Below are 485,890 nucleotides of genomic sequence, written 5' to 3'. Positions count from 1 at the left end.
GGACATTTTAAGTTTCTAATGATATAACAATTGTGTTTTACTACATTTTACTTCATTATCTGTTTACAGCAGCCTCTACTTATGGGTGCCCACAGGAGGAGTTATAGATGTTGACAATTACATTAATAAATACTTATATGTGCTTACAACTACATTATAGTGTGAACCAATGTGTGCACTACTACTAAGTGGACAAACAACAGCATGGCTCAGCTATTTGTAACTATAAAACAGCGATATTCAGTGCTTCTCTGCAGTCCCTGTTGGTTTCCATAGTAGCCATCCTGTCTGATTTACACCTGCGACAACAGGTGAACCCAATGAACAAACAGATGATAAAAACCAGTAGTCCTCTCAGATAAACCCCAGGTGTGAGAAACCTTTCATACTGACCTTTGTGCTGTCTATTTAATTTTTATGGAAATGTTGCCACCAGAAGCATCATTTTAGGACTGCCTTAGTGTGGGCGCTGCAGGGTCCAAAATAATTGAACAGGATTAATGAGCTGGTGGGGAAAATGCTGTCTCTGAAAGGGCCAATTCTACTGCAGGAGTCAAAGGGGAAAAAATCCACATGTCTCAGTATTGCTGCTCCTTTGGGACACCCATTTCAAGAACCTGACTAAGCAATTAATCCATGAAAAACTGACTAACCAGAATCCTCCTGGGTCAACTGCAGGAAGCTTCCCTGTTTTTCTCAGTTTGGTTAAACACTCCAAACTGAAATTAGCTGTTTAACACAGTTCACTGTTTTAATCTGCTAAATATTACCTATTGCCTGAATTTGTAGATATTACAGTGTGTGTATGTATGTATGTGTATATATATATATATATATATATATATATATATATATATATATATATATATATATATATATATTTGAATTGCGTCAGGTCAATAAATAACAGAACAACTAACACAAATAAAGGAGATTATCTTGTTGACAAGTAGAATAATAAAATAATTTGCAGCAAAAGACAGTCATAAACCATCTTTACCTTTCTCTCCTGCATTCAAGATCTTACGGAAAAATACAGAAACATTATCAGCAAAATGTATTTGAAGTATCAAAAGTAAAAGTACTTGTTCTGCAGAAAAATGGCCCTTGAATGATATGTCACTATATGTGATATTAGATTTTTATTACTAATGCAACAATGTGTAAGCAGCATTTTACTATTGTAGCTGGTCGAGGTATTGTTCCCAACTTAGGGGTCGGGCCCCACGTTAGGGTCATGAGATAAATCTGAGGGGTTGTGAGATAATTAATGGGGTGAGAAAGAAGAAAAACAAAGTTCTACCACACATTTATATTGTTTTTTATTTTGGACTACTTTCTAATCCTGGACAATTTGGCAATTTTGTTATTTAAACGAGGTTCATGAAATCTCTCTTTAGTGAAACTTCTAATAACTCACAGACATCTGAAACGTGAGAGGGGCCACAAGCCAAAAAGGTTTAACAATGCATTTTTAAAGGCTTATCATATGTGTTATTATGTAAAATCTTAATAAATCTAGTAACTATATCTGTAAAATAAATGTAGTAAAAAAAAAAAAAGTAGCTTATGTTCCCCTCTGGATTGTAGTGGAGAAGTAGGGCCTATAAAGTAGCAGAAAATGAAATTACTCAAGTAAAGTACCTCAAAATGTTACTTCAGTGTAGTGCTTGAGTAAATGTCCTCATAGTTCCACCACTGGAGTTTGTGCACATTGTTTTGTCCAGCAGATGGAGCTCCAGGTCCTGTTAGTGATGCATGTGGAGGAGCAGAGCCGCGGCCCCTCCCGCGCGCTGCGCCCATGCGTTGTTTTCGTCTCTTGGATGATGAGGCGCGTGTCTCACAAGAGGCGCCAGCGCACCGCACCGGGCTGAGGAGGTAGCTAATGAGCAGACCAGACAAACAGCCCCTCTCTAAAGAAATCCACGCAGCCTCTCAGAGCCGGAGAGACCATGAAGGCAAGCGGCAGATTGAGGAGTAAACGACAATTTCCCTCGGGATAAATAAAGTTCTATCTCATCTTGTCTCATAAAGATTCACCTGCAGACGACTGAGTGAAGAAGCAGGATGGCGGGGGGTCGGAGGGGACTTGTGGCCCCTCAGAATACTTTTTTGGAGAATATTGTCAGACGGTCGAACGGTAAGGATGCGGGTTAATATGGTGCATTGAACTGAAATATTTAAACATTCAAACTAAATCGAGCCTGTCTTTGAAACCAGGCACATGAATTGTCCGAGAGCCTGTCTAATCAAGCCAATCAACTAACTGACTAAAAATGAAGGATGCTAATTAGTGATTAAACCTTCATTCATGTGCGTTGAAAAGTTTTGGTTTCAAAATTTCACGATTCATGTAAATCCCATTAATTCAATTAGATTATTAATTTTCCGAATGACTTGAATGTTCCCAATTGGGAGTCCCTGCAGGAGTGTGTGGAGAGCGAAAAAGGCAGCATGTTAAATTTACGACTGATTACACAAGGCCACTGGAAGTCTTAATTTAATTGAAAAATGATATGGACCAGAAGTGTCGTGTCTGGATAGGCTACTTGGGATTTCTACTTTCTTCTTTATGCGAATGCAAGTCAAGTGTAAATATTCCAGCAAATCACTAAAAACATGTCAAAGTGCAGAATTGTGTCAGATCAGTATGATCTCCGGTGTGAAAACGATACCCCTTTAAGCTACAGATTGGTTTGAAATTAAACTAATAAGCTTTTGTTGCTAATGTCTTATAGCCTTTAAATATTAACCAATAGAGTCTGAATAAGTGTTGATTAGGAGGTCGTATTTGTTTAACCAAACCTCAAGCTGTGCCTAATTAAGACTACTGCATATAGGCATATACGTTTCTTTCTTTTTTTTTTTTTTTTTTTTGCATCTTTAATATTATGGATAATAGCGCCACTGAAACAACATAAGCCCTAAACGACTTTGCACCATCTCATGATTTCCAGCCTGGACATTATAGCACAGGCATTACCAATGAAATCACCATCAACCAGTAGACAGGATTTAGATTTATTGTGGTTAAATTGATTAAAATGGTTGAATAATTTAAACTGTCCTGGCTTTCATCTAAGCTTGTTTAAAAAAAGTTAGAAAACTCTGAGCACACATACCAGACCTATCGGTTTAAACCAGTATTCAAAACATATTCAGTATAACAGTATCACAACAAATATCACGTTTCCTTTGTGTTAATTTGTCAACAAAAGAAAAAGTATATAACTTGTTCTGTTACTGAGACAAATGGGATTCATTTTTGGCCAATTAGTGTACAGTAGGCTGTCCAGATGTGATGACAATTAACCACATTTGAAAGCTGAAACTTACCAAACTCTTTTGGAATCAGTAATTCTTTGGCCTTTCGGGATTATTAGATCCAATAGGAAGTGACAGGACAGACTGGAGAGTTATGACACTGGACAACTAGCTGTGAAACAGAACCAGCAGCTTTGTGTGTGTGTGTTTGTTTGTCACGAGCCACACTTGGGGACAATATTGGATACACACCAACTAATTAGCTTTATCTTTAATGACTTATTTTTTAAATGGGGTTTGGTTAAAGTTAGGTTTGGGGGGGTTTTTCTGAATCATTTATAGTTAGTGCCCCCAGAAGTATGCCAAACCACCATGTGTGTCTTTGTATGCACTCCTTTGGCCTCACTGTCAGTCTGCCCCTGTTGCACATAAAATGTGTTATGACAGAAGGGAACAACTTGTTCAGAAAGGGTGAATGTATCTCTCAAGACCGAGACTTTGTTTAGAAGAACAGTGTGAGAATCTGGATCCCTAAGGTGTATAATATATTTAAATCCACCCTTTAAAAACAAAAGCACATGCACACGTTTTCCTCATGACCTTGGGCGGTCCATGGATTAGCGAGCAGTAAATCTCTCGCAAGCTAGAAACAAAAGAGCCAAGGCTATAATCTGCAGGATGCCACTGAAAAACAGTGGAGAGACACAGTGGTGGGTGGGCGTTCACAAACAATGAGATATAACTTTCAATCATTCATTGTTAAATAACCAACCCTGCGATACATTTTGATGACAATGTTCCAGATCAGAGTGTTAACTTTTTTTGTCTCTATTGTAGATTTTCATGTCCAGTAGTTCACCACGTAAATTTAAGTCAAAATATCAAGAATAACATACAGAAGTCTGTTTTTACATGCAGAGTTTTTCTCAGCAGACATTTTCACTTGTCATAGCAGGAAATGCACAGGTGCAACTAATAACATTAATGATGGCTCTGTTCCATTTGAGTGTCAGTAAAAAATGCCAGTAAGCAAACATGGACAATACCAAGGACCTGGAACTAGACCACTAACATGAAATGTAGCCAATGTGCGAAATAAGGGGGTCTTAATTGACACCTAGGACCCCCTGAAATCCTCAAAATCAAAAATTAAGCTAGTTAGATCCTATGTAGCTATACTGTAAAGTTTGTTTGCATGTATGCTGAAACGTTGATAGGTGAGGAGCAGCAAAGAAAATATAAACAGCTAAGGCACAGTGAAGCAACTTCTAGCATGAACAGCATACTGGCGCTGCTGGTTATAGTTGTGCACTATTAGCCTCCACGGTTCTGCTACACTGCTGCATATTTACATAGGCTCATTGAAAGTCTTTAAACCTGCAATAACTGTTTGGGTTTTTTTTGGCCATTTAGAAACAAGTTGTGAACACAACATTGACGTATCTTCACCTTTTAAGTTAATGTAGGGAATTTGTTAGCAAACAGTAGCTTATTTACACATTTAACAGTTATGGAGAAACTTTATCATTCATTTGGAGCTGTGTGTCTCGCCACCTGGTGAATTAAGTCCAATATTCACTCTTTAGCTCTGTTTTTGCTGTTTTGTTTTTGCTTTAACTGCTAAATGATCCTCTGTGTTCACCAGCTAGTCGCTAACTGCGTCTGTCTGCTGTTTTGTGCTGAGGTAGTGTACAGTGGGTTTTTAGAGGTTTTTCACTGAAAACAGCTGCCTGCTGTGGCCGGAAACGATATATGAGAGCGGGGAGAGTGAACCAAAACAGTAAAGTTGCAGGCTGGACAGTTAAACAAGCTCTGTAAAGCCGAGGGGAGCTTTAATGTCCAGTGGACATAAGACAGTCCATATGCAAACTTAAAGTCCTTATTGTAAGGAAAAAATAGAAAGTCCTTAAAAGATGCAGTCCTTATTTCATTAAACCAATTAAAAAACAAATTAATAAAAGACACAAGTGCACGACTACACTCTCACTTTTAGTAGGGAGATAATTCCAGGAAAAGTCCTCCCATTTTGTTGTGATTGTTTTTATAATGTTTTCAGTAACATTTCTTATGTCATTTAGGATGTTAAATTAAGTGAATGATAGGCCTTCTCTATTTTGGAAGTACATAAATCTATAAAGTGTATATATACAGTGAATCTATAAATCAAGGGCATAGGTTTGGTCTCAACATTGGTGGGGACACGACAGCAGCTGTCCATGGTTCTGAAACAACAGCTAAGCAATAATCAGAATCAGAAATACTTTATTGATCCCTGAGGGGAAACTCGTTTGTTACAGCAGCTCACCTTTACGTCAGTGCAATAGTCACATATATCTCGGGCCAGTAATTTGACGTAGCCTCTGGGAGGGCACATTGAAATTATCTAATATGAATTCACTCCAAAGATCATGTGAACGAGTTCGGTCAAATATTAGGGACAATTCTGTCCTTCCAAAATATTAGTAGGGACATGTCCCTACTGTCCATATGCAAACCTATGCCCTTGCTATATATATATTACATACTATATGTATATGTGTGTGTGTATATATGTATATATATATATATATATATATATATATATATATATATATATACATATATATACATACTGTAATGTATAGTATAATTCCCCAAGTATTTTATGTGCATGGCATGGACCCTGATTGTCACACACTTGTGCTAACTGTTCTTGCTATGAATAGTCTGTCATGAAAAAAGGTTTATAGCCAGTAGTTTAAAAAAAAATTATCTGGTCCTTTAAAGCTGCATTAATCAGTGTTTTACATTTACATCACATTCAATGTATGGTTCAATCTCACTGTTCTCATCAACCCAATTTCCAGCAGCAGTAGGCAGATGTTTTCAGCAGACAAACTGATAAACCTACACTACACTGTCTGCCTGCTTTCCAACACCAAACAGCAGACAGACAAAGTTAGCGACTAATGTTAGCTGCAGAAAGCTGGATATATTAGAAGAGCCATTGGCTGAAGAGCCAAATATTTCTCTCAGAAGTTGGTAGAGACTAAAACAAAGCTAAAAGTAGAGTGAATATTGGACTTCAATTCATCTGATAAATGCTAAGTTGCTCCAAGTCAGCTGGATGTGTAAGTAAGCAACTGTATGCTAACGTGTTAGCTGCAACAAATAAGGCAACGTCTACTGTAGCTGTGTGTCTGTCAGCTTGTTTCTGAGTTTATCTGCCCCTTAGTGGTGAAAAATTGATGAATGCAGCTTTAATTAGCATAAGTCACCTATTTCTGTAATACTTGGCATATGTTTCTTTACAAATTAGCTGCCATACAGATTCCTGTAATCAAACTGTCATGTTTTTAGCCTGTAGCATCCATTCTGGTTAGAGCAACACAGTGAGGCTTGCCAAGCAGTGTTGTAACCACCTTTGTCTCTTTTGCTTGACACGTCCCATCTTTTTTTGTCTGACATTCAACAGATGTTTCTCACTGTAATCTGTTAACCTTCTTTCCTTTTCAAAAATTTCAGTTTGGACACTGTCACATAGACAGACAGGTACTATAAAGTTTAGTTTGGTGTGCTGCTTATGTTTTCCTTACAGTATCTATCTCTTTGTAATGTACCACTAAATGTTCTATACCAATTGCTGTTAATTTACAAAGCACTTAACTAATTAGACATGTTGAGATTTTTTAAATGTTTGTGAGAATATTTCTGCGACACAGCAGTAAATTAATGATCCAGGGCTAATAACAATCTTTGGATTTTATGCTTCTTTACTCACAAGATAAACGTTCGTCTGATCATTGTAAAATAACACGTTGGCATGGAATGTTTCGTGCATGCTTTTAGTTGTCATTTCAATGTGTTTTATTTTGATGTGATCTAAGTGTTTTTGTGTGTGTGTGTTTATATGTGGTATAAAATAGCATTTCTCTATGGTGTTTTGAATTCCCTCTCCTGCTCTTTCACCCCTGTGTCGTCACATTGTTGTAGTCTGTGTGCATAGCAGGGTGGTTTGCATGTTTGCCATACTGATTTTTATTTTTTGAGGTTTTAATCCCAATTATCATCACTTCTCCCGTCCCATTTAAAACCATTACATCTGCGCGTTTTTGCCTTTTGCCAAAATTATGTGGATTTGAGATTGTTTTACTTTTAAGTATTTTTAATATTATGTAAAGAAGAATCTGGAAAACAACTATCCATAGTTTGTAATATGTTGACCCCAGCTATGGAACAAAACCTTGCTTTTGCTTGCTGAACACATTTTATGCACATTGTTTTGCACAGTGATTTTTATTTGATATAAAATGTCAACATGCAGATGCACAAATGAGTAATTGTCTAATTTGTCAAACTCTTGCATAATTGTACAATAAAAGTACAATTATGGTATTTTTAAATATGACACTTATTTTATTTCTTACAAATCAAAGGCAAAAATTGATGGCCTGTTTTCATGTTCAAATCATATTCATAATTGTCTCAATAATTGTAATGTATGTTCTTGCCTTTAAAATGACCTGGTCATTTTAAAACAAATGGCTACATACAGAACATATGCGCCATATGTTTTAAGTTCATGCAAAATTTTACATATTTTTCCATAGCAAATACTACACAGTGCAATCATTTGCATGTTTTATCAATCATTCTTAGTTTAAAAAGCTAGCTGTTAAAACGAAAAACACCAGCGTTTTCTTTTAATTTCATGTATTATGACATGAGGACCATTTCAAGTTTAAGTAATTACACTGAGTAACAGTCTGTGAATGTTGATTATAAAATCGCTGAGGTTTAAAAATAGGATGGAAGCAAAATAGGCCATTAAAAATGTACATGCAACTCAATGATTATTTGGGTTTATTAACATTTTGACCATGAATAAGTTAGGCTTGGAGGCATTTAAATATGCAAAATATGCCATAAGAGAATTAATGCACTCCTGTTTTCCATGACACTTAAAAATTGATGACAGTAGATATTAATATTTATAGACTGTACTTGCCAATAAGGAGTACTTTTTTCATAATAATCACTATATACACAAAGTACTGATAACTAAGCAACTACTAATAAAAAGTGAAGGGTGCAGATATTTGGATGTTTTCTACATAAGTAAAGAACTTGTGTTGGGCTTACATTTGTGTATACTGTATGCACGCCCTGTGTGGAGTGTGTAATAGGCCGTAAAGTATTGTGGACACTAATGAAAATCTTTAAGTGTCTTAGGTCTTAAAAGCAGGGTTACTCAATCTTTTTAATGATAGGGGAAACATTACGAAACAAACACATTTTTAAACAAGACAAAAAGCATTTTTTTAACATATAGGCTACAGCATGAAGGGACGTAAAATCAAATTTCAGGTTTTGTGGCCATGGTGAGGGGAAAACCTCCATCATATCGTCACTCAATAAGTCACTGATTGCTACCTGATATTTAAAATGACCTACCCAATACTGGCCCAGTGTAACTGCTGAAGCACTCTAATCCTAAATATTTGCTTCTCTCAATTTGTGTTGAGAATCTACAAAGTATTAGTTGCGTCCTGTAATTATTTTAATGTAACTTCTTTGCTATTTTTTTCAGTTGCAGTTCCACCAAATCTTTGACTTTGATTTAGAGCAAATGTAATAGGCCTCAACCTTTTCCAAACCCAAACTATAGCTTAAGTATTTGTATATTGTTCTTTTTAGCAAATACTGTAACCCCTCAAGTTATTTGCCCCTTTTCTTTCCCGTTTACTTTCAAACAGATACCAATTTCGTCCTGGGAAACGCTCAGATAGTGGACTGGCCCATCGTCTACAGCAATGATGGGTTCTGCAAGTTGTCAGGGTACCACAGAGCAGAGGTGATGCAGAAAAGCAGCACCTGCAGGTAGGCAAGAGGATCTGTGTGTCTTAGTATACATGTGTTAAGATTACAGTCTTCAAATGCTAAAGAGGTAAGATGTTTGTTTTATAAATATATTCTCATATTTGTTTATAGATTACAGGATCTCCATAAGGCGAGATCACATCAAACATAGCTTTTTTTGTTTACTTCCAAACTAGTTTTGAAGATATCGCAATATATAATTATTATTTTGGCATTGGCATATTTTAAATTCATTTGACTGATATTTTGCTGTATTAGATAAACAAGATTAGCCAGTGACATTGCAAGAACTTGTTACGGCTACAGCTATTTTGTTAATCTGGATGAGCTTCATGTTGCCTGCAAAGCTAAAATAATCATGCTGTTGCTGCAGTTATACTACAGTCAGAGACAGGATGGCTTGCTTTACAAGGCTTGTTTCAATGTCTCACTTAGACCATTGTGTCATATTGTTGCATTGCTTATTAGTAGAAGGTTTGTAGTGGTTTGACATTGTTTTATCTGAAAATACCACTTTTATTTCATAATTGTTTTCAATTTTCAATTCTATGTATCTATTTGTGTTTATTTGTATATACACCTTGAACCACAAGGCAGAGCATCCTTATTTTGACGTAAGTGGTAGAGAAACTTGTTTGAGGAGGATAATGTAATCGGCTGCAGGTGTATACAGTTTTTGATCATGCATCGTGTCGTTCCCCGTGCTGGCGTTTGTGCTCATGTTTGTGGTTTCAGACTTTCTTTGGAACATTTTGGCTTGTTTTAAGTGAAAAGGAAACAACTGACTATACTGCAAGTAGTCACTACATGCCACCATTGCCCATGTGCAGTGTTTTCAAATTTGATTCTTTTGCATAAATCCTTATTAATTGGAAGGTTGAGCGGAGGGGTTAATGGATTAGCAGTACAGCAAAAGCATTAACTATTATTTTTAAATAATCAAATAGTGAGATTTGCTTCTGGTTAGTGGCAACAGCTGCAGACAGTAATGTGGTCATTGAATCAGTCTGTTAAGAAAGGTCTACTGCCATGCTAGCAGCTCTTTGAGGCTGTACTTAGGCACAGCTGTGCTTTGAGCTAAATGCTAACGTCAGCTCACAATGTTACTGCTAACATGCTGATGTTTAGAAGGTATTATGTTAACCACATTCATCATCTTAGTTTAGTGTGTTAGTTTGCTAAAGTTTGTAATTAGCACTAAACAAAAACTACAGCTGAGGCCGATGGGAATGTCAATAGTTTTTGTATTTAGTATGTATTGTTTTTGTATTTAGTCATAAACCAAAGTATTGGACAAACTGACATTTGATGACGCCGCTAGATTCATCCTGAGGGGACATGAATGCGTGTATCAAATTTCATAACAATCCATCCGATAGTCGTCGAGACATTTCACTCAAAAACACAAATGCCAACCTCATTGTGACACTAGAGGAAAAGTCAGGGGATCGCCAAAGTCATCAGGATTCATCCTTTGGGAACCATGAATATCTGAACCAAAGTTATTGGCAATTATTAGTGCTGGGTAGTGACCTTAATGATGAAGGTGAGCTTCCTCCACAGGGTTGCTGGGCTCATGTTCAATAGTGACAGTATGAGGAGCTCAGTTTTGTAGTACTCAAGGGCCTTTCTTTATACTAGACCTGTGAGGAGACCCTGAATCGACTACATCTCCCAATTCCCTTCAGCAGAGCATCTCAGCAGAGTAAGGTAAAATCACAACATATTCTGTTATGTTGAAGCGAATGAGAATGCCACTCACAATTAGAATTAATATGATATACCCATAATTCAACAGTTCAGCAGATTTTATTTTCTCTAAATTTAGAAACCAGATAACTAAGACACAAATCTGTGATGTAATCAGGTTGTAACAACAGAAACTGCTTCCACATCACCGTGCAACAGTGAAACGGTGGACAGTATCCCCGGGGTGCTCTCTCCAAAACTGTTCACAAAAGGAATAAAAGGAACTCTTAAAATGAGTAGTATTCCTATTCGAGCTATTCGAACAATTTCTGGACTTGTGTTTATTGTGCCTGTAATAAGCATGTCAGTAACCACGATATTAATAGGATCACATGGAAACAGTTGGTGCTGCCAGATTTGACAACCGTGGGAGATTTCGTCTGTTGTGGGAGATGGTGTTTGTCACAGCCAGCACTGCAGCTATTACTGATTTAGACCCTTGGGTCCCTAAGCATAAGCTTCAGAACACTTGCCAATACAAATATTGAACAGAGTGTGTGACGATTTGTGTTAGGTTTATTTTTAAGTTGCTAGATGGAGTGGAGGCTTGTGTTTGTAAGGGGAAGGAAAACACACCTAAAATCTTCTGACTGTATTCGAGATCTGGATTTACTGGTTTTGTATAAATACTACTATAAATTCAAGTAAATGACTGAATTGTGGTTGTAGTTTTTACTGGGAGCAATTGGGAAACTGAAAACGGTATTGGACATCAAATTCAAGGACAGTGATTAAAAATCAGAAAACAATATTCCATAAATAAGAGCTAGACCAAAGGTATAGTGAAAATAGTAGAGTATTACCAGTGAAATGGTCAACATAATGTTTTCATATGAACATACACATAAGAGTCCAAAAGAGTAAAACAGATAGGCCTAGCAGTTAGACCGACAGAAAATTAAGATTTCGATAGAATGTTGTATGACACATTAGCCTCATACAGCTACTAAGCTACTGCTAGCTTGGTTAGCAGTAAACGAAATTAACAAATCATAAATAAAAACAATCACAAAACAGCTATAACAAATAGAGTGCCTACAGGTAATGCTCTAACAAGAGCATTTGGGGCACAGATAAGAGATTGTTTGTCAACATTTGCTTGGTAACAGACTTGACAAACTGGTGGATGTAGCAATTTCAGTTAAACTGCTATGGAACTTGGCCAGTAGGGTTGCCATAGTTAATAAATATCTCAACAACTATTGGATGGAACTAATGGTGTCACCCTCGGCTGTAGATACTGACGTTAGCATTTAGCTCAAAGCCTAAGTACAGCCCCACAGAGCCGCTAGCATGGCTGTAGACTCTTTGTCGTGTTTAAACTTACACAGTGCACCAAACTGTCAGTTCCTCCCTACAACTGTTCTGTATCCTTTAAATACAGAATTTCTTTCATATGAGTCTTTGCTTTTCAATCATGCACATTCCTCTCACATCAAATTCTCCTTCTCTGTTTTAAAATAACTTTTGGTTACTTTCAGATAAAGGTAGATTTTAAAACAGTAAAAATCATGTATGTCAAAAATAAACCAAGTCTCTAGTTCTTCAATCCTATAATTTGAACAGTGGGTTAGATGATAAATAGTTTTAATTACTACCACCTTCCATTATTCTTCAAATATTCCTGTATACCTTTGGTATACCTTTCATTTGGTCTTTCACCTTGTTTTATTTTCTGTCAAAAACATCTTCATGAGCCTGGTTATGAGGCCATTAAACCATTCACAGAGTGTGCATGTCTGATGGTTTTGAGGATGGCTCCAACATAAAATGTTTCCCAGAGTGTTGAAGTCTAATATCTGAGCCTCTTTAGCTGAAGATGTGTGTGAATCAAATTTCCATCTCAACTGCTGTGAACTGTGTTCCTTGTCTTTTCAATTATGTATGTGTTTTTTGTTATACTGGATCCTGTAAACATACAGTGACATGGCAAACCTGTGGGAATTTTTCACTCATGACGTGAAAGTCATTTGAGGAATCGTTTTCAATCTTTTTCTTTTGAAGAAAGTCACATTCCTCCCGGCTCCGAAAGAGAGAAGAGAGAGAGAGGACAGTCATCAGTGATATTACATCAAGCACTGGTCTGAAAAGTCTCTGCAGCGTCAGAATGTAGTCTCATTAAATTTAGCCTTCCTTTTGTATTTCATAACAAACTCAGAGTTATATTTGGATCATGCTGGAACAGGCTGCCACTGAGGGATGGCAGTAACAAGCAAAGTGAGATGAATGTCTCTGCAGCATGGTTAAATGTGCTCATATTTGCTTGACCCATCTTCAGGTTTAATTTGTTTTTGGGAAGTAGTTTGCATTTGGCCAATTAGATATCAGATTGCATTTATGTTTTTTATACTTTCAGGATACATTTCATTGAGTTTTAATCTACTTTGACTCTATATTTAATACAGCCTAATTCTGCAGTGTACCTCTCTAGAGACCTGTAAGTAGCAATCAATAACTGGTCTGCACAGTTTAGATGTAACTCTTGATATATTGCATATCATTTTGTTTTGTTTTTTAGAAAATATCATAAATTTAAGAGGAAAACATGGATAAGACAAGATATTGAATACATTGATATAAAAAGGTTAGAACAGAACAAAGAAGAACAAAACAAAATACCACACTGTAACCTGGGAATACTTGGCAACTAACACATTAAGATATTCACACATTCTAGCCTTCCTCAGCACTCTTTAGTGCAAGAATGTGCATGCTTGTCCAATGTACCGCTGTCTATTAAATATTCAAATCGTTTTTTCTCTTTGTGTTTGCCAGCTTCATGTACGGGGAGCTCACGGACAAGGACACGACGGAAAAAGTGCGACTAACATTCGAAAATTATGAGATGAACTCGTTTGAAATACTGATGTACAAGAAGAACAGTAAGTAGCAACGCCATATGTGAGGAAAGTAAAAAATGTGAAGTTCCACTCTCTTGTCATGCAAATGTATTCAGAGCCTGTGTAACATACAGCCGAGTTCAAAGGCAGCCCAGAACATTTCTACCTCTGTAGAAATGTGCTAATTGGTTGAGAGCCAGACCAGAGAAACCTTCCCCAGAAAAATGTGATGCTGTATTTGTTTCCACTTGCAGGTGTAACCTCCCTCTGCTTGCAGGTGTTACAGGAAAACATGGAAAGTTTTGAAAGTCCAGAACATTTCAGTTTACACTATGCAATCAAGCTTTCTGCTATATGTGCACTCTGTCATTTCCTCTAAAAATAAGCAGATGATGCAGCTAAATATGTGTTGTTTTTTTCACTTTCAGGGACGCCTGTTTGGTTTTTTGTGAAGATTGCACCCATTCGAAATGAACAAGAGAAAGTGGTCCTGTTTCTTTGCACGTTCAGTGACATCACAGCCTTTAAACAGCCCATTGAAGACGATTCTTCCAAAGGTTAGAGTCAACTAATTTAATTTGTTCAACTTCATGCCTTCTATCAAAAGGGATACCTTCCCGAAGCTGCCAATGAAAGTTAATTCTGCTAATAAAATCCATCAAAAATGTCTGATGAAATGATTTTTTTTATAAAATGAGAGAGGCAGAGGCAACATTAGTCTGCCAGCGATCACTGTTCGACCCTGTTCATTGTGCATCTGCTCTGGCAAGTACCCACTCAGTCAAATACGCACCCCTTCATGATGGTTATCAGCAAACAACACAAAAAACTATTCAGTGGTCCGTATAACCTTTGAAGACAGCCAAAATAGAACATGTATTAGTGCAAGTGAGCGACTACAAACAAGCAATAGTGACAAAAACAGGGTGTGAAATTGCCATGAAATTGAGATTGTAGTTCAGGCGTCAGCATCAACAGGTAGCAGTCTGCTAAAAAACGTTGCATCAGTAAAGACTTTAGCTTGGGCCCTCTCTCTTACATGGGGTGTGTCCTGCAGGCAGCAATATCAAGCATGGGAGAGTGGGGACTATAGGCAAAGAATCCTATGAAGACAAAAAATGCAGTAGCCCACATAAGCTAAGTTAGGACAGTCCTCACCAGTAACATAACAGTATTAGTCTTTTGTTCATATGACATTTGTACAGTATTTGTACTGCGTTCAGTAGCAAATGAAAAATTAATGTGGCGTTGTTATACTGCAGCAACAAAAGTGTCAGGGAGGAGGTCGGGCTGGTGTCTGACTGGGGTTTGTATGCTATCAACAGTCAGCATTTGTTTCTGTTAACCATGACCGCAATCTCTCTTTAACCTTAACCAAGTAGTTCAAACCTACAATAAAGAATTTTTGGCCACTTGGGGACAGCAGAATCAAGCTGTAAACACAACACAGTTGACTTTTTATGCATCCAGCATAGACAGAGCAACATTAGCAGTCATTTGGAGTCCTACCTGGTAAACGTGAGTGCAATATTCACACTCCTTTCCGCTCTGTGGTTAGTCTCCACCAACTCTTAGGGATTTTTTTTTGCTGAAAACTGCTACCTGCTGCAGGCGAAAACAACGCTAATAAGAGCAGTGAGCTCTTGCGTTGCAGGCCAGAAAACAAAAACGTCAGCTTAAAGAAGCTATAAAGCTCCATATAGCTGAAGAAAAACCTTAACCATAGCAGCAGCAAATCAGAAAGCCCTCATATGAGGTAATTTTGGAACAGCCTGGCTGTTTGGTACCATTTTCTAATAAGGCACACTAAAAGTTCTAACTGATTTGTTTAAAGGGGAACTCCACAGATTTTACACATCAAAGTCTGTTTTCAGGTCTTCAACTGCATTTGTGAAAAAAAAAAAAAATTTATAAAGCCTTTTGTGGCCCCAGGGGGAGCTCTGTGAAATCTGATAATTTGCCTTAAGTGATGTCACTTGAGTCAGCGTCAGTTGGGGCTGAAGACTACAAATTTGGAAGTGGAAAAAAATGTATGTATTAACATGAATAATAATAAAGTCCTTATATCAGATTTAGATATAAGGGCTTGTTGGCCAGGTTGTGTCACAGAACATGTAAATGTGTTTCTTGAATTGGGATGTTTTTCAGCTGTAATATGTTCCAGATAAAGTCAGTCAGATATCATCAAATTTATCCAAACACAACCTGAGGCTTTTTGAAGCCGTTGATGCTCTGCATGCCCAGGCAATAATCTAGGTTATAGGTAGTTATCAAGTTCTTAGCAATTGTTCAATACTGAAAAAAGTATTTTCAGACCCTGATTCTATGAGTCTTTTCACAACTCCACAAGCTCAGAAAACATGCTGTTACCCCAGGAAATATACAGTACCAGAAAACTTGTTAAAGACTGAGCATGCTGTATGTGTTTATAATCCTCAGGCTGGGGAAAGTTTGCCCGATTGACTCGAGCTCTAACAAGCAGTAGAGGAGTCTTACAACAGCTGCAGCCCACAGTTCACAAAGGAGAGAATGTCCACAAGCACTCCCGCCTAGCTGAGGTATGGAGGATACATATGATTTTATTTTTGTACTGTACTAGAGAACAAACTTTGGACAATTGTAAACAGAGGAGTCTTTTAAATCAGGTCAACTTCTAAGACTTACACAGCACTTCTTATGAGCAGGTGAGCTATAGTCACCATCAGGATGACATAATTAAAGCTGTAGTTGCGGTATTTTTGGCCTCCTGTTGTGTATATTTATTTATCTGTCTGTTTGTGTTTGAGTTTTCCTGACTCACTGCTTTTTGGCAGGTACTGCAGCTCGGCTCAGATATCCTACCTCAGTACAAGCAGGAGACCCCCAAAACCCCTCCTCACATCATCCTGCACTACTGCCTCTTCAAGACCACGTGGGACTGGGTCATCCTCATCCTCACCTTCTACACAGCCATCATGGTGCCCTACAACGTTTCCTTCAAGACAAAGCAGAACAACGTGACGTGGCTGGTGGTGGACAGCATCGTGGACGTCATCTTCTTGGTGGACATCGTTTTAAACTTCCACGCCACATTCGTTGGACCCGCTGGCGAGGTCATCTCAGACCCCAAGCTGATTCGAATGAATTACCTGAAGACCTGGTTTGTTATCGACCTGCTGTCCTGCCTGCCGTACGACGTCATCAACGCCTTCGAAAATGTCGATGAGGTGAGTTTGTGCTGGCATTAGTACATAGAGCTGAAACAATTAGTCGATTAATGGATTATCTGATTGAAAGGAATCAGCAACTATTTTGATAATTGATTAATCCTTTTAGTCATTTTCCAAGCCTTCATGCCAAACATCTGCTAATTCCAGCTCCCAGCTTTTCAAATGAGAGGATTTGCTGCTTTTCTTTGTCTTAGGTGATTGTAAACAAAAATATATTTATCTTAATGCTTACAAATTGGAAGGTTTGTACTAGTGCTATGTCTGCTCAGGCTTTTGCCATTAGATTGCGACAGAGTTAAAATCCTGGAGGTGATCATTTCTAAGGTGACTGACAGGTTATTAGGTTTCCACACAGGCGCCACATTTAATAACCACCGTACATAAGGTCCTGTTCAGTGGTTGTTGTTTTGTATAGTGAAAAAACGAGTTGGAATGAGCAGCATAATAATATGCTTGTTTGTGAATTCATAAATGTTCGACCATAATGAAGAGTGTTTGCTGGAGAGCTTTCACAGGATCTTGAGATAATTGGCACATTTTAATTGGGGAACAAGCGTTACATTATTAAACTGAGCCACTTTTCAGTCCTCTGCTGTGTCACTGATGCCCTAAAACCATTAACACCTTATGACAGCTGACAAAAGGACTGACTCATGGCAAAACGTGCTGCGATTAAAACTAAGGCATGTCATGTTACCAAATGAGCATTTGGAGTTGGTCACTTTTAACTGGATAAATTACAGTTTTACTTATATATGTAAATAAAGTCCTCTGTTTTCTTGTATAAACAGGAAGAAAAACAGGTTGTTTATTTGTTGTTAAGTTATGACACAACATTACATACCTGCATTTGTTTCAGTGAGGGTAAAAAATAACTTTACAGAATGCCTACATGTTAAAATATTGTAAATCGCTCAAAAGTCGCCTGCCACAAAAGCTTGATTCAGTACAGTCAGATGGCTGAGAGGAATACTGTATATTTTTGAATGGTCTTTCATGCTTGTAGGTTGTAGAAAGTCCTCTTTACAAATAGATGTTTGTACATGGAGAACAAAACGCTGTACAATGGTTCAACCAGACTGACAACTGAAAGGGCAGAAAGAGACAAAGATACCTCTGAGCAACAGTTAATTACGAATATACGAAATCAGCAGTCACTGGTAAAAGAAATTGGAAGCTTACCATTAAAATCTGTGCAGATTTAAATAGAAACTGGTTCCTGTTTCAGTGTCAAGTGCACAATAATGCCTCTAACAAGCTGGAATTAACAGGTGTGTTGCTTTAGCAAAGCTATTCTTAAAGCTTCAAAATAGAAATAGTAGGTTAGTCTGGGGTTAGCACTGTTGGAATTGGATCAGGAATAGCAGCTGAACATACTATCGACTGAAATCACAGTTTAAACCTATCTAACCACTGAGTAGACTGCAGAGGGCCCAAAGAAAAACAGGTTCCCAAAATTGCATGCCCATTTGCAAGCATAGTTGTGGTTCAGAAATGATCCAGGGTCGCTTACGCTTTCCTGGACTGGAAAACAAATAAAAAGTTGAAGAGTATTTGGGGGAAAAAATGGTTACAACAGTATTTTCCCCTGTCATGCAACACTCTGGGGACATCGACTAAACGGAAGTTTTAATCGTTTAATCATTCTAAAACTCTTTCAAATGTTAATAATACATTTGGTGTATAATTATACTGTTTTTATCCATGTTAAAATAGCCATTATTGAAGGAAAGAAGAAAAACATCAATATAATAGGTGACTCCAAACTTTTACGCCGTAGTGTATCTCTAGCTGTATCTGGTTGAAAATATCTTTACAGCTTCTGAATCAGGTCTAAATGGTTCTGGAGATCCCAGTTTTTTCTTCTAACACACACACACACACACACTGATTAAGTGGAGCCTCAGGGTCCTGCGCTTTCCGGTTTTCATTATAATAATGCATCATTGTGTGTGCTTAAATGTGTCACGTCTCATGATGTGTGTATGTTACTGTGACAACGTGGCTGTGTAAAATGCTGTGATAGCATTTAACGGCACGGTGCATCACACAGCGAGCGGCACAGTGTTTGTTGGCTCTTGGGGGCTGTCGGGCAGCACATACAGTACAAGGTAATATGAAATGCTGTGGTAATGCTTTAAAAAAGAGGCTTGTAGGCCGCGAGCACTGAGTTGTATTTGCAGGTCCAGCATTTTCACCCTTTCTAGTCTTTCAACGCTTCAGCATCCTAAACGCTGACAAGTTCAAGTAGCCGGAGCAGAATCAGTCAGAGGTCAGCAGAAGTGAAAAACAACAACCTTTTGTGATTTTACAGATAAAACTGGTGTTATTTGATCTTTTTAGTATTATCAAGAAAAAAACAAAAGTGAATTATTTTTAATAACAAGTATTGTTTTTATAGCTTGTGTTTGTTGTCGTACAAAAACTACTAACACATGAAAGAACCATGCTTTTTGGAGACAAGTTCATTCATCATTATGATGACATTATGATGGCAGTGTCTGAAATGTGAAATTAGTCCATTAATTGGCAACAATTTAGATAATCGATTCATTGTCAAAGTAATTATTTAAGCAAAAATGAGAGTATGAGAGTCTTGTTTGATAGTAAACTGAATATTTTTGTGTTTTGGACTGTTGGTTGAACAAAACAAACTATTTAAAGATGTCAATTTGAGCTCAAGGAAATCGTGGTGTGCATTTTTGTGCATAATGATTTGTTGATTTTGTTCACATTCACTGTTACACTCACCACAATGCATTTTGTGTATCCTTGAGGTCTAACAAACGTGATAAATGCATTTCCTAAGTTTGAAACCTGTATTGTTTACATCCATGTGTACTTGCTAGCAATCTTCTTCTTTCCTGCCTTTGCTGCATATCTTGGCGTGTTACCGCCACCTATAGCTCAGTGGAATGATGTGAAACCATTGGCAGGAATATGTATTGTCTCCATAGCGCAGCACAGATTACCTTTAACCAGCAAAGTAATGGGAAGATTAATCGATAATTAAATTGTTTGTTGCAGCCCTAGACATATCCCACAATGCAACATAAAATGTTGTGTACAATTTAATATTCACTAACTTGAGAGCTAACTACCATCATGCATTGCGCGGACAGAAAAATTGTTAAATGGAGAGAACTGACATTTGAAAAGAATGGCCTCATAATTTTTGATGAATAGTGTCCAAAATAGTTTTTTAATTTTGCCATCTGGCACACACTACAGTATGTGATCTTCTAGATAGAGTTCCCTATATAGTGAATAAGTAGTAAATGGTGAGTAAGTGAATGATTTGTCACGGCCACAGTGTAGACACAGTGACAGCAAACCAGGCCTTTGTCTGCCTGACAAAGAGCTACCTGCTAAAAACTGAAAACGCAGCCATTGCATTGTTTCAGAATAAAAATGGTGTGGCACAGAATATTAAGCTACATCAGGATTTGGCTACACAAACAATACTTGTTGGCAGGATAGATAACATGTCTTATGTGTTTTTTTATTGTCAACCCTATGAAAAGAGATTATTTAGACATCATGCTGTCAGGCATACTATTATTACCACAAGTCATGACGAGAGTCATTTAGGTGATTAGTTGATTAACAAGTGATTAATCAGTTATCAAAATTGTTGATTTCTCTAGGTTATTTATCAAGCCAAAATACTATACAATGTTTTGGTATTTTAGACTTAGTCAGACAAAACAAGCAATTTGCCGGCGTCACCTTGGACTCTGGGAAATTGTGAAAGACATTTTATAGATTTAATGTAAACAATTAATTGAAGAAGCAACAATAGTGAAAATAATTGTCAGTTGCAGCCCTACACTTTACAGTACAGCTTCATACTTTTGTTCATGTGTACATTTTGCCTATGAAAAGGATATAGACACACTGGCTGTAAACCTGCAACAAAGCTTCGACCATCTACTTCCAGGATAATCTTCCAGTGTGCCTCTGCACTCCAATTCACTCCAAATTGCTTTGAGGCAATCCATGGCAAGGGTAAATGAGAGCGAGTAAACAATTGCAATAACAATGTTATTAAACCGGCACTGAAACATCTTGCTGCTGCCACAGACCTTAACGACTGACATGAATAACTTTGATGGCTGTTTTTCCCAACAGGTTTCCAAATAGGGAAGGGAAGATCATTAACGAGGAGCGGCTGTCAAAGTTATTCTTGGCAATCTTAAAGTGCCGTACGTCACCTCGAGACTGACTGAACCTCATAGTCATTGTGTCATTTCAGTTTCTAATGACTGATAACCCAAAACAACAACAAACAAACCACTTCATGTTGCTGTTGCTGTGTTTCAGCAGTGCATGCTCAGCTTTGGTCATACTACACATGCTTTACAGACACAGATAAGGTTGTTCTCTGTTTCTTTTTATTTTAAAACCTTTATTGAATATCGATTTTCTCATGTGTTTATTCATCGCTTACTACTGATCAAGTGTCTTCTCTCTTACATGTGCTTCGTTTTTGTTTTTCTTCTTTTTCATCCCTCCGTTCTGTTTGCATGGCCCCCCCCTTCCTCTTCTGCCTGTATTCATGCATGGGACGTGATGGGAAGAATTGGAACCACCGAGCTGTCACTCAAGTAGGCTTCAGTTTGATTAGAATATGATAATGAACAGTTTTGTGTTTTATTTCACTTGTAGACACACATGCACACCTGCCAAACACGTTACATAAACTCTCCATCAAGCTTTGACAACAACAGTTGCACACTCTCCACATTTCCTGTGACATTTATTCTCGCATCAACGTTTGAGCTGTAGTGCTCGATGAGAGTATGACAGCAGAAGCATCAATGCATGAAATAAATGTCGCAGAAAGCAAGTTAAAATTTCTGCTGCTTGTTTTGTTTTTTCCTGCTAAAGCTGTTCATTGCCAAGCGATAACAACGAACGGATTGTGTTCTACAATTTGAAAATGAATAACAGCGTCATTAAAGCTGCATGAGAGCTGATTCAGTCTTCACGTTAGCAATAACTTGTAATTTGTGACAAATTGACTGCAGCAACGTGATGCTGTTTAAAATTTTTAAATTAAAGTCATCCTGGCATTGAAAATATGCTTTAATAGAGGGAGTTATGAACATATAGTGTGCTGTGCATTATAAGAACCACCTTTTTCTTTTAGCCACCTTTGACAGCATCATTTCTTGAGTTTCTTATTCAGCTAACTAGGCCAAATTTGGTGTCAGAAGCTGAAATCTATGACTTTTCATTATGATGTTTTTAATAATGGACATTGTGGAACACGTCAGCTTATGAAACCTGAAATTACCACCAAGTTCTTGCTCTTCAGAAAGTCTTATAGACAGGTGCGTCAGATCAAAGATCAAAGAACCAAAAAATCCTGAAAACTGTTGATCACTTACTTATTTTATTGAGCAAAATTCATCATTTATCATGACTAAACTAATTTCACCCGATAAAAGTCTGATGCCCGAAAGTGATTGACAATGAGTGGGATTTTTTGGTTCTTTCATAAACCTAAAATAGTAAAAGGTTGCTAATAATATCTAATAGACTAACTGCTATTCAACCTTTGCTTCTCTGATAAGATAGAATTTATTTTTCAAGAAAGTTTTTAAGATGGTTCAAAGTAATTTTTAACATCGATATCTCCTTTCCAAAATGAAAAGTATTTTATTTTTTTTACCTTAGAAACAGTAGTTGACAAAACAATGCATTTAGTAGCTGGTTGAGCTTCCAATCGGATCACAAGATCTTCCTCAGCAGATGGAGTTTGCTTAGTTGTCATGGCGTTGTAGATATTCAAATTTCCATTTTTCTGAGAACTTTAAGGACTTTTCATCTCTTAAAGCCAACATGCATGTGGTCTGTAAAGTTCTCAGAAAGAATTTAAGTAGTAAAAGGACCTTGTCGAGAGAGCCTTTTGTAACTAAACTAAATATTGTCTAATACACACCTGGTAGATGCATGCGTAGGAGAATAAATTCTTACAAAAGACGGCCTTAAACTAAAAATGAAATATGTTTGTGGGAGTTTACTGCCGGGTTCTGCATAAAAAATTCAATTGTACTAAAAAATTGTTTACTTTTGATATAAAAACTGGTAATTAAATTGCTTTTTTTACACAGTGATGACTCTATTGCTTAAAGAAATACTTTGACATTTTAGGAAATACCTTATTTCCTTTCTTTCCGAGAGTGAGATGAAAAGATCGAAACCACTCTCGTGTCCATGCGAGCCAGGAGTCAATTAGCTTAATTTAGCAGTAAAGACTGTAAGCAGGGTGAAGCTAGCACGTGCTACTCCCTGTAAAACCACAAATTGTTGTTTTTACATTTGTTTAATTTGCAAACAAATAAAATAATGTGTTAATTACTGAGCTTTAGAGGTGTTGGTTGGTGTATTTCTGACCTCTGGTGAGAGCTAGGCTAGCTGTTTCCCCCGCCTCCAGTCTTCATACTAGGCTACGCTAACTCTAGCTCCATACTAGACTCACAGAGATGACATGGTGTTGATCTTACCTACCTTTAAATAAACTCTCTCATATCTCAGTCTCAGCAGAAAGGTGAATAACAACCCCAGTTTGATTCCGGCCCAGTTAGCCTAATTTAACAAAAAGACTGTTAGCAGGGGGAAACAGCTAGCATGCAACTCCCTGTAAAACAACAAATTGAAATTTTAATTTCTGTTTGTGTATGGATTAAATGAACAATAACATTGTTTTAATTTGTGAGCTTTAGAGGTGTTGGTGGGTGTATTTCTGAACTTTGGACAGAGCTAGTCCCCCCACCCCCCCACCCCTAATTCTAGTCCTTATGCTAACCTGAGCTAATCGCCTGCTGGCTCAGGCTCCATACTTAATGCACAGGTATGAGAGTGGTATCAATCTTCTCATCTCACTCTTAGGAAGAAAGCGAATAAGCGCCAGTGTCTGGTGAGGGTCAAGATGCATAACATATACATTGAATGCAGTGTCCCCGGTTCGATTACAGCCCTTTTAGCCTAACTTAGTATAAAGACTTATAGCAGGGGGAAACAGATAGCATGTAATTCCCCGTAAAATCACAAATTGATGTTTTTTTAATTTCTGTTTGTGTCAGAATTAAACAAATGAGATACACTGATGAGCTTTAGAGATGCTGGAAGGTGTATTTTTGAACTTTGGATAGGCTTGTTTCCCCCTGCTTTCAGTCATGCTAAGCTAATCGCCTCCTGGCTCTAGCTTCATTCTGAAAGCACAGATATGAGAATGGCATCAATCTTCTCATCTCACTCTCGACAAGAAAGTGAATAAGCAGGGGCGTTCGGTGGCCTGTAAGACACACACCAATTACATGATTGCAACTCCCCCGATTTTCGATTCATGCCCATTAAGTTTAATTTAGCATAAAGACTGTTAACCGAAGAAACAGCTAGCATGTTAACTCAATAAAATCTTTTGTCTATTCAGTGATTAACTTTTCTCCCAACTTGTATTTGTAGAGTTTGCAGCAGAATTCAAAAGCACAATTGCACTGATAATTTAATTGTGTTGGAGCTCAGGTCTCAGGTCTGTAAAGTGATTTCAGAGAAGCTGAGGTGTCTGGCAGGCAGCTAGATCAGATCAAGTGACAGCGAGCGCTGCAGTTGTACTCAGATTGCAGACCACAGCACATTAGCAAAATCAATACTCCTCCCAGCACACACACAAACACACACACACAGAATACCACCAGCAAACTGATGGGATTGTCTGTTTGAATCACTGAGTGGGTGTTTCAATATACAGTTAAGCTGAGTAGACATTTAGCTGATGCATGTAACAGCTAGAAGTTTCATCATGTTGCACAGGAATGTTTTTAAAATCAACTCAGCATATGTTAACACTCAATCTTGTGTTTTTCCTCATCTTGTTTGTATACTCTGTGTTTGCTGTTATTGTCATATCACATTTACTGTAGCATTTTAACCTCTACAATAGGTTCATACACTTTCATGTTGATTCTTTAAAATGCTTTAAAGTGACTGTTTTTCTTTCACAGCTGTTCTTCATAGCGTTCTGATATAATGTGGCATAGATAAAACAAACAGGAGTACATCACTTCATCATACTTTATGTTCACAGTGGGTTTCATTGCTACTTTTATATGATAAAGAAGATCATTTAGAGTGAAAGTTTTTTGAGGGAGATTATTAACGTTGATTGTAATTGATTTATACTGAGGTTTGCTGAATCTGAAGTTTTAAAGTTCAGATTCATTAAAAATAAGTGAACAGCAAAAAAACACTACATATCAGATTTTGTGTACTGTATATTAGGTCTTGCACAATATTTCTTTACATGAAGAGCCATCAAAGTTAATTTTATCCAGCAAACACTTTTAATCCCAATGGGAAATTGGATCACTCATGAATCATAAAACAAAAACAACATAAGGACACACAAAGAGGTAGATAGGAAAATAGAATAATAAAAACATGAATAACTACATTTTTAACTGAACTAAAACCAAACTCTAAGACCACTCCCTAAACATATGGCAACACTTGCAGTGAATAAACATTTAATAGTTGGTTTATTTCACACTATAAAGTTGTTGTAAGCAGATATAAGTGTTTAGTAATGTATTTGTCAACAACTATAACTCTTCCTGTGGGCACCAATAAGTGGAGTCTGGTGTATAAACAGATAATGAATGACAACATAGTAATACAGCTATAATTATATAAAATATGTCTTCATAAGATAAGTTATAATTGTTGACAAATACTGTACAATAATAAACGCTTAAAATGTCCTTTTAGCTGCGTACAACTACATTATAGTGTGTTACAAACCTTGTATTATATGTTAATATAGTACTTATAAATGCTAAATAGGGGGACTTAAAGTTAAATGTCACTGTGTATTAGAGTATCTTGGTGGTATTAATATACTTTCATTGTGTTGGGTAGCATTCACTTTAACTCACAAACGACAGCAAAGACAGCAAAACTTCAAGCATTTTAACTTTAAAAAAATATATGAATTATTCTTTTTGTCTTCTATAAATATTGTTTCTGATGTCAGCCTCTCTTTCTGTCTCTCTGCTCTTTCTTTCCTGTTTTAGGGGATCAGCGGTCTGTTCAGCTCACTGAAGGTGGTCCGACTTCTTCGTCTGGGTCGGGTTGCCCGTAAACTGGATCACTACATTGAGTATGGGGCTGCTGTACTGGTCCTGCTGGTGTGTGTTTTTGGACTGGCTGCTCACTGGCTGGCCTGCATATGGTACGTTCATGACATTGATTTTGTATTAGTTTGTTATTACTTCTCACTTGGTAGCGTTCATCAAACAGTCTCCGCCTATTCCAACCGCTGTTCTCCTCCCATTACAGTGCAATATATTATATACAGAATATGTATTCGGGATTTCAAATTTTTATTCATACAATTGTCAAAAAGGGAATAGAAACAGACAAACATGACATTTTAGGTTTGAGTTACTGTACTGTACTGATAGAGTGCTACGTTCTGCCAGTACTGTGATACAGTAATAGCAGAGCCAATTAATATAATGAGGCCATTGATTAAGCTAATTAATTAATTAATTAGCAGTTGTTTTTTGTCAACATGCTTGTTTTCACACATTAAAACTGTATGTTTTTCGTACCTTAAAGCCAGAAAGAGTTATAGTGGTTTCAAGAGAATACATTTTTCCTCATAAATCTGCAAGTTTATGGAGCGCAGGCCTCCAAAGTCTCATCAGATCATCTACTCTACAGGGGGCAAGTGTGGTGGAAGCATTAAGTTTCCATCATGTGTTGTGCTTGATTTATTATGTTTATGAGAATGTCTAACACACACACACGCACACAGATTGACGCAGATGCCATCATGACAACTTAATGTCCTGCATACATAAAAGGGGAAATATGTTTTATAGTTGATGAACACCAGTTTGTACTTTGCTGATGTCCTTTTATGTTTATATTATGATGTATTACCTACTATACAAAATAACCACTTACACATTTTCATTTACACACCCAGGTGAGTGTTTTTTTCATGTCATGACAAACACTTGACCCATCCCTCACAGGATTACATGTTCTAGAAATATATTGATAATCAAAAGAAAACATCAACCAGAACATTATGTCCGTGTACTAGATTTCAAACAATGTTAATATGCAACATTTCAAATATGTTCATGGTTCACAAACTGGGAGTCGGGACCCCACAAGAGGCTCTAATTAATATCATAAACATTGTTTATTGGCCCAGACAGTATCATGAAACTTGAATGAATGAAGCTGGTGTTGCTTCAAAACCAGACTCAGATACCATTAAAAATAGCTCCTGTATCGTTTCTCTCAGTGTGGTTTCTGTGGTTGCCATGGTCACACACCGAGCCGCAGCGCTGAGTTGACAAAAGTTAAATCATTATCAACCATGATCACCAGGGTAGTAAATGAGAAAATCTAAATCCTTACACAAAATTCTGTTTATTTTGGGGATTCTCTCAAATTTTTGCTTTTTTCTTGTGAAATACTGTTGAGTTTTACCTCCTCAGGCCTCTAAAAATGATTCAAATGAAACAGCCTGATGAGGGAAAAACTGCTTACAGCTGAGAGACATCCATCCTGTGATGAGGGGTCACAAGCAAAAAAGGTTGGACCGATGCGCCACAACAGATAAGAGTATTTCCTTTTGAATGTTCACCACATTACCATAAAACCAAAAACAGAAAGGAGGAAGGAAAACAAGAAGATCATGTTTGCTGCATCATCAGATTCACCGAATTTATGTTCTGAAGGGGTTTTTTTCATCTCCAAGCTTTTCTCCAAGAAGGTTTCATATGTAAATCGTCAACTCTGTTGGGTGTAGATGAAATTGAAATTTAATTATTTTTTCGGTCTGTAAATAATTACACAAACAATTTAGGATAAAAGAAAAAAACAAACAGACTTATCCAGTGAAATATCTCAACGGTTACTATGGATTGGCACCAGATTTTGTACAGACATTCATGGTTCCCAGAGGATGAATCCTACTGACTTTGGTGGTCCTCTGACTTTTCTTCTAGCGCCATGATGAGGTTGACATTTGTGGTTTTGACTAAAATGTCTCAAAACTATTGGATTCATTCTTATCGCCCTCAAGATGAATTGTAATAACTTTGAATACCCTGACTTTTCATCTAGCGCCATCATCAGGTCAGAATTGAATTTTGTCCAGTACTTTGGTTTATGACTAAATACCTGGAAAACTAATGACGTTCTTATCAGCCTCAGCTGTAGGCTACATTGTGAGCATGTTAGCATGCTGATGTAAACATTTAGCTCTAAGCACCACTGTGCCTGAGTACAGCCTCACAGAGCTGCTAGCATGGCTGTAGACGCTCAGTCTTGATTTAAACTTACAAAGCGTACCACACATTTTCAGCTTCTCACTCCAACTGTTTGATAAATTCACCCTATTGTGAAATGCAATGGCTAATACAGAACTGTTTATTTCCTGACCATTTCTGCCTCTCCACACCGCAGGTACAGCATAGGTGATTACGAGGTTATCGATACAGAAACCAACTTTGTGCGCATGGACAGCTGGCTCTACATCCTGGCTGAGACGGTGGGCACACCGTACCGCTTCAACGCCAGCGGTTCAGGGAAGTGGGAGGGCGGGCCGAACAAGAACTCTGTCTACATCACTTCCTTGTACTTCACCATGACCAGCCTGACGAGCATCGGCTTTGGTAACATCGCCCCGACGACAGACGTAGAGAAAATCTTTGCCGTGGCCATGATGATGATTGGATGTGAGTGGAGGCATTTTATCTTCCATCCAATGTAGCAGATACATGATACATGAGAAGTTTAACTATGCTGTTTAAAGCCACAATCCACTGAGGTAGGTAAATGAATTAATTATGAATAGAGCCATCAAAGTTCAGAAAATAGAACTTTACAGATGATTAGATAAGCAATATTTCTAACTCTCCTGTAACCTAGAATATGCTGCTCAGGTTTAATATAGTTCAGTACCAGAACTACTGACTGCAGTTTTTATTTCTACACTATCACATGCCTGTGTTCTCAACCATCAGAATCAGAATCAGAAATACTTTATTGATGTGTCTGTGCTCTCACTGCCTATTGGACAGTGTATTCCTTTAACAAAAAGTCACAGATGAAAACTCTCCCTATTTAGGCTCAAAGCACATGTACTTTTTGGGCACAGTTTTAGTTTACATGTTTTAGTTATCTTCACTTCAGGTGTGGAAATTTTACTTGACGACTGGAAATTTTGTGGACATTTATTCAGATTTTCATCTGAAATTATATACGGTATGAAAATATCATTTTCACATAGGAGACTGGAAATTTCATATGTTCATATGAAGCTAACATCCAATAATACAGGTGTGACTTTTTACATGTGACTTTTTTGAGTATTTAACGAGGAATGTAAATGTGGCTGCATTTTGATTTGAAAAAAGGTGTTGATAATGCTTGTTGCATAGTAATTGTTGCATAATTTCTTTCAATTTTAAAAACTGGTGACATTCATTTTGTGAACTTGAAAAAGACAAAAAAATGCACTAAAAACAGAATCCCCCTTCAATAACTCTTTATTGAATGAAATGATGTCTAATCCTGAGAATAAAATGCCAGGCGGGAATAAACGGCACAGTACAGAGAAAACAGAAGGAAGCTCGGAGAGGTATTGTGAGTAGTACTAGCATGTTCCAGGCTGGCTAGCATTCTATTGGTTAGCACGGCAGCTACTGTAGTTTACTAACTATTCCTGCAAGTGGTCCGTACATCACCAAGCTTCTAGAACCAGATATTTCGTGAAGATGCATGTGCCACTTCTGGTGTGATTGAGTTGTCCATCCGAGTTGATCTCATCCACGTGTGTCACAGTTTTTGAGGCAATTTTCCTGTTGCTATTTTTCATGGATGCAGGTATTTTTCTGGGTCTGGCAAAGGAGAATGGCATTCCCATTTTCAACATTCCCTATGAAGCTCTGACTTGCTCAGTTGTCAATGAGCACAACACCAGTTATTTGAATCACTGAGAAAATCAGAACTGTGGGCAGGTTTGAAACAGGCTACTGCATCACTGTTGTGACCAATATTACTAAACGGCTTATTGTGGAAATACTGAGTTACTATAGAGTACCATAGTTAGTAAAACTGAAGTGGTATAGAACAAAATACATTGATACACTATATCAATGTATGAGACATTCATACAATGTAAAATTAAGAAAGCTCTGAGTTATTACATATTGTTTTCAAACCTTGTATATAGCTTTCACCTGTTTCTTTTTCAGTCAACACTGCTGTCAACTCCAGTCAGTCCATTTTAATACAGTACAGCCGGAGCTCTGTTATTCTCGCCTACATTAGACTAATTACCTCAGTCTGCTGTGTAATATTGTGCTGAATTATTGAGATTTTCTGGAGTGTGGTGCATCACTCACACAAGTTTCCAGTATTTCTGAAATGCCTCAAACAAATAAAACACAGTTGCAACAGTGAATAAAAAGGCTACTCCTCAGAGGCTGGAGTTTAGTGGAGCATTTTTAATGATAGTTAAATTTTTAAGCCTGTAAATGTGTATGTTTTGGTATACTGAAACATGAGTCATGAATCAAAAACAGCCATCAAATACATTAATATCTGAAAATGATGGGTAAAAAAGACATGCGGTCAAAATCATACGCATAACAGAATGAACAACATCTATTTATGTCACCTATTGTGCAACCCACAGAATTATCCAGTTTTGCTGTAGACATAAATAACAATGAACTGGATTATAATTTATTTAAGAAACCTAACTAACAAAACATCTAATCTGATAAGGAGGAGGCAGATTTTCACAGCATGCCCTTCTCAGTATTAAACATTTATAAGATATCTTCTGCTTGTGTGGCTCATAATACAGTGTACAGCGCGGTGCCATTATGTGTGACTGCACACGGAGAGCAACACCTCGAAGCAATAACGGACACTGCTGGATCAATTTAGCACAGTGCTCCCTCCGATTCCTCTGCCATCACTCCTCACCTCCGTTGTACTTTTTTAAGCCACAATCTCAACCCTGAGGCGAGAGGATGATTGTCCCTCCCTCTCTCTACCTTTTTGGCTGTTCAAGTTTATGAATACACTCTCGGGGGAACTAAAACTCATCTGCAGACTTGTCTAAATTTTTCATTGTGAGATACAAATCATCTTACAGCGTAAATATCTAAAAACCAGACAGCCTCAGGAGGATTGTTGTAGATGCAATCTACTGTAGTCCATGGCTGTTCTCTATTAAATATGGATGCCCTGATACTGTTCTATTTTTACCACCAGTGCTGGATCGGTGCTGGCAGTAGAAGATCACAGTGTGACGAGGGATTTGGGGGGGGGCACTATACATATGTCCTGTTTCTATAGCAACTGTTGGCCTGGGGCTTGAGTTTCTGACAACTGTCTTTTAACTACCTTCAAACAAGCCAGCTGTTGGATGCCGAGCAACGCTGCAACGAAGTTGTGTACGTCAGCAAGTAAAGAGTGATGTTGGGGACTAGATGAAGCTCCATTCCACAGGGACCGATTGAGTTTCCTTTGTTACAGCATTTTTCTGCTTATCAGAGAAGTGAGTGTTGCCATCTGCGTTCAAACTCGAGGTAGCAGTCATCCCAAAACTTTGGCAACTTCAAAAGGAGACGATTGTCAAATCATCTTAGATTTAATAGGCTCAGAACTTTTTAAAACCTTTCTTGATCTGTTAACTTGCAGGTTTTGATGCATGCAAATGTGCAGCACTGAGAATATGTTACAAACAAGAGCATATTCTTTGTGTTTAGGCGATAAAGAATATCATACTGCAAAGCGTGATAACATGGCTGCACAAATGAGCGATGAAAGGATGAAAGTCGTGGTTATCCTTGCCCTTGAGGAGTTTTGAACACTTTTTAATTAGTATTATTCCCTGTGCAGTTTTTCAACACTTTGATTGTGCGCTGTGGAATAAACAAACACACACAAACGCATGCACAGGTTACTGTCATCATCTGAGGATAATTGAAATGTGTGGCTGGCATGTTTCCTCTCTGTCCCTTCTAGCAGGGCTAATTAGGGCTCCATTGCTAAGAGAACACTACACACAGAGCAGACATCTGATGGCTTTGATCCACGCACACACGCCAGCTGTTGCACCAGTTCAACCATCCAACCACCTCAGAGATGCACTGCTATACTCTCTTTTCCTTTTCTTTAATTCTTCTATCACAAGACAAGTGAAGAAAAAATATCCATCCTTATTACTCAATACGAAGCTGTAATTATAGTTTTTGCTTTTTGGCGAGAGTTTTGTTGATTATATTTGGAGGCAATGATGAGTAGTAATTGTTAATTTCTCACATGATTGATTAAAGCACTCAACACATAAAACAATATTATTATACTAATATAAGTCTTAAGGCACATTTGGTTAGATACGTCATGTGATGTAGTATGTATAAAGGCCACCAGTGTCAGATGGGAACTTTCTGTGTCCAGTGTGGGAGATTTTTATGTCCTCGTAATCCCTGATCTCAGAAACAAATACAAAAAGTAAACACAAAGCACCTACCATGGGAGTGGTGTTGAGCCAAACACTGTATCCCTATAATAAATGTCATGAGCAGACCAGGGCCTATCAGATCTCTAAATGGACAATTGTTTGTGTTTTCAAAGATTTATTTTATTGATTTTTTTTTTTAGCACACCATTTACCTTTCCTCATGAAGTCAAGTCCATACAAGCACCTAAAAACTTGGTTGATCTCTATATGTTGTATCGGCTTCAACAGCAAACGGTACAATAAATTCCCCCCATCAGTGTTCGTCTTCAATTCCAACACATGATATTTGATGATGCTTCAGATATTCTGTTAACTTTACCAAAATTAAACTTCTCTCTTTTCATTTTCTCTGTATTTTCCCAGCCCTTCTCTATGCCACCATCTTTGGTAATGTGACAACAATCTTCCAGCAGATGTACGCCAATACGAATCGTTACCATGAGATGATTAACAGTGTCCGGGACTTCCTCAAGCTCTACCAGGTACCCAAGGGCTTGAGTGAAAGAGTTATGGACTACATTGCCTCCACCTGGTCCATGTCACGGGGTATAGACACTGAAAAGGTACGTCACACTGTCATCTTTAATGGCTTTCCTATAGCGTGTGATTACTGGTAGTTTCCTTGTTAATGTGTTTTTTTGTTTTTTCTTAAGCTACCACATTCCAGATGAGAAAAGCTCTGAAATGACAAAAATATGAATACACTCATCTAAGTCGCCTACAAAAACATAACCCCTTTTAAAACCGCAATGTGTCGTTTTAACTCTTTTGTTTTTGTACAGATTAAACAAACCAGATATAATATGTTAATTAGGGAGCTTTAGAGGTGCTGGTGGGTGAATTTTTGTCACCTTTGGACAGAGCCAGGCTAGCTGTATCCCCTTATTTCCAGCCTTTATGCTGAGTTAAGCTAACCGGCTGCTGACTGTAACTTCATGTTTAACAGACAGACATGAGAGTGGTATTAATCTTGTCATCTAACAAGAAATCATAAATGCATATTTCCCAAAATGTCGAACTATTCCTTTTAAAAATCTCACAATTAACAAAGCGTTAAAAATGTATAGTATAATATATAAATAGAATTATATATTGTATATAATAGCACACAGCACATAGTTTTTTTGTTGTTGTTGGTTGAAGAACCAAAAAAACTCTAGATTTCATTGTGTTCCCCTACTTGTGAAACCAAACCTATGCCGTTCATGCTCCCTGAACATCACTACATATAAAAGTCGTTTTTCATTGTTAATTTGTTTTGTAAAAACTATCAGGTTATTCTGTGTCAAAATTTAGCAACCTATCATCAAAAGTAGTGGTATGGCGTTTATGGCATAGTAATCATCAGTTACCACCAGCCATCCTACTGAATTCAGATGATGCTAAAATGATTTGAGTGTGTGGAAATTAAGCATTTAAAGCTGGAAGCAGATAGATTGAACTGGTGCCACTCTGATTAATTTGAAGCCAGAAAGCATTCATATCACTGCATCCCATTTAAATCCACCTGTCCAAAATTCAATTATGGAAAAAGTTTTATTATTTCACCTCAAATTAGAAACAACAAACTTCTAATAAGGCAGGGGTTTTGTCACTAGGAAAACATGTGAGCCCTAATGGTTATCTGTACTTATCTACTTATTGTGTCCTCTTTATATGTTAAGCTTGCACTGCATCTATGTATTATTTATTTGTCTGGCTTCAGGCCACACTAAAGGGTCTAAAAATGGCACATAATCCCTCTCTGCTTGACATTCATCTTCAAAGAGATTTGTTTTAAAGGCAGAGCCCTGTGACGGCCTGGCATCCTGTTGATTAGGTGTACTTGAACAACATGCTGCCACTCAGTGACACTCAGCAGAGAAGCGGCTGGACTCTGAGCTGGTAGCAGCTTCCATGTGACCTCTGTGAAACTCCACCATAAAACACAATTCATACTGGACATATTCACTCCTAGTGAAGTATTTCCCAAAGCTACTGAAAAAGAAAGAAGCTCCAAATCTGTTATCTGTAGTATAAAAACACCAAGGCTTTTTAGTGTCAGTTAATTATATAATATTAACTTCTGAAAAACTTGGAGGCTGATACTGCAGAAATTAATTGGAGACTTTAGAGTACATTTGTTTTATGAGCTTTCAAAATCATACACAATATAACAAGTACCTAGTGAATATTTAGGCTGGATTTCACCTTTAACAGCCATTGATAATATACAATAATAAAAAGCAATAAAAAGTACTCAACTGTTAAAAATCTCAGTTCCTGGTATGTTCTGGAAAAATGTGTCCACAGACAAATATCAGAAAGACCTTAAGCTACAGCTTCTTTTAATTACTTTTCTTCTCTTTATGAAAGTAAAAAGGTTCAGTGAAGATTGTGAAAGAAAAAAAAAATATTTTGTGCCTCCCTCTCACAAACCTGTCCTTACATATGTATGAATATCTATGCTCTCTGTGATAAAGTGAAATCTTTATATATCAGCCAGATAGCAGCCCAACCCGACAAATGCGGGGTGTCAGGAACAAAAATCATTGTCAGGTGCAACACTTCCTGGTTTTATCCAGTGTGCATGCCTCACAACATCGCGCCCAGTCATTTTAATGAAAATTGCCAGCACATAACCCAAAAAAGTAGCTTTTGGGTTGGCTTTCGCGTTGTGCGGCCCACTACACATGCATATTAGTGTCTCTCCTTCTTAACCTGCCTGCTCATTCCCGCTTGGTCCATAGACTTAACATTGGGCTACTGGTACAACTTGGCAGCAAGGCTGAGTGGCAGCACTGGAGAGGTGTAGTGGTGCGTGTATGCAGGTATACAATGTATATCCACCTCTCGGCAGGGAGATTTACCTTATACCTACTAAAATAACCAAGTAGGTCAAGTGGAACAGTGAAGTCACACATTGTGAAAAGACGGCAAGCTATGGTTGTCATCATGCAACGTGTAGTCTGCCATGTCAGTTGGTCAAGTCACGGCAACAATTTATGACTTTATGATAGCCTAATGTGACAGTGAACATCTCAAAACACAAAAAGATTGTGGAGTCTGATCAGCTGAAGACTGTCCACCAGCTCTAAAGTAAAATTCTGTATTATTTGATGAAAAACAAATCATTCAGTCTTCCACTGATTGTATCTTTACAGGTGTTGCAGATTTGTCCAAAGGACATGAGAGCAGATATTTGTGTTCATCTCAACCGGAAGGTTTTTAAAGAGCACCCTGCTTTCCGGCTAGCCAGCGATGGATGTCTCAGAGCGCTGGCCATGGAGTTTCAAACCATCCACTGTGCCCCTGGTGACCTGATCTACCATGCTGGTGAAAGTGTGGACAGCCTCTGTTTTGTAGTGTCAGGATCACTGGAAGTAATTCAGGACGACGAGGTGGTGGCCATTTTAGGTGAGTTGAGAGCTTTTATTTAAAATGTCCCGAAAGGTGGATTCCTAAGCGATATGTGCCTTAATGTGTTACACACTTTGAGAACTTACTGTAATTTCTTTTTTTCAAGTACAGTATGCATGACCCAAAAGAGTTTACTACACTGGTTTGATAAATATTTTAAGATTTGTTATACATAGTTGTGGTCCTTTTGTGCTGAAGTAATTTCATGAAGCCGAGTTTTGGAGATATCGGCCATAGAGATGTCAGCATTTTTTTTTTATATAATGGAACTATATGGCACTCGGCTTGTGGTGCTCAAAGCACCAAAACAATAAATTTGAAAAACTCAACAACAATGTCTCTTTCCAGAAATCATGACCTGGTTACTCAAGAGATCTTGTTGTGACTGGCTAATTCCCAAATACAGAGGATTGCAAAAATCTAGCCGAGAGGAAATTAAGGCTATTGTGACAATCTTCATTAAAAGTGAGGAACTGCTTAAGTTTGGTGATATTTCTTAGCAGGAAAAAGCAACCTTTCACAACAATGTTAATTTGCTTGTCAAATTTTATAGCTGGATCAAAGATGACACCAAGATTTCTGCCGTGGGCATGAAGGTTTGGCGCCAGGGGCCCTAGGTGATAATATATCCCCAATGGATTTGGATGGACCAAATAAGACCACCTCGGTCTTACTATCATTTAACTGAAGATAGTTTTTTGAAGTCAGTTAAGGAGGGATCTAACTGTGTTGTTATTTTCACCAGGTTCTAAAGGAAGGTATAGCTGAGTGTCGTCTGCCTAGCAATGGTAGGAGAGGTACTGTATTAATGGAAGATAGAGCCTAAAGGGAGCATGTATAAAGCGAATAATACGAGCCCTAAAATGGAACCTTGAGGTACTCCACAGGTGATGGGAGCAGACAAGAAGAAGAGAATTGTATGTTTTATAATAATTTTAAAACAATCGTCTGAATGAGCCGCTGCATCTACATGCTCAGACGTCCGTTTTGCTCCGCTGGCTTTGGTTGTTTTTTCCAGTTTCTTTTCGGGATCCTGAAGTATGTCTCAAGCACTCCCCTGTCCATATGTGGCCCAAAGCTTTGGTGTAACGCACAGCGTCTCCACTTCTGTTTCCATTGGTGCACGTTTACCACAGCGGCCCTGGCACGGGGCAGTTCTGCGCTGCTGTCCTCAAAGGCTGGTGATGCTTGAATCTCAGCTGTGGCAGCTTTTTCCTTCTCCATACGCCGTAATTCCTCGACACTGTATTCTGGCTCATAAGTAGCCACGAATATCTGATTCCAGCATTACACTATTAAAATCGTTTTCTTCCATATCTACAGGAATATTGCCTTCTGCCATGGTCTTCCAGTGGTTGTTCTAGCCAGTTGATTTTGGACAGGATGTTTTGATTTTGGAGTGGTGAGGAGCCGTCCCTCTCTTGATCTGACTGTCCGTGGAGGCGGGCATACCTAAAATGTGGAAGTACAATCTGTAGTTCGAACAACAGCCCTAGAGCCGGCAAGCCTGACGCGTTTGAACTTTTGCCGGCAAATGAACGGGGAGCTGTGGGTGCAGGCAACATGGAGGGAAGTTGTTCATTTGCATATACTACCCAGACTGTATCTATTGCATACTGCATCTATTTCTTCTGAATCTGCAGCTCCCCTTAGTTTTACAGCGCTTTATAGCGAGTTTAAGCTCATTGTTTAACTGTCCGGCCCGTAACTTTACTGTTTTGGTTTACTCTCACCACTCTCATAGAGTTGTTTTTGGCCACAACAGTAAACTCAGCACTAAACAGCAGGCAGACACAGTTAGAGACTAGCTGATGAACATAGTAGAACATTTAGCAACTAAAGAGCCAGATATTTCCCTCAGGAGAAAAACAGAGCTAAAAGAGAGAGAATATTCACTTACATTTGTCAGGTTGACAGAAACACGACTCCAAATGAATGATAATGTTTCTCCGTTAACCGCTGGATGTGTAAATAAACTCTTTGCTAACAAGTTCGCCATATCAACTTAATGTCATGATATCTCAATGTTGTGTTGTTTCTGCTGCCCTCAAGTTGCCAAAAAACATACATAAGCTGCTGATTTCCTAAAACATTTTCTCCCACAGTGATTATGTTTTACCACATGATCAGAGCTGTTTCTGAGTACACTCCTAAGTATAATTTGGACCCTCTATGAAGTACTCTAAACTGTAGTAACCCACGCCTAATGCATATTGATAAGGAATGAACCAGATCAACTGCTAACTGCCTCTTCCATTACAACTTGATGTGATCGAAGGAAGGAGGCTACATTTTTATTTACAAAGATACAGAAAAAAATTATATTATTTCTTGCTTACGCTGGCCTGGTTAAATCCCAGCAGAGTATTTTCATTTTAAAACCTTTTCATTTGCCTAATGATTGAGTGAATAATGGATGGCATGCTGAGTGACACATCTTGGCTGTTTTCCATCAATAACCTGCTATCAGTTTCTCTTTGCAACAATCAATATACTGTCAAGCTAATACCATTCACTTGGATAGAGACTGTAACGAAGCCTGTGATAAACAAATTACTACAATGAATCAAATTCTCATTGGCCTAATGGCACTGTAGAACAGAAACAACATGTAAAGTACACCTGCAAACAAGACTGAACATCTTATCTAATCTTCAGACTGGTGCTGTGTGACTTCTCATCCCTCAGACTACTCTACGAACATGTACAGATGCTCTATATGTTATTAATTATTGTAACCCATCTGGATATCCGTGCTAGTTTGATTATTGCTTTTGCAACTGGAATTTTTCAATAGGCTGCATTGTATACAGCATTTCATCCTGTGGTTCAAAGAAGTAATCAGGTGTTTTCAGTCATTTAAAACCAAATTCATGAATATTTTCTGTAGTCACACTCTGTGAGAAGCTGTTGATTTAGATGTTGATTATATTGAGCCATAACACTTCATGGTTCATAGTTGTCACGTTGAGCCTTTCAAACTTAAAAAATAGTGCTCTACGTGACTCACTGGTTTGGTCAGCTCTGACAGTACTGCACAAATGACAAATGCATGTTGAGCACTTATAAATACTTGAGTTTCTTAAATTAGAAAGTTTATAAGCTATAATTAATAGCTTTTATAATGTTAATAAATTGTTTACTAATGCTTTATGAATCTGTTATAAGCCTTTAATAAGGTTGTAAAAAACATTCTCCTCTAGCATGATACTTGCTTTGTCTTTTTAGCTAGCTCTTTAAGTCATCAGAAAGTCCCCTCAGAATAACTTCTTGTTAATAAGTTAATGTTGGTAGTAACAGATTTTGGTCCAGATGTCCCACAAGGTGAGTAGTCAAATAGTCCATTGGAGGGGATTTCCCAATGAATCAAAGAGCTAGCTAAAAAGACAAAGCAAGTGTCATGCCGGAGAAGGATTTTCTACAACCTGGCAACCCTGAAAGTTGTTTTTATTAATGGCTTGCAACTGATCATAGAGCATTAGTGAGAGATGTGTTAACTACCGATAAAGAAATTAGTTACATCTTATATACCCCTTTATAAAGGATGACTTATTAGAAAGCAGTACTTTTTTTTATAACATTAACAAGGAAAAAACATTCTGATTGGTTGGCAGGTGTCCATTAAAACTGTATAATAGGACACCTCAAACAAATCTCCTTGTCAATAGGTGAACTACCATTATAAATCAGTGTGTAACATATTAAACTGCAGGTAACCTTGTGCTATGTAAGTGGTTAACTCTGATAGGTGCAGTGATACATAAAATGTAGGACCTCCACCTAGTCTGTTATTTATAATATAAAAGAGTCCTCACAGTATTGTATTGAGACAATTCTCTTATATAGTAAAACTACAAACATGCAGAGAATGACAGTGTGTGGGGCAAAATCAAGTGTTGACATACAAGATAATTAATTAGTATCACTTTCCAATAAAGCACCCGTTATAAAGGGTTTGTAAGTTGTAACTGCTGGCTTATGTAGTGGTTAATAAATAATTTACTAATTCTTTATAGATCAGTTATAAGCCATTAATAAGAACAACTTTTGGGTGGCCAGGTTGTAAAAAAAACCCTTTGATTGGTTAGACTGTTTGACCACTTATTTCTAGAAAAAGACTACAGATGATCTGGACCAAAATCCATTTATTAACAACTTATTAACATTGATAACTGCAGACATGATATCTTAATAGAAAGTGACAAATCCTGTTGGTATTTATTAATGGATTAGTGACATTTATAACTGCATTATTACCAAATAGAAAGACAAGGTCATGATTGCTTTTAACACTTTACTATAACCTCCCTATTCAGCATTTCTAAACCCTATACAGTATAAACATTTAATAAATGCTTTCTAACATACTATAATGCAGTTGTATGCAGATAAAAGGACATTTTCCATTTTTTTTAATCAATGTACAGTATTTTCAACAATTATAACTTGGAGGGGGTTAAAGGAAAGTGTTACCATTTTATTAAATCCCAAAGGAGAAAAATGTCTTGGATCAAAGAAATTGCTGCATCAAAACAGATGAGTCACAAAAGGCACTTGATAAATAGATTTTAAAAAACACTTGCAAACCCACTATTCACAAAAAACACATAGCAAATTAAGTTAAAAATACAAGAATCCAAAGACATACCCTCTTACCCCTACTCAGAAAAAGAGACTTGCGTTAAGAACTGCAAGTGGGATTTCTCACAACCTGGCAACCCAAATTTTTTTCTCATAAAAGGCGTAAAACTGATCTATAAAGCATTAGTAAATGTTTTATAAACCATTTTTAAAGCCATTTGTTACAACTTATAAATCCCATATAAAAGATGCCATATTAAAGAGTGACTCCTAATTAACAAGTAATTTATTTCTCTCTTTCTTTACCTTGAAGAGCAAACTGTTTAAACAGTGTCCTCTCTCTGCAGGTAAGGGAGATGTATTTGGGGATGTTTTCTGGAAAGAGGTGACTCTCGCTCAAGCCTGTGCCAACGTCCGAGCTCTGACCTACTGTGATCTCCACGTCATCAAACGTGACGCTCTGCAGAAGGTGCTGGAGTTCTACACAGCGTTTTCCAACCACTTCTCAAGAAATCTGCTGCTCACTTACAACCTGCGTAAGAGGGTGAGTGACTCTTCAAATAGCACCAAGAAAGAACAAGTTACAATTCACTCAGTTTAGATTTGGGCTTTACACAGTACTTTTCATGTCAGAGGACTTCAGCTCTCTCATTTCCACAACAGCTGTATACGTAGAGCTTGGAAAAAAATACTTATTAAACTGTGTCAATTCTCTTCTTCAAGTTTACTCTATATATGCTATGAAAGGAAAACAATAAGTATATTATGACAATATCAACATAACTATAATACTCACCCACAAGATTTACTGAGTTGCTAGTTTATTTGTTACACCTATGAGGTATATACAATTTTGTATGTTGGTCCACCCCAATAAACAAAACATTAGAAACACATTTCAGTATAACTCAATGCAGTTCAACAGCATTTTAAACTTGATGAAAGTAGGATTTATTGCAAATCTGTTGTATTAGACTGCATTAGTTTTAGCTAGGTGTACTTAATAAACTGTCAACTGAGTGTAAATGCACCACAGTATCAGCTTCAGTTATTAAAGTAAGTAAAGACAACTACTGTTACTGTCATGATGTTAAACTAGGTAAAGTCGTAATTTCAAGATTTGAGTCCTAGCTGATTTGGCAACACCCATGGTTACCATGGTAACAGCAAGTGCAGTTTAATACTACAGCAAGCACTCGTTAAGCAGCCACTTTGTCATAAGAACAGAAGAGCCAGTGTATCTGTTTACAGATCAGCAAAACAAAACAAGCTCACGTTGTTTTAATAAAGAAGTAGGTCAATAAATGGCCTTTTTCCATCGTGACATGAGCAAATGCGATCTGACTTCATGCTGCATACGGCGCAAGTTGTTTTCCACACAAGAGGGGAGCACAGTAAAGTTGGTTACCTTGCTGAGGAGCTGGAGGTGTGCAGCCTGTCACCTGCAGCTCTTCATCTAACAACTCACTGTGGCTGCTCCTTCTTGCTCTGTTACTCCCTGCAATATTAAAACTGATCTGCTATAAAAAAGAATTTTTAAATGACAGTATTCTTGTTTTATAGGCACATTTGTGATGGACGCTTGCACTCAGTGCTAACCTCAGTGACAAATACTTTGCGTTTCCTGTGGCTTCTTGACAAAAAAAGCCACTCTGTGTTTGGCCAGTTGAATTATTTTAATGTGAAGCAGCAGCAGCAGCAGCAGGAAATGTTAATTTTGCATTAGCAGTAAGTTAATACAGCTCTGAACAATACGGCATTCGGAGAGTGAACAGTAAACAATGAGGCTGATATCAATGAGATAAAAATACCGCTGGATTACATGTAGATTACATTACATGCATCGTTTCCTGTGAAGCCCTCGCACGTGTGAAGGTAATTTGAATTTAGCAGGGGAATGGCAATGAAAACATAAACAAAAACATGTTTGATTTCATAAAAACTTCAAGCACGATTTGGGTTCATTTTACATCAACAAAATCAATTTCTTAGAATAGAATCTACACTATAATAAGAACAAGATTGTAAACTTTTTCTTTTCCACATTGTTTGTCTGCTTCTTCAAATATAGTTAATTGGATTTTCAACTCCTTTTGACCTGTTTCTCTTCCTCTGGTCGGCCTTTATTTTGAATAACAGCTTGAACTTTGAGTGGACATCCTGCATCCTGTTTTTATTTTGGTGATGAGTCATAATTGCTGTGGTGTTTTTGCACTGTGCTTCCCAGAGATCACATAGTAATAAGTGTGGGCGAGTACAGTGACTTTTCTTTTCGACGCTTTTCTTTCTACAGTTTCTACAGGTACAGCTTTTTTTCCTTTCTGTTCAGCCACAGCGGCTGTCGCTGCTCATGTTTAAGGAATACATTTTGGGAAATCCACTTAGTTGTGTTCTTGCTGAGAGTTAGATGAGAAGATTGATAACCACTTCTGTGTCTGTCAGTTAAATACAGCCAGGAGACGAGTAGCTTAGCTTAGCACAAAGACTGAAAGCAGGGGGAAACAGCTAGCCTGGCATAGCTAGCTAGCAATTCTAAAGCTCATACAGGTAAGCTAACTGTCTCCTGGCTGTACTATCATATCTAACAGACAGATATTATCATCTAACTTTCTGCAAGAAAGTGAATAAGTGGATTTCCCAAAATGTGGCTGCTACCAGAAATATTAAACACACAGTTCCTTTAAAAAATGTCAATTTGCTACATTTAATAACACAAAAGTAGAAGTATCTAACTGGGCACAATTTTCCTAAATAACAGATCCCTACAGCCAGAGCTCATACATGTTACACAGCTAAACAACACATACTACACTTCATACAAAAACACATTTCCATTAAACAGCCACCATATATTAAAGCCACTCTTGCATCCTTCATTCAGAAATAAACAGCTGTGATCAACAACTCAAGTGTAGCTAGCAATCATTACCTCATTCATGATAAGTTTAGCCTGCCCAGAAGACTGCAAGTGAGATTGAATTGCCTGCATATTAAGAGGCAATCTCATCTTCCACTTTAAACTATTCACCAGGGTCCCACACTTTCTGAATGTATGCAGTGAAATACAGAGATGGATTGAATAAGGAGCCAAACGCTGCCTTCAAATGGAGCTTGTGAGATCGTGCTTTCAAAATCCAGCACACGATATGTTCAGCATTCGAGTGATTTAAGTTGTGAGAACAGAGTTGCTATGAGACTGAAAAGAAAAATGGATGTTGTCTTACCTTTTCAAAAATGGTGATTTTTTTATTTAATGTGTTTTAGCATTTCGAGAACAGATGAGAACAGAGTAGATGACAAAAAGTGAAAAAAATAAACACAATGCTGAACTTAGAGCTATCAGAAAACTTCCACTTTCTAAGTTTTGAACACCACATCAGTTGATTGTTCAATTACTAGACTCTTCTCATGAACACCATAAGCTTTTTTTCAGCTAGCCTCTGTTCCTCTAGCCAGACAATGTATTTACTCATAGAGGGATTCTTTAATTGGCCTTTCTGAAGAGCTGAAACATAAGAGTTTTTCTGTCCATACTCTTTCAGTTAAAGAAATAGTCTGACATTTTGGGAAATCCACTTATTCGCTTTCTTGCATACAGAGTTTGGTAAGTAGAGCTAAACCAATAAATCGGCCAGGCAGATACATCAGCCAATAGTAGATTATTGCTGATATATTGATATATATATGTCAGCCAATAAGTAACAAGAAATTGCAGTGCAGAAATGCCAAACTAGGTTTGAGGTCATTTAGAAACAGTGTCTCCTTTAAATAGTTTGTCCATGAGAGAGCAATGACTAGTTGATTTTTCAACTGTAAAATGTCTCCCTTAGTGTGTATTTTGGTCACATTTCTTTAAAAAATAAAGAAATTTTAAAAAATCTAAAGGATTCATATTAAGATTATTTATGTTGTGTGATTATGTAAAATGACTATCGGGCGATTTTTTTACTTTCAAATATCAATATCAGTATCTGCCTAAAAAATCCAGCATCAGTCGGGCTATAATGAGAAGATTAATACCACTTTCATGTCCATACACTAAATATGAAGCTACAACCAGCTTAGCATAAAGACTGGAAACACCAGAAAAAGCTATGCAGTGACTTCCTGGAGTCTTGTCGTCACCACGAGGTAACCAATTTGTGGTTGTGGTTCTTTGGTTTTTTGTATGGATTAAATAAACAAGATATACTGTAACATGGTAATTAGTGAGCTTTAGTGGTGCTGGTAGGTGGAAAAAGCCTAACTAGCCTTTTCCCCTCTGTTTCCAGTCCATATGCTAAGCTAAGCTAACCAGCTGCTGGCTCCAGCTACAAGTTTTCTGTACAGACATGAGAGTGGTATCAATCTTCTCATATAACTCTCTTCAAAAAAGCAAATAAAACGTATTTCCCAAAATGTCAAACTATTCCTTTAATAGGGTATCAAAAATTGTGCCAGTGCTCAAACTCTGAGCACTGGCTAAAACATGAAGCAACAATTATTATGACAAAACAATCCCAATTCAGAACTTCCGGAGCTTTTAACCGTATCATTCAGTCTTCATAAGCGGAGAGGGTTTGCTCAGTTGTTATGGAGATGGATCTGTTGACATGCTGTAGTAGTTGTATTGATTTCATCACACAGTCTTGAAGACCATGTGATATTGTGGAAAGCTCCAGAAAAATGTGTGGATTAGTTAGTTGTCCTTGAGTTGGGATTGTTTTGTCAAACTACTACTTCCAAGAGCAAGAATGAACTTTCATGCCATGAGGTTTTTTAATGCATGCCTGTGGCTAAGACTCATGGGAGATGTAGTTTTTGAATGCTAACAAAACAAACAAATATAGAATATTAATTTTGTTTTTTAAATGTATTTAGCCTTTAATTGATGACATAGGCTCATTGGGACACAAACATCAATCCAAAGTACAGAAGAAGAACTGGTAATACAAATGCTTAAAACACAGTTGTCCATTAGCAGCTGTGTGGTAAGCTACAGTAACAGTGTCATCACCCTTCTGAAGCCAGAGGCATGATATGAACTTTCCCTCTGTGTCGTGGGAATAGCCTCTTTAGGGTGACATTTACAAAGCACACACATTTTGAAACATTAACAATCTTCCTCACATAAACTGTACAATCAGTAAGATAGAGACACCTGTACATCTAACTGAAGACGACTTTGATCGGGTTTTATACTATTATTTGCTCACTTCAGGAGAATAAATTGACTTTGAGAAGAGGCATTAAAATATAATTTGATTGTTTGCTGTCAACCACTGATATTTTTGATCATTCAAAACGAACCAATGGTTATTATGATGGTGTTTTAGTCATAAGAACTTTAAATTCTCTTGTAGATCGTCTTCCGAAAGATCAGTGATGTGAAACGAGAGGAAGAGGAGCGACAGAGACGTAAAAATGAAGCCCCTCTGAACTTGCCGCCAGATCACCCAGTACGAAAGCTCTTCCAGCGCTTTCGACAGCAGAAAGAAGCTCGCATGGTGACCGACAAACCAGAACTAGACGAACATGATATTGAGAAGGGCCCCATGTATGTGGACGTCCCGGTAGCTAATACAGCCATTACAACTACCAGCATCGTCACAGTAACAGAAAGCCCAGCAACACCCTCATCTTCAACGCCTTCATCTTCAACACCCACCAACTGTGCTCCCTCAGACAAGGCGAAGCTGCAGGTGCCAACTCCCATGTCTTTGGTCGGAGGCCGGCCTGCTGAACCACTCAAAGTCAAAGGCTGGGGTCGCTTCAAGGAGTCCATGGCCAAAGTCGACAACTGGAACAAAGTTTCTAAAGCCGAATCCATGGAGACTTTACCTGAACGGACCAAGGGGCATGAATCACAGATGTTTCTAAAGAAGACAGACTCATGTGACAGCGGTATCACCAAAAGTGACCTACGGCTGGACAAAGTGGGTGACTTCCGCATGACGCCCCAGGACCGGAGTCCTGTTCAGCCTCCGGAGACCAGGCACTCCTTCTACCCCATCCCAGAGCAAACACTTCAGGCCTCGCTTCAGGAGCTCAAGCTGGAGCTGAAGGACGACCTCAAGAACCTGAATGTTCGAATGTCAGGTCTGGAGGCGCAACTCACAGAAGCAATTACACTCCTAAAAGCGAGGAAATCAAGTGCTGGCTCTCCGCAGCCTCTTTTTGACATTTCTAGACCTGTTTCACCAGAACTGGACAAAGAGGACATCTTCTCTTGAAGGATGGACGAATCATCAGGCAACAGTTAACTGTGAACTCAGCTGGAATCCGGTAATATCCAGATTACTTGGATAGCTGAGGCTGCACTGGGCACACCATTTAGATTAGGCAATAGTGTGGTCTTTAAGACACACCAGCCTTTATCACTGGGGTGTACCTGTTGGTTAACAAAGGAAGGCAAGGTTGTAGCCCATATTTTGGTGTCATAACACTGAACACTCGGAGGTTACATAAAAACTGACAGCTCTATGTTTGTACATAAGTTTATTTTTCCATCACACTACTGTATAATGGAAAAATAGCTTCAATAGCTCCAAAATCTGTTTACCACTTCAGATTTTGAGAGTCTCAACAGAGGAACATAGTTGTATCTCTGTTGGAAGGCTCTAATAGAAACAGCATGTCCCACTGGTTTGTTACTGAATCATTTGTATGAGATTCTTTGCATGTCATAAAACGTGTGCCTCAAATTGCAGATGGTGCGTAGTTGATTAATTGAGGCCACACAGCGAGTCATTTGCATTATTTCACCATGACAGTGAAAAAGGACAGTCTTTGCGTATGTGGAAACAGTCTCAGAGTAATTTCCTTAAGCAATTGATGAAGTCTTTTATTATATCAACTGCCAGGATCATTATGAATTATACAACAGATAACTCCAAGCAGGCAATCAGATTTTCAAAGACATCTTTCAGCAGAGCTTATTATTTCCATAAACCATAGATAGATAACAAATGCAATGCTAACTAGTGTGGCAGCAGTGAGCAAGTTATCCATCTTTACTGATATCTAGTATTTGTTATTCTCATATGTAAACACTACTACAACCACATACTGTACATGATACATACATTGTATGAGCGCCATGCATTTTTAGCTTTGGTGATGCATAATTAGGTAATGTCGATGGTACTGATAATGGCTGTGCTCCTTACCTTATTTTAACAGAACATAGTAAGGAATGCCCTTTTGCAGAATATTTCTAAAATAAAATTTATTTATGTAAAATAAAAATTCAAAGTGCAGGTTTCTTCATGTAAACAAACCTAGATAGTTACTGGAACTTGTTTTAGTGATGATTTTTGCCTTTAAAGGCCTCTGAGGTACATTTTTACATTTGTTACACCAGTTAGCGTGCATGATTTAACATGTCTGTCTGTCTTCACATTCACTTGAGAAAAAAACATCATCCCATGACGACACAAGATACAAGTAAACTATTAATAAGGGGCAAAGATCAAGTTTTTTTGGCACACATGTTGTACACATCTAAGTGTTTGGAATGCAGGCGATCTCTTTCAGGACTCTGATTGCTTTATTTGGCGCCAGTATTTGGAAGCAATGTCAACTTGCTTCTGGCTTCCACAAACTTAAAACGTACGGTCTAAATGCGCCTTCAAACTGGAAGACAACCACCAGGGTGGTACTGCTTACACAGGATAACCAAAATGTTTTAACTTTGTGTCATTTCGTAATAGAAAAAAGGAAAAACAAGCATTCTGAAGAAATAATTTACAAAGCAACCACTTTCCCAAAAAAAAAAAAAAGATTTCATTTCAGGTAATTGTTTAATATTAAATACACAAAATATATTGCACAAAAATTAATTTTAGACTTTGTTGTATTTCTATTAAGATTTTATTTTATTAAGTTTCCAAAATGTTATTATGTAGTCTTTCTTTTTACTTTTAAACAAAAACTGCCTTCTAATTAATTTAAATCCATCGACACAGGCAGAGTAATCCAGTCAAAATAAATAAAATAAAGTTCAGGAACAAGTAGACAAGTAGAATGAAAGTGTGATTGTCATGACTTTGTCTTTAAATTGTAATTTAGTTTTGCATTTTAACACAATTTCAATTTCACCACAAAGGAAAACATCATTTACAGAGCAACAAACTTACACAATAACAATATAGAAGTTTAAAATTCTTTTAGATGAAGACTGTTTCAGATGTTATACCAACAATTAACTCTACTGAAACTACAGTATATATATCCTTTATATATATCCTTTTTGCACCACGGCTAAATTGTTAGACTGATGGAAGGATTCATCATCAATTTTACACTTATACCTTCTAAATTGTGTTGTTAACCAAAATAAAATAATAATGAATGTATCAGTGTGCTGTATTGGAAACAAAACAAAGAATCAGTATGGAGGAACAGAGAGGGGCAGAGTGAGAAAACAGAGGGAGAAAATGTGCTTTAGAGCATTTTTGTGGTAACTGAAATCATGCATTCATTCATTACAGAACCTTAATAAGTCCACAGAAAAAGATGCATCAAACTTCAAGTAAAGCAGAGCCATGAGTTCTGTTATCAAGCAATAATTATACATATTTAGCTGTTACAGTAGAATTTGTGTGCTAAAACTTCATCAGTTGACGTTCTTTAAAAACAATGAATAATGGAAGAAAGTCTAATAATATTCAGTAAATATAACACATTTTTGAAACAATCCAACTGTTTTTGCAGTTTTATAGATTGAGTTTATGCAGATTGCTGATAATGAAGTCCAGTGGCATCGATCTTCTCATCCAACTCTGAAATAAAGTGAATAAATGTCAAAATGTCAATCTATTCCCTCAAAATAATAAGTCATGACTTATGCAAGTTTCTTTTAAATTGTTTTTTTTTTAGAGACAAAAGTGTAGAAAGTGAGTTGATGCTTTTGACTTTTTCTGAACAAACTGGTGAAGAAAGTCTAATAATATTCAGTAAATATGACACATTTTTGAAACAATCAAACTGTTTTATGCAGTTTTATAGATTGAGTTTATGCAGATTGCTTATAATGAAGTCCAGAATACATTCATTGCAATCAGTAGTAATACTGTATTATATCACTGATATTAGCAGTAGTCATACTTTACATACAAAACAAATAATTGATTTTAACTGTTAACCAGAACTCAAAAGTGGTTTAGGGGTTTACCTCTGGTAGAAGCAAGAGCTTTACTGGTCTGCTTGAATCTATCTTTAGTATACAGTAAAAGTATTCTTTTACATGGCAAAAAATAACCATTATTCTATATTATTTATTATTCATATGGATAATTTATGTTCCCTGCATGCCTTCTCTCTTATCAAGACAAGCTGAGATAGACACAGCTGAGAAGAAAAAGATGCTGGGGTTTTTTCTCCAACACATTCTGTAGCTCCATTCGCATCAAAAATTCAGCTTACTAAAAATAAATGGGCATGTCATCACAGAAGTGAGAAACTCATTTGGTTTAGAGTCAGTGTTTGTGGGTCTTTATGGGTCTGCCTTCACAAAGAATTGTGATCTTATAGAGGGAAAAGCACTAAAATCAGCTTGCTATGACTTCTCTATTATAGAGATTCATAAAGCTGCTGCTCACACATTACTAAGAAGTTCAGAAATCAAAAGGAGCAAAAGAGGGCTGACTGTCACTGAGGAATTTAGTCAGCCCAGTAACAGAAAGGATCTAAAACTCTTTAAAATGAGAAACTAATTTGGTAAAAAAAAAAAATATTACATTACTATTACACAATAACTTTTCCAATTATTATGATTAAGACTGTATAAGTACAAGTTAGGGTAGTGCAGTGCATCAATAGCGTGCAAAGTTTTTTAGAACAATTTAAAAGTATAGTTTGACATTTTGGGAAATACGTTTATCAGCTTTCTTGTCGAGAGTGAGTTGAGAAGATCGATTCCACTCTCATTTAAGAGGAGCCCAGGAGCACTACAGGGGAAAGTTGAGAAACTTTATGCAAATGTCCTCTGACACAACGACATCCAGGCGTTCGTTTTAATGCCCGCAGAAACAGAAGCACAGAGTTATTTACTACTACACTCCACTAGTCGAGTGGGGATCAGTTCAAGCACAGATGCAGAACCACAATGTCAATCAGTCTTGCCTGCTCAGGCATCGTCGTATTAAAACAGTTTCAACAATGTGTACGGTGTTTAAAAAAAGACGCAACCAAAGCTTTACTTTTCTTGGGAAACAAATTGTGCTACAGGAAATTAACTTCCTTGTGTGTAATACAGCGGCTACATCAGAAAACAACAAGAGTGGAAGCAGCTAGCTTGGCTCTTTCCAAGTTCAAAAACGCCTATCAGCACATGTAGAGCTCATTAATTAACACAACACATTACATCTCGTTTGTTTCATCTGCACAAAATCCGAAATGTAAAAATGACATGTTGTGGTTTTACGGGGAGTTACTTGCCAGTAGGCCGTTTTGAACGTTGGAACTAAGAGTCAGGCTAGCTGTTTCTCCCTACTTCCAGTCTTTATGCTAAGATAAGCTAAGTGACTTCCAGCTCTAGCTCCTTATAACGCACACGAGTGGCATCGATCTTCTCATCTAACTCTCTGAAATAAATTTAATAAATGTCAAAATGTCAAACTATTCCCTCAAAATAATAAGTCATGACTTTGTAAGTTTCTTGTTTTGTTGTTGTTTTTCTTAGAGAAGAAAGTGTAGTAAGTGAGTTGATGCTTTTGACTTTTTCTGAACAAACTGGTGAGGATTGTGAGCTTTAGTCTGGAATTGTATACACGACAGCTCAAGATTACACTTTAAAATCATGTTATGTGGAGGTCAAAGGTGTAAACCTTTCAATGTTACACAACAGTTTAACTGTTTAAAATGAATTAAAACAAACGAAAAACTGATGAAAAAGCCTACTCTGACTTTAAATAATACTAGCAACAATGCTAAAAACGACTTAATGAGGTGCTGACTGTTTGTCATTTGTCTTATTATTTACTATTTATGTGATTCAACAATACTGAACCCACATGGAAAATAATATTTATTTTCTTTAACAGATTATTGTTACATTGTGAAAAATGTAAATTGTTTTCTTTGAAGTTACTTATGGTGGAATATTTTCATTTTAGCTACAATTAACTGCTGTTTCATTTGACCAATGACACAGATGAATGACCGAATTGGTAATATTTGTAAAGAATTTTTTAAACTTTCATTTTGAATGATACGACCTATGAATCTTGTAAATTTGGCCTTTTTTGTTGGTACTGTATTCTCTCATGTGATTGGTTATATTTACACTGTAAATTTACAACTCTCTTTATTTATTTTACAGTATCTAACAGGAACAGAACTGGATACGACTGAATAAATATAATAAAATCAGTAAAAAGATCAAGCCCTTTCCAGCTAAAAATCTGATTTTGTGTCACTATTTGAACAAAGCCCAACGACAAAGACATGTGGAGGGAACTTTCACTTATGCCTGTTTGAAGAGGCTGAGTTTTTTACCAACACGTTACTAAAATGGGATGTAGGTACACTCTAAAACTCAGAGACAAGAGCTTTGAAAGCGATATGCAGTTCTTTGCTGAATCACTTATAAAAAACGGTCCAAACGGTGACAAAATATGGAAGGCTTTTATAGTACTGAATTACCACTTCATTACATTTCCCTTATAATATTAAGTCATTATCTTTGATTGCTACTAAGAAGCATGCAACACTGTGCCTTCATAATATTGCCCCTTTTCAGACCTGCAGAAAGAAAAGCAGTGTTAAATATCCAAATTACTGTCGCTCCTTTGAAACCATTTGAACACAGAACTATTTTTGTGGTCAGCTCTAGAAAGCTGCCTAGTTCTAAAACTATATATATATATATATATATATATATATATATATATATATATATATATATATATATATATGTATATGTGTGTGTGTGTGTATGCACAAATTATATTGCAATGTTTAGATTCTTAAAGAGAAAAGTTTGACTTTGGTGTGTGGTTTATGTAATATGCACATGCATCTATGTTCACACGTCGTGATGAGAAATGTAACTATTTCAAGCACAATGGGAACTCTTTTTGTTATGAACTGTGACATACTGTACTATTCAAAATAAATATTTTATACATACTGTACCCTGTCTGTTCTCTTTGAGGAATGCACAGCACTGTATAACATCCATTCTGACTTTGTGTTTTAGCTCCTCTGCCAATAATAAGGGCACTTTTCCAAGAAAGTGTACCTCAGCAGGTGTATTCTCCTGCTGATCTTCTTACGTCAGATAAACCTCTCACAGTTTTGTGCTCCTTTAAGAGGATCCCTCGCTGACCCCGCTCACATTGATCCTACTTAGTGCCACAGATGTGATAAACAATGTGAACAGAAATCAACTAATGAAAACACTCGAGGCTCACCAGAACAACAAAATCCAGATTACACAGTACTTTTATTATAGAGATAAAGATTAGACCTGCAGATAAGACAGTTCACCGACTGAGAACATACAAACTTTGGGAACAGTCAACTGTTGTGGCACAACAATAAACAACCAGAGGACCAAAGGCAATGTGAGAGTTTTATGGTGATGATGAATCTCAGCGATGGCACCTTTTGAATTAAAATTCACTAATTCTTCAACTAATCTTCTTGGAAGCCATACCCTGAAGCTGTTTGCTTTCCTTACTGTGCACTGTGAATAGTAAGAGGATCAGATTGTTTTTCTCCACATCACACTTTCTAAGCTCAAAAGACACAAAAAGGCACACACAAGCTTTTTAAAGAATTACTATTACCTCGCAGAACGTTTGTCTTTTAAAAACTGGTGACAAACTAGTCATCCCCTACTGGATTACGAAGTAAATTATTTATTGTGATCTGAGCAGATGCAGGCAGATGCAAACACTTTTAAGATGGGCAACTTATCACCAAGAATTATTTATATTGTACTTTTGGTGTGAAACTAAACTGCGGCTCAGTGGTTAAAAAAACAACCTTTGTTTCCTATTACATCAGGTCATCCAACTCATCATCCATGTCCGCACTTCAATAGACAGCCTCAACGTGATGACCCTCAACAGAGCAGCAAATAACGATTATTTTCATTAGCAATTAATCTGCCAATTATTTTCTCGATTAATCGATTGTTTGGTCTATAAAATGTCACAATACAGTGAAAAAATCCCATTTTTCCAGAGTCATCAGATGTCTTGTTTTGTCCAAATCCTAAAGATACTGAGTTTACAAAGATATAAAGTAGAGAAAAGCAGCAAATCCTCACATTTGCGAAGCTGGAACCAGAAAAGAGAATTTTTGTTTAAAAAATAACGTAAAACAAATAATTGATTATTAAAATGGCTGCTGATTAATTTTCTGCCGATTGACTAATTGGTTAATTGACTTAACATTACAGCTTTAATCCTTCCCACTTCCATGTTTAACTCTTAACGCCATAGTCTGGTGATTTTCATGTTTTTGAATATGTTGAATAATCATGCTTTCAAATAGTTTGACAAATGTCTTCAACCTCTTTTAAAAGGTAACTCTGGTGATATTCTTTATTCATCTTATTGTCAACTAATCCCATGAAAAGACCAAAATGAACTAATTGAAACAACAAAACCAACTGAACTGAATATTACGTTGTCAAAGCCTGATATATCATATTCCTCTGTGCCATAGAGCTCCATTGTTGTCCAAAAACACATCAATGAGCCACTGTTACACTGGCTGGCATGTTCCTTCATTAGTATGAACAGGGGCACTGTAATTTATTTTGAGTTGATCTCACATAACACTGTCCTGGTACTGTAAATACTCACTAGTGCACCAAATATGTATTATTTTGTGGCTGAAAACAGTCCCCAACAAATGCACTATTTCCTCCTGTTTGAGTAACGTTTAAAACTCAGTGTGTCACAGTGAGTGTAGGGAAGTCAGAAAGTATTGAGAAATGGACTAACACATTGTTGGTTTTGGTATTTTCACTGGATTTGTTGGCTATAAGAAAAATATAGAATTACACCAGCCTTATTATTTAAAAATACTCACAGAACTCCTTCAAAACTCTCTGTATGAAGAATCGTCTTCTGTTCTGGAAGAGATTTATGAGTTGATTTTTAGATAGGTTGAAAGAGTTTCTCAATCTATGGGTGAGCAGGTTAATCCCTTCAACAGACCCAAAAACACTCACAGTGCAGTCGAGCGTCCACATGGCCTTGCCTTTATGTATCAGGACATACACACAAATGACGCATTGCATCAGATACAGTATGGTTATCCATTATAACATGGATGGATATTCATTATCATGAAACTTGAAATACAAGGTTTTAATCCAAACGTGGACTGAGGGATTGTTAAGGTGACATTTTGGAGAAACGAGGTGATATATAACAAAACGTACAGCTTGTGGGTTGTTTTTTTTTACATCCCTGCTCAAAAATAGCTTTGCTCTGCATTCCAGAGGATAAATGTCATCTACCATCGTGGCTATGTTGAATTAAAAGCTAGTGTGTAGTTCCTCTAAAGCTTTTTAGCAATACATCTACTAATATTAGTCACATTCTACTTTACCCAAATTACATCTGTAAGGGATATAATGGTTCCTGCTGCTCTATTCAGTCTTCTGTGCCTATTGTCTACCTCTGAATAAACAACTGCTTTCGTGGCGAGCTAAAGGAGGATGGTAAATATGAAATTAGCATTTCTCCAGCTTACCGCACCACCGAGCAATACCTTATCAGAGTCATATAACCAAGACAGATTCTGGGTCCATATTTTATTTTATAGTTTCTTAGAATAACAGTGATTCAGTGAAGCTTATTGGGTAGAAAACCTGACACTGCCAAGCCTGCTACTGGAGACTGCCTTAGACTCTCCTTAGAAAGAATCAACACTGATCCTTTAAGTCTTAGCTTACAGACAGATTGTGCCCAGTCTTGCAGGTTGTGAAAAGTGGCTGCTCAGCTGCACCTCAGCCAGGTTTGGACAGGTTCAGTGGCTACAAGCCAGGTTTACCACAGAGACTGGCTGATGAGGCCAAGGCACTGGACTCAGCAGGTTGTTCTGGTTGTCCGGTAGCAGGGATTCTCACTCCGATACAAAGTCAAGGTGACTCAGGGTGGGTGGGAAGTCCATTCGAGTCCAATCTGAGCAAAGCAGTAGAGGAAAGCCAGCATAGGTGGGCCCATGTTAGACCAGCCTGAAATGAAAAAAACAAAAAACAAAATACTGTACTTATCTGTAAAAGGAACTATTAAGATTTAAAAATCTGGATAATTTAGTGGATTCACTGCAGATTCCGTCCTTAACTCATTTTATCCTGAATCAGGGCAGCTTCCTTTATAAATGCTGAATAATTAAATTTAAAATCAGCTAAAAAGTAACTGCTATGTATTGATGCTTTTCAAGGTAACTACTATAAAAGACTTGCATTCTTTTACAAAAGCTAGAGAGACAGTAGTAGTAGTAGTAGTAGTAGTAGTAGTTTGGTAAATTCTCTCTGCTGTACTGTGTTGTGTTACAGTTATTCTCTTTTTCTATTTATAGCTGCTTCTTAGAGGGTCGAGCAGGCAGGTAAGGACAGCTGTCTGCACCTCCTCCCCAACTGGCTTGCCTCCAGATTATCTCAGTAACCTGCACCTGCACCCACAATGCTTTTCAATGGTCTATTCTTTTCTATTCATGTCAAAATACACACGGGCTGCTTTATGCACAGCTGTACTGTCAGTTTCCTATCTGCGGAAGAGAAAGGTTACATGGGCTAAGGCTAGAAAAGCCATACTGTGATGATGAATATTTTTATGATTAAGTTTGCACAACACAAAACTTTAGTATACAGTAAATTAACATAATTGGTTTGTTTGCACTTGTCTTTGAAAAGAGTCTTGATGATGTTTCCAGCAAATGGCAGCTAATTATTTATGTTAGTTTAATCACATTAGACAAAATTTGAACCATTTTCATGTGAAGTATTATGCATTTCTGACATCTAAATTAACAATTCAAAGCCTTTTAGCCCGGGGCCCTGTGTGCACCATGAGCAAGCCTTGCAGTCGTGCCAAGATGTTCCAGCGTTTTGTCTTTGCAGGTATGTAAATTTCATTAACACCCTTAGTGTGAAATATATTCTCCAACCAGTCATTCAACCTTTGCTGTTACTGACTTCAAACTAACAGAATGAAAGCAGAACTTGAAGGAAGCATACACCACTAGCCAAATGTGAGTAACTTTTGGCTGAGAAGGGAGTCAGATCTACTTGCAATTTTGGACTATAACATAGTTACGTTAGTATCCAGGTTCTGTCATTCTAACTAAAGAAAATACAAATTACTATGCCCTGACAAAGAGATGGAGAGTAGAAAAATGTAAATGAAAAACCACTTTCCTCCAGTTGCAAGTTACTATGGCTCTAATCAACCGGTGCTGTAATTACACCACAGTTTCTTTTGCCACTTGATTAACAGAGTGCTTCGATTTCAGATGAGGTGAAAAGGCCACTTGCAGAGAGGCAACTCAAAACTAAAGCTGATTAGTGATCAGAAGGACTGTGCTTCTCAGTAAAGTAGAAACTGACAACTTATAGGTTTAGCTCTTCTATTTCTATCTCTCTGGATACATTATCATTGTTTCTATCAGTGAGCTTTTTTTTAGCCATGCCAGTGGCATCGCTCTAGGGATGACAATGTCTGTTTCTCAATATTGGATGGATTGCCATGAAATTTGGTGCAGACATTCAATTTTAATTTGTCCAACTTTAGTTTATGAATAAATACCTGCAAAACTAATGACATTCCCATCAGCCTAAGCTGCACTTTGTGTTTAGCAAATGCTACCATGCTAACACGCTAAACATTAGCTAAACCTCCTAAACATCATCATGTTAGTATTGTCATTTTGATGCTGACGCTAGCATTTACCTCAAAACACTGCTGTGTCTAAGTACAGCCTCACAAAGCTGCTAGCATGGCTGTTGACTCTTATTCTTGTTTTCCTAGGAGATGTCATGTCGCTGGCAACCAGAAGTGGAACTAATTCAATGTCCTACTCAAGTAAAAGTACTGTTATTTTACTGATATTATGCTTAAAAGGAAAATTCTGCACATTTTATGTAGCTGTCCAATCAGTGTTGATGGTAAATGCAGTCGATTGAAGCAATAAATTCCTCAATGCGTGCTATATTGAGCCGAGCTTATTAATGCTGAGTTCGCCAAGTAGTTCTTCCTGCATCCAGCGCCGTCATTTGACATGACAGTGACGTAGTTGGAGGCACGGAAGAACTACAGGCTTCTTCAGCTTGGATTTCTAGCTTCCGCCTCTGGGTGGCCAGGGGGCGTGCGCGAGCGACAATGGCATCCCAAAATTTGAGGATATTATGGACGAGGATACATTTTACAATGTTTTGGCTGACTCGGATATTCAATTGTATTTATTCGAGCCAGAGTAACGTTATACGGCCGAAGAAATGCAGCAGAGAGAGGCTGAGGCTGCCGCCACGCAAGAGGATATGGCTGGCGGGAACCTGAGCTGCAGAGAGCAAACAGCGATTGGTGGTGCCTTTGCTCAAATTGCCCTCCGATGACAACAGAAACTGAATCATTCTGCTGCAATGAATTTCAGCGTGGGCAGTTTTTGTTGGATGCTGTCGCCGACGTCAACCCCGAGAGAGCCCGAGTGTGTGTTGCTATGCATGAAAGTTTCACTCCTCACTTGGACAGAGGTGTGTTTTAGACCTTCAGGATCCCAAAGATAAATTGGAAAAGACAACCAAGACCAGCAGGCCCAAAAGAGCAGATGACCATTGAGTGAGTATTTTTGTCACCTAACGCTATGTTTTGACCAACAAAGTAATAGCTAACATTATAGACTAGGGTGGTACTCCCACAGGCTGAGGCGATGGTATAATGTTGTAATATTGAGGGAAGTCAAGAGAAACTGTGTGAACGTTAAGCCTCATTTGAAGCCAAATAAATAACGAGAGTAGTAGGTTCGATGGCAGTAACTGTTTTTTCATGTTGCTTTTTGTGGAACTTTATAATGCAGCGCTAGATCAGCTAGCGTTAGCTTTGTTGTTATACGGAAGCCTGTTCTGCTGGTATATGTGTGTGTGTTGCTGCTGTATGTAAATTTACTTGATAGACATGCTCTGAAGGTAACAATATAGCTACGTGTGAAAAAGAAATAGTCAAATGCATGCAACAAAGATAACGCATTACAGGAAGAAATGGTATACACTTTCTTTCATAAGTGGGGGTGGTCAACTCTCCCCAGTTAAATAATAATAAATATAATAGTATTATTAAGCAAAGAAACACAAATTTTATTTCAGTTTTAACTTTTAATTCATGGTTTCACATATAAATCTGTTTAGATTAGATTTAGATTGTTCATATGTCGGCAGCACTGCAGTGAAACCAGCCCGATGGTTAGAGAACAGATGTTGCCAGATCTCGCAAGAGTGTGTGGTTGAGACAGACAGGTCTCGATCAAAGTTAATGTTCTCCGGATTTGTCTGCCTGAAAAATGACATTTTAGTGTCAGAATGTAATAATTATAATGTAATAATAATTTAAAATATATTCAAAGGGGCTTAAGTAACTGATTTACTTCTTAGGTAGGAAACATTGTTGGACATGATCTTTATAACTTCTAAAAAACTAACAGGACAGAGCTTTAATTAGATTACATGGAAAAAATAGAAATTGGAAATACTGTAATAGTGCACAAAGTAAAGCTGCATTACTTTGCTGTAACTAATCATTCACTATAAGTTCTGTACTGTCCAATTTCCAATGTTGTGGAGAACCAACAATATCTGTCCTCTGAAATGAATGTGATTGCAGTTGCAGTGAAGCACACTTCTTCAGTACATACAATTATAAAAGTAGAAGTATTGACCGATGACAAATAGTCTGGAGTTCTAAGTCTTACAGTCTTAAATTAAACATAGCCAAGATTTCATTCCACCTCTCATAATTGAATGTGATGATTCATAGTTTTAAATTAATACTAAGCACTGTGTCTACTAGTATGTTACAATTTTAACAACTCTATGTCACTCAGCACTATGACTTTAGAGTGATCTTACATGAGGTCTATCAGGTCTTTGTACATCAGTCAACATATATACGACTATAGACACAGTGTGATTAGGAATTTGTTTTTATACCAGAGAGGTCAGAGTGCAGTTACGCCACTGTCTGCACCAGGAAAAATCCCAGACAGGCTGATTTAAAAGCATTGATCTCATGTTAATGAAGCAAACCACAACTCACCTTCAGTGGTTTATTGTGCAGACACATGCAGACACAAGGAATGGCTTTAGGCATTTAATGTGGATGCATTATATTTCAATTTAATGGTTCAAATGAATCATCTTAAAAGCAAACTGAGATTCTCAGTTTAGTTTCTACTTCTTACTCTGAATAATTCACAACAGAAATGGTATTTTCAAACACCCTGTTCTTAGTTTTAGTTTTCTCTTCACTTATTTACACCAAGTCAGTACAGTACTGTGTGTGTGAAAGGGGTCAGGAGTGCTGGAAGAAGCATAATGTTACACACAGTTTGCTGTGAGCCTTCCTGACTTCCAACAATTTTTTAGTGTCACAATAAAGCCTAACTGGTGACTGGAATATGACCTTCATCAGGCTGCTTAGGCTCGACTTTAATAGGCCCAAAGACTGCGTGACATAACTGGAAGTGAATATGTCCTAGTCTAAAGAACCAGTAAAGAAAAGGGTAAAACAAAGATTGTAGAGAACAGAAAGTGTAAGACAAGCAACAAGCTGAAACGTTATTTTCTAATACAGAAGGGACTTAATACAGACCGAATTACTAATTTAATCTTAAACAATTCAAAGAAATTCTCCAAAATGTTCTTATACTGTTGGAACGTTAAGAGTTGGTGCCTTCACACACTGACACATGAACCACAACCTGATTTTGTCAGATCACAACAGATCACTAGGTGGAAATAAAAAAGAGTTGATTTGCAAAATAGGAGAGATGTTGGGTATTGATCCCTGGCAGAATCACTTTTCACCTTCTTGAGCGATGAATCTGAAACTCATGGCAGAGCTAGCTTTGGTGTTGGCACATGGTATGGATTTTACACCTCACCGCTGGACCTACAGTTCATATCGTTTGACCTTTAATCCTGATCACACCAAACTTTTCTAATTGGTAGAAAATCATTTTCAGAGAAAGCATATCTGAAATATAATACTAGTATAATTTAAAGCTGCATACATCAATATGTCTATATTAACAATGGATCAGAAGATGTGTAATGTTGTTCGTAGTGACGAATCCACAGAGAATTTTCACCCAGCTCTGCGGTCTTTCTCAGCTGTACAGAGCGTTTTAGCGTCTTCCAGCTCATTGTTTTGGTTTTACGGCCCGCAACTTAACTGTTTTGTTTCAGTCTCACAGCTCGTCATCATTGTTTCTAGCTGCAGCAGGCAGTTGTTTTCTGTACAGACTGTACACTTTTCCTGCTCAGCACCAAACGGCAGACAGACCACGTTAGCCACTAGCTGGTGAACATAGTGGAGCATTTATCAGCTAAAGAGACAGATATTTCTTTCAGGAGTTGGTGGATTCAAAGAGCTACAAGGAGAGTAAATATTGGATTAACATTCATTGTGTGGCCAGAAATACAACTTAAAATAAAATGAGTCAACTGTGCATTTTATTTTAGCTTTAATTAACAGTTCTTATTACTAAATTATATAAAGTATATGATGACGTATCAGAACTGAGCTCAGCTCACGGCACTGACTCTGCGCCGAACCCAGCGGCGAATGCAGCTCAGACTGCTTATCATGTCGAAAGGCTTCAGAAGAGCTTGCCATCTTGCTTTAGGTACCAAATGAGCCAAATAAAGACACAGGAAGCAAAACAGGGACTGGCACAACCATGAAGCAGAGGTCTCTCTATTTGGGAGAGTTTGCCCATGCAGATGCATAAAATCCCCCAGTATAACCAGAGCCTCAACATCCACTGAAAATACTGCTACATATACAGACTTAGTGAACAGCAGCATTTTTAATCATTTTATTTTATTTATGATTTTATTTTCTGCCTATGCGAGTTGGCCTCTCTGCCTGTTGCTTTAGACATACAATCTTTAGCTGAAGTCACCTCTGGAGGAGAATGTGAAATTAAAAGACCACATGACTCCACATTGGAAACAAATTTATAAATGCGAGCTGAAACAATCCTTCAAAGGCACACACAAATTCTATTTAGTGAGTGTTGTGGAAGGCAATTTACCTTGAATGAAGACACGCTTCCAGAAGATTCGGCCGACATGTATCCCCCCAAGGAACACCAGATTAGAGAGGATGAGCATGGCAGTGGAGAAGGCAGAGAGAAGGGCAATGCAACGCCTTTCCATCGCCGCAGAGAAATTCTGCTCCTGGGAAATCAGTAAATAAATAAGTAAACTGCAGGAGAACCACAAGAGATTTTCATTGTAAATCTGAGAAACAAAGAACAGCAAAGCACCTGGTACTAATGAACTGTGTGACCACAAACTAGAAGGATTGCACAGTATGCCATCAGACTTTATTACTATTTTGAGAACATGAACCTTCTCCCAAGGCTAGAGGCCAAAGAAGCAAGAATAGCCTGAAAGTCTCTATTGTTAATGTATTGGAAACGGACTTTAACTCACATTAATGTTGCCTGGACATGCCAATTAGATGTGAAAGGATCCAACCAGTTTGTCTCCTGTCTGTACTAACTGTAGCAGCAATCTCTTTTAACCTAATACATTTGCACTGTCAGAGGTAAATGCTTGGATTTCAAACTTACAACAATGGAGTGAATAAAGGATGAGGCAAAGAGAGACTTCAGTCCATTTTCCACCAGAACTCCAACCCAATTCATCAGGGCCCAGTACTGTAAGTAGTCATGGCCACCATGCCAGAGGCAAACAAATCCGAACGCAAGGCCAGTGGATAACATTTTGTAAAGATGACCATGCTGTGAACCTCCCAATGGCACATAGATGTATCTGGAACATGAGTACATAACATGAAAAAATAAATCTTTGAACACAGTCAGAATAAATAAACTGTTACAGCTCTATAAAGGAGATGTCCAACACAAAAGAAAACAGTAAATAAATGGTTATAATAACACAAAGACAGATCTTTAGTAAGGACAGGGCACAGATGTAATGCAGCCAGTGAATAGTGTGGATGTAAAACAAAGGGGGGTTGAAAATGGCACCACAATGCACCAATGAATTGGTCTGCCTGTCACATAAATTATCATGTCATGTTCATTGATTTTTAATCAAATAAATGTTGCTCTGACGTCCAGTACAAAAATAGAGGCACTCCAGGGAATATCAATCCTGCCAAGATGTTAATAATGCTGCAACTGGGTTAATGATTCCAAAGTGGCTTCTGTGATTCACACCAAACCCTTGACACACATTTAACCCACTTTCTATGTCAAATTGACTTTTCTTCATCACTTCAGCTGACTCTACCTTCTTGTTTTGGTTGAGTAAGGTCTGATTTCAACATTTTGGTTAATAAATTGAGGATACAAAGTAGGCTATATTTTTCATGAGGTCATTTATCAAACAGCAAATATCTAGCACATAACATAAGCATGCAATTTTACTGTGCTTTAAATGAGATTACACTTCATGTGGTCTCAAAATAGCAGCTGTGATAGCCCACTTGATGTGAATAATATCCCACCAATCAGTAAAGAATGTGGTGCATGTCGTGAAGAAAAATGGTCTCAGATTGTGAGAACCTTGTCTGTCCCAGAGGTACAGGGTCTCAACATGCTACATCACTCCAACACACTTAGAAACAAACATCACATTCTGTCTAGTGTTGCTGAGCTGGAAACTAATTATCTCAGCCACCCTGTGGCTAATCAATGTTCCTGAAAGATGAGCCAGCATTTTCTGAGCCTTAAATAGAGTGGCCGACCAACTTGGCCATATTGGAGGATGAAAGTAGGTGCAAAAACAGATGGAGAGGAAAGAGTCTTAGAGCAAACTGAATACCTAAACATACTAAGCACCTGTCCATCTATTTACTGTAAATTATTTAGATGTAGATGTATTCTAAACAGATGTTAATCAAAATCTGATCATTTTTAGATATACATTAATACGCTGAATAATCAATGTGTTATGTAACACCTGACTGCTGCAAGCAGATGGTGCAAACAACATGCAGGCTTTATAGACTGACAGTAGGAATTAGACTATTATTGTTGGTTTCTGCTCTCTTATAAAGACATACAGTGTACTGGATCTTTGTTGCTTTAAGTGCAATCAGAAGTTAAATGCTGACACCCCCATCCAGCCCAATCCATGCCCCTACTTATTTATTTACAACTAATTTGGGATCAAACGCTCCTTCTCATACATAGCTGTATAGCTCTTTTGTTGGTCAATAACTGTATGTGTGTGAAATAAGAGAACTTGAGACACAGTGGCATACAGACAGGGAAAGCGTAATGCAATGGCGAAGAATGAGCCACTTAGCTGCCCAGGGAGACGAGGTGTCAGTGAGTCATGTAGAGCACACCATTTAACACCTACACACTCATCTAGCGCTCTTCAGACAATTTCAACAGAATTTCAGAACTGCATTAAAACCTCTTTAAAAGCACTTTCACAAGAAAGAACGTTATGTCATGGGTATCATTTGCAACTGCAGTAGGATAATTACAAGTGATGCAATTAAGCAGGAGAAAACAATTTCCAATGGACACAGATTAGAATGGGAATTTGCATTTGCAATTTAAATTGTGGGATCTTTAGCAAATTAATTGGAGCCACTTTAACAGTCTTATATGCCACATTTCATTCTAAACTCATCTTTAACATCTGAAAAGCAGATGTACATATACACCACCACACATGTCAAATAACATGGAAAAAAAACAGTCAACACAAAAACTAATTAGCAAACAATAACAAAGACAAGGGAATCTTTTCACAGAATATCAGTGTGTTTTCTGACAACCGTGCAACTGTAGTGTTGCCTTAACGTAGCAACCCGCTTCTACCAAGCAGACCATAAACCCCCAACAGGCTGCATTCAGCAGAGTGTGCATCATTAAAAGCAGACGAACTAATAATGTGCGTTGTCTAAAGTACAAGTGAGCAAACACATAATGCTCCCATTACATATGCACATATTAAACAAGGAGGCATTTCTCCAGGGTGCGGGAACAGTAACACAACAGAAGAACTATTCACCAACAACATGCAACCTCATAATCATGAGAAAGCCTACATGCAAATGCAGCATCCTTGTCCATTATGATGAAACATGCGGGCAGGCAGCTGGAGAAGCTTTTTTAAGGTTATTCAAGTGACATGTTCAATTCCCTGCAGGAAATGAGCTCTTTACAGTAAGTAAATAACAGATACAGTATGATTAGACAGACAAGACAGATACAGATACATAGACAGCCCGACAGACAGATAGATAAATAGATGAGAGCTATTATTTGATTTAAATGACATTTCACATTTTTAGTAAGCAGTAACATCTGAATTAGTCTGTCCACCGCTCATGAAGTGCCTCTTACCTGATGAGCCATCGATACAGGCCCTTGTCAAAGTGCCTGAGAGTGAACAAAAAAAATTGATATTTGAGTCACACATTTACATAATAATATAGCACTGAGTAAGAAACACCTGAGCACTGGGCTCCATTTAAAATTAGGTATGTGCAGTATGTACTGTATGATGCATGCCTGTTTGTGTGCTTGCTATTCGTCATTGAGAAGATTAGAAAAAGCTTTTTTTCTTCTTCTTTTTTTTGCGTTGCCTATAAACTGAAGCTGTTTTGTCAATGATGTCAGTGGACAGCTTTATGCATCCCATCAATGTTGTCAACATTGGCCAGCTCAGCACACACAGGCTGGATTGGAGTGCATCAGTGTCAGCACATTGGTCGAGCTAGTCTACAGCCAGTGAATCTTTACTGCAAAACCAAACACACAGCCTTACATCTCAACTTTATGTGCTCTAAATTAAGAGAGCATTTTCTCCTTGTTAATTACATTTAAGAACAGAATGATTTCGCAATAAGAAAGTAACGTAAAATGCTGTGATGCTCTACACTCCCTGGTAATTTTACAGAGTAACCATGATAAACCAGATTTTAAACTTTTTTTATTGTATATTATGAGGTTTTGCATTTAATTGCTTGCTTAAACAATAGTTTTTTCTGTCTAAACCTTGTGCATACACTCAATTGCCAGTGTATTAGGTACACCTAGCTAAAACTAAAGCAGTCTAATAAACAGTCCTGCAATAAATTCTACCTTCATGAAGGTTATATGTGATGAAGTCTTTTTTTGTTGTTGTCCAGAAGTGGTGTGCATCCTGGAGGAGCTTAAAACTAAATGGTAAATACAAATGGCACTGTAACACAAAATGCTAACCGTTGCATATACCTGAATGTCCTGAAATATTTTTCCAAGCAGTGGAAACTTTGTTGTCTTAAGCCTTTTTATATATGTAGTCTTGCTGATTAAGGTGCTTTATCCATGTGTACAAGGTACTGCAATGTGTGGTGTTCATTAACTTACGCAATTGTGACCCCTTCAGCATAAACCAGGCATAGTCTTTTTCCTTTGCTTTGTAACAAAAGTGTTAAATGAGCTTAATAAATGTAGCAATCATCATGACATATAATGTCCATTCTTTGTGGAGGTAGGTGTGACAGAAACTCATGCTAAACCATCACTGACTTAGCCTGTCATGCTATACGGTGCTATATAACAAACTGGCATTTGTCAGATTCCTTTCAAAACTGACTCACATTTCTAATTGGCCTTCAGTTTGGTGATTTTAACATGTAGACAGGTTTTGTTTTGTTTCATGATTTACTTTGTCATCTTAGCAATGCTGCTACTAACCAGTTTTTCTTCAAGAAAAAAAGACAAGATGTGGCCTGTAAATTTAAGAATGCTCCCAGTGAACAAACCATTTTAGCTTGAGTCTGAGAGAATGATATAATGTTCCTGGTGCAGAGGTGACCTATTGTTCTGATTGCCAGTAATGACACAACATGAGACAATTCACCGTGCCCAGTCTGAATCTTATTGCCATAGCACAGTGAGCACTTAAGGCACTTGACATTAAATATACCTTTTCCTCAAGGATACCAGGGATGCTAGCTTTTCCAGTCACTGAAGTGTTAAGGAATGCTGCGATCAAACTGTATTTACTGTATGTCAGTGGTGATTATTGGAGTTGGTTGCACTGTATGATCTTACCTCCACATTCCTGTGAAACTGTACATGATGCTGACACAACGAGGAAGCGTTGGGGGATCTAGTTTATCCAAAGTAGCCAGCATGGACGGAAGGCCAAACAGTACCAGGTACTTCACATAGAAGAACTGGACAAGTGCCAGGGCCAGACCGCCTGTAACAAGGGGAAAAAGAGACGTTAAACTAATATTTGTTATTTGAATGATTAAGACAAGTTCTGTACTTCCTAAAGAAATTTCTCTGTCTTATAAGTCAAGTAAATTTTATTTATATAGCCCAACTGTATAAATGTGCTTTAAATGGCTTTCCAGTCTGTACAGCATACAACACCCTCTACCCTTAGACATTAAAGAGATGCTAAGAACTAGTTAAGCAGAATTACAAAAAGGAGGCCAGTAAATGATAATGATTCAGTTTGTCAATATGTATATAGAAGTTTCCATACCGGCTTAGGCAACTATGGGGCAGATAGGACAAAGTAAATTACTGAATGAATGAATTAGTGATATAATCCCAGAGGCGCTTTATGTCAACATGAGGCTGTGCATGCAGAGTATCTATAGACCACAGCAGCCACCTGTGTAAATTACATAAAACTTAGGACTCTAAGTGTCCTGCAAAGACACAAAGGGGCTTTTAGAGATTAAGCTGGCTGATTATGCTTCAATTTGTGAAAGAATGTACAAGCAAATAAGTAAATACTTATAGATACAGTAATACAGACACCAATTCTGTCACTATCAAAATATAAACAAAATCACACCACCGATCATGACGAAAAGGCCAATGAGTGAGTCAGTAATCAGAATCAGAAATACTTTATTGATCCCAGAGGGGAAACTCTTTCATTACAGCTGCTCACTATCACGTTAGTGCACACAGGAATAGAAGTTCTAAGCAAATCAAAATATAATACACCATAATACAGGTAAGATAAATTAAGTACAAAGTGGATATAAGTATAAAATTAAAATAAGTGTAAATTACAAAGTGGATTTACCAGTTGATGATAAGTATGTACGGTATAATAATACAATGTAATAATATAAGGTAATGTAATAATCAACATATCTGATGGAGTTTTAGAACCAACTAAATCCTGTGGGAAAAAACATGTTTTTAAATTCTGCATCACAAAAACATGTTCTGCATTTGTCTGAAGTGGCTGGGAAACATTAAAAATATATACAGTATAAAGACTTACCCAAGGCCCAAGGAGGAAGAATTTCTAAGTAGGTCTCATTAGACTGGATGGAGTGCATGTACATTATGTGGATCATGTATTCTGCAACACACCACCACAATATGATCCGTCCTGATGTCAGCACCAAGTAACTAAAAGCAGATTCATCCCTCTCACCCTCCTCAGTAGGCCTCCGCATCTGGAAGTATAGAAAGTGAGCATGTTGTTAAGGGTTGCAGGTTGAATCTTCACTACCAAAAGAACAAATACCAGGATATATATGTATATACAGTATATATATATATGGGAATGAAAACAAGCAGACATAAAAAGGTGCAGAAGTGACAGTCTGTCAACATCAGACCAAATAAATGGTAGCTATTTGTCTACAAATCTGAACAATTGTTAAAAGTTGAAAAAGTTACTATCCTCTTGTAAATAGCCCACCACTGATTTGTTGTCTATGTTTTTAGAAAGGTGACCTGAGATCACCTGTACTTAGGAGCAGCAATCAGCCTCCTCCAGACAAAAACAAAAGTGGCAATTTTAGACTAAATTGCAGTTTAATTTAAGGGGTAGCGTTTGTTGGCTCTCTTACCTGCTCAATGTAGTCTTTGTACGTGATAATGGGTCCATTGTAGAAAAAAGGATGATAGAAGGTGTATGACAACAACCAACAGAGCTGTACAACTCCACCACGGTCTAGAGGGCACCAGCAATGCTCCAGACTGAAGCTGATGAAGCGTAGACCACAGACAGCAACACTGAAGAGTAGCAGATAGTACTCCTCCTCGGTCTTATACCAACCTCTCTGTGTAATACCGAGGGAAGGCCAATTATTTTTAACACATTCCTGGGGAACCTTTATATTAATAGTGACAGTTTGACACTTAATTTATAAGTGCTTTTTAAAATATGACACCAATCAAAATGAGAACATTACAGCAGATTTAGACAACTGGTCATGGAAATTTGTCAACACATACTAATAAACACATGCTTAAGACAACTTTTAATGAGGTCTGCTTAACAGCATTGGGAATATCATTGTTTGAACACAGGACTCAACTATATGCAATTGAATGTGTGTGTGGGAGGGTGGGGTGTCTAACCATTGTGACTGGAGCATAGTTGCCTGGCTGTAATCATGCTTGATGCGTCAGATTATGCTGTGCAGTTAAAGGATGTTTTTAGATCACAGGTTTATACCCTAAACATAGTGAAATACTAAGAGCCAATGTCCATAATAACCAATCATTGTAGAAATGAATTAATTTAAGTTCCTAGTCATATTAAAACTACATTTTTATATTTTTTGGTCTGTGATTCATTGTGTTCATCACTGTGTTACATTAAAGAAAAGTCAGTTCAGTAAAACCTCACTTTGTTGTGGTTATTCTTTAATTTTCACTGCAATAAATGTTTGTCTGAGGACTGTCTGTTAACGTGTCTCCCACTGCCTCTCACTGGTAGCTATTTTCAAATGCTTGTAGGAAGACACTGAGCTTCTAATTCTCAGGAAATACTGGAAATAACCTGCTTGATATGTATGGTGTCAATAAATTTACTCAACTTTTATCTTGTGGTATGGACATAGAATAATAGAGTTAAGTGGCCAAGTGGCTGTACGTACCATTAGTATCATGCGCCCTCTTGTGTTCTTTGCAAATATGACATTAAGTGATAATCAAATGGTTGGTGAAACAATAAAATCTGATTGAACAGTAATTCTCAAAATTGACTTATAGTACCACAGTGTAAAAGAAATGATAAATTCGTAAAAAGCTAGTATAGACATAGACACACATCAATTGACCCTCGTTCACCGTAAATCTTCATAGAGTTTTGTGATTCTATTTTTACCTAGCAAACATTTAAAATATATTTAAGAGATTCAAATTTACATAAGAAAAAACTTTTTTAAATATATCTTTTACTTTACTTTGAAACATATATTTTACTTGTTTGTTTTATTCTTTTAATGCAAGATAAAGACACCCCTCCAAAATCAGGAACAAGTATAATCCAGGTGATACACACCTGGATCTCTTGAAGTGGTTGGATGTGAAGCGTGGAGAGCAGCATCAGGTTACAGGCCCATGACAGAACGGGCTTTCGCAGTTGGGCCACTGAAAAGGACAGGCCCAGATGTACCACCAGCACACTAACACCTTTAATTCCCAACACACCACTGGCTGCTAAGAGGCCATATATCGTGAGTGCCAGCACCCTAAACTGTTGGAGAAACATCAAAATTGTGTTGGATTAAAACACCTCCCACCTAATAGCAATATATTACTTAAGAGTGGTGTGGCAGCCACTTCTTACCTTGGGGTAAAAGATGCTGGTCAATCTTGATATCACACCATGACCAATAAGAGTCCACAGCAAAGACTTCTTAGCCCATTCAGTCCAGAAACTCCACTCAAAGTCCGATGGGTCCTAACAAAAACAACTAACTTCACCATGAGCCTTTAAAACACACCTGAAGCCTGTAGAAATTGGGTTAGGGTTAGGGTTAGGGTTAGGGTCAAAATGTGTTGAGAGCTCTAATTTGTATGTATCAACCAAATGGATAGTCTTTCAAAAACTTAAAAAACTTGAACTTGGAATAAAATTGAAACAAGCTTTTTAAAGCTTTTTAGTTTCTGTGACACAAAATTAAAAGCTTAAATCAAGACTGTACACTATGGATTACAACAAACTAATGTTTTCAATGAGATGCACCATAATGTTGGTTAGGATCGGGCTTTTAATCAGCAATTTCAGCATTGAACTTACCCTTTTAAAACCCTTGAGAAGGCCTTTTTCCAACTGCAACTCTCTCTGTAATCCTGCTTCATGTTCTGAGGTACAAAACAGGAAATAACAGCTTAATTTTTCTTTATCTTTTCTTCTCAATTCATGGAACAAACGTATTGATATCCGTCTCTACCTTACCTTTGGAGAACCTGTGCAATTGGTAGAAAGAGTACAGATGAGAGCCAAAGGACAGCACCCAGTATGAAAGGATCTCTGCCCGTGGCAGGGGTGCCAACTGGGCCTTTGCTTTAGATGTCATCAGGCAAAATCACTGTGCTATAGTGCATCTAAAACAGAGTGAGTCAATTAATCTGATCTACAAGCAGTAATTGGCACTAACTGAGTTGCTTAAAATTCAATTAAAAACATACAATGTATCACATGGATGTGAAACTGAAATAACTATATCTAACTCTGTCAATCAATCAATAGTCAGAAATTGTCATCATACAGACATCAACACAAGAACACCTGCAGGGATTGGTGCTGTACCGTCATACTGCAGCACCATCATTTACACCAAAACAGTCTGTTAGAGGCTCATGCAAAACGAAATATGATTGTTTTATTGTTAGCACCATCATATTTGGAAACGCTGGGAACAGCCCTGAACATCAAACACCAAATGTTCCGCCCTAGGGTTATATAGTTATTCATGGAATTCTGTAATAATTTGACTCTCTTTTCACAAATATTCTGGGTACAAAACGTACTTTCACACGTTATAAATCGTTTAATGGTGCGTTACTGTTGACAGAAGTAGCGAATGGCAACAGAAACCTGTCAAAATGTAATATGATGTTATTACTTTCATCGCACAGACCGACGTAAGCTTCGAGAGGTTTTGTCAAACCGTTGGCAAATCGGAATCCCTGTCGTTGCTAGGAAACACTGCGTCCAGAGGTTGTTGACTATGACGTAGTTCAAATCGGGCAAAGTAGTTAACTGTTAGCTAAGGCAGTGACCAAACTAGCTACTTAGCATCGTATTGACATTTGAGATTATGAGGAGACCACTAAGACCAAGTCGGCGTGTGTGTACAAGTGTTCGTGCTGATGATGGCCATTTGTTTTATTCCCACATTGTTAGGTTACCTGAAAACTTCCGTAAGCTATCCTATTCGAATGGCAGTTAGCTAACGTTAGCTAAACTACGCTAGCTAATCGTTTGAACAAGTTGCAGTGTTACCTAATAATACTGGGCTGCTGTCCATTGCGTTGCTGTAAATTGTACTGCACTGTCTGAAAGCCCTTGGACCGTAGGGAAATAACGTTAGTACACCCGGGCATCCAACAGTCAAAGGTACTGAATTCTTCCTCTTTTTCCTTGTTTCATTCATGATGACTGGCAAACAACTTTTTAGAGCATGACCGCCCCCAACTGTGCGGGAGTGGCTCGTCAGTTTATGCCAGGAAAACCTACTGCGTTTCCTGTAGGTTTTATTGACAAGACACGTCTATCATTTAAATGTTAAATTATCATGCCCCATCCTGTGTTGTATAGAGCAGGAAATTCAGTAATTGATCGTTGCAATAGTCCCTCCTTTGATTTTAACTTTAAAGCTACTTTGCTCACCACTTTTCAGTCATCAAAAATGTACATTTTCTTTGAGGCAATGTAGAAACAATTTTGCTTATTTATAAGATCTCTTTTCATGTCCTGAAAAGATGAAATTTGCATTTTCACACACACAAAATAATTTCACTTGACAGTTTAATCACTCAGGACAAGAGGATTGTTACAGTTTGAAAAGGTTTATTGTGGAGAAACTGTGTTGGTACAGTATGGATCAGCAACAGACTCTATGCATGCATCCTGAATTAGACAGGTGTGTAGGATTTTCATAGCACAACAAAAGATCAGAGAATCTTAACAACATAAAAGGCACTGGAAAATAACAAATATGGTAACAAGTTGACATCAAGACAGCGTGCACAACAGTAACATAGCATAAATCTGTCCTTCATACATTCTTTCCTCATTGACAAAATCTGCAACTTATCACCAACTTTTCTGACAAATTAAAGGAGTGTTTAGACTCAACGTATGAGCTTAACAAATAAAGGTCTGATGTTTAATCTCCCCATAACATCTATATCTTGTTTATTTGCCTTACAAACAAATACAGAGCAAAATAAGAACATGACCACATTTCATGTACACTTTCAGTTATCCACACTGAGAGATTCAAATTCATCAATATAACAGTTACTTGTAAGCTTGTCTATCGTGTGTGTGTATGCTAACATATATGCATGCATTCGTGCTTGCGTGTGTGTATGTGTCTGTGCACAGTGAGTGTAATCACAGTATGAATATTTTTTCACAGCTCATCGGTCTCTCCATCGAAGGGCACAGCATCCATCTCCATATGAATGCTGCTGGGCTCGCTGCTGCCCACCCAACCAATGGGAGTGCGGTTAAAGGAAGGCCGGCAGCCGATGTCATGTTGGTACACCACTGCAGGTTCAGGCTCCTCTTTGGTTGCCTTACTTTCTGGCAGCTGGAATTTCATGAACTGGTTGGCCTTCTCAAAGCCGCCGTAGGGCATGGCAGACCTAGCAAAGCAAGGTGAGAGGATTATTAAAGCCCCTGTTTGTCACAAAGCACCTACAAAGTCAGTCCTTGAGTAAAGTACCTGTTGAAGCATTTGTACTTGCGCATGTCCCTATGCTCAATGGGACCAGGCATTGCAGTTTTGAGAGTGGCTATCAGACTTTCATCACCCTTCATGGATTTCTCCCATGGTGACACATACGTCTTCACATGAATTAGCTTCTTAGTTGCGTCATCGCTTCCACCTCCTGTGAAGAAAACATCCACAGCTAGAGCATTTGACACACTCAACTGGAGTTTGTACTGTAGCACTCATTTAAAGCTGTAAAATTATATTTAACAGTTTACAGACTGGCTTAAGTAGTATTTGTGATGTTTGTGGATCATTTATGTAAATGAAAATGTTCAACATTTTGGGAAATATTCTTATTGGCTTTGTCGAACTATTCCTTGAAAGAGTAACGTAACACCAGGATGAAAAGCAGCCTTCTTTTGTTGAAAGTTTCAAGCCTATTTCACCTCTGAAATGTGGTCTGTTGGCACCTATAACCACACCCAACAGTGATGTCATTGGGTCCTGGAGTACACCTGTACGTCAGCGAGGCCAGGTGAGTTCCCATGTTCCCATGCAGGCTGCAGACTGGGGAATATGATCAGATGCTATTTTATGATCCTGAGGCCTTCGTTTTTACTGCAGTAGAATAGCACCAGAATTCACTGATCACCTATTTCTGTTTTGTAGAACTGTAGCAAGTGTGACAATAAGAACAAGTGTTGAAGCCAAATACTTATCTAAGCCAAAGTCTAAAGCCATGGAGTAGTTTAGCCAATGTATCGGTTAATAACATGGCAGGGTTATATCTCTGACGTTATTTAGATTTTCTTCTTACTGTGGTGTAATTCCACAGAAGAGCACATAGGCGGAACGAGTAACATAACATAGGCGAAGACTTGTAATTCCAAGGGAAAGAATGTGAGGTCTGCCGTAGCAAGTAAAATATTAAGTTGGCAAGGTAATATCTCTGATGTTATTTATGTTGAATTACTATCACGGTGTAGCTCCATTCCTCGTGGGCGAGGACGTGGAAAGGGAGAGTAGCCAAGCACGAGCACGAACGCCCCACTGTTGCTGATTCGCTGGAATAGTGCTGTGTGCACTTTGTTTGTTTCCCATTTACAGAGCCAGGGCTGTGTACAAACACCAGATTTTTTTTCAGCCCACACACACTGAACGAACAGCTAGCAGACCGTGAATTTGACAAAAAGTGTATTGGATTAGAATTGCTGACTGCACTTTGAAGCGCATAGTCTTGGATTAGAAATGTATTTATTCAGTAATATCTTTATGTGTGTACATTATTATATTTTGTTTGTTTGTTTATTTTATCATCCATCTATTCATTAATTGTGAATGATAAAGTTAAGTCTATTGTTTTGATCAGTCAAGCAAATCAAATCAAATGCATTTCAGGAGAAATGTGCTTTTTTGTGAATGCATATTTAAATCCAGGCACTGGACCATAAAACACAATGCTCCTAAAAATGGCCAAACAAATGATACCAACCTTTTAGTGGAGACCACTCACTAGCTCCTTCTCCACCTTTCCCATGGTCACCCTCGCCCAGTCCTCCTGCACCTCCTGCTCCTCCTGCTCCTCCTGCTCCTCCTGCTCCTGCACTTTTGCTTCCAGGCTTTGGAGGAGGCACAGGGGGCCCTCCTCCGGCATGTATCCCTCCAAAATGCAGTTGTCCAGCCTGTTTGCTAAGAAAATGCCCACCAACACTGATCATCTCACTTCCCATCTGACCTCCCAGAGAGGGAACAAACTTCTGGAGGTTGTCCTGAAAGAAATATGATCAATATAACCAACCACATGCTACACAGTACATTCATTTATATTTACTCATTAACCATGTTTAAACTTCTTGAAGTTACACCTGACAAACATTACTGAGCACACTGAGTCATGATTGTGTATTGGAGGCCTTTATGTTTTTCCAGATAATTAAAAACGTATGTGAAATTTTGCCTTTGAAATGACAAGTGATTGGATTTTGTCTTCTTCATGAACTATGCTCTCACCATCGACTCACTGCTGAAGACGTCAGGGTTGTTCTCGTAGATGAACCTATCCACTCTCTGCTGCCTCATCCTGAACATCTTGGAGCCTCGGTTTTTCTGCAGGGAAAGCTCTTCCAGCATGATGTCTTTGGGAGTCCTGATCTTTGTTCCCAGGTCGAACTCAGATGCCTCTGGCTCCGACTCATACTCTAGGTAAGGGACATTTAAAAATGCTTTAATGATTAATCATAGCTGTCAAAAAGATTCGTCTTCATTAAAAAAGATGCCTGTTTGTCATGGATTGGAATTCACTGTAATGTCATGTCAAAGACAAAAACTAGAGAATCACAAAAAACTTAAATAAATCAGTAATCAATCTTTTCTGATGATGGGTTGTTATACTGACATAATTATAATCACAACCTTTAGGATAACAGATGTTTAAATGTTTGCTTGTTTCATGCTGCCTACAATATTTCTTCATCTTCTCTTTCTGTGCATTTATGTGTATGTGTTTCCCCTGAAATACTGTGACTAAAGTTCGCACTTCATAACACTTACAACTTTATATGTGAAAATGTATTGTATCCTGATTGGGCAAAATGCATTAATTATTTTAATTAAACAAAGTCAACCTAGAGTCATATATAATTAGAGTTATGTTAATGAATTTTGCTTTTGTTTTGTGTAATTTTATATACTCAGTTTTTCAGTATATCCTGTAAGATTAGTACCCCACCTACAGTACCTATCACCTATCATCCATCTATTTATGTAAGAGAAGTTACGAAAGAGCATATTCATGTAATTTCATGCCAGCCTTACCATCCTGAGTGATATTTGACAGGTCAGTTATGATCTTGGTTAGCTTTTTCCGCTTGTTTAGGGGGGCAGGTGTTCCCAGAGGCATGACTGGATGTTCAGGAAAGAACATGGTGTTAGCAGTAACAACATGAGGGTTACAAACATACAGAATAAAAACATCATTTGAAACTGAACATATGCTTTTCGAACATATTCAGCAGTGACAGAAGTAAGTAAGCCGTTTCAGACTATAGTTTGAAATGCACTGAAGGGAGTGTTTTTTCTTAAGTTTTAAGATACATTTCACACAATTGAAAGAAACTTGAACAGACTGTTTTGCGATTATCTCCAACCATTGCACCAACTTCTCAAGATCACTCTTCACTGTCAACACTTATAGCCATCAATAACCCCTGAAAGGTAATTCATAGGACCTGAATGTATCAGACAGGCAGGCAGCATGGACCCTGCTCATTTTTCAAGTTCAAGGGGGATGTCAGTGCCCTCAGATTCCCCACATACCCAGTGAAACAGATGTCTGTGCCAAAGGAAACATATAGCTTCATGTGTGTTTCCGTTTTGTTTGGGGACACAAGATCTGTACACAGACTGAGTGAAGATAAACAGATGCACGCTGTGGTTCAGGCAGAAATAGGTGATCAATGCATTCTGGTGTTATTCTACTGCAGTAAAAACGAAGGCCTCAGAATCATAAAATAGCATATGATCATATTCCCCAATCTGCAGCCTGCATGGGAACATGTAGGCGGGGAAAGTGGGAGTAATACTTTCCTCTGTCTCATCTGTCGTGATATCACTCGCTGTTGAAGTATATTAACATTAACAACCAAATTTCTTACAACCTGTGGTGCCTCCCTGGTCTGGGACATGTATCTTGTTCTTACATTATCTTCTGTGTTTATTTTACACAGTTTTTTGTCCTCCTACATGCATATCAGCACCTTCAACAGCTTCGTTAAGGCCCAGTCAAGTGGCAAAACATCACATCACATCTACTGGCTGTAACTCAACCCACTGCAGCTATTTTTAAAACCCATTTCCAGCCAACACATTTTAGTGACGTGTAATGGCGTCATTCGACTATCAAATGGGCTTAACACAACCCTTAAGGACACAATACACACCTCCAGAAAACAATTCTAGGTGTAACCTCTCTCAAAACACAAGTGAGATCTGGAGTAGTGGTGGATGTTAACAAGGAGGGTTTGGACACTGTTTTAATTCCCTCAAATAACTATAAGCTTAGGGACCCATTGCGCTCAGATTTACCACTCCCCTGTCAGGGTTTGGTAACACCATATAAAATCTCTGCAACGCCCAGTCAGCACATTCACCCATTCCTTTGGTCATTTTAAGATGTACCGAGAAAATCTAAAAGCAGCAAAGTGACTCCCAGAGCCATTTTACTTTAATCGTTGATAGAATGAAAGCATTCTCATCAAAAGTAAGTATGATCTGGTTTACTGAGTTGGTGAGGTCTTATTCTGTTATCTTTTTTCCCGAGATCAGCTGCACAACCCACAGAAATTATGAGTGGAAACATGTTGCACATCTTTAATTCCCTCTCCCTGTTTTTGTAGTAGCCAGAATTTAAATCCAAGCTATTGGTTGATTAGTAGGACATATCACACCGATGGGATGCAGATCCACTCACCGGGTTTTTGTCGTAATCCTGGGAGGAGAGACAGACCTATAAATACCAAACAGAAGAGGAGACCCAAGGCTCAATGCTGGTGATCTCGATCACAAATTTACAAATCCCTCAGTGCCTCTGACCCTACGAATGGCTGGACCGAGGTCCCTGGAAGTGTAAAACCCACCCTACACTCAGATGGCAGATCTTCCAGAGGGTTGGAGTTGTGGGTGGCAGCAGTGTTAGTGTCAAGATGGGAGGAGGAGGAGGTTGAGGTTAGGAGTGTGAATAGGGATGGGGGGGCGTTAAGGGGGGGAAAAGTCTCTGTTGGCCAGCTGAAAGTGCTGATGGGGATATTAAGGGAACAAAATCATTCTCACAGATGGTTCAGAAGCCTATATTTAGTAGCAAAGAACGAGGGGAACAGAACTCAGCTATAAGATAACCTCAAAGGACTCTGGGGTGTGTTTGGGGTACACAGAGCGATCGAGAGAGAGGGAGAGTAGAGTATGTACTAGTGCATAGTGCAAGTTTAAGGTTAAGCATATGTGTGTATATTAAGGCCACGTCAGTTTGTGTTTCAAAGTGAGGGTTAGCTCCTTTACTCCCTACATTACACTAGATGCGTAACCCTGCAGCCCCTCCGTCCCAAATATAAATTACAAATTTTGACTAGTCCCCAAAAACATCAGCATCATTTTTTTTAAACATGATGGTCTAAATGTTGTTTCAAAGCCCTCTCTCCATTACACCACGATATGAAATTCTGGTGGAAAAATACTAAATCCCTTCCTTTTTATTTTATTTATTTAAAAGTGATCATGTGTAATTGTGTAATGTAAACGTCTCCTCCGGTTGTTAAAACCCCCAAATTCCTAGAAACATATGGAGGACATGTCTTCACTGTCCTTAACGGTAGCTATGTTTTCTATCACATTTTAGTTAATACAAAATTCTATTTATTTTTATTAAGGTTAATAAAAATAAATAATAAATAATGATCAGAAAAGTATGCATACCCCGTCTTTCATTAGGGCTTAATAGTGTCATCATCTCTCATCTTACTGTATATTGCTAACATGTCATATTATAGTGTCAGGTTTTATACATTTACTTATAATTCACAATAATAGTAATTCTGCTAACATATTGTAGTGCAGACTGAGTGGATCACAAGATATAGAATGAATTCAGTCTCAGAAAACATATATAATATATAGTATAACAGAGTATACAAGAGTGTAGAATGTTTACCAATCAGTATTTGTTTAATCAAAAAAGTTTAGCGAGTTTCACTACAGTTTTGTAAACTGTATTGTCCGTGGATGATATTGCATTCTCATATTTATGAGAACATGATCGTCAGTCAAACATGCATGCAACATAATCCTGGGGAAGAGCTTTCTCTGAAAGTTGGTCTGGTTTGTGCTGGTCTTGTGCTCTGGAGGAGACAATGAAAATAGAAAATGTGACTGTTCAGATTTTGTTGTTGTTGAGTGTTTTTGTGTGTGTTTTCCTGATTTAGGTGTAGTTCTTCTATTTAAATGCAAAACTGAACTTGCTGATCTACAGTATATATGTGGATCTGTGTAACTCGTTGTTTTGTAAAGAGGACATCTTGTAGCCTGGCAACTGGGAAATTGCCCAACATCAGTGGTTTTGTTTATCATAAATGGTTCACTTTGGCTTAGTTCTGCCTCATTTTAAGCATTCTCTTGTCCAACCTCCTCTTAAAATAACAGGTCATGACCCTTCAGTACTCAGTAATTTTTTTGCTACCTGCTGTATAATCACTTCATACACACAAATCACACAATCAGCTTAAAGCAAGTGAAAGATTTTCAATCTTGCTTCTGACCACATCAGGTCTTATAAAAAGGAAAAAGGCTATCAATCCTTTGTTGTCTTGGTCCCTGTTAACTCTGGAGCAACACGCTTGATATTGCACTTTCTGTGTCCTCCCTCAAATCACTTCTTTGAACTCGATTACAGTACATAGTCCTTCTCAGGCTGATTTTTATTTGTGCATTTATTATGGTTTTATTCTGCGTGTTTTTCGTTTTTGGCTGTTTTTCCTCATATTTATTTATTTTAATGTTATGTTTTTGTGAAGTAGTTTGGAACTACAAATGATTATTATTATTATTATTATTTTTCTGACTTTAAATTTTTTGTAATTTCTTCTTGTTACTGATATTTTTGGCACACCTACCCCGCAAGCTTCAATGCCTCCTTAGAATCCTGGAAATATTCATGTCCCCACTCTAGAAGATCTCTGGGGCAAATAATTTATTGTCTATGGGGTGCAGGCCAAATAAATATTAGGATAAAGATAAAGAGGGCAATATTAAGGGTCGACGTGGAATCAAGAGAAGTGAAGAATTAGATCAGCTGATAAATTATCTGATTATCTTACTGTGGTTCTATTTCTGTTCTATAAATTATAGGACATCATATATAAGTACCATGGAGACTACTGTTCATCTTGAAATAGACACTTTTCAGAAGCTGAGAAGCCAGTTTTATTCTTTTATTTGATCTTTTTTAAGCAGTTAAATTAAGAACAAATTCCTAATTACAGTAGTGTCCTGGCAAAATGTCATTTTCTCTATAAATAGTCTCCTGTTTGGATATTATCAGCCCTATATATAGGCACCCTGGGAGTGTTGAGGTTGGCAACAAAATGCCCTTCTAATTGCACGCTCAGTCAGAGCAGACTCCAACACAGACTATCTAAATTTATCACAATTTACGTATGTGCACACACTTGCTGCTTGATTGGATGATTCTTAAGTGTGGATCTCTGAGAAAGTGTGTATTTGCCAGACATCACATAGGCCTAGTGGTTACATATAGGATGTTCATTTTTTCCTTTTTACGTGCTTTGCTGCTGCTGTTATGTAGATATATTTCTAAAAAGTGAAGTGAAGGTAAACATTTGTTGTTTTGCTTATGGTCACTTAGCCGTTGACAGATACTATGATTTGTCAAATAAGGAGAGTCTCTTTAACTACCATGCCAAATCACTGTGGCTCAGTGGATGACAATCCTAAATTAGGTCCTGAAATTGCATTTTCTCTGTTTTCTCTGCAGCCACCTAACCCAATTTAGAAGACGTGGTAGTGCTGTGAAGTATATCTGATTGAATGAAAGTCTTCTGGGGTTACAATGGCCTGGAGAAGCTGACCTCTGTTACATTCTGCTAAGTGTAGAGTATTGAGGATATTTTTATTTTTTTACAAATTTACAATCCCCCCATAAATACTGTTCAATGATCCTATTGTATTCTGTCTCTGTTTAATTAATTATCTTTTTTTGAATGAATTACTCAAACCAAGCCTGGAAACTAGCCTGACCAGGCTAGTCTAGAAGGATAAGTTTATGTGGTAGGTCAGACACTTTATGGAGCTGGGACAGAATATGCTGAAATAAGCTTGGCTTAACTCGCAATAGCAATCTTGCTTTATTAAACAACCCTCAGAATATATAAATTTAGGATCTGTCTTGGAAGTTATCAGTAACATTGCAATTAATCTTAAGTCAAACATCTATAAGCTAAAAACTGGTAATGTATATTCATTATTGTGCAGGTCTTCCTTGAATGGAGACCATGCTGTGATAAAAATTAATACCAAATAGGCTTCAGATACTTTATGGGAATGTGTGTGTGTTAGTTAAGCATTTTTACCCTTTGAGTGTATAGTTAAACATATATTTTTTATTAAAACCAATATACAGTTACAGTTATTTTACTGCTCAATTATTAATAGTATCATTTAATGCATGCATGTACTTTGCATTAAAAGAAAAGTGTAGTATCACACAATCAGCAACAGGGGGCAGTGTAAAATCAGACATGTCAGACAACTGGAGTGCTTTCAAATTTAATTGTGTTCCTCTAAAAATGTTTTGCTTCATAGTCAATATAAACTTCTACTCAGCATTAATAACAAACATTTTCACACTTATTATTTAATCCAACCACATTCAGAAACATGTATTCATCATATTTTACACCTCAAAGCAACTATATCCACACTCATTTTTTGTAGCCATAATATTATGAAAACAAGAAAAAATCTAAAAGAAATTGTATTTTTAAAATGGTTTAAAAAAATAACAAAAGTATCCCCGCCAAGAATTTCACAACTGAAAACAACATATTCATTTATTTGTTTCTTACTTGTTTCCATTAACATACCCAATCTCTCAAGGTATATAACCATTAAATATGTTTATCCTTACTTTTTAATAATAACCATTTTTAATGGAAAGACACCAGCTAAATGTATGTGCTTCTTTCCATCAGCTTATTTAGCTTTACCAACAAACCAGTCACCAAACTTTCCTGGCCATCCTTCTTTAAGTTCTACAGGCTGTGGGATTTCATAACTATGTACAATTCAACCCTAAGTCCCAATTTTCTGCCATGCAACCACATCTGACCATAACCCTTTATGTAAAATGATGGGCTATGACCCTATTCAGTAAACTGGCCTCCTATATCCCCCTTCCACAGCCACTCTCATTTCTTGAACCTTTTTATAAATGATGGTGCCTCTCAGTCAGTCAACTTCCCCTTGCACTACTTCAGATTAAATCACAATTAAACAAAACAAAATACACATTTCTTCATCTGTGTTATTTGTTTAATAAAAGTTAAGAATTTACATATATCTGCAAAGATCACACTCATACTAAGGAGGCACTGGTGTGTCTAATGGAAGCTGTGATATCCAGTGACAAGTGTACATTCAGTGACAGCCCCGGCACTTGTTGAATGTGACCCATGCTAAAAAGACAGCATTTCTCTCTGGCTATAGTGAGCAGAGGTATTTGGCACAACCTGACTAACACTTGCAAGGGCAAACCTTGTCTTCACATATAGTTTCACGATGAGCTGAGGCGTTTAAAAACATTTTACAATTTTCAACGGGTCATGCATCATTAAAACCCCAGGACAAGAAGACTAGGTCATCATGGGTTCTTGTTACAGACAGAGTGGGTAAATAACATTTTGTGCACATCAGTTAGTGGGACAAGTACTGAATAAAATCATTACATTTTCAAAGATAAAAGCCTGCTATTTTTGCTTTATGATCCTCCACCTGTCAACATACTACAACAAACATCTTCAGTGATTTAATCCTATGGTCAGAACCACAATGATTCATTTTCAACATCTTTCAGACATTTCAAGTTTCAAAGAATATTCAGTACAGGCTCTGTTTAGATGGCGTTTCTGCTAAATTAGTAGAAAGAGATCTCCAGAAGCCTTACACAAACCTCCCCCAGGACAGGCATACGGTGGACTATACAGCATGTGCTTGTATACTCTATTATTATTGTCACTCAGAGTAAATGTGTTGGCAGCAAAATATATGTGATAAGCAGCATTTTGAACAGCAAGTAGATGTTTATGATCAATGACCATTAATCAAGTTGTTTCATATTTCAAAAACTTGACTGGTTTCAACTTTAAACTGAATCACTTCATCACCTTCATGTTTACAACTGAATTTGAGGCTTAAATTAATGGATGTAAGGCTGCTTTTTAAATTATTATTATTATTAATTTGTAACTTTTTTTAATTAATTGATGAATTGATCAGATAATTGCCCAGCAAAAAGCCTAAGGTGATATCTTCAAAATGCTTGTTTTGTTAGACCCATCCCAAACCCAAAGATATTCAATTTACAATGACGTAAGAAGAGAAAACCAGAATATCATCATTTTTGAGAAACTTGTTGTCAGTTAATATTCTGTCAATAATCAACTAATCATTTCAGCACTAAATAAATAGTACATGAGGATGCCCAATTTACTGCTGTTCACATTGCCCCTGGCCTCCAGACACGCGGCTGGACACCTCCCTTGGTGGCAACAAAACGTGGTTTGGGCGCCTGAACTGGGTTGGACTTGAGTGGGGGCAAAGAGGCAAGGATACTGAGCTCAGGAGCGCTCTGGAACTGCTTGGCTGTCTGGAGCCCAGTGGTGTATGATACTGGAGTGTAAGGTGTAGGGACTGCAGGGGGCATAGGGTTTGGAATAGGGACGGCAGAGAATTTTGGGAGGCTGGGCAGTCCAGCTGGTTGGGAGGGAGGTGAAGCTGGGGTTGGGGCACTAACTGGTGCTGATGTCAAGAAAGGGGCTGGGGTTGGAGTGAAAGGAGCAGGAGGTGGGGAGATCATGCCAGAATGAGTCAAACGTTCTCCGAGGGTAGTGGCTGAGCGGGGTGCAATGACTTTGGGAGCCAGCGTGGGAGCTGACATGGGTGTGGGTGTGGAGAATCGCTTGACCTCGAAGACACGGGCTGTTTTGAGGGGGATCTGTTTAGGTGAGGTTAATGAGCTGCCCACCATTCTTGTTGAGTAGTCACCCTGCTGCTGCCTCTGTGCCTGGTAAGAAGGCATGGCTGATAGATTAGTAGCACTGCCCCCATAGTTGAACATGGCAGAGTTGAGCTGGTAGGGCTGCCTTCTCATGAAATCCAGAGCCTTGATGCCCTCTCTTTGGGAGCCTCCTCTACCCCTGCTGTCTGGCTTGCCTGTATCCCTCTGAGGACCTGTAGGGATTGAGGGGGCCAGGAGTGGGTTGTACCCAATTGGTGGAGGGGCACGGACATTCGGGGAGTATTTCCACGGAGAGGGAAAGGAAGGATTGGGGGAGGAGTCATGCAGTTGGGCTGCACTGTGTGAGGCCACTTCCTGCTGGTAAGGGGTCTCAGGTGGGGTGTCCACCACATACATACCCATGCGGCTCTGCCTGCGGGCAAACAGCTGGGCCCCCTTACCACCTGCTTGAAGAAACTGTGGTGCCTCGTGGATGACCCTAGGCTTGGGTGCCACTGGAGGAGGCGCCCTCCCCATGCCGACCTCACCACTCCTCTCCTCCTCTGCACCATCATAGATGGTCTCAGGTGGTGGTTGGCCATATGTGTGTCGTGTGGACCTGTCATCCAGGTTCTGCACCATAGACAATAGATCAGGATTGGGGGATTTCTTTGTGACATCTGGCACATTGAACATAGGTTTGGGTTTGCCACCACGCCGTCGAGCCTCAAGTAAGATTCCTGTGCGACCTGTTGGACCAGGAATAGGGGTTGGAGCTACAGCTTCTGGCTGGGAGACCGCTGACACTGTAGCTACAGGTGCCATAGGAAATTGAGGTGGAGGTGGCTGAGCAACTGCCACTTGAAGTGGAGATACTGCAGCAACTGGGTGAGCTGAACCAGGACTTTGAGATACAAGAGGAACTGGGGCTGAAGCCATTGTTGCTTGTGGAGCCAGGGGCATTGAAGGCATAGACACTGGGGGCACAGTTGTGAATGGAGCCTGATGAACAGTTATTGGTGATGATGAGTGTATTTTCTCTACAGAGGTGGAGCTGGCTGGAGGGTGAAAGGTGACAGGAGCTTCTGGTGTTGGGACAAAGGGACCTTGAGGTACAGAGAATGGTGAGGAGAGCACTGACGGAGGACCAGGAAGTAGCTGTGATGTTACTGATGTAGCATTAATGGCTAGTTCAGAGGCACTGGAGAATGGTGGTGGCACAACAGCTGCTGAGGCAGGACGCTGGGTCGTCTTTGTGACAGGTGGTCGGAACGTTACAGGGGCAGTCGCAGCTCGAATGCTGATAAAGCCAGGAGTGAAAGGACGTGCTGTTCTGTTGAGAACATTACTAGCAGGTAGTTCTGGTAATGGTGTTTCAGCTGGTGGTGCAGGTCTGGTCAGAATAGTCACTGAGGCAGTGGCTGGTCTGGGTGCTACAGGTGGAGGTGACATCACCATGCTAGCTGTACTAATTGCAGAGTAGGATAGGTCCCCGTTAGACTTTACATGGGCTGCAACTGGACCTGGAGCCTGAGAGAGTTCTTGCTGTATGGCTGTAGGGCCAGGTGGTATCATCTGCTGAGGCTGGAGATTTGGTTGCATCTGTGGTTGTATTTCTGAATGCAAGTGATACATCTGAGCCTGTTCCTGGACTTGAGATTGCGCGGGAGCCTGAGGTTGTGCTGCCTCTACCTTCTTGGCATGCTCAGCAGCCCTCTTTCTCTGCTGTTCAAACAACTGGGCGCCCTTGCCTGCAGTGTCACTCAACCCTGGACTCGGGGCATCCTCTGCCCCATCCCCACGACCTTCAATGCCTGCAGTTGCCCTCTTCTCCAGCATATCCAAGTAGTCACTATCCCAAGTTGGGTCAGGAACTGCTGAGAAGCCATCCTCATCAAACTCTGATTCGCTGCCAGGGAATACCCCATCCTCTTCTTGTGAGTCCCGACACCTATCCTCATCCACACTACCAAAGCTTGTGAGGGTGTACTTCTTGGAGCGCTGCCGCCTCTTCTTGAACATCAGCACCCCCTTGGAGTGAGGGTTGGGAGCATCAGTCAATAGGGATGCAATTGTTCGACACTTGGTTTTAGCTTCCTTTACATGCTTGTCTTGCGGTGTATCCCCTCGGTTCAGTTCTGTAGGGTGTGAAAGTCATAGATATTAGGAATAGTTGCACAATAGCATAACATAAGTACTGCAGTAAGGTCAGAGAAGTCTGAATTAACAGATTTAACCTTTAAACCAAGAAGAGACTCTGACATGAACATCTAAACCTGTCTTGACCATGCCTTTAACAGGCATCCATCTCTTAACTTGCCACAGGAGCACTTCCGGGAAAATTCCAGGCATGCCTTCAGCTTCTCACATTAGCTGGGGTAAAGGATACATTTGCACATTATTAGTCTTATGTACTCATCTAACTTAATTAAAAATATTTGCAAGCTAGTGGAAAGTTGCATGTTGTAGGTGACTGGAAGGAGAACTTCAAAGGGTAGCCACAACATATCCTTTACCTTGTTATGGTATTAAGCAGATTATCATAGGCAACCCAATTCTGTTACCCTAATATGCACTGCCACGTGAAGGGAGTTCTTAATTTGTCTAGGACAGGGTTCCTAAGTAGGACATTAGAATGTTAAACCTGCACTCAGTGATGGCAAGGGGGATTTACAAGAGTAAATTTATAGGTTCTTAAAACAGCCCATTGACTTCAAATAGCCCAACTCTGTCCTTTTCCTGAGCTTATTATGGATGATGGACAAGATGACACGTTGTAGGAAAGAATGCTTGGCAAGTGTCAGTGCTCTGTATGTGTTGTTGCGTCACTGTTTTGTCGCAATTTTTTACCTCTCTTAAGAGTTTGTGAATACAAAAAACTGTGAGACGTGATTTTTCTTAAATAACTAGAAATTATACTTTATGATATATGGTAAAATAGCAAGACAAAAGGACAGCAAGAGAAACAGTTAGAGAGAGAAGAGAGGGTGAGAGGGGCAAGGAAAATGAGAGTATCCCTGCTTTGCTACTTGATACCTAAAAGCAGCTGTAGATGCTTTTCAGTGCTCCGAGATTGATCGCTGGGGTTTTTACACACATAACTGGAGGTAAATATAGTAAACTGTACCAGCCATGCTCTGTTTAACAGACTTAGCTTAGGTTGACACCCACTCACACTCGATTACTACTAACCTTAAAGAAAATATATGGATGTTTGATTAGTTATGTTGGTTGAGTGTCACATTAAATGACTGGGACACAGTGGTTTTCTTGATTAAGATTCACATCTAGATCAAGACAAGTATTCAAACACTATTCCTATTGGTACTATAGTAAATGTTGGTATAAACTTATATTTTCAGACATCAATGGGCATGAAAGGGTATTGAACTGCTTTAAAACTTGGCTCTGCCTATCTGTAGGATGAATATTGTAAAAACCTATTTTCAAATAGAAATTAAGTTTACTGTTTGCTGATAAAGTTCTGTTTGAACTGCTTAAAGGGCTGTTTTAAACCAGCAGTTGACTGTTACGGGGGTTTGGTTTATAGATGAAATGTTGTGAACACAGAAGGTAGTGTAGATGGCGGTATTGTCAGTTTGATGTTTAAGGTGTGGCGACTTGAACTTGAACCTTCTGCAAATATCTAGGTTTTTCTCTGTGAGGTTTAGGGGCATATTTGTCTTGCGCTTCAACAAAAGCATGTACTGCATATACAGTCTCCACCTTGAAAATTAAAGCTATATTTTTACAATGAGAACCTTTCTTCCTGTGAATGAGAACGGAGGAGATCAGCTGATCTTCACTTCAGTGATGTATTTCTGTGCTGCAAAGCAGATGGCACATATAATATATAGAAAATAATATGAATAATAACATAATGAAATAAGGAGAATCTGTATCTGCTACGAAACTATGATTTATATTTATCTGTTTGTAGAGTTTGAAAAAGTTTTGTGACTCTTGAACCAACCAGTGACCTTTATCAGAAATGAGTACATAAGTGTGGAGAACCCATGTGAAACACAGGTCCCTGTCATTGTTCTTCCTCAGCTGTACTTACTGGCTTGCTTGGCCTTTTCCATGTAGGTTGTTGTAAGCTCCTCATCAATGGGTTTATTCACAGGACCCACCATGGGCACCAGCTGGCTACGGGAGCCCAGCATCAGGGCCTCCTTTGCCCTCTCAGGGGATACCAGTGGCACGTTGGCTGGTTCTAGAAAGCCACTATCCTCCTCTTGCCCTCCATCCCGTGGCCCCTGGTCATCTGCTGAGGAGATGATGGAGGAGGTCTCAGTGGATGTCTGGGAGGACCACATTCCTGGACCAGGAGGCTGGTAAATCACCTCCCTCCGTGCCACGCCCGGTAGCCCCCCTCCTCCATCCCCATTTCCCCCACATCCATCCAACAAACTGGGGTAAACATGTGCATCTGGAGCGCTGTCATAGCCACTCATCTCTGACGTCTCCCCACCCTCAGGGGAGGTTCGTCCTGTTGGTTTCCCTGGGATCGAGTTGCTGGGGCTGCGGCGTTTCTGCCGGCGCTGCCTCTCGTAGCCTGCCACGTCTGCATCACTGTCAGTCTCACCGTAGTAAGCCTCACTACCAGGTGGAGATGTCAAGCCACTGGTTATGGAGGAGCGGCTACGGTGGACCTCACGGATGGGTGCATGGTGTGGATGGGTGGGTGACATGGCACGCAGTGCAGCGCGGTACTCTTTGTCTATACGGGGAGATGGGGCACGGGTCACAAGCACCACGGACTGAAAACCAGCAGGCACCCTGCAAACAAGTGGAGGGTTTAAAATACTGATGGGGCCAAATGAAGGCCCTTGGATGTGATATTAGAATCAAATTTTCTAAATCTGGATTTCGTCTGTTCTTAGAGTCAGTAGGATCTTAGCACAAGCAGCAGAACCATTTGTGAGTCCTAATGTTGATGTTGTTATTTTGGGACTGTAATATACAGTTGTATGTGTATCAAACACATGCACATTGTTAATAGTGCATGTTTTGTGTAAAACTTGAGCCTGTGACTTGTGCATAATATGATTTTTTCTTGATCTATTACAATGGGTTGATGATGGTTTGTAAGAGTATAATTATTTTGTTCCTCTGACCTTTTGACCCGGATGTTTAATATCCCAGGGGAGCTGTCGATGAGGTCCATGGCCTGGGCATGGGATAGCATACCACATGGCTGTTCGTTGATGGACACCAACTCATCAGCTTCCCGCAGCCCAGCCCTGCATGCCTTGCTGCGTTTACGCACCTGCACAAGCAAAAGAAAGCAAAATTTCAAACACTCATATAGATGACAAAAAGTTACACAAATGTTGAGTTTTGATGGGCTATATCAAAAAATATTTTCGGTATGAAGCCCATCTATTTTGAAGTCTTTTTCAACAAATCCAAGACAGCTCTCAAGTCCTTCAGGGGACATCTAAGTCTCTCATATGTCTCAAGGGCACATCTCAAGTCAAGTCACAAGGCCTTCAGGGTAAGCCCAAGAGATCTAAGTCCAAGTCTTTCACATCTGAATGCTGACAATTAAATGGAAGGGCATATGTACATTTCTCTGTTTTGCGTTAATAGTGTTCTGCCAAGACCAAATCCCTTCAATGCACAAGGTGTGCAGCTATGCAAGGCCTGCTTGATGCTGTCGTATTTATATTCTATTGTTCCAGGATTTTATCATGTCAAATATGACTTGTAACTTAAGGCCAAGTCTCAGGTCTCAGGCCTGTAGCTTTGGTTTGAAGAACTGTGATATATAGTAGATACTTAAAAAAGGATATTAAGACAACTGGTACAAACATCATCACTCTTTTTACATCTTTCTTTCCCAGCTTTTATTTCTCTTAGAATTGTATGTTCAGCTGTGGTAACTGCAGGGACTGAAAAAAAGACCTGACAGAGGTATGCTGCTGTCTTGTCTTGGTTTGTGATAGTGACCGACAGAAAGCAGACTTTGTCCTGACAGCCCGATTTTGCTGTGGACATATGCCACATATTGCAGCTTGAGTGGGGCACTCAAACACACTTTAATAGGAAAATGCCAGCCAGCAGCCATCTTCATTTGGTGCTTTGCTATTTGTGCCCAAGTTCTTTCAGGACCATGGCGTTATGCCCACCCTAAATTGCCTCAGGTCTATGCAAGCCATGTCAACATGTCCCATAATAAATTCAAAGCAGATTTTTCAAAAACAATGACTGCAGTGTTGATTGCACTCTATAAATTCACTGCCATGTATTAAATGAATATTGTATGTTGGATTTCAGAGATAAAGAAGCATTGCTTTGGTTGACCTAATTAGTTTTCTTTCCAGCTATTCTGGTTTGTCTGAAATGAAATCCCACATCCCCATTTAGCTAAGCCTTTCAAAGTGGCCTGTGCCTGCTTGTGGTACAGTCAGCTATTAATTCAGTCAGTCACCTTTTGGTTGCAAGTCATAACAGTTATAATACCTTTACATGCTTGCACACACACACACCACATGGGCAGATACAAAAATACACATAAACTCACAAACACGCACATGCAGGTCCACGGGCACAAACCCAGCACTGACACACCAGCTCTTTCAGTGAGAGCCCCAAACTGCTCCACCTGTTATGGACAGTATAGTATGAGCTCTGACAAGATAACACCTTCCTGCTCTCATGGGTGAAGGAGCATGCTGTTTTGGATGGTCGGACAGAAACAGCTGCCATCCACCACCATAAAGGTGATTTGGTGTCCTTTGACTCTGTGTACACAATGCCACATTTTGCAAGTCAACTACATGTAGGATTAACATTTTAAAGAGCAAACATTCTTGCTAAATACTGTCTATAAGAAGTGGTTGTTGTGATTGTCTCAGAGGTATAATCTTGAGGTGCATCATGCACCTCTAGCATGATCCATAGCACATTTAGTTTCTGATAAACAAACCAAAATTTGCCTCTTAGCAAAAAAGGGGAATCTTTGTAAGACATGTTTCGCAGAATTTATGTGGTCTGTAAGCGGAAACATTTCTTTTACCCAATGAGAATTGTTATACCAATGTAATTACCTTTATTTGAACATAATTTTGTAATGCAAATACATAATGGAAAATACGATGGTTTTCTTAGATGTGTATATATATATGATGAGTTAAAGGTCCAGTATGTAGGATGTATGGTGACCGTGAAAAACGTGAAAGGCCCAATCTAGAGCCAGTGATAGGAAATATATCATAAATTCAAGAGGATGGAATGGAAATTTGCAACACTTGAGAAAGACCGGTACAATGGCTATGTGTGGATGTTTAATGGTCCAGTGTGTAGGATTTAGTGGCATCTAGCGGTGAAATTGCAGTTTGCAACCATTTGAATACTGCTCAGATCGTCCTCCCGTTCCAAGCGTGTAGGAGAAACTATGATGGCCGCGAAACGCTCGAAAAACGCAAAAGGCCCCATCTAGAGCCAGTGATTGGTTTGTCCATTCTGGGCTACAGTAGAAACATGGCGGTGCAACATGGCGACCTCCGTGGAAGGGTACCTATTCCCTATGTAGATAAATGGCTTATTCTAAGGTAACGAAAACACAACTATTCTTATTTTCAGGTGATTATACACTCATAAAAAACATACTTATATTATTTTCCATTTCTGCCAATAGCTCCTTCTAAATGTTACATACTGGACCTTTAAGAGACGTTTAAACTAGAGTATGTACATAAAGGTACATGATCCATTGCATAATTTAATCTTTAAGTTTTCAAAGATACTAAACTTGTCAGGCTGAATTGTGTACAAAATGATGAACAGGACACCATAAAACTTCACTAACTGCTGGAACAAGCAGGTATTGCCATACAGTGTGGAAACAAAGTTAAAAAATGTACTTTTTTAAGGTACTTAAGGGAAGATTTATTTGAAAATTAGGGCAGAAGGGCAAGAAGTTGACCAAAGCAAGTTCTCCTGGTCATTTGTTCACAGCTCATGTGGTGCCTGAACAAGAACAGTATGGAGTACAACAGAGGTTTAGCAATCAGGATTTCCTTTGCACATGATGTTCTTCTCTAAGCAGCAAGATACTGAGTAGTGCATGTACTAAAATAGTGTATGAGGTTAATTTTTGAGTACTGAGCTGAAACACACACCTTGGCTGACCCTGTGACCTGCTGCTTCTCAACCAAAAATAGCCATCAGGAAAAGTAGTTCTGCTCAGTCAACAGTTATTGAAAGTCTGTGTGGATATGTGTGTTTGTATGATGTGTGTACATGTATGCATGCATTATGTGTGTGCAGGTGTACTAAAAGCTGAACTATCATATCCAATAATAAGATCTCTCTATTTAAAGATTTCATAGAAGAAAAAGTCGGCCCAAGTCTCTTTAAACAGGAAGGACGGAAGGAAGTTTAGTAGAGCGAAGAACAACAACTGTGGATCGATGATTTATACAACTCATGTCACAGATGGTGACAACATGGAACTGACTCGATACAAACAGCAAGGGATCAATATGAAGTCATAAAAATGTAACTACAACTTTTCTGTTTTTTAAGTATTTACTTTTTTTCAACTATTTTCAGCTTTATCTCTCAGAGGTACTATTTTTTTCAGCTTGAAAGCCTAATAAATCCTTTTATCCAGTATACATTCCCCTTTGGCTTACATGCCAATCTTTGCCGTCTCAAATGGAGATCAAGATTCAGATCTGGACTGCTTCACTGGTGCCAAATGTGGGCACCAAATTCTTGTGAAGAATTTGCTCTAGGGGAGTAAACTGAGCTGAGAGGCTCCATATGAAAGTTGTAAGGTTAAATATTTTCTTTTACACAATTAATTTTTTCTTTCAGTGAATTATATAAAGAAAGAAACAATGTAATTTTAGTATGTTATATCACAGACACCAATGTGGCTTGAGTCGGGCCTGACCCACAGTGATTTCAAGAACTGAACTAAATCCAGACTTTCATGACATTCATTGCTCACCAATGTGGTTTCTACTGTTACAACAGTGTTTACAATTCAATCTCGGGTTACCTGCCAACTTAAACATGATCAGCATGGCTGAAGTGAGTTTCTTACTGAAACGATGACGTAGTGGAAACATACTAGTTCAATAGTGCAAATCAGATCATGGTCATGGGTGAAGGGTGTAGTATCCATAATACATAAGACAAATTGTCAGTAAAACAATGACCTTAATGTACCAAAAATCTCTGCTACATTTCACTGCTCAAAGCACTGCTGAAGAACAATGTCAGTAAGTAGCACAAAGTCAGTTATTTGTCAAAAACAAACCAAGAAACCAATGACGACATGTTCAGATTTTCTGGTAAGTATCACTCTAAATATGTAATAACTTTGAGCTTCATGCAGTTTAATAAGAGAAGCAACATTCAGTGGAAGATATGTGACAAGGTTGTCCTACATTCCCAGCTGAACTTGACGTTTAAAGTTCACCCAATCAATCACTGGTGCGCATCTGCATGAAGACCATTCTCAAACAAGATGATGACTCATATTCAGGCCCCAAACCAACTTACATGGCAGCCAATATTCCATTTTAACCTAATCTATCTCAGCTGATGTTACACTTCTCTTTCGTGAAGCTGTTGAATCTAATACAGTTTTCTACTTTCCACTCAGCAAACCATGAAATGTCTGCCTTTGTTCAACCTGCTGAGTGACCTGCCTTACCTTAGCCACCTGCAGCGGTTTCTGATGCTCCAAACCTCCCTGGAGACGAAAGCCCCATGGCGCTCCACCGGACAATGTTATTATCACTTCCTCTGCAACCATTGTTCTGCTCTCTCTGTCTTTATTAGCTTTTCTTCTTTTTCTTGGTTATTTTCCGCTCCTCTTTGGTTTTTATATTTCGTCTGGGGGGCCCTCAGTGTGTTGGCCCCATGGTCAGCGATCAGGGCCCCCTCAGAGAGCTCTGACCTGCTCTTTGCCTGCCACACTGTCCGGGCACTGACTTCTCTCTGAGTCCAGCTCCAAGGCCGACGCTCACACCTGAACACACACACATACACACACTTCTGTGTGCCCACCCACATCCAGAGTGGGCCAACCATCATAGCCAAGGGAGCGAGAGAGGGAGAAGGAGAGAGAAATATGATGGAAGGGGGGTCTGTGTCTGCTTACACTGAGGAATGCCTGCCTCAAATGAGCGAGGGGACGGTCCAGCGCAACACTTGTCCTGTCACTCAGAGCTATGTCACTGGGTTGCTGATAGCCCCTCCAAAAATAGGAAAGCACCAACACCTCTGCTGCTTTGCCTGCTCCTCTGCATCGCAAGGGAAAGTTAACATTCAGAACGTCCAAATGGCACTGTTTCATATCTGGCTTTACAGCTTAGAGGTAATTCGTAACCTTTAGTAGGGTCACAGTAAGACTCTCACATCTCAGGCCTGAGACTTGCCATGATAAGACATTCCACTCTTGATTTTTTACATTCAAATATCCTTTGCTGATAAAAATTAATGATGTAGACAATGAGTGGATTGACTTTGGTGCTTGTAAGTCTTTAATTGCTGAGGCCTGCCAGCTCCTCTGGATCTGGAGACATTCTAGGCTGTCATCATAGAGCCTTTAGGATAAATACTTGTGCAAGCTCTGGATGAACAGCCTGCATAGCTACATTGAAATAAGTTAGAATTATGCGGTGTTGATTGAATGACAAATACTTTGAAACAGAAGGGACCCATGCTTTTTTTTATAAAACCAATACAGAATGTAGACACGGAAAGAAGTGGCAAATGAAGACACAAAAAAAGCAAAACGGTTTCTTGTGGTGTAGACTTTGTTGATAAAAAAATCACAGAGACATCATAATATCTCTCTTTGTACGCAGATATAGATTAATCCCACCACTAATTTACCATTATGCCCAGGAATGTGTCACATTCTTACACCCAGCCAAACTCTTAGATGTGGTGGCAGCTGTGGAGAATCTGAACAAAGACATTTGTGCTTATGCACAGAGGTGCTTTGTGCTAAATGCTAACATCAGCATGCTAACATACTCTCAATGACAATACTATCATGCTGATGTTTAGCAGGTATAATGTTTACCATGTACACTGTCTTAGTTTAGCATGTAAGCATGCATTTGCTAATTAGCACTAAACACAAAGTACAGCTGAGGCTGATGAGAATGTCATTAGCTTTGCAGGTATTTGGTCATAAACCAGAATATTGGATACATTGAAATTTTGACCTGATGATGGGGCTAGATGAAAAGTCATTAAAGCAACTACAAGGAGTTTTTAAGTGGTTATGAAACAGTCTCAATTTAATACTGATGCCTCTGTATGACCTACTTAAGCAAGTGAGACCATCAGCGAGAAGATTGGCTATTTCTATATAGGTATTCTAAATCCCTGTCACCGGATCTGATTCCCTGTGACATCAGATGAAACGATTTACGGCACGCACCACACAGACCTGAAAAATGTTTACGATAGCCAGTTAAAAGGGAGCAGGAGGAGATTTTTCTTTAGAGAATTTTATTTTTGACATTATATTTTGTGATTATGGCTGATACTGGGGCAGGATCAGTAAAGAGAAAAAGAAAATTATTTAGAACAAAAAAAAAGCTAAAAAGGACACTGATAGAGCATGGGCAAAAGCACGAGTCAACCTTGGTTGGTCATTTAACAGATTTAACAGGAGAGAATTTGAAAGGATTCAAAACTGATCCTGAATTGGCCCTCTTTCTCCTAGACAGACTAACCCATAGAGGTATAGGTCATGGTGGACATTATTGTAATACAACTGGCTTATAAAGTAACATTTTATGTTGGCCTTGCTACTGAGCAATATCTTACTGTTGGCTAATTATTATGAAGACATAACATTACTAGGGAATGTTAGTAACTTTAGCTTTCTCAACAAAATTACTATTATAGAGAAACCAAATCTGTTAGTTGTAGGCTTACATATATCCTAGGTGTATGAACGATACAAAACAAAGATTACTTTGTTTCACCATTGTCATATTACAGTTATTAATCTTTCATAGCCACAAATAGACACATTACCTATGTGTCTATTTGTCTATTACACTATGCATTCTGCAAACAGCTGTATTAAAAATAAGTTACGTCTTTCCAAAACAAATGCACACAATAGCAGATCAAGATCTTCACGTCATGAGGCGGTGGAAACCGCTTTTGTCCACAGGAGCTGCCAAAATCATCACAAAATGATGTTCCTTGTAGTTGCTTTAAGATTCATCCTCGTGGCACCAAGGATGTCTGTACTAAATTTCATGGAAATCTATCCACTAGATGTTGAGATATTTAAGTCTGGACCAAAGTGGCAGAAAGACCAACGAACCGGCAGACTGACATGGGTGTCCCAAGAGCCACGCTGCTGGCATGGCTAAAAAAACATGCACAGTGGTTGTAGATTTATAGTAATATTAATATAATACAGTAATATTCAGTCAGGTTCAAACTGGTGCAATAAGAGTGCATTACCAGTTTCATGGATTTTGATTTTGAAATAATGTTGAAACCATTTTTATAGGCACATTTAAACCCCATATTTTACTCTCAGATTAGTTGATTTTGGTACTAGTTTATTGTAGTTGCACCAACTTTTTTTCACATACTGCTGAGGTGAAAAAAGTCAAAGTACTACCTGCAGCCTGGCTTGAACTGAAGGATGTTTTCTTGGGGTTTCCACATAAAATTGATTTAAGTAAATCATCAATACTAGAGTGTAACACACTGACTAAGTGTGTATAACCACATTCACTAAGGCAACACATACTAGTGGCTCAGATACATTTATTGGGTGAAGGAAATAAAATCTAAAATTCTAGTCTGGTTAGTTAAAACTAAGTCATTGGGTCCGTGCTCATGAAGGACACTGTCAAGTTTGATCTAAACTTAAAAGTCATCTGAGAAACTGGCCATACATTTTTGAAACATTTGATTTATGAACCCCATGATCCAGCGTGACTTTGGTTATATCTTTCACATTGTTTCGATCTTTCTCTTCTCTTCTCTTCTCTTGTTCCTTTCTGTTCCTTGTCTTTCCTGTTTTATATCTATATCTTAACTTGAACTTAAAACTCACTCTAATATTAATCTAATTTAAGCACTGAAAAAATCTAACAAACACAAACATCACAATCTCCACTGCACACAGTCTCAGTGGACATACACTTGCTTTAACTATGTTATGTTTTCCTTTGGGGCATTGACAGGCCTTTAAACCTGTTGATAGAGGCTGGATGATCCCCTTGCTAGAAGAGCAACGCTGCCATTATCAATGCTGCAGAAGGTTACCAATGATAGCTACTCCCTTTGGCAGCCTTGCTCTGCAGCTGTCTCCAGACCTCAGGATAGTAACCAAGATCAGTCCGGGGTCAGACACTCAAAAAATGTCATCCTCTCTCCTGGAGACGGTATCAGATCTAACAGAACACCGCAGTTAAAGCAAGTGCTCAACCACACAGATACAATCGATCCAGTTCATATTAGATCTGCATTTACAAAGGGAAAGTGAAGTATTAGACAGATATCTGAACAAACATGTAGTTGTAGATCAGTTGTGCCAACCACTCCCCCTAGTGGTTAAAAGTAAGCTAGTTGTTGGCCTCCTGGAACTTTTACTCATCAGGAGCTCAATAATTACATAATTTTAGTGGTAATTTTTGTCTCTTTTGTGGTTGAAAATAGCTAACATAAGATCTGACAGATTCTTAAGTACCCTCTTGCGTTGGATGTCTCACTTTACACCAAGCTTTATGATACACAAAAAGCAGTTTTCAGCGTGCTCTTAAACTAGCCTGCATGCCACTACATCCACAGATCATATTCTAAAATATACATAAAATATTTTAGGATATGAAAAAAACAGTCTGCACCAGTATTTTAGCTATACTGAGATATAAGGGGAAGTTTTGGTTGCAAATTCTAAACAGTTAAAAACTCACTGGAGTCTAGAGTTTTATAGAGACATTTTTAATACCATTGTTTTAAAGTTCTCACATACCTCGGAGTCCAAAAACCAAAACCTTAATGCTGTCACAGTATTACTGAGAGAGACTTGAAAGACCCTGTAACTTTGTGAGCAATCAGATAATTTCCAAAAACCCAGCAGAGGAGTAAGAAATCTAAGATTAGAAAAATAACAGACTTGTTCAACTTAACCAATACAGTGCAATGTGCTGTTGGCTGTCAGTGACCGTTTCTCTGTCAAACTAAACAAAGACTGCATTGCAGAGAGCTGTGGCTAAGTCATTGGCTGTCTTTCAAGAAAGGTAAAAAGGTCAAAATCCATATGCAGCAGCATGGCTGAAACATTTTACTTTCTCCTGTGGCTCCATATGTTTTTTTATTCCATATGCTTTCTATTGTGTCGTGGCAACAAAATAAATTAAAGTCGTGCATAAGAGTGCAGCAGAGCTTTAACACAGGAACTGGAGGAAGCTGAGTGTTTTTTCCTGTGGACATGGGAAAACTGTTAAGTGTGGAGACAGCTTCGTCCCTCTCATGTTCTCTCTGTTAATTAGTTTGTGTCTGCCTATCTCTCCTTTCAAGGTTTTCTCTTTCTGTTTCTTGGTGTGTCTTATTTTCCCCCTCTTTTGCAACTATTTTTACTGTGAAGAGTGTTAGACATTTTCTCTGTTCTCTCTCTCTCTCTCTCTCTCTCTCTCGTTTTTCTATTTAATGACTTCTCTGTTGGCCAACTTGCCTTCCTAAGAAGACTTTGACAGACAGATCTCTTGAGTTGCAGCAGGCACAGGCCCAGTGGCCTTTAACTGATGCATGTGTGCCAGCATGGCAGACACTGCCAACCAACCACTGCCAGCCCTGCCCCCTGGCTTGGATGAGGTGAAAATAACACTGCCATACTAATAAAGATGTTGTAAGCTGAGCTTTTAGAAAAGGCAGTGCACAAAGTGAACAGTGTATATGTTTAATAAAAGTAGATACAAAAAGTAAGGATGGAGACTATTCTAAACATTTGTGTAATTCATTTAAGACTAGTTTCTTTTAAGCAGGAATATTTAGACTGTGCACATTAATGAGGCAGTGAATGCAAAAATTTAAACATTTTAAAACTTGTAGTTTCTGTTCTATGCAGAGAAATGCATGCAATATAACCTATGCATATTAAAACATTTTTCGTAGAAATTCATTTCCTTTCCACAGTGTAGCTTTAGAGGACATATTGTACTCGACACTATACTGTACCATTTTGGAAACACATTTTATATGACCCTGGAGAGTCTCACATTTTTAAAATGTTAAGTTAAAAAGGTTGGTTTTCCCTTTGAAGGAGGTATACTTCTGAGATTTTGCAATATATTTTTAAACTTTAGACTTATTCTGGGAAGTAACTAAATTATTTAAGCTTTGTTCAGATTCCAGCTTTGTGTATGAGTACTGTGTCATGATACAGTTGATAGTGCCGTCCAGTTCACGTTCTCTCTTTTTGTAAAAACAGTGCTTACTGCATTTTTCACACAGCAGTTATAACCTTTGACAACATAAATCATAAGAATCTGGGGTAATGAGGCCAGTCTCACATTTGTTGAAGTTTATCATAAATTATGAGTGTATTTATCTTGCTGTGTCTTGTTATGGTCCTTTTTTACATGGTCGCCTCCTTAACTAGTTTCATTTACAGTACTGTGAGGTCTATCTTGGATTTTTTAAGGTGCCTTCTTTACTTTTTTAAATTTCCTTTGAGGATTGCTTTGGATTACATGTGTATATTTTGATGAAATTGTATCTTTATTGTAATTTATTGTAATTTCATATAAATATATATGGTGGCCTTCCTATTTGGCCATATGAACTAAATGTGCATTTGATCTATTTTTTAAGTTTTTGTATATAACTCTATATTTCTTGTCATTTTTAAGCTATCAGACTGTGTGTGCAATGCAATTGTAATTCTGTTTAACTACATAATAATGTATGATGGATCTTGATCACATCATGTGAAGCCATATTGCTCACTCTTCCACCTGCAGAAAATGTTTAAATAAGTTGTTCTGGCTTTAAGTTGGTCCAGATCTGAGTTTTTGCTGTGTGGCAGGCCCGTCCTTCAGTTTCACTGTCATGCCAACGCCAGAATGTCTTTTTCTTTACTGCATGAGATGCGTGTTAGCAAAAAATTACTGCTCTAATTGCAACCACTTGAACCACTTTCCTTCACACTGACTGACTCTTGTTCTGTGCCTCCAGCCCGTTTCCCCCTCATACGCTGAACTCCTGACCCCAGTTTGTGACAGACTGTGCTGCATCTCTCCCAGGACTCCCACTGTCCTGGGAAAGATAAGTCCTGTCATCTGCTTCATGACACAGAGGCGGCATCACGCCAGGTGGCCCCTAATAACCTCCGTGTGCTGTCACCAGTGAGTCACACACACACACATACACCTGCAAACCCACACAAAACAGTGGTGTAAAAAAATATGTTATACAACAGGTAACTCTAACCAAGCTATGATTGGTCAAAGACAAAACCAGACTGATAGTTCCCTTCACTGGTTGCTTGGCTGTTTGTTTGTGTGTGTGTGTGTGTGTGTGTGTGTGTGTGCTGTGTGTGTGTCAGTACATGATCCTTCCTGTTTTCCCCCTTGATAGCATTATCTTTAAACTGTGAGTAACTTTAAAGAATAAATGCACGTACTTTGAAAAGAGTTTCCCCTCGGGGATCAATAAAGTATTTCTGATTCTGATTCTGATACTTGTAAACTTAAACACTCAACTCTCAACTTAAAGGTCCAGAATGTAACATTTAGGAGGAGCTGTTTGCAGAAATGGAATATAATATTTGTATGTTTTCATTAGTGTATAATCGCCTGAAAATAAGAATAGTTGTGTTTTCATTACCTTAGAATTTATCTACAGCTGGAGCAGGTCCTCTTCCACGAAGGTCGCCATGACAAACCAATCACTGGCTCTAGATGGGGCCTTTTGCGTTTTTCACAAGTTTCGCAGTCATCATAGTTTCTCCTACACACTTGGAACGGGAGGATGATCCGAGCAGTATTCAAATGGTTGCAAACTGCAATTTCACCTCTAGATGCCACTAAATCCTACATACTGGACCATTAAACATCCACACACAGCCATTGTACCGGCCTTTCTCAAGTGTTGCAAATTTCCACTCCATCCTCTTGAATTTATTATATATTTCTTCCTACTGATATTAATTAATAGAACCAGCTTCTATAGTGTTTGGATGAAAAAAAAAGTCAGCATGCTTGAGGGCCTCCATGGCATATTTCTGAGAAGCAGGGCCCTTTATTATTCCTTCTCTATCATCTTTGCTCTCAATTTGTTTGCATTATTCCTTTAATCCTCACGGTGGCACTCTCCACTGACTGTACCACCACAGTATGCACACACACATACTGTACACACATTGGGCTTGTGTAATCCCTTTCATTTTTGATGAGTCAAAGCCAGCAGTCACTCTCCTCAGGGGAAATGGAGGTACTGTAAAGAGGAGGAATAGGACACAGAGGAAAAGTTTACCCAAAGTTTGTGAATTTGACATAAGGCCACCAGCATTCTCTTTGTGGGTGGTTTGTTTGATGAGACTGAGTCGTCACCCAGCCCTTAGCCTCATCTTGTCAATCCATCACTGAGTGAGGTGAGGAGAATAGCGAGTGGATTGAGTTTCTTGTGGCTGGAAGATGATCCTCGAGTATTTCAGGAGCAGCAGAGCCAGGGTCTCTGTCAGTGTCACCTTGAAGGCAGGTGGGAGTGACGATGTTTGTGTAATGTCTCAGAGCCCCCGTCTGCCAGTTCCACTGGTGTACTGAGAGACAGACTCAACTTTGGACCACCTACACACAGTATATAGTTTCAGTGTATCACACAGCACTAAAAGGTACTATGTACCAGATATTTTTTGTGGGCATAATTTCAACTGTTATGAAAGAGCAGTGTCAGCAGGTAAAACCTGATATTGATGCTATCTGGACTGGCCACATTCCCATAAGTTCATAAAGGTGACAAACTGGAGCTGCAAGACAAGGTTCAACATTAGCCAATCAACCTTAGAACATTGCATTACTCTGTGAGTTGGTCACGATACCATTGTCTATGTCTGCCTTATTTATTTAAAACCTATTTTCCAGCGGTAGGTTGCATCTTTAAAGGTTAATTTTTTCACAGTTTCCTGCAGTCTACCCATGATAAAATATTTGTCTGTCGCAACAATAATGTTTAAATTCAACATACTGTGCCGAGGTTTCCAGTAACATCACAACAAACATGGCTCTACCCTTTTCTTGTTTGTACAGTTTGTACAGCTCATACAGTATAGTACAGTATATGCTAGTAGTACTTCCATAAAGCTATAAAGTCATGATCCTTTTTCAGCTATTATAGTAGGCTACTGTGGGATGGTACTTTGGCACTACAGTGTTGGTCCAGTGCAATTACAGTGCAAAGGCATGGTAACTTGGTCATTGCCATCATGTTACACTGCTATAGTGCTGGTGGAACTTGATTTCTGAGTTTAACTTTTTATATATGCAAAGTTGCCAGGTGCAGCTTTAAATGCATCTTTTAGGAAGATTTTAGAAATCCAGCCCTGCTTTTTGAGTTAGGCAGGGATCCATAAGTATCAATGACATAATTTTCTATTAGCCAGTACTGACCCCCATCTACTGTACCATGCGCATATGGTGGACTATTTGAAATACAAAATAAAATCTCAGATGGGGACTTCTTAACATGAAAAATGTTTTATGTTGGATGATAGGCTTGAAATTAAAGGTCATTTTCAGACACAGTTAGACACACACACGCACGCACTCCCCTACTTTAGCTCTAGCTCAACAGAGTGGCTCCTGATCGAGAGAGTCACTTATTCGTCGTCATGAATAAATCACACCCACTCCTCCTCTCTTCTACTCTGCACCACTGCCTTTTCCAAAACACACCAACACACGCACACACACATGTTCACAAGCAAACACACTGTACAAATACAAACTATGCTATAAGTTGCATCCTTTGCGCTACATAGACACACTATTTCCCCTTTGTTGCACTACAGAAAGGGCATTTGATGATAACACAGTGTCCCTTAAAATGTTGCAAAAAACATTCTACTTAAAAATTGACTTTTTAAACGTTTTATTTAATTTTTGACATCACATAAATCTTTCTCATTTTTTTTTCATCATGGTGGGCCTTTAAAATGCACCTCTGCAGACAACACAGATTATACAAAAGAGGTTTCGCTAATATCATCTCTTTGTGATCCCTCTGAAATATACAGACAGTCGAGGAAAGAACACAATCCCTTGCTCTCTCTACGCCTCAAGAAGACATTTGTCACTTTCCATTTTACAGCCCCCCTCCCTCTCCTCCCCCCTCTTCACAGTAAAACGGAGTTCATGTCGTGCTGCATTTCCCTGAGGCAAACTGATGGCTACACCCAGAGAACCAGGCGTACATACACAGCAAGACAGAGTAACTGCTCCTTTTATGCCACTTTGTTTATGCTATACTCTTATTTTAGACACTGAAGCTTTCTTTTTCTGCACATTATTTCTTTTTGTCTCACTGTTAGCCCTCTTTTTTCTTGTTGTTGTTACTATTGCTCAATTTCAAGTTATATATTCCTTTTCAAATGTTACCGTTTCCCACCAATCCTTTCATCTAATCCATTTCAATGTATCACCCCCACCCACTTTGTCAGCCTCATTCTTACATCATCGTCATCTTTCCTTCTCCTGCCATGGATCTCAATCTGTCCAGCATAGGCCTCACTTACACTGTGGGCAAAAAGCCTGTGAAATTTCCCACAGGGTGAGGCAACATGAGTTTGCTTCTACAGCGCAGGAAATGGACTAGTATCTGAGGCATTGATTTCCTCTTAGTATTATGGGAAGGAGATGGCAGTGAGGTGAAGGCTAAGAGCCTTGTGGTCGATACACATTCTCATCACAACACCGGATGTTCCTCCCTAGTCAGATTGGTTTCAATGCCCCGGCACAGGCAGTAATCGTTATTGGGTGACTCTATTAATTGAGCAGTGTCAAGCAACAAAAGAAAGATGGCAGGGGTTATTTATTTTTTGTTAGGGATTTACAGTATAGTTTGAAATATAAGCTGTAGCAGTTATAATAGCACTTTAATAGGAGTGGCAGTGAAAAGAATAGCAGTAATGACAGTATTAGTGACTAATTCTGGTAACCGTGGTAGTAGTAGTAATAGTAGTAATATATAATGCTTTATTATGGACTCTTTGTGTAACTTTGTTACACACAAAAGACACAAAGCTCTTATGTAATACTGACTGCTGAATTGAGAGCAAGACAGGTCTCTCCAGATTTTTGATCTGACTGATGTGTTTGTTTGATAAGCATTACCTATTTTTCTTTTCTTTTCTTCCCTGTCAAATAAATCTTGCTAACCTGACTTGCTGCCATTATAACATGCTTGTTTCCACATCATTCCAAATGTATCTGGTTCATGGGACCTTTTCACAGCAGATGTTTTGACTTGTAATAACAGGAAAATCACAGGTGGAACAAATAACATTAATGATGGCACTGATCCAGTATTGCATTGCATGAATTAATAATGGTATTAGTTACACGTCTGTATGACATGTAAAAATTTGGTTGAACTGACCATTTAAAGGCCCTAAAAAACTTATTTTCACAAACTCCATACAAAGACCGAAGGGTAATAATAATAATTGTGGTTTATGGGAGTTCAGGACATATAACATGTTAATTGGTGAAATGTAGAGGTGTTTTAGGCTGATTTTGTTAACTTCAGACAGAGCCAGGCCAGCTGTTTGCCTCTGTTTCCAGTCTTTATGCTAAGCTAACCGGCTGCTGGCTGTGGCTTCATATTTAGAGGACAGAGATGAGATTGTTATCGATCTTATCTCACTCTCAGCAAAAAAAGCAAATAAGCGTATTATTCCCAAAATATTGAACTATTTCTTTAAGACCATTGTTTTATCAGTATTTATTCTTTTATGCACCACATTCACAAAACTCTTTTGCTTTGCCATTATTTCATTCAACTCATGTTGTTCATGTTTTTCCTGTCTATTCTCCTGTGATGTTGGCACTGACTGCAGGTTGAGTTTGTGTTTTGTACCTTTATGACCAAAAGTTGACCATTTTAAGCTGATCTTGACTTTCCACAAGTAGTTTTTCTTGTACTTAGGTGTTGTTAGCCAAGAACAAAATGTCTGTTTATACTGTCTGTATAGTATATATGTGTGTCTGGTGTATGTGTGTGTGTGTGATTTCAGTAGCCCAGGTCTTCCCAGCCATCATATGAGGCGCCTGAAAGTACAGAGGAATGTAGCAACGAACTGCAAAGACAGAAGCCTCTGTCTCTCACACACACACACACACACACACACACACACACACACACACACACACACACACACACACACACACCTCTACCAACTTCTTGCCCATCTTAGAGACAGCAGTTTTTCTCCACCCACCACAGCAGCTGGCACAAGCTCAGCCCCATCTCACAAAACCAAGAAGAAGCCCCAGAAAAAGACGACAACTCATACTTAATGGACAGATAAGACTTTTGGACAAGCTCCTCGGTCACACAGATCTGCCCATTTTTCTGCAGTAGCGATCCAGTTTGAGATTTATTGACTGCAGACTAAGCAGAACAGAAAAATACAGACAAAATCATTGCTGGAGATGAGGGGAGGAATCTGCTCTGTGTTTTTCCTGGTGATTGGGGTGACCTTGCTCAGTGGCCTTGGCTGCCTGGGTGTACACAAGTCTATGGAAAGGCCCAGGCCCCCACACCTTATCTTTATCATGGTGGATGACCAGGGTTACGGAGACATTGGCTACCATGGCTCGGACATCCACACTCCTGTGTTGGACAAGCTGGCAGCAGAGGGGGTCAAACTTGAAAATTATTACGTCCAGCCTATCTGCTCACCCTCTCGCAGTCAACTCATGACAGGGCGGTGAGTAATTACATCATTATTACGATCGGAAAATGATTCAGTTACTGCATCTGTTCTCATATGATATAATTATGCATAGGATTTATAGGCTTTTTGTCTTTTGCTAACATATATAATGGTGTATTCAATAATGGGGCAGCTTCCAGTACAAGTAAGGCCATAAAATAAAAGTACCACCTTTAGAGCCAAGATCAAGTACTAAATTATTTATCTTATCTAATCAATAGAACAAAATATACCTGTATTCCAAGTTATGGATGTGTATGAAAAAAGCAAAGAGATCATTTTTCTTCTAAAACCTGTTTTACTGGAATAAAATCCTGTTTCGAGACCTAAAAGTACAATTTGATTGATCATGATATTGGCTACAAAATCAGAACTGATCAGTTTTATTGACTTCAGTGTGTTGACTGCTTGAGAGGTATGCCACAGAAGCTGTCTCACATCGTAGCGATATCAAAACTAATAAACTACACTTAATCTAATCTTTAAAGGGCAAATCCACAATAAAACAGTATAAAAAACAGCTATTGTATTTCTGAGTCTGTTCTGAATTTTTATTATCTCTGTGGAAAACTGGCCAAATGTAGATAAAGTGACCTAACACTGACATATTTTAAGTGCAGATTTTACAAAAAAGTAAAATTACAGCTCCTTATCATAAAATAATTCTGTAAAATCACTGAACATCTTTGCTTGATGATGTGTTACAATATGAGAGTATCCAAGGGTGCAATATTTCTTGAACCATCTGTGAAATTTCCCATTATTGTGCTATTATGATATACATCTTATCAAGACACTGCTTTCTTCTCATCTTCTCTCACACTTTCACATCTTGCCAGCTACCAGATTCACACTGGACTCCAGCATTCGATCATCCGACCACGTCAACCTCTCTGCCTGCCTCCAGACATTCCCACACTACCAGAGTGTCTGGTTGAAGCTGGATACTCCACACACATGGTGGGGAAATGGCACCTGGGCTTCTGCAGGCCGAGCTGCCTACCCACAGGACGTGGCTTTCAGAGTTTCCTGGGCACACTGACTGGCAGTGGAGACCATTTCTCCTATAAGAGCTGTGACGGGGCTGAAGCTTGTGGATTTGACCTGCATGACGGAGACAGGCCTGCCTGGGAGATAACCGGCAACTACTCCACTCTGCTCTACATAGAGAGGTGAGCATCAAGGTATAAATTAAATTAAACAGATTCATACATACAAAGAGACAAACTCTAAAAATACTTTAAAAACCCTCTGTCCAACCAGAGTGAAGCAGATCCTGAGGAGCCACGAACCCCATAAACCACTCTTCCTCTATCTGTCCCTTCAGGCTCCCCATACACCCTTGCAGGTACCAGACCATTTTCTGCACCACTATGATTCCCAAGGCAATCGTCTCAGGCGCCACTATGCAGCCATGCTGAGCTGCCTGGACGACGGGGTTGGAAAAGTGGTCCAGGAACTGAAGACTAGTGGGCTCTATCAAAATTCAGTACTGATCTACTCATCTGATAACGGTGGGCAGCCGCTCTCTGGGGGGAGCAACTGGCCACTGAGAGGTGGCAAAGGGACCTACTGGGAAGGGGGCATCCGGGCTGTAGGCTTTGTTCACAGTCCCCTCCTGAAGAGGAAGGGTGTAGTCAGCAGAGCACTGATCCATGTTTCTGACTGGTATCCCACATTACTGGGGCTGGCCGGGGCCCTGCAGTCCCACCGTGGCCTAGACGGTCACGATGTGTGGGGGACCATCAGCGAGGGCCTACCCTGTCCTCGCACTGAAATCCTATTCAACATTGATCCTGTCTCCAGGAAGCCCGGGGAGCCATATGACAAGGCGTTGGTACTCAATGGCTTTGGGATCTGGGACACAGCCGTAAGGGCAGCAATAAGAGCTGGGGACTGGAAGCTATTGACAGGAAATGTAGGTGACGGGGACTGGATACCACCACAGGCTCTTCCCAGTGGTCCAGAACGGTGGCAAAGACTTGAGAAGCGGCGCAATAAGCTGGGGAAGTCAGTTTGGCTGTTTAATGTTACCTGTGACCCCTACGAGAGATCTGACCTGGCGGAAGCTCGTCCAGAGGTAGTGAAACATCTGCTGACCAGGCTGGCAGAGTACAACCAGACAGCTGTGATGGCCAGGAATCCACCAGATGATCCTATGGCTGACCCTGAGCTCCACGGAGGGGTGTGGAGCCCCTGGCTGGGCCTGGAGGGGGATAGTGGAGAGGCGGATGGCAGGAAAGAAAGGATGATGAAGATTAAGCATTGCAAACTATGCAAATTAAAAGCCCTCTTCAAGAAGGTGGGGTCACGCCTGCAGAGGAACACTCTGTTCTTCTAAGTGTCTTGTCTAGCAACATTAATTGGACTAAAGGGTTCAGTATGCTTCAAACGAACTAGGTTGTACGGAATGTCGTCTGAACATATCTGAAGGCAAAAGTGTTGATACCTGTTCCATACAGACACACTCAAAGGCAGCGCAAAAAAAAATAAAATTCCTGACAGGAATTCACTGTGTTGTCCTTGGCTGTGCCCACAAAAAGTGACAGAAGTAGCTGTGTGAATAATGAAAAAAAAGAGCAGTCAGCATGCTTGTTGTATTGTCGATTTTGGAAAGTTGCAAAAATTAGAGATGCAGCCAATCTGAACATCAGAAATTTGTGAGGGTAGGCGGTCTCAGACGCTGTTTGATGATCTGACAAGGACTTCATTTGAAGCATACTGACGCCTTAAACCAGGAGGAAGTGAAAGGGAGAGACAGAGACAAACAAAAATACAGACCAGCAAACAAGCAGGCAGGTCAGATAGACAAGACAGACCCAAAATCAAATACTGAAGGTCGGCAGAGAAACAGGCAGCCTTACAGACAAAGCAGACAGGGCTGTGCGGCTGGCTGAGCAAGCTGACTCACTCACTGTCCTGCGGCCAAACTGTAGCAGGGTGACTTTGGGCCGTCGTTGGACTGTGTAGGGAGCAATGTGTGTGTCATTGTGCATGTATGCCTGTATTCATGAATAGTTTGATTAATACAGATAGAGTGCGTGCATGTGGAAGTGAGGCCTGAAGTGACGGGAAGAGGAAGAAAGGCACGGACGGTGACCTCTCGATGTCTCATCTCCTAATCATCCAAGAGGACCCTTTAAGGATGACAAAAAGACACCCACGGGGGTTGTTTTTGTCAAATGTCACCTTGTTCTTTTGTTCTTAGGGTTTATACAGATTAATTTCTGCTCATACTGTAGCACACGCTGCTGCCTTTGAAAGACCTCTGACCACCACACAATGTCCAGTCCCTGCAGCAGTTACTAACCAACAAAAGCTCAGTAGCTGACACTATCAGTCTTTTCTGGACTTTTAAATGTTACTTAACTCATCTACTGTGTTATAAAATGCTGGAAAACTGATTCAAAGGATCCAAATAAAATCATGAATGCAAAAAAATCAATCATCTCATGACACAATCTCTGCAGAAAGTCATGGACCAAACCTGTTTGGCACTCAGAAAAAGCCAGCTTTATTTTACAGGTCCGTAAATTTCCTAACAATTTACAAGATGTTTCCTGGCATGAACAATGTAATTTGGTACTGATTATAAGGAAAATAGAGAATGTTAAATTGGTACCTCTGTGGTAAATGTACCTCTGTATCTGCTTGCATATGACAAATAATATGTGGTTAGGGAATGGTTAGGCTTAGCTAGGCAATTAAACACAAAGGAGAACTCCACCGATTTTACGCATCAAAGTCTGTTTATAAGTGTTAGGGGTTAGGGGGGTACTACCGCATATGGGAAAAAAGTTGTATAAAGTGGCTCCAGAGGGAGCTGCGTGAAATCTGATCAAATTACTCAAGTGATGTCATTTGAGTCATCGCTGGTTGAGGCTGAAGACTACAAGTTTGAAATTTTTAAAAATCAGAGGGTGTGGAAAGAAGTGAGCTTACCAGACCTCTGTAGCCCGCTCCTCATCTCTACTTGAGGCTAGCGGCTCAAGGCTACATTAGCTGCTACTAGCATAATACACCCAAATCTCTGACTGAACTGTCTGTGGCCACGTTGCATTGTGGGTTATGTAGGCACCAGGTTTTGACAAGGAAGAAGAATGCATGGAATAAAAAAGATTATATTTCTGGTTCTGTTGCATCAAGTTTGATCCTTTTTCTAAAAAACAACGTTGTAGGAGTGGAATGCTAAATCAGTGGGTTACTCTTAGGTTTAAACATTATGGTAATGGTTAAAAAAATATTAATTGCAGGTCTGTGACAGGATGCAAACTCTGATCTCCTGCATCAAAGTCAGATGTGCTACACGCCCATCCATCACCCATCACCCCCATCTCACTACAAGGGCACAATACATCCTGTGTTGGCACTGAACATTGGCAATGGACCTAAATCGTGAGGTGCAGAATCAACCAATATGGACGTAACTCTGAGGGATACTGGGCTGGGGAAGCCATAGTTTAGGCTCATGCTGTCTGATCAGATGCGATGTATCTGCCTGCTGGTGAAGCTGCTGCTGTGCTGCTGATGTAGCTTGATAGGAATAGATCAGAGGTGGTACTGCTTGGTCTCATACAACATGTACCACAGCAAACAGCATCAACATTTATAGGTACTGTATGCAGCAGCTCATTAGTTGACCCCATCCTTTAGGTGTCTTAATCTGAGTGTGTGTGTAGATGTATAAGTGTTTTTGGGTGTGAGTGTCAGCAACAATCCCACACACAGTAGCAACAGGGCTTTAGATTTCTCCCCAGTGGCCTGATAATGAATATTCAGCTTACCTTCTTCACTATTTCTTCCCCACTTGCCTCCTCCTCCCTCCCTGTCACCCTCCCTCCCTCCATTTATCCCTCAGCTCTTTGCTCACCCCCCCCCTTGTCTTTCTTTCTCATTTTCCTCCTCATCCTACTCACTTGTTTGTGCTCATTTGGAAGATCGAGTTAGAAGTGTTAGCCATGTTTTGCTCAGAGCTCTGTGGCGTACAGTTAAATAAAAAGAGTGGAGGAGGGAAGAGAGTTCCCCAGGGGCTGCAGTGTATGAAGTGCTTGTAGATCAGATTAAAATGTCTTGTTTAGTGAAAAAGCCTCACTGCATACATAACACACACCAACTAATTATAGTAAAGATAAAGTGAAAGTTGGAACATCTTCAAGTTTAAAGGATAAGGCTTTTGTTATTGTCAACAAATCCCATTAGACCAAAATGCATTACTTTGTATCTCAATACTTTCTCACTTCCCTACCCTGACTGTGGCTCTCAGGGACTATTTTCATGCTCAAATTTGGTGAGCTAATGAGTATTTACAGCACCAGGACGGTGAATGTGAGATCGACTTAAAACTAACGATGCCCATGTTCATTGTAATGAAGGAACATATCCCCAGTGCGACTGTGTGGCTCATTGATGTGTTTTTAATAATTTATAGACAAAAATGGCACAATAGGCTATCAGGGTTTGGCCACACAGACAATACTGGTAAGTAGGATCAATTCATTGTTGGTTTGGGTGTTTTCATGGGATTTGTTGACAATAAGAAAAATATGGGATATCACTAAAGATTATCCTGAAAATATATCAGAAAACTCAACTTGGTATTGCATCGGCCAAGTGAGTGTTGCAGCTGTATTTTATGAACCAAAACCATCTTTAGGGAATGATAATGATAAAAATTAAGTCAAACAGCTTCATAGTTTTCTTTTTACCTTCTTTTGTTTTATGTTTGCATCCTATATCAAGGAAAGCTTTTCACACATTATACTTCTATTTGTAACAATTTGATACTACTACTACTACTACTGCTACTTCTATTAATGATTATTATTATTATTGAAAGTAAAGACAAGTGTGGTGCAATGCCAGGAGCCCTGGAGCAGGTTGGGCTTTGGTGTCTTGGTCAAGGACATTTGCACTTGATTTGCAAGAGCCAGAAAGGATACACTGACTATTACAAACTGAATCTGTCATTTTAAAGTTACAGGACACACTCTGCAGCAACCTGTAACTGCCATCCAAAAAGAGAGAGGCTGGCTGTTAGGAACACACTTTTTCGCACGGTTGGTGTTTCACTGTTTAGCAAAGACTCTCTCTATTAATGGGTACGACAGTTGTAAGGAGACAAAATAGAAACGCAACATCAGAAACTACTTTGAATTTATTTACTCAAAGGTTGTACAAAGTTACATTGCAATCCATCCAGTAGTTGTTGAGATAATTCATTCTGCACCAAAGTGCTGGACTGACCGACAGACCGACATTGCCTATGTGCATGATAAAAGAAACAACTACTATCTACTACTATACAATTTTTAGCCATGCTAGCAGTATGGCTCCATGGATGTTGGTCTGTCGATCGATCGGTTGCTTGGTGAATGAATTATCTCAACACCTAATGGATGGATTGCAATGAAAGTTTATGCAGACATTCATGGTCCCTGGGGATGAATCTTAATGACTAGTTAGACCTCCTCCATATGTGCATGCAACAAACAAACACAGAGAAAACACCACCAAAACTAGACTCCAGTGATGAGATTTGATGAGACTGCTTTGGGTTAACAGTAGAACTGTTGCTCAGAGACCTTCAGAGTCCCATACATGTGGAAAATTGGTAAAGACAATCATTTCAAGCCCACACATCTGATTCCCAGTATACTGTGATGGCCCGCAGAAATAAGGCAGCGTCAGATGATATAAATCACGGAGGAGGTGTCACACACACACACACACACACACACACACAAACATACACACAGTGCTATCCAGTACGTAGGAGGGAGCTGTCACATCCACTGTTGGATAATCAGTTGAAGGTAAGGCTAACTGATTCTTTGGTGAAGTCGTGAAGTTTAACACAATAGGCACTGTTTTAAATACAACTTTTATTTTCTTGTGGTGGTCACGGTGCTCTAGATATGGCTTACTGTTCCACACTGAAAGTAAATGCAGCCCTTTCTCTATACTCATTCAGCAATACCGAGTGGTATCAATGATTCGATTGGGACACATTTACTAGAGTCTCTTGCATCGTAAATTGCAGCACATTAAGCACTGAAATAGCACTGATATACTATTAAATGCTTATTTGCAACAATGTGACAATTCAATAACTGGCAAAGAAAGGTAATAGATCCACTCTAGTTTACTCTACATGACTGTTGACAGACAGACAAAGACACTGTTAAGGTTAAAACTTGAAAAAAGCTTTTCTTAATGACATTCAATGAGCTGTTTCAGTGCAGCTCGGCAGCTGATAGGACAGTGGTCACTGCCTGAGACACACACACACACACACACACACACACACACACACACACACACACACACACACACACACACACACACATATAGGCCTACCTCAAAACCATAAAAGTCTTGTGATGTCACTGGTCAGTGTGAGGGAGGAGAGGCTCTCCGAAGATACGCAGAGCAGCCATGAGCCAAGCTGAAAAAATTCTTGCAGAATGAGTCACTCCCCTTCGGCCTCTATGGCTCCACAACACTGCTGTTACAGTATCATCACTGCGAGGAGGTCTAGCTGTTAGAGCATGAGAGAGTGAGAGATTATATTTTGTTTTTTTAATCTTATACACACAAGATAATAATTTGTACAGTTATCATTGTGTGCAGCAAGATAGAAAATATGTTTTGTTAGTTTTGTTGTGGGACAGTTAACAACTTTAATAACATAACTGAAAACACCTGTGTGGGTATGCAAGGCCTTTAATTCATAGAAATGCATCATATTTAATAAGTTGATAGTATGTTTTGTTTGTAAAATCAAAGTAAACAGTATCTCTAGCAGTTAAATAAATGTAGAGAAGTAAAAAGTACAGTATTTCCCTCTGAAATGTATTGGAGTGGAAATATAAAGTAGCATACATTGGATATACTCAAGTAAAGTATACATACTTTGAAATTATACTTAAGTACAGTAGTTGAGTTAAAGTACTTCCTTTATTTTCCACCACCATAATTAATGTATAAAATTTAGCATAATCCTCAAGCGATGCTAATGTATCAGTGGTCTTTGGAAGCTGTAGGCTCTCTATGCACCCACTGCTGGAGGGTTTATTTTTCTAATGTTAAATAATGAAGGTCATGTGATGAGGCAGGAGCTATCCAAACAAGACAGGACAGTGAATTATTACTAATGAGAGGCAATTACCTCACCAAAATGAAGCCTATTGAGCCTGTGTATTTATGGGTTAGAGAGGAGGAAGATGCAGAATTTTTGTATCCCAGTTTTATTTGACTCACTGTTTTTTCCCCTCCCCTGTCCTTCTGACTTCCTCACTTTACCTCCCATGCACCTGACCCCCCCATCCCTTTTAACTTGCTTCCTCTTGCTGTTTTATTTCACAGCATGAAGGTCCAAATGTTGTTTCAAAACCCTCTCCACACAGACACACGGAGTTACATTCCGGTGGAGTAAAACTGAATCCACCCGATTGTGTGGTGTAAAAGTAGTCTAACTAAAAAATAATGGGTCTAAAATACTAGAAATCAGCTTTAAAATGTTTTTAATAGAATTTGAAATCCCCCAAGATTGCTAGAACCCCCTCGTGACCTCAGTCCTCTCTCCCTTTTCACTCTACTGACCTCCTGTAACCTGCCTTTACTTCCTGAGGTCTACCACACCAGTGGTTGCAAGGGGTTACAAGATAAGGGGGTCGCAAGATGATTAACAGAAGGGCAAAAGAAACAAAATTATATTTTTCTAATCTTTGCTTTTTTTGATGTAATACCAGATAGCTTTAGATTTTTAGGCTTCTAACAATTAGCCTACTCAAATGAAACAGATTAGAGGGGAAACCACTTTTTGGTGAAATTGTTCACCAACTCATCAGGATCTGCAACTTGTGACAAGGGTTTGCAAGTAGACACTGGTTCATTTTAAGGGGTCACAAGTCTGAAAGGTTGGGAACCTCTGCTCTATACCTCTGTTCCCACTGTTACCACCCACCCTTCAACCTGCCACTGCACAGCCTGTCCAAGACTTGCTTAACAGGCACATCACAGAGAAACAAAGCAATTCAGCAATTAATACGACAGTACCTCTGCACCCTTGCTAATTAGGCTTTCATAGCAGAGCGGCTCCCTGTAATTATGGCAGAAACTGGTCGCACTGCTCATGTGCTCACTGCAAACACTCATTAATCACCAGCAATGCTCTCTAAACACTGTTCCAGATATACACTCAATTCAGAGAATAAAAGAAGAGAAAGGAGATGCACAAGTTTGCATTTACACATATTGAACATGTTAAATGCATCGTACTGCTTTATTTAGCAAAGAGCTAGAAACATCATTCTGGGATTAAATGATATTGTGAACATTTTCTGAACAAGTCTCCCAATGTTTGTCTGTTTCATTGAGAATATGCATATTGACCTGTCAGAACTATTGTCCATGTCAACTTTCATTACTGCTGGCAACAGGGAACAGGACCAAAATGCAGACACACAGGCAGAAAAAGAAGGTTGTAAAGGAAATGTATTCAGAAAGGGGGACACGGTTATGTACTTGAACAGACAAGCAGGCAGAAATGGCAGGAACACAATGGCTACATAGCAAATTAATGAGTTGGCAAACAAGAGCTGGTGAACAGCCTTCTATTTATAGTAGGGAGCTAATGACTGAACTGAGAACAGCTGTGGAGGAAGGTGGCAAATCACCAGGTGATTGACAGTGGTGGGAAAACTTAATGGGGCGACTAGTGGACAGGTGAGGAACGGCCTGAGTCCTTGGTCACATTGACAGTCCTCTGGTTCTGTGGTTACTAAGTGGTTCATTGTTTCCAAAATGGATCTACATAGAATTGCAAATACTGTATGTAAAGAACCACAAATAGTGCCATATGGTTTTGTAATAGTATTGAATATAATAAACTGGGGGCATGTCCCCCTCACTTTTCAAAATCCTATTTTTGTTCCCCTCACTTTTATAGTTTCAGGTTATTTTCTTAACATTGTCCTCTTACTGTCCAGCCAGTACAGTCCAGATGAGAGAAGATGTGAGTTGATAAAAATGTTGATACAGTAGTCTGAGTCCCTTCAGTTATTACCCTGTGCTCAAAGGAATGAGCTTAACAAGTAGCAGCAAGTGCTTTGCATACTTTTTTGGCCCTGGGTTTTGCCTCTCAGGCTACCTTACATACAGTACAGGATGCTGTATGCTGATGGTTGTTGGGGCTGTATGTAGCCTGAAAGCAATATCTGCAGACAATACTCAGGGCTGACAAAATTTAAAGCCAAATTAATTTTTTCAGGTATTATGTTAACATGTCATATTGACAGTTCAATTTTTAAAAGGACACTATTGAATATCAGTCGAAGACAAGACAGTAAAGCACAGAGCTCAGGTACAGTATCTATAAGGAAATTGGAAATGATTTTAAGTAGGGTAAATGCATGCATATCACACATAGCACACAAAGCATTTCTATTTTTTGTTATACTACTATTATTATGGAAAGTACAATAACCAGTTTTTTTCATCACCAGCAACACCTTTCACATTACAGGTAGTCATCTGACCCATTGTTAATATTCAAATATTAATTAGAGCAGCTTTAAAGTACTCTACAATTCCATGCAATCTGGGCATCTCTGATGAAGATCATGTGGTATGACCGAAATGCTCCAGAACAGCTACTAAATGGATCTTGTGTATTGTTTTCTCAGCTGCTTTTTCTAAGGTGAACAATGAACTCGAGTGAACCTCAACTATATGCTTTTCCATCATGTAGGACTAAAGAAACATATGTAGATTAATCAATGCATCATCTAAATAAAAAAGAAATGTTATATGATTCTGAGCAACAAAACATTTGTTGCTAATGTAAGCTTGTCACATTACTGTACCTTCCTGGAGTGTGTGCAGCTGTAATCACCCACAAACACATCCGTACTTAAACATGGTGCCAAGAGGGTATATTAATACCTCTCACGAGATATTCATGAAAGCTCAGATAAACCTTTACAGTGCAGCAGGCCATTACATAACACATATAATTCCCTGTCTCTTATAGAGTGATGCTCCGGCTTATAGTTAAAACCCATAAAACTGCATATGAGTCTGATCGAAGCAGATCACTACTGGCTGGTCCAGATGATAAACTAGAGGTAATCAGGTCTCTGCTATCAAGGCTCTCTGAACACTGATTTTTGTCTCTCTTTTGTATTTAGTTATGATGGTGAAAAGGTAAAGAATTGAATTGAATTGAATTGATTTGTGGTATTCATGAAGAAGCTTTGTCAGCAGTATGAAGGCAGACGGGTAGCAGCAGTGTTAAAAGACACAAAGGAAGGCATGTACATTTAGCTGTGAAGGTGATAGCCTATATGCAAATGCACTGTCACAGGGAAACAGCCTTAAGGATAACACAGTGTGATTTCACAGTGACAGGACATTATAGGTGAATAGTAAGAAGGTCATTGATGTGTTATTTTGACATTTTTAAGCTCTAGCTGTGCCCTAAAATTAATCTCAGACATTAAAGTGCTTCTCAGATGTGGAAACTGAAGAACACGTGTAAAATCTTGTCCCCAGACGTGTCAAAAGCCTTTAAATAACCTCAGACAAAATGCCACATTTCAATTAATCTTTTCTGTTTCTGTTTCAAGACAAAATGGCATTACCAACAAAGGATTCAGAAGCACATAGGCAGTGTATGCCAATGCTGGAAAGGCTTCCGTGTTAAAAACTGCAAAACTAAAGAAAAAAAAGTGAAAAAGAAATATATATATTTGTTTTTTTAGCAGGAGTTTGTAAAAGGATTTGTATTAACTGCAAGGTGCCTGTTACATAAGACTTTCGTTGTTGAATATGATTTATAAAATGATTTATAGTAGGAAGGTGTGAAACAAATCCAAATAATGAATCATGATGCGTTGCTGGTGCCACATTTTGAGCTGTGACTGAATCCCCTTTTTATGGGAAGCTCAGTTTAGGAAATGAAAACCATAATACAGTAGGCATGCAGCTCATTGCTCTGTGCCAATATTAAAATATTGCGGCATCGCGTCTCACTACACGACTTGGTACTCGAAGGATGCTGCTCTTATCAGCTGCTCTGGTGCCAGCTTTACCTTTGAGCATATACATCGAAAATGGAAGGCAGAGATGGTGAAACTGAACCTGGATCTGCAGATCCTGGTACACCAGAAAAGATCTCGCGTGGCTTACATCCCACCTCTACCACTACTGCCAGAGAGGAGAAAGCAGAAAGACGTCTCACTCTGCCATTATTTCTGGTATAATACAGGGGAAGACGAGTGTCACCTCACTCCCACACCCAGGGGGGAGACACCACAGTCACTGAGTCAAAAAATACATGGAAAACACTGCCAAGATGATTGGAAAACTACCAAATGAAAAGCTAAAGGGAAGGGCAATGTGGAACAGTAGTCTCCTGGGCTGATGAGCCCAAGATCAGTCCCATGTATGAAAATAGTAGGGTGGACAAAAAATATCAGAAGCCTATATTAAAGACTTGTTAGCAGCATGGCTCTAGGGTCGGTTGGTCCACCACCTTGGTTCAGACTGAAATAACAACTATTGGATGGATAGTCATGGAATTTGGTGCATACATTAATGTACCCCGTGAATGAATTGTAATAACTTTGGTGATGCATTGACTTTTCCTCTAGTGTCCCCATCAGGTGAAATTATTTATTTGTCCAATAAAATGCACACACTACTATCTTATTTCACCAACTTCAAGATGAGTTCAAAGTAACATTAGACATACAATAGATAATGTAGGCTATGGTGTTGGTCATTGTCTCTTTTTATATATATATTTACATTTTTCACCTATTTGTATTTGCATAATAGTTCTATGTTCATTTTTACATATTTTTTAAAATATATTTTCATATTTTTGATTATAATGTTTCTATTCTATGATTATCTATGATTCTTGACTTTTGCAGTACGACTACTTGCTTTTTATTTTTATTTTCTCTTACTATGTTTACCAAAATACCAAGGCAAAATCCTTGTATGTGAAAACCTACTTGGCAATAAACCTGATTCTGATTCACCTATCTTTGCTCAGCTTTTGTTTTTAGCTGTATGTGCAGGAGTCAAATTCCTTGCATGTGTAGACATACTTGGCCAATGAAGCTGATTCTGAAGTAAAATACATTATAAAAATAAAGGATGAAATAGAAAATGTCATAACCCCAAAATTTTACATCAGGCCAGGCATAGTATTGTAGTATTTTGCAGACCAGTTTTTATTTTCATTTATTTTTTTTTAAAACACAGAGTGACTCATTATCTCAATAGAGGATCTTTGTTACTACGGCTCGGCTCACCGCTCTCCTCCCCCCTCCCCTCCCACTCCCTGCCCCTCTCTCTGAGCTCGAGCCACTCTTCCCCCTCTCTGCCTTCACGAGTTCTCCTCCCGAAACCTGCGCGAGGCGGCCACTGAAGCGCGAGCCGAATCCTCCCCTCTCCCAGTCACTTCAGTCAACATGGCTACAGTTGTAACCTCGACCAGATTCACAGACGAATATCAGCTGTACGAGGAACTCGGAAAGTAAGCGACCGCCAACACCTCTGCTGCCCTTGTTGCATTCAGTCTCTGTGTGTGTGTGTGTGTGTGTGTTTGCACGTTTTTCTCCTCTCTGCTGCCATTGTGCGCGTTTACTTAAGTGTTGACAAGCAGGAGACGGGCTGTCAAAAACAGGGAAGGGTAGGAGAACCACCTAAGCAACAATAAGCTGTAGGCAGGTTTATGTTAGCGCTACAGAGGCGTGTGTTTAATCCTGAATGCGCATTTAAAGGTGTATAGCACCATTATTGCTCTCTTTGTAACAGAAAAGGTGTGAAACATTCGCCTATAGGACCAACTTGTTTGTTAATTTATCCGCAGGTAGCACGCGTCGAAAACTCGTCTGCACGGACCCGTTGCCTGGTGGCATCCTCGGGCTCCTGCTCAATCATTCAGCTCTGTTTTTGTGCATTTCTAAGCAGACTGCAAGGCTACTTGTATATGTCAAGCCACACAAAAAAAACCCTAAAATGAATAAGGCTTTGATGCAAACAAGACTGTGGCGGTTGTACATGTTGGCTATGCGCTATACCCCTCCTGCATTCAGGATTAAAACGTGACAGGACGCATGGGTTATAGTGTACATCCTGGCCACTTTTGTAACATCTAATCTGTGCGTGTGGTTTATAGAGCCGCTCCACCTACCAATACAGCAGACAGCACGAGTTTAAAGGAGGCGTCTGTGCAAAAATGCCGCCAGGCTGAGCGTTAATTCTACCTCTCAGTGGCTTCATTCTCCTGTAGCCCTACTCACGTTTCTGCCTGTGCGCTAATGACAAAGCCCTCTCCCTCCCCTGCCAAGCGCTAGTAGCCAGGACCTCTTCTCACGTCTCATACTCAGAATATCAGAATGTGTTAATTATCCGTGCGACTTATTTTCCCCTCTCTTTAGGTGTATGTGATTAATTCATGCCCTTACAAGTTCAGCGCACAGCCATTCACTTTCCCCCGTGACGCACAAATGTAACTGAGAGTTTTGTTATGTTTGAAGTGCTTCCACTGATCTGTCATATGTCATCGATTTCTTCTGCTCCAGGGGTGCCTTCTCGGTCGTTCGCCGATGCGTCAAGAAGTCCACCGGCCAGGAGTATGCTGCTAAAATTATTAACACAAAAAAGCTCTCAGCCAGAGGTAAGTGCAGCGGATACTCAGCATCTCAGTCAAGGAGCAAAGTGAATTTATGCAAACTGAAAGCTGACAACAAAGCTGCTCTCCACGCTGCTGTAGCTGCTCAGTGAAGTCTGCAGGTTTCTTAGTTTATTTCCTGGAGAGCAGCGATCCAGGCGCTCTGTCCTATCCTTGTCAGTGGAGATTCCTGAATAGCAATGAGTCCACTTGGCAGAGCTGGGCTGCTGCGGTTTAAGTTGTACAGTGAGGTTCAGTGGGCTCTGGCAGTTGTCTGCAACCATTTTTGGTTTGTTATGGTTACTGTTGCACCAGCTTGACCTTTAGCCTAAAATATCCTCAACTCTTGCAGCAGCTCTGAGGGTGAGATAAAGGAATGTTCTGGTTTAAAACAACTTGGGTCTTATTTAAAGACTTTTGGCCATGGTTTGTATTGCTTATGATAACACTCTACTAACACAGTTAATTGCTGAAATCTGGGAACGTGGCAACATTGCTAAAAAGAAGTCAAACAGAGCAAGAAACACGAGCAGTGAGAAAAAGACCCCCAGATTAGCCAAATGTACAGACTGTCTTCCTGGTTCAACTTTGATCTACTGTATTTACTATAGTTGTTTTCTTCAGCTCCATGTTTGTGCATCTCTGTATTATCGTACATTTGAGTCACAGAGCTCAGCCTCCATTTTCCTGAGTAATAAATGACCATTTTCTGAAAGCCAAATGTCATTTATCAACACTTAACGCTTATTTGAAGGTATTTCATGAATCCTTAAAGAGTCAACTATCTATCAACATCTGAAAGATACATGTTCAATCCACTGCATGATAATAAAAAAAAGATTTTTAAACCATTTCCCAGGTTGCAACTCTATTTCCAAAATCAGTCGGAAGTGCTGCTAAGTTATCCTATAGCCAGGGATTTGTCTTTCAGAAAAACAGATGCTTAGTTCTGTGACTCAAATGTAATGATAATACATGAGTGGCATAAATTGGGGTCAAGTATTTCTGTGCAATTAAAGAGTTTTACCAATTTGGGCTGTCACAAATGACATTCGATTGAATTCAAACTAACATGTAATTTGTTCCAGTTAGTTCAACCGCAACCCATGTAGCCTATCCTAAACTGCAAGGACATTAACAGATGGTAACGACAAAAGCATATGATAAAATGTTGTATAATTTTCAACTTGTGGACTGCTGTTGTTAGCCCGCTAGGTAGGCCAGTCCCCTGCCGTTTATGCTTACAGCCCTGCCCTACCCGGCTTTTTCCTGCCCTGCCTGCTTGTCAGATCATGTGTAAACTTTGTCAGATGAAATGCAGTGTTCCATGTTTTGTTCATTTGCTCTGCCACTGCTGCCTCACCTGAATGACAAGCTAACATTACAAGGCAGTTGTGTTTTACAAAGTCCGCAAACAGCCAGCCAGTGAATTTTAGGAATGCCTCGTGCTGGAGTACGAGGCCCGGCATGTTGCGCAAATACAATGACAATTTTGAATTTTAACAGATTATCACAAATTGAATGTTACGTTTCTGTCCCACGTCTGAATGGCAGTTGAAATTTCGAATAAAGAGTGACAGTCCTATTACAAACATTTCAGGTGCTAAATAAAGTCATTTAGCTAGTCCAACTGCTTATGTGTCTTGTCTCAGATCTCAGTTATCTCTTTGAGTACAGTGTTATTGTGAGAAATGATAGCCAAAACTACAAAAATAAGACCCAAATTGTAATTGGATTTATCCTTGAAGTCAGTGTGGTCAGTTCAGAATTATTGCATTTACTGGCAGCCTGTGTGTGTGTGTGTGTGTGTGTGTGTGTGTGTATGTGCAGGTTAACACATGTTGAAATACCACCCCCTGTGCTTCAGTGTTTGTGGCAGATTTGTTGTCAGTGTCATCTGCTTGTTATACTGCGTGTGTTATAGCATTCCTTCAGCCATGTAGCTGAATCCAAAATCATTTTTGTCTGTTGATTGTTTTGGTTTTCACATGTGTTTGTGTTTGCTCATGCTTTCCATTGATCCTTCACTGTATCACTTCTTGTGTTGGTGTGTGAACATGTTGCAGACTCTGCGTGTGCTGCATGTTTGTCCAAGTAAGCATCAGACCAGGCCACCAAAGGTTGAGTGATGATATGAGCTGCAGATCAGGGCCAGTTCTGGACTGATTGGGCTGCTCTTTTTTCAGGGAATGCAGGCTGATTTGCTCTGTCTCCCCCGCTGCCTCTCTGCCTCTCTCAAACACCCCCACCCATGTCATTTCCCCTCCTTTTTGTGTTGTTCTCTCCCTTCTCCTCCTTCCCTTCTCTGTAAACAAAAGATTGATTTGAGGAGAGATCTTAAAAAACCTTTCTCACCAGGTGATTTGATCTATTGTGTGTGTGTGTGTGTGTGTGTGTGTGTGTGTGTGTGTGTGTGTGTATTGCATGGAGGGCTGTGTTGGCAGTGGTCTGGAGTTAGCTGACAACAGCAGGGGTGAAACTCTTCATCCCATAGGCTGTCTGTCCTATCTGTGTGTGTGTCTGGGTTGTGGTCACACAAACACCCACACACGCACACACTTATAGATGACTACTCTTTTCTCACTTAAAGCACAAACACAATTGCACACATTTTCTCTCACCTACTCAACACTTCTCATACTTGATGCGCACAAGGCCTGTCTGTATATAGTTTCACATTGTGAAATACACACACATTAGTCTCTCCTCCAGCGTGCAGTGCCCTTAATCTGAGCTGAAATGTGCTAGTGCTGCCAATGTATTTTTCCCAAACACAAGAAGTATGTTCTCCCTGCCACATCCCCCCACACACAGCATGCCTATAGAACTGAAAGAAAGGCAAGGAGAAATAATAATGAGATAAGAAGAATTCTGGTTTACAACTGAAGTCCTATTTTCATAGTTTAGGCCATTGTTTCTTCAGGTCATGATAACATTGTACTGACCAAGTTAAGTGCTGAAATCTGGGAATGCAGCAACAGTCTTAAGAAGTCAGACGAGGCAAGAAAGATGAGTAGTCAGACGATTGGACAGGTTTTAAACAAACCCCCAGGCTAGCCAAATGGATTTGGAGTGGAAAACAAAGGCGACCCGTACAATTACTCAAACCGTCCGTTGTAAACATCTAGTTTACAGACCGACACTTTGACCCACCATACTTTCTGTAGTTTTGCGCATAAAGGGTAATTATTTCCTCTGACATTAGCAGAAGCGTTCATTGTTTTAGGCAAGGTGGTGAGCCTCCACTATGATAAGTTTAACCTCCAAATAAAGGGGTTTTGGTGGCTAAACTGTTGCCTTGTTTATAACCTTGTCCGATCATCTTATCGCTTGTTTCTTCTTCCCCGTCAGACATCATTGTAGCGATCTTGCTGTGTTCACAGATCTCAGCAATTACTTTTAAGTACATTGTTATTGTCATAACTGATTGAAATGAACACGGAAGTAATCCCAATTTGTAGCCAAGATAACACAACCGCAATCAAAAAGATGTTTTCATTTATAGTAAATGTCATGTGGATTATGTTGTCTCCATGCACAGACAAACAATACGTCAGGGCAACCCAGCACTACAGTACTGCAGCAGCTGGAGGTTCAGTGCCTTGTTCTTTGGCACAGCTGTTAATTAAAAAATCCACACATATTGTACATGTTTAGTCTGATTTCTGCTTGTGTGTTCCTTGTTAGTGTTTGCAAACACTGAACGTGCAGTATATCAGCTTTGGTAGTTTGATGTCTGGGGAACTTTGGAGTATCATTTGGTTTTACGAGGGGTGTGTGTGTGTGTGTGTGTGTGTGTGTGTGCGTGTGTGCGTGTGTGCGTGCGTGCGTGCGTAGGCAGGATTAAGCCCTATTCTGTGTGGCTCAGGGAGGGCACATTGGCTTGCGATGAGGTCAGCTATTATGGCTTGGTCGTGTGGCGTCACATGCATGCGCACAGTCGCTGAAGCGGATATTCACACATGCACACGTGGTCTGTCACTGACATTCACACGTGTGCATCGACACAGACACACATTGTTAAGCTCATACTACATTCAGTTACCATGTTTTATTTGAATTAATTGGCTATGAGTCATATTTTCTATTATCGAAACATGTTCTCATTAATGAACCTTGATAAAATTTTATCTTTAAAACCAAAATCAGTTCAGTTTATACATTCTTCAAAAAATATTCTTCAAAAAATGAAGAGATCATATTCAAGGGTTGTGGATTTCACTGACCTTAAAGAATGGGATACAAAACTGTACTGATCATGAATAATCAAACAGAAAAAGCATCGAAACCACCAGTACACACACCTTAAAAATGCTGATTATTGCACTCTATGATAGGCAACGCTTAGTGTATACTGTACTATAAAGTTTAGTGTTTCGGTTGAACAGTTTATTAACTGATAGATCTTAATTTAAAGGAACAGTTAGACATTTTGGGAAATACGTTTATTTGCTTTCTGACCGAGAGTCAGATGAGAAGATCGACACCACTCTCATATCTGCCAGTTAAATGCCGCCAGCAGCCAGTTATCTTAGCTTAGCATAAAGACTGGAAACAGGGGGAAACAGCTGGCCTGGCTCTGTCCAACAGGAAACAAATCCGCCTACCAGCACCTCTGAAGCTCACTAATGAACATGTTATATCTCGTTTCTTTGATTCGTAAAAAAAAAATGAAGTGAAAAAATGTCAATTTCCCGTTTTACTGGGGCTTATTTCTTGGCCAGTCACAGTAACTTCCTGGAGTCTCTGCTGTTTGCTTGGCAACTGCTCAGAATCACACCCCACAAAACAGTAAATTGTTGTTTTTATACTTCAAATACCGGCTACTCAGATGTGTAAATGTTTCTGCAGTCGAGGCAACTGATACTGTAATACTGTATTTCACAAGTGACTCTATCATCATCTCCAGCATCAGTTTACAGGAATAAATAATAACAATTATTGTTAGCTTGAGGCAGCAGTGGCGTCCTGATAGAAATTGTGGGAAGCAGAAGTTAAGAAGGGAAGTGTGCTTAAGCTTATGTTACTTTTACTTTAGTGATGAAGGGCTCTCACATGCTTTTGTGCACACTCTAATGAAAAGAGGAGATACAGTAAAGTGTTATCCTCTCCCTGGCTTTTGTGATGAGCCATGACTTGTACGTCTCGTGTAGAGGCTTGAATCCATTTTGAACAAAGATAAAGTACCAGAAGTCAGTGGTTACATTTTAAGAATACAGTAAATGGAAGTTTGGGAGATATTTTCATATCTCTCTTTCTGACAGTAGGTTCATTACAGTAGCTCAGCTCATTGTTTAATAACCAAATCGTGCATATCTACATATAAGCAAGTCAGCATTTGCTTTTGCTCACTCAGCTTTCGTCTGCAGCTTTCCATTTATGGAGCTCACTGTCATCATCACTAATCTTCTGCATTTACTGCATCCACTGATGATGTTGCAATAAATCTTCTTGTTATGGTAAATTAAACAAAAAGCATTTTAAAGAAATTCAATGATGTCGGAATGGGTATTTTGGCTTTGACAGATAATGGTAATTATTGATTGCAATAGCTGATTTTTGTTTGGCTAATTGGGGGCAGCAGAAACAAGTGGTGATCAAGCAAGCAAAATTTTATTTATATAGCACATTTCAGTCCTGGTGGAAGCACAATGTGCCGCACAGAGCGTGAGCTACCACGGAAGTTGCAGCCACAAAAACTATGATAGTGTAAAGATAAAACATTAGATATATGTAAACACGATTAAAACAGACACTTAAATAATATGTGAGTTAAAAAACATTTGAAAGATAATATTAAATAAAATAATAATTAAGACCAACAGTTGACCAATAAAAAGTAATTAGACACATGAATTAAAACCAATAAAAGAAGTAAGAATAAAATAAAATAATAATTAAGACTGGCAAACCAGACTACTGAAAGGCGCAGCTAAAAAGGAAGACGATAGCGTTGGAGCACACCCAACATCCTACCCAATATGATTGGGTAGGATGTTGCAGTGGCTTGGAGCGTAAAAGCTAAAGGCAGTTTCACCAATTTTTGTGGAGACCCGGGGAATAACCAGATGGCCTGTTCAAGATGACCTGAGGGGTCTAGCTGGTTCATAGCTTACAAGCATGTCAGAAAAACATTGGGGTGCCAGACTGTTACTATGTAACAGGTTGTACAACTCTGGAAATGTATCACAATGACAGCCATCTTCTCCTCTGTCCCACAGTTGTGAGGTAAATTGGGTTGTTCACTTTCTATATCTACTAGGAATGTTAACTTGCACATATTTGATAATGTAATCCATTTCCAGATGACACTGCATTGCATTGGTTCAGCTTTTTTGCTGGAGCCATCTTCATCAACTTATTGATCTCATTGAAATGAAGGATGAGGCTGATGTCTGTCTGAACACAGCCTCACTTCCCTGACATCTTTCCCATGTTATGATCTGTTTTAGGTGTGCTCTGGACGTTTGCCAGGTGAAAGGAAAAGGATTTATTTAGAGCTGCAGCTAACGATTATTTTCATTATCGGTTAATCTGCCAGTTATTTTTTCAATCAATTGATTAATTGTTTGGTCTATAAGATGTCCTAAAATAAAAAATAACAATTTCCCAGACCCCAAGGGGATATTTGTTTTGTCCGACTAACAAACCAAAACCCAAAGATATTCAGTTTTCTATCATAGGAGACAAGGAAACCCTACAAATACTCACATTAGAATTGCTGGAATTTTTTGCACTTTTGCTTTGAAAATTACTTAAACGTTTAATTGATTTATTAAAAAAAATTGTTTGTGATTGATCAACTTATCAATTGATTGACTAATCGTTTTAGCTCTATATTTATTTGTAGTGGTAACTGACCATTTGTGGCCATCATCTCTTTAATAAATTTGCCCCTGCATTTGACTTTAGAGTAGTTTGCACTCTTAAGCAAAGTGCCCATCCAAAGTAATGTTCAGTCTATGCTGTAATACGTGGTTCAGTGCTTAGTCATTTTTGATTGTTGATTCTAAGTGTTACTTAAAGCTGAAAGATATGTCGATTAATTGACAAAAATTTATTGGCAACTACTGTATTTTGATTAATTGGTTAATTGTTTCAGTCATTTTTCAAGGAAAAAAGCCCAAAACTCTCTGTTTCAGCTTCTGAAATGTGAATATTTGCTGCTTTTCTCAGCAGTTATTTGAATATCAGTTAATTGAATTCAAGGCACAGTATTGAATATAGGTCACCCATGTTTTGGCAGCGCTCAGAGACCACACTCACTGTAGTTAAGCATGTAGAAGGGAAGAAAATAGACTTGAAGTGTAAAAATATGGTCACGTCGCGCTTACCCTCTTATAATGCTGGTGAAACGCGAGCTGTTACGCGGCCTGTGTAAACAGCTGTATTGATTAAAACAGGAGCGCATCTGTTCCGTCAGACGTGTGTTAGACGGACGACTGAAAAATGTGGCTGAAACGCTTTCTGTGTAGACGCGCTATAACACCCAAAGGAAACGCTGTTGACAGTGTGATCTATCTTGACGGTGTTTCATGTTATTTTTAGCTACAATTATGTGTCATGTATTGTGTCGAACTGTGAAGCGAGTGTATTTTTACCCTGTTATTAGGTAAGGCCTTGTGATGTCAGGGATAGAGAGAAGGAGGGAGAGGCTGGCAGCACTCGTCCCGCTGTTGAATTATTGAGGTGCAAGGCTGCTCTGCTCTCACTGAACATGGACAAGAGCTGAGGAGTGGACCCTCAGACTCCTTTTCTTTGCTTCCTTTCTTCATCTGATTTTCTTTCATGTGTCTCATTTCTCCCTCAGCCTCCATTCTCTTTCTTTTTTTTGTCCCTTTCTCTCTTTTGCCACTTCTTTCTCCGTCTTTCTAGTCATCTCCTCCCCTCTCTGCAAGGCTGCCACATTGCAGGCCATGCAGGCAGACGACGTGTGTGTGTGTGTGTGTTTTCAGGCTTTTGGTGGGCTTCTAGTACACTCGCTGGAGGCTGATTGGTGGAGGGCAGATAAATGTAGCAGCGCTGCGCCGTGAATGTTTAATGGGACCAACTGTGAATATTTGATGAGAGGGAGAGAGTCATATATGGAAAGAGAAAGATGTAGATATGGAAAGAGAGAGGGAGACGGTTAGGGTTAAATGCTCCAAAACAGAAATAGTGCAGAAACATGCATGGTAAAAGTCTTCCCACAGTATGCAAACCTTCCTCTTTTCTTATCAACGCTTTGAATCAACACAGTGTTGTGTGTGGGTGTCCTGAAGTTCAGTGTGTTTTTCCAGGACTGTCCTCCAGTCATATTCATCTTGCCCTCTTTTTCTCTCTTATCTGCTCATCATTATCCACCCTGTCCAAAGCATATGGCGCCATGTGGAAGTCAACTTGAATAAAATTTTCATTTACCACAGTGCTTGACAAGGACAGCGGAAGCTGATTGAAATACTTTTGAGGGGATTGATGATTGTCACTAGAAAGCAAATCTACAAGTCAGTTGGACTGCAACTAATGTAATGAAATGTAAATAAAAATAGTAATAGTAAGGCTGCAACTAATCATTGTCTATTATTCTGTAGATTATTGGGGGGGGGTTGTCCATAAAGTGCTAGAAGTGAATAAAAAACAGTTTCCCAAAGCCCTTGACACATTCACATTTCTTGTTTCGTATGACCAACCGTCAAAAACCCCCACTAGATTCAATGTAAAATCATATATGACAAGAAAACTAGAAAATGTTCACATTTGAGGAGCAGTAAAACAAATTGCTTGTTTTGTTCAACCAACAAGCCAAAACCCCAATTTTATTAAATTTTCGATGACAAAAAACAGATAAAAGCATCAAATCCTCACATTTGAGTAGATGGAACCAGCGACTGTTGATAAATGACTGAAATTATTCATTTTCTGTCATTCGACAGACGATGTTGATATCATGTTGATATTCTGCTATGTCCTGTTTTGTATGATTCCGACCAGTCCTGTACTGTTGTGTATTTGTTTTATGATTAGTTTGTTTTTTCTTTTTTTGGCCATTTTGCCTTTTTTTTATTATTGGGCGGTGACAGCTGTAGAGGGGATGACATGCAGCAAAGGACAACGGGTGGGAATCGAACCTAGGCCGCTGCGGTAAGGACTCAGCCGGGGCGCCCCTGTTCATTATTTTTTGACATTTTGCCTTTATTTATTATTAATAGTTCGAAGTACAGTCACACAAGAAACATGTGGAGACAAAGGTCTTCAGCCAGAATCAAACCGGTGACATTGAAGTTAGGTGGTATACATCTTAGACCACACCGTCACTGTTTCTGTGCTCTAGAGCTGAAACGATTACTCGATTAATCGATTGATAGAAAATTTTTAGCAACTATTTTGATCATTTTAGTAATTTTTCAAGCAGAAATGCCAAACATTCTCTAAATTTAAGCATCTTAATTGTAAGGATTTGCTGATTCTTTTTTTTTTTACACAATAATGAACTAAATGTCTTTAAATTTTGGACTGCTTGATGGATAAAACAAGGAATTTGAATACGTCAACTTGGGCTGTAGGAAATTATAATAGGCATTTTTCACTTTTTTCTGACATTCTTTAGACAAAACAATTAATCTATTACATGAAAAAATAATTATTAGTTGAAGCCCTGCTGTGTTCACATTCCTCCATTGAAACTAGTGAGTTTGTTTCAAAGGGAAGGCTGCCAACACATTGGATTACATTACATTAGGGAATCTCAGGTGTGTGTGCATGTGTGTCCATCTGTGTGTATGTGTGTGTGTACACGCTTCCTTGTCAGTTGCTGTCATGTCAGGGTGTGTGAGTCATACAGGAGGTCTTGTTTGCATTTCCCTCCTCTGACAGTGGCAGCAGATTTGTTCACGTGTGGAGCTTGAAGTGTGCAGATGCTCCCAGCACCTCTAACAATCCTTTATCTTCTGCAAGAAACTTCATGACTTCTGAGTAGTTTTTTCTTTTTTTTCTTTAATTCTTATGTATTGCATTTCTAATCCACTTAGAGCGGGAAAAAATTTGTTGATTAATTGTAAACTGAATATCTTTGTGTTTTGGACTCTTGGTCCGACAAAACAAGACATTTAAATACATCACATTGGATGTGTTTCTCAGAAACTGTGCTGGACATTTTTCACTATTTTCGGACATTTTTCACTATTTTGCGGACTTAACAATTAATCAAGACAATAATTAGCAGATGAATTGATAATGAAAATAATCGTTAAGTTGCAGCCCGATCCAATCCAACTTGTCCTGCATGTGTGAGGAAACATACAGTATAGATTTATGTTTGTGTGTTTGTTCATTGTAGTTTGTTGTTTAGTTGTGAGATGGGTGCAGTAAATTACTACACTTTATAGGTAAGTTGCAGACAGTAAAATAATGCTGTTTTCTAAATAGAGAGGTTTTTATTAAGATTATTTATTGCGACAGTTGGAAGATTGAAAAGGCAATAAAGCAGGGTACACACATGGGAGAGGCATCCAGCAATAATGTGTGTGTGTGTGTGTGTGTGTGTGTGTGTGTGTGTGTGTGAGTGACACCGAGATCACATTATGCTGGAAAGTCTCTCTCCTAGCTGACTGTCTCTGAATTGCAGTCTTTGTGTCTCTTGCTTTTCTTTCTCTTTCTACCTCTCTGCCTCAATATTTTTTACCTTACCATGTTTCACACGTGCACAAATTCACTGCATACCGTCTGAGCTAAATGTAAAGCTCATTTCATTTTTACCAAAAAAAAAAAAAAAGGCCAGTTAGAGGGGTAGATTGGTTAAGGGTGTTTTCATGGCTAACCTGTTTGGTGCGGTTCAAACAAACTCTGGTGCATTTGGCCATTTGGTGCAGTTCATTTCGGCTGGTGTGAAAGCTGTATCGAACGTTGGTGTGGACTTAACAACCGGGCCGAGACCGCCTGAAAAGAAAACTAAAAGAAGGAAGTAAGGAAGGAATTAAGGAATGAAGGGGTTAAGTAAGGAAGTAAAGTGGTAAGGAAAGGAGGGAAGGAAGTAAGGAGGTAAGAAAGAAATAGTTATAACTCTGTCTAGCTGTGTGTGTGTGTGTGTGTGTGTGTGTGTGTGTGTGTGTGTATACATGTGTGTCTGCGGCTATCCAGGCTCTTCACACATGCCGGGGGATAATCCATTCTGATCACACACTCACTGTCATGCTGTCAATCATGCAGCTTGTCTCCATGGTAACAGCTATCTTACATGCATCCTATTCTTCACACCTGACAGCCAAGATTACATGAACTTGGTCAGCATATTCACTGGGTGTCATTTACAATGAATAGTAACATAGTGTAAATCTCAAGTCCTTAAGCCTGAGGGAACCCATTCAGAACGCCTGGCTGCCAATCAGACAAATTGATGTTTTCCAGAAAATGTCAATGAGAATTTTGACTTTTTGATTGCTTTAATTTTGGGGGCTTTAATCTGACAGTTTTGACGAGGAAGAAGTGTGGAATGAAAAAGACGACGCTTCTGCTGCATCGATTTATAGACCGTACATTTTGAATTTGAACAGGTCAAGAACATAATTTTTTTTCCCCCTCCACGTTTGAATAAATGTTCAAATTTCAAATAAAAAGTGACAGCATAATAAGAAAAATATAAAAGTGCAGACTGACAAACTGCACCCATCAAGTGTTTTGACATTTGTCATTAGCCTTCCTGGGTAGTTGTGGAATAATGAGAAGTGAGGTTGGAGACAGTGTTAAATATGTGAATCCCTTTGAGTAGTGGGAACAAGACAATAGAACATAAGAAATTAAAACAACTTTATAATATTTTACTTGCACAGCATGGAGTTTTTGAATACTTCAGTTAGTTATGGTAAAGCATACTTTGTTGTTATGAGCTACATATTTCTAAACACTGCTGATTCTGCCTCATTTAACTTCTTTCACCACATCACTCCCATGCTCTCATGTTACTCTGTAATCTCTGTTTTTTTTAAAGGCGGTTATTATTTATCCAGGCTACAGGCGGTTCTGTCTACAACATGTTACTTTACATATCTGATCATTTTATTGTTGTATGCTTTTGACATTTCATTTTACAAGATGCAAATCAGGTGTAATATCACCGGGACCAAGAGACCACAATGACATCCCAATTTGGCTCTAAATGCGAAGAAACACAAACACAACATAGTGATCTGTGTAAATATTACTTCACCTTTTGTTGTTATCTCCATTTACACTGAGGTTTCTTTGCACAAGGCTGCTATTTTCCCAAGAGGAGGATGTTTGACCAGCCATACACAAACACACACCCACAGTCAATCACATATGCCACATCATTTGTGTCTGTTTAATAGTAGTTTCACCTTAACAATTGACTGCCTGCAGGCTCTTAGCCAAGTTAAAAACCATTTGATAATCCCTGCTGAAAGCTGACTGCAGCTCTAACAACAGTTTGTAGTATCCCAATAAATTTGTTCAATGGAGTCGAGTGTTTGGCTACATCATTTGGTTGAAGTGTGTACTCCTGTTTACTGGCACACCACCAACACAGTTGATGCGTTTGTGTCTGCTTCCAAGGTTACAATCAAAACAGCCTTTCATAATAAAGTCTTCTCACAATAATCCTAATCACGGCCTGCTGCCTTGACACACTTTTGTGTCGGTGTGGGCGATGCAGGTTTTGTGAAGGCTTTAGTGGAATGAAGCACAACCTCCACTTGATCACCGATGGATTGTAGTTACAAAATGAGTTCGATGTCAGCACTTTTTCCAATGATGCAAAACTAACTACTTTAGACTGAAAAATTGTAATTAATTAATTGGCTAGAATTTGATACATTTTACATTTAAGTTGTTATATATTTAATTAATCCAGTAAGTTCGATGTCAGCACTTTTTCCAATGATGCAAAACTAACTACTTTAGACTGAAAAATTGTAATTAATTAATTGGCTAGAATTTGATACATTTTACATTTAAGTTGTTATATATTTAATTAATCCAGTACTTGCCTAAAAATGACAATTTATATGAATGTCATTGTGTCCCATCCTTCTAGGTAGACTGTGCGAATATTTGTCCAAGGTCAAAATCTTAGAATCACTTTTGCCCTGCAGGACGACCAAATATTTAAGTTTCTAAAAAGCAATAAGTATTTCGATCACTGGCAAGTGGACATGATATGTTGTACACATAAGAAGAATATTCTATTCCAACCTGTGCAGCTATAAAAAAAACACACTCCTCGGAGGAAAGTGTGATAACAGCACACATAGCTCATTGCTTACACAAAGTGTTGTAAGCCTGCACTCCAGTGTCTGCACCAGTCTCAGGTCAAGCCCGTACAACATCTGATCCTGTGTGTTAAGGCTGGTCTTTGCACATACAACAAATGGGACTTGTTTCACAATCTCCAAAATCAACATAATGGAATTTGCTTGATAGGAATGTTAGAACAATCCTGGTGTCTAACTGTAAAATAATATCATTATTTGCTTTGGAGGAGGATTATCTCATAAAGACTTTACAGCTATCACTGTCTTACCTAAAGGACTGGCAGTCTGAACACACAATGGAGGTCATTGTTGTTTCTCTCAGAAACCAAGAGTTGTGTGTGTGTGTGTGTGTGTGTGTTTGATCAACTGTCAGAGCTGGTCATTGTCAGTGATTAGTTATCACTAAGCGAGGATCAAGGCTGCACTCTGACACATCAAGGCTGGGAACCCGGGAGGTGTTATTTATGTGCTGGAATAAAGGTGCCAGTATTTGCCTCCAGATCTATTCTTAGAACTAATTTGGGTGTCGTCCGTCAGTCCTCTAGCCAATAGCTTGTCTCAACTGCAAAATTAACACGCAGTATTGGAAACACTGCTGTCATTAAATTAAATTCTCCAGTAAAAGCTGATATTCAAATATGGCCACCACAAACAAATAATGGTTGGTTGTTAATAAAAAGCCAGGTAAAAAAACCATTAAGTGGAAATATCTGTACTCAAATACAGTAGTTCACATGGGACGGTGTAGTCCCTCATTCGTCCAGGAGTGTTCTATCGTAGAAAAGGTTTCAGTCGTAGTCATCTGGACACTGTTTTCAGAATCAAGACGTTTCAGCTCCCATCCAGAAGTCATTCTCAATTCTCAAATTTCAGAGTTCTCAGACCATTTCCATAATTGATAATGATGGGAGCCGCAACGTCTTGATTCTGAAAACAGTGTCCAGATGACTACGACTGAAACCTTTTCTACGAGTAGTTCACATGGTAAATTAAGCATAATGTACATTTCCACAGCACTGAGAGTACTCCACCAATTTAGCATTGCACTCCTATAACATTGTCAGGCTCATGATGGACAGTTAAAATTTAAAAAAGGATCAAAATCGATGCAGCAGAACCAGAGATATCGTCTTTTTTTTATGCCATGCATTTTTCTTCCATGTCAAGACTTGCCGCCTACATTACCCACAATGCAACTTGATCGCAGACAGTTCAGACAGAGATTCAGGTGTGTTAAGCTAGTAGCAACAAATATAGCTTCTGACCTCTAGCCTCAAGCAGATATGAGGAGCAAGCTGCAGAGGTTCACCAATTTTTTCCAAATGCTTTTACTTTGACATTTGTTTAGATCGCTACAGTCAGTGAAACTCTGCACTTCCTGTAAATGTTTCACATTAAAAGCCTGCCAGGAAGGGGAGGTATTTGGCATTTTGAGTCGCTGAAAGGCTATTAATGTGAAACATCTGTGCGGGAAATTTTGAGTTTTATTGACAGTAGCTTAGAAGTGATTAAAAACATGTGAAAAAAGAACAGTGGAAGCATTTTGAGAAACTTTGTAAATGAATGTTAAAGAAGTAAAACTTAGAACAGCAGAATAATGAGTATGACATAACTATTGTTGCACTGATTGGAAATGTACATTACACTGAATTTATCAAGGCAACAGGTTAACATAGATGAGTTGTTTTGAGTTGTATAAACAACAAACTGCATCAACAGCAAATTAAAACAGACGCCAATCAGATAACAGGGAGGATTCCAGCTCAGATATGATGAAATATACTTGTAAAAGAAGGGAAATTAGAGATAAAAGCCAGTTTTAAATGGGATTTGCTCTGCAGTTAGGGTAAATAAAGGCCTTGGCAAGTATTTGAGAATTTAAGGTATACTGATACCAAATCCTGCCCATTAACCATGGCATAATAAATGAAGAATTTCACTCTAAAAATGATTAATCAAACTTTTAGTAAATTAAATCATCTGTTTTTTGTAAATATTGAGCAGTTAACATCATGTAATTTGTTTAAAAACACAGTTCCACAGCATTACGTGTTCCTGGCTTCATAATTACAGGCTGCTCTGTGAAGATGAAAGACTCAGACTATGCGAGTACTTAAATGTCTTCTTAATTTAGTTTTTTTTAAACTTCACTTAGGAACTCAATGTCTGAAATCATGTTGACATTTTCTTAACCTAATGAACTCTATATAGTTGATGATTTAAACTAGCAACAGGGGTCATGCTCAACAGCTCACACAGCTCTACTGCTGATAAGCTTTCAAATGTATTCAGTGATATGTGGCATGGTGAACTGGCAGAGTAGTTGTGATAAATCTAATTTACCTTCTAATCTTGTGATGTATTTGCTTAGCCATAGTGCAGTGTAATTCAGATAACAAGAAGAAGAAGCAGGACTTGTACAATAGCAATGTAAGAAACTACAAGTGACTGCTGTTTATATTTAGATTTGTTATCACTTTTGGGGATGCTGTGATGTCAGTGTTTTCACTTCCACTAGCGAAAGGACCGTCAAACTTTTACATGCTGGATAGCTTTGTGCTCTGATCCATTATTTTAAAAGAACAGTAAAACTAAGAACATTAGTTTGGGGTCACTGGACAGAAATGATGAGATGATGATGCAGCACTAATGCCCAGGCTTTTCTCAGTTCAAATTTAATGAAAAATGGAGGTTAAAAAAGGATTCTGCACAGTACCAGAATACATTTATACAAAATATTTCTCCCTCTTTGGTGAGGGCGTGTTGGTTCTTTTTTAGGGATGACAGTGTTGGTCTGTTGATCCAACAGTTTGGACCACAAGGAAATTTCTTCTATTGTGTAGATTGCCATGAAAACTGATAATCATTCATGACCCCTAAAGGACTCATCTTTATGACTCTCCTCTTTTCATCCTACCAAAAGGTCATAATCTCCACTTGTCAACACTTTGGGTTACCTCTAAAACAAATTACCATCAGCCTCAGCTGTACTTTGATAACAGCCTAACATGCTAAACTTTAGTATGTTAGCATGCCTACAGCATGTTAATTAGAGTTCAGGCGTCCAGAGTTCCATATGAAAAAGTTAATTTTATTTTCTGCATAGACAATGTTACATGAACTCATAAGGATTGGACTGACATGAAAAGTCCCTCAGCTGAAGCAGGAGTTAAAAAAAGTACTACTACATTAGATAATATCTGTTCTCTACTCAATAGTATACGCCTGTGTACATATAAACATCCAATCACAGAGCTTATATTCTGTTGCATGAGCTGCTAACGTTGAGCTGAAGCTAAAGATTACGCTTTGTATAAACTTGATAAAACATTCAAGGTTAAATTGGTTCACTTTTTAATTCTAGGTCAAAATTTGGATGAATTCAGCAACTGTGATGCAGTGTTTTATTCCCAAAATCAACAATATTTTGAATTTGCTAAAGCTCTGATTAAAGCCTCTGACTGACTTCTTCTTCATAGTAACAGAGGCTGAAGCTCATGGGTATTGTAGTAATTTGAGCCATCTACTATGCCAAACTGATGGAAAAACATGACTTCTCAGACACCTCAGTATGGGTGTTCAGAACAGCTATAAACACTGACTTCAGACGTGGTAGGGCAACACTTCATATGAACTAGTTTGTTTCAAGCATAACCCGACCTTCACTTATTGAATGTTGACATGCAGATGTTTAGTGTGATATAGCAAGTTGGTTGTCAAAGGAATGTCCTCATAAAGACAGATGTACTCTACAAGGATTTGTGTGTCTGTGTATAGGTGGTGAGTCAGCACCTGAGAAGATAATGTATGTTGTCACATGTTAGTTTCCTGTTTGTGTGTGATTTGAAACAGGGTGGTGATGATGTTGTATGACTGATGAAGGTCACAGTCCAGACCAAAGGCGTAGGGGAACAGAAAGAGACGGACGAAATAAAAATTCCAGCACAAGCCATGCAGTCTCTGTCTCTGTGTACCTATAATACACACTATGGCCGAGATGGAGGTGTGTGAGGAGGAGACTGTAGAGAGAGGCTGCTATGGCCTCACATTTTGTTGAGCAGTTTATAGTTAAACAGAAGAGGGTGAACAAAAGTGAATGGTGCTAATGGCTAATAAGCTATGATAGCTTCCTCCCAAAATGGAGGAAGCTAGCTCTGTTTCCCCGAAGGTTAGCATGTCAAGATGGCTTCTATCGATCAACGGTGCAAATTTGTGTGTTTCATTTTAAGTTCATCAAAGTTGAACTGGACAGAAGGATTCATCCACTGATCATGGTGATTACATTGACATAAATTCATTTCAGGGCTGCAACTAATGATTATTTACATTATCGATTTATGTGCTGATTATTTTCTCATTTATTCGATTAATTGTTCGTTCTATAAAATGTCAGAAAATGGTGAAAAATGCCCATCAAATGTCCAAAGATATTTTTTTACAATCATATAAAACAGAGAACAGCAGCAAATTCTCACCAAATGTTTGGCATTTTTGCTTTAAGGACCTAAAAGACAAATTGATTATTGAAACAGTTGCTGATTAATTTTCTGTAGATGGACTAATCAATTAATCGACTAATTATTTCAGCGCTAATTGATTTGATGCAAAATTTTGCCGTTTTAAATGTTGGTGCCATTAATCTTTTATCACCCTGCTATGTCCATTGTCATTTACCACTTCTTTATAATGGAAAAGTTTTTAGCACAATTAAATGAATTGGACTAATCAGTAGTCTTGGACCAGCCAATTAGAAGACAAAGAGGGATGGATGAAGGAAAGTGATTAGAGTGGGATACTAGGTGGGGGAGTTGGGGGTCAGGAGGGTGTTGCCATGGCAGAGGGAGGGTGTCAGGGCACACAGTCATACAGAGGGAGAGAATGTGGACATGGAGAATTTAAAATTAACTTAAAAAGTGTTTAATGTAGATCCACCTCAGTACATCATCTGTCCATGCATGTTTCAAAACATCATGCTGCTGTAACGGGACAGGAACAACAAAACTGCAGAGTAAAGAACAAACAAACCTGGAGTTTGCCAGAAGCTGCAGTATGATGTGATGATGGAATATGTGCAGAACATTCGTGATTCACAATAAACTATGTCCATAAAACTCATCCCAGCATCCCCTGTCAGTAATGACTGGGTCTATGATGAACATTTCAACAGAAGAATTCTCCCTTAGTGAACTTAAATGACCTGCACTCAAACGTTACGATTATAGTAATATATTATTCTAATTTTTGACCAGATAAAATAAGTGATCTTACTCACATTAAAGCATACATTGATTAGCAGAGCTTGATTACTCTTAGCATGTACAGTATGCACCCTATTTCTTTTGTGGTTTGATTCTGTGCATGAACCACAAAGGTCACTGAGTTAACCAGATATAAAGAGTTTTAAAGAAAAGTGGTGTTAGAAAAAATTATTTTTTCAGTGAAATGGTTTTCCTGGTACAACTGATGCTGAAAAAAAGCCTGCAGTTGCAAGGTGCTCTGTAAATCCATCAACATGAAAACAATAAACACAGATGAACTCTACATTTTCCTAATTTATTCCTGTTTCTTATTTACCTATACACAACCACCTCCCTCTGGTCTTTGAATTGAATATCCAGCAAATCAACTACAATTTAGGGCTTCAACAATTATTTCAGTTATTTATTTAATTTTTTTTTTTTTTTAGTAATTGTTCATTTGGCCTATAAAATGGCTACAATAAGGAAAATATGCCCATTGCCAGGGCCCAAAGTAATGATTTAAAAAAAAAAAAAAGATAGTCGCTTAACGATAAGAAACAAAGAAAGTGGGCAAAAATTTTGTATTTTATTTGGTAAATTACTTTATTGATTAATACTCTGTTGATCAACTAATTGTTTTAGTGTGTGTCAATGGCAAAGTTGTGTTATTGTACATGTAGGCTAAATGCTGTAATCAGACTGGTCTACTTTCAATCTGAGTAGTCAGTAATCAAGTTTTTTTGTAAATACTCTGACTGAAACAACTTCCCAAGAAACACATCACTTGTTTAAAGGGCCTTTTCAACCTCATCACATCTACTAACGCTGCTGCTGGTCACATTACTGTGTGAATAAGCAGCAGGTGTCAACTATAAAATAGACTGGAGAATTGTCTTTTTGATTGGTATTTTAAAAAGCAATTTGAAATGACTATTAGAGCTCTTAAGTGGCCAAATCATCTGTTCCTGGGTTGCAGGGAAAAATTTGATAAGTCAAGAGGAGCCATCTCAAAAGCATGACATCATATACCAAAGACAGACAAACTACGCCGACAAAGAGGAAGCTAACCAACTAATGGGCTGCAACTAATGAATATTATCATTATCGATTAATCAGTTGACTATTTTTTCCACTTGTTTTGCCAGACCAACAGTCCTAAACCCAAAGATACTTAATTTACTGGGTAGTATCAGCTATTTGTATTTCTTTTAATGTTGGTGGATGTATTCCGTTGTTGTTGTGCAACAGAGCTACCAGAAGCCTTTCAGGCAAAGGTCAGGACCCCAAAAATAACCTCATTCCACCTCGATACCTTCCTCCTACTGGAGAGTGTTACTGTTACTGCTGCCTTCTTCCCATGGTGTTAAACTCTCCCAGATTTTGGGATCATAAAGAGGAGTCCATACCCCCTTCTGCTGTCTCCCCACAGGAGAAAGTTTAGAGGCGGCAAAGCCATAGTCATATTTGATATCCTGTTGGTCAGAGTGAACCTTTCTAACTAAACGCTGTAAGGTGTCCTGGCAGGGACACAGACTCTTTTCACAAATGCTGCGCAGCAACCTGATGTTAATGGCCTCTCCCAGCAGGTCAGCTTAGGTCTGTTTAAGCTTCATTTAATGGCTCAACTTAACACACCCAGTAAGCCACACACACACACTGACTGAAGACAGTTTCTTTTAGCATGCAGAACATAAAGCAGAACAGAGAACATTAGGGTGAAAACAAAATGAGAGAGAGAAGTGACACAGTGTTTCACTACATGTTTTGGTTGAGCTACTCTGAGCTACTTCATCCTAAATTTGAGAACAGAAAAGCATGTAAAAACTTTAACTGAGCAAGTCGTGTTCTCATAATCATAAGTTTAACTTGAGCTACATATTTCAAAATGTAAACACAAGACTTGTGTTCAGAGCGAAATTTGAAATGACTGGGATCAGCCAATTTAAACTTGAATGACAGTATTTTGTAGATGAGGCATGCGTGAAAGGTTTTGCAGTGGAAATAAAGGAGCAATTTTCCACAGCTGTGCAAAGCTGTACACTGTTTATAAATGCAAAGCAAAGGTCAGGACAACCTCATTAAAAGTAGTGAAAACTGTTTGATTTTTGCATTACTGTATGCTATGAACTGAAATCATCAGGGAAATGAGATGCAGCAGGTTCATCTAAACATATGTAGCCAGGTGGGAAAATACTGCAGTTCTTATTGGTGCTATGCCTGCACTGCCTCTTATGAATATCCACGTGAGCGCAAGGGATATTGGGGATCAGTGTAGAGAGAGAGCGGGAAACTGGAAGCCATCTTGTTTACCGCAGCGCTGAACATTTGGCTGTTTTCTGAAGGTAAATATCCTCTAAAATGTGGCTTTTGCACCAAATATAAGGGAGAAATGTTGAAAAGTGATACAAGCATATTGTGTCCACTAATTTGCAAGTACTTTTTGGATGTCAACAGAAATGCACACAACTGTCTAAGGCTAAACCTGTTGTAATGTAGGTTAACATGTAAGAACTGCTATTTTGTTCATATTTAGATGTGCTAACCTTTTAAAATGGGGTTTTCTGGTTGTGATTGTTCTTGTACAGTGGTGTGTGGTGTCCTGCCACCTGTTTATCTGTAACCTGGACTGATTCACAGTTAGTAGGTAGTCAGACTTTTATACATTCAGTACAGTATTTTATACAAAACCTGTGAATGTAAGATTCCTACTTGTGAATGTGGGCTCTTTTGTTTTATCACACTACCCTTGTTTTTGTACTTGTAGATTACAATATTTTAGCACTCTCATGTCGTTAGATTACTTTTAGCCATGCTAGCAACATGGCCCTAGTGATGGCAGTGTTGGTCGGTTCATCACTTTGGTTCAAACTGAAATATACTGTTGGATGGATTGTCTTGAAATTTTGTACAGACATTCATGGTTTCTTGAGGATGAATTGTAATAACTTTGGTGGTCCCTTCACTTTTCATTTAGCGCTATCATGAAGTCAAAATTTTAATTTGTCCAATACTTTGACTAAATACTTGCAAAACTAATGACATTCCCATCAGCCTCAGCTGCACTTCGTTGTACATTTGCTAATTAGCAAATGTTAACATGCTAATGCGCTAAACTAAGATGGCGTACAAGATAACCATTATACTTGCTAAACATCAGCAAGGTAATATTGTCATTTTGAGCATGCTGATGTTAGCATTTATCTCAAAGCACCTCTCTACCCAAGTACAACCTCACAGAGCCACTGGCATGGTCAGCCATCAGACTCTGTCTTGTTTCTTTATTTTCTTCTAGTCTTTTCTTCCTCTTGGCTGAGTTGTGACAGTGCACCAGGGTCCGTCTCTGGGGTCCAGTAGAGCAGAACTGGTGTCTCTCTGTCTTATTAGCATACTGCAGAGGATGGATGAAAAAAGTGGCTGGTCGGTGGTGGAAGAGGTGAGGGGTTATCTGGATTGGGACTGGCCATAAATAGTTGAAAAATAGAAGAGAATGAAATAAATACCAGCGTACTACTGTTGTATAACGATTATAGCCTTAAGTATCATATTTTGGGTTTCATTACCATTATTGGTATTATCACCACTGTCATCAGAATCGTGATATTATCAACACCATCTTTATCTTTCCCCGCATCATCTTCTCCATTACTGTCCTCCTTGTCGTATTTACGTCGTTTGGCTGTTGACTTTGAGTAGGTGACATGAGCCTCACCATTGGCCCACTGACACCAGAGTGACCTCTCACAGCGTCTGGATGTCTGACTGGAATCACTTGTTGATGGAGGAAGTTGTGACAGGAAGGGAAAGAATCAGTCAGAAACTCTCCTCTGCCTTTCTCGTTTCTCTATACGCCTCCATCTGTCAGTCTTTCTCTGTTTCTGTTTCTGCGTCTCTCACTTTCTGTCTCATTGTGTCTCTGTCTCTCTGCTTGGTGATTCAGGGCGCACCAGGTCAGTGTGATTCAGGGCTGTAAGCCGGAGGAGGATTGGATCTATTTATAGTCTTCTATAGTCTGCTCTGGGCCACACTGACCCGAAGTCTCTGTCTGTTTTTCTGTTTCTGTCAGTCTATCACTTATTTATCTCATATCAGTTGGTCTTCTTTTTATCCCATCTTACCCTTAAGACATTACCCTCCAGTGTTTAACAAGCTCTACCTCACTGTCAATCTATCTAGCAGCTTTCTCTTTAAGATGCTCAAACATATACTCATGTCTTGTTTCTATAAAATGTTCATCCAGTTTTTTTCCTTTTCTTGGGATGAGGTTATAAACTTGATTGGTTTACACTATTGTACCAAACACTAATTCAATAAAATATATATTTTAGTTATCAGTTAATCTAATTCTTATTTTTTGATTAATCAGTTAATTGATTTATCTACAAAATGATGACAAATACCAATTATAAACGGAGTATCTTTGGGTTTTGGACTTGGATCTTTGTCAAGTGATTGGAAGATGTCACCTATGGCTCTGGGAAATTGTGATCAGCATTTTGCTGATAACATTAATTTATATGGTAGCAGCTCCATATCCCATATAAGTTTTAATGCATCATCATCGAAGTGTGTTAATTTTCTCTCATTTGGGCAGAAACAATGTTGTAGCTTTGGTCAGGGACACATCCAGTTTTATCCAGTGTGTTTGTTTCTGAGAAAGACTCATGGAATCAGAGCGTCCGAAAGTGGTCTTTGTGTATTTGGGTTGTGTTGTTGTTGTGTGTGTGTGTGTGTGTGTGTGTGTGTGTGTGTGTGTGTGTGTGTGTGTGTGTGTGTGTGTGTGTGTGTGTGTGTGTGTGTGTGTGTGTGTGCGCGTGCGCAGTGAGGAAATAAGGCTGAGAGCCAGGCTTTTAGTTGTGCTCACAGCACTGTTTTCATTGACTTGACTAGAATGTCGTTAAAGGCTTCAAATGGAATCACTAGGTTATCTAATGGCTTTGCTCGAATAAAAAAGATGTGTGCAACAACACATACACACACACTTCAGCCACGGAAATGCACATAGTTGCACTCTAATACAATTCACTACTTGAAGTGTAAGTACATGTCCAAAAACAAAACAGCCTCCAACAAAAAGCAAACGTGAAAAAATCTCTTCCATGTTTTCCCCTTTACCTCCCAGTCTGGAAGAATATTGACGACAAAAGATTTGAGAGAGCACAAAACAAATTCTGAGCACTTCTCAGTCTGCAAATAAACATTTGAGAGCGCACAGGCACATGTTGGTAAGTGCAGAATCAGATTTAAGCGTGTAATCCCGATCATGCATGTGCTTGTTTCTGAGTCTGCTCTCTGTTTCATCCAGCTGTTGTGGCAGCTTCTGACCACTTGAGATCACAACAACTCACTTGCCAACATTTTTGACTAGCTGCAACAGGACACACCCACATCCTGACGTCAGGGTCATGTTAAAGTCTTCACAAGGAAAAAGGAAAAAGTCAGCCTTTGAATATATTATTCCTCTGTAAGGAGGATTGGCTACCATATGAATATTTAGGACAACATGTGAGTTACATATATTATGCCTATATGCCGTATCATTTAGCCTATAATTATTATTATTGTGGGAGCATGTGGATCTGCACTATAGATTGAAGTTCAGTCAACTGTCACCTAGTTTATTAATATGTATGTTGGATTTGCGCCACGCCTATTCTGAAAATGCTGTCCTCCTGAATGTAGCCACAGCCCATAATAATCTTTTTTGTTTGAACAATTAATTTTTTTTTTTATCCCACGTGGAGTCGGATCAGATCAAATTAAACCCAAAATCTAAAATCATCTAAATGTAATAAATGAAAGGAAGCCAATGGATGCCTAATGGGAGACAACATGCATCCAAATTTGTGAAACCCATTAGCGTGGTTTCCTTTAAAGTATAAGGGATTTATAAGAAATACTCTCAAATAGGGCTGAACAATAAATAAAAATTTTATTGAAATCTCTATATGGCCATTGGCAATCTTCAAATCGCAGGAGGCGCATTATTTGTTAAAGGTGAAATGTGTGTCAAAATACCATTTTAAATTAATATAGTCGTGTTGCAGAGATGTCTTTGAGAAAACATCTTTATTTGGTACAGATCCCTGCCAAAATCTCACCATAATCACTTTAATATGTTTTTCAATGAAAATGAGAATAATGAAAATGATGATAATGAAAAAATTATCATTGCCTCTAATATCGCAAATCATATCGCAATTGTATTATCAGTCAAAATAATTGCAATAAATAATAATTACATATTTATTCAAAATTGTTCAGCCCTAGTCAAACATACAAAACCTGGCCCTCTAGAACTCAGTTCAGTCAGTTTATGGCTACTTTACATTTGAATCACATGCATACATGTTGTTGTGTGTTAAAGACTCAGATTATGCTGTCTATGAAATAGAAATAGAAATTCACTTCATAATGCTGCAAATAAATATACTGTAGTACCTGTAATTTTAAAAAGTAAAAATAAAAACCTTAATCCATTGGTAGGGTGTGGCATAAATAATTCAATTTCAAACTGTAATTGTAATGTATGATTAATTTCTGCTTCTTGAATAATTATTTTGCCAATTCAGGGGTTGATTTAATTTTAAACTACACAAATATTGTTACAGATATTGTCATATATTGTAGATGACTGTTTTGCAGAATATGGTGTATCTCATAATCACTCATATTGTGTTGACTTCAATAACATGGTCAATGTATTGTGACAGTATTGTCTGGTTAGTTGAAAGGGTAGTTGTATGCAACTACTTAGGAACAATAGCAGCCCAGCATGAGTGGCTTCATGATGAAATTCTTTTAAAATGGAGAAGCTGTTCTGTGTGTGCTGGTTGTGTCTAATCGGCGACTCATGATGTTAATATCCTGCTATGCTTAGGGTGCAGGTTGCCAGGTCAGCTCCAATCAGCAGATGAAGAACGGTGCATGGCAACTGTGATCTTTTGTTGACTCTGACAGTCCCTGAGGAGAAGGGACTTTGACAGATCTGCAGACTGACACGCTGACTATTTAAAGACTAGTAATGACAGTTATAATCTCGACAATCTGTCAAAACCTGTACTGTAAATAAATGTTTTGCTACTACTGATAAAACCTGTGTATCGCTGCCAAATTATAAAATCTGTCTATCATTGCCAAGTCTCTCTGCGAAATACTTGGTGTATGGTTGGTCTTTTGTGGGGAAACAAATATCTGGTAGACAGGAAGTATGGTGCAACTGGAAGTAGCAGAAGAAGTCTTGTGTGTTACCAGCAACAAAATCTGCAGACAGTGCAGAGCAAAAATGCCACAACAATGACCACTTGTCAACAAAATACAAAAAATAATGTCAAGTGTTTTTGGCTGTTTTTGGTCTTGGTGTTTACTCTCAATGTGCTCAGTTAGTTGGCATTTGTTGTAAAGTGTTGTCTGTCTCTTTCCCTGCAGGCAGAAGTTAATTGATGTACATGGGGGAGGGGGTATGGATAGTTTTTGGCGGATGTGTGCTGAAAGAAGCCATCCATCCATCCGTCCATTGCTCCTGTCTGTTCAGAGCTTATAGATGATAGTAATAAGGGGAGGGCTGGATGGATAAATTAATATGATGATGTGCCACGCCGTCAGTCATCACTCAGTCCAACTGAGCTAAGTGCTGTGTGTTGATCTTGTCGGAGCAGACACTGATATCACAGCATTTCTCTGGAAAGCTGTAAAAGGGCTTTGTGGGTGGGGATGGTAAAGGCAGACCGTGAATTTGACTCTTTCACTATCTATTTCAAATCCTACAAAGGAAATGAAAGAACAGTTACTGCAAGTAGGAACCAGTTCTTCTTCTATGTATAATTTACCATTATATCCCACCACAATGATAACATGATTATAACATGAAAATTAGGCTATTTCCAAAATAATTATATTTTAAAGGTTATATTGATAACATTTTTACGTAGACAGGTCCAAAATGAATGTTTTGTTTATCTTTGTGTGAGATGTCTGACGTTGGTATCACGTTGTATAGTTGCCAGTGTGGAAAAAACGGACACTGATGTTAGCACATATTAGCTATTATAGCTTAATCGTCTGAACAACAATAACCTGTAAAATTACAGTTCTGCATATTTAAACAAAATCAACAACAACTACCGACAGTCATAATCCTTAAAACCTTAACTAATGTGTTGACATCGGTTAGATTGTCAAAATTAGAAAAATAACAGCTTCAATCCCTGACAGTTGCGTCCAGTTACCTAATGTTATAGTTCCCTCAAACAATGTAACGTTATAACAAAGAAGCGTATCAGCGGGGATTTAGAAGTGGGCCAGGGTCCGACGTAACCAATGGCCCCGGGCCAGTATAAGTTTATGCAGGGCGACTTGATTGTAGAGGACTGGTCCACTTATGCAAAGACGGTCGCTCTTCTTTAAGAACAGAGTGGTCGTGGGATCCCAATATGTTACCAATGTGTCATGTCGAAGGTAAATTAAAGTTCCTAACTACTATAAATCTGCTCATTATAGTGTTTAGACCCACAACGTGACTATTATTGAGGGTGTCATCTCATATAGCAGTCTAACGTTAGCCCTATTATGAGACACTTAGCTGAGGTACTTGTGGCTAGCTAGCCATGTAGCCAGCTGCGTTGAGCTCAACAGCTACAGTACTCACGTTAATATAAAAATCTGAAAATACTGACATGATCATACAGTCGTCTTTTCTCCCTGTAGCCACTGTTGCTGTGTGGCGCTTAGCCGCTATGAGATTTGTTTTCAGCAAGAAAACACTTCAACTAATGATGACTGAGAGTGATTATTTTTGTCTGCATTTTCATATGGGTGACCCCTGTTCATCACATTGGTTCTATCCCTCTCTTCTAATGACTCTCTACCGGTTGTATTGGTTCTTTTAAAGAGCCTGCCGTTATCTTCTGTATTTGACACTGATCAGCTTCTGTTAAGCTGCAGTCAATTTCTCTTGTTTCTATACAGTTTGTCCTTTTGAAACCTGTACTTGTTCTCTCATCTTTCTATTCAAACTCCTCAGTCAGTTTCTAGTGTTTCTAAGCAGCCAGCTGCCAAGACTGTCTGCCATCACAAGCAAAATAAAGCCGTCATCCCAGGCTGGCATAGAAAAATAGTCCTATTTTTGCAGGCTGATCCAACTCCTAAGAATACAAGCAGCCAAAATAGCCCATTATGGCTCTGAGAAGAAGGTTATGGAATGTCTGCAGACTGCTTTGATTTCTCATCCTCTGAACACACTGGTCAGATTAAAGCTTGTGTGTGTGTGTGTGTGTGTGTGTGTGTGTGTGTGTGTCTGAGAAAGAGAGAGATCTAAACTAAAGCATGGATACTGAACTGAACATAGGCCTACGCATGTCTGTATACAGGGACATGCAGGCTAAAAGCTGCTGCTTGATTGGCTTAGCCCTGTGGGTCAGAGGTTTGGGGTCAAACTTGGTGAAGCATTTTAATCCCTCCCTGTGTTTTCCTGCAGGAGCTTGTTGGTTGGACAAGACAATGGATTTAATAGGAAATCAATGCACTTTTACAAGCAAAAATGTCAAACATTCTCTGGTTCCGGCTTCTCAGATATGTGGATTTACTGCTTTTCTCTGCTTTAAATCATTTCAATTATCAGAATTCTTTCAGATTTATGTGTCAGGTACTAATCATGCCCCATGCTCCTCTCCTCTCATTGCCTGTATTTCTTATAGCTACTAAAGACGTAGCACAACAACAGTTCAGAACCAGCAGATTGAGATTTCTGATAAATATCGAGGTTTGTTGAATACGTATAACGTTAGCTATATGCTTGTAATGCTAGTTTTCCACAATTACTATACTATAAATAATTTGTAGTTAATTATTAGTAAAGAGAGATGATCACTGGTGCGATGTAAAATGCAGAAGTATAATTTAATTGTCATACATTTTAAATGCTTTGTATGCACACAAGACTACAAATTACATATTTTGATGGTAGTCATGGACTTTATTTTCACAGCCTCTAAAGGCCCCTCAGTGTTTGCTGTGAAAGAAGGAAGTATTTCCTTTTCACTTTTCCTGCCAGTGTTTTTACAGCCGGGAGATTTGAACAAACTGAAGCCTTCTCTAACCTCTGGGTTACCTCCACCCTATTGGCTGGGTTCTCTGATTACATTGTTATTACAATGTGATTAGTTTCCTCAAAGTGTGGGATTTCTGGTTCTGACTATAACTGCTGCCACAATTGTCAAACAGAGTTACTTACTGTGCACCTCCAAGTGATTGACGGCTTTGCCACCAGAACTGCTATTGATTAGGATACCATGTCTTGACTTCCATTTGCATTCAAGTTTGAGTTCACACTTTATTTTGCAAACTCTCCTAATCAATCAATAACCATTACATTAGTCTGATGGCTCATCAGGGTTGAACTTGGTCACCACACATATTTTCTCCTGACAAGTTTAACAAGACTCTTCTCTTCAGTTAGCTACAGTGATGCAAAAAATTCTTTGCCCCCTTCCTGATTTCTTATTTTTTTTGCATGTTTGTCACACTTAAATGTTTCAGATCATCAAACTAATTTAAATATTAGTCAAAGATAACACAAGTAAATACGAAATGCAGTTTTTAAATGAAGGTTGTTATTATTGAGGGAAAACAAAATCCAAACCTACATGGCCCTGTGTGAAAAAGTGATTGCCCCCTAAATCTAATACCTGGTTGGGCCTAGACACAGGATCTTTTTGGGCTTTGTCAGGTATGTGTCCTAGACCACTGTCAGAGACCACCTGATGCAAGCTATTGGTTCTTTGTAAATTACAGTAGAAAATAATGCAGGTAATGAAGGTTTAACTTTTCGCTCCCAATATAGATTTTGATACCTAAACTCAGGGTCTTGTCAACTCAGGGTATCTTCCAATACTGAGCACTGCTGCAATACCATTGCTCTGACTTTTATACTAATTAGAGCTACAACCAACGAATATTTTCATTACGGATTAATGTGCCAATTCTTTCTTCGGTTACTCAATTGTTTTGTCTATAAAAAGTCAGAAAATAGTGAAAAATAGCCGTTAAAATTTCCCACAGCCCAAGGTGATCTATTTAAATTTCTTGTTTTATTCGATCAACCATCCAAAACCCAAAGATTTTCAGTTTACTGTCATACTGTATATGACAAAGAAAAGCATAAAATCATCACATTTGAGAAGCTGGAACCAGCAAATGTTTTTGGCATTTTTCTTGAATAATTACTAAAATGATTAATCAATCAATTATCAAAATAGTGGCCAATTAGTTTTTGCAATTAGTCGTTGCAACTCTAATAATGACATTGATGATAAAACTGTTTTTGATGCGGATCGCTCACATCTGGCCATTACCCAATTCACTTAATAAGATCAGTAACAGGGCCGATACAGATGCAACATCTATTTATCAATATGACAACTTTTCCAACCTCTGCTAAGCCCAAAAACATTTTGTGATATTAAGGCTTTTTTGAAAATACAGGTTTTCTTCATGCACATTGAAAATGTGCAAAAAATCAGGTAGATGGAAATGTAACTATGGCCAGAGCCAGTGTTGCTCACAGCATTGACAGCAGGATTACCAGAGCACTTCTTACTGTTGCACAAAGCCTGTAGCTACTGCTTTGGACTGTGTTTGTGCACTCGTGATCACTGTACATGCAGATGTGTTTGTGCTAGGAACGTGTATAATGATGTATGTGAGTGCATGCTACAGTAGGTAGTAATGTGTTTTAGAGATGAAACAATTAATTGATTAGTTAAGTGGCAGAAAATTAATTGGCAACAGTTTTTACAATTGTTTAATTTCTAGGTAATGTGGAGATTTTTTTGGGAACTTAGATATACAAACGAACCAGGAACATTTGCATTTGTTATTATATGTTATGTGGCTTCACCACTAGTCTAGTCACTAGTCATTTTTTAAGCAAATATGCCAACAATTCTCTTTCTCCTTCTTCTCAGATATTAATATTTGCTGGTTTTCTCTGATACTAAATTGAAAAATCCATGAATTTCGGACAAAACAAGCAGTTTGAATATGTCAACTTTTAGGACATTTTCCACTATATTCTGAAAGTTAAAGGTCAAACAATTAATTGATTAAAGGAGAAAATAATCCGCAGATTCCTATATATTGAAAATGATCTGTTGTCACAGCACTAGTGGTTATCTAGACACCATGACACTGCCCAAAGCCTTGGATGGGATTAGGGATGTCCAGTGTGTATCCCTCTACTACGCACACACAGGCATATCTCACTCACGTAAGCAGCCCATCTGTCCACTGAGACCAGCAGCTGGTGGGTGGCAAGAGTGTCCAGCATGAACTTGACCTCTGACACTTTGCAGAAGGAGATGTCATCCACTGTATCTATCTACTGTATCTGTCCTACAACCAATCTGCCTGTCCTAAACATGCAGCTGCACACACACACGGACATCCTCCCCTCGCCATTAGAATCATTAACTGGACACGATTATATTAAGGCCGGACCCACAAGACTAATTTCACTAAGTGCAAAAAGCTTGTGCTAGACTGTGTGTGTGTGTGTGTGTGTGTATATACAGTATATAGCAGTCTGTCTGTCCACTTTTGCAAGCTCATATTAGTTGACAGCCACTGTTTTGGCCTCTTAGCTTGTCCGGGTCGCTGTGTGTCTTACCTTTTTGACATCCTGTCTCTGCTGAAACAATTTTGCTGTCCCCTCCAGTTCAAATCAATTTGATGCTGGTCACAAAATGTCAAGTTTAGAAGAAAACTATTGTTCTGAGTGGAGTAGGACGAGCAGAAGAGATTTGAGAGAAAGGGAATAAAGTGTGTTTGTGTGTTTGCATTACAGCTGCACAGTTAAAAGAAAATGTTTAATCACTTCACATAGTCACTAGTGCAGGCTTTTCTGAAATCCTTCCAAAGAAGATATAAAGTTTTAATGGTTGCAAAAATCTTTGCTTTAGAGAAACTAAACAAATGATTTATTATTTATTAGTACTACATCTGTTAGAAAGTTATGTAGAAGAAGCTGTCCAAAATGCTATGTTGCAAAAGTGCTATTGAACAACATTAACTGTAGTCAGATTTAGTGAATGTCATGCAGCCCTTGTTGTTGTATACTTATACATTTATGTTGGCTTTGTGTTCTCCGTGTCCACTCCCACAGTGGGTTTCCAAGAAGTGTTTTTATCCTGGTATTTTGGTTACTGTAGGTCATATGTTTAGCAAAAACAGTATCTTAATAGCTTCTCTTCCTGTTAATGACATTGTGTCCTTACAGTTTCCTCTTTACTCTTTTCTCTCCTCAGATCACCAGAAACTGGAGCGGGAGGCAAGAATCTGTCGTCTGCTAAAACATCCAAACATAGGTGAGTCATTTATGAGAGCCGGCAGACCAATGGATTAGTGGAACAGCTTTATTAATTCAGAAGATCAGGAAAAGATGTTAAGAAGTAAAAATTTTCAGTCACTCCCACAGATTTCAGTCAGACAGAAGATTGAGAGATCAATGTAGATCCACAAAGTCAGCGCTATCGTGTAGTCACATTAACACTGTCAGCACCAGTCACAGATATTAAGCACAGGAAAATTCATTGTATTTAACCATGTGTTACAACTGCTTTCTGTAGCAGTCTTCTGAAGCCAGTTCAAAATCACGTTTATCAGCATTTCTCATAAAATTAGTTAAAGTGATGACGTATCAAGCTGATGAAACAGTGTTAAGTATGTTTTTTGAGCGGTTAAAGAAAGCCTGGGGTCTCTAGGACCCCAAACAGAAGATAAGGGTTAACTACACACAAATACAACTGAAGGTGCCCCCATCACATTAATGAACTACAAATATTTAACCATAAAGAACCATTTATTTACAGAGCACATACCTACCTACATTCCTTCCGACCAAGCCCATTGACAGGTGTCAAAAGTCAGGGTGCTGCAGTATTTCACTCGACATACACACTCAGTTGCCAGTTTATTAGGCAGCTGAATGTATGGAATAAAAAAGACTGCAGCATCGATTTTGATACTTTTTTAAAAAGAAACTGTCCATCTTGAGTCTGTCGGAGGGAGAGACATGAGCCAAAGATACTGCGTGAGGTGAAAGGAAGAACAGGTGCATGCAGGTGTGAAAACAACAGGAAGATTGGTGGTCCATTCACCAACACAGTCAGCAGCGGCTGTAGAGGCTGTGACACGCAGCTCATGGAGGCAGTTAAGGTACTTTAAAACCATTAGCCCCTGACTGTCACAATTTGCGTCAAAAATCTCACTCCTTTTCTGAGTCATAACTCCGTCAAATCTGAACACACCAGCGTGATACACAGATTCAGCTTGACTTACACTTTCAGACAATATCTTAGATGTCCATCGTGAATAAAGAAATCATAGAAAAATAGATGCTTTTTATATCTCCAGAACTTGCCTGAGAATCATCATGTTTTTACGTTTTCTTCAGTATCACAGTAATCCAGTGATAGTTGTTCTTACATCCATGGGTCAGAGTGTCAGACTTAGAACCCCCTGCCCTAAAGAACCAAACTGCTTTGTTTAGTCTCTGTAGCAATAAATTGTCAAGCAGACACAAGGCTGTAAGAACAAAAAACAAAACTGTGTTGGACTCAAGAGCTGTTGGTTAAAGTTGTCCTTTTTGGCACCAACTCCTCCTGTGTGAAAAAAACCTAACCCCCTGTGTGTACAGCAACGTTTCCTGTCTGCTTTTGTTCTTCTTTAACAGAGAAAACCTAAAAGGAAATTACCAGTATCACATCAATTTTGAATGATTAAAATATGGCAACAGTTCTGTCAACTTTGTCATCCAAAAGCTGATTCCTGGTTGCCAACAAGCCAGGTGGCACTCGGGCTTTAGAAACCTACTGTGGAGCCCTGGAGTGGATAATTTCAGATAGGCAGGGAAAACCTGTGCTGCTGGAAACCCTGTATCCTCTGAGGACCGTGTATCACTTGACCTTGTGTGTGTTTGTTATGGTTGTGAATGAACATACTGTAATAACATTATGCTGACTTGTGTTTAGTGCGGTTCTTGTGTTTTGTTTAACTGGCCAGTGATCAGTGACTATTATTATTATTAGGGATGCATTGATCGTCTTCCACGTCAATGATAAGTATTCATTAAAAGTAAAATTCTTTAAATCATAAATTACATTGCAGAAAATTATGCTGCTCCTGCTTCACCTGTCATTATTTAACAAAGGGTAAAACTAAATTAAAAATATTAAACATAATTATTCTGCACAATTTAAAGACTTACATAAATTACATTAGGCTATGGTGCATGGCACCTTTTACTGTGTCTTTCCTGTCTTATGAAAAAACGCTGATCATGGTTACTCAGGTTATGCACGCTGCAGGTATCAAGCAGCTACATGTCTTTGGGATGCATAAATAATGTTGTGCCAACTATGTACTTTCTTTTCTAAAATATTCTTTAACGAACAAATCGTTAACAGTGATTATTTTATCAGTGATGATTAACATCCCTAGTTATAAACAGTGTTGGGCAAGTTACTAATAACTCAGCAGCAAAAGTAACGTTACATTACTTTAACACTCAGTAACACTCAGCCCAGCTCCATGAAAGGTGCATTTAAACAACTCTAAATTCTCCAAACCAACATGTCATATCTGTTGTATTTAACACATGTAGAAACAGAAAACCAGACATTGTGGTTTAACAAGCAGGCAGCCCTACAATTTGGAGGAATTTACCGACCATCCAGCTGCTAGTTTTGCCTTGGTGACTGCACACACCTGACCTCAGAAGCGTGGTTCACACACCCTCCAACTCTTATCCCTGACAAACGTTGGCAAGCCAGCTAAGAACACACAACATGTGAAGATAACTTTGAAATTATCGAGTCGCATTCCTGAAAAAATCACATTACTTTAACGCGTTACTATGCAACACTGCTTATATGGCACAAGTAATTTTAACCCCCTTGCCCCCCACACACTCATATGCACACAGAAAAAATTCCTTCAAGCTGATGGTTCATAAAGAGTGTCCATATAGAAGATAGTTTATCAAAGTCGTCTTAACTTAATTCACTGATTTCTAATAGACGTCTCTCTCTCGCTCTGTTTCTTTCTCCCTCACTAGTGCGACTCCATGAAAGCATCTCAGAGGAAGGCTTCCATTACCTTGTCTTTGACCTGTAAGTAAATCACATTAACACGTGCACACACACACACACACACACACACACACACACACACACACACACACACACACACAGGTCACAGGTTCAGGCCGGAGTATTGCTCCAGGATGAATTCCTTCACCTAAGCAACAAGCAAGTTGAAATTGTTGTCCCTTTTTTATTTTCCATGACCGTCACCATTCACAGCAGTACAGTACATCAGCTTTTCCACTGAGCTGCCAAGATAGAAAGCATCAGTCTACTCTTAAATTAAGACCTATTTTAATAGTACTTTCATAAAGGTGTTTAATAATCCCTTTTCACCATGTTTACCCCATAAATAAAAATGGTTGTCTTTTCACGTCTTCTTTTGTAATAGTACTCTATTTCTGCCACTTGTGTAACATGTACTGTATATTCTAATGGGAATCTTAGGACTGGATTGAAAACAAATAGCATGTGTTAAATATCACATTTTATTATCTGATTTAAGTTGCAGGCAAATTACTTTAAATGTTTTTCACAGTTACAGCCATCTTGCTGCACATTTTACTTTAGTATACTTGACAGTTGTGTTTCACCCACTGAAATGTGATTGCATTTAACTGTATCAGATTGTGTTGGGTAGAATTCAGCACATAAAAAATAGTGCTGAATAGGTATTGCTGAAAGTTTCAGGCCAAGCTCTAGTTTACTGCCATCAGTTTTGTATCTGAGCTACAAGTAAACCAGACATACAAGTCAGTCTTGTCAAGGCTTGTATTATCAGCACCAGTTAGAGCACATGTTACACATACACAGAACATCTTGGATCATGAGGATGTGTCACCACTAACATCAACATAACCTTCCTCAAAGACCTACAGCTGTACCACCTATCATACAAGAGTTTGTCCTTTTTAGAAAAGCCATTGAACGGTATTGTCATGATGTTGTGTGTAGCTTGTATTTTTTCCATTTGTGAGAGGGATCTTCATTTGTCTCTTTGACAGAAAAGAGAAATAATCAAGTCTTTATTTTGTCTGTGTGTATGTCTGCAGTGTCACTGGAGGAGAGCTGTTTGAGGACATTGTTGCTAGAGAGTATTACAGCGAGGCAGATGCCAGGTACAGTATGTCATCATGCTAACATGTGAAAATGCTATGTAGTGCATGTTATGTGTTCCTAGTCAAGGCCACCAAAGTAAAATTTCAGGCTGTCAAAGCAGTAAAGTTGGGTTATGAAAGCACAAAATGTTAATATTAATTGGTGTTAATGTACTTTTGCTTTAGTAGCAGAAGCAATTGAGTTCTTTGAGGTTGTTTTCAGTACACGGTATACACTTTTTTTTTTTTTTGACCATGTGACTCAGGGCTTTTAAATTTAATTCCATTAATAAATAATGACAAAGTTTTTAAAACTCATTCTGTGCCTGTTGTCAGACATTGCAGTTGTTTTTTGCACTGCAGCACATTACCTGCCTGGATTGTGCAGACTAAACTTTATCTAATGCTCAAGCACATTTTGGTCAGTCATGTGGCAGTTAGTTAGTTTACTGACTTAACCATCACAATAAAACTATATAAAATAACTACATTAGCAAATAAAAACATTAGGTCCAAACATTACATATACAATACAATTCTGTCAACACATTAATGATGAACAACAGTCATGTTCCATGTAGCTTTTTCAGGCAACTATGCAACAAAACTAAGACTTTCTTGTCTGTGCCTACAAACAGTGAACTAAGATCATTTGAGTTATGGTCGATTTTACTTGAATCTCATGAGTCTGCGGACATAATGATACATGTCTTTCATTCTGTATGCCAGTACCATGTGCAAAGGTGTTGTTCAGGTGGTAATGAATAAAGAAAAACTCTCTGGTCAGTCTCCGTTGATCTTATATGAATGTATTTTATTACCTTCTGGTACCAGGAAGAGGACGCCACAAACAATGCACATAATACAGTATGGTATCAGCTTAGCAACCCCCCTGACACTGGCCTAGATACCACCCTGTTATAAGAATGAGGCCATAAAGAGGGGCATTTCTACCACAGGTGTTACGATGTGTTACGATTCCATCTTCCTCGTACAGTACACAAGCTGTGTGATGACAGGCGGAACCTTGCAAACCTTGTAATTCTCAAATGATCGTCAATATAGAGTCTACTATTTGTATACAGCAGATGGACAGTTGAGTTTAGTTCACAACAAACTTATATTTGCTTCCCTGCTTTGCTTGTACCCTTTTTTCCCACCCTCCTACAGCACTGATATAATCTGTTATCTCCATCACTTGTACCAGGTGAGAGCTGATTACATGATTCTTATATCTCAAGTCAATCAGAGTTCATAACCCAATGGATCATTGTGCATATCAAGCTGATGCTTCATCTTACTGAGGAACTTGTTTGTCTCTTACTAAAGCCTTATGGAAGCCCTGCCTCTTATAAACGGGTCAAGTTGGGTGTGGAGATTCTCTCTCCAAGCAAAGCTTTTACTGCAGCCATGTAGATGGTCTCGATGGATTTTAGAGACACCTAAAGCCAAGCCCTCACATCCATACAAAATAGCAGAAGTGAAGGCAGCTTCAAACACTTTCTTTTTTACACTAATGGGCATCATACGCATGGGTGAACAAAGTAGAATCCTGGGTACCAAAAACTTTAATGTTTTCAAAGCCCAGCGAGCCACCACCATTGACACACATGACGACATCCTCCTTGAGTTGTTTTTCTGATCATCATCATGACATGACCATGACAGAAGGAAATCATGTGTTATTATGCCCATCAAATGTATGTACAGCCAGTTTAAGTGCCTCACCTTGCACTGGTAGTTGAAGCCACATATAAATACCAGCTATAAATGATATTTATAAAGCTTCAGTTTCATACAACCACATTATATGGGACAGTTAAAATTATTACTAAGGTAACATCTATGGCTAGAAATGTGTGAGAAATATAGAGAACAGTAAAAAGAACTACCAAAAAACTAGTCAGGGCTACCAGGCTCTAACTTTTGGTTGACTAGAGGACACGTTTAGCATTAGTTCTCTTCTGATATTGATCTGTACAGGTGATTCTTCATCAAAGACTCCATTTGAGCCAGAAAAAAATGAAGGAAAGAGGGAGGAAAGGCAGGAGAGATATGAGGTGAAGAGTACTGGAGACAGGGCAAGAGAGAAAATGTGAGGGAATGTACAATGCTAAAGTGAGTAAGGACAGCAGTGATAGTCTGCTGAACACCATATTAGATGCAAAAATAAGGAGGAGAATAAAATTTTGCCTAATTTGGACAAAATGCCAGGAGCTTTTCTTTTGATTCTGTCTTGCAGAGAGGAAACCACAAAATCTGTCTCTGTACACCCTCCTGCTGCTGACCCTGACTTCACCTTTACTAATGTAAAGCCTGCTCCACTTCCATCCACACATTCATTCACATAAAAATGTACCCAACTTTTCTCCCACATATAACACTTAACCTCCTATCCAACTACATGTAGATCTAAAATGGTTGTAGTGTGACGCATGGCAGGTGCGTTTGAAAATTTGGCGAAACAGGCCCCTGGTTGCAGGTATTTGCTCTCATTCAGCCACAAGAGCATTAGGGTCGGGTTCTGCTAGAACAAAGGTGTGTGTGGGGTGGTGGGGGTTCTGAAGCCTTTTGACTGTCTGACAAGCAGTTCTGAGCGAGTATACTGGTGCCTTAGGTAAATCGTGCACTGATGGTGGGTGATAATGCCTGGCTTGCAGCTGGCGTTCCAGTTCATCCCAAAGGTGTTAGAGTTGAGGTCAGGCTCTGGGTGCACAAATACATTTGGCCAGTGTAGTAGCTAAGTTTAAAATGTTCAACATTTTGTGGCCTATGGAAGAGCTGGCTGCCATCGACTTGCTATATTGACAAGATAAGTGTGCACAGCGGGAACTTTTTACTGATCTTTTACTTGCTCCTCTCTTCAACTCTGTTGATTTGTCATATTTCTTTGTTTTCTTCTGTCTTTTCCTTCTTTCCTTAGCCTGTCTCAGCATGTCTCTCTTCCCAGTTCACATTTCCTCTCAGGGTTTTTGACCTTGCTGGGCACAGTTGAGCATAAGTTGACTTGTATTTATATTGTTGGATTTGCCTTAACTTTCATGTCATGAATTCACAAACTAATGTGTCCATTCAAAATGTACACAAAGGACTGATCATCAGGACATTGTGTTTAGTTTTTGTCAATTAATGCTTTTTCTTCTAATTCAGTGTATACTCCATTGTCATACAGCTGTTGTGGATTGACAGATGTGTCTCTCCTTGGTTTCTCATCCTTCTCCTCCAGCCACTGCATCAATCAGATCCTGGAGAGCGTCAGTCACATCCACCAGCATGACATTGTGCACAGGGACCTCAAGGTGAGTTATCATATACCAGTGCTGAATATGGGAGGACCTTTAATACTATCTCTTATATACTGTGTGAATGAAGATGAAAGGTATTTGTAAATGGACTGTACTTGTATAGCCTTTCTAGTCTTCCGACCACTTGGGAGCAATTTGGGGTTCATTATCTTGCCCAAGGACACTTAGACATGCGGGCTGGGGGAAGCTGGGATCGACGCGCCAACCTTCTGATTAGTGGACCACCCGCTCTACCTCTAAGCCACAGTCACCCCATTTGTGGAGATTCACAACAGGTCTAAACACACACATGCACACACTTGCGCAGACGTCACACTGTGACGTTAAGAACAACTGAAGAGGTGAGCGTCATCCCTCTCTTTCTTCACCTGCTTTCTCTCCTTATTTCTCTATTCGCATATTCCTCTACGTCTATACCCCCTCCCATTTTACCTCTATCCCCCTTTTTCCTCTCCTCCTTTCTTCTCTCTTTCCCTCCCTATCCGTTCCCCTCCTGCACTGCTGAGGAGCAGACCAGCTGCTATTTATAGTGGGTCTGAGAGTGAGATGACGGCCAGTGACGATTTCCCCCGCAGCGCAACCGTTCACCTCTAACAGAAACAGCACTCTGACCTCCTTAACTGTGTTATTTAATTTTGATAATGTGGTGAATAAAGACAGCAAATTGAGCTGAGATTTAAACACCTGGATAATTGCACCACATTTTTGTTATTGCCAATACTGAGTTCAGAGTCCCAAACTTAAATAGTTTACTTAAAAATCTGGTCTGTTACTTTTTATGTGACAGAGTAAGATTAAACCATTACTCTAGGGTAAGTAGACTTAGCTTGCATATGGTTCTCAGTATCAAAGTGGAGGGGGAACAGTTTTAGAAAGACAATAATGATGATAGACGATGAGGGCAGAAGACAGAAATGACTTACATCTCTTTGTGTCTTAAAAGAACATTGCTTTCCCGCATTATTACTGAGAGTACAGATGATCAGTTCTCAGCACATTTTAACTGTGATATTTATACAATTTTTAAAGATGTAGAGCAATTAACACAGTCTTTTAATGAGCATTGCTCCATGTTGCTGGACAAAGTGGCACCTTTTAAGATTAGGACTAGGGCTATCTGCAACACTTTTCCGTTGATGACAGACGTTGTCCACTGCCTGAGACGGAAGTGTCGCAGTACTGAACAGCTATGGAAAGCCACTGGGCAAGAAGTGCATTGCCTATATCTCAAAGATCTCCAATATTCTTTTAATTCATTAGTAAAAGAAGCTCGGACTGCTTACTTTGCTAATTTAATTTCTTCTTCAAAAAGAAATCCTAGGATTTAATTTGACACCATTAAAAACATTGTTTCACCGCCGCCCTCTACATTACCATGTTTTTCTATCAATGATTGTAACATGTTCCTTACCTTCTTTGTTGTTAAGGTACATGCTATTAGGTCCAGTATTCATCCTGGGACTTCCCTGCCCAACTCTAGCCCCTCTCTATCTCCTACTGCTCTGGACTCTTTCCAACCTATTAGCTTACAAGATTTGATGGCTGTGATTATGAAAATGAAGCTATCCTCTAGCCCTCTGGATGTAATACCATCTTCTCTATTTTTAAAAGTTTTGCCAGTTATTGGCCCTACTGTTTTAGCTATTGTTAACTGTTCCTTGTCTACAGGTTGTGTCCCTTCCTGTTTTAAGCATGCAATTATCCAGCCCATATTAAAGAAAAACAACCTAGATCCCACTTTGCCCATGACTATAGCACTTTGTGACTTATGTCTGTGAAAAGCGCTATATAAATAAAAAGTACAACTCTCTTTAATGTATTCAAACTTCATCAGTGCTGCATCATTACTTACAAACTCTCTCTGTGCAGCCAAATATTATTCAGACCCACCGAAATGTATTTTGTATTCTAGTAGAGATCCCAAAATTTCCAAAAATACCAAATATGTCAGGCTGAATTTGGGGAAAATGTGTCTAAAATTATGCACAATACATCTTTAATATTTCCATTTGATTGAATGAAGCAGCATAAAAACATAGCCTTGGATTGTAATATTTGACTCAGTTTAAACATCATAATATATCACATGCATTTGGCAGATGCTTTTGCCTAAAGCGACTTACAGTAATAATAGCTGCAATGAAGAGCTGATACAGAATATATCTCAAAACTGTCAGAGTGGAAAAGAATGCAATAACTGTTTTTTTACAAGCAGCAGAAACAAGTTGTGAACACAGCATTGACACATCACCTTTTGAGTTAATATGGCAAACTTGTTAGCAAACATTTGCTTATTTACACATCCAACAGTTATGGCAACAATATCATTCATTTGGAGTTGTGTTTCTGGCCACCTGATGAATGTAAGTCAAATATTCACTCTGTTTTAGCTCTGTGTTTGGTCTCTACCAACTCCAGAGGGAAATAGCTGTTTCTTTAGCTGCTAAATGCTCCACCATGTTCACCAGCAAGTCTCTAACTTTGTCTGTCCCGCCGTTTGGTGTTGAGCAGGTAGTGTACAGTGGGTTTTTAGTTTTTTCACTGGAAACAGCTGCTGCTGTGGCCAGAAATTATGCTATGAGAGCAGTGATAGTGAACCAATACAGTAAAGTTGTGGGCCAGACAGAAACTCGATACAAAACTCTGTAAAGCTGAGGGGAGCTGCAGATTCAGGTGATAATTCTCTCTAGTTTCATCACTATGAGCGACCCCTTTCACATTGTCACATTGTTTTCAGCATCATCATTTGATACATTGTTATTATGTTATGTCAAATATTTTTCAGCGAAAAAGCTGTACACTACCTGCTCAGTACCAACCAACAGACAGGCAAAGTTAGCAAGTAACTGGTGAACATAGAGGAGCATTTAGCAGCTAAAGAGCCAGACATTTCCAGAGTCAGAGTTGGTAGAGACCAAACTAAAGTTTAAAGGAGAGTGAATATTGGACTCAAGTGGCCAGAAACACACCTCCAAATTAATGCTAATGTTGCTCCGTATCTGCTGGATGTGTAAATAGGCAACATATTAGCCACCACAACTTTATAAATGATTATAACTCAATGTTGTGTTTACAGCTGCCCCCAAGTGACCAGAAAAATCAATGAATACTCCTTTAAGGCGTTCATTCCTCTGAGAAAGATTCTTGGTAGTAATCTAACAGCTAAAAAGAAAATATCTGAGTTGATTTATTTTTTTCCAAGAACTTCCTGGGAATCATGCTGCCAAATGTGACATCGGTATTAGAGTCATAAAAATACAAATAATGTCAACAAAGCGTACCATGGAGAGGTGTGACCTCACACACACACACACACACACACACACACGTCATATTTTTGTCATCTTGGGAGGGCTACTCACTGAAGGGAAAACAAGAATTAGAAAGAGTTGAATGCTGTTGGCAGGCTGGGTTGCCATGGTAACTGTAGGGTGAGGTCACCCGCCTGCTGCAGCGCCAGCATAGGGGCTCATTATGCCACCTCCCATCTATCTGTCTCTATCTGTCTCTCTCTCTTTTCTTCTGTTGCTTTCGCTCCAGCTCTCTGTCCCTGTGCTGTTCCCCCTTTTCTGTCTTTCCGATTGTTTCAGCTCTGCCCGGGAAAATGGTTGGAGGAAGGAGGGAGGGATGGATAGATAACTAGATGGAGTGAGAGAGAGAGAGCGAGACTGACTGATGAGAAGAAACAGACCAATGGCACAAAGGCAGTTGGTACAAGTGTCAGACATTCATCTATCTGTCCACATTTGAGGCAATGAGGACGGCACTGCAAAGACTTTTGCCCTCAAGACACACACATTAACATGCACACATAAGGCCTGCCAGTTGTGACTTGTAGTCTAGAATGTAGGGCCACACTGTTAAAGAAAAACATCTATTTTCCAAACTGCTTTTCCTGTTCAGGGTCACAGGCGGCTGGAGCCTGTCCCAGCATTCACTGGGTACCAGTCCATCAGCACTAACGCACATATAAACCCTGTTTACATCTGGTATTAACATGCTGTTATCTGGGTATGTTTTATGGATGATTACAGCTGTTCACGGGCCGTTGCATTTACACCTGAAGACTGGACACCTGGAGAGTTAAGTTATCTCAATTCTGCCTGCATTGTGATCAGAAGTGAATGTGCAAATTAGGTTGGAAGAGCTGGCAGAAAAAAAGGTCAGAGGTCTAGGGAAACGATGCAGGATATTCTCTACTAAACCCCTACGAGGTGCAAAGCGAGGGTCATGTGACAGGTGGAGACACTCAAAGGTATCCATAGGCTACTTTTTGGTAACCCTGTTCACTAGGCTAACATTATTTATACTATAAGAAGGTAATAATTAACAAGAGCATCCTGAAGCGATGCTGCTGTATGGGCTTTCCTTTTTCCTATTTCTCATTTGCTGAGGAAGGGGAAATCAGTGGCTTTTTGACAGGCAGCTTGAGACATGCAGAGTTACGTCACCTTTCAGCTTGTTTAACGGATATCTTAAGAACGAGGTCACACTGTACATATTGCCCCTAGTCATAGTGTTTTAGTCATCATCATCAAAGTCCAATTCAATTGTATTCCAATTGCAGTGTGTTGTGCATGCATTTACACCAGCATTAACATACAGTACATCCTGGACACTTCCCTTAACTCTTCAATTCTGCAGATTTACTTGGTGAATTAATGCTAAAAATTTTGGCGGGAGAAATCCGAAAACATGAAAACACAAAAACCGAAAGAGCTTTCAAGAACAAGTGAACAATCACATTGCAGAAAGCACCTTGTCTAGCCCACAGAAACTCCTCTGTCCAGGATTTGCCATTCCTCATACAGCATTTGGAGCCGAACTGGGGCAGGGAAAACCTGCAAACTCAACAGAGAAAGAGCAAAATTGGCTGTTGGAGTCAAACCCAGGACCTTCTTGCTGTGAGGTGACAGTGCTAACCACTGAGCCACTGTGCAAAGAAAAAAACAGGTCCACCTTATATTATAGAAGAAATACCTAAAATATCTGTGCAACCATAATCAGTAACTGACCTCACGTCGGATTACACTTGACCTGACGTGTTTCCTCAGTTTCTTCTTCCTCTCATCTCTTCCTTAAGTTGAGAGGATGATGTAAGGTGACGCAAGTGAGGAAGCAGTTAAGACAAAACAGACAAAATACAGTTAATATGTCCTTATCTTTGCCAAGTCCTGACTTTTGCATGATCAGAGGGACAGTGTCAAAATGCTGTTAAATTCTGTGACAGCTGACTGAAAAGGTTTTTTCCTTTGGGGGAAGCCTTTGTAGCCTGTTTGACCAAATCATGCCTCATTACTACTGTAGATGTCATCGTGCTCCTGCAGCTGATCCAGTCATGCAGACAGACAGAACATTTCTTGAAGGAGGGTACATGCTTATCTCTTTTGCCCTTAATTAAATGTTTTTTCCTCTTTTTTGCTCATAACTGTGCTACAATTTATTTTGTGCCATGCAGAACTTCATAGAATTTGTCCAAGGATAAATATAACAAACTGTTCATATTAAATGACTGATTGTCTCTGAGGATTTTCTGGAAAAGCTTTGGGGTTTTTTTTGAGTGTTTGCCAGACAAACTATGAAATGTTAAGTCCTCACTTTTGTCTGTGTGTTGACATTGACATTTTACAGAAAAAAACTAATCGACAAAGGAATATTGAAAACAGTCACTAGTTGCAGCCTGAGTGAAAATGTTTCATCCTAAAGAACTATTTGTCTCTGTGTGTTGCAGCCAGAGAACCTCCTCCTGGCCAGTAAGATGAAGGGAGCAGCGGTGAAGCTTGCAGACTTCGGTCTAGCCATCGAGGTGCAGGGAGACCAACAGGCATGGTTTGGTAAGAAATAACACTCTTCTAACAATATGAATTTTTAGCCTTATTTTCTGTATTTAAATTAGTAGCAAGCTAGAGTTTGTGTTTCAGTACATTATGATAATAATATGCTGTTTTTGTTACTGTATAAGAGAAAAGCAATTAATCAGAGCATATGTGTAAATAATCAAAATTTGTCCTGAGGGAAATAAATATAGGACTCTGAACTGAACACAGAACTGTCAAATACAATTGTGTGTGAATTGAGAACAGACATTTTAAACACCTTTGTTGTGTTTATAGTTTAGTTATATTAAGGTATTATTGTGAATATTTGTTTTACATTCAAAACAGCAATAAATAGGATTGTACTGAATTGTTGTATCTAGTTAAAACTTGAAAAGGAAACAGAACAAGAGGAAGATGAGGAGAGTAAAGAGAAGGAGAAATGTTGAGATAATGTCATTGTGCTCATTTGTCCAAAACACACATACACGCAAATGAAAAGCTTTTTGTAACACTTGATTCAGAGATCTGAAAGGCTTATGAACCCGTAGTCTTGCTCAAATCACACAGTAATCGGTAAGAATACTCATTATTGTGTCATCATAAAAATAGCTATTTTCATAGAGTTCAAGATAAATTTCACAGAAGTATGTTTGTATTTTTGCAGGTTTTGCAGGAACTCCAGGGTATCTGTCCCCAGAGGTTTTGAGAAAGGATCCATACGGCAAGCCAGTGGACATATGGGCATGTGGTCAGTTAGTCAGATTTCACCTTTTCTGTCTTTTTGTATGCATGTATGCTGCTGCATTCATATGCTCACTAATATTCATTAGGAAGAGTATGCCTCTGAAACTACATTTTACATGCTTTTTGTATAGGTTTTATATACTGTATGTTTATATAGATTTTGTGTGTGTGTCAGGTGTGATTCTGTACATCTTGTTGGTGGGCTACCCTCCCTTCTGGGACGAGGACCAACACAAACTGTACCAACAAATCAAGGCGGGTGCATATGATGTGAGTACTTCTCTCTTATATTCTTCTAGTTACCTTCCTTTACATCTGTATGTGTGAGCTGCGTGTGTGTTGTTTGTGTGCAGAAGTTCAATGCAGTTTGCCTGGAAACTGTTGACATGACATGACCATGACATAGAATAAATCTTAATGGTTACATGTGCAACATTGAAGGCCAGCATGGTTACTGGCCATGGTAAGTGGACAGAGAATATCACTATGACTACATGTTTATTTTCTATAAGCACACAGTTAACTGCAGGCATCAGATTCTCTAAACCCATAGAGCCCTGTTTGATGGTGAAACTTAAAGCATATTTATTTAATGTATTGTAATTCTAGTTCTGTGAGCATAAGCTGAGCTCTGTAACTCCGCTACACTGCCACGTCAGGTGCTGAACACAGAGCAACATTAGCATTAATGTGGAGTCGAATGTGTGTGGCGAATGTAAGTCTTATACTCTTATGAAAAATACTGTTTTTGGTCTCTACCGACTGCTGAGGAAAATATATTTGGCTGTATAGTTATTAAATGATCCACTATGTTCACCAGCCAGTCTCTAGTCACTTTGTCTGTCTGACATTTGGTGCTGAGCAGCTAGTGTATAGCGGGTTTTTAGTGCTTTTTTGTTGAAAACAGCTGCGGCTGAAAAAGATGCTGATGAGGGCGGTGAGAGTGAACCAAAACAGTAAAGTTTCAGGCCGTAAAACCAAAAAAATTAGCTGAAAGAGGCTATAAAGCTCTGTAGAGCTGAGGAGAACTACAGTTAGGTTATAATATTCACTACGAGGAACACCTTTCACATTAAAGATACAAAATTAAATACTAAATTCTCTAAAAGTCTGTATTCAAATAATAGCTGAGTCTCAAATAATAAGGGTGTGGCCAGCACGAACAAATAAAGGCCTTTTGCTAATAAAGGCTGGGGAAAAAATATTGATGGTGGTGGAATTACCTGTAACCAACTACAACAGCTCACATGGTAAATTCAGTATAATATACATTTCCACAGCTGGATCCATGAAGATGAGAGTTAAGGTCTATAGAGTCTGTTAGAGAGCTCCATCTGTGTTCCCGAAACTTGAATACTAATACATAACCTTAATCATAATTTATGTGAATGGGGAAAACAAGCACAGAGCCTCGAGATGAGCCCTACAGGACACCTTCAGTTCAAGTCTCGTCATATTAACACATTCTGAATTCTGTTGTGCAAGTAATTTAGAAATTTAATTTTAGTTTTTAATTGCTTGCTACTTGTTATTGCACAATTTTAATCTTGCTGTAGAAAAAAAGTGAGCAACAGGTTTATTTATCAGATCTTGTCATAGTCCTCTGGGAGATAGGAATCTATTACCCGTATTAATTTCCATAATTTGAAGCAACCGCATCTAATGAATGTGCATAATATGAGCATTGATATGAAGTGACTGTGACAAGCACTTGTAATAATGTGCACTTCTTCATCACTGTCATGATGATACCTCGAATCCCCTGACTTAGCCAATAATCACTCAGCTTTTTCCTTCAACATAGAATCAATTAATACATTTTTTTTATATTTGTGTCATACCATTGAAATGGCCCATCAAAGAAAGACAAATAATTGCACTGCTCCACATATTATGCATGTTCCAAACTAAAAAAAAGAAAGTAAAACATGTTTTATACAAAAACAACCAGAATATAGTAACAATAAAGCCACTGCACTTACACAACACATTTTATTTCTTAGTGTCCATGCATTGTCCAGATAATCTGATGGCCAGATTTACTAAGAAAATTGCGTTGATATGGATGTTAATACTGAGGTAATTGCAGTCAGATGCACTCGTAAATATCTTAATAAAAGATAGAAAAGTTCAGTTGCAGCCTGTAGTGATTTTATAGTTTATTAATGTTCAAGTTCAAATTCAGGTTTAATGAACACAAACCAAAACTGCCTGTCCGCAGTAAGCAGATTTTGTGTTCAGAGTTTGAGCTCCTACCTTCAGGCCTGCTCTGAGTTCCTACTCAGAGGACAAATAAATATCTTATATGTCTTTCTTATATTATCTTATAAAGTAAGTATCTTTTGTTTGCACAGCAATTAGTAGCCTGAATTTACACATGTGATCTCTGCACCTAAGCACTTTATGTATTCAGCATTCAGCTGTTTTTTTCATTTGAAGTGATCTCGCATTTGTACCGTTTGTCCCAGTGATCTATCAAGATTATTGCTTTATGTGACCCGCAAGACTGACATTTGCGTGACCTTAGTGAATTAAACTGGAATACATAACCAACCTCTGCCTGAAAAACAGGCACAAAATCCTTAGTAAATCTGGCTGGTCCAGACATGTGCATATGAATTTATAAGTATATATGAGTGCATATGCATGTGTGTTAAGCCAGTTGTTCCATGATAAAATGTTCAATGAAAGCATAAAAACAGTGATATAGATTCTTAACCTTTCTTCCTCTTTCAGTTTCCTTCTCCAGAGTGGGACACAGTGACCCCCGAGGCCAAGAATCTGATCAATCAGATGTTAACGATTAACCCTGCCAAAAGGATCACTGCCGACCAGGCCCTCAAGCATCCCTGGGTCTGCGTAAGTCACATTCAACATCTTCTTTGGTTTTCACATCAAATGAAATCTTTTCCAGCATGTAAAATACTGGTATAGATGTTTGTGCCATCTTCCAACAAATTATGTTGCATTTTTTAAATCATCATCCATTTTATGGATGATGGTGGTCATGGCACAATAATATATTACTGGGAGGTGTCCTAATGTCGAAAATAATGGACTTGCCATTTGCTTCCACCTTGTGCATTATTTTCATTCATTAGGACTCCTTGTCATTTAGAATCTATTTATATAGGAGTGAAAGCAGTGCCTTCCCACAGTACAATGACATGGTGTTACACTGAAGTTTGGCTTATCTATAATGTTGTTTCCTCTCCTCTACATACAGCAACGCTCCACTGTGGCCTCCATGATGCACCGTCAAGAGACTGTGGAGTGTCTGCGCAAGTTCAACGCCAGGAGGAAACTTAAAGTGAGTGTGGACACAGTCTCTCACACACACACACACACACACACACACACACACACGTATAACACAAATCTGTATAATGTTGATTTTTGTGTCTCTCTAGGGAGCTATCCTCACAACAATGCTGGTGTCCAGGAACTTTTCAGGTGAGCTTTGGCAGTGATACTAATTACACATGAAGAGACAACAATTTGATTTGGTCCATAGACTTCAAATGGGGCCCAGTGCTGTTGATGACACATATTTGAATGAAGCCATACACATTTAGAGAAGTTTTTTCATTATATCTAATATATCTAATCATAAAGAGATTTCAGTTTGAAGTTGTATACACTTTATAGGCAATCACTTTTTCCTGATCTGATATCTTGTAGAGGCCAAATGATACATATCACTGTTGTTCTGCTACTTCTTTTCTTTGGCCTGAATCTAGTTTCCTTAACTGCACATTTCTATTCCCGTTGACATTTGCTTGTCAGCTTTGTCTGCAGTTTTGATTTCTGACTTCAGGGGTTTGGCTTGGATTTCCTTCTCGTAAGCAGTTTGATCACCAAAACATGGTGCACTTTTGATTGAACACCCAATTTGTGGGCTAGACGATGGTCTAGCAAGCTAATGCATTAATGCTATTGGCCCTGTGTTTATATGCTTTCATGTAAGTAAAGCAGGTCCTGTGGATTACAGCCAACTACTTTCTACTGGTCAAGATTGATCTAGACTGCTTTATACATAACTGTAGGCATGTTTATCAAGTCAATGTCTGCGGAAATAAGATTAATAATTCTCGGGGCGCGGGTATTTTGGTGCTGAGAAGATTTTACTGTCTGCTTCTTCACGTCATCCTAAGAAAAAGGAGTATCAGAGAAAATCTTGTCTTTAAAGTTGTTAAATGTTAAATGGGTAACAGCTCACAGGATCAGTGTGCCCGCTTGATCCAAACACTTTCTGGAAACCTGAGTTTTGTCATTTTTGTCTGATACTCTGAAGTTTATTAAACTTTAAGAAATCCAGAAAATTAAGAGGCTGTCAGGCTTTAGTGAGGCTCTTGTCCCACCTGTGCCTCCACATTGAATCCCTCTCTGTCCAATAGTGGGACGGCAGCATACCAGCCCTGCCGCTACCACCAGCACGGCCGCAATGGCACAGGAAGGTATGTCTGCTTGAGGGGGTGTTGGAGTCGGGCACTGCCAAGTTCATACTCAGGCTATTGGCATGTGGCCTGGGCTGCTTGAACCCCTCCACCTGCTGCCTGCTGCTACTGCACACTGATGGACCACTTGTGAATGGTCATCATTGCACTGGGGCATCTTGCACACACACACACACACACACACGTAAATGGAAACCACAAACGAAGCTCAGCTCTTGACCTTTCAGTGCTGCTGCGTGTTTTGACGCTCTAATGAACAGAGCTCCTCTCCAGGACTGGCTATTTAATTTCCTGTGTCGAACACAACAACCATTTAACTGACACCCAGCATGACCCTCTGACCTCCTTCCAACTACTGCAGCTGCCACCTAGTCAAGCTCTGTTTACACATTTCTGCATTAACACAACTGGTGCAGGCAGCATATCCTTTCCTCAGCAGCATAACATTTAACCTTTTAAATTAGAAATATAAATAGACATGACAGCATTCAATATCCGTAACACTCCCAGTATTGCCTCCTTTGAATTGGTTTGTATCCACAGTGCTCGGCTGATGCCCAGTTGATGCCTGCCTGTGCTCGTTGCAACCTTCCCTCCGCATGGCTCTGGCACTAACAGCCAGCCAAGCATGTGCATGAGTGCACAGTACAGTATGCCAATCTGCATGGGAAGCTGGATAAACAGAATGCACAGTGTCCTGTTATCTATTTTCCTTTGTCTCCTCTCTCCTGCCTGCTCTGTTGTTTTTATGTGAACAGACAAAACCACAAAAAACCTAAAGGCGTCAGTATGCTTCAAACAAAGTACTTGTAGGATCATCAAACAGCGTCTGAAACCACCTCCCTTCAGACCTTTCAAATCTTCAATTTAGGGGGGCTGTGTACGTGAAACCGACAATCCAGCAACACTTGTGACACAAAAAAACAAACATTTTCATGAGACCAATGTGTTCGTCATGGTCATCATCATACAACACAGTATAAAGAACATTTAAATAACATAAGTATGAGGGGAAAAAAACATTTTAAAAAGTTGAAAAAAATCTATAAATGACAACCAATCATATACATACATAAACATATCAGCCAGTGGGGTATTCACACACACACACACACACATATATATATAAAAACTGGTACAGAGGCCAAGGGTGTGCCTGATGATGGATATGGGTGACCCCATATTTGGTCCAAAAACAGGACAAGTGCATCTATGGGGAGGTACCCAACCTGATGTAGAGGAGGGCTTTACCTAAAATGGGCCTCTTTAGTGTGACAAACACTTCACACACTGCTATATATAGTCATTATAAGAGTCTTAAAAAACATAAAAGCTAAAATAAAATAAAAGAGAACCAGCTATGAGATACATTATAAAAACACAAATAAAGGATTTGGATTATAATATTAAAGTACTTATAAAACACCTCTATAAAGTAAAAACCTAATTAAATGAGTAGTCCTCATTCATGGAAATAGACTAAACTCTTCTCTTATTTTTCAGAGAAAATTGACATTACCACCTGTATGGCTGTGCTTAATGACTTGTATGCCTATAAAGTTTAATTTTATTAAAATATCTTGCAACAGGACTAGTTACATAATTCCTCTTGATAGAGCTCCTATGTTCTGTCGTGCACTCTTACAGAGAACGGAATGACTGACCTATGTATATTTTACCACACGGGCACTCTATCATATAAATAACAGCTATACATGTAAGGAAATTCTAACCACCCTACTAATGTGTTCCCATTAGTAGGGTGGTTAAAAGACTCGAGATTGTTTGTATACTGCCAGTTTATACAGGTTCCACACTTAAAGTTGCCTTGAAGAGGTTTATGCTTATTGCCCTTTTGAAGCAGACAATCTGACAAGGATGCCTATCTCCCCTTGTCCGAAACTGCTCCGTTGTCCCTATTTGTATGATTCATCGTGTCTTGTCCCTCTCTGACGGCAGGCTTTTAGCTGTCGTACAGACTAGTTTGTATGAAGCATACTGAACCCTTTACTGGTGAATGTCGGTCACATGACAGGGCGAGCTGCTTGCTTAAAAGCTGTTCATACAGGAATTATGGTTTGATCGACAAGTTGATGCTGGTGTTTATAAAGGATTTCTCTTTATGCTTGATTCCGATCATTAAATTTCTTCACTTACTGAGTAACTCTACTCTTTACTTAACTCAAAGCTTTATTTATATAGCACCTTGCATACAAACATGCAGCCCAAAGTGCTTCCCAGAGCAAGATTCAAGCAGCACAGACAAAAAATAGACAACAATAAATAGAGTTTTGCAAGGCTTAAAAATTACAATTATGAAGCAATAAAATGTTAAAATATATAAGTCAATAAAATAATAATTTAAAAAACAGTAAAAGTGTTACGTACAGTATAAAAGTGAAGAATTTGGTTTTGAGATGATGTCCTGAATGTTTCTGCTCAGTCTCATAAATGTTGAAAATGCACTCCTCAGCACTTTTTAAGAGGCCGACTTTGAAGTGGATGCTGCATGCCAGACATGTTGATAAGCCACCATCACAGCATGAACCCACCACCTCTGTGAAAATGATTAAAGAATGCCTTTTAACATACAGTAAAAGCCTGACAGGTGTTCTTCAGTTTTCAGTTCAAATGTTAAGATGCAGATATTAAATACATTACTGTTTTCTTGCCTTCTTCATTGCCCTCTTTCCTACTTTATAAATGGAAGGTAAGGGAGGATCATTGGAACATGACTAACACAAATATGAGTGTTTTATACAGTGTGTGTGTTTTTTGTTTTTGTGTGTGTGCATGCATGTGGACATTTTTATTCAGTTTCCTGTTAAATGTGTGTATTGGTGTCATTTCTATGTAAGTCTGGTTATAATTGTGTGGTCAGATTTTCAAATGCATGCACATGATATTATACAATATATTATACAACAGGTTGTTTTGGACAGAAGCACCTCGTGAGTTCAGACACTCATTTACTTATTTAATTCATTCATTAGTTAATTCATTCATCCATTCATATTTGCTCCCTTGAGGCTGTCAGGAGGGAGGATTGCCTACAAATCACTAAACCAGGATCAATTTATCACTTATTAGTAGTACTACTTAACTGTGTTGTGCACTTTATGACACTGTGCTGAAATTTATGTGAGTGTTTTCGGGGGCAAAGAGACTATATTTTTTGTTTTACCTGCTTTCAATCTTGAAGATAATTGTCTTGATTGTTTTAATTACATTTTTTAGGGCTTCTGAGCAATAGTGCCTCTAAATTCCCAAATTTTCTTTCCTCTTACTGTTGATGTTTTGAAATCAGCACAGTTTACAGTGTGTCAAATCTATGGAGGCTAATTTCTGCCAGGAAAAGAAAAAAATACATAAAGTTATGCATGATAAAAGTAGAACATAAAAACAAACATTTGTCAAAGTACTCACCATTTTATTATTTTGTCTAATTTTTCATCCATTTTTTTTCTTTTCTTTTCTTGGAGGAAAACATCAACAATGTCCTGGAAGGAAATTGCGGGAGTTGGGGAGTTGAGTTGGGGGTGTTAATGGGCTTTCTAAAAAAATCAGCAAGCATATATTTAAATAAATAAATTATAATGAAAAAGGGTAAAAAGCCCTCAGGGTGCATTCATGCTCCAAAGCAGTTATTTTAATTTAAGTAATACAAATATTTCTGAATTTTTTATGTTTATTCAATTTTCCAAGTTCACTTTTCATTTCCAGTTTGCCATTTCTGTATCATCAATATAAAATTTAACAACAGTTCTACTCTTCGAAAGTGAAAGTGGAGTCAGGTTCACCAGGCCTGATAGACCTTTATTGGACCATCTTTTGCTTTAGTTTGTCCTGCAGACTGAGTGATCTCAACCACTGTTCTGTGTTTTGGACAATTACATCAGACTGCGTCCTTACCATCTTTTTTCTCTTTCTTTCAGCATGTAAAACTTTACTAAACAAAAAGTCAGACGGTGTGAAGGTAAGTTCTCTGACCCATGAGGGTTTTATTGAATTTACTGTTTCTGTCTTACTTACTCTTCCTGTCTTCCCTTTTGGTCTATCACCCTAACTACTCTCTATTAACATGTATCTTTGATATTATGAACATATAGAAAAGCAGTATGTTCTTTAAGTTGGATTACCTTTGTGCTCTGGTGCTCCTTTGTTAGTTTTTCTAAGATCTATTTAATATGATTTAAAGATTTTTGTGTCTTAGGAAAAAGGATTGATCTTAAAAATAAAGTAGCTACTTGATCATTTTCATGAGTTAGCAGTTAAAGGTGGGGCACAGGTAATACAGATTTCAGATTCAAGTGAAAGTAAGGGACATAATAAAGACCAATAGGCTGTTAAAATGCTGTTTGTTTTTTACCACCAGTTTTGTCTTTGATTCACAGCGATTTGAGCTACCATCATGTCTTGGTGCTCATTTCGTTTTGATCGACAGTCAGCGTCAATGCATGCAGTGAAGCGCCATGATCAACAAGGGCCAAAATAATATTCCCATTACATACAGTAACTTGAACAATAACTAACCCCACCCCAAAAAACAACCCCAAAACATTATACAAATAAACTGCACAACCAATGCTTTAAATGTTTCAGTTCTCCTTTAAACATTAACTCCCTATATTATTTATACTGCTGTTTTTTTTTTTCTTCTAAAGCCCTCTTAGTATCCCTTTGTCTCATCTTTGTTCCTGTGTAAGCTTGTGCAGCTGTTTTGTTTTTCTCTCTTTCTGGGATCAATCTGGCAGCTTCACTTTTTTACTATTTTTGATTAGTTCCTTGTTTCCCGATGACCCTTTATTTTTTCCTCCTCCTTTCCATTGCTGTCTGTCAGAAAAGGAAGTCCAGCTCAAGTGTTTGTTTGATGGTGAGATCGGCTCTGTCGTTTTCGTTTTCGGCATTTTTCATTCTTTGTCTCTCTTCGTCTTTCTGAGTCTTTTTTCCCCTCCGGTTCTCCCTTCCCCTCCTCTCTGTTTCATTTGTTTGTTGTTTTTTTCTTTTGGGCAGAGATGCTTGAGGCTTGAGGCGTCGTTGTGACAGTTTTTGTCATGCCCAATATCTGTTGGATTTCCCAACTCCATCCAACATCCCTGCATCCCCTTCTGCCATTAAGCGCCACCAAAACCATTTCAACTCCTGACAAATAACACACACACACACACTCACCCCCTTCAAGTTATCTGATGTGACACATCTGTCTATAGATAAGATCAGGCATTTTGGCTCACTCTAAACATCAATATATCATCATTTTCCCTAATATGCATATTTATTGTACGCTCATTATTTTTCATTTGAGTTAACTATTTTTCCCCCCTCTTCTTGTAAATAATACAGCTGTCTTGGTCACCTGCAGATAATCACCACCATTGAACTACAAGCCTGATAGATTGAGGATATGACACTGCATATCAGAAGTGGTGTGTATATAAAGTAATAAAGTAAAAATTTATTGAAATTTTAATATAATTTTAGTATTTCTTTAGGAATTTGGTTTATTTATCTTTTTGATTAGTTACACTTTTACTTTTATGCATTTTCAAAATAGAATTGATACTTATACTGCTTGTTACTCGCTAAAAATGTAGGCCCATAAACAGTGGGGTTGGGTATCAGATACAATACTGATACCAGTACTGATACCAAAAGGCTACATTTTTTAGATATCTTACTTTGAGAAATATAAACATGTTTTTTTCTACAAAACCCTTTTTTTTTCATTTAACAAAAGAAGCCAAACCTCTCAAATGGTAAATGTTGTCTACACACAAGCAGCCATACATGATTTGAATCAGAAACTATGATAAGCTATCGTCACATTTCAGCTGGTACTAAAAGAGTATTGAGCCCTAATAAACAGTTTCAATTATAAATAACATGCTGCTCTGATCATTTCAATTCTGGTAAACACCCTTTTTTTAGCTGAAAAAAACAACTCTCAGATTGAGAGCAATTTCGTGTTTTTACGCAAACGATTTTCTAAAGAAATGTTCCTTGAACACTATGCTCCAGTTGCTTCAACAGCGCTGAAATTGTACTGAATACTTACCAGGTATGAATGTGTGTCGGTTGGTAAGAAAATAGTACGTGTCCTCAGGTGACCTTTCCTGAGTCAATAAATATTATAAAAGAGGAGAAGATTGTATGTCAAATCAAGAACATTTGACATCCTGAAACGGTGGATAATGTTAGTGAAATATAGCCTGCATATTTGCGCTTCTTGAAGAAACTGTAGCTTGCCTTGTTGGTCACAGTGTTGCACATTAGTTTTTCTGAGAGATTGCCAAAATACTGTTTAAAGTCACACTGGGGTATTCGCTCATCTCAGAGTGGTAGAAAAACAGCTGAAAAGCCTCCCAGCACTGTGCTCTTAACCTTTTATTGACGTAATCCATTCGTGCACACCTCTTAACTTTCTTGTGGGAATACTGATTTACATTCAAGAAGCTTCTCTTTCTCCTTCCCCTCCGGTTAACATGGGGCTGAAGGGAGAGTTCAGCTCAAACTGTGTTTTCTTGTTCACATCACACATTCCATTTATAATCTATAGCTTTAATCTGCACCTCTGTTATGCAGCTGAACAACTATTCTGGTTTGCATGTTCCAACAAAACAGGACCAAAGTAAGTGTGTGAGTGAGCAAACGATAAAAAAAATTACAGGGGTACTCCACAAATTTCGTATTACACTTCCATAAAGTTGCGAGACTCACAAGAGACAGATAAAGAAAAGAAAAAAGAACGATCAAAATTGAAGCAGCAAAGGCCAACGTATCCTGACTTTTAGTCCGTAGTATGGGTCAAGCTTCAAAAACAGTAGATCCTACATTTCTCATAATGCAACCAAAACCATCTTTTTGTTAGTCCCTACCTGCTGATAAATGCCCATGTTTTTCAAACTCCACACCCCCTAGTTTGTAACACAGGCTTTTTGTTGAAAATGTGTAGTCTCCAATCGCAAACTGATAAACCCTGATAACATCACTATGACATCATCTGGGGTATTTCTTCAGACTTTACAAAGCTCCTCCAGTGCTACAGACGTTATATAACTGGTTTCACAATCTGAGTGGTACTAACCATGACTGGTAAACTGACCTTTATGTGTCAGTTCCTCTTTAATACATAACAGACCATTTCTTGCTATTATTATGCACATAAGGCTGGAGGCATGGATTACAAAAATCACCACAGTAAAATTAGAAACAATTTATTTATATTTATATATAGACATTGTAAAAACATCTTAATACCTTCAAATATACTTAAAATGGCTTAATGTTTAATGGCTTTCATTATATCAGTTGATTTCCTGAGAGTGCAGCCAATGAATGTGACAGTAAACACATTTTTTAGTTTAATTAAAACTGTATATGCTCTGGCTTAGCAGGGTGCACCACTGCACTTGCAGAGAGAAATGTTCTGTAAAATTATATAGTAATAGACAAGGGAACGATGAAACAACAAAATATTGCTTAAAATTATTTTTATTTCACATTTTAAGAACAGTCTTGAAACCACATTTTGCTTAAAAGTTTTAAAACATTTTCCAAATCGTTTGATGCATCTTTTTTATTGACAAGCCAATGTTTGATTGATGTTTGGACCGAGGGTTGAGTCGTCAAAATTCAGTCAAAGCAATGAACAGGGTCTGTTCAAGACAAAGGGGTGAACTAAGCAGTTGCAGTAATGCTAAAGTAGTTTAGTCAGTCAAATAGGCTTTACTACTGTCTTCAAGCTGACTTTGCATGAGCTAAAGGAGGGAAACATCAGCATACATACATGTACCTTCGCACAGGCACACACACTGTTCTCCGCAATTAGAGAAAAACCTGTCATCAAGGCCTTTCACTGCATGCACAGACCTGGACTGGTAACCATTATTATAATGGTATTTTCTGACTCAATTACACATGCTTTGGCTGTGTTGCTGCCGGAAATGGGCCACTAATTGCTGGTGCTTGTTTTAGATACAAACTTATGATTTCTCTTTTTATCCCAGCAGATGTTGATTTACACTATTTGTGCTGGGAAAATACTCAAAATCCAGTCTGAAAAATGTTCATTGTCTTAAAATGCATTTGCTGACTAACTGTTCTGTATTTTTTTTTTACTTTTTTTAATGTTGTGCAGTGTCTGCAAAAGTTGTAGACATTAAATGCAGGCATACACCAGGACACTAGACTCAAAGAACCCTCTCAATCACTCAATACATAGCTTTGTAATAGAAATAAAAATTACTCATACCAGTTAAACAAGTTAGGAAGTCAGTACACAGTAACTCGTTGTTGGAGCAAGACACTTAATCTGTTCCTAATGATCAATAGAAGGCTCATGTTATGGATTAAACAGATTATTTTGAAGCTATGTGCACAACAGACATACACACAAATACAACAACTGCCCTTTAAATTGCAAAAGGGAGCAATTTGCAGATAATTGATACAGATATTCAAATAAATTGAACAGCATTGAACTCCTGCACATATGCTCTACTCCTAGATTGTGCTGTTTTAAATCCTACTCAACTTACAATATGTGGAATATTTATATTGGCCGTGTAATGGCTCCATTCCTGTTTTCCACCTAAGATTCCCATAGGGTGGTTTATGGTTTAGACCCAGTGTGACCAGTGGGAGTCATTCTTTGTTGTGTTTCTTTGCCCCAGTCGCAGGGAAACAACAGTAAAAACAGTGTAGTAAGCAGCAGCAGCACCAAAGACAGCAGCATGTCATCTTCAGCACCAATGGTACCTCATCTCTATTTGGTTTCTCTCACATTGCTTTTTACGGCATCATTTAATTGTTTCCATCTTTTTAATGTTTAGTTCTGTCTCCTCCTCATCTTTTTGTCACATCCCATGTTAAGTGAAATCTTCTCTGTACTTCGTCCTCTCTCTCTTGTCCTTCATCCTCTGCCTCTTTGCTTCTGTTTTGAACACAAACTGTGAACCCTTAATTTGAACGACTGGTTTGTGCCTTCGAGTGTCTCTCCTGGCTTGTGTTTTACCCAGACCTCTTGTGGACACACTTGTGTATATATATTTACACAGTGCACAACACTGACAGGTAGACAAATGACTTTCATTTTGCGATACACTAGAAAACACTTAAATCAAGTTCTGCTCAGCCACATCCTGGTGACTCCTTTGTGTGTTCAACTGTGTTACCTGTGCTTGGTTGACGGTTTGTCTTTGAGGAAGAACATGGTTCTGGCAATTTCTTGGAAAGCAGACCTCGAAAACTCAATAAGAAGTTCAACCTCTACTATATCAAAAGACGGCCTTTTACAAATTGCTCTTCAGTTTGGGAATTGTAAATGATGAGGACTTCTGGGTAAAACAGGAGCTGGAGTGGAGGGGTAACAGAGATCATACTTGAATGATGATGCAGCCCCTGTGTTCATATATGTAATGGGATTGAGCCATATATACAACATACAATTGAGCTTGAACAAGGCTCAGATTTGAAATATGGCAGCAGGAAAGATGTCAAAGAAATCTCAATTTAATGAAAGCCAAACCTCTCATCTCATCAGTTAGTGCACCAGTAAAATCCTCTGTGTGACCAGTAGCTTTGTAAGACCTGAAATGACTGAGGACAGTTATTCAAGTGGGTCCACGCAGAGGTATGAGAGAAAGTTATACACTGAGAGTATGTAAAAAAAAAAAAGTGTTGAATTTTAAAGGTAGAAGGATAAAATCAAAGTGATTTAAATCATTAACATCTCTTACAAATCTAAAAAATCTATAAAATTATTGGATGGCTGTTAATCCAGTCTGATACAATAGCCATGGAAGTACTAGATTATACTAATTACTAAATACTGTACATATAGCATAGTTCCAACAGTGTAAAGGAATAATTCAACATTTTGGGAAATATACTTATTCACTTTTTTGGAGAGAGTAAGATGACAAGATCAAGACCATCTTTATGTCTAACATTAAGTATTGAGCTACAGCCGGGAGGCAATTAGCTTAGCTTAGCATTAAGACTGGAAGCAGGGGGAAACGGCTAGCCTGGGTCTGTCCGAAGTTTCTGGTTGTTCGTCAAGAAATAGTTCCAGCACATAACTGTATAATCTTTAATTTAAGTCTCCAAAGGTAACAAAATCCACCTACCAGCACCTCTAAGTGCGCTAATTACACATTGGAGACTTGTCTTCATCATGTAGTTTCCAGGCAACTAGCAGAGACTCCAGGAAGTTACTGCTCCCGGCCAAGAAATTGTCCGACAAATAACGTCCTGTAAAACCACAATGTTTTATACTTCGGTTTTGTTCAGATTAAACAAACAACACATAATGCGTTAATCAGAGGTGCTTTGTTACCTTTGGACAGAACCAGGCTAGCTGTTACCCCCCAGTCTTCAGCCTTTGTGCTAAGCTAACTGGCTGCTCATCTAACTCTCTACAAGTATACATGATGCCCATTATTTTCTACATAATAGAAGTGCCGAATTCTGCACACCTGCAAATGCTAGTAAGGCAGTGAGCTAAGGATTGCATTTCTTAAGACTGGTTAAACATTTACAGTCTGGATTCCCCATATTTGAGGTGCCCCCGTAGCTTAGGGGTTAAGACCATGGACCACAATGTCCTGTTGTCTCTCCACTCTCTGTAATAAAGGCTTAAGATGCCCCAAAAATACTTATATTCCGCATAATCTCATATGTCATCGAAGGGGCTGCATGTTCTAAGGTTCAAGGTTGAGAATGAGGAGTGGTTACACAGACACACAGTCACCATGCGGATTCACATGGTCATAACTCAGAAGTGTTCATGGCGTCGGACAACAAGGATGGTGATTGCCAGTGCTACCGATATTGAGTGTAATTTACTCACTGAATAAAGTAATCTAGCGTTGAGCTGTGAGCTAGAATGATTTGGCATATAGGGGTAAAACGTAGTGTGCATGTGTTAAGTGACAACAGCTTTTGAACTGGGATAATGACAAATGTCAATACTGTGGCCTCAGTTTACAATTTAATTTCTTATGCTGACACGTTTCGGTAAACAGGCCTGTCAGACCTGACAATGCTTGCTTATTCTCTCTAAAAGGAGAAAGATATCACTCCATAGTATAAAGATTTTTACTGAGAGCTTGCTACCCTAGTTCATGAATACATCAGTGTTTGTTTACTCTTCAGATCATTCTGTAATTATTAAGCACCAAGTTGGAGTTTCCCTGTTGTAACGTCCGCTTGTAATTGAAGCGAACTTCATTTATATGTCAACTGTTAAATACGATAACTTCCAGGAGACATGAACGTGTCATGACATCTGCACTCACACTTGCATGCGCAAACAGTCACTCACAGAACCATCCTCCTCAGTCATGGCCCTGAATATGTGTTTCGCTATGTTTATGGCTTTTTCATGCATTTTGGAGACTCTGAAATGATCCTGTAGGCCACAGTGCTGGTGAACGGGGAACACTGTCATCTATTTAATTACCATAAATGCTCCACAGCCTCTGTACTGTAGCTGCTCCTGTGCTTTGTTTTGGTGTGCGCAAGTGTCTGTTTTGTATGTTTGTCGTCATGGAATAAGTTGGTATTCCCTGGCATCTTCCCTGGTGCCCCCACACCCAACCCCTCCCTGCATGGTAAAGTGTCTCCTACCTTCCCCCAGGAAGCCCAGACAACTGTTGTACACAACCCAGCTGACGGCACCAAGGTAAGCCCCTCCTTCTCCCACCAATAGCCACCAGCCACTACTAACACTCGCAGGTAACTTGTGGAGGATTTTCTCTAAATATACTCCATATACATCGCCGTCAAAACAACTATAATGAACTATCTTTGCGTGCCTAATGTGAGCTGGCTTCTGTCAGCATGTTTCATTATTTCTCTTCCTGGTTACCAGAAGGGATTTCCCAGGAGAGTTGAATCCTGTGAACTCCCCAAATCTGGAAGCAGCTCCTGCTTGTAGTGAAGGTGCACCACTAAGGAGCCACTGGAATAAATGTAGATTTTCAGTGTTTTATTATAATCAATTAATAAATTAAAAAATGCCTTTAGCTTTATATATGATGCATGAATAAACTCAGTTTATTAAATTTGCCAATTAATAATTGTATTTCCTTAATAGACATAATACATTTAATGATATATATCATTTTTTTATGCAGTTTATGCATGCATAATTTAAATGCAAATTGTATTAATTAAAAATAAATGTATTCCCCAGTTTTCAAGTTCAAGTCCAACTAATCAATGCTAACTTTGAACTAATTTCAAATCGATACAGACTCTATTGGTTAAATGTTTTTCTCACATATCAGCACCTGATTTTGACTGACTGGGCTTCTTGTCTCCACTTTTCCCAACAAGCAAACGTATAATATAATTGATCAATCACCTGCTGAGCTGAATCAGACAGTTCCTGACACATCTCATCATGTTATCAATATAGTTGGCCTTTGCTGTGTGATGTAGCACCACTGTTTGTTTTCCCTTAAGCTTAAAAAGTCAAATATTATTTTTCACTAAAATGGAATAATTTCTTCTGACGTTAGCAGAGGCGCTCCTTATTTCAGGCAAGGCGGGGCGCCTCCACTATAAAACGTTGCGGGAAACCCTGAATTGATTGTGATTCAACACTTTAAAAATATATAATTATTCTGGTGGTATCCTTCAGGATCCATACAGCATCACAGCTAATTTCAAATTTGTATAAAAGAGAAAATCCTACACATACTGTCTTTAACAGCAGCACATGCACACTGACAGCTTTATCCTCAAATACTGTCAGACGTTTTACTAAAATAGGAACCAACTGCCATGCTGCTTGCGCTGTTATATTGGTGTACAAGCTTGCAAAATAGTATCACTAGATAATCAAATGGCAATGCTGTTACACACTTTTCTCTTCCGCACAGTCGTGCTTCCTCTGAAGGAGTAGTTACACACTAACATGCACACGCACACTCCTTGTGAAAATTAGCTACATGATTTCAAATTGCTCACACACTTTGTTGCTCTGTGGTGTGTGGGGCTCTGTGCTTCTCCTCGCTGCTGTCCTGGCTGGTTTGTGCTCCTGGGAGGGAGATGTCCATCTGTCTGTCAGGTTTTCTGTGTGTCTGTATGGACAAAGTGTCCAAAGCTTCCCTGTCTCACTTACACATTAAAGAATTATTATTCTTGCTATTTCTCTTTTCTCTCTTTATCCATCTTTCTCTCTTTCCATTTCTCTCCTTTTTGTCTCTCCTTTGTCTCCTCTCTGTCTGACAGGGCTCCACAGAGAGCTGTAATAACACAGAAGAGGAGGAGATGAAAGGTAGGAAAGGTACTTGTCCAACTTTCACCTACTCTGCATGCCTGCTTTTGTTCACTTTATATCTTGTCCAGGATTGTATCACTCTATTGAACTCCAGATCAGATAGAGAAATATTACAATATATCTCACACTGTAGTTCTTCACTTTATATTTGAGGTAATGCATGTCTACTGGGTAGAGGTTTGAGGCAACTGTCAACTCTGTTGTTCTACAACAAAGAGCTTCAGTCAGGGTAACGGAGGCCTGGAGATCCAGTAAATTTTGTTGAAAAATGACAGATGCCTTTGAGCCTCACAGGAAAAACAAATGTGACGTGAACCTTTGGATATAAACACTGTGCACATAACAGTGGTACAATCTAAAAGAATATACTTTTGCTGTTGTCTCCATTTACGTCTCCTATACAAACTGACAACATGTTGGTGTAGTGGTTAATAAGAGCGCCTCGTAACCTGTAAAACAGCAGCTCACAGCTGCTTTGTCCATCTTGTTCAAACGCTTCAGAGCAACACGCTCCACGCCTGTCACCTTTGGCTGCAGGAAAATATTATAAGCTTTTTATTTTTATTTTTACTCCTTTCTGACATTTTTTAGACAAAACGATTGATTAATCAAGAAAATAATCAGCTGAATAATAGAAAATGAATATAGAGAAAAGATATCAGAGGTACGCATTTCTTGTTGTGGAGTTTATCTGTAATCATTTTAAAGATGCTGTAATCGCATAAAAGCTCTACACATAGTGGCCTTTAGTCAAGGTATACACAAGGGCATGCTGCTCTTACAGTATTTACCTCCAGGTCTGCAAAGGCTCAAATACAGGATCCCTGTATTCACCATTGCCTACCATATGTGGGGAAACTGCACCTCATTATGATTGTCGGTGTACGTGAGTGTGTGCATGCCAGCATTACACGCCACTTAATCGTCTTCAGCTCGGGGATAACCCCTTAATGTTTTCAGGTTAATGAAGTAGGACAGAGCTACTTGTAGCTCTCCTGAAAAGAGTTAATCCAGTTACTTAAGGCCACTTTCTGTGAGTTTGCCAGCACTCGATCTTATAGCAGATAATCACTTACAGTACATGCAATAGAGAGGCTGTTGTTCCTATTCTCTCTCTTCTTTCTCTGATGTTGAAGGCACTTATTTTAAGTTGCTTTGAATGAAAGTATCTGCTAAATTAATGTAATGTAATTCATCTTGTCTACTCTGAAATACAAACTCAAACACTGCTAGCTCCACCATGTACAAAATCAGAGTGAAGTGTCAAGGTCAACATAGGAAAGGTCTCTAAGATGAAGCACAGGTTGGCATGCTGACGTTACAGAAGAAAGTGACCAGAATGTCACATATTCTGCGACTGCATAACAAGAATTCTGCAGCCTGTTGCACCAGCAATGTGCATTTTGAAACATAGCTTAATTTGAAAGTAGTGTGGGAGTAAAACGGGTTTCACCATACAAGTTAGTTATTGAGTAAGAGTTAGTGTGGCCTTGATGCTCATGCATAAAGCTCCTTAAAGGTTTTTCACTTTTGGTTTGGCTACATGGGTTGGCTTGTCCAGCTTATTTGTTTCTTACTTTCAGCTGTTGGTGTGTTGTGATAAGTGAATGGCAATGCTAGACTGCGGTGTTGTAACATTTAGTCATTTAATTGAGTAGTTGATGGATGGAAAATGATTTGATAATTTGAAGCAAAAATCAAATCTCAACTCTTCTCAGATGTGAGGATTTGCTGTTTTTACATGAATTAACATTGAATACTTTTGGATTTTGGTCAGTTTTGGGCTGTGGGAACTTGTGACAGGTATTTTTTTTAGGGCTTCAACTAATGATTATTTTCTCAATAACTTGTTTTGTCCATAAAATTTCAGAAAAAAAGTTAAAAAATACTTGTTATAGTTTCCCACTGCATTGTAGAAACATCATCTCAGGCTCCCTGTCACTGTGCATCTGTTTTGTATTTTTGTCTTGTGATGGGGGCAGTGGCTGCCTGTGAGTCTACTAGTACAGACAGTGCAGTGTTAAGCCAGTGCAGCACTACTGGGGAACGGACCCAGACGCTGTCTCCTCACTGCCCACCATCCACCTGTAAGTCGGCAGCAGTTTACCTGATTCAACACTCAGCTCTGACCTTTGTGTACTGACCTTTCCTCTCCAATAACAAATCTACCCTACAAGCAAAACAAGACCTTTTGGCATTATAAAGGCTCCACATAAATAAGACTAAATGAAAAATCTGATCTCTTCCACCAACTTACTAAACTTGTTTCCCTCTGCCCTCCTGTGCTGCCATCTACTGGCACCGAGGCCTGACTGCAAGGCTACTGTTCCCCTTCTACACTTTCAAATGAGTGTCTGGAGTCTAATTTCCTATAATCACTGCTTTATATACTTTGTGCAGTATAAACAGTGTTAAATGTTAATAGTTATATGGCTTCTCAGCTTTGTTAAACATAACTTTATTTTACTGGGATGACTGTACCTGCCTGCAGCTCGTCCCCTGCAGGAGGCTGCTAGCAGCCCCAGTGTCCCTCAGACCAGTCCAGCTCAGAGCTCCTGTCCTGAACCAGAGTCCGCTCTGTCGCCCCCCGCAGGCAGCAGCAGCAGCAGCATGCAGCAGAGTAAGTGCCAGGCAGGTTGTGCAGTGCTTGTGCAAAGGCTCCTGAAGCAGTGTTCGTACCGTCTGTTCTAACTTTCTGTGCCACTTGATGGCAGAAGGTTTGAGGACTTGGGAAAATAAACTGACTCTATGAACACAGAGTTACATGCAGGTGTGGTGGATTTGCTAGATGGCTTTTCTGCCTCAGCAGCTGCATGTTTGTTAAAAAGCGAACAAAACTCTTTCAAAGTGCGTTCATCTCTGCTGGTTTATTCTCTTCTCAGTTCAAACTGACGTTCAGTGTGTTTGCATGCAGTTTGTGTTTTTCTGGTTTGATGTTTTTCTAATGAACAATTCTTGACTTTTATGCCTCATTCTCTGAATTTCTGCTGTATTTGAGTAATTATTTGACTTCCCAAAGAACTGGCCTTTTTTAAATTAACATTGCATTGGATTTTGGGTTTGTGTGTGCACAGTGAAAGATTTTTGGAGTAGTGTCAGTTGAGACAGGTTGTCTTAGTTGAAGTTTTTGTATTTTAATGGTCTTCTCAGTCGTTTGTTTGGGCATATTTTAAACTGTGACATCTTGAAAAGTTTGTTGCACTTAATCAGATCGAGCTGTTTCTCACCAGACGTCACAGGTGGCTTCCTTCCAGGATGTTAGACAGAAAAATCACTTTTATTCACTCTTTATTTATTCATCTTTAACATTAGTTAATGCCCAAAGCAACTAACAAATGTGAAAAAATAATTGTTCCGTTTGTTTTCTGGGTGAGACCATTAAAGGGTTAAGTTCTTTTTCAAAAACGCTTCAGGTTTCAGTGGCACATATACTCTTGAGTGTTACATACAGCATCAAATACTCTTGATTCGGTGTTTAACAAGGAGAGTGGACAGTGTGGTGTGTTTTGTACTGGGTGACTTCAAGTGTCACTGTCATTATTCCCAGAGGCGATACCCACGTGATGAATTTATTTTAAATGTCAGAGGTTTCCAGTACGTTCAGGGAGAGCATGAGGAGTGGTATGTGTGTGTTCAACTTCCAAATGATTTCGGACTGTCTTTAACCTCTTCTGGTTGTCTTCCTTCCCACTATTTTTTCCTCTCTCTCTGTTCAGCTCGTAAACAGGAGATAATAAAGATGACAGAGCAGTTGATTGAAGCCATCAACAACGGGGATTTTGAGGCTTACACGTAAGTTTGCATATGCAACTTAAACAATAAACTTCTTTGTGTACAAGTCATCATCTTTTAAGTACCATGTCAAAAACATTGTCACTTATAATACAAAGAAACTCTTAAATATAATTTTCCTGTGAAATATTTTATGTCATGTCCTCCTCATTTTTCACTACAGGATAAATTCCTAAGCTAAAGTATTTATGGTTGTTTTCCTCTGACAGGAGAATCTGTGACCCTGGACTGACTTCCTTTGAACCAGAGGCACTTGGAAACCTGGTGGAGGGCATGGACTTTCACAAGTTCTACTTTGAGAACTGTAAGTTGCTCAGTGTTGTATTTATTTGTAACTCAAGTCTTCTACTTATTGTAGTGCTTAATTGTTCTCTTTGAGTCTACAGGCACACTGTAGTAGGCCTTTGTTGACAAGAGTTCAGTGTAAAATTAGTTTTGTGTAATTGTCATAGTAAAATAAATGTATATTCTAAAATCTGCATTATGGCAGATTAGTGGGGGGGGGGGATACATATTAATGAAACTAAATGATAAAGTGGAAAGGAGCAGCCAGTGTCTCCTGAACAAGACATGCAGCTTTGCCCAAATTAAAGGGGCCCTGTGGAGTTTTCGTACACAAGTTATGTTTACATTCTTACCAAAACACATTGTGTGTATCCTTGAGACAAATCTATAAGTTTGAGAAGCTGGACCCAGGGAATTTGGGGCATTTAGCTTTAAAAAAAAAAAAAAACTTAATCGCCTATCAAAACTGTTGCAGATGAATCATCTAATCATTGCAGATGTCCTTCTATCCCTTTGGAAATCGTTGGTATAAATGTAAACAGTAACATTGTATGAAAAGTAAATTAAGGAGAAAAACACATTGTTCAAAGGCAGTGGATCCTGCAGGATAATTTTGAAAACAAACAAACTAGATTTTATTAAACTAGAAAGCCAGCCTAGAAATAGAAAAGAATGGAGTTCTTAGGTGAACTATTGTTTTGGATTTGTCAAATTTTTCTTATTATGTGAGAGGTGCTTTCATACATACTTACTGATAAAACTACAAAGGCAGTTCATCTTCTCACACCTTAGCAGCTGAATTAAGCTATTAACCAATGACTGTCTAATAAATAAGAGCTATGATAAATACCAATGCATGATGATGATTTGATTTTTAGTAGGCCTACTCAGGAGCGGGGTCACATTATTGGGGTGCCTTAGTCTAACATGTCTTAATTGCATTAAACATTTTTTATTAGCATTTCAGTTTGTCATAGATGTAAAATTGAGGAGCATAGTGAGGCAAAACTCTACATACATGAAAGGTGTTTTCTGATGTTGGAGCAGTATGTGTGTGCTTTGGGCTCTGGAAAAAAAGCCTCATGACTTTGTCCTGTGGGCAGAGAAAGCCTATTATATTTTTTCATTAATTAGCATGAGATTTGTTCAGACAGCATGAGAGCGTGTTGGAAACCCTGTATAACCAAAAATGTAAAACTATGTTATATACTAGATTTCAGTATTGAGGTACAATTACATTCATGATTTTGCACAGGCATACTAACCTAAAAACGTCTTATTGGGAATCATGAGAAAGTTTCCGAGCGACAGGGACACAGAGCGTACCCGTAACCATAGTAACTTACTGTCCTACCTGTGTGCGCACGGTGCGAGAGGAGAGGGAGAGACGCTGCGATGCTGCCAGAGATTACTCTGATGTATGGGAATACATTACAATATGATAGATTTGTGTAAATTTCTCAGTCAGTCAGTCAATTTAACACCATACAAAGTGTGAGGAGCAAGAAACACACTGATCGTGTGGCCCCCTTAACGGTTGTGACCTTAAACAACCGCATAGAGTGTTTATGCCAGTAGCCTAAACATGTCTATTTATTTAAATGCATTAAATGTCAATATGACGTCAATTTATATATTCACTTAGCGCCTCCTGCCATTTGAAGCTGCCAACATGCGTTGCCTATGGCAGCGGTAAATATGCTAAATGCTCTCATATTTAGTTACTTAGCTACACATTGACACCTGACAAGTTCCTTTACAAACTGCTGAATCACATTTCCATCCCCACAGTGCTGAGTAAAAACAGCAAGCCAGTGCACACCACCATCCTCAACCCCCACGTCCATCTGATCGGCGAGGAGGCTGCCTGCATCGCCTACATCCGCCTGACACAGTACATGGACAGCCAGGGCCGGCCGCGCTCCTGCCAGTCGGAGGAGACCCGTGTGTGGCATCGCCGTGATGCCAAGTGGCTCAATGTGCACTTCCACTGCTCAGGAGCACCGGCTGCACCCCTGCAGTGAACTGACAACCCAGGCCCAGGTAAGGTGATAACACCTCACTATTAGGACTGTCTCAAGGGTGCAATAACAGTTTTATGCCACACACATGGAAGGATTATGGCCCACTGTAAAAGCTCTTTGCACAGAATATTTGAATCTGAGGGGTTTTACTGTGCAACATTTTCTTTTAAAGCTACAATATGCAGCTTGTAGCCTTGAGGCAGCAAAGCTTTGTTAGTCTCCCCCTCCTCCCTCTTAGCTGGGCCAGGTGACCTAGAACTCATCTGTGTCCACCTTAAAACTGAGGCAACTGTCTGTGTCTCCAGCAAACTTGAGCAGCCTAAGTAAACAGTGAATGTTGGCAAAATTTCCCACAAACTTGATAGATCAGGATTTTATTAGCTTCATTTTCAGAACATTGTTTGAAATCCATTGAAGGATTTAGGATTGTAAACGACAAAAATACTGATGATTGCATACTATTGCCCATTAACTTACTATTATTGTAAAGGAATAGCTAAACATACAAGTTAGATGAGAAGCTCAATTCCGCTCTCATGTCTATGTTAAATATGGAGCTCAAGTTAGGATATTATTAGCCTAGCTTAGCATAGAGACTGGAGGTAGCTAGCCTTGCTCTGTCAGGTGAAAAAAATACATCTACCAACACCTTTTAACACATGTTGTATCTCGTTTGTTTAATCCGTACACAAACAGAAATCATTTATAATTTTAGGTGGGGGTTTACATGGTTGTACTATTTCTTGCCCAGCACTTCTGTGCCAAATGTGGCAACTTCACTGTGAATACAGGACTATGGGAAGTCACTGCACCCAGTTGTTTTTCCTCTGTTTATGTAAGGATTTAAAAAAAAAAAAAACATATGGTGTAAAGAGATATCTGTATCTGAGATTTCTGGCACCACCTCAATATAATGGAGCTGAATGGTATTTTATTAGTGATCACAACAATGAAAGGATTGTCAAACTAGTCCCTCTTTGTTTCCGTCACAGTACGGCAGGTGTATTGTTTTACTCTTATTACATTTTTGAGAATGAAACTTGCACAAAGACAGAGTGGAACAGCCTTATATAGCAGTTTGGGGGTGTTGATTATGCTAATGATTAAAGCTCACAAAAACCTACCTCATGAACAGGTAGCAATTTGCGATAAGTTTGTGCAATTAAGAGAGTTTGATGAATCCGAATTGGGCCATAACTATGAACATGACTTGTCAAAAGTAAAGTTCAGGATAAGAATACAAAACTGTTCTTGCATTGTCTCCATTATGCTGGATAATCCACAGACCTTGCTCTGAACAGTTTTAATTGGAACTACTTCCTACCAAAGAAATAGTCCCTCACAAAACTGTTCACAGTGAGGTAAGTACTGAGTTACACTAGAAAAAAAAGTGGTTTGAATGACGTGTTGTCTGATCATGCCGGAAGCTATTCGACCATCTGACAAGGGAATCTTAACGGGTGCATTGTTTCTGGAAAGACACATTGCTGTTGAATCTTTTAACTGTCATGTTTTAAGCTTTGAATAACGCAAACAAAATTCCATTCACCTCCATTGAATTGGAGTGAAGGCAGAAATCTTAAGACATCTCAAAACCTCAACATATAAAACCTAAACTATCTGCATGGCTAGATACCATAAGGGCTAAGTGAGGATTTTTTGTTGTAATTTAGGTGAACTACTCCTGAAAGACAGTTTGCATGCTAACCGTTGCATTCTTCCTTCTCCAGCTTTGCCTGAACTCTAAAGCTGTTTGGAGCATTTAATCTCCATGGTCGGATTGGTGCCTGGATCCTGGCCGGGAAGAGTCTGCTTGGAAAGTTGTAAAAAAACAAAAGTGGGGAAAATACATTATTAAATTAAAAAAACAAAACAAAAAAATGCATATTTCAAAAGCTTGACTGAATGACCGACCAAAACCAATCCAGTCCAACCCTAGCTATATGAGGTTGGGGCCCGGCTGTCAGCCCCTTCTTGCAGATGGTGCATGCTTCTAGTGGCGACACAGGGGTGATGCTGTCCTGGTCCTTTTCTCCCATGGCCTTTATTTCCCCATCTTTGTTTTGTCTGCTGTCTGGAAAAGTATTAAACATGTTAAAAATATATATAACAGAAAAACACCTTCACACACATAGTGTAGGATTGGGGCAGCAAGTATATGAGAAAAAATGTGATTTCTTTTTGTTTTGTCTTGAGAGAGCAGCAGAACATCTACTTGAATAGAAGTTTTGTTTGTTTTACAGTTAAGATATATATGAGTGGGGTTTATGGGGACGGGAGCAACTACTATCTACTTAATATCAGAATTTAACACCCATATTGTGTCAGGTTTGTGCATCTGTACACAATGTTTTTAAGGCGTTTAGGCGTTGCGATACATTACTGAAGGGACCTTTATTTTTATTTTGTCTTTTTGTATTATGTGCTATTAACTGTTTTTATCTCCTGAATGATGTGTTTTATGTTGAAAAGGGTCATTTTTAATCAAAAGGGTTTTATTTAATAGAATTGTGTATAAATAGATATTTATATAGGAGAAAAGGGGAAACATGATTTACTTTCAGGGTGTAGAGAGGGGAGTTAAGCAGTTTTTCCCCCCCAGTTTTGAGGTCCCAAGGTGTAAATACAAACACACACTCTCAAGGTCCCTGTGCTCCAGCCTTTAGGGTTGAACCTCTCTTCTCTTAAGCTTCAGACACAATGTCCAGGCCAGCTCATCCTGAAGTTGCAGAAGGCCTCCATCTGCCTGCCCTGCAGTGTTTGGAGTCAAACACTAAGAGGCGCCATCAGTCAAAGTCTAAAGCTCGTCATATCTCTGAACTACTTAATCTGAAAGCATGGACACACACTCATGGCAACTTTTAAAGTTGTCTTTTATCGTTTTTTGCGTATTTTTGACGTGAAGCATGAATTATCTTTGAACTATCTAATGGCCTGTACTGTTTTTGCACAGACACTTGACTCGATGCTGTTGTGTTTGCTCTTCTGAGGGAGTGAACCTTTCTGCAACTTCAGGTGACGCTCGCCAAAATCCTTCCCTTCTACCCTACCTCTGCCCTTCTACTTCCATCATTCCTGCCTCTTATACTCTCCACATTCGTTACTCTTGTGACCTTCGCTAACCAGCCCCATAACTGTCTTAGTAGCACCAATGCCATGTGATGATGATGATGTCACCCTTATGCCTGTCTCTTGTTCTGATTGTGTTCTTAAAGTTTGTATGTTGTTCGTCTTGGCTTGCTGTACTTCTGTGTGAAGTCCTGGCACTAAAAAAGCATGTTAAAAAGGGAATGCAGTCGAGGGATTGGACAAAACAAAAGGCATGATGGGAAGAGGGTTATGCTGGCTCGAGGGCTGTGGGAACTTTGCTGATGGCAATCAATGGATTTGGTCCCTTTTGTCACAGTTTCTGTTGTAAATGTAGTAGTTGTTAGTGTTTTGATGTTAATATTTTTATCAATTGTTTTAGCCAGAACTATAAAAATTAGGGCTTGAAATGAATGGAGGCTGAGACTGCCGCAACCTTTTTTTTTTTTTTTTAATATGCTGAACTCTTGAGACAAAAACACTTACACTCCTGTGGCTAATTATATTGAAATTATATTGGAATTCACAACATCATAAGCACATGAGATCAAAGACTCTCCCTTTAAAGAAGACAAAACATATCTGTGTCAGTGGTTAAACTTTGCAGCACTGTTTTTTCACTGTGTCGTAGAAACTTTTGTGACTGTGTGACTTTGTACCAGCGGAGGGTTGAGGCTTGCCGTCTGTCCCGTCTCTGCGCTACACTGCTCCATAGTAACTCATGCTGTTAGGCTGTTGGTCACCTAAAAGATGAAACCACGACGATGCTTCCGATCATCACATACCACGTTTACATACATACGCTGACAGTCAAGCAGATTTTTAAAAAAACGTTGTGAGACCCGCCCTACTGTATGAACCGCCTGTGCTTCTTTCTGAGTGCTGTGACATATCTGACATGCCATGAAAACTGTGTCCACCCCCCCATGACGATGACATGTTGTAAAACCAGTACTGAAACTATGTGATGTTTTTTATGGCTCTAAGTTGTTCTGTTTGTGCTGTGGGCTCTGGCCCAGTTGTCTGTTGATGCCACCAATCAATGCTTTTCTTTCATTGTGTGTGTGTATTTCCACAGTCATGGGAATGTAGAAGAGTAAGATGCAGTTAAACTTTACAGGTTATCTAAAAAGGAGGGAAACTGATCCGAGGGAATAACCAGCCACATGGTCAGTTTGCCAAAGTATTTGGACAGTTAGATCAATGTGAAGTTTGCATTTTTAATTGATATGAAGCCAAAATAGACCTTCACAGCAGACATTGACATGCAGGAAAAGCACAGGTGTAAACAATATTATTAATAAAGGATGCATCCCATTCAGTTTTGCCAGTTCCAGGGTCCTGGTATTGCTTTCTTTTATGGCTTTCTGGGGCACTTAGTGGAACAGAGCCATCATTCATATTATTATTAGTTACACCTGTGCTTTTCCTGCTATGACAAGTCAAAATCTGACTCAATCTATTGAGTCTTAAGAATAGGCAGCTGGTGCAGTGAGCCCACTCACTTTTACATTTTTGTTTTTATATAGTTGTATAGCAGTGATTCCCAACCTTTTTTACTTCCTAAAATGAGGTAGTATCTACTCGCTACCGCTCATCACACGACACATACGTCAGTGGTGAGCAGGTCCACCCATAAGTGATTCTCTCTCACTTTGTTTGATTCTTTAGATGCCTGAAGAGGTAAAACTACACAAACTTCACAAGTAAACATGGATGCAAACACTTTTCAGAAACAAAATTGGCTTTGCAAATGGTTTTTGAGGAACAAAAACGCATTCAACATGTTAGTTAGACCTCAAGATTACAGTAGCACTGAATGTAAACAGAAACTTTGTTTACAAGAAAACTCCACAGGGAACATTCAATCACCTCATGACCCCCAGGTTGGGAACCACTGTTAGTTTATCACAATGACCATGCTTAAGTATTTTTCCCCCCTCATGCATCTCAGTAACTGCAGCTGATATATGAATTGTTTCTTCATAGTACTTCATTCACTTTTCTCCCTCCATCTCCAGCGTTACCAGTCTTTAACCGATTCAAGCAATAGAGCTTCATAAAAAAATAAAAATAAAACATTTTCTCAATTACCCCTATTTTGCCATCCAGCCATGCAGATAGTTTTTGGTTTTATTTGTCAGGTTTTGAGGTATTCTTGAGATTTCTGCCTCTACCTCTATACAATTAAGGCGAAACACATTTCATTTTTGATGGATTGAAAAATGAGACTTTAAAAAAATTAAACAGCCACATCTCTTCCCAGAAAGAGTGTCCCTGTTACTCTGAATAATCCACAGACCTTACTGTGAACATTATTGGTAGAAAGTAGTTCCAATGAAAACTATTCAGAGTAAGACATTTCTGGACAGAGATGTTGCTCTTGCATTTCTTAATATAACTTGCACATAAAATCAAAATTATCTGCATGGCTAGATAGAGCTTAAGGTAAGTAAGAAAATGTTTGTAATTTGGATGAACTGACATTTAATTATTACAGAATGTTCAGATTTAAATACCACTGAATGTATTGCATTTCAGTATTTTACTTTGAAAACCATCTGCATGAATTTGTGGTTTAAATTCCCTTTGAAATTTCCAACAACTTGAAATTACCTTCTTAATTTCAAGTTGTACAATTTCAAAAAAATTTTCCCCTCCACAATTGAAAATTCATGTGTGCAGTGTTTCCAGTCACTCATCTAAACTAGTCTTTCTTGGATCATGTGACTGACAAAATGTAACCTGATAGGATAAAAAGTTTGAACTTTGGTGTCCTCATTTCTACCTATCCAATTTTAGCAACTTGATTTATCTCAATTTTTAGATCTGAAAATAACCAACATAATTTGCAAGCAGTTTTTTTGCATACTGGACACTTAAATTATCTGAATTTGTGAACCCCAAAAAAAAAAAAAAACCTATAAAATTCAGTTTTTAAAAATTGCACCACTTGAAATAACCCTCTGAAAAATTCAAAGAGTTCAACTCAAAACACAAATTCAGATAGATGGTTTCAATAGAAATATTTCAACGCTATGAACTCAGTAGTAATTATGTCAAAATTAGGTGTTCATTTGCTTATGAAAATTAATTATATTGCTTCCATAGAAGTACTACAGAGTGACCTCCCTGCTTCAGCTGAAGTGTCATTGAGATCCATTGTAATGTAATAGATGAAATAGCATTTTAACATGACAGGGTATCAACTTTTTAGTCTCAGCTGTATATAGGATACGTGACCAAATATAAACTTAACTTTTCAAATTTGTTTTGAAATACCAAAATACTTTGGCAAATGTCTAATATGTTAGATTAAAGTAAAATGAGGGAAAGAAAAGATCCGTAAAAATGCTTAAAACAGATGTTGGAAAAGGATATTTAAAAACCACAATCTCAAACAGCAAGACTATATATGCAGTTTTACAAATGGAAGAAATATGCATGTCTACTTTCTGGTAATTTTTCACTGTTTACTTGATAAAGAAATCTATGTTACTTGCATCCTCAAGGCTCCGTCTGAGGTATCGAAATCAATTGATGTTATCTCACATTAAAATGCATAAAATATTAGCAAAAGCCTTAGCTTGTATGTAAGTAAATTTATTGCATTGTAACCTTATACTAAAACGGGGCTACATGTGTCTATACTCTGGATGCTGGATTTTTGCATGACCATACAGTTAATAAACATCATACATTAAAAACTGTCATGTGTTGGTTTGGGTGGTTGTTCTTCATAGCTTTATTATTGGAAAAAGAGTATTTAATAAAAATAGTATTTCAATATTGGCGTATGTTTATCTCATGATGTTGCAGATTTAAAAAAAATCTCCTTGTGTGGTGTCTGCAGTTATTAAAACATTCAATACTGTGGTTGATCAAATTTTGGTGATTACAAAAAGACCCAATATACTGATAACCTGCAACTGTATGTGTGTGGCTGGGTGATATTTCATTATCAACTTTCAAAAAAAGGGGGACCTATTTTTAAATATATTTTGTTTAAAAATGAAGGCTGTCCCTCTTACTCTATGACCGGTGAGGTTTTCATTCACAGATCAATAGCTTCTGTTATATTTCTATATTATCACATGTTTTAACTGTAGTACTGAAAGTAACCCCTAGATGGTGCCAAAGACCTAGGCTGAGCTGCGCAGGAGCTACAGGGCAAGTGGCATGTTTCAAAACATGCAGTGAGCATTTTTGAAAAGCAGTGGAACTTTTATTTTTTTTTTGGTAAACTTGTTTAAATGATAGTGACTATTTTTTTAAGTCTGTCTTAAAATACTAATCAGGTGCCCATATGTACATTGAAACAGGTTTTACTTGCTCTAGTAATTCCTTCTGTTCATACTGGCCATTAAGAGACCCCTTCCTAATGCACTTCCTGTGTAAGTGATGCACTTTGTGCAAAAATTCTAAACAGAAATATTCAAACATTTATCTGAAGTAAATATCAGCAGTCTGAGTTAGACATATCATATCTACTATCTTTCTAGTACAGGATTCCCTCTTTGTACTAAAAAGGCTGTAACTGACAAGGACGGTAGATTTTGTCCCACATCTCCATCAGAAGCACACAAAAGGGATCTTTTAATGGCCAATATGAACAGGAGAAATTATAACAGCAGCGGTGGAAGTAGTACTCTTAGGATCTTTTACTTAAGTAAAAGTAGCAATCAACAGTGTAGAAATCCTCTGTTACAAGTCCTGCATTAAAATTTTTTCTTAAACTACAATAGTATTAGCATCAAAATATATGAAGTGAAGTAAAAAATAATATTTGCATCTGAAATGTAGTGGAGTATAAAATAGCATAAAATGTAAATACTCAAGTACAAGTACCTCAAAATTGTATTTCCACCACTGAATTACAGCAAGCAGAAACGGTTTCAATGTACAGGGATATGGGCATGTGACTATTGTTTGAAAGAGACTAAAGAAAATGTGAACCTATCCTTGAAGCTTCACCTCCCAGGTGAGGGTGTAAAGACGCGTGTTATCATACCTGATTCATGGTGATATCCATCCTCCATCACTCAGACAGGACATGGTGCTTACAAGTGGTGGCTCACAATAGGCACTCCATCGAAGACATGATGGTTTCCTTGTCAAGTGTTTAAAGTTAGGCACAGCTAAGCTCTGCTGGGAATCACACAATGTCAAATACCTTATACTAAGAAGAATGATAAAGATATATTAAGTTGTCCCACCCTAACAGGTGTAACAAAACTAACAAGAGAGAGGCAGATGGGAGGGAGAACACCCACACAAGACTGAGAATCAGCCACGATAAGTGAAAGCACCTGTGTTGGTGGATCATGGGGTGCACAGTGAAAGCTCTAGTCAATATATTCTCTTTCTAAATCAGGGGCCTGTTGCACAAAAGTAGGATAAGGGATTAAGCCAGGATATCTTGGTGATCCTGGCTCAATTTATCCCTAATCCGGTTGCACTAAAGCTGGATAGGGTGCAGGAGGATATGTTATGGTATAAATTACCATGGAGATTTATTCTGTGGAGCTAGCCTGCTCCAGACCAGGCTAAATTCCAGGATCTATTTAATCTCATCCCTAATGTCAGTCAGCAGTCGCCACAAATGGAAACCAATAGTTATTTCACTGCTCACTATACATTGTTATCACATATAACTAGACCCACTGTCATTATTTAAACGTTTGTGATCATTAATTTCAATCATTTTGGATAAATAATGATTTTTAGATGATGTTGCTATCATTAGATAATTTACAGTTTCCAATAGACTATAAGGCTATATATAAAATGATAGAATATTAGGGCCACAGAGGAAAAAAAAAAAAAAAAAAGACAAGTCATAATATTGTAACCAGTTGTTTTAAAGGAGGACAGTTGTTAAAATGACAGATGTGGGGCATTTCGTGAAATTGTACTTCAGTATGGTTTCATAAACAAAGACATGCTGATGTGCCAGAATATGAAGTATCACATTGTCATAACTATCAAAACTGTAAAAAGAATATGTTGCTTTTCTGCAGAAAGAACCAGCCTCATAAATTTATGACTTTATCCTTTTTCCTCAGTGGGGCCCTAGTACTCTGTCATATAAACAAATACACATTCCATATGAATATAAAAACACAATGTGTAACATTATGTTCCTTTATTGAATAAGGACAAAACAAAGCAGGTAAACTATCAGCTCCTTTCGAAACTGAAGTCACAGTGACTCTACAAGATGGAAAGCACAGAATCAAAGCATATTATACAAAATGATACATACACATTCAAAGGTCTGTATATAACACACCCTGCATGTCTGCACACTAAAATAAATGCAGGACAAATCCATACACATCAACTGAACAGACAAATGAATGGATGCAGTAGCCTCCCTGCAGCCTTGTATTACACACAGTATACCGCACAAACATCATAAGAGGCCAAATTCGTAAAAAAACCAACCCAAAAAACCCTATTTCCTCTGCCACAGCAGGACATTTTTACCTAAATTGAAAGCACACATACTAACTAAAATAATTCAACACATATTGGTCCTCAGCAGCCGACCACTGTCGTCATCAGGAAGATTGCCGGATTGTCCCAGTCCATGGCTGGTGGCACTCTGGGGGCCCTCTCCTTCCTCAGGCAGGCCACATTGTGGAGGACAGCACAAGCCACAGTAATATCACATGCCCTAACAGGGTTGACCCTTAATTTGTGAAGGCAGTGAAAGCGTGCCTTCAGGAGGCCAAAGGTCATTTCAACTCTGGCCCTGGTCCTGGCATGGGCATGGTTGTAGGCCTGCTGTGCTTCCTGGGGGTCTGTGAAAGGTGTCAGGAGAAAAGGCTGGCAGCCATACCCCCTGTCTCCCAGCAACACACCAGAGAATTCACCTGTCAACACAAAATCTCATCATTACTACCTCATAAACACAGTGATATTCTTGACACAGCCATGATGGTTATAAATAGGGGTTGTGTGGCTTACCTTGTGATAGGCACTGATAGATTTCAGAGGCCCGAAAGATTCTGGAGTCATGGACTGAGCCAGGCCATTTTGCCACAACATTGCTGATCACACAGTCAGCATTGCAGACCATCTGAAATCATAAGATGAGGAATATTACACCAATCAGTGCACATCATTGGCAATGCAGAGTGTTCGTCAATGGACAATATCAAAAAGTTATGTTCACCTGAACATTAATGCTGTGAAAGGATTTCCTATTCACAAAATCGGCCTCATGGGCACCTGAGGGGGCTTTTATCCTTATGTGTGTGCAGTCCACTGCACCAATGACATTGGGGAAACCTGTCACACAAAGTAATGAGTATCCTACTATGTGTTAACAGTTGTCCTGTAATTTGTAGATCCTCTTACCTGCAATCCTATAGAACTCCTCTTTCATGTCACAGAGTCTTCTGTGGCCAGGGAAGGAGATGAAGACATCTGCTAATGCTTTGATAGCCAGACACACACTCCTTATTGTGCGGCAAATTGTGGCCTTGTTCAGCTGTTCTGCATCCCCCACTGAGTACAGGAAGGCTCCACTAGCAAAAAAGCGCAAGGCCACACAAACCATTTGCTCCACACTCAGTGCATGGCTCCGTGCAGTGCGGTGCTTAATCCTGGGACCCAGTAGTCTGCATAGATACCTGATGCCATCTGCAGAAAACCTGTATCTTTCATATAGATGGTCATCAGGGAAGGCCAGTGGGTCCAACCGGTCCCTGAAGACCCTTTCTCGCCTGAAGGCTCTCCTCAGCACAAGTGCTTCTTCATCCACCACATCTCGCAAGAATGGGCATGCCATTGTCAGAGCAGAAAGGAACACACAATTTTGGGCCTTCATATAGGCTAGTGGCCACACCTGGTGCTGGGGTGGGCAAAAGAGGCCGGTGCCTTATAACGATGACTTGGTTGTACTGATTGCTGTGAAAATAAAATATACCTTAGAAAGATGCCACCGTCCTGTGTGCTCACAATAAGAGCTCATATGTCATGGCTCACTTGACTTTACGAGAATATACCTAATTTTTATTTTGAGCTGTGTCATCTTCTTGGAGCTGGGGGAGGAAAGAAAAATAATGATTAATACATTTGTGTTACAGTTAGCATACAGTGTACATTGAAGGCATATCTCACCTCCCTCTCAAGTTTTTTTATTTCAAGGTCCAGTTTCCTAATTGTCCTCTTTTTATTTCGGACTCCAGTGCAAGATTTTCTATCTTTTTCTTCTTGTACTGAATGTCTATGTCTGCCAGTTCTATTTGGCGCGGAGGTGGTTGCCATACAACTTTCTGATAGCTTGTGAGCTCTGTGAACACAATACAATTAGCGCAGCTGGAATTTGGCAGGATGTGGTGTCCTTTTATTAATACGCACTATGTTGCCAGGCTGGTTTTCCACTGTATAGCATCTGGGTCCTGTAAAAGAAATTAGATTTTTTGATTTTGATGAGGACTCCTCACCATTGTAGAGTAAATAGTACTTTCACAGTCTTAACATGATACCTCATGCCTTCTGGAATCCACAGAGATGGTCTCCTCCTCATCATCATCGTCTCCATCATGTGCTGTTGCTGCTGCACTGGGGCTTTCACCCTATCACATTTAATCAGATTCATATTGAAGCTAGTAGACAAGACATGCCAGGCCTACAGTATGCCTTTGATGGAGTACTCACTGGATCAGCATCGTCTGGTGCTTGTGCTGGTGGCTCTAACAGGAACACAGTTCTTCCAGACACTGCAAGGCAATAGGTAAACCAAAGTCAGACAGTCCAAATTGATTCAATATGAATGTGGTTGTATTCCATGTAGAGATGGAAGGACATACCTTGAATGAAGCGGGTGGCATCTTGGGAGGAACCTATGCTCGTCTCTTTCCCCCCAGGGATCCCCTCTAAGACGGGCCTGCCTTTATTTAGCTCCAAGGCCATGTCCTCTGCTGGGGTAAGGTCAGCCTTTGGTGACCCACCACCCGTGCCTTGTCTGTGGGTATTCTTTTTCACTGCTAAAACAGTACAGACAATGTGTGAGCAGGCACCTTCTGGGTACAATATATGCTTGTGCTTTGTTAAATATTAGTCAGGGACCATACCATTCTGCAGAATGTTCTTGTATTTGATTTTGACCTGCTGCCATGTCCGTTTTGGCCCGTTCATGTTTAATCTACATCACACGCACACACACACACATTCTTTATCACAAGAACATTTAATGGAGTCACACTGACAAAAATGACTTGGTATTTTTGTATTGTTTTCAGTAAAAATATATAAAAAAAAAAAAAAAACACTAAAGATGTATTTTCTTGATTTTCTAAATGACCTAGCAAAATAAGTATAGGTTTAGACCAAAAATATAAACTTCAAGTAAATGTGTGCTTAAAACAAGCAAAAAATTTAAATATCTGTCAATATAATAAGAAATTCTCTTGAAATAAGTTTACTTTTTCCATAAACACTTACTTTTAGAAAAGTTCTCTTGTTTCACTGGCAGAGTTTTTTGCTTATTTTCCTAGGTTATTTTGCTCTAGAAAATATTTAAGATTTTTTTTAGATATTTTTTTTTGACTGAAAACAAGACAAAAATACTAAGTAAGAAAGACATTTTTGCAGTGCAGTGAGCAACCAACCTTGGGTCCTTTGAAAGGCGCTATATAAATTAAAGTGATTATTATTATAGCTCATCTATGTATTCAAGAAAATTTTATTTATATAGCACTTTTCACAATTGTTTCATTCTGTCAAAGCTGCTTTACATTAATAAAAGCAGGGGAAACACAAAAAAACCGGTGGACAACATAATAAGCAGAGTACAACGGCTAAGATTAAACCGTACTGAGCGTAGTAACGTAAAATAATAATGTAAGGCTTTAATAATAATATATCATAGCTTTATACAGTGTGATGGAGTTACGTTACACAATTTCACTCATATATGCAGTGCATTTCAATAAAAAATTTAACCGTTTCATAATTACAGTACAACTGCGTTTTTGGAGATGTGAATTAAATATTTGATTTGTAATTGTGATGTTTCAGCGGAGCGGTGAGTGTGTAATTGTGCACTACTTACGCATTCAGGCGGTCTGCAATACTTTGCCACGCTTTTTCTCTTTGCTTTATCACTGTGGCGGTGTTGCCTTTCTTCTTAATTATATCTTTTACCTCCTCGTATGCCTCCATGAGGATTTGTGCTTCCGACGGGGAAAAGTACGCGGCTCTAGTTGCCATGGTAAATCAGTTAATCTGTGATCTGTGGCGGGGTCTATTTGAGTGAGCCGTGAGCGCGCACCTATCCAGGATTGGTTTCACCTGGCTTAATGAATCCGTGTCTGCTCATCCTGGCTTGGTCTTTGTGCAACCAATTAAGCCTGGACGCACATGTTTTGGCTTTATTGAGCTCAGCTGAGTCATTTATCCCGGATGTCTTAATTCTACTTTTGTGCAACAGGCCCCAGTTCTGCAAAAAAAAACAAACAAACAAACTTGCAGTTGAAAAAATACCTGAAATTAGACCTGAAAGTATTAAATATTACATTTGTACAAGAGGAACTCCACTGATTTTACACACCAAAGTTTGTTTACAGGTCTTGGGGAGTTATACAAGTTTGAAAATGAAAAAAAACTGTAAATCTACACTGGGGGTGTGGATTTACAAAGTGAGTTTAACGGTCGAGTTCCATTGTGGGTAATGTAGGCACCTGGTTTGGACAAGAAGAAGAATGCATGAAATTAAAAAAAACACAATATATCTGGTTCTGCTGCATCAATTTCAATCAATTTTATTTAAAGACCTGTCCACCGAGTGCAATGCTAAACCAGTACTCCACATTAACCAGGATGTTGTACACCACCACCACTTTCATACATGAGGGAACCAGAGTATTAGAAACACCTCTTAATATAACTTAACACAACGATGTCCTCAAAATTGACCATAGAATTGAACATCTGACAGTTTGAACACAGCAGGGTAGGATTTCATTTAGGGCTGTTGAAATAGACTGCACTAGGTGGTACAGGTGTACCTAATAAACAGGTAGACTGTATTATACAATTAGCTGCAATGTTGGATCCATCTCAGCTCAGGGCTAAAATGGTAAACTGAAACTTTCTTTTTTTTTTTTTTAAAGGAAATTCTACATTTCCACATGCGCACTTCTCCAAAGGGAACGACAAGGTGCTCAATTTAGTCCAACGCTGAAAATAAAGAAGCTTTCTTCCCACCATTTTCACTCTTGTAAGGGCGTGCAGACTCATCACTCAAACCCCAGTTTAACACGAGGAACTTCTGCCTGTGTTCCTGAAAATAACATTTGGGTCTGTATGTTCCGGCATAAAAACACAAACAAAAAGAGCACACAGTAGTCTTGATGAATTTTAATTACATCAAATGGATTTATGTAAAAGTGGAAAAAGAGGAAAACACTGGGTCTCATCACCATCATGTTCAACACAGCAACAGAAATCTGCACATGTTCTGTATGTACTAGGCAGATTACAGGTCACCTATACTCCAGTCAGATTCATTAACTGTTTCTCACCGAGTGCCTTCTCAGAAAGTAAATACACAATACTGTGATGTATGATGTTAATGAACTGTGAGTGCTTTTTAGTGTTATTTTCTGAGCAGGATAGGAAGCGATAAATGAGATGCTATTCAACGATCTATGACGATTTTGATGAAGATTTCAGCTAAGATGAACAGTAGTGTAGGTTTTTTTCCAGGGTGTCTGTGGTGGCATGAGCCATGGCTGCAAACTGTCATATAGGTGACCTGGAACACTCCCATGATTAGGCTCTCTCTCTCTCGTGCGCTCAGATCACACAACCATCACTCGTGATGGCAGGCAACAGACACTAATCAATCACACAGCTGTCATGGCTTCCTGTCCAAGTCCATTTGGCGTCCTGGCAAGTTAAATCCCCACTGAACACTGTCCTCCTCTTTGATTGGATAAAGGAAGTGGGGTGATTGGCTGATTGATTGCTCCATGCAGATTGTGATTCTTTAGTCTGATAGGTTGGGTCGGAAATGTTCGTTGCTGACATGCTATAAAATGTCGTCTTTGCTTGTGCGTGCTGCCCATTTATAGAAAGACTCATTGTTTATGATCATGGCGTTGGGCGGAAGAACGTCCAGCTGTCTTTGAAGTTGCACAGAAGATCCAAAATGGAGTCATCAGTCTGGTTTAAGATTGCGCTTTTGGCTGTTGTGTGAACATTGGCACTTTAATCTTAGTCTGTAGAGACTAGTGCACATCTAGCAGTCCGTCACACTGAAAAACACATGGCAGTGCAATCTGCCACAGCTTTCGTCTTTATGGGGGAAAAAACTGTCACTGCAACATTTTCTAGTATTTTTCTGTCGTTTCCTTGATTCAAGGAAGAAAAACAAAACAGAGAAGGAAGCCACTTTTCTCTACTGAAGTGTCCTGGGTTTAACAAAAAAAAAGGAAGAAAAAGGAAATTGGGATATACAATCTTTTCTCACTGTAGACGGTCTCAGCAGATTAACTGTACTAGGCTTCAGACACACAGCTCCAAGGCCACCTTTCTCTCTGAGTCCCAGGCAAGCAAAGAGGAGTGGAAAGAGTAAGAAAAGAAAGAAAAAGAGACCGATTAGAAAGTAAACAGGCAAAGATGAAAGAAACAAGATAGAACACAACACAGAAAGTAGAAAAAGAGAGAAAAAAAAGAGTTAAAAGTTAAAAGTCAGAAACTATATCAGTAAACAGTGCTATACAAGAGGAGACAGAAGGAAGCAGCCAGCCTGGATCTACATGCGTTGTCAAGGGAACAAGAAGGGGGAAGGATTTCAGAGCTACACCAAAGCCACGCAGCAACAACAAGCAGCCTGAAAACAGCAAAGGGCCTAATTTTTTCCCCAGTAGGAAACACTCAGCAGTCACCTGCACCAACAACACAAGAAGCATAATGGAGGAAAGATACGGTGAGGTGCTGGAGTCATAGAACTCCTCTTATTGGGGGATTTGGGGACACAAACAGGCAAAGCGTTCATCCACTCAGAGCAACATGGTAAAACGGCCCATATGCCATGCAGACCAGGGTCCCGTCAGGCTCTGTGAACAGGTGTTTGGCACCACAGGGACAGTGGGGCGACGAACAGGACAGTGTGGGGGGGGGGGGGAGGAGCAAATGCACGGCAGGATGAACGACATCTGTTACACCATGTTTTAGGTTCCCATGGAGACAAGACCGAAGCCCCCCCTATCCCGATCCCTATTCCTCCCGCTCGAGCAGCACCCACTCACCACGCGCTCACAGCATGGTAGCAGATAGACGAGGGTGGTGGGGGCGGGGTTTAGCAGCTTTGCTGCGGCTCCCCGCTCCTGCTTTTAGACTTTCTGCCCTCCACATCTGTAGGACAAAGGCAATGTTTATGTTACATCTGTAGACAGTGACAAGAACATTTTCATTTCCTTTATACCTGCATATACTGTAGATTAAGATAAATACAATAAAGCATCTGCAAAACAGCAAGTACAGAGTACAAAAGCAGAAATAAATAAGGATCTAGAGGTGGACAGTACTACTAGTATTGGCACATAAAGCAGTGCTCGTCTTTGATTATAACTTAATGATTATAACAATCTGTACAAGATTATCCATTCTCAAGTTGTGGTGCATCGGGGGGAGTAAATAAAAGTTTCCAGATACCAAAAGAAATGATGTTAGCTTCATTCACAAAACAGTCTGATCACTGAAAATTATTCTCAACTTACTATATTGACTCCCTGTTTAATAACTATCAAGGATGGCCTAAAACATACTCCACTACCTTCACTGTCAACTTTCACTTAGCCAACTTTACCCTCCTTCAGATCATTTTGGGGAATGAAGCTTCATCATTTTGTCACCAGCCCAAGAGGTCAGTTAAGACCCACCAGAGCAAATGCCCCAGTTAATATATAAAAGAAAATACAGAAAAGGTGTCAAATGTACAAAAACAAATAGTACACACCAGCAATAAAAAACAAAAAAGGAAGATAAACATGATGACCATTTTGATCACAGCAATCAAAATGAGCGTTTCAGGTCAGACAGAACAAAGCCGTGCAATTTAGTGGATGATGCAACTGAGTTAAAAAGCAGTGAAAAAGACAATCCCCCATACATCGAGACATCATAAACAGAAAACGGAAAGTGGATCTATTATCTGACACATTGAAAATGTTTAATTTGGATTTGTAATGAAGAAATAGCTCCTGCGAGATGTGTCTCACAATGCTTTGCTCTCTATCAGACACAGCTATTTCTGACATTAAGATGTTCTGTTTTTTTATGGATCCTGGTGACAGATTATTCAATATTTCTACCCACTTAAAACTTAAACTAAGATTTAAGCTATAAACAGAAATAATAAGCCTTAACTGTGATGCATAAACCCCAAACTACAGATAATAGTATAGTGTTAGCCAGTGAAATGGATTTGATGATGAAAACAATATGGTAAAAGTTGTTGGACGGAAGAACATTCATCAAAGTCCCACCTCAGAGAAAAGAACAAGGCAGAAAAAAAAATAAAATAAAACACCTATCAGCACCATGGCAAACAGAAAAGAACAAAACAAATGCACCACACAGAGATAGACAGTGCGCTAATAAATACATGCAGAGGAGGAGGATTTGTCATTTATCCATCCTTTCATTCTCCCCTCTTTAAGTCAAGTCTTGTAATAAGATCAGCAAGCCAGAACCTCCCTGTCATTCACACACACCCGTACTCATACCACAGAGACTGGCTGTCCTCTGGGCTCAGTGACTGGTCCGAATTATTCACACAATTGGGATCAACGCCCTCATTATACTCCTTCAGACTGGCTGGGCTGGATCTCATCTGGCCATTTGGTTGGCTGTGAGGGGCCTGGTTTTGGGTGGAAATGTGGTTCGGGATAGGAGGAGGGTGTGTTTTATTTGTAACAGGAGGCCCACTGATGTTGCTGACTAGGGTGGGGTTTATAGACAAGAAGGGGAGGTTTTTGCCCGCGGACTCACTAAAGATGGAGTCCATGAAAACCGACTCTACAGTAAAGGAAGGGCCAAGGAAAGACTCGAGGGTGGAGAGGTCGGGATCCTCCACGCTATGGCAAGGTAAGCTGAGTGACTTGGGCAGGGGGGTGGTGGTGGTAGTAAGGGGTCCCTTTAGGTTGGTGCTGTTGGGGTGGTACTCACTGGGTGTATGCTGGGAGCGTACCCCAGCCTTGGTGGGAGCGACGGGAGGAGAAGCGTCGACGGACACGGGCTGCCGGTTGTCCTTAGAGAGCAGGTCGTGGATGCTGGTGCGTCGTGTGGTGCCCTCGGCAGTGGAGATGACGCTGCTGGCCCGGGGCAGCGTGGAGGAAGCAGAGTCCAGGCGTTCGGAGACTGACGTGGCTTTGCCCTGTGAGGATAGGCTGGAGCGGATCGGGACGGAGCCTTTCACACGGGTGCTCTCCGCCTTACGCAGGGTTGGGCGACCCGGTTGTCCAGCGGATCGCGGTGGGCGATCAGAGCTGACCAGCGCTGCTTTCCCACTGGATGAGCGTAATATGCCCCGGCCCTTTGTGGAAGTTTGTTCTTTCTGCACATGCTCAGAAGAAGCGGAGAGCCGAGGAGAGTCCACAGTGAGGTTCTCTTGACTGCCAGACTGAGCAAACAAACGGTATCAAGTACAGTATCATTAATAACATCATACAGTCCTTTCATATTAAGGTTTTATCAAAAATCTTTATTTGCTAATGATGTTTAATATCCCCTTGAGTCTTGAAAAGAGAATCAGATTAATTGGTGTAGAGCTGAAATGACAAAATTTATCAGCATACTATACTATTTTTATAAATTAATTCATCGTTTTTTTTTTTAAACAAAAATGCCCAACAGTCTGGTTCCAGCTTCTCCAAACTGAGGATTTGCTGCTTTTCTCTGTCATATGAGACAGTAAACCAAATATCTTTGGGTTTTGGACAGATGGTCAGACAAAACCTTTTGAAGACGTCACCATGGGCTCTGAAAATTACAATGTGAATACTTTATTAATTTATCACAGATAAAAAAAACGCTCTGCGGATTAACTGTTAATGAAAATAATTGTTAGTTCCAGCTTTAAATTGATCCCTCATATTATTGCAATCCAGCAACAAAAATGAACAAAAACATAACAGCAACATAACACATCGGTTATAACTGAGTTAGAGGCCTCACCTCTGCAGGATCAATACCCTCATCCAGGAACTGCTTCAGGGAAAGCACCTCGTTGGCTGGGGATCCCGTCTTCCTGATCTGGGTCTGGGTGAGGCTGCCTGCGGCGGTGGACGGGTCGAGGGACCTGCGCAGCTGTAGGGGGCTCTGGTGGGAGGAGCGTGAGGAGGTGGGCTGCTGGACTGGGCTGCTGCCGCTGCTGGACCACACTTCCTGGTCCAAACTCAGGCTGAACTCTCCACTGCTCTCACTGTGAGGCCTGCTGAGGCTGCCATTCATCGTGCCTGTGGGAGGGGGAGGCAGTGATTGGAACATGAGGAAAGTAATCTATGATCTTTATCATTCACCACTAGGAACTGCATTAGTATTCATAAACCACTATTCTCCTACACTGCCTACATTTTCACAATATATAGTAAAACAGGTCGTTTAAAAGCATTTATAACGCTGTCCATCCATCACTGATGACTTGAAAAGGAGAGGAAAGACTGTAGTTGTGTGATGAAATTCCAATAAGCTGTCTGTACATCAAAACCTACATTGAATATTAAATATATTTAATGATTTATCATTTTTTGTGCCACAGTAAAAGTGCACCTGTCACCCATTTGGATTTGCTAAATGAATCTTCAATGTGAGTAAAAGAGACTAAATGTAGCTGGCAGTCAGACTCTCTTAGAGGGCACTGGATCATCCTAACATACTGATTTTGAACAAGAGAAAAAAGCAGCCCTTAACCTTTAACTCAGGACAAAACAGACTTGATCCAAGTTTCCCATTGAGGTAGGTTTGAGTAAAGGCATGAAAGAAAAAGAAAGGGAGCAAAGGAGGAGGGCGAGAGTGGTTAGTTGAGAATAGGAGGAGAAAGGGGGTTAAGGGAAGGAGGAGCATACCTTTGCCCTCCAGAGGAGAAGTGAGGTGGGAGTTATTGTTACTATTGCTACTGGTGGTCCTGTTGCTATGGAGACTGGAGGGTCTGGAGGCTGGGTAAGGGACAAGAGGGAAGACACACACACACACACAGTTAGGCTATATATACACTTACATGTATCCACACAAACATGTACTAACACAAAGAGTAACACGTAGGTGCACGCTAACAGTTTGACAGAGTGTCTCCTGCTGGGGCAGCAGATGGCACATGCCAGGCAGAGGGACAGGAAGGGTGGCTCCGTGCCAGGCGGGAGCCACAATATGTCTAGTCAATAAACAAAGAAACTACTGACAGAGAGGGCAGGGACGCCTAAATCCAAGGACCAACCCAACGTAGAGAAAAAGGGCAACTGGTAGAGACAATAATGCATAACAAAGATTAGAGGATAGAGTGAATAAGTAAGTAAATTAGTAATACGAAGAAGAAAATGGTGTGTGCTGTGAAACTGAGGAGGAGGAATTGAGAAAGAAGAAAAATAAAGAAAAGGTGACAATGTGACCTTGCTCTTGACTGCGTTTGTAGGGACAGTCTCAGGTGGAAACCAGGGACCGTGAAATCATTTCAAACTGGTTTTCAGGACATGGGTGACACCAAATTAGAATTTAAAATGAACAATTATATTACTGATCTTTGTCAAAGTTCTTATTATGCCTAGGAAACCAGCCCAGAGTGGGATTCAGTGCCAAGTAGTAGTCACTTACTACAGATGCTACAAGGAACTCTGCACATAACGCTCAGCTCAACAGGAGAAGGACACAGAGCCAGAGCACTGCTATACACCTGCAGGCCTGATAAAACACACATACACAACTCAACACAACCTGGTTGTGACACTACTACTCATTACTGCTGCCCACAGTGCAAAACAAGCAGTGCAAACACGTTTGACATCTCATAATGGTTCGAAACACAGATATAAACATGAAACAGAATTGAGGAAATGCTGTGGCAGCCATAAACGTTGCTTGAAAAATCAATAACATCTCCAGAAGATGACCAACTGGCTGAATCATTATAAGCAATGTCCGGTGTGTGAGTAAGAGTGGATGTCAATTTCCTCCAACCTTTACAGAGACGTACTGAGAAATGGGTCTCACAATAATGTATTGGATTTCTGAGTGCATTCTGGGAATTCATCAGCTAAGTAGAATCCAGGTTTGGACTATAGGTCACATACAGTATTTTGATGCCAAGTAGTAGTGAGTCTGGTATGTAACAGTGCATTAGTCTAAGAGTAATTGCTGGCAGACTTATTTCCTCATTTCCACTGCATGGGACAGCTCGGCCATACTAGGTATTTTCTCGACTTCGTTTTCCACTGCAGATAGTATCCCCCACAATGTAGGTGGGATTATTAGTTGATCGTCATAGCGACGGCACGTGAAACTGCCGTGACATCATCTTCAATGAAACACACTTGCTGGATCCTTTCATTGACAACCAAACAGAGGAATGTCTGTACTTCATCAATTGACCACGACGTGGTTTTGGGGGCTGCCATTTTTCTAAATTTGGGTCGAGTGAATAAAAAATAAATAAATAATTGCAGTCGCTATTGATGGTAGCATGTAGTGATGAGTGGGTCAGGGTTTTTTTTTTTTTTTTTTCTTTTTCTGGGTTTTTTGCGTTTATTTGATAGAGACATTCTGCAATGGGCCACAGGCTGGATTCGAATACTGGCCACTGCGGAAAGGACTCAGCCTGGTACATGGGACGCACGCTCCACCAGGTGACCTGCAAAAATGTGTGTTAATCAACCACCTGAACCTGCAGGCCAACAACTTTATGTATTATAGTAGCATACTTATAAGGACTTAGCGCCACGGCGCTCTTCAAGTTGCTGATCCTGCTGCTGAGAGCAGCTGGGGAGCTGTCCTAGAAAGCCTACCTGGACCCACCTGACCTGGTCAACCTGCGGAACATGGGTCGACCTGCATACTAGTAGCTTGGCTATTTAAAATGGCGGGTTGATGCAAGATTTCCCGCGTTGTGCTAGTGACAATTCACTCTGACAAATCAGTGGTCTTTTAGTATCAGCTCAGCTCGCTTGGAACCTCGACCAAGATGATACAAAAAAAAAATCAAAGTTATCAAAGTCTCTACCAAAAAAGCACGGTTCCAGGCGAGTCAAGCTGTACCATGCAGTGGAAATGAGGCATAAAGGTACAAAATGCATTGAAACTAATAAAAAAGTATATTAAGTGACAAAACTGATGGCAATAGGGTATAGACCTAGCTTAAGTACTAGGAATGTGTGTCAGTAGTTTGGTGGCTCTTTAACAACTGGGTCATCTACATTAGAGCGGCACAGAACTGATGAATAGTTGGCTGGTCGCAGATTAACTGCCCTGGATAACGTCCTAAAGCCTGAATTAGAGTCAATCCTACTTTCAATGGAGGCTGATTTCTCTCTTTTGCTCTCCACTAAAATTGCTTTTCCAACAGTAGATCAGGCTTAATCGAAGTGCAGGAAGGCAGCCCAAAGATTAGCAGTGGGACTCCTGTGTACATGACCTGCTTTTTTGGGGCTATTCAGTCTTTTCTCATTCCTTGTTTGTAAGGCCTGGCTGGTGCAGAAAGGCTGCTGCAATTACCTATGCTTTTTCTTTTCATTTGACACATCTACATGCTGATGTCATTGTCAAGTCTTACCTTGACTCTTGGGGTCATCAAAGGAGCCGGCAACATCCTCACAGGAGGCATTAGCTGTTGAGACACAGAAGAGAATGATGCTACAGCTGTATTTTTCACTCTGATCTGGCAACATCTCAACACCTTCATAAGAATCTTCAGTCATGAGTCCAGTTTACTAAATATGGATTGTTTACAGGGGCAAAATAAATGCCAAACATATCTGCAGATCCAAACACCAACCAAAAATAAATAAATATATTCTCAATATGCCTGTTTTTCCCTACCCTCACACAAATAAAATGAGCATCCTGACCTTTGACCTGAAGCCGGAGCTTGGCCCTGCTATGCCCTGCAGTGGGCAGGGTGAGGGCAGCACAGTCAATGGCGTTGGTAGAAAAGGCGAGTTCCTTCATGCGTTGCCCGCCGCGCCTGCTGCTGCTTGTCATGCTGGCATCCCCGGCCTCAGTGCCATCGAGATTCTCGATGCTGCCCGCCCACTGAGCCCCGGGACCGCCCGCCACCGCCATGGTCTGCAGCAGGTCATTCATAGCTGAATGGATGGACGCAGGGATGGAAATGAGGACAGGAACCTCATAAAATTATACATTTTATTACATCTTAACTGACCTCAAGTCATGGCCCAGTTTTTGTAGCCAAAAGAATTTAAAGAAATCCATATACTTCAGACATTTTGTACCCCCCTACACATAGGACCTTGGGAATAACAAAATGGCTCAGATGAAAGCAAGAATTTCTATAGGTTGCTAAAGGTTAAGGCTGGAGGACTACCTCTCTAATCAGTGGTTTTCAAACTTTTTCTTGTTCACAGTGCCTTAATGTAGTAGCCTCATAAAGGAGTAGTAAGTATGGAAAGATAGCAGAAAATTGCCCTTTTTCTTGATCAAAATTACTATTAGATCTATCTCAATATTCGATAATAAATTAAGTCTTTTGGGACTCAAGGTACATGCAGGCATACGCTATTAAAAAAAAAAAAAAAACAAAAAACAAAACACAGTGCATAAAGATGGCAGCTGCATGATTTGTCATCCTATGATACCTGGTCCATCTCAGACAGATTTTGGGAGAGGTGATACATCACCCTAAGAGGCCACTGTCTTTATGCACTTTGTTTACTGAGCTGTATGCAACGGTAGAGAAGCATTAAGGCATGCAGAGCTGCTTCGAACAGCAGCGGCGGCAGTGCTTTACACAAAAGATCAGAGCCAGAATCAGAACGAGGCAAGTCCATGTCAGCAGAATCTGAAATGCAGCACACTGACAGAGGAAAAGAGCGAGAGAGACAGAGAGAGAAAGATACAGAGAGAAAAGGCTCCATTTCAAGTCCTCCATGGTGAGTGCGAGTGGCGGTGATCAGGCGTTTTTTTTTTTGTCATGCTGTAATCGAAGATGGGAGCAAACACACCACAGGCGCATTGAAAGGCAAACCTGCAGTCTCTCCTACTCTCTCACCCTCACACACACAAACAGTCTTTCATTCAGTGCACACAAACAAAATGAAACCACGGAGCACATGACAAAGCTGCCCAATAAGTTCCCCGTTGCATAGTGACACTCAGAACTAAGAGATGAAAATCAAACTGCATCACACTACAAGAGACAGATCTATAGAAAGAGGAAAAAATCCTACATCAGTTTTGGCATCAAGCTTTTTTTGTGAGGTTAGTCCTAAATCTTTCTGCCACCATACATTAATTTTCATTTGTACGTTTGCTTTAAGACAGAGTTAGTGACGTTTGTGTTATACATTCATCTGCTAATAGTGAGAACAAAGTGACACTACACTGGTGAAAGCTAAGAGTAGATACTCTACAGGAGGGAGCGGAGGCGGCAGACGTAGGGCGGAGGAGGTGACAGAGGGGTGGGGGGTTACAAGGAAAAAATTATAAGGACAGGTCACTGATGTCACCGGACGCAGCATGGGGGTACAGTTTTTTTAAACTTGAATCTTTGGTAAATCTTGTGCAGACATCACTAAAAGATATCACATAACATTACCATTGTGAAATACTCAAACTCTGTCTTAAATATTAAATGGAAAACAATCCCAAATTAATGACTGTAAGCCTGAGTGGGTTTAAGAGCTGTGACTGAAACTGCCATTTTGTTGCTGTCACACCCCCACACTGCAGCCACCCTGAAACCAGTGACTGTTCCTTCTTTGTTTCTCCAAGTGTAACGATGAGAGGGAGAGGAGGCGGAGGAGGCTAGCGTGGCGGCTAACAGAGGTCTTACACATGGAGCGCCGGTAGATGGCCTTGGCCTTGTCTTTGTCCTTGGATCTGTTCCTCATGAAAGGCAACCTTTTTATAGCTGTCAGAGTGCAGCCAGAGACAGACAGACAGACAGACAGACAGACGGGAGAGAGAGCAACACAACAAGCCCGAGGGAGGTGGGGGAAAAGAAAAGACAAGCAAAAGGAGGGCAGAACAGAGGGATGTGGTTAACGTTTTCACAAAGAGCCAGGAGAGAGATGCAGAGAGAGAGCTGAGTCCCTGGACAATCAACTGGACAAAAGACAACAATACAATAGACAAAACCACTACAATATAAGACTTAGAAGGGGTGGATCATATTATTACAACGCCTTTTTGATATATCATAAAGTGTAAGGTATTTCAATCAATACAAATATACTCCCTTCTTGTTAATTTATCTACAAAAACATACAGTTTTGTATTGTGAAGCTTGTGTTAGGAGGGTTATGTACATTTTTATCTCTTTAATTTCCCCAGAGAGATTGTGTTCAGCCGCACTCATTTTTACGAGCATTGTTAATAAATAATCATTTATTTCACATTTCTAATTTTTAAATGAAATACTTGTTCAAGTGCTTTATGGATGGACTGAAATGCCTCCCACATACTTCTTTAAAACTTGAATGATACTTTTAAGGGCAGACTTCTGTACACAGATACATTATGCAAACAAATACAGAAATGTGAACACATTATGCAAATACACACTCATTTTATCTGCACACAACACACACAAGCACTCTTATGTCAATGGTCATGAATGTTGTATTCTGCAACTGATTTTAAAGCATTACATACTGTACACAACAACACAACTGTCAACACATAACCACACCTACATGAAACACAGAGGATGAAGAATATTAAAGGGTGCAATCAGGAGAGTGAAAAGGTCAAAGGGCAGGTTAACAGCATCAGGGAGGACTGCAGTGTTTTCAGATACACCCAACTTTATTATTGTATATTCGTCTGTGTAATGTCTTTGGTACAAGTCTTAATGTTTTATAACAATGGTGTTAATCTTAAGTCTTAATATATTTGTTGTAATTTACATTTTAATACATGGTTGCTAAAGGCTTTTTTCCCCTTTCTATTATAGCATTTACTGCTAACTTTAAATTAAAATTTAAAAAACACATTATGTACTTTAATGTGTGTTTTAGCGTGAAAAATGTACTGAATATTGACTATTGATTATACTAGCTTACTTATGCTGGCTATAGCTTCTTGATTTTACACAATACATATTATATATCACTTTACACAACTTTACAGTTTAATCTGAAAGCAAACAGACTACTACTACTAGTTTATTTGAAGATGTAAACCTAGTATTCCAGGCACAAACTGTATTCTTTATTCCATATCTTCTACCAACATCTTGCATTGACTGGAAGTCAGCCACAATTCAGTACATTGCACCTTTTAATAGCTTTGATTCTACGTTGAAAGGCGTTTCTCTGTTATTTACAGGTGAACTGCACAGATCAGTAGGTTGACATGACTGTAACTGACAGCTAATGAGCCTTAGACCTGTTGGGGGAGAAGTTAAGAGTGAACTGGACCTGAGACAAAATATACCTGAAGTGTTTTCCAATAATTGAACCACATGAGATGTACTTGCGGGCAATGGTGGTCTGGTAAGATCACTTCTTTAGAACTCCACACTCCCAGACTATTTTTATTTTCAAATGGATTTTGTGCAGCTCCCTCTGCAGCCACAAAAGGCTTTATACAATTTTATTTATTTATTTATTTTAACATATGCAGTACTACTCCCCAAGACCTGTGAACAGACTTTGATGAGTTAAATCTGTTGAGTTCCTAGTGTAACTAAATACACAAAAAGATATTATTCTAAAATTAAGTCTCCTATGGTGGTGGTATTTTCCATATTTCTGGTACCATAAATCAGGTTATAGAAATCAAGCGCTCCCTCTGTTGTTTCAAATACAGGAAATGCATCTACTTTTCGAACCAGGTCCGAGGTTCAGAGTCAACCTTGTGGAGCTGCGCAGCTCAACCATAACCTCTAGGACAGCTGAGTGACACAGACAATGGACTCACGAAAACATGCCCTGAGGTACGTGACAGTCAGGTCACAAACCCCGCCCTCCCTCCCCATCCGCAGCATACCATTGGTGGAACCCTGCCCTTGGGCATGGGACTGCTGCCCTCTCCTCCCTTCGCAGAGAGAGGGAGAGAGAGAGAGAAAGAGAGATAAAGGAGCAGTTAGGGGAGGAAGACCCATTCACACAATCGTGCGCCCACACACACGCACAAGTAGAAGTGTGTTTTGTGACTTTGTGGGTATGTGAGTGCATGACTATGCGTCTGTGAAAGAGTATTCAGCATCAAATGGCAACTATTTTGCTAAATGCTTTCTTTGCATGTATATTTGTGTCCATTTGTGTTTGAAGTAGTATTTGTAGTAGTACATGGAGTATTAGAAGAATATAAGTATTTGATCACAGCTACTTCTACTGTACATTGTAAGGTAAGTATATGTTTGTACAGGAAATTTCTCTCATCATTTATCAAGTTCCGTCAGTGGTGGTTGAAACTGCAGCTGCGCTGATTTTGATTCTTGGACCTACAGTACATCTGTGTGTTTATAGGTGTTTCCTTTGTACTCACTGCTGCTCCTCTTTTGTGTAAGTGTATCATCCAGCGAGTTGGAGCCAGAGCCTATGGACGAGCTGTCCTGGCTGTCCTGGGGGAAGGTCAGGAAACCGTCGCCACACTCTGAACGAGAGGGAGTCAGTGTAAGAGAGCGCATCCTCTCCCGGCTCTTCGGCTTGATCAACTTCCTCATCTTCAAAGTGATCCAGTTGCCACGCCTACAAAAGTAGAGACGAGGCAGAGTGTGAGACAGAACGACCATCAGGAACAAAAGGAGGAAAGGAAACGAGATATAATACATACTGACATAAGAAGAACATGAAGGCTGGACTGATTTTTATTTCTGATTTGTTCCATGTGTGTACTCGACTTGTTTAAGACTTTATTTCAGCCTCTAAACTTCCCATAGAAAAATGTTGCAGTATACAGCTGTTTGAAGCTCTGCAGACCATAAATATTTGATGCATCCCTTCCTGAGGCTGCAGTGTGAGTGTTTTCTGCCATTCCCCCGCCTCCGAGATATGAGGCAACAAGCAAACAAAATTTCGAACATCAGAGTTTGCTATGATACACTGACTTGTTTGAGTCACTCTGATTCAAGTGAGACATTTTTACATTGAGATGTTACACCAGTCATGGTCAGGTCATTTACACAAAATAACTTTAAAAACTTTGACAAAAAACAATGGAGATTGATTAACTGATGAAGTTGCTTTTTACCTGCGTGGAGGTGAGGGGTCGTAGAACTTGTACTGGTCCATGATCTTCTCCTCCAGCTTCTCTTTCTGTCTCCTCAGCTCATTCAGCTTGTCTCTGATTGGTGAAGAAATGAGAGATGATCCAGTAAGACAGACAAGAGTGAAAATGCATACAATCCAAATATAAATGCAACCAATTTGTTTTCAATGTCCCATTAGCAAACACATTTATGGAATATCAAAATAATTGCAAACAGGGACCAATTCAGACAACATGTTTGTGGTCCGTATAAAAAAAAAACAATCATCATCAGGGGTTTACATATATTGTCTTTGCTCTACGTGGAACAGGTCCTTGCTCTCCATGGTCTGCTCCAGGAGTGTGCGATTCTGTAGCATCAGAGTCTGGATCTGGTCCAACAGGTGACGATTCTCCTCCTCCAGGTTTCCTTTCAGCTGGCTCAGCAACTAACACACACACACACACACACACACAGATATATTCAAGAGATGCTAAGACACCTGGCTCAACAACAAATATGATACATTAAAAGGGGTAAACCATCCACAACACAGGTGGCTTGAGATGTCGTCTCTACAAACATGAAACATTAAGAAGAGGTAAACCAGCCAAAAGACAGTTGGCTTTAAAACTGGCACACAAACACATAATGGGAAACCCCCAAATACAGAGAAGAGAAGAGAAATGTGTGTCTCCTCACCTCACACTGGTTGGTGAGCTTGGTGGAGGTGATGTCCAGCTGCTGGTACTGCTCCTTCAGTTTAGAGAATTCGGCCTCCAGCTTGGTCTGCTCCAGCGTGGCGCTGTTTAGCTGGCTCTTTATGTTCTTATGGTCCAGCTGGAGATTCTCGTTGTCTTTCACCAGCTGACGATAGCTAGTATTCAGTCTGAGGAGAGAACAGAGGGACTCAATATATAGACATAGGGGGGCTTTTCTAAATTTATCGAAACATAAGGTGTAATTTAAGAGAGTTAAAAGGTTGAGTCACTAACATGTTATTTATATGTTTGCATAGTGTTTAAGATAAAAAATATTGATACAGGATGATCTGACCTTTCATTTTCCTCTTTGAGCAGTTTGCACTGGTCAGCTGTGGCTTGGTGCGTTTGGTTCTCCAGCGCCATTTTTTCCCGCTGATCCTTCAGATTTTTCTCCAGCTCCTCCAACTCCCCCCTCCTCTGCAGGAGCTGCTTGTACCTTTGCGCAAAAAAAAAAAAAAAAAAAAAAAAAAATCACACACAACAAACCATTCAATGAGTTACATAAAGAAATATTTATGTCCGACAGGAAGGAATACAAAGCACATATATTTTCATTATCCCAAGGGGTCTACAGTTTACTATGGTTACTTTTGTCATATGTTTTTTAAAATTTCCCTTATAAGACATGTGCCCATCCCATGCTCCTTAACCCCATCTCACTTGTCCTCCAGGTCCCTGTGCTGCTGCTCCAGGCTCTTGTGGGAGCTCTTCAGGCCCCCATGCTTTCCGATCAGAGCTTCATACTCTGCCGCCTGCCTCTCGTGGAGCGCCGCCAGCTTCTCGTGATCGCGGAGGAGCAGCTCGTAGGTTGCCCTCAGCTCCTCTTTCTCCTTCAGAGCTCCCTCGCGCTCACCCTCCACACTGCTCTGCTGGCTCTGCAGCTGGGCATTCTGGGCCATGAGGGCTGCACTCTGTGAGCTCAGGGTGGAGTTCTCCACCTAAAGGAGAGGATGAAAGATGGAGATAAGTAAGGAAGTGCAAAGAGGGAGGTGTGGAAGGAGAGGAGAAGAAGAGAGGGACGGATAAGGAGGGAAAGGGATTGTGAATGGAGCACAAAGACGAGAGACAAAAGGAGAAGAGGAGACAGAAGAGAAAAAAAGAAAAGTTTAGAAATTATATGGGTGAGAAAAAAAATACAATAAGGCTCATGGGAGAGTTAGGCAGGAGAGATGGAGATGAATAAGGGGGCAGACAAGGAGAGTAAAGTGGAGGAAGGAAACATTGAGCAGGGAGTGTGAGATTTGAGAGAAAAAAAAAAAAACAGATCCTCCCTTTAACATTTTCATCATCATTCATCATCTATCTACACTTATTGAAAGATCTTTTTTACTGTGATCTGTGAGGAGTACTGAGCTCCTTAAATCAAACATTGAAGTACAGAAAGGTAAAGTAGAGGCCGTTGCTGTTTTTGTCTATAGGGGGCACCGTGTCTATTCAGTTTGTTCTCCCCTTTGTTGCAAGCTCCATCTACAAAGCACCAGCAGGAAAACTTCTTTTCATGTTTCCTTTATGGTCACAGTGGTTTCCTAGTCTTAAATCCCTCTTCAATCATGACTAGTGTGTGTATTCACACTCTGACACACAGACACATACACACACACATTCTGTCCAGGTGCTGACACACTTTCTGTACCTTTAAACAGCAACAGCTTTTTACTTCCAGTACAAACACACCTGCTTACATATTAACTCACATACATACACACACACACACACACACACACACACACACACACACACAACCGACACACATCAAGAGACATACAGAAACACCCACAGAAACAGCTAGAAGCTACTGTATGGTCAGTGTAAATCCTGTCGCCCATAAGCAGGGTTTGAATTGCTGCCAAACAGGAGTACAAGTCTAAATCCATACCAGGGAGCTAAGCAGCCTGGCCAGCCAAATGTACAAACAGAGCAATGTTAAAAGCAGGGTGGACAGCTTTGCATTTTGTGTTTGCACAAAATGCACAAATATATGTGTTATGCACAAATATAAGTTTATAGTACATGTATCTTCAGGGTATATTTTTTCCTAATCCGAATTGAAGGGTCTAAGGATAGAGTGTCGTATGTCATATTGTAAAGCCATTTGATTTTGGGCTATATAAATAAGCAAAATAGCAAAATTGACGATGATATCAACCTAATAATTATTCAATCCTTAAATAGGATTAAAAACACACAAAAATATCTTATTCAGAAATAAAAATTACAATTACATTTCCATTAGCTGATGAAGATCATGCCATATGATTGAAAGCTCCAGAACAGCTAGTACATGGACCTTCAGGAGAGGTTGTTTAGTCAACTGCTGTTTCGCATGGCAAGCATTAAATTTGAACCTCAACTTTTCATCCAACATAGATGATAACTCCTTAAAGTGATCAGAGAAAATTTAAACATCTCCAATTCCATGACAACTGGCAAACTCCATCTACTGATGAAGAGCAAGAGTGATATGATCAAAAGCTTCATAACAGCCTTGAGGTGAGATTGTTTAAAAGCACTTTAAAAAAAGAGTTATTAGTGAAGTCGAGTTAGTGTGTGATATCTTGTAAAATCTTTACTTCCATTATCTGTTTTACACAGTTTGTCTTGTATCATCTGAGTGTGTCGACTATACATTGTAGTCTATAGTGTCTCGTGAGTGCGAGGCAGATTATTAAAACGATAATATAAACTTGTTGCAGTCTGCTAATTGTTCCAGTATTTTAGTGAGATACAAAGTTACATTGATTACCTGCTTAACTGTGTTAATTTCATTTGTAAACTACTTAACTGGTAGCTTTGTTATCTGCGGTGTATTCCTCTGTAAGAAAGCAGTCATACATTGCCTACTGGACACTCTATTGTGTAGATGTGTAGGGGGATTACCTGCAGCTTGGCGTTCTGCGTCTGTAGTGTTGTATTGTTCTCCTGTAAAGAAGCAGTCTGTCTCTGCACGGCCACTATCTGAGCCTGCAGGTTGGAGCTTTGAGTTTCCAGTTGTTTGAGCTGGCTCCTCAGGGCTGCCTTCTCAGCCTGCAGCGTGGCATTCTGGGAAAAGCACGCACATGATATAAAAGACATATGAGAATACATTCAGAGAAAAGCCAACAATCCAAATGCGTGTGTTCACCATTCATATTGGAAAAGTCACATAAGCCATCCTGATATTGTGCTAACTTACATTCCTTTCCACCTCAATGAGTCTGTCTTTGACTTTAAGCAGTTCCCTGGTGGCTTCATGACTCTCTTTCTCCCATTTACTGACAGCCTGAGGGTCCTCCCCTCCTCTAGGGGGCGAGCTCTGCACCATCCTCTCCTCCTCCTCTCTCTGACGCAGCGCCTCGTAGTTTTTCTTCACCTGCAAAGAGAGACAGTGTCAACACATAACGTTGAGTCGTTTTTTGTGCTCCTTCAGTAAAATCTGGTACAATATAATTCCTCCAACATAAATATTATGTAAGTCCAAGATGGCCAAAAACTAAATATCCAGGCTTGACTGAAAAAATTACTAAATGAAGCAGACTACACTTATAACATCAACAACATTACTATAACATGAGTAATGGTTAAGTAACAGCAGACAGGATTCTTCACAGTTTCACATCTGACACTCGAGTCCATCCACAGATGCCTCAACTTTCCACTAGGATTGGATGATTATAAAAAATGTTAAACAGTAGTCATAGTGATAAACTAATCTTATTAGCTTTTTACTCGCAAAGCTTTTATTGCACTTTCTGTAACAAGATTTTACTCGCCAGGGGGGCTGCTTTTAAATCACGATGTTACGATGGTAGAGGGCTCAGTGGTCGATGGCTGTCAACCATCAGCGATGGACGATGGCATCATTCAACAGGCCCGACCCTATAGCTTTGGATCTGATTTGTGTCAGCAAGTTCAAAACACAAATGCCTCCCTAAAGGAAAACAGACATCCTCCACTCCACCTCTTTCACAGACTCCTGCCGCCTCATGAATAGATAAACTGGCGATAGAAGTGGAAGAGTGGATGAATAAATAATGTATCGGCCTTGAGAAGCCCTCAGTGTTTTCAGTGTTTCTAGTGTTTTAGACTGCGGGGGAAAGATTTTGGGATGCGCTGTTCTCAAGTGGAGACTGGATTTTTGGCTTTGTGGGAGGTGAGTGTTTGTGGAATGTGTTTTTATACTGGGTCTTCTCGATTGTGGTTCAGCTGAGCATATGTCTGCAACACATCCAAAATACTGTATGTTTGTGCATGTATTTCTATGTTTACAAGTATGGATTTGTGTTTGTGTGTGTGTGTTACTGACGGTCTTGAGCTCCTGGCGAAGTTGCTGGTTAAGGTTTGAGGACTCCTGCAGTCTGGCCTCTAGGGCGGCGATCTTCTCCTCTTTAATCTCCAAAGATGATTTCAGAGTCGACTCCAGTTTGGTTTCCAAGAGCTTAAACCTGAAAATAAATATTCAAGAGTTAGCGCTGTGTGTGTTTATTTGTCTGTTTGTGTGTCCAGTCTAGACTGTGATCACACATTTGTAATCCTAAATACAGATAATGCATTATGGTCAGAGCCGCAGTATAGCAAGACCAAGTGACTTCTTGCCAAGAGTGTAGCAGGTGGGGGAGATATTGGCTCAGAAATCTCCCACAGGATGATTCTGCAATATACTCAGATTCATTTAAACTTCAAACTTCAACACCTGATCTAAAATGGGCCACAGGGCTGATTTATTTGGAATCCCAAATGTACTGATCACTTTTAAAGATTCTGATCCCAAGACGATAGATTAAGTTCTTATTTTAGTTCCAAGCTGAAACTGCTTTAAGAGCCATCACAGAGCAGTGAATAGTTTGGTGTGTGTGTTTGTAAGATGATACCTGTCGTCAGAGCTCTCGTCATGCAGCAGCCTTTCCTTGTTCAGTCCAATCTTCTCTAGCTCATGGGTCAGTTTATCCAGATCATTATTCATCTGCTGAGTCCGCAGCTTCTCACTCACAAGCTCCTAAACACACACAGGCACACATCGAGTAACTCACCGCCACCTTCCATTTATTATTTTCGGTGTCCAGGTGTTTTTCACTTCAGCAGTGATTCAACAACAGGATAATTAATTAATAAATACACTTTCCACTAAAATAGATTTTAGTAGAATAATATAATAAAAAGCAAGAAAAAAAGTTCAACACCAACAAAAGGATTATAATAGATAAATCTTGAAACATGCGAAGCTCAGTCTCAAGGCACGTTGGAAAAACTGCAGACTTCTGATGCTGTAAGGGCTTTTCTTACCTCTCTGAGTGTAATGAGGGTCTTCTTATCAATGGTGGCCAGTTTGACCAGCTCCTTGTTCTCTCTCTCCAGGTCTTTGACTCTTGTGCAGGAGTCCCTGAAGAAGATCATCTCCTTGCCCATGGTCCGATTCTCTTTCTCCAAGGTGGAGATCCGCTGGTTGTTATCATCTAGCTTAGAGTCGCGGATCTCGGCCTGCTGCCTCAGCCGCTTGTTCTCCTTCTCCAGAAGCTTCTTGTCTTTCTCTAGCTGGGAGCTTTCCTGCTCCAGAATCTTGTTCTGGCGGGGCGGGGGCGTAATGGAGAGATAAAACATCATTTGATGGGATTACTTTTAATCTAAATGCCTTGTAAATACACGTTTGACCAATAATCTGGGATAATTCAGCTCTGCTGGGAAACATGCTGTAATTTTATCAGAATGAACTAAGAGTGGCAGTGCTGCTCAAGTGCCAAATAACACTTTTTATTTATTTTAAAAGGTACAAGATTCTGCTGTATCACAAACATTACTTTCAGTCTGCCTCAAGTACAATTTTTGGGCCAATCTGATTGACCCCATTCTGCCAGGCAGAATAAGTCCATCCCAAAATAAGTAACTGGAGCTGTGTCAGTAAACCACCTACAGCTATCCCACTTGATGTTGTGCCTGTTCTGCTCCAGAGAAGAGTGCAGTCCAAAAATGTGTCTAATTTCTTAACAATTCAGTTTGTATTTTACAGGCTGCCATTTTCCACATTTCAGCAGCACATGTGGTTATTACTACAGATTGAATGCATTTGAAACTTTTTTTTTGTTTTTGTGCCTACCTCCTGCTCCAGCTGCTCCAGGCGTTTACTGGAGATCTTGAGCTCCTCCAGGTTGCGTTGCAGGGTTTGATTTTCAGTCTCCACCTCTTGCAGCTCTGCCTCCAACTGCTGGATCTTTTTGCTGCTGTTCTCTAAAGCCTTCTGCAGGCGCTGGTTCTCTGTATCTAGGCCCTGGTAACTCACCTGGGAGAGTAAAAGCCAGATTAGGATATTAAAAGCATCCATGAACTAGTTGTACCGCTCCCTGATGCCAGATCCCTGTAACTTACCTGTGAAAATATTCGTTGGTGATAATAAAATACAATAATGTAATGTGTAAGGTGCCTTTAACTCTACAGCTGTTCTGCACAACCTTGTATAAAAGACACACATCACTGTATCTATTAAGGACCAGGTAACTCACACATACACTATCTAGCAGTAGTCTGCTTTTTATTTGTCCCTTTCTTGCCACATATGGTTGCATTTTAGCTGCGTCTCACTTCTCTCCAGCCTCACAGAAGTACCTGTCGTACGACTGGCAGTCCTGAAGTCTTACCTCTAATCTCTCCGTCTTCTTGGATGAGGCTTTGAGCAGTTCCAGACTGCGCTTCAGCTGGCTCCTCTCGCTCTCCAGCTCCCTGTTCTCCGCTTCCAGCTGAGCAGCCTTAGCCCCTGCTGACCGGAGACTCTCAGCCGAGCGCCGAAGCTGCAGGTTCTCCTGCTCCAGCTGGGAGTTTTCCTTTTCCAGAGCCTCCAGCTGGAAGGCCATGTTCTTCAGAGCGTCCAACTTCTTCTTCAGACGACGGCCCTCTGCCTCCAGCTCAGTGTTCTCCTTCTCCAAAGAAGACACCTACACACACATAAGTGATGGATGAAGATGAGGACTGAAGCATTTCTGTCTTACAACACCAAGGTGGTTCTGATGGTGTTGTGTAATGGCAGCCCAAAACTCTTTAATGTAAACTCATTACAAATTTTGCAGTAATATCCAATTCCAAATTTTAACTACTTGCAGTACAAATGTTCCAAGAGTAACAAATAGTGAATGACACAGAGAGACAAAAGACAAATGTCAATAAGGGGAGCCCAACTTGTAATAGATGTCCTTCTCTGATGCAGAAAATGAGTCCCTTGATCTAGGGGAGCTCATAGCTTATCAAGCATCAAGCTTAAAGTGACAATCCTAGCTACAGAGACAGGTAATTCTTGCCAATTTTCTGGGAAGCTATTCAACTCCAATTCTTAATAGCGGTTAACTAAGATGCACAAGAGGCAAATACAAACATACATTTCTCACGTTAAAATTACTGTAAACTGTTTATTTTCCATGTTAGTGCTACATTTATTTAAAATGCTTTGGAGAATAACTAATATTCCACATCCGATCTGCTAACATGAAACCATGTGGGGAAACTGACACAGACCAACTAACAAAGCATACAGACACATGGACATCTCAAAATACAGACCAGGCAGAAAACAAAATGCACCAGACCTTTTCACAGGTGATTCCAAGACTGGCAACTTTCTTCTGCAGGCTCTCGTTGTCCCTTTCCAGCTTCTGCATCTGAATCTCCAACTCCTCTGCTCTCTCACCTTTCTCCTTCATTACTTCAAGCTCCTTACCTGCATAAAAAAAACAAAAACAAAAACACGCACACACACACACACACACACACACACACACACACACACAAACAACCAGAATTTTGATCCTGTGAATTCAAATTGAAAAAACAAGGAATTTGATGTACAGAAAAGGAGGCCAGAAGCTAAAGGTTGCTGTACAAATACAGATATGGATTCCTTGTTATCAAAAAGGACAGACGGAGAAAAACCACACCCACACTTACTACAATGAAGCATAAAAACTATTAAATACGTCACTCACGTAGTTGTTTCCTTTCAAACTCCATCTTATTGAGTTTGGCTGTTGTCTCACAGATGGACTCGTGGAGAACGCGATTCTCTTTCTCCACATCCTTGACCCGAGCCTCAGCACCAACCTGGCAGCGCTGACGCAGAGACAACACCGTCTGGCCCAGGTGCTTGTTCTCCTGCTCCAGACCCTTCAGCTGGAGAACAGACAACAGAGTTTTAATGACGGACTAGGGTCATGTTTACCATAAGTGATTTACTCATCAATTTTAAGCTATGTGTAACTTCATTATGTTTATTTTACGAAGATAATACCGGTATCACTCAGGCAGGTCTCTGCCACCTGTTGTTTGTGGATCATTAGTGGTGATGAAAAATATTCACGTGTTTCTCAATGTGTTCTGTGACTTTATATAAAAGGATTCCAGCTTGCTGTAATGAGACTGGCTGTATGGGCTGATGCTTGGAGGAAGATTTAAGAAATGAAAAGGATGCCCCAAGGTTCTGCTTCAAATTTTCATTGAGTTTAATTAGATGAAAAACTAAACTAAAAAAAATAAAAAATATCAAGAAGCAGAATTGAAATATAAATCCAAGGATTATACAAAACTACTGTTCATTTGAATATTATGTGTTTTGGAACTGCCCTGCATTAATTACATCGCATTAAGTTTACAACCAACTGGATAGAATTGCCCACAGTAATCTGTGAGTGCAGCGTGTTGTGTTTTCTTTGCTTCTATAGCTCATCAAAGCCGGATTTTACAAATCAGATGGTTAAACTAATCAAAAGGTGTCAGATTTGGGTCTAACAGCTATAAAGTGCCTGCAGACACACAACGAGCGACTGCATCTGGGCCACAGAGTGCCAGAAATCTGTGTAGTCAATAAAACATAGTGGTAGTATCACTTAATAGTTTTTTGAGCCAAATGCAAATCAATTGCACAACGATTGCTCTCAAGAAAACTCTGTATAGACTTCAGTAAATTACACAGCTTAGTCATGTTATTTTCCTGGAACAAGAATCAATGATGGTTTTGTAGAGAGAGGAGCATGTGACGCGTGCGTCTTAAAGCTCTGTTTGTCTGACTGTGTTGGTGTATCTGACCATATGCTTGTCCAGTATACAGACTGCAACGTTAACTATATTTTAAAGCACACAAATGCTTGATGTGATTGCAGTCACTCTCATAAAAGTTGGCCTCTATAACATATTAGGTTAACTACGCTAACTTATTCTGCCTTCTTGAACACAACAGGTCTAATCATTTAACAATTTATCATTCAGCAAAAAAAGTGGTATTCAGGAAAATGTCATACAAGCAATTATCACTTAGAAGATTTAATACACAACTTTCTACTGATGGCAAAAATAATAACTGTTATTTAAAATGATGACCATCTGGTTTTGGGATGAACTTCCCAAATTAAATCTGTGTGTGTGTGTGTACCTGTCTCTCAGAGTTTTCTCTGAGTGTTTCCAGAGTCTTCTCTAGTAAAGCCTTCTCCTTCATCAGGTCAGTACTGAGTGACTCGGCGCTGCGGAGTGACTCTCTGTCTGCTGCCAGTTCACTCCCCAGCTGCTCCACCTGTAAGCAATGATTAAAATAGAATCTTAAAATGTCACTATCTTGATTGTGTTTTCATGTTTTGATTGGTGTTCATAACGAAAACTGGTGGCTCACTAATGACAGTCAAATCCTTTTTGTCAACTTTGTTACAATGTGATTCAGTCAAAAAGAAGCTGGTGCAATTATTAATCCATGATACAAACATAATACATCACCTCATTCTGTCACAACTCTGCAGACCAACACACACAAGTTAATGTATGTGCACACACAGACAGGCACACATTAAATGAGACTATTTCTGTTGTTTGAGCATACCAGCAGCTGCATTCACATTTTAATGTGTTTTGGCTCTAGACCTAAAGTCACTCAGAAATAAATTTCTCATTCTGGATTTTCCCTTTGAGAGAGAAAAACACAATTTCATGCCTTTTATTCAGAGTGCACAGAAAGAGGCTTATGTTTCTGAAAATAGTTGAGAGACTTCTCTTAGCGAGGGGCGTTTGAGTGTCAAAGACTGGAAAAGAAAAGAAAAGGCAATGCAGGGCTGCCTGGATTTACAGCTTTGCTTTCATCCTTCAATCCACCCCTCTCTATCCTCTCTCCTTTTTTTTGTTTCTCACTGTCTGAAAAGGTCAAAAGACAAGTGATATATTATGGAGGAGTGCTGGTCTAATATGCTAATCTTGGTGGTGACCCTGATGCAAGGCAGAAAAATAAACTGCAATTCCAACCGATGCTGCAAAGTGTCTCAAGACAGTCAAATATATAGTATACCTGATACATCTCTCATGTTTACTTTATTGCAAACAGTCACAGAAATTAAACACTTTTTTGGTTACAATATGTACTGCAGGCATGTTCTAGCCAACAGATGGAAACTGTCCAACATATCCATCCACACAACTTTCTTTATTACCCTATTATTCAGTTAGCAGCTTTGCAAAAAAGTATTTCTCATGATGCACAACTTATTTTACAGGCAATCTGAAGGCTTGACAAAACCTATTTTCCTTGAAGAAAACTATATAACTAAGAGATGACTGATGAAATGAGGAAGTGTTAGAAGAGTATATCTGTGTGTGTAATTTTGCCATTGAGTTATTAAATATACGTCATACGTATGTTCAGAGGAATAAACTGGAAATTACTGTGTCAACGTAACCCTTACCCAACCACAGAAAAACACTTGAATACACAGTCCACTGCTTACTTTCTGGTTCAGTCTCTGGTTTTCCTGGCTGACTTTGGCCAGTTTTGTCAGGGTGTCCTGACTGGCTGCTCCTCTGAGCTCCTCCACAGTCTTCAGCAGGGTCTGGTTGTCTTTCTCCAGCTTCAACAGACGGCTCGAGGTCAACTCATTCACCTCCTCGCCCAGAGACTTCTGAGGGACTAAGTCAATGACAGCAAGAAAATGTGGATTATACATCAATGTTTTAACAAATACGAACAAATAAATTCAGTTTCGATTTTTTGTGTTTCAAGTCAAAACCACAAAGAAAATTAAGGAGACACAAATCAAGTTGAGAATATAAATCCATCAAAAAAAAAAAAATGAATACAAAGCCCTAGGGTCTAACTTTAGAGCTCTTAGGCTTTTAAAGGGCCATTTGAACAAACAACCCCCCACACCCAAACAAAGTCTTTATCCAGATCCCTGGCTAGTTAAACCTCTTAACAGCTTTATAATCCAAACGCACAGATTATCCTCCAGGAGCCACTGAATATTAATTACAGGTCTTAACCAAGTGGAAAGAAAACCCAGTGGAGGCCGGCAAATGCAGAAGTGCCATCAGGATGACGCCAGGGCCAAGAGCCAATGATCAAAGCCTGGTCTGTTGGCCATCTGAAGCCTTCAACCTGTTCACTTCAGGTCAGCTGCATGATTTTTCAACTCAACATCCCATTCTTTGCTTTCCTTAACACTCCTCTTTGTGTTCTGTTCTGTTTTATTTTATTTTTTACTTATTCTTGCTGCCAGTCAACATGCAGAAACTTCTTCTTGTTCTCTAGTGTTAAAATGATCTTTGGCTCCAACTTCTTACCTTCAGTAAGTTCTGGTGTCTTGGATAGTTGCTCCAGCTCCCAGCCCAGGTGCAGGGACTCATCCATGCTCTGTTTCTGGGCCATCTCAAGCACAAGGTTCTCCTCCAACAGCTCCTCCATACGCTTACGGTCCATGTCCCGCTCCTGGAAAGAACAGAGAGATAGACTGTGTGTCGAGATTAACACATATGCTAAACACACGACTGCTGACATGACTGTCTGTTTTATGCTTCTTTTTTTTTTTAACCTCTACGACTGATCTTGATTTGGACCCCAGTTTCACTAGCTATAACTCTCATCACACTCTGTGCAATCAAATCTCAGATCTCTGCGCTGGAACACTGATCCATAAATCCACCATCTCACCATCTCCAGGTCATGGATCTTGGATTTGAGCTGCAGATTCTCTTTCTCCAGGAGGTGCAGTTTGTCAGACCGGGTCCGGGTAGCATCCAATTGCTCCTCCAACATGGCCTTAGTCTCCAACAGGACCTGGTTGTCCTCCTTCAGCTCCTACAGAAACCACCACATCAGCAGACAATACAAGTTAAACAACAAAACAAACACTGCAGCTAGTACAATTAATTTTTGCAGTAACCGTATTAATAGTAACAGTATAAGCTGTAGTGGAAATAGTATAGTAGTAATACCAATATATTATTTTCCAATTGTTTCCAACGATATATTTTTAAAAAGGCATATCTCCACCACAAATGTTTTAGCAACATTTATTACTTTACATCAATATTTATAGTTAAAAACTACTACTTGTGCTATATTTATGACTTAACTGAAAAACACTTGCATCATGACATTATGCAGTATGGACAGTCGCTGGGGTCTCACATATTGGTCACATATTGCTTGCATGTTGTTCACAATGTGGCTAGTTTGAACTAATATTACTAACACTTGATTATGTTCTAAAGCAATAGCTAGTTCCTTTGATGTCAGCTACATGATGCTCAAGTATCCCAGAGGCGTCCTTGAACAAACACTGTCTTCTTGGCTTAAAGCAATGCTCTGTGTGTGTGCAGTTGTGTACCTCGACTCTGGCCTTGTAAAACTCAATGTCATGAAGTCTCTCCTTGTATCGGCTCAGCTCGCTCTCCAGCTTGTCGACACGGATGGCTTTCTCTCTGAGTGCGTCTAGCTCGTCACGGTAGGCCCGGGCCGACCGAGCGTCCGAGAGCAACTGGTAGCTCTGCAGGAGTTGACAGCCAAATATAGAGCATGAAATGAATATGCTGAAATGTGTTTAAGCATTCTGAAAATATTTACAAAATAATTTGACTCACAAGAACACACTTGGCAAAAGTCAGTGGGTTCAGTGACTCTGTAATCTGGTATGACTAGTAGATTATCTATGAACAACAGCCTAAATATTTTCGTTACATAAACAGATAAAGAACAGAAAAAACTCTGCACATTATCAATTATCACAAACACGCATCCACACGCACACATACAAACTGTCCTCCATGCCCTGAACTCATCCACCTTGTTAACAGCATCCAGTCAGTCAGCCAGCCGCCCACTCCCAATCAAAAGCCATTTGAGGCTGTTGTTGGACTAAAGATAACTCTAATAGCCCCTAATTAGCTAAGTCACTAGCTAGCTGATTAAAGCCTGGCAGCGCTGCAGAACCAAACTGTGTTTGTGTGCATGTAGGTGTGTGAGGGTCACTGTGACTGGTGGCATTACTTCTTGCTGAAGCCTCTTGAGCTCCACTTCCATGTTCTCAAGCTCCTGTCTGGTGTCCAAAAGCTGCTCACTCTTCTCCTCTCTGAAAAAAAAAAAGATAGAAAGGAAGAGGAGTTACACAAGGATAAAATGGAAAGTCAGAGGATGTAACCTAGAGAGAGGAAGGACAGAAAGAATGTCAGGAAGTAGAGAGTGATACAGATTTCTTTGTAGCAAAAAAGCAAGAAAACTATGTTTGTGTGTCTCTGCTCCTATGATTAAGATGAAGCCATACATCGAAAATCACGTGCCAATTGCATGCAAGTGTATCAATTCAGAGTATTAACAAGGACATTCCTTTAGGGCTGTTTCCATTTTAAAGCTTGCAGCTAAATCGTTTAATGGTATCAACCTATTGACCTAGTTTCACAGAATAGTTACATTTAACATAATCTGCCTGAATAGCTTCACCATCTTAACTTTACTTTCAGTGTTTTAGTTTCAGTAGCTTGGCTTTTTTTTTTTTTTTTTTTTTTTTTTTTTTACATTTTTTGGGCTGTAAATTATTGCTATTAATCATGTAGTAATGCAAGCTGTGTGAGTTTTAGCAGTTACATCAGTCAGACTTCAATTGAACTGACTCAAGACTCAACTAAAAATATTTAAAAAGCAATCCTACTTTAATATTTAGATATCATACAGTCTGTATTTCTCAAAATGTGAGTGATCAGTTTTAATTTCATTACTGTTAGCATTGACACACAGCATAGGCAACATCCCAGTAAGCTTAATAGGGCTTTGTTGGCAAGTCAGAAAAAACAGCATCTCACATGTTGATTTCAAGACATCAATCAAAACACTAACCCATTTTCTTAAGTAAAGCGCCTATTGTCTCTGGTGTGTTTGAGCTGTGGTGGTCAGGACACAATGTCTTTCCTTGACTTTGGCTACTAATAAACAAACAACCTCCTTCTGCTGGAGATCACACTCAGCATAACACGCAATGACAAACCGAGAGGGGAAAGATGGTAGTTAAAAAACAACTGAAGAAAAGAAAGTACCCTGTGACTACTTCAGGGGTAAACATATGCAAATCTGCCCCTAAGGCTCAAACCCCTCATCTTCCTTTATTCTGGAGAAACTACTAGAACAGATAAGATTAGAGAAGGAGAGAAGAAAGTTTTCTGGTTGTGTAAGTGGTACAAAACAGAATTAAATGTATCATTCTTTCACCAATATTCAATAGTAGGGTCTTGCTATCTGCTATCTGTATCATTTGTCAAGTGACAGCAAAATAGGGCAGCCTGACATTTGCTGTTTGTGTGTGTGCAAATTCTCAAGGCTCCTATCATAGAAGGAGAATGTGTCACACTGCTTTGAAGGAAAACGACTGCATTCCTGAGATGCTGTTCTGTGTGTGTGTGTTTGCATGAAACCGCTCCACTGAACATCTGATGGCCTATTTGATTACAGCTTGCTGGAGTATCGGGGTGAATCTCAAAATGGAAAAGGCATCCTTATTTTCTTGCTCTCCCATTTATCTCCGCCTTCCTCCCACAGCTAACGTTATCTGTGAAGTTGCAGTCAATATGCAGGAAGGATGTTCCTTTACCCATTTCTGTTTTTGTTTCATCAGTTAACTCCCTCCACCTCCTGCAGCCCCACCCCATCCCCAAATCACAAACACCTGTCAACTCTATCATGGCAGATTAGCTTTGGGCTCATATTATGGATGCAGCTGGCTCTGCTGCTTATGTTAATGGTTTAACACACGATGTATCTGCGCAAGCACAGACGCAAACACTTGTATGCACTGCTATATTTGAAAAGCCAAGGAATAAAGGCAACCTTTATTCCTCACAATACCTCTCCCTCTCTCTCCCTCCCCCTCTCCCCCTCTCTCCCTCTCTCCCTCTCTCTCTCTCTCTCTCTCTCTCTGTGTAAAAATTAGCAAACATTTCCTCTGTAATATTTTGAACTTTCTAACTATAATAGTATGTCAAGGAACAGGGGAATGTGATTGGATCTTAAACATGTCTCTTAAACCTGTACTCCTCAATAAAGAACAAAAAAACTTTTTTTTTTAAAAACATTACCAAAAATGACGAACTACAATTGCCATTACTACAATTCTGTCTAAAATTTTGAATTTACTTGTTGTCAAAAGTATACATTTCAGTTTTCATTGATTTGTTGTGTTACTGTTTTGTAATAAATACTGTCATATATCAGATCCCAAGAACTCAACTAACAAATGCATTTTCTACCTGGTTTTCTTTTCTAGGTCAATCTAAATTGTACATTTATATTTAGTTGACAGATTATTAGGTACACCATACTAAAACTAATGCAGTCTAACACAACAGCCCTGCTATAAATCCTACCTTCTTGAAGGTTATAATATAGTTTGTGGTGATGTTGAAATGTATTGCATTATACAGAGAGGTGTTTCTGTTATTTAGCCTACCCTCATTGATATAAATGGTGTGGACAAAATAATAGAAACACCTATAGTCAGTATAACTCAATACAGTTCAACAGCATCACAGACTGCAGCCTCCAGAATGACCATAATGACCTCTTTAAAACAGTTTCAACAAAAGCTGAACATTATAACCTTAATGAAGATATTTTGAAATAACCCTGACGGTGGGGGGGAGACAACAAACAGGTACAATACATCTATATTTAAAGCTAGTAAGGGGCTTTTAGAGGCAGATAAATGTTATAAGTACAAAATATTTTTTAGCCTGGGAATCAGGTAAAGACTTATTGAGGAATAGCAGCTATAAAAATGACTCAAAATATGTTTCATAGGTATAAACTCAATTGTTTGTCTGAGCTTGAACAGGGGGAGGAAAAGCAGCCAAGACGCAGCGGCTTTAACAGAAACATTAAACAAAACAGACCACTGTGGGAAAACTGAACCATACCCCCCGGCTCTGACCTGGTCTCCTTCACACAAACATTTGTATGCAGAGACCATATCTGTGCATGTGCATGCACCTCTCCTCTTCTGCCTTAGAGAAGAAACTGCAATCATGTGACCAGACTACAGACTTAAAGCCCTTTTTGTCCCTTGTCTGTGATAGAAAGGCATTGTCATGTGACGGGCCAGACACCACAGCAACAAGGAAACAATACCATAGCAACCAACAAACAAAATAACTCATTGGCTTGTCGGGTGTTGTTCTGTAGCCCTATTCAGATCTACTGAAGAAAACGTCATAATGTAGGTCAAGGTAATATAAGGGAGATGTCTATAGTGACAAATGTCAGACCTTTTCAGCAGGAGAACCACAATGACTGAGTTTAGGCTCACTCAAGGAGAGATGCTTTTCACTCTTTTCATGTGACCAAGCAGAGGGTGACCTGCACTCCACTTTGAGTTACAACCAACTGTTAAAGAACCATAATTATGGGCCGAGCAGCTCTGCTTGTATTTTCCAATGTTGTTATTCTTCTTCCTTCTCCTCCTACGAGGAAATCTGCCTTCCCATGCATGAAAATAAAACTTTGCACATAGGTCCAATCCTATGCCAAACTTCCTCAAGTAGCAATGTGGGCTAATAGTCCTGATGGTGGCGCTACGGCAACCATCAAAAGTTTAAAAATTCATAACAAATCAGTCATACTTGTGACCACTTTGCAGCTTTCACCAAAATCTAGACTCAGTTGAGCAGAAGTGTTCAGATGCTTCAAGCTGGCAGGAATTATGAAGTCCATCACTCAGTTTTTGAGAAAAATAAGTTAAACCTATCTTCTCCCACATCTTTAAACATCAGTTTGTCACTTATGGAGCAGTCTTTGTAAAAATAAGTTACAGAGATCTCTATGTTGTCTAAATGAAATACACACAGTCTCAGAATTTTGTCTTGATAACTGAATTTTTGACACTAGTTTGAAATCTGCCTTTACATGCATGGACAGCTGTTATTGCAACCCTGGTGGTCTTAGCAAAGGTTGTGAGTTCAAGACCCGGGTGATGCAGAGTGAATATCTTATACCTACTAAGGCATTGTGCTGTGTGAATTAGAGACACATGACTTCAAGGTTTAATGATAATTTTGGTCCAGACAGTTCTGCTGATGGACCCTCGTGTAACTCTCATTTGTCTTCCTCCTCTTCCTTTTTTCAACTTCCTCCTAAAAATGCCTGGCCCCGACTCACTACTGCGCAGCAGCTATAATTCTTGTTTGCATTTAGCCCTCATACATGTCATTCTCTATTTGACGAAGGAGACAACAATATCACCTGCAAAATACAGGCGCGGAATGATACAGCATTCAAATATGACCTAAGGCCTTTTCCAAATCATTACGATCCACTGCTAAAATTTGTATAAAGATGACTCGTTTGAATACATTTTCAACTGCTAAAAAACAAAGTGGGGAACAGCAAACTTTGCATGAGCAAGCCTGAAATCGGTCACTATTCATAGCGTTAAGGTGAAATGTATTTGCAAACAGATTTTGACAAATTTGAGCAGTTCTGACAAAACTCTTAATATTTGTATAACACCCAGGGGTTGCATTCATTTTAATGCTGCTATGGTGATGATGGACTTCTACCCTGGAAATCAAATCCACTCAAGTGCACAAATGATTCCCTTGAATCAGAAACTACACATTATCTGAGCTGACACAGACCATTATTGAAATCTAATCCAAGATTAGTTTCAATGGGAAACTATAATTTTTTACACAATGTTTTCAACATTAGACTAGGAAGTACACAGCACCTCTTAACCTTCTTACAACAAAACAGTTCCTGTCAAAGCATTCAGTATCAACATCGACCCTCATGACGCCAGCCAGTCTGTTAAATTAGATGTTATGTTTGTGCAACATTTAAATACTTCTCCTTTTCTTCTAACTGATCTGTGTTGACCATTAAGCCTTTGTCTGGCAAGGGATTATAGCACTTTAAAAAGGAAGCTCTATTATTCATAGGCAGAATGTAAAAGGCCTCACCAACGTTTGTGAGTGAAGGTTTACTCGTGTGTGTGTGTGTGTGTGTGTGTGTGTGTGTGTGTGTGTGTGTGTGTGTTGCAGTGTGACATCACAGCAGTCTGGTCTTATGCGAGTAATAAGAGATGTAGAGAGGAAATGGAGTGCTGGTCTCCATCACTCTTCCTCTCTGCATCATCATTGTTGTTCTTTCAGCATCATGAAACTCACAATAACCACGGAGGGCTGAAGACCAAGAGCATACACTCCTCATGACTTTATTTGCAGAACCTAAAATTTTGAGACGTTCCTGATTTGTCAGGTCTCCAAACAGCAAAAAACACCACCCAATGCAATAACTATGCCAAAAATGGGGCGCCCCTGTGGCTTGAAGTTTAAGACGCTAACCATAAACTGCAACATCCCTGGTTCGAATCCGACCGGGGATAAATAACTAAATAAATAAATAACTAAAAGAAAATCAAAGCAAACCAAAGAATTTGAATAACAATAATATAGTCCTGATATTAGGATGTCCACAGACTAATAACTATGCAAATTTACAAACTATGGAACTTATAACCAGCGAAATTATGGAAATTTCATAACCAGCGTGTATAGGTACAGTAAACTGTATTTTCAGAACACTGATGACAGAAGCCTCGATTCCTCTTGATGTCAAAAGGAACACAAGTACAAGTCCAAACCACGAGGACCTGACATCATCATCATGAACAAGCCAATGACGAATTGGGACTTTAAGTTCCCAGTTCAGATTTAAACAGATAAGGTAAGAGAAGCAAAAATGGGAAATACATTAGCAACCAAGATTAAGGTTAATAGTTACTGTCTAATTCCAGCAAATTATCTTTTTGTGTGTAGTCCTTGAGTTTGTCTTGGGATAACTATGGAGATTGAAACAGGTATAGTTTCTATTTTTCTTCATTTTGTCCCCCTTTGCTAAGTTTTTAGTAATTACTTATCTAGCTGATAAAGCCGTGGCACTCACAGTTCTTGTCGAAGGCGTCTGATCTTGGCCTTGGCATCTGCCAACTCCACAGAGAGGTGCTGTCGGCTTTCGGTCCTCCTCATACTGGGGGAGTCACCGGGAGACTGGGTCGGACAGGGAGCCAGTGGAGACAGCTGCACGCAGTCTCTCTCCTGGGTTAACTCCACTATAGTCTGGATGGAAAGAGGAAAAAATAAATGGCATGTAGTGAGATTTCTAACTGTGTATATAAGTGCAAGAGCTAATAGAAATCACATTTGAGTTCACATTTGACTCCTTAAAGCCGGGCTCAGGAAAAAAAACATGAACACACTACAAAAAGTGAGAAATATAATTTTGAATCTGTATTTAGGGTAATCTGTACAGAATGAACCCATGTTGCTATTTTCTCAAATGGCAACATTTAGAAGTAGGATTCAAAAATTGGACTAGCATGGACTAGAGGCAAAGAGGAGAGCAGATCCATGGATTCACCCAAAGCACCCCCACCACCCAAAAGTAGACCACAGGCATTAGGGCAAAAAGTACATCCCACACACACACAACACACAGCCGATTTTGATCTAGTGCCCGTGACAGGAAATGGGATTTAAATTGAGAACGGCTGGACTACACGGTGATAATCTGGAGGCTATTAGAACCCCTGACACACACACAAACACACACACACAAAGATCAGCTATATCAGTCGTGGGCATCTGCATCCTATGGGTTGGAAACTCATTTAATGACGCATATACTCCAAGTAAAACACACACACACACACCCTCCATCCATGAGACAGTTAACAGTTTCAACCCTTCCTTCCTGAGGTTGCTCTCTTGTGGTAACGGCAAAAAGGGAAAAGTTTCCACATAAGCTTGCTAGAAGTAGCCCATCATTTTCATTAGCAAAAATTATGTTCATAGAACTGTAACATATACACAAACACGCACCTGCACACGACCTCCCTCCACAGAAAAACACTAAAAATGTACCACACTTTCCTAGTTGTGCTTGACCTATATATTGTTGTTTGGCTTATGGTGCTTTAGGGATAAAATAAATTTCCAATACGGCTCAATAAATAAAAATAAATAAATAAATAAATAAATATATATATATTTTTTTTTTTTTTTATTTTTTTTTTTTTACCTCCAGCTGTGTGTCCCTCTCATCCACCAGGTGTTTGAGGTGGATAGCCAGGTTTCTGGAGAGGCTGTCCAGGTCCTCAGGAGGCATTTCCCCACCTTCCAACCACTGTAGGTCCACTACGTTCTCCTGATTATGAGTCACCTAAAATAAACATATCTTCAATAACAAGATTTTGTCCCCTGATGTAGAGAAAAAGATTGCTGTTCAAAGATTAATTCAAATTTTGCATTCATAACACCTTGTCAGACTGGTACATTTTTCAAAAGTTTAAACCTAACCATTTACCGGCCCATTCCACTATTAGCATACTGCACATTAGATGACTGGTAATGGAGCCAAAGGACGTCTCAAGTTTTGTTTTCTATGAAGGAGAAATACCTCTTGGATGTGGGATGCTATGGCAGCTTTGGTGTCGAAGTCCAAAGTCTGTATACGCTCAATGTACTCTTCCTTCTTCTCGCACTGTAAACAGAGGGGAGAGGAGAGGAGAGATTTTTGAGATGTTAAAGAGTTATGTGGGTTGGAGGTCACCTGGAGGTTAGTAGACCAACACTGCAGACGCAAAGCAGAAGCTGCTCTAATATACAGGTTTCCAGGGAGCAGTAGGTGTATTGTAGGTGTAAGCTCTTTTTCACTGTGTGCTAATTTTTACTCAGCACCAGGTGCTGCTGGGCTTAATGCCAGCTTGTAGACAGAAGTAGACAGAATATTACGTCAGAGTTACTAACATTAATGCAACTATGGTGTCTTTTTGCTAAAGCAATAGAGCCAGTGAAAGGTCAATGCTCTTGTTTGAAATGCAGTGAGAACAGCTGAATGGGGCTTTATCATACAACTAATGTTGTGTAAAGAATGGTGCAGCAGACCTTTCCTGTCTTGTGACAGAATTACAGTTAATTGATTTTATCAAAGAGAGCAAATATAGCTGTAATCAAGAGAGAGGCTGAACCAAATGGAGACTCTCTTTTAGATTTCTGGCTTTATATTGGTACAAGAGGACCAATAAAAGTAATCAACACAGCAACTAGCTCAGTTGAAGACCTTCACAACATAGGAAACATCATGGGGTGGGATCATTTATGGAATTGATATTTTGAATCATGAATCACAGGTACAAAATGTCTCAAAGTTTGATTGCCGTCTGTTATGAACTTGCTTGCTTCCTGCTCCTTGAAACCTGAATTATATACACATGTGTGTATATAAAAGTGTGTGAGTGTTTAAGTGGACTAAACTGTGCTCTTACCTGGACTGCACAGCCTAGTAGCAGCAGCAACAATTTTTTCATCTCCTCCAGACCTAGCTCTAAAGTAAGAAACAAAAAGATACAGAGTTACAGTATGACTACAGCCAAAGCACTTAAAGCATGTCTGCATGAGAAACCAAACAAAATGACTGTCAAAACCAAACATACAATTTGCAACAATTCTAATTATGTCTTGTTTCAGTTTGACTTATCTGACATTCTGTTCAATCAGCTGTTACAAAGGTTGATGAATAAATTGTATTGATAGATTGATGGCAGAGGAAACCTTTGCCTCTAGCACTCCACCGCAAAATGAGAGATGTGGTGAGCGATGGAGGGGGATACCTGATAATGTTTATATTTGTAAAGCCCATCTTTCCAATTAAGTTTTACAAAGTGCTTTGTAACAAAACATTTATATTCATAACGAAACTTCATTTTTTAAATTACAGCTATAAATAATCTAGGTCATAGCAGGTGTTTCCAAGGGACTTACTCATCTGCCAACTCTGGCATATGTTTAAATTTATTTCCCAATAACAAACAAATCAAGATTTTGTATGTCACGGTTGAGGTGCCACCTTTGCCTCATTTTGAGGCAGGAAAAATCCTCCATCTATCCCGGACAAACCAATTAACTAATTTCTTGTAACAATTTCCCTCTAATAAAACCTCTTCCTCTAGTTACAGTGCCACAATGTTTTCCACAGTGTAGTGAGCTGGCACGATGAACTTCCAGTACTCTTCCACATGTCAGGAAACCTACAAACAGCTGCTAGCATGCTCAACCGGCCTGAGCTCATCTGTGGGATTTGGGGCTGAACAACAAGTAAACCAGGTGGTGTATGTGTGTGTTACACTGACTAAGTGGTGTGGTATGGTATATACAAGTTGTGAGCATCTGTGTCTATGTCTATAGTAGGACTGTGTGTTTTCCCTATTTGGAGGATGGTGTGTGTGTGTGTGTGTGTGTGTGTGTGTGTGTGTGTGTGTGTGTGTGTGTGTGTGATAAGCCAGCTCATCATGTGGCCCAGGGGGTAGTGAGTGAACACTGTCAGGCTCTAATAATAAATCCAGATTAGTGACAGCATGTTTTCTGTGTAGGGTGGTCTCTTTGCATCTCAGTTTAATGGGCCACTCATCACAGCAGGAACAGTTAAACAGCAGGCATACAGGAAGACAATTATGATCTGTGACTTTACACTTTTGGGGACTTTCCAAATGATTTTAAGTGAAAATGAAATTAGATGAATAAAACCACTTCAACATTATTGCAAATTAAATCTCCCAAAAAATTACTTTGCTGGAGAATCGAGTCCTATTGTCTGTGTAAAGCACCAATTTAGAGAGCGACAAACAGACGACCAAGCAGTTTCTTTGGAAAAGCTCAGTGTGCCATAACAGAGCGTGGCCCCAGGATCTATCAATACATTTTACAGAATCCTCCACACAATCAAATCAATATCCCTACTCTCGTTCCTCTTGAATCAATAGAGACTCACAAGTCAATGGGTTATTCAGCAATTGAGACCTTCATGTGGTCATGATGTGGCAGGTTAAATCATCATCTTTTAAGCGGAAGTCCAATATTCATGACATTTGATACTTGAGCGTGTTTTTCTAGGTCTCGGAAATTTTCCGCTGTCAGCTGGGTAGGACTTCACAGCTAAATGAATGTAAAGAAAGCATATATTATCTGCTCAAAATGTCTGGATGAGCGCTGTACTGCAGCCTACTGATGTTCAGAAATCTGTGTAGAGGAAATGTTATAAAAAGGTCAAGTGTACAGGTAATGGCCTCGGTATGCAGAAGTGCTTGTCAGATGGTCGAACAGCATCTGAAACCTCCCCCCACAACTATACGATGTTGGGGCTTTGTCCGACAATTACAATTAGCACCCAGACATAAATTACATGGCTTTTTGGGTGTTAACTGAGACACTGTTGAAAACCTCATATGATGATGTGATTTTCTTGCATTTTATCCACTTTAGAAAAAACTTTTCCATTACTTAAAATCCATTACTTTATATTTATATAATACAAAGTCATTATTTCTAGAAAATAATTATAATTATCTGTAGGCTTGGGGCGGCATTTATTTTTTCATACCTTCATACCTGACATTTCACCGGGGGTATACGATATATGGTGGTATTTGTGTAAAAAAAATAAAAATAAATAAACGTAGACGCTGCGCTGCTAGTGATAGCGGCCCCGAATCATCTCACATGATGCTACTCAGATCTGTGTGTTGCGACTCGACTTAGTGCGTGAAAAACACATACAGCCTGTGTGACAGCAGAGACGAGATGAGAGTCAGAGAAATAAGCGACAATAAGTAATTTCACATGGTGTGCTTTAAAAAAAGAGAAAAGTATACAGCAAAAAGAGAGCTTTTAAATCAAGATTGGACAGACTCTTACATGTTCATTCTTCCCACGGACAGACCGTGGCGATAATTAAAAGCGGCAATGTCAAGCCACTAACTGGGCCTGTCACGATAATTACTTTATCGACTTATCAAGTTCAGCAGAAATTACCGAGGCCAAGTCCATATATCATACGATATTGCCCGTTGTGTTTACATGCGTGTTTATTTGGATAAGAATGTCACCAACATTTTAGCCAACATCATGCCAGAATAAATAGCAGGGTTTTCCCTACCGAGATCTGGATGCAAAGCCTGAGCAGTTGTTTTCACACTGCCTGAGCCAAATGAACAGAAAAACTGAGTTTGAGACATGTTTTGCTGTCATTTCTGGTAGTGAGTTTTACCAAGGGCGGGGCTCAAGCAGCTTAAAAGTTCATTGCTATTTGAAAGGGTGTACTTGTATTATTATGCTATTATATTATCATTATGAGTGGCATAAAATGGTCTTAAACTGACAATAATATCGTTTATCGCAATTTTTTCTGAGACAATATTATCATCATCCAACAAAAGTAGTTTTCGTGACAGGCCTACCACTAACATTACGAGACAAAGCATGGAGCATCTTTTGAGCAAATATACCCGTTCAAATCCGAACTGAGCCCACAGAATAAACAATCTAAGAGCCAATATGATCAACCCACCTGAAAGACAAGCGTCTGTGTTTTTGACGGTAATTAGAAATCATACCTTCGGGATTTCTAAATACCCTGGTATACCGTTATACTTCGATACCTCCCAAGCCTAGTTATCTGCTATGATGGTGTGCTATCAATCAAGAGGAGGTCACGATTTTGTGCTTAGTCAGTCTTGGTCAGTACAAAAAGGTACAAAAGCTCCTGCATTCATGATATAAGAAGAAACATTAAGCATATTAAGAGAATATGAATTGTGAATTTGGGCCTGGAAGGATGAAGGTAGATAAAACTTAATTCTCACAGCTGCAAGGCTGCTTGATGGTACTCTATTAGAGCCATAGGAACCTATTCTAGTCAGGGAAGGGATTTAGCTCAGCAAATCTACTGGAGAAACGCAGGATAGATAAGGGACCTCATAGGATAAATAATTTATACAGCTGGAGTGGGAGAACAAGAGGGAGAAACGGTAAGAGGCAGAGATGAAAGGAAAAGAGACAAAAGAGGAAAAGCACCACAGAGCACAAGCAACATAAGCATAAGGGAGGGATATAGAAATAGAGAAACCAAGAGAGAGAAAGATAGCAGGAAGGCAAAGAGGCAAGGTGAAAATAGAAAAGAGAAATCTCCCTCCAGCAGCAGCAACGAGGCTTCAAGGAGGCACTACCCGTCTCTCTGCTAGCCTCATCTTTTCTCCATCCCTCTCTTCCTCTCTTCTCACACACACACACACACACACACACACACACTTCATCCATCCATTTATTCTCTGCAACATGCATCCACCCACCCACCCATCCTTCCTTCCTTCCTTCCTTCCTTCCTTCAACATTGTTACAAATCATCTGTGCCTCCTGAGTGTTTGCATTCACTCATCTAGACTTCCTTTTTCACCTCCTTTCCTCCCCCCTCGCTTTAACCTTCTAGCAGGAAACAATAGGTCAGACGGACAGTGACTAACTCTTCTTCCCGCAATGCAATTGTTAATCTGTGTGAGGATGTGAGTGAATAAGAAGAAAAACAAAATGTGTGTTTGCCTGCATGTGCAATCAATTGCTACAACCCTCTCCTCTGCCATGATGAATATAGTCATTCAGGACCCGATGACTTGCATGTCAGTGGTGAAACTGGTACAAGCAATCTGATATTGCTTTGACAGCATGCCAGAGTATATTCAACCCATCTCACTGGAGCAGAGGACAGAGTTGGCTGAACCTTATTTTCAGATTATTTTAGGGCATTTGTGCTTTATAAGGCAAGATAGAGTGTCAAGTGATTTCAAAGACAGACAGCCGTGGTCCGTGTCATGAGCAACAATACATGCAACCCAGTCTGCCTTCACACAAGGAGCATTGATCTGGTTATAGATTATCATAAAAAAATAAAGAAAAAAGATATATTGCTCAAAAAGGCATTTCCTCCTGTTTATCTTCATTGTTTCATTCTCATAACTTTCAAAGCCAAACCAGCACGCACACAAACAATGCTGTCTATTCTATTCTTCCTTATGGAGACACTAGACACCACAACATTGTCAAAACAGACTGTATAAACACACATGCCAACACACGGAACACTGTTTAACTTTTCTAGCAAAAATAGTAGGACTTTTTTCTGAACTACTCACGATACACACACACACACACACACATACACACACACATGTCAAGCTCATTTTATTCTTTCTGTCAGCTGTCAACAGTTGTCTTTCCAGTTGTTACTGTTAAAAGGATTTTAACAGTAGCAACAACAAGGAGCTCATTGAAAGGTGCTTTCATCTAAAACCATGTCATCCATATGTTTTTATTCATAAAATGTATTTATAAATGTCTTTTTTAAAATCTAGATTGCATCTGAGATTTGTGTATGGCAATCTGTCAACAGTGTTCTCCTTCAGTAGGAGTAGTGGAGAGAGGGGATATGATGTTCTAGTAGTCAATCACTGTTGCAGACTGAATTTATGCAACAATAATAATAATAATTAAAAAAAATAATAATAATAATAATAATAACGACAACAACAACAACAACAACTGACCAACAAGAGACTTGAGTGAAGTAGCTACAGACCAGCAAATACATCAAAAATGTTGGGGTGGGAGTGTAACACTGATGGTCACAAATACATTTTGAGGGGATAGACTTAAGTTTTCAGTAGATCAGACCAGATCCCATCTGAAAATTCACAGGCTTTAAGACAGAAAAAACAAAGGAGGTACTGTGCGTGTGCATACTCACTAAACACTACTTGGTACAAGGGAGCGTGTGTGTGCATCTCACTGTGCGTGTATATACAAGGTAAATCAGTGCCTGGGGGGGTACTACAGTGCATTCCCACTGTTCACTGTTTCAAAGACACCCCTCCCCCATCCACCAACTAAATGTACACACACTCCCACACAGGCAGAGTCGTCCCCTGCCCCCTAATGAGAGCATAATAAAAGCCACATGGCCAATGACTTTCAGCTGGCAGCCACTGAGCCAGACTCCACCGCTGGCTGGCTGGCTGGCTGGCTGGCTGGCTGGCTGGCTGGCTGGCTGACTAGCTAGGGGGTAAAGAGCATAAGAAACCCTGAGGAATGTAGTCTAGTGCTTTCTCCCCGCTCTGGTCCACTAGCTCGGAGCTGCCCTCCACTCTTGTTTGCGTTGGGTCAACTTTGGTATTCACTTAATATTCAGCCTTGTGTAAGGCTGCATATCTGGAAGATTTTCATGGCCCTATACATACAGTAGATCTTTAGAAATGAACTGCTGTGAAATTAGCTATGACATATTCAAACAGTAGACATTATTTTGGGAGTTCTGTTCATCAAAGAATCCCTCTTGGCTAGACTAGACTGTGTTATTATGGGAAGCAGCACTGAAAGGCATGAATATAATGCCAAAAGAAAGCTGTTTAAGAGTTATGTAAGTTAAGTATGCTGCCGATGGTCTTTATCACTAGTAGGTGAACAAATATTTTGAATAACCCATTTATACTGCAATAAACTAAAAACGAATGGATCATGTAGATCGCTTTGGTCTGAAATTATGAAAACTTTTTACTGTACTTTGGCAGGGCAGTGGTAGTTTTTCACTAAGGTAAATTAACAACCAAGTTATCCTTGCATGAAACAGAAACACAGTCAAACACAACGGTGCACACCAATGTGTGTGTACTCGCTGCAGCCTCTTATTGTTCGTTTATTTATCCTGCATGCCTGTGGGGGCGTATGAAAATTAAAGAGGTAACTGTGACTATTGAAAAGCGATGAAAACCCAAAAATAACAGCAATGGCTGTGGTGAAAGTGTGATAAAGGCTGCTGAGGGAGGACAGGGATTTAGAAGCCATTGTATCTGCTTTAAAAAAAAAGGTACAGATATCTTTCAACAAGCTCTGCCAGCTGAGCCTGCAAACAATTCACTTTGAAGAGCTGATGATTAACATTTGCAGAGATGTACACAAAGGCTATGGATCTTTGTGTGGACACTCTTTTCCAAAAGTAAAACAACCAATCTAATGACCTTGTTTTATCAAAAGCTTTGCAGTAGGGGCTATTGTGGCAATAATTGATTTACATGGGCTGGGAGTCAAGCATTTTTTCATCACATGGTTCTCCTTTTATCTATAAAAACCTTTTATTTCCACAGTCAGTCTTAAATGATGGTCTGCTACTAGTTATCTTCTCTCCTCAGTGGCATCATCAAGGTCACATTGGAATATCAAGTTGCACTTGGGGCTGCAAAGGTCAAGCTGCTCAAAAATGTTTTCATGAAATGAAACACTTGACACTGCACTACTATTGCTTTAAGGCTCCTCAGACATATCAAATAGCATGTCTGGGTTCAGTAGGTCAAAGCCTTGCTGCAAAATGGTAAAAATGATTTGAACACGTCAGGTAATAGAAGTACACTAGAGGAATAGAAGAACTACAGATTTGGCCTGCCTTCTTTTATCTGTCTTCTTAGATTTCATTAAGCCATGGCAGAGACGTTTCACATTGGGGTTTACTTTGAACTGTTCTTGTAAAGGACATAGTAACGCTATTAAGCGCTGTCAACAGTTTTTTATAGCCAGACTCAATATCGTCACTGGATAGCAAATTGGACCAATGGCAATCAATCAATTCGACTAATGGCAGAAGTATAATTATGTTGCTTTCTCTTAGGACTTACTTATGTAATACTGTTCAGTTGAAATGTGACCATTTAATCTTTTTCTAGGAATTACTTTGTAATACTGTTCAGTTAAAATGAGACCATTTAACCTAATCTTTTTCTAGTAGCTGTTCTTACCATAAACGTTGCATTATGGTCATTATGGACCAGTTAATAAATTATAGGATTTAAATATGTGCTCTGGTCCCGGTTGAAGTTATTTTAGTTGGTCTGTCAATTATCTAACTCAAGCTTTTTCCTGCATGTTTTGTTCCCCAAGTTTGTTCAAGTCACCCATGAGGATTATCTCCTTCTTCTAATCACCTTCTTTGACAATGGTATGCAAGTATTCATAAAACATGCTGTCATAAGATGGTGGTCTGTATAGGGCTATTATAATAAAAGGACATATTTGGGGCAATCCACCATGCCATCTCTCCTGTCCCTCCTGAACAGATTGTAGCCAGGGATGTTAGAAGCCACAGATGGAATTGACTCCTTTAACCATGTCTCAGAGAAACACATGAAGTCAAGGTTAGAATCTATCATCAAATGCTCCAAATGTGCTTTCTTAGAAACAATACTTTGAATATTTAAGTGACTACATGAAAGTCCCTTTGCCTTAAAATGTGGGTCCCAGAGCATTTTAGCATTATTAACAGTTTTTAACAGTTTCATTTGCCATTGTTCTTTATGGACTCAATTAATGTGACCAAAACTTTGGTTTTCTCCTTGAAACCAACCAATTAAAGTGTCCATTTCCCATCACCCCAACAATAAAATCATCATTTTCACTTTCTTCTGTCAAGTCCCCTTTAATTCTGAAATCATGTCCAATTTTTAAATGGCATGGGTTATAAATGACAGTTAAATAGACAGCTCATTATTGAGCACATGGAGAAACAAAGAAAAGAAGTGAGTCAGTCAGAGAGAAAGTCACTTGAAACATCAAAGCAATCGATAATTAAAAACAGGTCTATTGTTGCATTCTAATGAAGTGACAAAACCACTTTAACACTGCATGTGTCCTCCTTGTGAACTGTATGCACGCTTGCTGCCCCTGTAATTCAACTAGAGGAAGATCTTGGAGCTGGTATGAATCATTTTTTGTTTTGCTTAAGTATGAGTCTGTATAATGTTGTGGTTGTATTGTTTAGTACATTGACACTTACCAGTCAGAGGGTTCCGGCCCAGTACCAGCACATTTGGTAAAGGCATCATCACCAGCTGCTGGAGAGTCTCCTGTTACACAAAGAAATAAAAAATATGTAGTATTTAAAAATAATTATGGATAAGAAAATGAAGAGATACAATTTACACAACCCAAACCATGCCCAAATAACTTTAATTATTCAAAGGAGTTTTTGAGTGTTGGATTTTGTCACTAGAAGTGTGCTGGGTCAACATGTCATTGGAAGATTCAAACACTTAAGGTATAGTTTACATTTGACTTTTGAAATCATTGGAATTCCATTAGTGTTGGTCCAAATAAGAGCTAACTATGAAACATTTACAGCCTTCCACTACTGTGTACTTAAGCTAAGAGTTTTCAGCATTACAGTAAGAATATAACACTATAACGACAATCCTCAGGACTTTGACAGTGTGAAAGGCTGCAGGTATTTAACTGTAATATCATAGCCAATCAACGACAATAATAGTGAGTGGCAGGCCTGAGGTATTAATTTTAACAGTGTTAGAGTGTGGGCGAGGTGTAGACTTAAAAAGCCAAAACAGCCAAGGGGACAGCATATTAACAGTATCAATCTCCTATAGTAGACAAGAGTGATGGTCTCATGTGCATTGGTGATGCCATCCAGTGTGAGAGAGCGAGAGCGAGATGACGCAAGTAACAGAGGTATTCATGTGCTGGTGTGGGTTTTGCCGCAGAGCCCCCTCCATTCACATGTCAATCATGAAAACCAAAATGAAACCATGAACAAGACTCATGTAGACACATGCACCGATATGTACACACACATATACAGACAGGTAAGGATGGGCAGAACTTAATTAGTGTTGATGTTTTGGTTTAAGTCAGATCATCAAATTATGGGCACTGCAATACACACAAACTAGTAACAACAACTTACATTCATGTCATTACATAATAATATTGCCTAATCTTTTCTGTAACTAACATGATGTATGGTATTTGGTATGATCATGCATTACAAATCGTACATGGAGGCTATGACAGCCTGCCAAAATATTTTTTTATAATCCTGACCTTTAGAGCAGTTTAAACCAAGTCCAAAGCACAGTTGTGTTAAAAAGAAAGGCCGCTTTCTTTAAGCAGAAAGGACATGAAGGTCAGCTAATTTGAATATTTCATGTCTACCTGAGAGCAGCATGAACTCATCTGACCCAACGGTTCGAATATTCTATGCAGGTTACTGCTGATGTCATGATTAAGAGATTAAGAGGCTTATATAAGTAAGGGGTGTTGGAGAAGTGACCCCCTGTCTCTCAGCCAAAACCATCTGCCCTATACATATTGCATTACCTCATTGTTGAGGTAAGGGGTGGGGGGTGGGGGGTGGGTGGGTTGTGAAATCTACATTCTCAAAATAATCAACCAAGTAAGTTGACCAAGAGCTGATTGACTTTAAAACTGTATATATAAACATACCTACTACACATTTCTAATCTACCTTAAAATCCCATTGTTGCAGGGATAGAACAAAAAAAAGGTACACCACTGCTACTTGCCACTGCTAATGACAAGTCAAAAGGAAGACACCGTACTTACTAGGATATTCTTTATGTGTAGACTTATCTACAAGCAACATATTATCTTTCTCACTAATCTGTAGAAAGATGCAGCACTGTTCTTGTCTGAGACTGAGCACCTAACCTTGGATGAACGGATAAACCCCTAACGTGAAAATTACAACCGTACGGTTAATATTACAATATTCCTGTATATACACACACACACACACACACACACACATCACTGCAAATGTTTGAAAATGTTTTCTAAGCGTGCGTTTCCTAACTCCTAAACTGTAGTTCTCTTCCACGGTTTTCTTCAACACCATAATTTGGTTCCTCTTTCCTCCCATATACCTGTGTTTGAACACAATGTGCTTGTTGTTTGAAGAACCTACATGTGTCATTGTTTCCCCATGTCAAGGGAAATTTATTCAGTACAGTTGCAAACACAACTATGTTTCAGCTATAACCTCCTTATCAGAGCTTGTAGCAGAGGCTGAGGTCATCTAATCCTTTGTTGGCTGTTTGATTTGATGCAGAGAGAGAAAAAACATTGGTTTACAGAGGAAGATGTGGAGAATGGGCTGGTAGATTTCCAGTGCATCACTCACATCTGGTTTCAAGCTGATAGTAGCATAGAGTCTGACAGATGGACTAACAAGGACCTGCAACAAGACGTTATGCATCATACTGTATTGTAATTTATTTTTGTCCACCCGTGTTGATAATGGTGGTTCCAGTTTTGCAGTTCACTCATGAGGGTGGGATTCATGAAATGTGTGTGGGGAAAGTACCTGTGGTTCATACACTACCAGGTTTTCATTTGAGCAAACACGTGGCACTGCCCATTTTGACACTCACTATGAGACCGACTTCAATACATTATGAATATAATATTTATATCTAGAGACAGGTGACAAATTAAAAGGAAAAACCTGAATAAATGAGTGGAGAAACATATCTATGGGAAATACAGTAAATAGGGTCGGATATTGTAGTCGACAGCACACATTTGATGACCGTGATGCACATTTGATCCGTTGACAATTATATAGAGAGGGATATTATAGTAGGGTTGCAGTGCATAAACCCCTCATTACAAAGATGAATGCACATTTGAGAGTTCAGTTGTACAAAAATCATAGGCATTGGTCTACAGAGATGTGGAAAAAAAGTGATATGGTCAGATGAGTCATCCTTCACCATATTCTCGACAAGTGGGCGAGTGCATGTGTGGCGTACACCAAGAGAACGCACAGGCCTGAATGCTTGATGCCTACAGTGAGGGGATCCGGTGGCTCTGTTATGCTGCGGGGGGCATTTTGCTGGCATGGTTTTGTTCCACTTGTCCTCTTAGGAAATCTCAGATTGCAAAGTTGTTCTGAGTGATCACCTCCGATGATGAAACATAGGATAATACTGATGGGAGTGGTCTCTTCCAGGGTGACAATGCCCCCATCCATAGGGCACGAGAGGTCAGTGAATGGTTTGAGGAGTATGAAAATGATGTGAATCATATGCTATGGCCTTCGCAGTCACCTGATCTCAACCCAATTGAACACCTATGGGAGATTTTGGACCGACGTGTTAGACAGCGATCTCCATCCAAGATCATGAGGAACAGCCCCGTGTTTTATCCTCCCTCCACACACACACACACACACACACACACACACACACACACACACACACACACACACACACACACACACACACACACACACACACACACACACACACACACACACACACACACACACACACACACACACACACACAAAAACACACAGAGAAGCTTCTATGACCTGAAGTGAAGGTCAAAGTTTGGGTCGCACTGATGGTCAGCCACGGTTATTAGGTTAGGAGCATGGTTGCCATGGTTTTTCTGTCAGTGGTGATAAGAGCACTGACCCCAACTGCCCTGTCTGTCTATCTCTCTGTTTACACTGGTGTATGGGGCATGCAAGGAGAGAGGTTATGGTGTGTTATGATTCTATCCTTGACAAAAAAAAGTCAGCTAATGAGACCAGCTAATTACCTATTTAGATATGCAATTAAGATCTTGAGTGCATTACATTAGTCTTGTAAATATACTCATCCTTTAATCACCGTTATCTGTTCTACCAGTAAAGTAATAGAAATACCAACCAAATGTTTTATAAATACATAGACATCAGCAAATATGGTGATGGCAAAAACAACGCTGATAATTTATCATATATAACAATAATATTATATGGTGACCTTGATACTGATGATTACTAATATCAGGCAATTCCAGTCAGAAATGACCATAACAGCCATAATATCTGAAGACTGAGACAGATTGACTCAACAAGCGTCAGACAGAATAATCAACATAGCGCAGACAGCCACAGTTGGTGTCTCACAGAGAAGCATTTGGTGCGCCTGACAGACAATCCACCATGTACAACTCATGACAACTGCTTTAGGCAGAATCAGCCAAGACTAAAAAAGGGCAAAGAAACCAAAATCTGCAACATCAAAGGAAACTATGGAGCCTAGAGTTACCCTAATATCTAAAGTTTTAGGAGTTGATTGTGTCTTTAATCAATTTCAGTGAGAAACAGATTCATTTGATAATACCTTAATACAATACTGCAAGCCCAGTAACTGGCTCAGGAAAAAGCCGGCTTGTTAATTCTACGTCACATTTGTTGTACGTGTGCTGGTGTGAACAGTTACATATACAGACAGTGCACAGACTAAATCTCATGACATACTGGGCTTTGTTTTGTTTTTTTGGACAAAGCAATACTAGCAGAAAAGCATTTGTGCAAACTGCTAATTGTGCTTTTAGCTTTGTAGAAAATGAGTCACCACCGAGAAGAGAACTCCAACTGGATCTTTAGTTTGGCAAAACGCACACTTTTCTCCTTCTCCACAACCACCTGTCCCACTTCTGACCACTGCTTCAACACACGCTCACACCTGTCCCCTTGAATAACAGCATGTGTTTGCTGTGCAAGCACGACATTTCAGGCTGTGCTTTTTTTTTTTTTTTTTTTTGGTCAGTCAGACTCTTTTCATACCACCCAAACATAATGTAATGACAACTCAGTGTATCACTTCACACTGCTAGGGATTCAAGTATTTGTTTACTGAATACTTTGTGCAGAGCAAAATTACAGTAAAGGCTTAACTTCAGTGCAGGTGGCACTTTTTACACAGACAGATACTTTACTCTTGTTCCAACCCAAAATGATTCATTTAAACTGATTTCCCCTCTTTTCAGTGAAAGAGTGTGCAAAGGAATGATCTGTACTGCGCAGAGTCATGAGCTAAGTGCAAAACTATACCTATTCAGTTAGCTTGGAGCTTTCTGACAAAACCTAGGACATCATGAGCTTCTGATGCTTTTTCTCTTACTCTTAATCTGTACATTTGGACTTTATAACAGCTAAAATACAGATTGTAGCACTACAGGACTAATGCAACCTAGATGCTTGATAGATGTTCAAAGTGCTAACACCACTGTGTCTTTCCTGCAGAGCACAACACTGTCACTGCTTTATCTCTTCCACCTAATGTGCACAGAGTGGTGTGCAGCACCACAATATTTTATGTCATATGGAAAGGGAAATAAAATCCTTAGTTACAAGCTATGGGGTTCTGACTGCTAAAGGAGCTGGAGATGGAAGGAAATAGCCAAAACAAATAGGTCACCAATAAAACTGAAGCAAGAATCAGAATCAGAAATACTTTATTGATCCCCGTAGGGAAACTCTTTGTTACAGCAGCTCGTCTTGAGCTGCAAACTAAGGCATGCAAGTCCAACCAACGTTATTTGTATCATGTTGATGAAATGGATGGATGCACTACTAATACAGCACCTTAAATATGTTGCTAGTCAGATAGGATATGTACAAACAGGACTGTATCTTTGAAAGATGTGGGAAATAACATGCTTTGAGGATTAGCTGTAGGCTAATAAAGCTAAACTACAGTACACTAATATGCCTCTTGGATTAGCTGGCGAAGGCTTAACTCTCATACATAAAACATGGACAGTGCAGGAGGGAGACCAGCCACCACACTGATCATGTCATGGCGATGTGCTACAAACAGTGAGAGGCATGCACGCGCACACACGATCACACAGCTTTCAAAAGGAAAGCTTTCTCTGCCTCACTGTAGCTGTGAAAGCAGAAATGTCCTTGGCTCAGTCACTATCTCACTCTCCAGTATTCACTATCTAATCATATCCAATTCACACATGGGGAATGGAAAATAGTCGTTTAAATCTTCAAAAAAAGACAATATTCACACAGAGAGGGAGTGAGTGGTGAGGAAGAAAAATGGAGAGGTGGATGGAGAAAAAAAAAGACAAATAGAGAGGGGGAACATGAAAATAAGAGTACGATGTAGCTTTGATTCCATCACTTCTCACTCCAGGCACGCAGGGCTGAGCTGCCTGCCTCTCTTCCTCCTCTTCTTCCCAACATCTTTCCTCCCCCCATCCCCCTATCCTGACACTATATTGCTGTATTATTGATTCCAGCAGGATTCACAGCTCCTCAACACTGGCTCCTCTTCCATCCCACAGAGACATTTAGACAGACTGCTTGACAAGCTCCCCTTTTAACGCCTCATTCTATCAGTCAAGTTTATGTATATTTTAGCAATAAAATCTACAAATCTTCTTCTGCTGGTCTGTTACAGAACTGATATGCTTTGACAAAAGTATTGATCTGCCTCATCCTCCCCATGCTGTTAAGACATGTCTTCTGGAAAGTTAATCTCTGGCATCCTCAATTCAAACCTAAGCAAAATATATACTACAGAATATTTTAAAAGAGAAAATTATGAGGCAGACATATGAAGCCTAAATGATTCTGAGCTCTGCATCCTGTTCTATTGTCTTAAGCCAAATGTGGGCTGAATGGACGTCTGCTGACAATAGAGATAATATTCTGCTGATGATGCTCTCTCTCACACACACACAAAGCTGCAAATGCAATACATGGCAAGGATCGTGCTAGGATAAATAGTGTATGTGCTCTTACAGTAGGTAAGCATGTACATGTGTAAGTTTGTGTTAAAGTGGTGTCAGTGGAAAGGTTATAAGGCTACTGTGTTTCTGTCTCACAGGAGCCCTGTCTTTTAAACTAGCCCTCCCCAACACACACACCTCCCTACAACTCCTCCCCATGCACAAGTTCCGCTACCGGCACAGCTTTAACAGGGCACTAATTGTACTGCTGCTACTGTGTGTGTGTGTGTGTGTGTGTGTGTGTGTGTGTGTGTGTGTGTGTGTGTGTGTGTGTGTGTGTTTTCGTGTTCTTGTATCCCAATGGGGACTTTAACCTGAATGCACAGTAACCCTTGGGGACTTGTGTCACCCTGGGGACAAAAAGACTGAGACTGCTTTTTGAGGGTTGACTTGGTTTTAGGGTACAGGTTAAAATTAGGTTAAGGGTAGGGTTAGGGTTAAGGTTAGGCATTTAGTTGTGATGGTTAAGGTTAGGGGACTAGGGGCTAGTCAATGACTGTCCCCCACGGGGATAGTGAAACAAACGTGTGTGTGCATGCGTGCATACAAATGCTGCCTGAACCCTGAATCACACCCATTCTGCAGACATGGAGTGTTACCATAGAAACGAGGCATTGGGTTTATTCTCCCCATGCTAGCAAGTCTGACACACATAGTACAGTACATGTACAAACGCACAGACACGCACATAAGCCCTCTCCTGAGTATGGCACTGCAGACTTCTCTCCTACTGAAAAACTGCAGAGATTATGAACTTGAAAAGGTTATTACCACCAACAATGGGAAGTAGGATGCTTCCTCTTTCTCTCACATCTAACACACACACACACACACACACAGAAACTACTTAACACCATATCTCAATACATCCTTTGAACTGAATCAATGCAAAGAAAGCTTTTCCTGCTGTTCAGCACTGTAAAAGACCAGTAAGAACACAAAAGGGGTTTGTACACTGCAGTTCAAGGAGCCAAGCAACATCACTTCAGCAGCTTACTGGATGGATGACTAAAGGCTTTCTTTGGATGGATGACTAAAGGCCTTACTTTTTCCCCCTCTTAATCAGACTCAGGAACTAGTATTTTCACAGGAAAACAATGATCTAAACAGTAATTGTCTACAGATGCAAGCTGGCCACAAGCAGCCAAATTAGGGTTTCATCAACAAGGCTAACTCAAAATGTTTATAAAGCTAGACCACTTTGGATTTCTTTAAATCTAGGGTATCTAATCATTTGTGCAAAGAAGATACAAAAGAATAGCCTTAATGAGAATGTTAAATCTCCTCAACTGATTAAGTCATTATTGTTTTATTACATAGTGGAATACAAAGGGATCAAAAACATTTGGTCATTCATCATTTTACTTAGACAATTTTTTTTAATTATTGTCAATGAAGGCCTGCAGAATGACCAAAGAGCTTTTAACTGAAACTGCAAATTTCATTAAAGAAAAAGTAGTGAAATAAAGCCAACATGCTTGTTGAACTACTAATTAGATTTGACCTGACAAAAAAAACTCAACAGTTGCTCTTGGCTCAACAGTAAACTCCACTGAAAAGAACAGCAATCGGGGTCTACTGTCGGCCAGATGGACAGGTCATCTCTTACATGAGGAGGAGGAGAGAACGAGCCATTAGCACCCTGTTTCTTTTGTTCTCCACTGTTATCTATCAGCTAGAGTGCTTTTTACAACAGAGCCCTGAGGCTAAACGAGTGTACGGGTTGATCCTGCTGCTCGTCTCAAAGGTGGAGGCAGGAGGGCTGGGGAAGCCTGACCCCTACACCCCCATACCATCACCCCAGGGCTCTGCTTCACACCAGTTGGAAAACTTCAAACAATCACACACGTCATTCTATGCTAGTTAAGTCCATGCAATTATTGCCCTCTTTAAGGCATCATTCAAATGAAGGTTGATGGTTCATGTTGATTGTTCTTTCAATTCAAAACTACTGTTTTTTAATTCAGTTTAATTTGCTAAATGGCTTTGTAGCATTAAACTTGCAGAGCGGCTGTGATTTTTTTTAAGGCTGGATTTTACTGAATGCTTTTAACCACAGAGCAGTGACTCCTGCAGACACAACCCACATGCTCTAGTTCAGTGATGTGATGGAAAACAAGAACCCAGCTTCTAGCTTCCCCTTAATACAGAAACTCTGCTAGCACTTAAAAATAGCACCCTTTTAGCATATATGAACCTACTCTCCATCAGAACTGCCACAAATTCCCCTTCACATGTACTATATCTCACTAGGCACACGCACAAACACACAAAGAAAGTGCTTGCAGAAATGTATGCATACTCACGGGCACACTGTTGTTTGGGTACACCAATGTTCTGTTCTCAACCGAGGCTGTGATTATATGACGCGATTGAGTGAGTGGCTCTGGGTGTAAATGGGAACACCTCTCGACATGATGGTCTGGAAAACTCAAAAACATTAAGGATGTCTGTTTACAAATGTGTCTCGGAATAAATGTTTGTTTACAGTATGCGGCTAACTAAAGCCGGCGGCAATAAAAAGACACTTACTAAAATACTTCCCCCTGCTGTTTGTGATCAGAAACAGTACAATGTATTACTGTGTTCAGAAGTAACCACATCCATGATAGGAATGTGAAAGCACAAAAATCTATTTAGCTTAACTTCTAAGTAGGGCTGAAACGATTCCTCGAGTTACTTGATTACTAGAAATCATTGATGGAAATAAGCTTTGTTTAATCCATATAATTACATACAGCGCACTGTTTTGCACAAAAACTCTGTACAGTGTGTCTATTGTAAAACTAGCCTACCACAATAGCATGACGTCTATGCTTCAGCATCTCAGCAGAAAGCATAACGTTACAGTCTATGCATCCAGTCCACAGAGCGGACCTCACACAAGGTATATGAAGGCTAATAAAGAATGTAGGCTACGTTAATTATGTACTGACTAGTTACGTAAATCAATATGGTGGCTAGTTATGATGTGCCTAAGTTAGCTAGGTTTTGCTCAAGAAAATAACCACAGAAAATAAATTGGGCAGTCAATTCGTGAAAGCCTGAGCTTCATTCGTGTTATTATTATGATAGTCACAGTTCCTGTCCACTTATTTTTGCCTCCTACAAATGCCACAAAGATGACAGTAAAGGCTTACGTTATGCCTGAGCTGTAGCTAGGTGGAAACTTGTAGTTCTGAAAGTTAAGCATATATACCTTTTTTAAAGCAAAAGCTGTTTGTTTTAGCAATTAAGAACATGTTTTCTTTAAAACCAAGAATGTAATATGGCACTTAAATGCACTAAATGGGTTTAGTTTTGACTAATTATTGTATGCAATACAATGAAGCAATAAAATTAAATGTTAAATGAAACCAATTAGTTGTTCATTTTAACAGACCTGTCTTAGTTTCTCTTCCATATACTATTGCTCTTTAATAAAGCAAAAGTATTTATCCGATTACTTGATTAATTGATGGAATAATTAGTAGAATACACTATTACTAAAATAATCGATAGCTGCAGCCCTACTTTTAAGCTTGTTCAAATTCAGATATTAACTTTTAGCACAGTTAAGCATATAGCTAAATGATAGCCTTATTAATACAGTCAGGTATTTGTTTAAGGACATTAGTCATGATGTCTGGTAGTAGTCATTTTTTTAAGTGATTCTGCATTTTCTCTTTTTTTTGTTGCCAAACCAAGTATTTACAGCTACTTAAAACCAAGCACATGAATGGTTTTAGGAACAGAACAAAAGAAATATGGCTTATAAGCTTAAAGTATATTTTATGAGCCAGACCGATCAATCCAATTCACATCTGAATTTAATTATATTCCCTCACTCAACACCATTAAGAGATTTCTGTCTGCCTATTGCCTCTGTGATTGTTTAAAAACCTAGCTTTTTAGCTAGCTGCTACAACATCGTCATCAACAGGATATAAAGATATGAGTGTGTAGCATGTGAGTCTGCATGACAACACACATTTAGCCTGCAGCTACAGGCACATGCTCTAATAAATTTATTTACTCATGATTGATGCTGAAAGGATCAGCAAGACAAGGAGTCAATGGGGAATTCCAGACTTAAAACAAAGATATACAGAAAAAATATTTTTGACCGAGTTCTAGTTGAGGGCAATAAACATTTAACTTTGACACGACTGCAGACTGTACAAAACTCAGCTGTTAGGCTGTAGTACGACCACATCACACCTGTTTTAGCCTCTTTACATTGGCTCCCTGTTTGGTTCAGGATTGATTTTAAGATCTTATTGCTTACTTTTAAGGCTCTTCATGGCCTGGCTCCAGACTGTATTTTAGACCTTGTAATCCCTTATGAAACTACACGTAGTTTAAGATCTTCGGGCAAGGGTCTCCTGTCTGTTCCTGAGTTCCTGAGAAAGCATATCCTGATTTTACCTGAACAGGTTGTTTATTTTATTGTTTATTTTATTTCTTAATATTTCGTCATTCACTGTGGTATTTTATTTCTCTTGTTGTGAAGCACTTTGTATTTTGTTTTGATAAGTGCTCTATAAATAAAGTTTTTATTATTATTATTATTATTATTATTATTATTATTATTATTATTACTACTACTACTACTACAGCTGGCTTGAGGCAAAAACTGTAATAACAAGGATGGATGAAGTCATTTTTGATGACGTCAAAAACAACCATTCATAGCTACAGTATGTCGCAGCAGATTATGTGTGCATGTGAGTGAGGCTGAGTGTGTGTACTATATGTGTGTCTGTGTTTCAACTTCACTCTGGCCCAGTAACAGAGCATCTTTGTGAGGCTTTTTGTCAAGGGGAAAAGCCAGCCCCAAACCAGGCAAAAGTTGAGTAAGCCAAGCTTCTGAATTCTTCTTAAGACATGCTTAACTGGGAAGAACATCTGCAGAAAAATGAGTATAACACATGATAATTCAGAGTATTTTAGATAGTAGGTTAGAAAAACAAATCTTGTTAATGTCAGTAATGAAACAAGTGTGTCTTCTTAGCCTGGTCGAAAGAAAGGGAGTGAGACAGCCTTGTCATCTCAAAGATTTAACCCTCATCCTTATTCAGGTTTAATGCTAGCAGAAAGGACATAGATTGTGACAGTGTTCCAACTGACAAACATTAAATATTGTCAGGCTGGTATCAACTTAGCCTAGAGATGATAACAAAGAAAACACCTAAAGAAGGTATGATAACCTATCTTAGATTACCTATTCTCAGAGCCTTTCCAAAGAACCTCGCAAAGCTTTGGGCCAGGCCCGCTCAAAATGAATAGTGGCCTCTGTTATCCTTTAAACAGTCAAAACAGAGCTCCCAGCATTTACGCCACACCCAGAACCAAAGCAGTGGCAAAGAGAGGACAGAACTGCCCTTATTTCTAAAAGTAAAGTCTTAAGCTTTTTTAAAGGATGGGAGCAGAGAAAAATGTTACTTTTAACTGCATAGCAATGCACATCAGCCTGCAATAAAACAAATCAACATTAAATAACATCCACTGGAGCTTACAGATTTATATAAAACAACAACTTGTTTAACAACTAAAGTACCCATTTTCGTCATTGGGAAAAAAAAAAAAAGGTATGACCCCTCCCATCAGTTTGAATGAGTAGTTTTGACATTGAATGGCACCAGATGCTGTCAGAGCCTCATTTTCATAAACCAGGATAAAGGGATTCACTTAGCAAACCTTGAGAAAAGCCAGTAAAAGCACAAAGAATTTCATTCAGCTGGTTGAAGCTCCATATTACACCCTGCTTAAGAATGCCAAACCAATGCCACTAAATTAAAAAGAGGCCCAGCATATATTTGGACTTACTGCCCGAGAAATGATACCGTCAGTGGACTCTTCTGGTTACTTAGTCATTTCTGTACAGCAAAGTTAACATCCCACTCAGGAAACAGAAATGCAATAATTGCTACCATGAAAATGTATGTTCACTAACAGTTAGGAAATGTCTGCTTTTATGTAACATTAAAAATGCACACTACTTTCATATGGACACACACACACACACACGCTTACAGCTGTTCAGCCTTGATTTGTTCACCAGATTCTGAAATCAAAGTCTGAAGCCTGTCTAGACATTGTCCTCCTCCTACACAATCTACTGTACCAGAACAATAACAGAGACTTTGATCACATCCACACACTCCTTATATGCAAGCTCAGCCCAAGAGAGCTCATGCTATGAAATGAAAACCATTATTATTGAAATTCTTGTCTTGCCAGTTCACGTATCACAACTTCTGCACAAAGTCAATCTCCATGCGTTTCCCATGTGGAAAAAAACACACACACACACACTGCTAGGATTACATCTCGAACAGAAGTAAAGGGGCAGGGAGGAGTCGTGGAAAAGTAGCGAAGGCAACGGATGGCGGAGGTAGAAAGGTCCTCAATTGCCTGTCTCTGATGGTTCAAAAAGGTTAATGAGTTAGTCATCTCTTGATACCAGAAGATCCTTCTGCAAATTCAATAGAGTCTTCCCCTCCTTCTTCCTCCCAGACATTCTAAATGAAAGTCAGAGCTTTTATAGAAGAGACAAAACATCTATGACACCAGTGCACGGGTGTTTAAAAAGCATCACTGCAGTACCTTCAGTTAGACATCTACTTTACAGTACATGTATGAATTCAGCTCATGATGATCCATTACTTTTAGGTTTTACCTCTTATAGTCCAATGAAGAAAACATACTGACCATTTGCTCTGTTGACATACAGTGATATCCTTGCTTAGAGAGTAGTTCTTAACCGATTCTGACCTAAGATTACTGGGAAAATTTAATTAAAAGAGTCTTAAGTAAGATCAATTTATTGAATCACAAGAAGCAACAACCATACAAGGCTTCCACACATTCCAAGTCCTCCTTCAAAGTGCTGAGTAGTACAGTACATTGAAACCCTGTTAAGTCCATTAGCAGGCTATATTATGACTTGAATGGTTCTGTTTTCATCCATATGGCTCTGGAAATCTGAAACCGGTAAGCGACAAAACATCCACAGGAAAAGGAAACCACCACAAAACCATATATCAAAGCCAATTTTCCTCCTCATTATACCAATAAGAACCAGTTCCTTCTGACTTTAGTGCAGACACTGTGTGTGAGTAGGTACAGTGTGATCCATAAGTAAGTGTTTAGACATTGACACATTTTCTGCTGTTTTGGCTCTGTACTCCAGCACATTCGATTTGTATTGAAACAATGACAGAGGTTAAAGAGCTGACTTTCAGCTTTAAGGGTGTTTAAGAAGTCCATTTTGGGATGTAGGACAACGTAGGACATGTAGTCCTTTATATTTACACACACCGCCCCTCCAATTTTTGAACAGCACAGCAGAAAAAAAGGACAGGGGCTCAATACCCATAGCTGGCAGCTAGTACTTTAATCTCAAAGTCAGAGTTTCATTTCAAATCCAATTAGCTGGAGTACAGAACCAACACAACAAAATGTGTGTCATTGTCAAGTATTGATGACAGAACAAGACCACACAAATTAATGCAGGTCTGCTACATACCCCTCATGTTTTTGTCCCTCTCTGGTCTACTGACCAAACGAAAACCAAATGATGGGCAATCTCTGCATCTCTTTCTTAGTCAAACTTGTCTCACACTCACACTTGTATTTTTTATCTTAGCCTAATTCTAACTATTACTAATCTGAGACAGTGTCTTTACTCTACATATTATCCACCTTCTTGACACTTTAAGTTGTTCTTATTTTACTGCTGCAATTGTTGCAGCTGCTTATCAACTAAGTCTCATCACTGATAGTCTAACACCTGTAAATCAAAGAGTGTGAGAGATTAAAGGTAAATCCATGTAAGAACTTAGATAATTCAAAAGAGAACACAATCAAGAATGTCTGAACCAATTATCTACTCATGACTTTTTATGTCATCCAATCCCAAATCATTTGGTATGAAGTACTGATAGCCCCATGTAAACAAGGCAACTATTTATTTTTATTTATTTTATTTTTTTTAAAGAACCACACTGTGATACAATCTGGCTTTTGTCTAAAAATATGCACTGAAATGTCTTAAATGACTTAAAGTGGCAGGTCCATCTCATTACCAGCTCACTGAGTGACTTTCAGTGGCTGATTACATCCCTAAAAAGACCATCAAGGGGGCAGACAGACACACAACAAGGTCAGCAGGGAACTATGGGGGTTTTTAACCTGTAGGTGGTCTATGTGAGGCAGAGCCTGCAGACACAAGAAGCTGAACAATAGTATGACCAGAAGGTCAACAGAACGATGCAGGGACAAACAAAAGATTGACAAAACACAGTAGACGAATAAGTTTCATTGTTGGCTTACCTAGTTCTCCTAAAGCTAAAACAACGCAGATTACCGAATAGTATACTGTATGTTAAAAAAATAAATAAACACCGCAGCTCTTGCCCTGCATTTAGATCTCCAAGACACCCATTTACTCACATTGTGTTTGCCAATGTCTTAACTATATTTTGTCACTGTTGTCAATTAATAGTGCAAGAAATCAGACAACTGATACAAGTGGACAGCTTTGTATGTGCTTATATCCATGTATTAAAAACTTACGGACCAAAAGGGACTTAATTTTAATAGACAAAAAAATGATTCCGTTCAATTCTGTACATTTTCAATACATTCTGAAATCTGTTGAGCAGAAGTAAAACTTTCAAAAAAAAAAAAAAGACTAAAAATGCAACTGAAAGTAAACAGGAAATTGTGCAGATGGACTAGATGTTTTTACAAAGTTTATAAAGTACACATGCTTTCAGTGGCAAAAAAAAAAAAGACCATTTCATATTTTCAGTAATGATTTCTTTTTGAAAAAAGGTGGGTAGTTTTGGATAAACATGCTGGATCCAGGATGGTAAAGATGCAGGGTATGTCCCGTCGTTAAGGGAGTCACCCAGATGTCCCCAGTTAACGTCCTTAATCCTTCCCGTCATCTCATCATCCACCGACTCTGCTGGTCACTACTTAACCCCAGCAGCCACTGACCCAACCACTGACTCTGAGCCAGATAATTCTGCTAGCCATTTGAGGCTGCCTAGTGGAGCTTTTTGTAGGCTTATAACGTTAAAGTCTACACAATAGGCTGATTGTTTAAATAAGATGACCCGGGAATGATTAACAGGATGTTTAGAACCAAGGCAAACCAGATCTAACAAAGCAATTAACCAATTAGTGACTCTCTTCACTTGACTTCTGGGGCAAAATTTAAGATGGAACTTCAGACATAGAAACAGCAGATTTATAAACAAACAATCTAAATACATAAAAACAACAACCTTAAGAACTGTTCAGTCTTATTCCAGCACCACCAAGTTACAGAGAGAATATGAAATTAGACCTAGGGATGGGTATCGTTAAAATTACTCCTACTGATACTGCTTATTGATCCAGTACTTTAATGGTACTCTTATCAGTTCTTTATTATGAATGCACCCATATTTCTAGCTAAACAATTAGCTGGCTAATGGTTACTTTTAACCATTAACCCATGTTTGTATAATTTAGTTTTTTTTTTTGTTTTTTTAACTTACACAAAATGTCCTCACTTTCCAAAAGTGAGGACATTTTGTCCAGTCCTCACAACTTCAACGAATATGGTAAGGGGCTACAGAATGCATTATGTGAGGGTCCTCACAAGTATAGAAGTACAAGGGTGGGTGAGTGAGTGAGTGAGTGAGTGAGTGGCAGACAGAGCTGGCCCCCGCCCCTCACACATACAGGCTCCGAGAGAGAAATCTCTCTTCTGCATTGTGAATAGCAAACATGCATCACAGACAAATGTCTTAATCTTATTGCAAATTAGAAATGGAGTTGGTGATATAAAAGGTGCAAGATAACGTTTATGTAGCCTATTATAAATAGGAAAACTATTTTCTTAATTTCTCCAATACCGAGAGCAGAACCTGTAACATCGGAGCTTATCATTACCACAGTCTAATAAAAGGGTTTAATACCGGGATTCGGTACCCATCCCTAATTAGATCCAGCTAAAAGTAGGCCTTAACATTCACTGTTTCTCCATTTCATACTTCGTTATTTGAATAATACCAAATTACGTGATAAGTAAGTGCCTTTACACAGCCGCAGCCCCTGAGGATATAGGTCACAGTCCTAAGTCTGAAGTGTGGGAAATCTGTGTCTCTGTCAGTGCGACTGCTTGGTGATGATAACATTCCTAAACTCACTGCACTGTCGCAACAGCATGCTGGGTCACGCTCAATTCCTGGTTATCATAAACACAGTTGAAACACTGTTGCAGCAATGTAATGAATCATATTCTCTCTGGATTGTTTCAATTCGCAAAACTCACAGGTTTCACAATTGGCCTAACAGTTACACACAGTTACTGTTAGAACTGACACTGTGTATTTAAGCAATACTGTAGGACAGCAAACTGGGAAAAAAAAAAGAAAAGTAAACACTGCAAGTAAAGCCAAAGAACTTCACAATTGTAAAAGCAACTTGACTATAATGGTTGTGACTACCATGTTTGTTGAAATCACATTGTTGTGTATAATACCAGCAGAAACCACCACATATTGTTAATGACACCTGACATTTCAAAATGACCTGACAATAAGGATGAGTGATATGATATGGTATCATAATGTCACGATAATGCACTGCTTAAGAGATATTTATTTGCACAATGTAGAGAAATTAGGACTATGTGCTATCAAGCTCAATCAGGTTTTGGTTTAGCCATTTTCCCAGGGGTTACGTTAGACAGTTCAGGATCTCAGGTCACAGTCAGATCTAGAATATTGTTTATAAATTAATTCCGATTTATTCAGTGTGTTTAGATCCAGTTGAAAATGATTGAAGTTGACACCAGGTATCGCTACCACCTCTCACATTTAATATAGTCTGTGAGAAATTGTGTGCACTGCTAAGCGGAAAACCACACAGTGAGATGGATTACAGATTAGGACTACATCGATTATTTGGCATCTAGCCTCGGCTACGGGCTGCAGACCCTTGTCTAAGTTGTTTGACACAGGCACATCAACCGTGTAGCATACTATATGTGCATACTGCAAAGTTGACTAAATGGAGAAGAGATGGTCCAGGATGTATAACTAATGACTAATTGCATATCAATGCAGCATTCCCACTAGTATTTAAAGCTTTACACTTGTGATCAGAGCACCGAATATGTATTGAAGTGCTGCGTGTGAGAAGTGTGGGGTTCACTTTCTGATATCTTTATCTTAAGTTTCCTCCATCTTTTACTCCCCCACACTTCCTCCTCCACTTCCTCTTCAGCCCATTAGATTAATAGGAAGTCTCAATCATTTCCTTTTGGTTGAAGTAATGATTTACTGGTGACAATTTTAACTGACATGTTTCAGGGACCTGATGAGCTGATACCGTGCTAAGCAGTAAACACTGAAGATGAGATAAGACTTCACTACATGTGACTTGGTGTGCTTCTATAACCTTCACATCTCTCTGACTAAAGCATCCAAGTCTGTTTTCTAAGTATTAAGGCAATGCTGTGAGCTGGTTTTTGTAGTTTTGGTCTCTTTTTGGGGAAACTGTGGCTGATCTATCAGGATCCTCATCTAAGAGATAAAAAGATTAAAGTAAATGAATTGAATGATTCATCAGAGGGAGAGGCAGATCAGTGGCTTCATGTGTTTCACATGCTTGATGTCTCTGCATATTTACTGGGCCCTCCCACGTCTGACAGGGATCGTGATACCACATCACACGCAGTCACACACACACACACACACACACATACACATCTGCAAATATATCTCTGTTTATACTGCCAAGTCTTCATGTGGCATGTGCTTGTGTGGACACATTTAGTTCTGTGTGTATGCGAGTGAAAGCTGTGCTGTCTGATTGTATTGTTTCACTGTAACCTAAGGGGTTAAAACCCACTGTCTGAATGCAGACCACCCCAGCACAGGCATAAGGGAACAGAGTGTACAGCTTTACTTAGAGCTCAGCTTCAGCCCAAGCCACACATGAACGAGTTTATACAAGTTATTCATCATGATTTGACCCATATCAGTAGATCCACTTTCTCTTTCTTAAGATAACTGCAAAAAAAAAAAAAACAGCTCTCAAACTTCACCTCAACATGGACAATGTTGAGCAACCATAACTTTTGATCAAGCAAAAAAAGGAACAAGTGACATCTGACTTTGCAGCATGTTCAGCAGAGAGAAATCTTACCTGATAGTAGGCTTTAATCTGCCTGATGAGAATAGAAAGGTTCTGGATGCGCAGTGTGGGGTCATTGTTCACTTTCTTATTGGTCCTCTGCACTGTGGCCTTAGGATTTCTGTGGGGAAAAAATGACATACTAATATTTATTGCTGTTTGTAGGAAAGATAAATGTCAGTTGAAGATGTAGACAGACTAGGGCTGAACGATATGCAAAAAATTAAAAATAAAATTATATAAAAATCATATTGCGATGACTGACAGACATTGCGATATGAGTTACGATTTTAGTGTGAATGCTAATTTTTGCATTTCATTTTCACTGAAAAAATATATAAAAAAATATTGTGATTTTTGCTGGGGTCTGTACCAAACAAGCATGTTCCCTTACATCTGGAGAATATGATTTGTAGGCCTGGGCATCTCTGTAGTACCACAATGCTTCATTTATAAAATGGTATGTTGTGACACATTTTACCTTTCTAAAAAAAAAAAAAAAAATGCAGCTCCTGCGATTTGGATGTTGCACTTGACCATATTGCAGTTTCAATAATATTTCGATTAATTGTTCAGCCCTAGGACAGACACATTTTAAAATGCTTGTTTCTAAGCATGTGTCACTGGGTTGCTTGAAACATCTGTGTTTCAGTTTGACACTATGTTGCTCTGTGTGATGCAGCGGGTGTGTGTTTGGATAAAAACATTAGCAGCACAGTGACAATGGACCCTTGTTCAAGTAGCACCAGTGCTATAAGCATGCTACTAAAAAAACAGACCCAAATAAAAATGCAGCCCCTTAAATCTGGTGGCACCAGTGTTTCAGACAGTGTCTCCAGCCTTCAAAATCAAATTGGGGAGTTAAATCCAATTTGAACATCTTTGTGAAGCATTTTCAGGCTAGACATGGAGGCCTAGACAACAGACCCTCTGTAGATTGGACTTTAAACTACTGAGAAGGATTTCATTAGCATGGTAAAGGACGCAAACACTAATCTGAGCTCAAATACACAGTGGAGTATTTCAGGAATGATGATAACCATGATTCCCATTTCTTTTCATCGGTCTGAATCAAAAAAAAGAGAAGCATCCTCTCAGTGCTTGCAGAATAGAGAGCCGGTGTGTTTATCTGACTGTGTTGCCCAAGGGTCATTAAAAGGGGCATGCATGACGACTGATGTTATCACGGGTGTCAACATGTTTCAGTGAGCCTCATAGACATTCCACAAATTCACACAGTACCACCTCCCTAACCGCTGTTATCTACAACAACCCAAAACTACCATTTGGATATCTATGGAAATTACCTTAAAAATACTAAACCTAATTTCATCTCAAACCTCTTTTTAAACCACATTTATAGACACATTTAAGATTACTGGTGTAACTAACTGATACAAATAGATGAGTCCCCTGGCCATCTGTGTGTCTGTCTTTTTGTCTCTTTGGAACGCTTGACATGCCAACTATCTGCCAGGCACATGATCAGTACTAATCAGCAATCCATGCATTTATCAGCTAATTAATTTCACATGTTTTAACTGTAAAAGTTATAATTACAGGGTTTCTTAACTGCTACCTTTGACAGCATGTGCAGTATTGATTACAAGCTTGTTGAAATGGCTTTTTGTATACTTTAAAGAATAAATTAAAGGTTAAACAGACTAATACTGTGCAAGACCTATAGCCTTAAGTGACATCTACTGATCCCCTGAGGGAAATTCCTATTTTCTAGACTCCCCACTTCACAGAACAGAGGTGGTGATAAAGCAGCACCCTAGAGCTGATTTGGTTTCACCAAGTAGCAGAGGGACACTTTGAAAGAGTGAACACTCACAGTCATACTTGGCTGGCTTCAAATATCTGTGTAAGTCACTGGGATCTGGCTTTCTTACTCAGGTCTCCAATAGATTCTACTTCGACTCTTTTCATACAACGTTAATGTCCTGTATAGACTTTTGTCTTCTGTTGACCACGACTGGAGAAAAGCAGTGAGTTTAAAAGTAATGACACTAAGAAAAGAAGAGCATTCTTATTTCTTACCCAGCCTCAATGATTGCTTGGGTTAATTGCTTAACATTGGCAGCACAGGGGGAGGCTTACTGTGCTTTAGTAACACCACTAGTAGTTGTCTAACTTCCCAGTAGATCCCTTAATAAATGTTCTCATCAATTTCATCATGTGATAATATTCAACAATTCTACTGCCTGTTTTATAAAGTCTGACAGCGCCCCGGCTGCCACAGTTGAAAAAATATTACACTATAAAACACAATGTAAAATTCATAGTCAAATGATATGCAGCACAATTGACAATTAATAATTGAAAGATATCAAGTTAAACATCACTTGTATCTATCACGTTTTGACAATAAATGTCATCCGTCTACCATGGGTTAGGGAAAAAAACAACTATCGCTGTTATTCATTTATGACACATTTGCCTTGGGATTGTCTGGGAAAAGACTTATGTACTTGAGATTCTTAGAGTCTTACATCAACACTGTTAAAGAGCAGCTTTCTTTTTCGTGATATGCACTTCAGACTTCAAAGCATGCACATTGCATGACCTATATATGAGGGTCAACATGCCCTGAGTATGGGGGAGGAGAGCCTTAGCTGCTTGTGAATCTATGCATGCATGTAGTGTGTAGCACAGCACATGTGTAGTCATGCATGTGTCTGCATCTGTGCTCTTGCACTCCAGAATAGCACAGCCATGTCTGTGTCTGTATGGGCGAACAGTTCAATAAAGGTAAATCCTGAAATACCAGGATTGAAAAGAGTGTATATAATCAAGATTCTTGTTATGTATATTATCCATCTTGTTCTATTTGAAAGAGGAGGTCAAAGATGAAGGATTCGTTATCCTCCTCAAGGACATTCAGCTTGGTGGATGCTTGCAATCAGTGGATTTCTGGGTGAATGACATCTTCCTAATCACTAGACCATGCTGCTGCCCTGTTTGTCGATTAAACATACATCTATTTCACATAAAACCAAACCATAGGAACCTGCTTCATACCCAGGAATATAAATACCCCAAGTTCCCAAATATCAATTTACTCAAATTTACATGTGGATGACAAGAAGAAAAAAAAAATTAAAAATTAAAACTGTGCTGCCAAGCATCTGCTGGAACAGTGTTTTTATCTTTTTAATGTGCTCATTGGAGTATGTATTTATTAACAAAACTTGTTATTTTACACCCAGAAAAAAGGCAGTATGCCTGTCTGTTAAATCACCCGGCTGCAGTGTGGATGTGTTAATTAGTCTTTTGATCAGCCTCCGCCCTGACACACACACACATACAAACAATCATGCTAATCAGAAGAACACAGGGATCTTTATAATACTGGTCTAAATGAACAATCATGTGACCTCCCCATCTCCCTCCTCCACACACACACACTCAGCCCCTTTCGAGGTCCATAGTAGGGGGTCTATTTAACCCGATAATTAAAAAGCACAGAGGAGGCTGTAATCCTGTCAGGGCGAGGAGGGTGATGTGGTGAATGAGGTGTGTGTGAGAGAGAAAGAGACTGAAAGAGAGAAAAACAGCAAAGAACACACTCCATCAGAGTCGGCCAAGAACATGGCGGCCACAACAACATGACCATGACAGCACCACACAATCCACCCCTCATTTCTTTGGCTCCGTCTCTGATGCCACACATACAAGCACGCGACAGGCCGACCTCCCCTGTGGATCAGCAGGCGAATGAATACAGCGACTTAGAACTGCAACTGGGGTCAAAAATCCCTCTTACTGCCTCTCTGTCCCTGTTCCTGCTGATACAGTAAACCTAAGACTTTAAATAGACAAATAGTTTAGGGATAGACAGGCAGAAAGCCAGCTAAACAGCCGGCAAGGCACACAACTAGTGAGCAAGTCATTCAGACGGCCAATCAATAAGCCGGTCCGTCGGTGCTGTCGATATGCACTGCAGCCTTAAGTAGAGCCTGGGGCCACTGGGCTCTCTCCTCTCATCTCCTGGCTTTGATTGGCTGGGTAAGTTAGGGAGTAGTGTTAACCTATATATGACAGGCTACATTACAGTCAGCATGGGCAGCCAGGCACATGCTTGTACACACACACACACACACACACACACACACAAAAGTAGGATAAATGCACACACACAAAAAGAAATGCAGACTACATTTGGCCACGTGTTCGGCATAGAGCTTATGAGCTGTACTGTCCAAACACAGCGGGGGAGTGTATGTTTTTGCCTGTGTGTGTGACACACACACACACACACACACACACACACACACACTAAGCCCAGCAGCTACAGTAAGAAGAATCTGGGGGATGAGCACTTATTAGTAGCCACGGTAATGTTAACAGTTCAGCTCAGGATAATTCTGCAGGTCTGTTTCTGTAACATTCACATTACAAACCAAAACAGGCTAACACCAACATGAGTAGTCAATCTACAAATAACAAACTGGAACATGCAAACAAGATTTGTCAAAAATGTTTGTGAAGTTTCCTAGTAGATGACAGGCCAATAGGAAATAAGATGAACATGAATTATCATATTGAATGAAGTTATAGGATTTTGCCATGTCATTCCCCAAACACATCACACTGTGACCTTTATGGCACATGCACAGAATCAAAAACCAGACAATGGTGCATAGTACTGCATACATGGCAAGAGTAATTTGAGTGTAATAAGTAATATAACTCTGTAAATCAAATTAAGTACTCCGAGTACAACTTGAATACAAGCAAAATAACACTGTTTAAATGTGTACAAGACAGTTGCAATACCTGGAATTGCTGTTGTAGTCTTGTTATATTCAAATCGTTGTTATGCTGGAGTGAATGCTAATACACTGACCGCCTTTCCAAATGGAAGCTTGTAAGTACAGTAAGCACAAACAGGCAACCTAACCAGTATTTTTACAAACACAATTAATCTCAAACTAGTGAAGAATGAAGCGATGACCTTGGCATAATGCTTCTACTTTGAAATTAGGGTGGTAAATGCATATTATATTAGCATACCACATACAAAAAATACTTTGTAATACACTGGGTATATGGCATCAGCTATCACTTTGCAATACTAGGATATTACAAAACATAACTTGTTAGTATTGCAGGTATGTCAATATTTCATATTTTGCTATCATGCAAACCTAATGCTGAAGATGACTGCATCCTTTTTTCTCATCCCCCACCCTTCTCCCAACATGGGAACTGTAGTACAAACAGACCATTGAGGATCTGACCATTGGTATGTGGTTCTCGTCACCCTATTTCCTTGTCTTGGCTTTTCATGGACTCATTTCTCTCCTGTCTTTGTCTTTTTGTTTCCACAGGGCCTCTTCCCAATTCGTTCCCAGTTTAGCTGCACCAGAGATTCAGCTAAACCCTTTCCCACCAAGCTGATGTGATCTGATGCATTGCCTTGTACTGGAATACAAGCTCTTATCCCATGTCTCAAATAATAAGCAAAATTGCTTGTATTATAATGGCTCACAATGTGAATCCAGCATTGTGTACAATTCCTGGACACAACATTGTCATGCCATACTCACTACTATGCTGCTCTGAGTTCCTCTTTTTAATAGAAATGTTGTACTTGGTCACTTATTAATTCTACTGTGCTGTAAATTCTCAATGTGAAGCTGCTGTTAATGAAACTCAACACTTGCTGCAGATGTTTCACAGCAAAAGTCTTCCAGGGAACAGAAGGGATTATTTCCCCTAAGCCACTGAAGGGCATGTAACATGAAACAGATGGAGGAAGTCTTGAGTTTGCATTAAAAGCAAATTGAAACAGAGAATGGGGGCAGACCAAACAAATTTGATCAAGTATAATCAAATATAAAGCAGGAGATTCAAAATAAAACACCTGTCTAACAAAATCTCAGTCTCATATGAAGGCCTGTTTCTCTCTTAAGTTAACTAAATAAATAAATAATAATAATAACTATTTAAGAATTTACAGTATACTAATTCCTGTTGACATGCTCCGAAGTTAACAGTACAAGCATCAGTACATCCAAAAACACAATGTCAAATTGATGTGGGCAATGATTCAACCGTAGTCAAATGAAATGCAGCACAGTTGACAGGTTAAAATGGTAATATCTATGCCATTTTCTGACATCCTGAGAATATATTACCTTTAAATGCCGACCACTGAAATATCAGATTGACTCTGCATTGCTAGGGCTGAGAAACTAAAAGCAAACTTGTGTCTAAAATCCTAAGATGGTCCCTGTGGGGTTTAACATGTCCTTGGTTGTGGGATTTTGAGTGCCTCACATTAACACAGCCTTGTTAAAGTTTTGTCCTCTCAAGGTCACAGCTGCGGTTTCCTGTCTGACTTGATATACATCCTCCTGCTAGACAGACACAGAGAGCATGGCATGACACAAAAAGGAGTATGAGAGATGCCAGATTAATGTCTGATTCTTTACTTTGATGTGGAAGGATGTGGACCCCACAGTCCCAGCAGCATCAGCGGGAGAACCGAACCGACAGACACCCCAGCAGCAGCTCTGCCTGCCTCCTTTCTCTAGACCAGCTGGAATCCCAACTATGTCTGCTGTAACTAGCCCTAGAGAAAGCCAACAAAGGCTTCAATATGGTGCTCAAAGAAAACAGAGGAGGGAACGGAATGAGAGAGCGGGAGAGGTGTGGCATGGACAGAAAAGGAGACAGATGAAGAGGATGACAGAAATGAGGGATGACAGAAAAACAGACAGAAAAACAAGATGGGGATTAGGACATGAAGTAGTTCAATCTGGGGCTGCAACTAACAATTTTCATTATCGCTGAGTCTGCTGATTATTTTCGTCTATGAAATGTCAAAAAGTAGGAAAAAACAACCAGTTCCCTAGAATCTAAAGGTAATGTCTTTGAATGTCTTATTTTGTCCGAACAACAGTTCAAAATCCAAAGATATTTCATTTACATGACAAAGAACAGGCGTAAATTCTTACATTTGAGAAGCTGGAACCAGCAAATCTCTGGCATTTCTGCTTGAAAAATTACAAAAAATTAATCGATCTACCAAATAGATACATTTTCTTTCGATCAACTAATCAGTCAGTCGTTGTAGCTTTAGTCCAATCAGATGAATGAGGAAGCCAGCAAAGGAAAAAATAATAAAGACTATTTGTATATGGTATCAAAGATGTTCAAGGCCCATTAAACTTTTGGATCAGTGACCACAATGTGGGAAACTTCTTTGTTTTCTAACCATTTTATTCAAAATGGCATATTAAAGATCTTTCATAAATTTAATTTAAATGTAAGATTGAAATAAAAAACTGGAGAAGAGCTGACTTGCATGTTTTTTTTTTTGTTTGTGGCCCTTTCTAGATGCTGCCTGTAATAATAAAACATTGCCAGAGCAACAAAGCCATAAAAAGCATAGCATGAGCATAATATAGCCTCCATATGTTAGTATAACAATTACCAGAGAATCAAACGATGCATCTGATAGTCTATGACAAAATAAAGTAATTCTGAACAAAAGACCAATTGGGTCCAGAGCTTAAACCAACACAAGTCATTCAGTGTTGTCCCTCCAAAGCAAAACTCTACAAAGTTCATTGGTCAAGTTCTGAGTGCATTTGTGCATGCATGATGTGTCAAAAAGCCGATTCTGTCATGAAAGGAAGTGATGACAGGCATAGTGAGGACGACATCCTGTGTATGTTAGCTTACAATTATATGATATGATGATACTATAATGTGGCCCTGAGAGAAAACTTCATTCAGTATTAACAGATCCACATCCACTTACTCATAGGTTTACCACTTTATGATAGACAACCACTGGTAAGCACCCTTGTCTGCATGTTATCTGCAGAAAAAAAAATATGCAGATGAAAATGCTGGAGGGTGATAGTTACCTTCATGTTATTTACATTCTCATCCACGTGTGCAGCTATTCAGACAGACAGACATGCTCGGATCTGTCTGAATACTCAAGCCTACAGAAACTAACATGCTTAACAGCATTCTTTTCGTAATCCACATAAGTTTTACATCTCTATACTTGCACTTTCACCCAAACTAGCAAACAACTAGTTTTTAGTCTAATTTTCAGGGTTAAAGCTGGGTCACACAACTACGCAGTGCAAGAAAGTTAAAAAATAAAAACATAACTTGTTGTGCCAGTCAACATGACAAATGTTATGTAAAAATCACGCATGACACATCAAATATCCTTTTTTATTTGTGCAAGTGTCTATCTCACTCACATAACTACAGCCCACAGAGGGCAGACTGACTGGTTCACCGAATGGGCCAATGAGCCAGCACGGGTCTACAGGACTGGCAGGAAAACAGAGAATTCAACTGGACAGTTGTCACTCTGACAAAAATTTAATTGGCCCCCTCTTGCTCAGCGGGAAAACTAATTGGTTTGACAGCACTGAGGAGGCAATCTAATTGGCTAGGTAATGTCAGTCACAAGAGGGCAGGGGGAGGGGACATAGTGCCATCTGGGTGTCAGCAAACCGTTAGATAATCCTGGGGTCTCTCTTCTTCTCTCTCTATGCTCTCCCATGATGTTCCGATGACAACTGCTGCCAGCCTGTCTGCACTAAGACCATACAGAGACATTCACACAGCAGCACTACAGCTTACACTACAACAGCTGACACCAGTAAAAATGCAAAAAATTCAACTTTGTCATCCAGAGTACTGTAATTGTGAGTTTGAGAGAGAAAGAGAAAAATATTTTTAAGTTAAATTAATTAAACCATGTTCAACAATGTTTTGTGCACACATTACTGCATGCTGACTTTCATCTGCTAGTGTGTGTATCTCTGGAGTTTTAGCATCAACTCTGGAGGAAAGTGTGTTTTTTGGCTGCAGAGAACATTTTCTGCAGTGGCAGTGTTATCAGTGCCGAACTCGGCAGCTACTGGCTGGAGGCTAACACCAGCGGAGCCTTTTTAGCACAACTGGATCAATCACAAACAGCGCAATGCCAACTAACACTCACTACAATATATTTCAAGTTGTCAGAACAGAGGGGGTGAGGACAAAACAAAATGCGTACGTGACAGTGACTGTGGGAGTACAAGAATTGGAACGAATACAATCCCTTGTTAATTATCGCCTACACTTCTTCAAAGAAGTTGGAAAACTCACCTGTGGTTTCTAAGCTGCTTTTAATGAGTGTAACAGTATAAGACAGAGATGAAGAGAGGGAAGGTGGCATTACTTAACACCCATATAGTTTTTCCAGTCAAATTACAGCTTCAAATGTGAACAAACTTTGGATCATGTATCCTGTGTCAACTAAATTTCTGTCTTTTAATACTGAATTGACTCATGTTAAGTTAAGTCTTTGATGGGTACCATCATCCAAAACTCCCTGCAATAGCTGCAAAGTTTAGATGCATGAGCTGTGACATACATTTTAGCTTATGATACAGTCTATTTTAGTTAGCTCAGCATACTGGAGGTGACCACGTAGTGCTGGTAAAGTGGGAGAGGCAGACAAAGAGCTGCCTCACAAACAGAACATCTGACCAATACTGTAGGCCTTCTGTGTGGGAGGGTGGCTGGGCAAGACGACTACCAACAGCTGCCTCAGTCCAAAACCAAATGCAGAGGGGAAAAAAACCCACAGATACACATACTCCCACGCAGACACAGAAGCCCTGCAGAAAAGCACACACAAACATAAATGCACAGAGCTGGCTGTGACTGGCAATCCCCAACATCCTGTCAGGCGATCACTAAGCCAGTCACAGTTCATTTCAGCTCTACACTGGCCGTTCTCTACAGGAGTACTCAACCAACCACAGAAAATTCCCATCCAGCTCATTTCATTTATTTGCAGACAGCAATCCTACTGAGAATCCGATCAAACATCTCAGTCTTAACATGTAAAGCTGTGGAGTTGTCATGTGGCTCGGCAAACCGGGGCTTGAATTTGTCTTTGGCATTTCACCCTCATGCTCTTTTTTTGCATACCTCGCATGTCATGTTTAAGGTTTTTAACCATTTTGGCAAATCGTTTTCTGTCCCGCTCACTCCTCCGGCCCTCCCCCACTCATATCCTTCCGGTTACTTTCCACTATAAAATGTCCCATAAGGGAAAATGCTCTAAAAATACTGCTGACTTGTTCACGGTTTTGAAGAGGCTGCGTGTGGAAGAGCAAAGACGCCCTTGTCCAACTGAACCTGCAATGGCCTCCCTAAACGCCTTCCTGTTTTAAAGGATTGCTCTGAGAGTGTAGATGCAGCCTGGAGGAGTAGGAGGAGGAAAAACAAGCATGGGAAAGAGAGGTGGAAGAGGGAGTTGAAACCTGACGGTAGGCAGCTTAGTAGACTGATGCAGATGAGCAGCAGGAGGTCGAGGACAGTGGAAGAAGGCAGGGCAGGAGGAAGAGGACACCAACTTCAGACAGGAAATGGCCATTCCGGGTTAATCAGCTCCTCATGCAACACAGCTACAGCTTAACCCTTCTAAAAACAATTCACACGGAGTACTGAGGTATAATCTGCACATTTAGAAATACAGAGAGAGACTTGTGCATAAGACAAGCTTCCCCTTACCTAGACAATTCTGCCAATCTAACCTTAGAATATGAGAGATACCGAAGCGAGGTGACAAAACATTGCCCTATGAAACTGCAACACATTATAATCTCTTGCGAAGTGAAAATCAATTCCACTGGGAGCAATTTGGTTGAATGTTCCTTTGACAGGAGGAGTAAATGCTGACAGCATAGAGTGTGGCATTAGCGGAAACTATGAAAAATTGCCCTGCGAGCAGGACGTAGCAGCCTTAAGCCAGACAAAGGAATGGAAAGCTGTCATGCTATATGTTAGGAGGTGACTGGAAAGACAGATTTGACATCTAATGTCTCATCTTCTCCAGCATCCACCCTCTCTCATAATCAAGAGATCTGCCAAGAGCACCTACTTCCCTTTTAATTGAATAAAAACAAATAAATGTGTCTGTGCTGGCCTGCTACATTAAAGAAGGATCTGCATTGCTGTGTAATCTGCATTCAGACTGTGCACTGCTACCAGTGTTTCTTCGCTTAAGGCTACTATTTCTAGTTTAATCTGCAGCACAGCAGGAAACGTGAGCACAGGAGCTTCCAGGGGCGGGGTGTCTTACAGTCGGCTGCAGATGACAGTCCACTAGGGTGACTGAAAAAAAACAGAGCAACTGGAACTTGTGGAGCTGCTTGCTGCCTCCTTGCACCAGAGATGCTTGTGGGCGGCCGACAAAGCTCCAAGCGATCCTAACAATAACTGTCTGCCAAGGTTTCTGACAGTGTGACCCATCATTGCCCCCAATACAAGGTCCCTTTGTGCTTAGCCTACATGCACTTCAGACAATTTCAAGTGCTGAACAGAGGCTGGGGAACAAACTGCACATCTATTTATGTAACTATTGAAAGAGTCTGCTATATTGAGCACGTTTTGAGGAATAAATACATCTATTGACATGGTGCGTTTGGGGTCCCAAGCAAAGGTCTGCATGCCGTCATTTGGCCAATCCTTTTACACTAAGGTGGTGCAGGGAACATATGTATTGGTCCGTAACATTTCTGAATCTGTGTCAAATAACTTACATCTCAAGCATTATCTCGTTCAGGTAAATCCCATCGACTAATTCAATATATTCCGATAATTTGGTGCCATCGGTCACTGTCGGCTGCCCGACTGTCTTCACCTGAAAATAAATGGGACAATGCAAATAGGTGTTAAGGTAATCAATAAACACTTAAAAGAACTGCTTTCACAGGGCAGCGTTGTTAAATTAACGTTAGTGATCTTAAGACACATTTGAATAGTTAAATGGGGGAGCTTACCCAGCAGACCAGAGGCGTGAGCATAAACTGCTCCAGCAAAGGGGTGAAAACCTCGCTTTCCATATTTTCCAAGGGGAGATGGCGTCGTTTATTTCAGCAGATATGGAAATAAAATGTGCACTCCTTGGGAGAAATGTGTGTTTGTTTAGGCTCCACTCATGTAGCTGATTCAATTAAACCGACGCTCATTTTGGCTAACGGCCACTGTAAAAGACGTCCGGGGTTTCTTGGAGGTATTCGGGTCTATGGGAGGGGGGGGGACCTTAATCCACAATCTTCTCGACACGACCCAGCTGTTTCAGATGTCAGCGACTGGGCTTGGCTACCTCCTGGGAAGAACAAGGAATCAGATTTTTTTTTGTTTAAAAAAAAAAAAGAAAGCTAAATGTATTCTCTATTTAAGCGCCCGCTGGCTTAGCTTGCTATCTACAGAAGCGAGTAAAAACAGACTACATGAGACCTGTGCCAGGTATGGTTTTATGCTAGCTACTCTGGAAGAAAAAAAGAAGGACCGTTAATGGCAAAAGATATAACGTTAATAAGGGTACATATTCCTCCGGCGCGAATAAATGAGAGAAAATATCCAGTGCGGGAAAAATCCAGAGCTTTAAGGTCCTTCAGATCGTCGGTTTACTCCTCATATTAATTGTTAAGTGATTTCTGACGGGTTCCTTATACTGCCCTGTCTGCCTCCGTTCAGTTGCTGCATACTAATGAACAGAGGCAACTGAGAGGATGACTGGAGGACACTTAGTACCGCCTCCCTCTCTGTCTGTCCTGTGCATCTCCCTCCGCCTCCTCTGCTCTAAAAGAAAATAGGGCATTGACGAACGCATCCCTTTATATTTAGATTTCTTTCTAAGGTCGTAGTGTCAGTAATGGGTCTGAGAAAACATTTGGTCATCTAGTACAATTAAAGTATTTGAAGAGCTGTGTTGGAAAGAAGATTTTTAAGGAGTGATGCAGATAAGATGGGAATAAGTTTGGTTGCAGCCCTAGTGCTGTAATTTATATGCTATGGCTATGGGAAAATATTTTTCTTATTTAATTCCTAGGCAAGTAGAAATACTGGGGATCTATGCATACCATTTGTCTGCACTTACAGCATACAGTTCATTAGAGCAGCACGGCAAGTAGGCTACTGACACCTGGTGGGTTATGTACAAAGACACTACTGTAAATGTACAGTAAATGATTAATCTGTGAGTTTTATCCAAATATATAGCCTAGAGGAGGTTGAAAAATCATTCTTCAACAGTATGTCATGCAGGATCTAAAGGAAATACTAAATTAATCAATTTCTGAGTATTTATAGGGTAATTTGGGACACACAATGTATTGAGTTGACACTAGGGCGGAAACCAATAGTCGATTAATCAATCGACAGACAATTTAGGGTGTTTTGATAATCGCTAAGTCATTAAGTAATTTTCAAACAAAAATGGCAAACATTACCTAGATCCCGCTGTTCTCTATTATATATCATTGTAAAATGAATGTTTTTGGAGTGTAGGTTGGACAAAACAAGACATTTTAAGACGTTACCTTGGGCTTTAGGAATTGTTTTCACTATTTTCTGACATTTTATGGACCAAACAGTTAATCAAGAAAATAACTGGCAGATTTATCGTATGAAAATAATCAGTTGCAGCCCTAGTTCTCACCCAAACAAAGTGACTGTGGATGTTTTGTAACTGTGCCAAGATACCAAAGATATACCATCTAAATAAAAGCCAAGTTAAGAATTTTGCAAAGATTAAAGCACTTGACTGAAATAAATATGTTAAATCAAACTTAACTCAAAGTGTGTAATAGGCTCTTGCTGAATGAAGTTCTGTATAGGGGACTTGCTGTGTAGGGGACTTGCTATGCAGGTACTGACCGCAAATTGGAAACAAGAATGCATTTCTTGTTTCCAATTTGCTGAACTTCAGTTATACCAGCAACTAGTTATTTTAAACATACAGTATTTCTTTTAGCTGTATCAGCAGCAAGGTATTGACTGAATGATAAGTCCAGTCCCACAGTCATTCACTGTAGAGGTAGGTGACACCTAATCAACAATTGATGAATGGCTCTGTTGGTATGAAAAGGGAGCAGAGGCCGTGTGGCCAAATAGCCAATTAAAACACAATCACTGATTTGGGAACCGGGGACCTGGGTCAACTCTCAGGACCCCAGTTAGTTTGAATGGATTTTTGTATGTTCCCCTATAATTTTGAATAAGCACATTTGAGCAGCAGCACCTCTCTTGAATAAGCAGAGGTTATAATTTGCATTTAGAATAACGGTCGCTGTGGTTGGTGCCTCAGCTTGAGGCTATACAGTATGAGATCCTGACTAGACCTGTTGTGTCTTGTTTGCTGCAAAACGTGTTTGACTGGAGGGATGTAAGCTCAGTGAGTGCACATCAGGAGGTTACAGTATGAAGTGCAGCATCTTGAAAATCCAATGTATGCCAAAACAGCCTACCAGAAACTACCAAACCATCAAAAAAGGGATTTTATTTTTTCTATTTGTCTGTCACTTACGCTGAAGTCTACATCTTTATCTAGACATTAAATACAAGCTCTGCTTTTAACAGATAGGCTCTGTGTTCAGGACACAGCAAAAATGCTCATTAGATCTAGTATCAAGGAGAAGCTTGGTCAAAGTCACAAATGTTTTAAAATATTATGTCTGACTTGTCATAGTTAGTTACATCTCTCCTCCTATCTTTGTGTAATCCTTCAGTCCTCTGTTCATCTCTTGGTGTATGTGTGTGTGTGTGTGTGTATCACCGGCACACCTGACATTCATCACCCAATCAATTCCCACTCTCACCGTCTCTGCCCCTGAGCCCAGTCGGTTCTCCACGGACCGTGTCGGCAAACCTCACTACCGGCTCCAGTGGACTACGCCCGACTCGTCCATCGACCACTGATTGTTTACTGTGTTACGATAAAGACTGTTAAAACTACTATCCAGCTCTTCACCTCGCTTTGTTCTGCTTTTGGGTCCTTAGATCGTGCATTACAACATGACTGTATCTTAAGCCACCTGTTTCAACAGATAGAAAACTGGTTTGGGGTAAGATCTGGCTTGTTTGCACTGCAAAAGTGCCGTTTGGAGACTATTTTATTCAAAACCAAATGTGGGTTAAGTCTACCAAGATACTTGTTTTTGTAGAAATGCCATTATATCACATATCTTGCGTACTCAATACCAGCGCTTATGCATTCATTTACTTACCATAAATTAATTTACTGTAAAGACTCTGAAAATGTACTTTCAAATCTTAAAGTGAGCCTAACTTTTGCTGAACAGTGGCAATTATGGCCACAAGTGACAATTACAGGAGAATGGTGCCAAAGCGTAGTGTAACAGTAGCACAAGCAGAGAGTCATGAAGTCTGGAAACTGACTCAGTAATATGCTTTATACAGCAATATCTATCCAAAGTTTACCAGCTTTAGCCAGCATACCAGAGTGAGGCTACTGCAGCAAAACCCCTGAGTGTATTGAATTGAGCAAGAGTGTGTGGGGTTTTTTTTTCTCACAAATGAAACTTTGTAGGAAGAAGAATGTGTTGTTTCTTCTTTCAAAAGTTACATATTCTCACTTTAAATATTCTGCTATACATTTAATATGCATTTCTAAATGTGCAACAATCAAAGTAAAAGATCCTTATATTTATGTTTATATTTATTAATGGTTTCACCTTTAAAAACTCAGCTCATCTGCTTCATCAGGACTGTGTGGCTGTGGTTTCGTCAGATTTAATAGATAGTGGTCTGGCAACATAAGCAAACAGCCCCACATCTGTCATAATTTGACTGAAATGTGGCTAAATCTGGATTGGTAGAGATACATATAGTTGACATAACTTTTTTCCAACCGAGTCCCACTTTAAACCTGTGAGAAGAGCATAGATAAAACTAAACAAATACAGAAAATCTCTCATGTAAAATAACCAAAGCTGCATGTAGGACCCCGCTGTTCAGAGTAAGAAGCTAATTGAGAAAATTGGTTTTCAGAGCTTTTAATACCTTTTACACTTTGTTCTCCAATCATACCTCTGCCCATTACTCCCACAACGATTGAATGTTCTCTAAGCAATAAAGCTTATCTTATCTTAATGATGTAAAATAAAAGAATCTGCTCAAATCAAATCTTTTCAAATCAAATTTAGTCCTTTTCTGAGGCCGCCCACACATATCTCTACTAACCCTATGACCCAAGCAGACGATTAAACACTGACGCAGATAATGAAAACCTTTCATGGCTCATGCAGTGCCTGTTACCCGCATAGCAGCCTGAACACAATTATGTTCTGCTCAATTACTGTGGAGGATTAGATGGATATTTTGTATAGCTCAGTGTTTGTGATTGTGTTTGTGTGTTAGCATTTATTTGCGTTAGTGTGGGATTCATTAACCTTGGACTGAACAGGGGGCTCCTGCCTGTTTAATCAAAATCTATTATTCATGATGCTTTTAAGAAGTTTTGTCACACAGCAGCATCCACGTCCTCCTAATGACTCAGTGATTGTACAGACCCACAGCAGCATTCCTCACACACACACTCAGCTATGAAACCAGGCAAAACTACCCAGAGGAAACCCAATCGGCCGCCTCTTTTGGCGCAAACTCTACAGAACCAGTGTACACATGGAAACACATGAAAATGTTTCCTCTAGTTTGTATTAATCTAGCCCAGGGATAAAAAATCCACCAACCATGAAGAAGCGCTGCTCTGAAATCCACAACAGAAAAACTAAATTTTCTCTCCTAACAACTGCATGATCTTGCAGCGCCTCTCAGATAAATGTCTCTTTCTGTCCTCTTTAGATGCAGTTTCCTGTTAGTTATTTCACTGGAATTTACAAGTCACCACAAATATTTTCATTTGGAGCTGTGCTGATCTCATGTGGCCTTGAATGCAGGGCTGACTAATGCTGGATAGAATTGTTACCATTTTCTCTTTTTTCAAGTAACACATATCCTGTATTGATCGTCCCTAACAAGGTAATATGACTAAAACTACTTTACATCTCCGTATAAGTTTCTCACAGTATACATATATATATATATTTTACTACTACTACTAAACAGCATATTCTGAGTAAAAGGACATGTTTAACACATTTTAAGGAAATTCTGTTGACCACAATTAGAATTACAAGGTCAAAAATATGACATTACAAACATTGGGATTCATCCGGTGGAGACAATGAATATTTATACCAAATTTTATGGCAGTCCGGCCAATATTTACTGAGATTCCTTGTCACACTGACCTGATGATCGAGCTTGACAAAATGTCCGGAGGGGACCAAAATCATTATGAATTATACTCTAGGTATCACTATTTTTCATGATAAATGTAATGGTAATCTGGTCAGTAGTTGTAGAGATACCTTGCTTTGGACCAAGATGGAAAAGTCTCCTTGGTGGACTGACGATCATGGCCGAGTGGACTTTTTTGGAATATGCTGAGTAAAAATAGACATTCTGGGTATGTATCTGAACCTGTGGTTAGTTTCCCTCCAGACCTAGGGTTGTGCACAGACATACTGTATATAATAATATAAATAAGAACATATCTTCAGCAACAGCATACAAAATCATACCTTTCACATAGACATATCAAATATTACTCCTGCCTTTAATATTTTAAAGGTCTGACCTCTATCTTTGCAGTGGAGGTCACTCCGACCATCCACTCTGCCTCTGTTTGCCTCCATCCTGTAGTGCTGCTATAGGAAATCAATGCCCAACATTCAAATCAACAGTTCAAATGATTGAGACCCATGTGGCATATACTCAAAGACTAATTGCATAATATTACAGGGCAATAAAGATGTGTGTGTGTGTGTGTGTCCCTTTGCATCCTGTAAATCTGTTATAGAATTCTGATGCATCCCATAACTCAGAGAGGTTAAAGTGTTTTCTTTCATTGAGATACAGATACATGATATGCAATGTAATCCTCTTTTTTCCCATCTCAAACATCAAGCTGTGGTCAAGTTTTTTGTGGTCAAGACTTTAACTGCCTGATGCATATTGATGAAGACTTGTCTATTAATCATATTTTACCAGCTCTAAATTTGTATATTATTTAATATTTTGCACATCACATTTCAGGTTTGTCTTGGTCTGTTTTATTGTTTAATTGCTTCATCAAGATTGAGCCATCATGAGCCACAGCAGAGTCTGATGTTCTTGAGAGGGGCCTTAATGATCGCTTTGCATTCAAGGCTTGAGACCAAAAAATAATCAGCTCTTTGAAGTCCAGGCCTCAAGGCTTTAAATCATTCTATCTACCTTCTGTCTGAGAGGCTTTTAAGATCAACAACATTGCAGGGAGCCAATATTTAGGAATGCAGGGGTCAGAGTCGTAATGAAACAAATTTTTGTTACTCGGTATGTTTCATGAAAATATTTATTGTAATTGACAAAAATCAAATAAACATCGATTTTCTTTTTAGGCACAGATTGTTTAATCAGTGCTGTGAAGATTATTCTCCCTGCTGAAATCTTTTTTCATGTTTTCATAAGAGTACACACTTGGTATCTGCTAACTGCACCCTGTAACTGTTTAAAACTAATAATTTTGGTTTTATCATAATCGTTACTTATTGTATGCCATCAAACATGACCCACAATGGTATTATCAAGACACTCAGTGCCTTTTCTGTGTCTTTGTTGTATTTTTTTACATTCTTCATTATTCATTGAATCTCCCTCTGATTTGATTGTTTAGCACTGCATCAGCTTGTTGTTTATTGTACATGTATCATGCAGGGGGCTGAGACACTGACCCACTCATCTATGAATCATCAATCATATCCAGATAGTCTACACACACACACAATGGGGGTTTTCTGATCTGCATCCAATCATTAGGCTGATCCTGTGAGGTTAATTTATTATTCATACTGACAGAGCTAACCTGCCATTCAACTTTGTGAATGGAGATGTAATGGCCTCTGGAGAAATACTTCTTGATCTACCACAAGGTGAAGTAGTTTATAACAGTTCAAAGTCAGTTATGGGAGAATAAAGCATTTGCCTACCACTGCAGAGACCAGAGTTCAATCCCCCAAAATTGTAAAAAAAAAATTGTCATGCAAGAAAGGGTACTTTAATGTATCCAAAGGCTACAGTTCTGCTCTACTTTGTTATGAGAGTGTGGAACCTTATTACATGGAACCTTGCCATGTGCCATAATGTAATTACCACGCTTGTGACAAAGGAAATCATGCCTCGCCTATTCAAGTCGCTATGAACTGTCTAAACGCTGGTTCCCTCGTGCTTATGCATGTCCATATTAGTCAGTGGAGGGTGGATCCAATTAGTGGCTTTTCTGTGACAGACAGGAGAAGTGTCTTTCAACCACAGAAAAGGATGAATGCAGGCAATATCAATAACACTGTTGACGGAGAGTTGGGAACACGCAATTCTGCAAGAAAAGTTGTAAAATTAGTTACAAAAAATATGTCACAGGTTTCCACACAAAAAAGATCTGGTCAGTGAAGCTGCCACTGCATGTTTAGGATGATAGATAATCTCCCTTTAAAGACAGCCACATCTGGTTGACAAGGAGAGAGAAAAAGCTCAGTTTTCACCCCTGTTGAAAGTCTTGTGAAATCTGCATGTGTGTGTGTTCATTTGTGTGTAACAGAGATCAGTGCAGAGCTCACGCAGGCTGTCATGTTGTCACCTCCTGAAACACTGCAGCATGAAAATCAGAAAAGCACTTAAACCTCTTGAGTCCTGAAGTGACTGAGGCAAAAACACACACACACACACACACACACACACAAACACCAAAGCCGATTTTCCCTTGGACATTATTCCTAAACCTGGGCAAAGAAAATTACAGCAAGGAACAAGTAACCTGTTTGGTCCATTACTTTGAAGACCAAGGAGGTAACCTTCCCTCAGTTACAGCTATGGCTCAAATTGTTTTGCTAATGTTCTCCAAAAATGTTATCACTGAAACATTCACAAACAAGGAAATGCACATTCTGGTGGACTAGTATCATTTAATTTAGGGTTCTACACTTTGTCTTGGTTGTCAATCTCGAAATGTTTGAATATCACTTCTCATCATCAACACCCATTACACAGCGTGGTCCAAATAAATTTAAGGGTCAGAGAGATCTCGATAAGATGACTACATGATGATTTAATAATGGATTGATATATAGATTGACAGAAAGACCAATTGATTTCTACGTTGGTCGGTGGACATTTACATGAGAAGATTCGCTGAAAAGTAAAGCCTCATCAAGACAAACCAACACAGCGTCCTCCACTGAGCTGTTTATGATCCTTGTAGTCTACCACAAAACACTGTCTGGTCCATTACGCACTAATAGTCCCTGGCTCTGCTTGGTAATAATGAGATCTCAATGTGTCCCGGAGCCATGGAAACAAGACAATACTAGTAGAAAGAAAACCTTCGTAATAATGGGAATGTGTGCTTGTGTTGTTTTAGTGTGTGTGTGTGTGCTTGTGTGAAATCCTGCTATTCCTCCCTGCAATTAGCTGGAGTGCATGCATATGTTTGTGCGTGTGCAAGTGTGTGGATGTTCGAAAGCAGAGACGGTTAGAGATGCTGTTAACATTCATCTGTTGCCATAACAACTGCTGCAGTCCCACTGTGAGCTGGCTCACTGACTGACTGGAGGGTGTTCTGGCTGGTAAGCTAACTTCCAGAGTGACTGTACGATCAGCAAGCAAGGTCACTGATTTACCGACTGTCTGATGTACTGAAAGAGATGAACAAACTGGCTGTTTGAAGCAAGTCCATTTTATCAGAAACATTTCACAGTTAACAGTTTAACTGTTGGAACAGCTGGCTTGAGCAAAGGAGCCTTTTGACAATGACAACACACTCAGCATTTTTTCTGACTTACTGTAAACTAAAATTAAAAGGTACTTGATGTTTTTGTGATGTAGCCTATATATGAAAGGTGGGGAGGTGGTTGATCAAACTAATGAAAATAGGAGCACAAATTATTTAAACATTTACTTAATCTTTAAAATGTACAGTATCAGTGATGTATGTATTATGACATGGAGGTGGCCGATCAATTTATTTATGAATGTTCTTACAGGCTGAAAGATGATCTTTGAGAGGCAATCGTGACACCTAGCGGTGAAGATTTCAAATTGCATATTTGAGGCTTACGAGCTGCTGCTACCTTCTCTCTCATGTCAGTCTACTTTCAAAGACATATCCATTAAATGGGCAATTGAGTCATATTGCCTATACGTACAAGTTACTGAAATTGTTCTACCTTTGAAAAATACAGTATGAGCCTATGACAATTATGATTGACTTGTATCAACCATTTGTTTCGTCCAAAAAGATGTTATAAAATTAGAAAACGTAACACTTTAACAGTCAAAACCAGAAGTTTATCCACGTAACGTTGCATGGCGTCATTCTGTACTCAAAGACTGCATAAACAGAAGCTGAAAAACATCAAATGTGGCATAAAAACTGCTTTAACAAGAGCGTTTAAAGGACAAATGGAAGATATAATATAATGTGGATGCTAATTTAAGGGAATTATACTTATAATGTTGGGCACCTCTATGAAGCTTTAAATCATGCTCATGTATTTATGAGAGGCACAAACTGGGGCTCCTTCTCCCTAACCGGACCACAAAACAAAAACCCGTACCTTTTTTCGCCTACTACTACAATAATTCAACAATTTCCCTCGGCATAAATAAAGTTCTGTCTTATGTTATGTTAACGCTGTTAACTGGAGGCAAGCCCTCTGGTATTTTAAAGACAACTAAAGCGGAATTGTTGTGTATCGGATGGTACGGACACTTTTGATGTTACACACAGTCGGTCCAATCAGAAGACGCGGCTCTACAACGTAATTCCGTACATACATGTGACGAACTGACATGGAAGCCCCCACGCGCACATCTAAACTGTGAAGTCACTGCCTGTCCCCTAATATTTTTCTTGTTTTTTTTTTGGTCTTTAGATATGAGGTATTTGCTCCAACTGGGGCATTCGTTTGCCCGCCTTCATGTCCGTTTATGTCACCACAGTGTTTACAGCAACCATGCAAATCCACGAAGACTGGGAGTGGACCTTGGGGAGAAGTGAGTTGACTTTCCAAGCTTACATTCAGTTCCAATAACTGTTAACTAGCAAGCCATGCTTTTGTACTTATAATGGGTTTCTGTAACTTACCCGCTGTCATAGCATATCTGTTGCTTTGGTATCCTCACTTTTACACATACAGCTCTTAACCAGACCCAGAACAGACAACTGGGTGTGTTGGTATCCAGAACACAGAATTGCCTAAGTAACATTACTGCATCTAAATATGACAGTGGCTTTAGTTTCTCAAACATTTTGATGTGTTGTGGTCTTGTTGTTTTTGTAGGAAACTTGAGATCTCCTCAGGGAGGTTTGCTAGATTTGCTGATGGATCTGCTGTGGTACAGGTAACAGTTGCACCAGACAGGTGCATGGCAGCACCTGGAAGTTGCTCAATGTCCTACCTTATCCATATTCTTCCTATATGTTTGTACTTTATATTTATATTTCCATAACATCTCCATGTTGTAATTTTACTGTTGCTGTCACTGTCTACTCTGTATAGCTATACACCATCTATTGCGTGTCTGTCCATCCTGGAAAAAGGATCCCTCCTCTGTTGCTCTTCCTGAGGTTCCTCCCCTTTTATCCCTGTTAAAGAGTTATTTTGATATTCTGTTTTTCCTTGAATTGAGGGGAGGATAGAGGGTATCATATGTTGTACAGATTGTAAAGCCCTGTGATTTGTGATTTTGGGCTTTAAAAGTAAAATTGACATGGCTTGACTTGAATCGACTCACATATTTCACCAACTATAAATATAAGCAGTTAATAGTTAAATCTCGCAGATTAAGAAATGTTATGTTTAAACACATTATCTGATGTAACTTTTACCCTGACTTTTCTGAGTTTTCAGATGAGGATGTTTTTGTTATAGAGTATGCTGTACATTCATAAGGCTTGTGTAAAAAATGGCTAGATTAACCCACTCAGGAGCCTCATGCAAAAATGACTACTGACCCTTTTTTGAGCACATCCAAAAACAGGTAGACAAGACAGGTAATAACGCAGAACCTACACTGAGGTTGTTATCATTTTAATTGATATTGTGCTTTAGTGGTGTGTATTGGCAAACTAATATGCTAATTTGCTAGTTAATCAAATGAACACAAACCACTTGATACATGATATGGGAACATGTGGCCAAAGGGGCCCTTAGGCAGTTAGCCCACTTTGCCCAGTTGGTTATCCAGTCCTAGTGTAATAGATATAATGAAGAAGAAATAAAGTGTGCTGTAGGGCTAAGCTGGGCAGTCCCAGATGTTTGACGATATATGTGATTTTTATATATTTTTTTTGTAAACCGTTCCATTTCTTTCTCTATTTGAAGCTGGGAGAGACCTCTGTGATGGTGACTGCTGTGAGCAAAACCAAACCTTCTCCATCTCAGTTCATGCCTCTTGTGGTATGTTCTCTTAACATCACAGTAAAATTCCCAACCTGTCATTGTTTTTAGACTGTGATTGTGTATCAGTGTATCATACTCATTCAGGATAATTTTTCTCTAGTCTTGTTACATCTATGTGTAACATGAATGGGTTTGGTAGAAGAATCATTAAGTAGATAGAAAGTATTATCCATCCCGTCGTCATCAGTCGTTTGTGACTCAGTGCACCAGAACTAGAAAGATGACCGTATGAGTCAGATGACCTCAGTACAGAACTGCATTAGAGCAACATATTTCTGGGTTTCTAGTGAATGAACGTCCATTTTGATTGACAGGTTGACTACAGACAGAAAGCAGCTGCTGCTGGTCGAATCCCCACTAATTATTTGCGGCGAGAGCTGGGCACCACCGACAATGAGATCCTCACCAGCAGACTCATAGGTGAGTTGATAAAAATGTGTCTTGTTATATGTATACCTTTTGATATAGCAGGTCTGTGTGCTGATGTTGTAATGTGAATACCTTTGACTTGAGTGCTTTGACTGACAGTTCCTCATGTTTCTGTTGCTCAGACAGGTCGATTAGGCCACTGTTCCCTCCTGGTTACTTTTATGATACTCAGGTCAGTTCAGTTTGAAACTGTTTTCACCATTATGTGTTAATAGTTTTGCCCTCCTTTGCTTTTTGAGCAAAGATAATATTAATGTGTATCTCTCGCCAACTTTTTGTTTCTGTGTGCGTGTATGTTAATGTTCTCCTGAAGATCCTTTGTAACCTGCTGGCAGTTGATGGTGTCAATGATCCAGATGTGCTGGCTATTAATGCAGGTGAGTTAAATCTCAGCCATCCATGTGTTCCACAGAGTATATTTTTTTAGATCCTTAACCAAAACAATATTTTCTTTCATTAAAGCTTCTGCTGCTCTGGCCCTGTCTGACATCCCCTGGCATGGACCCATAGGTGAGGAGCACACAACAGATTTGGGCCTATTCACATATTTTGCTCTATTTTATCCTGGTTTTCATTTAAATTAAATTACAATTCCTGGGATATTATTGTACACTTGTTTAGATCTAACCTGGGACTGCTTGTGTGTTTGTGTTTTTACAGGTGCTGTGCGTGTGGGCATGGTAGATGGCGAGTTGCTGATCAACCCCACTAGGGCAGAGATGGCTTCCAGCAGTCTTAACCTGATTGTGGCTGGAGCCCCCAGCAGTCAAGTCAGTAAGTTGGCAAACACTATAAAATTCCCAGTAGAAGCTCAGCCTAGTACTACTAGGCTACTCACCTAGTAGAGCGTGTATCATTTATCAAGGCTGAGTCCATCCCCTCTCTCTCCCCAATCTAGTTACTTTACCTCACAATATCATGTGGGATGATCAGCTACGTAGCAGAGAGCTATCACCCTCAAATATAGCTTACTTAGGTGTATATGTCATCACCACAAATATGCTCAGCATCTGCGATGTTCTGCTCAGGTTATTATTTAGCCTCTCTTCTTTCTGTCTGATGATAGCATCATACAACACTTCCTTAATGTGACTCTCTGTCTGCCAGTGATGATTGAGGCGTCAGCTGAGAACGTGCTGCAGCAAGACTTTTGTCATGCAGTAAAGGTGGGAGTCAAACACACCCAGCAGATCATACACGCCATCCAGCAGCTGGCGCGAGAACAGAAGGTCACCAAGCGCACCCCGGTCAAGGTCTTCTCAGCCCCGACTGACATGGTGGAACATGTTCGCCAGTAAGACCTGTGATGAAACTGTTTTCCATAGGTGACAGCTGATGGTTGTGCACATGCTATACAAGGAGTGTTTCATCTTAGTAGGAATTGTGTATGTAGTGCTAAAACATCACTATAGCACTAGGACTGTATTTAGATATCATTTCCAGAATAAAACAAAATCACCGTGAGGGATTTTGTTCCTGAATTAAATTGTCTTTAAATTAGACAAAGGCAGACATTATTCAGCAATGGGTTTACCTGTAGTACTGGGGACCTTGATGAAGCAGTATCTGAGCTTGATTTCTCAAAACTGAGTGACAAAAATAGGATTAATGTTGTTTTAGATGTTAGTAATTTCCTTTTCTTCCTTGCAGATTAGCTTCCGAGAAGATCTATCTTGTTTTCACTGATTCCACTCACGATAAGGTAAAGTCTGATGTCTGTTCCCCATATGTTGACTCGAAGTTATCTCTCTGTGTTAGCTTTCTCTTACTGCCTCATGGGTCATTTTGAACCCAATGAGTGTTCAGTTCTGTTTCTGTTGTGGATTAAAGTAATTTAAATCAGTGAAGTTTCTCTTCTCAGTGATATGACAGTGTTTATGAATTCAGAAGATTACCTTATCTCTTGATCAATAACAGTAATATCTTATCACAATCTTGTCTTAGATTTCAAGAGATGAAGCTATCAACAAAGTTCGACTAGAAACCGAAGAGGACCTAAAAGGTAGATCATCTTTAGTATTTATGTTGCAGGGAAAGAACTTTAAGGTAGCTGTTTCAAATATTGTTGCAACTCCCTTCACACAATCATATATTATATTATATTTATATTTATTATGTTTCAATTCAGTTGAGTCTGTATACTTAATTTCTGTTCCTATCTGTCAGCTGAACAGTGTCAATTGATGTCTTCCATGTGTAGAAAAATTCCCTCAGGCTGAGCAGTTTGAAGTCATTGAATCCTTCAACACTGTGAGCAAAGAAATCTTTCGCAATTTAGTGCTTAATGAGTACAAGAGGTAAGCACCATCCATAGCGAAATTAATTTATATTCTCATGACACATGATGAGCCTTTGTAATTGATTCAAAAACTGATTTTGCGTGTTGTAGGTGTGATGGGAGGGAGTTGACTGCTTTAAGGAACATTTCTTGTGATGTTGACCTCTTCAAACCGCTGCATGGCTCAGCTTTGTTCCAGAGAGGACAAACACAGGTAGGTACAGAGCAGGAAGGCCACAGAACCTTCATTTGAAAGGTATATTTTGGGCGAGAATAACACCATTGTGCCCAAATTAGATGGAAGAGATAGAAGACTGATGTTTGTTGGGCTTGAGGTTCTTTGTTCTGAAAAATAGACTTTTACTATGAAAAGGCCGCTCTGGTCCTCGTCCTCTTCCTTTTCCTGTAGGTGCTGAGCAGTGTCACATTTGATTCCCTGGAATCCAGTATCAAAGCAGATATTATCACCACAGCTTTGAGGTAAAATGATCACTCATTTTCACACATGAAACTACATATTCATGCTGTTTACATTATCAGGACAGTCAAGATAGTTTGGCTTCTTACTTCTCAAGATCATTAAACCACCTTTTTAGTACTTTCCTGTCTACATCTGAATGCTTGGCACACAGTGTATGTGGCAAACCTGCCTATGTGGCAGCCTAAACTATCCACACTGTCTAAAATAAACCATTAAAAGTATTTGAAAAGACAATTTTACCAAGGTCTCTCATTCATTTTCTTTCTGCAGTGGCATTAAAGACAAAAACTTCATGCTTCACTATGAAGTGAGTGAAATCGCGTTTTCATTTTTAAAGTCATTATTAGATGTATGACTCTTTTTAGTTTTAGTTCTTTAGTTTTAAAGGTGAACTTAAAATCAACCTTGCCTTTAATTTCAGTTCCCTCCATATGCAACCAATGAGATTGGAAAGATGGGAGGCATCAACAGGAGAGAGCTTGGACATGGTTTGTGTGTTCTACTTGTTTTCAGTGTAACCACTACCAAAGACTGTGTGGATGTGGATGTATTTGTTCATGTTTGTGTATTCCCAGGTGCCCTGGCTGAGAAAGCTCTGAGACCAGTCATTCCTAAAGACTTCCCTTTCACTATCAGGGTCACTGCTGAGGTGCTTGAGTCAAACGGTGAGTGTGGTGACACAGTTTTTGAAAGTGTAAAAACAATACAGTCGTCACAGAAAATGTGTTAATTGTCTGCCAGGGTGTCTCAGACTTGTTTCTTTTTTCTTCCTCTCCCTATTTCCATCTCTATCGCCTCTCAGGATCCTCCTCAATGGCTTCAGCATGTGGAGGCAGCCTTGCTCTAATGGATGCAGGTACTGGAGTGGGAATGCATGAAATGTATTAATTAAAAGACAATAATTAACTCAACAATACAATGAAATATGAATATTTATATGTTCCATGATAGAGGCTTTTTTTGACCAATTCTTATAATGCTACTAAAAGCAAATAGACACCACTATTTAAAGATGGATACATAGGATAGGATAGCTATATTGTGTTTTGCTTCAGTTTTTCTATACACATTTAGTAAAGTGCAATTGTGTAATACGTAGCTAATATGTCCAAATCTGTGTTTCCCAGGGGTGCCGATCTCTTCTGCTGTGGCAGGTGTAGCAATTGGCCTCATCTCCAAGGCTAACCCAGAGAAACCTGCTGAGATCCAAGACTACAGATTACTAACTGATATTCTGGTACATACATTACAACTGTAGCTAGTATGTGACCAACCATTTATCACTACCAAATGGAAGAGAAAGTGTAGTTAAGCAATACAAATCCTCAAAAAGTTACAGCTAATGTCTCAGCTTAATTATATTGGAGATGTTGAATATGAGCTAATTATTATTTTCTAAACAGGGAATAGAGGATTACCTTGGAGACATGGACTTCAAATTGGCAGGAACAAACAAGGGCATCACTGCTTTACAGGTACTGTGTTTGATAACTCATAGCAAGTGTCTAAAATAAACTTTTTGGCTCACTTGGTAGCTGAAAAGGGCAGGAAAACTAAACAGATTTACCTGAAAAGAAATATTTAACTTGGCCCAATTCCAGTGTCATGTAAATATAATTTGGCGCTGTGTGAAACATTAAAGAAGAGACGAGGGCAGATTTTAATTTAGGATTTGTTTGTCATATAGTAAAGATACTGCCACACTGTGTTGAATCATTGTCACAGCCAGCCAAGCAGGATCTTGTTTAGAAAAAGAACCATTGCTTTGGTTTGATGACTGTAACTATAATGTTGTTGAGTTTTGGTGGTATTTAACACTTTGCATGTGCTAGATTTGCACCCTGCCCATACAGTAACTCAACAAAATCACAGCTATGCTCTTGGAGTTTCGTCCTTTGCCCCATATTTTACACACCCTTATTTAACCTCCAGGCTGACGTGAAGATCCCAGGATTGCCTCTGAAGGTGGTCATGGAGGCTATCCAACAGGCCACAGGTAAGCTCAAATGGCAGTGAAACTGAACATTTCAAACGAAAGAATAAAGTGTTTGGTGGTTTGATGGCCTTTCTTTCAATATTATTATGTTCCAGTGGCAAAGAAGGAAATCTTGGGCATCATGAACAAATGTATAGCAAAACCCAGAGAGACTAGGAAGGAGAATGGACCTGTTGTTGGTAAGTTTTGTGTTTGAACATAAAATTGTGTACATTTTAAAGGAAGAGGGACACGCTTGGTTAAAGTTGAACATGTTCTTTTTCAGACGCTTTAAAGGTGCACTACGTCAGAGAATGGTGTGAAAAGTTTTCTGATATAACTAGTAACGATCTGTAAGACTGGTGGAGCTAGATAAGTAGGGATGACGGCTGGACTACTGAGCATTAAGATTATATTGCCTATCAAGCAGTACTGTGTATTGATAGCTGATGTGTGAGAGTTTCATTCTGTCTTCAGAAAATGTCCGGGTGCCAGTTTCCAGACGAGCACGTTTCGTTGGTCCAGGGGGCTATAACCTTCGCAGGCTACAAGCTCAAACAGGTAACATGTAATCTAATGTTAATATTTAACTGAATCAGAAAACCAACCATAAACGATCTTTGTGAATGAAGTACAGTTGTTGTTTTTTTTTTCAGTCTGCAACACAATACAGACTTTTTAACAGAATGTTGAAACTGGAGATTTGGTTTTTCTTCTTAAGGTGTGACAATAAGTCAGGTGGACGAGGAAACTTTCTCTGTGTTCGCTCCAACGCCAGGAGCCATGAACGAAGCCCAAGACTTCATCAGTGACATCTGCAAAGATGATGTGAGTCTCCACCACTTGTAGGGGCCTTTTTAAAAACTGCTTATTTTAGAAAAATTTGAAAAATATCACAGTGCTGAAAAAGTGCCTGACATTGACGTGAGCATGAGGCTGTTTGCATTTGTGTATGTAAATTCATGGCTGTACATGAACATATATGTGTATTTCTGTTTTGTGTTGCAGCAAGAACAGCAGTTGGAGTTTGGTGCCATCTACACTGCCACCATCACTGAGATAAGGTTATACATTGTGATGTTTACTGTAAAACAGAATTTGATGCCAGTCATTAGTACTCAGTTTAAACATGCTATCTGGGAGAATTATATTCATGTTCTCAATAGTCAAGAAAATCCCACTGGGATCAAACTATGGATAAATCAAACCTTTTAGCATTCACACAGCTTCTGAAGCCTTTTCCTGCTCTACTTCAGGGACATTGGTGTGATGGTGAAACTTTATCCCAACATGAGTGCTGTCCTGCTGCACAACTCACAACTGGACCACAAACGGGTCAGTAAATTTGCCTCTGCATACTATTTTCCTGTGTGTCCATGTTTCTATGAGTGTTTGAGAATGAAATCACTACTTAAAGGCAATTTCTTTTGTATTTTCCTCTTTTAGATCAAACATCCAAGTGCTTTGGGTTTAGAAGTGGGACAGCAGATACAGGTATGTGTCAATAACTACACACTGTATTGTCAAAAGTAGTGTGTTTACATACTGGGCTCATTGTCTCTGACTGAACTTATGCTAACAGGTCAAGTACTTTGGACGGGACCCAACAGACGGCAGAATGAGACTTTCACGGAAGGTGCTTCAATCTCCTGCTGCAACTGTCGTCAAGACATTAAGTGAGAAACAGAGCATCTCCATGGGTTCAAGCAACAGCCACACAACCAGCACCGATTTGTGACACACCAACCCAACAGGCTAACTTCTGTTAGCCACCAAAGTGGATTTAAAGAAGATTTTGCTACACAATAGTCCTTGTGAGAAATCTACCAAGCCAAGAGCATCAGATATTGTCACAAACTGAACCAGTGCTGTACATAAAGAGGCTTACCCTGCTGTTGTGGGTATGGATGTGATTAAACTGCACTGGAGTGAACTGCAGCTCTTCAAATACAGTGTCCTGCTGTCATTGTGCTTCAGTGGATATGCACAAACTGAGAAGAACCCTTAGATTATAATAAGCAAAAAATTCTATATGTTTTTATTTTTAAATATCCCCTTTCATGTTGTCTTGTTTTCAGATTTGCCAACTCAAGTAGCATTGACAGAATCAAGCAGTAAGAGGGTTTCCCCCAACAGTCACCTAGCAGTTTTTACCTAACAGACACAATCTAACAATGGGTTTCTTATTCATGTGTGATATTACTGCCTCTTGCGGTATGGGACTTCCATATTTGGTGTCTACTGTGGCAGTGTGTCCTCTAAGCTGCCAGGATCAAGATATGGACAAAGAAAGCACAGTGGGAGAAGTGTACGATTATTTTTTTTTTTAAATATTCCCTTTATGTTGTGTTGCATTCACAGTATATGTGAGTAATCTGTAAATAAAACAGTCACTGGTTGCTTTGTAGTGTTAAATTCAAAGAAAAAAAAGAATAATTAAAGACATGATAAATTGTTCTCAATTGTACCTGATCTTGTGTTGCAACCTTTTAGCAACCAGTGACCAGGCAGTGGTCCACACTATTTTTTTGATTTGTTTGAAGACATCTTCCACCCACCCTGGAGCATGCCTAGTAGTAAAAAGGCTGTCTTTATACACAGCTGCTGTAATTCCTGTCTTGGTGGTTCAAATGGGGACATACACAAGGACCTTGTCACAAATAGTAAGTCCCATAAAGACAACAGCTTGATATGTGCAGGGTTCAGCCGCTGGGCTCCCAAGTAATCTGATGGTGAAGAGAGAGTTTTCTACACCCAAGAGATGTACAGCCCTGTGGCTCAGGAAATGGGAAAATACCCATGTATGGAACTGCTGGATCACACTCTGCCTGGATCTGGTTGCCCCCATGGTAATTTATCTGATCTCTGGCAGAATTATAGCTCTCAACCCTAACCCCTAACCCTGTGGCAGAAATAAGCAGCAAATTAAGATGTCATCTCCATTGGGTAAAAATGTTGACAATTTTAATACAATTAATTGAACTCTGTCAGTGCATACGCTCTTCCATTTAACATGTTGTGAACTGGAAACTGTTTTATGAATAATACAAAGAACAGAAAGAGTCCTTTGCACTGTCCAATACTGCTTGGAGCATTATCATTTTTATAAGAACTGTCCCCCTTTGGGTAGGGAAAGTACAGTACTTACTGCAGCATGGAGTATTTTTTTCTAGGCTGGAGGACATTTGCTCAATATCTGTACTAATAAACTGAGGTGGTATTGAAATCATTTGTGTGTAGGTTTGGCTTATTGGTCCGATTGGCAAGTGCTGGAAGAAGATTAATGTCAAGCTATCTGGTCCTAGATGTTTAGAAAGTAATTAATCCATAAATGAATTAAAAAGTGTGAAAAACTGTTATTTTTCTGTTTTAACACCCACTGGTTATTATAAATAATGTCTTTGTTTAAGACGGTGTAGTCCCTCATTCGTCCAGGAGTGTTCTATCGTAGAAAAGGTTTCAGTCGTAGTCATCTGGACACTGTTTTCAGAATCAAGACGTTTCGGCTCCCATCCGGAAGTCATTCTCAATTGTGAAAAATGGACCGGGAACTCAGAAATTTAAGCTACTCTGTGTTACATAAGCCCTGCCCTCAGGAAGGAGTCTACCTTAGTATCTGTTGATTACTCTGCCTAGTTTCACCTGAAACTGATCTAATTGTTTCCATGATGGCCCAGTAATCAGTAATCAGGCCTATTGTTTTCTGGCTGCACCTCCCTCCCTCTTTGTTTAAATTAATTTTAGTACCGTATTTTAATAGCTATTAATTAAAAAGCATCTAACAGAAATGGCAGTTATTGTTTTGTCTACATCATGTCATCTGCAGGTAACTGCTGCTGCTGTTACATTTCTCACCTACAGGTGGCGCGTTGAACTTCTGGTGCTGCGGTTTTGCCATTGGATGATGTAGCTCGGAGGAGGAGACCCCGCGGCAGTTAGCGCTTGATTGACGTCGAAGAAGAAAAAGAACACAAGATCGGATTACAAGATGGCGGTCTGTGGACGTTAGCAAGAAGGCCGTTAGAGTTGTTGTGTTCTCTGTGAATTTTACTGTTTGATATTAGGCCTTCTGTTGAGTTGTTTCACATCGTGAACGTAATATGTTTATGAAATAGCTACTGATAAATTTAACTGCTATTGAGAACTGTATTTAGACGTGCATGTTTTATAACATGCGGGTGGAAACAAAGTTAACAGGTCGAGGGTAGGAAAACACCAGACGGGTGAGGTGATAGCTTGTTAGCAGCCAGCTAGCCTGCTAGCTCCGTCTCGGTTAACCATGTCGGACACTCGGCGGCGAGTGAAAGTATATACGCTGAATGAAGACAGGCAGTGGGACGATCGGGGTACCGGACACGTTTCGTCTACCTTTGTTGAACGGCTGAAGGGAATATCATTATTAGTTCGGGCCGAATCAGACGGTAAGTTCCCGGTTAGCATAGCCGCATTGACGTTACGTTGGCTAGCGATAGTATGCTAACTCCAAGTTGTTTGGATAGAATGCTTCATTTGGCCACTATATATACTTGGGTAACTTATTGGGCTTGCTTCTTTGAATTTGCTGCAGTATTTGGAACCAATGGCTTCAGACTGTGAACAACAGCAGCACTGCCTCTAGATAAAAGGCAATAATTTATTGAATGGCTGGTGCTAGCAAGCTCGTTGGTTTAGCAGACGACGTGATCCTAGTAGCATGGGGGCCTTCAAAGTCTAACGTTAGTCTTAAACGTACAAACTTGTTATTGCTTAGGATAGTAAACAATTATGTGTTCATGTACAGATCATAAAATAATAAATAACACTAAAATGCTAGCGGTGGGTAATAAGCCCTTCTGTTTTTAGTTTTTATTGTTCCAACATTGTTTTATTCAGCGTTTCACGTTGTCTACTTAAAGTTTGCGTTAAATGCTCTCTGCCGGACAGATTAATTGACCTTAACCTTGAAGAATTGGATAAATTATCATTTCGTAATATTTGTTGTGATCATTCGCACTAGCTAGAAAGTGAAAAGTTACCTAAGTCTTTGTGTTTTAGGATCACTTCTATTGGAGTCGAAGATAAGCCCGAATACTGCATATCAGAAACAACAGGTAAGAATAAATCATCCGAGTCAGGATCAGCTACAGCCTCTCACGTAGCCGTTAGCTTCAAATTATGTCATTTCAAATTAGTGTTACATTTTAATAATTTCAACATTCAGACTTCTTGCTGGACAACTGCTGCTACTATGATGCAGTGTAGACAATGGCAATTTAAGTGTCTGGTCCGATTGTAAACCTGCAAACAAGTAATAGCCAGGTTACATTAGTAAATACAATGACAGCAAACGTTAAAAAAAACAAACTTGGTTTGATATAATAGATTTGAGCCAAATGTTTCCCTTGCATATTGTAGACAAAGTGATAATTCATAATTATAAAGGACTTGTTTCCAGGTTTATACATTTACTGGCATGAAAGAGTGTGTATGTGTTAAACTAATATGTGACATCTCACTCTTTTTGAGGAGTGTTTGAGTATGTGACCTCTTGTGTGTGTGAATGCATGCAACCATGTTTGAGTGTGTCCCATGAATATGATTCTTTTTGTACAGTTCGATGTTTCTTTCTCCTCTTTCCAGGACACACTGATTGTCTGGTCGGAAGCAGATAATTATGACCTTGCCCTAAGCTTCCAGGAAAAGGCTGGCTGTGATGAGATCTGGGAGAAGATTTGCCAGGTAAAGTCAATCCTGTCTTACCAAGTTTTGTCCATTGTTTTAAAATATTTGTTTACTGGGGAGTACACAAACAGTATGCAGGATGAGAAATTTTATTGACGCTACCACAAAGGGGAAGATGCAGGACATCGATACTTCTAGTTTAATTATCGACTTCATATCTATCAACTATTTATTGCCCAGGTTCAAGGGAAGGACCCTGCCCTGGACATCACCCAGGACCCCATTGATGAGTCTGAGGAGGAGCGCTTTGAGGAGATTCCAGAGACAAGCCACCTGGTGGAGCTCCCTCCTTGCGAGCTAAGTCGACTGGAGGAGATCGCTGACCTGGTTACCTCTGTCCTGTCTTCGCCCATCCGGAGGGAAAAACTGGCCCTGGCCCTGATGAGTGAGGGCTATATCAAGAAACTCCTGGGTCTCTTCAGAGTATGTGAGGACCTGGACAACAGGGAAGGCCTACATCACCTCTATGAGATTGTCCGGGGTGTCTTGTTCCTCAATAAAGCGGCCCTCTTTGAAGTGATGTTCTCTGACGACTGTATCATGGATGTGGTGGGCTGCCTAGAGTATGATCCAGCGCTGGTTCAGCCTAAACGGCACCGGGAATTCTTGACCAAGACAGCTAAATTTAAGGAGGTGATCCCTATCACGGACTCTGAGCTGCGGCAGAAGATCCACCAGACCTACCGGGTGCAGTACATCCAGGACATCATCCTGCCCACACCATCTGTCTTTGAGGAGAACTTCCTGTCCACACTCACCTCCTTCATCTTCTTCAACAAGGTGGAGATTGTCAGTATGTTGCAGGTAAGGATCCAAACCAGGTAACTTGTATTATTCTTTAAGGCAGAGACTATCAACAAGCAATTGTATAATGGGGTTTTCTGTACCAAATCTACTTGCCAGTTCAAGAGGTTTCAATTGAACATTTTTGCATGTACAATTGTTTCCTAAATCTGCAATCAGTTGCCAGTGACTGAATTTGTTTGAAAAGTGCAAGAGAACCTGCCCTCCCTGTGATTAAATCCAGACAATAACAAAGCTCATACCTGATGATAAAAGAATAATTGAATTTCCATCATTGAATGTATTGATTTCTTATGGTAAATATGAAATATCAAATAAATAATAAAGCAAGACTTATTTGCAATAATTTGAATCTTAAATAGATTGAGATTGATAAGAATTGTGATAATCTACCTGTACATGTTGTGATCAAACAATGCACTCCGGAGACTTTTCAATTTATGGTAGTTTTGTCCACAAGTGAAAGATGTGTCTGTATCAAGTTTTGTAATGTGACGATTGACCCATTAAAAATGTATAATAATTAAACATTTTGAAAGGTCATTCAGGGAATGAGTTAATGTCCGTTATATTGCTTGTAAGTACATTTCAATATGGAGCTTATATGAGGGGTGTGTGTGTTAATTGAAAATAATTTGTACATCATTTTTATGATTTCAAACAGTACCATACAGTCCATCCATTTCATATTCAAGTGTTCAACATACATTGATTGTATTTCAGGGCTAACAAGAAGTGAAGGCTGTCTCTAGGAATCATGGGTTTCTCTCACTGTTGTAGGAATTGTTCACTTTTTTATTCATGTTGCAGCAAAACTTGAATACAAACTGTCCTGGATTAAGTTTTGTATTCCTCCTTTTTTCCCCTCCTCTTTTTATTTCTTTAGTGTCTTGATTTCTTAACACTGTTTTTCCTGTGTCACAGGAGGATGAGAAGTTCCTAACAGAGGTATTTGCACAGCTCACAGATGAAGCGACAGATGACAGTAAACGGAGAGAACTTGTAAGTAACATTTGTCAAGTCTCCAGGCCAGATGTTGTGATAATGTTTGTTTTTTTTTGTGGGGAAATGTAGAAACCTATAGGTTGGACAGTATTGTAATGTGGGGCAATAATTAATTATATTATTCCATTCAATAATTATTCTATTGGTCCACGTAGTTTTCACTTAACTCAACTTTGGAAAAGCTTCACATCCTGGAATGGAGAAAATGACAGCTTGACAATGAACCAGAAATGAATTTTCCCACTGCTGTACAATATCACAAACGAATTAATGCTTGGGAATAGTGTTTTTGTCGGTGATCTTTAACTGTTTGCTTTAATGTGTTGAATGCCGATCACCTATTACATCTGTTTTTTCCCCTCTACTCCTCAGGTGAACTTTGTCAAGGAATTCTGTGCTTTTTCACAAACGTTGCAGCCACAAAACAGGGATGCTTTCTTCAAAACTCTGGCAAATCTAGGCATTTTACCTGCTCTTGAAATAGTCATGGTATGTTCTGGGCATTGCATGAATGTGAATGTCTAAGTTGTTAATAAAACTGTTCTTTAGTTGAACATACTCCATATTTTTTTTGCCTATGAAGGATCAACTGGGAAAACATTTTATGTGTAAAATTCTCTTTGTTCTGGTCTTTAAGTTACACTTTACAAGTCATACTTTAACTTCAGCTATTTTTCTCCTCTTCAGGGAATGGATGACCTGCAGGTGAGGGCAGCAGCTACAGACATCTTCTCTTACCTGGTGGAATTCAGCCCCTCCATGGTCAGGGAGTTTGTCATGCAGGAACCACAGCAGACAGACGACGTAAGCATCTAAACATCCCTGTCAACAAGCGTTCTTGCACTTTTTAGATGAGTAGTTTGGTTCAGTCCAGGATTGCATTTACAAAATTCTACATATTTAAAAAAAATCTGTGTAGCATAGTATTGTTGTGACAGAAGGAATATCAAATGGACATTTTTATCCTGTGTCATTGTGAACACTTTGTCTTACTCCAGTCTATGAGGTATACAATGGAGTAAAATAAAAAGTGGATAGACAAGCGGCCTTCAACTGGCAGAGAAACAAACTATATATTGAATTGATTGCAGTTGATCTACCGTTTATCGATAAGGCTCCCTTTCTTTACTTTCACCTCTATACATAAAAAAAGTGGAGCCTGTATAGTTCAGGGAATCCACGATCTTGCTTTGAAATAAATTTCCTTCCAGTAGGATTAGGGTTGCTTTACTGTGACATGTAAAGTTTTTGTTGAATTTCTCTTTTAATCTGAATACACCATTAGACTGAAATGGCATAATTTTCACTGTATCTTCTACTGTGTGTTTGTTTGTTTTTGTTTGTTTACAGGATGTTCTGCTGATAAATGTTGTGATCAAGCAGATGATTTGTGACTCTGACCCAGAGTTAGGAGGGGCTGTCCAGCTGATGGGTCTGCTCAGAACACTCATCGACCCCGAGAACATGCTGGCTTCCACCAATGTAAGCAGAACCAACACACACAAGAATTTTAATGGAGACTGGCTATAAAATTATGTATTGATGGCCAGGATAATTTGTCTAACTCCTGTCTAACTTGTAAGCACAAAAGCTTACATAGCAAAAGCTTAATTGCTGTTGAGCCTGAGTAGGATATCTATTTTCCCACCTAAATCATGATGCCTCCCAGACACACTGGCCAGCTGGTAAATTGTAAGCCCCTGTTTGCTTCATCCAACACTAAAACATCAACAGGATTTATCAAAGCTTCTTGCCATTTTTTTTTTCCTTTTTAGAAAACTGAGAAGACAGAATTTTTGAGTTTCTTCTACAAGTACTGCATGCATGTCCTGACTGCTCCTCTGCTGGCCAACACTGCACATGACAAAAACTCAAAAGGTGAGCTGAGGACAGAGTCCTCACATAAACTAAACTGAACTGGAGTGTTTCAGACTGTAAGATAAATAGAGAATTTGACTGATTATTCTGTGTCATGGCCTTTCAGATCTGCAGGAGGGATCAACTAAGATCAACCCGGTCTGTCCAGGTGGGTGTTATGCAACTCAATGTCAACCATGAACATCCCAAAAGTCCAAAACTTGTGAATGTCTGAGTTTCAGTTCATTTCAGTCTCACATTTCTTTCACCTGCACCAATGAGAAAAGGGTGAAATAAATGACCACTATCTCTTCATAATGGCTTAAATGATGCAGCAGTTGTGATTTTCTTCCTCCATATGAAGAACTGTTCCAGAGCTGCAAAGTATTATAACCAACTTTGTTTTGTTTGAAAAACAAAACAACTACTAGACTATCAGATATAATTGTATATTATAGGATTGTACACTTGCTTTAAAGGTGGGGTATGTGATTCTGGAGAAATCCAATACCACGACAAAAACTATGATATAGAGCGAACAACGTCACAGCAAGTAATATAACTAACGTTAGCTAGGTTGTGGGTTAGCAAACTGTCTATACAGTTGCTGCAGCCAGAGAGGACGAGATGCTTCCCAGAGCCAGCAAACCAGCTTCAGACAGTGATTCTCACAACTCTCCTGCTACTGTAATGTTAGCTAACATCACAAAAACAGCATATCTTGGCAAACTAGAAAGTAAGCTGAATGTCCGCTGGAAAGTCATTTAACGTTACCTGACACACAAATCATGGCTGGAATGTGTATTGTGTGGACCGGTCCGAGACACTTTGTTTATTTCCTATTTACAGAGCCAGGTCTGTGTACAAACACCAGAGGTTTTTTTTCAGCGCACACACTGAACGGACAGCTAGCGGACCATGAGGAGATAGTCACTGAATTTGACAAAACGTGTATTGGATTACAATGGCATACCCCACCTTTTTAAATTGAATAACAAAAATTATATGGCAGGAATGTAAGGTATAGTCTGCGGCTTCAGGTAAATTTTGGAAATGTTGCATTACATATTTATAAAGACCTGGCGTGAAAGTAGCTTTGTTGTTTATTTTGTGTAGACAACTTCCAGACTGCTCAGCTGCTGGCACTGATCCTGGAGCTTCTGACCTTCTGTGTGGAGCACCACACCTATCACATCAAGACCTACATTATGAACAAAGACCTGCTCAGGAGAGTGCTGGTGCTCATGAACTCAAAACATACCTTCCTTGCTCTTTGTAAGTCTCCATATACACAAATGGTTCACACACACATGCACACACCTTTCTGCTTCTGTCTTTCCTTCTCTAAATGTTCTGTCAGTGGTTATCCTACTTTCTGAATGAACTTCTACCAAGTACACAGTCGTGGGTTTTAACCATACCAGAGCTGTGGATCTGCTATATGCATTCGAGCTCACACCAATGAACACCCTCGCAAAAGAAAATAGCTTCATTTTTATTATATGTTAAGTTATTGTCGGTTTTTGTCCAAGGTGCCCTGCGTTTCATGCGCAGAATCATTGGTCTGAAGGATGAGTACTACAACCGCTACATCATCAAAGGGAACCTGTTTGAGCCTGTCATTAATGCCCTGCTGGACAACGGCACCCGATACAACCTCCTCAACTCAGCCATCATAGAGCTCTTTGAGTTCATTAAAGTGGTGTGTAGATAGACAAAGCTTACCTTTTTTAAAAAGTGTTCATCATTATAGAGTGTGTGCACGTGACACTGAAAGTGGGTTGTTTATGATTTTCCACCATGTCTTCTCTTTCCAGGAGGACATCAAGTCTCTCATAGCTCACATTGTGGATAACTTCTACAAAGCACTTGAATCCATTGAGTACGTCCAGACTTTCAAGGGCCTGAAAGGCCGGTACGAGCAGGAAAAAGATAGGCAGAGTCAGAGACTCAACAGGTCAGTAGACTGATTGGACACAAATCAGTGCTGTGATCTTCATCTTACAGATGTTATCGTGCCTTTTTATAAAAAAAAAAAAAAATATTCCCTGTTCCCACTGCTTCCCCATACATGAAGGATTTTTTTTCTGTAGTTAACTGTACTTCATGAAGCAATTTCCCCCTGTAGATATCGCAGAGATGCACGGTCGTTGGACGAGGATGAGGAGTTATGGTTCAATGACGACGACGATGATGACGATGGAGAGGCTGTGGAGAAGAGCCGAATGGAGGATGACTTCTCTGACAGCTATGGCAAGTACATGGAAGCCAAAAAAGGTAAGCTGCTCTGGTATTACTGTATGTATGTAACTTTTTCCCCCCAGATTGCATCAGCCCCATACGTTTGATATTTACAGTCTCTGTTACTGCAGGAGCTGCCAACGGATCTAATGGTGCCAACAACAATGGGAAAGCTGCTGTAATCCCACCTGCCTCGCCAGCCGTCACTCCAAACAACAGTTCAACTTCCTCTGTCAAAACAGTTGCTCTTCCTGCCACACCAGTCGTTAAGGTAATGCATCTCTACAAATAGTGCTGTGAAGTTGAGATCGGAGTCCAGGATCACCTTGTTTTATTTACTGTCAAACTGTAGAAAAAGTTTGGTAAAACTGTTCCGTGTTTGAGGACTGTGACGACTGAAAGACAACCTTTTATCATATGCCATAAACAAAAGTTTCCAATTTGTTCCACAGCATGTTTCTAGTGTTATCTCGTAGGCAAATCTGTCCTTCAACACTGCAGACAGAAGGGTAGTAATACACGCTTCAAAAGCACCCAGACAAAGACGTTATTTTCTCTTTGTCATGTCATTCATCTTCTTAATCATGCTGTACATTGAGTCCAGAATTTGAGTGAAGCTAATGTCTACAACATAGGTTAACTTTTATGTATACTTTTATTACACCATGAGCAGCAAACAAATGAAAACTCACCATGATGGACAGACAGCACCCGCAGAAATCATTGTTGAGAAACGTTTTTTTAAATAGTTTTATTTTGCCTTGCTTGTGCTTGGTATATAGACATTTTTGTTTCTGTTTCCTCTTAGACTGCTCTGGTCGGTTTGGTGGACTACCCTGACGATGAGGATGAAGAGGAAGAAGATGAGGAGGAAGAGCAGTCTCCAAGGAAGCGGCCCCGTCTGAGCTCTTAAGGCTAATTGTCCTCTGTTTGGTCATCGTGGACGGACACTGAGTCCCTCCCATCCTCCCTCCTCTGGTCGTCTCATTGGTCCTTGGCCTGCCTGTGCCACCTGTCAGTCTGACTGAGGAGACGGGCAAAGACGAGCTCCCACCCCACTCAGTCCCTCCTGATCTCTGCTCCTCTTTTCTCCCTCAGTGGAAGGAGATGGAGAGCTTCTCTTTTGGAAAGTGATAGATCAGTCTGTTCCTTCAGCCCGTTGATTTTACCTCTTCCTTTTACCAACTATCTCCTTTCTTTCTCCTGAGGAGAAACTCATTGACCCTTTGCAAACTCATCCCTCCTCTCTCTCATAACACTCTCCTGCTCTCCCAGCTCTGACCTCCTTCTGAACAACTTTATCCTTCTCATCCACCATCCTACGTACCGACCAGAGGCTGCGGTGGAAGTAACAGTGCCAAGGCAGTTCCCAACTCTGCTCTGTTGCTATAGCAACAGCAGCAAGGAAGCTGCGGTACTACTGCAACCCCACAGGAACCCTCACATGTCCTCATTTGAACTCTCCCTTCCATCCTTCTCGAACCCGAACCAGTGAGCTCCAGAGACAGAGGAAACCAGAACACACCCAGCCAGTGTATGAACTGTTCAGCAGGCCAGTCAGGCTAGCAGGACTAGCCGTCATAGTTATAGAAAGCTTGACTGGCTGAAGTAGTGTGTGCTGCCCTGCCACAGAACTGTTCACTTTTGTCGGGGATAGAGGGATCTAGGCAACATAGAAGAATTAAACAAAATGTTGAGAGACAAGGGAGTTGACAAATGACAAAATGTACCAGGATGAAAACTCAGCAGTAATGAGGCTTGGATCCAGAGGAGCAGGACTCAAACCTTCAAAAGCCATGGTGTCAGTTTGGCCAAGGCACACACAAAACACACACAACGTCTCACACACAGGACTGCGTTAGCCAGAAATCCTGTATTTCATGACTTTGTTAAAGTACTGTACAGATGTTTTTCTTCTTTTTAATCATTTGCCCCTGATCTGATTTTCAAAGGGGAGAGAGATACCTACCTACCTGTGTATTTTTGTTGTTGTTGCACAAAAGGTGGGGTCACTGTTCACCCTTTCAGTCCAGTTCATTTGATTCAATGTAAAATGCAGAGAAGTTGCAAATGCTGGTTTTAAAAATAACGTATTAAAACTGCAGTAAAGTCATTTTTGCAGCCAACATTTTGAGGATGTCTGGAGTTTTGTATTTTATTGGATTTAAGAATTTAGTGGCCTCAATACAATGCGCACGTATCCCAGTTTTTGTTTTGACTGGGTGACAAACCTGAGCTGTTGGTGTGCTTAGACTAGATTTAGTGCACACTCTTGTTTCAGGAGGTTCAACTCTTGGCACCCTTCTCTCAGACAGATCTCAGGTTCAGAGTTCAATTTGCATCACAAACAAAAAGCTACCCACCTTGTCTGTGCACTGTAACACGGCTAGCTGGTGAAACATCTCACATTTATTACTGAATAAGAGAAAGATTCCAGTGAGTTATAAGGGGCTTGAGGTGCTAGGGGATGTTATCCCAGTTTGACGGTCCAGAATGTTGATCCAGGTCACAAGTATTCAGCTTTGTTCCACAGTCTACGTCTAATGTCAAGTTTTCTTTGGCCAGTCCAGAAAAACAACTCTGCAGATCAAAAATATGTTGACAGAAAACATTTTTTTACAGTTGAATTCAAACGCCACAATTGGAATGTTTTTATTAGTTATGATAAAGATGATTTAACCCCAGAGTTGATGCAGTGCGGTTTTGGTGGAGTATTTCTGACACAACACACAGGTCTGACTATGTCAGAAGGCAATGAAACATTTCTCGTGTTGTCTTCTCTCCTGGTCTCACCACAAGCACACTGAGAGGCAGATGATGGGAATCAAAATTTGCTAAAATGCTAGATCACACATGATTTTGTCAGCAACTTCTGAGTTAAACCCACAAGCAGCAGGGTAGGAGCACAAGTAAAATTATTATTGCCAATGTGCTTTTCAGGAGTTCAGCAGTACATGAGCAGCGAATTGTCTTTCCTCCTGTGTTAGCATCACCCAAAAATGACATGAAATGTTTTTGCTCTCCCTTGATGAATTTGTACCAAGTGCATTTACTACCACTATCCATTCTTAACATTTGTATGAATTTATTTGATAAGTTTTGAAATTAAATGTGACCCTGACATTGAACTTGTGAATCTAGCTTTGTTTTAATAATTTACTGATTTGGCAATTGGAGCTGCAAAATTTCTTATTGGTTCTCAACTATTCGTTGGAGTCTAGATGGTGGTATTTGATCAAATCTCCCAAACTAGACTCTTCAGTAATTTTTGATATTAGATATTGCTTAGTGGAATTGTAACTGAATGCTATTTGCGCAAATTTTAGGATATTGCGATTTTTAAAAAAATATTCTTTTTTTAAATAGTCCCATGTTTTTTTTTTTTTTTCTTGCTCTGAGAAAATATTTTACAGCAAGGAATTAACAGTATGTCATGACATGTTTTTGTACCAGGAAAATGACTCATGCACCGTATTCTGTACTCAGGAAAGTGTTCCAAATACAAATGAGAACATATGGTAATAAATCCCATTTGGCTCTGCAAACACCACAGCCCTTTTTTTTCCCAGATTAGAACAAAAGACCAGTCTGAGACCAGGTACCTACCAACTGACCACAAAGTACTGATCTGTAGCTTTACAGTTTTTATACACTCAGTCTGGAGTCCAGCTTGTTTCTATAAAATGTGATTTATTAAACGGCATACATGAAATACTGCATTCCTCGTAGAAAGCAACATACTGTTCTCTTGGCCCTTTTATGAACACATGACCGTGTGTTCCACAGTGGTACTTAACTAGGATGAGCTGCTACAGTGTTACTAGCTATACAATGTACCAGCTGACTCTTCCTTCTGAATGCTAAAAACAGTGGAAAACAAGACTGTACACTTAGCTAATGTTGCCATCACCTCAACATAGGACTCTCCCAATCAAGTCTTTCACCAGCATTAACCCTTAACTCAGTGATACAACTCCAGGCCAGATGTGCCTAACATTGAGTCTGTGTTTCCCCACATGGCCCAATCATGACCTTTTTGACGGTTGTCTACAGAGAAACAAGCCCAGGGATGTGTCCAAAATCACTCCTTCAGTTACTGTTCCCAACATAATAGTCAATAGTTTACTCTATAGTGAGCAGAAAAATGTGTTATTAATCATGATTTTGCACCATTACTGACCATTGTAGTGTTGCATAATAAACATTTACACATCTATCGATGAAGCACTGCATTGTAAGATTTGTGGCAAGTACATACTGTGAACATATTTTTCTTTCCAATGTGGGATTTTTTTGAGGGCACTCCAAAATGTTATTAAAGTAAATGTAGTGCACTCAGGGGCAAAGCAGGAGTGCTTTGGATATAGCCCAGGTGTGTGTAGTGATAAGTAAAAATCAGGTAAAAGTCATCAGGAAGTCTAGTAACACTGGCAGTGTATAGCCTGAGTGGTCCGTGTGATTCAGTTCACCTGACATTTTATGACCTTGCTCAACCACACAGATGTGACTGTCAGACTGTAGAATACTTGAGTGCTCTCTTATGTATGGAGACTGCCACATTCTGGCACATCCAAATTATAAAAGGAGATGTACTTACTTCCTCTGTAGACAGCAATGAAAAGAACTGAGAAAGGAAGACCTCATACTTTTTGTTTCTTTGGAAAAACTCAGTGTTACGTAAAATGAATTATCTGGCTAAAGGAAGCCATGTGTTTGATTAACAAAGTAAACAGGTATAAATGAGTATACTGCATTCGGAGGGGAAGTCATTTCTTGATTACTTCCTCTTTCAGCTTGTCGGCCAGATGTTTTCTCTTCTGTAGCTTCTTCCTCTCCTCAGCAGATATCTCCTGCGTAACGAGACCAGACCAGGCAGTAGAGTTAACAACCGGGATAGATAAGATAATAATCACCACCGGCTAAAAACAAAATGTTGAGGGAGTGAAAAAGCAGTGGGAAAGATGACTAAAATACAACCAAGCACACATGAATACATGTATTAGCTAGAAAACTAAACGAAAACAGCTGGTGTTTGGAGTATGGCTATGCTGCATATTTTCAGGGTTTGTGTGTGTTTAATATTTATAAAGCTTTATATATCTAAAGAGATGTTGATACATTAAAATGCTAACTTTCTATTCAAAACCTAAAGCATACAAATAGCTTTTCAAGAGGTGCAATTTCAATCCACAGTGTAAATTAATAAGGTTAAATTGTGGCTCTAATAAGCAATTAATTGGAGTAAAAGAGCTCAGACTGCAGTCTATTCTTTTTATGTGCTTGAGGGACGGAGACTGAGGACGTTCAGTAAGTTTGAGAAGTTGAGGGAAAAAAGTCCTACACAGCAAAACCTTAGAAACATACTAGGCATGAATGAGTACACGTGTTCACATCAGGCAGAGCCAGCTGATGGATCACCTTCTGTTTGGTGGAGTTAGAGTGTTGTGCTGGAGGAGGAAGAGGAGGAGGAGGGCTACATGCCCCATTCTTCTGGGACTGCCCCACTGCCTCCTGACAGGCCAGACCAGGTCAGATACAGGCAGAGGGAAATGAAGAACAAGAACCCAATAAATAAGTCAGAAGGATGATTCGAAGAAATAAAAGAAAACTCAGGAGGAAAAAGGTGGGTTAAAGAAAATCTGGTGAAATCAAGAAGGTAGTTTTGGAATTAAAACATAAAAAAATATGACCAAAATGAAAAGTGTGGATGTTAAGTCAAAATGATTAGGTCCTGGCACACTTTTTTACTGTGAGTCACGTCGTCAAGTCAGTGTTAAAATGAAATGATCTGTAGTCTGTATTTACAACATTAGAGTAACTAATGGGCCAATATGAGGAAATAGTGAATAGCTAATTACAACTAACATCAAGTAAAATGTAATCAGGCCTACAAAATAAAATATTTTTTCCACATCAAGCCATGTTCTTCTTCCACTGGCCAAAGTGTGCTCCAGCAGTCAAGTGGCTGATCCTGACCTCTGACCTCTTTGTGAAGGGAGGTATAAGGAAGGAGAGGAGCAGGCTGTAGTTACCGACGTGGTGGTGGGTGCTTCCTCTGGTGTGGTCGTTGGCTTGGTTTTCTGTGGTTCTTTTTTCATTGCATGCAGCTTGTCTCGCTGCTGACGCAGATATGCTGCCCTCTGCTGGAGCTGCTCCTGCTGAGATGCTGACAACTCCTGGAGGGAAGTGGAGGTGAAGGTGAAACAGGAGTACAAGTACAACTCAAACCATGCACAAGCAAACATTATGAATTTTACGCAGTTAATTCTTTTCTGACCATTTTAAAATGCTAAAAGTTAAGGTATTGGTGGGGTTTCCTCCCAGCTTATTGTTGATGTTTTAGTTCATAACTGTATATATATATATATATAGTTCTTTTTCTTCTGTTTTTTAAAATATAACAGTGATGTAGGAGGAAATTTAGGTTTTTGGGGCACTATTGGGCACAAGAAAAGAACAAAACAACAACAAAAGTGTATTTAATTGTATATAAATACAATGTTTCTCAAAGTTATACATTAAATAATTCTACTGCCATTTTGCATTGTGTTTTCTAAAAACTCTGACTTGTACTGAATGTATTTGTTAATTCAAACGCCATGATTTGATGAGATGTTTTTATTAGTTATGATAAACATGATTTAACACCAGAGTTGATGCAGTGCAGTTTTTGAATCAAACCATGTTGTTTCAGTGGAGTATTTCTGACACAACACAGGTTTGACAATGTCAGAAGGTGATCTTTGCTGAGCACAAACTACAGCTGATAAAAACCCCAGATTCCTGTACCATCCAGATTAAGTATCTTTACCTTCTACATGTTCATCTCTGACGTGGTGGTGTGCACACTAACAAAATATGAAACTGTCAGACACATTAAAAAGTTTCATGAGGGAATTCAATATCCTACTGTTAAACAAAACAGACCTTGTTTTTCACACAACTGTGGTAAATTAAATACAGGGAAGGAGGAACAATCTGCTGCATGTATTTTGTATGTGTATTAATTTGTCCATAAAAAACACAAAAAGAGGGCTAGAGACTGAACTAGGAAAATAATTTGGTTGGCTCCCAGATTTTGTCTCTGATGACAAACACCTTACCGGGACAGCAAGATTTAGCATGTGCATGACACTCAGATATAGTATAAGAAGCAAGCGGCAGGTCACAGGTTCAAACCCTTTTTCGCTCAACAGAAGGAAGCAGCTCAGTTGGCCAAAACTAAAGCCGCGAGCAGCAACAAGTGGGTTTCAGGCTTCACAAAGCCAAGCAAATTCATTTCAGCTACTTTAATTCTGCTTAAAGAAGGAGTGAGACCAATCACATTGATTTATAGTTGATTTGTGTTATGCCACGCCCAGTTTTGTTTGCATTTGTAGCGCCCCCCTAGCGATCCATTTGAATGAAATTTTCAGGGTATGTTTCAGTTACCTATGTGGATATATCCTTGAAGTTTTGTGATTCTGATTTATAGTATGATTTGTGTTATCCCACGCCCATTTTTTGCATTTTTAATACTTAATACTATCCCCCAGAGCATGCACGCCACATTTGGTGAAATTCTGTGCACTGGGTGTTGAGGTACAATTTTTTGGCATTTGTGGCGACCCCTATGGGTCGGGCTCAAAATGCTTTGGTACGCCTATTCCCAAAGTCAGACTGAACATATCCACCAAAATTTTCGATGATTGGACAAATCGTTAATAAGTTATGGCCATTCTCCTGCTAAGCCCTGCCTTTGCGAAGATATTTTGGTTGATGTTTTTTGACCAATCTTGCTAATTTATAATAGAAATGTGTATCACAGTCACGGAATGCTGTATTCCAAATAAATCACATGAAGCATTCTGCATCTCACAGATGATGTGTGTACAGGCTCACAGACTCACAGTATATGGCTTAGAGAAACCAGCCTCCCTGTGTGCCTCCTCCAGCATCGCCTCGGCTGCAGTCTGGCTGCTGCTGCTCTGATCCTTGGTAACCGGACTGAGGCTGACGAAGGGTTCACCGGACTTTACTGGAGCTCTCACTGCTGGAAGGACTCTGGACTCCACACCGTTACTGCCACAATCTGCACACACATATTCAAATCAGTTTGAGAACTTTTCTCAGGTTGGTTGTGTGTTAAAAAATGTAAAAGATTAAAAGAAAACCAGTAAAGGAGCTACGTGTGGTGGGGAGTTTCAATAAGACAAAAAGAAGACGAGTTTGGAGTTGGAGAGTTGATGGTGAAGAGTTTGAAGCAGTTCTGATTTACCTGGTGTGGGTTTAGACATTGAGCTGCTCTTAGCTGCACTTTTCTGATCTCCACCTCCTGCGGCAGCCGTCTTGCTCTCTTCCTTTCTGACAGGTTTGCTCTTGACCTGGAGGGACCCACAACCATTACTGCATGTTGTAGAGATGACACTGCATCATATTCAGCCCACTAATGCAACATACTAATGCTGGAAAGCAGCAGCTACAACACCGCATACACCACCACCGCATACAGTCCTCAGATTGTAGACCTGTAGACACTAGTGTGTCTTACAAATCACATCACTGTGGAAACTTTCTGGACACTGAAAAACATAAGCCACATTTTCCCATTGACCTGATTCTCTTTCTCTCTTTTACTTTACACTTCTGGTCAACTCAGCCTCTGATAGTTAAGCTCTGATTGGTAAAAAAGTGGAATAGCCAGACAGTTAATAACTCAGTGTATGCATTTAAATGGCTTTAAATATCTAAAGACAATGTTTCACATCAAATTGTTAATAGGGTGTAAAATGCAAAAAATGCTTCCCAGTCACCCTACAGTCAGCAAATGTTTTTAATCTATTGATACTACATGAGCAACCAAATTTACAGGCTTTAAAACTACAAAGCTACTACATGACCAACCTACTACGCAGGCTATGAAACTGAAATGTTTCTATCTGCCCTCAGGATGCATTGATACCTAGATTTTGAATATCATGCCAATACTAGTGTACCATACATTACATTTTGGTATCAGAGAGTTTCCCTGATGCTTACCTGTTAACAAGAGCAGGCCTGCCATGCCAAAAATCTAACAAAAGGAACCTGATCTGTGTTAGCCATTACAGATACAGTCAAAATGGTATTAATGCATCCTTAGATTGGGCAGTAAACTGTGGTGTACTTATTATTAGGTCACTGATTAAAATGTTACTACATGGATGGTTCAGTTACCAGATTAAATTCAGTGCTTCCGTTCACTAGTGGGGCGTGGTGACCATTACTGCTGCTGTTATCACCATTCCCCTCAGCTTTGGCCTTTGTATGGAATAAATAACACATTGGAGACTGTCACGTTATAAAGGAGAGATGGGGCTTTAAGGGGAAAAGGGATGTTGGCAATAACCATTAAGCATTGGTAGCATCAGAGGTTTCATGTTGGTGGGGCTTGCACAAAAAGCCTCACAGGTCTTATTTGTCTCATACAGCTCATGATGCCTCACCTTGGCAGTGTTGCTTTGTTGGCTGGGAGCAGAGATGGTATTCTGGGCTTCACTGCTTTCTGCCATTGGCTTATCAGAGCAGCTGCTGGAGGTGGAACCAACCTCTTCCTCTGATAGCAGCCTCCTAGACATTTCCTCATCATACTCCTCTTTTGACTTTCTGAGGACAAAGTAGCAAGAGAGAAAAATGAAAGTGTCTGGTTTTACTACAGTTCAATGTCAGTTAGATTTGATCCAGGGCTAACTGTTAATTAGCTAATTAGCCCAAGCAAAGCTAATTTCTTCTTTCTTTCAAAGCCTAAAATATCTGAACTGGTCCTGCTACAGAGCATTCAAGAGGCTACTTGAACTGTTTCAGAGTATGTTTAGTAGCTCAGGTGTGATAAGAGCATAGTTAATATACAGTTAAGCAGGTTCCATTGTTCATTTAACCTTTGGCTAACGGCGCAAATGGACAAGAAACTGGAATAAGACACCAACGTCAGGGATTTCCACATGATAACCACTCCATGCCCTGGCTTGGTCACAGAGCTCACCAGGGCACCACACACAGATCCTTTAATTTGATTTATTTAACAACTTAAATTGCCTTAGAGGAGGATTTTGAAAAGCATTTACAAGTAGGTATACAGATAGAGAGAGATCATGTAAAAGAGCAAGAAGAGGATGGTCTATTATTTCATTTTTCCACAAAAAGCTGTACAAGATCATGATAGGTCATCATGATAGGTGTTTGATGAAACTGATAACAAAATTAAACAAAGATTATACCAAAAAATAAAAGTTACACCAGCAGGATGATTATTCTCAGTGATGGTGGCTTTATGACAGTCTTTTCATAGTTTCACTAGAGTCATATGTGACTATTGAAAATATATTGCATAAGAGTAGTGTCATGTAAACCTATATGTATGTATATTCAGAATTTGTCTAAAATTGAATGACAGTATAGTTACATTTCAGCATTTTGATCATAGTCATTCCAGGTGTTACTGTGACTGTGCCTTGTTAGAAATCCTGTTTGTATAGCATCCAAACGAGAGACTGAGATATTGTTAGCACAGCAATACATTTGGACTGTCAATCAAGCCTAAAACCGTTGCTGAACTGTCTTAATCCAATGGCATTATAACCACAATGCAGTGGGCATCAAGAGACAAATTCAATTCAGTCAACCAGACCAGAGACTGCTGTATACTCTAACATAATTTACAGCACTTGAGAAAAGCATTTCTATAAATAATGCTGTTGATTTAGTAATATCTATTTAACAAAAGGATCTAAATCTTCATTATTTAAAGATTTAACCTAACCTAAGAATCTTCTTTCAGTGCATTAAGTTTTCACACAAACTCCCAAAACACTGGGTTTAAGTCATGTCAGTATAGAATGAAAGTCAACTTGCAGACTTGAAACTTGAGAAGCTTGAGATTGGTAATCCAAATCCATCACAGTAAACATTTAGTTTCCTTAAAATTTAGTATTAATTTAGTATTAGTAAGGTATTATCAGTTGCTTGTTTAGTGTCAATCCCTCAAATCTAACTTAGCTGGACCCCAAGGAGCTTAACTGTGGCAACATTAGACTCTGTGTTCTACTTGGCCAGGCTGCCACTAGCAAAATCCCATTAGAGAGCAGGAGCTTCTAGAAACCTGGGCACATATGGGCAATGGACATATGGAGAAATGAGGAAATATCAGAACAGTATAATGAGGAAAAAACTCAGATCTAATTAAATGATGACTAAAGTAGTTAATAAGTAAAAAACAAGAAATTAAATAAAAACACATCTTCGGACTTCAACTATAAGATGTCTTAAGGAATACGTTTCCATGTCAATTGTGACATTTCACCCTAAATACATAAAGAGAAAAAAATCTATTCAATTCAGTGTGACATATATTTATTTATATGACATATAAATGACATATTTATGAGCTTCATAAAAGGATGAGGATTGAAAGATCAAATTACGCATACATTTTATATAAACATTGTCAATAACTGCAATCTAACACAACTGATTTTTGTGCTTTTTGCCAGCACTGGTATAGTAAAAAGTCAAGCAACATGAGGATAAAATATTAGCAAACTCATCATTGCACCCATAACATCACAACTCCACAATTCAGAGATCATAATATTTCTTTGTTGTTCACGAACACTCGATTTCAACTTCACTGGAAATAATTCAGAGAGTGAGACAGAGAGTAGGATAGAGAGAGAACAAGTGACTTACCTGAGAACTTCCTGCAGGATTTTCATCTCTTGCTGCTGCAGCTCTGTCATCACATCCATACCATCAGTCAGACACTCTGGGAGGGCCCCTAAACACAAAAGCATATTACTTGCAGCTATATCAGCAGTGTTTCCCTGTTTGTGAGTGTATGTCTGAGTGTATGCATGTGTGTTAATCCAGCCTACCGTTCCTTTCTTTAATGACCCTGAGAGCTTGAAGCTGCAGCTCCATGTTCTTCTGGACCATCAGTGAGCGAAACATCTGGAAATCATCTGTAGCCAGAACTGGCTGGAACACAGACTGAAAAACAACAACCACATATATGAAAAGTCACTCTACCCACAAGATAATAATGAATGAATGCATCTAATGCAAATAATACATTGCAACTACGCAGAGATAAGCATCTGTGACTGTAGAGATTGGGTCAGTATACACAGCAATAGAAACACAGTACATGTGAGTGCTGACATACTCTGAACATAATTTGTGGGGTTTTTGGGCTTTTTTTTTGGCACCCAATCGACTGGCTATGAATTTGAAAATTACAATCTGCTTGATTTTGGTTCAGTATTTCAAAAAAAGTTCTCCATTATGGAACTTTTTTTGGCTTGAAGTGTAGCAACAGTGCTCGGACCAAATTTTGTGCTTGAATTTTTCCAGAAACAGATGTCTAGCTACAAGAGATTAGCTAACCCTAAACAATAAATAATAAAATAGTCAATGTTCCTATTAGGGTAGTTTTGCCCTATTAGCCCTTTATAAATCAGGACAGGATGTATAGTACTTCCAGCATGGTCACCCAGGTCACTACCAAAATCAAGTTATGTTTGTAAACCGAGTGGTACTTAGGCCTAATCTTTCACATTAGCTTCCTGTGTAGTCAAAAGTCTGTCCCCTATCTAGGCTAATGCAAAGCAAATCTTTCTGACCAACCTTAAATACAAGATCAGTGTTCTTAGTACAATTCAACCAGGTCACCAGCTTCTCAGTCTCAATGCTCAGCTTCTCTCTTTCTCCTCCTCACTATTTCCTTCCTCCCTTTGTCAGTCTCTCTTATCCCACATTGTTTCTGCCTGAAGCCCAAACCTATCCTGTAGGTTTGGTTTGAAACAGTTCAACAACAGTCTTTTGATGACATTATTATCAGAATATCAACTATTTTGCAGCAATTGGCCTCTGCTACAAAAAAACACGAGAGAGAAGGCCATTACTAAACCAGCCCAAGCCCCATGAGAAGCATGTGCTCATAGATGTGGTCTGAGTGTAGATGTAGTCTCAAATAAAGAAATTAAACTATTTAAAGAAATTTAAGGAACTTATTCATTATTAAGTTATTTTAAACCTGGGCCTTATTCTTTATTTTTCTAGCTTTTTCCATCAGGACAATTAATTAAGGTAAATTATGTTTCACTGATTTTACTGCAGAGCTTGACAAAGCCTCAGTTTTCTCGGAGCCCTGCTATCCTGGACACAAAACTGAAGCAAGCAATCTCTCATAGTTGAACCCAAAAAGCAACTAAAACGCAACTATAATAAGGCCTTTGTACTACTCTTTTGTGGTACTGTATGACTGTAGGAGATTGTTTTCTCATTTTATACAAAGGTTCTGCATGGGTGAACTCAAATAGATGACAAAACCTCTGCATACTGCAAACTGCAACTTCTGCTACTGTTAACCTTTGTTTTTAGGAGAATTTGACCTACTTTACAGACATTAAGTATTTATCTCAGTGATAATTAATGAGATCCAAGTCTCCTGAGGACAGCAATGAAATCCAGATCCCTATCTCTGCCAATCTGGCACAGCCACATTACACCTATTGATCAGTGCCAAGTAAAATCTAACGATACACTGTAAAATTGTAAACTGCAACAAATATTATCTTTAAATTCTTATTCAACCAATATAATACACTTTTAAAACCTCATGTTATTTGGCAAGTCAAAAGACTAAATGTAAAGACACAAATGTTAAAAGTGGCAACAACATGAACAGGAGTATCTGTGTCAAGTCAAGTTTTAGGTACAGTCATGAAAACATGAGACATTCATCATAGCCAGGCTACAGGCAAAGAATGAATAACATTTGATGAAAATCTGTTGCTTGGAAATGACCTGTCTTGACAATTGCATAGCTATGATGGAGGTATGCACTCTGCTTAGTATAATATATATTCAGGACACTGTTTGGATAACACACTTCAGCCTGACAAAGTCATGGCACATAAATAGGACATTTCTACATTTAGTTTAGGATAAAAAGATAAATGTAGTTGTAGATTATATCACAAACTGGATTCTCAATTTGCTGATTCATCCGGAAAACACACATCTGCCTTGAAGGAGGATACAGAGATCAGCTATGTTTGGCACCAGGTAAAAAGCAGCATAACTGGGGTTGTGTAAGCAAATCCCAACCTTGATTCTCCATTCAGGGTAACTGGCATGCTGACAGTGGTGTGCAAGAAGGCAGCTTAACGTACCTGCAGAGTTTTGGACTTGGCAAAAGGAGAGGTGCATGCATCCAGAAACTGCTGCTCGTTGATGCCAACCTCCTGCATGTAATTATCTAACAGCTTCTCCACCTACAAAAACAAAGCAGCTTACATCAGTGCAGTTTGATGAGTCAGCAACATAAAACCACTAAGCAATGCATGCAAATAGGGCACTTTGGAAAATGTACATTCATTTACTTTCAGTTAACATGTATGACACATCTGGACCAAAGGCTGTACTCACCAATTTCTTATACTGCAGATGGATTTCTGTGTATGATAACTTATTTTCATCTTCGTCATCAAAAACTAAAAAAAGGCCAAATTAATAACACGGAAATGTTAGTAATTCAGCATTTATACCGTGCCCACAGGATACATTTAAAACACACATGTACACAGTGTTTTGCAGCGTTAACTGTAGAAAAATTGTTAACATAACGTAACAGTACGTGTCCTTTTTGGTAGCTTATACCTAGCTAGCTATCTTGGCGACGTCGTTAACAGTTACCTTTACTGTGGTACTTGTTAGCTTTATCTTCACCTGTGTCGTTTGTGGCATTAATGTCGAGGCAAATGTTCTGAAAGTCTGATTAAATCGTAACAAGGACGCGTGTGGAGTAAAGTGCAGTTATCAGGCGGTAAACAAACACAGACTACAAATATATGTCAACAAAAACAACGCAGTAACAGTTCGTTACCGTTAGCTTAGCTACCGCGCTAACGGTGCACAGCCCAGAGAGGCTTTACTGTGTAGCCAGATGTCCAAGACTGAACATGGCGGATAACCTGTTTTTACCTGTGCATTTGTTTTCCATGAAGTCCGTGACAGGAATGAGCCATTCGGGACTTCCCAGGTAGCCAACGATGCTCTCCACAACCCATTCAGAGTCATCCTCAGCCATGTTGGCTGTTGCTGGGTAACGTTAATAACAGCACCCGCACAAACAGCGATGTTCTTCAGGTCGGGGCGTCCAGCTCCTCTACACCAACTCAAACAGATGGAAAAAGACATCTGTTTTTTTGTCCTTCAAAAACGGGTCCCCATAGCCTGTCACGGTGGCTGTTTTTCCTCTCTTGACGGGACGGGACCGTCTCCGAGAAGAAAAGCGCACTCATGAATTTGCAGTCGAGAGTGATGACGCCTAATCGGTTGCTAAGGTAACCGTTACGTCAGTCCGCTGCTGCTCGAGCCCAGACAGGTATCAGACACAGGAATCTCTGCAGCAGTCTTAGTTTCACCTCATTTCATACCACATTTTCCTATGTTTCAGCTGTATACAATACCAAAGAAATACTGTCGCAGCTTGTAAACATTTATGCAACATTTTAGTATTTTACAAGTTTGAAATTATGTAATCCATTGATGCAGCAATAGTAAATAAATCATTTACTTAAGCACTAACACCCCACTGTAAAAATACTCTGTTACGAGTAAAAGTCCTAAATTGAAAGTGTTACTTAAGTAAAAGTATGTAAGAATAATCTGGAAAATGTTTTTCAAGTATTAAAAATAAAAGTACTTAATGCAAAAAATGGCCCCTATGACTATTATATATGATATCATTCGATTATTATTACTCACATTACTTTTGTCTAGGAATGCAACTTATGATTATTTTCATTATGGATTAATCTGCTGATTATTTTTTCCATTAATCATTGATTGTTTGGTTTGTGAAAACTGTGAAAATAGTGCAAAATTCCTTCACAATTACCCAGAGCCCAAAGGGACATCTTCACAATGCTTTGTTTTGTCCAACCAATAGTGCAAACCTCAAAATTATTAAAAATGAATAATTAAATGATAATTAAAATTGCTAAAATAATTAAAAAGAAAAGCAGCAAATCTTCACATCCAAGAAGCTGGAACCATGAAATGTGCATTAAAAATATTATCAAAATAGTTACTAATTGATTAATTGATTAATCAACTAATCATTTCAGCTGTACTTGTATAAACTGTTGGGTAGTTGAATTTACAACTACCCAACGGTTTTATAAGCTCTTTGTATGTTTTGTATGCAAAAATCTTAATTTGTAAAGTCCCTAGTAACTAAAACTGTCAGATAAATGTAGTGAAGTAAAAAGTACAATATTTTGCCAATTGTCATCAATTGAACAGACTAGTCAGAGAGGAGTTACCAAGAGATGTAATCATACACAAACATGCCTGTGTGATACCAGGATGGTTTAATATCCTTCATGATCTGTTCTGTAACACTCCTGATTTTGTTTTTGTGGATAAAGTCCGAGGAGAAGTTTTAATTCTAGAGATGGGTGTGTTTTTGACCTGTAAATGGATTAAGTTTTTTCTGATAATACTAATCATACACCAGTACCTGGTTACAAATATCAGTGAGCTAGGATATTAATGTAGATAAGGCTACTTATACTATTATTTGCCAGCACTGAGCATGTTTACAAACTGTTAGTGAGTTGCAATAACATGCTTACCAAAATAGTAACATGTAGCCTGGCTATACATGTTTGAATCCTGTATTGTATTGGTGGATTGAAATAAAGCATTTAAATGTGTGTGTGTGTGTGTGTGTGTGTGTGTGTGTGTGTGTGTGTTAGAGGCCATTTGTTATCTGTAACGCATAGTCTGCACATCTTTGATAGACTGACTGTAGGAACATGTTCAGGAATAAAAATGTTTGTACTGGAAGACCTCTGTGTGGTTTTTCATACATTCACAGCATGTTTTTATATGAAGGAGGCTGTGAGTTACCAGTGGTGCCACTTTAACCTTACAGTAAATTGGGTTCTCTAGTGTGGTGAATCAGGTGAATATAACCAGCAGCAACCTGAATAGTCCCCTGCTTAGGCAGTGGCAAGTCCTTTCGGTCTGCATTTAGGGCCTGACTGACAGCCACAGTGCAGCAATGTACTAAGGATTAACTTAAGCCACCTTACTTTAATTAACAGCCTTTGTGTTAAGGAAACACAAGTCATTTATACTTAAACACACACACACACACAAACACACCCACACACAGACACAATAAGCTAAGAGTTTTTTATTAAGAGTAAAAACTTAGCAATCAGGATCATTCGGTAGTGTGCATTAACAAGAATATTCAATAAATATACATTCCTTCCGTATTTTTTAAAGGTATATAAGATTGCACTATTGTCATTATCTCTAGAAAGGCCTATAGCTACTGTGCACAGTTCATAAAGGCAGGGCATGCAAGTAGCAGTCATGCCGAAAAATAAAGGTAGGCGACATTAAAAAGCTTTTACAGTGAGCATTTAAATCAAGCCAGTCAGTAATAGTGCTTCATTCTGTTTAACTTTGCAGCTACCTCATATCCATCTAACCTTCTGACTTCAAGAAAAACAGTATCTTTCACAGAGTATTCAGTGAAAATTGCTCAATTTTCTTGAATCTCACTGGAGGGATGGACAGACAGACAGTGCACAACAGGTGATACAGAAACATTCCTGGGTTTTTTGCTTGGATTTTGTAAATTTGCATGTAGCAGATTGTAAACCCTTGCTGATTTCAAACCTTGGCATCTGTGTACTGTGTGTTCTGTGTTCCAGAGCTACAATAAGTCTCCATTGAAAATATGCCATTAAAGGCGCAGTCCTGGTCCCTGCTAACTGGAAAATATTAACGGTTTTTGATTCTCAAAATAGTTTCAAAACAAATAAACGAGTAATGTAAAAGTACTGCTCCCTAGTGTGACAATCATAGATAATAGCAGCGTAAATTAGTGGATCTGACTCCAGACCAGCTGTCAGATTTCAAGCAATACAGTGTGGTGACATAGTGCTTTGCAAGAAAATATGTGGACATTATTATGAGAGATAATGCTCTTCAAGTTCTACTTACACACATTAGTGTAAATGTCACATAAGAGTTATAAATCAGTTTATGGATGAATTAATGGTTGTGTCTCAAACAGGAAGAGAGAAAGTGTTAGGGCACACATACAGTAGCAAAATAATTTTTAGGTTTTGTTAGAATTAAACATGTAACAGTTATTTTTATTACATTATTCTTGTTTTATACTTTAATGTTTTATATATTTACTTCCCATACTATACTGTAAGTACAATATGTGTTGTTTTTTTGACCTCGTACCAAAAAACTATTTCAGTGCCAACTTCAGCAGGAAAATAATTTACATTCCTACGTTGCTGCCTTTTATACATTTTATAAGAATTGACATATAAAAAGTAGTTGTGAACCAACATGTATTCTTGTTCAACGCTGATTTAAAAAAAAAAATCATTTCATATTGCAGCAGATAAGTGAAAAGAAATATACTTTCTCATGACATCCTCTAGATGGCAGAAGTTATCCATCATGACCAGATTACAATTGTCCAGTGTTGTGTTTTTGACTGACAAATGTTTTCCACTGGCATCAGTGGTTCAACTACATGTGTCCTGTCTGTATGACTCACTGTATGACAGAACTGAGACTGTGTAGTGGCTTACATTTGACCTGTAGCACAAACAGAGCAGGGACAAATACTGTATACAGAATACTAGCGATATCCACCAAACATGTGATAAATTCTGATTACAGCTAAACCTTCAATGCATTCTGACTGTAACTAGTTTTCCATCAGAATTAAAGTATTCACTGGTGCTGCTTTCACATTAAAGCCCTGGCCACAACAACCTGCATATTGTTGATGAAAAAAAAAATCACTGTAGCTCTCTCTGGAAATGTTTTCCTGTCTCCTTGATTAATGGCTTTGGAAGTTAAAAAATGTTTCTACATTACAAGTATGGTTGCAAAAAGTTGCACTCACAGCAAAGAGTGTTTAAAGGTCTTAAACTGACATGCAATCATTCAAAATGCAAACGCAAATTGCTACAAGGTTTCAATCAAGGGTACATTTTTTTTTAAACCAACAATCATGTATTTTTAGCTCTACCTCCACATGGTAAAGCTATTCAGTCACAGGCATGACATTACAGACAACCATGTCCTTGAGGTTAAACTGCAGCAACTGTCAAGCTCTGTTAAAAATTCATTGTATTGATTTGGCAGACAGCACAGACCCTCTGGCCCCTTCTTTTAACTGGTCCTTTAGTATTTATTCAGCAAGTCACAACATTGCATTTGAAAGAATACTATAGACAACCTATCACTCTTAGGATTTGTATATGGGAACAGGAATGATTATCTATAAGAGCCCTTTCAGATCAATAGCCCCTTCTTCCTCCAGGGAAAAATACCCGTCTTTGACTTAAACTAATGATGTGGTGGTTGTTTTTCAATGGTGGCGTCTGATTGAAAATTCCAGGCCATAGCACATTTGGTATGTAATAAACACAGTAGAATAGGTGCATCATCTAATTCAATTATGACCTCCATAAAACAAAACATTTTGATATACACCATCCTGCTGTGGAGAGATTTATGACGCATCGTGTCCTGGATTAGGTAACTGCTCTCTGTACAGTGTTTAGTGCTTGTGGTATTGAGATTAAAACATGGTGGACACGGTTTGATCAATCCCTTTATAGCCCCAGTTCCTCAACTGTGGGTGAGCACTCAAAATGAGTTATGTGGTTTTTTCCATTACAGGACTAATGGCAATGTTTTGCCATTAGTGGAAGGGCCACATGAGGTTATCGGTTTCTGTTAATGATGTTTGACCTGATGTAAGAGTTTATTAAACAGATGGTTTCAGGTTGATTTGGTTTGAGATGAAGATCTGAAGTTATCAATGGTAATAAATAAGTTTACAGTTTTAAGTAATTATTTGAATGCACAGTAACATTGTCAGTATACTGCTGGAGATGCACAAAACTATTTGCAGGAGGCCAAAATACCCACTACCAATCTTAGTACAGAGGCAATAAGAAATCCACAACATGTAAAGCTGTGTAGTCGCTACTTTCGCTACTTTAGAGTGTATTTGTAATGCTTAATGTAGCTACACGTGTTGCACTGCCTCCCATCTCTGCATAGCCATGCAGGTGTCATTCCCCATTTTAAGGGGTGATAAATTATGACTGCCACAAACAGTGACATACAATAATTGGGGAATCAATACGATTTCTTCTGTGAGAAAAAAAGATTAAGTAGCAATATTCTAAGTTTTTATTACAGTGTTTTAATTATTAACCAGTATTTCTTCTAAACCAAAATGTTTTGGTTGCATTCTTTAAAAAAAAAAAAAAAATCCATCAAAAGTGCCAGACTTTCCTTCCTGAGTTCTTCCGTGCACATTATCAATTCCTGCAAACCAGATATTACTTAAATCTTCAAAGTTTTCTTCAAAATGGCAATAATAAAATGCTACAAAGACCCAGTGTGTTAAGTCTGTTGTTACTGGAAAAAAGCAGTTCTCCAAACATCAGTAAAAAAGGAACCTATTATGCTTTGTGGTCACAGGAACCTGTTGGAGATCTCTCTGCTGCCACTGCTCTCAGCTGACTGACTGGGTGGATCCATTGGATTGTCATGGTGATTATCTTTGATTTGTACCTGTCCGTTGTCAAGGTGACTCATTTTGACTTGTCCGTTCTCTTGGTAAGTGTCTATAATTGGCACATGTCCACTGGCCATGCCTTGGCGATTAATTTTGCTTAGTCTGTCGTTATGGTGCCTTGTTTTAACTGGTGTCTGTTCATCGTCTTTGTGACTGTTTCTCATTGGTGCAGGTCCGTTATCAGGATGGCCTGTTCTGATAGGCACTGGTCCATTGTCTAGGTGGCTAGTTTTGACTGGCACCAGCCTGTTGATCTGGTGCTTGTTGCAGGGGATCTTATTGGCCTGCAGTGAGCGGGTGTAATGTGAAAACCAGTCCCTCTCAAACGCAGCCCGTAGCTGCTCCACCACTGTAGAGTTCCTGTCCTCGATGCCCTCTGGCTGACTGATCACCAGGCCTACTCCTGCATTAAAGCTAAACTCATTCCCCACCCAGTCAAGGTTACCTGTCAGGACACAGAGGAAGAAACAAACACGTGACCACAGTTTAATGTCAAAAATATCTTGCAGCACAACAAATCAGACAATAACACCGTGTCAAAAAGACAAAATAACAAGCAGAATTTTCAAATATTGCCATGTAATGTATTGAATCAAAGACCATTCTGCTCTGGAAAGTGCCCTGTGTTCAACTTCCAGGAAATATAAATTCTTGCAGGAATCGTTGACCATTTTGGGAAATGCTTTCCTGTCTTTCTGAGTGTTACATAATGAGAACATGAGAGAATCAATGCCACTTTCATGTCTGTGCGTTAAGTAAAGAGCTGGAGATAAGTGTTGTCATTATTTCTTTGTGAACAGCCTTGCAAGACTTTGTGTACTGAGTACTGGGCGGATGAATAAACTGTTGTTCGTCAAGAAATAGTTGCACCATGTAATTCCCTCTAAAACCACAAATTGCCATTTTTACATTACTATTTGTGTAGGGATTAAACAAATGAGATTCATGTTAATTGGTGAAAATTAACACTTCTGAGGTGTATTTTTGACCTTTGGAGATAGCCAGGCTAGCTGTTTCCCCCTTCCTCCAGTCTTTATCCTAAAATAGGCTAATCTTCTCTTGGCTCTAGCTCCCTACTTAACATAAGAGTGGTATCGATCTTCTCAGCTCACTCTCAGAAAGAAAACAAATAACCGTACTTTTCTTTTAAGCCAACTGAAAATGAGATCTGTAGGAAGTGAGCAGAAGCATATAGGACACAGTCATAAAGTCTAGTTGATGAACTCACCTAAATAAATGGCTTGGTCTGTCACCATAAACCTGTTGTGGTTTATCCCCTGGAGACTGCCGTCCCTCTGCACTCTGGGGTTGAAAAACTTCTACACACACACACACACACACATGCGGTAAGCACTGATAAACTGTATCTGTAGAGCTAAAAATAGTACATAGTGGCGTTGTACTTACAGCTTCCAGTGAGCAGTTGGCCTGCTCCATGCACAGACTCCTCAGGGACCAGATAAAGTTGAAAGTAAGTGGATCAGTCTTTTCCCAGCAACTTACTAGCAGACGAACCCGGACCTTCCTCAGGATCAGAGCTTCCCGGATAAGACCGTCAATACGAGACCAGTACCTTGGCACAGATAAAAACACATACACAAATGTGGGCACATGGCCAGATGGACACGCAGGCATACACAGAGTTTAATCACTTGAATCAAAGCAAGGCATCCAAGTTGTTGATGATGAATGCCTGTCAACTCATCCCAAAGAAAGCAACTCAGTGGTTCTAACCTGTGAGCGTTGCTGCTGAGGAGGGGCAGGTAGTCGATGATGGAGATATATATATAATGGCGGGCCTCCTGGATGACCCTGGAAATGGCTTCAAGATCATTGCTACGATCTTTAGGGATAAAAACATCTGGGGAACTCTGTCATCAGAGGAGGAAAGGCGGTAAAGACAATTAGGAAGTGCTGGTGTTGGGTAACGAGAGGATGCACAACCGGTGGCTGTGAACTCCTCTCTGTGTACACACATTAAAAGATGGTCAGAGCAGATGTTTACTACCACAGTGACTCAGAAAGGAATCTTAACAACATTCAGAATTACCATCATGATTCTTAACACTGTTATCACAACAACCAACTCAGCTCTCACCATCATTATTGTTCACCTAAATGACCATTAGGATTTGATTGTCTTCCTTTTTTATGTCTGTGTGCATGTCTTGTTACATAGCTGTCATTTGGAAAAGCCTTAAAAGTTTTCATTTCACTTCTTGCTGACAGGTACCTGTGAAAGTTTAACCGAGAGTGTGTGATTTTTGTGTTGAAATTAATTTTCTAGAGATGGACAGCCCAGCCAAATCAACTGTTCTCTGCCGCAGGTAGGACGACATCACCATCACTCATCTCCGGGAAGAAGATGACACTGAAAGACACAGGTGTCCTGCAGAGACACTCTGTGTCAAAAATGGACTCTCCCAACTAACTGTCACCTCCACTGGAGATGACTGCTACACTTGTGTGCTGTACACACATATGTAAACTGTATGTAAACTGATTCTGAGCAGCCATTTTGACTTGTCATAACAGGAAAAGCACAGGTGGAACTGATCACATTAACAATGGTTCTGCTCCATTTGAAGACCCTACACACCCATGTTACACATAGTGCCCTCAATCATTCACATAATAGAACAAAAAAGTAGTGTCCATGACATGTTCACTACTTCCACTAACAATCCCACAATGCAATTTGTCACATTTTATGGATGAAAAAATTAAAGTCACACTACACTACACTGATGAGGAAAAATGATACATAAGTGTCCGAAATCTCCATTTACTGCTCACTATAGAGTAAACTGTTGAGTGTCTGTTATATAGGTAATAGTGAATTAGTGAGTTCAGACACAGCTTTGGTAAGCCATGCCAATGAGCCATCAAGAAAATGTACCTTTTTCACTGCAGACATTTTGAATTGTGTTTACAGGAAACGTACAGGTGAAACAAATTTCATTATCGATGGCTCAGTTCCATTAGGTGTCTCAGTAAGTCATGCCAGTGAGCCAGCATGCACAGTACTAAAGCTCTGAAACTCTCTCATCTAAATAGCATGCAGTCGTTATTAATTACACCTGTGCTTTTCCTGCTACGACGTGTCAAAATGTCCACTGTGAAAAGGGAGCAGGGAAGTGGAACATCTAAATGGAATGAAGCTGTTAATGTTAATAATTACACCTGTGCATTTCCTGATTTAAGATGTCAAAATGCTGTGAAAAATGACAAAAAAGTAGCGTTTTTCACAACTGACATATAGACTTGTCCCAAAATCCCAATCAGGCAAATTGAACCAAACACCGAAGCTCATTTTTGAACAGTCTGTTTTAACATCCATTTTGAGTGTAAGTAATGGAAGGCAATTGAATGCTATTATCTAATGTATGTGAGCCTGTAAATTATAACTTTAGACAACAAATACTACCCATTGGTTGCAGAGTCATGAAGGAGAGTCAAGAAATTGACAGATGTCTCAAATGATTATTGTAAGTGTTACTTTAAATACATGTTTTGGCTTTTGGAATTAAATTATTTTATACAAGCCTCCCCCTTTACTTGTGCCATCAATACAAAATGCCTCCTAAATTATGGGTTGGCATGTTAACCTTGTCTTTGACATATCCACCAGAAATTGCCACATAGTGAAAGCATTGCTATGTTAAAACACGAGCTTTCCCTGGGCTAATGTACAATACAAACTAATGCTATAACCGTCACTTACAGAGACGTAGGCCTGAGCCTTTGTGCTGTTGAGAGTAAGGTTCAGTGGTGTATCTCTGTTGAAGAGGGCAAAGAGGCGCTTGGACCAGAAGGAGGGGATGAAGTCTTTATACTGGAGCCCCCAGTAGAGGCTGAACACTCTGTGGAGGTCCAGAGCCAGACAGCTGCAGTTGTACACCAACACACCCAGCTCCTTCCTCTGGAGAACAAACAAAATCTCTGTTAGATCACCATAAGCATGGAGACAGCCAACATTTATCTATTATCAACATCTTTGTACCTATCCTAAACATTATCATCATTACTTCCAAGATCAACAAAAATGCTGTCAGTCAGATTTCCTTTTCAAGTAATCTTTAACCTACTCTTTCAACACGTTTATACTATATTTTACTTTTAGATTATATTGTCCACAAGCCTTATCCAATTACAGGCCTTCAGCCATCATCACAGCAACAGAAGGGAATGAATGTTTGCTCTCTGCTGCATTTTCATTCCAAAGTGGCACTTCTCAATGTCAGGTTCTCAGATTGTACCTTCTAAATTGCCCTCTTTTTCTCTCTTTCACTCCGCACATTCATTCCCCCTATGCAGTGTTTACATGAACACAGTATTCCTCAATAAAGCTTAGATCCCACTCGCCAGACTCTTATTTGCAACCTATTCTATCTCCCTCAAAACACACAAAAATGCACGAAATAAAATACAGTCCATAATTTGACTTATCATGTAAATGTTTCAACAGCTAATACTGGATTGTGAATGTATAACTTTTAAGAATTTTAAGAATTCATGTCAGGATGCATTGGGTAGCCACCTTGAGCTCTTTGCAATTCATCTTCCTAAATCAAGGCCCTTTGTATCACTGGATGTCTAAAGATAGATGAAGCTGCCTAACAAATGGCTCCGCACTTTAATGAACCATGCAAGAAACTCAGCTTTGAAGAAGAAGATGAAAGAATGGCCACTGTCTATTTTTGGATGCCTTGCATGCCCCCACTCAGCCCACTCCCCACATCCACAACTTTTTGAAGAAGAAGACACTGACATGTAATTTATGCACAAATATAATCTCACTATCTCTTCAAATGTGCTTTGATAAGGTTCATAACTTGTACACATATGCAATGCTTATGTAGTATGTGTCAGTAAACATATCAACTGAATCTTCTATCCTCTATATATTTTTAAAAAATCACGTCATCTGAAATAATGCAACCTTTAGGCACCTGTAAACATCTATTTTGAGTCATTATTCAAAGTAAAGGACTTACGTATACCGATGGTAGTTAACATATCAAATCTGGCTAATTTGCCAAATTAATTAACCCGTGGTCATGATACCACTGTAAGTTATTTCAGATTATGCAGTTTTCAAGAGACACCCTTTTGCATAAGAGGACTGGGAACTTCAAATATTTTAGAACAGTAGAACATTATCAAAGCACTTTACATTAGGGAACATAATTTGTTATGTAAGCAAATCTCATGTAAACCTGTTGGACACAAAATGACAACAGAGGGTCTAAATTTGCATAATTTGTGTTACAATGCAGCTTCAGAATTTACAGGACTGAGATCATGATGTTGCATTTTCTCAGATGTCTCTGCCACAGCCTCTGTTTTTGTGTACATATTGAGTATGCCTTTGTTTAAGTATGGATGTGTGTTTCTGTGTGCGCTGTTATGCATAGTGGATCTTAGATACTGTGGCCAGAGATCTCCAGTCCATGCTAGCGCTGCCGATGTAGAAATGTCTCCTGTCGACCACCCAGAAGGAGGAGAGGAGGTGGCCTTTGGTCAGCGCTGTCATGTTCACATAGTGGACCTCAGCATCTAGAAACAGAGAGTGAGAGACAGAAACTGAAACAGAGATCAAGTAATACACAAAAGGCAGCAAGAAAAAGAAAGGCAGAAATAAAGGAAGTTGCATGTGAGACAAGGAGAAGGATAAGGAGAGATCTGGTCACAGACAGAAACAGGAACAACAAGAAAATGAAACACAAAGACAGATGAAGGGAAAGATTGAAAAAGAGTTAGAGATAGAAAGGACTGAGCAGGACAAATAGGAACAGTCAACAGACTAAACAGTCAGAGCTTAGCTGCGGCATGTTTGAACAGAGACACACAGAATGTATAATACAGTGAGAGTGAGAGCTAACTGTGTCTGGCGAGTGTACTGAGCTCGGTCGAGTCAATCATCCCGCTGGAGATCTTCAACTGGATTCCTTTAGCTTTCAGCCCCTGCAGCCTGGACAGCAGAGCCCTGCCCTGAGGGAAACACAACATAAAACCTCTGCTGTCACATGAATTTCATGCACTGTGTATTCAGACACGATTCTTGTGTATTGTTTAGATTTTCTCCTAATATTGTGGCACCATCAGCAGCCGTTTATGTGCTATTTTTGTGCTACATTTCCCAGAGTTTCTTTGTCTGCAGCCAGCAACTGTGATGTCTAGTTTCTTTTTTTGTTTTGATCAAGTATTCATATTTGTGGGTTACACTTTTTCTTTGTTTAATCAGTTGTGAAAGCTACCTCTGCTCATTCTAAGTACCCAAATACATACAAATAATAAAAAATGAATCCAAAGACTTTCCAGTTTTGAAGGTGTTTTTTTCCACAAAACAAAATAAACTGAGAATACAATATATGGTATAAATAAGGTTAGTAAAACCAATCATCCCATATTGATTTCTCTTAAATACATACCAATTACAAATGGGATGTAGATGAAGAGAAGCAGAGTTAGAGAAGGACTGAGGCAATTGAGATGTGAATTTGATAAAATGGGCTTTATTTCAATATCCGGAAGATGTGTCTAATATTAAGTGTCTAATATTTTGTTCCGTCAGTATAGATCGTTTTACACCCAACCTACCAGAAGAGACGCTGTTGACATTGGGAAGTTTGTTGTTTCATAACACATTGAACTTTTATAGAATGACTTTTACAGCTCTTTTAAAATACCAAAATTTGAATAAAGGGGCACTCTACCAATTTTACTCATCAAGTTCAGTTTACTCGTCAATACTATTCAGCCTGTGAAAACAGTTTTATAATGTCTTCTGTGACTCTGGAGAGAGCTTTCCAAAGTCTGAAAAAATAACCCAGATGATGTCATCAGGGCTATTTCGGCTTTTTAGCAGAAAGCCTGTGTTACAAACTAGGGATGTAGAGATTAAAAGACATGCAGGGAGTCTCTAATGAAATATGCCAACAAGTCCTCCAACCCATACGACCACATAGGTCGTTTGTTCTTACCCTCTAATATGACCCACAGGTGTGTTTCCTAAAATAGCGCCCCTACCAATGGCAGTTGAGGACAGCTGTAATGTGAGGATGGGCTGCAAGCACACGTTACATAAATCATGTTACATAAGTCACGTGACGTTAAACACGTGGTTAACGCTGTGAAACGGTTGCAGTTTGGTTAGGTTTAGGCAAAAAAAATGACTTGGCTTAGGAAAAGATCATGGTTTGGGTTAAAATAAATATGTTACGTAAGTTACGCAACTAACGTAAGTTAAGTACATAACGTTATGTAACTGTAAATAAGTCAGCGTTACTTTTGGTTTCACATGGGACCATACCCCAGGCCCCTGGGTGAAAGCCCTTTGTTTGTTTGTTCAATCCATCCACCCCACCACATCTATAAGCAGACTTTCTAGCTCTTAATACTACATCACCTGACTTCCTGGTTTGCTCCTGTCACAATTACAATGACCACTAGAGGTTGTATCCTACAATAAATGTAAACATGGGTTGTAATAAGCTGCTTGCACAGACGACCCTTATGGATGTTTTTCTGGTGAGCACAGTCTGAAATATACTATTAATTTGCATTATGGGAAATGTAGGATCCAGTGTTTCTGAGGCTTTAACCATACTTCTACCTATAGTCAGAATATAGCAGGTTCTGCTACCTCAATTTTGATGATTCTCCTTTAAATCAATCTCTTGCAAGTCCCTCAATTTTATGTATATGCAATACTAAATCAGTGAAGTGCCCCTTTAAAGTGTGCAATATAATCTTACCTATGTTGTAATTATTCCAAGTGAAATTCTTACATTTGGTGATATTGGCAAGTTTGCTTTCAGACTTTTACACAGAAAACTAAACTGCAAATTAGAGATGAGTCAAAGAAGTCTGAGCAAAAGTGAAGCCGAACACCATTTAATGTCTTTGCAGATAGTCAGCAACCACATCACCATTCATGTAGCAGTGACATGTGAAGGAAGCTCAATGTCTCGGAGAGAACACTTCAGCGAACTCTTGAATCCCTTGAATTCCTTCCATTTTTTATGATTTGAGGTGATATAGCTGATATTGCGTTTCTTTAAACATTTGTATGTGAAAAAAAGTTAAGTACAGCTAAACCTTTCGGTGTCACACAATTGAGTTATCACACTTTAAAATAAGTCTGCAGAACTGACAGCGACTCTTCTCTTCATTTTTTTTTAAAACTTAACTGATGATCACAATATTCAAGACACAAACACACATGCAGTGCACATGCCTACTATGAGAGCATCTCAACCTCCACCTCTTGTAACTTTGTCTTTACAGTATATTACATTTTCCGGTCCAGCCTCCCTCCTGATGACGTGTCTTTTTTGGCAGCTGCAGGCTTAAAGGCCATTAGCTCTTCTCTGCCCCGAGGCCTCTGAGAGGAGATGTTACTTTCCAATCAACAGCCTCAGGCTTTCAATAGTCCTGACATACTCTATTTTAACAGAACTGTGTGTGTGTGCACAGCCTAGCCAACCCTCCAAGCAACTTTCAATAACACACTTTCAAATCCAAAATGAATAGCTCACTTCAACCAGCCTGAAAATAGTTCAGATTGAGTATTTTACCAGCAAGTGCAATTCTAAAAGGACAGTTATTGATTTTCAACTCTGGTGATAATTTATTTCATACTATTATTTGGTCTACTTTGACTTTATTGTCTGATTTGGCTGAAGCAGAAAACCATCTCTTCTTTATTGTCCTTTCAAGATAAATATGAGATGTGGCAGCTCTGTAGTCTGCTTAATGACTTGGGGATATGGATAAAATCAGATGCAAATCACATAATTTTTCTGTCACACATTACATGTATTATTATCAGTGGAGGGAAGTTACTAAGTACATTTACTCATATACAATTTTCAGGTACCTGTATTTTACTTGCATATGTCCATTTTGTGCTAATGTATACTTCTACTCCACTAAATTTCATAGGAAGATAGATTGCACTTTTGAATCTGATTAAGCTTTTATCAAAACCATATTGCAGCAAGCTAGGGTTTTCTCTCAGTAGATCTCAGCGAGTTTAAGAGACCTACACACCTCAACACTCACGGTCCAACCATATTTGCTCCTAATACTACAGATGAACTGTAGGAACAGTGGGAACACTGTAGAATAAAGTGTCAATAATACCAGTAATACTGGGAGGCTTTCACTACACCTACCCTTCTGGGACGTCACAATATCATAATCTCTTGTTCATCTTTCTTACCCCATTAATCATCTCATGACCCCCCAGATTTATCTTGTGACACTTTGGAGGGGGTCCATCCCCAATGTTGAGGACCACTGGACTAGCTGGAACTAGCTTCACCTCGATCCGCTACAACAATATACAATCTAATAATGAGATTGTCATTATTATCATATTAATAATATCACTTCACTATCACTTGCAGGTGCCATTTCTCTGCAGAGCGAGTGCATTTAATTTGATACTTTCATACCATTTTGCTTGTAATACTTTTACAATGCACTTTTACTTGCAGTTTTACTACACTAAATGCAGGACCTTTTCTTGCAATGGAGTGTTTTTATATTGTTGTATCGGTACTTTTACTTAAGTAAAGGATCTGAGTACTTTTTCTTTCATAACTGATTATTATGTAGAGGAGGCAAAGAGGCCAGTTCAGCCAAAAAGACACAGAAGAGGAGACAGAGAGAAGGTAAATCAGACACATAATCTAAATAAACGCCACAACTTCTGCACAGTCAAGTCTCTGTTGGCTTGCTCTGGTTTTACCTGTCTGGCAGCAGGTTGGAAGCTGGATTCATAATCGGAGGAGTTGAGGAGCCACAGCGGGGAAACTATCTCTACGACCCGGATAGCTTGATCCAGTAAGTTGTACAGCCCCGCTGAGAGAGGGAGGTGAGATGTAGCATTGTCTAAGAAGGAGATGTCTTCTGGGATGTTCTCCACAAGCACTGCTCTGTGGAAATCAATGAGAGAAAAACTGAGTAAAGAGGAAACATAATGATGTAGGAAACCTGCATTAAAAAAGCGGCAAAAAGCCATAAAAGCATCATTAGGCTAAGCCATAGAGCCCTGTTAATGGAAAAATGCTGAAGAAATTAATGTGAGGTTCATGGTCTTTTACAAAGCAATTATCTGTTTGCATTAGTGGCAGAGTTATTAGGAGCTTGGGTGCCACTGATGTGAGGTTATATTACTTCTGTCTTGCTACTCCGTGACAAATTAGCTAACAGCACCCTTCTTCCTCTTTCTCTGGATCGTTAGTGTAATGAGAGTTATCAATATTTCGAGACTACATAGAGTCTATCAAGCATCATTTGGTCTTGTACAGGTTGCCTCTGGCAGGGGCTGAGAATAATTGAAGGTGCAGAGGCTGTCAGCAAAGCAGATTAAATTACACCTAGTCAGCAAAAAGGGACTCATTTTGGCTGTATTCTTGTTGGTTTCTCATATACACTACTCCCTACACTATCACATGGTGCATTTTAATGTTATCATCAGCAGTCTAGGGTAATATACTGTGTTTGCAGTGTGCAGCGTATAATGAAATCATATACAGAGGCAATACCAGTCTACTGTCTGTCAGATTCAGTGGATTGCATGAAGTACAGAATAGCTGTATCCTTGAGATTATCTGCTTAAGATTCAGTGCAGTCACTTAAACTGTTAAATGATGGGGAACATCTTCTCAGTGATAGTTGTTTTGCACTATAATGTTTTGTATATATCACTGTGAATATCCCTACACTTTCTTCCAGGCTGTAATGTCAAGTTATCTGGCTAACCATGACTGAGCTCTTCCTAATGTATCTCCAGTTCCCATTTTACCCCAACAGGATGCCTGAAAATGACAAAAGCATTAGCACCGGAGTCAACAAATTGAATTAGCCGTGGCAGCCCTAGATCTGCAGCCACACAGAACCAGGCTATTACCAAGCTCCAACGCTCACCACAATTTCTCTGTATCTGTCTTCGACATTGATTTCTGCCAACTGGATTTTAAGAGAGAAATATTATTGGGGGGTGGGTGTTCAGTGAGGGTGAACAGCACAGATAGAAATTCTGCTTCACCTCCATGGTTGATTAAGCCTGCACGCGAATTTACTCAATTCCATGTGAGGGAATGGATTTTAAGAAATGTTATGGTAAATATACTGCATATTAGTTTGGTGGCTCAATAGGTGGTGCATGGAGTTAAAAGGTGCCTCTAGTATGACAAACAGTCTGTACTGTGCTCATAACTAAGGCATTGTGAAAGTGTGCATGTTAGAAGTAAAGCACGGAATGTGTCAAATTGTGTCTTTAAACCACAGTCTTACAATTTAGGAATCGTATTAAACAATCGTATTTAATCTAATCAGCACAATACTTGCACAACCATTAATGTGTCAGTGCAGACATGGACGGTATGTCCAATTAATTTTGCTGGTTGGTCACATGAATAAGTCATGTGCTGCAAACCTGATAAAACCCATAAAACATGGTAAAAGAAATACCTGATTTATTTCATCTCTAAATAGTGATGCATCAGAATACTTAAGCCTAAACAGAAACTGAAAATGATAAACCTTATCAGTTCTGGGCTATTTTATTAGCTTGTATTGGATTGTATGTTCCTGTTACTTCATCCACACCTCATAAATTATATACTGTTAAATTTAATAGGAGGCCTATTGAAAGGTGAGCTGTAATCTCAGTCAAAGTTCAGCTAACATCAATATAATCTTCAAGCAGTATTAATAGATTTTTGTTTGGCTGTTCTGGGGCAGCGGAACAAGCTGTAAACATAACATTGACATATTATTACCGTATAAAGTTAATATACTTAATATTCTGGCCACCTCACGAATGTAAGTCGAATATTCACTCTCATTTAAGTTCTGTTTTGGTCTCCACCAACTCCTGAGGGAAATATTTGGCCCTTTAGCTGCTAAATGCTTCACTATGTTCACCAGCTAACTTTGTTGGTATTGGTGTCAGATGGTTTGGTGCTGGACATTTAGGGTACAGTGGGTTTACTTGAAAATTGTTGTCTGCTGCTGCTGGAAACGATGCTGATAAGAGCAACGAGACTGAACTAAAACAGCAAAGTTGTGGGCCGAAAAACTAAAGCAATGAGCTGAGGGGAGCACTTGAGTCGGGTCATAATTCTCTGTGGGTTCATCACTACGAGCGACACCTTTCACATTACAAAGTCATTTTATCCATTATTAACATAACACTGTTGATTAGTGCAGACTTAAAATTAGCATGTGTTGTAGTGTAGGGTATTGTTGTTGTGGTTGTGTATTGATTGTTCCTCTTAGTCAGCTGATAAAATCTATTATTATCGAATTGCATGTGAGGTTTAAAACTGTAGCAAAATATCTAATATATGTATATTAAAAAATGTTGAGGCAGGAGTGAAAAACAGCTTCTTTTCATATATACAGCAGTTGCATTTTATTGGAATGTAGTGGGTAAAGCTTTTATCATGTTTTTGGTCAAATTATCTTTTTTCCTCTTTTTGATTTATCATTTTATCGCATTAAAGACTTATTTTACACTGTAAAACTCAGTCGAGTCTGTGCTGGCAGACTCCCTGGCGAAGGCTCTGTGATACCAAACAGATCTTAGCACTCAGACCAGTTAGAGCACAGGGTCAGCCAAAGTGTGACCGCTCAGGGTCTAGCAGGGCTTCACTCAAGGGCACACTGGCAAGAGCATGTGCTGCAGGTGATAATGTACTGGCACCACACTGAGAGGCCAGTTGCCAGCTCACAGCTTGAAAATGTATTCCTGGCTAAAGTAAAGCTATGTCAGGTTTTGGAACGTGGCCAAGGGTCAAGCTGTAGGACTCACACCCTCTGTGATCACAACATGCTGATTTCTCCTCATGGAAATGGCAATGAATATGTTTAGTGAAGCAGCTTGGGAGAATCACATGTAAAGTTGGCTCATATGTTACTGAGGGATTTATTTCAGTGGATATTCTTCCATTTGTCAGTCACAGAGTTTGAAGACTTAGAAAGTAAAATGAAAAGAAGAGAGAAGAAGCTGTGGACACTTATGGAGAAGATTAACGTTTACATCACACAGCGGAGAGTCTCCTTCTTTGTTCTGAAAAGACAGCAAAAACTAGGCCAGCTACAGTAAACACATCACAATGAGGAAAAACAAGGATGGATGGAAAACAGATGGAAGAGGAGGAGAGGTAATCTTATTCTGAAAGAAATCCTCTCAGTCCACTCTAATGGCTGTGAGGTATGATGAATAGTGATTCTGAGTCGTTTAAACAGCCAGACAGGCTTTGGTATTTAAAGTGGAGAAAGCTAGGTATTTTTTTCTGCCTGCAAAGGATTCATCGATTTATGCAGCCTGTGGTGTCGACTGCTGGTCCCCTCCATTGTAACCAATCTGTGCACTCATGGGTGTGATTCAGCCCCAGCAGCCAATACCTAAGTGGTGTAAACTTCACGGTGTGTGTGTGTGTGTGTGTGTGCATACATGAAACAGCGAGAGAGAGAGTGTGTGTGTCTGAATGTAAATCCCACACTCTCTGAATGATAATAGATTCCCTTCCTGACAGTGCAGTAGGTGAGCACAGTTGGATCACTCAGATGTAGGCTCTCTCTCTCCCTCCTGATGTTTTATTCCAAAAAGCAGAACATAAGCACTACAGAGCGGTCAGGGCTGAGGCAAGTTTATGTGTTAAACAAATAAATCACTGCAGCATGTTAGGATAATGCATGTAATAATGCCAATTACATGCAAATGCTTCTGTTACTGTGTGCCTGCTGTAGCCCATGGGATCATGCTGAAAAATCTCAGTGTGCCAGAGTCAGCCCCTGACATCTGTTATAAATGATCTACTCCTCTCATGAGCTGCCCTGAGCTCTGGGTGTACAGCAGCGAGGACATTAATATGGGTGTCGCAGGAGCTGCTGCTGTTCAGCTCCCTGCATGCGGTTCATTTTAAAGGTAAATGTTAAGTCCAATGTTTCATCAGGTACAACCAAAACAATGTTGTCATGGTAAACACACTATGTAGATTTCAATCCATTATGTGAAACTTGAGCCACTTTGAGATATTTATTTTAAAAGGATCCTCTGTGTTTTAAGCAAATGAATGTAGAATGCATATTCTGCAACATAATGCAATACTGCTGTATTGGGTGTTCCCTGACATTTTGACTGATGGCTAACAGTTTGCCTTGACTAATCAGCCTCATTGTTTGCTAGACCTGTTAAGCTCACCATAGGCACCTTGTTGTTCCAGATACTGGTTGCTGAGTCTCAGCGACGCTGATGCCAAGCTACTTTCACTCCAGTCAGTTCTGCCTTGTTTAAAAGAGTTATTTGGTTAGTTCAGTAGCCTAATTTCTGTGGCTTGTTCAGTTGTTTTTCTCTGCCCATTCTGGCAGTAGCTGTTCTTGTTTTGTGTTGGCTTCAGCAGAAATCTATATGAGGTTTTTGAAGTCCACAATTGCATGTGTGGTGTGTTCTCTGCACTTGAGTCCTGGAGCAGGTTGCACTGGCTCTTTATAAGTTTAAACTTAGTTTAGTTATAACGTAGGTGTTTACTAAGTGGAGATTTACACATTACTGAATTAAGTTGCACCACACAAACTAGTTCTTACATAGAGATTAGTTGTTACTAAATACTAACCTAACTGAACTAATTGCCAAGCGTAACATAGCTAACAGAACTAGCTAGCTGAATTGACAAAACTAACGTTAGCTTGCTAATACACGACTCGTTTAGATTTTAGAGTAAAGTGGCCACACATGCTTATGGGACAACCACAACACTGTATCTCAGACTCACACATTACGCTTATATACATTGTGTTCAAATTCTAACAAATTACTTGTTTGTTCAAATTCGTTTGAACTCAACTTTCTGAAAAAGTGACACCCCTAAGCTATAGGAACCTTCCCACTATTTTTTTAAAAACCTGATGGAAGGAAGGAACATTTGCATTCAAAAATATTTTAAAATGTTGTATCTTTATTAAGCAGACTGTTCAGGAGTTGCTAAAAGCTACACAAAATCTGGGGATGCAGCAAGTCTGGTTTTCCAAGCATTGTTTCTGCCCTTCCACAAGGAAGCTGTGAATCAATACTAACCTGCTTATCAGCTGTTTGACGTCAGGCAATTACACATGTACATCAGGGATACATCATTTGGATACAATCATATGAGAGGGTACAAACTGCTACCACTCTGTTCCAACAACCAAGCAACACATAGTAAGCCTAAGAAGAATCATGTTTTACTGCAATCATAGCTGTAGTTGTTTGTCCTCAGAGGGAAAAATATAAATCAATAAAATTAATTATGTGTTTGGTTGTACTGCCAGACAAATACATGAACCATCTATCTGCATCAGTGCTTCTTTCTTTTTCTACACAGATACACAGTAACAGCAACCCATCTTAGGTCTCCTGTCCCTGAGATGCAAGCATTAAGCAGCATTATTCATTATGCATGCAAAAACAATTTTAAAGGGAAATCTACATAACAAAACAACCAGCTGCGTGTGACATGTCTAAATTACAACACCACAAACAAAAATTTATTCGGGCTGCTAAAAGGCTCAGAAAGGAGACTAATGGCTGCACATCAAGGCAAGAAAGGGGATCCGTCTAGAAATAGTCTTGGATTTCATTTGTAAGTTAATCACTGGATCATTTTCATTGGATCACTGGATCATTTTTTCAATCAAGTGTGAACACTCTTGGTGTAAGATATGACTATGCCTGAAGGGGGCTTTACATGCATTTCCTTTTATGAATTACAAGTACCTTAATGAATTAAAGTGAGCATGAGCAGCTTCAGTGCAGCTCACTATATATATGTCTGTCTCATAGTAATCTATCATTTTTGCTATTTTGTACTGCAACTTGCTCTGAGCAAAATACTTGAAATGAAATCATGAATTATGTTACACTTGCACACCTCAGAGATCTTTCAAATGATTCATGCCACAGTAAAACTTCATCATTAGGCTTATGGGATATAAATAACTGTGCACACTTGCGAAAAATGACAGCACATATTTCTGAAATTTGTTAAGTCTTGAACTGACAAGCCCCCCCGTCATCACAGACAGCAAGCCAATAACAGCTGATGAATCTATTCATCTCTCACTCATTCCAACCCCAAATCTACCCTGATATCCTCTTCTTCTTCTCCTTCCATCTGGTTCACCCTCATTTCCCATCATCCCTCCCTCAACCTCGTATTTATCTCTCATTTTACCCCCAAGCTTTAGGGGTCCGTCAGAGTGGGAGAGGAGTCCAATTCAGCTTTACAAATTGGGATTACAGCCTTGAGTGGAAGAGAGGGATGCCTAATAGAGTTTTCAGAAAGGTTGTTAAATAGATGATTTGGGGAAGAGGAGAGAGAGAGTAGATGGACACAGGCATAAAGAAAGACACAGAGGGAAGTAATTCAAGGATGAATGGTAAATTGCATGATAAGAGTCTAATGGAGGGGAACCAGTGGGAAGTGGAGAGCAGAGAGAACAGGGACTACTGTATTAGAGAAAATGACTGCTGATCAGCCAGTTTCACTCTGGACCAGCAGGACATACTGCAGTGCTTTTCAGGATTTTTGTCTGGGGATCCATATTCTTAAAACTAAAGTTTGGTAAAAAGTACCTTTCAGAAGAGCCTGGTAATCATTTCAGAACAGTGGGGGAAGCCACAATAGGTCAATCAGGTTGAGGGAATAATGCAAGCAATGACGTGGGGTCTGCAGCCTCTACACTTCAGTTTACATCTTGTGCCAGTGGGTTAGACCTGCTGGATTACAAATTGGCACAGACTGGGATTGTTTTAAACTGAGCTAAAACAACCAGAGTTTCTAGCAATGGAAGCTTTTGGAATGAGTAAACAGCTAAAACATTTAAAACTGCACACAGAGCAAATTGGTTAAGACTGTTAAGATGTGACTTTCATATCCTAATGTTAAGTGGTATTTTCTATGAATTCAAACCAAACTTCCCATAAATAATTTGGGTCATGGGAAATGTCACAAAAAACTGTATGTACTGAAAAAAAGACACACTGCGTCGCAGCAGGGGTACTAAGATACCAATGCAGACGGCTCCAGAAAAAAATGCAAGGTCGTCCGGCAAAACCGTTGAACCAGGTTCAACAACACAATACAAAGTCGTCTGGCAAGGTGCTGTGTTAGCCAATCACACACATTCCTGGTGGATTACTTTGGAACATGAATGCTGTATTGCTACTGTTTAGATAAAATAATTATGCATGCAAATTTTCCAGTGTAAAATCCTATGTCACTATTATAAACAGCTCTGTGTTTTGGCGTCTGAAAGGCCTTCAGATTCACAGATCTGTTACTCCAACTGGACTTCCTGGATCGAATTTCATGTCTCACTGTTACCTGAAGCAACACACCCCCACCAACGCAGTCCCCAGCATTGTTTTAACGCAGGGCTGATTTCGGTCTGAAAGCCCGCTGAGGCCAGAGCTTGTAACGAGGGGTCACAAGCCAAAAACATTGGGAACCACTGACAATGAATTGTGCGTTTGTGGTTCTGTAGTGCTCACCTGCAGTTCTTGCTACAGTTATCCTCTGTGATCCCGTCTTCATCTTCGCCCCAAATGTCCACAGCTGAGAAAATCAACGCCATCAGTACTGCGAAGCAGCACACCAAGGCAAAGATCATAATGCACTTCTGCTGAGACTGCAAGAGAGAGAAGGAGAACAACATTGATTTCCAAGGTGTGTTTTTGACACTACTGTAATAACAAGGCCAAAGTGCCTGAACCTTGGTTCCCACTAGCTGGTTGCTCTGGCTGATTTAATGCACAGCTCAGCAGGTCATAAGATGATATAGAGGGGAATTTAACGCAAACATGTAAAGGGTCTGCGTATGACCTCTCAAGTTCAGGCTTTCATATAAAGAACATGAGGCAGGAAAGATGAGAAGAAAGGGAAGAGGGAAAAAAAAGAGTAGAGAGCAAGCAGAGAGACAGAAAAATAAAAAAAGAAAACAAAGTGATCCATAAAAACAAACTTAAAAAAAGACAATTCTAGGCTTATTGTTAACCTTTAACATTGGATATTTGGATAAAGTAAAAATGATCCCATGTGGTTGAGAAGGATGTAAGGGTCACCATGTTCTATAAAGGCAGTGAGGATGTGAAGAAGACTAATTCACAGCTTACAGAGTATGTGGCCCACAAGATGACAAAAAGGTTTTCACTAATAATACCATCAGACTTTTTAGTTTTATCATTAAGGGTGAATTATTAAGCTGTAATTAGCTTTTATTGAGAAAAGAAAATCACCAAATTATTATTGTCCACCTCTAATATAATATACTATATTGTAGCCTGTTTAATATATTTATGTATTGTATATTTGGTCAATAACAGTGGCTGTTTATAGGATAGTGCGGAAAATAAATAGATTCAAAAGAGAGATTTTTTGTGAGATTATACAGGAGGTAAATGTTACTATAATTAGGTTTTTGTCAATAAAAAGTCAGATTTAAATTGGTATCAGAACTGCTTTGTAATTTTGTTTGTATGTCAGTCTGCATCCCCTGTGGGGCCTGTGTGGCTCATGTACTGGCGACCTTTTATATGAAAGAAAAAACATTATCTCTGGGTGCAAAATTACTCTGTTGAAAAAAGACCAATATACATTATGACAGGAGGTGAGAAAGTGTTCCTGCTTCCTACTACGACTATTTCCTGCGGGATTTGTGGACCTTTAGAGGACCTGGTGGGAAAACAGCAACGAATTGTGCAAAGGTTACATTGTGTGATAAAAATATCACAACTGTAGGCTACAGCAAATAAATGAAACAGGCATTTTTTTCATTTACAGCAGTTTTACATTTACCAACTGTAAAAATATATGAGCTTCAGAAGCTGCAGGATATTAAGTATTACCAGTTGAAGGATTTCTTTACTATATCTGGTAAACGTTTGACCATAGAAAGGTTATTTTGCATGTCCTTCCTTCATTACTGCTTTCATAAAGCTATGCTTTATGTTTGAAGACATAACCACTGTATGATCTCTAATACTGTAACACCTGTGCCTTAAGCATGTTCATTTTGTCTCACCTTCATGTCATTGTCTGTGTGTGGTATTGTTTAACCTGCAGCGTCAGATCAGGTCATTTACATGTTTGTGGTGCTCTGGTGGTGATGAGAGGGCTCAGTGAGAGGGATTTCATTTTCTGTATCACACAAGCTTGAAAACTGATTTGAACAGACCTTTTTCACCAACCCCGTCTCCTGGAAATTACAGCTAATTTGTTTTGCCTAAGGCAGTGTAATGGCTTCTAGCAAATATGCCCACTGGCAACATTTTGTCATTCAAGAAAGTGCTATATTCTTGTACCACACAAAAGTTGTGGGACACTTTGGTTAAGTTTATGGGAATATTGTGATTTTGGTTAAATGTTAATAAAGTAAACAAGTCATGTCTTGTGCTTCGAGTCAATGTTGACCACAATCTTTCTCTAACCTGAGCCAAGCTCAGCTCTTATGCTGTACTGTAGTTGCTGTGCGGAGATATTGTAGGGCGTTTTGCAGATATGTTCTGTATGAACAATATACGACATTGCAGATACATTATATGATCCTAAAAATGTATTTGTTGTTGCAAAGTAGGTTTATATACATTTCTGTGAGAGAGGGTTGTTTTCAAAGCATACTGTACATTTTGACTTGTCATAAAAGGAAAGATACAGCTGTAACTAATAACAGTAATTATGGCCTCTAATCTATTTATTTGTCCCACAAAGCCATGCTAGGGAGCCAGCATGTGTGGTACCAAGACCCTGAAACAGGCACACATAAATGGAATGCAATCGTTATTAATGTTATTAGATACACCTGTGTTTTTCCTACATGTCAAAATGTCTGCAGTGAAAAAGGTTATGAAACATCTCTGCTGGAGAATTGAGACCTATGTATAGATTACTGCTTGATACTGTAGACATTATTATACTACACTAGTCAGTGGTGTAAAGATATAAGCTTTCACATTGTTTAGGTCATAACACAACCTCTTGTTCCCATTTTAAGAATGTAAACATTGTATCTATCCTTATCATACAATTCTGTAGTATTTATGTAGAGTGGTTGTATGGGTGCTACATTTATTTAATTATATTACATTTACATTTTTAATCAATCAAACCAATCAAACCTTGACCGAAAGTCAACAACACAGTGCAGTAAGTGTATCTATTGCAGCCTCAGGGTATCCTCACTCATGTTTTTAATATACTGAGATGTTGATGTACAGCAGATTTGACCCAGTTACTGGGAAACGCCCCAACTATTTGTAAAACAATAACAAATGTATCCTGATCCCTTTGAAACCCACCAGAAGAGACAGAACTAATTATGCTTGAACACACCAGATCATTAGCACAGTCAGCCAGACTCTGCTCATTATCCTCAGGGACAAATCTCATATCATACACCATCGACCTCTGTGAGCCACACAAGCACAAAGCCTTGGTTATTTTATTGTGTTTATTGTAACTAAGCACATTCATGCCCATAGGTTCTCATGTGGGAATCAAATGCATCTACCAGCCAGTCAATAGAGTGCCCCTAGTAGACTAAAGAGACACTGGCAGGGATAATCAGTGTCACACTCTCATCCTCACACAACCATCTGTCTGAGCTGATGTCTGACATGGGAATTGTGTTTTATATTTCCTGGCAGCGCTGGTGGGTGGAATATTATACCTATTTTCTATGTGCAGCCACAGTCTGCTCAACCAATTTGTTCACGCTCAATCCTCTGTGTCTCATACTGATTGCAAAAGCTATCCGAAAGGGTGACAGCAGCATGAATGTTAAAGGAATGACCTCCTGAAAGCAATTGGTTCACATCTGCAGACCTGATTGGAAAAAAGAAACATGCATCTCTACCTCTGAACATCTGCTGTTGAAGAACCCCAGGCACAAAAGCATACTCAGCAAACACTCATTGGGTAACTGGAGGTTAAATCCAATATGTCACTCATCTGCTGGACCTTATACCGGGCGTACTGCAATAAAAACGAGTGTGGAGGAAGGTCTACCTGCAAGAGACTCAAGCACTGCATGCGTCTCATATTTTACAGTGCTTGTTTACCAGCTGCTGCATTCACATGTGGCATATATACGAAGAGGTCAGACTCAAATAGTGAACTGTGTTAAATGGAGCACTGCAAGGGATAAATACACCTTCAATTACAGGAAGTAGCCTCCCTCACAGTAACCATTTAAAAGTACAAAGAATCTGTTTAAATGTAATAGTCACAAAAAGAAGAAAAAAGCACAGGCTGCTAGGTTGTAATTTTTAAATGCAGTGAGCACCACAAGCAAAAATTAATTCACCTCTAATGTCTTTTTGTAATTTGGGTGAACTGGAATTTTAACAATGCATTTCTGGAGTAGTTGATGGTAAAACACTCCTGCCTACCCTTCCCATATTACTGCCTCACTGCAAACTGAGCACTGAAACAGCCAGTCAGTATCATCACTACAGCAATAACTCTAAACATATGAATCCCACTCGACACTTTTTCTCAGCTAACATATATAAACCTTTGTGCTCTTTTTATGTGTCTGTGCTTTCAAGAGGCTGTTTACAGTTATATTTAATTACAGTGACATTTGCTAGAAAATTCCAATCGTCTACCAAAAGTGAAGATAGCCCTGAGTGACTTGCAAAAAAAGAGTCATAAATAACATGATTTAGTGAGATTGCTTGCCGGCTGTTTTAAAAAGCTCACACACACACACAAACAAATACACAGGCATTGTTTCTGTCTCTCTCCCCTTGTCTTTCACTTTCTCTGCCCACAAACACATGCAGGCAGAGGTGAAGGCCAGCCCGGGGGTGTTTATATCCTCAGATCAGAGGCAGAACAGAGGCTGTCTGCCCTTCTCTCTGCGACTCTCTGCCAAACCTCTAAGTTGTTTTAAGTCTGCCCTTTGCTCTCTGTTGAAGGATTGGCAAATTCTACTTATTTCATCTTTACAGTGTTTGAAAATAGACAGTGTGCAGATTGTCTAAAGTAGGTTATATTTTTCTTCTGTACCACTATGTGCTGCTATGTCACCATATAGTGTGCTGAAGCAAAGCAGAAGGACCCAAGAAATATTGCAGTGAGCTGATGGTTTGTGAACACGATGCAGAAGTCATATGGCCCCTGCAGCTTTGGAAGCACATTTAAGGAAATTGTAAGTGTGCCTACAGAGAAGAAGAATGAGTTTCTCCACAGTACAGCCTGAAAAAAGTGTCAGGGGCCCAATTATCCTCTTATGAGTGTTTCCTCTGTCAAGGCAGAACAAGGAGCCATGCTGCTCAGAGGGAAAGAGAAGTTTACACCATACCAATGTCACAACAGAAGTCTGGGAGAACTATGAACAACATATCCTGGGCTAGTTTGTCTTATGAGTGCTTGGAGCACTGCTGATGTTGTGTGGATGCTAGGAGGACGGGTAGAGCACAAGATCACCACAAGACTGGTGGCAGGGTGAGTTTTGCTGGCATTTCAACAGACAGTCTTGTTTTTAGTGGAGCCAGTTTCCATCCAAGCACACTGATGTTTGTGTGGAGAAGAAAAGACAGTGAAAAAGAAAGGGAAAGAAGAAGAGAAAGAGGGAGAGAAGAGGCAGTTGAGGCTTTTGTCAATGTATTGGATGGAGAGTGTAGCATGACACTGATTGGGTCAGGACTGACTGATAATCAAACACTGAGTCATAGCAGCAGGTGCACAGGAAATTGAATAGCTATACATCTACAAACTGACATTGAGCTAGTGCTCTTTCATCACATTGTCAGATTGGATAATCAAACTTTGGAGCTGATGTTGCTCCAAGACCGTTTTTAAGTGATATGTTCGTTCACTGCTGATGACTTCAGGCTTTACAGAGTCCTGGATATTGTGGGGTGTAGCTCGTGCCAAGAGGCTGAATCCAGACGTGATGTGGACAAGTTTGTCCAGTGTTGTGGGCTGAACTTCCTGCAGCTCAACATCACTGATGTCCCTTTCAGATATGCACCTCTTCACGTAAATGTGATGGCAATTTTAATTGTTATCAGGTGATCAGTGTTCCACGCTTATGTCACATGATGGCACCTTAGCCAGCTCCATACACTGATGAAGACTGTGAGATGCAGTTAAAGCTAAGAAAAATTTAGTAAGTGGAAGTTTGAGTTGGGATACACAGACCATCATGTTAAGGATGCTGGTGATTTTGTCCAGAAGATCAAGGATATCTAGTATCCTTTGATGTCAGTGCCCTGTCAACCAGCATTCCCAATGCGGAAGAGATGAAAATCATTAGACAGCGGGTAACACAGCCTCGGCTGGCTGATAAAACCAACCTACTTTGAACAGATCGTCTGGGTGCTCAAGCTGTGCCTTGACACCACTTCCTTCATGCACAAAGGAATTTTTAACAAGTCATGGGATCACCCATCTCCACCATGGCAACTGACTTGAACAAGCACGATACACAGAGCTGTGGAAAAATATGGAGCAGAAGGACTGTTCACCTCCACCCACACCTCCCTCACCTGCACCTGCATTGGTGGTTTAATCACATTTGTGATTAGCAAAATGTCCTAAGTGAAAAACTATATGTTCCATTTTTGGCTCATCCTGCAGGCAAAAGCAGATGGCAACTAATAGGGACACTATGCACACAATACATCTGTAAGTGTATTGGTTCTCACACACAAACACATGGTATAGTGACCTGAACATTTCAGTGTTATCATGATGTGACAGAGAAGGACACACTTATTCTATACCCTACAAATGGTTGGATGAATGAAAACAATTTGATTTTGATTGTTTCAGATAATGTTGCCTAATTGGACAAGTTAAATATGTGCACTGTTTAATTAATAAATAATAACTCCTGTCCGATTTAAGTCCTAAAAATTACCCTTAAAGAGGTCTCACTGAAGACTAGCATCTCAATATCTTCGGTTTGACACTGGCTCAGGACCCTTGTTGCATACTATCCACATTTCTTGTGTCTCTTCACTGTCAACTATCAAATTAAGGCAAAAATGCCCAAAAGTAGTCTTACAAAACAAACAAACAAACAAAGCAATACCTACTGGCAACCTCAGTCATAAGGTAAATGCTCGACAAAACAATGGTTAACCCATATCATTTTCAGATGAGGCCAAGTCAAGCTGGGTTTGTACTTGATGCAAGGGGTTAAATGTCAGTCCCACCATAGATACCTACATCATAGGTTTTGATTAATAGTTCATCATCGAAGTTCACCTGTTGCTAGCACCACCGCAACACTAGACAGATGTATCATACATGACCAGGCCATAATACAGTTGAGTGACAGTGGGCTGTTACTCAACTGGAAATTCATCCAGGTAACTTCTATTTAGCCTCATCTCATGACTCAATAGGAGACTTTTTCTGTGCCATTGGTGTATTTACGTTCATTCATTGTGACAGAGAGCGGCAATAACGGTGAGCAAAAGGTTTGCAGTGGAGATGGCTTTGCTAGATGTGTATTTCTGAAAAGGGGAAGATTACTGAGTCTTTCCTAAACTTGTTTCATGTTGTCTTCACTATCAACAATTAGAAACCACAAGCAGCCCATGCTGACCAATCAGTGTTCTTAATTAGTCTTGATTAGCCCTGATGTGTAGTTCCATTCCTTATGTGGTGCACATTGACTATGGCATAGCCCATAGGTACAGTCACATTACACTTCATCCATATGAATATTCCAGACAACTCCGGCGGAGACTCAGGTCAGAGTTCACCTGCATTCAACTCTGACAGTGTGGATGTACAAGGTCTGCTGATAGAAACACTGATGCAGTGTTTGGAAATGGAGAAATTATTATTTTAGCGATATGTCACCAGCCACAATATAACACTAAACTAAAATAAAAAGTTAAAATTACCCCATCATACCAAAAAAGTAATGATACATATGGGAAAAGAGGGACTGAGTTGTAGCTCACAAAGTGTTATTTTCACTTCTTATCATCTGGACACTGTAGTGCATACTGTTGTGTGTATCTATGGTTTAAGACTGTAGAGTTTGTACTTTCAGGTGATATACAATGTTCACACTGCTGCTGATCTTGAACAGCTGCACACTGTCTCCTCCACACAAGCAAAGCACTTTTATGGTTATTCATCTGAAGTTGTCGTGATTCTTTTCAACATGTCTATTCTTCACAGCAGGGATCTGGAGGAGCAGTTGCAGAGGAAAAGGATGATGAAACACACACACACACACACACACACACAAATCCTTCCACTTCTATCTTTGAGGACCGTCATTGAGATAATGCATTCCCTAGCCCCTGACCTTAACCATCGCACCTAAATGCCTAACCCTAATCCTCACCCTCACACTAACCATAACCTAATTCTAACCTAACCCTTAAACCAAGTCTTAACCTTCAAACAGCCCTTTGGACTGGCAAAAATGTCCTCACTTTCCAAATATGTCCTCACTCTGTAGGTAAAAAATGTGTTTCGGTCCTCACTATGTAGTAAGTACACACACACACACACACACACACACACACACACACACACACACACACACACACACACACACACACACACACATACATATATACAGTATATACACATAAAGAAACTTGCCTTCCTCAGCACTTACTTGGAGAGCATGAGAGCACACTGTCTGATATTGCTCTATTACTGTCACTCATTCTGCACCTCCAGCATTCAAAAGCTACTGCACATAAATTAACTGCACGCAAGGACACACAAACACATAGAGCTACTGATTATCTATATGCGTGTATAGATGTAAATTATAGAACCTAATAGCAGCCATATTAGGGTAACACTGTGTAACTCCAAGCTTTGTTTATTGCTGTGATGTTATCTTTATTAAACATTTAACATTCTGTGAGACAGAGAAATGATAGAGCGGAGAATGACATTTAATAAAGATTCCAGACCAGGCTCAAACCCAGGATGTACCACGTCATTGAAGGACAAACTGATTGATTTCAACCAATCGGTGGTGGTGAATGCTGTTGTGGTAGCAGTGGCTTTAAACTTTAGAGATGTGAGCTCAGCTGCAGAGGTTGTACAGCTGTGAGCGGTGAGAAAGTCTGAAGATAAGGTTTGATTGAACTCTTCTCAGGCCATGTCCACCTTTACACCTTTAAGATGTTCAGTTTTCTGTCCTAACATTTACAAATTGTGTTTTCAAAGTTCACTGTCTACATTGAAACACCAAAGCAGTTACAAAAACACAAACTTATTCTCTATGCACATGTCACATGAGCTAGCAGTGTAATGCCAGATCATATGACAATCATACTATATAGAATGATAAAAATAAAAATAAAATTCCTTTTCCACACTACAATGCCAGACCAGCATTTCAATAATAGAAATTAATATCAGTTTTTTATGGTCAAAAATGCCAGCCAAAGCTGAATAAGCTTCAAATATTCTGCATTTATCTGCTTTGCTGCAATGCTTTTCTTGTTCAGATTCACTTGGCTTAGTTGTATTAGATTCATTTAACTTCATATGAGTGTTACTTGATTGTGATAAAGCTGATGTTAAACTATGGTGCAGAAGCCAAGAATTGCACCAGGCAGCTTTGAGGTGCAAGTGACTGTGTGTGTACGTGTGTGTGTGTGTGTGTGTGTGTGTGTGTGTGTGTATCTTTATGCTTGGAGCAAAATGCTGGGAAGGCAGTTCATTTCCAATAAACTGTCTGGTTGTTCTCTCTCACTTGCCATCTCTCTAGCTCTGTGTAATGAGCTGAGTCAGATTTCATTTCAAGTTATGCTCGTTATAGTACTGTGTTTACTGGCTGAGTCGGTGTCTGTGTCCCGTCTCTACTGTCTATTTCTGTTTCTGTTTCTTCTCTCTCTTTTCAAAGTATTCATTCTATCCTTATCATTCCAAGTATTACAAATACAACCAGAGTATACGCTCAGCAAAAACAGTGATGTGTTCCTGTTCAGTTTTTAAGTCCTCTGTTAGTGGCGACTGGACAACTTCAGTGGAGGCGTGGATTTATGCATGTCCTGCTGAAAGAAAAAATTAGACTCATCTTCATCAGGTGTCATAAGTGTCATAAGTCCTTTTTGCTGTCTGTGATCAAGGTGACACTGATGTTTCACTCCAGGTGGCGGGGAGAGGATTGTCCTTGGGAAATTCATCAAAGCTGAAATGCAGGATGTTGAAGGGATGTTGAAAGACATTAAGTCTGCCATTTTCATTAGTAAGCATTCTGTATAGACATGGTCTTAATGTTTACATATATAGAAGATGTAGGGGTTTCAAAATGAAAGACTGAGCAACAGAAAGGACAAAACATGTTGGTCACTCTGTTTTTGAATTGCTGAGTATGCACACAGGTGATGGACATAGAAAGCAAAGCAGACTGACAGGGGAGTGGCAGCTGAAAAGACACAGGTGCACAATAGAAAATGCATTTGTGAATTTCTGTGTGCATACTGTTTTTACATGTGCAATGTATGAGTACGTATATGAGTTATGGCCACACTTTTATACAGCTTTTGTAAAGCTTGTGTTGTAAGGAACACGTTATAAACTGAGCATAAGAAAGTGAGAGTTGTGTGTCTTGTAAACACTGAATTCATTTGTTTGGGTTGCAGATAATATTATGAATTTGAGTTTACTTGCAAGGCTGGGATATGTGTATGTGCTGGAAGTATTATTGATTAGCATTAGGGCTTTTCGGGATAATAAGCATTGTGTGTTCAGGGCGGACCGTGAGGCAAATTTTAGAGGCTGCGCGACTGCATACAAGGTAAATTTAGAGATGCGATTAGATCTGTGGAGTTTCTGTTGAGGTCTGAGTTCAATTAGAGGCTGAGCTGAACACAAACGCACACACAGGCTCACTACCATGGACACGGTCGATGCGTCTGTTGCTTGCTAGACAACAACTAACGTCTGTACAGTGGGTACATTGGATGTTTGAGGTGAATAAACACAGACTGCACAAACAGTCCAGTGGTCAAATTTGCGCAAATGATGCAAGGTAAAAACTCACTTTGCTCTCTGTATGAATACACCATTAGTGATTAGCATTGGCAATTCACAGGTGAATAAAAGTGTTAGCATTAATGGTCATTTAGTCAATTAATCCTGGTAAAGTGTTTGGTTAAGGTAGACCAACCCTAGCAGTTTGTTTGGTGTTATTTTACAGCTTTTTACTGTGACCTATGAACAGTGTTGTATGTATTTGGGATCTGATATTGTCTTAAATATGTTTTGCACAGGTAACTTCTGTTAATGTGTTGCACTAGTTTGGACATAGCATTTCATTCTGAGCCTGTGAGCTCTGAAGAGAATAATTTTTCTTTTGTGCCTTCCTTCAGTACAGTATTTTAGGCAAAACTGCACTTTATTATGCATACCATGGCCAAGTCAATTCACCATCCATCATTGCTTCATGATATTGCCTACAGGGAGCAAGATGGTCATCTGCTGTCACATGATACCAAAGGCAGTTTATGTCTGTTTGATTTGTTGCTTGCAGAATTTATTTAATTAAATTTGGGTCTTCTGATGTCTTATCAAGGCCCTTTGTTAGCCAAGATTAGTCAGTGTCAGTGCAGTGGCTACTTTATTGGACTTTTACATTTTTCACTCTGAAAACCTAATAAATACTGGGGAGAAAGACAGAGGAGCAAAATCATTTACCTGGTTCTCTCTATCTAAGAAATGACAGTGCGCTGCTCTACTCCTGCTGTCACAGCTTGTCACCGTTGAGCTGCTGCCTGCTCCTGCCTTATGGAAAGCGACATCGAGTCCTCCTCTCCAGAGAGACAGTGTGCTCTTAGTTCATCTCTGACTGTCTGTTCTGGCCTTCTGGCTCCAAGTGCTCTGCCAGCCGGATGGGCAGTCAAACGAATCTGCGCTTACTCAAGCACAATCACAGCAGCTTTATAAGGATATGACTTCATCATAATAGGACTCGCCTTCACAGAGAAAGAGTGCTATGTTTATGAAGATTCTCTATTGTCCAGGTCATGGGATTTCTAGTAAGATAAACACAACTGGCCATGTTGTGCAAAGTTTAACAGAATTGTGGATGAAGAACAACTGATGATAAAGCCTCTTGGATGAGTAACAAATGTCTTTAAGACTCCAAATCCAGTTGACTTTGAATTACAAAGTGCAGTAGCTAGTTGGCTGAGGGCCCTTTTTCCATCTCTGGTTAATTTGAAAAAGAAGTGATCATCTCAGCTTGACGCCACTGGTCAAATAAAAGATAGAAATGGATGACCAGATTCTTGGCGCTGGATCTGTAGTGGCTGGAAGCCCAGACCTACATGTCTTTGAAGATTTTCCACTATCAGTCTGTTTGACAGCTCTGTCAAGTCTTGTGTATCTGTGGATGTGCTCACTTTTGTGTTGATGACTGGAACAGGAACTGTTACTAGAAACCTTTGTAGCCATAATTCATTTAACCAAGTAAGAATATATTTATGACTTAAATCTTAAGTCATAAATATATTCTACTTGTATATATAACAATGTCCCCAGTGTAATTCTATGAAATCTCATGTTGACAAGAAAAGTGACAGCCACTGAACTGCCACTATTCTGGGTAACAAAACAAAGTGAGCACATTTAATGTCATATCCAAAAATATCACTATCATTATTAGAATTATTACTCTCAGTAGCTAGCCTGTTAATAAAACTGAACTGCCATTTTCTTTCACTTCATTCATTCAGCCTGACGTGTTACTGGACAGAGCCAATTTCTGTTTTGGAGTTATTTTGTTTTGACTTCAGATCAGTACAAGTGACGTATCCATCCCAACAATTTCCTTTTAAATATTTTGACATTTTGGGAAATATGCTTATTTGCTTTCCTGCTGCGAGTTAGACAAGAAGATCAATACTACTCTCATGTCTGTATGCTAAATATGAAGGCAGAGCCAGGAGACCATTAGCTTAGCTTAACTAAAAGAAAGGAAACAGAGGGAAACAGCTATCCTGGCTCTGTTAACCTCACGGTGACAGCAAGTTGCCAAGTCACTGCTCACACCTTGTTTTTACACTTTGGTTTTTGTATGGATTAAACAAACAAGATATAATGTATAAAATTAGTGAGTTTTAAGGGCCGTCCACACAAAGAACCATAACTATAACAATAACTATAAATAAATCGTTAAAAAAAAAAACTCAAGTGGATGGTGGAGTCCACACCACAACTGTGACAACAATGACAGTGGTGAATGATATCATTGGGATCACTTTCAGAGTGATTTGATGAACGGTAGATGAATTTACAGGGAGTCAGGGACATTTTTCTACAAAATAATGTTGCAGGAGTGCTTATAATATTGGTTTCTAACTGTAGCCTACCTCTTTTTTGATGGGCTACTCTAATCACTTGGCTATTGTGGTATTCAACTTATTAAACACTACATATATATATATGCTTTTGTAAATCCATATCCTTATGGTTTTCTTTTTGTTTCTCTGCGCAACATATAGCAGTAACAGGTCATCAATATCCATTTTTCTAAGCTGCCCAGTCAGTGACACAGCTGGAGCACACAGCGCATGCTCGGGCCACTGTTTACTGAACATTATTGTTCATCAGTGTGGATGCCCACATAGTTATCGTTATAGTTATTGTTATAGTTATCGTTCTTGGTGTGGACGGCTGCTAGAGTTGATAGCTAGCTGTTTCCCCATGTTTCCAGTCTTTGTGCTAAGCTAAGCTAACCCACTGCTGGCTGTGGCTTCATACAGTATTTAGCATACAGACATTAAAGTGGTATTTTATCATCTTACTCTCAGCAAGATGAATATGTGTATTTCCCAAAATTTCAATCTATTTCGATCTATATCGATTCAGAGGTCTGGCACGAGGCCACTATATAGCTTCTTGCAGGTGAATGTATTTTACTCTGTGCTTCACTTAATGAGTGAGTCAAATGGATGATATATTAAAGGAAAAAACATAAGTGTCTTAGTAAGGTATGGGATGGTTTTTCCTGTAATATGTCACACGTCCCTTCATTACGCCTTTATTATTGCTCAGCTTTGCTTTATGTTAATACAGACTGTGTCAGGGTATATTGATGCTTTTTGATCTTGCAGGCTCAGATGTGATTAAAAACCATTGTGATGCACCCAAGGGTCCAGATGGCCTACTGCTTACAAGGCATACAAATGAATGATGGGATGTTTGTTATGGACAAAAATTGTGCAAGGATTCCTTTTTTGCCTATAGATTTTCTTTGGGAGATTTTCTATGCATGCTTTGATGATTAAAGGCTGATGGCGTCATTAAACTTTCTTTATAAAGTCTTTTAGGACTTGCTCATAGTAAATCTATACAAAATAAACAAACTCACTATTCACTTTTCTCCTCTTAATCTGCCTGTCTGCCGCTACACAGCCACATGTAGTCAAAATCTTTTTGCTGGCTGGCTTAATGACAACTTCTGTCTTTTTCACTTTCAGTCTGAATCCATACAACATCACTGGAGTGAATCAACAGAGCAGGAACATCATCCATCATTAAGACAGGTACACACACAGGAACAAGGGTATGATCTGGAATACTGAAGGTGAAGAGCCAACACTTTGATACCCTTCAGCTAAACCAAAAGGGCCACAAGAGTATTTTACAAAATTTTTACAAAACTCTTCTCTGTATAGGCACAAACGATCTCACATTATGAAGAGTGTCAGATAAAGGCAGGCAGTGTATTATTGTAAGTGACACGATTCTATGAGTTTAAACATGTTTGTAATAAGACAAAAATCACAACATTTCTACTAATTCTTAAAATGGCCCCGTCATTTCTTCCATTCTCACTGCAAATGTTCTTGTTTCCAAGGTGGCATATAATGATGCTAATGATCCCATTAAAGTACAGTTATGAATCTGTGAGAATGCAATCACATCTGAGTAGTACCCCTTTGCTTTCATCACTCTCCTCGACAATGTTGTACAATCAGCTGCTGCTCTCGGCTAGCATTCACCACCAGATGAACTCTGCACTGAATATTCTTTATCAAGGGAAATTGTGGTGCTTTCAAGTGGTCCTTGAATATTAAATGTTTAAGCGTAGAGAAAACTTTTGTCCAGTGGTACTACAAACAAATACCTAATGCGTAAACATGCATTAACTGATTTTATGGCCACTTGGGGGCACCACAACAAGCTGTAAACACAACATTGACATATTATCACATTATAAAATTGATATTGCAAATGTGTAAGCAAACACTTACACATCGAGCAACACTAGCATTCTTTTCAGATTTGTGTCCTGACGAATGTAAGTCCAGTATTTACTCTCTTTTATCTCTGTTTTGGTCTCCACCAACTCCTGAGGGAAATACCTGGCTCTTTCGCTGCTAAATGTTCCACTATGTTCACCAGCAAGCTGCTAACTTTTGGTGCTAAGCAGGTAGTGTACAGTGGGTTTTTAGAGCTTTTTTGCTGATAACAGCTGCCTGCGGCCGAAAACAAGAGTGAACCAAAACAGTACAATTTGCAGACCGGACAGCTAAACAATGAGCTGAAACTTGCTGAAGCAACTGCCTGCTGGGAAATGTATAGAGTCAGGTGATAATTCTCTGTGGGATCGTCCCTATGAGCAACTCTTTTCACATTACACAAAGTCATATCCATTGTTAATATAAAAATATTCATTAGAGCAGCTTTAAGGTATTGCAGCGTGTACCCAAGCAGTGATTGACACTGTCTTAGAGACTCCTCCTGACTCTGATTGGTTGTTTTTGTTCAGGCGCGGTGGATTCTTGCAAATGCTATTAAGATTAGAGGATTAGGAGCAATAGGAGGAGAAAGAGGAAACAACTTATTTTTTTCAAGATCAATTTTTTGGGGCTTTTCTCTTTGCCTTTGTTGGACGGTGACAGCTGTAGATAGAGACAGGAAAGGCGGGAGAGAGAAAGGGGGAAGTCATGCAGCAAAGGGCCCCGAGTTGGAATGGTACGTGCTCTGCCAGGTGAGCTACCGAGGTGCCCCGAACCTGAATTTTTCAAATTATCTGTCTCATGTACTATTGTCAGGATATAGTGACAGTTTCAGCAAATATGCCAAAAAGTTCTTTTTTTTAATAAAAGTTACCTACTGAACCTTTAAGTGAACCTGAAATTGGTAAAACAATGTGCCATTTTATTAAAAGCAATTAGGGAAGAATTTCTAATCAAACTCCATCACTGTGCATGGAACTGTGCTCCCGTCTCTCAGTCTGTTCTCTCTATCTCTCTATCTCTCATCTCTCTATCCGCACCCTGCATCCCTGGATCTATTCCCCGGTTCCCGCTTGGGGCTCGTCGGCACTGAAGGTTAGCACACTAGACTGTTCAGAGGCCTGCTGAAATTATGCATCATCCAGTTTAATCTACTATGTCATGTTTTCACAAGGGATACTGGGATACAGAAGCTGTGTGTAATTTGTGCAGAAAACTCTCTGTAGCAATGAAAACTGTAAACTGTTTATGATTTCAATTGCAGCTCACTGGTCTCAGGATGCATCCTGGCTGACATTCAGTTTGGACCACAGAGTAATTGATGTCTGAAGGCCTGACAACAGGGACTGTGACTGAGAGAGAGACAGAGAACACTAGAACGGATTGGTTTCTGTGATCTAGTGAGAATGTATCTACTGCCTCTGGTTGGATGTGGATACTTGTGTGTCCCAGCCAATCAGACTGATTAATGGTTGCACAATGGGTGTGATGAGTGATTTACAAACTCAGTGATGGCCTACTTACAGCTTACATTTTATCTTCATGTGTGTCAAATAAGACAACATTTCCTGCATTTTAAAAAGCAAAACTAATAACATTCAAACACCAATGACAGACACTTATGCATCATCTTTTGAAGGCCAGTCAGGTGAGGCAATTCAGTCTGTTCTCCCTCACTGTAGCTTTTGGTTGACCTTTTCAATTACTGACTTATCAGAGAAAGGTCAGCGTCTACTTCTGAAGACAAACGCCAGCACTGGGCTTGAAGCTGACCTGCAAAGGATGGTATACACTCCTAAAATGCTGCAAGTGTTTGTGTGTGTGCAGGCAGGAAGACAGACAGAGGTCAGAGAGAAAGAGAGGGAGAAATCATGATAGTGATTTATGAAGAAAGAATCAAAGCATGACAAGATGATGAATTTAAGGTTACATCTCATAGAAAGAAAAAGACTCGTGTGAAAACCAGATTATTGATTCTTAAATCCTGTGAAAAAAATTACAGCCATGTGGGTTTTCGGTCAGTTCATGTGTTATCACCTTTGTGACATTTTAAGACACGGTGGAGGCTATTCAGGATTTATAGGTGTGTTCGTACTTGTGCCAAAGTGTGCTGTCTTTTAAGCACCTGAGTTGAAATGAGAAATGTTTGTGGGCAGGGGCATAACTAAGAACTCTGGGTAAAATAACTGTAAGGGGAATGTTTTTTGGGCACTCTCCAGCAAGGGCCCAACCTTCAACCTGCAAGTGCCAACAGTGGTTAAGGGGAGAGAGAAAGTTGAGATGTGACATTGAAGTAAATGTGTAGTTGGATGACAGAGGCTTTGGACTCTAAGTTTGCTAGTTGTCATGTTTTGTCTGACTGCCTGCCCACTGCCAATTGTAAAGCTGTTTATTTGATTTTTGAACTTCTTAAATGTCCTGTTACACTACCAGTTTAGTCTCGTTTTCTGCATCAGGTCCACACTTCCACCAGTAACGCAAAGTCAGAAGAGGAAAATGATAGGTTGCTGTATTGTGCGGGACTATTTCTTGGCATCTTGCGTGGCAACCTCATGGTGAAGAGTAGCTTATTTCCCAAAATTTTGAGCTATTGCTTTAAAACTGATTCAACCTTAATTACCAACAAAAAGAAACCAGCATATTTTCTCACTTATCCTTACAGGCATAGTGGTATAGCCATGCACTTTGGGTATCTGCATGGCTCAACACCAATGGGAGTAAGTGAGAAAATATGCTTTTTTCCAATTTGGGTGAACCGACCCTTTAAATCTCCAACGATGACACTTTACTCTTGTGCTACAACAGTTTTTTGCAGAACAGACCCACTGAATCTGAGTGACCTTTACTTTGCCATGAAAGTGTTGTACAATCTGACTAAGGCTGTTACTTCTTTCACAAGAAGTCCTTGTACCTTCGTTATTACTAAAACTCAGCTTCCTTCTATGCACCAAGGACTCGAAGATGTCTATGTGAACTGTGACCACTTGTTACGTATTATCTTTTGTAACAAGGAGTATGTGTGACTCTACCTGATAACATTCTAGCAGTAGATACTCTGAAACTCAACATTGACATTGTGGAGATTCTGCAGTAAAATCTCAAGATCATCATGTTGTGTTTTGATAATTAATAAAACGTCATTGCTATCCCTTTTACATCGGTTACAACAATATGTCAGCCACTATTATGTACTCCCCCCCCCCCATGCAAAGCAGCTGTTCCTATTGATCCCAGCCAGGCTCTCAAAATCAATAAGTCAATTATAGTCCCATTAAAATGACATGACAGACCAGCTGACCATGATGAGACCTGAGCCCAGCGTTAACACACCCAATCAACCCTCTGGTCGATTCGGTCAGCCCTGTCTATCTTGGTTCAGCCTTTAAGCTAGGAGCACACAGCGCACTGCATGCATTGTCTAAGGCAAAGAATGTCTGTCAGCTCTGATACTATAAGTATTTAGATATATGCACAGCATTGAGTGGTTTGAAAACAGTGGAAAGACTTATTTTTTTGCTGGTTCAGCAATAAGAATGAGGAAAATATGCTTCTTTTGTCCCTTTTAGAGTCTGCACTGTTCAGAGTAGAGTTTAAGTGTATCTGAATAGCATCCTCTCTATTCTACGTTTTCCTGTATGTTAAAGAGATGCAAGGAATTGAGACAGGTTTGCCCTAAATTTGGAAACAAATCAACATTATTTGCAATTTGGGTGAACCGACCCTTTAAATGCATGGTCACAAAGCTGAAAACGACTGAGCTCATGAAAAGTGGTTTTCACAGGACAGCGATGCTAAAAACACATGATGATCTTATAGAATATGATGCATTGCTGTATAAACTACTCAACAGTATATAAAGTAGTAAATTAACCTTAAACGCCTACAGCAGTAAAATGCAACATACACATCAACGCAGCAGGAATATTAATCCAAAAACATCATATACAGTAAAACACTGACAGGGACCATTTTACTGCACAATGAATACTTTTACTTTTGATACTTTAAGTAATTTGTGTTGACAATACTTCCATACTTTTACTTAAGTGAGGTTTCGAATGCAGGATTTTTACTTGTAGTGAAGTATTTTCACAGTGTCGTATCAGTACTTTTACTTAAGTAAAGGATCTGAATACTTCTTCCACCACTGTCTATCTGATTGCACAGTTGTACTATTAGTTTTCTGCAGAGTTGACCGTGTCCACCCTATTCACTTCACCACCCACACATACACACAAAAACACACATTCTTTCATAATAAGACAGCCTTTGTAAATATTTTGTATGTTTAATCTGATTTGATCTAAATCCTTCTGCCATTTTATGTTTTTTATCTACTTTTAACAATATTTTATTGTCTCTGTGTTTGATGATTCTACTCACTCTATTCTGTTATCTTTTCCTTGGAGAGCACTTTGTATCTTCTATACAAATTAAGTTTATTATGATTATTATTATTACTATTCTGCAGAGTCGGCTCCGCCCACCCTATTCCTTCCACCACAAACACACACGCATACACACAAAAACACAAACATAAACTCCTACAAACACACAACCCTCTGACCCTCTTAACCCTCCTTCTTTACAATTTCTATACTTTCTAAACAGAACTGATACTCCAAACTATAATCAGGATATCACTCTTACAATATGCCCCTGCTGGTGTAGCGATACATGAGATATGTGTTTTTTGTTGACTACAGTACTCTAGCTAACACTGCGTTCTCATTTTACTAAAAAGTAGATGCTGTTGCAGACCCCTGCATTTTTCTCCACACTTCCAACCATCCGATGGCATGTCCTGCCACTGCTCTCCTCTGCATATCCCTAGTAGCTAGTGTGTCCTATTGCCATCGGTCATGTCACTACAAAACTACACTTCACTGCTTGTGCATGTGTTGTGTGTGTGTGTGATGCCATGTGTTTGTGGTGGAATCAGCAGGATGTTCAATTACACTGGCTCAGCTAGTGTATATAGACAGAGAAGATGGTTTACTGAGTACCCTCACACTCACTCACACACACACACACACACACACACACACACACACACACACACAAACACACACATACCCACTCAAGCACACACATCCTTTGTGGGCCAAAAGTGTTTCATTAAAGCTCTGCCAGTAGAGCTGCTTGGGCTTGATCCCTTGACAAGCCACAGCCCTCTGCTAAATTACCACGATGGCAGGGAGCAAAGAAAGACAGAGAGAGAGAGTGAGAGAGGAAGACTGTCATGAATTGATTCATAATAAGGGCTCAGTTCCCTGTCTCCTCCTGTTTAATTTGACCAGACTTTTGATGGCCAAGTGAGGACATTATCAGCAGCTTCAAAAACAGGATATCAGCCAACATCATCATCATCATCATCATGTTTGTGTGGCAACAAAAATTCTCCAAACAGGTGCATTCACAAATAAACATGAAAACAAGCATACCCCACACAACTCAGTTGTGTAAACTTAATTCAGGAAAAAAACTTGATTTTCTTTTTGCCTGTGTCAAAGTCAGAGTTGTTTTTTTATAGCCGAATAAGGTTATCACCTTGGGGACAGAGAGAAGAACTGTTCTCCAGAAGGGGCTTCGGCACAATATCTGCAGTGCAGCTAAAATAAAGCTGAGCAACAACTCTTCACTGTGACCTTTTTCAGAGACTTGTAGCGCCTACAACTTTTCACGATGCAGGACTTTGTGAAGTATGGCAGCTTTTTTTGTCAGTGCATCGGTGCTTTGGGTGCTTGTGTGTGTGCAATTACAATGCAGTAATAAGTGCGTGTCTTTCTTATCCAAACTTAAACCCTGCAGCAGCTCTTTGACAATGTGTCAGCTGTTTATTGGTCTTGGTATGAGTGGCTTACAGTATGTCTGGGTGTCTGTGTAGTGCTGTCCATTTGTGTGTGTGTGAATTGAAGTGTGTGTGTGTGTGTCTGTGAAAGGATTAAGAAGTTCCAAATGAACGCAGCATGGCTCTAGGAATTACAATGGCGGTTGGTCAGTCAGTCCATCGATTTCATGAAAATTTGTACAGACATATATGGACTTAAGAGGATGAAGACTACTGACTTTTCCTCTTCCGTCACCATATGTTTGACTCAGGATGAATTGAAATAAACTTTGGTGATCCCTTAACTTTTCATCTAGTGCCATCATCAGGTTAAAATTTCAATTTGTCCAATACTTTTGTTTTATAACTAAGTACCTGTAAAACTAATGACATCCCCAATAGCTTCAGCTGTACTTTGTGTTTAGTGCTAATTAGCAAATGTTAGCATGCTGACACATTAAACTATGATGGAGAATATGGTAAACATACTAAACATCAGCATGTTAGTATTGTCATTGTGAGCACGTTAGCATGCTGATGTTAGCATTTAGCTCAAAGCTATGAAGTACAGCCTCACAGAGCTGCTAGCATGGCTATAGACTCTTAGTCTTGTTAATCTGTTACCTTGAAATAAACAACTGACGAGGCATTTGGCACTTGTATCCCTCAATGAAGAACAGTCTGTACTGTTGTCATTGATACAGTTGCTTTTGCTTGACGCTGCGTTTTACCTTGAGCAGAGTGTATAAATTTTATTGTGTGTATGACCCTGACAGTCTGTCAGCCTTCTGTGCCTTCTTTCCCTCATGCAGACACCAGGGATGCTGAAGCTCACAGTAATGCTAGCACGTCAAGAAATTTAGTGGCAGAGTTAGCACCAGGACATGGAGATAACTTTAAAAATCACTGAGGCTAGACTTTTCTGCACTGATAATAACACTGCCACAAAAAACTTCCTGCACATCATCTGCAGTCCTGCTGAGCCCCATCCAGATGTGGCCATTAAAAAGTACGAGTTTGTTTTTTAATGGTATGTAAAATTGCTCTGCCCCTGAGAGACAAAGTTAAGGTCATTCATTTCTTTTAATTTTTTTATTTGTTTTTTACATTACCTGTACAAGGAAGAATCTGGCAGTGGTGGTACAAACATTAGAAAATCAAACTTTAGGAAAAGACTACTCATGTTGAATTTAAAGGGTGAAAATTGCTCTTTTTACCACTACTATGAGTAACAGTTTCTTAGTTACATACTGTCACAATGAATAAGCAAATGTGTCATCCTGACTGTAACCACTGTACTATGAAGATACGCTACTGTACCAATTAGTCCTTCTCCAATTCAGTAACGCTTGTCCAAAGTGATCCTTTTTATAAGAAAAGCTTTCTTACAGATTACTGCATGAGATAAAACAGATTAAAAAACTATTGAAACACAACTGGAGGTTATAGACCTTTCTCACAGTGGACATTTTGACTTGTCATAGCAGGAAAAGCTACTAATAGAGCCATTGTTACCAGTAACAATGGTTCAATTCCATTCAAGTGGCCCAGTAACCTATGCCATTGGACCAGCATGCATAATACCAGGGCCATGAAACTGGATCACCTGCATTGATGTTATTAGTTACACCTGTTTAAGGTGACAACAGTCAATATGTCCACTGTGAGAATGATCTACTTTTGCTTTTCTGAAAATACATCATCAAAAAAGGTACTTACATGAAAGAATTGATCATTTTAGAATGTATCGAAAATGTACATGAAACAGCATTAAAAATATAGTAACAAGAGTGCAGTGCCTCCTGCATCATTTCCCTCTCTTTCAACGTCAGGTTCAGACACAGTTGCCCACAAACTCTCCCTAGTTTCTCTCCTTCCAGTTTCTGTCATTCATTCCTCACCGGTCCACTGATTGCCTCCAATTTGGGGTTTCCCCTCCTCTTTACATCACCTGTGACATCATCACCTGTCTACCCAGCTGTTTCTCATCAGCAATCAGCCTCAGTCAGCATTTACAGAGGACACCCCTGCAAGTCTTTGCTAGTTTGTTGTCTTTATGTTCTGTCTTTAGCTTTTGAGGACACTCACTTGATTTGTCTAACTCAGACTACTAAAGCCTTGTTAGCTTTAAATAATTTTTTAAACACAGAACAAGGACTGTGGATTTTGTCCCCCATCTCTTAAATTGGAATCGCATTAGGAAGGGATTTCTATTGGCCAGTATGAACAGAAGGAATTATTACAGCAACCAAAAACTGTACATATAATTTCAATGTACATATATGCACCTTTTACTGTTTTAAGACAGTACCTATTTTTAATAATGGCTGCATCCCATGTAGTTCTGCCAGTAGTTCTGTGTAAGAGGTTTAAAATACTGACTTTTGACCTCTAAGTGCAAAGCCACTGTTCATATTAATAATTTTCTTCAAGATAACAATACGTCTTTTTTGACAAATTGATAATCCCTCTGCATGTTTTCTCCCCTAGTTAATTTAAGCAAAATTAATGTAGCTGTTAATTGCATAGCGACAGCAGCTTAATGAGAATTGATGCAGAGTGGAGCTGTCGCAGTCATGAAATAGATGAGCTCACACTTCTGTTGTACAAAACACTGAACTATCAGAGACATGAATGCTGCTGAATAGCCTGTACAGTCTGAAAATCAAGGACAAACATGCACATCCCAGACTCTAAGTAGGTGCTGGGTTTACTGCTGTGAAAAATGTATAGCACTGGTTTCACAACAATGCCATCTGTCACACAGACAACAGCTATAAAACTGTAAAATTATACTGATGTATTATTACTGTAGTGAAATTTAATCTTGCTCACCCTGGACTCAAAACGATCAAGTTAATGCATTTCAATACACAAATTTAATAAAACAAAAGTGTATAAAAATGTGTATGGAGTAGAGATGTAAATATATTATGCTCTGTAAAAACTAATTTAATCAAAAAAAAAGCACAAAGAGTGAATCCCTGATGAGCACTGACCAAAAAGAGTCAACATCCTCTCCTCTCCTCTCCTACGCATCTGATGTAATAAAGGTCCATCCATAATTAATGCTTTTATAAATCAGACTGTGTTCTCTGCTAAGATCTTGTAATGTTCTGAGAGGTGTCATTTGTTTTGCCTGGTTAAATCCTTGTTAGCACAGGATCATGGATAATGTGTCTGTCCACAGTGCAGAATCAGTGGCTTCAGGAAGAGTGTGTGTGTGTCCGTTTGAGTGTGTCCGATCAGTAGAGAGGAAGGCGGAGCTGCTGGTTCCAGAGATATGTCAAGGCGGCTTGTGGCATGAGGCATCAAACCACCATGTATTTTTGTACACTGGACTGAATTCTGACTCTTTCTTTGTCTCTGAGGACATTTCGTGTCAGTGTTCCAGTTGTTCAAGTGGCAGTGATGTTCAATGGTCTGCTCTCAGACAACACAGAGACGAGAGTGCTGCAGAAATTTCTAACTAACAGGAGTGTAATGTTTTTATAGCACAGCAAAAAGTAATGATGTGGTTGAGGTGGTGGATGAGTGTACAATGCATTAGCCATTGACACTAGAGGCCCAGTTTGTGTGATGGCTTTTTAAAAAATATTCAACATTAGGAAAAAAAAAATCCTAAACTTAGCCAAGTGGTTTTAGTTCACTAAACCTAACCACACTCTGGTGGTTTCAATAATAGACCTTTTTCACAGCAGACATTTTGACAAAGCAGGAAAGCACTAGTGTAATTAATAACATTAATAGTTTTGTCAGCTCCAGGGCACTGTTATTATGTATAATCGGTCACTGCCATGGCTTACTTGGACACTTACATGAAAGACAGCTATCATTAATGTTGTTACTTCCAACTGTGCTTCTCCTAAGTCAAAATGTCAAAATGTCTGCTGTGAAAAAGGTATATTGATTAAAATTGTTATGCAGTGATCATCCAAAACATTGTCATCTAATGTTAATCCAGAGTCTTACCAATATCAATATTTTGACTGACAATTTTTGGGATTTCTTATCTGTAGTTTTTGATTTGATAGCTTGCAATGGTTGAAGCAAGCTCCATATTGCATTGTACAACTTTGCAGTTTTTTAGTATATCCCAGACTTAAAGACTACAAATTCATATAGGCCTATCAGCTGAAATATTTCATCACTTTCATCAGTTTGAGATCAAAAGAGATGCAGAAAATGAATGTCACAAAAGTTCACAAAAGTCTAATTTTAATGCCGGAACAAGTCTAGATCAGAGTTCAATTTGGTTCAAGGATTTTATATTATTCCTTTGTAAAGCTTGTCAATAGCTTGGCTCTGGCTAGAGAACAAATAAATCATCCTGTTCTGCATCATACTGCTGAAATATTACTTTGACAGAATATCAAACTTTGAGCAGCTCTCAGAGTGAGCACAAACAAATGTTCCATAGGCATCAACTGCACAGTGCATTTTCATTTTTTCAGACTTTTCTTCCAGCAGAGCTCATGTGATAATGAGAGACATTCTTCCACAGTGCAGCAATGCGGAGAGCCAGCCAAGTTTCTGAAACACTCAGCATACAGGTAGCAGTCTGTGCGAAAAAAAAAAAGTCTATATGTGTAATTAATTTTGAAAAGTCCATTATAATCATACATTCACAGATATAACAGGTACCACACACTCCACACATATGCCACTAAAGTGTAGTAATAAATGTCTACATCACCCCACATTATTATATACATTAGAAACAACACTGAATTAAATGCAGTAATGCAGCAATACTGCTAAGTGCTCAGAGAGAACACACTGCACAATCCTCCTAAATTATGTATTTTAATAACAGAACATTTGCATCCGATTCTGGATTTGGATCAAAATAAACTGGCACAGCAAGTGTAAACGATAATAAAGCTGATTGGCTGAACGCAGTCATGATTTTAGGAAGAAATCCTGTGCTGGAATATTAGGGCTTTGTTGCTTCTATACCTGAATGTTAAGTGCTTAAATGGCGCATGGAGGCACACCAGGAACAAGTCAAATATTTTTTGGTTGGAAGTTTTCCATCATTAGAATACAGCTTGTTAGCTGAGTCTACCACTTGTTGTTTCTCATTGAGAATGGCACCAGATAATGCTACAGAGGGAGAGTAGAAAGAAGTCTAATACAACAGTTTCTGCAGACAACGTGCACTGAGTCAGACTGCTTTAACCCTGAACTGAGCTAACCCAAACTCTAACCTTCAATGTGAACAAGCCTCTTCAAGAAGTGAGGTCTGGCCAGAATGACCCATCTTTGAAGAAATATCATGCACAGTGAATGTACTGACTCTAGATCTATCCCACTGTTTTTGACTAACATGCTGGAGTCAGTAGTTTGGTTGTCATGGATACCATTTCAGGTGTTTTGTGCTCTACTGTCTGCTGGGCTTAGCACCATGGTCTGATGGCTTCTGGGTCTGTTTGTGTGTGTGTGTCTGCATGCTTGTGTGTGTGCAGAAGTGTGTGTGTGTGTGTGTGTGTGTGTGTGTGTGTGTGTGTGTGTGTCTGCATGTGTGGCAGTGTGTGTCTGTGTACCCAGCATATTGATGCTGTCTGTGGGCAGAATTATGAAAGACTCTCTGCCATGTCATCTTATCTGTATCTGTATCTATCTTCCCTCATGTCCTTCTCTTCTCTTCTTCACAGTGCCACCCCTTCCATTCTTTCATTACACTGCCTTTTTATCTCTCTTCATTCCCATCAATATACTGCCCATCTCTTTTCTCCCCTACTCCCCACAGATAGACAGTCTGAGTGTAGTATAGACTTGGCCAGCCCATTTTGGCCCAGCAGCCCACTTGTCAGGTAGTCCTCTGTGCAAACAGGGTGAAAGACTGATGGGACCAGGAGACAGAGAGAGACAGAGACAAAGGGGAAAAAATAGAGAAGAAGACAGAGGGAAAGAAGGAGTAATGATAAAGGGAAAATCTAGCTGTAAAAGTCTTGGGCTGATTTATAGTTGTCCAAGTTTATCTTGGACACGCAGTGGATAAAATGACAGTAAAACGCGATTACAGTAATATTTACTGCATGGGCCTGAGTCCTGTATCGTGCACCGATCAGTGATTAATTCTAAAACAGCCAATGAGAGCTGGTCAGTTCACAGTGAGGTAAGACTGGGCAAGCTTAGTCTGGTTGTCCTCCTCCAGCATTCTTTGATTTGATTTGTGTTATGATGAAGTGTGCTATGAAATTAAAACTCCAGTGTTCAGTTAAAGGGATATTTCGCTTTTTGGGGAATTATGTTATTATGTACCATTTACCCAAAGTGACAAAAATTCATGGATACCTTTTTGTGTGTTTCCGGATGCAATTTGTAAGGCATGCTGACATGTAAGACAAGCCTTTTTAAGGTTGATATTTGAATGATTAGAATATATCGGCTGATAGTCTTTTTTTTTTAACTGTAAAACTCAATATAAAAAATAATTTATGATAAGGATCCCTTAAATTTATTTTTTCAAAGAACTGTGACCAAAATATGTCCTGAACGTGACATTTTACAGTTGAAAAATAAACTCATTGTCAGTGATCTCTGGTAGACAAACTAGAAGTTTGACTTCTTTGAAGAAATTCAGAGGTGGATGTATTCCTCTATATTTGAGTGGAGTTAATATTTGAAACCCAAGACACCAAGTGCTACAGCTAAAAAATATCCCTTTGACATAATCAAAGTCATATCCAGAGTGTGTGATACACAGCCCCCAAACATTTATTGCTTTTACTACATCCTTTAAGGTTTTAATTGCAGCAAAACAATATAGTATAACCACATATAAACACTTACCACCTTATTTTTACATTACACAGAAATTACATTATGAATAGACAGATAAATGAAAGACAGCTCTGAACCAATTTCTATCCACTGCCAAATAAACAAAAAGAAAAAAAAATCATATCTCTCATTAAAGTTCTTGCTGGCTCTGTGCAGCATCAGAGACGCAGACTTCACAGGTTCCACAAGTATTAAAGGAGCTGTGATGCTACACTGAGACAGTGTTGCTAGAAGGTTGGCCGCACAGCAAACTATGTTAGCCACTGAATGAAATATTCACACAACCAAGTCAATATCAGCACCTTTTTCAAGATTTACTCAAGTCTGCATGAGCATGCGCAGCATTGTAAGCGTGCATGGACTCCCCTACAGGGATACACACATGAAGATAGTTCTGAGCTACTTCTTATCATATAAACATCAGTGTAACAGATAAAAGACACCAACATTTGAAAATGATTCATTCTGATTCTTACAAACAAAGCACAATGTGCAAGAACACCACCAACACAACTGTCCTCGAGTCCTACACTATAATCAACACTCCCTCTCTGCACACACACACTTGCTGTAAAAAGCCACTTGGGTGTGAAGCACTTGCAGCCAAAGAACAGTCAGAACACCTGACACTTCCAGAGAGAAACATTATCACTTTCACATCTTCAGCACACAGGTCGAGAGCACAATATTATTTTCAGTTCAAGACCATTAGGTAAGAAGATACACAGACAGATAGATAATAGATAATAGATAGGCAGATGGATAGTCAAAGTAATGAAAGTAAGACAGAAAAAAATAATGAAACCAATTCATGAACATGCTTATGGATGAGAGCCCAGTAACATCACACACTCACACAAAAAATAAATAAATTTATAGTAAAGAGAGCTCACCTTCATGATGCATCCCTCTGTCGTTAGTCCACTCTAAAACAAACACGTGCTCTTCTGGGTGTGTGTGATGAGAGAAACACAAAGAGTCTGTGTGTGTGTGTGTGTCTATGTGTGTGAGCTGTAAAATCTGTCGCTTCCCCTCTTTTCCCTGGAGTCACAGAGGAGGGGAGTCGCTCTCTCTCCGCAGTGAAAATATATGTGTTGGTGTTTGTAAATGCACATGTATGTGCGTAAGATGAGTGTGTGTGTGTGTGTGTGTGTGTGTGTATGTGTCGGAGAGGAAAAGTGTTGCTCTTCCCTGCCTCTTCTGTCTGTTATATGAATGAAAACTCTAACACAAAAGGACACACCTAAATCCTAACATGATGCTATCGGCATCTATCTGTATCTATCTAACTATCTATCTATCTAGCTATCTATCTAGCTATCAAGCCTCCACTCACACTTTTTCTATCATCTGGCTCTCCTCTCTTCTCTACGTTTCCTGTCCTCCCTTTTCCTATCAGTCTCACTTTCCTCCTCTCCTCTCATCTCACTGTATCATGTGTTCATCCACCTCCTTCTAACTCTCCCTCCCTCCCTCTATCTCCCCACCCTCTCCCTCTAATAGAAAGCTCACATTTCTCTGTTCTCTCATATAGACGCAGAAAGAGAGAATAAATAGATGGTCCGGATTTCCTCTTTTTTCACTGTCCATCCATTCGCCTGTCCTGCCCGTCTCCTCTCACCCTATACTGTGCATGAGTATGGTAGTAGAGAGCTGCCATGTCCTTGCGCTTGCTTAATTAATCTCCATGTGATTAAAACCACACATTATACACACCTATTCATTTCTATACTCTTTTTTGATTTTGTTCACATATTGAATCAGAAATACAATAAATGTACAGGAAAATGTCTTATTGATGCAGAGGCACAGGTAAAAACCAATGTGAACCACTTGCAAACATTCATACTGTTATAAAGTATTACAAAGTATTATATCACCATACATCTACATCCTTATTCACCATTTTGTTTTATTCTCCTGTACTCTGTTTGATCACATGCAATGCAGTCAGCAAGTGTGTAATAACTCAGGGCACACACACACACACACACACACACACACACACACACACACACACACACACACACACTAATGCATCCTATTTCCTGTTCCTATTTGTGACTGAGACAGAAAGCTGTAGGGTACAGAAAGAGATGCTACATAGTGTTCAAGAGTGAATCTCAGTGTGACACCAAGCGCAGATATCATAAAGTAATTCTCGGAGGTTAACTTTACACGTTTTAGTATGCAGTGGCAATATTGGCAGCACATTGAAATGCAATGCAGCTCCTGTTCACTTGCAGAGTAGGGATAGTAAATCTTTTAAAGTCAGTCTGCCCTGCAGCTGTGTAGTGACACAAAATGGCCAACAGTGGGTGCTATTAAACTTCACATGTCAGAGCTCATTATGACGCAGTAGGTATAAAGGAGGGAAGAGAAGAGAAGTAAATAGAAACAGACCTGGATTGAATAAATAGAGGGTCTCTATAAGAATGCTTACTCTTATTGCTATGAAGGCAGCAATATATATAATGAGGAAAAAACATCATAGATCAGAGCAGAGAATGGTACAGAATAGAAGATACTGTGTTTTGTTCATTGTTAAAGCCCTTATAAATACAATGTCTTTATGTCTTTTATGGAGTACCCACCTGCAGCTTACTACCTTCTAGCTTAGTACGACTTTACTGCACTGGCCATAAAAGCCCCTAAACAAACACCATTACTGTAACATACACTTTACTCAGCCAACTTTCCCAAATCACTTGCAAGACTACAAGGATGACCATGAGCTTAAGTTTAAGATTGTTGTACTTGCTCATTAGTGGAACTGCGCATCTGTATTGTCTGATTTTCTTCTCCTTTGTTTCATCAGTATTTCGCAGGGACATTGTCAGCGAAAACATCCACTTAGATTATCCTAACTTGTATCCTATCTCCATGTAAATCATCCCGACTCTTTAACAGTACAGAAATGCCGAAACGTGAATCTAAGAAGCTTTCAGTCCTAGAGCATTAATCTCATCCGTGCTTGTCTAATGTATAATATGTATCTGCATGTCTCATTTAGTACCTCTAAGGGATCTATATAAGCTGTAGGCCAGATAAATAGTCGATCACTTCTCTGAGGCTGATTAATTTGTTCAAAAGCACTTCTACCTGCTGTGACTGCCGCTGAATTCTGAAATATCTCTCTGGGTGTGTCTTTGTGCTCCACATCAGAGGAGTTTTCATCCCTGAAGGGATACTGATTCATTACAGTAGCAAAGAACTGGCTATAAATAAAGATCCAACAAATAAGATGCATTTAAGACACAAGAACATCTTCATGCAAACTTTAGAAGTAGGAGCTCTCACTATGGTGCCTATTTTACAGATACACAGTATGAACAAATATATGTGGCTAATATGATGGATTTGATAATGATCCATGTTACATGTAAGACATTCTGATATTTCCATGTGTCAGTTTTTCTAAACACCAAAAAGACAAGACTGTGGTTTGTATTTGTCACAGGTGTTACTGATGAAGTATAACAACTGGCTCAGGTCATTTCACAGCCAGTCTTCAGGTATCAGCTCCAGTGTTTCTTTGCCATGTCCTCAGGCAGGTGGTGGGGAGCCGTCAGATGCTGGGCTTCATGAAAGGTCAAGCTGCTGCCTCCCTCTGGTCAGTGTCAGCTAGCACTGTTAGAAGCAAGGCAGCATGCTGATGTGCTACTACCTGCTGTACTCTATTTGGATGTTTTTGTGCAATATACACCAAATCTACATCTTTACAATTTTGGATAACTGAAGCTGTGAAGCTCCAGAACTGCTTGCAATAAATTTTAGATTAATAAATGTATTGCTGCTTTCATAGGTTGTTAAAATTACAACCAACCAAGTCAGAGCCTCATTGACTATATCTTCCTGTCACTACAACATGAATCTCTGCAGTATTGCTGCAGCACTAACACATCACACTCCGGACAGGATAGGGTCACTCTAACGCCATCTTAGTTAACCCCTCTGGCACGATGTTTGTGACTGTCTATCCTCTTATCGCTTTAAATGGTTAGAGTCCTGAACATGTCATCATTTCCGTTTTATATAAAGAACATTGGCGTATACAGACTCTCTAAAGGTTATGGGCAAAAAAGGGGCACCTCTACCTCATACAGTTTTACGGTTATTTTCAGGGTTTACTTTGCCCTAAAGTCACACTTTTGGCACTCACTGCAAAAAGGCAGTCCAAGTAGAAAGCTAGTAGCTAGAAGCTAGTCTTTATTTTGAGGTGATGCTGGTTTTGTATGTCAGTTTTTTGGGTATAGTTTCCATCTTGAGCATGATGATAGCTCACAAGGTTACAATATTATTGGAAAGGTTATAAACAAGGTTATATACATTTCTTCCTATTTACAGTTTAGGCTGAAACAAAAAAGAGGAATTACAAAGAGTTAGAAAAACTCATTACGTTGGACATGAACAAATCAGTCAGTGTGTGTGTTTGTGTGTGTGTATGTGTGTGTGTGTGTGTGTGTGTGTTTAGAGTAGTTACACCAGTCCTGTGGGATTTACTGTCAGAAAGTGACAGCCTAGAAAAGAGTTGCACCAACAAACAACATCAGCTGCTTGATGTGATTTCACCTCTTTGTCCAAACACAACAGATGGTGATTTGTCACAGGAAATACACCGGTGGCTTTAAAATCATTTTACTGCAGGATCTTAGGAGTGTGACGACAAGATACAGACTCTAATTGGAGTGATGGGGCAGATTTTTTAATTTTCACGCTCTCGCTTGCTCTCTTTTTCATGCACATACTGTATCGGTACATGAAACACATCAATATTTAAAATAATCCTCAGCTGCCCATGGATTGGAGTAAACCAATGGAGACACACAGCCTGAGGAAGTCACTAAATTCATCCTTTAAAGAAACAAATGGTAAATGGACTGCAATTATACAGCACTTTTATCCAAAGCGCTTTAAAATTTGCCTGGCATCCATCAATACACTTACACATCGATGTCGGCAGAGCTGCATCCCACAGTCAGCACACACTTTGAAACCAGACATATACAACCACACAGAGGAGATCCCTCCCAGCACAAAGATATTGCACTTCAATAGTGTCCTCTGCAGCTCTGCTTCATCCGCTTTATTAAAGATTTCTGAACAGTGAGAGTGTACTAAGCTTCCAATATTACAACTATTAGCAGTGAACTGTTAGCCTGGGAAATTCAGTACAAAACATTTCTACAAATCAAGATACGACAGAGGGCTGAAGGAAACATTAAATTGGATTATGAAATGCCAACATGAAAAAAATCCTCTTTAACCTCTGTTCTGAGTTCAGTGCTGCAAGAATTTAAAGAGCCAGAGAGCTTCTTTATAAGAAGATATAGAGATTCTACCACACAGACATTTATGCCAGGTTTAAATCCCTCTAACATTTCAATGGGATATGGATTTCACAAAGCAGTGAGCATCCCACAATCACTCATGTAATACTTTTTCAGTAAAAATAACTTGTCTTTCCCAAAGTCAGAGACTGACTCTAATGAGTTTTAACTAATTGCCTGATTAGTTCACCTGATGAAAAGGCATGGGTATGGCTTCCAGTGGATTGTCACTATTAATCTGTCTCGGCATGTGGTTGAGTGTGTATGTGTATGTGTGTGCAAAGAGAGAGGGGTAACATGTTTGGAGTCTGAGATGCCACACGGTAAAGAAACCCATCAAAGAAAAAAGAGAAGAAAATAAACAGCCAATTAAAGTAAATGAGACGAGGGAGATTTGAATGCTCTCATATGGGAAACTGACAGCCGGCATACTTCAAACCCCTCGGATCCTGGAGAGACATTCAGTTAGTTAGTGTTGAAATTGTCAATTATCATGGTACTGTATGTACAACACACACCTGCACGCAACAGTCACACAAAAACGTGTTCATGCACAAAATGCAGTCACAATCTTTTTAAATGAAAGTCTTCCTCTATTTTTCCTATTAGGCAGTAGCTCCCTCTACTGTTCTAAAGGTCTAAATGGTATGAACCCAATCACTGCACTATGAATGATTGGTTGGATATACAGTATACAGTACACAACCATTTATACACTGATCTTTCATAAAGCCTCTGTGGATAACACTATTAACAATAACATATTATAATCTGAATTTAACTAAACAAATTGCTTATACATGAGGAGACGATTTTATCTAATGCCACTCTGTTTACTGTAGGTCATCATAGTGTCAACATGATGAGAATAGACAACACACAACATGCTATACTTCTGTATATAGTACAGTAGTAATTCATTAACTCCCTCACCTGTCTCTGTATTTTATGTGCAGTGGAGAAAAGTCAACAGTACCTAAGGACAGGTTTAATGTACTTATACTTGATTATTTCCATTTTACAGTATGCTACTTTATACCTCTACATTTATCTGAATGCTGTAGTTCTTAGATGCTTTGCAGATTTAAATGAAACATATGATGCGCTAATACAAATGCGACATATTGCTATATGTTAAGCTACTCAGCAGCTGACCTATATAAAATAGCAGTAACATTTTCCTTTAACCCCACATGTTTAGCATTTATAAGCAGTATGTAAGCATTGAATAAATGCATCATATCACAGTATGATGTAGCTGTAAGCAGATGTGTTAATTAATGTATATGTCAACAACTATGACTCCTCTTGTGTGCACATGTAAGTGGAGGCTGATGTATAAACAGAATGACAATACATGAATGACAATATAGTAAAACTCAGTTGTAATAGTCATGTAAAAGTCGTCATTAATAAACACTTGTTCTTATAGCTGCATACAACTACATTTTATTAAATGTGTATATACTGCTTATAGGAGTTGTATGAGTATTTTTTCATTATGGTATTGCTACTTTTAATTTAGTAAAAGATCTGAGAACCGTATGTCAGCATGCCATATTCTCTGAGCAAGTCATTTTGCACAAACACTTCTTCACTGCAGATGGATTTATGCCGAAGCTGATTGCAGCAAGAAAGATCAAAACACAATGATTCACAGATGATTATGTCTTATTAGCAGTAGTGGGCGGCAATTAGATAACCACAAGATGATTGAAAAGCTGAATGGTTAGAGTGTTGATCCATGTGATCGACTCAGTGATTTGGTTCAGCTGATGCAACTGTACAGATGGACAGTGAGGATTAACAATTTGATGTGTCTTCAACAGCTGCAGCATGACACATTTTTAGCAACAAACAGACGGGAGGGAGGAAAACTTTAATTACAGCCAGAAGCCTGGACACAACGTAAAGTTGCTGCTGAAGTTGAGCCAAGCTTTTTAATAGGGAGCCAAACACCCAAGCATCAGTTTAATTGGTTGGGTGATTGATGATAGTAAGCTTCTAGCCAAAGGCACCTACATATACATATCTAGATTTTTTTCTGACTATAAAATTTTACTGCATTCACACCAACAATATATCCCTCTCACTAAAATAAAGACATCGTTCTCCCCTGGTCTCCCTTTCTGCAAAAGGACCCTTTTAACTTGGGTAGGAAGAAAATTCTACTATGTGAAAGCTCGGCTAACTTCAATCAGCCCCTACGGGCACCAAAGAGTGTGCTCTTTCATTTTACTGGCTTCCCTTCACTGGCTGTCTTCCATCTACCACACAGAGACAGTATCCTGTCCAAGGGGTATGAGAAAACACCCTTAATTAACCAATCACTCTTCATAGAAACATTTTCCCTGCAACAGATAACGTGTCTGCTTAACAGGAGAAAGTGAGACAGTGATGTATTTCTTTTATGTGCAAGAGCAAACGATGACACTGGAGCGTCTTGTTGAAAGATCAAAGCCATCTAACAGCATTATGGGGAAGCTGCTTTATGCCTGGGTTGAAGTGTTGAGACAGTTAAAGCACAGAGCTTAAGGTGAGCATTTCCTTCTGCTAAATAACTGACAGATAATTGTAACCGCCCTTTATCAAAGGGATTTGTAGGGATTAAATGTGATGATAGGAAATCTTTTAAAATCATCTAGGGAACAGATATGTAACAGAGTTTAACTCTCCCTAAAAACTCATCACTGTGTTTTTGTGAATCTGTTAATGCCTGTAAATCTGTCATTACTTATAGTGAGTCTTTAATTTTAAAGGACTATTTCTTTACTACAAAGTAGTTCCTATGAAAACTGTTGATAGTGCGTTCTGTACATCATCCATAACTGGGACACTGTTTCTGGAAAGAGATGTTTAAATGTAAAATTTAAATTCTGTGAGCATTACAAATTAAATCCCATTCACCTCCATTAGGGTTGGGCGATATGATAATACAGTATATACCATGAGAAGATAAAAAATTGTCAACCATTGGAGATTCTGCCATACCGTTACTACCAGTGCTTCTTCTTGACTTTTTCTGTCAAGCCCCCCCTATGGAAGCTGAAAAAGAATTTAGGCACCAGCCCCTTCCCAACACTTAACTTAATTTAGTTTTTATCAACTGATATCAATACCTTGGGAACTAGTTACAAAAGGAGTCAAGGAGAATTTTATTAAATTCACATTATCAAAAACAAGTCAAGTCAAGGCTCTATCATATTTAAGATTTGATTGGTTGTGTTTGATCAATGAGCATTACCTGTTTGAAAACTATTTTGTCATTTGATCTCGCTAACCTGAATCTTGACAGCCTTGCGCCATCAGATGACTATTTCTTACAAATTAATCAGATTCATTCAAGTTTAGTTCCACTCCTCATTTTTCCCCTGGTCATGCATGCCCTGCAATGGCTATCTTAGTGGGATCCGCCTCCTTGATGGTTGTTTGGAACCACTGGTTTTTAAAGTGGTATCCACCCAGTTAGTATGTCTGGGTACTATAGGCCATTGAGGGCAATGTTGCAAATCGATGTGTCTGAAGACTGTTTTACAAAATATTTGATTTTAATTTTTTTTTTTTCATATGTGAGGAAGTACCTTGATTTGTCAGGTTTTTAATTTGCTGGTTTAGCCAAAAAGAGATATCCCTGTGTGGTTATTTGATCTATAAACAGTTCCTCAATTGATTTTTCCAGATTATGTTATATATTGTGATGTTGATATTGCAATATAAAATTACTTATACTGTGATAGAGGATTTTATCCATATCACCCACTTCAAAGCCTAACCATTGTACTTGGGTGGCAACAGAAATCTCAGAGATGGATATCTCAAAACCTGAGCTGGTAAAAACCAAAACTATATGCATAGTTATACCACTAAGGGTAAGAAAATATGTCTTTTTGTAATCATCATCATGCACTGTAAAACATCTCTCGCTCTTCAACCAAGTCACTGGGAACCCATTTATCAATTCCAGAGGACAAATCTCATCATAAGGGTATGTGTAGAACTTTTCACAGCATATAATCAATACTAATAATTCATACAATAGCTAATCTGCAGCAATAGAATAATCATTTTTGTTTCAGTTTGAGCTGAGTAAAACTTCCAAATGTCCTTAACTCTCTTCTTTACAATTTTCATCATCATGATCCTCAATCTCCAACTGCATGAGATGAAAATTAAATTCACCTCTTAGACCAGTTTGTATGCAGGAGAGAAAGCCTCAGAAGGGCCCTAAATAGTTTGACCAACATTTCCACAGACTTGGGTCTATACATCAGCACAGTCACCATGAAATTGAAAGTGCAATCAGTGTGGGGAGCCAGCCCTACTTGGAGCTGTCAACCCTTAAAATTCACCTGGGACATTTCACCGTCTTTGATCCGGAGTTAGCCTCCCAACCTGGCTGTAAGCAGCTGCCTCATCTACTTTAAGTCCATCTTAAGAGCATATAGTGTACACACTTTGTATCCAGTACTTGCCTCAGTAGAAACTTGAAATGGTAATTTACTTACCTCAGTGCAATGTGCATTTGAAACCAAGCATGTGAAATATAAATGATCATTAGTGACTTAAAATAATGAGGTATCCATATAACCATTAACCACAGACTCTTAATGGTTTTAAATCCACTAAGATGCACTTACATACTTTTAGAAAGCAACCGTAATAACCACAATGCACATGAGCTCAAATGAATCACTCAGCAAAGATTCATGTAACAGGAAAGAGAGGTGAGTAAAAGAAAATACACATTGGAAGCTACTGGCTAACAACTCTAAAAGCATGTCCCACCAGAACGCTGGTGCTATGCTGACTGTTTACAGAACTACAGATATGCAATAACAACAATCTTACAAGTTCATTGCATGTCACACTGTGTGAGATGAGTCTAATAAAGTAAATTCTGAGGCATTTCAGATGGTGTGATGAAAGCCTGGTAGCTCTACGATAGAGAAAGAAACAGATGCAAGCAGAGATGTGTCATCAACTCGTGTCATCCATCTGCACCGCTCTCATGTTTTGAAAATGTGGCAAAACCAATAAACAAGCTTTGGGCACAGTTCTGGCACTTCTATGCATCAAAACACCTCAAAAGAGGAGGAGGAGGAGATTGTGAGGCTGGTTATGGCCAGGAAAACATGGCCAAACATGAAATGCATATTGAATGAGTTTGTGGTAAATGTGTTTTTTACAGTAGCATTACGCTAGCTCTGCAGTGTATTCTGCATTGTTTCATGTCATATTCTGATTGGTTAGTTTGTAAAGCATATGATGTAGCAAAAGTCACATTGTGGTACTTAAGTCCTAAATTTCTTTTGGCGCAGCCTTTCTCTTGTCTCACAGTATGATCTAAGACCACCATTTTTGATTGGCTCATGCTTGAACTGATTGGTGTATCTCATCAGTCAGTCTGTCAATAGTCCCGCTCCTTATGAGCAAAATGAGCTATCACGTTTTATTTATCGATGCCTATAATTCAAATTCTAGTCATTCGTGACTCAGAGTTTGACAAGTTGATGCTGAACTGTCATTGACAGCGGTACTGAGTGTATCTGAAGCACTCTGTATCCAACTTCTTATCTCATTCTCCTCCTACTTACTCCCCATTTATCATCTATGTCAGCAGGGTAACTCATGCTCTTTCGTTAAATGAATGTCCAAGCTGAATCTGTTTAAAGAAAATTCCATTAAGTAATAATGAGATTTTTCATGACTAGAAAGATAAGTCTAATCAGTCAGATGTTGCAAACACATCCTGGGCATCTTTTAAGAACCAAGACACAGACTTAATGGCAACATTTCTGAAAATAATTTTAGTGTTGTTACCTAATTGCAGAGAGACCGTAGGGTTTGCATTTGTCCTTAATAATTTATGCTAAATATTACATAGACTGTGTGCGTCTGGGGGTCAGTTTTGTGTAGAGTTAAACTGTAAAAAAAATTCCTTGTCTGTTAAGCGACTGCTGCAGGCTTGTCTAAAAAGTAACGTGTCTGTGTGTGTGGTCTGTTGCCTGCAAAAACACACAGTATGTGTGTGCGTTTCAGTGGCTGTGTGCACTGTTATGTGTGTGTGTATGTCTGCAGGAAGGGGACAGGCTGATTCATCATCCTAGTTGGTTATGCAGACAGGCTTAGAAAGCAACTCTCTGGACGTGGCACTGTTCCCCTCCAGCATCAAATATTCAACACACACCTTTTCCATTCCTTTCCCCGACGCTGAATCTCTACACTTAGAGGCTCTCTGTAGAATGCTGATACTGTTTACCTGCAAGCAGCGAGTCTCCTAAGGACCTTACAACTCCTTTGTAATAGAAAACAAAAGTGACTGAAAGTGTTGAATATCACAAAGACGCAAAAGAAAGGCACAGTTTAAAGTGTGAAGTTTAAGTGAAAAACAGCTTTTTCCTCCAGCAATAACAGGAGATCTCCCACAACATGCAAAATTTAGAAAGTTACACTGTATGTCGTATTCAAACAAGGGTTTCTGTACAGTTGAAGTTCCTCAACACAGTCTGAATGGGACACAACAAATATACTCCATGGTCTGCCAACTTTCTTATAAGCATACAATTAGGTCTGCAACTAACTAATTTTATTATCGATTCATTTGATTATTTTCTCAATTAAATGTCCATAATGAAGATTTACAATTATAATTTCCCAGAGCTCAAGGTGATAAATTCAAATGTCTTCAACTGTCAAATATCAAATATATTTAATTCACAATGACATAAACAGAGAGAAGCAGCAAATCCTCACATTGGAGATGCTGGAACCAGCAATTTTTAGCTTGAAAAATGACTGAAATAGTTGCCAGTTAAATTTGTCAGTTAATTAATTGATTTATCTGCTAATTGTCTCATCTTTTCATACAATTCTGAATATTATTTCTGCATTATGAACCCAATATAGTCCATAGTTCCAACATTTTATGTCAAAAAATTTATTTTGTCCACTAGTGCCTGCAAACCAAGATCTGATTTCCAGCACTTAATACACTTCAGGTTACTAAAGAGTACATACTTCTTGCATACTTCTTCTTCTAATACAAATCCAGCCTTAAATCCAATATTCAAACATTGCAGTCACCAGAACTAATTTCCTCTCAGATATTATTATTGACACCCAAAGCCAAACATTCTTGTACCAACATACTTATTTCCTGCTTTTTCCAAACATTTAAACTTTCAATTTCTGAAACCCTTAATTAAGCAGTGATCAGTGTGGAAGAACGTGCCTCAATAGATACTCACAAATAAGTATTTTATAAGTGTTTTAGTTGAGAAACACTTACATACTTTTGTATATGACAAAGTATTACAACACACTAACATATTTTGGCTAAAACAACTTAACATCTACAGCATATTAGTCGAATAGTGTGGGCTTTTTCAGTTGTTCCTATTGCACTACCTTTTAATTAAAGGATTTAATGTTTTCTCACAAACAAACAAGCATTTCTTGAATATATTTTGACTGAATGACTCAGGGCCCAACATTTTAGCTTCCTGCTTTTTGTCTCAGCATTTCAGCCTCCTTCAATCTGCTCCTCAGACCCCAGCTCTAGTGTTCAGAACTTACATGTTCCAGTTTTTCTCTCCTTCGAAGCCAGACGCTGGCTGAGTACTCCTGCTGCCGCACTGCCATTATTATGGAACTGGCTGGCATCCCGGTGCCTGAGATGCTGAACCCTAACCCCTGGCCACCCATTGACCCGCGGTTCTCTCGTAGCTCCATATGGCTAGATGATTGGGTGGATGGTGCAATGGTCTCTCAGTCTTGGTAAAAGAATCAATACACTTGTTGATCTCCTGTTAATAGCTGAAGAAAACTCTTCCTTTTTGGGATGCATTGTGTACATTCAACTTGACTGCACCTCTTACTTCCTTTGTATATAGTGAAAAAATGAATACACTCATATAACTGTCCAGCAAAAGGTGACATTTTTTATCCAAAACAATTTGCTGCAAACGTTCAGCTCCAGTGGGTTGTATTCTGACAGGATGTTGAGAATATGTAAAAAATATCACAAAGCTTTCAGTATTAGCCTTGTCCTTACCTCCTTTTACCAAACATTAACTTAAACACAGGATATCTGACATTGAAGCTTTACATTCCACAAATGCATCACCAAATAGCTTTCATTGTCATCATACGTCTGTTCATCAAGTAGGAGCATCCCTGTCTTCACCACTATTGGCAAATGTCCACAGGCTGTAGGAAATCCTTTTCCATTGTTCCTCCAGAAAGCAGGGTTTCACCTTCTCATGATGAGATCTTCAATATTTGCTGAGCAAGACTGGACTGGGTTTAGCTAAGCACAGACCTGTTAGGCTCAGCTCTCAGCAGACCACGGACTGCGACGACTCTGATCAGGATTTCCACCGATTCAGGCATGGGAGCATATGTGTGAGGAAGAGGAGAGAGGGGAAGGGAGGGGTAGAGGAACACAGAGAAAGAGGTAGAAAGAGAGAGGGGACAGAGAGAGTTGTGGTGATGCTGATGCAGCGTAATAGAGGAAGGAAATACCCCTGTCTAAAACAGACACCAGCTGAACCAGTGGAGTAAATGGACACACCCATACCTATATCTCTCCCAAACTCTTTCGGGACATCCTTCCCTCTCACTATGTCACATTTTTCCTGCCTCTTTGGGTTGCCAACTCTCTCCCTCTTTCACAGTCTGCCTACATGTACAGTCATGTTCTATCTTTCTTCCCACCACTCCCAACACACACACACACACACACACACACACACACACACACACACACACCTTGGCACATCACAGCAGATTGGTGCAGTGAGGCTGCAGTACCTCTCTTCCCCTACTTTGGCTTGCCAGAGATGCAACAGAGCTTAAAAACTTAAATTGGCTTATAACTGGCATCTAAGCAAACCCATGCTGTACACACACACACACACACACACACACACACACACACACACACACACACACAAACAATCTAGACAATGAAATCATTAGTGGCAAACAGCCAGTGAACCATAACTCTCTGAAATGGAAACAATCCATTTTAATTGCATGCCTTGACTCTCAGCCACTGCTGTTGAGATGCTTTAAGTCAGCAATAAAATACCAATGCAAAGATTCTCTGCCTGTTATATGAAAAATATAATCGGTGAGCCAATCACATTTTTAAAAATATAAGACGAAAATATAATGCCATGTGGGTATTTAGTTTCATTCTGGGCTACAGAAACAGCCAGAGACACTTAGTTAAAGACATGTAAGGTTGTCATAAATAAAAGTGCTAGGCCTGATTTTAGGTGGTGCTGCAGCCCCCTCAGCAAACCTACTTCCCGTGTCCAAATTAAGCCTGCTTCATGATAGCTAGCTAGGTTCTAATGTTACCTGAAGTTACAGTTACAGTCTAGTTTGTATTTATAGCTTAAACACTTTAATGTGTAATTAAGTGAACGATAAATAAATAACTCGTAGAAGAAGATGTCATCTTTATTATGAATTACTTCTGTACGGAGATTTCTTTCACTGTCAGCCATATACAGTAACAGTTAGGGCTGCCCCCGACTAAATATTTTCCTAGTTGACTAATAGTAAATAGTTCAAGCCATTAGTCGACCAACCGTTGCACGTTTTTGATATTAATTTAATTATTTAAACATATATTTTTGGGGCATCAGAAAATGGTTTGAATTCCAGGGCTGAGAAACTAGGTTAAGTAACATTGTTAACACTGTACCACTAGCTTAACAGCGCCCCCACAAGTTAAGCACTAGTTACTTCACATCATATCTCCCTTCTTTCAAGCAGAACATCCGAATATATAACCAATGCAAATATACCTGAATCTTAACAAATGATAATCTAAACATTGTTAAAGCATTTCTCTTCTTCAGCTTAGAGATGCTTCTTCTTAACTTAAACCATTAGCTTTCAGGTCCTCTATTATTTTAATTGGCTATTATTTTCTATTCAACACAAACATTTATGCAATGTTGCTTTCAACTCAGTACATGTCATGGTTTGAGGGTTTTGAGTTTAGTCATTTCCTGTTTCATTTTGTATACTCACCTCTCCTCATGTGTTGTGTAGCTTCACTTCCTTCCTTTTTTGTGTTTTTCCCTACAGTTTTGATTGTTTGCCCTGCCCTGATTAGTTTCACCAGTGTCTTGTTATCTTCCCTTCACTAGAGTATTTAGTTGGTGTGTTTCGCTTGTGTTGTTGCCAGTTCATCTTTGTCTTTGATGTCAAGCTTTCCAGTCTGATGCGGTCTAGTGGTTTTTGAGTTTGGACTTTCTGCCTGATCGTTTTAGACTTGGATTATTTTGCCTGTTCCCTAGGTTTACGTTTACCTGTTTGGACTGCGCCCCTGGTTTTGACCACTGCCTCCCTGATTATCCATGTAAACCTTTTGCTCTTTATTAAATCATTGAACCTCACCAGCTCTGCCTTGTGTTTCCTGAGTTTATCTCATATGGGATCCCATGTCAAACATAGATTTAAGAGCTATGATGACATGCTTGCAAGTCTGGAGTTCTTTAAAAACAAGTCCTTCTGACCAACTGAGTTCTTCTCTGAACGTCCAGCATTTATTTATTTTTGCCGTAACTTGGCCAACCTGCACTGGCCACCTGAACTGCTTTATAGTTGTTAAATGTTCTCAATAGGCACACGGGCAGGCCTTCACAAAAAAACGTAAGGCTACTTTATGCAAATCATGGGCGTCCAGCGTGACTTTGCAACTCCAACAGATTCAGCAGCTACATGGCTTATTTCTCGCCTCAAATGTTGCCTGTATTGATGTCGCGGGCTTGAACAGTCTTCCCCCTTCATTTGGCAAAAACTATCCTATTTAAAAGTTGATAAAAATTGTGACAAACTGTCAAAGTAAAGTAAGGAACCATCACTAACTTAAGTCATTCTCAGCACCCATCAACTGTATATTTTTGTGTATGTTTGTTTTGTTAGTAGCATAAAAGCCACTACAACATAATGTCATTTATACAACCCTGTGTTGTAAAATGATTAATCTACCATGTAATGTGATACCCATTATTAACCAGGAACTAGTAGGGGAACCTTCCAGGACCTCCAGCCTGCTTTGAAAGAAACGGGCACACACATGCATGCACTCGTTACACAATTTTACATTTCCCTTCCGTTGATAGCCAGTGTACAGGCTACAAACATGTCATTTTGTCAAGGTCATAATCTCATGGTTGATGGGCTCATTAGATAAATAATTTATTCATTTGATAATAATGCCACTGATTAAAGTCTAGATAAAAGTCTAAGCCATTTCTTTACATTGGTCTAAAAAAAGTGTTACTATATTATTGATTGAATAGGGTTGAATAGATCCAGTGATTTTTATTTTTTTAAACAGAACATCGCCTTGATATTTGGTGTTACTACTGAGGAGCTGTCAGCAAATATAATAACAAACAACTATTCACTTCATAAAATTGTATTATGTATCTTTGCACTATTACAGGCCTGAGTCCATTAGTGGGGCTTTTCATATAACCAACATCACCTTTGAAATGCAGTGTGAAGTTCACTGTGTGTTGAGTCAAGAAGTCAGTGGCTCCTTTGGCGGTCAGATGACAAAACGGCCATTTCCACACCCAAAGCCTCATGCTTGGACAACTTCACAATATTTAGGTAAGCAAGACAACCACAAAATAGTAAATAATGGATTATACACAAAATAGACAAAACCAACCAAAAATACAACATACACTGAAGAAACAACTCATAACAGGGCTAGGCAATCTCTATGAAAACAGTTGTGAGAAATAAGTGCTGATTACATTAACCATACATTAGCTGTGTTTACACAGATTCTAGTATTCCACTAATAATTGGACTTATAGCCATATCTGACTACTAATGCATCAACTGACCACCTTGATCTGAATAGACTAGCCCAACCAGTATGAATTTTGTTTGAGAGGGGTGGTATAAGCCTTTGACAATCTCTTCGATGTGAGAATAATTTTTTTTCAGACTACATGTGCTCTTACTGTGCCTATTCTTTCATGTTATGAATAAGCACCTGTTATGCTTGCCTTCTCATGTTTAATAATTGCTCATTACATACATTTGGATTACATGCAAATCATCGGATGACATCATTTAGTATACCCTATGTTAAAACATCAGATGGAATATTTATTTGAGATAAATTCATTTTAATTGAAGGTCTCAGGCGCTCAGAAGTCTGTTGCCCATGAAATAGTTGGCTACACTGGGGCCAGAGAGACAGAGTGTATATAATCAATTGTGCTGGTGAAAGTGAGATCCCGTAAGCGTATGCATTTATGAACGCTGAAAGTACAGCCACATTCTGAACGGAGAAGCGCTGAAAGAAACTGAACATGAAAGGAAAGCTGACTCAGATCTTGTTGAACAAAATGTGCCAAGAGGAACCTGGTGGACAGAAGCTGATAAGCAGTTATATGCTCTCATGCTCATATGTGTGGCAGAACAGCAAGCTGCTAGTCTGAAGAGAAAACTGAGAAAGAATGAAGTATTTCTTGGAAGACTACAAAGCCTTCATGGAGAGCATACTTGATAAAGGCTACGCTGCTGAAGCTCCTCAAGAACAGCTTGACTAAGAGGACAGGGTCTGGTACGTCCCACACCACGGGGTGTACCACTCGAAAAAGTCAATCCGTGTGGTCTTTGACTGCATGCCTTCATTTTAGGATGTGTTGCTGAATGGACAGTTACTGCAGGGACCTGACCTCACCAGTATACTCATTGGTGCCTTAGTGAGGTTTTGTGTAGATCCAATAGCGATGATGGCAGACATTGAATCAATGTTCTACTAGGTGAGAGTTCCAAAAGCAGATGCGACCTATTGCGATTTTAGTGATAGCCAGACGGCAACCTAAGTGCACTGATTAAAGAGTACCGGATGGCAGTGCACCTTTTTGGATTGACTTCGTCTCCTAGCGTTGCTTCTTATGCTTTACTGAGAACGTCAGCAGATGGAAAGTTGTTGAAACAGTTCTCAAAATGGGTAAGCAACAGCAGGAAAGTCCTGTCATCCATCCCTGCTGAACACCAAGCCAGCAAACTAAAAGAGCTTGATCTCACTCATGATGCCCAACTCACTGAACGAGCCCTTGGTGTATAGTGGTGCACAGAAGATGATGCATCCGCATACAGCATCAAGCTGCAGGACAAGCCAATGACTGGAAAAGTATCTGTTTCTGTTGTGAACTCCATCTACAACCCTCTTGGCTTCCTGGCACCAGTTGTAAATCCTGCCAAGCTTCTTTTGAGGGACCTGTGCAAGGAAAAGCAAGGATGGTTGAATAAATCAGTGGCTGGCAAGCCAATCAATGGTGTAAGAGGCTGGAAGATATCACTCACCTCTTTGACTTCAGCATAAACAGATGCGTTAAGCCTAAGGGATTTGGACACACACTAGGAGCACAGTTGCATAATTTTTCTGACGCAAGTGAGAACGCATGTGGCACAGCATCTTACCTTGTGTTGGTGAATGAGCAAGGCAGAACCCATTGTTCCTCGTGATGGGGAAGTCTAGAGTGGTCCCCTTTAAACAGGTTCCAAGACTCCAAGACTCGAGTTAACTGCAGCAGTTGTCGCAGTGAAAGTCGACAAGATGCTGTGAGAAGAAATGCAAGTCCCACTTTAGCAGTCTATTTTCTGGACTGACAGTACAATGGTTCTCAGATACATCGACAGTGAGACAGCTCGCTTCAAAACCTTTGTGGTAAACAGGCTTACTCTCTTGCAAGAGGCTACCAAACCACTACAGTGGAGGTATCATCACAAATCCTGTTGATCAGACCACCAGAGGCATGAAAGTTAAGAGCTTGATGCAAGGTGAAACATGGATAAACTGACCAATTTCTGTTACAGCCAGAAAGTGAATGGCCACAGAGACCAGATAATGTGACTCAAAATCCGCAAAATGATCCAGAGGTCAAGAACATCATAGTGAATACCATCACAGCTGAAGAAAAGTGAGACCCTCTGAACAAATTACTTCAGTACTACTCAAGTTGGGACCGACTAAAAAAACGGTTGCATGGATTTTGATAGCCAAGAAAACACTGATCCACCTGAAAGATAAAAGAAAAGAGTTACAACGCTCCATCGGTCAGTTAGAAAAAGATCCAGAGAGACAGAAGGTACTTATGCAACAGCACATGGAAAAGTACAAATCAGCTATGGAAAAGAAAACACTTACCTTGGAACAACTGATGGCTGCAGAGACAGAAATCATCCAATACAGTCAAGATCAATGATTTCCTGAAGAAGTGAAGGCTCCCCGTAGTAATCTGTCTATCGAGAGAAGTAGTCAGCTGTACAAGCTTGACCCCATTTTGCAAGATGGCATCTTGAGAGTTGGAGGACAGCTGGACAGATTTTTCTACATTTAGAGAGTAAAAGACATAGATTTTGAAATGTCTTTGCGACATTTTTACTCAATAATACAGTAGTAATGTTCAGACAAGAAATTAAGACACCTGCCCTGGAGTCGAAAATAAAATCTGCTATTAAAAAACTATGAAATGGGAAATCTCCAGGGGGTGATGTTTATCATAGTTTCATAATCAGGATATGTTGTCTCCTTTCCTTGTTATGCTTTACAACAAGCTAATAGAGAACCAAAAATATGGCAAATAAATTATTAATTATTTGCAAAGCTTCTCGCAACGCTTGTGCACTTGGATCAGGTGGGCTCAGGGGTGGTGCTAAAGGGGGCTAAATAACACTCCAAAGGTAGGCTAAAGTTTGGCAAGGGAAAAGGGGTACCCAGTGCGTTAAAAAGAGATGCCAAGGGGTTTTGACCAAGCGTCCATATGTGATGAGTTGGGAGTAAGACTGCATTGGATATCTAATTTTAAACTTCCGAATTGGTTTTGGCACTGCACTGTGATTCTCACTTTGTACTGTTGTTACCAATCTCCTCTGCCAAGCTACAATGCTATGTAAGACATCCTGAGTCTCCTGAAACCTTCTTCATCAATAAGAGTTGACCAGCTCACATGAATTTCCTTCACACTAGCATATTTTGTTTTGTTTGTTGGTTGTTTACTAAATAGTCACTGCAGAGTCCAAACAAATTGGTGTATATCAGATCAGTTTTTCCACAGTCAATAAAATGTGACTCTCCTATTATTTTAAAGGTTGAGAAAAACTTTGACCATATGTGGGAGGTATTTGTCTGTTAAATAAGACAACTAATCCATATTTTAAGTTAATGCTGTGCTCCTTCTCATTTTTTCAAGAGACATGAACATTCGTGAGGAAGCTCACATCTCAAACAATCTAGGTCCTTCTTCAAAGTCCTGTTCCCTCTTATTCAATCCTGTTGTATGCCAATCACATTTCTCTCTGCTAGCAGAGTGTACTTTATCAGTAGCCATCAGTGGAAACACTGGCTGAATACTGAACACTGAGGTTAATAAGGGAAGTTAATTGAACACGGGCCAACTCAACCCACAAAAACATTGAGCCACACTAAAAGGCTTTCAGCTTTTAAGCTATGGAGAAATGCATCACATTTTCTGGCAGACTTCAAAGGTGTCTTACTGATGAAAAGCTTTCATTACACTATATGGAATCAGAGTGAATGAATAGAATCTTTCCACAAATTACCATTAACAGGTTCAACCAGCAACAAGACAATACAGCACAAAAATACACTACAAAAAGACATCACAACACTTTCAACAGTCAAGAAAGCATGTACAGTGCAGCACAACACAATAAGTGGCGTAATTTATACGCAGGGATCTTTAACAACACAACAACTAACACAATGCAGTGCAGCCAAACTCAGCATAGTACAGAGCCTACAGCACACTGTTAAAGATGCAACACTCCTGAAGCAGGGCACAGGTTATGAAACTATAATGTTTTTGACACAAGGGGCAGCAGGGGACAATTTGTTCACACATTCAGTGATAAAAACATTCAATATTATTTCCCTGCCAAAGAATAAGTTGCTTTTTACAGTGTGCCTCCTTTCCTCTAAGAAACAAGTGAGCTTTAAGCTTGTCACCTGTTTTGTCAGAGGTTGACAAATATAACATATCAACCGGAAATGATCAATCAACATACCTTCCGTACAGTATTTGTAAGTAGTTAAAGTCTAGCTACTATAGATTAAGCTGACATGATAGAGTTTATGTGCTTATCGCTGAAACTCTTATTGTACTCAAGGTTGCTTATTAAAACAACTTGCTTCTCCCATTTTTAGTAAAGTCTCAGTTGAACGAGTGTGTCCTGTGACACCTGCTTTTCTGCTTTACAAAGTAAATCATATTTAGTAGACAGTGAGATGTACCGAGTGCACTTATCATAAAGTACATTTTGAATTATTCCTAAAAGCCTTCTGCAAAACAGACTTAAAAACTGCCTATATGTTCTGAAACTGATGTGCATAGGGCTTTCTTTTCTCACTATTTGAAATATAATAGCTATATCTGCACAAACAACCCTTGAAATTACTATTGAGTGTATTAATACGAATCCCTTTCATTATATAAGAGTAAACATTTAGCTAGGCATGTTGAATAATAGATATAGCTTTAGTCACAAAGCTATAAAAGTCAAAGTTATGTATTGTTTTGCTCTCCACTGAATATAAAAAATTGTATGTTTATTTCACTGCTTATTTCAAGCACGTTGTGTCTTATGACATTACGACAGATTGTTATCCTTCCTCTCAACTCAAGCGGACAGTCCTAACATAAATCCATTGTCTGCCCCTGATGTTTAAGGCATATGAATACACATCACTGAGATAAATGCACCATAAGCTTCAATGACCTTTCCTTTACAGTGGCATCCAAAGATTAGTCAGCCAATTATGCCTCAGCCAAAATCAATAACCCCCCAAAATCATCAACAGCTTTGAAGATCAGAGACAACCTTACCTCCATCGCTCCACCCAGCTCTTAAATGCCTGCTGTTCAGGGGAGAGTGTGAGCAGTGTTTCATCTCATGCAAAAGCAAATGCAAAAGACTGTTTTATTCCAGCTTGAACAGACTATTTAATACCGTGGTCCATATCAGGTTGGTGCTGGGATAACCCTCAATAAGGAAAGGTTAATGGACTATCTGTCCTGCCGAGTGTGAGGATTAAATACGTTCAGGCCCTCTAGAGTGACAAAGTGCTGCAGAAGAAACCACCAAGTAGTAATCATTTATGTTCAGACTAATTTCAAAAGATTAAATTTGCCAGAAGTATAGAGACCTTTGCATGCTGTTTTCTCTTGCAGTTTCTGTCTGTCTCTTCCTATCTCTCTTGTTCTCTGTTAAGTCTTTCTCAATCTCTTTCTTGCCTTCTGTGACTCCAAGCTCTGCCATTCACTCTCAAAGTCTCTGCAAATCACACTTGTGACCTGTCATCCTCAAGATAGCGCCTTTCTACTCTTCTGACCACTCAAAGCACTTCACACATTGAGTACAAAGAAACTAACACACCAAAGGCACAGCTCTCAGAAACAATTTGAGGTTCAGTATCTTGCCCAAGGACACTTTGACACTTTTACAGGGGGAAGCTAGGATCGAACCACCGACCTTCCGATTAGTGGACAACCCACTCTACCTCCAAGCCACAGCCACCCAAGTGATCTGTTAATTTTAACAGCACATGTTGCACATGTTTTAAATGCAACTCAGTCCAAGGAAACACTAAAATTGTGTTATGGTATTTCTGGGGGAAAACGCTAAAACTTACTGCTCTTTGATCTATTGTTCTGCTTTCTTCAGGCTGTGAGTTTTTGCAGTGATGGTTACAAAACAGTGCAAATTGAACAGCTCTGATTAATGAGCATCTCATTTCTTCCATGACACTCCATCCTTCTGTCTCTCTTATTATTCAATCCAATTCTTTCTCACTCTTCTTTTCCTCTCTCAGTGTCTCATCAGCTGTGCTCTCTCATGAAGACTCTCTAGCATCAGTAAAAGCTCAGACTGCACAGTCTGTAGGAAGAAGTTAATTGGATTGATACCTCTCAGCTTCCTCTCAGTCATCTAAGAGGTTTGTATAAACTACCCTGTGAATTTAATGTTTGGAAATAAATGCTTCTGAGGTATACACTAACATTTTGATGCAGCATATGACCTCTTCAATAATAGCAGGATAAAGTGCTCTGAGACATTTTGCAATATGACAAGAATACTGACAGTGGCAATACATTTCTAATGTCACTTATGTAACCGGCTATGTTTGCTATCACTATATCACTGAATTGGAACTTAAGGACCTTCAACATGAGAGGAGATTTAAGGATGAGAAACTAATGAGGTCACTGTGAGTATTTGAGCTGTCTGCTGGTTTTGGTTGTGGGAAATGAAGGCTTTGAAGGCTCATTCAATTATCATAACCCTGAAACATCCACACATACAATATATCACTTTGTACTCAAGCAAGATAGTAATTATGCGTTCTTTGGAAAGTTTCTTCATCTTTACTCTGCCATAATTAAAGTTAGTAGGCTACAGCTAATTATGAAGAAACTCTAAAACCATAGGTAGGGTCCGTGAGAAACCAGTGGAGGGCAGTAAGGTTAATTTTCAACGAAGCCACAAGAAACAAGAAGAAGAGAGAGGTTTCCTTAACATTGAAACTATGGCTAATGACAAGGTCGGTGCCCCCAGCTTTCTATGCTATATTGTAGATATTTGGCGTTACTTTATTATTATGAAAACCCGCCTAACTTACAGTGTCATTCAACAGCCATCAATTAGCGTTAGCTGCCAACGAGTTTGCAGGCTATCGTAACGTAGCAATCTGGTGTTGTTTAACGTTAAGCTAACTGTCGACTAGTTGACTAACTATCTTAATTACGCTAGATTTACTGGGGGTGTTTTAAACAGATTTAAAGTGCTGTGAAATAATTAAACATAAGCTGTTAAAAGAAGAGTCAACTGATGGCTAACTGCTAATGTAACGCTAAATTAGCTTACTTAATAGATGGCTAACGTTAGCTAACTTAGTAAGAAAAACTGAAAAGTCTGTCTGCTAATGAGACCAACGGTAACGTTTGATTACCTTGATACCGAGACAACCAGTTTGTGCTTAATTCAGTTGGACTAACGTTATCTCAAAATGTAAAATAACATCATACTGGTAACAACAGAAAATGTAAAGAGGCATAACATTAGCCTAGCTGACTGAGAAAAACATTACGTATCGTGTCAGAATAAGTGTGTGAAGCACCATACACTGCGCGTTCTTGTGTGTTTATGTTTATCACTTAACCAAGTGAACTAGTTTTGATAAACATGTGCTTAATGATAAAGTCAGGTTCATGCCGAATATGAACAAGTTGCTCTAGAAGTGAGTTATTGTTTGTTTTTTTTCCACTAAGAGATGGGAAAATTGGGGCGATAGAAGCAACTTGCTGATAAATGGTCCATATTTGCAACCATTTTTACCTTCTGTTAATGTAAATAATTCGTTCTTTACTTGATCTACTGTGTTCTAATTCATGAGAATTACTAGCATACACAGTTTTCATGTATATTTTTATAATTTTGTCATTATTGTCATAATACATAAGTTAGTGTTTTACCATTGCTAGATGCACTGTATGTTTTAGGAAACCCTGGTCAGTGACACTGACCTGTTGTTTGTTTGTCTCTGTGTGTATTCATTCATGCATGTGTGTGTGCAGAGTCCTCTGAGCCAGCTCAAGGACCTGGTGGAGCTGAAGGACCAGCTGGAAGACATTCAGAAACGGGTGGAGGATGAAATACAGGCTGGGGTTCCTCCAGTAAGGCTCAAACAGTCTCTAATATGTACATGCTCAGGTTACTCTGCCTTGAATTATGTTCACAGGCCAGGTAGTTATAAAAACATACGAAAACTGCTAGCATGCAGATAATAAAACCAGTGGTCAGACTTGCATGTACCAGGTCTAATCTCTCCTCTTCTTTCATCTTTAGGGAGGCAGTCTACTGGCTTCTCCTTTCCTGAAGGGTTTCCTGGCGGGGTACATTGTTGCAAGGCTACGCTCTTCAGCGTTGATGGGTGTTGCTGTAGGAACATGTACAGGAATCTATGCAGCACAAAATTATGCTGTTCCCAACATTGAAAATACTGTCAAAGACTACATACGCAGCCTGAGAGGAGGACGCAAATGAAAAGAGCGGAGGAAAAGTAAGAAGACAAGAAAGGAGGGAGGAGGAAGAGAGACATCTACAAGAAGAGGGTGCGAAAACTGTTGCATACAGGAACAGATATGTATTTCAAAAGTTAAAAACTTTTCAGTGGTTATTATTTTCACTTTCCACATAGATGAGTAAATCGGGAAATGAAATAGAAAGCCAACTTATGGAGTAAGGTGAAACAGTGTCTTTTCGTTATTATTTTTTTTTTCAGTTGAAGCGTATTCATCTGAACTATATGAGTGTTTAGATTGGGTAACTGAAATACATTTTGTAATAAATTGGGCACATTAACATGCATGTGGAAACAATTACAATTCAGTTAATTTAAACACAGGAGACCCAATTTTTCTTTCCAATATGGTCAATGTTTGAAATTTAGACAAACTGCTATATATAATATAAATCATTATAGCTGATATAATTTATTTCTGACCTCAACCATAGGCCACCTGAAACCTCAATATGTGCTTTCTGAAGATTTATTGATACATAATGAGACCAACCAATATCCACATGTGCAGGCCAGTTGTGTTGGCTATTTCACCTCCTTTCTTAAGGAGAGTCTCTACAGAGAAACACACCACATCTCTTTTGCTGTTCAGACAGATAGAGAATATTGAGTTTTTTTACAAGAGGAACTCTGCACACAGTGTGCAGTGGTTTAGAGGTTTTGCGTGTATATGTAAAGGCATGTGAGTCTTCTGCCCTCTAGTAATCAGAAATCAATTATAGCAGCTTTAACGAATATGCATTCTTTAGCTCAGGGGTTGCTAGCGCATGTAAAATTTGTTTCACCTCACATCTTATGGTGCTCTTTAGTGTAAAACCTGTCAAAACCTTTCATTGGTCTTATTAGTTTTCACATTGTCGGCAAGTGGCAGAGCAAAGTCTGTGGTGTGATGTGTCTTTGCCCCCTCATGTGATTATATGTATGTTTTTCACTTGGTAAAACATTTCTGTTTTTAAATTATAGTCATATAAATATATGTAGTCATGAAAAATAACTTAAGGAACACTTTTCAGAGACCTCATGTTTATAGTTGTAAAATTTACTAAAAAAATGACACACTCATTCAAAAATAAGGAAATGTATGTAATATTTCTCTATATATTCCACCTCACACTGCTAAAAAAGTTATTCAGACTTCAGTCTGCAAGAGCTGGATAACACAGACCAGGGCTATTCAATTACAAATTCAATTGGGCCAGTTTTTAAAACCTTGTAATGTAGATGGGCAAGACATTTTCAGCACCCTATTTAAAAGCTTTTTTTTTCTTTTCTTTTTTTTTTTTCAAATTTTAAACAAATGCAAAGGAATGTAGTAAAAGAAATAGCAGGCGTTTGGCGATGGCGGTAAAATAAACAAATACTTGCCAGTCCAGACAGGGTTAAACTGATAGTTTTCACTGTCAAATTTCAGGGTTGACAGGACAGACATATTTTCAGTAGAGCACTTCCCTACTTGTGACTGTCAATAGCCAGATGTTTTGAAAAGCTACTACGCGTGGTCAGAACTCACATGAGAAAACGTTGATTTGTGAAAGATATGACTGGCAGCGTCGCTACATCCGTAAACGTCCTGCCCGATCGTTACTGCGCATGTGGAACTCAACAGAGATGAGAAGGAAGCGAGATGGCTCACTCGCTACTTTCATACACTATATATGTAGTTTACTTATTTTGCCATATATCAGATTTATGTATGCTGGGCCACTCGGAGGTTGCTTCTGGGCCGGATCTTGCCCGCGGGCCACCAATTGAATAGGCCTGCAGTAGACTATCAAATGAAAATGTACGCCAAAGTAACATTTTTATTTAAAGATGTAGTTTTAATTGCACTTGGGAGTTTTAATAAAACAGGGAAGTGTGTGTTAAAGTATTTTATGTAAAATATATATTAAGAGTGCCTGCTCTGGACTTGATATTATCATCTCATGCCATGTGTGCAATAGCCTTTCCTGATGGGATTTGGCTGCCTCTTTCATATGCTGGAGACTAGTGGATGTTTTGCACTTGTATAATTTTAAGGATTTAAAGCTGTTACTTTGTCATGCAAATAAAAAAGCAAGCAGTGATTTTGTTTGCACAGAAAAATACCTGAACAGTAGCAAACTTGATAATATGTTAGTATGAATTTTTTATTTTGCTGGGCAACTATTTCACTTAGGTGGATAACCTGGAAATGTACACATGACTTTAACTTTGTTAACTTATGATTTAAACCCACAAATAGGGTTTAAATGTAAAACTTCACTAAGATGGTTTTCACATGACAGCAACATTAGTTACCCCAGGTACTGTATTGCTGCCATTGAAATTACCACACAGTGCTTATGTACACACTCAGGCTATTAACAGGTATTAGACCAAAAAGCCATAAAAGAGAAACGTATTTGACATCAGATTGAGATTGTGCTCATTTAGTTTTTACTTTAACTGAAAAGTGTATTAGAAAACTATGTGTACTGTATGTTTGGTAACTGGAAACCAGAAACAACTTGTGCCTATTGACAATCATTGTGTTGCTGTCTTTGTATTGCATGCTCTTAGTTTCTTAACTTCCTGTCTATTATGTTTTTGCATGTTTTCTCTTGTTTTTTTTTCTCCTTTCTTTAAACACTTGATTTTCTGCGGAATATAGAATATGACGGGTCCATTGATGGTGTTTTAATTCACTGGCTAATGTAACTGTCTCGTCATCATAGGTTTTCACTCCTGCACATTAATGCAGAAGTATTCAACTTAACAGTTTGTGATATTGTAAAATAAAACCAAAAAAAAAAAACTGCCTTTAAGAGTTTTATTTGTGTTTTTCATATAAAGGGGGAAAATACAGTTTACAGTTGTCTCAAAACTGGAGTATTCCTGGTTCCTGATTGTTCCCAAATATGTCGATATTTTTTAAATCAGTTTCATCTCCATAAGTTAGCCAAACATTCAAGATTCAAGTGACCACACTGTTTATTAAAAAAATAATAATGTAAAGGGGCAGTGGACAGATCCTGTTTTCATTTACATCTTGCCAAACATTTACTCTTTGCAAAAAATATATTAATAATTAATGAATAATTACCATCTGCCCACACTCCATTTAATTGCCCCGTAGTCCATGCTGTTATTATTCAATTCAGTGCTCTTTACAATCTTTCCATCATAAAACCAAATGAAAGATGGTATGTAATCAATAGCAAAAGTCAACTCTGTGCATATAATATTGGTTGCAGATAAGTTGCAATAAATTGATAAGATGATAGCAAGCAGATAAATGGTTATAATTTGGTAATTTAGCAGCAGTATATAAAACCCCATTAGCTTACCAAGCACTACAAATATGATGATTATAAGTTGACAAAGTTGTAGCAAAGTCATCCTTTGGAGTTGAACCGTTGCTGGTTTCTGGAGGAGATTTTACCAGCTTTGCCCAAGAAACAAACAAAAATACAAAAAATGCAGTTAATTCCAAGTTTTAGCCGCAATATAAAGTAATTTGCCTTTAAAACTATTCTAAATGTATTTAAATATATTCAAAGTCTAAAAAAATGCATTTCTTAATTGGACTGAATTAAACAGCATTGAAACATACAGTACTGCTCAGATATTTATATATGAATACATACATAGTGAATCAGAGGAACACCATATGTGTACTCACCACAGTATCAGACACTGACATCAGGCAGAGTCATCACTTTGCTCAGGCTGCCTACAAAGACAAACTTCGATTGTCAACGACATTGTAGCTTAAATTAAGGTTCTAAAATAATCATTATTTTAATAATAGAAATGTTTTAGATTTAGATAAAATCTACATCTGGATCCGGATCTGCATCAAAATACAAACAGTGATAGACAACATTTCATAAAATGTAAAAGAAACTTGCAATAATAAATTATTTAAAAAAAAAATTCTTGTTACTTGGCCCATGACCAGTTTTTTTAGATATCCTGTTAAATACAAACAAATGAGCAGGACTGAAAAATGAACCTCCTTGGCGGAGATAATTACATTAAAACACAAAAACAACATTAAATTATACTGTGCAGTATGGAAAGCAAAACAAAGTGTGGTCTGGTGGCCACCAAAATCTATTCTCAATCTGACTTGGTGACCAGTTATCTTGTCTCACCAGTGACAGATGTATTGCAACTGGCCGGTCCATTGTGGAGTGATCCAGGGATTGTTTGCCCGTTGGCTGGGTTCACACACCAGCAGTGCTTCATATAGCACTGCTCGGTCAGGTAGAAGCCGCGCTCATCACAGACGGGGCGGAAACCTGGCACCTGCGGAGCCTTCATACCAGCGGCCTCCAGCTGGCACTCAGTGATATGAGGAGGAGCTGGGAGAGGAGAGGAGTTAAATCATCTTAGTCTTGCAGAAAATTGGAGAAGAGAAATAACAGAAAAAAACTATGTGAACATAAGACTACTGAACGTTGTAGGAAACATGTAATTAAATGTCTTCTAATGTGTAGATAGATAAAGATACATTGTATATACTGTATATATACATATTTGAATACAGTAAATATATATACAACATACCAGTTTTTTCTGGGACTCCAGTGGAAGCCTCCTGCAATACAATCAGTAGGGGAAAAAGATGAAGACCACAACTTAAATTTGATTTTTTACAAGAACATGACAGGATTCATTCCAGAAGAGGAACAAGACAAAAACATTAGTGTCACAGTATTAAAGCTGGATTATTTTTTTTAATCATATCATTAAATTCAAACAATATACCTGCACCTCCATCAAAACTAGAGACTGACTGATAGAATGGCTTGGCTGCTATACCGGATGACATTAGCTTATGAGTATTAGCATATTTGTCGGCTGATACCTAACAAAAAATTGCAATAGAGGAACAACATCTAAGAGCACTGAAAAGTCTGTTTTCAGTGTCGTGAAAAAATCCACCAATATATCATTTATATATATATTTTTGAAACTCAAATATTGATATTAGCATCAGCCTCATTTTACCTCATCCACAAAGTCATCCATTAGCTTGGGGGCGTTCATGGGTATGTGCATCCGCATGGGATGCACAGCATCTACAGACAGAACGAGAAACAGTGTGTGTGAGTGGTAGAAAAAAACGAGATAGTTTGAGAAAATGAAAGGTTGAGATAACAGAGATAAATGGAAGCCTGAATTCAGTCTATTCTGAATTTAAAGCCAAAGAAGACCAGAACAACAAACCAGGTTCATTTGGCAAGTAAAATTGTATATAACAATGAATGTTTTTCCTTTAATCTATCCTTCAGATGTACGTGCAACTTTTGGAAAGTACCATCAGATCACTGTCAGAGCCACGTATGGTTCAAATGGCATTTAGCTTAAGAAAAAAGAGGAAGAAATGTCATTATTTGGTTTGCCTTTCCCCAGCATTGATTTATCAGAAATCTAATGAGTCACTGGTCAGGTCTCTGGGGATTCTGCAGACACTTTACATTTTCTCTAGCTGCTCACAAGGTTGTTGACAAATGAAACTTATCCTACTTTAGCAACAAAAGACATTCTGCTGAATGCCAATAGTGTACAGTATATCCGTCTTAATCTAAACTGAATTTGGCCTCCTCACCAGATCTTCCCTTCGTCAGCTCTGCCTTCAGGTTGTTGCTCTGCTCCTCCAGAGACTTGATGTCACTTCTCTGGCTGAGGAGGAAGTAGGCGATCATCGCCTGGCCCGCAATCAGGACACAGGCCAACAGGGTTAAGCCTGCCACCTTATAGGCCCGGGAGGAGCGGCCACTGGAGAGCAAGAAGAGAAAGGAAGGAGGAGGTGAGGGGAGTGGAGAAGGAGAGGAAAAACATGTTAAATTTGGAGGACTTGTTGGACATTTACATATTGAAATGGAATCAGAAGGAGAAATAACGAGTGAGACACTGAAAAATAAGGAGAGACATGAAGAAAAAGTCTTTAATATGAAGGGGCCTTGTTGTGCATAATCATCAGCCATTTTAACTGTTCAAGGATCATACGTTGTTGACCTCTGGTATCTTTCTTGATAAATGATTGGAAGATTTTAAAAAGGGAAAAGAAAACATAGATAATTGATATCAACCACTGACTAAGAGATCATAGGGACTAAACCCTTAGGTGGGAGAAAGAGATGAAAAAAGACAGAAAAGAAGAGGTAGATAGGATGATGTGGGAGGAGAGGACATTATAGAGGCTGATGCTTGGCTGAGAATCGGGGAAATTCTCTAAAACAGGAACTGTAGCCATGGTATGTACTGTGTACAATATGTCACCACCAACTGAGTGTGAGATCAGCTGTTGCCAAGCAGAAAGTTTAGGAATTTTTCGTATCTGCCTTTTACCCTTTCTAACTCACACCATGGCCTCCTTTGGAAATTCCCATTAATTTAAATGACATGTCCTCTCTGAAACTGCCTTTAAATCTCTACTAATTGATGTGTTTATTCTGTAATGAATTGATGCTAAAATAATTAAATGCAGTATTGTTTTAAAATGTGCTAATGAAAATATTTTTAATCAAAGTGGTATTTACTCATGAAAACAAAACACACGAAATATCATTTAAAAAAGCCATGAAGACATCCATAGACTTTTAATAGAATTACAAACCATTTAAAGGACCATACCCAAGTTTTTGAGGATTTCATTTCCTAATCTACAAATCCATGTATACTTTCCATAACTGTTAACAGTTTCCAAATTCTGTATATTTTTTTATGTATTTTCCTTGCTTTTCACGCAGCCATTGGTTTCCATTAATTTCAATTATACAATATAAAAATACAATAAAAAAAATCAATAAGCAGACTCTTGAAACTTGATACAGATAGGTAACGTTTGTTGATTGTCCGCTGATTGATTTGAATGGAGATTAATGGAAATCAATGGCTGTTTGGAGGACAAAAAATATACATAAAAAATCTGAAGCAGACCACTCTGATTTACAAAATGGTTACCTGTAAATTAAAGTATACACCGTCTGTATTAAAACATAAATAAACACTGGTATGGTTTGGTTCCACCAATGCAAACTTTAGTTAGGGCAATATCAATCTACAGCTGAGGAAAAAAAGCATAAGTTTCTCTCTCTCTCTCTCTCTCTCTCTCTCTCTCTCTCTCTCTCTCTCTCTCACACACACACACACACACACACAAATAAAACACACACCAGAACTGTTTTTTCTATCTTTGAGGATTTTTAACAATAGCCCACACGCACACAAGGAAAGTCTCTATAACTAATTTACAGTAAATGGATGGTTAACTTTGAGGGGACCAGCTTTTTGGTCCTAGTGTTGGGACCCCATACAGATAGCAAAACACGTACATACACAATCCTTACCCTTGTGTTGATGGTATATAGATGGCTGTCTGCTGGCTGGCAGCTCCGATGAGTGGCTGGGTTTGGGTCTCGGGGTCCGACATCTTCACAGAAACACAAACCTGTAAACACACACATACATATCCACATAAGTGTTTAAAGACATAGAATATGATGCTACTGACACAAAACATCCACACACACACACACACACACACACACGCACACACACGATTACATACACTTACAGTGATCTCACAGACAGAGATGATACCTTATTTCAGGTCAGGTTGCAAGCTGTTTCACAACTATCAATGACAGAATTCAGTGAAGGTTTTACCTTTATGGCTGTAGACAGACAGAAGGAACAGAAAGTAAAAGGAGGGAAAAACCCACACTCACAACCTGAACAACCAAATTCTCCCCTGACTGGATTTTGAACTGAATTTCTGATTGGTTCCTCATTTTCCTCATGTTGATGCATCATCTGTTACCATGGGCAGAGCATAAAGATATTTAGCAACCATGAAACAGCTGGTTGAGAGGTTCATTATCTCTTTATAAACAGTATCTTTATATTGTTTAAATTTGTAATTAATTAATAAAATATTTGTTGACAGATAATAACCTGATAATGATACAGTAATGATTAGGAAACAGATAAAATAGAAATAACTGAGGCCATACTATTTGTATTATTATTATTTGTATTATTAGTATTATTATTAGTATTTGTAATATTTTTATTGTATTTCAAGTATTACCATTATTTCTGGGTTGAGGGACTTTCTTACACCTGTACTGAAATTTCTGCACCATGGGTCCCTGTTTGCTATATAACTAAATGCATTATCTTGCAGTTCAGGACTGATAAATCCTTAAATCACAATCTCTTGAACTTTTTCTTGCCTCTGATCATAGTCCCTGTCCCAGTGTTTAGGTCCCACAATCCCCAGCAGACCCCAGCATTTAGACAGTTATTGAGTTGTTATGGTGTCATTATCTTGTCTTTTCCATGGAGGAAGTGCCACAAATTATACAGAAATAATTATAGGCATCATTAATATTTTTTATACACATTTAAAATAAATATCAACACATTCTGCTTAGAGATCTCCTGAGATCATGTATTCTTACCACTCTGTATATCTATTCTAAATATGCATATGTGCATATGTGTACATTTTGTGCCCATGTTGTCCTTACAGAGTCATTAGGTCTACTGAATTAATTCAATGGTGTAAATTTATTAAAACAATCCTAACAAAGCTTTTGCTGTAGCTGCTCCACAATTATAGCATTTCCCATTAACCAAATATTTGGAAATTTAACCCAAACTGGTTCAAGGCATTTGATGGATACTGCCCTGCTTCTCACAATATGGACAAACAAAACAAAGTATCATATAATTATTGAACGAAGGGAAGTGTTTAGGTTTTTATTTGTTTTGACTGTGATTTTGAGGAATAAAAAAAGTTACATTTAATGAAGATACAATGGAAATCTGACATTTGAGAAGGAGTGGCTACTTAAAGGAAGCGAGAGTGCAGTGGGGGGGACTCAGGAATATGGTGATACAGTTGAACAGTTACAGTAAGTCAAAAACAATTTCTTTATGATAAGGTTCAAATGCAAAGATATATAGTATCAGTTATGTATAGGGATTGGCTGAAGTTATAACAAAGTGTCCCTGTCCTCTTAATAAGTTAGATCATTTTCAAACGGAACAGATAGCGATTTATGTAATGGGCAGTGGATGCTGATTTTAAAATTCCTATTCGGATAGTCTCAAAGCTTCTTGAATTATCAGTGTGAAACCAAAATGAGATGGATATTTTTTATAGCCAGTCTACTGCAATACACTCCAGTCCAGTGGGTGGCGGTAAGCGGCCTGTAAGCTAGTTAACTTGCCAACCAAAGAAGAAGAAGATACAGCCATGGTTTTTGCCCTTTAAGACTTTTGGATGTTGTCATTGGTTGAATCGCTACTGTTGCAGGAAATAGGCATTGCTGCTCCACAAGTTACGATTTCCAACGGAATACCCACAAATAATTTGAGCATTTTCAACGGTATAAAATTAAAACTAGTTAGTTGCGCTTAATGCCGTTCGGGAAGATAGTGACATAAATGAATATGCCACGTTGTGGTGCCATTTAGCCGGCTAACTTTGTTAGCGTTAGCGTGAAGCGCCAAATTTGAATGACAGCTAGCTAAATTTACGTTAACCTTAACTTGGTTATGATAGCTAGCAAATTTTTGCAAGTTCGTTGTCTGATTCAGTAAATTCAGTGTTGCTGCTAAAGTTAGCACAAAGTTACTCTCTGTTTAACTGTAGTTTGCTGGGTAATGACATATAAGGTAGCGTTAGCTAGCTTAGCTAGCTGTGGGTAACCATAACATTTCCACCAGCTGAGCTGCTGACCACAATTGAATGTTTATTATTACCGTTATTTGGTCAGTTAGCTAAATTATTTGACTGTACAGCTTTGATGTAACGCTAGCTAACTAAACACCTTTTCTAACAGATGATGCGAAGACCCCGAGCAACAACTGTCAAAGCTGTGGAGTACAGAGACATGGACTCCGACCTGTAAGTGATTTTCATTCATTCATTCATAGCAATCATTTTCTGCGCTGACAATCCGTTTTCTGCAACAAGAGCATATTTGTTTTCAGGGTCACGGGGCAGGTTGGGGTCTGTCTTCACAGTTTTTTCAGGGATGCAGTTAACCGATCGCCAGTTCATCACAGGGATAGTAGAGACAAACCTACACATTGTTAAGACTAAGCAAACAAAAATATCAAATGCATTAGAGACACTAACCTGTGTTTATAGTGTAGGGAGAGACCAGGAAAACCAAGAACTAAATCCTATCTTAGTATTAGACTGATTTTCCACTTTGTTCGTACTCTACTCCCTATCAGGTCCTTTTCCCAGACAATGAGTAGCGATGAGGACAGTGAGGAATGGAGGCCACCAGAGTCAAAGCCAAAAGCCCCCAGCAGAACTGCCAGAGCCCCTGCAGTTGGGGAGAAGAAAGCAGCTGCCAAGAGAACTGCTAAACCAAAGGAACCAAAAGCACCCAAACAACCTAAAGCTCCCAAAGTGCCTAAAGATCTGAAGCCAAGGGCACCACGCAAACCTGTAGCAGAGCGAAAAACAAAAAAAGTTCTGAAGGATTCTGGTGCACCTGGGATAGCTGGAACAAAGAGGAAAAAAATTGATGAGGGCAAAAAGGATGATAAGGCTGGAGAAGACAAAGGAGATGAACAAACAGACTGTCTAGAGGGAGAGAGGGCTGAAGAGAGTGGGCCAAGTATCAGAATGAAGGAGGAGGTAAGACTGATGGCCATTTTAGTAAGAGTATATCTGCATATACATACATACATACATACACACACACAAAAGACGATGATATAGAGTTGGCAACATTTAGAAACATGTCTGTTAGTATAATTTACGGCTAGTTTATGACTGAACTTAGAATATCTGTGTATTACTGAACTGTGCACAATAAAATTGTTGCATGTAGAACAGTCATTCTCTTTGCAACACTTTATAAAGACAGCAAAGCTCTATTTTGTCTATGGCTGATGTTACCTTCTAACAATGTACATATCCCATCACTAATCTCTATAATTTTTGTTATCTTTTATTTTTTGTCTAATCTCATTTTCCTCGCTTGTTTTTTCTTGTAGAGGGTGTCATTTATTGTGTCAGAAGCCCATCAGGCAGACAGATGGACAGGCGAGGGGTCATCACTAGCTGGGTTTAGAACAAAGAAAGAGGAAGTGGAGGAGGAGGATTTCACATTTGATGAGCCCTGTCAAAAGAAACAGAAGACCAGTGCTGCCTCATTGGGACAACCAGCTGCTTTACCATCATCAGAAGCACAATCTCTGAGGAATGAACTCAGTATGAACTGGGACTTGATAGAGGTATTGTAAGGTTTGGTGGTGTGTGATGTGTGGGAAAGTGTTTGTCTATATTTGTGTCAGATGGTGGAAGCGGTGCAGCATATGGTAGTGCTGCCCCTCACTGACTGACTGACTGGCAGACACAATGCTGAAATGTGTGGACAGTTTGTAGGTGACCCAGTGGGATACCACTGAAACTGCCACCACCAGTTGTTGGCCAAACAACAACACTTGAGTTTATTTTAACATTCACATTTCTACCTCTGTTAGCAAGCTAAATTAAGAGGACACTAGGACACTGTTGCCAACATGACAATGAACCACACAGCAATAACGCTGATGAACTGTTGATGGGGGCATTACGCTTTCTCCATCCATTCTCTCTGGAGTACTGTCTCTCTGTGGATTAAAAACATTACAACCTTCTGATTTACAGTACATAAGGGGACATAATGGGACATTATTGCACATTATGTTAATTGAACATTTTGAATTAATCATATACACTTACTTGTACTTGAGATTTGATGTTGTACATACATAGCTATATGCCACTTCTCATACATATCTATATGCAACTTACCAAGAAGCAATCTTACCATTAACCTTATTTATATTTTTTCCATTGTGTATATTTTGGACATCTGTTTACTGATATTTTTATATTTGCACTCTTTATATTGCAGTTTTTTTATATTGCAACATTATGCAGTACATTGTATTGCTAATGCCAGAGACTCAAAGAGAAAAAAAGTAGCTGTTAGATATATACAATGGACATTTTTTTTTGTCTATTGAAAAATTAATAATTGGTGGTTATATGGGCATTGTCTTACTGTCTACTTGCCTATTTGTGTATATACTTTAGATGTACTGTTTGAATATCTGCGTGTGTCCCTCCCCTCAGCTGCTGTCCACCTTGACATGTGTGGAGCGATGGGTATGTGTAAATGTCATTACACTGCTTCGTGAAGAGAACACGGTGCCGTTCATGGTGCGCTACCGCAAAGACATGATTAATCACATGGATGCCGATGCCATTCGAGACGTCCAGCTGGTATACGAGGAGTTATGGTAGGCATATGAAACACCTTAAACCGCAAAAAAACCCAACATTACCCACTCATACTCTGACCAGCATTAAATCATTAAATGCATGCATAGGCACATTTAGATATAGACTTTCATATATACAATTGTAGCCATGAAATGTTTTCTCATATGAGCTGAACAGGATTGGGGTTGATTCCAGACGGCAAATTTGACATTGGCCACTAGATGGTGCTAGTGGTTAAGCTTTGAGGCCTGAAACAGTATCAGTTGTGATTGTTTTACATGTGTATCACTTTATTGTCTGTGTGTGTGTGTGTGTGTGTTATCATTTTACACTGTGTATATAATCTGTTTTTCTTTTTGTATGTTTGTGTATGTGCGTGTGTTTCTTCAGCTCTTTAGCCAAGAAGACTCAGTCTGTGATTCAAACCCTGAAGAAGAATGGGGTTTTGACAACTGAGCTGGAACAAAACCTGAGGAGCTGCCGATCAGCTGATGAACTTGATCATGTGGTCAGAATCAGAGTGATTTGGAGATTTCATTCTTGGTTGCAATATAATAATAAAATAATATTTATCCATACTTTCATCCACACCTGAATGTGGCTCTTTCTCCTCTCTCTTACCAATCAGCACCGGTGCTTCTGTCTTTGTCTGTAGTATTCTCCCTATAAGAAAGGAAGTAAGCTGACGAAGGCTCGCAGGGCCAAAGCACTCGGCCTTGAGGTGACCGCCTCTGCATTGATGGACTCACCTCACACTCTGGATTTAAGGGCATGGGTAAAACCTGGTACTGAAGGTAAGACATAAATACAGTTTTGTAGTCATTAAATGAAATGTAGAACTGAAGTTTAACATTATGCCTGGACCGGAACCCCCTGGACCTGTTGGGCTTTTCTTGTGTCATACTCATGAAAAAAAGATTTTTTACATAAAAGATCACGTTTGGAGAAATTACTGACACTAGTTATTTAATATGTGCAGATTTTGAGCCGTTATATTGCTCTTACAGATTTATAATGCTCATTAAAGGTCCACAAGAGTACTGTTTTTAAGTAGAGTGTGCGTGTGTGTTTGTGCGTGTGCCAGGTCTGTCATCAGTGGAAGAAGTGGCTACAGGTGTGGAGCATATCTTGGCTGATATGATAGCCAAAGACCCTGAGACACTCACCTATGTGAAAACATTGTGAGAAGATGTTTTTTGTGTTGAATTTTTTGTGATGTTTGAGTTTAATTTCAACAGTGGTCTGTGTTTCATTAATATTGGGACCAGAGTATATTTTACTCAATACATTGATAATAATATAGTGCCCTCCTCCTCTTTCTTTCCCCCTGTATTTCTCTCTTGTTGTGTCAGGTGTGAAAACAGCTTTGTGACCATCCAGTCCTCCGTGTCCAAGTTGGCACTAAAGGAAAAAGAGCAGGAGAATTCTGTCCAAGGCCACAAAAAACCAGGGGCCCAGCAAAACAAAAACAAGGATATTGACAAGTTCCACCTCTACTTTGACTTCACCCACAACATCCAGCGCATCCAGCCCCATCAGGTAGCAAGACAGACCAGTTTATCAGTATCATAGCATATCCATCCCTTCCTTCCTTCCTTCCTTCCTTCCTTCCTTCCTTCCTTCCTTCCTTCCTTCCTTCCAAGTACTAAACTAAATTTTAAGCAGTAGCCTGCAAGATAGGTTGAAGTTTTTGGTACTAATATGTTGGAATTTCTCAATACCACTTAAATTTTGTAGTAGCACTGGAGTCTGGACTTCAGTGTGTAGCTTAAAGGTTAGCCCTGGTGTTGTTGTCATAAATGTTTCTCCCAATCCTTTGGCTGTTGCTACCTTTATAGTCACTGGAAAATGAACATTTAAAAACCCATTACATAAAACTGTAAAGCTATTATACTTCTGATATGGTGTTTATGGATTATTTAATACAGCTGTTACCACAAGTTGGAACAAATATAGCGACAACAAACAGCTAAAACAGAGAGCTAAATCTTACACTTGTAGCGTACTTGCAAGCCACTAAGTGAAGTTTCTTAGTGAAATAGAAAAATCTGAATATAAAGAGGACTTTAAAAGTGAAGTTTTACACAGCATTGTAAGTCCATGCGATTTCATCCAGTGCATGAACACGGAAAAAGACATACACATGCACGCATTTACTTTGCTTTGAGATTCTTTTTTGTCATTTCTGGCTTTTGTTTTGAAGGGTTCGCTGTACTTGCACACCAGCCAACTGAAAATGGAAGGGAAGGGCATGAAAAACAGTAAAAGATAACAGCTCTCCTTACTTCATACTAGTGTGTTTCCGTTACTAATCTGTGTTCACTCTTATAGCTCTGGTGTAGCATCCCCGACTCTTCAACTGATGGTTCACAAAGGCTTTATTGATGCTAAATGGTACTCAAACTCCATAAACATGCCGTGAACACACCGTAAGAGCTAAGAAGAAAAACAAAATATTACCATCCTTTTATATCCTAACCGTATAGCACTATAGCCTTACAATCTTCCGATAATATTAGACCACAATTCTAGATCTTTATATTCTCTTTATGATCTCTATTATAAACCTCAGAAAATGAATTAACATTACTACTCATGAAATACCACTTTTTAATCTCTGACAGAGTGCTACGGGTCAGCATATTTAACTTGAATGAAATATTTATTCATACACGCATTGGCATTACTCCTTCAAAATAAAAGCACCAGCCTTTATAATGTAACTAAAGGGAACAAATAATAAGTAACACAGCCTTAAGAAAATACATATGAAATGAATAAACATGAAAAACGACAAATTATTTAAGTATGCTGGACCATACTAAAGGTCATTTACACCTGTATCGTGTGTTTTGACTTGCCTGATACACACACACACATATGCACACATAAATGCACACCATCTGTTTGTGTTTGTGTCATTTCTGTCTGCTTCATGTGTGCCGCTTCTGAATGCTAGCCATGTCAGTCGCAGTTAGCCTTGTCTGTGCCTCCATATTTACCCCTCCTGTGCCCTGATCTGCCTTCTCCGCCCCTCTAGTGACTAGTGGGTTACTCAGAGTTGGTCCCAGGCCTCATGTGTCACCACAGCTTCCATCACCCGCTGCCTCTGTGCCACACCACACTCTCTGAAAACTGCGCTTTGCCCTACAGTCATACAATCACGTACACATACATGCATGCGCACACACTTGCTCACACACTAGCACACACACAAGCACACCCTGCAAGTCCCCTCATTCTCTCCTCTTAACATATGTGACATGTCCCCTGCTGACATGCCATTGGATTAGGAAGCTTTGATTGACAGGCGCTCTCCTGTAGTGACAGCTACTGCTGCTGGACCCAGAGGCGGATAGAAGAATGGGGAGAGGGAATGGCTGTGGTAAAGGGAGGGAGAGAATGAACAGATGAGCGACGTTGAGGTGCGTCCGTCAGTTATCTCTCTTGCTCTGCTCTGATCTGCCTCCCTCCCTCCCTCTCTTTCTGACTAAACCTCAGCCCTCCAATCCACTCCACACCTCCCCTTTTCCCCTCTCCTCTCCAGTGTATGAGAGCCCTTTAATTCGATGACTCGTCTTTGTCATGGAGCGTTAATCCACAGGCTGCTGTGACCCTGCTAGCTGTCGGATTCCGGCTAAAATGAACCTTTTCTATCCGTCAAGTCGTCGGGAAGGGGGAGCAGGTGGGAGATGTGTTTTGACAGGAGGCATGTGTGTGAGCACACACTTGCCCGTTTGCTTTAGCACATTTTATTAAGCCCCAGCTCTGATGGTTTGTTAAAGGAAAAGGACGGGGCATTTTATGAAGGGAGCGACAGAAAGATGTTAGAGTTGGTCCAGTGAACATGCAAGTTCATGTGTAGATGGGAAATAACACCCTGTGGTGGCAGATAAAATGAAGTAGTAAAGAAATTACATTCTTAATATTTGTAGTTTACAAAAGGGATACCTCTTAGAATGATACATGAAATAAAATAGGTATTGGAAAGTTTTAATTGATTAGATTAAGACATTCAAAGACAAATATGTAAAGCCAGTAGTAAAAATAAAGGATGAAACATCAACATTCAGTGTTAATTGTCTGCCACAAATGCACTTTGGAATTAAAAAGTATGGGGCTGCGACTAATGCTAATTTTCATTTTCAATTAATCTGCCGATTATTTTCTCAATTATTTGAATAATTGGTCTATAAAATTAATTTTACAATGCCATAAGACGAAGAAATGTCTGGCATTTTTGCGATTAAACCATTATCAAAATTGTTTCTGTCGACCGAGTAATCGATTAATCGACTAATCATTTCAGCCCTAAAAAAGTATTTTCTATTATGGAGAGTTATGGAATATATGAAGTCCTCCAATGTATGCCTTTAAAGAAATATGTAACAGTTTTAAAAATTAATTTAAAGTTAGTGTACAGAAAGCACTGGTATTCAGTATGTATTAAAGCATAAGCCGTTTGACATATCTCGTTGAGATACTTAGTTCAGATTTAATTCCGTCAGATTTGATTTGAGGTCTTCTTGGAAGGGTACGCATTTACCTTATAGCTATTAGCAGCCGGTATGCTCTTGAGTATGCCAGGGTGGATTTGTTGAATGTGCAGTGGGGTATTTTTAATGCGATTTGCGTTGTGATCAAATGGTAGTTTAGCGCGCCAGTCTGGGGCTCGCCTGCAGAGGAGCTTGGGTAAATGGAACTGTTGCATCAATTAAACACTCCTTTTTGATGGACAGGTGGAGAAAAACAAGTTTATTCACGCTGTCACACACTCAAACACTCAGTTTTTGTGTGTGTGTGTGTGTGTGTATTGTTCTTAATACTTTAGAGGTCCTCAAAGGATGTGATAACTCGGTATTACTTCCTGTGGTACGCTTTACACTGGTGTAATACATGATTAATTTGTCAATAATGATAATGTAAACATGTAACATGAAAAATATCCAGAGAATTTACAATAGTTATATTTTTTTTACACATCATGTTAACAATGACCTCTTTTCCATTTCAAGAATAAGGCCCCCACCCAAAAATGTACATATTTGTATCCTGGTTAAAACTATTCTAATTGGTCCTTTCTGGACTGTGTAATCCTCTTCTGCCTTCTTTTTTGTACTGTTAGTAATATTAAATATTTATAACTGAGATAATGAAATAAATAATAAAACATTTGGTAAAGCCAAAACTATGAAGTACAGTAAGTGCCAATTGAAATGCTTTTCCTCTCTGTCCTTCTTCATTCTGATCTGAAGTTTGTTGTTCCATTAACGTCTGTCAGAACACGTGCCGTGTTGTGTTTGTTTCTGGATAGAATAAGAAAGTGTAAAAGGGAGAGAAGGAGTACAGAGTTCTCACTGAGGAGCCAGTATGTATGTGTAAATGATCAGTGTATCATATTGGACCATTATCCCTTCTGGTGCTTGATCCTCATTGATATTTAGAGAGTCAAATAATAATATTCACTAAATGTAGCTTACATTCCATATGCTTTGCCAATTATAATTTCATTGTTTGTTCAGAACATTATATGCTCAGTTTTTTAACCCTCTTGCACTAGTACAGCTAAGCCTTAACTTTTATTTTAGGAATATAAGGCAATCTGCTGGCAGCTTTGTTCAACTGCTTTCATGCAAGTACATTTACCGCTCTTATACAGTAGAGTGTGTCCCATGTGTGTCAGGCAGGTCAAAACGTGTGCAAGTCTGCTGTGTATCCGTGTGCGTCTGCATGTGTGTAACTGTTTGGTTATCCTTGATATGTAGGGTGGATAGATGTGTTGATCATAGTATTCCTCTAAAGAAAGGGTGAGAGAGAGATGGAGACAGATAGAGAGAGGACGGTTGTTGGCTGGCTGCCCTCCCCTGGGGGCTGGTGGAAGGATGAAGGGGCATCTAGGAAAGACATTCTGTCTGGTCTTGTCAGAGTTTGGCCAGTACTTGGCTACATGTCACTCCTGGCCCATCTAACACACAAAACACACGCTTCTCACCCTGTCTCACATCACCCTTCCTTTCATATCACCCTTTGTCTCCCACCAGTTACCCAACCCTTGCAGAAACTGAGAGACGTACAGACAGGCACTAGGCTATTTATCATCAGTGAGGACAGTGGCCAGCTACAGAGAAAAACAGCAAGGACACAGATCGCACAATTGTTGGAGACAGCCAAATTTTTTACATTTTTTTCTCTATTGATTTCAGATGTTCACAATCTGGTTCATAGAACCTACATAATTATTATAACAAATACAAAGATGATTTAAATAGTTTGTTATCCATGCATCAAAGCGTTGCGTATAGACAGTCACAATTTTCTGTGTGACAGAAATTTTTTTGGTGTGAGACCTTTAACTAGTGCCATTTTTCTAGATTTTCTGAAAAGTCAATATTGATTTATCAATAATTTCTCATTTTTAGTTGATGATACTCGTATTGAGTTTTTAAATACTTGTTCATCCCCACATTCAACAAGCAGTCAGCATGTTAGGTGTAGGAAGTGTAGGAATCTGCCTGTAATGCGTGACAATCATATAAAAACTGTACGTCATTCTTCATTACACAAAATGATCTTAAAAAGAGTGAACGTTGAACCCTGAGACCAAGGTAGTTTTGTATTTACTACTTTAATTTCACTCATGGGTTTTCACATACGTTCACAGAATTTAGAAAGAAATGTTTTGCTTCCTTCCTTTGACAGCATGTTAAACTTCAGTACTTTGATGAAGATTATTTGAGAAATCTCATCACAGTCCGTGCGGCAGCCCAGGGCAGAAACATGCCAACAAAAGAGAAATCTAACTTTTAATCATAATTCAAACAAGCTTGCTGCATTAATTCTTGCATCTGCTATGCCATTAGCTGTGCTTGTGTTTTTATTTGTGTGTGTGTGTTTTGTATGGGTGCACTGCATCTGAGGGTGCTGCTGAATGGTAATGGTTGTGGCACCATGTGTGTGGGTGGGGGTGGGGGTAGGCCTTGCGGTCTCAGCGCTGATGGTGGCGTAGTGGTGGCATTTGTCAGCTTGCTTCTTCCGCTTTGTTTCCAGATTGACGTCTTGTTTCTTGGCCCTGTTCTGTGGCGGGCTAAAGGTTCCCCACTGAAAAGGTCAGACACTTACTACAGTTTGCTTAACAGCATGTAACAGTTCCTCTGAGGGGGGACTAGCACACAACACAACAGGCCTGGCCACAGGATATACTCCTAGGCTCATCACTTTTACACGCTTGCGTGTGGAGAGTTAAGATTTGTTTTTTTGTGCTTATGTGTGGAGGTTTGGGTGCGTGTGTTTTTTATGCATATATGTTGTGTATGCAGTAATCTTGTGTTGCCCAAGCTAGGCCCTATGTGTATAAATTACGTTTTTAATTCAAAATATTTGCTTCCTTTTTCCCCCCATAGTTATAAGGTGCTGCCAAATGGAAACAGCAAGACATTCTGAAAATGAAGATCATCACATTTAGATTTTTATGCTTGCGGTTGTGTAAATGACCAAGAGTTTTGTTGTTTAAATTCAACTGAAATTTTATCAACAAAACTGTAGCAATTAGCTGTAAAGAAATAAAATGTATCTCTGTTTTACAATTTCACAAGCAAACTTATCAGACTACAAATGTAAACCTAGATATAAAGGATACAGAAACCACTTAATTAATATGTAGCACCAACAATACAGAGTAATTTACTGTGTGGATTTGGACTGTTGGTTTTCAAAATGTTTTGAAATGCTTTTAGTGTATGACCTGTAGAGGTTGTGAGTTTTTGGGAAGGGTCTGGGTCTTTCCTGTCAGTGTTCATGAACACCTGTGTGCGCTGTTTTATACAGTTTATTGTATTGCATTAAACAGGGGATTTGTGTGTGTGTGTGTGTGTGTGTGTGTGTGTGACCGCGTGCACTTGCGTGCATGGATGCATGTGTATGTGTACAGACCCTGGCTATTAACCGAGGGGAGAGTCTGAAGATTTTGACAGTGAAAGTGAACATTCCTGACAGGGTGAAGAATGACTTCACTAGGTGGTGCATCAACAACAGGTCAGAAATGCAATAATACACACACACACACACACACACACACTGAGAAGCAGGCAGACACACACAAACATACGCACACGCATATTATATATTTGATATTAAAGATTTACAGTGAATTGGAAAATGATTGGTTCAGAAATACTGAACATTGAATTGCTTTCAAGACAAATTTGAAGGCTGTCATACAATCCATTCATTGGTCAAGGTTTGTTCTTTTGGTTTCTTTATAGAAGATTTTACCTTGAGAAATAATTGAGTCGAACCAAGTAGAGTTTAAAGAAGCGTGGATTAAAAAAAGATTTTCTGGCTAGAACTCTAGCATTAATTTGTACTACTGCATCATTTAGTTTTAACCACACTCAAATATCCTTTTGAATTTTTGATTAGAGAAAAATTCAGTAACACGTGAAATTGAAGCAGGGCTTTGCTGTCAACTTATCGTGTAAAGATAAAGGTTAAAGAAATAAAATTGCACTTTATATTTAATCATTAGGCTGTCTTATTTGTTTGACAGGAATGGGCTGTTAATATAACACCCAATGTGCAACAGCTGCTGATTATAAATATAATAAAAACAATTTCTTGCACCAATTGGGTGTTTTTGATGTGTCTGGGATGTGCGGCAAACAAGGGAAGTTGCATTACATTTACTTTTATAGATTGTATTTATAAACGGAAATGACCTATAGAAAAAAAACTGTTTTAATGCAGGTGGAGGCCAAGAACATTTGCAAGAGAAGAGCTTTATGCAATCATCAGGAATGCAGTAGAGGACTCTTATAAAAGGCTTATTCTGCCTTTCCTTACCAGGAGTTACAGGTATTTCAAGTGTGACTGTTAATGTGTGTGTGTGTGCCCTCTGGGCTTTTTTATCTTTTGATAATCACTTATTAATTTGCAGTCCCCCTATTCCCTCTTCTTCTTTCCCCATACCTCACCTCTTTATTTTCTTCTCTTTATTTCATTTTACCCTCACCATACAACTAACCTCTACTTCTCTCTTTCTCCACTCTTTTTATTCATATCGTCACCCACTCCTCTGCCCATCTTTCCCTCTTTCCCCATCTCTTTCCTGTCTGTCTCTTGCATTCCCTCTGTTCAGGACTAAGCTGACAAGTACAGCAGAGAAGGAGTCAATCGCCATGTTTGTGCGGAACCTCCGGCAGCGCCTGTTGGTGTGTCCAGTCAGAGGCTGTGTCATCATGGGGGTGGACCCTGGCTTTAGACATGGCTGTAAACTGGCAGTTCTCTCCCCCACTAGTAAGTGACTACATAGTGTACTAGACACTTACTTTTGCATCCAGAATAGTTTGAGCTATAATTCTGTATTTATAAGTCCATACACATCTACAAGTTTGTATCTTCTTTATTACACTCTTTTTGAAAGCTCTAGACACCGTAGTGCATAAAACCTCAGGAGGACAGCTGTGTATGAGAGGATAAACCTGTGTTTGCTGTTAACAAACAGGTTTATGTGCCACTGTGCTGATCTAAAGCATAGCTCATATGCTACCGATATGTTACTCTAACGTGAACTAAAGCTCTACTTTTGCATACATGCTTTATCAGGGTCTACATCAGAACATGTATATTGTCACAGATGTTCTCCTAATAGTGTTGGCTTCATATATGCAGTTGGTGGTTGTATTTTGATAAATTCAACAAGCATAAACATGAATTGCGACGTTTTTAAGAACAGGACCATTGTATTCCACCAATAGTATTTTTGTGTAATTGTAGTCACATATTCAAGGATTATCTACTTATGTCACACTGCAAGCTAAAGTGCCACCGCAAATTCATGGCTATATCTTCCTCTCTTTCTTATCTGTCTGTCTGTCTGTCTCTCTCTCTAATCTTATGTCAAACCTACGCACATGCTTTACACACTATGCTATTACTGATTCAGACTTTGTACAGAAATATTGAAGAATCATTATGTTACACCGATTATTTGATTAAGCAGTAATGAAGCCAAATATTCTGTCTGCGAGGATGCCATGTAACCAGGCACCACCAAGGTGCATGTACATGTCAGTGACTAGGTGCCAGTTGGCATGGCCCTGGTGGGTGGATTATGTGTGTGCATGCATATGTGTGTTTTTGTGTTTACGGCATTGCTGCCTCATTAGACAGCATACATTGGAGAGACATTAGATGATAGTATAGAATTGAATCTATTGAGCACCCTCTTGTCACCATAATACTTTATCAGCAACATTGTATTTTCTCTCTCTCCTTCTGTTTATCTTCATATCTCTGCTCTCAGGTCAGATTCTACATACTGATGTTGTGTACTTGCATAAGTCAGGCCAGCAAAAAGAAGCAGACAAACTGCGCCACCTTATGATCAGATACAGGTACTGTTGCTTGTGTTTAAATAGTCACTGTTTAAGTATACTTTTTCAGCTGAATTAAATACAGTGTCAGAAAATGTAGCATTAATGGATGATGTATGTGTTGTGTTAATTAGTGTTTTTATTGCTGTACCTTTCCTGTTCCTCAGTGCTAAAATCATACATCTTGTCTGTTTTCTGATGTATCACTGAGCATAATATTCTAAACAGGGAAAATGAATTGTAAACCTTAACTCCTTTTTAAACCCTTATGGTTGTTTTCTTAATCCGCATTGTTCTTCTCCTCTTCCTCTTGTCCATACTAGCTGTACCAGGGTCGTCATTGGCAATGGGACAGCATGTCGTGAGACTGAGTCCTTCTTCGCTGACCTCATCTCTAGGCGCTTTTTTCACCCCCTGGACGTGTCCTACTGGTAAGGTCTTTAATCCAGTGCATGCTAAAATAGGCCCCAGTTACCCTGAATAGAAACAAGTGGGTATAGAAAATGGATGGATGGATGAACCCTACTGTCCACAGGGCTGACTTCCATGGCATAGTTTGGTATTTATTGGGTCCACATTATTCACACATTATGTATTGTGTTGACATTAATTAATATTCCACAGTACATTTTGTATATTTCAGTAAAACAAACTGTATTTCATATTTCCACTGTTTGAAGCACGTTTCAAGAATATTCAAAACTTTTTAGACTAAATGTTCACTAAAATATTCTTGAGTGTCATTTGTAAGGATGGAAAAGACAGTGGGACAAAGGGGGGTGTCATTGAGGTCAGGAATGAAGATGATGAATAAGAAATTATGGTCTTGGTATAGAAGTGGAGAAAGTTAAGTGTGTGGAAAGAAAAGGGCAAGTAAATAAAGGAGGTTAGCAATGTGAAAGAGTAGAGGACAGAGGAGGAAAATGTGTGGGAGCGAGAGAGCGGGACACAGATGGAGAGAAAGACTAATTGGAATGTGTTCCTCAAGCGAATATTGTCTATTAAAGCCATCTGGACTTTGTTTCACTTCGGGCCAATTAAAGGGACGTTTTGCGGTCCACGATGTGTCTGTAACCAGGCCCATTCCACACTTCAGAATACAACAGCCCAGAACCTCGGTCCAAGCATAATAACCACTGGCCTCTCCTTGCTCCGTCTCTTTCTCTCTCTGCTGAGTTCCATGTGTGTTTGTTGACTTGAGGTTAGCATTGGGACCACAGCCTAGAATGATTTTAAGCTGTGCATGATGTATGTGTGTCTGCATATGAGAGTTTTCTCTGTATCTTTGAGTTCATACACACATGCACCCTTCAGAGGTCATACCTTTGGTGTCATAGCCCACTTTTTTTCTCTAAAGTACCATTTTCTGTCTATTTGCAAGAACAGAAACTGTCAAAGTGGGGCGTTTATTAAGTTAACTTTCACTTGATTATTTTCATGACAGACATTTTTTCCTTTTGAGCAGACTTCAGAGCAGAGCAGTCCAGAGCGTTAAATTTTCACATCTTGATATAATGTCTCTCTTGTTCATTCTTTTACTGGAGCTAATGGCATTCATGCTTTTCACAACACGTAAGAATGTTGTACTTCTGTTTGATGTGGTGCTGGCTGAATGTCCTATATCACCTGATATGATTAACTATATTTTTGCAGCACGTAACACATGTGTAAATGGTCTGCCTTTGCCTTAATAGGGTTTGTGGAATAAAGGCTTTTGTAAGTGCATGAACTTTGGAAGAGCAGAAAGATGTTATTTTGACGTTAGCCATAGAAGTATGATTGTTGTTATCCAGACAATATCGCCCTGGAGTCATCTGGTCTTATGCCTCACTTTGGTTTCTTTGGACCGTGGCTGATGTAGGCTCAGAAACATAGATGTTAAAGCGGAATCTGTGTGTCTCTGTATTTAAATGTACATACACACTACTCTTGCTGCACGTTTCTTTTCTGTGCCCTTCTTCTCTCTCCATCTTCTGTCTCATTCTATTTATTCCTATCTTCACTCCCCTTCTCTGTTCTCTCCCTCCTTCCTCACCACTCTCTTTGTTTCCATTTTCTGTTCTCTTCAGACATTTCCTTCATAAAAGCTTGATCAAGTAAATGTGCTTTTGAAATGCCCTGCAAAGTCCAAATGCTGGTCTTTAAATAACTACTCCCAGTCTTAACCTCTGAGGTGGGGTTCTCCCTGATGATGTCTTTGAAATATAAGACGCTGGGGTATGACCCCACTTTGCACATCAGTAATACACACACTGTGGGATATATGTGATACCTGGGTGGGATTAATCTCAAATTTCTCAGCACAATTTAAATTTCATCTTCATTGTAAGGCCATAGAACTCATCCAAATTTTGTATACAAATCACATCCCATTAATTTCCTATTAATTTATACCTTAAAAAAGACTTCATTGTGATGACGCATGTATACTGGATATTTCAACAAGTCATCAACGTAGCTAAAATACAAATATAACATCCTTTGGTCAGTATTTGTTGAAAAGCAAATATTAATTTGACATTTAGCTGTGTAAACACTTTCCTCAATCATTTGTTGACCACCTTAATGATCAGTAATTGAATCATCATTTAAAGCTAATAAAATAATTTTCTTCAAAGCAAGTTTTATTTAAATAAGTGACATGTTTTTGTTGTAGCGCCAGATGAAACTAAACATTCAACATGACAGGCGATTACTTCACTTTCCAATATTCTCGAACCGTTTTCACAATTGAGAATGACTTCCGGATGGGAGCCGAAACGTCTTGAATATGAAAACAGTGTCACGATGACTATGACTGAAACCTTTTCTACGACACTTTCCAATATGTCATAAGGAAAATCCCTCAGTATTCATGGCGCAGTTATCCTATATGCACAAATGGAACAGATATCCCAGGGATGTGGAAACAGTGCACCCTGCATGTTGGTTCATATATTCTTGATCATTGAGATTTGTAACGGTGATTAATCAATCACAGCTTAATTATTAATATCCCAAATAACACTTAATCCAGACACAGACATTCTCTTTTGTCAGACAAAGAGATGGTGTTGTCAAGTATACATTGGCAGCTTTCCAGGTAGTAATGATTCTGGGCCTTCCATAAGGATGTAGTAAGGGTGACACATATCTGCACTGCTACTAAATTAGTAATGTATGTTTATTGTTTCTATTTAAGCCTCCTTTAAAGATATTTGGGTGAATGTTGGTCTCTAATGAGGCAATTTTGACCAAAATATTTCTTGATAGATGATTATGGGAGAGCAGGGAAAGATGACTGTCCTCAAGGAGTGACGGTTGTTGCTAACTATGAGGTTCTTACTCCCCTGCTGACTGACCCATAGCTGACCCTGACCTGCCATTAGGGAAACCTCATTACCACGGCAACAAGGATGATGGCAATGACGGAGAATAGCTCTGTAGCATCAGGAACAGCAAGGGGTCCTAATGCTTGCTGTGAATGTCCCCAGTGTAATTAATTGACCCAGTTTCTGGTATACTTTGTGACTTTGTGCGTATCTATATGTGTGACCATTTGTCGGCTGACCTGATATCCAAGTAGGTTCAAACCGTATTTGATCGACAGGTGTAGAAAGTCTTTGAGGCAGGAATTTGGCTCAGTCATTGTGGTGGAAAACCACCAGCCCATATAGCAACCTTACACTGCATAGACAAACTATTCCTGAGCTGAATACTGTCCTTTCTGTTTCAGTATATTTACAAAGTCACTGATTCTTTCCATCTCTACCTTACCATCTGTGTTTCTTTGGCTTCCCTTGTTTTTTCTGCTCTCTTTTTGTCATCCTCAGCTACTGGAAGCAGCTGTGCACTTAGAAAGATGTATTCTGGCTCAAGCAAATATCCACAAAAATGTGTGTGTGAAATAGAGAGTGAGAGCAAGAGAGAGATTATATTTTGTCTTCATTATGTTATTTGACCAGACTGGAGAATAGTTTTGATTTTATGCGAATTTTAAACATCATTACCTTGTTTGGTGGGATTGGCTATTAAAATGTGTCATTGCCAGTGTTGAAAATGTTTTATTTATTTTTTTATTTTTTTGGCAGGAGTACTGTTAGAGGTATTATATGGCTGTAGTTTATATGACTCTGTGTGTGTGTGTGTATGTGTGTAGTATGTAGCATGTATAGTACATATGTATGTAATACAGACTCTCCTCTCCTTTCCTCTCAGCCTTGACAGTGCAGTAGTTCATTAAAGACCTCAGCCTCATTTGCACCATCTGCTTCCTGTCTCCCTGTGAGCCTTCATTGTGTCACCACCCCCACCCTTCTCCATCCTTTCTTCTCCACCTGCCTGTCTCTCTCTCTGTGTCCTTCTGCCTCAGTGCTCAGCTGGAATGACAGCCAGAAATGGCAGCCTGCGGGACATCCTTCCTTGTATTTGTTCCCGTGTGTGTATGTGTGTTTGTGTGTGTGTGTGTGTGTATGCTTTTTTCAGTGCCTTAGTCCTGTTTGAGTAGACTCATCATACTCACTGAGTCACCTATTCCATAATTTATAAGGAGTGTGGGCTTTTCTAAAGACAGCCAAACAAGGACACACACTTGTGTATCTTTGTGTGTATGTCTAAGTAGTGTCATTTAGGAATAGGAATAGGTGTGAATGTGTATAAAAGGCCTGCCACTGTGTGTCCAGCTGAATCGTTTATCCAAATCTGTCTCAAAAAAATAAAATAAAATTCTTCTCTAATTACATTAAATCCTTTATATCAACAAAGAACTAATGCAAAGTGCAAAAAGGTATGTAGTATACACATAGCATAGAATTTAAAGGTCAATCAAACAAGAAAGAAATGTAATCAAAACATTTTATATGGCAATTTTCAGGCAAAAAAGTAGTTCCATGTCCAGTATAATATAATGACTTATAACATAAGACATACATTTTTAAAGTGAGATGGGTGAGTATAACCAGTGTAACCACATCATAAAATGTGACAGCTTTCGAACTGGATCAGATGTAATAGTCCTTTATCTCCCTTTACTGTTGTCTTTGTTAAGTGAGTAATAAATTACCAGATTCGACTCTTCATACCCCATTAGATTTACAACAAAGTGACCTTACATGATTAAGCTTGAACAGTGCCTCTATGAATGACCAGCATCCTGTAGGACATTATACAGCATGAGGTATTATTTAGCTGACAAGGTTTGTCTGTGCCTGTGATGGCCCCCACTGAATGCACATTAGGCTATTTGCCATACAGCTGTGTCCCAATAATATGAAGACCTCCTGCAGGACATCAGTTTGTGACATATTAGTTTAGAAAACAAACTCCACTGTGACTTAAGTAAATTATTTTCTAGGTTGTAGGTGGCTTAAACTTGTATGTATACGGTTGTGAGTATGTATGTGGAAATATGTGTTCTGATTATTGGCTGCTTGGTTATTGTAATTAACACCTGCTCATGGCTAGCATACTGCCCACTGTTGTGTGTGTGTGTGTGTGTGTGTGTGTGTGTGTGTGTGTGTTTCTTTCTTTTTGGCTCCTTGACAGGTCAGTGCAGCATGACCGTGTCTGTCATTGTGTTTTAGCACTGACTGGTAGAGCATGCAGGCTTTGTCAAAGCTCATAAGAGTGCTCTGCACCGGCCAGACAGATGTCTGCGTGGGAGTGCGTGTGTGTGTGTGTGTGGTTTGCTGTGTTTTACTTGGTGACGCGCAGTGGTCTGTGTCACCCTCGTCAGCTGGTGTTTCTGGATTTTTGTGATAGGAGCTGATTGGTAGGGAAGGCGCACACACACACATACCACTGTGAGTCCTGATCTATCGACACTCAAGAGGTAACTCCTGTACTTTTTAGAAGATCTTACAAATTGTAGCAGCACACAGAGATCACCCTGTCATCGGCTCCCATTTCTTTACTGCCATCTTCAGGAATCACCCTACAGATAGCATTCCTGAAATGGGTTGGCTTCACATTAATCAAACCCTTTCCCAAGTCATACAGACTGTATTTATTAGCTGTTGACAACCTCTGCCAACTACTGTTCTATACTAAGGAAGCCTGCTCTGTGTTTGTATATCCATCTGTTAGAGGGAAGGAGAAAACAGTTTTTTTTCCTTCTAGTTTTCTAGTTTTTAACAGAAACATGTCACAGGCAAAACTCTGGTTGATGTTTATGGGTTTATGGTTGAAGCTGGTTCTTACACTGAATTGGACTGAGTTGTACAGATGAGAAAAAAGGTGATTGAAACCAGAGAGTATTACTATCATCATGTGTAGTTTTTGACTTTAACGTTTTTGTCTGAGGGAAGTGGTGGCTACTGTAGCTTGTTCAACTAAACTTAAATTCTATTTGCTTACTCAATGTTGTTGATTGAACTATAACACATTTGAATATTTTAATATGTGTGTTTGGGGCTGCGTTCGTGAAGAATGACATGGTGTGTGGCTGCAATAAGCTGATGTTAATGTCAGAGGGCAAGAATATGTGGGGTAAAGTTAGGGAGATCTTTGGGCAATGGTGATCACACACACACACACACACACACACACACACACACACACACACACACACACACACACACACACACACACACACACACAGGGACCACAGATAGGCAAACAAAAACAACATCCAGTTTTTTGACCACTTGCTCTGTCACTCCTGAAGGCAATGAGATGACACATCCTTGAGGGTCTCCAAGTCAGCGTTCCTGTTTGCCTTGAATGAATTACTTAATAAATAATATAAAATTAAATTACGCACATTTGAAACATGAAATTACGCAGTCTGTTTTAATTTGCTGCATTGTAACGTCTATGCTATGTCTTTGCCTGATTTTGTACTCTGTAGGTGATAAGAGTAGTAGGCCATCTCTTTTTAGTAGTAGTCATTGTTCTCTCCTTGACTGGTCTATATTAGAGTTGTCCGAGAGCAATACAAGTAGTTGCAGCAGGAAACTTATAGCCATAAGTGTACGCCTGCACTGACACACAGACATGCTTACAATAAGTCCTTGACCGTCTTGCCCTCCAGCTCACTCCTGGTGGGATGAGATCATTATTACTGGCTAGCTGATGGACCTGGAGGACAGTGGTGTAGACTGTATTTATGACTGTGTGTGGGTGCGGGTGTGTGTATCTCCTGTCATGTCCTGTGTCCAGGCATGCTCCCAGGGCCAGGCTGAGTGAGTGATGAACATACAGTGGCAGGACCAGCGATGACTGAGTGAGATCCAGGCACTCAGGCCTCACCAAAGGTTTGAAGGTTGCATAGAAGGAGGAGCAGGGGGGACAGATGGATTTAGAGGCATGGAAAGGCCTCAGCCTGGCTGTGGGGTGTATCTTCATTTAAGAAGAGGAAAATGAACCCATGGGTACATGAAAAGGTTATGTCTTAGACTTAATACAGGATGGGTAGAGGAAGACAGAGAAAGTTTGGAAATGTTAAACACAAATTGTAGTAGGCAAATAATAGCAATAATACAGCTCCTTCAAAAATATAAATTTTAATTTGTTTTCTTAATCCTTTCTTATTTGAGCAAGACACGTATGTCACAGAGCACCTCCATAATTTAGTGTGCAACCATAAAAGCATATTTAGATATTTATTCATTTATTGAATTGGAAAAGGAGGAGTTACTAAAATATATGAGTTGATGGATAAATGTAGTCTTCTCAAGACTCTGACCACTTTTGGAAGGAGAGAGTGCTGGATGGAAGGTTACAATTGGAGAGGAAAGAATGGGTACATTCAGAGCTGTCCTTTAGTCAAATCATTACTGTCGTCATCACAGAGAAACCACATTACTTTGGAGGTTGAAACTAGAAATGGAGGATGAGATTTAAAGAACGAGAGCGATGGATGAGGACATGGACATCCCTCAAGATGAGTTTGCACAGAATTGTAATTTAAAAGAATTTGATTTTGATTATAGACTGAACATTACACAGGATGACTAACTTGTTAACTGATGATGGGAGAGGGAACTAGGTAGAAAAGGTAGGGAGCGGTGTGATGTACTTCTGCTTTGAGTTGTTGCCCCAGGAAGCTGTGAAATCTGTTCCTTTGTCCATCTCTAGTATATGCTTCTCCTTCCTCACTTACCTACTTACCTTAAGTGGCAATGTTCACTCTAAAGGGTATGAAATGGCCGTGACATCTGTGTCCCCCTTCTGTACTATCCTTAATTTCTTTTTCCTTATTTCCTCTTTACTTTTTGTTCCTCCCTTCTTTACTTCATTCCTTCCTGCTTTCCATCCTTCCTTCTTCCAACCCTCCAGGAGCTACAGGAGATATATAGCTTGGTTTATTACTAGTATAACCAGCTTTCAGACAGATAATTGAAAAGTTAAGTTAAGTCAGTTTTGTTTATATAGCCCATTATCACAAATCATAAATTTGCCTCAATGAGCTTCACAATCTGAACAGCATACGACAACCTCTATCCTTAGACCCTTAATTTGATGTATTAATACACCTTTGTTTTACAGCAGATGGTACCACAGCTAACCAATGTTTCTTGAAAAAGGTATATTTGTGCTTGTGTATGTAGCTCATCATGGGTAGACAAGTGGCATCGGGCTGAGGACCTTTGGCTTTCGCAGGTGGTGGACAGTGAATATTTGCCAGCCTCATCCATATCACCCACAGCCCTCTCTCTCCTCCCAGCATGCCTCACCGGTGGTCAGCCTCTGTTCCTTCTTCTTCCCCTCCTTCCACCCACCCTCCATGTCATCCTCCCCTAGGGTGCCAGTGTTTCCTGCGTGTGACAAACATGTGTGATGAGTCTGTGTGACATGCCACGTGTGTATTTGTGATTTCGGGTGTGTGTGTGTGCATTCTGGTGTGTATGTGTTTGTGCGTGACACAAGTGCAGGCCTTTCCTGCTACCAGATTGACATGAGTGTCTGTGAGGCTTTGCTCTTTTCAGACGTGCCTCACACTGGCAGTTGGAGTTTATGTGTGTGTGTGTGTGCCTGCCTGCCTTCTAGCGCCTCGCTAGAGACTGACGGTCCCTGACACCTGCCATTTGGACGCTTTTCTCTGTGAAAAATGTCATCGTCTTCAGACCCGACGTGTGTGTGTGTGTGTGTCTGTGTGAGACAGAGAGCTGGTGCATCCCTCAATTTGTCTCCCTGAGGTCAAGCTTTGCAGCTGACTGAACAATGGACCAAAGCTGTTTGAGCGACCAGGACAGAGAAACTTATGTGTGAGTGTGTGTGTGTGTGTGTTTTTTGTATGAATATATTTTGGGCTGGTAATACGTGACACAACAGCTCCTTCTAAGACAGTAAAATGAGGCCAATCCAAGTATCTTGAACAAACTGAGTTGTGGACAAAGAACGTGCCAGATTGAGCCATTATAGTATGACACTTTATAGGTGTTTACATGCAATCCTCAGCTTTCTCAAGTGTCCGAATTGAAAGCCATCTAGTATTTTGTACTTCAACTGGCTAGTAGTCATTTCCCACTGAGCGCCTTGATTCTTTCATGGTAAAGCAGGTTACTTATAGATTTTTTTGTTTTAATCGCTCAGGTAACTCCACTTGTTAGTGTCTTTGCATTGAATGGAATTTGTGGTTCAGTAAGATTTCTCCCACTAGTTTCTGTGTACTTTTTAAGAAGCCCACCAGATATATCATTAATATAGGCCCTATAAAAAAAGCAGTGCAACTGTGTTCTGTTTTCTTCAGATATCATAGGTATTACTAGATAAATGAGGGAAGGTTCAATAATGTTGTATAGTATAGAAGTGTATAAATAATACATTACATAGCTTGCAATATGTTACTTGCACCTCATTTGTGAATATTAGCAACTTTCATGCAGAACCATAAACCTGGAACTGAATTTGGGGATATATGATCTCAAGGAAAAAAATATATTCTACAGTTAAATGAACTATGACTTTATGGACTCCTGATACATTGTTTGATTTTTTTAAAAAACATTTTTTTTTACCAAACCTAGAGCTTTTTACAAATTACACTGGAATCAACCCAGGTGGTGGAGGTGCTTCAGATCCATATGACAAGCTTAAGGTTTTGGACCCTTTGAAGAATCTTTTTGGGGCACATATTTACGTATTGTCTGTGTCCATGGGCCTAGAATACTTAGAAATACATCAATTTCTTCAAACCAAACATCAATCTTGCATTATTTTTTTTACCTACAGTGCTGTTACAGTCAAAAAAGGCACACATAAGCAATTTTGTACGTATATATTTTTTAAATTTAGGAGGACTTGCAGTTCTAAAAATGTCATTTTCACTTGCAATATGCTAGCACTGATTTGCACTGTAGTGCCATTGATATATTAAGATATAGGCCTTTTGTATATCTTTTATACCATTAGCATTTAGTCTTAAAATCTTCTTTTCAACAAATTCTGTCTGTCTCTGCTCACTCGCTTCCCCCTTTCCCCCCTTTTTGTCCTGTGTATCAGATTAGTTGGTGATATTATTGCCCCTCTAATTTTCTGACTGATCTGATGAGCTGTTTTTAATTTAGATTAGGGCTGTGTGAGCCAGAAGGCTGTAATGAGGTATCAAAGTGTGTATCCATCTCTTCCAATGTTAGGTTTCTTGAGGGGCAGCAGGGGGCCAGTCATGATGTGTGTGTTTGTGTGTCAGGCCCAAGGGTGTGTCTCAAAGACGACCAGTAGGGGAACAGATAGTGGAGCCAGTTTGTGACTTTGCCCCAGGATGGGACAGGGCTAAAGGCAGGCCTGTGTTTACGTGTGTGTGTGTGTGTGTGTGTGTGTGTGTGTGTGTGTGTGTATACAATTGAGAGAGCAAAAGAATGCGAATAAACGATAACCCTACAGGGCCCCCGAGTCATCGCTTTACACCAAGAGGCGACCATTGACTTTGTGTCTGAGTGTGTGTGTGTGCGTGTGCTTCGACCATCCACCCACTTAGGCCAGAGAGCTGGAGAGCAGACAACCTTCTGCTGGCTGCCAGGATGATGCCCTCACTATGGCGACAGCCATGGACGCTATGGTGATGAGGGCTCAGAGCTGTATCCATGACAGTGCTGATACCCAGCTGCCCCAGCGGCAGCCTTAATTAAGTTAGACATGATAGGGGCTGGTGGCGACCCTTTCTTTTCTCTCATATCCTCTTGTGTTTTATTTTTCTGTGTTCTTAATGATATCTTTTCACTTTTTTCTACTTTTGTCTGCCCAATCTCTCTGTTTCTCTCTTTTTGTCATTCTTCCTTTCTTTCTCACACAAAAGGCAACACAAGGCTCTACCACTCTTTTACTTGACCTCCATTGTCCTACTGTCGCTGAATGAGGGCAGAAAGGGAGGTTAGAGGTGTGCGTTCTGTTTTTTCCCCTCATGTGGCATAATTGAAAGCCTTGTCTATCTTCATACTCTGTTTTAGAGAGAGCTGCATGAGATTGAGTGAATATTTTTGAATTATATTCATATTATCTGCTGTGTCTTACTCAGCATGAATTAATATTTGTGTGTCTTTGTGTGCGTACATGCATCTGCATGAGACAGAGTGTGTCAGGTTAATGACCAGCTCTTCCCTGACCTCCTTGAAGGTCATGTGCCAGTGCTCGTTAGTAGTGTCACCATGGCGATATGTCAGCTGTCAGCACGATGGGTCGGGAGCTGACAAAAAGAACAGTAGGGGGAGGACTAGATGAATAGAGGGGATGGGAAAGAGAGGATAAAAGGGGGAGGGAGGACAAGTTCATTTAAATGTGATTCTCATCAGAAGGCCTCTGCCACTCCTCATTAACAAGATACTTGTAATTGGCAAGGTTGTTGTGGCAAGGTCCTGGCCTCTGGGATAGCTTGTGTGTGTGTGTGTGTGTGTGTGTGTGTGTGTGTGTGTGTGTGTGTGAGAGAGCGAGAGAGAGAGTGAGTGTGTACCACAGAAGGCCTCATTCTGAGTTTTTGACAATGGGGAGGTGCTGACCCCCTCGTCATATTGGTCAGCCCTGAGGAAAAAGCCCCCCTTTCTTCCTCCAATCCTCCCTCCCTCTCTCTCCATCCACCCGAGAGAATAGAAGGACTAAACAACATGACAGCCTCAGTTGTATGTCGGTAACATTAACATGGGTATCAGTGGCTTTGTTGTACCACTATCCTGTCTATGTGGTGATGGATGATAAGCGGCCTACTTTAGACTGAATACATTAACATGGGAAATGGTATCATTTGTTGCCATGTAAACCCAATATTGTCATGTAGAACCTATTCAAATGTTTAAAAAAAATCAGTAATAAAGAAATTTTAGCTGATTTAAATGCATCTTTGCAAGTTGAGTCTACTTTTTTTTTTTTAGGAAAATCCTACTTATTCTGCCTTTAAGCCATTTTAAAATGCCATAAGTCCTTTGTATCTAGTAGTAATTACTTGCTATTCATTGTAATTTCCAACCTGTCATCTTTTCACAAGAATATCCAGTCTTATCCAGTCTCCAGTGTTAATTTAAATATTGCTTCTATAATATCTGTTTTGGTCAATTATATAACATTAAAATGTACATGAAACTAAGCAATACATAAATGTATATTTATTAGGACTGCAAGGTATAACAGTGTCATTCTTGCAAACCCCAAGTCACTGTTTGATTGTGCTGAGACAACCAATCACTTAAATTAATTAAGCCTGTGCCTCTTTTTTTGTTATTGTACCTCGGACAGAAATGTCTCTTTTCACCTAAACATTCCGCTAAACTCTGTCTCTGTCTCTCAGGTAGAAGTAGGGCATACCGTGCCTGAATCTTTACATTTTTACACACCATATTTTAAATGTTTGTTCATGAAATGTTGGACTTCAGTGATGTGTTTGTGACAGCAGCTGGTGTCTGCAGAAACACACTGTGGAGGCAGACCTGTAGATTAAATAACTGCACAGCTTCTTTTTTTTTTTTACCTCATATATTTTAGTAGACAGTTTAGTTCCAAAACTAGACACACACTTAGTTCTTTTCATAAATTAGCTTAAGCTGTTGACTGCCATTCAGAAATTGACCGCAAATTATGGACCAATCTGACTGTGGGAAATTAATATACAAGAATTCAGTTTGGAATGTTATTGGTCTTTTTTGTCTTCAGGTCTACACAAGAATGAACAAAAGAACATCATCTTCTTGATTTCTGAGCAAGAATTGTACATCTAATTCTCAATCTCATTCATGACAGAATGTTTTATAGATACTGACAAATAGCAGTACATCCCAATGACCTCTAGATGGCAGTAGTGTCACATAAATTACAAGTGCACCGCAGAGGTCCGCTGACTCCATGTCCTGTACTTTATCAAATACATACACAAACACTCATACTGTCTGTTAGTAAAGTGTCAGTCCTTTCAATGTAAAAAGGTGGTCGTACTCTAAACTATATTTGCAGAAACAGATGATTGTTAATCTATGCTTACCCAAAGTGTGTGCCATACTTTAAGTGGGAAAAATAATCTCACTCAGCTATCTGACTCACTAAATGACTTATTGTGTTTAGTATTCATAGTTACATACTAAGCCAATGGCTCATACATGCAATTGAGATTAATGTGGTTATTTTTACCTGCTCTCAGTTGAATAAGAATTCCTGGAGGCATTTGAAAGATTGTAATTGTGCTGTTAACGTTAAGGCAGGATGGCCGGTGATTGTGCTATTGTGGCCATAATGTCGGTAATGATGGTCAGGCTATGACTATAAAGGGTCAAGCAGAGTCAAATGAGGAACCAGTTTGAGAAGTTGTCAGCTCTATTATTTAAGGTGCAAGGCAGTGGTGATTTTCCTTAATAGCCTTGCCATTATGTCTTTCAAGCAGTGATAACTGCTCACTATGTTTTTTCTTTCCTCCCTTTGCACCCCCCTCTTTCTCCTTCACTGGCCAACCTGCCTCTTATTCTCTTTTCCTACATATCTCTCTCCTATTATCTCTCCCTTTTGATCTTTCTCTCATTCTTTGACTTTTTTCCCTTCCCTTTCTATCCTCAGTATAACCAGTGAGGCAGGAGCATCCATCTACAGTGTGAGTCCTGAGGCGGTCAAAGAGATGCCAGACTTGGACCCCAACCTTAGGAGTGCAGGTACGCTAGCCATTATTATTTTTCTTGGCCATGCTTTTAATGGGCTCTTGTCTATGGCAAAGTTATTGGTGTTGTGGAAGACACTGTGTATAGGGCTGCAACCAACGATTATTTTAATTATCGATTGCAGCTTATTAAATTGGATACATTTTTTTGTCAATAAAATGTCAGAAAATAGTGAACAATGCCCATCACAATTTCACAGAGCCCAAGGTGACCTTGTGGCCCTTCGCTTGTAAGCTGAAGTACTGTAAGAGACAAAGAAAGAGTTTAAAGAGCAAAGAGTTAACAAAATATGAACCATTGTTATACTCTACTATTGGATGTATGATAAAGTAAGTGATGATAATACTGGTGAGGACAATGCATAATAGCTGACAACTACCACTTAATTTTCTGTTTTTCACACACTAACAAATCACAATTTATTGTATAATGTGAGCAGGTACTAAATTTCTGTCAGAAAATATGCCCACAGATTTTTTTTTAAAGTTCCTCCTTCACCTTTCTCTCCCTCACTCACTCCGCATACTACATCATTGAAAACACAGCAGAATAAAAAAGAATCACACAGAGTTTTGGAGAACAAATGTTTCTAACAGACTTCCTCTATAAAAGCCATAAATCAAGCGAGGCTGGATTGTTCTTCACTAGTTTCCTGTGGTCAGCAGCACTGAGAGCCATGAAGAGCCATATTTATACCCCTAATGAAAGCCATTAGAAATCTATAGTGTTTGACTTTGGATGGATATAAAAAAGGGGTTGCTGAGCCAGGACACAATGGTTACAGAGTCGGATGTGGCGACAGAGTGTTTGTGTCTGTCTGTTTTACTTTTGGGGGGGGTATGTGTGTTTCTATGGAGGACCAGAACTGCCAAAATCAAAAGTTAATAAATAAATGACTCAATAAATAAATTGATATCCCATTACATGCACCAAAAATTATATTAAAATTAATTTAGGCATTTAAAATAATTTACAATGAAGCAGAAATGCATAAAGAAATGTAAAAAGAAAAGACAGAAATAAATAAGTTTGGGGAAATAAATGGGTGGAAATGCTAAGGGAAAATAATACATACATAAATAAATACATTAAAAAATGAATAAATAAATAAATAAATGAATAAATGCATGAATAAATAAACAAATTAATAAATGGAAAATTAAATTTGCAAAGTAAATAAATATGGGAATTAATACAAATGTAAATAAATACAGAAGCAAATTAAAACAGAAATATCAATTTGTGTCACATTTTATAAATTATTTAATGCATAAATTAATTGGAATATTATTTTTGGTGCATTTAATGACATACTCCATATTTTTCTGCCTTTGTCTATATGAATATCCAGTATGTATGTAGGGAATTGTGAGTTATAGGCACCTTCCATCTGTCTCGTCTATTGTTGGGAGATCTAGGGACACCTAGTGGTAATAGGCAATATTTCAACCATTCTCCAGGAGGACTGTTTTTGTGTTTAACTTATTTCTGTACTCCTCTTCAATCCGAGACAGATCAGTGCAGATCAGTTTTCCTGGACTATTGTCACTCATCGATTGCTGGTTGCAGTACGACAGGCAGTCCATACTGCAGCTCCTCAAAAGTTGAGCGATGTGTCTGAATGGGGCCTTCCTCTCTTGTTGCTTTCTTCATTGCTTCCCATTTTTTTAGAACTGTATTTGGCTCATAAACTTTCAATAGCCTAAGTGCTGGAGAGTTATGCTGGACTCCATTTTCAAATCGGCTCCTCTCAGAGAGAGGGAGAGAGTCAGAGACAGAACAGAATGAAAGCGTATTGGAGAGTTTCGGTGGTGCACTGAGCAAGGCCAGGGTTGAAACTCCATCCCTGTCTAAATATTATCTCAGGCAGCAGCCTCCCACCACAGCAGAGGAGAGAGAGAGAGGAGGAGAGCCATTGATTCCAGACATACTCCCTCTATTACATCCCATCCCTCTCTTTCTCTTTGTCTGTCCGTTACGCCTTAAAGATCTAAGTCTGACGCATCTCATGCAGCACACTACATCGCTGATCACTGAAATTCAACTATGCACACATACAAAACATTGGCAAGCAGCAGCACAGGAAGGACAGGGAAGGAGACAAACTGTTGTGTCATTTTTTATTTATCATAGTGTGTTTTTAGGAGCCTAAATTTGATGTCTGTCTTTGGTCAATCTCTATTCCTTGATAGAACTCAAACCATTAAGTAAATAGATAGATAACTATTTATGAGTTTTTGAAGTGCATTTGTTACTTTCTTTTTTCAAATATATGACTGTTTTAGGACAACTGTTGTTCCAACTTTGAAAAGATTAACAAGAAGTAACAATGAAAGGTGTTTACACCCAGAGCTGCCTTTGTCTTTTACAGGGACATGAATGTGAACAGTTATTTTGTTGTGTTATTCTCTCCCTCTCTGTGTGCCTCTGTGTGTGGGTTGGGGGGTGATGTCATGTATTACGGTGTGTATGTGTGTAAGGTTGTTTGTAATTTTTCTCCTTGTCACTGGGCCCTGCCAGCATATTCATGGAAAAGACATTTGGCTTCATGTGCAGCAGCAGGCTGAAGCTTTACAGACTCCATCGTTAAAAGCAACCCTACTTTGGTTGATACAGACTGTGTGTGTTTATTGGTGTTCTACATTTGGCATGTGTGGTGTGTAGCAGTATGCACAGGTCTGGTTAAATTAGTAGTTTTAAGGGTTCATGGCTCCAGCATCTATCAGGAAGCTAAATGACAGGTGCAGACTCCATTTGAAAGCCAGCTTTAATTATTATTATTGGGGGTGGAGGAATGACAATTAGGTTTTGCCTGCCCTCAGGCCAGCACTGTAATATGCAGACAATTTGCATATTCAGTAATTATAAATAATATGGATTTGCATATTCAATAAATTTGATTCAGATAGCAAGTTCATGAAAAACACAAACCATAGAATCTCATGAGACATAGAATCTCATGTTTGTTTCCTGTGTGTGTGCGTGCATGTCGACAGTGTCCATTGGAAGACGTGTCCAAGATCCACTGGCTGAGCTTGTGAAGATTGATCCTAAACACATAGGCATTGGAACATACCAGGTAAGTGTGTTTTCATTTCATTCTGTTGGGATGCTCCTTGTGAGTGAGAGCTTCTTGTCCCTGGGCAGTGGATCATCTGCTATGAGTTAGACTGAAGCAAAGAGCAGAGTGGACGAGTCTGTGTGACTTGATTTGACTATTTTCACTCAGACTTCTTGCAGATTTTAGTTGTGACTTTTGTATTTCAGGCAAAACAAAGAAAGCCGAAATTGGGACTTGAGGCATAAATATGAGTGAGTGATTGAAGATGTGACAGGAAAAATGTGAAAAACCTAAAGATGATGAGAGAAGAGAGGCAAGCAGGGAAGTAGATAAACTTGGCTGAGGCCTGTGTCAACAGATGATGCTAAGGGTGACAGCTAATTCAATTAATGGAGATCAGGCATGACGTATGTTTGGACATTTGCTTTTTCTTGTGTGCTTGCTGCTCCTTGTCCATATGCGTTCCAAGTGTGTGTGCAGATGATATAACAAGTTAGCTCAATGTTGATTTTGTTCTTTGCAAGTGTGTGTGTAATTGTATGAGAACGGCAAGACAAGCATTAGGTCAGTGTGCTTACTATTTACACCAGTTATTAATGCAGTATTGTTCTCCTTATATGGTAGGTGGTGGGGGAAAAAAAGGGTATGAGAAGATGGAAATAGGAACGAAACAAAAAGAATTGAAGGCAAGTAGAATAAGGTCAGATTATCAGACTGGCAACCAATAGTGAGCAATGCAGTGTTCACAGCATCCAGATGATTGATAGATCTAACAAATAGTCTTAGGTTATCTTGATTTATTTTTTATTTAAAAGACAGGAGCATGATCAGGAGATAGATAGAGGAGAGTTCTTCTTAAGTAGACTAATCTTTTGGTTCTAGTGTTAAATTGGAAGAATTCCTGTTTTGCTGATAGAGATGCGAAGGTCATTCAATGATTGGGCAGCAATAAGGGAGACAAGTCAATGTAAGGCTGTGTAGGGCTGCAACAAATGATTATTTTCTTGATTGATTAATCTATTGATAATTTTTTATTTATTTATTTAATTTTGTAAAATGTAAAACAAAAGTAAAATGTCCTGTTTGACCAAACTGGCATATTTTTTTTCAATCCACAATGATCTAAAACAGAGAAAAGCAGCAAATCTTTCGATTTCAGAAGCTGGAATCAGAATGTTTTGTTTGATAACTAGCAATTAATTAATTATCAAAATTGTTGTCAATGAATCATGATCAACCAGTGGATTAATTGACTAATTGTTTCAGCTCTAGTGAAGTGTTCAGTCTTCGTAGGGATTGAGGGAAGCCCTAAACATCAGGATTACTGAGAGGATTATGTACAGCATATACTGTAGCTAAGAGATACACTGGTGGAGATTTATTTATACTTTCCTCAATGTCAACACATTTTTTTTCTTAACATTTAGCAGCTCACACTCAGGGTGCTAAAACTATTGTCATTTGTTGGTGTTGGCTGACAAAGCATCCATTTAAAAGTATAAAGAAAGAATATCCCAATTGAAAACCACTCTTAATGAGAGGGAGAAGAGAAGGAAAGGGGGATAAAAAAGGACAGCAGAGGGTGACAAAAGTCAAAGGAATGATGGGGAGATTTAAGGGTGAGGGGGAAAAAATGGCGATTTGAAAGAGAAAGGAGGAGGTCATATTGTGCAAGTGCTTGTGCTTATGTATGTGGGGTTGAGTGTGTTAGGTCACAGGCCCGTGTCTCTCATCACGTCCTGACTGGGCTCTCTGGGGTGCCTGGGGTTCTGCACCTCTCGCTCTCAGATCATGTGACTAGGTCAACAAATGATAATATAACCGGGTAAATAAACTCTGGGTGCTGACAGATATGAGATGGGGCATCACTTTGACCTGCCTGTCAGTTCACACAAACACATACACACACACGTACACACTGTCCTCCCCATCCCTGTATGTGCTTGCGTGTGTGTGTATGTGTATACATTTTACATTTGTATTAGTATATGTGGGAGAATGAATGTTAGAAAAGTGCACTCATACATATGTGTGTTTTCTAGCAAGTTCTTTTGTGTGATTCATGGCATTTTGAGCTTTCTGAAAGTTTATTGCCATTAGACCCAAAAAGCATAAGGGCAGATGTAACTCTAGACAGCTGGCACAGCATGCTCTCTCTTTCTCTCTCCCTCTGCTGACCCAGTGAGTGACAGCTCTGAGAGAAGGGAGGAAATGAGCTGAGGGCTAAAAAAGTGAGGCCCATTAAAATCAGATTGGACGTAACTATTGGTGTGGGAACACTGTTTTCACTACAGCACCACTGGCTGACAGGTTTTTCTGGATACTGAGTTTGCCAGATACATGTCTGTATGAATGGAGAACCAATGTTATTAGTATTTTTTAATATTAGTGGTTAGCTACAGTATAATACATTTTGAAAGGCAAGTGATACTCATATAGATTTGAGATAAATTGTATTTATCGTTCAGAACACTTAATGGACAAACATTTCAGGAGTCTTTTGTTCTTTATAATTAGACACTTAGTGGGTGTGGCCTTTGGACAGCTCCTTCATCTGTCAATCAGCTCTTGATGTTGCTAAGGTCTGTTGGCAGCTGGGTAATTCCCAGGGCTGCGGAACTAACTGCTACTGGAAAATACACACAGAGACACACACTGCTGTGTAAGAAAACATTGTCTGCAGGCCGGATATTAAAGAAACTGTCATTTTCCACCTCACCTCTTTCAACCGTTCTCCTTCTCTCACTCCATCTTTTTGCTAGACTTTTACAGTTCTTGTCCCAACGACTCCCTTTTCTCTGCCTTTCTTTCATGCCATATTTTCTTCTCTTTCAAGTGGTAGAACATGTATTGTGGGCATACACATTTGCTGCTTGTTGTCACAATGTCACCTGTTTAAACCAGAGAATCCAAACGTGGTCAGGAAATTAAGAGTCTGAATAGGTCTGAGGTTGGGCAAAGAAGGTGCAACCACCATGGCTCTAATAAGCCACGGCGGTTGGATGGATATATAGTGCTTTGTGTGTGTACAGCCGTGCAAATGTGTATGTGTGCACTTGAGCATGCTATTTTTCACTCTTGAATGGTAGTGCCTACAGGGGAGACAGGAGCAGACAGAGCTTGGAGAAGGAAGGAGAACGAAAAATGGAGGGTTGACAGTGATTGAAAATTCCTGCCTCTGCGTTTTGAGGCGTGGGAAAAAAACAGGATCTTACAGATTTGATCAGTGGCAGAAGCTGCCAAACTTTATCTGCTACTATTTTAATTATTTCCCTTAGGTCTGTCACAGCATGTGTTTGTGTGTTGAGTGAGGTTGTGAGATGAGTCAAGCTAGTATAATGGATTTAAACAGGCGCATGCCAATTCTCTACTTATTCAACAATTTATAAAACATTAACTGGCTGTTGTCATGTCAGGCTACTTATTCTAGCGCTGTACAGTTTACACTGAGTGAGGATGTTTGTGTTTCAGTGGTAAAGTTTGAATGTAAGTAAATGTAAGTAAACCTTTTATTTTTATAGGTACCATCTAATACCAAGGTTGTTACATGCTTTATATGGAAGGAAATTAAACCAGTGGTTGAAGGATAAAGCATACAAACATCAGAAAACGAATTTAAAGTGTAAAATAAGATCAGTCACATTATAATCAGGAACTGAGAAGTACTATGGAAAGGAAGTAACAGTGTGTTTTTGGATATTTAGAATCATGATCTGAGCTTACACAACTGGGAAAGATATTCTAAACTGATTTTATTCTAAGTCAAAAATCCTGCTCAAGTCAGTGTGTCATTTGGACTTTCTGTGCCTGTTGTGAAACTTATTCTGTTTTGATTTTCTCATGCTCTGTTTTGCAGTCCCTCAGGTAATATATATGTGTGTGTGTGATTGTTTTGCAGGAAGTAGAGAAATAGCCATTAGGCATTAATGAAGGGTGTTGGAAAAACATAAAACCATCTCCTTGCTGTCATATCGCTTTCAGCTGACGATTTACGACTGGTATTTAACTATGCACGTATTCACACATCCACACATGCGCACACACACACACACACACACACACACACATTCACAGACTCTAAGCCAAGCCTACCTGTCTGGAATAGTATACAATATATTTCAGAGGGAGTTCTCAGAGGTCTTATAGAAGCTGTCAGTCAAAGAGTGCATGACCTTCAGATTACCTCAGGCACCTTGTTAGTTTGTACACATAGTCCATTGATTATCTGAGAGTGAAAGTTGTGAAGTAGGAGTTTCACAGCATTGTCTTACACATGCACAAGGGAGCACACATTTGAAGAGAGTACACTTCAAATACTGCCTTCTGTTTTTTCAAACATTATAATATAAAACGTCACACGAATGACATGCAAGCACTCAAACAGCATCCAAAACACAATGGAGTAAAAACTAGCGAGTTAGTGTTGTAGATTGTTTTTACAAAACAACAGAGGATGCTATGGAGATCCGTCATCTCTCCTTCCAAACAATCGTGCTGTCAAGTTGCGGTGCAGAACTCCTCCGTCGCACCAGACAAACTCAGGTTTTGCACCGGGACTTGACAGCACGCAGCATGGATTCTACGCAGCCATGGATGTATTATAAGAGCATCCATGAGCCGCTCTGATGCACTTCCGTCACTCTGGATTTGACGTTGTTGTTGTGTATTGCGTTGCGAGTGACGCAAAAGACACTTTGAAACACACTTTGAGCGACCAGAGCGTCCGGACTGAGATGCATCTGTAGAAATCTGATTGGAATCGCCTTTCAACCCACCTCTTAATGTCGCTTCGATCCGATTTGCAAAAATTGCCCTTCATGTGGTTTTTGGCTGTCCAGACTTTCAAAAATCAATCTCGATACAATCTGGATATGCCAAAAAACGAATTTGGACTGGCAGTCTGAACAAGACCGAAGAGAGGCCAAATGCCATTTGACCCTACAGTTCAGTCACTGTAATCATCTTACAGTTATACTTCCATCATTTACTGCCCTCAGGCTCTTGGCCCCAGCATGGTTCCGGTTGCCAAGCTCTTAGTGGCATCACTCATAAACGGTATTTCAATCTGCTGTCAGTCCAAAGACCTCTGACATCCTTGTCAGTCACCACCTCCACTCTCAGCAGTTGCTTCGCCTCCCTTTTTTCTCTCTGGTTCTCTATATTTATCAAATGTGGATTTAGATCATGTATATGCCTCATGTTACAAAGGAAACCTGTATGTGTGTTTCTTTATCAGAGAAAAGGACATTAATGTTTTTCGGGTTCTCAGTAAAATAACTCACAAAGTAGCTTGTTTTGGTTTTCTGTCTTTCTTCCCTGCTCTTTCTCACCCCTCTCTCGTTCTCTATCTCTCTCTGATTGGCAGGTGGTAACTCAGCAGCATTTAAGTACTCAAGGTGCAGACAGAAGCACTTTGTTCATGTGTATTGGTTGGCTGGCTTCAGCTGGTTTCCAGCCAATCCAATCATGACCTTCACACATAGGGATCCACTCCATTGGCTCTGGGAGATTTTGAGGTTTGGGGGTCCGGGCGTTGGGACCAAGGAATGGTGGAGGGGAGGTGGTTTTAAAAATGGATGGTAGCGTATCTATGGGGTGGATGGAATTAGAGTTTGTAATGGTCTGCCCATAGAGTAGCAAGATGTACTTGTCCTTAGGTAAAGATTGGGGATACATTTAATAATAGTGTGAAAATCTGTTTAAAGTCTAATGGCACTGTGTCATTTTGACCTTTTCTTGTGAAAACGTTTCTTGATAATTTCTTTCAATCTCTCTATCTCTGTGCCCCCACACAGGGTAGGGTGAAATTGTCAGAGTAAACCACAGAGATAGAAAAGGCAGTAGGAGACAGTAAGGTAGGAAATAAAACATCTGAGAGGAAGCTGTAATTTAAGGGAAGTGTAGTGAAGGTGGAGTAGAGCTGAATGATGAATGCAGTCATCTGAAAAAATAAATGCTCAACACTATCATGGCTAAGATGGTAATTCTTATTTTTGTATGTTGCCTTTGTGATTTCTGGCGCCCACTAGCCAGTTTACCCCTAGATGAGATTAGTGAAAGCAAGAGAGAGGGAGAAAAAGGGATACATGGATTGAGAGATAGAAAGATACAGGACGACATGCTCCAGTGGTGCGTTTAGTTGTATTGTAAACTGAGTAGAGCACCATGAGGGCCTCTGCTGTCTGGATGTTAGGACAGACAAACACATACTGGATTGTGTGTATGTGTGTTTAATAGAGCAGAACTTGTTTTCTGTAAGAAAGTGTCTTCCACTCCAACTCTTGCACATTAAATCACTGCCGCTGAAGAATTTCTCTAAATTTACGTCTGTTGCTTTGCTTGATTGTCCCAGTTGTCTTCTCAATTTGAATTTTATGTTCATCTGAGTTTTTCTGTTCAAACGCTGGCCTTTAAAAATACTTGTCTTTCTTTCTTTTTCTTTCTTTCTTGTGTGAGTGTGTTTGGGTGACCTGTTGATGATTTTACTATATGTTTGCATGCATGACATTTTGATTGTGTTAGGAGTGAGTCATTGACCAGCTAAGCTGTACCTATTATTGCTAAGCCATATCACAGGGCTTTGGGCTTCTGTACAATGTACGGTTAGGGAAATGATAGCATTGGACTGTTTTTGACCAGGCCAGCCAATAGCATATATTCACATACAATAATCAATGAAAAAAATGGCTTAGAGGTAGAGCGGGTTGTCCACTAATTGGAAGATTGGCGGTTCAATCCCTCGCCAGCTCCAGGCTGCACATCGAAGTGTCCTTGGGCAAGATACTGAACCCCAAATTGCTCCTGAAGGCTGTGCCATTGGTATGTGTGTGTGTGTGTGTGTGTGTGTGTGTGTGTGTGTGTGTGTGTGTGTGTGTGTGTGTGTGTGTGTGTGTGTGTGTGTGTGTGTGTGTGTGTTATCGCACCTAGCAGTTGGCACCTTGCATGACAGCCTATTGCCATCAGAGTATGAATGTGTGCATGAATGGGTGAATGTTGACATGTAGTGTAAAGTGCTTTGAGTGATTTGTTTTTGCAAAATGAATGATGGTATTGTATGCCACAGAAGGAAATCCTGAACTCCTTGTCTTTTAGCAAATCATTATAGATTCATTAGCAAGCAACTCAAGCAAGCAAAACTTTATTTATACACTAGAGCACATTTCATGGAAAATAGTGTGCTTCACAGAAAACGAATACCTTTAAAACTGTAAACACACACTGTACTCTCTGACATAAATACATACTCTGCTAATAGTTAATAAGTATATGCACAATTGAGCACAGGGATGGGCATTTTTAACTAAGTAGTTGTTTAAACTAGTGTTCAACAAGTGTGAATATTTGTGTTGGGTAGGCTTTGCTTAAAAAAATCATGCTTCATAAACCCTGTTTCCAAATTAGCGAGGATTGTGCTGTAACCTGAAACTGTGTCAGTTGGCCTGGTGTTTGTTACCTGTGTGACCATGTTTTTATGGGTTTGTTTCTCTTTTGCTTTTCTTTTTAACTGGAATGAAATTAATACTTATTAAAGTTAAGTTACAGTTTCAGTTCAGTTTTTCCCACCCCTAATTGAGCACATTTATGTACTGAGGTGCACGTGCACCTCTGTGTTAGCAGTTACAATACCTTAGATCCTCTTGTGCTGCTCCCACCTCTATAAGGTTTCAGTAAGAATGTGAGAACACATTCATTGGGGTTTTACTGCAGGTTAAAACTCACACTGCTTCGCACACCTTGACCTTTCACAGGTAAAATCATTCTCCTGTGTGACATTACAGATGTTTTTGTCTTTCTCTTCTCTGACTATCTCTGTCTTTATCTCTCCTCTTTCTATATCCACTCACTGGAAAGCATAAAACTTTCAGTCCTCATTTTATGGGAACTTCTTATTGTTTGGAAGGTCATTTTTATTGGCTCCAAAATTCCTCTTTCTAGTGCCTCAGCATTCTCACTAAGAATCAGACTGCAGATCACATGAGGAGTCACCAGGGGTGATGTGTATGGGTGCTGTCTCTCTAGTACTACTTCATCTGTCTTCCCTTCTCTTCTGAAACAAACAGTGTTTATCATCCTGCTTATTTTAGGGTAGGTTTAAACAAACTGTTTTGTTGCTGATTATATTACAGTTAGGGCTGGGATGATTCATCGAAATATGTTGATTTGCATATCGTGCATTTGTGCATCGCAATGAAATGTGGCTGCACCTGGTCAAAGCATGGATTCCCCCAGAGAACAAGCTGCAACATAAAACCCTGCCCATAACCTCTCCTTGCTCTACCCCTCCTCCTCCCTCTACTGACAGTCGCACATGCTCTCCGGAGAAACACACAGAGAGAGAGAGTCTTCTGTTTATGTAGGCCTACTTATGCCATTGTTTTGTAAAAGCTTGTAAGTGCACATGTTGGTGCTGTGTTATTCTGTGCCACGTTGGTTTTGATTGGATTGGATTTGATTCGGCGTCATTAACAACAAGCCTCCTCCACACGCGGCTCACCTGCTGTTGTGAAAACAGAATAGTGGGTGACAAATCCAAAACGGGAGTCGTGTTTTTTGGGTGACGAAGAAAGTCAACAGTGCAGGTGTGTGTGTGTGTGTGTGTGTGTGTGTGTGTGTGTGTGTGTGTGTGTGTGTGTGGAAAAGAGAACTGAAGGGAAAAGCAAGGTGAGCAGATTAAAGTAGTTTGTGAGTAAACACTAAAATAAGGTGGTGAATTAAGCAGAATTAAAATGGTATCATAAGAAATAGCCTACTAGAAATAGGGTAATATAATTATTTATTCTTTTAGATATAGATTAATCGGGTAATCAAGAAATAATCTATAAAAAAATAGTCGTTAGGTGCAGCCCTAATTTGAGTAATTCATTAAACACTTTTAAAGGATGATCTTGCCAACAGGACGAATAAAAAAGAAAAACTGAGCTCAACAATACAACAATTAAGATTAATGAAATACAGTAATTAATTACCAGGATGTTATTTCAAAAGGAAACAACACCCAGTCATAAGGAATGGTAAAAAGAGCTGGGAAATTTATTCAGATCTTTTATTTGTCTAAACATACCAAGTACCACAATATAAAAATAAAAGTATTGTGTTTAAAGTTAAAACTGCAGCTGAGAGAGAGGGGAGGGGTAACCAATGCTTGGTGATATATCACATTTTATTTTTTATTGAAGTAGAGCTGTTGACATCATGTAAATAGTACTTACATTTTGGAAGGAACTGGGCTCTAGATATTTTATACCCTCCAGTATAAACAGCCAGTTTGGGTCCTGGGTGCTAATACCTTATTTGTTTAATTTCGCTGTAATGTTGGAGTGCCTCAAACATAGTTGTTTTTGCTGTGCTATTGGCACATAATGAATAAATGTACTAGGTAGTATTGCTATGTTTTGATTGGAACCATCCTTTTCTATATGGAACCCCAAAGTGTAGAATATTAAAAATAGCAATAATTAATTATGACATAAATAGTCACATGAGTAAATTGTGTAAAATATATACATGAAGCAATTGTTTGTGAAATAATTTATGAAATGATTAAAACGTAACTCATTATTATAAAATGTTATTTCAACCTTCTATTTTCATAATAACAGTTAATTAACATTTAATTTCATATTAAAATATTTATTTCAAAATGGCCCTTTTCAAAAGTCTTTTTTCAATTAATTTTTTCCAATAACACTTTTATTTCATGACACTTTATATTTCACAATGTCACTTTTCATGACTGTGATGTTGTCACCGCCCTCTCACCTTTCAGGAAAACCACATACCCCCCTGGCTACCAGATTTATCTAGTTAGCACCTGTTAGCTAGAGCAGGCTACATGATTGGCTGAAAAGTAAGGGGGCGGTGCCTCTTGACAACACCACAGTTAAAACAGTAAACAGTAAAACAGTAAAAAGTGACATAATGAAATAAAATGGGTTAGTATGAAAGGTGACATTAGGAAATACAACTTGACATGAAATAAGTGTCATTTTGCAAAATGAAATTATGAAATAAAACACTTTTATAGATTTTTATATCCACTAAAACTCTGTTACCATGAAAATGAATGATGAAATACTTCATAATACTGAGTTAAGTTTTAATAATTTCTTCAATTATGTCACAAATTGTTGGTTCATTTATATATTTTACACATTATATTCATATTATTTATTTCATAATGTCTTTTTTTATTTCTTTAATATTGAACACTTTGGGGATTAATATTTCTAGGCTCATACCAGCTTTTGCGTTTCTTTTACAGTGTTATGAAGTGCTTCTTAAATTATGAGTATTCTCGTTTGATTGCACATTCGTTTATGCTTTTTAAGTTGCAAATATGTTGACAGCTCTTATATTATATGAAACCAGGTCACAAAGAGGTATGTTGCATAACAGCAGAGTGCAGAGGAAAATATGTATCATGATGTAATCTATCAAAAACAAAAATGTTCATCTGAGATGTTTTTAAATGCACCTGTTACAACAATGTCAGTGTCATTAACGTGCAAGTGCTTTCCCTTATAATTAAAGTTTCAATAATTGTAAAAACAAACTTGGAATGCTTAATTTAAAATAAAATGCCTAGTTCTAACATATGAAATGCATTACTTCAAAGATTAAGTGTTGACACAGCGTCCTTCCTCTTTGTCTTCTCAACACATCTTGGCAATGTGAATATGAGGAAAATGTTTTCAAGTATTTTAATCATCCATGCTTGCTCATCCCATAATTATGATGAATTACGTTGTTGACAGCTATTAAATGCAGTGCAGATTGCTTGCTTTGACAGTTCTCAAGAATACCTGAGTGAATTCTTGAACCACATAGTTTCCAACTGTCCCTCTGGGTGCTTCCTTTGGAGATAACAAACTTCTGCCTTGTATAGTGCCCCCCTGATGATGCAATCCCATCTTCCTAAATAAAACAAAATCATTAGAAGAAGTCTTGGAAGTTTTCCAAGTAATAGAGTTGGGAATGTTTTCTCCTCCTCAGCTGTGCCTTCATCTTAGTTGTGTTATTGATTATTTAAGTATACATAGTATGCTAATCTCGTGTTTTTTAGGTAGTAATAACAAAATACCAATAGTTGAGTATAGTTTAGTACTGAACTGTACTGACTTGAACACTTTCTATTTTTAAACTAGTGAGTGTTTCGTAAATTGAACATAGGAGTCACGTGTTTTTTGTCTGTCTCACACTCCCTCTCTGTCTTCATCTGTCCTGCTGTCCTGTTATTGCTGAGAGAGAAGGGTGTGTTTGCTAGCTAGCGTTGTTGTTATCTGTTTACAAGCCAGTGTTTGTTAAGATCTTGATCATGTTACAGGACAACCCATGCTAGTCTCAGTCACGTTCTCTCGCGCACACCCACACACACAGCCCAACAGTAGTCTAGTTTAGACTGTCAGCTAATCCTTGAGCAGTTGCTGAGGCATCAGTCTCCAGCTGAACTTCTTGGTTTTTGGTCCTGTCCCGCAGCCCAGGGCTTCTGTTTGTCTGGGGACGCCTGCTAGGCCTTTTAGAATATCTTGAATCCCAATTTGGTGTTTTGTTTTGATCAAGTTTATTGTTGGTAATTTTTTAATGTTTGAAAGCCTTTTTTTTTTTTTTTTTTTTACATGTTGCTTTATGTTACATTATCACCCTCTCCTCTCTCCTCTCCTCTCCTTTCCGTTCCTTTATTTGCTTTGTTAGCTGTCCTCCCTGCTTCTTATTAGGAAAAAAGATTCGAGTCGTTTTGGAAAATTCTTGTCCTGATTAATGGTTGATTGGCTGGTAGTTGAGAAGTGTGAAGAGTTCATTTGGAGGATCTTTATTGACAGTGAGCTATACTAATGAGAACACTGTTAGCGGGAGAGAGAGATTGTTGACAAGCCAAACTAAACATTCTCTCTCTCTTTTCCATTCTGTGCGCTCTCTTTCTCTCTCTGTGTCTGAGTCTGTCTGCCTCTTACTTGCTGTACTACGTGTCAATCAAACGTCTCTCTCTCTCAGTTTGTCAGTATTTTATTGCTAACACTCTCTGCTGCTGTTTATCTCTTTAAGGATGACATTTTAATAATCCCATTGGGGAAATTGTGCCTACACAGGACCAAATAGTAGTATATAGCAAAAATTGGAATATAATAGTAAATAAATATACAGCATGGGGATTATGTAAACAGAACATGGTAATGTAAAGTCCATGTCTGCAATAAAACATAATGGGTAGACTTGTTTGGATGATAACATGATGACAGCGGTAGAATAAAACATAATTTTGATACATGAAAGTTTCTACTACTTTTTAATGTGATTCCATCTCTTAAAAATTATAAAAGTCCTAAACCACTAAAGTTCCTAAAGAGTGCATGCTCACATGCGGTATGTCTGTGTGTGTTTAAGAACAGGGGGCAACTCTTTTGCCGAAAGCAGTAATTTAATGTTGTTTTCTCTGCTAATCCAGTTTTCAGCCTGACATTTATTGTGTGTGTGTGTGTGTGTGTGTGTGTGTGTGTGTGTGTGTGTGTGTGTGTGTTTGCGTGTGTGTTTGCTAAATGTGTGTTTCTAGCATGATGTGTCAGCCGGAGCTCTGAAGGCATCACTGGACGGTGTGGTGCAGGAATGTGTGAGCTTTGTCGGGGTGGACATCAACATCTGCTCCGAGACACTGATGAGGTAGACGACACATAAAGACGCATATATACAAATGCATGCAACAAGCAAATGCATGTGTGAACCCTAGCACACACACAGACGCACATTGCAAATTGTGAAACAGAGATGAAGTAGGGCTTGGACCACTGACATACTTTCCCTTAGCAGTCACAACATGGCAATGCTTCATTCACACTCACATGCATACACACACACACACACACACACACACACACACACACGGCCTGCCAGCCAGCTTTCTGTTGAGACTGCTTCACACCCTGGCCTCACTTACTGGGCTGACTATAATCAACATGGGATTAGGCAAGGTAGACACACACACACACATGCAAATACACACATCACTCTCACACACACATATGAATGTACATGTGTGGATAAAGTGGCAAATATCTTTGGTAGAATACTGTGTATGCATACACTTATTTACTACGACAGTACATACACATGATTCAAAAGTACAGGAAGTGCACATATTTGATATATACACACACTTGCAGTGGATACAAACAGTATAAAATGAGCTGGCATTAGCTGCAGGGCAGGCATCAGGTCATCTGTTTACCTGTCTACTCTGCAAGTGAGCTTTTTCCATTCCTGCCAGAAGTTATGCTACACACATTAAACACACACCGACGTGTTGATGGCTGAGGTATTATGTGGAGTGTTGACATTGCTGTGTGTTTGAAGCGCGAGTGAGTCACCGTGGACATTAACAAAGCAGACCTAATTGAGTTTCAAATCACCTCTTTTTTAATTGCTCTACCAAAACTGGACAAAAATACTCACATAGCCAATATGGCTTATGTGTGTCTCTTGTGACTCTTGCCAGGTCAGGGTCTGCACAATCTGCTCAGTTTGTCCATGCCAGATTTCTATAATATACAAACAGTGTGTAAAGCAAATGCTACATAGTTTTGTGTAGTTATACTGTAGATATCTTATTTTGAAACTAAACTGGTTTCCCCTCCCCAACATAGAACAGAGACCTTAGAAATAAACATGCATACCTCAACAAACTTCCACAAATGATTTTAGTAAATAGATGTGTTGTGTGACATTTTCCCTTTTTATTTGTTGTTTTTTCTCCTAGGCATGTAGCAGGCCTAAATGCTCTCAGGGCGCGGAATATTGCAGAGTGGAGAGAGCAGAATGGTCCCTTCACTAACAGGGAGCAACTCAAACTGGTCAAAGGCATGGGGCCCAAGACCTACCAGCAGTGTACCGGCTTCATTAGAATCAACCCGCAAACCAGGTACACACTCATATGTGTAACTGTATGTACAAATGCATAGACACGCACAGGCACACACAGTTGACTCAGATTCGGTTTCTCATTGTTTTCTTACCTATTTCTCATTAAATGGTCAGTTTACACAAATTGCAGAAAAACACATTTTCTCACTTACATTCAGTGGTATATAGCTAAGCACATAGTTCTGGTTTAATTTCCCCGTTTTGAGATATATATCTCTGACTTTTCTTCAGTAGAATTTCGTATGTGGTGCTCAAAGCATTAAAAATGGCATTCAAATTCAACTGCAACATCTCGTTCAAGTGGTCACTCAAGGTTCAGCTTGTGCAATGAAATGCAGTTGTAGCCCGGTCCATGCTACACACACACCTACAAACACAAAAATCGTATTATGTATATGAATCTATCTATCTATCTATCTATCTATCTATCTATCTATCTATCTATCTATCTATCTATCTATCTATCTATCTATCTATCTATCTATCTATCTATCTATCTATCTATCTATCTATCTCTCTCTCTCTCTCTCTCTCTCTCTCTCTCTCTCTCTCTCTCTCTCTCTCTCTCTCTCTCTCTCTCTCTCTCTCTCTCTCTCTCTCTCCATATATATATATATATATATCTATAATATCTCCAGAAACAGGTACTGAGACCTCAAGTTCAAGGCACTGTTAGTAGTACTGAATAATGTTGACAGTGTATGTGTGTGTTTCTAGAAAGACACTTTGCTTTAAAATTTTTAAATGTAAGTTTTCAATGCTGTGAGTGGTGCAAACAAAAATAATTAACCTCGACTGTACTGGGGTGGAAGCAAGAATCTCAGAGGCCGAAAATAAAATTTAAAGTGCCTGTATGGCTAGATACCACAAGAGGTAATTGAGAAAATAAGTTTTTATGAAATTTGGCCAATTGACCCTTTGATGCAAAGTTTTGTTTTGACATGGAGGCTTTCTAAGACCTGGACATCCTCATAAATTTAAAACACCTTTCTTTCTTGTCAAAGCGGTGCCAAATCCACACCTCACTCTGTACCAGCAGTGCCAGAGAAACCAGCAGCTAAGAAGGGCAAAGGAAAGACTTGTGTCAACATACCAACCTCATTTAACCCCCTGGACCAGACCTGTATCCACCCAGAGTCCTACCATGTGGCACAGAGGTACAGTACACACAAACATTCAAACTCACACACACACTTGTACAGCAGCCTACCCCACTGGCCAAAGCATGTTCTGGCTAAGATGGAGTTGATTTTGACACCGTCTCATATGGGGCTGGTTATAGTGGTGGAGGACTCTGATTTGATTTACACAGACATGGGATACAAGAGAGGAGGCGTTGGCTTTGTATGTGTGTATGTCTGTGACTGTGTGTGTGTCCTTGTGTGAGAAATGATTGTTAGCGCTGTTGATGCTGATATCAAAAGCACATTGAACATCTGCCCAAGACTTGTATGTCCTGTGTGTGTGTATATGTGTGTGTGAGAGAGAGTAAAAGAGAGAGAGAAAGGGAGGTCCCTCTCTCCTACAGCTGTAGTCACTCAACTGTGTTTAGTCTACATAAGTTCTGACACTAGTGGCTCTAAGCATCGCTCCCCTCATGTTGATGCGCCTTTAATAGCCTCAGTGCATGTGTGTGGGTGGGTGTCTATGTGCACGTGTGTTAACATAGATTGATGCCACTTGTATGAAACTGTGTTTTTGCGTATCTTTTCTACTTCAACTAAGTAACCATGTGTGTTTGTGAGTTTATGTGTCTTGTTCAGCATATAGACTGTATTGTACATTTGTTTATTAAAGAGATGTTAGCTATGTTAGCTTATATAAGCTATGTATTAAAGTATTCCCGATTTGTATTTTTAGATGAGTTTGTTAAAATATTTCTCTAAGAAGAGAAAGATGCCTGATGTCGAGGAGGAAGATAGTCAGGTAATGTTATTTTAACTACGGTGCAGCTCAAGGTTCTTAGCAATGCCCCTAAGTTTTGAAGGGAAAGAAATGCTTTCTAGTTCTAAAATGGTTGTAACCTTTTTTGTCTCAGCATCTATAACTATAATTTTTGTGTTATCACTCTCATATTTTAACACAAAGTACCCTTATTTGTCTACTACAAATAGCAATGTTTCCAACTTCTCCAACTATATCACAGAATTAATCAATTAATGATAAATACAAGGAGTTCCAGTGTTACAACCTGCCCCACAAGTTGTAATACAACCTGGGGTAAGTTGTAACAATAAGAATGTAGAATTAAAATTGAGACCACACCACAAAATATGCATGTGAAGAAATGTATTGTGCATGTGTCAACACTTAAACATCTTCCTGTGGTTCGCCAAGAACCAAAAGAACTCACCACTGACTTTTAAATCACTTTAAGAATGACTGTAATCCACAATAATGAGCTGTTGCTGATACTTTGCTTAATTTATGTTTGGATAAAAGTACTGATGTTGACACAAATTTGTTCTGGTCAAATAGGCTAAATTATATTATGTGTAATTCATCTGGTACATTTATTAGACCTAATTTCAGCACCACACACTGTTCAGAAAGTGTGCTGCCTCTCTGCACATTGGGGCAGTGTTAGATGTTACTGAATGAGGTCCTATTTATTGGGATTTATACAAGCCTTGTATTTACATTCTTATCTATGGTAGATTAATGGAAAATCATGTAAATGTTTTGAACAATGAAAGGGAAAATGTAATCTTTCACCAGATTTGGCCCACATGCCGCTATTCACTCACTACTGCTGTTAAGTTTTACTTTTGTTCTCTGAGGTTTTGGAATTTCTTGCAGTATCTGCTCAATGTCACATGGCACATAGATAGAGTATTCTTTGCCGACAGACCTTACTGTCTTTCCCTGCCTCACCTCATCTGATGTGTTTAGTTGTCATTACGGGGTTAGTTGTAACACTTTTTTAAAATGCGTGTGCCTTTTAATAATGCACCACCCAGGTACATTAAAACCCCTGATCCTAGAAAACTGCCTTTCTCTTTCTTATTCATCCATCCAGCTCTCTCTCTCTCTTTCACTCCGTGTCTTTCTTTCTCAGTTGTGTTTGTTATCATAACTCAGTAAGATACCCAAATGCTGTTGTAATGGGGATCTCTTAAACGTCATTTGTATATGTGTTTCAATTTTAACTGTCTTGTTCTGTCACTCAGGGTAGTTAAACTGCTTGCTTCATATTGCTTTAATATGAATAAACTAATTAATACTAATTAACTATAAAATTTGACACTTTAAACAGTTTAATATCACATTTAATTCAATATCTATACATTTCTGGACTTGTAGGAATGGAGGTAGAACATGTAATCTGGGGAAGAGAAAATTACTATATAAGTCTACTTTTTTGTTAAGTCTTAATGTTTTGCTTTGCTCTGTGGTCCACAACACATTTTGGCTGCTGTATCTGTTCATTAAATATCCTACATTTAGCTAAGTAGGTGATAGTATGTGGTATAAAACTACCAGTCTGCTGTGCATTCCTCTTTCATGCCCCTCATCAGTCTACTTATCATTCTCTGCTTTCCTATTTTTCCTGCTTTTCAGAATTCTTAACCCTGTGTTGGCAAATGTTGTATCCTTTGTTATGACTAGTTTATAATCCATGTCTGGCAATTTACTCAATTCAGTACGAATGAATTTCTCACTTGCTTGCACATATATTTTGTGATGGCCTCAATTTCACAAACTCTTGCAGAATTTGAGAACCAAAGTTTTTAGAACATCCCAAAGCGTGTCTTGTGGTTTTACAGTATGTCACATTACTCTTTAAATGTTAACGACGATGGTCAGTGGTGTTGAGGTCTGATGACTGTGCAGAAAATGCCATGCATGTTAGCACTTGCTCTTCCTTGGGATTTAGACAACCTGGTGTCGTTTTGAAGCAATGGAAAATAAATTATCTTCCACTGAACTTTAAATCAGAGGTAACGTCGTGCCTCTGCAAATAGACCATGGTACTTGGTGAGTGTGTAGTTGAACTGGATTTGGTTGTCCTCACATCAGCCTTCAACATTACAGTTGTAATCTTAGACTTTGATTCATCTGTCTTTGTGAGTTTTGTTGTCATTCACAGAAAGTGATCGTTTAATTTAGAATTTAAAATAAAAAAATTGCATTGCAGTTAACTTTTCCCTATTTTTTTTCAGTCAGCTTTATATTTTGAAATTCTCTGGAAAACGCTCTCTTTTGGACTCACTAATTAGTATATAGAGACACATTTAACGCGTGTCTAAATGAAAAGTCGCAAATTGTGTAGAGCTTTAGCTGTTAGGGTATCACTGAGATGCCTCACTGCTCTTATCACATCCTCACCTACAACCAATGAAAACAGGAGGTATGGAGGGAGGATTGTGGAGGAATGCTGTTTGCGTGTGTGTGTAGGAATATCATGTTCATCACATAAGTGAAACTGGATCCTCCATTACTGCCCACAGCCCACACATCACCCCCTTTTTGAAACCATATATAACACACGCACATGCAAGAACAAAAATGCACAGACACAATTTATCTACCTTTGTTTCAGAAATACTGGGATATGTTTGCTTAAAAGCAAATATATCTCTGATATGTAACACAGAAACATTTCTGTGAAGAATGTTAATATTCATCTGTAGAGGACCTACTCTATTAGAATATTTCACATCAAAAAATCAATGAAGCATATTGTTGTTAGACAGTTGGGTCCATTCCATGAAATATGTAGTATTACTCAGATATGGGACAGAGGGGGTCCTCTCTATGACGAATATTTCTCTGATATGTAACAGTCGGGGCCTAATATTTCTATAATACAAGACAGAGTGGGTTCTTGCTGTGGGCCTGGATAAAATCTATATCCTAGCCCACCCAACCCCACTTTCACACGTACACACACACACACACACACACACACGCACACCCCCACACACAGTGTTGGTAGAGGCCTCTGGACTCCTGGTACCCCTTAAATATTAACATACACCCTTGGAAAAATAAGTTGGGCAAACACACACACACACACACACACACACACACACACACACACACACACCTCTTTGAAAACCATTGTAAGATCCAGAGCCAGAATTCAGGCTGCTCTTAATTCAACACTGCTTTCAAGGGATCTTAAAGGGATGCTCCTAAATTTGGTCTTTAAACTGATGATGTGTACCTATCTTTTTCTAAATTTCCAGTAAGACGATAAGTTTCTCTATGAATGTCTGTAAAGAATTATAAAATGAGAAATGAAACTTATGTTATACTTTTGCTTGTTGTACTTTAGTAGTGGAAAATATTTCCTTCTGTGCTGCATTTTATACTCCTGTGATGAACACCCAACAAAATTTCGTTAAACAATTGGTCAACCTATCCAGTAAAAATGTTTTAGATTATTTTTTGGCATTTTTACAAATTTTCACACAGTAGAGAAAGAGAGGAAATATTGTGTGTAAGAGAGAGGAAGATGGATGACCTGCAGCACAGGTCCCAGGCTGGATTCAAACCATGGGGGCTATGTGGTATGCGTCTTAGACCACTAGGCCACCAAGACGCAAGTATTTCTTTTCCTGTAAAGAGATATATGGTTGGAAAGTTAAGAAGCCTAGGGAGACACAGGAGAGAAGATCCTAGTGTTAGACAGACATCCATTTTGGTCCAAAGGTGCTGTTTCCTCACCACTAAGCCATTTCTGGCATATACTCGGCTTCTATTTTGTACCAGTCTGGCTTGCTGGTGTTGAGGGATTGATTCCGCTTGTCTCCCTCTTTTGGATGGTAGACGGTGACTTTGCTGGCAGGGGCCTCTCCACTCACAGCTGTCTCATGAATAGTTTGTACACAAGCAGTGTCTCGTTACATCCTCACTGTCCCTACTACTGCCAAATGAGCATTTCTGAACAACATTGTGTATGAATCAACTTTGTGTGTGTGTGTGTGTCCACCTGTTCTGTCCATCATGGGGGGGGGACAGCTGCGGAGTCTGTTTGGCGTCAGGCTGCCAGTGAGCGACATCCATCATGGACGCTACCCAGCTGGTCCACACATGAACACATACATAGAGGCAAATGCATTCACATCTATCACCAGTTGCGGAAAGTGCCTACTGTAAATAATATATACAGTACGCACAATACTCACACAGACACACACATCCCACATTTTTCCATAACCCCTATTTGCTACTCTGGCTCCCATGCCAGTTTGTTACTAAGTCTGTTTATATTGTAGACTAGCTAAGTAGTTTGGATCTAAATCTCAGGCTCAGTGAATTTTAAATGGTGCAACCTGACTGACTGTCTAGACATTTTGGAGGTGGGACATCCTGCTAGAATAAAGTGATAGAAGGAGATTTTTCCAGGCCGTTGATGGATGGACAAACAGTCCAACCTTAGCAAAGTGGAGGCAGTTTCATGAGACAAGGTGTCAGGGCGTTTACAGCCCACTGTGGATTTACCTGATTTAATAGGGGGTAAAATAAATCTGTGTATTTGTGCTTGTTTGCTTTTAGAAGAGAAAGCTCCGCCTCACCAGCTCATGACTTTGTGCGTAATTACTCCCACACCTCTCCTGCCCTCCCTCCTTTCCCCCAGCTCCCTCTCACTTTACCTGCATGAGCTTAGCTTTTCCCTTCCTCCTTCCTACTTCTTTGCTTTTCTCATCTTTGATTTTACATTTTTTTGACAGTTCTACTTTTCTTTTCCTCATCATTCTTCCCAGTCTGTTGTAACTTTCCCCCCTCCTTTCATCTCTTCCTCTTTGCTCCTTTCTTACACCATTCCTCATAGCCCCAGGTCTGTCCTTTAGTCGGTGAGCTTTAGCCCAACTAGGACCACTCGCTATTAAAACTAATTTATGAACACTTTGTCTCTTGCTGGCCACTACATGTAGTTTTAAAAGTTAAATTTTCACACTCTGCACTATATTTTACTTTTTTTTTTTTTACAAACTTCACTCTGTCCAGATTTCTGTCCCTTGTGGGTGGGAGTGCAGACCAGATCGGGAGTGCAGGCCTGCGACAGCGTGTGGAGAGCAAGGTCAGGACCAGCAGTGTCGAGGAACTGGCCAGGACAGTGGACACCACACCTGATACCCTCAAACTCATCATAGATGACCTCACGCAGCCCCCTGGGTTTGACATACGACAAAGTAAGACTCCTGCCGTGCACTGAAATATTGATATCAACACATTTTTTTGATATCAACACATTTTTACAAATAATGTCAAGACCGTAATTTGTTCTCGTGCTGATTTAACAGCGTGATTAAGATTGTGGGAGAATACAAACACGAGAAACAAGAATATAATGTGTACTGTATAGGCAAAAAAGAGGGGAAAAAAACAGTATTTTCATCCATGTAAACATTTATACAGATTTTTTTAATGGTTTGATTTTTCAGATTGTGAGAGAGACTAAACAATGTTTACATGCTTTTATGTTCATCACACACCGCTTTCTCAGTATTTCCCCTAGGTCTTACTTCTGTTATTACTACATATATTTATGTGCAAAAATCACTGAAGTCACTGAACACAAAACTATCAGTGTTTTCAATCATATAAAAATTTCATAGACTGCACCTATCTGCAACCTAGCAGTCGCAGTAACTTCTCTTAGTCTCTCATCTTTACTTCATAATATCTTTTATAGGTCCCTATGGACTGATAAAAAGTTGAACTTGTATTTGTCCAGTCCTTTGACTGGTTTGCTAGTTAAAACACACACTGACTTTTCTTGTGCCTTTATTATAATAGGCATGTCTTGGCAGTGTAACTTGATATGATCTGACAGTGCTGTGGCTTCCTCCCTGTAGCCCAACAACACAAGCAGTATGTTTCTGACAGGGTGTGATCGGTCCAGCAGACTGTATTGTTGGACAGAATATCTTTACAGACACACACAAATACACAAAGACCTCAGTTTTTCTCCTTAATCTCAAACTCTTAAGTTCAGTCACACATTAACATACCAATAAAATAATACACAGTCACAAACGTTTAGGTTTTCAGCGGTTTTGCTGCAGCTCAAATTCGTTTTCTCAAGAATGATTTATGCCACATCTCTGTCTGACTTTCTTTTCTTTTTCTTGTCTATATTTTTTTAAAAAGTGTATGAAATACACAAGCAGTTAGCCCAAAGCTATGTATTGTAGATACATCTAATATATGTTAAATGAACAAGCTTATTCAGTGCCAAATATAAGTGCAAAATATAAGTAAAAGTCCCTTTGCTTCAAATCCTGATTAAGGCTATAATGCTGCTGTGTGTAAAGGAACAGTCTTTGTTCTTTGGGGACTACTAGTCAAGCTAATCAGTCAAGTCTGCTAGACTGCTGGAAAAGCTAGTCAATTAGCCTTGTCCTATGTTATAAAGAAACATAGGCCTACTTGGCTTATTGTCCTTAAGTAAAACAAGGTGAATGAAAGTGAAAGTGCAAAAAAAAAAAAACCTTTCAAGTACATTAATAAACTTGGGTTTATAAGGTATTTTGACAATTGATGTCTGATTTCCAGACTGGTACAAAATACAAAATAATTTCCATGATTACCAGGCTCTCCTTTTTCATACAGTTTTATGTAGAGAGGAAAAAAGTCAAGCCTGGATACCCAGTTAGTGCTGCCTAACTCTTCTTAAAATTAAGGAAAGCAGCTTCAGGGTTCATTCTCAGGTTGGCCCTATTCGGTTGCAGCACACTACGCTCGGCCTCCTAGCCAGTGCTCAGCTGAGTAAACAGATGGGCCGAGGCTACCGCATGAAATCAGTGCTGTGGGGAGGATAATTGGACTGGACTATTTCCTGGGGCGCGAGCCTTCCTTGTTTGTTAATGCTACAGAAAGGAAAAAGATTGCTCATGAACAGGCCAAGTGGAAAGTGGGGTAGAATAGAATGCTGAGAAATGTGGAAGTATGCAGACACAAGTATTGGGTTGCTACTCGAAATGTAATATCTCTGTCATTTCTGCCCTGCCCCTTGCTTTCCTGCATCCCCTTTTCCCGTCTCTCCTCTCAAACATTTGTGCTAGCAGTCACCCGTACCTAATTTTGTCATAGATCTCTCTCCCTCACTTCTATCTAGCCACCTCATCTTTTTGATATTCTCTCTCTTTTTTGCCATCCCCAGATTTTGGGAAGGCGGACTTTAAGCAGGGCATTGTGTCGATGAGTGATCTGCGGGTGGGTGCGGTGCTGACGGGCCGGGTGGACAACACAACTCTGTTCGGGGCTTTTGTAGATATCGGTGTTGGCCGCTCGGGCCTCATCCACAAGAGTAACATCACCCTGGACAAACTTCCTGTCAGCCAGCGCCGCCGTAGCCTGGCTCTGGGACCTGGGGAACGGGTGGAGGTCCGGGTCCTGAACTTGGACCCTCAGAGGGGACGGATCGGCCTGGACCTGATCAGGGTCCTGCAATAGTGTCACTTAGTTCCCATAATTAATAATGTATACTGGGTTGGATGTATTACAGGAAATTACACACAAAGCTAATGAGAGGCATGATTGTCGAAGTGATTGTGGATGAGAACTGATATGGTTCTTATAAGCAGATAACCAGAGCTCAAGGCATTGATAACCAGCAGATAACCAGAGCTCAAGGCATTTCAACAAATACACCTGTTAAGTGTATTTATATGAATGGCCCTTTACTTTGCGATTGTAATAACACACATTCAACAAATGTCTGCATTATTTGCGAGGGCTTCCCATTTGCAAAAAAGGTCAAATCAAAAGACTGCTTGATTTTAAAATAATTCAACCCAGAACAGCTGTTACAAGTCCAGTGAAATAAAATCAAACCAAACTTCCTTACAGTTATGTTAACAGCTGACTCTATTTGCCCATTTTTCAGGCTGTTCTTATTCTCAGCTTGTATATATGGTCCCTGTGTATCATCGGGAGTGGTACTTTACTTGGGATTGAACACTAAACCTGATTAATTCAAGGCGAAAATGTTTCTTTTTGTCTGTCAACTTCCTGGCTAGTTATCTGCACACACTGCCGTCTACTGATCATTACAGGAGGCTCTGATGGGATGGTTTATTTATGAAACCCATAATTATTTGCACTTCAGCATTAGTGCTGATAGCTTCATACGTGAGCTGCTATTGTTCATTTTCTATGAATAAAATAATACTTATTATATTATTTATATACTTATTCACATTCAACTCTTTAAGATATGTTTTGTTTTGTACTGCTCTGAACATGTTTGTCAAGACACACCTTTGCATCTTTGTTATTCAAAGCAGACTTCAAAGCAGACTGTGTTTGTGGACACTTGAACAAACCAACTGAAGGACTCAATGTGTAATCTTAAACAGGTTTTACATTGTTATAAGACTGTCTTCATCTGCTGATGAGGTTTTGACATTAAACGTATTTCCTGTGTACCTTGCACTCTTGATGTACATTTTCTCAAAATTAAGAATTCAGCAGATTACACACTCTCAACAGTGTGATCTGATTCACATCGGAGAGGAGGGGAATGGATGAGAATGAAAAAGAGGGAGGATGGCATGAAGCAGGGAGAAAAGGAAGGTGGGAAAAATATAAGAGTGGATGTGTTAAGTGATGGAAAGAGGAAAGAAGACACCAGTTAAAGAACAAGTTTTTCTTCCAGACAACAGGAAAATGCAAAATGACAGAATGAGTGGGCTGGAGGGGGGATGGGTGGAGACAGAACAGGATAGGAGGAGGAGGGGGAGGAGGAGGAGGAGGAGGGAGTGTTTCTATCTCCCAGACTGCAGTAAAGCCTGAAGGCTATTTAGGCATGATCCCAGACACAATTATCCCAGGACACACACACAAACACACACTAATCAGCTGCTTCAAAATTAATCCCAGACTCCCCATCCACATTATCTAATTTGTTTGTTTTTATGAAACTGGAATAAATAAAAAAAAATACATAAAATATGGTTCTGAGTAAGCCTGAGGTCCCCTGTGCTAAACCTTATACTGAATACAGAATACCTAATCACTGTTAGTGCTGCTGCTTCACTGTCTCCCCTTTGGGGAACATATAGAATATATTCTAGACACACAAACACAAAGAGATGTTCGATCAAGATTAATCAGAAGTGCCAGTTTTCTTAGTGATGATCTGAGAAAACTACACACGCAGACTAGATTCACATTTCATTGTCTTTCTTTGCGCACTCATTTTTCAAAAGGAATTCCATTTTCTAATGAAGGTGCCTTCTTTTATTTGACATGAACTCCCTTTGCCAGTGTGTTATCTTTTGTTTGTTTTGATCTCTTATACTGTAGCTTGGCACAGTCTCTTGTTTTAATGTTTCCAGTGTTTTTGTTTTGGGGGAACACATGTTTTCGTACAAGTCGACACAGCTCCCCTCAGCATCATTCCTGCTTTTCCCGCCTTTAATTTTCCTCCCTCTACTAAACGTGAGCACACAGATGGGACAGGCAATCTGGCAGCCAGCTACTTCGGCCCCTTGGAGTTTTTGTCAAACACTGACCAGTAATGAGCCTGTGATAAGAAGAAGAGCGACTGCGGGAGTAGTTGTGTACTTCACTGTTATCCTCTGCTGCACTGGTTCACAGCTGTTGTGTTATGGAGTGAGCTCAGGTGTGCCTTGAGGTTTTGGTGAAATGTGAAGAAAATGGATGGTAAGCAAGCAATTAAATGAATGTCACACTTTCACTCATGAAACATCTTGGCTATGTGTTGTTTCATAAGTCCTAGGCTATTAAAAGCCAAGCTAACAAAGAAAAGTGGTCATGCAGGGTTCTCTTTCAGAAGAGTGAATGGTTCTCACAGTTAGTAAATGCATCCTGCTAAGCGAACATTGAGTAGAGAATAGCTTTCTCTGTTGATCTCTGATTTCTCAGACCACCTGTCAAAAACACAGAGTAGTCTAAAGCACTGTGAACAACCCCTACAGGCTGCAGCTAATAATATAAGTAAGTGCTGGACCGGTAAACCCCATACTGATGATTTTGCTATCTGATGTAGAAAGTAAAAGTTTTTCATGAGATTGGTGTAAAGGGAAAAACCATAGGGGCAGTACAATTAAAAAGTTTTATTCCCTTAGTAACATGAATGTGTTCATCCAATGTATGTATAAATGTATCCAAACCAAATTTCACATAGATGAGCTGCTCAGGACCAAAGTGTTGGATGGATGGATGGGCAGACAGATAGACAACATTACCATCTTTATGCCCCTAAGGCGAGTGTCACATGTGCAGCTAGCTGTGAAGATAGCAATGGTAATCTGTTTTAATATTTTTAGAAATTTTTTTCAAGTGCCACTAACACTCTTTGGAGGGATGTGAATACTGGACCAGATGTCACAAAGGAAAAAAAAAAGTTAAGGTGCAGTCTGTGTTGGCTATTATAGATGATGTCACGTGGCCTCTTTACTATGAGATACTATAGTATACTACAGTATTTAAAAATGTTTTTTCTTAAGCAACGCAATACAAAATTTACAAAGGACATTCATGAGACACAGCAATATAAGTCTGACTTTGAATGTTGAATGTACTATATGTGTCTTAAACTGTATATTGGTCTAACTTCCTGCAATTTTATCAACAGCAGTATGTAAGAGTGAGCTTATGGCTCATGTCTCTGACATTCGATGACTCTACAGCTGCACTAGCAATAAGCAATATGGTAAATAGGCTTGCTAAATTTAGAGACCTGCTATCTAAAGTAAAGTGGGGGAGTATTACACCTCTAGTCTCCATTGCTCAGGCACCTGTGCCCTGAACACTTTCTGGTGTACTTTCCTTTGTGTTGTTCCATGGCTATGATTGCCACAGTGTGATTGCAATGGTTAGCGCTGGTTTCTCTTTCCAACAGAAAATAACTTCAGGTTAGCGGTGTGACCACTGACATCAATACGGTCTCCCTTTGGCTACAGATGTAAGTTTTGTGAGGAAAAACTATTCTCTGTGGTCTGCACACATTCATACTGACAGTATGACACAACATCTGGGGACAGACTCAAATAGGCATTTCACTTTGCTCAAACCCACTGTTTTGCAAACTTTCCTCCCAGTAGCTTCCATGAATTGTGGCCTTGCAGAACAGTAAGCTGCAACTAACTCGCAATTGACTTTAACTGTTCAAAAACCTTATCTGTATTCTTTTGACACATATCCCAAAGTTTGGCAATGCAGATCACCCTAAAAATATTACATACATTTATATTTTGGAATAGTATTCTTCTTTAATAGTCTTTAGACAATTTTCAATTATTTAAAGTTTTGCACATGGCTGCATTGCTAAAGAAATTCGCCAATTTTCAAATGAAATATATTTGTTGAACTTGGAGTTTTGTATTTCAAACATCTGGAGTTAATTTATAGACTGCATGTGGTTTCTTGACTGAAAATAAGTTTTGGAGGAAGCAAAAAAATGAGAAATAGGTTTGTTTTCAAGCTGCAACGATTAGTCGATCAAAACAGTAAAGGAATCTGCAACTATTTTGATAATCGATTAATCATTTAAGTAATTTCTCAAGCAAAAAATGCCAAACATTACCTGGTTCCAACTTAATGTTTGTGAGAATTTTCTGCTTTTCTCAGTTTTATATGAAAATGAGACATTTGAAGATGTCACCTTGGGTAGTATTGTGATAGAATAATCAAGAAAATAATTGGCAATTAATTGATACAGAAAATAATCATTAGTTGCAGCCATAGTTTGTTTATTTGTTTCTGTATTTTAAAGAAAGACAGTACAGTATAACAAGACAGAAATTCATACCTATTATAACCCATACACTAACACTACATGTGTGAGCATATTAGTGGTAAAATCCATCTCACTCATATTCTTGTTTTCCATTATTGGGTGACATACTCAAAAATTCCAGATAGGCAGAGGGTGAGAAAGAGGCATCACTGGTGAAAACCAGGAGTGAAGTATAGGCAGGAAGGCAGAGGAGAGATGGATGAATGGAGGTAGGAGAGAGAGGGATGGAATGAGACAGGAAATGAAAGGCTTTCTCCGGTTTCACTCCCTGTGACCTCATCAGTGTGATCATGGGTTTTATGAGCTTTCCCTCTCGACGCCCACACACCACCTCACACGTGCCAGGACACACACACACACTCACACACACTTCAGGCCGTATTTTTTATTCACTGGCTCAGAGGCAAACACACAGTACATGTGTTTTTGTCTCTCTGTCTGTTCCTTTTCTCACACTCTCTCTGTCAACCTTTCACATACTTCATCACACACCAGGACGCTCAAAAAGGCCGACACTCACTTAGAGCCACAGACACACAAATACTGACAGAGAGAAGAATATTTGTCTTTATTACTGATTGCATTAGCCTTTGTGTGTGTTTTCCCTCTTTTCCTCTTGCCTTTCTTTCCTCCAGGTCATCTCTTGTGCTCTCTATTCATTTCCAAACTCTTTGCTAACCATTTTTATAACAACTACTACGTCACTTAAAATTCCCACTCTCCAGCAGTTTTGCCACTTATCTCCACAAAGTGGGTAATGCCTTAAGACTGTGTGTTTGTTTTAATCAGTATTAAGTCTTCTTAGATGTGGAGTGGAAAAGCAGAGAAAGGGAACCAAAGGACGGGGTATGTCAAGAGAAAAGTCCCCTTAGCAATGATTGCTGCCTGGGTAAATATTTTCATAGGTGCCAGGTGTTCACCAGCCATCCTCCACAATCCCATACACAGAATATAGGAAATTATATTTTGATCAACTTTATTCATATAGACCTTTTTACATACAGTAGACACACACGACAAAGAAAAAAAGAAAAGAACAAAATAATAGATCAGTCACGAGAGAAAGTGAGACTGCAACAGGAAGAGAAAAAATTATTAGTGTAACTTTCCAGTTGCCAGGTATGCCAGTGTCAACATGGTAAAGAGTATGAGAGAGGGACAGTCATGTTTATTAGGTTTTGATTACCTGCTTTAGCGGAAATCAGCCAGCATGAATGATTTTACACACACACTAAGGTCAGCCTTTATTTATAACAGCTGATTTTATTCTCCTTATTTTAATGGACCATGCATACTCTAATAAATTAGAGCATCACCTTAAGCTTTATGAATGCAGGAAAAAAATTGAGAACAAAGCAATATACAGTGGGGGACCACCGATATGTAAGCCGGGCATGTGTAGTTTGTCTTTTGGAAACAGTATTCAAAGCTTTTTCCCCCATATGTATCAAGATGAGCTTGTGTAAATGTATTTCTTGAATCCTTATACAGGGGCACAATCTAATCATGTCTAACTTGACAAGAATGCTTTATAACCTAAGGATGAAGGATTTTTAGTGGGCAGAGGGCATTTAACAGTAGGGATGCATCAGTCCAACATTTTTTCTCCCAGTACCTAAACTCAGGGTTTCTGCCGATAATGACTCAATCCGATATCAGTGCTCTCTTTTTCCCAAATTTAAAATTTATATACCTCACTGTGTGCAAATCATTTTAATCTTTTTTTATTATTTAAGGGATTCCTGTGGCAGTAGAAAACTGAGTTGGCAGCCCAAAAAACACTGAATTTTATAATGACATTGAGAAAGAAACTGTGTAATCTGGGTCACTTACATCGTGGCCAATACCTGATCTGCTTAATAAGGTCAGTATTGGGGCCAATGCCGATCCATATTGAATGCAACCCAAAGAATACCAGAAATACTAAATGCTCTGTAATCTTGCATTGTAAAAATTCAGATTCAGATGCTGTTTCAATAAGTGTAGTATTCCACCAATAATATTGTGTAAAGTGGGAGAGTTTGGACACATTCTACAGAAAGAGGCATATTATATAATATAATTAACATTTTTAGAAGCCTGGCCATAAATCACTTTAAGCTAATATGCTTATGTTGATTGAAGATTATCACAGAAGTCAGATGCAAAAAGTCCACCACTTATGCTGAACTCCCACTACACACAAACATACACTATACTGAAGTAAGTTAAGCACACAGATATATCTCTATATACATGGCTCCCTCCAGAGTAGCACAGTAAGATCCGTTCCGGGACAACAAGGCCTCATCCTGTTCCCGGGTCATGACCGTGGTTGGTGGCTTATAGTGATTGACAGCTGAGTGTTTGGGTTAGGCTGCCATCTCTGGGGATTTACTATAGGCAAACCCTTTGTACACATCCAGTATAGAACACTGGCGAGATCTCTCACACACAGGCTTATCGTGTCAATGCATACACATTCACACTAACACATATAGATATAGTGTCCAGGCATACCCCCTCCATCCTCCCCGCTGACACACATACATATACAGAGAGTGTATGAGCGTATCTCATCGACATATCTCGTGTTCATCCCACAGGGAATCCAGTCTGAGACCATAGCAACATTGTGTCAGGGGGAGGAAGGAAGTGGGAGCTTATGGACAATTCACTTACACTTAGAAACAGTTAAATTATGGAATATTCCAGAAAAACTATTTTTTTATGTTTCCTTGTGATTATGATTTTATCCCCCTTTTATGGGAAGCTGGGTGGAAAAAAGGTAACTTAACTTGTGATCTGGCCCCTATAGCATAATGTGATATTGTTAAGCAACATTTTCTCAAAACAAACTTAAGAACTCTGATTACATAACTCAACAGCTGGTGACAGAGCTTACTCCCAAGAAAATGTTCAAATGTATTGACTCTTATGTCCACCAAAATGGATGGAAATCTAATTTAGATTGATGTCTCATTATCTCTTCTGGACAGTGGACAACTCTCATTGAAAATGAAATGAAAACAACATGGACAGACACAATGGACCAGTGGGCCTGCCCCCTAAACATTTGGCCTTGTGTATCCATCATATAACAACAAGTGTCATCTCTAATTAAATTTATAACAGGTTGTTAGAGTTTCAGCTAATTATACAGCATTTATCTTGAGTCACCTATATATATATTTGATATGTCCAAATGCATGTATGGTACATCCAACTGGCATAAGATGAATATTGACTAGCTTAAAACCAGTGGCCACTAGTGAATTATGTTTTTACTCAACTGGTGATGTGTGATGTTGCTTTTGTACCAGCTGGTCTTAGATTACAGTATCGCCAGTATTCTGATGTTATCAATTTAAGAGGCCTCTTCACAAACCATTACTTGCAACAAAACTTAAAATATATTTTATTTCACTTGTAGATCTTAGACATTTTTAATTTTCCACCTTACCAGTAATAGTTTTAGTAGAATAAATTAGAATACATATATAAAACAATGATCGGTTTCAGGCGTTGTTGTACGCTAATCTAAATTGTTAAAAATGCATCAAGATGCACTTCAAGAGGATCTTGTATGTTCACTTCATTCAACACCAGTGAAAATGATGTGGCCAGTCATATGATTGACTTCTGAATTAGGCACATGTGAAAGATTCATATAGCATACTCTTCACAGGTGACCTGCACATTGTGTTTTTTGTAAAATTTATGTGTCTGGGGATGGAGAGCAACTAAGCTAGTGCTAATACTCTGCTAACACGTTTTTTGAGGCAGTTAATATGAAACATTACAAAGTCATCGTGGGAGTTTACCTCTTGGGAATTCATTAACATGCATGCAATACTAAAATTAAACATTTTTTTTTAGCATCTGTATAAAACAACAGTTCACTGGTATTTCGGTGATTTGCTGTTGCTGTAATGTCATAACCATTAGCACTTCAGACCAGCCAAGCTGTGTCTGTTAGCACAGCTGCTACTGTATGAGAGGCCAAGTAACATCTCTAGCCTGTGTAGACCCCTCAGGGCAAAGACAGGGTAAGCTAGCTGTGGCAGTTGTTTGTTTAGCTGTGTGTTTCAGCAAGCCATTAATACTGAAGCCTAATAGTGCTGTCAGTAGCATTAACACACATGGGAGCAATTTCCTTGACACAGATTACACATGGATTTAGGCTACCAAAGTAGTGCTTCCTGAACATGGATTTAACCTGCAGTTAAAATCTGAAAGGTGTGGTGCACCTTTTAGGGAACACAGATAAAAAACCCAGTGAAAGTGATTTAGCAAATTCCCAGTAGCTATAATTTTAAATGCACCTGTAAGACGAACTAAACACTTTAGGAAGCCTCTGAAGAATAATTGATGGCAAATCAAGGACATTTTCACACCTTATGTAATTAGTTTATTTTAAACCCTGCAGTTTTGTCCAATGTTTTGTTGTTTGTTTTTGTTGTCGATGTTTGCTTTTCAAACCTCTTGGTATACTTTCCAACACTTTCCAACACAGTGAACAGTTATTGTTAATCTCATTTTATTAGATTCAAAGTAAATAATCCATTTTCATTCACAAGGGCCAGAACAGGCACCAATCATAGACCAGTTACACAGCAAATGCAGTGCAGCTGATATTAACATTTATTAAACTTATGACATGTAAGCCTAAGCTGTCCATCTGGTCCTGCACTCAGTTGAAGACTTGAGGAGTTCCTCAAAGGATGCTTGAAACCCTGCTCTTTCATTGATCACCATAGCTTTGCTGGCTGGAGAAACTTCAGGTAATCTTGCAATTAATCTTCCCTTGCCTTGTCCTTATTGTATATTTTGGCAAGGGGGCTGTAAAAGGTGTTGAGTCAGGCTGCTGCAGCCCTGAGTAACAATGGGACAGATTTTCTTGTATGATTACTTTCCCAATCCATCATTGATTTCTGTGTTTTTACCTGCCTAGGTACCATGAAATGAGCTGTTTTCATCTACATTTACAGTCAATCCCCTCTATATTGTAGCACGACACAAAACACTCCCTCGCTTGTGAGGCTGTAAGTGCACCAACAGCGCAGAAACATATTGTTATCTGGTTAGCGATATTTGGTGTGCCCACAGCAGCTGGATTTCATAGGACATTTTGTAAACCCCCACAGGTCTCTGTAGCAAAGCAGAATTCAACACAGTGGGCAGCACACTCAAAAATGGTAGTATAGAAGGAGTAGAAATTACCTGCATGGTGGATCAAAAGGAATGCATCTAGTCTCATGAAAGCCCATTATTTACCTGTTATCTGTGAGAAATACTTTTTGGTGTAAATTTATATAGCACCAATTCTTAACAGAAGTTATCTCATTTCACTCTTCACATAGAGCAGGTCTAGACCGTACTCTTTATAAAATTATTTACAGAGACCCAACAATTCCCACCATGAGCAAGCACTTGGCAACAGTGGCAAGGAAAAACTTCCCTTTAATATGCAGAAACCTTGAACAGAGCCTAGGCTTAAATATATAAAATAGTAGTTCAGTCTGAACCAAAAGTACAGTAGCAATCTTCCAGCATGCTCTATGTGTGGTAGTAGGTTAACTAATGTATTAGTTATGACTGTTTCACAATATATTATATTTTAGCAATCTGATACAAAAGGTTTGAAGGTTGTTTCTGAAGTTTATGAAACCACCCACCTCAGCAGAGACGTGTTCAGTCCATTGCAGTGGGTACTGCGTGTTCCATTGAACACTACTGGCAGTGTTTGTTAGTGGGAAGGTGGTTAGAGATCATGTTCTTTTTGCTGTACTAGCGGCAATTGTGTGCTGGTACATAGGTGAAAAGATGTGGCTAGTGGCTCTGTGTGTATTGGTATTTTGGAGAAGTGTCAAGCACTGCAGTGCAAGGGGTATAGGTCATTTGAAATTGGAAGAAAAGGGGAAAATGGCAGTGAAATACAATAAAATACAACATAGCACACTGTATGTAATTGTACTTTTAAAGGAAAAATGGTAGGGGTACAAAAGAAAGAATATTGTATTACACTTGTAAGTGGTACTATCCCAGTGACAAGCTTTTCCAGAAGGTACAATTCAGTACCTATTTCCAGAGAGTGAATGAGCTGACCTCCTACTAGACAGAACACTAAAGAGGAATCAGCAAAAAGAATATTCCACAAAGAGTTTGTTTAGCTGTTTGTCCCTGAGGCTATTTCCAGTTGCTTTTGTTTATTTTCCCCCTTTTGGTTCTTGTGTAATGGTGGAGAAATATTGAACAATTTATTTTCCCTCAGAGGAAAAATTGTGTTGTTGAATGAACCCAGAGAGGGGAGCTATGCAGATGGATTTTCTTTTAAGTCTTTTTTTCCCCCCCAAGTAAATATTGAAATGTATACTATATAGTTCACCAAGGAGGAATGAGATGAGACTATTTTCAGAAGCCCGGCTCAGATTGCCCTTGGTTTAAAAAAAAAAAAATCACTAGCCTGCCATCTTCTTGAGCAATTCTTCTGCCTCCCACAGTGTTTCTCAACCAGGCGTGTCTTAGAATATGATACAGTTGTACACAGGGCAATTATTGTCTAGCCATTTGGCTTCTGTGATGTACTATACACCAAAACTTCATTGTTACTCAAGTGAGTTCTCACAATTTATAGTGTTTACAACCTCTTTAATGGAAAAAAAAAAAATCACTTTGTGATTATTTATTTTAACAACATATTTTGTTAAAGTTGAAATAGGCTTTTTCTTCCTCTTGAATGGCCTTGATATAAACTATGGGAGTTGATTTGTTGGTGTCAATAGTACCAGTACCTCTCAATTACTACCAGGTGCTCCATCCGTTTGTAATTTCCGAACACTAATCCCATAAGTCCTTGGTCCAAGTTGTCATGTCAATATCATGATTGCCAATGCGTTTTCAACCACTAACAAATTTGCTGAACACTTTGGTTCTTTTTCAGTCATTTTGCAGTCAAGTTACTTTCCATTATTCATACTGGAAGGCAAAGTCTCATGTACTGCATGTAGAGAGAACACACTCATTACTAGATGGAGCAGCATCCTTTTCATGGATTTTTATCCTTGCGCATACATATTGAAGTTATGTTTGCTTATATGTGAGATTTTTTGCTTGCTCCTGAACTAATTTCTTGTTCATTTAAACCCCATTTTCAACATTACCAGCCGTGTCTGATGTTTTCTATGATCAGCCAGTAACAACATGAATCTTGTCAAGGCAAAGCAGACTTACAGTCTGATTTTTCAGTTTAGTTCCAATATAAATCTTGCCATGGAAAAGTATGTCAATTCTGCTTTTTATTGTGCCTCTTAGGCAGATAAAAAATGGCTTTAGAATCAGGAAAGGAAAAAAACGCCCCCCAACTCACTCACATGTGGATTCATTCCAGTGAAACCTGAGAAGGTAATTAAACATAATGAAGATCTATGCAGAACGAAATAGCTTGTGAGTGCTGGAGAGAGAGCCAGGAAGAGCCTGAACCAGTTAGAGAGAGAGAGAGAGAGAGAGAGAGAGAGAGAGAGAGAGAGAGAGAGAGAGAGGTGTAGGTTTAGGAATTGTCTTGTTAGAGTGTGTGTGTCCACCTCACCTGCCTGTGGAAAAAGCCAATGGTTTGGTGTGGTTTCCTGGGAATACACTTCCTCTCTGTTCCATCTGTTCCACCACACGTCACCCAATCAATCGCTAACCTGATACTCATGCCATTCTGCCAGCCAGCCAATCGCAGGAGCCACCGGTGGTCATGTGGTACTCCAGAGACAGTTGGCAGCCCATTTGTAATGTACAGTTAACTGTATAATGATATTTCTACTCTGTTGGAAAACCGCTAGAGTTTCTGTGTGTGTGTGTGTGTGTGTGTGTGTGTGTGTGTGTGTGTGTGTGTGTGTGTGTGTGTGTGTGTGTGTGTGTGTGTGTGTGTGTGTGTGTGTGTGCATGTGCGTGTGCGTCTGTGTGCGTGCGCGCTGTAATGATCAGTCCACTCTTTCATTCTTCAGGATCGCTCTGATGTTCTTTGACAGTTCCCAGTATGTGTGTATGTGTTTGCACACAACCTATATCACATTGCATTTCTGTCTGCATCCTGTAGATGCACCATAAGTCAGAGTCGCCTATAGTTGTAATACAGTAGATGTCAGACAGTAAATAGGTGGAATTTGGTTTTGCATCCAGCTTTAGTCATCAGCCAACAGCACTAATGTGCTGGATTGCACTAAAAATGACCTTAATAAGAGCTCTCCTTTAGTGCAGATGCTTAAAGGGCATACATTTTAACATCTGAGTCATGTAAATCAGCACTTGGAACACTGTTGATGGGCTTGTTGGCTGTTGCACAAATAAAAAAAGTGTTCTCCAACTACAAGGCCACTAGGCTCTCTCTCTCTTAACGTCTCTTTTTTTCTCTCTCTTTCTTTCTGTCCCACTTGCATGTGTACACGTTGTTGGTTCCAGATTTGTGAAGGTGTTTGCATAAACAGTGCCTGAATCTCACATGTGAATCTTTTTAATCAAGATTTGGGCCATGTTGCCCTGTTATAACTGACTGTTGTTTCACCCAACATTTCCAAAGCAAACAGGCTGTGATTGCAGCCGAGGAGCGTGATCTGTTGTTAATGGTTTTTTAACGTCCTCAGTGACAGTTCTCAGGCTGCCACTGTGGGCGGCTGTGGTGTTCTTTAAAGAGCAGAACCGTATAACATGGCCAGTGTGGAGGTGAGGAGGGTGATGGGTACAGAAGAAAGAAATATGCAAGAGAGGGCACTAAAATAAGGGAAATGGGACAGCAAGTGAAGAGGAGGAGTAAATAGGAAAAGTTGGTGAGAAGAGGAGGGGCAACTCTCATAGTCTATCACTAGACTAGACTCGGCTCATACTGAAGAAAGCCAACAAGCAGGTCATTGTACTAGTTTCAAAATACCATGAAGTGTGTAGCACTTCTATGCTGTGTAAGTGCAAAGATCAAAATTTTGTTAATTTTTTGTTTTGGGGAGAGCAGCTTTCTTGTCTCTGTGTTGGTCATTCATAGACTCCAAGGCAAATGTATATGGTATTGTTCACTGCAGACACAAGTTGCACACATTTTACCTCAAGCACAACCTTGAACATCAACATCACTTTGTTCTGCAAAAGTGCTTTACAGTCAGTTTGAAATGAGTTGCCCTCACTAAAAGCAAACACTACTACTTGTTGCATGATGTTTCCATATTTCTATAGTTTTTTCTTCAGTAAATGTTACAGCTCAACCTCAACAATTGTACTTTCATGAGCTGTGAATCACTTCATATTTACTATATAGTCAACAATATTAACTTAACTGTCTGCCATTTTATTTGAGTGTCCAAATTTGAGTGGGAAATTTATGCACTATATGGTGCCTTAAAAAATTCCCACAATGGAAATGAAAATGTCCATGGCATTTACTACTTTCTGCTATGAATCCCACAATGCATTTTATAGATGTGAAAATTGCAGTTGTGTGACACTTCACCTGTCAGTGCTGATGAAAAATAATAATGATCCATAAGTGTCTGTAATCTCCATTTACTGCTCACTATAGAGTAAACTATTGAGTGTCTATTATATAGGGTAGTGAATGGGGTGTGATTTCAGACACAGGCATGGTTCTGCCTTATAAGTATAACCTGTGATCCAAATGTAATCAAAATGTTCGCCCGTCACCACAATTCACAAGATGCTGTCACTTGGTTTACACTTGGTGTCACAAATTGGTTTACAGGTCTTTTAATACAGGGACTAACACTAGACAAAACAAAATTATTACAAAGTTATTCATGTTTTCTGATACTGTTTTTCATCATCATTCTAATTCTGTATCATATAAACTCATTATTTACATATGAGAATTTAGCTCAAATGATGTGATAAGAAATATGGGGTTGGGCCTTCAAGCCTCCATGATGTATAACTGTAGTCAAATCCTGGTCAGAAGGACAGTTTTGCACTTGTCTGGTTTAGCTGTGGTTTCAAAAACCTAAAAAATCTGTTGCTAGTGGAAACATATTGTTAGTGTGCTTCAAAGCATCCAGTGTGTTCCAGATAAACACCTCTTTGTGTACATTTTCAATACCGGCACTTCAGCTCAGAAGCCACTGGCTTGCAGGGCATATTCAGTACATTTCAGCCGAGTATGAACCAACTTTCCTCAGACATGAAAATGATTGTTTAGACAGGCATTGAAATGACTCTATTTTAGTGTGCATGTGTGAGGACATGGGGGAAATAGATTTTCTTGCACCAGTGGTATTTATGATGGGTGACTAAAAAGAGAGAGAGAGAGAGAGAGAGAGAGAGCGAGAGAGAGGGTTGAAAGGAGAGTGATGAATGAGAAGCAGTTTTAGTCATCACGCTCTATCTCCTGAGCCTCTTTGTGTGTTGCGGTCAGTTCATCCAGAGCCAAGTGGGGATGAGAAGGTGGTGTGTGTGTTTGTGTGCATGCATGCATGTGTGTTGGTCTTTGCAAGTGCTTCTGGTAATGTGCTTCTTTGTGTGTCTGCATGTGCTTGTGTGGTATTGCTGACGGAGAACAGCTTAGAGAGGGCAAGCCAGACATATAAAGGCTGCCAGAATCCTGCACATACACCAACAGGAACCATCATTATTAATTCTTTAGTGAGAAGCCATCCTGATGTGGGGCCAATTTAGACCCACCACTACACATAAATCTATCCCAGAAGTCTCTGCTTCTGTCTAGCCAGCTGGCAGGTAGTGTTGGAGGCGTTGGAATGAGGAGAGAAATCCATCCAGTTGCCTCTCCTCGTCTCCCATTTGCACTAGCCTGCAGAGAGAGAATTCCCAGTTTTTTCTCTGTCTCTTATTTATGACAGTTGACACCCTTATTTAGTAACAGACAGTGACTTAGCAACAGTGACTTGGACAGAACATGCTTCTCTTTGTTGTTGTATGGAATCAAACCTTTATTTAATCAGTTAAAGGTTTCTTTAGGCAGGTGTGTCTATATACTATGTATATAGACATTTTGCATGTATGCGGTGGCTTACAGTGGTAGCCAGTAGGAATGGGAGTCAGCTTGTATGTAAGTGTAAATGACTTGGCTTACATCATTGAAGGACTGTGTGGTGGGTTCTTCTTTTCTGTGTGTCAGCTTACTAGTGGAACACATACACAACACTTTAAAGGTGCAATGTGTAAGAATTGAGATTACTCTCCACTTGTTGAATTCATACTCCAAATAAATAGGGTGCAGCATATCACATATCAAGTCATAACTGCTGCTAACTGCCATTAGCTAGGTAGCTCAGTTAACTTAGCGGTCCTAGCACAGGAGCTTTGGAGCGCCGGAAGGAGGAGGTTTTCAGGCCCGGTGTTGGGGGGACACAGTGGGGAATGCTGGCGGGCGCTGGAATGTGCACCAGAACCAGAGCCGGGTGGGCGTACAATGGTACCGGGCTCAACAGCACCCCAGTGAATATTGCCGGATCGGGACCGACGGAGGCAAGTTTGATGACAGGGAATACAGTGCCGAGGTGATTTACAGGGGCTCCGACCAGGACTCTGAGTTCTGGGACGACGAAGATACGGTGCATTCAGGCGAGGACAGGAGAGGCGGGAGAGGAACGAGAGGGAGTTTGGGCAACAGCGTGTAGAGCCAGAATATTTTTCCCTTTTAAGTCGGTGAATTAAGTATTTATTTCAACCAAACCATAGTTGGTGATTGTTGGAACAGTTTAAAGACTAGCCAAGACGGTTTTGGTGAGTTTTATTTTGTTTTGTTTCAAGTTTGAATGAAATGTGTTTTATGATGGCAATGTGTTTTAACAAGGCAATTAAGCTAGTCTTAGGTCGGTAAAAGCGAGAAACTTGAACTCAGAAGGTGTATGGTTGTATTTTTCTGTTTCATAAGAAAAATGGAGGGAGGTGGCCGAGCTATAAAAAAAAAACATGGTATTAGAACTTTTTTCTCATTTTTGTAGCTTTGACCATTGTTTCTATAAGTTATGATGACATCGAACTCACCAAGATAATTGCTGAGTTGGGAACACAGCAACACTGCTACAGTGAAATGGACCAAGAAAAACGACTGACTTAGGCTGGAAACAAGCCACTAGTTTTACCAGATTATCTACACCTTTTTAATTGGAGGTAAAAAGAAAAGTGAGTGCCTCCAGAATATCGGTAATAATTCCTCATTGTACAGGAAAACTGTGTGTGTGAGTCAGGGGGGTCAGTCTGTAAGTTTTAATGCATGCTTACAATGAAGAGTTTGGGTAATAATTTTACCTTTTTGCTCAATTTTCTCTTCCAAATATATTTGGCTAACCTGGAGGTTAATCTGTATGATTGTCTGACTGCTCGTGTTTCTTGCCCCATCTGACCTCTTTTAAGCAATGTTGCTGTGTTTACAGATCTCAGCAATTGACTTAGTGAGTACAATACCAAAAATAAAAAAATTATTCGTATAAACCTGAATTATCCTTTAATTGATGGGAATTAGAAAACACTCTGGCGGAGTTTAGGTTTGTTTTACATTTTGATCGGTTGTCATGGCAAGTTCAAGACATAACCATTCTTAAATCTATAAACTTTAGGCACAGCAGAATAGATAACAGAAAGAGCAGTGGGGAAGCTGAGCTTTGTGTGAATTAATTAAATAAAAGCACTGCAAGAGGTTGCAACAAAATGTTCCAAACAGACTGACGTGTTTCATGTGCAAACACGCTCACAGTCAGCGGCTCCATAAGATAATTATAGTGAAACTGGCAGCAACAGTGAGGGGGAGTGAGACAAAACTGAGACAAATTATACTGTATGGCACTGGTGAAAAATATTTTTTTGCCATATGTTAGTAATTACATTTGTAAGTGCAAAATTGTGAACTAAGTGATCCGTCAAAATCTAATTTGTTGTGGCAGTTTTTGCATTTTGTAGATTTAGTATATACAGTAGATCAGAAGATTACCTGTAGGTTGAAACACTGAACACTGTATATTTTATACTGATCTCTAAGTACTGAAGATAATAGAAGAAAATATGAAAAGAGGCTGAAATGATTTTAGATAGTTTGTCATATGGGCAATTACTGTATCAGTGTTCTAACGCACAGGACATCCACAATGTGTTTACTGAATAAACATATTAGAAATGACTTGTTCTTGTTCTATTTCAAGTGTCACTGCTTTTTGTTACCTATATACCCACAGGAAAAAAAAGCTGAGCTGGAGAATTATGAGGTCACTATAAGAATATACATCTATATATAGAGTGTGTGTGTGTGTGTGTGTGTGTGTGTGCTTCATGTTTGTATATCTTGGTGGGGACTTTAACCTGAACGCACACTAACCTATGGGGACTTGTGTCACCGTGGGGACAAAAATTGACGTCCCCATGGGTAGAGACTGCTTTTTAGGGTACAGGTTACAATTGGATTAAGGTTAGGGTTAGAGTAAGGGTTAAGGTTAGACACTTAGTTGTGATGGTTAAGGTTAGGGTAAGGGGCTAGGGAAAGCATTTTGTCAATGACTGTCCCCCATGGGGATAGTGAAACAAACATGTGTGTGTGTGTGTGTGTGCAGCCCTGGCTTACTGCCTTCCTGTTGTAGAGCTCAGTATCCTGGATTGAGACAATATGTTTACCTTCCTTAGAACTTGCCAGGGGCAGAACAACATCATCAGGCACACACGGACACACAATCGTATAGACTCTATAATTCTCCAACTAATTATGTTGGTAGAGTGGAGTAAAAGTGAGCTCAAACTTGGCTTGTGTGAGTCATGATGGATAGTGTGCTCAGTATTCTGGAGTAGAGTTCATAATATTTACCCAGATACCGTAGGAAATGAATGGCTTGAAGTACGGCTGTTTCAATTTACACATTTTTCAGACCTCATGTTTTGGCACTTTCATTTAAATAGCTGAGAACATTATCCCTGTCTCCTTTTGTTTTATTTTCTCATAGCTCATTCTAAGCGTCCCTCCGGCCTCCACTCTACGTACTTTTACCAGAGTGCCAAGACTCACTGATTGGCTTAAAGAAAGTGACACACGCCCACACAGTCACCCTCTCACCCCAGCATACACAACAAAAACAACCCTCCACACACTAATTTTCATATATACACCAAACGCACCACCTTAATCCAATTCTACCTTCTCTCTCGCTCTATTTTTCTCACATATACACATACAGAAAAACAACCAGTACTGTACCTTTCCAGATATACAGATATAAATACCCAGACTTAGGCAATTGTTTAAGTAAGGGGTTAACATGGTAGCTGGCCGTGTTCTGGCAAACTCATTTTTTGCTTTGATTTTAAACAGCCTGGGAGCTGGAAGCCGGACCACTCAAAGAACTTTGGGGAGTGAATTTTAGGCACTGCAGACCTAAAATGAATCATGACTATACATAGTTAGTGTATTTTTATTGAAACAGGTTTATTGAAAAACTAGTTTAAGAGAAATGTAACAACTTTTCCTGGGAATGTCTTTAACATTTGAACATCAGAAGCAAAGACAAAATGAGTGGTGTGTTGGTCCAGAGAGTTGTGGGACAGAGAGCACTGTCCGCAATGAATATCAATGTCAATATAAACACGGTCTGCGGTGCAGAAAAGGTTCGGACCCTTTAATCTATTTAAGAGCCTACATGAAAAAATACATGTCCCAATAAAATGCCTATTGAGACTTTGTAAAGGCTACCTGGGTGCTTCAAAGTAACCGTATTTCCACCAATAACCCATGTTGTCATAATTTGTTGTTTAAAATGGCAATCCTTAAGATTTCAGTCCTGGTTGATTTGGCCACACCTAGTTACTGGGGGTAACAGCAAATGCGGTTTAATACTACAGGTCACAGAATTCTGGGCACAGCAAAACAGACTATTGTCATTTTAATAAAGAAGTCAGGCAGGCCTTTTTCCATCATTCTGTGAGCAACCATGATTTGATTTTCTGCTGCACACGGCTGTCTGCGAACAGCAGGGCACAGTGAAAGGAGTTGGTTATCTCGCTGAGAAGTTGGAGTTGTGCAGCCTGTTGCTTGCAGCTCCTTATCTAACAGCTCACTATGGCGGCTCCTTCTTGTTCCATTACTCCCTGCAATATTTCAAACTGATCTGCTGACAAAAAATTATGAAAATGACTTGTCTTGTTTTGTAGACACATTTTTTTATGAACGATAGCGGTCAGTGTCAAGCTCACTGACAAACACATTGCATTTCCTGTGACTACTTCATAATAAAAGTCACCTCATGTTTCGCCAGTTAAATGCTTTTAATGTGAAGCTGCAGCAGTAGGAAATGTTCGGTTTGCATTACCGGTAACTTAATACAGCCTTTTTTCCAGTAATGTTGCCTCAGACACCCAGTTGGTAATACTGCAAATGCAAGGACTTTCATATAATTTCATCAGTGGGCCATAGGCTCAATCACCATTGTGTTAACTGATTTGGCAATAGATAGTGACTTAAAAGATATTTATTTAGATGAAAATCTTCGAGATTGCCACTTTAATATCCAAAAGCTAAGCTGGGGTAGCTAACATCTTAGTCACCACAAAATAAAATAAAGAAAATGAAGGTTATTTTCTTAAAGTGTTGCATTTGTAGACTTTTTTCAAAGACACTGCTTTTCTTCTGGGTTCTTCTGTGACCTTGACGTTGCAGAATCAAAACACTGAAAGAAACCAGATTAAGTACATACTGTATGATAGGAATGAGACTGATATATCCAGCGCTCTTAATTTAGGCTGCAGTGCTACCTTATTGTGATTTTGATCAAATTATCAGAGTGAATGGAAATGGATTTCATTACAGTTGGAGGCGTACTAGTGGAGGCATGAGGGGGTACGACTGGCGCTGTAGCTCCCCGAGGCTGTGAGATTTTACACTGCCTCTCTCTGCTTGGCTTTTTCACCTGGGAAAGGAAGCTTCACTGTAATAGAAACCCCACTACCTCAGGCTCTGTGTATATACACACACACACACACACACACACACATACAGACACACATTAAGATGCACACAAGCCCTCTCAACTTTGTGCCTTGCTGGGGGGGGGTGTGTCATTTTGGGTTAATTTTCTGTTGCTGTATTTCTGTCTTTGTGTGTGTGATTGTGTGTCTTTGTGTGTGTTTGAGTCACTGTGTTCTGTGTATTTATGTTCTACATTTGTCTAAGTTTTTGCATATGTAATATGTGCACTTCTGTCTTTGTGAAACTTTTCCAAAACTTTGCATTTGTGTGTATGTGTGTGTATGTGCAGTGTTGTCAGGTGGAAGAGTGAGCCTTAAGGTGCATTATGAGAAAATGAGAGAGAGGAGGTGAAGGTAAGAGATGAATGAGGGGGTTGAGATGGAAACTTGAGATGGTCAGACCTCACCTGGAGGTGGAGCTGGCTGCCTCGAGGCTATGAGCTGTCACTCACCGCAGGAGTAAGCATGTTGTTCCCAGGACCTTTAGCTCAGGTGAGACAGAGAAGACGAGTGTGAGAGGAAAATAGAAAGAGAAACAGTTTTTTTCACACATACTGTACTGATACTCTATATTACATCCGCTATCATGTTTCGATTTATGTCACGTTTTCACATTCCTTCTCAGCTGTCTATATGTTCATTCACTGTGTACTTTAATTGATGTCTGACATTTCTCTTTTACTGGCAGGTTTTTATTTTAGGTGGATAGCATATCTGGGATTTTTTTTAACCCACTGATGGAAGTGACATAGACTGTAAGTGTATGACTATTCAGGACTGGCGTTTATTGTTTTTAAAGTTATAACCTATTAGCTGTCATTGTTCAAAAATGCGTACAGTGTAAAGGAAGAGCACACTTAGGTCATACAAAGGTACCCATTTGCGTGGTAGTTCAGGGGTACTCGTGGATGTATGTGTACATTTGAGTGTCTGGCTTGTTGCGTGGGGATTCCCAGAATTGTGTTGACAGTGTCAGTTTTCCCACTGTGTGGGTGGTTCTGATGAAATTACCCTGGCCTGTGCTGATTCTGTGTGTATTTGCATGTACCGTTCATACATTCACGTATTCATGTTTATGTGCCTGATTGCATGTGCGCAATTCAGCATCATTTTCTCAGCTTGTGTGTTGTCTTAAACACCACACAACTCATCTTGGAAAATTACTCAAAATATTCTCTCTCACAAAGTTTTAAACTGAATCGTGTGTGTGAGTGTGTGTATTTCACTAGCCATCCCTTTACAGTATTTTGTTCGGGCTCCAATTACGATGGCCCTATGCCTCATGCTCACTGTCGTCACAGCAGGGAAACTTGACCCCCACACTCTGGGTGTTTGTTTCACGTTTATTTTCACAGGAAAGTCGCATCCTCCCCTCCATCCTTCCACCTCCTTCCGTCTTTTATTGTCTGCAGCATAGAGCTGCAGAGATGAGTGGGGTGAGATGGCGATCAAGATATAAAAAATACACGTGTGTATGTGCGTGTGTGCCTACATATGGTATGTGTGTAGATGTAGTTACTCTGTGGCACAGATATATGCAGTGTCTGTATCTACAGTATGTTTATATGTAATGCAATGGGTGTACATTTAGACTAGCATTTAGAGAAAAATATCATGGATATAAATGAGCTTTGTAATTCTGTCATACGTAGTCTAGTGAAGGAACTTTTTGATCATGGTTCATGGCAAGTGACAGTGAATTTTGATAATCTTCAGTGAATGTCCTTTAATTTAACTTTTATAAGTTTTGTAACAGTTTGTAAGATACTTTCTTGGGATCCGTCTATCTTTTCTTATTTGTACAAAAAGTGCTTTTTAGTTTTTAAAGGTGAAATTTTACCTTTTCTAAATATAGAGATTGACAGGAAAAACGGAGACAGAGAGAGTGCCACATAAACTACAGTACACGTCACATTAGATTACGAGCCACCGGAAGACCCCAAAACAAAAGATTATTTTTCCTGGATTGGTGTTAATTTTTCCTTTATGTCATGTATCCGTGGAGGGTGGTTGCTTTTACCAGCGTGCACAAACACCTGGCAGCTGCCCACCTCAGTGGCCAGACAATGTATTTCACTGTCTGCTTCTACTGGCCAGTGAGTAGCTCCATTGTAACAAGCGCCCTGCTTTAGAGCAGTGGTTCCCAAAGTTGGGGTTAGGAACCACCAAGGGGTCCCAAGATAAATCTTGGGACCTACACCTACACACATTTATATTCATTTTTTTCTGAACTTGCTAATATTTGCTTTTTTCTAGTAAAAATACTTTTTAATTCTACAGGCCTTCATAATCAATTATTCAAATTAAACAATCTGACAAATTTCCAAAGAAAATCACTCTTTGGTGGAACTTCTCAAACTCAGACATATAGTATGCAAGTAGACACTGCTTCATTTCAAGATTGGAAACCCCTGTATCTAGGGCATCTTGACAGTATTACCATCTACTATTCCCTTTCCTTGCTCATATTTTAGCAAGCTTGGAGTGACAGTTAAAAAAAAAAAAAAAAAACCTTCACACCACCACAGTATTCCTTATAGAAATGTCCAAGTCCAAGGTGCTTTGGGTGAATACAGTGTTAGGCTGGGTAGTCCCACTAGGAATTGAATGTGTTACCCTGACTGTATCAGTGACATGCTTTACATATTAATGTGCGACTGCATAAATGTGTGTGATTGCTGTGCGTACATGGTTATAATCATGCAGGGATGACTGTATGCATATGCTTGTTTGTGCGCATGCATGTAGGTGTGAGTACACAGATGACAGCTGACTGCTGAGTATAATGAATGAAGTGCTGAATGTATTTGTCTCCAGGGCTTCCCTAATGGGGGTGCTGTGAGGAAATATAGTCCACACACCCACACTCGTCTCCCCCAACATCTACAAATAACACATACACGCATGTCCCTTTTATATAGGCCCTGTCTTCCCACCTCTCCCCCACCAGACATTCCTCTTCTCCTCAGCGAGGGAACCATTAGTCGGCATGCTCTGTCTATTAACTCCCCAGGCTCTCGCTTGGCCCCCGCTCACTTAGCACGCTCTAGGCCCTTCTCTCTATGCCACCATAAAGGCCTGTTTGTGGGAGGCTCAGAAATTGGACTCTTTTACCCCAAAACAGAAGGCCTTTGATGGGGATGGGTCAGGGGAATGAAGCCCTGACCAGAGTAAGAGACCCAGCCCATCTCGGCTTTCACAGGGGGGACTTCCAGAAAACTCCAGGGACATGAGGAAGATGCGGGAAATAAGTTCATATTTTGTCCAAATATGTGACCTTGTACCCTCTCTCTTTCAATTAATACCCGGT

At 39.3% G+C, this 485,890-nt stretch overlaps 15 protein-coding genes and 1 long non-coding RNA gene across 77 annotated transcripts; 7 read left to right on the top strand and 9 right to left on the bottom strand.

Moving 5' to 3' along the window:
* The first annotated feature begins 922 nt into the window (after window positions 1-922).
* kcnh1a (potassium voltage-gated channel, subfamily H (eag-related), member 1a) lies at window positions 923-52,591 on the top strand. Of its 6 annotated transcripts, none has more exons than XM_044214570.1 (14): window positions 923-2,140; window positions 6,769-6,795; window positions 9,000-9,123; window positions 13,648-13,754; window positions 14,141-14,269; window positions 16,152-16,270; window positions 16,535-16,918; window positions 21,502-21,528; window positions 26,002-26,159; window positions 28,418-28,689; window positions 32,859-33,058; window positions 35,639-35,891; window positions 40,823-41,019; window positions 45,818-52,591. In XM_044214570.1, exons 1-14 carry the CDS (start codon window positions 2,068-2,070, stop codon window positions 46,685-46,687), a joined length of 2,940 nt encoding a protein of 979 aa, XP_044070505.1. In that variant the 5' UTR covers window positions 923-2,067; the 3' UTR covers window positions 46,688-52,591. The 6 variants fall into 6 exon arrangements, with proteins under 6 accessions (XP_044070505.1, XP_044070504.1, XP_044070508.1 ...); XM_044214569.1 differs by having other exon boundaries at window positions 16,526-16,918; XM_044214575.1 differs by lacking the exon at window positions 923-2,140 and adding an exon at window positions 6,337-6,374 and having other exon boundaries at window positions 16,526-16,918.
* Window positions 52,592-52,883: 292 nt separating this feature from the next.
* On the bottom strand, window positions 52,884-72,059 carry hhat (hedgehog acyltransferase). Of its 3 annotated transcripts, none has more exons than XM_044214576.1 (12): window positions 71,902-72,059; window positions 70,852-71,000; window positions 70,693-70,757; window positions 70,240-70,353; window positions 69,952-70,146; window positions 68,510-68,722; window positions 67,933-68,110; window positions 66,732-66,882; window positions 65,034-65,069; window positions 62,274-62,475; window positions 61,731-61,875; window positions 52,884-55,656 (listed from the first exon to the last, which is right to left on the bottom strand). In XM_044214576.1, the coding sequence occupies exons 2-12, from the start codon at window positions 70,970-70,972 to the stop codon at window positions 55,571-55,573; spliced, it is 1,506 nt and encodes a 501-aa protein (XP_044070511.1). In that variant the 5' UTR covers window positions 70,973-71,000; window positions 71,902-72,059; the 3' UTR covers window positions 52,884-55,570. The 3 variants fall into 3 exon arrangements, with proteins under 3 accessions (XP_044070511.1, XP_044070512.1, XP_044070513.1); XM_044214577.1 differs by having other exon boundaries at window positions 71,808-72,047; XM_044214578.1 differs by lacking the exon at window positions 65,034-65,069.
* Window positions 72,060-72,451: 392 nt separating this feature from the next.
* On the bottom strand, window positions 72,452-78,042 carry myoz1a (myozenin 1a). The gene is made up of 6 exons (XM_044215362.1): window positions 77,811-78,042; window positions 76,157-76,243; window positions 75,353-75,540; window positions 74,835-75,111; window positions 73,352-73,517; window positions 72,452-73,271 (listed from the first exon to the last, which is right to left on the bottom strand). Exons 2-6 carry the CDS (start codon window positions 76,239-76,241, stop codon window positions 73,037-73,039), a joined length of 951 nt encoding a protein of 316 aa, XP_044071297.1. The 5' UTR covers window positions 76,242-76,243; window positions 77,811-78,042; the 3' UTR covers window positions 72,452-73,036.
* Window positions 78,043-81,487: 3,445 nt separating this feature from the next.
* On the bottom strand, window positions 81,488-94,221 carry synpo2la (synaptopodin 2-like a). Its single transcript, XM_044214796.1, has 4 exons — window positions 93,799-94,221; window positions 89,243-89,394; window positions 88,186-88,904; window positions 81,488-86,260 (listed from the first exon to the last, which is right to left on the bottom strand). Exons 1-4 carry the CDS (start codon window positions 93,898-93,900, stop codon window positions 83,622-83,624), a joined length of 3,612 nt encoding a protein of 1,203 aa, XP_044070731.1. The 5' UTR covers window positions 93,901-94,221; the 3' UTR covers window positions 81,488-83,621.
* On the top strand, window positions 92,388-110,204 carry si:dkey-174i8.1 (arylsulfatase I). Of its 4 annotated transcripts, XM_044214800.1 has the most exons (6): window positions 92,388-92,630; window positions 100,317-100,486; window positions 103,480-103,568; window positions 105,373-106,068; window positions 106,914-107,246; window positions 107,338-110,204. In XM_044214800.1, exons 4-6 carry the CDS (start codon window positions 105,791-105,793, stop codon window positions 108,413-108,415), a joined length of 1,689 nt encoding a protein of 562 aa, XP_044070735.1. In that variant the 5' UTR covers window positions 92,388-92,630; window positions 100,317-100,486; window positions 103,480-103,568; window positions 105,373-105,790; the 3' UTR covers window positions 108,416-110,204. The 4 variants fall into 4 exon arrangements, with proteins under 4 accessions (XP_044070735.1, XP_044070736.1, XP_044070733.1 ...); XM_044214801.1 differs by lacking the exon at window positions 103,480-103,568 and having other exon boundaries at window positions 105,582-106,068; XM_044214798.1 differs by having other exon boundaries at window positions 103,480-106,068.
* Window positions 110,205-119,426: 9,222 nt separating this feature from the next.
* On the top strand, window positions 119,427-196,991 carry camk2g2 (calcium/calmodulin-dependent protein kinase (CaM kinase) II gamma 2). 31 transcript variants are annotated; one of them, XM_044213431.1, is made up of 23 exons: window positions 119,427-119,623; window positions 120,675-120,769; window positions 152,546-152,605; window positions 155,356-155,410; window positions 156,436-156,501; window positions 159,707-159,779; window positions 165,517-165,619; window positions 166,269-166,352; window positions 166,524-166,618; window positions 169,085-169,207; window positions 169,575-169,658; window positions 169,759-169,801; window positions 170,746-170,805; window positions 174,741-174,781; window positions 179,478-179,558; window positions 182,444-182,488; window positions 184,045-184,090; window positions 186,076-186,180; window positions 186,585-186,713; window positions 187,810-187,885; window positions 188,095-188,189; window positions 189,962-190,213; window positions 191,925-196,991. In XM_044213431.1, the coding sequence occupies exons 1-22, from the start codon at window positions 119,559-119,561 to the stop codon at window positions 190,192-190,194; spliced, it is 1,857 nt and encodes a 618-aa protein (XP_044069366.1). In that variant the 5' UTR covers window positions 119,427-119,558; the 3' UTR covers window positions 190,195-190,213; window positions 191,925-196,991. The 31 variants fall into 31 exon arrangements, with proteins under 31 accessions (XP_044069366.1, XP_044069365.1, XP_044069371.1 ...); XM_044213430.1 differs by having other exon boundaries at window positions 184,045-184,099; XM_044213436.1 differs by lacking the exon at window positions 170,746-170,805.
* LOC122884076 lies at window positions 190,545-197,989 on the bottom strand. Its single transcript, XR_006379796.1, has 2 exons — window positions 192,109-197,989; window positions 190,545-192,003 (listed from the first exon to the last, which is right to left on the bottom strand). It is a non-coding gene; the product is annotated as an uncharacterized LOC122884076 (long non-coding RNA).
* A 1,832-nt stretch (window positions 197,990-199,821) lies between these two features.
* Window positions 199,822-201,154, bottom strand: LOC122884755 (putative nuclease HARBI1). Its single transcript, XM_044215065.1, has 4 exons — window positions 200,647-201,154; window positions 200,462-200,577; window positions 200,254-200,365; window positions 199,822-200,159 (listed from the first exon to the last, which is right to left on the bottom strand). Exons 1-4 carry the CDS (start codon window positions 201,116-201,118, stop codon window positions 199,822-199,824), a joined length of 1,038 nt encoding a protein of 345 aa, XP_044071000.1. The 5' UTR covers window positions 201,119-201,154.
* A 2,886-nt stretch (window positions 201,155-204,040) lies between these two features.
* LOC122884074 (girdin-like) lies at window positions 204,041-280,711 on the bottom strand. Of its 9 annotated transcripts, XR_006379795.1 has the most exons (39): window positions 279,933-280,710; window positions 279,693-279,793; window positions 268,123-268,231; window positions 249,371-249,440; window positions 240,993-241,051; window positions 240,125-240,208; window positions 239,747-239,887; window positions 238,613-238,785; window positions 232,676-232,757; window positions 232,017-232,175; window positions 231,338-231,484; window positions 230,971-231,115; window positions 230,139-230,317; window positions 228,806-228,943; window positions 227,367-227,550; window positions 226,971-227,101; window positions 226,032-226,325; window positions 225,494-225,676; window positions 224,686-224,964; window positions 224,274-224,398; window positions 223,709-223,847; window positions 222,599-222,775; window positions 222,304-222,465; window positions 220,087-220,364; window positions 219,719-219,862; window positions 219,365-219,551; window positions 218,965-219,110; window positions 218,665-218,757; window positions 217,960-218,162; window positions 217,459-217,506; window positions 215,300-215,377; window positions 213,357-213,593; window positions 213,062-213,115; window positions 211,111-211,197; window positions 210,369-210,458; window positions 209,479-209,759; window positions 208,471-208,924; window positions 206,550-206,655; window positions 205,698-205,835 (listed from the first exon to the last, which is right to left on the bottom strand). XR_006379795.1 is itself a non-coding variant. In XM_044213429.1 (38 exons), exons 1-38 carry the CDS (start codon window positions 279,993-279,995, stop codon window positions 205,804-205,806), a joined length of 5,736 nt encoding a protein of 1,911 aa, XP_044069364.1. In that variant the 5' UTR covers window positions 279,996-280,710; the 3' UTR covers window positions 204,041-205,803. The 9 variants fall into 9 exon arrangements, 8 of the variants coding, with proteins under 8 accessions (XP_044069364.1, XP_044069361.1, XP_044069363.1 ...); XM_044213429.1 differs by lacking the exon at window positions 206,550-206,655 and having other exon boundaries at window positions 204,041-205,835; XM_044213428.1 differs by lacking the exon at window positions 205,698-205,835 and having other exon boundaries at window positions 206,531-206,655.
* Window positions 280,712-289,813: 9,102 nt separating this feature from the next.
* Window positions 289,814-299,850, top strand: LOC122884073 (polyribonucleotide nucleotidyltransferase 1, mitochondrial). Of its 2 annotated transcripts, none has more exons than XM_044213419.1 (28): window positions 289,814-290,049; window positions 290,337-290,397; window positions 291,381-291,455; window positions 291,773-291,878; window positions 292,010-292,059; window positions 292,201-292,264; window positions 292,350-292,397; window positions 292,548-292,661; window positions 292,995-293,181; window positions 293,538-293,589; window positions 293,832-293,889; window positions 294,088-294,184; window positions 294,277-294,379; window positions 294,575-294,645; window positions 294,917-294,953; window positions 295,068-295,134; window positions 295,222-295,311; window positions 295,449-295,502; window positions 295,774-295,883; window positions 296,050-296,121; window positions 296,579-296,642; window positions 296,738-296,821; window positions 297,099-297,182; window positions 297,343-297,449; window positions 297,630-297,685; window positions 297,878-297,956; window positions 298,068-298,115; window positions 298,204-299,850. In XM_044213419.1, exons 1-28 carry the CDS (start codon window positions 289,931-289,933, stop codon window positions 298,357-298,359), a joined length of 2,313 nt encoding a protein of 770 aa, XP_044069354.1. In that variant the 5' UTR covers window positions 289,814-289,930; the 3' UTR covers window positions 298,360-299,850. The 2 variants fall into 2 exon arrangements, with proteins under 2 accessions (XP_044069354.1, XP_044069355.1); XM_044213420.1 differs by lacking the exon at window positions 289,814-290,049 and adding an exon at window positions 290,556-290,623 and having other exon boundaries at window positions 290,350-290,397.
* Window positions 299,851-300,566: 716 nt separating this feature from the next.
* ppp4r3b (protein phosphatase 4, regulatory subunit 3B) lies at window positions 300,567-311,377 on the top strand. 2 transcript variants are annotated; one of them, XM_044213411.1, is made up of 16 exons: window positions 300,567-301,042; window positions 301,656-301,711; window positions 302,241-302,339; window positions 302,523-303,146; window positions 304,071-304,148; window positions 304,524-304,640; window positions 304,839-304,955; window positions 305,502-305,633; window positions 305,927-306,029; window positions 306,136-306,177; window positions 307,125-307,283; window positions 307,541-307,710; window positions 307,826-307,965; window positions 308,137-308,285; window positions 308,366-308,520; window positions 309,058-311,377. In XM_044213411.1, the coding sequence occupies exons 1-16, from the start codon at window positions 300,901-300,903 to the stop codon at window positions 309,160-309,162; spliced, it is 2,388 nt and encodes a 795-aa protein (XP_044069346.1). In that variant the 5' UTR covers window positions 300,567-300,900; the 3' UTR covers window positions 309,163-311,377. The 2 variants fall into 2 exon arrangements, with proteins under 2 accessions (XP_044069346.1, XP_044069347.1); XM_044213412.1 differs by having other exon boundaries at window positions 300,568-301,042; window positions 308,381-308,520.
* A 542-nt stretch (window positions 311,378-311,919) lies between these two features.
* On the bottom strand, window positions 311,920-323,606 carry cfap36 (cilia and flagella associated protein 36). 5 transcript variants are annotated; one of them, XM_044213414.1, is made up of 12 exons: window positions 323,250-323,606; window positions 322,695-322,759; window positions 322,439-322,540; window positions 320,138-320,252; window positions 319,953-320,040; window positions 317,714-317,873; window positions 317,445-317,528; window positions 316,507-316,612; window positions 316,139-316,320; window positions 314,282-314,425; window positions 313,668-313,760; window positions 311,920-313,099 (listed from the first exon to the last, which is right to left on the bottom strand). In XM_044213414.1, exons 1-12 carry the CDS (start codon window positions 323,353-323,355, stop codon window positions 313,016-313,018), a joined length of 1,329 nt encoding a protein of 442 aa, XP_044069349.1. In that variant the 5' UTR covers window positions 323,356-323,606; the 3' UTR covers window positions 311,920-313,015. The 5 variants fall into 5 exon arrangements, with proteins under 5 accessions (XP_044069349.1, XP_044069353.1, XP_044069352.1 ...); XM_044213418.1 differs by lacking the exon at window positions 323,250-323,606 and adding an exon at window positions 323,152-323,172; XM_044213417.1 differs by lacking the exon at window positions 323,250-323,606 and adding an exon at window positions 322,962-323,107.
* Window positions 323,607-325,455: 1,849 nt separating this feature from the next.
* On the bottom strand, window positions 325,456-398,389 carry LOC122884067 (inactive phospholipase D5-like). 4 transcript variants are annotated; one of them, XM_044213401.1, is made up of 13 exons: window positions 398,142-398,389; window positions 393,321-393,503; window positions 390,630-392,732; window positions 386,693-387,479; window positions 346,472-346,608; window positions 338,678-338,864; window positions 334,803-334,911; window positions 334,349-334,476; window positions 332,642-332,839; window positions 330,652-330,788; window positions 330,325-330,490; window positions 330,146-330,236; window positions 325,456-329,362 (listed from the first exon to the last, which is right to left on the bottom strand). In XM_044213401.1, exons 4-13 carry the CDS (start codon window positions 386,846-386,848, stop codon window positions 328,815-328,817), a joined length of 1,857 nt encoding a protein of 618 aa, XP_044069336.1. In that variant the 5' UTR covers window positions 386,849-387,479; window positions 390,630-392,732; window positions 393,321-393,503; window positions 398,142-398,389; the 3' UTR covers window positions 325,456-328,814. The 4 variants fall into 4 exon arrangements, with proteins under 4 accessions (XP_044069336.1, XP_044069337.1, XP_044069338.1 ...); XM_044213402.1 differs by lacking the exon at window positions 390,630-392,732; XM_044213403.1 differs by lacking the exons at window positions 390,630-392,732; window positions 393,321-393,503.
* On the top strand, window positions 397,603-402,051 carry LOC122884069 (SLC35A4 upstream open reading frame protein-like). 2 transcript variants are annotated; one of them, XM_044213409.1, is made up of 3 exons: window positions 397,603-397,733; window positions 398,767-398,865; window positions 399,038-402,051. In XM_044213409.1, exons 1-3 carry the CDS (start codon window positions 397,719-397,721, stop codon window positions 399,233-399,235), a joined length of 312 nt encoding a protein of 103 aa, XP_044069344.1. In that variant the 5' UTR covers window positions 397,603-397,718; the 3' UTR covers window positions 399,236-402,051. The 2 variants fall into 2 exon arrangements, with proteins under 2 accessions (XP_044069344.1, XP_044069345.1); XM_044213410.1 differs by lacking the exon at window positions 397,603-397,733 and adding an exon at window positions 397,811-398,126.
* Window positions 402,050-407,075, bottom strand: LOC122884068 (insulin-like growth factor-binding protein 2). Of its 4 annotated transcripts, none has more exons than XM_044213405.1 (8): window positions 406,914-407,075; window positions 406,595-406,695; window positions 404,851-405,020; window positions 404,250-404,320; window positions 403,806-403,836; window positions 403,391-403,600; window positions 402,916-402,966; window positions 402,050-402,678 (listed from the first exon to the last, which is right to left on the bottom strand). In XM_044213405.1, the coding sequence occupies exons 1-7, from the start codon at window positions 407,058-407,060 to the stop codon at window positions 402,923-402,925; spliced, it is 774 nt and encodes a 257-aa protein (XP_044069340.1). In that variant the 5' UTR covers window positions 407,061-407,075; the 3' UTR covers window positions 402,050-402,678; window positions 402,916-402,922. The 4 variants fall into 4 exon arrangements, with proteins under 4 accessions (XP_044069340.1, XP_044069342.1, XP_044069341.1 ...); XM_044213407.1 differs by having other exon boundaries at window positions 406,848-406,990; XM_044213406.1 differs by having other exon boundaries at window positions 406,822-406,962.
* Window positions 407,076-407,978: 903 nt separating this feature from the next.
* srbd1 (S1 RNA binding domain 1) lies at window positions 407,979-463,318 on the top strand. Its single transcript, XM_044213399.1, has 21 exons — window positions 407,979-408,643; window positions 409,100-409,164; window positions 409,500-409,911; window positions 410,274-410,513; window positions 411,400-411,566; window positions 411,940-412,057; window positions 412,205-412,343; window positions 412,634-412,730; window positions 412,902-413,088; window positions 419,477-419,580; window positions 420,292-420,399; window positions 420,683-420,840; window positions 421,850-421,940; window positions 422,243-422,350; window positions 435,867-435,958; window positions 438,961-439,043; window positions 451,573-451,679; window positions 452,773-452,934; window positions 453,941-454,093; window positions 459,894-460,078; window positions 462,052-463,318. The coding sequence occupies exons 2-21, from the start codon at window positions 409,100-409,102 to the stop codon at window positions 462,342-462,344; spliced, it is 3,069 nt and encodes a 1,022-aa protein (XP_044069334.1). The 5' UTR covers window positions 407,979-408,643; the 3' UTR covers window positions 462,345-463,318.
* The last annotated feature ends 22,572 nt before the right edge of the window (window positions 463,319-485,890 follow it).

Source organism: Siniperca chuatsi, linkage group LG11 (genome assembly GCF_020085105.1).
Source record: "Siniperca chuatsi isolate FFG_IHB_CAS linkage group LG11, ASM2008510v1, whole genome shotgun sequence".
Classification (NCBI taxonomy): domain Eukaryota; kingdom Metazoa; phylum Chordata; class Actinopteri; order Centrarchiformes; family Sinipercidae; genus Siniperca; species Siniperca chuatsi.
Note: the sequence above shows the minus strand (reverse complement) of the source record. Positions and strands in the feature narration are given on the sequence as shown.

Excerpts from the sequence above, each read along its gene's own strand:
- kcnh1a (XM_044214569.1), top strand. The coding sequence starts at position 2,068 with ATGGCGGGGGGTCGGAGGGGACTTGTGGCCCCTCAGAATACTTTTTTG. Across the intron at positions 13,755-14,140 it reads ACTGATGTACAAGAAGAACA|GGACGCCTGTTTGGTTTTTT; the intron begins GTAAGTAGCAAC and ends TTTCACTTTCAG. Across the intron at positions 16,271-16,525 it reads AGCACTCCCGCCTAGCTGAG|GTACTGCAGCTCGGCTCAGA; the intron begins GTATGGAGGATA and ends GCTTTTTGGCAG.
- hhat (XM_044214576.1), bottom strand. The coding sequence starts at position 70,972 with ATGACATCTAAAGCAAAGGCCCAGTTGGCACCCCTGCCACGGGCAGAG. Across the intron at positions 70,758-70,851 it reads ATTGCACAGGTTCTCCAAAG|AACATGAAGCAGGATTACAG; the intron begins GTAAGGTAGAGA and ends TTTGTACCTCAG. Across the intron at positions 66,883-67,932 it reads TCTTCCTCCTTGGGCCTTGG|GCGGTCTGGCCCTGGCACTT; the intron begins GTAAGTCTTTAT and ends CCCTTGTTACAG.
- myoz1a (XM_044215362.1), bottom strand. The coding sequence starts at position 76,241 with ATGCCTCTGGGAACACCTGCCCCCCTAAACAAGCGGAAAAAGCTAACC. Across the intron at positions 75,112-75,352 it reads TCTTCAGCAGTGAGTCGATG|GACAACCTCCAGAAGTTTGT; the intron begins GTGAGAGCATAG and ends TATTTCTTTCAG. Across the intron at positions 73,518-74,834 it reads TGAGTGGTCTCCACTAAAAG|GAGGTGGAAGCGATGACGCA; the intron begins GTTGGTATCATT and ends TTTTCTTCACAG.
- synpo2la (XM_044214796.1), bottom strand. The coding sequence starts at position 93,900 with ATGGTTGCAGAGGAAGTGATAATAACATTGTCCGGTGGAGCGCCATGG. Across the intron at positions 89,395-93,798 it reads AACCGCTGCAGGTGGCTAAG|GTGCGTAAACGCAGCAAGGC; the intron begins GTAAGGCAGGTC and ends TTGCTTGTGCAG. Across the intron at positions 86,261-88,185 it reads GGAAAAGGCCAAGCAAGCCA|AACTGAACCGAGGGGATACA; the intron begins GTAAGTACAGCT and ends CACACCCTACAG.
- si:dkey-174i8.1 (XM_044214801.1), top strand. The coding sequence starts at position 105,791 with ATGAGGGGAGGAATCTGCTCTGTGTTTTTCCTGGTGATTGGGGTGACC. Across the intron at positions 106,069-106,913 it reads AGTCAACTCATGACAGGGCG|CTACCAGATTCACACTGGAC; the intron begins GTGAGTAATTAC and ends ACATCTTGCCAG. Across the intron at positions 107,247-107,337 it reads ACTCTGCTCTACATAGAGAG|AGTGAAGCAGATCCTGAGGA; the intron begins GTGAGCATCAAG and ends CTGTCCAACCAG.
- camk2g2 (XM_044213430.1), top strand. The coding sequence starts at position 119,559 with ATGGCTACAGTTGTAACCTCGACCAGATTCACAGACGAATATCAGCTG. Across the intron at positions 155,411-156,435 it reads CATTACCTTGTCTTTGACCT|TGTCACTGGAGGAGAGCTGT; the intron begins GTAAGTAAATCA and ends GTATGTCTGCAG. Across the intron at positions 174,782-179,477 it reads AAAAGTCAGACGGTGTGAAG|TCGCAGGGAAACAACAGTAA; the intron begins GTAAGTTCTCTG and ends TCTTTGCCCCAG.
- LOC122884755 (XM_044215065.1), bottom strand. The coding sequence starts at position 201,118 with ATGAAGGCCCAAAATTGTGTGTTCCTTTCTGCTCTGACAATGGCATGC. Across the intron at positions 200,578-200,646 it reads GGAGTTCTATAGGATTGCAG|GTTTCCCCAATGTCATTGGT; the intron begins GTAAGAGGATCT and ends TTTGTGTGACAG. Across the intron at positions 200,366-200,461 it reads TTCACAGCATTAATGTTCAG|ATGGTCTGCAATGCTGACTG; the intron begins GTGAACATAACT and ends TTATGATTTCAG.
- LOC122884074 (XM_044213421.1), bottom strand. The coding sequence starts at position 279,995 with ATGGAAAGCGAGGTTTTCACCCCTTTGCTGGAGCAGTTTATGCTCACG. Across the intron at positions 238,786-239,746 it reads AGAGGGACACACAGCTGGAG|ACTATAGTGGAGTTAACCCA; the intron begins GTAAAAAAAAAA and ends CTTTCCATCCAG. Across the intron at positions 211,198-213,061 it reads TGATGACCCCAAGAGTCAAG|GCCTGCAGGTGTATAGCAGT; the intron begins GTAAGACTTGAC and ends GTGTTTTATCAG.
- LOC122884073 (XM_044213419.1), top strand. The coding sequence starts at position 289,931 with ATGAGGTATTTGCTCCAACTGGGGCATTCGTTTGCCCGCCTTCATGTC. Across the intron at positions 295,503-295,773 it reads CCTTGCTCTAATGGATGCAG|GGGTGCCGATCTCTTCTGCT; the intron begins GTACTGGAGTGG and ends TGTGTTTCCCAG. Across the intron at positions 297,957-298,067 it reads CACAACTGGACCACAAACGG|ATCAAACATCCAAGTGCTTT; the intron begins GTCAGTAAATTT and ends TTCCTCTTTTAG.
- ppp4r3b (XM_044213411.1), top strand. The coding sequence starts at position 300,901 with ATGTCGGACACTCGGCGGCGAGTGAAAGTATATACGCTGAATGAAGAC. Across the intron at positions 302,340-302,522 it reads TCTGGGAGAAGATTTGCCAG|GTTCAAGGGAAGGACCCTGC; the intron begins GTAAAGTCAATC and ends TTTATTGCCCAG. Across the intron at positions 303,147-304,070 it reads AGATTGTCAGTATGTTGCAG|GAGGATGAGAAGTTCCTAAC; the intron begins GTAAGGATCCAA and ends CCTGTGTCACAG.
- cfap36 (XM_044213414.1), bottom strand. The coding sequence starts at position 323,355 with ATGGCTGAGGATGACTCTGAATGGGTTGTGGAGAGCATCGTTGGCTAC. Across the intron at positions 320,253-322,438 it reads CCAAGTCCAAAACTCTGCAG|TCTGTGTTCCAGCCAGTTCT; the intron begins GTACGTTAAGCT and ends GTTGTTTTTCAG. Across the intron at positions 320,041-320,137 it reads GGTCATTAAAGAAAGGAACG|GGGCCCTCCCAGAGTGTCTG; the intron begins GTAGGCTGGATT and ends TTTTGTGTTTAG.
- LOC122884067 (XM_044213401.1), bottom strand. The coding sequence starts at position 386,848 with ATGGAGCTACGAGAGAACCGCGGGTCAATGGGTGGCCAGGGGTTAGGG. Across the intron at positions 334,912-338,677 it reads TCCAACCTGCTGCCAGACAG|GGCAGGGCTCTGCTGTCCAG; the intron begins GTAAAACCAGAG and ends TGTTTCCCTCAG. Across the intron at positions 334,477-334,802 it reads CAGTACACTCGCCAGACACA|ATGCTGAGGTCCACTATGTG; the intron begins GTTAGCTCTCAC and ends CTCTGTTTCTAG.
- LOC122884069 (XM_044213409.1), top strand. Across the intron at positions 398,866-399,037 it reads TACAGGCTGGGGTTCCTCCA|GGAGGCAGTCTACTGGCTTC; the intron begins GTAAGGCTCAAA and ends TTTCATCTTTAG.
- LOC122884068 (XM_044213405.1), bottom strand. The coding sequence starts at position 407,060 with ATGATGCATCAACATGAGGAAAATGAGGAACCAATCAGAAATTCAGTT. Across the intron at positions 403,837-404,249 it reads TGGATGACTTTGTGGATGAG|GAGGCTTCCACTGGAGTCCC; the intron begins GTAAAATGAGGC and ends ATTGTATTGCAG. Across the intron at positions 402,967-403,390 it reads TTGCAATACATCTGTCACTG|GCAGCCTGAGCAAAGTGATG; the intron begins GTGAGACAAGAT and ends TTGTCTTTGTAG.
- srbd1 (XM_044213399.1), top strand. The coding sequence starts at position 409,100 with ATGATGCGAAGACCCCGAGCAACAACTGTCAAAGCTGTGGAGTACAGA. Across the intron at positions 411,567-411,939 it reads CTGGTATACGAGGAGTTATG|CTCTTTAGCCAAGAAGACTC; the intron begins GTAGGCATATGA and ends GTGTTTCTTCAG. Across the intron at positions 420,400-420,682 it reads TTCCTTACCAGGAGTTACAG|GACTAAGCTGACAAGTACAG; the intron begins GTATTTCAAGTG and ends CCCTCTGTTCAG.